Below are 498,529 nucleotides of genomic sequence, written 5' to 3' on the forward strand. Positions count from 1 at the left end.
CTCTTAAAGACATCTGGGCAAGGTGCCATCATGACATCTTGCAGCAAGGAGTTCCACAGACTAATTACACGCTGGGAAAAGAAATACTCTCTTTTGTCTGTCCTCCCAACACTCAATTTTAGTTGATGTCCCACCCACCTCTAGAATTCTGACAACACGCCTGAAGGGAGGGCTCCAGAATGCAGGTCTCTTGCGGTCTTGGGTGCTCCCTGAAACATCTGGTGGGCCACTGTGAAATACAGGAGGCTGGACTCGATGGGCCCCCTTTGGCCAGATCCAGTGGGGCTCTTCCTATGTTCTGATGTAATTAGTTCGTGGAACTCCTTGCCACAGGGTATGGTGATAGCATCTGGCCTGGATGCCTTTAAAAGGTGATTGGACAGATTTCTGGAGGAAAAGTCCGTCACAGGTTACAAGCCCTGATGGGTATGTGCAACCTCCTGATTTAAGGGAGGGCACCAGGGTGCAGGTCTCTTGTTGTCTTGTGTGCTCCCCGGGGCATCTGTTGGGCCACTGTGGCTTAATCCAGCGGGGTTCTTCTTATGGACCCTTAACACGGGGAGGACAACCTCAACGTCATGTGTGAAAGGTCCCTAAGAGGAGTGTGGATGAGACAGACAGGCAAGTGCGCTTCACTCTTTCCCTGCGCCTGCCAGGATCTGCCCGGAGGGGACTGGCCCGGGCTGGGCAAGGCAGCGCTTCCTGTCCGGCCAAGCCCCTGCCTGGGGAGAGGTCCCCCGGCCCGGCCCGGCCCGGCCCGCCCCGCTGCAGTGGGCAGGGCTGGAGCAACGTGGCGCTGTTCGGCCCGGCTGCAGAGCGAGGAGGGGAGAGAAACTTCGCGGAGCCCGGGCAGGAACTCCAGCCAGCCTGCGCTGCCTGATGCTCCGCGGGAAGCCGGTGGCGAAGGCGCAGCATCCCCGGGGCGGCCCGGCCTGGCGCTCCGGGATGCCAGTCCCCCAGCCGGCGACGGCCGGCCCGGACGCTGGAATGCAGGACGCGCCTCCCCTCCAGGCGCCAAGCGCCGGCCGCGGGGCGTAGAAAACCTTTCCTTCTGGCCTCCGCTGGCAAACCAACTTGGGAGCTGCCCCCGGGGCCTCTGCCCTCGCCATGGGTGAGTAAGGCTGCAATCCTGCGCACACTCACCTGGGAGTAAGCCCCATTTATAAAGGGACTTACTTCTGAGTAGACGTGCATAGGGTTGGGCTCTCAGGCTACAATCCTATCCACGCTAACCTGGGAGTGAACCCCATTGACTATAATGGGACTTACTTCTGAGTAGACATGCCTAGGATTGGGTTGTAAGTGGATCCTTCTTTCCCAGGGAACAGAGCCGCGCAGGGTGGGGGCGGGGGAGTTTACGATTTGGGGGAAGAGGAGGAGGAGAGGGGACAGTTAACTTTTTCCCCATTTCTGGGTGACCTCGGGCCACTCACTATCTCTCAGCCTCACCTACCTCGCAGGGTTGTTGTGAGGACAAAAGGAGGGGGAGGAACTATGTAGACAGCACCTTGAGCTTCTTGGAGGAAGGAAGCCTCCTGTCTACCTTACAGAGTTGTTGTGAGGACAAAAGGAGGGAACTGTGTAGACACCACCCTTCGCTCCTTGGAGGAAGGGCGGTATAGACTTGTGAAAAATAAATAAAATGAAAAAGGCTTTGTAGTTCCTTCCCTCACCCATCTCTGTGGTACCTCCACTGTTCTTTTCAGAGGTGGAACTAGGGTGGAGCCTAGCCTAGGGGCACTTGCCCTGGACACTAGATGGGGGGCACAAAGTGCAAGGTAGTCACTTCTTTCTGGAGGAGGAGGTGCTGGTGAGTTCTGCAGCCCCGTTCCTTCTCCTGTGGAGGCTCCCCAAAAGGGAGAAGAAACACAAAGCCACCAGGACCTCCTCCTCCTGAAAGAACCTAGAAGTGACATCACAGTGTCATGTGACATCATGACATTACTGCCCCAGGCTCTGGGGCAGTGATTTTCAACCTTTTTCATGTCACAGCACACTGACAAGGCACTAAAATGGTCAAGGCACACCACCAGGTTTTGGACAATTGACAAGGCACACCATGCTGCCAGTGGGGGCTCACATCTCCCATTGACCCTATTAATAATTGACCTTCCCCCAAATTCCTGTGGCACACCTGTGGACCACTCACGGCACACCAGTGTGCCATGGCACAGTGGTTGAAAATGGCTGCTCTGGGGCTTCTCGGTACTCCTCTGGTTATTTCTCCCTCCCCCAGACTTGGATTCATATTGTCTGCCTCTCTGTGTATCTTGTGTCTGCCTTTCCAAGAGTGTGGTAGGAGAGATGCTCCCAAATCAGATAGTTTGGTCCTTTACTTTCTAAGTTTAGCACTTGGAGTGAAAAGGGGCTGAACAGACTCCACAAATTCTGCTGCCCAATGCCAAGACAGCCATAGCTTTCCTATTAAGGTTGCAGTGCTGTGCAACTACAGTTTCACATGGTACACTTGGAGCCCAATCCTATTCAACTTTCTAGTGCCACTGCAGCCCTGAGGTAAGGGAACAAACATTCCCTTACTTTGAGGAGTCGTTCATGTCTGCCCCTCCACCACTGGATGCAGCACACAGCTCATTGCAACAGCTATATCACTGCTGGAAAGCTGGATAGAGCCCTACTTTTGATCCTGGTCTTGCCAGGATCCATCTGCACAGCTGCATTTCAGTGCACACTTAGGCCTCACTGAATACAGTTGGATTTTACTTCTGAGTGAAAATGCACAGGATTGGATTGTAAGGCTGCACACCGAAGCACATTTGTCCAAAAGTAAGGCCAGGTCTACAACAGAGTAAGATAGAAGGGACTGTACTATTTTAAACTGCAGATGGGGAATTACATTTTAAAGATTTGCTTATATGAACTCCCTCAGAATAGAAAACCACCACAACGGGCACATGTAGTTTTCTCCCTTACGTGTTAGCTTTCTGTCTGCAAGAAGTATTTTGTATAAGGGAGAGTGCAAAGGAGTTATTTCACCACCTGTAAACTGAAGTAAGATAGTCAATTCCCTTTGCTTTTACTGTCCCATTGTCAGATTTTGTGCTCACAGGATGTAGTCTTTGCGACCACCAGTGGCGTCACTAGGGTTCGCGTCACCTGGTGCGGGATGCCAGCACATCACCCCCCATGCAGTGGGCAGGGCAACACCCCAGGTGGTGGGTGTGGTGCTGTACCATCACTCCGCCCTCACTGTTTTTTTGGCTGTACCTTTTGATAGGACAAAGATAGAACACATTCTGCATGAAATTACATACTGATTGATATATAGCATGCTGGTATTATTCCTCCTTACTGGTTTTGGTCACTAGTGGTGTCACACACACACATACCCGCTGTCCACTTACTAACACCTTATTGCAGCAGTTCTCAAACATTTAGCACTGGGACCCACTTTTTAGAATGACAATAAATCCAAGACTCACCAGAAGTGATGCCATGGTAGAAGTGCCATTATCAGGCAAATTAAAATAAGTATGTAACAATAATTAAAGTAAAACAAATAAGCAGAAGCCAGCCCTGGTCCACCAAGTGATTTTCCTCTGTAGCCTGCCTGCAATAACACCCCCCCCCCTCCAAAACCAATAAGGTTTTCAGCCCTACCCAGTGCCCAGTTCAATTTAAGAACTTCTGTTTAAACCAGATCACTGGCAGGATCCAGCTGGCTTTGCAAGTCTCAAAAAGGTTTACCTTATCAGCTGAAGCCTCTTTTGATCATTTTTAGGGTGGGAGGCTGCCTTCTGGAGCCCTTGTTGAGCTCCAGGTGCATAGGATCAGGACCATTCTGGTAGCCTTACACTCTCCTTCACCTGATCTTCCACACCAGCCAAGGCATGTTTGCTTACTCATGAGTAAATATGACCATGAGGCTTAGTTTTGCTTTCCATAGGGCTCTGCTTGCAGGGAGGGACTTCCTTCTCAGGTGTTTTTGGGGGCTGCATTCATTGGATCAGGACCATTCTGGTGTCTTTGGATTCCTCTCAGCCTGCCCTTTCCGATGGACTAAGGCAAGTTCACCTACTTGCAAGTAAACGTGCAATACAGCTCACTTTCCATAGGGATCCATGCATTTTTTGTTCTCCGGTTTTTTGACCCTAACTTTTGATAGAAAGGAGATATTTCACTCTGGTTTTTTGCATTGCCTTCTGCTCAAAATTCTGCATACAATGGTATATAATATGATGGGGTTACTCCTAACCACTGCAATTTTAGCATATCACCCCCCAGTGCACATCACCCCCCCCCCCCCCCCGTGCACGTCACCCAGTGTGGACCACACCCCCTGAGCAATGCCACTGGTGACCACTTGCAGTTAAATTTTGGCAATGGGGCAACAACAAGGAGTAGGAAACTGTGAGATTAAGACAAGTGAGTGGACTGTCCAAGTTCTCACAGTGTTGATAAACCTGAGTCTAACATGCATCCCTTTTGTTTTGCCAGATTCCCACTCCAAGCTCTGCCTGGCAAATTGTGCCCACTTTGAGCTAATTAGCTCCCCTTTCCCCCCAAGAATGACCCTAGTTCTGCCCCACAGCACTGCTGGACCTCATACCCATGGTAGCTAGCCTGCTCCACCTGCAGAGTCCTCCTTCCTCCCCTCTCCTGCCAGCAGCTCCTCCCACTTCTACAGCAGCACATTGCTCCTCCACAGGTCTTGGGCATGGCAGCCAAACACCAATCTCAGTGTCTCCAAAATCCATTCACCAATCAAACCAGCCACAATTCCATTAGCCATCAGTTCCTCAGTCCATTTATCCAATCTGTCCTCAAACTTTCCTCCTTCAGCTACCCACAAGCAACTCTTCCTTCATCAGGTGCTTTTATGCCTGAGGGCCCTATTGCCTTCAGGTGGCTGCAGCTGTGCAGCACACTCTTTGCTGAATGCCCAGGCCTTACCCTTAAAGGGGCCACTGCTGACACCACATCCTACCTCCTGGCCAGATCTTATACAATTCCAATACACCTTCAGACTGCAGGTGGCTTCGTCAATGACATAGGGCCCAATCCTATCCAACTTTCCAGTGCCAATGTAGCCATACCAAAGGGTGTACACTGAATCCTGGGGTGGTGATAGGCAGTCATGGAGGCCTCCTCAAGGTACAGGCATGTTTGTTCCCTTTCCTTGGGGCTGCATTGCAGCTGCATCAGTGCTGAAAAGTTGGATAGGATTGGGCCCTGAATGCTCTCACCTATACACACAAGCAAATTCCATCACAAAGAAAACTAATGCTAGGGAGAAGGGTTCTAGCCTAGCTTTTTCTCTTTCATGTTACTTTGGTGTTTTATAGAGAAACCAATCACAGGAGCTCCTGCTCTGAATCCTCCATGATATCACATGAATCACATGATATCACACACACACACACACACACACACACACACACACGAATCACACATATCACATGATATCACATGTCTTGAGAATGGATGATGGCCGGATCCCAAAGGATCTCCTCTATGGAGAACTCGTGCAAGGAAAGCGCCCTACAGGTAGACCACAGCTGCGATACAAGGACATCTGCAAGAGGGATCTGAAGGCCTTAGGAGTGGACCTCAACAAGTGGGAAACCCTGGCCTCTGAGCGGCCCGCTTGGAGGCAGGCTGTGCAACATGGCCTTTCCCAGTTTGAAGAGACACTTTGCCAACAGTCTGAGGCTAAGAGGCAAAGAAGGAAGGCCCATAGCCAGGGAGACAGGCCAGGGACAGACTGCACTTGCTCCCAGTGTGGAAGGGATTGTCACTCCCGAATCGGCCTTTTCAGCCACACTAGACGCTGTTCCAGAACCACCTTTCAGAGCGCGATACCATAGTCTTTCGAGACTGAAGGTTGCCAACTATGATCACATGAATTCAGACATGAACTCTACAACCTAGACCAGGGGTCTCCAAACTTTTTGGCCAGAGGGCCGCATCACATATCTGGCATGGTGTGGAGGGCCGGAAAAAATTTAAATATAAAATTTAAACAAATAAATTAGAAATGGAACTTAGATGAGTGAATAAATGGGCTCATTCATTCAACCTCTCTGGCCCTCAGAACATCCTCCAGACACAATCGGAGTATAGTTCTGGTCATGTTCAGCTGAGTGGGCCAGAGGCTTTCAGGGGACAAGAGGTTGGCTGTGGGCTGGAAAGAGGCTTGCTGCGGGCCGCATCTGGCCCCCGGGCCAGGGTTTGGAGACCCCTGGCTTAGACAAGTGGTTCCTAAATTGTGAACTGTGGTTCCCTGGGGAGCCTTGGAAACCAGCCAGGGGAGCCTCAGAATCCTGTCAAAAAACACCTCATCCTATATAATGTATAGAAACCTGTCACCTTATACAGTGCATAGGATTGTAGACCTAATGGGGAGCCTCAGTTAATGGCCCAGCAGGTCAAGGAAGCCGCCAATCAAAATACTTTGAGAACCTAGATTTTCTAGGTCGAGACTTCACCTACACTTCATCTTACTCCCTACAGTGGCTGAAAACTTTGAGCCAGCCTACTTTTGGTGGTATGTTTTGATTTTTACTTTGGGGGGGGGGGTTGTTTAAACTAGTGATTCTCCACCTCAAGCCAAACTTCAAGTCCTGCTTGTCTCCATCACCTCAGCCAGGGATGCTTGGAATTGTTCTTAAGTAATCCAGTCATGAAATAGGCTGCCCTGCATTCAGGAAAGGTTAGATGTGATGTTGGAAAGCAGCATGGCAATGTGATGAGACGAGATAGGATAGTCCATAAGCAGAGTGCTCAGAAGCCTTTTTGGACTCAGAGAATATTTGTATAAAGCACCAGTAGTTTGTTTACCTGCAAAATTCCTAGGACGAAGCAGTACAGAGGTTGCTGCTCTGTGTACTGAAGGCTGTAATAGTAGCATAGGCAAACAAAGACACATGTAGGATTCTCCTGGTTGGTGAGCTGTTGACAGCTGCAAGGCAGGGAGCAGTTTGCTGGAATCCTCTACAGGGGAATTTGATGGGCTGCTCTGCTCTTCATCAATGCTGCCCAGAAGTTCACAAACATGTGTGCCTTTTCCCCTGCATTCTTTGAGGCCACATCAGGGAACAGAGGGACTTTCATGGTTCAGAGGCCTGACAGGCTGGAGTGCCTTAATCATTTGCCACATGGAAGCTGCTTTATGTTGCTCCTAATGGTGGCTGTCTCCTTGTGGCAAGCTGTTAGTGCATAGTGACTATTCCATGAATCAAGGGATTTTCTCCACAGACTGTAAGTGTTTGAGAAAAATAATACACAAACACACCAGTAACTTGGGTTCCCCCCCCCCCGCCTTGTTCTGAGCAGTTCCACACCAATAGCTTGTTGTTTGGAGGCAATCACCAGGGAACCAATTTAAAATGTACTCTGTGCAGAAGACATTGGATGAACATTAGCTCTTGGAGAAGAGGCAGTGGGGCTTTTCATAGCTTGACCTGGAGCAGTTCAGGCAAGAGCCTCCTAATATGCTGTATCTATGTTCCTGTAATTGTCAAGATTGCTGGTAGTAATAATTAGCACTTGAGAATTTTCAAAGCATGTCTCTCACACACACTCACAGTAATTCTTCCAGTAAGTCTGTAAGGAAGTCAATATTGCTCTATGTGGGTTAGCCATCGGACATCAGTGCGCTGAGGGAGCTACAACAGGGCAACTTCTGCCCACCAGAGAGAAGCCACGGCTGATGATGCAGCACAGAGTTAGCTGTGTTGACCTGTCAATGGTGCCAGTACTGGGTTGGGGAAGAGAAGTAGGAGTGACAGATGCATATAACCCAATAACCATGTCAGTGAGAGAACACTGTTCTTGCTGCTTCAGTGTTCCACAAGAACAGTCAACTGGCAGACATTAATGGATAGCCAAACCAAGGCCGGGAGGATGCTTCATTGCTCTCTGAGAGCCTTGAGAGAGGAGGAGGAAAATGGGGAAGGCAGCCCCTTCCCTTCAATATTTGGGGCCTGTAAGCAGGAGGCAGGAGGTGATCAGGCAGCCATAGATCATGTTGATCAGTTGCTTATGTAGGGCTGAGACTAAGAGAGTGAGGGCCCAATCCTATCCAATTTTCCAGTGCCAGTGCTGCTGTGCCTATGGGATATGCACTGCTTCTTGTATTGGAGGCCTCCTCAAGATATGGGAACATTTGTTCCCTTACCTTGGGGCTGCATTGCGGCTGTCGGATAGGATTGGGCCCTGACTTGCCTAGGCCACTTAGTGAATCTATGGCAGAGGCAAGATTTGAACCTGGACTTCTGTGTTCATAGCAAAGTCTGTTTGCCACTGTGCTGTGCTACTTCTGCCGTGTTATAAAATTATACCTAACAATGGATTTTTCGGCTCTCCTGTACATGCTTCAGCAGGTATGCTGCTGCCTGAACTACTTCGCAAATATTGCTACAAACATTACATTTTGAAGTTAATTTTTTAAGCCATTTCAGCCCAACGTTGCATTTATGCAACGGGGACCAGATGTGTACACCTGTGGGCCAGGCAAAAATGGGTTAAACATTGACAGAGAATGTTACCAGTTCTCATGAAAGGTGCTCATTAATCTTGTTTGTCCAGTCCTATACAGTAGCCTTAATCCAGCTAGAGTTAGTTATGATGAAAACCAATGGAATGCAGTGAGACTCAAGTTAGTGACAACAACTAACTGATTCCATTGCTTCCAGTGGTCAATGTGGACTTGTGCCAGTGATATCGTGGGCGCAGGTTCAAGTGAACCTGGCAGTTTACAAAACTAGATAATGATAATCTGACAATGTTCCTTTATCCCGAGGAAGCCTCTGGAGGCCGAAACTCCTCCATAGGATACAGTGGCTACTGCACTGGTGACTGCATCACCGCGTAGGGAATTCGTTAGGATTGGGGTGTGTGTTTTTTACAGATAGATTCCCATTTCCTGTAAGTTAAGTGAAGGTGATGGATGAGCAAGATTAGAAGTCATTGTTTTTTTCTTGATTTGCAGGCCATGCGCTGCTGACCCTTCTGTTGACTTCAGCTGTCTCACTCCTTGGTGGGTTAATATTTGGGTATGAGCTTGGAATCATCTCAGGAGCATTGTTGCAGCTTCAGCTGGACTTTCATCTTGGCTGTTTTGAACAAGAACTCCTTGTGAGTTCCCTGCTCATTGGAGCTCTCCTGGCTTCTTTGGTTGGTGGGATCTTCATTGACCGACAAGGAAGACAGAGAGCAATATTGGTCAGCAATACCATTCTGTTCTGTGGCAGTCTCCTCCTCATGCTAGCGAGGTCATTCATTTGCCTGGTGTGTGGGCGCATGACTGTAGGTTTTGCCATCTCTTTGTCATCAATGGCATGCTGCATCTATGTCTCTGAAATGGTGGCAGCCCATCAGCGAGGGGTGATGGTTTCCCTCTACGAAGCTGGCATCACTGTGGGCATCTTACTTTCCTACGCACTGAATTACATCTTCTCAGATACAACCGAGGGTTGGCGATACATGTTTGGCTTGGCTGTCGGTCCAGCTGCCATTCAGTTGCTCAGCATCCTGTTCCTCCCAAAGAACTCTGTGCAGTTAAATGTACACAGGAGCGAGACTCGCAAAAGCCTCTTTCAACAACAGAAGGATGATGATGATGATACCATGTCACCATACCCCAAGGAGAAGCATTATTCTTTTGTGGAACTTTTTGGCTCAAAGGACAACATGAGAAGCAGAACTATGGTTGGCCTAGGACTGGTGCTGTTTCAGCAGTTCACAGGACAGCCCAACATCCTTTCCTACGCTTCCAAAATCTTCCGCTCTGTGGGGTTTCAGAGCGATTCCTCAGCTGTCCTGGCTTCTGTTGGTCTGGGGGTGATGAAGGTTATTGCAACTCTTGTTGCAATGGTTTTTGCAGATAAGGCTGGCAGGAGGGTTCTGTTGATGGCTGGGTGTATAGTGATGGCCTTTTCCGTGACTATCATTGGCCTGACGAGCTGCTCCATTCCTTTAGATACGATCAAAGACTGTGAAACACTCAGAGAGTCAAACAATACTTCATTCAGTTCAGCTCATCTCCTTATAAAGTCAGTGTCCTCCCTGCCAGCGATGACATCCTTCCCTCTGGCATCAGATGCTAGTGAAACTCAAGAAGATTCCGCTTTTGCCACCACAAGACCTGCAGGCTTTACCAAAATGCTTGCCAGCAATAAAAAGGGAGGCAGAGTGGCTGTTTCTCCTTCAAACATGGAGAAAGTGGGCCTGCTCAATCGGTCCATTGAGGAAAAGGAACAGGGCACCAGCTCACCTGTTGGAGAGAATCCTTCTAAGGATCATATACTTCTAAACTGGATAACACTGCTAAGCCTGATGGCTTTTGTGAGCGCATTCTCAATTGGATTTGGACCAAGTAAGAGCACATCCCTTGGTTTCACAGCCCTTGCTAATGTATACAGCTCACCGCTTGTGTGTTCTTTAGTTTTACCAAGCCACTGTGAGCTTCATCCTAGAGTAAACATGGTAGAATTTCCCACAGATGCAAACTCTGTAATCCAGTGCCTGTGTACTTTTTGTCTTGCCTCACTCTTAACTCTCAGAATAAGGGAAAGGCATCCAAGGATAGGGGGAGTCTAAGACAAATATCTGAAGTGGTAGCTATTTTAGTCCTGCAGGAGAGTGTCAAACTAGCGACTTCTTCAAAAAGCAGCTATGGTACATGGACAAGAGGGTGTCTAACTCTTTCCCTCCATGCTGCAGTGCTGGTCCAAATCCCCCCTGTGAAAGTCAAGTTAGCCATGGAGGGAAAAGCTTACAGTTACTTTTTGCTGCTCTAATTTTTTTCCTGGCATAGCTAATGACACTGGAGCATGGAGGAGATTCAAACTGAGAAAATGGCAAGGAGGCAAAGGGGTTTAACCGCCTCCTCTATGCTACAGTTCTAATCCACATTCCCCTTCCCCCTCCTTCAAAAAAGAATATGATTTCAGGAAATCTAATCCGTCTTTTCATCATAATGGTCAGAGGGAGCCTCTCTCTCTCTAGGTCCCTGTCATCACTGCACTTCTCCTGACTTTGCCTCGTGCTTCTAGACTGGTTTTTATGGGAGATTGCTTAGCTGCAGCCTCTGCATAGACAGATATACAAAGCTGTGTCTGGGGTGTTAATCTATCTCTGGATTCTGCCTACTACTGCTCCAGGAATTGGCAGCTTTTGCAGAACCTTATTTACATACCCACTTATGCAAACATATTTATAGAGTCCTCCCAAGCTGAGAGAGAGAGAGAGAGAGAGAGAGAGAGAGAGAGAGAGTTGGATAAGTGGTTTAATTCTTAACAACTTGGAGACTCTGGTCTGGAAGTAATCTTCATAATGCAATTCCATATGAATTTATTAATTATTCCCCCCTGATCCCCCATAGCAGCCTGATATGACTGCAACATATGAAATTACAATAAGTCTGGGAGTTTTTAAGAGAGTTGGCAATCATTTGGGAGAAACACTGCTTCATGTGGTATGCTTGCATTTGTGTGTGTGTGTCTGTGTGTGTGTGTGTGTCTGTGTCTGTGTGTGTGTGTGTGTGTGTGTGTGTGTGTGAGAGAGAGAGAGAGAGAGAGAGAGAGAGGGAGGGAGGGAGGGAGGGAGGGAGGGAGTCACCCCTAGTAAAATGGGCTTCGCCAGTTTTTGAAACCATATTAAAATTTGTTTGCCAGAGACAAAATTGAAATTACATACTACAAGCAGTGAACCATTTATAACAGCTCTTTTAAAAAATCAACCCTACGCTAGAACTGCACAAGTTACATTGTTTGGTATTTTCACTTTTCTCCTGCCACAGTGACGTGGCTTGTCCTCAGTGAGATCTATCCTGCCAGCATAAGAGGAAGAGCCTTTGCCTTCTGCAACAGTTTCAACTGGGCTGCCAATCTGCTGATCAGTCTCACGTTCCTTGACCTCATTGGTATGTATGGCTCTTGCTCACTGTTGATATTCTGTGCAGCGGTTTGCTTTATAGGCAGGGATTCTTGGCATTGACAATAAGGGCTCAATCCTCTTGCACTGGAAACAGGCAGGCCAGTGAGTCTGCGTTGCATCCAGCGCAAGTTTGGAGCTGGCTGAGGCTCAACCCGAGGCAAGGGGAAACTTTACCCCTTTCCCCATGTCACACTGCAGCAGCTCCAATGGGTCTATTCAGATCTGTGCCACCTCATAAGGTGGCGTAAATCTGAGCAGTCCGGGACTACCCTGGGCCACCCGGGAACAGAGCTAGGATCCAGCATAACTGCCAGATCCTGGCCCTGCCTCCCGCTTCCTGCTCACCAATGGTCCCGCCTGCCACCTACTCTCCCCCACCCCAAAATGCCTCCCTCCCGCTGCCTCCCCATACCCCCCAGACCTCCGCACTGGTCAAGCTCAGCTAATGCAATTCATCTTTTCCCCGGGCCCGTGTTCGCACAGGGAGGCTAGCACATGTCTTTGCACTGGCCTATCTCTCCACAGAGTGTCACAAAAGTGCTTTATGGCACTTTGGCGACGCTCTCAGGCCAGCGCAAGGGACTTATGTTGGCCCAAGGGCCTGTTAGGATTGGGCCCTAAATGTGTTCACATATGTTCCTTGATCTTATTAAATATTCTTACCCACTGTCTGCAGGATGCCACTGGTGGTGCACAGCTATCCAACCTTTACATCAGTGGCAGCACTCTACTGCCGCGATGGTACACCTTGCAGTACATCAGTTTATCGCGAGGATAGGATTGGGCTGCAAAACACTCATTTTACAAATTTGCTGTGTGCAAGCATAGGTCCCTGCAGAGAGACTGTACAGGTTAATTACCTGCAATTGAAATTTTAACTTATTTATTTACAGCACTTGTATGAATTTACAATTCTAGAACTGGGAGGTATATCCATCATGGCTTGTAACCTGCGATGGACTTCTTCTCCAGAAATCTGCCCAATTCCCCTTTAAAGGCATCTAGGCCAGACACCATCACCACATCCTGAGGCAAGGAGTTCCACAGATTAATTACATGCCAGATAAAGAAATATTTTCCTGTGTCTGTTCTAACTCTCCTGACACTCAATTTTAGTGGATGTCTCCTGGTTCTAGTGCTGTATGAGAGGGAAAAGAACATCTCTCTAGCCACTCTCTACCGGGTGCTGTAGGCTTATACCATAGTCTTTCGAGACTGAAGGTTGCCAACCATTTAGCCACTCTATCCATCCTCTGCATGAGGAGATTGTATGTCTCAATCATGTTTCCCCCTCAGGCACGTTTTTTGCAACTGAAGAGCCCCAAATGCCATAGCTTTTCCTCATAAAGGAGGTGCTCCAGCCCACTAATCATTTATTTTGATTTACTTCCAAGTAAACCCAGGTTGAATCAGGTTGCCAATTCATTAATTGCTCCGTACAGCAGCACTGATATTTGATAAAGACACCAGCCTTCTGCTTCACTAGAACAAAAGTGATGTCTTGGTACTTTTATTCTTTCCCTTGCAGATGCCACAGGCTTATCTTGGACATTCCTTTTCTATGGACTGGTGGGAGCAATGGCTGCTCTGTTTATTTACCTTTTTGTACCAGAAACAAAAGGACAATCTCTAGAAGAGATAGACCAGCAATTCTCAAAGAAACGGTAAGTGCCAATGTGCCTGCTATTGGCAGTTGACCCACAGTGGGTGGCAATACTGATGCAGGGCGCTGCAGAACTCCTTGTGCCCATATTGCATAGTTTTGAATTCCTGCTTGAAAGATCCATCTTGTTTCCTATGCCAGCTATATGGCTCCCAGTGTAATGGATCTGTCAGAATTTACAGATTTTGAGATTAAATGACTAGTGCTTCAAAGTTGGCTTGTGCATCATACTAACAGGGAAGGGGGGAAACTTCTAGGGACCACTGCAGCTAGAAATGACCTTAACCTCTTTGGTTTCAACCTTCCAGCCAGCGATACCCTCCACAAGCCAGCTTTAGGATTGTGAGTCTGTGCATCAAGGACCTGCAACTTTGCTCAAGCTGGAGAACCAGAAACATAACCATTTCAGTGCCTTTAGTCTGCTCTCTTGAATGAGAACCATACCTGCATACAAACAACAAGAAAGAATGTAGCATTTAGCAGAAAATACCTATCCTTTTGCTGCTTGCTAAAAACTTCCTATGCAATGATTCCAACTAGGAAGGCTTTTAGCATCTCTCCTTATTATGCCACATCTTAGATGAGAACTTGATACATCCCTCATTTTGTCACATCAAGCAAAATAGATGTTTAGCAAGGTAATGTTCTCCCTGGTGAGCTCAGCTAGCTCTAAAGTACCACAATCTGCTTCAGTTGTTGTCTAGGGGCCAAATTACACATCACATTAAACATGTAGTTGGATCTTGTGTGTGTGGCTTTTAAACATAAATAACAGCTGCAAGGGGGCCCAGTCAGGACATTGGGGAGGTGTGATAACTTCAACACTTTGTCCTGTTACAGCTCCAATCCCCCCCCCCCCCCCATGTTGCTATTTTCCCAAGGAAGGAAGTTCTCTTTGCACCAAAAGGAGGTTTCCTTCTGGGGCAAATTGTAGCAAGTGTATATGGACCACAGCAGGGGTCAGAGCTGAAAGCTGCCCATTCCTCCCACCCATTGCACACTCAATCCTGATTGGGGTCTCCCATGACTGCTGTTTGTACACTAAAGGCACAATTTGATCTTGGACAGTTTAAAAATGAAGTGGTTCTGGCCAGGAATAGTTTGACCTATAAGAGACACTTCTAATGAATAAACTAAGTCCACATTTCCAATCCCAGAGGAGGGTAGGGGAAACACCAAGTAGCGACTGCACCTCTTCTCACTCACCATGTTAATTGTTTGGCAGGTTGCTACAAAGAAACACATTCTGGCAAAAGTGTTGGAATCGGAGAGAAATCCACGCACGAGCTCGGTACCAAAGGGTAGACCTTTCCGGTGCTTCCTGAGAGAGGGGCAATGATTGCTGCCACTTACAAGTAAACAGCAAAAGTGACATCAGGATGCTTACTTCCTAGAGTGTTGAACTGGTACAATGACTTGCCCAGAGGAGGAATCCACTGAAGCCCTGAGTTCATATGGGTAACAGCACAGTGTTTCCTAAAGTGTGTTCTGATTATGCATGGAGTTTTGTATCCTTAGGAAAGGCTCCTCTTACATGCCTTGTTAGTTAAGAGGAACTATATTTGATGTCCTCCTGACAGTTTTTAGAGCAGATTATTTTTTAAAATCAAACTTTTGATAAATAAAGCATAAATTATGACACCACTTTGGGTTTGTGTCTTCATATTTCTCTGTGTAAAATACTTTTAAGGTTCTAGGGCTGATGCACAACCCTGTTATTCATGAATTTGTATTCAGCTTTGATAGAGGACAGCTCTCCTCTCTTTCACCAATGTTCTTATTTCATTTGAATTTCTACTCTGTTCTAACCAATTCTGAAGGGGAGCAACAACATGCCCTCATTGTATTAGCCCTTCAAAAACCTAATCAGTTTGGGTTAGGCTGGGGAATGCCCACCTCTGCGCACTTAGCTTTGCAACCGAAAAATACTTGGTATCCTTTCTTTGAGTTTGACGACAGTGAGTCCCACATTGAGTAGCCAACTGGCCCAGAGTCTGAAGTAGGGTTCTCTAAAGGCTGGAACATGTTATGAAGAAAATGTGGAACTTCAGCCGTATATTTGCCTTGTAGCAGTAATGTGGAGATTGAAGGACATGTTCTGGGGAGAGTCTGCAGGGGTTTAACCCTCTCAGGCTGCAATCCTAACCACACTTTCCTGAATAAGCCCCATTGAGCAAAATAGGGCTTACTTCTAAGGAGACTTGGTTAGGATTGTGCCCTCAGATAACCAAGAGCCCAATCCTACCCAATTTTCCAGGACTGGTGTAGCCATGTCAATGGGGCGTGTGCTGCATCCTGTGGTAGGGAGGCTGTCACAGGGGCCTCCTCAAGGTATAAGGAACATTTGTTTCCTTACCTCGGGGCTGCATTTTGGTTGCACCGGTGCTAGAAAGTTGGATAGGATTGGGCCCCAAGTCTTCTATACAAATACCCCACATGTTTTTTTTATTTAAGTATTTATTTACCACCTTTTTCTGTTTTTACACAGCATTCTAGGCAGTTTACACCAAGGTATGAACATCAACTGGATTTTCAACTGCCAGCTGGCTGCCAACTGCCAGCCCTGAAAAAGTTTGTTCTTTTGAGTGTTTCCCTCAGATGGAGACGCTGTTTTTAAATTCTTTGTTCTTATCGGCCTGCAGTGGTATTGCATTCTTGTTTAAAACCTGTTTTCCTCTCTTTCAAGGTCTCTTTCAAGGTACCCCCAATTATCTCCCTGACATTCAGAGTTCTTCAGTCAGATATTCTACCTGTGTGAGGAGTCAGTTTCCCTCTGGATGGAGGGATGACCCTTTGTGACCCTTGGTCTACTCTGCAGTGATCTCTGTGCACTCCTGTACCTTGGATACGGTGCACCATCCAAGAATAGTCCCTCCAAGACATAACAATTCTGTCTTGCAAAAGGATGGGGTGCAAAAAAGAATACTTGCAAAAGGATGGGGTGTAGTGATTCTTTAGTACTTTCTCCTACCCAATCAATGGAGAAATACAAAACTGTAAAATAAAAAGGAAGGACTGGTTTGTTCTCACATGAACTTGACCACTCAATGACTGATTATGCTCAGCTGAAGATGTGAGCCATCTCCACTGTAAAACACATTTTGTTAGTAAGTGACATGAAAGAACTGTCTGGTGAGTCATTGCTTATTTGCATACACCACCAAGTGGAGATTAAATTAAATGCTAAAATCATGATTGTGCAAGGTTCCCAATTGCAAAGAAGAGCCTATGCGTTTATGGACCCTTTCTGTCTTCCACTGAATTCATGGAGGCTAGGAGCAGGAATCCTCCTCTCTGTGTGCAATGAACATGGGTGAGAAGATGAGAACAACTATGATGAGTGGTGAGCATGCAAGAATCTGACTAGGGTTGGGAACCTAGAATGCCCGCAGCCTCCCTGGGTGGCATCGGCAGCGAGGCCCGCTCACCCTGCGTTCTTGCCCGGCCTGCCCCAGGAGCACCCGCGCGCTCCATCTGGGCATTCACTGGGTGGCAATAGCTTCCTGGCGGAGGCGAACTCATGACTCAACCATGGTCCGCGTCCCCGCCGCAGACACACCCACTGCGCCAATGCGCTGGGTCCAACCTGTGCCTGCTGGTGCAAGCGGGCAGAAGCCCCCAGGGAGGCATCCCTGCTGGCAGCAGTCCAGCAGGGCATGGGCAGGGCTCTGTGCTCTTTGCGCCTTTGCAGCTTCCAGTCCCCAAAATATTGGCACCTGGGCTGGGCTCCAGACACACAGGAAGACCCAGACAGGGTGCTTCACTGCTCCAGAGAGCTGGCCACAAGAAGACCCTCCTGCCTGCAGAACCTGTGCAACACCACGAAAAGCCCCCCCCGACCCTGAGAGCCAAGGGCGGAGAGTCTACCAGCCAGCCAGCCAGCCAGCCCTGCCCTGTGTCCAGCACCCCATCTGTCCTACGCCCTTTGAAAGACATCAGGTGCCATCACCACCACCTCCTGAGGCAAGGAGTTCCCCAGACCAATCAGAGCCTGGTAGCCCCTGTCTAGACTTCCTGTTCAGCACCCCTGTCTGTCCAACCCACTTTAAAAGACATCTAGGCCACTGGATTGAACCCAGGAGTTTCTTCATTCAGAAAGATGAACTGCTACTGAAATATGCCCCACCCTTCCAAGTTAAGGTGCATAAGTAGTCTGAATCAATAGACAGGAATGTCATCAGTTCTTACTAAACCCACAGGAGAGGGTCAGGACTAAGAAAGGGTTAGAGGGCGGCTGAATGGAAGATGCCAGAGCCCTGTAAGGCTGGAGAAGGCCCTAAGGTTAAGGTGGCATAGGGCAGGATCTCTGAGAGGAATTTTATCAGGGGTTATGAAGTTTCTTTTGCAAAGTGGGAGGGGTGAAACAGAGAGGGGGAGGGTGGTGATGTGTAACAAAATGGGGCAAAACTGTTGGGGGGGAGGGTGAAGACAGGTGGAAAAGTATTTGGAATCCAGGTCTAACCACCCATGTGGCACTGGGAGCTAGATGCAGTAATATTGAAAACCAAACACACTCCTAAAATCTTTTAAATATAGAAAATCATGCAGAAAATTAGCATCATCACGTTTAGGCTCATACTAGAATGGAAAGCGTCCTGTGCAGACCAAAACTTGCTTCTGCAGCAGCTGTAGCCCCGCAACTGTGTCCCTGAGCTCCTATACACTCCTTCATGGTAAGCAGATGCACAAGTCAAGGAGCTTTTGTAACAGGCCAATTTCCTCCCAGATTTGACCCTGTGTCAAGGAGTATCACGTATGCGTTCCTCCGCCCATGATATATGACTTGCCAATAGCTGCAGTAGCTGCAGCCACAGGTTCCTGGTAGTGTCCCCAGCATCCCTTGCAGGCAACGTCTGAGTAGATAGGAAAATGTTATATTCCAAGAAATTTCTGGGCCCCCTCCATTGGCTTCTGGGCCCCATTTTGACCCTGGATCTGGGTACAAATTACCTCTTTTACCCCCTCTCTCCTAGGCCCTGGTGTGGGTTAAGTATGGCACAAAAGAGACTTTTTAAAGCCATGTATATGCTCTACTAGAATACAAGAACTGAAAGGCACCAGAGGATTTCCCTGAGTGAAGAACTCCTCAGAGTCAGGGATCAAGTGCAGAACTTTCTTTTTCAAGCCAAATAGTACACACAGCTTGTCAGATAAAGGTAACAGATTCCTCCTGCTGTCCTCCTCCCAGCATGCACACTTGTGGCTCTGGTGCTTGAGTAACAAGGCTAAACTTTAGCTTCCGCATGTAGTATTTGGTTTCCTCTGAAACACGCATCCTGCTCAACGTTTGAATGAGCAAAGATGACAAAAGGAGTTATTTGAGAAAGAGATGATCTGTGCAAAGAAGGGCAGGAATCTCATGGTTATACAAAAGGAATGTATTACAGGTGCGCCATGTTGTGCTTACAAAATTATTTTCATCTGCAAAAAAAAGGAAAAGGAACCTCCTTTTTGTCATATTTGCTGGCAAATCATTCTTTCCTTGTGATTTACTTTTGGTCCCTCAGGCATGTTGAGACCTTAATTAAAACACTACACTACAGTACTTGTGTAAGTGTATTTCCTTATATGAAGAGCTAATGTGATCTATTTTTTCTCAGTCTTCACATTGACAACTGTCTCTTTTATTGTCTGTGTACATATTGGGCTGTATCTTAGGAAAGTAATAAATCTTTGAAAGAAAGATAAGGATGCTAAGAAAACACTGATTACTCCTGGTTAGGCTAGTTCTGGGTAGAATCAGCTGAGGCTCCAAGCTGAGCAATGAATACACTTGCTTCTAAGAAGTTCCCAAGTGAAGCCACAGATTCTCATTTCTGCCACTAGATGGCTCTTTGTGATTTAAAAATGGCCTTTTTTCTGAGCCCTGTTTATGAGCATCCTTGCTTTGCCTATGCACTGAGAAGCAACATTTATTCAGGTGTGCAGCAAGCTCTGTGCTGTGCCCTGCAATCTCTAGTCCAGTGTTTCTCAAACTGTGGGTCGTGACCCACTAGGTGGGGCGTGAGTCAACTTCAGATAGGTCCCCATTCATTTCAATATTTTACATTTAATATATTAAACTTGATGCTACCATGGTGTGTGACTGCATTTGGGGTAATGTTACACACCTGTACTTTTAACAGGCTACAATATATATGCTTTTAACAATGATAGTCAATGGGAATTACTCCTGAGTAAGTTTGGGTAGGATTGCAGCCTAGGATTGTTAAAAAATTTTCTGCTTGATGATGCCACCTCCAGTCATGACATCTCTTCCAGTGGGTCCTGACAGCTTGTCATTCTAAAAAGGGGTCCTGGTGCTAAAAGTTTGAGAACCACTGCTCTAGTCACTGGCTTGAACCTATGATTTGAATAGCGGTACGAAAAGAAGCAATTCAGCAGGTGGATATTCTCCCTTCACCATGCCAAATGTCTTTTCAGATTTCAGAAGGGAAGAGGTTGGGGGGGGGAGAAAGAGTGACATTCAGTCTGTGTTTGAATACAAAGATATATTGTGGAAAAGCAGCATGAAAGACATCCGTTTAAAACAACAACAACAACAAAGGGAAGTATGCTTTAGGTTACATTTATAGTGCATAATCTATATACTCAAGGCCAAACTATGAGTTACCATTAAACAGTTTTCCTTTGTGCAATTGCTCCACTTTCACTTCTAATAAGCTGGGGAGCCCTGCAGACACTCGCGCAGGGCTCCCCGCACCCCAGGATGGCTGCTGCAGGAACTGGTGAGTGCATCCCAGTCCCTGCAGCCCTGTAAGCAACGCGGTCCTGGGGATCACATTGCTGCCTCCTCCCTGCCTCCTCACTGCCCCCATCCCTTAAGGGGAAAGAAGCCAGGGCCTTCAGGCTGGGGAGTTGTGACACCCCAGTTGGAAAAGCACTGTGTAACATGATGGTATTATTTGAAAATACCAAGATTTTAAACATTTTGGCCAGTAGTGGTGTCACCTCCCTGTGCACATCACCCAGTGCGGCCCACACCCCCTGCACCTCCCTAGTGACACCACTGCAGCAGTCTCAGGTGAGGCCAAAACAGGTTGGGACTATGGTAGGCGTGACGGGTTAAATGGTCTCAACTAATGCTGCAGCCCAGTTCAGATTGGGACCCCTGCAACTGCAGTAGAGACAAGAAAGATCAAACATGTCCATACCAAGCACATTACTATTATTGTGGCAGATAATTTGGCCCTTATATTTGCTCATTCCATTGTTGCCTGGCAATCCATCAGCAAGACAACTCTGAGCAAAGATCCATAGCAAGGATAAGCAATGGCGAGGTTCCAAAGAGTTTCTTCAGGCATGTCCAGTATCAAGCCTGTTCCTAGTACTGTACAATTTTTGACCTTTCAAAACAAACAAAAACCAACAAAACAAACAGCTGACCTCCATGGTATAGTGCAGGCTGTTTTTGTGATATGTTTCAAAAAGAGTTTGCTATGCCCGTGGGTGCAGGGAGGAACTGCTCTTTGAGAAAAACAAATCCAAAGCTCCCTGGGGTGCATAGAGCAAGTTGCACAGCTTTTTGGGCCCTGGCCAATACTTTCATAACAGGCAGTAGTAAGCAAAAGTGGTAATTTAATAACAGCCACAAGTACGCGTAAGTTAGAATTCTAGCCCAGTTTTCTTCCAGTTTCCGCTCCAAAAGTGGTTTTCACAAATGGGGTCCAGAGAGACCCTTTGGGACAGGAAACCCATAAACCATTCAGGAAGATAAATTCTCACCATGACATCAGTTTGCCTAAGAAAGAAAACCAAGCAAAATTCTGTCTTGATGAACCTGAAGCCTGACCTGGCTTCATGCAGCAGAATGTGGAAGAAGAACTCTCAGGTGGTAAGAGCACTGGGTAGTGCCATCTCCAGCTACGGGTGAGGGAACCCATTTTGGAATGTTGCTCCACTAAACTTTTAAAAAGATTTCTCTGAAAGTAAAAGGTTTTCTTTCCCAGCCCATTTTTTGCTGTGTGTGTGTGTGTGCGTGTGTGTGTGTGTGTTTTAAATGTAAAGAATCATGCTAAAATTTTCAAAATTGTGATTTCCCACACCAGCAGTCTGAAATGATACAATCCATTCTGTTGCCTCATATCACCTCATTCTAGTGCAAGTTAAAACCAGAACTGAGCTGATTGGTGAATGCAGAATAAGTTCATTAGGTTATGAAAAGATGGCATAAGCCATACAGTTCAAAATACTGTCATTCTTGTGGTTATAGGACAAGTGCAATGGCAGGTTCCTCTTCGCGCATGGAAGCTGTTGTGGCTCCCGCACCTTTTCATGAATGGTTAAAGCAGTGGTCTTAAACCTTTTTCATGCCATGATTTCAATAAACAAAGTATGAGACTGGGGATCCACTGTCGATTCTACCCCCGACCTGGGACCCCATCTGCCCACTCTGTGCCCCATTTCCCCTTACCTCTTGTGTCTTCACATCAACCCTGCAAAGTAGCAGCCTGAGCAAGGCCGGCCTTCAGAGATGTGGGACAAGACAGGGAAAAGAGGTTGTGCAGGATTATATCAAGAACTCCGTTCCACAAGGAGGCCTGAATCAAGGAGCACCCCCCAGGCAGTGAACCTGCATTTTCAGGGGGAGTGCAGCCCCATTCAGAACAGGTTGTAAATAGCTCAGCCAAATCTCCAACCAGCAGCATCTTCATCTTGTTTGGACACTGGAATAAGTATCAGTTCATTTACACCCATTTACAGCTGCCAGATAACTGTCTAGAGTATCTGAATGAATGGAGACAGAAGTTAATAGATAGAAGGAAAAGGAAATGCTTTATGGAGTTCTTGAATGCCAAGCAAACATTGGCATGCTTTCCCCCTGCCGTCATTTTATTGTAGATATGGTTCACTGGTTTCAGGATATATCTGTTATGGGTCTTTTATACATAATGACTAATTCCCACAACTGATAAAGGCTATAAAAACTCTGAATTAGAAGGTGGCACTGAGCCAAATCTTTTGAGGAGTAGGTATGGTGTTCTTTCTGATATAAGGTTTAACACATATGTCTCCAGTTTCCACCTGTGAACATATTAGCGTTGTCTTCCTCCCCTCACAGGAGTAACCTGACATCAAAAGGTTGGTGTAAGCCACCCCCCTTTCAATCAACAAGAAGCTTTTGGGGGGTTATTGCAGTCTGATTTATTTCAAGTTCAACAAAAATAAGGTGGGGACAAGAGCAGGGAAAAAGAATGAAACAAAAATATTGGGGCTTTCTTGGAGGCAGTCCCACCAATTCCTTCATCTTCTGAGCAGCCCCTTGGCTTTGATTCCCCCATCTGTCCCATTGCCCTGTTGCATAGTTGGAGCCTCTGTGGAGGCCCTCTAGCTTATCTTTGGGAGTGGATGGTGGGGATTATGCAGCTCCCAGCCCACCTGTTGGTTCAATAGAAGGCCTAGTCACTCAAGGGTGGGATCTTCCCAGTCCAGTGGGTAAGTTCTGTTCTTGGGCTTCACAGCTGACTGAGGCTTGGAGTGTGACCCATCCCATCTCCCATGGTCTGGGGTTAGAGAGTGGCTTTCCCCACAGGCTAGAAACAGAGCCCTTCTCTTTCTCATTTATGCCTCAATTTTCTCTCCTCTTCTCCTCCTATCCTCTTCTGCCTCTTCTCTCCTTCTTTCTCCTTCTTCAGCCTGTTTTCTCTACTCTGTTTCCCCCCCTTTTATGGGCTGATACCAAATTCCAGTACCAATGGGCTGGCACCAAAGCCCTTTGCAGGGGAGATCAACAGCAGCTGGGGTTTTCCCTGCCAACTCTTGATCGACTGGAGCAAGATGGATTTTGCTATCTGCTGTGTTGTTATCTCCAAGGCCCCCAGGGGAGTGGTGAGCTCACGGGTGACAATGTTGTACCAAAGACCCACCCATATATTTCAATTTGTGTTGGTCCTAAACTGATAGCTTTTACATTGTGATGTGCACTCCCACTTCCTTGAGCAGTGAGACGTTCCAGGGACAGCACTTCTTGAGCTTGGGCTTCCTTTGATCACTGGAGGTTTATGGTGGCTTAGTAATGTTTGAATTATTTACTGATACACTCTTTGAGCATCCAGTAAAGGCAAGTAGCATGTGCACACGAACAAGTCAGCAACAGTTCACGTCAGGACATTGTTGCACCCCAAAAGTGCCTGCAGGCAGCTCTCAGCTCTTTCTTAACTTCTCCTCCAGTCTGACTCTGCCTTCTCCAAAGCTGCAAACACAGACACACATACACCATTACATCAGCTCCTCCACTTTACTGGAGGGAAGTTGTCTTATACGCTCTGATAGTTTCTTTTTCCAGAATGTTCCCAGGACATCCCTGGAAAAGATCTCTCCCATTTAGAAACATATATGGACCCTTAAGAAACATCGACATTCATCAGAACAGGCATGGCCTTAGAGCAAAAACCAAGATCATATTTCAGAGCAGCTGTTGATCCTTTGACCAAATAGACAGAGCAATCTTGTACCAAGCATGATCTGACCATTAACAGCCCAGTGCTACCTAACTCCCCCACCAATGTAGGTCAATGGTGCATGCATTGCATTTTGGGTGGGGGTGGGGCAGTTGCAGAGATCTCCTTAGAATAAAGGAATTTTTGTTCCCTTGCCCTGGAGAAAGCCTCCCCTTTCCCTATGGGTCTCCTTGGTCCTGCACTAGCTATTCTGCTGGCACAGAAAGAAGGAGCGTAACAGCAGAGGGGAGGGATAGGATCCAGATGCAAGTGAGTGCCTCCAATTCTGACCCCTTCCTTTCCCATTCTGCCTCCCTCCTTGGCCTCTCCCCAGCCAGAAACTGCCCCGTTTCTCCCACTACCAAGCACCTCAAGCCTGTGAACAGTCTTTTCCACACCCAGCTGGTGCACTGGTGGCTTTCCTGCACTTGCCAGCAGAAATGATGCTCTGCTGGCATCCTCCTTCCACCAGTAGAACATGTGTACTGCAAGCAGCGGAGGGGGGGGGGAGGATAGGTAAATCTGTGCAACATCTTTTATTTCAAGACAATTACTGCTGATTGGGGCATTTTTATCATTTCTAGCAACATCTCCTACTTCCCCCCCCCCCACCACCACCTGTGTAGCTGAGCATCCAGCTTGATGAAGATTTCTGATGGACTTGAAAGCTTGCTACTTCCTTGTGACTTTTTTAGCTGGTCCTACTACAGCTATATATACTACTGCTACTTTTGGGGGTTTTCTAACAGACCTACATGACTTCCTCAATTTGTGTCTGAGAAAACAAGGGATGGACACACGCGGATTACTAGGTAGTCTTTTAATTAGGCAGAAAACTTCGTGCTGGAATCTCTAAATTTGTAAGCTACTAATACAGACATGGCCTGTTTTTCTTCTCTTTGCTAAGGCAGAGACCTCATTACAGTGGGGATGGGAAGTTAGGGGGTGGGCTGCATAAGCTTTTTGAGGTATCGTTAAATCTCCTTTAGTGGGCTTTTTTATTTCCTTTTCTTCCACAATATTTTCTTTGGTTTCCTAGCCAAATATTTCCTAAGGAAGGATTTCTGACTTCCTTTGAGCTGCAGTTCAACATCTGTCCATATCAGGGGGCTGCAGTAATGGGGGTTTGATGTCAAGTCCAAATCCTCACTAGGGAACAATATACGAAGCACTAGCCGTCCATCCACCCACAACATCAAACAGACATTACACTCCCCTCCCTTCCTTTCACCGCCTCCAACTATGCTATTTTGCACATTATGGAGAAAGGATGTAACATACATTGGCCCAAGAAGACTTAGGCCTTGGGTAGCACTATTATGTGCATTACAATGAGGTGTGCAATTCCAGGCATGAGTTGGGTCTGCCTGAACTAAAACTGCTGAAATGATCTGTCTGCCCATTCACATGAGATTCCTAGACCTTAGTGTTAACTGCTAGATATGATTGTGTAGGTGGAAGAGTGTGGGCAAGTCACCCTAAGTGTATTATGTATCCCAGCAAGCAGTGGGGTGGAACATAGACACATTTATGCAAAAGCATATATGAGAAATATTCAGAAGTAGCAATACCTGTGAGATATCCACTTGATTGGTGCTATGGTTTCCCTCCCCTATCCATCCTCCTAGCTGTGACTGCTGTTTTGGTGCCTTTTTTTTCTCTCTCCTGATATTTGCTCCCTGCGACTTCCTGTATTAAACATGGGCAAGCCTAGCCAATCAGGGATCATGGAGTAAACAGGATAGTATCACAGTGCTATATAGTCAATCAGGGATGATTCTATGGTGATGTATCGCTCTGATGATGGCGGGTAGTAGCAGCAAATTTAGTCAACTTTTGTCTGTCATGTTTCCCCCCCACAGCACCCTACATAGTGTCTCATAAAATCTGATGCGCACAATGTACATGTAACATTGTGGGGGGGGATGTTGTGGGGGGTAGTCAGCTAGAATGCTGCTTTGCCACCACTAGCCCACCACCAGAGGTTGCAACAAGAAAAATAGAAACCCACATCTAAGATGGGAGGGGAAGAGGCTCCAATGTTTTGTGGGGTCATGGCAGGCACCAGTGGTAGCTCCCCTGGGCACCTGAGCCCTGGCATTTGCCTGCCAAAGTTGCCATGGTCCTGGATGGAGGGCCAGAGAATTTAGACAGGGTCCTGATGCAAGCAACCTGCCAAACTCACAACCAAGCAGCTCAAAGATTATGCTTTTTCAAGCTTACTTGGGGCTTAGGACCTGGCAGCAACTTGGAGGATCACTCAAGCATGACTGAACTCTTTGTTCTTGAAATGTGGCCTTCTTCCTGATTCCCCACTCCCATCTAAGACTGACAGTGCAATCCTAACCATGCACCAGTACAGCCAGGCCACATGGAGGTCTGAAGGTCACCTTGGAGGTCACCTTGAGGTATTATTCCTCTTCCCCCATGTGGAGCCCCAGCCTGCCCTATTGGGCTACTCAGATCTGTGCCAGCTATTTATCTAACACGCATCTAAGAAGCCCATGCCCATGGAGGACTCCGAGGCCAGGGAATGGATTGGAGGATCTAGCTTGCACTATTGACGCTGATCCCACCCCCCTTCCAGGCCAATCCGTTCCACCCACCTTGAAACACCCCCTCCCCTCCTCCAAAGTGCCCTCCCACCACCCTCTCCCACCCCTCCATGCTGCCCAGAGCACACCTACCTGTGCCAGCAAGTGTGGAGACTGGATCCAGGACTGACAGTTTGGCACCCATCCTTGTGCTGGCTCTGTTAGCATTCAGGTAAGTGCAAATGTACCTTACAGCATGTTTGCAACACTCAGAGCCAGTTCAGGGAGGCTTGTGCTAATCTACCTTTAGACTGAGCTGTAAGAGTGTGATGATCAGGGAGAAGCCCTTCTTGGTCATACTGCCTGGAATATAGGATGTTTTCCTCAGAGATGCTCACCTGGCACCAACACTGATGTCTTTTTAGTACCAGTCAAAGGTTGTCCAGACATTCCAGGGCACTTCCTAGCTAATGTTGGTGGCTTTACTGAATGTTCATGTCTTTTCGCTGCTGTGATTTTGTGGCTTTGTTTTTGTCTTATTTCATCAGGTCTGTTCCAAACTGGATGCTCCACCCCAAGACTCTTGTTGCAGAACAGTGAACTAAAAGTTTGCAAAATAAATACATAAAGTCAGTGAGAATGATCACCAAGAGCAACTATCTTCTATTCGCACAATTAATTCTTAAAGAAAAAAATTAATCTGTTAACTAGTTCAACTTTATCTGTTATGCTTGATTTTCACGTAGCCTGTTTAAACTCTATTCCGTTTTTTGGGGCACAAAAGTTTCCCCTTGCCTCTGGTTGAGCCACTTTTGGTCCCTATCCTGTGCTGGATACAGCGCAAGCCTCCTGGCTTTCCTGTTCCAGCGCAGGATAGCATTGCACCCTTAGGGTGCAATCCTAACCCCTTATGTCAGTGCTTTCCAGCACTGGGTTAGGATTGCACCCCTAGACTCTTACCCAATAATGAGGAGTGGAGTGATGAGCCCTGTGACCACCTCACATGGTGACAGAAGATTGGCTACATACCGGTTATGATATCATGGCATCAAACGAAGTCAAATAAGAGTGAGGGCAATGCTTTCTAGATTAGTCACCTGGATGATCTCAGCAAATGAGGAAGGAATCACATATTGAAGGTGATGATGTCATCACTTTGTCACCATGCGATGGCAATACTGAGAGCAAATGAAGTCAACCGAATGTGTGTGTGTGTGTGTGTGTGTGTGTGTGTGTGTGAGAGAGAGAGAGAGAGAGAGAGAGAGATGGACATTTTGGCATGAGCCTAAATTTTAGTAATGCAGATTTAATCTGTTTATTGATTAATCTGTTTAAAAGCAGGTGAATCAATTCAAAAAAATTTAATCGCTTGGCAGGTCTCCTTAAAAAAAGGTACATTTTCTAGAAGAATTGCAGGTATGTGACTGAAAAGGCAGCACAGTTACACTGTGGAGATGCAGTAAAAATGGAAATGTAAGTCAAATAAAAATGAAAGTTAACTGTACTATAGGACAAGCAAAGCAGGTCGGTGCAAAATACACAATGGGGGGTATTCCTATTCATTAGTTTATACACACACAAGACAATACAGCCTGCAAGACTTCCTTGTTACCATGAGGGGGAGCTCTAGCACTCTTCATACATTGAGACCAGAACAATTACAGTCTGTACCTCTGTTGCTGGTCTTTCTCACATGCTAAGGTTGATTGTTGTGATTTTCTCTAGAGGTAGTTCAGAGTCTTCATGAAGTATTTACGCATGACATGTGTGACATGTAAGGCCACACCTGGAGTATTGTATCCAGTTCTGGTCGTCACATCTCAAAAAGAACGTAGTAGAAATGGAAAAGGTGCAGAAGAAAACAACCAAAGTGATTACTGGGCTGGGGCACCTTCCCTATGAGGAAAGGCTACAGCGTTTGGGCCTCTTCAGCCTAGAAAAGAGGCGCCTGAGGGGGGACATGATTGAGACATACAAAATTATGCAGGGGGTGGACAGAGTGGATAGGGAGATGCTCTTTACACTCTCACATAACACCAGAACCAGGGGACATCCACTGAAATTGAGTGTTGGGAGCGTTAGGACAGAAAAAAGAAAATATTTATTTACTCAGCGTGTTGTTGGTCTGTGGAACTCCTTGCCACATGATGTGGTGATCTCATATGGCCTAGATGCCTTTAAAAGGGGATTGGACAAGTTTCTGGAGGAAAAATCCGTTACGGGTTACAAGCCATGATGTGTACGTGCAACCTTCTGATTTTAGAAATGGGCTACGTCAGAATGCCAGATGGAAGGGAGGGCACCAGGATGCAGGTCCAGGATGCAGGATGCACCAGGATGCAGGTAAATTTTTAAATATAAATGTTTAGAAGGAAAAACTGTGCCCCAAGATGCTCTAGTCCAAACATTTACATAAATGAAATGCCACAAAATATCTCATTGGGTGAATAATTGACACCCGGATGTGTTATGTTCTCCCAAATAATTTCCCCAGTGGGTGGAAGATTACCACAATTACCCAGCTTCAGTTTGTCGAATCCACAGACATTGTGTTATATTGGCCAGTGTACTTTTAATAGGGAAAGTCTTGTGTTTTATAAACCATGAGTATTGAGCTCAAACTCTACACACAAGTATAGGTAAGAACTGATTTATGCACAAGGTTATATACAGCTCACTGGCATGGCTTTTAATATCACCTGCAGCAGAATTTCTTATAGCTTTAAGAGGAGAGTGGGAGGAGGGAGCTTTAAGAACTGGGGTGTCCTTAAGTGGCCAGTGCACTTAATTCTCTGTGCCTGATTACAACACAATCACTATTTTAGAAAGGTTTACATTCTGCTTTCTAAATCTGTGCTTGCAGCAAATGAGCCAGACAACCAAGTTCTTCAGCATTTCTATTTGGATTCAGAAAGGGTAGCTAGAGACACATAGAGTGCTTGTTTGAATTGGCTCAGAATAACATGACATTGTACCATGATTGTTGGGGAAACTCTGGGAATGAGTTGGGAGATATTTTTACTGTTTCTTTACCTTAACTGTGGCCAGTTCTTCTGCAGGAGATCACACCGAGAACACCAGACTATGACTTTGGACTAGAACTGAAATTAATATTTGTAAATATCTAAAATTTGAACATTCGGGTTTTGCATGTAACATTTCAATTCTGGAAATTCAAATGTTAAAATTTGGCAATTTCACCCAAACCTTGAAGCATTAATACTGTGCAGCCTGTTCCTATGCAAATTTACTCAGCGGTAAATCCAATTTACTTCAGAGAATTTACTTCTAAGTAAGTGTCATAGGACGGCAGCTTTAGATTTATTGTTACCTCTTGATTACTTTGATTTTGGCAAGTGGCAAATAGGACATCTCATAAGATGTCACTACTAAGTGCTAACTAGACCCCTGTGTGTGATCTATCAGATACTATAGATTCTGAAATCCTTTGCAAGTGAGATATCAAACTCTAAATACCTATACATTTCAACTTTTAATTATTGTCAAATATAAACTATTGCGGTGGTTCTCAAACCTGTTAGTACCTGGAACCCACTTTTTAGAATGACAGTCTGTCAGGATCCACTGGAAGTGATGTAATTAACTTGGAAGTGATGTCATGGTTGGAAGTGACATCATCAAGCAAGAAAATTTTTGACACCTCCCCAAATGACAAAATCAAATCAAATTAACTGAGTAAGTTAAAAGTTTACAATAAGTATAAGTTTAAAAATTTCTTTAAAATAAAGAAGAACCCTCCTAACCCTGCCAAGTAGTTGCTGATCTGTTTTTAAAAAACTTCCCAAGCATCCCATAGGCTGCAATCTATACACAGTTACCTGTTAGTAAGCCCCACTGTCATTGTCAAAAACATATACACAGTAGCCTGTAAAACTACAGGTGTGCCCTGTACTTTTCTGGAGTTCCATTCCAGAAAGCAGGTAGATAGCTGAAGCAGCGGATCTACAGTTAAGTGAAATCATGGATATGGGATCCACAGATACAGGGGCCCTCCCCATCCAGATCTGTTACATTTCCCCAAATGCAGTCACATACCATGGTAGCATCAAGTCTAATATATTATACATAAAACACACATTAAAATGAATGGGAACCCACCTGAAATTGGCTCACAACTGACCTAGTGTGACCTGACCTAGTTTCAGAAACACTGAACTACTGCAATCAAATATTACAGGAGATAGAAGCATATACGTACTTTAAAAATCATATATAGGTAATTGATCTTCAAAGAATCTTCTGTGAATTTATTGCCTTCTTCCATAGGTGACCATATATTCAAACTCCTCTGTATTTCAGTCTGGTAGTTTTTTCTCTGGACAGGAACTTTTCAGTGGTGGTGCTGTCCTTGTAGTACACCCACCCCAGAGAACCCCATATAAGTCACTCATTTTCAAACTTCAGACCTCTGACCAAGATCCACCTTTTCAAAGAGGCTTTCAAGTCTGGCTGATTTAGTAACAATAGGCTGCACTGGTTTTATTTTGCTGCTCTGAATGTTTTATATTTCATTGTATTGCTGACGTGCAATTGTTTTTCAGTTTGATCTGTTTTCTATAAGCTGCTCTGAGTCACTTATTAAGAAAGATGGGTGGGATACACATATTTTAAAAAAAATTGACACTAGCATTTGCATAGATGAAATCTAAGGAGAAATTTGGGAGCACTCCTTAAGACCAAAACCGTGTCTGAGCCGTTGGGAGGGGAAGTGACGGTTTTGCAGGTACCTCAATGTGCTGTGTAAGTGGCCCCTCCCTTTTGCCTTCAGAGCCATTCTGGTTAGAACAAAGTGGAGGACATATGTCCACGTCCACTTTGCTCCTGCCGCCTGGAATGGCTCCGAAGGGGAGGGGGAAGGGCCACTTACACAGCACTTTGAGGCATCTGCAAAACTTAGCTTGCAAAACTTAGCTCTGTGCCTCTCTCTGGGAGTGCTATTGGTCTGAACCACCATGATCTCCAGTCTGGTTGCAATGGAGAGGCTACAGAAAAAGTGACAAAGGAAGTGAGTTCTGTGTGCTTCATCTGCTGCTTAATGAGTTTCTGTCTGTTAGGACTATTATTTTCCATGAAGTCTTTGAGGAGAAAGTTGCTTTTGTTCCATTTGCATGTGTGAGTGTTATTCTTTTTAGTTAGTTAGTTGGCAACCTTCAGTCTCGAAAGACTATGGTATCGCGCTCTGAAAGGTGGTTCTGGAACAGCGTCTAGTGTGGCTGAAAAGGCCGATTCGGGAGTGACAATCCCTTCCACACTGGGAGCAAGTGCAGTCTGTCCCTGGCCTGTCTCCCTGGCTATGGGCCTTCCTTCTTTGCCTCTTAGCCTCAGACTGTTGGCCAAGTGTCTCTTCAAACTGGGAAAGGCCATGTTGCACAGCCTGCCTCCAAGCGGGCCGCTCAGAGGCCAGGGTTTCCCACTTGTTGAGGTCCACTCCTAAGGCCTTCAGATCCCTCTTGCAGATGCCTGCATGTTATCATTATTTAGTAGTGCTTAGCTGTGGTGAAATTGCTATACTGTTAGGTTCTTTTGATGGCTTTATTATTCTTAAAATCCGCTTATCTGTAAACTGCTTTGTGGATCATTTCGTTAAAGTGGCACACAGAGATATGGCTTTACAGTACTTGAGCCAATCCACGTGCTACTTTCTGTGATTTCCCCATTGTTTCGTGGCCTGGATACAGATGGTGTACACATGAGGATGTCGTGATGGATGTAACTACAGCAACTTCTTTGTTCCGTTGTGTAAATTTTTTAGTGTCTGCCATTTCCTTATTCCATTTATATATCCGATAATCTGTGGCCTAGGAAAGCTCATGTCACAATAAACCATTTGAAAAACCAATTTGTTTTTCAGAGCACTATGGTATGACAGAGCCACTGTTGCCCATATTGGGCACTCTGCATTGCAGTGTTGTTCCTAACAAATGGGGTTTTGTAGGGTTTCAGAAACCCATAAAACCTGCTTGATCAGCAGGAACATTGGGTCAAAAGAAACACGGGTATGTATCAAAACTTCAAACCTTTCTTAAAAACTGTTAGTTGTCTAGCTTTATATTTTAATTAGGGCCAAACCAGAGAGTACAGCTAGTATCCTTGATTTTTCTAATGCAACTTGCACATTTGGGGGGGGGGGGAGTAACACTCCAAATCAGAACTGCCACAGAAAAAAATGGCGCTTCAACCTTTTCCTTCACTGATCCAGACTAAGCCCCCCTTAAGCTGCCCAAGGAGAATTGGAGGGGGCACTGATCTTGTTAAGGGATCATCCCCGGGCCTGCAGGTAATTTGCAGGCTGGATAGTATCAGGCCCTGAAGCCTTGGCCTGACTGCGCACAGCATCATGGAAAGAGATGATGCAATATCTGGTGATGCATACCAGGTGACTCTCACCTGGTATGTCACCCCATGTGCCATCAGAGTGACTAAGCACTTTCTAGTTCACTCTGATTGGCTGTGGCAAGTATATACTCCAGCCAGGGCAAGCTGGGTTGTGGGAGATGCAGAGTGGAGTTTGTGCTGAAGGCTACGTCAGTGTGATCCGTGAATTGTGTGCTATCTGGACTGTTGCTGTATATATTGTACATAGTAAAGAGACGTTTGGTGGAGGACTTCTGCCGTGTGTCGTCTTTGTTCCCGGGAGTGCCTACGCTCCGGCCTTGAGAGATAGGTAGAGAGTGCAGCCGGACAGCTGCTTGCTGCGGAAACTATACCCGCACGTAACAGATCTTGATTAGTTGAGGAAAGGGGTTTAAAACCCCTAGGCTCGCATAGTCCCAAGCCAGATCTCTGCCTCTCTGCAGCAAGTGGTGTTTACATTCGAAAACATAAGCACGCAAGCCCCAATTATGCAATACTTAGTGATTAGTTCAGGACCAGTCCATCTATGAGGCCAACTGAAGGCAGTAGGGTGGCTGGAGGGACACCCACCTCCATGCATCCACTGCTCCTTCTCCCTCTCTATGGACTGGGAAAAGGAAGAGGAGAATCAGCAGAAATGTGACAGGGAGGCTGGTGCATCACAAGGTAAAAGGGGGCAGCATTTAGCACACTGCCTCAGGCACCAGGTCTTGGGCTGGCCCTGGATAAGTTTGGCCCTCCAATGCAACACTTTTTTTGCTTTATTGATGCTGCTGTAGGCCCTCTTCTGTACCCCCTATTATTCCAATATTCCCAAGTTGTGGGTCAGGACCCACTGGTGGGTCACAACCTGATTTTTGGTGGGTCACCAAAGGGTGATCAGATAACTAATTGCCTCAAGCCCTAAGGCCATTGAAAAATCAGATACTGTAGCAGCTAATTACCTTACAAAGGGTTCAGCTCCTGCAGTTTGCAAGATAGCTGCCAACTGTCCTGCAAGCTGACCTCCTGTAATTTGCAAGCATGTATACAACTAGAAAGATAAAGTTTGAGGGTCTTTTTCTGGTTATTATTACTTATAAATAAATAAAATATTATTTCTTTTTCTAAAAGTCTCTTAAACCTTTAAAAAGTTTTTAAAGGTGGGTCCCAACAGAGTGTCATTTAAAAGGTGGGTCCTGGTGCTAAAAAGTTTGGGAACCACCGGTCTATTCTATGTTTCTCCAGGTGTTTAGGAGAAAGGCAGAAGCCAGTTGCACAACCAGGTCCCATATATTAAGAGAAGAAGATAATGGAAAGAGTGAAACAATTCCTTCCATAGACTGCATGAAGGTAGAGATTTTCACACCTTCTTCAACTCTCCTTTGTGACATTTAGAATCTTTTCTCTCCGACATGAAGGCAGGAACAGTTTCTACAGTTGTTCAGACCTTTCATTTATTTTATTTTCCAGATCTAATGTTATGATTTCTAATGTGGTTCCTTCTGACGGAATCTGGATGGAAAATATAAAAAGAATATCAAGGCTTTTCCATGAGAGTTGTCTCCATTTCCTCCCCTCCCCCCCCCCCCCCGGCCTGGTCATCCTTGGGATGCTCTGGCTTTTTTTCAGAAAAATAAAAACAAACCTTGAAGAGCAAATTTGATTCTCTTTCACTTCAGTCTCACAAGTCTGGGAATAATTTAGGCAAACTTAAAAAATGGAGGAATGCTTGGCACAAAGGAAGACACGGTGAAGAAGAAAGGAAATAAGAAGACAAATAGTGAATAGATATGGTTTTTTTCCCACTTACTTCATGCAGTTTAATGGCCTCTTCTGATACCAATCGATCCTTCTGTAAAGCACCAGACATTTGGCAGATGTGGTAGATAAGTGATCTAGGACAGCTGGGCCTATGAAACGCGCAGTCAGACCGGTGACGGCATCCTTCACAACAGACTGCTTCATTCACAATTGTCATTTCAAGAGCATGGCGAAGAAGCAGCCTAAAATCCATAGTAAGGAATGAATGAATGAAATCGTAGTGTCCTAGAGATATGGATACAGCAGACAGTCTATTTATAACAACAGCATTGATTAATTAGACACTGCATGTTTTCCACAGATGTGCATTGAGGCATGCATATTAGCTAAGAGGAAAGCCCAGCATTCAAGAGGATGCAATCAAGGCAGAGGTGAACATACAAAGTTGTGTTCTACTGGGCCAGACTGCTGGTCCACTCGGCTGTCTTCTCAAACTAGCAGCAGCTCTCCATGATCTCAGGCAGGGGGTCTGTCTCAATCTTTCTGAGATTCTTCAGCTGTAGTTCCTAAGGACTGGACAGTGACTTAACCACTTAACCACTTAGCTGTGGATCCGTGTCTTTTTTTCAGTGCTTTTCAGCACTGATGCAGCCGCAATGCAGCCCCTAAGTAAGAGAACAAATGTTCCCTTACTCTGAGGAGGCCTCTATGACTGCCCCCCCCCACTGCAGGATGCAGCACACACCCTATTGAGACAGCTGCATTGGTGCTGGAAAACTGGATAGGATTGGGCCCTGAGACCATGAGGTCAGACATTCCTTTATGTGGGGCAAAAATGGTTTTCCCTGATGCTTCCTTTCATCACTCCATTGTCCACTCAGCCACAGCATGCTTGTTCTACTCCTCTCTTCCTCTTCCTTCCAGTCCCCAGGCAAGGAAGAAGGGAAAAGAGGAATAAAGATTGGGGGGCTCAGCAGCTTCTCCCCCTACATCCTTTCTCCCTCTTCCCATCTCTTCCTTTTGAAATGGTAGGCAGGGAGCCAGGAGTAGGAGGAGGGTGGCAGCGGCTCCATCTCAGGCAGCAGTAGGTCCATCGTCATATGCAGCCACTACCACTGGTAGGTAAGGGGGGCACTCCCTCTAATGTGTCGCTGTGGACTGACCCATGGTCTCGAGAGAAGGTGAACATTAGAAGAGCCCTGCTAGATCAAATGAAATCTGCTCTAGCTTCCTGAGTCATACAGTGGCCCACCACATGCCTCAAGGATCACGCCAGACAACAGGATACCTGCGTCCTGTTGCCACTCCCTTGCACTTTGGATTCAGAGATAGCCTACTTCTAAAATCAGGAGCATGTGTATACCCATTATGGCTTGTACCCCGTGATGAACTTTTCCTCCATGAATCGGTCCAATCCCCCTTTAAAGGCATCCAGGCCAGGTGCTATCACCACTTCCTGTGGCAAGGAGTTCCACAAATTCATTACGTGCTGGGTAAAGAACTATGTTCTTCTGACTGTCCTAACTCTTCCAGCACTCACGTTTAGTGGATGTCACCTGGTTTGGGTGCCTTTTTTTCTTTTTCTTTTTTTTACTTTTACTCAGCATTCTTTTCATTTTAACTCCTCATAGATATTCAGATATTCATTCATCCATTTAAATTCCCGTCTGTCCAGACAGGAAGCAACAATTTTAAAATAAGTCTGTACATTTTTGGAAAAGGAGAACTCGAGTTTCACTAAATCACAGTAGCATACAACAACCAGGTTATTCAACACATTGCACTAACAAGCAACTAACTTGGTTAGAGGAACAGATGCCAACTGAGACTTAGAATCGTGCAGTGTAACAATTTTTACAAAATAGATGTAAATGAAAATTTGAAATATAAATTTGGTGAAAATTAAGTGGTATTAAGATAAATAAGGGGTATTTTTTTTAAAAGAATTGTAGACAGAGAGCAAAGCAAGCACTAAGACAGAAAGTTAAAATGGCTGAACAATAAGTTAAAAAAAATTTTTTAAATTATATTAATTTAAAATAGAGGTAAATGAAAATTTGAAATATAAGTATTGTGAAAATTAAGTGGTATTAAGATAAATGAGGGTTATTTTTTAAAAATTGTAATTGGAGATTTTTTTTTAGATGTGATATTAGAAACTAAGAATCAGATAAGAGATTTTATTTTAGATGTTAGTTTAGTGGTTAGAAGAGCGTATAAGTAAAAATTTGAAGCCTTTTTATGATTGGATAGATATGGAAAATGATATATAACATGTTATAAGAGACACTGAAGTGTGTAATACCATTGTAATCGAAGGTATTCCTTTTAGATGTGATATTAGATATTAAGAATTAGATAAGAGTGTATAAGTAAAAATTTGAAGCCTTTTTATGATGAGATAGATAAGGTTAGAGAAAAAATATTATTGTTTAATTAAACTATTAACCAATAGATTAATCAATATGATAATCTTTGTATTGATGAATAATTTCATTTGGATTAATGTATGTTGTAATCAGTGGCCACCACCTTGTGTGTAACCTATGTAGTCCTAACCCTATCCAATTTTCCTTACCTGTATCTGTAATAAATAAATAAAACATTATATTAAAAAAAACAAAAACAATTTTTACACTGCTTGTCACTTTAACAAGAGCTCAGACTAGACATGGAGACAGTATGCATCCCAACCTGCTCCTCTTACAATCCCCTTGCCCATCCTCCTCATCAAAGATTCTTCTGATGTAGCACAGTGTTCATGTAGCACGTGTAGCACGTGTAGCACGTGTGGAACAGAGCGCAATCCTAACTGTACCCTAGGCCGGCACAAGTCCCTTGCACCAATCCAGAGGGTCGCAAATATGCCGTAAAGCACTCAGGAGTCAGCTGGGCCAGCACAGTGATGTGCACAGGTCCACAGAGGCTGCACCCAGCCTCTGTGGCAACTTGCGGAGGGAGGGTTGTGTCACCTGAGTTTGTCTGACACACGGATCTGGGGAAGGCAGGGAGGAGGCAGGAGGGAGGTGTTCCTGTGGTGGCACAAGTCCATGGCGACCCATTGGGGCTGTGGTGGCTTACCCAGGGGTAAGGGGAAGAGTTTTCCCTTACTTCCGGCTGAGCCACTTCTGACCCCAATCTTGTGCTGGATATGGCACAGGAGTCCTGGTCTGCATGTTCAAGTGCAAGATAGGATTGCGCTGTTAGAAGCTCAGCAATCTCCATCACTGTGACTACCATGACCTACAAAACTCTGAAAGGTTCCTTCTATCTTACCAAAGTTACTTTAGCAAGGATTTGTATCAAATGCAACAAAGCAGGCCAAGGCTACATCTGAACTAGCCCAAAGCAAACATGGAAAGCTCACAGGCCACTTTATGAAAGGAGAAAAACAGCTCAATTCAGCTTCAATCTGGTGTATATTTTCTCGCTTTCCTGGTGTGTATTGTCCCACATAGAACATGTGATCCTTTTTTACCCCTTCTGCAGAGGTCTCTGTATTGGCTATGACAGAAAATGGTTTTTACTAGTGTAATTAACTTTCCCTTACGTGATGTCACTATTTTCTCTTGTGCATGGTATTTATGACCTACATTAACACAAAGTGCCCTGCCCCAAATCCCCAGATGTAACATATTTGATCTCTGCAGCTACAAAACCCTCGAGGCTTTTGAAAGAAGAACTCAAATACCCCAGTAAAGAACTTGGTGCTCCCCATTAATCCCAAAGAGCTCCAGATTTGGCTGTTTTGAGTTAGGCAGAAATGCCGGCAAGTTCTCCATATGTTCATGCAGCAGTACAGTGTTTGCCAACCAAGCCAGACCAGGCCAGTAATGAGAACATCGCGTCCCCCTTGAGCATTTGTAAGCAATAAAATGTCCCACCGCCAGAAGAGCCCCTGAGTAATAGAGAGTAATAAAGAGTCTCCAAGTAGTCATGACTCTCACAGGTCAAATTCCTCTCCTTAAACAAGCCCCATCACTATTTCACATGTAGGGCTGCAGGGAACCTCAAAGGAACTATTAGGGCTTGCTGCGAGAGAACAAAGCATGTGTCAAAATGGCTTTTAATACTCAATTAAAGAGTGCCCTAAGTACACCATGTACTTACACAATAAATGCCAAAAGGTCTTTTTGGAGGATAAATATTTTGCTTTCAAACATATCTTGATTCCCACATACTTTTATGAGTGCTCTTGCATGGCCCTATAGTACACTTACGGTAAAGGTTCTCAAATACTTATTATGTGAAGAGTCTGGAATTCGTTCCGTTAAAGTTATTCGTTAAGGCTATTTGTGGTTGGGGTTTTCCCCCTCCTTAAGTATATCAATTGTAGGTAAGTAATGAACATGGTAAATGGTAAATAATTAACATAAAGTACTTGGTATTTCTGTATCACAATACAGATTCTTCACAAACCTTATTTAGGCCTCACAGTAGTTCTCTGAGGTAAGTGTTACTATGTCCCCACATTATAGATGTGGAAGTTATGTCCTAAGTCAATTCTGACTTTTAGAAGGGCAATTTATAGTAACTTGAAACACTGAGGGCCCAATCTTATCAAACTTTCCAGTGCTGATGCAGCCATGACAATGGGGCGTACACTGCATCCTGTGGTGTCGTCACAGTGGCCTTCTCAAGGTAAAGGAACATTTGTTCTTATGGCACTTGCCATAAGTAGCTTTCATAAGTACTGTTTGTTGTTGGCATCCTTCAGTCTCGGAAGACTATGGTGTCACGCTCTGAATGGTGGTTCTGGAACAGAGTGTCCTCTCCAGTGCGCGAAGCCTGGGTAAAGTAGGTATGGAGGATAGGCTGTTACCCATGCAGCAAATCCCCCCTCTCCATGTCGCTGAAATGGTCCAATGGAAAGGCAGAGGCCAATATGGTTGGTTCCAGCGGCATCGCAGGAGTTGCCAGAACGTGACTGTGTTCAGCCATGAACTGCCTCAGGGACTCCGGCTCCAGATTTTGCCTCGAGGTTGACTCCTGAAGCTGGGGACTCCCCTGGGGGCTGGGGATAAGAATAGGCCCTCAGTTTGGCTGTACTTGTCGTAAGAGGCGACTGAACAGCCACCGGGTAGATGGGACTCGTCAGCCTGGGAAGGCAGCTCATCTGAGAGAAGGAAAACTCTGATCCCAAACCTCCACTGCCTTGTGGCTACATCCAGTTATGGAAAAGGCTTCAGGAGTACTGTTTGTACTGTTGTACTTTTATATATAGGATTAGGGCCCAAACCTATGCTTTCCCCCACCAATGCAAAATCGCTCCTGCTGCATCCTGCAGGGTGGGGGAAGTCCAGGAGGTCTCCTCTGGGTAAGGGAACAAATGTTCTGGGTAAGGGATGTTCACTAACCCAGGAGTAAGTCACCATGGTATGGAGGAGTCTAGTTGGACCTGTGCTTGTGAAATTTCAGGTGCAGGTCTGCATGGACTTGGGCAGCAGGATCGGTTCTGGGAAAGGGACTAAGATTCGATGGCCACTGCTGCTGCTGCCAAACTTGCCCCCTTCCTGGAACCGATTTGCCATTCCCCTGTCCCTGTTGTCCCCCCATTCTGCGCCTCCCCCACCCCCATCACCACCCCATCTCCCCCTCCCCCTCCAACATATTTCCATCGAGGGTCCCAACAGAGCCACCACTGCAGCTACTGCTAGCACTCCAATAGCACATGTCTCTGCGCACTGCCAGAGTGTGTTTTGCAACTGCTGTAAGGCAGTCGTCTCTGGCGGAATGCTAGTTCCACAGGTAAAACCAGAGGTAGGACTGGGCTGTTAATTATATAAAATAATTTCAAAATACCTCCTGCCTGATTAAGGGGAGGGGCACCTTTTTAATTGATTAAAAGTATTTAAAACTGATTAGTGTTAAACCAACAATTCTAACCAATTAATCAGTTCAATATTGCAGGCCTAATCTTGAATGAAGAAAAGCCGAGAAATATATCACTGCAGACACTTCCCCATAAGTCGACCCCACAGATAAGTCGAGGGCAAGTTTTGAGCCAACAATCATGGTATTTTCTATGACCCTCGGATAAGTCAGGGGTTAAACTTAGGGGGGTGTCTGACTATAGTTTTGTCTGATTTTACCAGAGGCCAGATCCTGAAAAATAACCTACCACTAATTGTTACCTAAGAATTGTAGTCTCTAATTTATTAAAAACACAGTAAAAGATCGTAAATACATTTTTATTCTTTTTTAAATTCTGGTCTTCACCACCTTTTTGTAAACACTATCAGAGTAAATGCACTGTAAACAACATACCAGTGGTTCCCAACCTGGTATTCATGTACTCCCAGGGACACTCAACAGGACCTTTAGGGGTACTTGAAAAAGAATGGAATAATGGTAGAAAAAGGCAGGCCATGCTCCAGAATGCTTTGCAAGGCAGGAATGCCTTGCAAGGACCAGCAAGGCAGGAAGGGAGGTAACTAGTTGGCTGTGAAAGCCCCACCAATAGCTAGTTTTTGGTCATCAATTCATGTATGAACCAGTGATTGAAAACCAGCACAGTAAAAAAGTTGAAACATAATATGGAAAGTGATCAATCACCCAGAATTTCTCAGCACACTTCTGATGCAAAACAGTGCAAAGGCAGAGTCTTCAGTTCTTCAAACAGATGAAAAGAGAAAACATGTGATGAATACATGAAGTCTGGGCTTTCATATGGAGGAGATGAGGGCTTGTCTTACTAATTACAAACATTTTGCTAATAGGAAGGGTACAATTTATGGAAATAGGCTGCCAAGGGATATGCCAGTGAAAAAGGTTAAACGATGAATCAAATTCACCTTTAAGGTGTCTGGTGTGTTAAGCCAGAAGCTCTACGTACAACATACAACCCATAACACATAACTGGGAGTGTGCAATTCAATTCACAGCAGAGAGATGTAACTGCATATATTTGCAGCCCTTTTTACTCACAAGTAGACCCACTGCTTTCCATGGGTGTTATTCTTAAGTAAGGGCGCACTGAATTGTAGCCTGGGAAGGAGGGTCCCATCCTGGTGTTTCAAAAAACAGACCTGCTTTGCAAGCATTTGCCAAGCAGAACCAAGCTGCAGCAGAAGGAAGGAGAATAAAAGGTCGCTTCTACGGAGCTGTGCCTGCCTGCTGCTTGAGAAACTTGGTGCCTCCTTGCCTGCCCATTGAGAAACTAGAGGGGAAAGGTTTTGCCCTCTGATTGACCTGGAGATAAGGCGAAGTGAGAATTGGAACTTGATTACTTGGCAGAAATTTCACGTACTATAAGTGAGTATCTAAGTATATAAGTGAGTAATTTGGCTTGGGCAAGGCCTTCCTTAAGGATTTCCTTGTCTTTTTTATTTTTCCTTTCTTTTCTTTTTTTAATCACTGCAGACAACCTCCAAAGTAGAACAATCTCTTGATGTTCTTTGCTTGGAATTGAGAAAGGGTCCGCAGAGTGATCACTGAAGCCAGTGCAAACACACAGGGGCACATACATACCCCACCCCATGACATTTGAGGTTAGATAGGAATATTGGCTTTGAGGAATGTGGTGTTAAAACAACAAAACTTTTCAAGCCTTCACACTGCAGGACCCACTGGCTTCTTTAACCAGTTTTTTTGACACCCTGCCAATTCTCTCCAACTGCACTTAAAAAAACAAAAAACAAAAACCAAACCATGACAGCTCGTTTGTTTCACTTGGGCCAGCTTTAAAGTTCTGATGAAGCTTAATCTTCTGACCTGTGTTTGTTTTGGCTTGGGATGTCTTTTAGCACAGGGACTTCCTATCCTGCCTAATCTTCTCCGCAGGAAAAGGGTTTTGGGGGGCTGGGAGTTGGAAGGGGAAGTCATCTAGCTCTGTGGTGAGAAAGAAATGCTGCATACATGCTTGTCAAGTGGGTGAAGAAGAGAGACTTTGTGTGTGCTAGAAGCTGTAAATGGAGGCGTTGGCACTGCGGCTGCAGCTGGAGAATAAATGCACAACATTGATCATGTCTCTCTGAAATGTTATGCATCTGGAAGGACATCCAGTCTAAGCTGAAACACCTTCAAAGGCCTTGAGAATCATTAAAGCCATACAAATCTTCATCTGCCTATAGAGTACACCAGTGGTTCTCAAACTGGTGGGTCACGACCCACCGGTTAGTGTAACATTTCCCCATCCCTTTAAGTGGCGGGGGAAGGGGAGGGAGCCAGTGACGCAACCCCCAGGATCGTGCCACTAAGGGGGGCGAGGGGGGGTGCTTGTGACTTACTTGGAAAGATGTAGGGCTGCAGCAGGCTGCAGGAGGTGCAGGAAGCCCTGCGCAGCCCTCCGCAGCACTCCCTGAGGTTTGAAATCTACAATAGAAGCTTTCTGCCCATTTCTGTTGTAGATTCCAAGGCTAGGGGAGCACTGCAGAGGGCTGTGCAGGGCTTCATCAATTAAGTCACAAGCGCCCCCCCCTGCCCCCCTTAGTGGTGCTGTCCTGGGGATCACGTCACTGCCCTAGACACTGCCCTGCAAGCGCTTACTGAGGGAGTAAAGCTCCCTCAAACTTTGAGAAACACTGCAGCACACCATGTCAATATTCAGCCTCCCTTCAAAGACATGAAGGTACTCTTCAGGAAGAAAATCCCACTTTCATTTCACACCCATCCTATGTGATAGGTAAGACTGAGAGATTCCTGTAGAGTAGCTTAAACCTCATTACGTCAAATATGTCCAGCAAACGTAAAGCAAAAGTGTAATTATTTCTATTGCAACAAATTTGAAAACAGAAATAACTTTTTAATCATTATTTATCAATATTTTTATCATTATTCATTTTTAAATTTCATTTCATTTTTTAATCTCTTGATCTTACTGTCTTGTCTGCAAGAATACCTGGATGAGACAACCCGAGCATTACTTTGGCTGCAATCCCAGACATGTATGTCCCATTGAGCACAATGGAGCTTACTTCTGAGTAGATATGCATAGGATTGTGTTGTTTGTGGGTCTTTTCTCCCACTCACCTTCTCATCCCATATGACTAGGTGAGAAGGGTGCCTGAACATCCTTTTCATATTTGGGGGAAAGGGGCCCAGAATTTCAGATCTGGACTGAGATAATCTATATTCAACTTCTCACCGCACAATCCCTTGCATGTCTACTCAGAAGTAAGCCCAACTGTTTCAGTGGGGCTTACAGCGAGAAAAGTGTGTATAGGATTGCAGCCTCATTTACTTCAGAGGAAGCATGTATAGGATTGCAATCCTATGCATGTCTACTCAGAGGTAAGGCCCATTAAATTCCATGGACCTCACTCCCAAGAAAGTATATATAGAATTGCAGCTGTAGTTAATATATTTTTAACTTGTCATTAAATAACATTTGCAAAGCAATTAAAAAAAAATTCACCACAAAGTTATAAACTAATCAGTCATATCATACAACAATAGTTTTTTGACAACCAAACCTTACATATACCTCCTTTGATGAGCGCTAAATAGCCTCATGTGTACAAAACAAAATATCAGAACATATTGTAAGAGGTATATATACATACATACATTTATTTGTTCTTTTTAAATTGTATTATTGTTTTTTCATGAGTGTTGCTAGATGCCTTGGAAAGTAGCATAGCTAGAAGGGGTGCAAAGTACTAAGTTTTGCAGGGCACCTCACCACAGTGTGCAAGCAGCCCCTCCAGCTTTGTTTTGCTCTAGTGCCTGGAATTGCTCTGAAGGGGAGGGGTCACTTGCACTCCGTGGTGAGGCACCCTGCAAAACTTAGTGCTTTGCACCCCCTCTAGCTACACTACTGATCTTGGGCATCTAATTGGGCATGGAAAGGTAGAATATTAAATGTATAACTGACAGCCCAATTTTATCCAGTTTCCAGCACTGATGCAGCTGTGCCAATGGGGTGTGTGCTGCATCCTGCAGTGCGGGGGGCAGTAACGGAGGCCTCCTCAAGGAAAGGGAATGTTTGTTCCCTTTCGGGCTGCATTGTGGTTGCATGTGTGCTGGAAGTTGGATAGGATTGGGCCCTAAAGCATGTATTGCAAGGAGACACATAACCTGATTCTGATTCACAGAATCAGAGCACTCCCAAGTGCAGAAGAGAATAGGATAATTGTCTTTTGCACACAAGTTCCTTTGTATCACACTTGAGGTCTTGTGTGCTGATCTCTTAGGCTGCAAGCATATGCATTTACTGGGATTAAGCCCCACTGAACACAGTGAGACTTACTTTGTAGACATGCCTAGAATTGGGCTGTGAAGCATTCAACAAACCTGCCCTTCTGGCCAGAGCACAAGCAGAGCACATGCCCAGTCTTTTCAGTGAGAAGGAAACTCTGGCAGATGGACTGGGAGATGATGTGCTCACAAGTGTGAAGAGAGTCCCACATATACAAGAGCATCCTGTTCTATGAAAGAGAACAGGGTGCTCTTGTATATGTAGGGCACTGTGTACACACGAACATGAGCAGGAAGCTGCCTTATACGGAGCAAGACCACTGCCCCATTGCTCCTTGCACTATCAATTCAAACTGGGCATGACTCTCTCCAGTAAAGGTCTTTCCCAACCCAGCTGCCACCTGAGATCCCTGAAACTGGAGATGCCATGGACTGGATGAGGGATTTTCCACATACAAAATGTTTGTTCTACCACTGAACTATCCTTTGGAAAGCAGCCAAAGTCTATAAACAATTTATACATTTATCTCCTCCTCTCACAACTTGTATAACATCAGTTACCACTTTCAATTCGCACAAACAGCTAGCAATGTATGAATCGAACAGAATAAAATGATCTTTTAAAGGACCATGGAGGGGCTGCCTTCATATCTTACAGTTAGCACTTTGCTTTGTAACGTGATCCAGTTCCCTTTGAGTTTCAGATGGTGCAACAGGCAGTCTCAATTCTACACTCTATTTTTTTTTCTCTTCCCCCTCTGACTGGGCCCATGACCATATGATATGGACACCACAGGAGAGGGCACAGTGCATCAAATCAATTGCAAGCTGCCTTGCTATGGGTGTTAGTGAACAAGCTTACCGTGACCTTATGAAACTCCCCTTGCATTCCTGCCTCTGGAAAGCATCAAACTAGTTGCCCTGCTTTTTAGGACCTAACCTCAGTAGCTCTGTGTCAGAGAGGAGAAAGGAGAATGATGCTCAGCTTAACAACATAATATTTCATGGCTCAATGTCTTTTGGCAGAATATTTATATCTTTATGTACACCATCATGTTATTTTGGCCAAAAGCTTTCTGTGGTCAATCCATCCAGCTTTTGGTTGGGGGGAGGGGGGAATCCAAGTGTTGAGTTTCTGTTTACTCCGTTTCTTGAATAAACTTGAAAAACACAGAGCTGGGAAAGGCAGGCCCAGAGTAACACCATAATGATAGACTGATCCAGCCGAGTTAGTGAGAAACCCATTAAACAGAAGCCAGGTAAATAGAATGGGTGCCCTGCAGACAGCACCAGGGATCTGTCAGTGAACTGACCTGGCCTTCCTGTTTCTGTTTATGAAGATGCCTCTCTCCCAGTCTTGGCTGCATTGTGCTCTTGCCAAGCAGTGACAGCCCAGCCAAGCAGGTCCAGTGACAGATCACTTCTGGTGACATGCCCTATTATCTGCCAACATGGCTAAGTGATAAACATCCATAGACTTGTTAGAGCAGATAAACAACTGATCCTCTGAAGGCAGACCTCAAAACACTGAAGATCCAGCTCTTCACAGACTCCATTTTCTGGGATGCTGCAGTAGAGGATGATTTTTACCCAGGTGTGACAGACGTACATAGGTGGTATAGTTCAATTCAGCAACTACAGCACAAAATCCTGGATTAGTGGGTACCGTTCACACTGACCCCCCTGTTCAGGTTGATGTGGGAGGCTGTTGCTAACACACGTTTGCTCCAGAAACCATAGGAGACTGCTTTATACTGAGCCACACCATTGGTCCAACTATTCTCAGTATTGTCTATGCTGGCAGGCAGTGGCTTGGGGGGGGGGTTCATTTCCAGCCCTACATGGCACCTAGGGCCTTTTGCATATGTCTGTAAAGCATAGGAAGAGCCCCAATGGATAAGGCCATAGGCCTATCTAGTCCAGCTTCTTGTATTTCAGTGGCCCACCAAATGCCTCAGAGAGCACAAAAGACAGCAAGAGACCTGCATCCTGGAGCCCTCCCTTGCATCTGGCATTCTGAAGTAACCCACTTCTAAAATCAGGAGGTTGCCATACCCATTATGGCTTGTAACCTAAGACAGACTTTTCCTCCAGAAATTTGTCCAATCCCCTTTTAAAGGCGTCTAGGCCAGATGCCATCACCAGATCCTATGGCAAGGAGTTCCACAGACTCACTACATGCTGAGTAAAGAAATATTTTCTTTTATCTGTCCTAACTCTCCCATCGCTCAACTTGAGTGGATGTCCCTGGTTCTGGTGTTATGTGAGGAGAGCACCTCTCTATCCACTCTACCCATCTTCTGCAAAAAGCATGTGCTTTACCATTGAGCAACAGGCCCTTTTGGTAAACCTTTGTCAGATATTTGCAGGTGACAGTGGCCAAGTGTTTTAAGCTCTGCACTTCATTCAAAATTTGGCAGTTGAAACAGCACAGCTGGGACAAAGACTCAGAAACTGAGGGGGATGACAACTGGTATCTAGTGAATGATTATCATCCCAGCAGTATTTCTGAGCTGTCTTCTTTCCCAAGAGCTGACCTTGTCTAACCCTTTTTAGTCTGTAGTTTCAGACAACATCACAGCCTCAGGACAGAGCCATAGGACAGAGCAGACAGCATTAATACCATTAGCAGAGCTGCCAAGCTTATGCTTATAGAAAAGCTTGCAATTCAGAGGCTTCCTCTTTAAAAAAAGAAATGTGTCTGCCTTTTTTTCCAGATGTCAAGGAAGACACCAAAGCTATTCAAGTGCATCTATATGCTGCAAGGGATTTCTATGTCATTTGCCGACAATGTGATTGGAATTTTAAAAAGCAGGCTGAACCAAATCCCAACCTTGGAGAATCTGTACTTCAATGTATTTATCATCATCACTGAATTCTACTGTTGCTAAAGGTACAGCAAAGATAAGCTAGTCAAGTCACAAAAGCCCTAAGCTAGTCACACACAAAAAAAGCACAAAAGCTAGTCAAGTCACAAAAGCTGCAAGTGTATGAAACCCTTGATTTAAATAATTTAAATAAACTTTTAAAAAAATACTGGGGAGGTGAATGGTGTCAGATATGTGTGCTGTGTGTGAATCATTGCTATCTTCACTGAGTGTTCTGGCAGTGGAGACCAGCATGGGCAGCAGGAGTCCTTCAAAAATCAGTCTGTTACGGACCACAAATGGTCTTGCTTTTTCGTTCAATGCGATTCATTTGCTTATTATTACAACTAACCCACTTCACGTTTTAATGTTGAATATGTGTACATATACCTGCTAATTAGGCAAAGAGGCACTTTTTCTAGTGGTGCTCCTCTTATATTCAGCACAGGGAGACTGATTGTGCTCTTCACCCCAGCAGTGTCTTTTTCTACTGGCTGTTTGCTGGGGTTCTTCTACATCTTTTTAGACTGTGAGACCTTATGGGACAGGGCTTGATTCCCCCCCCCCCCCCCGGAAAACTGCTTTGTGAACTTTTTGTGTTGAAAAGTGGTATATAAATAGTACTGGCAACCTTCAGTATCGAAAGACTATGGTATCGCGCTCTGAAAGGTGGTTCTGGCACAGCGTCTAGTGTGGCTGAAAAGGCCAATCCGGGAGTGACAATCCCTTCCACACCGGGAGCAAGTGCAGTCTGTCCCTGGTCTGTCTCCCTGGCTATGGGCCTTCCTTCTTTGCCTATTTGCCTCAGTCTGTTGGCCAAGTGTCTCTTCAAACTGGGAAAGGCCATGCTGCACAGCCTGCCTCCAAGCAGGCTGCTCAGAGGCCAGGGTTTCCCACTTGTTGAGGTCCACTCCTAAGGCCTTTAGATCCCTCTTGCAGATGTCCTTGTATCGCAGCTGTGGTCTACCTGTAGGGCGCTTTCCCTGCATGAGTTCTCCATAGAGGAGATCCTTTGGGATCCGGCCATCATCCATTCTCACGACATGACCGAACCAACGCAGGCGTCTCTGTTTCAGCAGTGCATACATGCTAGGGATTCCAGCACGTTGCAGCACGTTTGGCTCATACAGCAAAATAAATATCTCCAGCCTTGCACTCCTATTCTGTATGATACAAGATGTACAAATAGCAACTGGAAATGGTGTGTGTGTGTGTGTGTGTGTGTGTGTGTGTGTGAGAGAGAGAGAGAGAGAGAGAGAGAGAGAGAGAGAGAGAATCGCTTCATTTAATCACCTCCCCACTGTTGCTGCTTCTCAGGAAATCAGGCCGCAAATATCAGTCATCTGGTGACTGGTCAGAAATATGCCCACTTTTGAGCTATTGCCATTTCCTTTTGGCTGCAACTCAACAGCCATTTACATTTCAGCACTTCCTTAATAGATCCTGCATGGCTGGCAGCTGAAACATAACACACAGAAGCGAGGGGCAGCAATGGATCCCCCAGGAATCACAGCCCCAGCCTTGATTAGGGAGATGATGACACATAAATGACTCAGGCTGCACCTTGCCGAGACTGGCAGACAAACGGAGGTAATGGCTGCGTGGATTGTGACACCATGTCTTACCTTTGAGGAAATTCGTTATAGCAAGTGCTGTATTCTGTGTCTCCTCAGACCCAGACCTGTACCTGTAACTGCAAGGGTTGATATGTCCAGGAAACTTTGGATGAACTTCATGGTTGGGCAGTTGTACCATTTGAGAAGTCGCAATGGATTTTTTCTCAGTGCAAGGGACACTTAATTAACTTGATTGCATTGCATCGCACTGTCAGCCGTGATTGATCAGTGGGCCACTCACTAGGTAGCTGAGGGCAGTGGTTCTTGAGAAAGGAAAAAAAAGCAAGCCTCCTTTGGCAGGCAAGGACAGTTAGCAGGTATAGCCTGAGAGCTTCACTTTGACTCCTCCTAATTTATATGTGAGCTGGGCCAAGAGGCAAAATACCAGCATGACAGTGCAATGCAGGGCAGACTGTCTCCCAGTTCCTGGGATTGATCCTTCATTTTTAACAAGCTGTTAAATATTGCCCACGTCCTTCCGCATTGGTTTTGAACCTTGCTAGGGTTTATCTACCTTGCTAGGGGCTCACCCTATCCCCTACCTTCATTTTTCTTTTAATTACTTGCCCCTGTGTTTAGAAGGAAAGGGGATACTGCCAATGAGCCATCCAGGCCAGACTGCACAATGAAGAAAGGGGTAGTTCAACATACCTCTGAGTTCACATACAGCACTTGATTTTGACTTGTGGTGCATTGCAATCTTCATGAAGATTTGGGGCTGTCTTACATGTACAACAGCACTTCCAACAGTCCTTCTCATTATTACATTGGATTCTTGTACACCTGTCTTCAGGTTTTTGTGTGTCTGTTGGAAGTGGACACACACACACACACATACTCACACGTACTGATTCCTGCAATTGTGATGAGTCCAAAACAAGTGCCATCCTCACAGTACCTGTTGCAATCCTCTGAGGCAGTGTATGCAAATCATCTGGTTTACATGGAATTATAATATTTCATGTAAGCCAATAAAGTCAGAGAGGCAGTGTGGTCTACTGCAGGGGTGTCCAAAGTTTTCGGCAGGAGGGCCACATCAGCTCTCTGACACTGTGCTGGGGGCCGGGGGAAAAAAAGAATTAATTTACATTTAAAATTTGAATAAATTTACATAAGTTTACATAAATGAATATATTAAAGATGAACTTATATGAACGAATGAAGGTCTTGCAATAACTCAAGGCCTGTAAAAGGCCTTGCACAAAGCAAGGCTGGCCTTTCCTTTGCTGCTGCTACTGCATCACAGATGTGAAACAGTAAGCAGTGGAGGGAGCCCTCATCCCACAGCTCACACGAGAGGTCAAACAGTTGCCCACATGCTGAGAGAAATTGCGTTGGGCCAGTGTGGTCTTCAACAAATCTCCAGAGGGCCAGAGACTCATTGGAGACCGGGGACTCCCTGAGGGCCACATTGAGAGGCCTCGAGGGCCGCAAGCGGCCCCAGGGCCGGGGTTTGGGCACCTGCCCTAGAGCATCTCTTATGTACTTCTTGTTTTGAAGAGACATATCTTCTTAACTTCAGGACTGGAGTTATATTTTAGTTTGTTATACTAAGGAAAGGTCAAGAAGCTATTTCCTTGGCAATATTTGAGAGACTCCGTTGTTCGATGTCTGCTAGGGTTGCTGCCACATCTTCCTGTCTCCATCTTCCTTTCTGTCTCCAACCACTACTCCAAACAACCAGGAATTAAATCTGAATGGATGGCTTCATCTGAACAATAGGAGGACTAACAGTATGATAACAAACATGATTCTGAATAAAAAAGAATCCCAAATCCAGCGTTTTCAGTGTACAACCTAGGGCTACAGTTTCCGCACAGAGCCTTGCATGAGCAGGGGCTTCACTGTTATAGAAAACTTATAAAGAGCTCCATGTGCGCTTCACTCCCAGCCAGACTTTTGCATTGTACCCAGGACTGGTCTCCATCTCCTCACAAAAGAAAAGTCTATTGCAATGTATCGTGTCTTCATCTCTTCTCAAGGGTTGTTGCAGAGATCCATCCAAGCATACAGCAGACTGGAATGTCAAAGGATGGAGATTTCTTAAATACCATTTTCTAAGCTGTGGGTGTTTTTTGGCATCCACATTATTATTTGTTTCATTGTGGTCACATAGAAGGCCAAGTTACCAAATTTCCCCCAGCCCACATCCTACACATAAACATGTGTACAAGACTGCAGTGTGAATGGGATACAAAAGTTGGGTAATGCTATGTTTCAGGCACGAAGCTAGCATTTGTAAGCGAAGGAACATGTGCGCCAACACATCTGGATGTACAGCTGAAGATGCACCAAAAAGAATCTGAGCACACATTGAGGCTAACTGTGCAGACAAATAGCAGGCCATCCTAAAACCAGGCTGACCTGCAGACTCACTTAAACAGGAGCTGGACAGCATTCCTCTTGTTTCATGCCAGCCCAGCTGGTGTCTGACTTGTCACTCAACTTCTCCATCTCCATGTTTGCTTGCTATTTATTCCTACCAAAAATCTTGCCTTAGGCCGGCAGAAATTAAGACAAGGAGCCAAGATTCCTCCCTGCTTTCCTCTCCCTCCATTCTCCTTTTCTTACTTTTGCTTTTTTTATCAAGGCCTGTGAAAATTTGGCACACTTGAGTATTTTGTTCAGCTCCTGCGTTGAGGATTTGAAGTCCCATAAAGCTTTGCAAGGAGTCTGAGCTTCCACTCACATCTGCTTTCCATGAAGCCATCTGACTGCACTTCATTTGCGCCATTATCGGAGTTTTCAAGAGAGGGACAGAATAAACGGAGCAGTGACATTTTGGGGAAAGTGCAAATATGCAAAGAATTGAATCGTCAGTTGGAACAAACTGACCTGCCAGAGACCATCTGGCTGGAGAGGAATTGCAACATGGCAATCCCCGACTCTAGGCTGCACCTAGAAAATCTAGATCAGCAATTCTCAAACTTTCTGAGTCCAGAGCCCTTCACACTCCTCCTTTCTTCTTATTAGCAGCAGTTTTCAACCGCTGTGGCACAGGACACTGGTGTGCCGTGAGGCTGGCTCAGGTGTGCCGCAGGATCAAAGGAGGCAGGCAGCAGCTGCATGCCTGAGTGCAGGAGAAGCGGCTGCTTTGAGCCTCCCTCTGCAGGCAGCACAAGCAAGGGAGCAGCCAGGGAAGGGGCTGGTCATGGCCGCTTTGCATCCCACGCAGCATCTGAAGAGTACGATTGGAGCTTGCTTCTGCTCCTGAGCAGGACTCAGGCTGCAACCTGATCCTCACTTTCCTGGGAGTAAGCCCCGTTGGCTACTATGGGGCTTACTTCTGAGTAGACATGCATAGGGTTGGGCACGAAGGAGGTTGTTGCCTGCCTGCCTGCCTGCTGAATGGCCAACAAGAAGAGCCTGGAGGAGCCAGGAGGGAGCTGTGGAGTGAGTGAGAAGAGGGAACCAGAAGCAGGCAAGCAGGTACATAGCGAGCAAGTCTACTGAGGCCCCCAACCTCAGGTTTCAGGGTCCCTGAAAGTCCCTTTTCCTTGCCAGTTTGCCTGCAACTCCCCAAAGCGACCCTTCTTGCACTTTGGGGCTTTTAGAGGAAGGTCGCTGGGACACAATCCTATCTACACTTTCTTGGGAGTAAGCCCCATCGACTATAATGGGGCTTACTTCTGAGCAGGCATGCATAGGATTGGGCTCTGGAGATGCTATCCCATCCACACTTTCCTGGGAGTAAGCCCCACTGACTATAATGGGGCTTTCTTCTGAGCAGGCATGCATAGGATTGGGCTCTGGGGGTGCTATCCCATCCACACTTTCCTGGGAGTAAGCCCCATTGACTATAATGGGGCTTTCTTCTGAGCAGGCATGCATAGGACTGGGCTCTGGGGGTGCTATCCCATCCACACTTTCCTGGGAGTAAGCCCCATTGACTATAATGGGGCTTTCTTCTGAGCAGGCACGCATAGGACTGGGCTCTGGGGGTGCTATCCCATCCACACTTTCCTGGGAGTAAGCCCCATTGACTATAATGGGGCTTTCTTCTGAGCAGGCATGCATAGGACTGGGCTCTGGGGGTGCTATCCCATCCACACTTTCCTGGGAGTAAGCCCCATTGACTATAATGGGGCTTTCTTCTGAGCAGGCACGCATAGGACTGGGCTCTGGGGGTGCTATCCCATCCACACTTTCCTGGGAGTAAGCCCCATTGACTATAATGGGGCTTACTTCTGAGCAGGCATGCATAGGATTGGGCTTTTGGTTGCACTCTTTTTTCTCAAATACACAAGCAGGCAATTGGCACTTCTCTCTCCTCTTCTTCCCCACCCCACCCCCAGAAATATTTGCTCCCCCCAAATCTCACAATCACAGTTAGCAACTCTCTTACTGTCCCACCCCTCACTTGTCAGCACCTTCCAAGGATACAGAATCACTGCCTCACATTCTCTCTCTCTCTCCCCCACCCCCAGTTTAATCCTGCACTTGTTTCAATCACGTCTCCTCACTGCCCCTCACCCACATTCTCCACTATGTGATCAACCCACCCTGTCTTTCCCAACACTTTCTGGCACTTTTGATAAGAATTTGAACATATAATTTTTCCTCCTTTTCAGAAACCACATATACTTCCCTCTCCGTGCTTCTTGTCAATTTTTTTGTCATTTAATGATTTAATTGTATTAATTTTATTAATTCAAGATTAACTGTAATGTAGTAATTTAATGTAAGTAAAAAAACTGGTAGTGTGCCTTGACAATTTTAGTGCCTTGTCAATGTGCTGCGAGCAGAAAAACATTGAAAATGACTGTTTTAGAGGTAATCCAACCAATTAAGAACTACCTAAGGGCCTTTTAGACATTCCCTCGGTGTTGGCCCTATGCTGATCATTATGTGTCTCTACCATGGATGATGGAAAAAGAACCTCTACACAGAGGTTGGAAGATTTGGAAGACCTTATGCGGGCACATCTGGAAGAGGGGATATGATAGCGCTCTTCAAATATCTAAAGGGCTGTCATATGGAAGAAGGAACAAATTTGCTCTTAACTGCCTCTGAAAGTAGAACTAGAACCAACAGCTACAAACGGCAAGAGAAGAGATTCTGATTGGACATCAGGAAGAAATGACTGATGGCAAGGGCGGTTCATCAGTGGAACAGATTGCCAAGGGAGATGGTGGACTTTCCCTCGCTGGAAATCTTCAAGCACAGGCTTGACAAGCACCTGTTGGGGATGCTCTAGGATAGTGGTTCTCAAACTTTTAGCACTGGGAGCCACTTTGAGAATGAGAATCTGTTAGGACCCACTGGAAGTGATGTCATGATTGGAAGTGACATCATCAAGCAGGAAAATTTTTAACAATCCTAGGCTGCAATCCTACCCACACTTACCCAGGCGTAAGTCCCATTGACTATCACTGTTGAAAGCATATACATAGTAGCCTGTTCAAAGTACAGTTCTGTAACATTTCCCCAAAAGCAGTCACATACCATGGAAGAATCAAGTCTAATATATTAAAAATAAAATACACATTGAAATGAATGGGGACCCACCTGAAATTGGCTCGTGACCCACCTAGTGCTGCTACAGGCAGGAGGTTAGACTAGATGGCCTATTAGGCCCAACTCTATGATTCTATTGTATGATTGAATATCCTTTTGGGGCTATGGCACTACTCTCTGCACGGACACTGAGGTGTCACTCAAGCTCTCATCAGCGCTTGTTGCTGTCTCTCAGGGGCTGCAGCTGAAGGTGTCCCCCCCCCCCACCAGGCTCTGGCTGCCCCATGCCCTAGTCCAGACCATATGGCACACTTTGTGCCACCCACAGATGCTCTTTCTGCTGCTGGATCCCAACGTTTACTCTGTGTCCCCACTGTGTTCACTCTCACTGTATCTCACAGGCACACCGTCCTGCAATGGAACCAATGGGGATTCTTCAGGGGCTTCCTAAGCCTCCCCCAGCCCACCCAAACAGGCTGCATTCCCCCAGCTGGGGCCCAGCCAATCAGCCGCACTCACCCAGCCAGTGCCCTCTTTTGGCACCACACCAGCAATTTGTGCAGAATTTTTACACTAAAAAGTTTTGGTACAGAAAAATTATTTTTAAGACACATTGAAAAAAATATATGATTAGTCTAATATACAACTCATAAGTTAAGGATAAAAGTCCCAAATATTAATAATTTTTATGAACTGGTCCCTTGGATTGGGCTGCTTTTTGCTAGTTGCAAGCTGACATGGCCCTGAGTAGAAAATTCACTTATATGGGGCAAGTCAACAACTATGTTTTTCTTGACAATGGTTCATTTTGCAAGTAGAAATATTTCTTCTTCTTCGTTCTTTCTCCATCCCTTGGAATCAGTTTTGCAAAGTGCCAAATTCTTTCTTAATCTTTCATCTGATGTGATCATAAATATCCTGATTGTATTCTGTTGATTGACAGACTTGGGATGGATTAAGGGGGGATTACAGACCAGAATGATGAATATGCACTTCCACAGTCAATAACTCTGCAATAAGACTACAGAGTACCATTTTACTCTGACCATATAATCTAATTAACATGACTGTTTATATATTGAATATTATTTTAAGAACTTTTTAATAAAAGAGGTCTTAAGAATAGCAACGCCTTAAGAATAACAAGGCAGACATTAGGCTAGTGTACAATGCTTTTTTGGAGTCACCCTTACTAATTAATAGCCGACTCACAAAGTTTTCCTTCATATAAAACTACATTTTCTAATGTTCTTTTTAATGCACTGATTCTGATGATTTTAATAAGCAGGCCTATGTTTATTCTGTGTCCCCAATGTTCTGTGTTATGGAAATTCTGCCATTGGAATAAATCAATTTATTCTGCTTCCAGGATTCATATGATCAAGATGCCAATTTTACACAAGCACACACACAAACAACATGTTGACGTGCACTCACAGACGAGAGAGGCAGAAAACAAAGAAGGGGAGAAACAGAAGACAAGAAGAATGGCAACAGGCGGGCTTCAGGAATAGAGAAACTGATATGAGTTTGTCCAGATGGCAGATTGCCATGCTCCCCGGTGGGCACTGCAGGTTCTAGGGTTGGAGTGGCCCATTATTATTGGCCTGCTATCAGAGACTACCAAGAAAAATGCTCAGCTGCATGAGGCTTTTTTCAAGGTCCATCTGAGTTCGAATATCCACATGGTACTCCGAGCTCCCTCATTCACTGCTCAGCAGCACCTATTTCTCTAACAGTTTTTTTCCCCCTGCCTTTCCTCTAGGAGCTCAAACTTTTTCACACCAGGATCTGTTTTTAGAATGGCAATATGTCGGAACCCACTGGAAGCGATGTCATTAACCTAGAAGTGATGCCATAGCCAGAAAATTTTTTTAATACCCTCATACAACAAAATCAAATCAATTAAGGGTGCAATCCTAACCCCTTTTGTCAGTGCTTTCCAGCACTGGCATAGCGGTGCCAGTGGGATGTGTGCTGCATCTTGCAGTTGGGTGTCAGTCACTGAGGCCTCCTCAAAGTAAGGGAATGTTTGTTCCCTTACCTAAGAGCTACATTACCCTTATGTCAGTACTGGAAAGCACTGACATAAGGGGTTAGGATTGCATCCCAAGTAAGTAAAGTAAAAGTTTACAATAAGCCTAAGTTTAAAAAATTATTTAAAATAAAGAAGAACCCTCCTAACCCTCCCAAGCAGTCGCTGCTCTGTTTTTAAAAAGTTCCCCAAGCATCGCAAAGGCTGCAATCCTATCCAAGCCCCATTGACTATCATTGTTAAAAGCATATTCACAGTATCCTGTTAAAAACACAGATCTGTAACATTTGCCCACAGGCAGTCATATACCATGGTAGCATCAAGTCTAATATATTAAAGTACACACTGAAATGAATGGGGACCCCCCTGAAATTGGCTCACAATCCACCTAGTGGGTCCTAACCCACAGTTTGAGAACCACTGCTTTAGAATCTTCTTCCATCTCCAAGTAAACCTGTGACAAATTAATCTTTGTGAACCGCTTCTCTCCTCTTCAGAACAGGATTTAAGGTAACCTTAAAATTTCCATAGAGCCCAACTGCTCCCCTTTTTCATAACTGGAGCAGTAGAGTGGCCCATTCACTCCAGGATACTTTGGTGCATGTGCCTTCCTTTTCCAAGCAAGCGGCCCAACTCATCACCCACTTTTGGATGAATACTATAAGGGACAGGTCTGGCTTGTGAAACTTGTGCATTCGCAACTAGTATCAGCCCAGCTTTTATACATTTTATGGTTCCTGTGCTCCCTTTCACCACTTCAGATGCCAGGTTTAACATATTTCCACCCTTTTCTTGACTTTTGTACAGGGTTTTGAATGTGTGATTACAGAGCCTTTATCTATTTCCAAACCAGGGAAAATTTCTTCATGTCTCCACAGTGCCGGTCCACCTTGCTCAACCACATACAAGTCCACAAGACATTTGTTATTATAAGTTCCATGCAGTGGCATAGCTAAGGGGGTGCAGGGTGTAGCAATTGCACCAGACAACATGCTTTAGGGGGGCAACAAGCTGAGTTTGACACTTGTGGCCAAAATTGTGAAAACTTTGGTATGTACAAATAATACCATTATGTTACATATCATTAGAAAGGTAATTAATGCAGAATGCAATGAAACAAACTGCATTGGAATATCTCTATTCTATCTCTAGATAATAATACCTGTATTCTATCAACTAGTTATGGCCAATTAACCAGAAAATGAAAACACAACTGCCTTATGGAACAAAAGTGGACTTTCTTAACTCAAAACTGGCTTATGAGACTGATCTGAAAGCCAATGAGATGTTATGATACAACATGGAACCAATAAGATGTTAATACAAGTCAGCTCTCATTGCCATATATCATAATACAGTTACCTCTGCTAACTGGGAAAAGAGGAACTTTTTCAAGTGGTGCTCCTCATATATTTAGAAAGGGGAGAATAACTATCCCTCTTCACCCCTGCACATTGTCTCTAACAAATAAGTGGTACACTTTTTATATATTTACTTAATTAAATTTAATTTTGGCATGGAGGGGGGGCTACAAAATCTTCATTGACTCCAGGTAGCAGATAGGTGCCTTAGCTATGCCACTGGTTGGGTTGAAGAGGCAGAGCAAGTGCATGGTGAGCTGCTGGGGGGAGGAGATGGGTTTTCCCTTGATTTTAACTGGGCGTGACATCACTTCTGGTTGTGACATCACTTCCAGGGCATCATTTTGAGCTCGGCACCGGGCTACATGATCACTAGCTATGCCACTGGCTCCACATCAACATATATCACTCCCGAGGGCACCAACCTGTGCCCTGTGTATATCTTCAGCAATAGGGATGTATGATTCATTTTCATGACTGTCATGGCTGGAGGTCATATGTTAGATGCCACTGATTACAAAATTAAATAAATTTGAGGCATCTTTAATTGTAGCAGTTATTGTCATGTAAAATTTTTGCAACTACAGAACTACTGGATTTCTGGTTATTTCCCAAATGCACAGAGACTTAACAAAAAAATGCCAGGCACTCAAATCATTTCTAATCCTGCTGCATTGCCCATCCTTGTGGTCAAACAGGGTTCTCATTCAGCTGCTTACAAAAACTTGAATGCACTCCAATATCATTTAAATCACTCACTGAATGCTGCGGTGATTTAAAACTTTTGGAAGACTTCTGCAGTTGACGTGTAAGGGCTCCAAGTTGGCAGGAAATCAAGGCATGTTCTCCTGTGGCAACCCAGCACATATTGAATCAATTTCAGCATGTAAAAGTAATTAACAATGATAAAAACACATTAATAATGCCATAATTATAAAGGCCGAGCCAAAGGGGTTTTTTAAAATATATATATAAATATACATAATGTGGAGGGAAAAGAGCAGCAGAAATTACAAAATGGTTTGTGAACAGTTTGAATGAAGGGCAATTAGAGATTTTGATGTCAAGGGAAAAATCCAGTAAACTCAAATGCAAGAAGCAAGGACAAAAATCATTTGTCAACAGCTTCAAGACTGCTCCCTCTCACGCATTTAGGACTTGTTGCTTAAGGTTTGGCATATGTTGCAGAAGATCCAGACCAGAAGATTGCTGCTATTTAGGGTCCCATCTCTTTCAAAGTATCAGAAGAAACCAACATTACTCAATACAGTGCAGGGGACAAATTTTCTAGTAGCTGAATTATGAAATCCAAATTCAGCACCTGCACAGAAAGGGCAGTACCATCTTCAGGCTGTCAGAACTTTACTTGGCAAAAAAAAATACAGTACAACTGAAACGGGAGGCTGAAAAACCATTTAAGCTCATAAAATTAAACTGCGCAATTAAACTAGCCAAGGCTCTCCTGTAGATGCCTTTGTGCGTAATCCTGCCCTTGACTTGGGCCAGCGTAATTCCCTTGCGCTCACCCAGGAGGGTTGCAAACGTGCCATAAGGCACGTTTGCACCTCCTCAGGAGGAAGCTGACGCAAGCCTCCATACTAGCTTCCTCCCAGAGCCTTGCGTCAGCTTGGATGTGCCGATACAAGGACGAAAGGTAGGTGGGGGAGGCGGGGAGGAGGTGGGAGGGAGGTGTTTCTGGGCGGGTGGGCGGGCAGGGAGGGGAGGCGGGGCTGGGATCCGGCAGTTATGCCAAATCCCAATCCCCATTCCCAGGAAGAATGGAGCAGCTTCAAGCTGCTCTGCTCTCCTCTCCTCGAACTTGCACCACCTCAAGAGGTGGCACAAGTCCAAGGAGACCCATAGGCACCAGTGGCCCTTACCCAGAGGTAAGGGGAAATGCCTCTGGTTGAGCTGCTTGTGACCGCTATCCTGCGCTGGATACAGCGCAAGCCTCTTGGCCTGCCTGTTCCAGCACAAGAAAGGATTGCACCTTTTGGCTTTTTTCCTTGTTTTTGACTGGTTGATGGGATATTTGTAAAAAGGAATCCGAAGGTAAATGTTTCCATGCAGGTAGATGAATAGGTGGTGAATTTGAGGGACGTGTCTGCAGTGTAGGCAGTGGCATCATTAGGGGGCGCAGGGTTGTGGACCACACCAAGTGACACTCTTGAGAGGGGTGACACCACTAGTGCCCGAAATTTTGGAAATCTTCTGGAAAATTTGGGTTTATGAATAATACCATGTTATATATGATTGGAAAGTAATTTCATGTAGAATGTAATGAAACAAACTGTGTTGAACTATCTGTATTCTACAAACAGTATGGTCAATTAACTAGAAAAAGAAAACGTAACTGCCTTATGTAACAAATAGTGGAATACTTTAGTACAGGTATGTTGGTGGAAAAAACTAGATATCCTATAAATTTTTCAGTATACTTTCATAAGTCAGATCCAAGGAGAACCATGGGATCCAACCACGGGATGCTATATGAGAAAAGCTACCTAATTTTGCTTTTTCATATTTCCTCACTCATGAGTTCACTTTTAAAAGTCATCACATCAAGTCAAATGCGATCCTTTCTACATAGTAGAATTCTTGTGCTTCAAAATGTATTGGTGCATATATTTCTATGTCAAAAATTGGTTCAGAAAATCCAGGTAGCTTAGCAAAGAAGTTGAAGTGGCTTGTTGCTGGCAGCAATCCTATACAACAGTGTTTCTCAAACTATGGGTCGGGACCCACTAGGTGGGTTGCAAGCCAATTTCAGGTGGGTCCCCATTCATTTCAATATTTTATTTTTAATATTTAGACGATGCTACCATGGTATGTGACTGCATTTGGGGAAATGTTACAGGCCTGTACTTTTAACAATCTACTATGTATATTCTTTTAACAATGATAGTAAATGAGACTTATTCCTGGGTAAGTTTGGGTAGGATTGCAGCCTAGGATTGTTAAAATTTTTCCTGCTTGTTGATGTCACTTCCTGTCATGATATCACTTCTGGTGGATCCTGACAGATTCTCATTCTAAAAAGTGGGTCCCGGTGCTAAATGTGTGAGAACCACTGATCTACCGTAAACTTCCTTCCTGCTTCGTCACCCTCCAAACTCACACTGAGGTGCTGGGGGAGAAAACGCCCTTAATGGCTATACAGGCACCTCACCCCACCAAACTGCTCCACCAATGGGGAAGACAGAAATGTCCCACCTTACATAAGAACTGCCCCACTAGCTCAGGCCATAGGCCCATGTAGTTCAGCTTCCTGTATCTCACAGCAGCCCACCAAATGCCCCAGGGAGCACACCAGATAACAAGAGACCTGTATCCTGGTGCCCTCCCTTGCATTGGCATTCTGACATAGCCCATTTCTAAAATCAGGAGGTTGCACATACACATCATGTCTTGTAACCCATAATGGATTTTTCCTCCAGAAACTTGTCCAATCCCCTTTTAAAGGCATCCAGGCCAGATGCCGTCACCACATCCTGCAGCAAGGAGTTCCACAGACCAACCACACGCTGAGTAAAGAAATATTTTCTTTTGTCTGTCCTAACCCTCCCAACACTCAATTTTAGTGGATGTCCCCTGGTTCTGGTGTTATGTGAGAGTGTAAAGAGCATCTCTCTATCCATTTTAACTTTCCCATGCATAATTTTGTATGTCTCAAACATGTTCCCCCTCAGGCGTCTCTTTTCTAGGCTGAAGAGGCTCAAACGCCAAAGCCTTTCCTCATAAGGAAGGTGCCCCAGCCCAGTAATCATCTTAGTCGCTCTTTTTTGCACCTTTTCCATTTCCACGATGTCCTTTTTGAGATGTGGTGACCAGAACTGGACAAATTACTCCAGGTGTGGCCTTACCATCGATTTGTACAACAGCATTATAATATTAGCCGTTTTGTTCTCAACACCTTTTCTAATGATCCCAAGCATAGAATTGGCCTTCTTTACTGCCGCCGCACATTGGGTCGACACTTCCATCGAGCTTTCCACCACCACCCCAAGATCTCTCTCCTGATCTGTCACAGACAGCTCAGAACCCATTAGCCTATATGTGAAGTTTTGTCTTGCCTTGTCTTGCCTCCTCACCTGGTTAGGAGAAAGGCCATCCCTCCCTGGCTAAGATTGGCTTTGGGGGGTGGTATTCTTGCCCTAGGGCCTTCATGAGGTTTATTGACTGCATCCAGGGGTGAGTTTTATTTTTTTAGCCTCTTGTACCTCTCCGCCAATAACGACTGATACAGTTGTAGTTATATTTTTCCAGCTTTCTCCAGCTTAGCAGCTCCTCAGGGGACTATTTGCATGACTGGTTTGCTGAAGTTTTATTTTTACAATAAATGTTACACTCTTTAATTTTATTTTTGTATGTTAATTAAATACTTTTGGGGGGGGGACGGGAATCACCATGCCAACACTGTAGTTAAGACCAAGATAAATATACAAATAAGAAGACAATCCAAGCATATCAATTAGTGTAGGATAGCACGAAAAACTCTTTCTGTGCAGAGCCCACACGGTGCAGTTTGGATCTCTAAAGTAAGAACCAGCAACCCCGCTATAGTATCAAGAGCCTTCTTAAAATGTTCAAGGGTTTGTTTGCATGTTCAATGAATGTGGCTGGGTGAGAGGGTCCCACAACTACAGACTTTGCTCCCACCCTACATGCTGTTGTCAGACAGCCACCCTGTGGTTTGTGGGTGGTGTCATTGTTTTCATGAATACTAGCAGAGTTACTCGGTGGATTTCACCAGCTTGGAGTTTGGGGGGCCCTTGTTTCCTCTTCCCCCTTTGTGCTGGATGGGCTTAAGATATGAGAGACAATATTGCCAGCAGAGCAGAGACACCAGCGCTACCTGGGCATTGGGTTGCACTGTCGTGCATTTTATCAGGAAATAATAATGGCAGGCCTCTTTGCATCAGCAAAATCTGGGGATGCAACTGAAAAGCTTGCAAACTCTCACAGCCAACAGAAGCTGATCTAAATAAGAGAAGGTAATTGACCATATCTGTTTTGTATCTCTTATTCTCTGGGATCAATGGAACTACCCCTTTTTGTTCCAAATAACCACTGGATGTGATAACTGAACAGAATGGAAAAGCTGCTGGGATCCAGGCATTGCAGTGCTGTTTTACCTCTATAAAGAAAGCCAGTTGCGTCTCTTCACTAGAAAACACCACAATGACAATTAGCCTTATAAAAATGCTTGGAAACGATATTTTATTGCCCATGTTATTCTTGCTTGGGGCAAACCCAAAGGTCAGTCTCTGAGTTAAAAGGACTTTTGGTGGTGTTCCATGTAGGAAAGAGAATTTTTATGGTTTTAATATCTTCTCTGTAAAATACCACAGCTGTATCCAGTTTGTTTGACTGTACAGTTTGGAATTAATTTATATTTATAGCATTTCCCCAAGATCCATGGCAGGTAGCATTTTCTTATCTCACTCAGCCTTCCAACACTGAGGTAGGTCACTGTTATGTCAGTTTTTACAGATCGGAGGACTAATGTTGAAAGGGAGTGATTTATTTTATTCCAGGATCACACTGATTCTGCAGAAGAGGAAGAATCTGAAGTCGGTTTTTCATGGATCATAGATGTTGAAACAGGGCAAGACAGAGGAAGAGGCTCGCATTTCCTCTTTTGGCACTTTCCCAATATGTGGATGAGTGTGTATGCCCACCACAGCACATAGAAAGTAACATGAGATTCATGTTTTCCAGAACTCTGTTACTTTCCATCACTGGCTGAGTGCACAGTCCTGTAGTAATACACTATGGGCACTTCCAGATTGGGTATTTAGTCCAGGATTGTCACACATCATTCATAATCCATCCACTGTCCACCTCTATTTTTCCCGCAGTGAAACCATTATAGTCATTAATGAGGAAAAGTCCATTAATAATGAGTACCATGATCCAGTAGCACAACAATTGCAGTGTGGACTCCTGCTAGCACTACTATTCCGCAAGGGCAGGGGTTCTCAAACCCCAGCCCGTTGCGGGCCACTTGCAGCCCGCTGCAGTCCACTTGCGGCACGCTGCGGGTTCCCATCCAGCCCCTAGGGGGTCCCCCCACCTCCAATGGGCACTTGGCCCTCACCCTAGCCCACACTGGCCCGCCGCGCAAGCTCCGCGCCTTGCTTTCCCTTGCTGCCGCTGAGCTCAGTGGCAGTGAAGGAAAAACAAGCACAGCGCGTGGGCAGGGCCTTTTATAGTGGGAAGACCCTGCGCGATTGCCGGCTGGTCTCTTCCTGCCTTGCCCATGGGCTGGGCTGGGCTCTGCTCCGCTGGGCTCAACTCCTTTCCCCTCCCCTCCTGCAACCTGAGCCAGGGGACTGCAGGAGAGAGAGAAAGAGAGATCCGCTGTGGGGGCGGAGAGGTCTCTCCCTGCTTTGCCCATGGGCTGGGCTGGGCTGGGCTCTGCTCGGCTGGGCTCAGCTTCCCTCCCTTCCTGCAACCTGAGCCAGGGGAGTGCAGGAGAGAGAGAGATGGGGGGGAGGTCTCTCCCTGCCTTGCCCATGGGCAGCAGCAGGCAGGCAGCAGCAGCAGCAACACATGCTGCCCTAGCTAGTGGGCAGAGTGGTTAGGTGGGCAGGCAGGTAGGCATGCAGCTGGGTGAGCAGGCAGCCCAAGCAAATGAGGGAGGGAAGGAGGGAGGGCCAGGGGGCAGGTGAGCAGGCAGGTGTATGTGTGTGCAAGTGTGGAAGATCCCCCCTTTTTAGGGTGAATGGGATCATAAACTGGCATGAAGATTCCCCCCCCCCTTATTAGGGTGAATGGAATCATAAACTGGATTGAATTCATTCATTCATTTTCAATCTCTAATATATTCATTTATGTAAATTTATTCAAATTTGAAATGTAAATTAATTCTTCCCCCCCCCCCCCAGCCCCCTACACAGTGTCAGAGAGATGTTCTGGACCTCTTGCCAAAAACTTTGAGCACCCCTGTGCAAGGGCAACACTATGAATTTGCTTAGAACAGAAAGCAGATTGTGGGCGCTATCCTAACCAACTTTCCAGCACTGGCATAGCTGTGCCAGTGGGGCATGTGCTGCATCCTGCAGTTGGGGGGCAGTCATGGAGGCCTCATCAAGGTAAGGCAATGTTTGTTCCTTTACCTTGGAGTTGCATCGCCCTTATGTCAGTGCTGGAAAGTGGGTTAGGTTTGCGGCCTGTGATGATTATGCAGGGCCTTCAAAAATCAAAGCCAAAGGTGAACGATTCACCTCAGCCCTTTCTTAGGTATCACTAGTACTGGAGTAAGGAATGTACACAAATATTTTCCTTGAAAGATTTCAGATTATGAAAGCTTGATTAACATGAAGAACACTGAAACTGCGGTCATAATTGTCAAAGGAACACAATAATGACATTGTGAAAATTGTTTAGTATTAATCAATGCTGGTATGAGCATAACAAAAATCTGTTTTTCCATACCATAATAGATGGAGGGTCCATCTGGTTCAGTATATGGTCTGCAGCTAGATACCCCTGGGAAGCTCAGGAACAGGGCATGATGGCTATAGACATCCCTTAGGTGCCACCTCCCCTCCAGCATCTGATCATCAGAGGCACACATCCACAGTATACAGAGATTACGTTTTTAAGGTATCTTAAGATAACAAAGATACCATCATCCATCAGATACTACCCTCATCCAGTAACATTGCTAGAGGGTGCAGGCCACATCGGGTGAAGTGCATGGGGGGACAACATCACTGCTCGCCAAAATTTTTAAAATCTTTGTATTTTTGAATTTTGAATGATACCATCAAGTTATATATTAATCAATGTGTAATTTCATACAGAATGCAATGAAACAACCCGCATTAAAATAGCTCTTTTCTATCAAATGTTATAGCCAAAAAGCCAGAGGGGGCAGGGTGATGGTACATCACCGTGCCCACTGCCCAGGGCATTGCCCTGCCTACTGCATGGGAAGAGGCCCATCATAGGGGTGACATGCTGGCCTCCTGCACTCAGTGACACAAACCCTAGTGATGCCACTGCCCTCATCACATTTTATCTCTTGCACAATAATCTCCCTTGGACCCAAGAATATACAGATGACAGTATGCTATTTAATGCACACATCGAGAGAATAGCTTTGTTGCAGTGCGTGTATATGTGTATCTGTACCTGTTTTGTTAGAACGGCAATAGGACAGCATCAACCTCCTTAGCAATATTTGGTAGCTAGCTATTAGGATCGCCTGCTGGCAGGCACACATCTTTTGCCCATGTATGTCACTGCCCTGATCCAACATTCTGTCATTTCTGAATCACTTAGAAGGCACATTTGGTTTTTCTCAGCATCTGATTGACTCACCCACCCACTCACTGAGGCACTTGTCCTAAAGGCTTTCAAAGCAGCCACATACAGCACAACCTCTGAACAACCATCTGCTGATTCAATTGTCCAAAAGAATAACAGAAAAGCTCAGCTGTTTGGTTGGCAGGCAGAAAGGTCAGGCTATTGACCTCTGCCTCGGGATATCAGTTACTACTGAAAGTCAACATTCCCCACTGGCCATTACAGCCTTCTTGTCCTCTTTTAAATACTGTATAGCAAATAGCGGGGAAATCTTCCCTTTACATGTAGATGTACTGTACATCACCTTAAATAAACAGAAGAACCAGCATGATTACCAAGCATTATGATAGTGATGGGTGATATTTGCAGTGCACTGATTTAGGGAAGCTTAACTGTGAAAGCCATCAACAAGTGCAGCAATGTATTTATGAATTTTTGCAAGTTTTTTGTTTGTTTTTTGCAGAAACAGCATGGTAAACACAGAGTCAGAATTGTATTTTATTTGTTTGTTTGTTTTTCAACACCCTTCCTCCAAAGAGCTCAGGGTGGTATACATGGCTCCTTCCCTCCTTTTTGTCCTCACAACAACCCTGTGAGGTAGGTTAAGGTGACAGTGAGTGGCCCAAAGTCACCTAGGAAGCTTTGTGGCTGAGCAGGGACTTGAACCTGGATCTTCCAGGTCTAACAGTCCAATCCTAAATCTGGGTGTAGTGCTGAATCCAGTGGCATCACCGAGGCTGCCAGAGGTCTGATACATATGGTAAGGATTTCACAGCTGGAATCCATACTGAACTTAACAGTTTTTTGGGCTGGGTGCCATGGTCTAGCTTCTTTATCTAATGAGCCTAAACCTAAAAGGGGAGGGAGCTAACTATCACCAACGCTCAAACTAAGTTAAAAACTAAAAACAACAAAAACTCAACCTAAAAAGCTAAAACTTAAACCAAGCTAAAAACTCTGAAATCTAAAAACCATAAACACTAGAAGCTAAAATAACTAAGGATTAAAACTGAAACTAAACATTTTAGTTGTTTTTAGTTGTCAGTTTTTAACTTAGTTTTAGTGTTGGTGATAGTTAGCCCCCGCCCCCTTTATTTGGATTGGTTTAGACTCATTAGATAAAAAGCTAAACTATGGCACCCAGTCTGAAAAATTGAAAAAGTTCAGTATGCCAGTGGTCTCCTTGGGGGAAGGGAACAAATGCCTTCTTCCCCCAAGGAAAGCCCCACAATAGACCTTCAAGATCCAGCTGAGCAGAACCTCTATTCCCCTTCTCATCAAAATGTATAGTTGGCATCCTTCAGTCTCGGAAGACTATGGTGTCTTTAACCCCTGCTAACTGGTTAAGAGGCACTTTTTCAAGTGGGTGCTCCTCTTTTATTTAGCAGGGGGAGAGTAACTGGCCCACCTCACCCCAGCAGTGTCTTTTCTAGTGGCTGTCTGCTGGTGTTGCATCTTTTTAGATTGTGAGCCCTTTTGGGACTGGGAGCCATTAGATATTTGATTTTCTCTGTAAACCGCTTTGTGAACTTTTAGTTGAAAAACGGTATATAAATACTGTTGTTATTGTTGTTGTGTCACGCTCTGAATGGTGGTTCTGGAACAGAGTGTCCTCTCCAGTGCTCGAAGCCTGGGTAAAGTAGGTATGGAGGATAGGCTGTTACTCATGCAGCAAATCCCCCCTCTCCACGTCGCTGAAATGGTCCAATGGAAAGGCAGAGGTCAAAATGTATAGGAGCAGGCAATGCAGGGAACCCAGTATCGCCTGCTTGCTCTCATTACAAACAGAAGCAGCACAGATTACCCAGGCTGCTAAATAAAGAGAAAGGGGTGGGCTCCAAATTGACTTTCCCTGCCTACCTGGTGCTTTGTAAGCTTCCCCCCCCCCTCCTTTTTCCAGAAGTGCTGGAAGGAGAAGGAAGCTCAGAAGAGGCTTGGAGCTCCCAGCGGCGCAGCAGCTAGGAGAGGGTGGTGGACAGACTGACTGGAGCCTGTCTGTTCACCACTCCTCCACCAAACATTTCAAGTTACTGCATGCAATAGAGTGCAGAATCAAAGTACACCATCAGAGTGTTTGCAAGATTGTGTTAAGCAAATGTAGATCTTCAAGATAAATTAAATATGTGACCAAATAAAAACAAGCCTAACATCAGGGTTTTCAGGATCTTCAGCAAGGCTATTCCTGGGCCTTGACACAGCCCTCACCGGGTCTTTGTACTAATAACATGGTTGTATTTGTTATGCAACAGTTAACAGACGTAATCTGCCCCAGTCCATGTCCACCCCAGCAGAGTGCTATAGGGCTTTTATAACCTCTCTGTCAGGCCTTTGGCATCCCAGGCCCTGAATTGTTGTAAGCCAGGATGTGGCAGAAGGGGCCTTGATGTCCAGGCCTGGTGTAAAATGTAAATTAAAGGAACAGCAGCACTGTATATGTGTGTGATTAGTAATCAGCTGCACCTGTTGCAGGTGGGAGCCATGTGACCTGAGGAGATGTGTGCAGAGTCACGTAGGCTATGGTGGAGTGGTGCAATGCACCACTGGACAGCCAATCAGAAAGGGTCACAAGACAGTCTTGTGACGATGAGGTCGCCCTACTCTGATTGGCTGTCCCTGGTGTATATGGGGGCAAGAACAGACACCAAATGTGGGTTGCTGTGGTGGACTTTCTGCGTGTCGTGCTGCTGGTTTATTCTGTGACTTGGACTGTTAATCGTGACTGTGCCTCTCTGTATCCCTGTCTCCTGGACCGCCTGACTAACTACTCTTCTGCCTGCTCCTTTTACCAATACCTGCTTCTGCAACAAACAAGCCTGTCTGCTCCTTTGGCACTCTTTGGGATCGCCTGTTCCTTGTGCTGTATCCCAATGCTCCCATGCCACTCTGCTATCGGGAAAGCAAGGGCTATCTTCCCCTGCTGCCCTGACACTCTCCCTACCATGCCACCACATCACAATCTGCTCACCACTGCAATGTGGTCTGTTAAGGCACCCAAACCATTGTATTTCCAACTGATGCCCTCCCAGAGTCTGCTTTTCCCTTTCCAATGTACAGCTACAGATTCAAGCTAGATCTGCTTCACTTGTGGTTAGAGCACATATCCTCAAACCTATACACATTCATGGAGTATAATTTGTGGGTGACTGAATAGGTCTACCATTATCTCTCAGTTTACCATAGTGGTAAAATTGGGGGGGGGGGGACACCATATGTGCTGGACTCCTTGGGTGAAGGATATAAATGTGCTAAGTAATATGTATTTCAGCATTTTTTTTTTCGGCATCAAGGTACAGCTTTTGATGCCTCCCTAAGCTAGCTCAAGCCCCAGAAGATAGGAGCGCTAGACCGCTGATATGGTGACACACTGTAAATTCACAGAGGAAAGGGAGTGCCATTATCTCATATAGCACCTCATGTAATGCTTAGGCCTTAATCCTCGTTTGGGGCTGCCCCTCGGCATTTTGCCAGTACAAACGATTTATGAACGTAGCCCATTACAAGCACTGAGAACAAGCAGCAACTGGTTTGGTTCCTCATCCTGATTTAGGAACAAGGTTAAGGGATTCCCCCCCCCCCTTTTGGGTGCAAGTATAGATAAAATCTGAGAAACAATGTGCAGGGCTAAAGTGAGAAAGTTTGGCTTCCATCAGACATTTTTTACATTCCCACGTGTCTCAAATGTCCACAGCTTAAGCATAAACAAAATCAGGGGAGATTAAAAGATCCCAGACCCCATATTATTCTTGTCTTTGTTCAAAACAAAAGAACCAAGAAACCACCAGTAAGACTCCTGACTTTCTTCTCTCTTTTCTTGGGGTGACCTCTTTTTGGATATTGGCCAGACTGTTGAGGGCAAGGTCTCTTGTCATATCTGCAGCTTTTGCAAAGCACAGATAAACTGACATTGTCTGGAAAAGGTTTAACGAATGTAGATTTCTATCATTTTTTGTGCACCGTAGTAAGATAGACTCAAGCAGTCTCTTGGTTTCTTTACCAAACTTTGGGAAAGGAGAATTTGGGAAAAGAAAAACCAAGCTCTTATTCCTGCTTTAGTTAGAAATCCTGTGGTTAAATGCTATCCCTAGGGCAGGGGGCAAAGGTGGTAAAAGTCTTAGAGCTGGAACTCTAGCCCATGTTATTCAGAGGTCATGATCCATTTCAGATTTGGCTGACCACCTTTCTGCATTATATATATATAAAAAAGAGCACACGCAAGACTGGCCCAGGATTTCCTGGTGCCCGAGTTAGCATGCCAAATGCTGCCCCCCTTAACCTGGTGGTGTGCCAGCCTCTGCTCCCCCTGCTCCCTGGATTGGAAAAGAGGGATGGGTGGAGTGAAAGAGAAAGTGTGGAGGAGATGAGAGTAGTGGGCTTTTTCAGATGCTCTTGTCCTCCATTCTGCTCCATACTTCCTATTTTGCTCCACCCCCTCCTCTTTCTCTAAACCAGGGAGCATGAGGAGGAAGAGTGGTGGTGAGTGGGCAAATGGGCTTCCCTGCCCCTCCTAATGCCTTTTAAAGGCATAAAAACGTCACTTCCAGTTTTCAGAGGAAAACCAGAAGTCACTTTTTTTTTTGCCTCTAGGAAGCATTCTGAAGCCCACAGAGGCTGTAAATGGACACATGTGGCCTCTGCGGGCTTCAGAAAGCCCACTGGAGACTACCAGAGTGCAGCTCCGGTCACCTTTGGAGAGCATAAGGGGTTGAAAAACTGAAGATTTGCTTAACCACCGTGTTCAGTATCCACAAGGGATACCCTGCAGATACTGAGACCATTTTCCAACAAAAGGATGAATGACTCTACTGTTTGAATCTTATAATACAAAGGCTGCAAAAAAGTGTTGTGTGTGTGCATGCGTGCACGCTTGCGTGCGTGCGTGCGTGCGTGCGTGTGTTTTAGTTGCCAAGGATGTTTGATTGAAGTTAGGATTTTTTGGGGGGTGCTGAATCAAAAAATGTCATTGCTTTTGCCCTATTGGCTCTAGTTTGAGGAGTACAGTTTAGTCACCTTATATGCTGATTCCATGGCTGACACCATAGTTTCCTAGAAAGGAAGCTGCTTGAATCAGCATATCAATCAGCAATACTGAATCAGCATATAAGGTGGCTATGCTGTACCCCCAAAACTAGAGCCACTTGGGCAAAACGGATGCCATTTTTGGATTTAGCACCCCAAATATGTCCAAGAATATGTCTAACTTTTAAGAAAACAAAATGTGCATAGACCTGTGATGCAGCTTTTAATCTCGCACTACTCCTTGGATCATATCCAAAGAAAATTAGCCATGACTAATTCACTAGCACAAGTGTGAGGAGAGAAAAGGGCAGCGAGGCAGCAAAAATGCAGGTTAGGATCCCTTGCACGCCATCACACTACTGCACAGGCAATTATGGTAGCAGATCCAGAGATCCACTGCTGTAACTCCCCAGTAGGATTGGGGTATTAGTCATGACTAACTAGTCCCATTGAGGTCAACTCAATGGAGTTTCTGACTGCATTCATTTGGGTACAACCCCTAAGTTCAAACAAATTAAATAGTCAAGATAGTCCCATAAGAAGAGAATATTACCTCTCTCTCTCTTCTTTTCTTATTACCCTTGCATTTGTGTGATTTCTTCTAGGATCAAATGCAGAGAGAGAGAGAGAGAGAGAGAGAGAGAGAGAGAGAGAGAGAACTAGACCCCCAAATGTGTTGCTTACAGATGTTTTGTTGATAGCTCTGAAGTAGTTTGGATGATACCATCCAAATGAGTGAGTAGAGGTGGAAGAAAATAGTGATAACAAAATAAAAACACCTAACACCTCTTTTTGCACTTCTTAAAAAAAAACCCAAATCTGAAAAAACACTCTATTTTATTTGGTTTTTATTTATTATTTAATTTATTTAATTTAAATTATTTATTTAAATAATTTAATATTATTCAAATATTATTATTCAATTATTTCTTTATTTATTATTTAATCGGGGTGCATGGGTAATGACTGTGGCTTCATCTGCTGACTCTGTACCCCCTATATCACTTACCAAGTACACTTTTGAAGCAATTATAATTAATAATTCTAATGTAAATTTTGACTTAAAGCACATAACACGGCTTTATGCACTTTTACCTTTGGAAAATACCTAAATTCTTGGGGAAAAAATAAAACCACTTTCTCGCCCTCTAGTGGTGAGGCCAGTGTGCATGCATGTCCTATTGTCACATGAGGGGGTGGAATTTCTAAATGGCCTCTAAGAGCACAGCTTCAAATTATAGTATGTACATTGCTTGATGATGGGGGGTGGTGGTGATTCAGACAGTCCACCACCACTCGCATGTGGCAGAACAGTGCGCTGAATGCAGCTTCATTGTGGTGGTTCCCTCTGGCCCAAGCCATGGAGAAGAACATCACAGATAAGGCTACATCTTGTTTGGTTTCATTTGGCTTTATAATAAATAAAATCACAAACCCAAGGGGTCACACTGAGCCTCACATGCAGATAAGACGGGGGGAAATACACATTGGGCCTAAGGAGGAAGGCCTCTCAGTCCTTGCCAAGTCAGCAGTGATGGCCTTTTCCTCTAACCCCTAAACATTTGGTCTTTTGAGGGTTAATAATGTCTTTTAGCCTGCAAGAGGTCTGCAGCTGTAACTGGATCCTTTGTATGTGCTTTCTGCTATAGGAATCAACTTAGCATTGACATCCTCATAAAAATTTCCATTAGATTGAGGACAGAATGCCCGCTAAGGCACTGTATGGCTTTGCAATTGATTCACTGAATGAAATCTTATCTTAAATCTTTTTATTTTATGCTATTATGGACACAGGGGAGAAACACAGTCAAGTTTTTAAAAAATCACTGTTTTGTTAATGCACAGTGCCTGTTGGAAATGGCCAGTGAGTTACCTAAAGAGATTGCCTTTTCTATTTCCACTGTTTTGTTTCATGTTACCAGTAATTGAAAAATGTTTCATTTGTTATGAAGTTATATATTGACACCTTGAATTGAATTCAGAATCTTCAGATTTAATCTTCATCTATTAGCCAACTTCTCTGTGAGATTCATGTTGTGTGGGAGAAGGGAGGAAGCATGGGCCTCGCTTGGATTTTCATGAGACTGAACATCCTGGAACTGCACATCAAAATAAAACCCAGGGCCATCACCTGATTAAACAAAGCTTTGTTTTGGATTTTATGAGGCCCAATTCTATCCTTGAGATACGCAATCGTATCTCTGAGTATGCTGCTGCAATAATAGCTCTGCTGGTGTATCAGTCTGCCCGCTCACAGATTGCACTGGTGCAACATCCAGAAAAAGCTGTGTTGGTGTAACTTTCACACCACTTGGATGCAGCCAGACTGCCCTGATACCTATTATTTAGTTATCTGTTGACAACTTGAAATGGCCCAGCTAGGAAGAGACAGTTGGCAACCTCACTTATGCATTTTTCTTTCAGATGTTACTCTCTCACTGATATAATTAAATAAAAATTTTGGCTAAATCACCCTTGTTTTCTTCTTATTAGTGGTTAGGAATTCCTTCTTCCCACCCTAGTTGCCTTTTGTCCCTGCCATGGGTGTTTATGACCAGCCATGCAAAAAATGCATTCATTACTAGCTGGAACACATCTCTTGGCTGCGCTCAAAGCTGTTTCCCAGCCTGCAACTCTGTACATTGATCTACCAAGACCCTTTGTTGCTTGAAATGATGTATGCTTATGTTGTAGCAGGCATCTTCTCAAAAGAGGCATTCCCCATGAACAAGAGAAAATGTATGTTTGATTTCATAACGACATTCACAGGTGCAACAAGGCTGGCCCAAGACCACCTGATATCTGAGGCAGGATGCCAGTTGCTTCTCCCCTGTACCTGATGATGCTCCAAGCCTCCATTCCTCTCATTCCCCAATGTTTAGCACTCTCCTTCCCTCTACATTTCCTCAGTGTTGTCCTCTTCCATTTCCAATCCAGGGAATGGATGAAGAGAAGCATTGAACACAAGTAAGGAGACAGAGATGGATCCCCCCCCCCACCACCAATATGCTGCCTGACACGACTGCTTCAGTTGCCCTCATGGACGGGCCAACCCTGATGTGCAACAAAAGCATGAAGGAGTCTCAAAGGTTGTTTATTTATAAGATATTATATGTTCCCAAGGTGGCTTACATTCAGTTTTAAGAGCAGTTGTGCTTTTGAAAGCACAGTAGGCAATGGTGGCCACGGAGGACCCTGCCTTGCTGGCTTCCCCTCGTTTTCTACTTCACAAAGGCAGGTGGTGGTTCTCTGTTTATGTTATGTTAATGTCACATGCGAAAGTGCCTGAGACACTAGAAGAGTATATTAGAACAGTGGCCTTCAACCTTTTTTGTGACACAATGACAAATAAATAAATAATGAGACTGGGGAGGCACCACCAATTCCACCCCCTCCCAAGACCCAATCTGCCCACCTCCACCCTGTCCACCCCATTTCCCCCATCTCATATACCCTCAGTAACCCTGTGAGGTGGCAGCCTGAGCAGGGTTAGATATAGGAGCTGTGGGGGAAGACAAGTGAGAAGAGGCTGTGCATGATTTTATCAAGAACTCTCTTTTGATGTCAGTACCATTATTAGATTAGATCCAAGCTCTCTCTTGCACAGGCTTTGAAAGGTTGCCGGAACCCCCATAAGGCTTCTCTACCCCATTGGGGTCACATGAGTCAGGTTAAAGAACACTGTATTAGAACAACAAATATTGCTCTCCTGATCACCCGAATGTACACATTTCAGTGCTTCATGCTTGTAGTCTGACATCGGTATTCTTAGGGTTGTTGCTTTGGCCTGAGCCTTGGAGACAAATCAAGAGAGAAAACCAACATAAATACCCCCCCATTGTTATCTGAACCGTGACATGGTCCTGCAATTCCCACTGCATAAACTGGAACTACCAGAGATTCAACCTAAGGTCTTTTGTCCTAGCATGTGCTCTACCAACAAGCTACGGTCCACAATTTAAACCTGATGAACCAAATATTTTGAGGCATTCTTCAACCATCACTGCAATCTGTAACTATGGTATCATAGATCCTCACTATTGGTTCACAATGTAAGGAATTTCTTGAGCTCATGTTTCTATTTATAAATGGAAAGATGAAGTGAGGATTTGGATACATGAGCAGTTGCCACATCCTTCATGTTGCCACATAAGAGTTCCACCCCCTGATGAGGCTTGTTGAAAGATGTCTGGAACTTTATACATAGCGTGGACACTATCCAGCCAATTTTAAGCACTTCTCTAATTGATTTCAATGGGAAGAGATAAGTATCTCCTTAAATCTCTACCGCTGAAATCAAAGAGTATAAAGGACATAAACTTTGGGTGGATGGATTGTGCCATATTTACTAAAGCACTGACAATACTCACATAAAAGTCTTGAGCCATATATAAGATTTTTTTTTATCCTTCTGTGTATGAATGTTAAGAATTGTACATTCCTGTGAAATAGATCCTTGAAAGTTTCCACACACAAAATCCAGGGCATGTTTTTTAAAACTTCAGATGTTTGTAAAATAATTGAGCCAACTTGGTCTTTAGGTTTCCGTCTATATATTTGGTATATATGTTTTGCCAAAAACCATATGTTCTGATGGTGTCTATTCTACAGAAAAAAATATATAGTTACAGTGTTCAAAAGAATGAGTTGTGGGTGGTCTTCAAGTTGTTGGGTAGATTTCTCCTGAGCATGTATAGCTACTAACTTTTACAGACTGTCTAGAAGTGTTTGTAAGCTCAACAACTGTAAAGTAGGACTAGGGAGCTGGCAGCCCTGAGGCTTAATCCAGTTCTCAGGGGGTTCCCATTTGGCTCACAGCAAACTCTCACTCAGACAAAAGCCCCCTTATGTACCTTTGCTGTCATCTTCCTATGTCATTAATACAGTATATGCACAAGTTTGTTCCTGAAAACTGCAGTCCTGTTTTGCGTTCTCTCAGTGTTGAGTTAAACAACTGTCCTGGTGTTGTGACACTGAGCATTCCCCGCCCCACCAGCAGCAAGCAATGCTGTGAAGTATGGGGTGGAGAAATGCTCAGGGCAGTGACACCAGGATGTGAGACAAATCACACACTCATGGGGGGGGGAGGGAAGAGGGAACTCAGTCTAGACCTTTAGAAATTAGCTACCAATCAGGATCATAAACACTTGCTATTTACACAACTATATGTTGTCTCAGGGTGGAGTGATGCATTGTATGTTGTTCTATGATTCTTCTTACAGGGTCCTTGTTTATTTTACAAAATGTAACCACTGGATTCTGGAAGGGCAAGTTATCTGGGTTAGGAAAAAATAATCCAAAGCCATCTAAGACCAAACAACTTGTGAGAAGGAATCCAAGAGAAGGAGGGAGACAGGAGAAGACAGCTGATAATCATCTCTTCCTCCAGCTGGATTAATGTTTGCTGCAAGCCACTCTGGAGGTTCTCACTGAAAAGCCAAGTAAAAAACTATCAAATAAATAGTTTGAGGAGACAGTAGCACAGCTAAATGGGGTGCAAAGCACTATATTTTGCATGGTGCTTCACCACCGTGTTCCAGCAGCTCCCCCCTCCCTCCCTTTCAGAGCCATTCCAGGTTGCTAGAGCAAGATGGAGGAGACGCCTCTGTTTTGCTCTAGTTACCTGGAATGGCTCCAGGGGGAGGGTCCGCTTGCACACCATGATGTCCTGCAAAACTTATTGCTTTGCACCCCCTCTAGCTATGCTACTGTAAGGAAACAGGATTAAGAATTCCCTCCCCCCACATTGGTCTCTTGCTTCAAAGTGCAGCTTCAGCAGTTGTACTTTGTAAAACAAAAAACCAAACAAAAAGAATTGTGGAAGTACACAGAACATGTACTTCTGTTCTATGAGTTCGTGCCTTACTTACCTGAATGGTGAAAAGGTCTGACCTGATTTCATATTCCTTTGGAAGAGATCACTGGAGGCCTTTGTAATATTTGCTGTAATTACTAATGCAGGTTAAGCATTGAATGGATGTAGATAGCAGAGCACTCCTTGCAAACAATGATCAGGTCACATCAGTTCTCATAGGCATTTTTGTACTGAAAGATGCTGCTGCTTGCCAGCTTCTTTCTTCACTTCCATTTCCGCCTCATTGATGAATTCTGCCTCCACTCAGACAATGATTAGGAACAATTCCTTTGTCTTTCCTATATGGACCACACAAGGGGAGGGGATGAGTGACCTCACACTCTCCTCCTCTTAGTTTCTCCTCTTCTTCTTGACTTTTACCAGATTTCCAAGAGTCTCTCATTCAGAGAGACATCCTTGTGCTTCCTGAATAATTAGGCCAGGGATATGGACTCTAGTAGCCATTAGGGATAATAAAAAATTATTAACTGGACTCTTATTAGCCTAGCAAAGCATTTGCTAGCCAGTACTCATTGCTGCAAACTTACAACAGTCATAAAACATATCTTATTCAAATCACTTATACCCCTGGTCTCATCACCACTGCGATCTCTGTGATCACTATAATTCCACAATTACTGACATTTGTGTAAAAGATTTTTCCCCTTCTTTTTTCCTGATAATCTTGCATTGAATCTATACAAGGAAAAGAAGCCAGAAGAATCAAAACTCTTCTTTCCTTACAGATGTCTCAGATGTGCCTATCGCACACAGAATTGGGGTTGAGCTAGGCCTATCATTATACACACTTTTGTGTTCAAATGGCAAAACACACATGAAAACAGGGTCTCAGGCAAAGGTTTTTCCTATTCCTTCCTGCTACCTCATTTCATTTTAACAACCTGGAAAGGAACTAATACAGGAAATACTCTGACCAGTAAACTACATAACCTGTTCCCAGTGGGTAAAGACATATAATGTTCAAATGAACATATCAGGTTCCTGGCTTGCAGGCAGTGCGTTAGGGTTTGCGTCACCTGGTGCGGGATGCCAGTGCGTCACCCCCCCCCATGCAGTGGGCGGGACAACACCCCAGGTGGTGGGCATGGTGATGAAACATCACTCCGCCCCCACTGGTTTTTTGGCTGTACCTTTTGATAGAACAAAGAAAGAACACATTCTGCATAAAATTATGCATTGATTGATATATAACATGATGGTATTATTCCTCCAAACTGTGATTTTAGTGATTTTGGTCACTAGTGGTGTCACACACACCCCTTACTAACACCTTATTGCAGCAGTTCTCAAACTTTTAGCACTGGGACCCACTTTTTAGAATGACAATCTGTCCAAGACTCACCAGAAGTGATGTCTTGGTGGAAGTGAAATCATCAGGCAAATTAAAATATAAATAATTAAAGTATAAATAATTAAAGTAAAACAAATAATTAAATAAGCCAGCCCTGGTCCACCAAGTGAATTTCCTCTGTAGCCTAAGAACACTCGCTTTGAAAGGGGCAGTGGTTCGCCCCTCCTGAAGAAGCCCTCCCTGGATTCCACTGTGTTGGATAACTACCGGCCAGTCTCCAACATCCCGTTTCTGGGCAAGGTAATTGAGCGGGTGGTGGCGTCCCAACTCCAGAGGGTCTTGGATGAAGTGGATTATCTGGATCCTTTTCAATCTGGCTTCAGGCCGGGCTTTGGGACGAAAACCGCCTTGGTCGCCTTGGTGGATGACCTACGCTGGGGACTGGACAGGGGGAGTGCATCCCTGTTGGTCCTGCTGGACCTCTCAGCGGCTTTCGATACCATCGACCATGGTATTCTTCTGGGCCGATTGGCCGAGTTGGGAGCTGGAGGCACTGTTTTGCGGTGGTTCCGCTCCTACTTGGAGGGTCGGTCCCAGATGGTGGTGCTGGGGGATGCCTGTTCAACACCCTGGCCCTTGAGATGCGGGGTGCCACAGGGCTCAATTCTGTCCCCCATGCTATTTAACATCTACATGAAACCGCTGGGAGAGGTCATCCGGGGCTTTGGAGTGGGGTGCCATCAATATGCCGATGACACCCAGCTCTATCTCTCCTTTTCTCCAGACTCCAGGGTGGCGGTTGAGGGCCTGGAGTGCTGTCTGGAGGCAGTGAGGATCTGGATGGGGGCTAACAAGCTGAAATTAAATCCAGATAAGACAGAGGCTCTCCTGGTTTGGAAATCCTCGATGCAGGTGCTGGACTATCGGCTTGTGCTGAATGAGGTTACACTCCCTCTGAAGGAGCAGGTCCGCAGCTTGGGGGTCCACCTGGACTCGCAGCTGCTCCTGGATTCCCAGGTGGCGGCTGTGGCTAGGGGGGGCCTTCGCTCAGCTTCGGCTGGTGCGCCAGCTGTGGCCGTACTTGGATCGTGCAGACCTGGCCACGGTGATCCATGCCTCGGTGACATCGAGATTAGATTACTGTAACACGCTCTATGTGGGGCTGCCCTTGAAGACGGTTCGGAAACTGCAACTAGTGCAGAATGTGGCGGCCCGTGTGGTTACTGGAGGTAGGCGGTTCGACTGTCAGTCTGCTTCTCCAGCGGCTGCATTGGCTGCCCATTCGTTTCCGGGCCCAATTCAAGGTGCTGGTATTGACCTTTAAAGCCCTATATTGCTCTGGACTAGGGTATCTTAGAGATCGCCTACTCCCGTACAATCCGGCTCGTCCTCTTAGGTAATCAGAGAAGGCCTTTTTACAAGTGCCGCCGCCTAGGGAGGTACGTGGGGCGGCTGCAAGAAATAGGGCCTTCTCAGTAGTGGCACCAACCCTATGGAACTCCCTTCCCCTTGACTTAAGAATGGCTCCCTCTCTTGAGACCTTTCGGCGAGGCCTGAAGACCCTTCTGTTTAAACAGGCCTTCTGAGTTCTCGGCCTTTTAACATCTTTTTAACATCTTTTAATATTTTTTACAGGCCTGATTCTTTTGTGACTTGCTGCTGCTCTATGCTCTTTTTACCTAGTTTTTATTCTGACTGCTGTTTTTTATGATGTGTTAATATGTTTTTATTTGTTTTCAAATTATATTTTTAATATGTTGTAAGCCGCCTTGAGTCCCTTCGGGGAGAAAGGCGGTGTAAAAATAAAATTATTATTATTATTATTATTATTATTATTATTATTATTATTATTATAAGAACATAAGAACAGCCCCACTGGATCAGGCCATAGGCCCATCTAGTCCAGCTTCCTGTATCTCACAGCGGCGCACCAAATGCCCCAGGGAGCACACCAGATAAAACATAAGAAAATGTTTTTGTTCTGCAGGATCAGGCTGAAGGCCTTTCTAGTCCAGCATCCCGTTTCCCACAGTGGCCAGTCAGCTGCCCCTGAGAAGTCCAGAAGCAGAAGCAGAAGGTGTACTTTTCTCCCACTGTTGCTCCCTTGGTTTTCAGGGACATACTGCCCCTGGATCTGGAGGTTATGCATAGCCATGAATCAACCCGTTCTCCATGAATTTGTCCAATCCAATTTTAAAGCCATCCAAGCTAGTGGCCATCATAACATCTTGCAGCAATGCATTCCACAGACATATGCATATGGGACAACATTCACACATGCAACATGTACACGAACACATGCACAGTGTGCAGCAGGCAGGCATACCCTTGAAGTGCACTTCCTGGGTAACTCTGGGCCAGTCACTCTCTCTCAGCCTCACCTACCTCACAGGGTTGTTGTAAGGACAAAAGGAGGGAAGGAACCATGCACACCACCCTGAGCTCCTTGGAGGAAGGATGGTATAAAAATCTGAAAGAAAAATAAATAAAAGATATTAAATATACAGCATATAACAAAAACTATCACATGATTCCGTTGATTGTGTGTGCTGGTTCTAAGGAATATATATCTGCATTTTAATTCTTATGTTACAATTGTAGGCTTCTTCAAACTACACATTACATGGGGTTGGGAGATCTGTATTTGAATCTCCTGATAGGTAACTTGCAGCCATGGGGAGAGGGGTGTTATCAATTGTATTAGAACAGAAATGTAGAAGGAGGGTGGCTTTAAACCCCCCCCCCCAGTGTTTTTCTAATCAAAATTTCTCTTTCCAACCGCTGTTTGCTGTGTGAGAAAGGAATAATTCCTTTTTTTTTCGTTGTGGGATAAACAGCAACCAGGAATTGATTTGGATCAGGAAAGCACTGGGGAAAGGGTCAAATGATCCCTTCCTAGTGCCTCTTCCCTAATCAAATTGGTAGCTCCTCATGGCTTCACAGGAAAATTTATAATTTGGTCCTCAGGCTGTTGAGAATATATACCCGATATAATCAACACTGTTTGTAATTAAAGTCCTCCACTTTGACTTAGGGAAGAGGTGCCCATCTGGACATGGCAGAGAGAAGAGGGGCAGTGCAAGGGACGACGACGGCAGAGAAAAGAGGGAGCCATTCGGGGCAGTGACAGCATGGCAGCATGTCATTTTCAGCTGGATGTATGGCTGGTGAACAGGATGTTTCCCTTATATAGCTCAGGATACATGTGGGCACCTTCCCCTCACCACCATTTTGTTTGTAGCCTTTGCTTGTTCGTTTGTAGCCTTCTTGGGTCACCACCACTTCAAAGTTACCCCCGCCCTCCAGCAGGTGGCTGGGGGAGTTACAGCAGCAGCAATTGGGCTGGCAGTTTGCGGGGAGGCATCCTGTGATCCACTCCCACCGTAAACTGTAGTGAGCAACTAAAGTTGTGGCCTATTGTAATCTACACCTCTGTATTCCTCGTCTTCTCCCCTTGCCGTGCTGATCCGCACTGCGGTCACAGTGCCTTCCAACTGTGTTGTGAAAAGTAGCTTTGAGCGAACAAGTTAGATTTATCCCACTTAGCAAATTAGATGAACACCCCCACATTCCATAAACATAAGCATTTTATGGAATCCAATTGCTCTCATTTTTAATATAAATTTCTAAATTCAAAACAAATGTGAACCATGCCTTCCCAAGTTTGCAAAGAACCTGGAGAAATGTTTCTGTGAGTCCTTCCACAGCCCTATGAATCCCACAAGTTCAGTGACACTTTCACTATAGATTTCATCACTGATGAAATTGCATATCACACATGCAATCAGGAAAGGGAAATTCCTGGGAGTGAAGCCAACAGCAAGGCATGGGGAGTTTCTGAAGAAATGCAGAGGCACATAAAAGATGAAGACAGACAAAAGTGTATAAAGGGCACAGGATAGAACTGAAGGAGAAGTTCATAGCAGAAATGTTGCTTGGCCTAAAGGAGAGTCTATCGAGCAACAGAAAATTGAACAAAAGAGAGAACAAAACAATAAAAAATGGCTGCCATAGACAGACAAATCTGTTTCGAGTTGACATTTATGTCTAATATTATCTCTACGCAGGTATGATGCCTGCCACATACAGTGTCTTCCCGGTGGGGGAGAAATGGACTGCATTAGTTAGTGACATCTTCAAGCCTATACACTCCCTGGTCACCAAACCCCAGGTGTCACAGCATTCAGCAGACCAGTCTTGAATGTGGGTACACTTGAAAGATGAAGCCAGGGTGTTTGTAAGTGCAGGAGTGTGGATAGTGGTGCACTCCCATTTCCCACCTTGCACAGATGAGCAGTACACAAGAGACATAGCTTCTGCATAGAGCTAAGATTAGACCTACAGTATGGTCCACCAGTGAGCTGTAACTTCTCCCCATTCCTCAGAATGACTATGGTAACATTATAAATGTAGGTCAAGCACTTTTTTTTAAAGCAAAAGGACATCAAGCCAGGTTTGAAGACCCAATGACTTGTTTCTAATTGTTAGCACTCTGTGTGAAAATCCAGGCTGTTGATCAGACATATAGGCGCTCCTGAGAAGAATCACAAGTTGTCTAAAATCCTGTAGGCAATGTGAGTCGCCACCTCACAGACACTGGCCTTGTGCCTTTCCCAATACAGCAGGAGACAAAACAGTTGCAAGTGATTGCACCTATTCCCTCTCTGCTTCTATTTTTTGTCCCCTCCCTCAGTTCTTTTGTAGCACATGTGGAGCCCTGAACATTTCAACAGAGGTGGGAAGAGGGAGATTGAGAACTGAGGAGGAACTGGGCTGGGGAAACCATATTTTTCCCACTGCATTGGGAGTGTGGGCCTAGTGCCTGGGTGGCAACTCTAGATGATTAACAGCCCCTGTCTAAATGGTGCCAGGTTTGTCCGCTACCACAAGTGCTCAAGGTACAATTCTGCAGAAATGCTGAGAATGTTTAATTATGCACATGGCAATGGCTGTGTCCAACTAGCAACTGGTCTAGAATCAGGTGCATGTAGGACATGCATCTCTCCAGTGTTTGAGTCGTTTGGCCCCCTGAGAGTCTCCAAAACCCCAAACAAATGCCAAAAGATGCTGCAGAGGTTGATGCTCCTTATTCAGCGATGACAAGCAATGATGTCATTAGCATGCGACTTTAATTACATTGGAAATATTACATTAAGCTATTTTATATATTTAGATTTCCGAGGAAGATTCTTTCATCCTGAAGTCTCCCATCAACTTATTGTGGCTCAGATGCTGTGGCCAAATCCAATTAGATATTCCAAACTTCATTTCCACTGAAACACAATCAATTGTAACTTATTTTCAAATCACGCAGCTTTCTCTAATTGTTAGCACCAGCCTCTCCTGAATAGATGGTTAAGCAAATTAGGCCATCTCACATATGAAAATTGCCCTATTTATCTTGGCAGCTTTCTGCATTCCTGATGAGGTTTCTTGAGCTAATGGAATAATGAAAACGCAAAACAGATTTACCTTTCTTAATAAGGGGGAAAGATAATGAACTAAAATTAAAAATGAAACTCCCTTTATGTGGAAGAGTAATATAGTTCCTTTTTAAAAATTAATACTGGTGCAAAAGTTAGCTTACTTTTCAAATATAGTTCTTTGCATGGTAAAATGCTGTTTTTTTTTCCACATCTGTCAATTGCATCATTATTTTACACAGAGTTAGGTAAGCTAAACTCTGTATATGACTGGACTGAGAGTTGAACAAAGAGCTGACTACTTCAACTTCCTTCTGGCTGGCCTTTCCCCCTGCCACATCTCTCCTTTCTGTCCAGGGCACAATACAGGTATGCGCCACTTCCCTGATCCCTGTTGTTATGCGATTAGGTCATTATGTGAACGTTCAGTCCCATCTGTTGCCTTTGTTGTGTAAGCAGACACTCCCTGCCAGAAACTAGCTGGCTGCACAGGCTACTGGAGATAGATTGCCTCTTCTTTGCATGAAGAGCCTCTCTGTTGTGTATGGGAGACACAACTGGCTCATTAAGAGCATCTTTTTTGTGCTTTGACCACCGTTATATATGTGGTCCGTTGTTAAGCGAACGGCTGTTAAGCGGTTAACCTGTACTTTTAGCGCAAACTTATCTTTCCTATTGCTATGATCAGGAAGCCTCCAGCCTCCGTAGGAACACATAAACATTATTTTTAGAAATGCCCTCAACCTGCTGTTTCTCAAAACCATTCACAAAGTACTGGTATTGTGTGCCATCAGTATACAGTCTGTGATTTAAAGAAGGTACACATTGGGCATCCCTTATCTGGAATTCCAAAATATGGAGTATTCTAAAATACAGAACTTTTTTGGGTACCAACTTTTTAAAATATTTTTGCCTAAAGAAATAAAATCACAAACTGTGTTTCATGCACAAAATTATTTAAAAATATTGTATAAAATTCTCTTCAGGGTATGTGTATATGAAACATAAATGAATTTTGTGTTTAGGCCCCATCCCCCAAATCTCCCATTATGTATATGCAAGTATTCCAAAATATGGAAAAATTCGATATCCAGAATGCTTATCCAGGCACTTTGGATAAGTGATATACAACTGGCTTATTCAAGATAGAAGTTGCCAAATTGCTGGGAAATAAAAACCAGCTGAAGAGCCCAGTCTTAAGCATTCTCTCCCCCCCACCAATGCAGCGATGAAAAACTGGTGAACTCTGCTTCCATAGTGGGGAGTGGGTGGGCTAGGAGATTTCAACAGGGAAGTAAAATCCCCTTAACCCGCATAAGTCTCCCAACTCACAACGGGTCTCCTTGGGCTTACGCTGTCAAGTTTGCCAGCACAAGTCCTAGGAGAGAAATGGGGCAGGGAAGCTGCTGCCAGAAGGGATAAGATCCATCGTGGGCCACCTGCAACAGATCCTCCCCCTCCCATGGCCTCCTCCCCCTCATTTCACCTCCTACCCACCTGGTTTCGCCCCCTCTCTGCTTCTGTTCTGCTCTCCCACCTCCTCCTCCCATCTCCCCAGTCATCCTACCTCCTGGGCGAGTAGAGTAACAGTTTGCTGGTGGGGCAGGAAGGTGCAGTCCTTCCCACCAGTGCTCCTGACAGCACACTGACTCAAACGCTGTTGGAGCATCTTGTGATGCCGTCAGGGGAGCCTTGCCACTATTGGACAGCGAGGGAAGGATTGGGCCAGAAGTGTATGTCCACAGCTGATACTAACTATTTGTCGTATAGAGATATTTTGTTTGGGAGACATAAGTTCAGAGCGGGACAACTGTGAAGACAGTGGCCTTTTTGCAGCCTACAGCTAATGCTGGACCAGTTGTTTCTGTGTGTGTGTGTGCAACCGCGGATCTGCCCCCCCCACTCACTAGAGGCTCACGGAGCCTCGTCTGACCTCCTCCCACACCGGGGAAACCTCTGTGAGGTTCCCTGACAGCAAACCGGAAGCACAGTTTCCGCCCCTGTCAGGAGCCTCAGAGAGGCTTCCACAGGGTCCTAGCGGCCGGCCCCTGGGGCATTTGCCCCAGGGAAGTCTATGGGAGGTACGTAACTGTGTGTGTGTGTGCAAGGTTATGGCTTTTGTAAACTTATAACAAAATAAGTTATATTGGGTCATATCTTGTGACCCTAAATCCTCAGGTACAGACCTTCACTTTAGACCAGGGGTGCCCAAACCCCGGCCCGGGGGCCACTTGCGGCCCTCGAGGCCTCTCAATGCGGCCCTCAGGGAGCCCCCACTCTCCAATGAGCCTCTGGCCCTCCGGAGATTTGTTGAAGCCCGCACTGGCCCAACGCAACTTCTCTCAGCGTGACGGCGACTGTTTGACCTCTCATGTGAGCTGTGGGATGAGTGCTCCCTCCATTGCTTGCTCTTTCACATCTGTGATGCAGCAGCGGCAGCAAAGGAAAGGCCAGCCTTGCTTTGTGCAAGGTCATTTATAAGCATCGAGCTATTGCAAGACCTTCATTCGTTCATATAAGTTCATCTTTAATATATTCATTTATGTAAACTTATGTAAATTTATTCAAATTTTAAATGTAAATTAATTCTTTTTTTCCCCCGGCCCCCGACACAGTGTCAGAGAGCTGATGTGGCCCTCCTGCCAAAAACTTTGGACACCCCTGCTTTAGACAACTGGCTGCTTGCCACATTTGGAAACAAAATGCTAGTCTAGATGGAGCATTGGTTTGATCTAGCAGGGCAAGTTCCTCTTAAGTCCAGTCTTAAGTTCTGAGAGGAGTTATTTCTCTTTTTCTTAAATAACTGTCTTTTATGAATTATGTAACTATTGGGTTCCTTGCCTCTTCGTTGGGATAGTTTATACTACATCCTGTTCCTGTTTTTGTCTTTTGAAGAACCAACCTCATTTGGTAATAAGGGACTTAAAAGGTTCTCTTTTTACTTTCCTCCTTTTGAGCTACCGAGTTCCTTTCAGGTCCCCAGCTACTATGGTTTTCTTAGCCAAACATAAAAATGAGTATACGTTTCTATCAACGAACACTGACCACTTGGGGAGGAAACTGGTCCATAAATATTTGTGTAAGACATCAATACACTGAGACTTGAGTGCTCAGCAGCCCTATTTGAGACCTCTGAGTGGAACTTCCTGAGCTTACTTATTTCTGCTGATAAAGGCCAGCGGCACAGGTCAAGGTTATCCCTTAAAGGTGCTAAAATGAAAGACTGAAAGAGTACAAAAAACAACCACTCCTTTTAAAGGCTTTTCAGAAAAGTCTACCCCATTTGATGTTGCACCAGATAGGAAGGAGATATGGTGGCTTTGGGAATTAAAGTGGTGCATTTATGTACCTAAAACAACTCTCAACAATTCCTCATCCACAACCAAATTGAGGAGGAGGGCAGGAGGTTGGTCTAGAGGGTAGAGCCTCTGTTAGCCCGAAGATAACATCAGAAGGTCGCCAGTTCGAGGACACCGGCAGCTCGCTGAACGGCTGAGAATGGCGAGACCTTGAAGTAGCTGACAAACCAAGCTGAGCGATTCCACCTGCTCGTGGTGTGAGCAAGAAGCGTCTTGGCTGCCCTACATGCGAGAGATGGAGCTGCTTGTCAGCCTGCGTGGGAGAACTGGAGGCACGAAGTGAGACCAAACCAGGAAGATCCATTCTGAAATGTTGTTGGCTCTTGAAAGAGAGAACCTCTATAATTGTAAAAATCCCCTTGAGGGATTTAGAAACGCCTGCCTATGTAAACCGCCTTGAATAAAAGAGGAGTAATCCGATGACCAGAAAGGCGGTATATAAATACCTTGTTGTTGTTGTTGTTGTTGTTGTTGTTGTTGTTGTTGTTACCACCAACAAAAGTGGGACTGTGTTGACAATGAAGATAATGAGACCTTCTACAGGAAATAAAATGGCTTTGTTGAAGCTGCTCAGGTCCAGCCTTTGCCAGGCTGTAGCATTCTAGTGAAAAGAGAAGGAAATGAGACAAAGAATAGCTGCTCCGTGCCTTAATTGCGTAGAATCTGAAGGCTGGAGTGCAGGGGAGCAGCCCTTCCCCCTGCCACATTCTCTGCCTGTCTCCCCACCCCACCCACCAGCATTCCCAGGTCACTGTCTAGACAAAGCTCTCTTGGGGCAAACTAAGAAGGGAATATGCAAGAAAAATAGAAAAAATTATGAAACTCAAGCTAGCAATGGTCAGATTTGTGATAATGCTAAATACTATACCGATGATCCAGGCTGTTCAGGAAACCGTTTTATACCGGCTGATCTTGGCAGATGTCTGAGGAGGGGGAAGTAAACTACATTTTTATTAAGCTACTAGCGTTTCCAGGTTTGCTGGAGCAATTATTTTCTCTCCTGACATCTGATGAATTCTGCTTTGATTGTTAAAGCAAACCACTTTGTTCTTTACCTGGCAGCTGCCCTTCCCATCGCACCATCCTCATAATTTCAAGAACAAAAGGGCATTAAAAGTCCAGCATCATAACACCATCTTTTCAATGGGTTGTTAAGTTACAAGGTGCTTTCAGTTATTATGTCACAGAGGAGCAACAAAGGCCCCACTCTGTGGCAATGATGTCATGCATTTATTTATGGTAACCGTTCAAGGGTTCTCTTAGGGCTCACTCAAGCTTTCCATGACAAGAAGGGCCGGAGCAATCATTAGGCCAACCAGGCAGCTGCCTAGGGCGTATACTTCAGAGGGACACAGTTTTATACAGATTAGTGTTTTTTGACCCTTGTAAAAAAATGCATCTGACAATTTATATTTTTTATTTTTTAAGATAAATGCCACAATAATGCTATGGAATATAATTATTATAAAGTCTTATTTAAAAAAAAAATGTTGGGGGTACAAGTAGTTCATCTTGCCTAGGACACAAAATAGCCTGGCACCACTCATGATAATGAGTGCAGTTGCCATGTCTTCACTGGTGTTTGCAATACTATAATTTCACATCTGATAGTGCCCCTTTCCTGCTACCCTTTGTAAGGGCCAAACTACACCTTAAGTTACACTCAAAGTTTGGCCCTGAGTGTTTGCTTTTTTAATATAATAACTAGCAGCTGCAGGTGACCAGGATCAGGACTATTGTGCAGGGGTATTTAATCCTTTCCTGCCATGCTGCAGTCCTGATCAAAGTTCCTTCCAAGAGCCCTTGTAGAGAATCTTCCGTTGGTGACAATAGAAGATATCCTGTCAGAACTTGTAGCAAACTTGGGGGAGGGGTGCCTTTTGGGATTGTGGGATGGCATGAGAGGGTTAAATACTCCCTTCCTATTCACTGCAATCAGGAGCATCTTTTGAAGGGTGTGGGGCCCAGGGCAACTCAAGCAGTGTGCCCCCCCCAATATGGCCACACACACACACACACACACACACACACACACACACACACACTCGAATACATACATGCAGCTACGTTGGCAAAGGGTAAGATGGGCCCTAAGGCTGCAATCCTATACACACCTACCCTGGAGTAAGTCCCATTGAATGTAATGAGTCTACTTTCTGAGTAGACATGCACGAAGGATTGTGTTATAAGCGTTTTATATGTCTTGCAAGGCTTTCAAATAAGAGAAATCACACATGCTCCTAAACACCCTTTCAATATTTTTTATTCAAAATGTTCACTTCAGGCCACTTAATAAATGCCATCCAATTTAAAGCTCAGCCTATGATCCTCTGTGGATTAATTTTCTATTGAGAGAAGCAGGGGAAATTTTTAGCAGAAATAATGCTAAGTGCAAAAGTATTTAATCTTGCCTGAATATCACTGAGGCAGCTTGAAGCAAACCCAAAAGAAACAGTGATAAAAGTGGGAAATTTTAGCCCCCGATGAGGGTTTGCAGCCCATGTAAAAATGCAGTGTACACCAGCCCTATTACAGAGCAGACAGCAAAATTAAAATTTACTGAGAATGTAGTTCCTAATAACAACATTTGGAATGTTGTTATTCAGAAAGATTCTTGGTAGCCATAGAATGTTCAGTGGTTGGCAACCTTCAGTCTTGAAAGACTATGGTATAATCCTACAGCACCTGGTATTCCCAGGCGGTCTCCCATCCAAGTACTAACCAGGCCTGACCCTGCTTAGCTTCCAAGATCAGACGAGATCGGGCATGTGCAGGGTAACAGTTTTGTTGATAGAATGTTCATATCTGCAGATTTGGGAGGTGCTGGGGGGGGTGCAGGCCACACCAGGTGATGAGTGGGGGGGGGGGAATGGCACCACCACTGGCCAAAATTTTTTAAATCTTGGTATTTTTGAATAATGCCATCATGTTATATATCAGTCTATGCATATTTTCATGCAGAATGAAATTAAACAAACCATGTTTAAGCCATTTGTGCCCAGAGTTGCACATACACAACAGGGCCAAACGTGTACACCTGTGGGCTGGGTAAAAATGGGTTACATATCTTTATTCTGTCAAAAGTTACAGCCAAAAAACTAGCAGGGGCAGGGCGATGGAGCATCACCATATCCACCACCCAGGGCACTGCCCCACCCACTGCATCAGAGAAAGTACATCATGGGGGGTGATGTGCTGGCCACCCACACTGTGACACCCTAGTGACACCACTGGGTAGGATTCAGCAGTGAGATTCATCCGGTTCTCGGTACTGCCTCAAGAAGAATTTCTGGGGAAGTTCCTCAGGCAGGACCCATTTCATTAGATAATGCATTAAAGAAGATTGAGCCAATGATATTACTTAAGAATTGGTTCTTAAGTGCCTCACAGACTCACAGCCCAATCCTATCCACACTTTCCTGGGAGTAAGCCCCATTGACTCTAATGGGACTAGACATGCATAGGATTGGGCAGTCAATCACTAACAAAGCATTCTCTTGAAGCTCTTCCTGGTAGATAGCAATGACTGATGGTACTATGCTGTAGTTATACTGAGGGAAATCAGGACAGTTTTACCTCAGTGATGTGGCACGGCATGATATGGCCCAGAATGGTTTGCCTCACCAAGTGGATGGGCTCTTGAGCTGGTTGGAGGACTCTGATCCTAGTATTAGGTCACCAGTAGTACCAAAACAAGGATGTGCAGTATGGGTCTGGCAGGTGAGGCAGAACCACCCCATCGTAGTCCATGGAAAATCACCGCAGCCACCCCACCCACTTACACCTGAGGAGGCTCACCTTACACCCAAGAAAGTGAGTGTAAGGAGAACCTCCTCTAGAATAAGCAGCAGGCATCTGCGGTGCTCTATCAAGGATAACAACAGAGCAGTTCCGCCTCACTTGCCACCCCCACATCGCACCATCCATGTACCGCACACATACTTTGGAGAAAGAGGAGGGTATACTAAGGTGAGGTGACTACGGTCATTTAAGTCCTTACCAGGAACTGATGAGAGGAAGTGGTGGTCAGAGGGGCATTGCAGTTAGTACCATTCAGGTGCAGTTACAGATGGTCTAACTGCACCCATGCAAGTTGCAGACATAATCAACAATGGCTATTTAGTCAGCAACCATGCTTTTACATAGTACTGAGGCACACCCTGCCTCTACCATCACCTCCTATCAGTTTCTGTTAAGGATGGAAGTTCCTTTCCTCCTCCTTGATCAACCTGTAATGGAAACTAGTATTATCTCCTTGCACACTACCTATGAGCAGATAGTATTTAACACCATTAATTCTTATTCTGGACCAATGGCCACAAGCCTTAACTCTTAATAAAAGGCAGATGGCCCAATCCTGTGGGCCCTCTGAGCCACAGGAATTCGTGTTTCAGTAGCACAACATGCTTTATGGTGGTCACAAAACACAACCCCCCACTTCGCGCAGCTGGGCCGCCACAGCAAAGGGTGAGCAGCTACATACCATTGGCCTCTGAAGAAGCCCCAGCACTGAAGTCAGTATGGAAGTGGGCAGGGGGTAGGCAAATAGGGAGGGGAGGAACAGGACAGAGACCAGAAAGGGGGGGAGGTTGAGGGTAGCAGCTTCTTTGCCAATATCTTATCCTTCCTCCTGGCCTCAATCCACCTTCCTGGGTCTACTTAAACATGTGCCTGCAAAATTGCTGGTACACATCCAAATAGATCCATGATGGCAGCAGAGTCTTGCCTCCAGGCAAGGGAACAAATGTTCACTAACCTGGATGAGACCTCTGGAACTGCCGCCCTCCCCGATGCAGTGCATGATCCAATGGCGTGGCTACATTGGTGGGAGGTGAGAGATGATTGGACTGCTGAACAGAGTAAATGACAGTAAACCTAAGTGAATTTTGGTCAGCATTTCACTTTTTTCAAACTTCTTTCATCCTCCAGTGAATCTCAGACCATGTGTGAAAATTCAAATTTACCTAGTTCTGCTCTTTCCAATCTATTGTATCACCTCCTCTTTCATCCATCAGTGTTGAGTGAGTCTTTTTTCCCCATTGATATTGCTTGACTTTCAGGGCTTGAAGTCTTTGTGTAATTGATGGGAGATCCTATACCTAGGGGTCAGCGGAGACCTTCTTTATGTTTCCTTTTGCTCAGAAGAGGCTGAAGCAGCAGTCCTGACTTAAAGGCTGACTTTGATTGGAAAATAAACAACTATAAAGTACAATAAATCCCATTGAAGAGTCCCAGTCAAAACATCCCAATGAACTGCTAATGCCCTACTAATCAACTCCAGATGTCACTGACTTGTCTGGCACTAATTGGTTGACTTGCCAAATAAGGAAGAGTTTAACCTAAAGGAGAGCCCTGCATCCTGGAAGAAGCTTTTTGAGATGGGAAGAGTGTGTCAACTCAACCTAGACCCAGAACTGTATTTCATTTTTTAAGGAAGGGGCCACAACACAGTGGTAGTGTACATGCTTTTCATGCAGAAGGTCCCAGGTTCAATCCCTGACATATCCAGGCAGGTCTGCAAATCTGGTTACCCCCAGTGGGTGTAAACAGTGCTGAACTAGATAAACCAAAAGTATGCGAAACCAAAAGATTTCTATTGCATGGAGGCAATCAAGTACTTAGCTGAGAGAATGCAAATCAAGGACAAGGAGTAGTTTGCTTTGATATATAACTGGGTTCCACTACAGGGGCTTAAATTGCAATGCTGTACCATAATGGACTCTTGGATTAGTCAGGATCCTATCCTCTGATACTAGAAAGGTGAGGGTATTTGTCTTATACCACAAAATGAGGGCTACTTTGCTGTTAGTGAAAGAGGTGAGGTTTAGCCCTGAAGGATAATTCCAACTAGCTACTCCACTACATCCCTAGATCTGCTCTGACGCAGTCATAGTTACTTACTAAAGTGCAGCACTTACCAGTATATTGATTTAAAGGTACAATGTCTCTGTGCCATCATAACTTCACTACCATTATCTAACTTTCAGTTGCAACATTTAGTAGCACCCTAACCTCTTCCAGCCAGAGGGTAGGAGTACATTGTCAGTAGCCTTTTACCCCCAACCACTTTAGGACATTAATTACATACATTGTTTAAAAAAAAGTTTGCATTTGACAGCGGTGCTGACTATTAAACTGTTGGGAGTGAAGTAAGTGGCATTCAGAAGAAAACGGGGGAAAAGTAAACTCAAGGGTTAATGAAAGTAAATGAGAAAATCCGCACTGATCCTCAATAATCCTCATGGTCTGAGTGCAGCTGTCAATCATTAGCAGAAAACTTTTTTTTAAAAAAGTATTCCCTGATGGGTAGGTTATTTCAAACACATATATGTTTTCCAGCAAAAATATCTTGGCAGGAAAATTTCCAATTCGAGGGGGGAATATATGACTAAAATGTGGTGCATACATCTGAAAAAGATCAAGTTTCTTTTGGTAGTTAAGATCTATTTAAACTGTCTATTCAAGCTCATTTTCATCTTTTCAAGTAAGCATAAGCAAGTAATATACAGATATTATAAAGCTAGAAAGGCTGTACACATAAACTGTAAGCTCCTGATTTGCTAAGCAAAGAACAGGCTCTAACAACACAGACACCATTCCAGACAGTCCTTTTCAGAAAGCTACAGGAAGGGGGAAAAATGCATTTAATCAAACGGTATCCTATTCAATCTAAGGCATACAAAATTTTCAGATACGCCAGCAGTAATATGAGAAGAGTAAGCCATACATATGGTTTACAAACACTGATGCATGAGTAGCTTTGTTGGCATGGTAGGTGCAGAGATTCCTTCAGCTCTCTTCTTTTAGAGTGCTCTGGGTGACCGCACACTGCTTTAAGCCAGAATAGCAATCAGTAATGGTGACCCTCTGGTGTGTCTCTCTCTATTACTAAAGCAAATTAGGGCCACAGTAGACTTGCAGGTAAATGTGTGTGATTTAAGCTAGTAGTTCTTCTGGCTGATTGGGAAGAGGAGAATCCTAGTCAGGAATAGGATGTGTGGGGAGATTCATTTTTCCTCCTGCATGATTTTAAAGGCAAAAATCATACACACACACACACAGACCAGAAATCTGCCTCTGAAGTGGCAATCTTCTCAAAATGCCACTTCAAAGACAAATTGATTCTTAAGGGAGCAATTTTTGGCTTTAAAATGGTGCTGGACAAACAGCAAACTTTCCCCCCCTTTCCCTGGAGTCCCAGGAGTCACCTCCCCAATCAGCCAGCTTTCTCAAGAAAGAAGAGTTTCCAGGTAGAATAGCATGTCTTTGCTTGCACATCTATTAAATGAAATAAGAACTGAAAAGCAATCAGTAGTAGTAGTAGTAGTAGTAGTAGTATTAGTAGTAGTAGTAGTACAGGCATTTATATACTGCCTTTCTTGGTCGTCAGATTTCTCCTCAGACTTTAATTCAAGGTGGTTTACATGGGCAGGCTATTCTAAATCCCCGTAGGGATTAATACAATTGAAGAAAGGTTCTATCTTTCAAGAACCACAACATTTCCGATGGATCTTTTACGGTCTGTTATCACTTTCTGGCCTCCAGATTCCTCCCACACAGGCTGACAAGCAACTCCTTCATCTCTCCAAGAGAATGGTAGAATAACTCAGCTGGGCTTGTCAGCTGCTTCAAGGTCTTGCCAATTCTCCGTGCCGGTGGCCTTGAACTGGCGACCTTCAGGCAAATGGAGGCTCAACCCTCTAGACCAGACCTCCTGCCCAGTATACTGCAAAGTGCTGTAAAACAATGGTTCGCAAACTGTGGGTCAGGACCCACTGGTTGGTCACAGCCTGATTTTTGGTGGGACAGATAGAAAGATCAGATAACTAACTACCTCAAGCCCTGAGACGATTGAAAATCAGATATTGTAGCTGCTAATCACCCTGCAAAGAGCTCAGCTCCTGCAGTTTGCAAGCATAGGGAGATAAATGTTTGAGGGTCGTTTTTCCGGTTATTATTACTTATAAATAAATAAACAAATAAATAAATTTTTTTTTTCTAGATCTTTTTTTAAAGTTTGGTAAACCTAGGTGAGTCCTGATAGACTGTTGTTTTTAAAGTCCTGGTGCTAAAATGTTTGGGAACCACTGCTGTAAAAGGATATAAGAAACTACTTCATACTAGTTCATTGGTATGTTTGGTCTACCAGCAGTCTTTTCTAGGAAGGGCTTCAAATATATGAATGAGAAATCAGTGATTCCCAGGGCTAACACACCCATGAGGCGCACAGTGACTGTAATAGCATAAATACCCATTTGTCACCCCTGCAGTCCTGAGAGCATCCACCACTACCACCATGAAACAGGCCAACAGTGCACGTAGCCATGCTGCTGTGACAATTGGCTACCCTCACATGAGTGCTCGCCACCAGTGCACCAGGAGGCAAGCTACTCATCCTCAAGCTCCTTCACTTTCCTTGCTGGAATTGAAAAAGTAAGGGAGTAAGAGAGGAGGTGGAGGAGAGAAGAAGGAGAGTGGTGGAGAATATCTCTATCATCTCTCCACTGCAATTTTTTAGGGGAAGCACTGGCTGCTGCATATTTTTTTAAACTACTATTGTCCCTGTCCTTAAAACAAGTCTCATTATTTAAATGGAGGACATCATGTCACAAATAAAAAAGGCAATGTTACAAAAAGAAATTCTAGGTGGGGCTCATAGACTAGGATTAGGAGATTAGGAGCAGGTGGGACAGTCCATCCTGCAAGCAAGGTAAACAAATTAGGTTCCCAGGAGAAGGCATTCCAGAACCCCAGGGCCACCACAGAGAAAGTCTTGCTCTTAGCAGTTGACAATCTTACATCCAACAATGGATTAAGCCTGGGGTAGGGTTGTGCTGATTGATCAACATAAGAAGGGAAGAGCATAAGACATCTGTATAATATTCCAGATCCCATCTGTTAAGAGCTCTAAATGGCTAGACTTCCTTCCTTCCTGACAGTGGGCAGCAGTGGTGATGACAGACAATGCAAGATCCCCTTCAATTCAGTACTTCTCTCAATCTGTCACCTAGTGGACCTCACCCTGCCTCATGTTAGGGCTGAGCCTCTCTGTGAATATGTGAATATTCAAGAAATATTTTCTGTTTGAAATTAGAGGGGCATACAGTTGCTATGTTTTCAGCTGTGCATACATGTGTGAGCCAGGTTGCTGCTAAGGAACAGGACCAAGGCCAATTAAAAAAAGAAAAATATGGCAGCCGTACTTCTATATAATGGTAAAATTCACCTTTAAAATCTGCAAATATTATCATAAACTTATCATATATTAAATGCTGTGGAGATGTTGAAAACCCTCCTCCTGGTTTAACCCCTGAAACACCCAATGCCAGTGCTGTTTCACACCTGTAAATATCCCAAGCTAATTTTGTTCCCTGTGCAGGCTTCTGTTCCTGCCACTCTGGGGTTTAAGAAAGAACCTGTTTGCTAGCCCTTTGGCCTCCAGGCAGGATTAAAGTGTTAGCTCCATGTCTATCAATCTGTCACTTAAACATTTACCAAACTATTGACCACTTCCATTCAAAGACCATTAAACAGGGATTAGGCTTTTCCTAGGTTAAAATGCCAGGAATGTCACACCCACACCGGTTTGGTTTATGTGTAGGAGGATAAAAAGTTATATGTTTATTGACTCCTCAGCTCCATCCCCTTGTTTGTACTGTCAACTTTCAGCTTCCCAAAGTGAGATCTAATTACTTTGTATTCCTTAAAGCTTCAGGCCAGGCCTAGACAACCTGTGACCTACCAAGCTGAATGCAGCCTACCAGCTATGAATTGTGACTTGCCACACATAAACTCACCATTCTTCCATTCCCAGGCAGGCAGCAGAAGGAGAAGCATTATTAAGCCCCTGGTGAGCTGCTCTATGCAACCGGTGGCTGTGCTGCTTGATGGTTACAAAGTTGTCTTGTCCTGCTCCAAGTCACCAGTCAGGTTTTCTCCTCATCCCTGTCTTTAAAGAGCCTAGAATGGCATACATGAACTGAACAGGGATTTGGAACCAGAATTGAAGCCAGAGTACCAGGCTTGTAGCCTGGGGAAAATCGGAATTGGATTCTTCTAAATCAGTGATTTTCAATCTTTTTAATCTCATGGCACACTGAAAAGGTGCTAAAATTGCCATGGAACACCATCAGTTTTTTGACAATTGACATCATGCCTCTGGTGAGAGGCTCACATCCCCCATTGGCCCTTCTAATAAATTATCCTCTCTTAAACTCCCACAGCACACCTGTTGTACCATATGTGGCACACCAATGTGCCACAGCACACTATTTTAAAATCGCTGTTCTAAATAAATAAATCCCAGTTTAAGATGTGATGCAGGCAATAACGGACCTGCCCCTCACGTGCCCCAGAGCAAAGGTCCATGATGCCACCCTCCCGCACCACGCCACCCCCCATACTTACCCAGTGCAACAGAGCCTTGTGTGACGTAGGGACCAACTGGGAAAACATTCTGAAGCTTCCCTGTGGGCTTAAACAGTATTTCCGGGAAACCAGAAGTACTGATTAAGATTGCATTGGCTCTTAATCCAAGCAACTGAAGCACTGCATGAACACCGCACATGGGGAATTTTCCCCCTGGCCCGCCACTGGCTGCAGGAGGTCCATGTTCCGATCACCCAGCCCTTTTTTCTTTATGTCAGAGCATCTGTGGGGAGCCATACTCCATTTGTGTGGCTTTATTTCACCTGTCCAGTTCACACACTCCTCCACCTGAAGTTGCTGTTAGCCCTGCTGAAAAAATATACAGGCACCAGTGGGGTAGTGGGTTGAATAGATCTGTTGTGGGGTACAGGATAGCTAATTTAGAGGGTTATAACCGTCCCTCCACTAGCCTCACATTCCCAATCAAATTAGCTCTCCTGCACAACTGCTTTCCAGACAATCCACTATATTGAATTGTCTCTCCTTCCACATCCAGCACATCCAAAATTCAGCTTAGAAGGCCTTGCAGTGCACCTCTGCAACTACTCAAAAAGCAGCATTTGCTGATAGCCAGTTCGGAATGAATTTTGCATGTGGGAAAATGAAACATATACAGCTAATGGGAAGTACTACCCGAGTCGAAAGCAGCGGATGAATTACTTGCATAAGTAGGTAAATCTAGTAAGTTTCTTCCACCTATAATTTCTATTATCTTGCTGAAAATACAATTTTAGTTCTAAGAGAAAGAGGATTTCCAGCATTTAGTGATATCAGATCCTAGTTTCATCTGATACTTTAAAAAGCCTTTTATGCTAAAACAAAATAATTGAAATAAGGTTTTCGTCAGGTGGGTATTGAATTTGCTTTGATTTTACAATCAATTTCAGGGATTCAGTTTCAGGGATGGAAATTATCATAGTTTCTCATGTTAAAAGGAATTTTAACTTTGCAGTATGGTTTACAGAATGCAGGCCACTGGAGAAGACTGCGTCCCTCAAATTTAACACATGGTAGTACACTAGCATGGGGCAGCCCGATCCTGAGCCCAGTCAGCGTTGCTCGCTCCTGCGCTGCCAAAGCAACAGCTGTTATGAAAGTGACATAAGGCACTTTGTTGCTGGTGGTGAGCCCTCAGTGTGTGCAGCGAGTCCAGCGCCAGTCAGCACTGGGCCTCTGTGCCACCTGAAGGCCCAGGAGGAGTGTGGAGCAGTAGGTTTCCCAGCCGGACACTGGGAAGCTTTTCAGGCAGGGCTGGAACAGGGCAGAGGGAGGGCAGAGCAAGGAGAGTATCGGACTGAAAGGGGGCGGGGATGGCAGCAGAGGCTGCCATTGCATCCTGTACACCATCCTGAGCTGCAGAGACCAAAACGGGTCTTTCAGTTCCGCACCTGCTAAATCTGAGTAGACCCATCAGGGTTGCCAGGGCTCAACATGGGGTAACTGTTCCCTTACCCCAAGGAGACCTCTGTCAGCTTCCCTAGTCCCACAGGATTCAGCATAGGCCATTTCAGACCACTGTCTTCCTGGGCACCAGGAAAGGTTAGGACTGGAGCCCAAGTTTTGACCCATAGATATGTACCCTCCATTAAAAGATATGTACCCTCTGTCCCAGAACTGTAAGAACCAGGATGTTGTGTCCCACGTGGCTCAAAACAGGAGCCCTGGAGGTCTCGCTATGTCACACAACACCAGGACAGCTGATTAGATAAGAGGGCTGCAGATGCTTCAAGCCAACCAGCAGAAACGTTTGAACTTAGCTGCACAAGCAAGAGAGTCAGGTGCTTAGGAGGAACTAATCACCTTCCACTTTGTCATGTATTAGCCCACAACCCAGAGCTTCTGTTATTATTCAACTTTTTTCATTCATTCTTCACAACTTGCCACTGAAAGAGGTCACTTGGTTGTGCTTTACCATCCTGCTGTTAGATTGTTCTAGCTCCACCTATCCTGGTGGTTCCTGCAAAAACTATGGCGCAAAAAAACCCTCTTAAAATTGGGAGTAGGTGCTAAAAAATAAGGGGATCATGATGGACTCCATACCCACATGGCATCATGTTGGCTACCTTCAGTCTCGAAAGACTATGGTATCGCGCTCTGAAAGGTGGTTCTGGAACAGCGTCTAGTGTGGCTGAAAAGGCCAATTCGGGAGTGACAATCCCTTCCACACCGGGAGCAAGTGCAGTCTGTCCCTGGTCTGTCTCCCTGGCTATGGGCCTTCCTTCTTTGCCTCTTTGCCTCAGACTGTTGGCCAAGTGTCTCTTCAAACTGGGAAAGGCCATGCTGCACAGCCTGCCTCCAAGCGGGCTGCTCAGAGGCCAGGGTTTCCCACTTGTTGAGGTCCACTCCTAAGGACTTCAGATCCCTCTTGCAGATGTCCTTGTATCGCAGCTGTGGTCTACCTGTAGGGCACTTTCCTTGCACGAGTTCTCCATAGAGGAGATCCTTTGGGATCCGACCATCATCTATTCTCACGACATGACCGAGCCAATGCAGGCGTCTCTGTTTCAGCAGTGCATACATGCTAGGGATTCCAGCACGTTCCAGGACTGTGTTGTTTGGAACATTGTCCTGCCAGGTGATGCCAAGAATGCATTGGAGGCAGCGCATGTGGAAAGCGTTCAGTTTCCTCTCCTGTTGTGAGCGAAGAGTCCATGACTCACTGCAGTACAGAAGTGTACTCAGGACGCAAGCTCTGTAGACCTGGATCTTGGTATGTTCCGTCAGCTTCTTGTTGGACCAGACTCTCTTTGTGAGTCTGGAAAACGTGGTAGCTGCTTTACCGATGCGTTTGTTTAGCTCGGTATTGAGAGAAAGAGTGTTGGAGATCGTTGAGCCAAGGTACACAAAGTCATGGACAACCTCCAGTTCATGTGCAGAGATTGTAATGCAGGGAGGTGAGTCCACATCCTGAACCATGACCTGTGTTTTCTTCAGGCTGATCGTCAGTCCAAAATCTTGGCAGGCCTTGCTAAAACGATCCATGAGCTGCTGGAGATCTTGTCTGTGTGTAAATAATTTGCGTCATGGTTTAACGACAGGTTTCAGAGGAGGCATTGGTGGGCACCAGAGCTCACATTGAGAAACAAGCAACCATTTCAACAGTAATCTATTACATTTTCCCATAGGAAGAGAGCTGACTAATGGAGTTGGAGACTGGTCTCTTGCAACACAAGTGCAAGGTATCCGTGCCTGTCATCACCCGGCACAATAGGAGTTTAAATATGTGCTATATGCAGCACAGAAATGAGGCTTAATTTGGCCAACAGTTTGCAAGGGCTCAACCTCTAACTTGTTCAGAATGCCTGGACCCCACCTCTAGACTATGTGAAATCTCTTACACAAAGTGCCCATTTCCCTTACAACAGTCTGGTCACCACCAGCAGCAATCTGGGATTAGGAGGCAGGACTGTTGGAGGATCTAACCTCCATAAATTACACCAGATAACAAGAGACCTGCATCCTGGTGCCCTCCCCTGCATCTGGCATAGCTCATTTCTAAAGGAGGTTGCACATACATGCGTACGTTACACACATCATGGTGTGTAACCCGTAATGGATTTTTCCTCCAGAAACTTGTCCAATCCCCTTTTAAAGGCATCCAGACCAGATGCCATCACCACATCCTGTGGCAAGGAGTTCCACAGACCAACCAAACGCTGAGTAAAGAAATATTTTCTTTTGTCTGTCCTAACTCTCCCAACACTCAATTTTAGTGGATGTCCCCTGGTTCTGGTGTTATGTGAGAGTGTAAAGAGCATCTCTTTATCCACTTTATCCTTCCCATGCATAATTTTGTATGTCTCAATCATGTCCCCTCTGAGGTGCCTCTTTTCTAGGCTGAAGAGGCCCAGACGCCGTAGCCTTTCCTTATTCTGAGACTGAACTTAATTTTCTTCAAGATATTAAGGCTATTTGTCAGGGATTAGCTTTGCCATACACTGCAAATCTTAACCTTTGTAATTTTAAGAGGCAAACTAGATGTTACATGAAATGTGTAACATGGCCCAGTGGGTCTGTCTGGCCCCAAACCTATTGGGGCCTTGTGCTGCTGGAACTAGTGTTGTGGAAGCACAAAGATGGTTACAGTGACACAAAAGCCAGGGCGCTGTTCCATGCTGCCAGGTCACTGCCACAAAGAGATATGGTGGCTCTGGGTGGCTTTGCAGGCGCTGATAAGTTTGTGGTAGGGAGGAAAGGTTTGGGATGCTCCGAAGCAGGGAGGCAGGAGGCAAGGTGCAGGGACCAGCTGGAGGGGGGAGGATATTGATTGCAGGCATACATGTCAGATCTTATCCTACCTTTTCCAGCCCACCCTGCCCCCTTTCTCTCCTCAGATGTATGCCAGTTATATAGCTGGTGTGGGTCCAAGGAGACTCATAGGCCATCGGGATGCGTAAAGAGAGGTAAAAATATTTATTTTTTTTAGTTAGTACATTTTTTAGTTAGTAAAATATTTACATACTTTTGGCTGTCCTCCCCCACACTGGATCCAGCACAGTTTCCACCAGCACAGCTGCATCAGTGCCAATAGTGGGGAATAGGATTGGGAAGTTTATTTCTTAAAAAAATAGTGGGGGCGGAACAGAGCAGAACATGGGAATTGAGAGGATTTAGGATTGTGCCTCTCCTTGGATATATACCTGATTAGGGTGCAGCCATGCACTGTTGTAAATAGATTAGCTTACACTTCGAACCTATGTACTATGCTCATGTTGAATATTTGCTCATTTATGTTGGGATAAGCAGAAGGTAGATCAGGAGCTGCTGGTAGACTCATATGTGAATTTGCAGAATATCAGCAATGTTTCTCTGATTCCCAGTGGTTTAATGATAGCAAACAGAATTGCAAGTAGCAAAATTCTCTGCTGCGGCTAGCCTTCTACTAGTCATTCATTTTCTCTCAGTGCTTATCTATAAAATAGTAGTACTAACTGGTTGCCTTTCTTCAGCAAGTCTTTGTTCAACTCAGTTGCCCCATTTTCCGGTTTTGTGTTAGAAAAGAATATTTGATCTGTGGTAACTTGGATGAAGATTTGTGTTTGTATATGTGCAAATCAAACCAGTGTATGTCTCATGGGCTACAGAAGGTAATTGGCTCTGCTTTCTGAGACTCTTTTTGCACCTGGCTCCAGCTGGTGGACTTCAGCATTTAGGTTGTTAAAAAAGAAGGGTGAAAGAATCCTGCAAGCCTGATGTCCGCCCATTACTCCTGTAAATGACTGTACAATCTTGTCTTATAATGTTCTCTTTCTCTATTAATTACAAGTACTGCTAGAAAATATGGCTTTGTGTAATTGAAAAGCTTTATTAAAGTGGGGTTTTAGAAAAAGTGGCATTAACCAGACATCGTTAGGGAGATGCAATTGTCAAGCAATTATTAATGATTAACCCTTAATTATTAAGCAAAAATTAATTGATTGATCAGTCGGTCAATTTATCCTGATCTGTCAGCCATTATTATAACTTTAGGGAAATGATGAAACATGTATGGAAATATGAACATAAAGATGGGGTGTAGCTAAAAGGGGGAGTACCAGCCCCCAGTTTCCTTTTCAAGGTGCTGTTTTCCCACAGACACTCCTTTGCCTGTATCTTGAACTACAAGTCCTAGTTTCACTGACGCACAAGCACACTCTCTCCGTTCCAGAGAAGGGTCTGGGACAACTCAGATAATGTTGTTTATTCTGCTTCCAGTTGACTCCAGCAGATCTTATAAGATCTGCATACCAAATACATTGATACGGAGAAATAATTTCTATAAATATTCTCAAGCACAGTCTACCATTGAGCCTCCATTTTTTTGGTTTGGTAAAGGGACTGCAGCCTGAGCCAATCCCTCTTGCGTCCCCCAGCCTTGGTAAAATGTGCACCCTTTCTCTCTCTCCATGCTTAGGCCCTGAGGGTCTTTCTCCAAGATGAGTGGTTTCATGTCCCTTCTGTACTCTCATACCTTCTCTTCCATCTTGATTTTCAGTGATACCTCTCTTGCTCATGCTAATAAAATAGTTTAGGTAGAGAAACTGGACAGAGGGAAAGACAAACTTGCAGAGGTGTGGAGCAATATATAAGCTGTCCATTCATTACATTGCTCCTTTAGAGCTGTTTGTAACTGACCACTGATTGGGCCCAGCATCCCAAAAAGTAAGCAAAACAAACTCAGTCCTTTTATGAATTCAGCTCTCAGTTCCTAAAAAGCAAAATATATACCATATGTCAAGGAGAGAAAGAGAGGGGTCTGTTAACCCTGGGTACTTCGTTAACACCTCTGTCAAATATCATTCATCCTTAGCCATGACCTACCAGACCTGGAAAAAATATTCCTCTGTTCTGGGAAAGGAGAACCCATGAGCCAATTTTAGCACCTAGATAATGCCCCCTGGCTTTGAGTTGCCATGATTTTGAACCCAACACCTTCTGTACATGCAAAGCAGGGGCCATGTTTTATTGAAGGCATTATATACAATCATTTCAGAAGTTAAGTAGGTAGCTGGCAAGATCTTTGCCTATAAAGGAGGTATGAAAATAATGTGGAGAGCCAGAGCGCAATGTAATGGCTTTGGTCTAAATTCTTTCTACCCACCTTAGCTTGCATTTATTCTTTCACTGCCTGACCCTGTAAAAGTGAGGTAATTTCAAGTGAGAATATCATCATTATAAAAACATTTTCAGTTCACAATGCTTCCACACATTACAAAAATCAATCTGGCTTGGAATAGTGATATTAGCCCCTAGGTTCTCCAACTGTGGGGCTGAACCCTTTGGAAGGGTTGCAAGTGCTGACAGTATAGAAGTGATTCAATGTTGCTAGAAGATAAGCAGAGGTTGCAGTTCATCCCCTCCTGGAAGCATTCTGCATGTCAGAGGACACACTGAAGGAGAGATCTGCAAGAAGCAGATGAACAAGAGCTGAGCAGAGCTGCCTAGTCCCCATCTATTGGTCCAGTGTTCAGGCCAATGCATATGCTGGTTATATAGCCTGACTCAGCATACTTTAAAGAGTGTCTCTAGCCAGGCATTCCACTCTAGACTCTCAGATCTAGTTCTATACTTTCTTTTAGAGCAGGGGTGTCGAAACTTTTTGGCAGGAGGGCCACATCAACTCTCAGTCACTGTGTTGGGGGCCTGGGAAAAAAGAATTAATTTAAATTTCAAATTTGAATAAATTTACATAAATGAATATATTAGAGATAGAACTTATATGAATGAATGAAGGTTTTGCAATAGCTCAAGGCCTTGCACAAAGCAGGCCAGTCTTTCCTTTGCTGCCGTTGCTGCATCACAGATGTGAAACAGCAAGCAGTGGAGGGAGCTCTCATCCCACAGCTCATGCGAGAGGTTGAACAGTTGGCCGATACGCTGAGAGCTGTTGCATCAGGCCAGCTTGGACTCCAGCAAGTCTCCAGAGGGCCAGAGGCTCATTGGAGACTGGGAACTCCCTGAGGGCCGGATTGGGAGTCCTTGAGGGCCACAAGTGGCCACAGGGCCAGGGTTTGGACACCACTGTTTTAGAGAAATCCGCAGCTCAGTTGAGCTAGATATGACAGCAGAACAGAGTTTTAAAAAACAAATATATTGACTTACCTCCCATTTACCATTGGGTCACCACCCCCACCATAGGATGCAGCATGCACCTTTTTGGTGCAGCTGCTTAAGCACTGGTAGTGGAGTATAGAATTGGGGTCCCAGACTATGAGTGCACAAAACAGCATACTTTATGGATAGCATTTGTAATAAGGAGGAGTTTCCCAAGACAAGCCAACCAGTCCACTTCCCTTAGAATTTTTGCTAGAAAGTGTAATCTTTTAAAAATTTTCCCTGCTTGATGCGACAGTTTAATATACCCTCTTGATCCTGACTTTTAAACTGATTTAGTATGCTTTGCTTTTAAAAGTTGATAATTAGTAGTTGGCAACCTTCAGTCTCGAAAGACTATGGTAACGCGCTCTGAATGGTGGTTCTGGAACAGCGTCTAGTGTGGCTGAAAAGGCCAATTCAGGAGTGACAATCCCTTCCTCACTGGGAGCAAGTGCAGTCTGTCCCTGGTCTGTCTCCTGGCTATGGGCCTTCCTTCTTTGCCTCTTTGCCTCAGTCTGTTGGCCAAGTGTCTCTTCAAACTGGGAAAGGCCATGCTGCACAGCCTGCCTCCAAGCGGGCCGCTCAGATGCCAGGGTTTCCCACCTGTTGAGGTCCACTCCTAAGGCCTTCAGATCCCTCTTGCAGATGTCCTTGTGGCTCTCCCATATCTTGAAAATATGATCAAGATTTGCATATTGTCTCTTCTGTCATTTGCAGCTAATGAGATCCTAAGTGAGAAAAAGTGCTTATTTCTGATCATGTCTGCTTAATGACATCACTTCCTACTAAATGACATCACTTCCAGCCCTCAGCAGGCATTATGAATGTATTTGGCCCACTGTATGAAACGAGTTTAACACCTGTGCACTCTAGAAAAACCACCTTTTGACAACTTCTTACAAAAGGGAAGCTTGTCCATATGGTATTAACATAATGATTTTTATTCGTGTGCCTGTGTGTGTGTATGAAGGGGCCCCCAGATCACTGCAGACTTGAGTTTTTTTGGGTACTAGTCCTTCCACAAATAATGTATTTATTTCCAGCTGGTTTTCACTAGCCAGAATGGGCATCAGCCCAACTGGCAACTGATCAGTTACATGCCCCCAACCCTCTTAGCTGGAGATGGTATCAATTGTAAGGGATCCAAGCCAATTCAACAAGAGAGACTTTACCTCCCATATGTCAAACTCTGTTAAACAAGCAGCGCCCACACTGAGCTAGTTATGGACAGGTCTTTTTCTGCAGAATAGGTGATAAACAGAGACTGGAAGATGACATAACCTACAATCCTATGCACACTTACTTGATTTATTTATTTATTTATTTATTTATTTTATTAGATTTGTATTCCGCCTTTCTCCCCAAAGGGTACCCAAGGTGGCTAACAATCAATTTAAAATACAAACAAACTAAGATACATATAAACATTAAAAATACAAAACAATTAAAACAAGATAAAATACATAGCAGCAGATTAAAAGCATGCAGTAAAAGACATAATTGATACATTTATAAAAACAGCCCTTATAAGACCTCGAAGGCTTTCCTGAATAAAAAAGTCTTCAGGCCCCGCCGGAACATTAATAAGTAAGCCCCACTGAACTCTGTTTCAGATAGTTTGGCAGTCCATAACCCCAGCTATGACACCAGACTGCATGTTATATTGGTGAAATGCATTTTCCAGTGTCGCAAATGTGACATGCTGGAGAGTGTGGCTGGAAGTGGTGAGTGGGCAGGTTTGCATAGGAACAGACCAGGGATACCCGCCACTGCAGGTAAGCCTGTGTAGGGGCAGGAGGGTGATGGGAAGAGGATGAAATGGAATGAGAGCTGGGAGGAACAGAACAGCAATATCACTGGTGCAGGTCTGAATTGACCCATGGAGGCAGTGGGAGCTTACCCCAAGGGAAGAGAACAAATGTTCCCTTCCCCCAGGGGCCAAACCTCCAGGGGCCAAACCTCCCCCATGGGATTCAGCAGACACCAAGCTGGCACCACTTCATGGTCATGCAGGGAGTCACATAGGACTGGGCTGCAAATCACTCAAAATTCACTGTCTAAAGTTCACTTTACTTGATAGCACATTGTCAATGCTGTAGGTACTGCAGCACAAAAATGAACAAAAGAGAGACTGCTCCAACACATCTGTAGCACTACTTTGTTAGTTTGTTTTAATTTGCATATAAAGTAACCCTGAAATATTATGGCTGCAATCCTGCAAGCATTTACTTGGGTGCTAATCCAATTGATTTCTGTGGCAATCACATATGCATATCGGACCACAAGGTTGCAGCTTAACTTTGATGTCTCCTGTGGATCAGAGTTGCATCCCCACCCCAGCAAAAAAGTAGTCTCTGGCTCCTTATCTCATCATATGAGATCAGTTAAGCAAGACATGAATGCAGAAAGAATCCTTGTTCAAATTTGGCAGCAACCAATATATTTTCAAATATTTTTCCCTGCGTATGCCACTCAGGGCCAAAGCAGGCATTATCAGAAATGCATGCCTAGCTATGCACACACTTCACACATCTTCTAATTATATCTAGTTAAAATAAGATGCATGATGCAACCTCATTGCATGTTTCCCTGCCCCCACATGTGGCAGTGAGTGAAGTGGGGTGGGGCAGAGAATGCTGGATGTGGTATGCCATGTGACTAGTCTGCTGTTCAATTACCTGTTACTGGGAGGCGCAAGGGAAGATATATGGACTTCCCTTCATTCATTTCAGGTATCGACATCTAGTTGGTCCCTTAAAAGGAGAATAAATACCATGGATTATAAAGAATGCAATGCCATGGTTTCCTCATCAGTAGAAACCATGGGAGCCTACAAGTGCCAAGTCTTCCCAAGAACCTATCTTTGCAATGTCTGCACAAGATGTTTGCCAAACCCAACTTCACTGCAGTAATCCTCAGTGATTGTGACAGCCAGGGGAAAAAAATGTAGTCTGTACGCTTCAGTGCTAATTTCACCACAATTATCAAACCCAAGGAGTGCCAGCACATTCCTGTTAATTCTGCTTAAGTATTAGAGACGCCAAAGACCTAACCAAACAGTAGTGCAAAGCCTTGTGGGTATATGGAACAGCAAAAGCATTAGCAATGAAAGGACTAGAGTAAGGGCAAGAGGCCAGGTGTCTCCTATGCAGGCATTTGCACAAACTGTGACCCACCAAACCAAATGCTGTCTCCCAGACATGGATTGTAGCCTGCCAAGTCCTTGACAATCCACCTGTTTTTGCAATCCTAGGCAGGCAACAGAAACAGGAGCAAATGTGTACATGGTTGTTATACTGCATGCTCAGCTTGGTGGGTCACAGATTCTGCACAGCAAGGACACACAGTCAGAAGAGGCAGAGCCTCATTGGATCCAACAAGGAAAAAAGAAAAAGTACATCACCTTTCTGCGCCTCTCCTTCTCCAGCACAGTCAATGAGTTAAGGAGCACATACACATACTTTACAGTACACAGGGAAGCAGCTAGCAGCCTATTTGGAGCAATCATGACTGGTGTCCAGTGAAAAAGCAGGGTCAGCAGCATCAGCAATCACTGGGGAGGCAGCAGGCAAAATTGCCTCTGTTCTAAGAAAGCCACAAAAAAGCAGGAAGGCTGTGTAATGGGACTAGCACCCTAAAGCACCAGGGAAAGCAGGTATCTAGCTGCCTCAGGTGGCCTGTTGCTGAGCTCTCCCTAGCTCTGAGTTGAGGAAGAAGAGGTGATTTATTTCAGGGAGGAAAGAGAGAGTTAGAGGGCATTCATACGGCTGTGCAAAGCATAACTTTGAGATTACCCCAGAAGTAGGGTGAAAGCAAGTGTGTTCCATAAGAGCTGTGAGTAGAGAACTCGTAAACACAGATTTTCAGCCACACAGCTAAGTTTTGTTACTTCATTGGATACTATTGCAAACTTAGGTTCCAGGTTCTCTGGGTGGTGAGTGAATGAGCAGAGCTAGCAGAGAGAAGAGCTAGCAGGGATCTAGCTAGAACTCTGCCTCCAAACTTTGGTCCTAATTCAAAAGATACATATAGATGGCATGTGTTGATTCTGGCACAGTTTATTATGGCCCCATCCATTGGAACGAGATCCAAATTCAGCAACGTTACAATTGCTGGCCAACAGTACACATCTTTCTGCACAGAAGTAAAAAAGATACTTAAATATATCTGATTAGTAATATGAATTTTCTGGTCTTGTTATGCTTGTCATTTTAAATGTTCCTTTCTTAATATTTTCTGATTTGCATACACCTGATCTTGTCTGTTTCATCTTGAAAAATGCATAGTATGAGTGAATTGCTGGTCATGAACCCAGAAAAGTTGCTGTACCAAGCAAATATAGACTTTAAAAATTTGCATTGCTTTGTTGACATGGGTCCATTCCAGCTATTTGATCATCAGAATGACTGAGAGAAATTATACTAAGAATATTTGCAATCCCAGGGAAGAAAACAGTGTTACAGAAGAAAACTCTTACAAAGAATTATCATCAGGTTACCATGCCAAGTCTAGCAATCAAATTACTGTTTCAAAGGGAAGAAAATTGTAATTGTTCTGAGTCAGCAGATGATAAATGACTTTCTTCACCTGTTATGTATGAAGCTTATGCCAAAATTAAAAGTTGCATTTCAGGAAAGCTTACCAGTCATGAATCACCCTCATCCTTATGAAACACCCAGTCTTTTTGCAATTACTTGCGGACGGCCAGATTAAGCTAGTGCGCGGCCTGTGGCATATGTTTTAAAGGGCATCGCTCTCTACACCCATTCCTCTCTCCCCCCTACCCCTCTGTCAGCCCATGCAGAGCTTACCTGCTCCGCCACACACTGGTCTTCCATGGTGCCAGCAGGTTGGCACCGGCATTCCCAAGGGCTCCTCAAACTCTTCCACTGCTTTCCAGCACATTTGCAACAGCCAGCACCAGTGAAGCGTGTGCTCTGCCGGTGCTGAGGCACAATAGGATAGTGCCCACAGTAAAATTAAATTTGAATGAAATTATTTATTTGTATCATTTTATTAATGAGGTCCATAATGATTACGTACCATGCAGTATGCAGCTCCCCCGACATGTAAGCAACAGGGCTGCATGATCATGAGAAGGCTTGCAAGGATTTAGTGTGGGGCCCTCAAAAATGTGGGGCCTGTAGCATATGCTACTTTTGCTACTAGGTTAATCCGGCACTGTTAATGGAGATCTGTAAAACTGGGCCAAAATATTTGGCGATTCCGAACGAGAGTAGGAAGCATCACCATCTTTCTTATCTGGCTTTATGACATCATCATCATGATGAAATTATATCTGTAGTCAATTAGATGTGGTGGTGTGAGGCCACCAAAGTCATAGCAATGGCAATACTTGCTGCCCTCACTATGATTTTATACGTAACCAGTTCGGATTTGCTGCACGATGACAAACTGTTATCATCTTGTATAAGTGATTCCTAATTGGTTGGAAAGAAAGAAGCCTTCCCCCCATTTACTTTTTTTTAAGCACGACATAAACTGCAGATTGTGGGAAGATACAGCTGCAAACAGGGGATGAACAGATAAAATAAGCAGAGGAGATAGTCCTAAAAAATTACCACTACCACCCAACTTTTTTTTCCCCTGAAAATGTCCATGGGAGAAAATTCAACACAATCTTTTTATGAACAAGAACAAGAAGTCAGTGTTTATACACTATGCCAGCGATGTCCAAACTTTTTGGCAGGAGGGCCACATCATCTCTCTGACACTGTGTCAGGGGCCGGGGAAAAAGAATTAATTTACAATTCAAATTTGAATAAATTTACATAAATGAATATATTAGAGATAGAACTTACATGAATGAATGAAGGTCTTGCAATAGCTCAAGGCCTATAAAAGGCCTTTCATAAAGCAAGGCCAGCCATTCCTTCGCTGCCCCTGCTGCATCACAGATGTGAAACAGCAAGCAGTGGAGGAAGCCCTCGTCCCACAGCTCACACGAGAGATAAAACAGTTGGCCGTCATGCTGAGAGCAGTTGTATCAGACTAGAGCGAGCTTCAGCAAGTCTCCAGAGGCTCATCGGAGACTGGGGGCTCCATGAGGGCCAGACTGAGAGTCTTCGAGGGCTGCATGTGGCCCCAGGGCCGGAGATTGGGCACCCCTGCACTATGCTATCAGTTCCCAGTTTTCACTGAGGAAAAGCAAGTTATATTTTAGGTCCCCTGGTTTCTGTAAACACTTGTTCATGTTTTGTACACTCGTATTATTGCCCTTTGGTCTAGAGGATTTTGTCATAATTCAAAAATGTGAAAAATCGCATTGCAGGCTAATTGCAGGGGCCATTTGCCTATATGTGAAGTTTTGATTTTTTGCCGCAATGTGCATGAGGAGGCTGTACGTAGCCACCTTGGCTCTCAGAACTCCCTCTGGAAATGAGACAAGCCCAGCACCCCTTGCTTCTGGAGCGTCTCAGTTAAGCCATGTCTGGCTCAGTGCAGATCCAGGTGATCCACACTGAGCCAGATCTGTGGATGAAAAATCCATGAATACACAGGCTCAACCTGTATACTGGTATATGCAGATCTTGGCAAATTGCTCTGAGTGACCTGATCAGATCCAGGGATTCAGGTGCATGTTCCAGAGATTTGTTGGGTGCAACTGCTCTTTTCTGGTGACAATTCACATAAGCATAGTGACACACTTCTTGGCTGCCAAGTTCACAGGGATTGCCACCCCCACATAGCTGCTGTATTCAGACATGACTTCATCCATGTGTCTGCATACTGGGCTACTCTGCATGGAGCAATTTGCAAGTGCAGGAGTTGGCCTTTAATCTTAAATGTTACACTGTTGGAATGGCTATAAAAACTATAAAACAGTCTCAAGCACGTGCACAGAGTCATGGAGCCCAAACAGCAGGATCATGAAAAGTGTCTCAAAACAGAAAGAAAAATTCCATGCTGTCTCTCCCAGTAACAGCAGGCCTATTTCCAAGCTCAATTCTTCTTCACTTGCATTTTCAAATCACCAGTGTCAACAGAAGGGCTTGCTGCCTTACAGCTTCTTCTCCTTCTTCTCTTTGTCCATCATTTAATCAAATTATCCCATAATGAAATCTTTCCCTAATGAGTCAGTCTTGAATAATTTATTAGATACTGAAGCCATGCTAAGAATCTCATCAATTATGGATTGCTACAGCATCAGGGCACCTTCAATCTGCCTCTTTCTTCCATACTCATTTCATTAAAGGCAACTTCTGAGACTTTATCATCAATTGTCAAAGGTTGGTTCATTGATGCATAATGCCAAGAGACTACCCACAGACTCTGTGTGTGTGTGTGTATTAGATAGCCTACAGTTGTGATTGGCATTAATATGTGGTTGTCTGTTGCCAGTTTCAGCTAAGAGTTATAAATCAGTGGATGTGTGTTTGTGCATCTTCGACTTTTATGGATACCTAAAGTTATACAGGTTGAATCTCATTATACGAGTGGGTTCCGTTCTCAGAACTCAGGTGGATGGCAAAAAAACGCACTATAGCAAATCAATTTAAAAACAAAGTCCCTTTGCTCAGGTGATTTAAAAACAGCCTTCCTGACCTTTATGATGTTAAGATAGAGTCATTAAGACAACAATTCAACAATCAGTCTCTCTCAAGGTGCTTAGAAAGGCTTCACTGGGATCCCTCCTTTACCAGTGCAAAGTATCTTTCTTTCATGTGCTCAGGGGGAACAGAGGGGTCTTGGGCTGAACCTGCCTGAAGAGAGAATGATTGATGGGATTGTCAGCCCGATGTCCTCGTCCTCTCTCTCTCTCTCTCTCTCTCTCTCTCTCTCTCTCTCTCACACACACACACACACACACACACACATTGTTAAATGACTGTTTTCCTTTAATTTAAAGGGTGCGTCTCATTGCATTCAGAGAGAAAAACCTATGAATGGTTAGGTTATACCTGTAATGGCTTGCATGACTGTCTCTCTACAACAGTAAGAAAAGCAGTTTTTTAAACTGTGATTTTAAAAGGATGCATTTTTCCCCTTCTCCAGGGATCAGCACATCCCTTCACATTTGCAGGGGCCATTTGTGTTGAGTCAAATCTGTGTATAAAAAATCCGTGTATAACAAGGCTGGACCTGTATCTGCTTTAGCTATATATTTATAGCTATATAAATATCTGCAGATATTTATCTGCTTTAGCTATATATTAGCTCAGTGATATTCAACCTTTTTCATCTCACGGCACACTGACAAGGCACACCATGCTGCCAGTGGGGGGCTCACATCCCCCACTGGCCTAATAAATGACCTTATCCCAAATTCCTGTGGCACACCTGTGGACCACTTGCAGCACACCAATGTGCCACAGCACAGTGGTTGAAAATGGCTGTATATATATAAGCTAATTTTTTTTTTTTTTGCATGAATCATTGTATCAGCAATTTAGGATACGTTTGCTTTTTTATTACTTGTTTTTATTTTTCCCCTTCTCATTTACTTTTTATTTTACTTGTTATTTTAGAACAAAGTTATACAATTATTATAGGTATATTCATAGGCACACAAGATATGCAAGGCGAGTGGATGAAAGCATATCATTAAAAAAAGTGAATATTTGATAAGATTGGTCTTATTAGCACTTATTAGCCTCATATAATTTTATTAGTTGATGAGATCTGGGGTTATTTGGCATGTTGTAATCAACAAGATAGGTACGTTTTGGGGTATTTTGCATTTGAGAAGTAAAAATACATGAATTTGAACAGTAGATCAAATTAAGCAGATTTTGCCCATCCATGACAATGTTATTTTCAGATGCAGAATTTGGAAGAAAGGGAACAGGAGCTTGGATGGCATCATGGTAACAGGGGCTAAACTGTTCCCTTACTATCTATCCTCTCTGTCCAGAATAAGCATCATACCTCCTTGCCTTATCTACTGTGTTCCAGGTTGTAGTCCACTTATTTTGTCCTGTAGAATTTTGTGCCAGTCATTCTTATGGGCCCCTAGCCACAGGACCCCACTGCTTCACCAGCTTAATGATTTAGGGCCCAATCCTGAACCTTCCCAGCACCAGCACGGAGCCCTTGCACCAGCACTGGGTGCCATAAAGGTGCTGTAAAGCATGTTTATGGCACTGGGAGAGTAGGGAGCGCTAGAGCTGGGCCCATATCAGTCAGGCGCCGGGTCCAGTGCCAACAGGAGGAGGGCACACCTCCCCTGGGAATTAGTGAAACCACTGGAAGGTGGTGCAGCCTCTGGGGGGAGGGCAGAACGAGGGTGGGGGAGGAACCAGGGCAGGAGAGGGTGGGAATGCCTCCATATCCTGAACTTCATGTTGGGTTGAAAAGCCCAACATTGAATCTCTCAAGTCTGCACCAGCAAAATAACTGGCGCAAGCTTGAGAAGCCCCATTGTGAGGCATGGGGTTTCCCCAGGAGACTCCCGGTGGCTTCCCGGCGCCCATTGGATACAGCTGTCGCCACTTTGGCACCACTCTCCAGTGGGCACTGGGAAGCATAGGACTGGGCTGTTAATCCACTTTGTATTTTAAGGTAAAAGCCTCTCTTGAGACTTTTTGGCGAGGCCTGAAGACCCTTCTGTTTAAACAAGCCTTCTGAGTTCATGGCCTTTTAAACATCTTTTCTACATCTTTTAGTATTTTTTACTGGCCTGATTCGATCTGCTGCTATATGCTCTTTTTTACCTGACTTTTTATCTGACTACTGTTTTTATGATATCTGTTAATGTGTTATTATGTTTTTATCTGCTTGCTAAATCATGTTTTAATCTGTTTTTAACCGTTGTAAGCCGCCCTGGGTCCCTTTGGGGAGAAGGGCGGGGTATAAATAAAGTTGTTGTTGTTGTTGTTGTTGTTGTTATTATTTTGTTTCTTTGTCATACTGGAATGTCACACTACAGTGTGACTGAACCCAGGGAAAGGGTACTGAGAGACAGAAGTGCTGTGGCTAGAAATAATAATAACAAAATAGTAGTGTCCGCACTAGAACTGTATGTTCTTTGGATGTTTCGAAAAACAGTAAATGGTAAATCAGATTCAGTCTGCCCACATTTGGAGAAATGCATTTCTTTTTTCACATTGTTGCAGACTATCCCATCACTTAGACAGACATTCTGCCACAGATATCTGTCATTTGGCTTTTCATACCTAAAATAATAAAAATAACCCCAACTTTTATATGCCATAGGAGGATCGTGGAAAGAAAAGACCTATTATTGGGCTGTGCATCCTTTGGCATTAGCAGCTGCCATAACAACATAAGAAGAGCCCTGCTGGATCAGGCCATAGGCCCATCTAGTCCAGCTTCCTGTATCTCACAGTCACTCACCAAATACTTCAGGGAACACACTAGACAACAGACAGAACCTGCATCCTGGTGCCCTCCCCTGCATCTGGCAATCAGAGGCAGCCTACCTCTACTTTGCATATACCTACCATGACTTGTAACCTGTGATGATGCGAACCATCAGAGACAAGATGCTTCTGGTGCAAGAGGGCTGTAATGGCTTGGCACTCATTTCTTGCTGAAGAACTGAGCCCTTGTATGAAGTTTGGCTTTGATGTGAATGAATTCCGAGAACCTTTATTGGCATACATAAAAAATAAATAAATACACGGTCGCAATAAGCCCACTGACAAGACACAAGAAACAGACCACAAATAAAGTGCACACTCAACGAACCAATCAGGGCTACCTTAAACTGTTAAAGATAAAAACTTTTGCAAGAAACTTGGCAACAAGCAATGTCGTTTCTTGCAAAAAGTCGTGTAGAAGAAATGCTGCTAGAAAATGGGAGGGGCCAGAGTAGCTAGAAAAAACAGGGTCTAGAATAGAGCGGCGGAGCTTGCGAAACGCGGGACAGACGCAGAGATAATGAATAACAGAATCAGGCTCAATGCCACAATGGTTACAACACCTTTGATCAAAGGGTATCCGCGAGTAGCGACCGCTCAACACTGCAGAAGGGAAGATATTCAGCCGGGCTAACATAAAAGCCCTCCTCTCGAGGGGATCCGTAAGAGAATAAAAATAAGAATACCGACTGGCAAAGGAAGGAAAAATACCATAATACATAGGGGAACAAACCTGATTCAGATCAGATGATAACCATAAAAATTCAGACTCACCAAGTCTTTCATAAATAAGAGATAACGCCTGATTAAAATCACTGTTGAGAAGCGAGTCTAGAGAAATACCAATAGATGGGCTTTGATGTAGGAGCTTAACTTATCTCTTGCTTAATATCTTGCTGATTGTCATAACTCATCCCATAGTTTGGAAAACTTCCATGAAGAATTGCACAGAGTACAGTATTATTGTATTTCATTTTAAACATCCTAATGCCACCCTTCAGTTTAACAAAATTCCCAGAGTGGCTTATAATAGTCATAAACATTTCATTTTAAAAATTGATACATAAAGAGCAGGAAAACCTGAGCAGACTAATTACAAAATCAGCAATACCTGTAAAACTCTTCAGATTAAAACCAATTTACATGGGGTATTAGAATGTCTGAGCAAGAAAAAAAAAATTGTGCAGTACCTATAAGACATAAAATTTGGTATCAGGTGGGCCTCTCTGGGGAGGACATGTCATATACAGGGCACCACAACTGATGAGGCCATGTCCTGGTCACTAGCCACCACACTTCAGAGGTCAGAGGGACTTCTGCTTGACTACCTTGCAGGATAACCCTTTGGCTACTCCCCTGGGGGCTGGGGATAAGAATAGGCCCTCAGTTTGGCTGTACTTGTCATAAGAGACGACTATACAGCCACCAGGTAGATGGGACTCATTAGCCTGGGAAGGCAGCTCATCTGAGAGAAGGACAACTCTGATCCCAAACCTCCACTGCCTTGTGGCTACATCCAGTTATGGAAAAGGCTTCAGGAGTCAACCTCGAGGCAAAATCCGGAGCCGGAGTCCCTGAGGCAGTTCATGGCTGAACACAGTCGCGTTCTGGCAACTCCTGCAACGCCGCTGGAACCAACCATATTGGCCTCTACCTTTCCATTGGACCATTTCAGCAACATGGAGGGGGGATTTGCTGCATTGGTAACAGTCTATCCTCCATATCTATTTTACCCAGGCTTCGCGCACCGGAGAGACACTCTGTTCCAGAACCACCATTCAGAGTGCGATACCATAGCCTTCTGATTCTGAAGGATGCCAACAAAGAAAAGTCCCAGTTAGTAATCTCGTAGCAGTTGTATTTTGGACTGACTGAAGTTTCTAAGAAATCATAAAAGAAACATGTGATCTTAGCCAGCCCACCAGGGAGCACGCTTCTTGTACAATACTTGTGGCCTCTGTCATTTCACCAGGGGTACTCCTCTCAGAAAGGCTGGCTATCAGCCAGGGCTATCCCCAAAGAAAAATGTCTCAGAGTTTCAGATCAGAAGGGGACAGGGTTGAGCTCACTCTGACCCACCTCCTCCTGTTTGAGCAGCTTTCCAGGGCTCCCTAGCCTTCCTTAGCTCCTGGAAGGGTGGCGCTGGCTGAAGGCTCCAGTTTTCTGCCCTCTCATCAGTAGCTAAAGCCAGGGTTTTAAACCTCAGGCTGCAAAATGTGCAGGTTCCCTTTGCCTCAGCGACTCAGCAACTGAGGCACTGGCCAATGCAGTGTGAAGCTGCTCAGATTGCCCCCAAGTGACTTTCATCGTTGCTGGTTGCAGTGGCCAGAAGGTTGGGGTCAGCTTGCTCACCTGCAGGGTGATCAGGACCAAGTCACCCAGACTGAGCTGGCATCCCCAGAAAACAAATTAGATAGAATTGCCCAAATTGACAATAGGATGCTACATTGGGACATCATGGATATAGAATAGTGGCTAAAAGACTGAGCTGTGTGTTGGGACTTCTCTGGTTTAAATTTCCTATCAGCCCTGAGCTCAGTAGGTGGCCTTAGATCAGCCATTTTCAACCACCGTGCCATGGCACACTGGTGTACCACGAATGGTCTGCAGGTGTGCCACAGGAGTTTGAGAGAGGGTCATTTATTAGTAGGACCATTGGGGGATGTGAGCCCCCACCAACAGTATGGTGTGCCTTGTTAATTGTCAAAAAACTGATGATGTGCCTTGACAATTGTAGTATCTTGTCAGTGTGCTGTGAGACAAAACAGGTTGAAAATCACTGCCTTAGACAAACCTCTCTGTCTCAGCTCACCAGCTGCAATATGGGGATTAAAATACTCATTTATCAGCCCAAGGGGGTGATATCAGCCCAAGGGGAAGGGGCACCCTGAATTTCTACCCTCCTTTTTGTGTGCATGAGTATCAGTGCAGTAATAAGCTTGCCTATATACTTTTAAATTAGATGATGAACACATATTTTGAAAGGAGACCCAGACATAGGAAATTATTCCATTTATAGGGGTGTTATTGGAGCCTTCACATTGCTCATCAATACCCAACCTATGTCAATAAGCTATTAATTATTCATTGAGGAACTGGCCATCTGAGAACTTTACATCAACACTCTTGTTACTTTACACATTGCTTCTCATCTGATTAAGTGACTTGCACATGTGGACAAGAGGAAGACCTTGCAAGTGATCCCACATCAATAACAGGAAAGACGCCGCCTCATGTAAGTGAATGGAGGTTTTTGGACATCACAGGAAAATTAGTACATCTGGGACAGTCAAAAGGATAGATTTACACTTGTGTCTAGTCTGAAAGACTTATATTATCTAAGAAAATGTGTTTGAACCTCCATACTCTAGTCTAATGTTAACACCATTGCATTCATAGTGAAACATGGCATGTGAACTACTATCTCATGGATCTCAGCTGGAGGGACAATAATTTAGTTCATTCATTCATTCATAAGATTTATATCCTACCTCCCCCCCCCCAATTTAGGATACTCAAGGTGGCTTACAATCAAATCAAACAAAAACAATAAAAATAATTAAGAATTTAATGATAAAAAATGCAAAATAAAACAGTAGAATAATGATGATAATAATAATAATGATATACATATGTATACTGTCAAGAAAATCCCTGTAAAAGAGCCATTGTTCATCCTCGGCGATTTCAATGCTAGAGTTGGTGCTGATAACAGTTCATGGCCCACTTGCTTAGGTCAGTTTGGCACTGGGAGGATGAACGAAAATGGCCAACGCCTGCTAGAGTTTTGCTGTCATTACGGTCTCTGTGTCAGCAACACGTTCTTCAACACAAAGCCCCAACATAGAGTCTCTTGGAGACATCCAAGATCAAAGCACTGGCACCAGCTCGACCTGATCCTCACCAGACGCTCCAGCCTTCCCAGCATCAAGATCACACGCAGTTATCATGGTGCTGCCTGCGACACTGACCACTCCCTGGTGTGCAGCAGAGTGAAACTGCAAACAAAGCGACTGTATCACACGAAAAAGGAAGGAAGACCTCGCATTGATACCAGCAAGACCCGGGATCAGAGAAAAGTGGAGGAATTTGCACAAGCGCTTGAGGAATCTCTTCCAGGCCCGGCCGACGCAAACGCATCCAACAGATGGGAACATTTCAAGAATACCGTTTACAACACCGCCTTGTCCATATTCGGCAAGAAGACCAACAAGGCGGCAGACTGGTTTGAAGCCCACTCTGAGGAGTTGACACCAGTCATTGAGGAAAAGAGGAGAGCTCAAGCAGCATACAAGGCCTGTCCCAGTGAGCGCAACCTGCAGGTCCTCCAAACTGCTCGCAGCAAAGTCCAACAGACTGCCAGGAGATGTGCTAACGACTACTGGCTCCAGCTCTGTTCCGAGATACAGATAGCAGCTGACACGGGCAACATCAAGGGGATGTATGTTGGTATCAAGCAGGCCCTAGGTCCAACACAGAAGAAAATTGCCCCTCTGAAGTCTGCCACAGGCGAGGTCATCCAGGATCGGGCGCAGCAGATGGAACGCTGGGTGCAGCACTACTCTGAGCTATATTCCAGAGAAAATGTAGTCACCGAAGAAGCACTGAACAACATTGAGTGCCTGCCTGTGCTGGAAGAGCTTGACAGTGAACCAACCCTAGAAGAACTTCACGTGGCCCTGGACTCCCTTGCCTTTGGCAAGGCACCTGGAAAAGACAGCATCCCTGCTGAAGTCCTAAAATGCTGCAAAGAGATCATGGTCACTGAGCTGCATGAAATCCTCTGTCTCTGCTGGAGAGAAGGTGGAGTACCTCAAGACATGAGGGATGCAAACATCATCACGCTGTACAAGAACAAAGGTGACAGGGGTGACTGCAACAACTACCGCGGCATCTCTCTCCTTAGCGTTGTAGGAAAGCTGTTTGCCCGAGTTGTACTAAAGAGGCTCCAGGTACTTGCAGAGAGCGTCTATCCAGAATCGCAGTGTGGATTCCGAGCCAACAGGTCCACCACTGATATGGTATTCTCCCTTAGACAACTGCAGGAGAAATGCAGGGAACAACGACAGCCACTCTTTATAGCCTTCATAGATCTCACAAAGGCTTTCGACCTGGTCAGCAGAGAAGGCCTCTTCAAGATTCTCCCCAAGATTGGATGTCCACCCAGGCTCCTCAGCATCATCAGATCTTTCCACAAAGACATGAAGGGCACTGTTGTCTTCGATGGCTCCACATCAGACCCTTTTGACATCCGAAGCGGAGTGAAGCAGGGCTGTGTTCTTGCACCAACCTTGTTTGGGATTTTCTTCGCTGTCCTGCTGAAGCAGGCCTTTGGAACTGCAACAGAAGGCATCTATCTCCGGACCAGATCAGACGGAAAGCTCTTCAACCTCTCCAGACTGAGAGCAAAATCCAAAGTCCAGCTGAAATGTCTGTGTGACTTCCTCTTTGCCGACGATGCAGCTGTCACTACCCACTCTGCCAAAGATCTCCAGCAGCTCATGGATCGTTTTAGCAAGGCCTGCCAAGATTTTGGACTGACGATCAGCCTGAAGAAAACACAGGTCATGGTTCAGGATGTGGACTCACCTCCCTGCATTACAATCTCTGCACATGAACTGGAGGTTGTCCATGACTTTGTGTACCTTGGCTCAACGATCTCCGACACTCTTTCTCTCGATACCGAGCTAAACAAACGCATCGGTAAAGCAGCTACCACGTTTTCCAGACTCACAAAGAGAGTCTGGTCCAACAAGAAGCTGACGGAACATACCAAGATCCAGGTCTACAGAGCTTGCGTCCTGAGTACACTTCTGTACTGCAGCGAGTCATGGACTCTTCGCTCACAACAGGAGAGGAAACTGAGCGCTTTCCACATGCGCTGCCTCTGACGCATCCTCGGCATCACCTGGCAGGGCAAAGTTCCAAACAACACAGTCCTGGAACGTGCTGGAATCCCTAGCATGTATTCACTGCTGAAACAGAGACGCCTGCGTTGGCTTGGTCATGTCGTGAGAATGGATGATGGCCGGATCCCAAAGGATCTCCTCTATGGAGAACTCGTGCAAGGAAAGCGCCCTACAGGTAGACCACAGCTGCGATACAAGGACATCTGCAAGAGGGATCTGAAGGCCTTAGGGATGGACCTCAACAAGTGGGAAACCCTGGCCTCTGAGCGGCCCGCTTGGAGGCAGGCTGTGCAGCATGGCCTTTCCCAGTTTGAAGAGACACTTTGCCAACAGTCTGAGGCTAAGAGGCAAAGAAGGAAGGCCCATAGCCAGGGAGACAGACCAGGGACAGACTGCACTTGCTCCCGGTGTGGAAGGGATTGTCACTCCCGGATTGGCCTTTTCAGCCACACTAGACACTGTGCCAGAACCACCTTTCAGAGCGCGATACCATAGTCTTTCGAGACTGAAGGTTGCCAATACCAATATGTATACATGTTACAGTAATAACCCAAGTTCCAAGTTCCAACTAGTAAAAACTAGAAGCTTCTAATAGCCATCCTATATCTAACTAGGAAAAGTTTGAACATACTGTACAAAAACAGTTTAGTTTAGCTTTAAGTTAAAACTAGAATCTCCAAAGACAGTTGGGAGTTTCTAATTTTTATTAGTTGAAACTAATAATAACTAATTTCAGATTTTTTTACCACATATATAAATATAAACAATCATGATGATGATATTTATGTATTTAGGATATTTTAACTTTCCAGTCAGGTTTCCAGTCAGGTTGATTTGCAAAGCAGGGTACAATTAACATTTAAAATAGTATGAAATTTGTTCAGTTTCAATGGATCTCAGGTCTACTGTTTGCATGGACAGACCTAGTGCTTATCCCGTCCCCAGAAATTACTGTTCAGAAGGGCCTTTCAGGCAGACGTGCTGACTGAATGACCGAAGACTCCTCTTTTCAAAATCTTCCATATAGAAAACTAGATGACTTAAGAAGGCTCAGTTTTGGACTCTGACATGCCAATAATTACCTACCTCTGAGGTATTCAATCTGTTCGTCCCGACTCCCTAGGGAGGCGTGGCTAGCCACCAGGGGCGTTGTGAGGCATCTCAGGGAGAGAAGTGGCCTTAGCTGGTCTGCGCTGCACTGCGCTGCTCAATTGCACATGCTGCCTGCTGATTTGCTGCTTTTCTGCAGCTGTGAATGAGGTGGGCGGGGCAGCATGAGGTGGGCAGTGTGTGTGAAACTTGGTGGGGGGAGGTGGGAGAGAGGGCTGGCTGGGCAGCAGCCAGAGGTGGAGGTACCGCATCTCATCAGCACAGGGCACACTCCTGGCAGGCTTCAAACTGGGAGGGAAGAGTAAGTACAGGCAGCGCAGCACTTTCCTCCCCTTGGGAAGGAGGGAGCTCAGCCTTCTCTTAGTGTCCAAATGCCCCAGCCTGCATTCCTCTGTCTTGCCTGGGGGGAACAGGGGTGGCATCTGCATGTTGGGGTGTGTGTGTGAACATGCCCCCATCTACTTTGGGGGTGAGTTGTAATCTTGCTCTGTGTGGCTGCAATCCTATCCACTCCTGGAAGTAAGCCCCATTGACTCAAATGGAACTTACTTCTGATAGACCTATATAGGCTTGGAGTCTGTGTCAGGTTAACCAAGGATCTTCACCTTTCTCTTTTTCCTCCCCCTTCAAAAAAGAAAAAAACCACTCTTGATGGCTTTGTCTCCAAAAATTGATTAAAAAAATACCCATTCCTTTTCAACCATCCCCCTTTTTCCTCCTGCCTCCTGGGAGGGGGTTCTTCTCATGTTGGCTGCTATTGTAAGACAAAAGGCACAATTATAGCTAGGTCTACTCAGAAGTAAGTCTTATTGGGTTCAATGGGACTTACTCCCAGGAAAGTAAGTCCTGTTGTGTTGAATGGGACTTACTCTCAGGTAAGTGTGGTTAGGACTGCAGCCTCAGAGTGCTGGCAGCTGTTTTTTGTTTCTAGTGTATAATTATAACACCTTTATCCCCATTTTGGGGGTAACTGAGGTGAGGTGATCTAATGGGGTTAGGTAGGAATGAAGCTAGAGTAATGGCTCTTGGCAGCAGCAGGGCATAGGATGCTATCCCCTTTTCTGCAACCTTCCTTCTGACATGCTCCCTTGCTCTCCTTAAATTTATGTCAGCAAAATAGTTGCCATGGGTCCAAGGAAACCCACAGGCAACCAGGTGGCCTACTGGGAAGTAAGTTTAAAAGTTTTTTACTTACCTCCCGCTGGCTGACTCATTGCCCCCCAGAGCATGCAGTGTGCATGCTATAGACTGGAAGAAAATAAGATTGGGCTGTAAATGACACTAGGGATGCTAGCATTGAGGGATTTTGAATATATAGTCTCTGTCTTTCTGTGTGTTGTTGCCATTTATATAGGATGTACAGTTTGGTGTTAATTTTTCAGCTGGTCTTAAATTGTGACAATGGGAAGGAACCTTCTAAAGTAGGCGGTACCTGAACAATATTACATTTCACAGTTCAAAACCCATGTCTTGAATGGTGTCATGAAATGCAGTTCAGACTATGGAGCACTAATACAATACTGTGTGCATAAATATATAACCTGTCAGCAATACAACAGCCATGTTCTCTAGCAAAATAGATGAAAATGATGTCTTTATAGCCCTTTGGACTGATTCTCAAGAGTGAATATCTCATTAGCTCTAGTCTGAGACAGGTTAGCACCTGCTAATACCTCTGTCTAATAAATTAGCTTATGTCAGCTGCTACTCAAACTCCAGAGAATGTCCCTTTGCGGCTGTAGTTGCCCCTCCTTACCAAGTATTATGCAGATGGCTGCCTCAGAGCAGCTGTCCCCTGAATTAGTGGCCCATAAGCAGAACAATGCATGCAGTGTGCTAAGTCTATCAGGTTGTGCAGGGGCTTATACAGAGCCCTACACCTGTGCTGTACAGATGGTAAAAAGCGCTTTTAGCGCTCAGAGGTTTCAGTGTCTGGCAATGAATAGAAGGGAGAGAAGCCTTTAAAGCTGCTGTTAGTCACAAGGCTCCACTGAAGAGCATCAAGAGCAAAATGGTACAAATATACAAAGCATTTCCTTTTGAAAGGAAATATCAACAGAGTTAACAGAAGAGTTTCTTCATTTGTTTGTTTTGTTTTTGTAGAATCAGATATGTTCCAGGAAAAAAAATCAGAAAACTGGAGCATGCACATGATAAAATAATAATAATAATAATAATACAGGTATTTCTATACCGCCTTTCTTGGTTCTCAGATTTTTCCTTAGACTTTATTTAAGGTGGTTTACATAGGCAGGCAATTTAAATCCCTGTAGGGATTTTTACAATTTGAAAGGTTTCTATCTTCAAGAAACCACAACATTCAGATGTTTCTTTCTTGATCTGGTCGCACATTCTGGCCTCCAACCTCCCACGCTCAGAGCAGATGGAATAGCTCGGCTCAGCTTGTCAGCTGCTTCAAGGTTGCACGATGCCGGTGGCCTCGAACTGGCGACCTTCGGATGTTATCTTCAGGCAAATGGAGGCTCAACCCTCTAGACCAGACTTCCTGCCCCTCCTGCTCCTGATTAGAATCAAACTGAAGTTAACTATGCCAATAACCAGGGAGGGGAACTCCAGTCAGCTGACTTGAGTCCGAGTCGCAAAAACACATGTTTTTTTGCTGACTCGTGTGCACTGCATCAGGCATGACTCTGGCATTGAGTCTGAAGCCCCTGACTTGTAAATGAGTCCCCACATGTGTGGACTCAAGTCTGCCTGGGTGTGCTTGCTTACTTTTTTCGCAGCATAATAGACCTTGTGGGGCCATCATTTAGACCGAGCAAGCAGCAGGGAAGTTCCAGCTAGGAGGCAGGGAAGGGTTAATGTTCTGATTTTGCATTGAGAAAGAGGCAGGGGGAGGGAGGTGGAAGTGGGCTCTCTTGTCCATCTCTGAAGGAACCGATGATCATTAGATGAAGGTTTTTGCCCTGGTTGAGTGAGGGGAGAAGGCTGAAATGGAGTTAGCTTTCATGTTAACTCATTCGCTAGTAATGCTCTGTAACCCTGATCACATTTTTTTTCCAGAAGAATAATTTCAACAGTGATCATAATAAGAGAATATATAGTGAACAGGTTTTAATCACATTGGCAATCTCTCTTCTAGCAGTGTTTTCCAAAGCATGTGAAGTGTGGCTGACAGATATGTATCCTTAAACATTCATGTCTATGAGCCATGATTGGCGAACAGTGTCCCTAAATCCCAAATAGGTGTTTAAGGATGCATGCCTGTCATTTACATTTTAGGTGTTTGCTGTAGGGAAACACCGTCATGCCTTGTAGCTGCAGTTGCCATGTGAAATAAGGAGATATTATTTGAGTGAAGACAGATGTAGCATTTTATCAGATATAGGGCTAATTTAGAAATACTCTTGCTGAGTTCAGTCCAAATGTCCCTTTCTTTTCTCCAGTCAAGTTCTGAAAAAGAAAGGGTCATTAAAGTTTGCAATAAAAGATGACTATGGATGGCACTGATTGCTGGATCCAGGGTTTCACTAAGAAACCTCCTTCCTCCCCAATCCTTGAAGCAGATTTCCACTTTTAGAAAATGTTCCTCATTTTATTAGAAAGGTGGTTGAATGACTAGCTAATCAGATAACACTTAAAAGCAGGCAACACTTAAAAAAATAAAATTGGCAATGTTCCTGAATTAGAGGGAGCGAGGAGAGTGAACATAATGCTGCCTGAACTACAGTAATCTTCAGCTCGCTGGGTATATTGCTGCCATCTAAGTTGTAAAGACAAGAGGAAGCTGGGCTACACCATGGCTGAGTATTTCTGTTTTTATTGTGTGTTTTTACTGTGATTCCTGTTTTTATTGTATGTCTGTGACGCTATATAAAAATGAGCATAGAGAGTATGGTGCAACATACAGATAAATTGTTTCCAGTGTGTCTTATGAATGAGCAAGTAGCTGCAAGGGTGCAGCCAGAAAGAGGAAAAGCATGACTTAGCGAGTTCTTCAGGCTTATTCATACCTGTAACCTCAAAAATGGATGGCTACTGTGTCATCAGACTTGTCAAAAGGGGGAAGATGGAACATTTCCTTGATGTCAGAAGATCCTTTTCTTTGCACTTTAAGTGCTTTGAATCAATAAAGCATTTCACTGGAATTGAGGAAGGCCATAGAACCAGGAGGAAATCTGATCTGCTATCTCAGTGTGTTATAACAATCTTTTCATTGCATTCTAAACAAGGACTGGAGAGAAGGCTGTTCCCTCAAAGGCAGTGGCCTCACTAGGGCTTGTGTCACCCGGTGTGGGATGGCAGCACGTCAACCCCCCATGCAGTGGGCGGGGCAACACTGCAGGTGGTGGGCATAGTGATGTACCATCACTCTGCCCCCACTGGTTTTTTGGCTGTACCTTTTGATAGAACAAAGAAAGAACACATTCTGCATGAAATTATGAATTGATTGATATATAAAATGATGGTACTATTCCTCCAAACTGATTTTAGTGATTTTGGTCATTAGTGGTGTCACACACACCCCTTACGAACACCTTATTGTAGCAGTTCTCAAACTTTTAGCACTGGGACCCACTTTTTAGAGTGACAATCTGTCCAAGACCCACCAGAAGTGATGTCATGGTGGAAGTGACATCATCAGGCAAATTAAAATAAATAAGTATAAATCATTAAAGTAAAACAAATAATTAAATAAGCCAGCCCTGGTCCACCAAATGAATTTCCTCTGTAGCCTGCCTGCAATAATACCTCCTTCCAAAACCAGTAAGGTTTTCAGCAATACCCAGTGCCCAGTTCAATTTAAGAACTTCTGTTTAAACCAGATCACTGTCAGGATCCACTTGGCTTTGCAAGTCTCAAAAAAGTTCACCTTATCAGCTGAAGCCTCTGTTTTGATCCTTTTTAGTGGGGGAGGGGGAAGGGGGGAAGGCTGCCTTCTGCAGCACTTGTTTAGCTCCAGGTGCATAGGATCAGGACCATTCTGGTAGTCTTGCACTCTCCTTCACCTGATCTTCTACATCAACCAAGGCACGTTTGCTTACTCACGAGTAAACACGACTGTGAGGCTTAGTTTCGCTTTCCATAGGGCTTGATACATTCGTCTGCTTGGAGGGAGGGACTTCTTTCTCAGGTGTTTTTGGGGGCTGCATTCATTGGATCAGGACCTTTCTGGTGTCGCTGGATTCCTCTCAGCCTGCCCTTTCCAACAGACTAAGGCACGTTCACTTACCCACAAGTAAACACGTGATACGGCTCACTTTCACTTTCCATAGGGATTCATGCCTTTTTTGTTTTCCATTTTTTTGGCCATAACTTTTGATAGAAAGGAGATATTTCACTCAGGTATTTTGCATTGCATTACGCTCGAAATTCCACATCCAACGGTATATAATATGATGGGGTTACTTCTAAAAACCGTGATTTTAGCGTGTCACGCCCCAATGTGCGTCACCCCCCTGGGCACGTTACCTGGTGCAGCCCGCACCCCCCTAGTGATGCCACTGCTCAAAGGACATGCCAAGAAAGGTGATGGTTGCACAACCATCCAAGTCTGCGCCCCAAAATAGGGGTTAATTGAAGTCTCCAAACACATAGTTGCATTATTTGGGGGGTAGGGCTATAAGGGCAAAGGTTTTTAGCAATACTTACTACTGTACAGATTAAAACTGACTCAATTTCTTTTTCACAGGAAAACCTGGGGGCTCACCTCCTTCCCAGAGCACCCTGCTCCTGATTGCATTGGATCCTACCCTGTAGCTGCTAATAACTTTAAAAAAAATTTAAAAAATGCTTCATCACCTCTAGGTTGGTCCTGAAAGGAAATTCAGAGGGTAGTATCCACACTTTCTTCTCCAGCATGAGAATGAAGTCCTCTTTGAGCTTAAACATTACTTTCCCGAGTCAAAAGCCCTTTCCTTGTTTAATAGTGGCAACAAGGGTGACAATCGTTGCAGGAAAGCTGTTTGCCCAAGTTGCACTGAAGAGGCTCCACGTACTTGCGGAGAGCGTCTATTCAGAATCGCAGTGTGGATTCCGAACCAACAAGTTCACCACCGATATGGTATTCTCCCCTAGACAGCTGCAGGAGAAATGCAGAGAATGACAGCCACTCTTTATAGCCTTCATAGATCTCACGAAGGCTTTCGACCTGGTCAGCAGGGATGGCCTCTTCAAGATTCTCCCCAAGATTGGATGCCAACCCAGGCTCCTCAGCACCATCAGGTCCTTCCACAAGGATATGAAGGGCACTGTTGTCTTAAGTGGCTCCACATCAGACCCCTTTGACATCTGAAGTGGAGTGAAGCAGGGCTGTGTTCTCGCGCCGACCTTGTTTGGGATTTTCTTCACTGTCCTGCCTTTGGAACTGCAATAGAAGGAATCTATCTCTGGACCAGATCAGACAGAAAGCTCTTCAACCTCTCCAGACTGAGAGCAAAGTCCAAAGTCCAGCTGAAATGTCTTCGTGACTTCCTCTTTGCTGACGATGCAGCTGTCACCACCCACTCTGCCAAAGATCTCCAGCAGCTCATGAACTGTTTTAGCAAGGCCTGCCAAGACTTTGGACTGACAATCAGCCTGAAGAAAACACAGGTCATGGTTCAGGATGTGGACTCACCTCCCTGCATTGCAGTCTCTGCGCATGAGCTGGAGGTTGTCCATGACTTTGTGTACCTTGGCTCAACGATCTCTGACAATCATTCTCTCAATACCGAGCTAAACAAAGCAGCTACCACATTTTCCAAACTCACAAAGAGAGTCTGGTCCAACAAGAAGCTGACAGAACATACCAAGATCCAGGTCTACAGAGCTTGCGTCTTGAGTATACTTCTGTACTGCAGTGAGTCATGGACTCTTCACTCGCAACAGGAGAAGAAGCTAAACGCTTTTCACATGTGCTGCCTCCAATGCATCCTCAGTATCACCTGGCAGGACAAAATTCCAAACAACACAGTCCTGGAACAAGCTGGAATCCCCAGCGTGTATACAGTGCTGAAACAGAGACGCCTGCGTTGGCTTGGTCATGTCGTGTGAATGGGCAATGGTCGGATCCCAAAGGATCTCCTCTATGGAGAACTTGTGCAGGGAAAGCGCCCTACAGGTAGACCACAGCTGCGATACAAGGATATCTGCAAGAGGGATCTGAAAGCCTTAGGAATGAACCTCAGCAGATGGGAAAACTTGGCCTCTGAGCATTCTGCTTGGAGGCAGGCTGTGCAGCATGGCCTTTCCCAGTCTGAAGAGACACTTTGCCAACAGACTGAAGCAAGGAGGCAAAGAAGGAAGGCCCATAGCCAGGGAGACAGACCAGGGACAGACTGCACTTGCTTCCAGTGTGGAAGGGATTGTCACTCCCAAATTGGCCTTTTCATCCACACTAGACGCTGTGCCAGAACCACCATTCAGAGCACGATACCATAGTCTTCCGAGACTGAAGGTTGCCAACAATAGTGTATATATGAAAGGTATCAGTTAATTCTGTATCAGGGATATTAAAAATGCAGAATAATACACAATAGAAGCACCAAAGAAGAGTTTCCATGTTTAATCTTTCACTGCATGGGCACAAAGAAAATATAGTTACTGCATTGTTCTTCAAATGAATGAAATTACTATTACTGTAGGCAATGTGAAATAAGATGTTAATGCAAACCACTAGAATTAAAACGAGATGTTTAAATGGGACAGTTTGCAACTATAAATGCAAACAGGTTGTTTCTTTGCAATTTGATTTCTCGCCTAAGTACAAAGCCCTATCTTAGAGCTTTACAAATCTGTGATAATTTCCTTCAACTTTCACTTTTATCGCTGTGTCATTAAACTCGCATTGGGTTGTTACAGCAAAAATGTTTAAAACAGATGTGGTTGTTAAAGTTACATTATGAATTTTATAGCCTAAGGTTTTATGACATTGAAAAGAAACTTCCAAGCCACAAAGGCCAAACGCATGATTGAAAATGGATGGAAGCCTTAATGGTGAAATATTATTGTACAAAATATTGACACTATAAAGGCAAACTACAAGAGATAGGACATTCATTAGATGTCTACGAAAACGAAGTTATGGTAGTGCTGGGGAATGGATCAGCCTGATGAGGGTGAACTGCCGCAACCCACTGATGGTCGGTGGGTACCCTGCATGACCTCCAGCCGTGGCTCTAGCCACATCCCCAACATGGTCTGCTGCCCTGGCTCTGGCATAGCTATGACTCGATACTTCCACACCAAAATGAGGGGAAGTACCTTCAGCAGCATACCTGGAGCATGCCTGTTTGTGACATCACCCTACTGACGATTCATCTGGAGGATTCATCCAGAATCTTTGGGAAAGGAGCGGGTGACCAGGAAGAAGAAGCAGCAAAGGCCCAGTTGCCATGTATAAAAGACTTGCTGCTGGTCAGTGATTCTGACCAACCAGCAGTTGAAGGCCTAGGCAGAGGATAAGGGACACATGCCCACCATACCCTAGGGCAGCCCACCATAGAATGTGGGCAGCCTGGGGGTCGCATGTCACTGGCCAAGCCAGCACTATGGAGAAGGGTCTGGGTGGCACAGTAACCCAGATGGGATTTGTGATGCCCACTGTATCGGGGTGTAGGGAAATGGGCAGCTAACAATCACCAGGGCCACACTTTCTATTTTCTCATCTTCCCAAGACCACCTTCTTCTGCCACAGATCACTTGAGGCTCCACAGGTGGGAAGAATAGGGAACATGAGTTCTACAAAACCATCTCAGGGGCTCCTGGAACAAGGAATACATTTGCAATGTGTATATTCCAGTCTGCTGTCAGCTCTGCCCGTTGGTTCCAGTGTCATTGCCCACCCATGCACAATGAACCAAAAGAGAGGAAAATGTTACCTCATGAATGTTAGCTCATGTTGATATAAATTTTCAATTGAAAAATCTGTTTTTCCTTAAAATGTCCTACTGAGAACTGAGCTGTATTTAGAGAACAATGGGATTTTATTTAACTCTGCTATAAATTTCCATTCTATCTAATTTCTTTTTATAAAACTTCCATCAACACAAAATTGAGAGAAAGGTTTTGGCAGCCTTTCCAGCCCTTAAAGAGTACGGCATCATTCTCATTCTGTCCAGCATGTTATTTAAATTCATATCTTGAACTTCATACCTCATCTTGAACTTCATACTTCACTGAACAAACTGGGAACTGGACTGTGAACTCAGTTACTGTACATTCAAGATATTAACTACTGTTTTAGCTTATTCCTAACTTCCTTAAATGTCTATATCATCCTGGTTGCTCCTTTCAGGCCAGTGTCATAGGACTCCCTTAGTAACATCTGCAGTTAGAATGAGTATGATTAATAGTGCATCTTTAGTGTAGATGGCCCTTTCCTGCCTGGCAGCAGCACAAACGTCAGTGGCGACCCTGGGCAACTTCATGCCCAGGGTCATGATAGCAGAGTGTGCTACCAGGCTGGAGCCTGCCCGCCCAAGGTTGGCTCCCCCCCCACTTACCTCAGCCCTCCTGAGCCTCGCACGGCATCCAGGAGTGCCTGGAAAGCCTTCTGAGCCTCTGAAGGGCCCTTAAACACCACTTCCAGAAAACTGGAAGTGCTGTTTAAAGGGTCTATGGATGCTCAGAAGGTTTTCCGAGCGCTCCAGGAAGTCACGCGACACCTCGCTGCCCGTTATCACATGGCCTCCTTGCTCCAATGCCAGGGACACCACTGGCAATCATGGTGATAACATTGTTGCTGCCCCCCACCCATGCAAAGACTTACAGGGTTCTCAAACTCTAAGAAGGACTTTGAGAACCACTAGATTAGAGGCCTGGTAAATTAGAAGCTGATGACAGCAGAAGAACAACTAGACAGATCAGCATCTTGGGGCCCCAGGCAGGAATAATGAGAACATCACATTTTTTAAAACTATGTATTCATATATGCACACTCACAATCCACCTGCAATCTTAAGTAGTACATTCCAGCACTAGCTCCACCATATAATTCTACTGATTGTGTATATTGGTATTGGCAACCTTCAGTCTTGAAAGACTATGGTATCGTGCTCTGAATGGTGGTTCTGGAACAGTGTCTAGTGTGGCTGAAAAGGCCGATTCGGGAGTGACAATCCCTTCCACATTGGGAGCAAATGTAGTCTGTCCCTGGTCTGTCTCCCTGGCTATGGGCCTTCCTTCTTTGCCTCTTTGCCTCAGTCTGTTGGCCAAGTGTCTCTTCAAACTAGGAAAGGCCATGCTGCACAGCCTGCCTCCAAGCGGGCCGCTCAGAGGCCGGGGTTTCCCACTTGTTGAGGTCCACTCCTAAGGCCTTCAGATCCCTCTTGCAGATGTCCTTGTATCGCAGCTGTGGTCTACCTGTAGGGCGCTTTCCTTGCACGAGTTCTCCCTAGAGGAGATCCTTTGGGATCCGGCCATCATCCATTCTCACGACATGACCGAGCCAATGCAGGCGTCTCTGTTTCAGCAGTGCGTACATGCTAGGGATTCCAGCACGTTCCAGGACTGTGTTGTTAGAAACTTTGTCCTGCCAGGTGATGCCGAGAATGCGCCGGAGGCAGCGCATGTGGAAAGCATTCAGTTTCCTCTCTTGTTGTGAGCGAAGAGTCCATGACTTGCTGCAGTACAGAAGTGTACTCAGGATGCAGGCTCTGTAGACCTGGATCTTGGTATGTTCTGTCAGCTTCTTGTTGGACCAGACTCTCTTTGTGAGTCTGGAAAACGTGGTAGCTGCTTTACCGATGCATTTGTTTAGCTCAGTATCGAGAGAAAGAGTGTCAGAGATCGTTGAGCCAAGGTACACAAAGTCATGGACAACCTCCAGTTCATGCGCAGAGATTGTAATGCAGGGAGGTGAGTCCACATCCTGAACCATGACCTGTGTTTTCTTTAGGCTGATCGTCAGTCCAAAATCTTGGCAGGCCTTGCTAAAACGATCCATGAGCTGCTGGAGATCATTGGCAGAGTGGGTAGTGACAGCTGCATCGTCGGCAAAGAGGAAGTCACGAAGACATTTCAGCTGGACTTTGGACTTTGCTCTCAGTCTGGAGAGGTTGAAGAGCTTTCCATCTGATCTGGTCCGGAGATAGATGCCTTATGTTGCAGTTCCAAAGGCCTGCTTCAACAGGACAACGAAGAAAATCCCAAACAAGGTTGGTGCAAGAACACAGCCCTGCTTCACGCCGCTTCGGATGTCAAAGGGGTCTGATGTGGAGCCATCGAAGACAACAGTGCCCTTCGTGTCCTTGTGGAAGGATCTGATGATGCTGAGGAGCCTGGGTGGACATCCGATCTTGGGGAGAATCTTGAAGAGGCCGTCCCTGCTGACCAGGTCGAAAGCCTTCACTGATTGTGTACGCGTGCACTGATTGTGCACGAAAGCCTACACCGATTGTGTAGGTCTCCACTTAAGTATTGGACATCGCTATATTTTGCAGCAATGACTTTATTCCCATAGTTTGTCCTCTTCCTCTTATTCATTCTTATGCACTGAAATCTGTTTTTATTGGGTTGGCTCGCTGGGGATTAAACTTGATATGTGAAACTTTAATCTTGCAGTACTTTTGGATTTTTTAAACTGCTGCTTTATATTGCACACATTTTAGAGCTTACTTTTATGCCTTTGATTATTAAGTGGGGGGGGGAAAGCTGTGATCTGCCCTGAACCCCAGGGTTAGGGTACAATAGACCTTTACGTGAAATGAGATGAAATGAACCATTTATTAACCAATCAGCTTCTTATTGTGACACTTTTAGTGGACAGTATTTTACATCTTAACTATCAAAATGTTGGAGCTGCACAACTATGCAGACTTCTAAATGAACCTCTAACCAAGAAATGACAGTATATTTAACTTGTAATAAAAATATTTAAGCTTGTAATAAGGACTGAAAACTACAGCATCCTTGGAGTTAGAGTGATAATACTGACCTTTGAAAAACACTTTTTCTTCTTTCGTATTGACATTTTATCTCTCAGTCTTGCCTCAAGATCAGATTCAAGTTGCTGTTTTTCTTTGGTGCCCTGAGAGCCCTGTCTGTTAATTCTGGTTTCCAAAATTCCATGTAATCCAACCTATCATGTTTCCACTTTCTCTCTACCATCTTTATCTTGATCTTGTCAATTTAGTCATGACCTAGGTTCAGATTAGAGTGCTGTCTTACACTACCACATCAAGGAGCTTTGCAAAAATATTTTATATATAGAGTGTGTGTGTGTGTTGGATTATTCCATTAATTAATTATTTTTTTTTCATTTCCCCACCTTTTGGCTCCACAGCAGACCCCCCCAAGGTGGCTAACGACTTCAACGAAGCAATAAATAGAATAATCCAAAAATAAGCTATATGTGCAGCAGGTATCAGCCAAAATAACAATAATTAACTGGATCCTTGTAGTAAGGTATGGGTGCCACTGTGGAGAAGATACTGACCTTTGTGTTCACCAACTGCACCTTGGATGGTGGTGGAACATATAGCAATACCTCCTACTTTCTATCCTCCCCCACACCTTCCTCTTTTGTAGAAAGTCCTTCAGCTGTCAAGATCCTAAACTATCTAGAGCAGGGGTGTCAAACTCATTTCTTACAGAGGGCCAAAGTTAGCATTCAGGGCACCTGCTGAGGACTGGAAATGATGTCATCAAGCAGAAAGTGACATCATTAAGCAGATGATGGCCAGAAATCAGCACCTTGCTCTCATATAGAAGTTCATTAACTGAAAATGACAGAAAATACACAAATCTTGATCATATTTCAAGATATGGGAAAGCCCAATTTTCATGTGGGCCACTGTTTCAGTGGTAGCACTGCTCAGCAGCTGAGAGTCTGAGGGCTGGATAAAAAGCTTCCAGGGGCCACATCCGGCTCCTGGGCCTTATGTTTGACACCCCTGATCTGGAGAATGACAACCCGATCCTGAACCCGGCGGCATGGCCCTGCACTACTGAGAATAGTCGCAAACGTGCCGTAAGGCACATTCGTGGGGCTCACTGCTGAGCTAGCACCGGTGCTAGCTCAGCACCAGGCTAGCGCAGGGCAGCGGTGAAGCTTCCGCGGCAAGGCGGTGGATGACACTGCCGGGTTGTGGAATGGCAAACGGGGTGGGGGCGTTCTGGGGAGGGGGGAGGCCAGCATGACACAGGGGGGTGGGGAGGCCGGCATGATGCAGGGAGGGGGCGTGGCGGAGGTGTGCTGGGAGGCGGATGGGAGGAGGACCCACAGAACTCTGCTCCGCAGGATCCTAGGCACTCATGAAGACTTGGCGCCTTACACAAGCGCCTTTACTTTAGCATCGACCTTTTGGTTGCCACTAAAGAGAGTAGCCTCATTGTGGGGCTGCCTCCCTTATCCGGGGGAAGGGGACGAACGTCCCCTACTCCCGAGGTGCCTCCCACAGTAGCGCGGGAGGCGCTGGATTCAGCAGCAGCCCTCATGGTGCCGCCGAGCTGGGGCGCCCCGGGGAGCTCAGGATTGGGCTGCCCGTTAGGATTGGGCTCTAAGGCTACAATCCTATACATACTTTCCTGGTAGTAAGCCCCATTGAAAACAATGGCACTGTTTTCTGAGTAGATATGCATAGGATTGTACTGTAAGTCAAATATCACTGAATTTACTGTTCTACACTGTCAAGACTTTGGGGGCTTTTAGATATTTTTTGAAACCATTTGCCAAGTTTCCAAAGTTGTACATCTAGCTGTAGGTTGTGTATAATTCCCTTGAACAGCAGGTCAGGCTCTAAATTAGGCGGTTTTTTCCCCCCAATGTGGAAAGTCTCCATGTTTATACTGCAGTAAATACAATTATAATACTTAGAACCAACAAAAATAGCATTTCCAGCACATAGGATTGAACAAGAATCTATATGCATACCAAACACTAGTAATAGCAGATTACATGTTCAATTATACGCCACAGTGTAAGTTGTATTGTGCACAACCCCAGCTATGTTGTCTCTGGCAAGAAAGGTTGATGTGTCCAGATCTGCCCCCTATTTAAAAAAAAAAAAAAAAAAAAAAGCCCTCTTGTTTTTACACATTGATTGTAGATGAAAAAATTAGGGCACTGTGAAAAACCAGAGGGAGAAAAGGAGGAAGGGACCCCAGCTAGGAAACTATTGAGGTGAACCCAGCTTATGTTGGATATACGTAAAACCCATTTTTAGGGGAAACTCCTTTTTGTCCCATTCATCACCGAATGATGCCTCTTGGACTATGTGCTTAACACTATTTTTCAGAAATGGCTGGAACAACTCCACATGTAAGTCAGAGAATGTGATCTTTTCATTGAAAAACAATTACGCCACTGACAGACCCACCTCCCTCTCCACTCCACCACACAGCAGCAGCGCTGCTGCTTCATCAGCACAGGGGCTGAGCACATGTCACAGTGTTTCAATAAACATATGTCAGGTCTGCGTTTTTTTCCTTGCTATTTGTAAAATTCAATCTCTCTAGCAAATGTACAACAGGTCTGGTCATTTTGTGATGTATGCTTTTGGCTGCAGAAAATCCAGTTCCCACTTGGTCCATGGTATGATTAACTTCTTCAGCTTTCATCAGTGGTGGTTAATTACCTCAGAACATGAGGAGCTCCCCCTCCGTCCCCAACCTCCTCTAGTCCCTGATGGGCAATCTAAAAATCTGGCCAGGTAAATTTCCGTATTAGCAGCTAATCTCTTTGTTTCCATATGGTTGGGATCAGTCATCATTTCCATGACATGCTCTTGAATATCCAAGGTAACCGAAATGGTCTTTGGCATACAGTTGTTGTTGCCTGTGCTTATGCTCCTCTGGTGTGATTACTGTTCCTCTGCACGTATTCATTTGAATGAGCAACTGACTAGAGCAGTGTTTCTCAAACTGGGTTTGAGACCCACTAGGTGGGTCCCCATTCATTTCAATATGCATTTTATTTGTAATGTATTAGACCTGATGCAGCCATGATTTGTGACTGCATTTGGGGAAACGTTAGAGATCTGTACTTTTAACAGGCTATATGCTTTTAACAATAATAGTCAATGGGGTTTACTCCCAGTTAAGTGTGGATAGGATTGCAGTCTTTGGGATGTTTGGGGAATTTTATTTAGATCAGCAGCTGCTTGGGAGGGTTAAGAGGGTTCTTCATTATTTTAAAGAAATGTTTAAACTTATATTTATTGTAAACCTTTCATTTACTTAATTAATTTGATTTTGTCATATGTGATGTTAAAAATTTTCCTGTTTGATGATGTCACTTCTTGCCATGACATAATTTCCAGGATAATGACATCACTTCCAGTGGGTCCTGACAGATTGCCATTCTAAAAAATGAGACTCGGTGGTAAAAAGTTTGAGAACCACTGATCGATAGTGTATTATGCTGATGGTGGTGAAGTCTCTTTGTTTGATTAGTGGATGTAAACACTGGAACTCATGAACGTTCCAAGCTGGGGTAAGTTGCAGGGGTAACTTACAAGGAGACTGGCCAGGAGATAGGTTGGTTAAATGAATTGGGACAAATATAGACATTGGACTGAAAAGCAGTTTAACTTCAAATTACATCAGATAAGCCTCCCTTTATTTTATTTTCCTGTTGAAGGGTCATCTTCTTGAAACGCACTGCAATTTCTGAGTTTGTGAACACATAATTCAATTAAATACATCTGTCTGACCCTGGGTGGGGTGCCTGCCACCCCAGGGGTGTCAGGCTCAGTGGGGTTCATGAGGGGTCAGGGCTGTCAGACAAAGGGAGCAGCTGAACCTTTGCAGGCACAGAACTGTAGGTCTCAGATAGGCTCCGGGGAATGGGGTTGCTTCACCCTTATCCTTCTCCCTGCTCATGGCTCCTTGTAGGTTCACAGCCCAGTCAGCTTCCTCACCAGCCAGCCTCCTTGCCACCACTGACATCCCTGGTCTACTCCTACTTTATAAAGGGTTTGCCAGTCCTTTCTGGACCTGCCCCTTCCTCCTACCCTGGTATGATAAGTTCTGCCGCAGGATCCTGCCCCCTTCTCCTCACTGCCCCCTTGGTGCCTCTATTCCTCCTTGTATTCTGCCCACGTTGCCTCTGTCTTCCAAAGCTTCAGTCCCAGCTGTGACTGTTTCGCCGTGCTCAGCCTCTCCAGGCTGTAGGCCTTGTTGTGCGGGCTCTGCTGCCTTGTCGGAGTGACTGCCACCAGGAGGGAAATCGCTGCCCCCTGGGATGCCTCTGACCAGACAGGTGCCCAGTCAAGACCCAGACAACATCCATAAATAGCTTTCTTCTATACATTGTATATACAACTTTGGTATTGCATTTTTTAACTTGCTAAGAAACAGGAACTTGAGGGGGAAAGGAATGAATGAACTGGAACCGAAGAATGTTGGAACCAAGGAAAAAAGTAATCCTGAGGCAAAGCTGTCCATGACACCCAAGAATAGGAGGGACTGTGTACTTTTTGCAGGAAGGCAGTGAACCAGGCAAGGGAGGACTGTGGGCCAGGAAGCTAAACTAAGGGTAGTTCAAATCCTAAGCTCCAGGGCCACCATGGGGGACAGCAGCGTCGAAATGGTGGGGCAGCTGCTTGAGTCTCCTCGTTTTCCCTAACCCTGTGTCAAGCTCTGCATCCAGCGATGGGTCTCCTTGAATCTGATTTAGACTCAAACTGGCTGCTGCTCCTATAAGAGCACATAAAAGAGATTTTCTCAATTGGTGGTTTCCCCATTGTAAAGCACTGTGATCAGATAACCCTAGGGGGTCAGTGAACCTGGGAACACAGACAGTGGGTACAGCACTTAATGTACTCTTTTGAGCTATCTAGCCAATCCCTTGGGTGTCAGCTTCTTGCATATGAGGCTGCTACTAGTATAGCTACCATGAAGCCATTAGACTAAGGGCGCAATCCTAACTCCTTATGTCAGTGCTTTCCAGTACTGACTTAAGGACAATGCAGCTCTGAGGTAAGGGAACAAACATACTCTTACTTTGAGGAGGCCTCCGTGAGTGACGCCCAACTGCAGGATGCAGCACATGGTCCATTGGCACTGCTATGCCAGAGCTGGAAAGCACTGACATAAGGGGTTAGGATTGCGCCCAGAATCTGTTCTAGGTTTCATGGGATCCTCAGCAAACTGTTGCCATCTTCTGTCTGGATGAGGCCCTCCTACCAGATGGTCTCCTGTGATCATCAGTGGACTTTCAGAAGGTCTTGGGCAGCTGCCTGATTGCCAGTCCCTGGTGCTGGGCCCTGTTGCAGAAAGAAAGGGGACAATCTGTTCTGTGCAAAGGACAGGAAAATCTTCCATTCTTCAGCTTTTTCTGTTTGTATGTCCGAGCAAAGAAATACTCAGCTGAGGTTAAAAGAAAGTTATATACACATCCCTGATTGTATAATATACTTAACAATGCTTATTTGATGTGAGAGGGCAAAAGAGCTGTATGTTTTTCTCTATCTTTATTCAGCATGAATTTAAATTCTTACCATGTGTATTTGGATCTGGGCTTGAAAGTCCATGCTGTTAGGAGCCAAAGGAAGATAGCTCCTGAATATTTGCTGCTGTCCCACTTGAAACTGTTCTTATCATTTTAAGACAGGTACCATGAGTATCTTCTGCCTCCACCCAGTGACACAAAGAACAAAATGAAAGTCATCTTTTGGTGTCAGTGGGGGGAAGAGGATGGAGGTTGAAGTTCAAAGTTGAGAAGTTCAGTCGATTGCAATTCATAATTGTTTCTAAACCCAAACAGAAACTTGAGATGCTGTTTGTATCAGTAATGACTTAACTTTTGGCAGATGCAAAAAAGGGGGAAAAAACCCCACCCTCCCTCTTCCTGTTCTTCTTGTTCTTTCAAAGAACAGTAACAGTTCAAATGTGCTTTCTTTTGCTGCTAAATCCAGACAACTACTATGCTTTTGTTTTCTTCCAGACTACCTATGAGACAACAGAAGACACATCCTTAAGTTCATTGGTAATGCAATGCTCCCTTTCACCTGAATCAACTTGTTACCAATATTTGCTCCTCCTTTATCCATAACCAGATAGGAATAACCAGGTATTTCATTTCATGTGTAAAGAAGGATGCACTTCTTAGGGGCACCAGGCACCATCAGAGATCAGTGGGGTAGAGCAGCATTTCTCAACATTTGTTCCCCACCGTACCACTTTGTATGGTTCACCTATTGAAAGTACCACCGGAAGTAAATAGTGTCGATGTCATCACCAGTTACTTCCGGATTGGGAGGCCAGATGTGATGCAACAAACACCAGTAAGAGGATCAGGGTGGATGGGAGGATTGCAAAAAGCATGCTATGGTGCTCTACCCACCTATCTAAGCCTCATAGCACTGTTTGTTGCATCGTGTTGCTGGTCTCGCTACTGGGTAGCAGGTGTCCAGGAGTTCCACGAGTACCACTAGACACCACCTCAAGTACCCTCCTTAGTGGTACCCATACCACTGGTTGAGAAGCTGTTAGAGATAATTGGGCAAAACACAGAGATAGCAGAAGCGCAAACCGGCAGCTGCAGAGTGTGGTGCTCGGAGCACAGGGAAGGACGCCAAAAAAAGGAGGCAAGACCCAGGGAAGTACCAACACCAGAGTCTATTTACAGGCAGTATTTACAGGTAGAAGGCAGTTCCAAAAATCAGCAAGCAGAGGCAGTCCAGCAAACAGTCCAAGTGGTCAGTAAATCAGGTATCCATCCAGCAGAGATTCATTCAGCAACTCACTCCTACAACTCACCCAGTGGAGTGTGCTTGTTGGCCATTTATACTCCTGTCAGCCAATGGGAAAGGCCATGACCTCATCCCTGAGGAATGTCATTGCATCATCCTGGGTGGGGATTGCATTAGCTTTTCCCTTCTCTCCTTGTTCTGTGCAATGACTCAGCACTTTGCCCTGATTGGTCCTTGCCCCATTGTCTGACAGGTATGCTTACATTTGCTTATACACAGCAGCAGTCTGGTAGGCCTGCCTTATCCAGCCACCAAATTGCCTTGCTGTATGGGGCACATACTGTAACAGAAGCACTGGAGTAGAGGGCAATGTTCAGCCATTTGATGTGTTGGTAAGTCCATGCCAGCAATAGCATCCAAATTTTCTGCCCCCATTTTTTAACCCAATTTTTTTTAAAGCGCTAGCAGTTCCCAAAACTCTCCCTTATCCAGATTCTGTGATGTCTTCCATGCCATTTGATTAAGCTAACTCTCTAAGGGCCCAATCCTATCCAGCTTTCCAGTGCAGATGTAGCCACAATGCAGCCCTGAGGTAAGGGAATAAAAGTTCCCTTACCTTGAGGAGGCCTCTGTGGTTTCATGCCTCTTTGGCTCAGCTGCATCAAAACCGTAAAGTTGGATAGGATTGGGAAGTACAGATTTGGATTCAAACATTGAAAATGTGCTTCTCCTCCTCCACTATTTAAGGAGTCAGGATTGAGTCACTCAAGGATAGCTGAAATGCCACCAGAATTCCAAATGTGTCACTAACTGTGGTAGACATGGCACTGCTGGAAGCTAAGCTGGCTTCACTAACAGGTAATTTCTTTTGGAGGATTTCAGCCCACATTATTTTGGCTGAGTTTAAGGACAAGCCAGCTACAGGGGAGTGGGGCGGGGGCAGTGTTCCTTGCTGTGTTTCACAATAGCTGGCACAGAATCTTTCAGCAGCAAGCACAAACTTCCTAAGAAAACACATACTCAGCCATAATTTCCTGCGTTTCTTTCTGCTTCTGTTCCATGGGGTTATGCATACCATTTTGTAGAACTTAGCAGTTTTCTGAAAAACATCAACAGACGAGTGACTGGAGGGAGGCTGGCTTTGAATTCAGCTTGTGCAGATATCCTTCATCCATCCCTTTTCGATTTTTCTCACTCTACTTGCATGGGAAGTGGAGGGGGAAGTTTGCTTGTATATGGACAAACTGAGGTCTCACAGGAGATGTGGTGTTGATGTGGAGAAAGCTGCTGGCTGTTGCAGCTGCCTTCTGTCTTCATGGGAACGTGATACTGATAGTGAGCCAGACAAACAAACTTCTCTTGACTATTTATGAATTTCACTAATTAAAATCAGGGAGGAGTGAAGAATGCACAGTTGTGCAGTACAGTGATGTCACTAGGGTTTGCATCACACGGCATAGGAGGCCAATGCGTCATCCCCCTAATGGACCTCCTCCCATGCACTGAGCATGGCAATGCCCTGAGTGGTGGGCGTGGTGATGCACCATTGCCCCACCCCTTCTATAACTTTTTGGCTATAACTTCTGTTAGAATAGACATACTTCAACATGGTTTGTTTAATTGCATTCTGTATGAAATTACACATCGAATGATACATAAATACCAATAAAAATTTTGGCCAGTAGTGGTGTCACTCCCCTGTGCTTGTCACCTGGTGTGACTCAGACCCACACACTCCCCAGCAATGCCACTGGTGCAGCAGCAAACCTTCCCCACCATCAAAAAGGGTGATGACAGTGGAGTCTAACGTGGCTAGTGAGACAGTCAGGGGTCCTTGCCATAAACAGTCAAACATGAACAGAGCAAGATTTAACTTCCTTTCTTTCAAACAATAAAGACCATGTCCAATTCCGTGCTTGATGTTCCAGTCTGCTTCGGCCAAGAGTATCTTGGGTGCTTTACCTCCTGTTCAAGTACTTCCATTACCCTCCGAGTATGTCAGATGTACTCACTATCCTCATTTATCAGGGACTGTCCTCTTGTTCCTATTTTTGCCCTGTTGAAATGCCTTGTTAAAATGTTGTTGAGTTGCTCAGATTGATAGTCTGAAGAATTCAGCTCCCTCCCAGCATCTCTAGAAGTGTGTGTGGGGGGGGGGGGTGGATAGATGCATCTTGTCTCTAGTACACATGCATATAAATATTACTGTACAGGGCCAATTAAGACTTAGACCAGGTTGTAGGCCCAGTGAAAAAGTCTTGTTTTTGTAAAGGTAAAAAGGCAGTAACAGAGGTGAAATTACAAGGGGATAGAGTCCCACAACCTAGGAGAGACAACCATAAGTAGGCCCTGTGCCACAGCCTTGCCAGTCTCCTCCGATCAACTCGACAGTTTCATATGGACTTTCCGCTCTGGCAATTTTCTCAGACTTCCTGCTGAAGACTTGGCTATTATGGTTTTTTGGCTTCTTTTTTTAAAACAGGGGCTAAGTAATTAGTGTAGGTAACCAAGCATTGCCAACAGTATGTCATCCATTCCCTTGAACATCTGTGGGGACCAGGTATTACACACGCTGCAAAATTCCTGCAAAATAAACAGCCTTAAGGGCCTTGTCCATTAAAAGACAAAACCGGAACGCTTTCAGGGCTGAATCAAACTCTTTTCAGTGGTTTCTCATGCATGACCGGAGGTGTGGATTTTATGTGCAACTCGTAAAGAAAGCTTTCCAACTTGCAAGCAGCATGTTCTATCCAGTTGTGGAGGTCACACTAGAAGAGATGAAACATTTGGCAAAGGCTTTAAAAGGTGAACTCACATGAAAATCTCCCTTCTGTTTCATGCAGTGACCGTAAACACACTGATGGCTTTAGTGAACTAGGAATAACGTTGAAGCATTTATTGGAAACACAGCTTGTATATCCCAGCAGAATTTTTCTCAGACCTCAGAAAGGTGTCAAACTTCACAGATCATTGTGCAGAAAATGCTTTTAGTATGATGATCCACGCACCATTAGTTTCATACACATTTTGAGTTGCACTCTGGCTGGCTTGTGGACAGTACAAAATGAACACCTTCAGCCTTTCTACACCATCACTTACGTGGTCATTAAAAGTGCATTTGTTTCTTTTTGACACCAAACTTTCTTTACAGTTTTGGTTAGATACAATACAGAATTTGTACACTGTCCTTCAAGATATTACCCTCATTCCAGAAATACTGTATTTTCTGGGCAAATTGCCCTGGTGCCTAACTGGAAAAACACATTGCTTTTTCCAAACAGTATATTTAGTTTATATGGCCAGTGCAGTGGGCAATATTTTTATTTATTTTATTTATATTAACACTTGTATGATGCTTTTTGGCCAGTTGAGCCTACAGCTTACAATACAATCACAAGCATAGCAATTAAAATATAAAGCAATCATACTAGAAAGGCAGTTGTATTTTCCTCTCTGTCCCAAATGATCCTGAAATGTACTACCCATGTTTATTGACTATTCATGCTTAAGGCTGCAATCCTAACCACACTTTCCTGAGAGTAAGCCCCATTGAACAAAATAGGACTTACTTCTGAGTAGACCTGGTTAGGATTTTGCCCTAACACAATTTCAAAGATTTAAGGCAGTTTATACAGAAAGCAGAATCAAGTGATAGAGAACATTTCCTAGATTGTACCACTGAGGATTGCAGGTGATAATTTGCACATTTGAATTCTCCTTCAATTTAATTGTTTGATATTTATATGTGCAGGAAGCATTTTTCAGTAGGAGGAAGAAAGATTCAACCTTGAAATTTCAACACTGTGCCCTGAATTGGTATAGCCCAGCCAGGAACAGCTATACCGTGTCACCCAATTCTGTTGTACATTTAAACTGCCTTCTTGCTGACATAATGGTTCAGAGAGATCTACAAAGAAATGGCAATGCAGCAAATCTTGTGTTGCAAATTAAGTGCCTCACTGTGTACACATATTTTCTTTAGCACTTGCCAACAAGTTCTTTTCACTTTCTTTTAGCAAGTAGCACTTTGTGCGCACTTTCTTTTTCTATACATTGAGTTGGACTTGTGCAAATAGTTTTCTGTATAAACTAAACCCATTTCTGCCCAGCCCACAGGTGTACACATTTGATCCCTGTTGCATATATACAACATTGGGCAGAAATGGCTTAATACAAATGACTGAGGTTGAAATTCTGCTCCCTTCAAAATGATCAGTGATCAGTAGTTGCATCTTTGATAAAAGAAAGAATTCTTGTCAAAGGGAAAAACCCAGAGTCCTGGAGTCCACATGGTCTCTCTGTGGAAGAGGATAAATGATCAGGAACATTTAACTCTTTGAACTCTTAATGGCAGCCATGGGTAGCTAATTTTTGTTCTGTAGCAAGGGAAGGAGAATTCTACCTGATGGGGTCTAGAAAGTTGGGAACTCAGCCTTTCTGAAATGTTCCTTACCAGATAAAACGGAGACCACAATTTTTTTTTTTAACAGCAGGTTTTATCACATTATTCATCCCTGAGAAATATTGATCAATACAACAGATGCCTCTTCTCTGAACAAATGGCCATGGCTTCATTTCATCATCTGTGAAAGGGATTCTGCACTTCGCATTCCACATTTTATTATTTCTGAAGAAATGAGTAAGCCACAGCTTAATGCAGAAGAATGGTAAGTAGTAGAATTGGAACATCACCTGGATTAAGAAACAGAATGAAGATTTTTGAACCTGGCTGTAAATGAAGAGTTTGGATGGCAGCAGTTATCGAGCTAGCATCTACAAATGCATGATCCTATAGAATGTCAAGCCCTAGATAGACATGTGGATGCTGTATGCTGTCTCCCAGATACAGTATCTATAAAAGAGCACTCTTAAAACTCTGCCCCCACACCAATGTGCCTGGAAGTTCCATGCTAACCACAAGCACCACATTTGCCTGCAGTGACAAGTGCTGTACCCAGGGAGAGGTCCTCTCTGTGACAAAGAATTCTGGGTGGGGTTCATGACTGGTATTTTTGCATTTTCCCAGAGTACATCCAGGCAGCCCATAATGATATTCTGTCTTGGGTGAAACATATGCCCAGTATAAGAACTCTCCTGTGGAAAGAATGTTGAAATTTTTTTTAAAAAAATGTTTTCACTGGAAGCAAAAAGGATCATAGAGGCCAACCCATTCATATGGCATGAAATGGTATTGTTTCCAGTCTCTGTTGCTCAACACTTTCTTCGTTTGGAAACTTGTCCGGTAATGTTTGAGAGAAAAAGTAACTTTTTAATTGTGTACTGTGCAATCTACAATCAGGTTAGAGCTCTTATGTGGTAAGATACTCAGAAATGGGAGAAGAGGTAAAAGCTCATACATTTTTAGGTGTATTGTTTACACTGTTCCCCTCCCCCTCCCCCAAGAACTCCCATATTCACACTTAACAATGGCAACATTGTTTTGGACATAGCTATACATGTATATACATCTACAAGCAGTGCTCCAATGATCTCATTAAAACTGGATTTAACTACCAGCCCCCCAAAGCTTTACTTATAGTCTTAGCTTCTTCCCTCCATCTTTTCAAGGTATTGTATTCATGATCAGTTCTGACAGAAAACATATTATTTACTGACAAGTGTGTTAAACAGCATTTCTGCAGAACTGCACAGAGAAATGCCCTTTACAAAACCTTTTTTCCCCACAAGAAGAGGTTGTTATCTAGCCTTATTATCCTTTAATCAAATTGCTTTTGATTTAGGTGTAATTGTTTATAATGACAGATAGTTGATCTTCAGAGAGAGAACGAGAGAGAGAGAGAGAGGAAAAAAATGCAAGTAGTGCCTCCATTATCAGCACCTAGTGAATGAGATTAGCTGCAGCCCATTGTCTTCCAACTTCACATTTCCAACATATGTTCTCTCTCAGCCTAGCTGTGGATTCCTACCTTGTAATTTTTAATAAAGACACAGACAGCCTGAGGGGACAAATTACTTGCCTGTATTCAACATGCTTCATTGCTTTCAGAGGACGAGACTGAAGGGAGGGGGGGGAACACTTACTTTGCTTGGCAGGAAAAAAAAATTTTTTTTGAAAAACAAAAGGAGAAAGATACCGCGACCTGAGCAAAGTTCATCCTGAGAGCAAGAGGAGGAAAGCAACTTGGGAAGAAGTTGCACGCCTCTGTGGAAAATGGTCAAGACTGGAGCTGACTTTCGGGAAAAGCATTTTACAGAGAATTGTTTTTCCATAACATCTACAAACACTGTGGTCTTCTAAAAAGGAAACAAAAAAATTCTATAAGCCCAGCTCTAGAAAATAGTTTTTGTCCCATGCGTGAACTTTCCGGTTAACTTATTGCCTGGTCCTAAGCATGTTTATTCCAAAGTCAATTGCACTGAAGTCAGTGAGACTTACCAGTTCAGCTGGACTGTTCAATGCCAGTGGGGTGTGTGCTGCCATCTGCAGAAGGATAGCAGTCACGGAGGCCTCCTCAAGGTAAGGGAACATTTGGTCCCCTACCTCAGGGCTATATTGCAGCTGCATTGGCACTGGAAAGTTGGATAGGATTGGACCCTGTGTGTAGTTTTCCATTCTTTAACAGTGCATGCCTCTGGCTGCATTCATTTCTCTCATACCATGATCCTTCACAGAGAGCAGGTAGCACTTTATAAGATGTCCATCATATCAAAATAGTGACTGAAATTGAGGATTCCCTGACTCGGTTTTTGTGGGAGCCAATTCATGATAACATTTATGCACTGAGAACGGAGCTTGGGTGAACATTTGCAAAGCACATAATGAAACCACTACATCATTACTTCATTGTTAGTCCAATTTACAATAATCGTACTTAGCAAACTACACCTCAATATGTAGTGAATGTGGGTTGAGTAGCAAGTAGCCCCTTCCTGTGAACAATTCAAGGCTGCAGAGGAGAGGAAAACGGGCAAGATTGCTCCACCAGGCTTCATGCCCTCCCCAACTTACTTTCCATCCCAAGTAATCACTTGGAATCTGGATCTCTGCCTGAGTAACAGTTCACCTTCCCACTTCCTGTTCCTTGAAGAGGCTACCCGGCTCCTGTTTATGGTTCTGACTACAACTCTAGTTCTTCATAGTAGTGATTGCTGTGTTTGGGTTCCCCACATGTCAGTAATTCTTGTGGCTTCTGACCTTAATAAAATAATAATAATAAAACTTTATTTTTATCCCGCCCTTCTCCCAAAAAAGGGACCCAGGGCGGCTTGTTCTTTGAGCTTGTTCTTGTTGGAAAAAGGGCTATGGATGTGAATTACACAGAGTCATGTGGCTGAAGGCCCTTTTTCACACTCCCTGCCACACCCCACCAGCAACTATTTGCTAGTTTGCTACAAACTGTGAAATAGGAGCAGCACCAAGCAGCAAACAGTTGAAAACTAGCAAACAGTTGCTAGCAAACTAGCTGTAAAATAGGAGTAGAAGCAGTAAAAAGTTTTAAAAGAAAACGCTTTACTTACAGTTTTACAGGGGTGTCAAACTCATATCATACAGTGAGCCAAATAGCATCCATGGCACCTGCTGGGGGCCAGAAGTGACAACATTAAACAGGAAGTAAGCACAACCAGAAATAAGCACTTTGTTCTCAAGTAGGAACTTATTTGCTACAAACAACAGAAGAGAAAATGTAAAAATATTGATAATAATTTCAAGACATGGGAGAGCCCTATTATGCTAGAAGAGCCCAATTATCATGCAGATCGCCCTCTCGGCAGTGCCACTTCTGCTAAGACATCACTTTGCAGAGCCCCTCTCAACTGCTGAGCTGTGTAGCGATGCTGTGACAGAAGCAGTGCTGCTGAGAGGGTGGCCCATGTGATAACTGGGTTCTCTTGTGACCTTGGCAGCATCTCCTTTCTCATCTCCTTTCTCCTGGTCTGCCGAAAGGGTTTTGCTGGGAGAGCCCAATTATCATGTGGGCCAGAGAAAGAGCTTCCACAGGCTGTATCCAGCCCACGGACCTTATGTTTTGACACACCTGTACAAATGTACATTTGTCTTAAGAGTACAGGTCCTAGTCTTGAAACAGGGAGCCCTAAAGCTCTCCTCTTTGCTTGGGTGTGTGAGAGCGCATTGCACGGTTGACGCCAGCGGGCATGGTTGACCCCAGTGGGCAAAGCTTGTGGAGGGGGCTCCTCTGTGTTGGAGGTCAGAAGAGGGGGAAGAGAAAAACAAAGGTAAGGTCATACTTTTACAGATAACAGATGGCAAAAGTAAAGGTCTGAAATAGGTAGCTTCTGAGGCATCTGGCTCCTGGACACTACACTGCTGTCCATGTCCTGCAGATAGCATTGTACCCATTTCTCAGCAATCCTCCCTAATATTCACTGCCCTGATTGGACAGATTGCCTGGATACAGACCATGGTGAGGCTGCCTCTGTATTGACTCCCTGGTGGTTCTGCTCCAGTGTTCTCCTCAGCTCCAGTCCCTGTTCTGCTAGGGCTTGCACCTCTGTTCCTGTCCATCTGTGTCCCAGTCCTGACAGGTACATGAGATAGATGCAGCAGGTGCTAAAAATCTGCATGGATTGGCTCAAACTCCAGTGTTAAAATGGCAATTGGGCTGTGCAAATTGTAGAGATGATGGCCAGATCCCAAAGGATCTCCTCTATGGAGAACTCATGCAGGGAAAGTGCCCTACAGGTAGACCACAGCTGCGATACAAGGTCATCTGCAAGAGGGATCTGAAGGCCTTAGGAGTGGACCTCAACAAGTGGGAAACCCTGGCCTCTGAGCGGCCCGCTTGGAGGCAGGCTGTGCAGCATGGCCTTTCCCAGTTTGAAGAGACACTTGGCCAACAGTCTGAGGCAAAGAGGCAAAGAAGGAAGGCCCATAGCCAGGGAGACAGACCAGGGACAGACTGCACTTGCTCCCAGTGTGGAAGGGATTGTCACTCCCGAATTGGCCTTTTCAGCCACACTGGACACTGTTCCAGAACCACCATTCAGAGCGCGATACCATAGTCTTTCGAGACTGAAGATTGCCTACAATTGTAGATGACAGAAAAAAGCTGCTGCTGGGACAGGCTTATTTTTTCATAAATATTCCCAGCATCTTTTCAAGAGAACATTTTTCAATATAATATTTTTTTCAAGATTTTTTTTTAAGATAATATTTTTCAAGACAATATTTTTTTCCAGACCAGTTTATTCTAAAGCCTCTGACAAAGTTTGCAACACACGCACACACCCAAACACACACTCTCCCAGAATGTCCGGACTATTTACTGCAAAATAGTGTGCTGTATATTAAAGTGATGGTAATATGAGCAGGAACTGTGTCCAGCTGTTCAGAATCTACACTGCTTCCTAGGCAAAGTTTCTAAAGTCTTTCCAGTCGCTTAGAATAATAAAAATGATGAATAGTCTTGAGGTCTGTGAACCAAAGGTTTTGAAGTGTAACTCGCTACTTGTAATGTACTCAATAGTTGTGACCTGCATTATATTGACATTCTGGGCCACTGCAAGTAGCCCCAGTGGGAAAAAAAAAAAAAGTGAGGGGGAACATCTATAAAAGCAACTGAGGAAACAATTGATGAATTGGAGCAATTCTTTTAAAATGCTCAGTTAGTAATAGCTTTTACACAACTTTCTGCAAAGAAGCACGTTTTGACTGAAAAACATTTTAAAGATGTTGTGTCGGTTCCTAGCATATTTTAGCGTTAGGGTTCAGTACAGAAATGGACATTTTTCTGTTTCAGTTCTCACAACACTCTTGTAATGTAGTCCTTTCCCAATTTATTTTTACAGACAAAGGACCAATGCTAAACATGAGCTAATACTGTCATGAATCTGGAGTATGAACATTACTGGCAAGCAGCATTCTGCTGGGGGAAAAGCATTTACTGGGATCCTCCAGCACAAATCATATGAGAAAAAGTACAGAAGAAGAATTTTGTGAAGAACATCACCACTTTCCCATTTTATATAGGGGGAACTAATGGTCATGTACAAGTTTAGTATATACATAACAGCATTATATGTGAAGAGCCAGCCCATGAATCTGATGAATTGAACTGCAGTCCACAATATAGTGAAATAAATGAATTTGTCTTTAAAGCCTTTGTGTTTTTTCTTTTGTGTTTAATGGCAACGGCCCAATCCTATGAAAGTCTACTCAGATGTAAGCCCCATTAGATTCGATGGGACTTACTTGCAGGAAGGTGTGTATAGGATTGCAGCCTAACACACCTATCTCTCCAGAAGCCCATGGTTCCATGGCCCAAATCTTTCAAGTCCAAGTCTCGGTTGATCTTTGTTCACAATTGTATTGATTCTAAAGGCATTAGGACTGGGCTGAAAAACACGTTTTTCTCCCCCAGGAAAAAGCAGGATGGGATTGTAAACCATTGGGTTCACCAGGGCTATGTGCTTGCCATGGATATTCTCTGTTTCAACCCTTTGCAAAATGTTGATGGGATAATAAAGTTCCTTCTGGATTTGTTGCCTGACCACTACCTGATAGCCATTATGCCACATATTTACTGAACACACATACCATGAAATTGGCCCTGGGCTGGTTTCATTTTAAGCTCGCCCAAAGGCAATTTTAGCCGTGTGAAAGTACCTATAAGAAAGAGAGAGCATATTTGATCAGTTAGCGATGAAAAGCTCAGACATCCCTCGGATACAGGATCTTATTTTGGTATGTTGTGTTAATGATTGGGAGCCATATGTTTTACGAAAAGCATCAATAGTATCAGTAGCTACAGTACTCCTCTCAGATTACTTTTTACTGCCTGCCTAATTTTGAGCTTTAATGGCTAACATGCATTTTGTTTATTAGTTACAAATGTTTCAAATTTGACGACAGTAAAAAGCAAAGCAAGAAAATATTTTGATTCTCCTCCTCCTCCTCTGGGTGGAAGAATCAATTCACAATTTGGGTGGGTGTCATCTTTTTATAACTAGTTGGTTAAAAAAAAAAACTATTGTAGTCATATCAATAACTAGGAAGAGACAGGCACTGTGAAATTCATGATGGGAATCCCCACTTGCCACGGTAGCTTTAGGAGTGAAGGGGGACAGTTCAGCTTCTGGAGCCCAGGAGGGCACACTAAAGAGTCCTCTGTTTTTATGCCAATAAAGGTCTTACTGAACTGAACTGAGTCCTCTGTTGCTGAGATCAATTTCACCTTTCCACAAATGTTGCTTTGGAGGGGGAAGAAGAACTTGCCCTCCCTCCACCCAGGAAGGTAAAGGCAACTGGGCATAGTTGGGGGAACAGGAACCTGGACAAAACCACTTTTAGCAGTCTCCCACATTTTTTTTTAAATAGGTAACTGATAGATTAGAAAGCAAGGTGTAGCTTAAGACCTCTTACCTGCTGTGCTCAGTACTGAAACCAGGCTGATACAACACATGAAGCTACGGCCAAGAGTGGGCCCCAATGGCACTCTTTAACCCACTGGTTCCCAACCCATGGTCCAGGGACCACAGGTCCTGAGAGGTGGTCCACAAGGTCTCAGGAAAAAAATTGCTTTTGATCCCTTCCAGCATCTCTCTGAGTGAGCAGTCTCCAATGGACCAGCAGAGAGGGTGGAGAACGGACCGGCTGCAGCTGGCAGCAAAAGCAGCAAACCACAAATCTTCCCTATAAATAATAAATCTCTAAAAAATCTTTTGTAATTACAGGCAGCCGATGTTATCTGCAGGTTCGGTACCTGCGGATTTGTTCATCTGCGGGTCCCCAAACCTATGGTGCAGGCCAACCTGGAGCCCCTGGAGGCGAGGGGAGCTGTGCTGCTCTTGCCTCTGAGGCTCTTCTGAAGCACACAGAGGCTGTGCGCATCCATCTGCGGCCTCTGTGGGCTTCAGAAGAGCCTCCAGATTGACCAGAACTCAGATCCGGTCAGTTTCGGGAGGGGGCCAAAAACGACAGGTTTGGAATTCTTGTGGTTTTCTTTATCTGTGGAGGTTCTAGGAATGGAACCCCCATTGATAATTCTTGTTGGCATCCTTCAGTCTTGGAAGACTATGGTATCGTGCTCTGAATGGTGGTTCTGGAACAGAGTGACCTCACCAGTGCGCGAAGCCTGGGTAAAGTAGATATGGAGGATAGACTGTTACCCATGCAGCAAATCCCCCCTCTCCACGTTGCTGAAATGGTCCAATGGAAAGGTAGAAGCCAATACAGTTGGTTCCAGTGGCGTTGCAGGAGTTGCCAGAACGTGACTGTGTTAAGCCATGAACTGCCTCAGGGACTCCGACTCTGGATTTTGCCTCGAGGTTGACTCCTGAAGCCTTTTCCATAACTGGATGTAGCCACAAGGCAGTGGAGGATTGATAATTAGGGTTACCTGTATTATAAATTTAAATGTATTTTTTGAGTACGGGGTTGCATGTGGTCCGTAACAATTCCGATTTTTGCCTCAGTGGTCCACGGTTTCCTAAAGGTTGGGAACCACTGCTTTAACCTTTGCCTGCTGCACATTAGGTACTATGGCTGGTACTGAAACATCAGGAGCATACCCAGCCAGGTTTGCTCTCTAATGGGTATAGACCTTCAGCAGGCTGACTCTTGGCTGTGCTCGTTTCTAACATTCCAAAATATGAATTTTTTTGTGCCTTCAGAAGAGATGCAGTCCATATCACCATTTCATTCTGCTGTATGTATAGACCAAGCACAACTCTCAAAGGTATCTCAGTATTATTAGCACCATATGACAGAAGAGAAGCTGAAGCTATTGGCTTGCTTGCTTCAGGCTATGCTGTGGCAAGAGATGAAATGTGAATGAGGAATTCGTAGATTTCAGCTTAATCTCTTAGCCACTATGCTCCACTCGTTCTAAAAAGTTCTACGTTTTATGTAACGTTAGTGTGTTTTATAGTTTTCCATTATTGTTTCAGGGTACAAGGCAAATGAGACAGCAGAACAATTTCAAAACTTAGATAAATACTATGCAGCTATCTTTTTTTCTAAATTAGCTTAATATTCTAGAACAGAGTTTCCCAAATTGTGGGTCAGAAGTCACTGGTGGGCTGCAACCTGATTTTTGGTGGGTCCCGTAGCAGCTGAGCAGAGCCTCCAATGAAAACACAGGTGATGGAAGAAGGATCAGATAATGAGCAGCCCAATCCTGAACTGCCTGGCGTGCTGGATCCAGCACGCTCCAGGTAGCTGCCGCCTCCTTCTCAGGAGAAGAGGAACTTTGGTCCCCTTCCCGAGAAGTAAACCAAGTAGCCCTACAATGAGGCTACTCAATTCTATGATGACCTGAAGGTCAGCACAGAATGAAGAGCCTCCATGTCGGATGGCCAGCCCGACACAGAGGCTCTGGATCCAGCGATCCCACCTCCCTCCCTACTTGATCTTTCTCCCAGCACACCCCCTAACCGCCCTCTCTGCATCCTCCCTCCACCTCCCCCCAACCTGGAACATCTCCCTGCCTCCCCCATGCCTCCATCTATCTCCCCATTGCTCAGTGGTCTGTGTGACTGCCAAGTGGCAGAGCTCCAGTGCTCCACCAGCTCTAGCCCAGCTGGCCTAGCAACAGCGCTAAGGCTGTCAAATGTGCCTTACAGCACGTTTGCAACAGTGTGTGTTGGCAGTAAGCTGGCGTGCGCCGAGTAGGATTGGGCCCTAATTGCCCCAAGCCCTCACACTTCTCAAAAATCACAATTGCCCTGTGAAGAGCTCCTGCAGTTTGCAAGCATGAGTAAATATAGGGAGATAAGTGTTGGAACACCTTTTTTTCCTGGTTATTATTATGTGTAAATAAATATTATTTCTTTCTAGATTTTTTCAAAGTCCTGTAAACCTGGTGCGTCCCGATAGCGTGTCATTTTTAAAAAGAGGATCCCGGTGTTAAAAAGTTTGGGAACCACTGTTCTAGAAGACAGGAGATTTTTCCAAACTGTACTCCATAAGAAGCCAATAAAAGAGCTTTCCAGCCCTGTAATTTTACATTTTTGGAAACAGCTACAAAAATAAAAAACCAACTATGTTTACAATTTGCATTTTTAAAACATTTTCACCACAAATATTGCAAATAAGATATACACAATCAATGATGGAGTTGCTACATGATGCACTAACCATACAGCACACCCACTAATACACTGTGGGAGTCTGTGAGCCTAATCCTTTCCCCATGTGGCTCTTTGCCATATGCATTTCTCTCCTTGGCAAATAAAGTGTCCTTCAGACAGAGTGTTATTTCGAGGCTGCTGGCCACAAGGCATTGGTCTTTTTTTCAGGAGTGAATAAACACCAGCGCCACGGATATATGACCTATCCAGGATATTGTAATGGCAATATATGATCTTGGGCTGTTTTGAATGCTTTCACACATGTATACCTCATGCACAACTTGCATCTAGAGTTTAATGAGAGGCAGTAGGGTCTACGGAAATGAGCCTAGCAGGGTTCAAAGTCTGGGGAAGGCAAATCTAATTCTGACTTTTTGTCACCTTTTTTCAACTCTCTCTCTCTCTCTCTTTCTCTCTCGTTTGGGAAAAAAATTCAATAAAAACAAAAACAGTTTTATTATGGCCTGTGGAGAGGATCTGGTGTGGGAGAACCTCACATTTCTGTCCAGTGGTTCTGAGGGGGTTCCACAAAACATCAAGGGGAACACAGACACAGGCTGTGAGAAGCAGGAAACTGATCGTCTTTCTCCAGCCATGTATTTGGGATGCAAGAGCATGGATTAGTTACCTCTCAGTGCACTTTAGTAGTCTTTTGTCAAGGTGGTTAATGGCTGGCTCATAAACCTGCTTTTAAATCCTCAAAACATACTTGTCGAGGGCTGCCACTTCAAATAAGTTACTGAAGGGAAAAGGCAGACATGTAGATTCAGCGATTGAAGACATAAGTAGTCTGCTACAAAGGATTAGTGTATTATGATGATTTTAATCCCTACTTTAGCTGTGACCTTCTGAATCAGGAAGGAAAGAATGCCATCATCCCCTTCAATTTTGACAGCTTTCTTTTGAGACATCTTCTACAGCATCTCTTCCGTCTGAATAAATATATATACATTATACATAGTATAGGCTGCAATCCTATACACACTTGAACGAATTGAGGCTTACTTCTGAGTAGACATCTATAGGATTGTGTTTTGCATCATACAATTGGTCCATCTGGCCCAGAATTGTCTTTTCAAGTCTGACCAACCCTGCAAGGCCTTTTGCAGCCCTGAGAACATTTGAACTGAAAAGGCTGAGGATTGAACTGTTCAGGCCCGGGGAGGGGGGGGGGTTTGAGGATAGTGAAGGAGATCTTCACCACATCCTGACCCCCCTCTCTGAATTGAAAATTCTACATGGGACTTCTCAGTTCTGTGCCAGTAATTGAGCTGGTGCAGTTCTAAGTAGACTCATAGAGACTGCCAGGGCTTGACATGGGGTGAGGGCGCAATTCTAATGCCTTATGTCAGGGCTTTCCAGCAGTGATATAAGGGCAATGCAGCTCTGAAGTAAGGGAACAAACATTCCTTTACTTTGAGGAAGCCTCCACGAGTGACACCCAACTGCAGGATGCAGCACATGTCCCATTGGCACCGCTATGCCAGTGCTGGAAAGCACTGACATAAGGGGTCAGGATTGCACCCTAAGGTAACTAATGTTCCCTTACCTTGAGGAGATCTCCAGATGCCTCTTTGTCCACATGAGATTCAGTGGTGGCCTTTTTGGTGCCGCTGGATCATACCATGGGCAGCCAAGTTAGGACTGAGTTGTAAGAAACTAAACTGTGTTTAGTTTGCATCCCAGTTTGTGTCTCATCTCTACTATGAATTTTCACCAAGTAGGCCACTTAGGGCCAAATCCTATCCAATTTTCCAGTGCCAGTGCAGCTGTACCAGTGGGGTGTGCACTGTATCCTGTGGTGGGGAGAAAGTCACAGAGTCCTCCTCAAGATATGGGAACATTTGTTCCCTTACCCTGGGGATGCATTGTGGCTGCACTGGTGCTGGAAATTTGGAAAGGACTGGGACCGTAGCTCCCCAGCTGTAACATGGGATTGCTTTCTTTGCAGGGCTGTTGTAAGGATAGCAGCAGGATAATCCACGTGAAGCACTTTGCACACTCAGAAAGCATTGTGCAACTGTCAAGTGTTAGTGCCATTACCCAGGTGCAATCAGTGCCACAACCATTTGCATGTGATAATTTAAATGTGTGTGAATTTACAGTGCCAATGTTTAGCATTAAAGGTGAACAGATCTCTGCACATACTAACTTTATCAAAGTAATGAGAAGTCAGAGTGGATTATGGCTGCTCATTTCCATATGTTAGGGCGCAATCCTAACCCCTTATGTCAGTGCTTTCCAGCACTGACATAAGGGCAATGCAGCACCAAGGTAAGGGAACAAACATTCCCTTACTTTGAGGAGGCCTCCGTGAGTGACACCCAACTGCAGGATGCAGCACATGTCCCATTGGCACTGCTATGCCAGTGCTGGAAAGCACTGACATAAGGGGTTAGGATTGTGCCCTTAATGTACTGAAATACAAACAGTGATAAAATTGCCTAGAATGAAAATGGAACTTTTGAAAATCCTAAAGCAGTCACAGAACTAGAAGCTGATGGTTAAAATTCAGTCGTAAGTCAAAAATTGTAGGAAAACAGTAAGGGCGGGTAAGTTCATCTCGCACAACTCCAGAACCAGGAGACATCCACTAAAACTGAATGTTGGGAGAGTTAGAACAAACAAAAGAAAATATTTCTTTACCCAGTGTGTAGTTAGTCTGTGGAACTCATCACCACATCATGTGGCAATGGCATCTGGTCTAGTTGCCTTTAAAAGGGGATTGGGCAGATTGATGGAACAGAAGTCCATCACAGGTTGCAGCAGGATCTGGCAAAGGAGGCCTTCACCGGTCTCTTGTCCGTCTATCCCTGCCTTGAACTGTCGCACCACCGCCTGGTGGTGGTACTTACCACCAGTGGCTTGTGACAGACATCTTCCCAGTGCTGAGGCCCAATGCCGATGCTCCCTCCTTGCTGGGTGCTGCAAATGTGCTTTATGGCACATTTGCAACACCCAGTGCCAGCAGTATGTTCATACCACCAGCACTGGTGACATTAGGATTGGGCCCCTAGTTGGAGATTACAGTAAAAGTTACCATACTTCACTGTATAAGAACAACCCAAATCTTTTGAGAACCCATGGGATTAGTACTGGGCCTGGAAGCATTTCATGGGAGAGAAAAAAAATGCTAGCTGGGTCTTAACTAATGCTGGGTGCTTTGTCTCTTTTTGGATACATTTGGCATTCAAATTTTTCTGAAAAAAATAAAAACCGATAGCAAAACCAGCTATCCTTTTACAATAAAGTTTGTATCACATTGTTAGAGGTTGGGATGGAATTGCAAAGTGGGTTGCAATATATTAAAATCTTGAATTCTAACACTTATGTGTGGGCCCTCAGTTTTCTGCAAAATGGCCTTCCATATGATTGCATGAGACATTATCCTTATGTTTCCTCCAAGGGAGTTATTTTTCCATAGGCTCATGTCTCCTCAGACAAGTTGATGTTCATTAGACAGGAAACAAAAGAACATAACACCACAGAGAATCATCGTCACCTTGGGACAATTCCTAAAAAGTCAAAATCAGGGTCATAGTTAGAGGAAGATGTGTAGGGGCTTTACCCACTTAGGGAATTCAACAGCCCCCTGAGTTAAATTAAATCAATAAATTAAATAACTTTAGATCAGATTTATATTTAGGGATTTGCTATTTCACACTAACTTAATATGGCATTCCATATTAAGAGCCATATTCCAAGAGCCCTTAAGTCCTCTTGCCTTCACATTTCTAGCTACAGACCTGGTCTAACATATTTAACAGCTGGGAGACATGATTATCAAAATTCCGGATGGATCTGTGCATGTTCTCAGCACACCTACTACACAACACTGCCCACATTGATACTAATTAGCAGACCACTGGCAATGCACTGCTGAATAGCAGCCACATCTGTGTGTTGTTAGAATGTTATTGGTTGTATAATTGTCATAATTGATTGGTGCACATTAATGCACAGTAAGACTGCGGGAAACAATGATTTAGGAGTTTTAGGCTATGTGAAGCTTCCTGTGTTCCTACTAATTCCAACTGTGTTCCAAATTCAGTTATTTGCCTGCACACAACTTATTTGGGAAAAACTTCGGGTTCACAGTGTTTGATGTCAGTTTCACTCCCTTGTTCTCTGGGTGGTAAATATGGTGCATTATAACCAGGCCTGAAGCAGACATCACACCAAACCTAAATTAACAGTATAATCCCATGTCCAAGCTGTCCCAGGGCAATCTAACCAACTTTCCAGCACCAATGCAACCTCAAGCTAAGGCAACCAATGTTCTTCTTTGACTGCCCCTCCTTCCACTGAAGGATGCAGCATACATCCCGTTGGCATGGCCGCAATGGTGCTTGAAAGCTGGATGGGATTAGGCCCCTAGTATCACTGCTACATTGGTGCCACATTCATCTCGTCTAGCACAAATGAGAAGGGGGAAACGAGCCCAAACAGTCCCAGTGCCGTGCAGCCTTCCCAGTAACTCCACAAGAATCCATGGAAGCCCTGACACTACCGATCATGGGGAATCAGCCTGATGTACAAGGAGCCAATCACTGCAACTTACCCAAACCAAATGCCAGCAGCCAGAGAAGAGCCGCCAGGGTGAACCAAGCAGAGGATGGTGGCAGGCATAGATCCACTGAGTGGCCACTACTGGGATGACATGCTCCTGGTGGCCCCCAGGAATTTGGAATATAGCAACAGCCACTACTGCCAACCATGGGGTGATGCTCCAATGACACCACACACACATGAGACAAAGATACCACTGATGCCACACAAAGATGCCAAAGATGCAGGAGAGAGTGTTAGCATAGATAATAAGGAGGCAAAGTCAGAGAACTGCTAGCAGTCCCAGAGTTCAGCTTGGCTGTGCCACTTGTCACAGTTCACTTTGGGTTTCTGATTTTGAATACAAGTGGGGCTTCTGTATCTGCAGGTTCTGTATCTGCAGATCTGGCTCAGCGCAGATCCCCTGGACCCGCATTGGGCTGCACTTGACTGAACCCTAGCCCTCCAGAGCCCCTGCAGAGGCCACGTGTGTCTGCCTCCGGCCTCTGCTGGCTTCAGAATGGCCATTTTGGCCCCCGAAAAGCAATTTTGGTTTCCATCTGGAAATTGGAAGTGACTTTTTATGTCTCATAAGGCAGTGTTTCTCAAACTGAGGGTCGGGACCCACTAGGTGGGTCACAAGTCAATTTCTGGTGGGTCCCCATTCATTTCAGTATTTTTAATATATTAGACTTGATGCTACCATGATATGTGCATTTGGGGAAATGTTACAGACCTGTACTTTTAACAAGCTACTATGTATATTCTTTTAACAATGGTAGTAAATGGGACTTACTCCTGGGTAAGTGTGGAAAGGATTGCAGTCTAGAATTGTTAAAAAATTTCCTGGTTGATGAAGCCACTTCTGGTCATGACATCACTTCTAGTGGGTCCTGACAGATTCTCATTCTAAAAAGTGGGTCCCGGTGCTAAATGTGTGAGAACCACTGTTATAAGGCATTCTGAGGCCCAGGGAAGCCCCTGCATGAGGCCTTTGTGGGCTTCAGAAAGCCGTCCAGAGGTAACCAGAGTGCATCTCTGGTTAAACCTCCGGAAGGCTTAAAGGGGCTGAAACTGCGGGTTTCATTATTTGCAGTTTTTGCTATCTATGGGGGTCCAAGAACAGATCCCCCACAGATACTGAGATCCCACCTGTACATGTTAGATTGACAGACTATGCTTGTGTATGTATTTAGACCAAAGGACATAGCTGAAGCAGACTGAGAGATTCTGCCATGGCTGAAGTTAATTTGAGTATTTCCAATTTCAAGCAGAGAGCAAGCTCCAGAAACACAAACTGGACTTTCTTGGCCTTTTGGAGAAAACTTTGTGCATTCCCTGGCCATCAGTTGTACCATAACATGAGTTATTGTAACATCATGTATCATAACATCATGGAACCAAGACCAACCAGAAACAAAAAAGGAAAGGCAGTAAGAGATGACTGAACAAGTTGGAGGGTCATCAAACTATTCAAGGAAGGAGGAAGACATAACACTGGATTGGCAGGCTGAAGACATCCAAGAGGAGGAGGGAGTGTTGTGAGGAGCAAGCAACAGTGTTAAAAAGGAAGCCAAGAGAACAGTTCACTAGAGATAGCTGACCAGAAGAACGAGGCAGGCATCACTCACGTGTTGCAACTCCTGACTCAGAAACTGAGCTAGCCCAGAGCTGGCCACTGAGGTCATATGGTTGTGTACACTGTATAAGTATACAGTAATTGGATAGGGATGAGTTTAGCAAATTACCAGTAGTACAAAGACTAATGGGCAATGCTGATGGGACAAGAAGAAGACAGAATTAATTCTATGCTCTTTGTAGTCAAAATAAAGATGGCATCTAAGTAGTGATGGCATCTTGCCTGGATGCCTTTAAGGGGATTGGACAAATTTCTGGAGGAAAAGTTCATTACAGGTTACAAGTCATAGCAGGTATGTGCAAGCTCTTGGTTTTAGAGGCAGGCTGCCTCTGATTGCCAGATTTAGGGGAGGGCACCAGGACGCAGGTTGTGTCCGTTGCCTTATGTGCTCCCTGGGGCATTTGGTGGGCCACTGTGAGATACAGGAAGCTGAACTAGATGGGCCTTTGGCCTGATCCAACGGGGCTCTTCTTATGTTCTTAATATTAGCACTTATATCTCAAGACTCAATCTGAAGCAGTGACCAAGGTGCCCTTAGAAAAGACCCCTGGGCTGGGTTGGCCTGGAATTTGAAGACCTTTGAGCCAGCCCCATTGCAACACATTCACACATACACACACTTCCAGGAAACACCTTTTCGATTACAACAAACAAAGGCAAGGAAGTTAAGCTCTCTTGGAGAAAAGGAGCCAGGTGAAATCAACACTTATGTCGGTCCCTCTAGCAAAGGGTTGAGTTCCTGTAGGGGAACCTCCACTAACTGAATGAATATTTACTGTATACCACTTTGAACATTTTATTTTATTTTTATTTACAAATTTAAACTCCACTTTATCTCCCTCCCTGGCATTCAAAGCACTCAAAGTGGAAAGGCAGCTTATAAATCTTTTAAACAAACAACCGCTTTCAAAGTGGCATATCCAAATCTCCGACACTCTTTCTCTCGATACCAAGCTAAACAAGCGCATCGGTAAAGCAGCTACCACATTTTCCAGACTCACAAAGAGAGTCTGGTCCAACAAGAAGCTGAAGGAACATACCAAGATCCAGGTCTACAGAGCTTGCGTCCTGAGTACACTTCTGTACTGCAGCAAGTCATGGACTCTTCGCTCACAACAGGAGAGGAAACTGAATGCTTTCCACATGCGCTGCCTCCGACGCATTCTCGGCATCACCTGGCAGGACAAAGTTCCAAACAACACAGTCCTGGAACGTGCTGGAATCCCTAGCATGTATGCACTGCTGAAACAGAGACGCTTGCGTTGGCTTGGTCATTTTGTGAAAATGGATGATGGCTGGATCCCAAAGGATCTCCTCTATGGAGAACTCGTGCAAGGAAAGCGCCCTACAGGTAGACCACAGCTGCAATACAAGGACATCTGCAAGAGGGATCTGATGGCCTTAGGAGTGGACCTCAACAAGTGGGAATACCTGACCTCTGAGCGGCCTGCTTGAAGGCAGGATGTGCAGCATGGCCTTTCCCAGTTTGAAGAGACACTTGGCCAACAGACTGAGGCAAAGAAGGAAGGCCCATAGCCAGGGAGACAGACCAGGGACAGACTGCACTTGCTCCCAGTGTGGAAGGGATTGTCACTCCCGAATCGACCTTTTCAGCCACACTAGACGCTGTTCCAGAACCACCTTTCAGAGCGCGATACCATAGTCTTTCGAGTCTGAAGGTTGCCAACAACAATACAAAAAACATACTTTTTTTTTTCCTTCAACCTGGAGCTCCCAGCAGTCAGGCTCAGAGCTCTGGGCTTTAGGCTCCTGGAGAATGACCTCCAAAAAAATGGCCAAGATCATAGGGAAGCAAATGATCTTTCAGACACCCTTTTCTTAAGCCAGAAAAAGTTTTGCAGTTCAAAAACTGCACACTGAACTTTTGATTGTGTTGCTAGAAGGGGAAAAATCTTGCAGCATGATCTGAGTTTCCAACTATCTGGAACTCAAATTCAGACTTCAATCAGTTTGTTTTGCTTTATTTCTAGGTTGCAATGTTGTTTTGAATTATCTTTAATAAAACTACACCACTTTCTCAAGAAAGGCCTATCTTGCTTCCTCCCTGATTAATTTTTGCAGCACCTCATATGCCAGCAGCTGCAGCACTTTTCAAAGTACTCTGGTGGGGCAGTTTTGCCTCACCTGCCACCCCCACACCACATGTCCCTGTTGCCAATGGGGTGAGCGCTGTATCCTACAGTGGGGAATTGTCACAGAGCCATTGGGGCTGCATTGCTGCTGCATTGGCACTGGTTAGGATTGGGCCCATAGTTGATTCTGAAAACACAAAGACTGCAATCCTGAATGTACTTACCAGAGCATAAATTTCACAGTACTTAGTGGAACTGACTTGCAAATAAGCATAAATTAGATCTTGTTTTTAATTGGAACTAAGCGGTGCTCCGGGGCCCTTGGCTTGCCTAGATGGAAAAGGGCCCACCTTGGTAGACTACTTCTGCTGGGGCCCTGTGGAGGTTGCTGGACTTGTCATGCAAGAATTCTGGCCCAGATCACCTTATGCTTTCCAGCATCAGAGTAGGGGCACAGAGGTGATTTATAGTAGCCCCATCCTCACCCACCTGCAGACTGGCTTGATTCCCTGCGCTGGCTGCTCCACGTCTTGGGGCCTTAGCCCTCAGCTTACCTCTCCGCATTACAGCCCCCTGCTCTGAAATACCCTGTTCACTCATGCTGGCCTTCCCCTCCCAGTCGCTCCCCCTTTGCTTCCTTATCACTTATCTCCACTTCCTCTTCCTGTTGAGACAGGCAGGTGCTGTGCTACATGTGCTCCTGTCTTGCACATTTTTCCTGGGGCTGCTAAGCCCCACCCCTCCCTCACTACCGCTTGGGCTGCACCATGAGGCAGTGTGCTAGTGTGGCCCAAGCACTAGTGTTCACTGGCGCCATTCACAGGCACAGGTGCTCATTGGGCTCCTTTCGGCTGTATCGGGCTTGGCTGGCCCGAGCTGAGCAGGTGCATACTGGCCTTCCAAGCTTGCTCCCTGGTAGCTTTGCTGCTTTCTGCCATGGTCTGCTCCCAGGGTGACCAGATGCTGTTACCACAAAAGAGGACAAGGCACTCCAAAATGTAGGGCATCCAAGAAAATGTAGGATGTGACAAAATAAAAGCTGGAACACTTGTATATTGATTTCTTGTGGTTAATTTAAACTGCTTCAGAATGGCCATTTTGGCCCCCAAAAAGCAATTTCTGGTTTCCATCTTGAAACTGGAAGTGACTTTTTATGTCTCATAAGGCAGCGTTTCTCAAACTGAGGGTCGGGACCCACTAGGTGGGTCGCAAGTCAATTTTAGGTGGGCCCCTATTCATTTCAATATTTTTAATATATTAGACTTGATGCTACCATGATGTGTGCATTTGGGGAAATGTTATAGACCTGTACTTTAACAAGCTATTATGTATATTCTTTTAATAATGGTAGTAAATGGGACTTACTCCTGGGTAAGTTCAAGTTTATTAGGTTGATCAGCACATAAGCCATACACCTATTTATCTAAAATCTTAAAACCAGAGTTTAAAACCAGAGTTTAAAACCAATTTGGCTATATCCACAACACACTCTTTGCAAAGACTACTTAACAGTAATTTCAATCTTAAAGAGTCTGAAAACATAAAAAAATTATGTATCCATTTTGATCTCTCCCTGCTGTATATTTTGGGCATCAGAAAAAGATATGCACTGGGGTGTCTAAGGGCCCAATCCTATCCAATTTTACAGTGCTGGTGCAGCTGTGCCAATGGGTCAGGCACTGCATCTCGTGGTAGAGCAGCAGTCACAGAGGCCCCCTTAAGGTATGGGAACATTTGTTCCTTTACCTTGGTGCTGCATTGTGGCTACACAATTGGAATTGGATAGGATTGGGCTCTAATTAAATTAAGGGACAATCACAATAACACTGCTCAGGAGGGATCCTTTGAAAATTTGTGCCATTGATAAAGCATTACATGTGCAATCATATAAGCATGCCTCAAAACAAGACCAAATCTGAAAAATAAATTGAGAGAAAAAGCAATAGCAGTGGGTTGGCAGATTCTTCTTGCATTCTTTGGCAATCTCATGCAGTGGTGTAGCTAGAGGGGAGCAAAGCACTAAGATCTGCAGGTGCTTGAATGAGCCGTGCAAGTGGACTCTCCCCCTCCCCTTTGGAGCCATTCCAGGCATTTTCCTCTGTTTTGCACCTCCTTCTCAGAATGGCTTGGAAAGGGAGGGACCGCTTCAGGGTCCAATCCTATCCAACTTTCCAGTGGTGGCGCAATGGAGCCCTGATGAAAGAGAACAAACCTTCCCTAACTTGGAGGAGGCCTCCATGATTTCCCCCTACCACAGGATGCATGTATGTATGCCCTGTGGGCCTACCACAGGATGTATGTATCCTACCTACCACAGGATGTATGTATGCCCTGTGGGCCTGACTGCATCTGCACTGAAAAGTTGGATAGGATTTGACCCTGCAAAACTTAGTGCTTTGCCCCCTTTAGCTACGCCACTTTGCCGCCCTCTAGCTAGGCCTGCAAAACTTAGTGCTTTGCCCCCTTTAGCTACGCCACCGATGTATCTTGTACCACCATCACAGGGATCAGGCTCCTTGAAGTCCCAGTTCATCACAGGGAAACGGGAGATGCTCTGTTGGCAAACAGTTAGGAGTTGTCGTCCCCGCCCTGAAACCCTTGATCTGGTGCCTCTGCACTCACCTCCCTCCCGCCCGTCCCCTCCCTCCTTGCACACCCCTCCTGGTGCACGTGCACATGGATGCACACGCACCCCGATCTCTCCATCCACCCGGAGACCTTCTCGCTGCCGCTGCTGCTGAGCTCCAGGTGAAGGGCAAGGTAAGGGCAGAGCCGAGCATCCCTCCCCTGAATGGGCATGTGCAGAGCCCGCGCACATGCTCACTGGGGGCTGCGCGAGGAGTTTGGAGGGCGCATCTCTGAAGCGGTGCGCACTTTCCAGCGGCCGGACGGCAGCTGCTGCCTGAGTCGGCAGGCTCGCTCTCCTTGCGCGCGGCCGGGCGGCGCCAGACCCTGGGCAGCAGCGGCAGCAGCAGCCTGCGGTGAGTGGACGGGACAGCGGCCCCCCAGCCCAGCCCAGCCCAGCCCAGGGGGGTCCCTCCTCGGGTCCAAAAGCGAAGCGGCGCCGGATGGAGGAGGCTGGAGATGCCACGCGCGCCTGGCCAGCCCCGAGCGCACTTGCCTGAGCGCCGGAGGACTTCCAGCGAGCGGAGGCGTCCTGGATCCTCCCCGGTGGGGCACTTAGAGCCCAAGCCTAGGCTTGTCTACTCAGAAGTAAGTCCCATGATAGTCAGCGAGGCTTACTCCCAAGAAAGTGTGGATAGGCTTGCAGTCTCACAGCCCCACCCTGTGCATGTCTACTCAGAAGTAAGTCCCACTATAGTAAATGGGGCTTACTCCCAGGAAAGTGGATAGGCTTGCAGCCTCACAGCCCAATCCTGTGCATGTCTACGCAGAAGTAAGTCCTATTGTGCTCAATGGGACTGAATCCCAGGAAAGTATGGATAGGATTGCAGCCTCACAGCCCAATCCTGTGCATGTCTACGCAGAAGTAAGTCCTATTGTGCTCAATGGGACTGAATCCCAGGAAAGTATGGATAGGATTGCAGCCTCACAGCCCAATCCTGTGCATGTCTACCCAGAAGTAGGTGCTATTGTGGTCAGTGGGACTTACTCCCAGGAAAGTGTGGAAAGGATTGCAGCCTTACGAGGGTGTTGTTTCTTTTGGGGTGGGGGAGTAGGTTGTCTTCAGACTGAACACTGCTGTCTTGGCTCTGATGGGAAGGTCACATCTCCCAAACAGTCTGTGCACCCACCCCACAAACACTTTTTTTCTGGAGAAAAGGATCCACTGGCAGCCAAATCCTATCCATATCTACATAAGAGTAAGCTCCATTGACTGTAATGGGACTTACTTCTGAGTAACATGCGTAGTGTTGGGCTCTTAGTGCATTTTATTCATCCATTTGATCCCCTCCTGGAAACTTTATGTATTCAAAATATTTCCCTTCAAACTTTAACTGCTGCCTTCCCTCTCCCCCGGGTGAATTGGGGGGAGGCTCTAAATATTTATCAGTGTTGATAGAAAAGTGATGGATGCACAGAACGATTTTTCTATCCATTCCTTTGCTTGGGAATTTGAAAGATCCCTTCCCTCTAGCCTGGGGCATTGCAGTTGGGATATTTTGCAAAACTTTGGTTTGTTGGGTTTTTTGTTGCTGTTGTTTTAAGGCAAAGCTTTTTCTGGATGTTCTTTGCGTACAACTTTTTCTGCGGTTTGAATTAGGTTTTCAAGACCTCTTGTGCTATCTTAAATATTGTTTTTGTTCATTTCTGGTCCTTATTCATTTCGAGGTGCTCAGTATGTGCTACTGCAGTCATTTCATAATGGAGTGAGAGTATAATGTAGTAGACAGAAGGGAAAAGAGTTTCAAAGGTGTGTGAAAAACTGTGCATAATCCATCTAAGATGATAAAAATGTTTATTTTGGGGAAGTGAATATCCCGGTGAAGGAAAAAAATATTCTGTCTCTTACATTATTCTTTTTGTTCTTGATTTTAGAGAGATCAGTGCGCATGATGTTTTCATTATTGTTCCTGTTTTGTATTTTCTGGGTGAAGTACTTTGATCACATACGTTAATTGAGATTTTACTAACAGCACCATTATTTTAAAGGCGCATATTATAAAAGTTGATCCTGTAACATCGGATCCTGTATCAAACATCGGTTTCCATCTGCTTCAAATGCTTGTTGCAAGCAATATTTTGTACTTGCCACACTGGAGCACCAAGGGAGGGGAGAAAAAGTTGTCCATTAAAAGAACAATTACCATTGCAAGTGGAAGGCAGTTTGCACATATAAAACTATGTGGTTTGTTTTTTTTAAAGCAGCTGTGTAAATCTTCAAATAAATTTTGCACCATGGAAACCGTGAATGTAATTTCACCTTGGAGACTAATATTTTCATCCATTTAGAGCGTAATCATTTTATTTATTTATTTATTTATTTTTGTTGAAAGCATACAGTGAAGATCTAGGCTGGTGTATTCCAATTTAATAATGTGATGTGGGTTTAAGAGAGTGTGTTTAAAAAATCCTATCTAGTATTAGGCATTATTACAAACTGTCAATTGATTTACTGTCTCAAGAAAAGTTTGTGCAATGTATACATATTAAGTATGTGTTCGAGTGCAAAATTAAATGCTTGAGCTTAGGGAAAGGCCTCTGAAGGAAATTATTTCTGGTATACAGATTTGTTATGTTTCCCAACTAAACTTTTATTGTTATTTAATATTGAGGAAATGTTGAGTTTTTAAAAGTACACGTGGTGAACCAATTAAATGTTCTGTGGTTTCATACTGTTTTTGTGTCAGGCAGTCTCAAGTGTGTGTGTCCTTTAACACTCATAGACCAACTGTCCAGAAAGTGGTTATAGTGATCAGTTATCTTGGTGCAAAATTTCCAGGCAACTTCCCAGGAATACTCGACACATAGTAACTTCTAATAGCACTTTTCGAAACTCTGAAGCTGATATTGAGATAGTACTGATTAGTATGTGTTTGGGTGCTTCTGTAACAATACTGAAAAGTGAGAAGACATTTTTCAAGATGAATGTGTGTTAAGCAGTATTTTTGTTATCTAATTTTCTTTGAGTTATGTTGTTGGTGACTTTCTTTTCCTTTCCTTTTTTTAAAAATGAATAATTCAGCATGGACACCACAATGTGGATTATTTTAAATTACAGTAAATGGAATATGAGATCCAAAAATACAGCTGTGTGTTAAAGATACCAACAACATTTCAATGTTTTTTTTACATCCCCTTAAAATTCACTTGACATAAGATTTTAAAGTTGGTAACAAACAATAGCATTTGTTCAAAAGAATGCACCACGCATACCCTAGACCTTACTAAACCTAGTTTCTAATGTTTCATATTGCTATTTTACATCAACATTGTATGAGTCCCAACTACAAGGCATGACAAGTGATGCTTTTCTAGCTTTAGATGTATCATAATTTTTTTTCAACATACTTTGGAAGGTGGTTGTGGTTCCATCTAAGTATGGATGTGATTCCATCCATGTAATCGCCAGATGATTGAAATGCTTTGGACCTACTGCTGTGGCCAAGACTTAAACTATGTATAAGGCTAAACTTGGAGTTGCTTATTGGTTATTCTTATTATCATCAAAGAATCTGTTTATTGGGGTATATATTATTTTCCAGAGAGTTACATTATGACTCTACATGTACATCTGAACAGAGTACTAACTATATTACCCCTAAGGCAGGGGTGCTCAATAGGTGGATCGCGATCTACCGGTAGATCGCGAGGCAAAATGAGTAAATCGCGGAGTGCCGACCCCCCCCCCTTCAGGTGCCTCTGGGAGGAAACGCCGGGAGTAAGGCCCATTGTACTCAATGGGGCTTACTCCCAGGTAAGTGTGGCTAGGATTGCAGCCTCACAGCCTAATCCTAGGCATGTCTCGTCAGGAGTAAGTCCTGTTATACTCAGTGGGGCTCAAGGTACACCAACATACATTGTACACGTATATGTTATGATGGCGCAAACATTGTAAAAAAAAACCTCTGGTAGATCTCCAGGCCTTGCTGGGTTTCAAAGTAGCTCTCAAGCCAAAAAAGTGTGAGCACCCCTGCCCTAAGGGAACAACTAGCTTCAGGGGTGATTGGTACTTTAGCCGAATTTGAAGTTTAGTTAGTTTAATGCAGGCATTAATCCTGCAGCTGTTTGTCCTGCATGTTTACCTTTTGTAATTCACTTCCAGTGAAGTGCTTAAAATTAATTGATATATATGGGTGGAGTGATTTAATTCTTTGGCCTAGTGATAATTCATCAGCATTAAGATGTTAATGCTTCCTGTCCTGAATGAATTTTGTAACTGATTACAGTTTTCAATGAATGATCTTTCTCTTTTTCACTCTGACAAATTTTTCTATGGGCATGTGGATTTAAAGGATCTTTAGTTAGTGAAGCCTAATGGTATTGATGACTAATCTTTCTTGTAATCTCCTTGTGCAGCAAATTCAGACCATGCCACTTAATCAGGAAAATTGTTACCATAATTATTTTCAAAAATGAACTGTATTTCAAAAATTTTGTAAAACAAACACTGGAAAGCATAACTGCTTTCATAAGAAAGTATATTCTTGCCCCCACCCCATTGTGAGATAAAATTGTTAAAAATAAATAGGTAATATAAAATTGACAAGCACTTTGGGTAAAATTTAGCCAAAATAAGTCAATGGAGTAAAATGTACTTTTGAAATCCTGTTGAAATTGGTGCAACCAAAAAGTGCTTAATTTGTGTTAGAATATGCTCTCTGTTACTGTGTGTAGTGTGTAAACTGTAACAAGATGATAGTCTTATATATATTTTAAAAACATGCAAATAATTTTTTCCATAGAGGTAATTTAGTGAATCATACAGGAACGCTTTGGACGCCATTGTCTGCACAATGTGAACCACATCACACATTTGTGCGTGTGTGTGATCTGTGGGTGTGTGATATACTATCTAACCTAGGTTGCTTTTTTTGTCCAGTTCTTTAGTCTTTATTACATTAACATATTGACTTTAATGTGAGAATGATCATAGTACTGATCTTAACTTGGTAGAACTTTTACGAAACCACAAAAGCATCAGGACAATTTACAACCATTTTATTGTGGTATTCTTGGTCTGGCTACTTTGTTACATCTAGCAGTTGGGAGAATCCATATAATTTCAGTGTGAAATTACCATAAGCATTTCCAAAACATGACTTAAATGCATAATTTAGCCTGTACTAATTTAGCTCACTCTTAAGAATGAGTATGGTGACTTTCTTCTATCTTTACCTCCTTGAAATGAAGCTCAGCATGCACCTTCTAAAATACCCACCCAGGCAAGAATAAGCCTTAGAGCTAAATATATTTCTAGCAGTTAACAGAAAAGAAATTTTTTTTTGTTTCTGTCTTCCATTCTTCTTTCATAAATAGCCAAAAACCTATCCCAGGTGAGCTTGGTTCTTGATAGTTGCATTTAGCACAAAAGTCAATTTAGAAAATGATTGGGAAGTGACCACTGATGAGGACAATGCCTCATCTTTATTTATAGATCTTAACTCCTTAATGGTGTTTAACAAACACTGTGTTTTAATCAGGTGAAGATAAATCCCACAATTAGGTGGCAAAGAAATAATGACAACTGCATCTCAGTGACTGTACCTTGGGGGCTCAGATCAGTTACCTATTACGGAAAGGGGAAAAACAATTTTTTTTTAAGATACTTCATTTTTTCTCTCTGTCCCTTAGAAAAAAATGTTTCTAAAATGTTTGGGGTTCCTCAGGCATAAAAGGAGGACATCATTGCACTGTGTGCTAGGTTGATGTAAACAAGGGCTGAATGTTCACCGTAAGGTGAAAATGATGTGGACAACTAAGAAAGAAGAGTAGGTCAGAAGTACAGTAAAAGTAAATAACAATACAGACAGTATGGGAACCAGAATATTTTAGGGTGAACCCAAAGAATGAGACCTCTTTTGTCTTGCCCTTGCTAGAAAAAGTTCTCTTTGATTCATGTGCAGAGAAGCGTAATGTGGGTAATAAACAAAGTATATGTATAAGATATAGAAATGAATTCCAGTTTGCTTCTGCTGTGGGAACAGGAGAAATGGACAAATTCGAGTGTGTGTGTGTGTGTGTGTGTGTGTGTGTGTGTGTGTGTGTTGATTCATCATTGTCCTGCTATCTGTCATGATTGTGCCATCTCAAATTTATTGCTAAAGGGATAGAGATTTGCTGAAACTTTAGTAGATTTTTCAATAACAAAAGTGACAAAAAGGAAAAAAAATAGTGCTCAAAATTGTGACTTTTGCACTGTTTTTGCAGGGCTACTCACCTTACCTGGGGGAAGGGGACAAAGTCCTCCCGAGGTGCTGCCCGGTTAGCCCATGGGATGCAGCAGCAGACATTTTCAGCGCCACTACAGCCCTGGGCTGTGGGCAGCTCAGGATTGGGCTATCCATTATTTATTCTAGAGGAGTAATCATGTTAGCTTGATGCAGCAAAAGAAATACAGAGACTTGTAGTACCTTAAAGACATATCAGTTTGTTTCACTGTTCGTGAACAGCAGTCCACTTCATACTATGAATGAACTCCTCTGTAATTTATTCTACTTTACCATTACCCTGTAAGCTGTGTGTGTGTGTGAGTGAGAGAGAGAGAGAGAGAGAGAGAGAGAGAGAGATTTTAAGAACAAGAGTTGAGTAGTCCACTGCACTATTTTTATAAAGTCCAACTGATATAAGTTTCTTCCAAATCTTAGACATATCTAAAAATCCCAGGTGTTTTAGGTAGGCTTTATTGAAGTTCAGTAGACAGACAAATTATCTTTGCCCCTGAAAAGGCCTGTGCTGCCAGATTTGATCGTATTTATCTTCTATATTATCCTATTTGTATCCATATACCTAATATTTGGGCCCAAGTCAACCACAGTTAAGCAATTCTAAAGGCCATCAGCTTCAGTGGCTGCAATTTTAAGTGCTTGCTTAGCTGTCCAATATTTCAAGAGGACTTGAAAGTGCATAACTATGAGCTAGCATGTGAAATGTTGTGCACACCATGTGAAATTTGTGTTTAAAATACTGAAGTTTGTGTGTAGGTCACTGTGCTGCAATCAAGCACCATTTTATTCACGTGTACTTAAACCCTATTCACGTGTACTTAAACCCTTGAATGCATGTAACTGCACTAGAGTGGATTGTGGCCCCTATTTTTATCTCCAAAAAAGACTGTTGCAATTTATTTTAGTTCTGTGGTTCTCAAACATTTTAGCACTGGGGCCCACATTTTAGAATGACAGTCTGTTGGGACCCACCAGAAGTGATGCTATTGACCTAGAAGTGATGTCATGGCTGGAAGTGACATAATCAAGCAGGAAAATTTTTAACACTGCCATAAAACAAGATCAAATCAAACAATTAATTAAGTAAATTAAAAGTTTACAGTAAGTATAAGCTTAAAAACTTTTTAAAATAAAGAACTCTTCTAACCCTCTCAGGCAGTTGGTCAATGGTTAAAAAAATTCCCCAAACATCCTAAAGGCTTCAGTTCTATCCATACTTGCCTGGAAATAAGCTCAATTGACTATCATTGTTAAAAGCATATACAGTACATAGTAGCCTATTAAAAGTACAGATCTGTCACATTTCCCCAAATGCTGTCACATACCATAGAAACATCAAAACTAATAAATTAAAAATAAAATACACATTGAAATGAATGGGGACACACCTGGAATTGGCTCGCAACCCACCTACTCGGTCCAGACTCACAGTCTGAGAAATGCTGCTTTAGTTCCTACAAACCATGAAGAGCTGGGAAAGTACAAAATACTTCATAACTTTTTGTGTCAAGCAAAAAAATGAACAGACTGGCCCTTCAGATTGAATTACCATCACTAGTGCAGCTTTAACTCTTCGTGCTAGAGGTACCATATGAACACGTTTATTTAATATCAACGGGTGCTACTGTTCCATATTATTCATGGTCTGACGGCTAGCACAGAAGCAATCCTTTCTCAGCAAGTCCACACAGGGTGCCAGAGGCTATAAGAAATGTCTTCATTTATCGCTTCTGGCCCATTAACTTTACACACTGGTTGAGCTAAATAGCTAAACAAGTTTTCTTTCCTATTCAAACACACATGCTATAAAGAATACTCAGGGAATGATTTTTTGGAGGGGGAGGCAACCCACTAGGAAACTGTTTACTGTGCTCTTGAGTAGTTTCTATTTATTTAATTGGTGCTTCTGGAGAACCTCTTGGTGGATCAAGCCTTTTTATGAAAACACGTTTGGTTAGTAATTTTACATTTCAGATACTGAAGGCTTGGGTTCCAGCGCTTTAAACCAAAACCAGATAGTGTGGTCATTTGTATAATAAAAATACCATCCAAGCCCAATAAAATAAAAATCCAGCATGTCAAACCTACAGTGTACAAATGCCCTACAGATGTAGCTGCATTTCTACAATTGAGGCTACAACAGCTTTTACTGGTTATTGAACAGCCTGTTAAATGTTTCTTAAAATTCTAGACTTGACTTCCAGCAAGTTCGGGTAGATGCACATTCAGGTAATTAATTATCAATAAGGAATCTGCATCTTGATTTGGTAAACATACGGAATATTCAGCATAAAATACTGCAGGTTCTGCTAATAAGTCTCTCCTGAAAATTAACTTCATGTAATACAATACAAGGAGGTTCATAACCAGGAATATAATGCAGCACAAGCCAATTAGCAGCCCAATCCTATGCATGTATACTCAGAAGTAAGTCCCATTAGAGTCAATGGGGCTTACTTCCAGGAAAGTGTGGATAGGATTGGGCTGTAACTATAGTATAGTAGCTGAAAGATGGGGATCTTTAAATACACAGTACATGAAATTTAGATCTGTTTCAAGATCTAACATCTTCAGATCTGTAAATCTGAACTACAAGAAGACTAGTAGAACAATTGGGTAGGGTTTTTCAAGAACGCTTCCTTAAAACACAAGAGAAGAATGTTTATTCATCCATATAAAGAAAAAAGTTCAGAATTGACAGTTCCCTTGAAATGGTTTTCTTTCCTTTAAATAATTTAATTAGTAATATTCTTCCTTTTTTTCTCTCTTGCCTCTTTCAAAAAGAGAAGTGGCTTTTATCTATTTTCATCCTTTCATTTCCCCCCCTCCTAATGGTGATAGATTTGTGTACATCACAAAAGCACATGTGAATGACTGCATCAAAACTGAGCTGATTAAAACAAACAGACAAACAAATATTATGTTTGAACCTATGAACAAATGAATTTTAATTTTCAAAATAATAGGCACCACTCTTGTTGCCCTTGGCAAAATGGAGATAATACAGGATTAAGCAGGTGGGACAGAAAGTCTATGGTCATTGCTCCTGTTTTGCATATCTTAAATCAAGTGAGAAATAGTTTTTCTCCCCCCCCCCCCAAAGAAATATCAGCACCAGTTGCCTAGTAAGATCTGTTAGAGCCCAAATTTACAGTTATTCAGAAAAAAGAACAAGGAGTCCTGTGGCATATTAAAGATGAACAAATTTATATTACCATAAACTTTTGTGGACTACCATCCACTTAATCTTGATGGTGAAGTAAAATCTTTGGCAGGCAATATTCCTCTCTCTCTCTCTTTCTCTTTCTCTCTCTCTCTCTCTCTCTCTCTCTCTCTCTGTGCATGCAGACATTCATGCAAGCACGCACACGCCTGCTGAGGATTGAGGTGGATTGTTGTCCACAACATGTGCTGAAGTGGTTTGTCTTTCCACGAGGTATTCTGTTGTGTTTGCTGCTGCTCTTCTGGAACTAGTTATCAGAGAAAGGTGTAAGATTTTCCTCCCAGGACTTTTCAGCTAGAATGCTAAATTTTGAGAGATGGTGTGTGAAGTTATTTTAGGACAGCAGAGTTTTGAATTTGTTTTCTAGAGTCATTGCAAATTAGGCTAGGTATGCATTTTAAAAATAAGTTAATGCTTTCCTTGCAGAGCTGGAGAACCTTGCACTAATCTTGCACTCTTGCCATCGAATGAAATTTGCTCTTTCCTTGATTTGATTTGCGACTCGGGTGAGGGGGGAGAGATGTTTTTGAGATGAGCTCTTTCATGGTATGTTTAAAGAATAATGCATGTAATCATGTAAGTAAAATTGGCCTGAAGACTTTCAACAAAATGTGCTAATTACTACAATTTGAAAAGTACAGATTTTTTTCCTTAATTAAACTGTTCTAATTGCTCAAAGCACACTCTTTTTTCCCCTTATTTTCAGATGGCATTATTACTCTTACTTCTGTGTTTAGCAAGATGAGAACAATTCATTGATCCATTTAAATCAGGGCTAATGTAATTTTTAGATATCAGTTATTATGTCTTCTACTTCTAGAACTGAAGAAATTAATCCAAAACAAGTAGAGTCATGACCTAAATTCATCTATATGCAGTAATAGAGAAATCAGGGTAGAAACCATTAACAAAAACTGGCCCAGTTGCATGCACAGTGACCTCAGTCATTGTGAAACATGTTATCTGTGTTCATTTTTGTTTGTGCATGTTTGCAGAACTTGTGCTGAATTCAGCTGCTGGTGAATAGATATTAGCCTCTTACAGGGCCACAATTCTGTTGTTTAAGACTGAGTTCCCAGAGCGCATAGCACTGGGCATGTTCCAAAAGTAGTCTCAGGCTAGAATACTAGCAGAGCAGCACCTGTTATTCTTCAAGCAACTCTGGCTCCTTTTAAACTCACCCATAGTAGTGATAGTGCTGCTTATCCGTGGTGCAAGATATTGTGAATGCCAGAACTCTGTGAGCACAGCCAGGGGTGTGTGTGTGTGTGTGTGTGTGTGTGTGTGTGTGTGTGTACCTCCCCATCCAGAGAGCTGCTCTTCCCCATCTGGAAATTTTTTAAAAATGATTTTTAAATTTGCAATATGACTGTCTCTATTTAAAGCATGAGAGTTTGTTTAAAAAACAGGAACAAAAATCTGTGACAACTGGTTCTTCCCCACCCCTCTAAACTGCATTCCTCTAATCTGCATAGCTGAGCTTGTGCAAGATTTCCACTAGCTCAGGGTAAATTTTTATGACCACAATTACTTATATGCTCACTTAAGTGTTCCTGAAAGGGAAAAAGGGTACTTAAAGGAGGTAAAAGATAAAGTGATCTTGAAAAATATCGACCCTAACTTATTACTCTTTAAAAGCACCCTGCTACACTCAGTTGTACACCCTGCTACACTCAGTTGCAATAGTAGCCAAAAGAAGGTTTCAGGAACACTTAGGGTTGGTAAAAGACTAGAATATGCACATACATGTGGGAAAAGACCCCAGACAGACCCATTAACCTGCCCCACAAAATTATAGGCACCATCTCTCTGCATAAACATACAGACACATAGTCCAGGAAAGCTCTCCCTCCTCCCAGACAATAACTCTGTAGGGGCCCAATATTATCCAATTTTCCAGTGCTGGTGCAGTTGTACCGGTGGGGTGTGTGCTGCATCCTGTGGTGGAGGGGCAGTCACTGGGGCATTCTCAAGGTATGGGAGCATGTGTTTCCTTACCATGAGGCTGCACTGTGGCTACACTGGAGCAGGAAAGTTGGATAGAATTGGGCCCTAGATCAGTTATTTTCAGCCAGTGTGCTGCGGCATAGAAGTGCCGCAAACGGTTCACAAGTGTGCTGTGGGAGTTTGAGGGAGGATCGTTTATTAGTAGGGCCATTGTGGTGTGTGAGCAGTGTGGTGTGTCTTGTCTATTGTTTAAAAAAACAAAAACAACTGGTGGTGTACCCTGAAAATATTAGTGCCTTGTCATAGTGTCATGAGATTAAAAAGGTTGAAAATCACTGGTGTAGATAGATAACAGAAGGCAGCGGTGGCAGCAGGTTCTTCCCTTTCTTTCCAGGGCTGAAAAAATCGTACTGTTTCCTTGTTGCACTAACCAAAGCAATGAATGGGGGAAACAGAACGCTAGGAGAGGAATGGAAACACTGGGCATGCGCCAATCAGCTCAACACTTAGGCTTTATTCAGACGAGGACTTCAGGGGTCCCCATTCCTGTAACACCTGCCCTGTCAGCTGTTGCATATAACCTGTTCAAATTTATCTTGGTTCTGAGGGAATTGCTGATTTACCATTTCTGTACTCAAATATCCAGCCCCACTGGTGAACAAGACACTATTCCATCCCACGTGGCATGCAGAGCATGCTGCATGCTCCTCCTGCCCCTGTGGTGCACAGAGTATGCTGTGTGCTACTGCGTTCTCCCACCTGCATGCCACCACTAGTTGCTCATTCTTCTCTTCCCAGTGGTCATGCTCTGTTTCCCACTTTTGCAACAGTGGTTGTTGTGTTCTTGCTGCGCTTCTTTCTGCTCCCCGGCTTTTGGAAAAAGCAAAGAGTGACTAGTGGAAGGAAGCAGGGCTTTTTTTCTAATGGAACGCGGGGAGACGGAGTTCCGGCACCTTTTTGCAGGGGTCCCTCCCCTTCGGAGGCATTCCGGGGGGGAGCAAAACAGAGGCATTCGCTGGGTGGGTGCTGGGGGGTGCAGGGTGGGCGGGTGCCTGGCCCCTGCCTGACCGTGCAACGAGCCCCTCCTGCCCCATCTCCAAGCTCTTGCCTGAGCCCAGCCCGCCTCCGCTCCCCCCGCGCTCTGCTTCCCCACACAGCTTCCAAGCTGGTGGAGAGTGCAGGGGACACACGCCGATGCCGAGGAGGAGGACGATGGACAGCCAGCCAGGAAGACGGGCTGCGGCACCCACAGAATGCCCAGGTACTGGCTTGGTGGAGGAGGAGGGGAAGGAAGCTGGCTGGTGCAGCCCCCATGCCAATCTGCAGCATGAGCCTAGGCCTGTCTACTCAGAAGTAAGTCTCATTGTGCTCAATGGGGCTTGCTCCTGGGAAAGGGTGCAAAGCCTTGCAGCCTGAGAGCCCAAGCCTATGCATGTCTACTCAGAAGTAAGTTCCATTGTGTTCAATGGGGCTTACTCCTGGGAAAGTGTCATAGCCTTGCAGCCTGAGTAGACAGGCAGAGGAAGGGCTCTGAGGCTGCAGTCCTCTCCACATCTTCCTGGGAGGAAGCCCCACTGCCTCTAGTGGGACTGACTTCTGAGTAGACAGCCATAGGCTTTGGCTCTGAGGCTGCAGTCCTCTCCACACTTTCCTGGGAGGAAGCCCCATTGACTCTAATGGGACTGACTTCTGAGGAGACAGGCAAAGGATTGGGCCCTGAGGCTGCCATCCTATCCACAGTAAGCCCCATTCACTAAAGTGGACTTCTGAGTAGACATGCATAGGATTGGGGTCTTAGGCTGCAATCCTAGGCACTTTCCTGGGAGTAAGCTCCATTGACTAGAACAAGACTTACTTCAGAGTAGACATACCTAGGATTGGGCTCTTAAACCTGGCAAAGATATATATCTGCACCCGTTTTCACGTGCTAAGGGCAGGTGAAAAGGGATTCTACGTGTGTACAACATGCTGTCCAGCCTTGCCAGAGATCCTCCTCATCCTTTCCCCACAAGCATGCCCTCCGCCAGCCAGCGTTTGCAGCTCCTCTCCAGCAATGCACAGCAGCTGCTCAGGGCAGCAGAGAACATACAATTGCATGCCAAGCGCCTTCCCAAAGACACAGAGTATTCTGATACCTGAATTAAATCATATTTAATTGCTTGTTTGCAAATGTAGCTATTTCTATGTGTACCTAAGGACCCCTCTCCTGTAAGAATTCCTTTTTTGTTCTTACTCCCACAGTTGCTTAGAGTAATTTTACTACATGGAACTCATGTAAGCCATTTTTTGGAATCAATTCACTGCTTCCTCTCCTCATAGTGCCACACTACATACTACATGCTACAAGTGCACCTGTACAGTATTTTTCCCCAAGTGTAGAAGAAGTAGCTAGGGGGAAGGGGATGTGGAGATTGACAGCCCAATCCTATGCATGTCTACTCAGAAGTAAGTTCATCTTTAGGGGGAAGCACATAAAAAATATTTTATTTCTCCAATAAAAAATGGTTTATAAATAAATAAATAAAAGATTAACAAGTTGTGAGTTCCTGCACCTTTTCTTTTACAAAAAAAGCACTGGAAGGAAGTGTAGAAAAGTAGAGTAGTGGGACTACTTCCACTCTCTGTGCTGCACCCCTCAAAAGCCAGGGAGAAGGTGGTGACAAGAGCAGGGAGGAGGGGCATGACTTTTGACTAGTTGCAGGTCAAAATGTATTGCAAGTCAGCTCTAGGGCTTGTATCTGGTTTTTTAAAAATTCTCAGGGAATCGTATGGTTTTGTCTAGCTGTTTAATCTAGCCGTTCAATCTTTTAACATGAGCAAAATAAGTCAGTCTGGAGTCAGAAGCATACCTTCTTTGTCTTTAAATGATGCCTGCATCATAGGGAGGCATCATTTGAGATGAAGAATTCCTCTTGTGTACTTGTATGAGTTGGAGAACAAATCTCCTGCCTGGTGTTTACGAGGCACCCTTTTAGTTCATTAAAAGTGCAACAGTCCACATTCATCAGAAAGAAGTCTGTCTGTCTTAAGTTGTGTTTATGCCATGCTAAGTGGGCACAGGATTTTGGCCTCAATTGTTTTAAGTTTTGCAGCTCTGGTCAGTACTGGGGTAGATGAGCTGACTCTGACTGCATAAGGCATATTTGTGTGTTCAACTTACCCTTGCTTAAATGGCCACAGTGTTTCTCAAACTGTGGGTCAGGACCCATTAGGTGGGTCGCGAGCCAATTTCAGGTGGGTCCCCATTCATTTCAATATTTTATTTTCAATGTATTAGACTTGATGCTACCATGGTATGTGACTGCATTTGGGGAAATGTTACAGACCTGTGGTTTCAACAAGCTACTATATATATTCTTTTAACAATGGGCACAATCCTAACCAACGTTCCAGCACTGACTTAGCTGCAATGCAGCCCCCAAGGTAAGGTAACAGACATGTCCTTAGCGTAAGGAGGCCCCCTTGACTACCTCCCCACTGCAGGATGCAGTGCTCACCACATTGGCACAGCTATGTCAGTGCTGGAAAGTTGGTTAGGATTGCGCCCAATGCTAGTAAATGGGACTCACTCCTGGGTAAGTGTGGGTAGGATTGCAGCCCAGGATTGCTAAAAATTTTCCTGCTTGATGATGTCACTTCCGGTCATTACACCACTTCTGGTGGGTCCTGACAGAATCTCATTCTAAAAAGTGGGTCCTGGTGCTAAATGTGTGAGAATCACTGGATCTGATTTGTGAGCCACCTTGTGGCACATTTAAGAAGGCAGGAAAGAAACAATAGCCTCTGTAGCAATTGGCATTCTAGATGGACTCTGCAGTACGAAGAAGAGGGTGGATCAGTACATAAGAACATAAGAACAGCCCTACTGCATCAGGCCATAGGCCCATCTAGTCCAGCTTCCTGTATCTCACAGCGGCCCACCAAATGCCCCAGGGAGCACACCAGATAACAAGAGACCTGCATCCTGGTGCCCTCCCTTGCATCTGGCATTCTGACATAGCCCATTTCTAAAATCAGGAGGTTGCACATACACAGGACTGCAGACCTGGGCAGATCGTGTGATCATTGAGGTGGTGGGGAGATAAGGTTGTACACTGAACAAATTATTTTAATTATTTCCCCTTTTGGGGAAAGGAATCAAGTCTTTGGTGCAATCAAAGAAACAGAGCGAATGAACAATGGACAGGAGGGGAAAGTTGGGTACTTTGACAAATAAGGAAAAGAAAACCAAGGGATGGAAGAGGCGGTTACATGTTCCTAGTGTAGTCTTGGAAGTATTCTACAGTGTTTACCTAAAGCTGTGATTTCTACCTTTTTTTGTCTCAGGGCACACTGACAGGGCGTTGAAATGGTCAAGGCACACCATCAGTGTTTTGACAAGTGTCTGTCTTCACGGCAGAAGACCTCGGGCAGATACCGCTGCCCGAACGGCCCCTCCTGACCAAGGAATTAAGTCAGATAGAGGTTAAAAGAGAAGATGTTTCAGACCTCATTGATAAATTAAAGATCAATAAGTCACCGGGCCCTGATGGCATCCACCCAAGAGTTATTAAGGAATGGAAGAATGAAGTTGCTGATCTCTTGACTAAGATATGCAACTTGTCCCTCAAAACAGCCACAGTGCCAGAGGATTGGAGGATAGCAAATGCCACGCCAATCTTTAAAAAGGGAAAGAGGGGGGACCCGGGAAACTATAGGCTGGTCAGCCTAACTTCTATACTGGGTAAGATGGTGGTATGCCTCATCAAAGATAGAATCTCAAAACACATAGATGAACAGGCCTTGCTGAGGGAGAATCAGCATGGCTTCTGTAAGGCTTCTCAGCATGGCTTCTCCACAGTCAGGGAATTAGAGGACAAGTCCTCTCATGGATTGAGAACTGGTCGAAGACCAGGAAACAGAGAGTGGGTGTCAATGGGCAGTTTTCACAATGGAGAGAAGTGAAAAGTGGTGTAACCCAAGGATCTGTCCTGGGACCGGTGCTTTTCAACCTCTTCATAAATGACCTGGAGACAGGGTTGAGCAGTGAGGTTGCAAAGTTTGCAGATGACACCAAACTTTTCCGAGTGGTGAAGACCAGAAGTGATTGTGAGGAGCTCCAGAAGGATCTCTCCAAACAGGCAGAATGGGCAGCAAAATGGCAGATGCGTTTCAATGTAAGTAAGTGTAAAGTCATGCGCATTGGGGCAAAAAAATCAAAACTTCACATATAGACAGATCTGAGCTATCTGTGACAGATCAGGAGAGAGATCTTGGGGTGGTGGTGGAAAGGTCGATGAAAGTGTCGACCCAATGTGCGGCAGTGAAGAAGGCCAGTTCTATGCTTGGGATAGTTAGAAAAGGTATTGAGAACAGAACGGCTAATATTATAATGCTATTGTACAAATCTATGGTAAGGCCACACCTGGAGTATTGTGTCCAGTTCTGGTCGCTGTATCTCAAAAAGGACATAGTGGAAATGGAAAAGGTGCAAAAGAGAGCAACTAAGGGCACAATCCTAACCCCTTATGTCAGTGCTTTCCAGCACTGATATAAGGGCATTGCAGCTCTGAGGGAAGGGAACAAACATTCCCTTACAGTGAGGAGGCCTCCATGAGTGACACCCAACTGCTGGATGCAGCACATGTCCCATTGGCTGGAAAGCACTGACATAAGAAGTTAGGATTGCGCCCTAAGATGATGATGTGTCCAGTTCTGGTCGCCGCATCTCAAAAAGGATATAGTGGAAATGGAAAAGGTACAAAAGAGGGCAACTAAGATGATTGCATGAGGAAAGGCTATGGCGTCTGGGCCTCTTCAGCCTAGAAAAGAGGCACCTGAGGGGGGGACATGATTGAGACATACAAAATTATGCATGGGAAGGATAAAGTGGATAGAGTGATGCTCTTTACACTCTCACATAACACCAGAACCAGGGGACATCAACTAAAATTGAGTGTTGGAAGAGTTAGGACAGACAAAAGAAAATATTTCTTTACTCAGCGTGGTGGTTGGTCTGTGGAACCCCTTGTCGCAGGATGTGGTGACGGCATGTGGCCTGGATGCCTTTAAAAGGGGATTGGACAAGTTTCTGGAGGAAAAATCCATTACGGGTTAGAAGCCATGATGCGTATGTGCAACCTCCTGATTTTAGAAATGGGCTATGTCAGAATGCCAGATGCAAGGGAGGGCACCAGGATGCAGGTCTCTTGTTATCTGGTGTGCTCCCTGGGGCGTTTGGTGGGGCCGCTGTGAGATACAGGAAGCTGGACTAGATGGGCCTATGGCCTGATCCAGTGGGGCTGTTCTTATGTTCTTGTGTTCTTAAGTGACAAGGCACACTGCCCTGCTGGTGAGGGGCTCCAGTCCTCAAATTACCTATTAATAAATGATCCTCCCTCAAATTCCCATGGCACACTAATGTGTCATGGCACAGTGGTTAAAAATTGCTGACCTAAAGTTATTAAGCTAAAAATGTATGAATAGTATTTATGTCTGTTGGTTAGTTGTAGTATTATAGTGAGATTTTCCCCCTCTTACTTAATTTTACTTGAAGAACAAGACTAGTTCCTTGACTGTTTGGAGCACATTTAAATCTTGTATACTTACTCCTAATTGCTGTTTCATGTGGTCTCTGATTTCAAAATGAAGTTATGGTAGGATAAGGCACAGTCAGGTTAGCACCAGAACTGCTGTCACACTGACAAACTCAGGGCCCAATCCTATCTAAATTTCCAGCACCGATGCAGCCGTGCCAGTGGGGTGTGTGCTGCATCCTGCAGTGGTGGGTCAGTCATGAAGCCCTTCTCAAGGTATGGCAACATTTTTTTGCCTTACCTTGAGATTGCATTGTGGCTGCACTGTTGCTGGAATGTTGGATAGGATTGGGTTGTCAACTGGGTAAAAGCAGAGGATTTTTCCCCCCTCTTCAGATAGTCTAAACCACTGGGTGTAGACTTGTCTTGCAAAGTCATTTCATGTTGCTTTGTTATGCAAGGACTGAGTTGCAGAACAGTGTGCTGGGTGGGGGCTGTCCATAGGTATCAATTTTCACATTGTAATCCTTGCAGTTGCTTTGCAGAACTTTATGTGTAGGACTGCTCCTTCCTTGTAGTGCTCTTGCTTAAGAAAATAAAAACAGAAACACCCACACTTCCTTTCAAGTAGCCAATTTAAAAGAGGTGGGGGTTGTAAAAAAAAAGTCCAAAGGTTAACAAAGCGTGACTCCCCCTACACACTTTAAAGCAAACAGGATTTGATCTAGTCAGAAATAATTGATATGGTCTGTGTTCCCATTCATGTTTTCTGATCAACTTGAGAAATCCATCTTTGGGTCCCTCCTGTGAGCAGAGGCTTAGCAGATGACCTCAAAAGACAGAGCCTTCTCCGTTTGGACCCCATTGTTGTGGAATATCCTTCCAGGGAGTCCTGCCTCCCCCATCATTGTTAATGTTTCATCATTTGAAAGTGTGGATGTTCCAGGCGATTTTTGGTGGAGTTACTGCTGACTTTTGCTCTGTCTTTCTCCTGAAAGGGCCCCACTGTATATTTTGATTACATTCAGATTACACAGGTCTACAAAATTGAGGGTCAGAGAAGTTTTTCCCAAACTTTATGGTAGTTTGATACGAATTTGGGTTGCTGATTCTAAAAATGGCATCCATTTTGCCCTATCACGCCTAATTTTGGAGATATAGTATAGCCTCATTATTGAATGGTTCAAGCAGCTTCCTCATGAGGAAGCATGGTGTAAGCTTCCTCATGAGGAAGCTGCTTGAACCATTCACTAAAGAAGCTATGCCGTGTCTCCAAAACTAGACATGATAGGGCAAAACGGATGCCATTTTTGGAATAAGCACCCCAAATATACCCAGGAATTGGTGTAACGTTTAGGGAAGCAAAATGTGTGTTGGCCAGTGTTATTTGTGCTTCTACTAATGTAAGCTCTTTTTTCTGATTACTACCTTTGTTCAGATGAATTTTACACATTATTTTATTGGTGTTCTAGGGTTGTATTTTGCTTTTGCACTACTGTAGTAGTAAGCCTACACCATGGCTTCCTCTTGAGGAAGCTGCTTGAACCATTCACTAATGAGGCTATACTATATCTCCAAAACTAGACGTGATAGGGCAAAATGGATGCAGTTTTTGGAATCAGCACCCCAAATTCATATCAAACCACCATAAATTTTGGGAAAAACTTTTCTGACCCTCAATTTTGTAGGCCTGTGTTGTATGGTATTTCAAGTAGTGTTGTCAGCCTTATTTTTTTACATCTCCAATGGTATCATTCCCTTTTACCAAAACTCTTCCCATGGGGTGTGTGGAGCTCTGCTTCCTTACTCAGGTATAACATTTTATTGAATGTAGATGTATGGGAGGGAATTGAAGCATGGGAGGGAAAGAATGGGCAAACCCAAGCCTCATGCACATAATGCCAAATCATGGTTTATAGTAGTATGTAGTACATAGCCATGATGTGTGCAGAACTGGTATAGTGTACTCACTCACAGCCCAATCCTACCTAAATTTTCCTGTACAGATGCAGCAGTGCCAGCATGGGCTACACTGTATCCCATGAGGGAATTTAGCAGGTGTGGGGTCTACTTGGGGTAAGGGGACATTTGTCTCCTCACAGTAAGGGGACAGGGAAAACCCTAGCCACCACTATGGATCAACTTGGATCTGCACCAGCGATATTGCTAGTGCAAGTCTGAATTGATCTGTGTTGGTGGATCTAGCCCAGGAAGAGGATTGGATACCGCGCCGCCAATTGTGCCCCCTCCCAGGCCCAATCACACCCTTCCCCCCCACTCCCCAATTTGCCCTGCCCTGTTCCACCTCCCCACTTCCCCACCCCCACTGTTCCCGTGCCCTACACTGGCCTCATGTGCTCTGAGGGGCATTTTTCCATGAGGGGGGTGCAGAAGAAGGTACTGTGGGAGCAAGGATGCCTCACCATCAGAGTACCTTCTCCTGTACTCCACTCACAGCCACTGGAAACAGTAACGTGCTCCTCTCAGCAGCCGACTACTTCTTTCCAAGCAGAAAAAGCATTTGGCCACTCACAGTGGTGTGCAGTTGTTCTGAGCATGCCTGGAAATAATTGGCTACAATTACTTCCAGGTCAGGGACTTTGGAGGCGGTAGATGTCTTGAGTCATGGCCCTGGATGCCAAAGGGTTCAGCTATGCCAGTGACTGAGCTAGATGAAACAATGGACTGAATCAATATAAGCCAGGACCCTATGTTCTGTTGCAACACCCAGTGGTTTTTTATTGTTGCTCAAAGAAGCACGATGAATACCCTGGCGAAGTGATATCACAAGTGGTCTTCAGGCAATCCACTTTGGCAGTAGTTCCCAAACTTACTGGTGTCATGGCACCCTCACAGCCTTCCCAGTTCATGTGAGAGCTTGTGTGATCCAAGATGGCAGTGCCCAGGAGAGGGCCACCAGGAACATCCTGCAGTGCTCTTGGGTGTGTTGTGGCCCCCTAGCAACATGCACTTTGGGGATCTCTGCCTTTGGGTCACATACCCACTAGTTGGAAGAAGATACCATGCCTGTTCAACAACTGCTCTTTTGGTGCAATATCTGGGAAGGGGTGCTTGCATTTCTTACACCTGTACGCGTATAGGCTGTGCTTGTGATCCCATGGAGAACCCATGTTACACAGGGTTCCTGATCGGGTGAAGAGCATAGGCTTGTGCTGTGTGAGTAAGCTCCCTGTTCAGATTTTCCTTCTGGTGTTTCAGCTCCCCACTCACACCGTACTACTGGCCACTGGTGAGGGAAATCTATGCTTCAATATTTTATGCATCTTTTTTAAACCCCATGACAAAGTGCCTTTGAAGATTTCTTAACTGCCGTTCATTGAGCCGTCTGCATGTATTGGTTATTGTTTTTGAACGCTTGTAAGAGAGACTCTTCTTTCTTTTTTCATTTTTTTAAATCGCAACTCAGCCATGGATTTTCTGACTAGTAAGCAGGAAATCTTCCATGTTCAGATTTTTTCTGTAAAATAGTGTTCAATGTTGTGATCCGATGCAATATTCTAGCCAAGGCAGGGTAATGATTTTGGTAGCCTTCATAGGAGGCATTTAGACTAAGAGCTAGTACAGTCATGCATTTTACTTCCCATTATGTGAACATATTGGGAATGTATGGGGCTCCTGTCAGACCCATGGCTGGACTACATTCAAGCAAAGGCTATATATATGGCTATTGAGACTATTGCAGTGGCCTTTTTTTAGTCACTGTGATTGCACCTGCTATGATCTGTTCATGTGGCACCACTGCATCCAGAAATGATGCCTCTGTCTGGTTCCCAACCTGAGGTACTTGTACCCCCAAGGGTACTTGCCAGGACTTCTAGGGATACTTGGAAAAGAATTGAATAATGGCGGAAAAAGGCAGATCTGTATTAGAATGCCTTTCAGGGCTGGCAAGGCAGGAAGGAAGGCAGCTAGTTGGCTGCAAAAGCCCCAGCAACTACTAGTTTCTGGTCATGAATTTGTGTATTATCAGATATGGATCACTACTTAAAAACATATAAATGTGAAATAACAGCAACTATATTAATTGCAAACTTTTTGCTAACGTGAGGGGTACAATTTAAGGAAATGGGCCCCACAGTGATATGCCAGTTAAAAAACATTGGGAACCTATCTGGGATCTATCTGATCACAACCCAGCCACATGACCAGCAGTGGTGATCAACAACCAATGCTTCGTCTAGGGCAGGGGTGTCCAAAGTTTTTGGCAGGAGAGCCACATCATCTCTCTGACACTGTGTTGGGGGCTAGGGGAAAAAAGAATTAATTTACATTTAAAATTTGAATAAATTTACATAAGTTTACATAAACGAATATATTAAAGATGAACTTATATGAATGAATGAAGGTCTATAAAAGGTCTTGTACAAAGCAAGGTTGACCTTTCGTTTGCTGCTGCTGCTGCATCACAGACATGAAACAGCAAGCAGTGGCAGGAGCCCTCATCCCACAGCTCACGCGAGAGGTCAGAAAGTTGCCTTCATGCTAAGAGCAGCTGCATTGGGCCAGTGGGGGCTCCAACAAATCTCCGGAGGGCCAGAGGCTCATTGAAGACTGGGGGCTCCCTGAGGGCCACATTGAGAGGCCTCGAGGGCCGCAAGTGGCCCCAGGGCCAGGGTTTGGGCACCCCTGGTCTAGGGATATACCAGCTACCCTGGCAGAGACGCCTCTAAATCAAAATGCTTTGCATTCTCTTGCGGGGAGTAATAGGTAACACTCACTACACTTACCAAGACACTGTGCTCTTTTTTTTTTTTCACAGAATAGGAGTTGCATAAAAATTAGGGTTTGAACTTGTAGTTCATAAATCTATCTGCTTTAACCAATCAAAACATTTTGGTCAATGGAAAAAAGTGGTTTCCCCCACCCAACCAGTCCTGAATGCCCAGTGAAACAAACATATTTTCATTTGATATTGGAACATCAAAAGGGGTGGGGCAGCATGGGCTCCATGGGAGGTTCCAGAACCTGGGCACAGCCAAAGATAAGGATCTGTCCCTTGTTGTCCCCAGCTGAGCCTTGGCAATTCTCCTAGATAAATCCCTAAGTTTCCTAGGGAGAACCAGTAAATGGACTTATACCAGGGATTTTCAGTCTTTTTCATCTTAAGGCACACTGATACGGCGCTAAAATGGTAAATGCACATCATCGGTTTTTGGACAATTGACAAGGCACGTTGCCCTGCCAGGGGGAGGGGCTGACATCCCCCAATTGCCTTATTAATAAATGAACCTCTCCCAAATTCCTGTGGCACACCTGGAACCATTCGTGGCACACCAGTGTTCATTGCAGAATCCCCTCCGAAAGCTGTGGGTTTTCTACAAATCTGACAAATCTTGTCACCTGAGCAAAGGGACTTTGTGAATAATGAGGCTCAGCCTGTATTACTCGGACAGGAAAAGTGATAGCAGTTCAGTGCATTGAGAATGGCTGTATTTTGTAAGATTCAAAGCATCACATATTGTTTGTCTTGACCTGGGCAAAAAAAAAAAAAGTATAGCATAGCTCACCAAATTGTCTTGCTAAAACAGATGTTAATTGTGACCCCAACATTCCATTCTAAATCCCCACTTGTGAGGATGGAAGCATTGGCCAGTTCAGGTGCAGCACTAAGCCATGATTTTGTGTGATAAGCCTTGGGCTTCTGTGCCCCTCCTTTAGTTGCAAGAGGAGGAGGATGTCAACTGTAGTCTATTTTTACTCTAGTTAGTGAAACCAAACCATGGTTTGTATGTCACTGGTTTGGTCACCAGTGAAAGTGGAAAGCTTCACTTTTCTCTTCTGCATCAGTGGAGAAGGTTGGGAGAGTACAAGCTTGAGTCTCACTCTGGCTTGTTTCCAGCCATCTAAACTAGGCTGCTGTCTCATTGAGGCCCAATTTCAAAGTGATGGTGAGGGTGTAGAAGGAATGGCCAGTGTGGCATTTAAATTTAGGTGCTGGTTTCTGAGTGTGCAGCATTAGCAAATCTGTGTGGTTTGCACCTGGTGTGCAAATATACTGAATACACAGGCACCAGCAGCTCAGTGTACACCACCCTCGGCTCTTTGGAGAAAGGGTGAATAGAAATAATAAAACTTAAAAGTGTTGTCAGCTGCATATAACCCCAGTTGGCCAAATTTCTTTCACTTGTAAATTTGGCCTGACCTCAGTGGGATTAAGTGTTTTGTGGATTGTAGAATTCTGTTACAGGGTGTTTCTGCACCAGCCTTCCTTATTACCGTTAATGTTTGTGCCTCATTTCTTAATGCACCAGTATTAGTCTTCCTATATTTTCCAGACATGTGTTCTTCATCAAGATTATAGGATGTTCATTGGGTTGTATACAATATGATTTGCAAGGAAACAAACAACAAGAAGAAGAGAAAGGGAGAGCGGAGGCAGCCTTGCAACAAGGAGGGCTTATTTCATATTTAATTATGGACCATAGATTACATAATGGCAAGAAACCCTTTCTCAGTTATGAAAATCATATTACGTCTTGGCTCTTGATTACAAACATCCCCGCTTTAACGTCATAAATTGCTGCCAACAGCTGCCTTAAAAAGGCAGAGCAGTTGCGAGAAATGAAACTTGTGTGGCAAGAAAGATGGAAAAACTTGTCACAGCTGAGTTATGGAGACACTTGGAACATTTGTTTTGCTATTAAAATCTGCATGCCTCCTAAATATTGTTATTTTTTCTGCTTTGCTATCAGCTGACACTTAAATGGGCGACCGCATGCATTTTGCATAAGATATTGCCTCTTGTGAACTGTGTGCACGCAGCTTTGGATGAGTGCTTGGCTGGTTGCAAAATAAGGCGAAGGTGTTTGTCAGTTCAGAGTGAGGATAGGAAGCTCTGTCCTTCCTCTGACTAGGCACTGTAACAGGATAGGCTACCAGATCTGATTGACTACATTGTGTCATTAGAAAACTCAGTAGTGTAGCTAGAGCGGGTGCAAAGCACTACGTTTTGCAGGGAGCCTCACCGTGGGGTGCAAGCAGCCCCTCCCCCCCCTTCGGAGTGATTCCGGGTTGCTGAAGCCCGTTTTGCTGTAGGGGCCTAGAATGGCTCCGAAGGGGAAGGGCTGTTTGCACGCCACAGTGAGGCTCCCTGCAAAACTTAATGGTTTGCACCCCCTCAAGCTGCACTACTGAGAAAATGTATTCAGAACGATGGGAATACTGTATGGTACTTCCATTTATCACTTTAGGCTTTAGGCTTTGTGTTGTTGGCTGCATGACAATATGGCACTATCAGGTTGCCTGGATTGTTTTTGGTTGGTTGGGATTGGTTGAGGAAGAACTTTCTCCCTCTTAATTGCACCAAAGCTGCAGACCATGGAGCAAAGGAGCTTTGAGCAGATGGGGAACAGGACACAAAAATGGTGAGCAAGGGCAGTACATGAAACCACTTGCCCACTGAGAGCCCAATCCTGGGCTTGGCACTGCTTCTTCGTGCTGCCATGCAGACAGACAGACAGGCAGACAGACGACCTTTATTAGGCATAGAACTTGGCAGTTGCCTGAGCAACTTACACAAAGGATTACATTCAAACAGGTCATCAGAACAAAATAAATATAGATTCAAGTGAAATTTCCCTCCATTTTATGTTTAGTTAAAATCTCATTGCCATGCACTATGGCACATTTGCAAGCCTCACTGCCAGGCTACCGCCCATGTTAGCCCAGCACCAGGCAGTGCTGGGCTAGTGCCAGGCTAGTGCAGGGCGGGTGCCCAGCCTCCACCGCTTTGCGGTCTCATGGACCGCTGAGCCATGGCATGGTAAGCCGGCGTGAGGGGGGCAGGGAGGAGGTGTTCCGGGGAGGGGGGAGGCTGGTGGGGGGGCAGAGAGAGGGCAGGGGGAGGTGTGACAGGGAGGCGGGGGCGGGAGGTGTGCCGGGGGGAGGGAAGGAGGCAGGTCCCTGGAGCTCCGCTCTACCAGATCCAAGGCGTTCGTGTGGGGCTTGGTGCCCTACATGAGTAGCCCCATTGTGGGGCTGCTTCCTTTACCCGGGAGAAGGGGATGAAAGTCCCCTTCTCCCAAGGTGCCGTCTGCAGTAGCCCAAGGCGCAGGATCCAGTGGCAGGCTTTCTCGGTGCTGCTGAAGCTGGGCACCTCGGACAGCTCAGGATTGGGCTGCCCAATGCCTACTTTCATCTCCAAAATTTTCATGGGCAAGAATGCATCCCTAGACATAATCCTTGGATAACTGGTGTTGTTTAAGTACTTAACATAAGAACATAAGAACAGCCCCACTGGATCAGGCCATAGGCCCATCTAGTCCAGCTTCCTGTATCTCACAGCGGCCCACCAAATGCCTCAGGGCATGTCTTTTCTTAAAGCTCATGTTCTCAGAAGCCATTTTTTGCCAGAGGAGATATATGGGGCAGAGCCTGGGAAATGCTACAGCCTTCCTTTTAGGCAGGCACTTAGCTTAGCCTGCCTATTGGTTTATTCTTGATTTTTTTGCCACTTTCACTTTTCGTTGCAACTACTGTTTTACTGTTGTTTTGCTATTCTGTTTTAATATGGTGTATTTTTATTTGTATTTACCTGGTTATTTTAAATCGCCATGATCTACCTTCAGTGTCTCTTCAGAGATGGAGAAATAGATACAATTCCCAAAATGAATAAGAATAAGAAAGTAATTTATGCTGCGTGTAAGGCTTGAACAATTACTCTGGCCACTGACTGAACCAAAGTTTTGCACCAAGACTAAACAAATTGTTCTATATAATACGTTAAAATGTTGTCAACTTGGCATGCCCTTTTCCTTCAATAACTCGGCATGATACTTTCAAAAGGATTTATATTTTTTATTAGAGCCATAACCTAACCAAAGAACTCTTAATTGATTATTAATAAATACAGATGGTGAATGGTTTTAAAAAAAAATGTTAAAAGGGGGAAAAGTAAGGAGATATGGAAGCAGATATACCGTATGTATGTATGTATGTATGTATGTATGTATGTATGTATGTATGTATGTATGTATGTATGTATACACAGTTGTATACCACTTTGGGAGGAAAACATGAATTAAACTCTGGTGCAGTTTCAAGGAGACCTATTGCAGAGTTGAAGGGTTACGGAGGGGTAAGGGGAAATTCCCCTTTCTTCTGCAAAGCCTCCCGACTGCCCCCCCCCCGGTTGGATACAGAGTGCTCATTTTTTGTGCGGCTGCATCGGTGGGGGGGATAGGATTGAACTCTAATGTATTAATGTTAATTAAATGCTATGGTTCCAGGGTTGGCCTTACTGATTGGAGGGGCAATGTTGCAATTAGGCTAGGAGGCAGAGAAAGTATGGGTCAAGGCAATCAGAAAAAGAAGTGGTAGGTTTGAGTCAGAAAAATTTAATCATGACTTGTGTCCAGCTCCTCTCTGGTTTCTGGTCCTTCAGGAGTTCCTGCTTAGCTGCATTCATGATGGGATCGCTTTTCTTCCCCCCCGAATGCCTGTGAAACACCATGTTCCACTCTTGCTTTACAGAATCGTAGACTGCACACAGCCTTGGCTTTAAGATCTGGCTTTGCTGTCTGTGCAAATTGGCTGCCAGTTAGAGACTAAGCTGCAGATAGGTACAAATAGTACACAGAATGCCAAAGGCAAGATGGGAAGGGGTTAAAGGTGGACCAAATGACAGCTGAATAAATGGCCTTACAGCTCTTCAGTTCTGGGCAGATCAGGTAATTACTGGCCACATTATTAATTAATGCTAGTGAAACAGTGCCCAAAGGCTTCACTTTGCTTTCATAACAAAGACAGCAATTGCTCCAGAGTGTAGTAATCAATGCCTGGGCTCAGAGAAAACAGCAGATACCAATGGACAGGAGAGCATGAGATGACTGTGGGAAGTGTCCTTGTGTTTTCATTTAATCGTCTTTCATCTTGGAATGTAGCATTTAGGGGCTTCATTGAGAAGAGCACAGGTTAGCCTTGTAGCTCTGTTTGGGGATTCAAAGCTGCTTTACATCTTTATGTGATGATCGTACATTAAACTGATGTAACACTGATGTTTCGTGCAGCAAACATATGCAATATGCCGGGCAGAACATAAGACGCTGAGGCCCAAATCCTGACCATCTTTCCAGTACTGACACAGCTATGCCAATGGGGCATGTGCTACATCCTGCTGTTGGGTGTCAGTAACAGAGGCCTCCTCAAGGTAAGGGAAAGTTTGTTCCCTTAACTTAGAGCTGCATTGCCCTTACTCAGTGCTAGACGGTTGGTTAGGATTGCGCACTTAATCAGGCAGGTTCACTGTTATGGTTGGAACATGTGTTTGCTCATCATAACTCTTATGTTCACTGTAAGAAGCACCAGGGTGGATACAGCAAAATGTTGCATAAAGTGTGAACCAACCGCTAGCCCTCAGACACCAGGTTTTTATGGACTGAAATAGTATTGAGGCTTTCCACAAACCAAGCTAAGCTAAAGCTAGGTCTGCACATTAGTAGAATTGTTGGCTGTATCACTTCAGGTGGGGTCTTCACATTTTTAGTGCTCCCTCCTCACAAAATTTCCTGCATGTAGTAAATTAGCACATCAGACCTGGCTAAGTCTTTGTCCATGACTTGCTAGTTTTTTACATGAGGGGAGTTTTCCAAAGTGCAGTCTCCCGACTGCAATTTGATGCAGTACAGTCAAAGAATTCTTTTACTTCATTCTATTCTCTCATTCTAGATCAGTGTTTTTCAGCCAGTGATATGGATACCACCAGTGGTATTTGAGGTGGTGTCTGGTGGTACTTGTGGGATCTCTGAACATCTGCCGCCCAGCAGCGAGACCAGAAATGCAACACATCAAACAGTGGTAGGAGGCTCAGCTTGGTGGGCAGAGCTCCAAAGCATGCTTTTCTGCACTTAAAAGCCTCCCGTCCACCCGGAGCCTCTTACTGTTGTTTGTTGTATCACATCTGGCCTCCCAACCCAGAAGTTACTGGCCATGAAGTCATCACCTGTTAACTTCCAGTGATACTTACCTACACAGAGTAGGTGAACCATGTGAAGTGGTACAGCAGAGCACAAATGTTGAGAAACACTGTTCTAGATAATACATGAGCCCAATTTAAAAGTTAAGCTAGGTGAGCAAGAAAAACTTCCCCATGTGGCATTTCACGCATGCGCTTCACTTCAGCTGCACATGTACTGTTAGCACACCAGAGAACCATTGCCCAGATGGAGCATTGCTCTATGTATCAGCTGAGGAGCCACTTTAAAGTCTCTGTTATCTGGGAAAAGACTCACTTTTAAAGTGGTGCTCCTCATATTTAACAGGAGGAAAGTAATTGTCCCTCTTCACCCCAGCACAGCATCTTCTCCAGTGGCTGTTTGCTAGTTTTTCTTATGCATCTTTTTAGATTGTGAGACATTTGGCAACAGGGAACCAGTTACTGATTTTGCCGTGTAGACTGCTTTGTGAACCTTGCTGCTGTTGTTGAAATGTGGTATTGAAATATTCTTAATCCAGCTAAATGAAATGCTGGGCACAAGCATTCACGTGCCTGCTGTGCTGGTTTGCATTTAGAAGGCACTTCTGTATAAGAAAGCATTCAAAAATATGATTTCCCCACTTAGGTCTTCAATGGTGCAGTCCACTCACCATACTTTCTCAATAGCCCCCCCGCCACCTAAATCTGATCTCATTATGTCACATGTCACGTGTGTAGAACAGAAGTAGGAGAGAAGCTCAAAACACAGAAAACTTGTTCATTTGCAAGTTTTATCCAGATTTTTACAATCATAAGAGTTTGCAAAAGAAAAAAAAAAACTTAAATGTTGGGGCACATTTAACTTTTGGCAGTGGCAGAACTTTTGGGAATTGGGATATGGACATATGAAACTGTCTTGCACTACATCAGACCATTGGTCCATCTAGCTTGATGTTGTCTGGCAGTAGGTCTCCAGGGGTTCATGTAGGACTATTTTCCAGCCCTACCTAGAGGTGCCAAGAATTTCTCTTGGGATCGTTTTCATGGCAAGACATGTGCTCCACTGTAGTTCCTCTGTAGTCCTGTAGTGGGTTGCCAGGTGTCCATCCAGAAATTTTGCTAGTCTCTTCTGAAGTTCAGGGACAGCAAGAGAATAACTGATGGAGTCCCTGATGACTTTGAGGGCTTTTTGCCTGTCCTTTTTTGGGGCACATTAGATTCCACTTAGTTGTAGTAGTCCAAAGTACACGTATGTATGTTGGCAACCTTCAGTCTCAAAAGACTATGGTATCGCGTTCTGAATGGTGGTTCTGGAACAGCGTCCGTTGTGGCTGGAAAGGCCAATTCGGGAGTGACAATCCCTTCCTCACTGGGAGCAAGTGCATTCTGTCCCTGGTCTGTCTCCCTGGCTGTGGGCCTTCCTTCTTTGCCTCTTAGCCTCAGTCTGTTGGCCAAGTGTCTCTTCAAACTGGGAAAGGCCATGCTGCACAGCCTGCCTCCAAGCGGGCCGCTCAGAGGCCAGGGTTTCCCACTTGTTGAAGTCCACACCTAAGGCCTTCAGATCCCTCTTGCAGATGTCCTTGTATCGCAGCTGTGGTCTACCTGTAGGGCACTTTCCTTGCACGAGTTCTCCATAGAGGAGTTCCTTTGGGATCCGGCCATCATCCATTCTCACAACATGACCGAGCCAATGCAGGCATCTCTGTTTCAGCAGTGCATACATGCTAGGGATTCCAGAACATTCCAGGACTGTGTTGTTTGGAACTTTGTCCTGCCAGGTGATGTCGAGAATGCGTCGGAGGCAGCACATGTGGAAAGTGTTCAGTTTCCACTCCTGTTGTGAGTGAAGAGTCCATGACTCGCTGCAGCACAGAAGTGTACTCAGGACGCAAGCTCTGTAGACCTGGATCTTGGTATGTTCCGTCAGCTTCTTGTTGGACCAGACTCTCTTTGTGAGTCTGGAAAACGTGGTAGCTGCTTTACCGATGCGTTTGTTTAGCTCGGTATCGAGAGAAAGAGTGTCGGAGATCGTTGAGCCAAGGTACACAAAGTCATGGACAACCTCCAGTTCATGCGCAGAGATTGTAATGCAGGGAGGTGAGTCCACATCCTGAACCATGACCTGTGTTTTCTTCAGGCTGATCATCAGTCCAAAATCTTGGCAGGCCTTGCTAAAACGACCCATGAGCAGCTGGAGATCTTTGGCAGATTGGGTAGTGACAGCTGCATCGTCGGCAAAGAGGAAGTCACGCAGACATTTCAGCTGGACTTTGGACTTTGCTCTCAGTCTGGAGAGGTTGAAGAGCTTTCCGTCTGATCTGGTCCGGAGATAGAAGCCTATCTTGAGACATCCATCTCTTACCTGTCCAGTGCTATCATGCCTGTGCAAAAGCACCATGGGCAGCTCAATCCTAAACTGCGCTGGTGCAGCCAGGCCGCATTACCTGCACTGCATCTAGTGCAACTCAGGTGGTGGCTAGAGGTCTCCTTGGGGTAAAGGGCTATATTTTCCCTTACCCCAAGCAAAGCCCCAGCCACCCCTATGGAGCTCCCCAGATCTGCTCCAGCTAATTCGCTGGCTCAAATTCGGGAAGCCCCATGTAGTGCTGCCTGACCCAGGAAGGGGGTTTGGATGCATTGTGCCCCACTACTGCTGATCCTGCCCCCTGCCAGGCCTGATCTTTCCCTTGTTCTGCCCCACCCATCCCAAAACGCCCCCTTCCCACCTCCAACATGCACTTCCACCATCTTCTCCCAGCCCCTGCGCCACCCAGCGTGAACGTACCTGCGCCAGCCAGTGCTGGGGTCGGATGTGGCGCTGACAAGCTGGTGTGGGCCCAGCCAGCTCACAAATAGCCGAAGATGTGCCTTATTGCACGTTTGTGACACTCTGAGCCAGTGCAGGGACAGCTGTTCCGGCCCAAGTGCTAGTTTAGATTGCACTATAAAGGATGTATTGCATGTGCCTGAAGGTGCCAACCCAGCTGTCTGTTACTCAGGAAGCCAATGAGGAGGGATTGCAATGAGGCCAGTGGTGCCTCAGAGCCAACGTGCAGGATCTCCCTTAGGAGCATATTGATGGGGGGAATTTACCTTAAGACAAACTCTGCAGGACCATTCATCTGTTATTTTAGGCTTGCTTTTGCCCAAACCAGAGTCCACCTGGCTCCCAACCATGAACAACAGTCTCCATATATTCTGTGTCTGCCAGTAGTTCAGAGCGTGACTGTATTTCCATGGCCAGAAAAGAGAAAAAGCAAGCAAAACGTGTCCATGAAAATCTATTCAGCCTTTCTTACCTTGCCAAGAATATCCTGAGAGAAGGGAATTCCTTTAGGCAAAGGAATTATCAAAGGAGGGTAGCAAACTGCTTTGGGAGAGAGGGCTGTGATATGACTGCGTAGACTATAATTTGGCTAGAGACCTGCAGAGAAAAATGAATTGCAAATGGGTGAGTAAAAATAAATTCCCAGTTCTGTCGTATTTACTCACAGTTACGATGAAAAGAACCCTTTCCTGATACTTGATAGGTACTGTCCATAGTGGTTTTTGTTTTTTATGTGCACAATGGGAATTACAGACTTTTTAATCAAGCTGCTGTAGAAAAATGTTGTCTTTATATTCACTGGGGAGACCTGTAATAAATTAAAACGGCTTCCATTAGCCCCCTCAGTACTTAGTTCAACCACTTAAAATTACTTTGGACTCTGCCCTTGTTTCACCTCTTCACCTCCTCTCAGATGTTACTCCTTCCCAAAACACAGCCGCACTGATCAGAGTTTTGGAGCTTGTCTTTGGGAATGAAGTCACCAATCAACTTGGGGGGGGGGGAGGAAAGGGCAAGGGGAGAAATGAAGCAACTTTGGACTTCCAAAAGCATTGTTCATAGTCTGATTTGCTGACAGTCAGCAGTTCTCTGCAGAAATTTCTTCCCAAGAGAAACCCATTTTGTGCCAGCAGATATACTGTTGCACTCTGCTCACTTCCCTGGGCAGTGAGTAGTTCCAATGTCAGTGCTGCCTGGGATTTGGTTTCCTTAGGACGGGACAACTGGAGTTCCATTTGCTCTGTTTATGGATACACAAGCAGACTACAGTATAGGTAGAGACAAGCAGCAGCCCTGCTTCAGATTCCGAGAGAGAGAAGAAGAGAGGGGGGGGGGGGAGAGAGAGAGAGACTAGCAACCATTTGGTACCTTTACATCAGTGCTCTCTCTGCCTTTCTTTCTCTGAAAAGGGCAGGATGGACTGGGAAAGAGGGGCTAGCATCCCACACAAGTCGCTATTATAGGTACCCCTTCTTCCCCCTGCCTTCCTCCTCCTTGCACCAAAATGCCCCAGAAACTCCCCCCTCAACCATGATGTGCCCCTGCTGCCAACTTACCAAGGTGGGCACAACCCAGGCTCTGCAGTGGAGGATGCGAAGAGCTGTCAACACTTTTCATTGGTGGCTCAAGATGACCCCACAATTTTGCGATGTTAGCACCACTGTTGGGCATTTTAAGACAGCATATTGGACGGTACTTTTGTCATGAAAGGCACATAGGATTGAGCTATAAGTGAGGAGGTAAATTTTTTCTCTAGGATTTTACATAGTTTTAGCAAAGGATGCTTGCCCAACTGATGTCGACATTTGTTTTAAATAAACAGTGATGGCTGACGGTCACTAACTACTGGATATGCCTTGCTGGGTGGGGATTCTAAGAAGCAGTTTAGAAATTGGAATGTAGCCAGTGAAGGTCAAATAGGTCTGAAATTTTGCAGCTGTCGGGCAATACGGAACTGTGCAGATGACTCCAAGGATATCTTTTTGCTTCTGGAGAAATGTCGCTGTTTTAAAAATTAGCTCTATGTACCTGCTCCCTGATGTCCACATTTTCTATTCTAAATATTGCAAAAATAAAAAATAAAAAAAATCCATATGTCTCCAGTACTCTCTTTTAGCAAAGAACTGCAAAAGTCTGCTCCTGAACTTCCCACTTTTTGGTGAAGAGGCGTTTGTGTTGTTATTAATTAGTCACATAGCTCCTCTAATTTAACTGTTCTGACCCTGCTTGTTAATGCTTCATTGTTGCTAATTCTGCCCAGGAGGACAAAATGCATCTGGATTGTTGCCGAGCATCGGTGGAACTGTTTACACAAATGGTTGGTTGGGTTCTGTGCAATTAATAATTGAGCCCATTTAAAATATGTTAGACCCTTGGAACTATGGGGAGGGCAGGTGTTTGGGAAGAGAACACCGCCTGCGTTGTTCTCAGTTTCCCTTTTAAGATGTTAAGTTTCTCTCCCCCTCATTTTTAAATGTTAAGGGCACAGTGTGCCAAACAAAGAGTTGGTCCAGTCTTGTAGACGATCCAAGACAAACTTTCTGAATTCTATTCGCAAGTAGAAAAGGTTCAGGAACTTACCCCCTGTGTTGTGTTTGTGCGTGTGTGTTTAACCTAACGTTCATTAAATAAAGCTGTCAAGTTTTGCATTTTTTTGCCTCCTTTTTCTTGCTGACCAAGACTGGTACGGCAACCAGAACATGCCGTTCCTAATGATCGTAAGGGTGTGAGTGCCAAAACAGTTTGCAAAGCTTAGTCCTGCTGAAAGAGCTGCAGCTGACATTTCATAAATCACGACACAGGTAGTAACACGCTGTTAGAGACAAACGTCTTTAACACAGTAATTGTTTTCCAGATTCTACTCCTGTAATTACTTACTGTTTGTTGGCTCACCAACTGGATATTTTCCTCTGCCGTCATGCTTGCTGCTTTCGTGGCAGGGAAGGAAAGAAACAAGAATAAAACCTTCTTCCTCAGTTTTGCCTGTGTTGCTATTCCAGTGATATTTTCGTCAGGTTGATCGTCATGGCTAAAATTTCAGAACTTCTGAAACAGCCTTGGGTGGAGGGAACATTATGCCAACTCTTTACTGACGTCTAACCGATCACTGTTGGACTGCATCACTTGAAAGTGCAGTAGCCTTCAAGATTACTGAAATCTTTTCCAAATTACATCTAGAAAACAATACAGGACAAAAGCAGGGAGGTGTGTGATATTACTTGGAGTTCTTTCTAGGGCTGGTATGTTTCCACATGGGTTGACAGCAATGGACTTTATTAAGAGAAGCCAAGGTATGTTTCTGAGAGACTGATTGCTTTGATACTTATTCAGGCACATTTCCAGCTTCAAAAATAGTTATAATGCACATATAATGTTTCTCAATGTTTGTCCCCTGCCGTACCACTTTGCATGGTTCTCCTATTGGAAGTGCCACTGGAAGTATCTGGCAATTATGTCATCACCAGTTACTTCCAGATTGAGAGGACAGGCGCAATGCAACAAACGGCCTAATCCTATGCAATTTTCCAGTGTCGTTGCAGCCATGTCAACGGGGCATGCGCTGTGTCCTGTGGTGGTGGGGCAATCATGGAGGCCTCCTCCAGGTAAAGGAGCATTTGTTCCCTTTCCTCAAGGCTGCATTGCAGCTGCACTGGCAAGTTGGATAGGACTGGGCTCAAACACTATTAAGAAATTCAGGGCAAACAGGGAGGGTTTTTTCGAGCATATGAAAAGTGCGCTCTGGAACTCTGCTCACCGAGCCAAACCTCTTACTGCTGCTTGTCATGTTGCATTGCTAGTCTTGTTGCCAGGCAAGTCCTACAAGTACCACCGGAACCACCTCAAGTACCACCGGTGGTGTGAGTATGACTGGTTGAGAAACACTGGTCTGCAAGCTTCCACAAGCCTTTGGTGGCTGCTGCTGCTTAATTATTATTCCAAACTTCATGAAACACAGTTGTTAGCTGGTGTTGAGCAATTGATACAAGTCACAGCCTGAGATCTAAGCATCCATTAGGTATTGCTCAGTATGCATGATGATTTTTTGCAGATCTGATGGTGTTATTTCAGTAAGTTGCAGTTTTTAAAAGTAATTAGCAAAACTTTTCAAGATTGTTCCAGATGTCCCCAATGGGGACCATGTTTTGCGCATAGTCATGTGATTTCAATGGGCAAGTCTCAGTATTTTGTCATTTTTTCTAGTTCTTTTTCATCAGTTGCGGCATCTCCAGGAATTGCAATATCAATTAGCCAGACATTTCAATTTTGTACTATTGTTATATCAGGTGCATTATGTTTGAGATGTCAGTCCATTTGAATTTTAAAGTCCCACAGGACTTGTTTATTCTCCAACACCTTCTCAACCTGATGCTCCCAAACATTTTTCGATGCTGGCAAATTGTATTTTTTGCAAAACGACCAGTGGATTAATTTTGCAACTCTGTTGTGTCTGACTCTATAATCTGTCTGCGCAATTTTACTATATTCGTATATCAGATAAGTCACAGTCTCATCTTTAGAGGGGCTTTTTGTGTATAATTCTAAATCATCCATGTACAGCATGGATTTATTTTCCCAGCTTGGTCTGAAATATGGTATCCCATTTTTGTTTTATTCAGAATCATTGACAAGGGAATTAATGAGATATTATACAGCAACGGTGACAAAGAATCCCCCTGAAATATGCCTCTTTTGATACTGACTCCCCATATTTCTTCACCATAGGCCATTAACACGTTTTCCATGTTTTCTTTGATGAATTGCTGGATGTTCTTGCTAATTCCAAAGATATCTAAGCACTTGTTGATCCAGCTATGTGGCAGCAAATCAAATGCCTCTGTCCATGCCATATTTAGATTTGTTCTTTGTCTTTTTGAATTTTTGAGTGCCGTCATGTCAATTTTTGAAATTCCCCTTCTGTTCATTTGGGGACAAGTTGTTTTCACATAAATAATCATATATTGATCTTGCAGTTATACCTGTAAGTAGCTTGAATGTTGTTGGGAGTCAATAGTTGTTAGGTTCACTGCCTTTTTCTTGATCTTTCATTATTAAAAATGTGTGACTTCTTATCATCTGGTCTTCAGTGATGGAATTTTGAAGAACATTGTTGAATTACACTGCTAAACATTGATGGAGACTTGTTAGATGCTTTAACCAGAATCCATGCAATTAATCTGGCCCAGGTATGGTCCAATTTTTCACATTGTTTACTTGCTTTATAATCTTATCGGTTGTTATCACACTTATTACTATTATTATTTAACAGTGATAATACCACCCCACCACCACCAGCAGCCTACAGAAAGAAAAATGTTGCCAGGGTTGTTTGGATGAATTTAGGATATTTTGGGGGAGATGAATTCAAAAATGGCATTGGTATTGATTGCCTAATTGCCTCCAGTTTCGGGGGTATGGCATAGCCACCTTATATGATGATTCAAGCAGCTTTCTTGCGAGAAAGCCAACACCATGGCTTTGTCATGAGGAAGTTGCTTGAATCAGCATATCAGAGGTCTATGCCTTATCCCCAAAACTAGAGCCAATTAAGCAAAACCAATGCCATTTTTGAATTCAGCACCCCAATATACCCAAGAATAGGTCTAACTTTTATGACAACAGAATGTGTGTAGGCCTGTGTAACAGCTGTGCTGTGTGGTTTTGAGCCCCTTCCAGTTAATCTGAAAGGCAAGCAGAAAGAATGGTCTCAGTGTGAAGGAGTGGAGGCCATTTCACTGCTCCTTGGTTTTGTGCAGCCACAGCTTTCAGCTAAACCCTCCCTTCCCCTTGGGTGCGCCTCAGGTGGACCTCACAGGTCATTCTGAAGTCCCACCCCACCATGCCCTCAGGACATGAGTTGGGCCATCTTTGTTCTAGCTCCTCTCCATGTCCTGTGAAGCGGATGCAGCTTCCCAGACTGGTAGCTTGTTGCCTGCTTGTCCCACAAGCGCTTTAAGTGATCTGTTAGAAATGACTGTAGTTCATTTACTTATTCCGTAACACATAACTTTATTACTTTGCAAGCTGACGTTTATTGGAATTTAAAAGCATATTTGAGTAGTTTCTCGCAGGCATTTAATGCGTTCCCTGCCCCTCTTAAAACAAATTACAGACTCTTTAAGATTTTTAAAAGGTGTACTTAAAATATAACTCAATAAATAATACCTCATTCTATTTCTTTTATGGCCTTGTACATTTGCCTCTTATGAACAAAAGAAGAAAGTTATTTTAAAAGTCAGAGCACATGGAGAAAGAGCTAGCAGGTAAGATCTCCCACATTCAGATTGCAAATTCAGACCTGCCACTATTTCCTGTTAGCTTGATTGACAATTCCTGCAGAGAGGCTTGCACAACCTGACGGTCTTGGAATCTGGGTCCAGTTAAGTTGGTGGTGTGAACTTCTGATTGCCTGGGGGGGGAGGGAAGTGCAGGAAGCCACCAGTGAACTCATGAGTCAGTAAAGACAGTATAGATGATACTGTTGCTTCAGTGGTGGTAGTGGTGGGGCAAGGAGAAGTGACTTCTACTGTTTGTATTGTCAGGGAAACTAAAAAATGGGCCATCGTCATTGCAAACATAACTGTAGCTCCATGCATAAGCACTGTGCTGGAGACACTCTTTAGGTTGAGCACTTTTGCACTTAATAGGCATTGGTGCGGACATGTCAACTCACGTAATTTCAGAAAAGGAAAATACTGTATAGGCTGTAGTTAACTCATGATGTCAAAGCTGCTTTTTCTCCCTCCTATCCCCATACCTGCTACTTAAAAATATAGGTATCAAAAACAGGGAAGCAGTTTTATTTGCATTCATTCAGATGTTATTGCAAAACTGGAAAAGATCAAGGTAAATTGTGTGTGCATTTTTTTCAGTAGTTGCTGGTCTTCTGCTCTGTAAAATCTGAACCTTGGGTATTACAAGATGTACAGCCCAATCCTATCTTTAGCTCTTTAGCTGGTGCAAGTCTGAGAAGGGAAAGGGGCATGTTGGGAGGTGAGGAAGAAGATAGCTTACTGGCACAGGTTGCATTTGTCGCGACACACCTTCTCTTGCAGCGGCATGCCTTCTTCTCATTCCACTCACCCCATTCTGCCCACCCTGCCAGCTTACCTACACTCTTGTGCAGAACCAAGTGCTGAAGTAGGCCTCTGCTCCTGCAGCCATTTCAGGTGACAGATCCAAAATGGATGCCGGTAGCCCGCACTGCACAACACCATAAGGCCTTTGTGACATAAGGCCTAGTGTTACGACATTGCCTGATGTTGGATACAATTGGATAGGATACAATTAGATGTCTGTGGGAGAAAGCACTACAAGAGGAAGAGGATGCAGTGTGCACCCCTTTGTGATACACAGTTTCCTTCCCCAGTGGTCTGTTTATAATAATAATAATAAACTTTATTTATATCCCGCCCTTCTCCCTAAAGGGACCCAGGGCGGCTAACAACATATAAAAAAACACATTTAAAAACATAAATTAAAACAAATAGCAGATAAAAACATTAAAAACACATTAACAGAGACCTTAAAAAACAGTAGTCAGATTAAAAGACAGAATAAAAAGAGTACAAAAGAGCAAGTTACAGAGGAATCAGGCCTGTAAAAACTACAAAATGTGTAAAAAATGTTAAAAAGGCCAAAGAATCAGAAGGCTTGTGTAAACAGCAGTGTCTTCAGGCCTCGCCGGAAACTCTCAAGAGAGGGAGCCATTCTCAAGTCAAGGGGAAGGGAGTTCCATAGCGTTGGTGCCACAACCGAGAAGGCCCTATTTCTTGCAGCCGCCCCCCAGACCTCCTTGGGTGGCGGCACTTGTAAAAAGGCCTTCTCTGATGACCTGAGAGGGCGAGCCAGATTGTTTGAAAGCTATTGTCTAAAATTAGAACTTTTATGTATTTTATGGGAGTGATAGATAATCCTCTGGTGATTTGTGAAAGAGTTATCTAGCATAGGCCTCCACAAAACAATATTTTGTGATTGCTAGATCTTACCCCCCCCCCACCTTTCTCTCCAATGCTGTTGTATAGCTTTAACACTTAACTGCAGTTCAGAAGGCCAGTTGTATGCTTGGGATTATTAGAATAGGTATTTAGAACAAAACGGCTAGTATTATAATGCCGTTGTACAAATTGATGGTAAGGCCACACCTGGAGTATTGTGTCCAGTTCTGGTCGCCACATCTCAAAAAGGACATAGTGGAAATGGAAAAGGTGCAAAAGAGAGCGACTAAGATGATTACGGGGCTGGGGCACCTTCCTTATGAGGAAAGGCTACGGCGTTTGGGTCTCTTCAGCCTAGAAAAGAGACGCCTGAGGGGGGACATGATTGAGACATACAAAATTATGCATGGGACGGATAAAGTGGATAGAGAGACGTTCTTTACACTCTCACATAACACCAGAACCAGGGGACATCCACTAAAATTGAGTGTTGGGAGGGTTAGGACAGAAAAAAGAAAATATTTCTTTACTCAGCATGTGGTTGGTCTGTGGAACTCCTTGCCACAGGATGTGGTGACGGCATCTGGCCTGGATGCCTTTAAAAGGGGATTGGACAAGTTTCTGGAGGAAAATGCCATTACGGGTTACAAGCCATGATGTGTATGTGCAACCTACTGATTTTAGAAATGGGCTATGTCAGATGCAAGGGAGGGCACCAGGATGCAGGTCTCTTGTTATCAGGTGTGCTTCCTGGGGCATTTGGTGGGGCCGCTGTGAGATACAGGAAGCTGGATTAGATGGACCTATGGCCTGATCCAGTGGGGCTGTTCTTATGTTCTTAGATTTAACAGGTAACTATGGTTGGGTTTCTTACTAGCAGAACTAGCAAGTGTGAGCTGTGCTTTTCATATCCTGGTTTGCTTTAACTGGTTAGAGCAAACCATAGTTTCCCTGGTTCATAGGGAAGAGAGACCTGTGTTTTATTACAAACCAAAAGTGGCGGTTTTTAATAGCATGTGAAGGAGGAGCAGAGAATGGTGGTTGCATATAAACCCAGAGTAGTGTTTGCTTTTACTAATAGCCAAACCATATTTCCTGTTATGTCTGAACTTTACCTTAGTTTATATTTGGGTTAATACTCAAAAATTTTAACTCTAATCTTTAAAGCCAATCTTTGATAGATATTGACATACTTTTAGGTTGGGAGGGCAATCAAGCTTCAAAGAAGAAAAACATTCAGTACTGATGAACAGAGTTTGATTTTTGCCTGCTTACACTGTTCCATAATAATATATTTAATAAAGTATTTATACAGAACCATATCAGTGTTTAGTGTATGTAATGTATAATCTCTATAATCCTTGCAGCAACTCTCTAAATTATATTGGTATTATTACCCGCCGTATTGCAGATGGGACGTTGTGAGAGTTTGGCTTCCCTAAGACCACCTGGTGAGTTTACAGCTGTGGAGAGACTTGAACCAGGAACTACCTGGCTCACAGCTCTGAACCAAGAACTACCTGGCTCTGTTATACAACAGCTCTATCAGAAAGTCTGACGTAGGGTTCCTGCAGCATGCCAATAAAATAAATGTAATTAATTTCCATAAGTTTGATTTATTCACCAGCCCGGTTGGACGGCTTTAAAAGCATGGAAATCCAAATGCTTTGAGTTATTTTTAAAATAAAACGTTTTCATGATTTTGACAGCCAAAACAGACCAGAAACCAGGGACTATTTTAGGTGCTGCTTTATATTGCTCTGACTTTAACACCATTGGTGCTCATTTTATATTCTGGCAGAAGTTGGATAACTCTCTATAAACCCCCTGCATAAATCCATGTACTTCAAGTCAGCTGTTAAATTTTTAGTCTCATTTCGTTTGCTGTGTACCAAGAGATGCCAATGAGTTCTACACCTGATGTTTCATGTGGCACTGGCCAGGGTTTTTATAGAATGAGTTGGAAACCAGGTCTTGTCCTGCTTCATAAACCGTTAATTTTTTTTCTTAATTCATTCAGCTTCTTTTGTGGCATAGAAAAGTTAACCCTTCACAGGTTTGATTTCATACTGACTCTATAATTCCAGCTGCACCTTAAATTGCACACATTTTAAATAGGAAGGGCTGGCAGTAAAGGGGAAAATGGAAAGGACAAGTCAGAGAATAATAATAATAATAATAATAATAATAATAATAATAATAAATAACAGGTATTTATATACCGCCTTTCTTGGTCTTTATTCAAGACTTTATTCAAGGTGGTTTACATAGGCAGGCTTATTAAATCCCTTATTAAATAGAGATTTTTACAATTGAAAGAAGGTTCTTTCTTTCAAGAACCACTACATTCAGGTGTTTCATTCCGATCTGGCTTCACATTCTGGCCTCCATCCTCCCACGCTCAGAGCAGATGGAAAAGCTGTTAAAAGAGATGGTGTTAAAAGTTCAGGACTCCTAAACACCAGCTTTAGAACTTTGAGAATATTTTGAGCCAGTGACGACAGCAGGGCTCAAAAAGGGTTCAAGAGTAGAATTTAATAAATCAGGTTGGTCATGGGATTTTGCCTACAACTTTTGGGACCTAACCCTATCCAACTTTCCAGTGCCAATGCAGCTGTGCAAAGATTACCAAATACAAAGTGGGGAAAACCCCCCTCCAGCTACCTTTAACCATTGTATAGAAGAGGGAATTTTGGCAGGTGCAGCTCATCATGAAAGGTTTTAAAAAGCTGCACCTGTCAAAATTCCCTGTTCTATTCAGTGGTTAAAGGTATAGGCACTCTGTATCTGGTAACCTGAGACATGTGCTGCATTTTGCAGTGGGAGGGGGAGTCACAGAAGCCTCCTCAAGGTAAGGGAATCTTTGTTCCTTCACCTTGGGGCTGCATTGGAGCTGCTTCAGCACTGAAAAGTTGGATAGCTTTGGGCCCTTTGAGTGCTAATGAGAGACCACGTTCTCTCTTGTCCACTATAGCAAGCCAATCTTTAGTAATGTCTCACAGAAGGCAGAGGAGCGGGGATGTTTTGGAGCAGTAGTGTAGTACTTGCTGTTGCAATGCACTGTATGGTACAAATGCAAAGGAAACCTAAAAGAGTATTGATGCAAAACCTAAATTATTATTGTTGTCCAAAACGTGATTTGAATGTGGTTTACAGGCAATCTGTACATTGTGCAAACCACCATTTGCCAGGTTTAGATGAAACAGCAAACAGTGGTTTGCTGCACACAGGGAATGGAAGCTTTTGCCAGGGACAAAGGAAAGAAGCAAGCGCACAACCCTGAAGCTCAAAACTATTTGTCTCACTAAGCACTTCCAGACCTTTGGCAGCTTGCCATGCCTTGGAGAGAAGCTTCACTTGCTGAAATTCCCTCATTGGTAAATCTCTGCTTGGAAATACTATTGAACCTGCCAAAAGAAATTTGGAGATCCCCAAGATATCATGTTTACTCAACCCCATAGTCTAACTGCATAAATGGAAAACATAACTGTTTACAAACTTGTTTACTTGCAAATATGATAATTTTCACTTCAAATTTACTTTATTTTGTTCTGTTTTTTAATTCTAAATCATGGAAAAAACTATAATGCATGATGCAGAATCCTTAAAATCGCTTGAAACATGAAAGTTAGATCAGAAAGAGACACAATTTTGTTTTGCAAAGACGATCAGCCTTAAGAAAACACAGGTCATGGTTCAGGATGTGGACTCACCTCCCTGCATTACAATCTCTGCGCATGAACTGGAGGTTGTCCATGACTTTGTGTACCTTGGCTCAACGATCTCCGACACTCTTTCTCTTGATAGCGAGCTAAACAAACACATCCGTAAAGCAGCTACCACGTTTTCCAGACTCACAAAGAGAGTCTGGTCCAACAAGAAGCTGACGGAACACACCAAGATCCAGGTCTACAGAGCTTGCGTCCTGAGTACACTTCTGTACTGCAGCGAGTCATGGACTCTTTGCTCACAACAGGAGAGGAAACTGAACGCTTTCCACATGCACTGTCTCCGACAAAGTTCCAAACAACACAGTCCTGGAACGTGCTGGAATCCCTAGCATGTATGCACTGCTGAAACAGAGATGCCTGCGTTGGCTCAGTCATGTCGAGAATGAATGATGGCCAGATCCCAAAGGATCTCCTCTATGGAGAACACGTGCAAGGAAAGCGCCGTACAGGTAGAACACAGCTGTGATACAAGGACGTCTGCAAGAGGGATCTGAAGGCCTTAGGAGTGGACCTCAACAAGTGGGAAACCCTGGCCTCTGAGCGGCCCGCTTGGAGGCAGGCTGTGCAGCATGGCCTTTCCCAGTTTGAAGGGCCAACAGTCTGAGGCTAAGAGGCAAAGAAGGAAGGCCCATAGCCAGGGAGACAGACCAGGGACAGACTGCACTTGCTCCCAGTGTGGAAGGGATTGTCACTCCCAAATCGGCCTTTTCAGCCACACTAGACGCTGTTCCAGAACCACCATTCAGAGCGCGATACCATAGTCTTTCGAGACTGAAGGTTGCCAACAGTGAATTTGTATTTGGTATTTAGGAATCCTCTTATAGCATCCAACATCATCCCTATAGAGAACACTGCTCTTGTTCATTAATTTCGGTCTTGCTGCCCATGTAGGTTTGGACGAGTGAATATAAGTATGATCAAGTATTATAGACTTCTTGAGTCATATGAACGAAGTAAGATATGCATGTTGTAGAAACACAGTGGTTGATGTGGAATTTTACCTATCCTTTTTGCTAAATATTGGACCAAATGTCAGCTTTCAAAAGGTAAAACTTTCAGTGAGATTGGAGTTTCTTTAAAGTTGGATTTTTTAAATATTGTTTGAGCTAGAATTCAGACCAATCCTGGAACTAAAAGTGCATAGATATCTTCCATTGAAATCAACGGGACATACTTTTAGGTAAGTGACACAGTTAAGGTTAGAAAGAAGCTTATGAGAGCTGAAATGTTTAGTCAGTGAACTGGTTGAAAAATGTTTGGTTAAAGTGGTGACCCTAGTTTAATTAGATAGTTGTTTAACTGCTGCTTTTGATTGAAGTACTTACAAGAGTCACAAAGGGGAGACACCATCTTTAGAGGCATTCCTCTCATGTAACAGGGAATGCCTCTTCTAAAATAAACCCCGCTGCTATATATACACATGCAGAATCTAATAACAGAGACTTTTCATATATATTTTGTAGTTTGAATCAATTTAATTAAAACACATATTTGATTCAAAATGTATGTAATTGAACATAAGAACAGCCCCACTGGATCGGGCCATAGGCCCATTTAGTCCAGCTTCCTGTATCTCACAGCGGCCCACCAAATGCCCCAGGGAGCATACCAGGTAACAAGAGACCTGCATCCTGGTGCCCTCCCTTGCATTGGCATTCTGACATAGCCCATTTCTAAAATCAGGAGATTGCACATACACATCATGGCTTGTAACTCATAATGGATTTTTCCTCCAGAAACTTGTCCAATTCCCTTTTAAAGGCATCCAGGCCAGATGTCGTCACCACATCCTGCAGCAAGGAGTTCCACAGAATGACCACACGCTGATTGGTGATTGGTGAATTGGGTGATAGCTTGACTTTTTAGGTTTCTTTTTGTGCCAAGAATGAAGAAAACAGACTTTCTTGATTCCCAGAAAGTCTGCTAAAAGGATATGCAGCTGCTTCAGATTTGACCAAAGTGTAGGAAGGTGTTCTTTCCAAACATGGAACAAACTTATCCCCCAGAAGAATTATTGCTCGGCATGTGGTGCTATCTTCTGGTGAAGGAAAAAGCTTCAAATTCCAACACAACCATAAATATGCTCAATTGGCAGTTAACGGTGTGCATAGCAACTAAGGGTTTGGTTTAGGAAAGCTTTAAAACAAACCCGCAGAGAGAGAATCCCTTAAGAAGAGCAAAACTATTAATAGATGGTGATGAGTAATCAGGAGAGCCAGGAGCCTTCAGCCCCTGCTGCCTGATTCCTCATTCAGTAATGATCTCCCAGAGCTTTTTCACATTAAGGTTTGATAGATGATTGCATATGTTTTAGACCCTCTGAGTAAATACGGGATAGTATCTTCAAACATAATGTCTTACTGTCCAGTCATTCTGTATAAGAACACAGAGACATCTACTGCAGAAGACCTTATTCCAGAGTTTGTTATTGCTAACCGAATTCATGATTGGTGCAAGCCATCCACTTCTGTGCAATTCGTATGCATTTCCTTGCTTGATTTCTCACGCATAGAAACTACCTTGGGTACAGAGAAAATTTGGCCCTCTGGGCAAACGAGGTCTACATTCAGTTGGCCTATTTTCCCATTGCAGTTTTGCGTGCAGGTAACATAGTTATTATAGAGAAAGTATGTTTGTAACATACTATATATAACTGTTTGTAACTCTGCCATTTCACATTGTGCCCCAAGTGAACTGTGTCCTAAGATTTGTATTCGTGAATAAAGTCATGTCTATGACCTTGAGCAAACCCTCCCCTCTTACATTCCTAGGGAAAATTTGCTTTTAAAAAAAGTTTTTTCGATTATTATTATGCAGAAAAATTATGCAGTATGAACATTATGCAGTATTTTATATTATGGAATTGCACCTCTGTTGAATGTGTCAGCATGCATGCCTGTTGTTGTAGACTCACCCTTTGGCAGAGGGATGCACTTTGAGCTCATTTGATATTTCATCTCTCTTAACCATTCAGTGCTTAAGGCTGAAGTGCTGGGACAACTGATCTATTTTAATTCCATCTCTTGACTCCCATCGACCATTCTCTTATTCACCCAGAGCATGAATGGTCAGGATAACGAAAATAATAGAAAATTTTTCTGGCTTCTTGTACTCGGTGGCATAGCTGGGGAGGGGGTGGAGCACCCAGTCTGGTGGGAAACCTCAGCCTGGTGGGCAAATGGACCCTCCCTTCGGAGCCATTCCCGGTGGGGGGGGCAAAACGGAGCTGCTACTTGAGGTAGCCCCAGAATACCTGTTCAGCCCACTGTTTTAAAATATCAAACTGACACTGTCTGTTTGGCCATGCCTCTTTTTTTCCCTCCATTGAAAATTACCATAGGAAATGCTGTACAAATAGCCCATCGTGACCATATGCATTGAAATTTGTTCCTCAGGAAATGGCTGGCATGATTTTTATGGGTAACAGTGCATGTTCCAACTTACAACCATCCTAAGTAATTTGTCTGAAGAGTTCAACATTGTTCCCCACAGCCGGGCCCCCCTTTCCCCAGAGTAAAAATATTTCAGCACTGAGCTTCCTGGAAAATGTTTCATTCATTCAAATGTTGGCATTTGTTCTAGCTAATAGGCCTAGTTCACTGAGTTACGCATTCTTCTTTCCTCTTGGTGCTAAGAAACCATCCAGTCCCCCCTTCGTCCTTCTCCCCCTCCCCCAATTGCAGAATACTGAAAAGGAAAAAAATATTGGGCTGCTGCTGTGGTTGAGTTTGCAAGCAAATGTTCCAAAGACACCTGGATGAAACACACAGCTGGAAACTGATTATATTTGCATAAGATGCAGCCCAAGTAGAAATTCCACGTGTCCTTATGGTTTTTTAAAACCCTCCTTGGACTTTCTATAGTCTTCCCCTAAGGTCCGTTTTGTCTAATTAGCCATATATATGTCAACCCTAAGTACAGTTTCCAGGCGTCCATTCTTCTAAAACTCTGGAATCCCATCTCTGGTGAATAGAATTTAAGGGATGGGTAGAGTTGACCAAGTTCTCCTGGTGCCTGAGGTGGCAAGCCAAATGCTGCCCCTTCCTTATCTGGTGATTGGTAAACTTCTGCTTCTCCTACTCCCTGAACTGGAAAAAGAAGAGAGCCGCGTCTCCTCTTCCTTGTTGTAAGGGAGTGGGAGAAGGAGAAGGAGAAGGAGGAAGAGCAATAAATGTAAGGGGTAGATGGAGGTGAGTACCCCTCACCAATCTGCTGCATGAGGTGGTTGCCTCAGGCAACCTAATGCAGTAGTTCCCAACCTTTAGGAGCCTGTGAACCAAAACTGGAATCATAATGAACCACATGCAACCCCACCACCACCCTCTGCACCCAAAAAGGAAATACAATTAAATCTGGTAGTCCATCAAGGAGTTCTTGGCAAGATCTGGATGTGATAGAAGGTAATTGCCTTTCTTTTTCTGAGTCCTCTCAGACCACGGGTTAGAAACCACTGACCTAATGGATGGGCCAGCCCCAAAGCTACCCTTTATTTAACAGCAGTGCAGCTGTGCAGATTTTGCAGAAACTCAGCATATTCCCTTATTTTTACTGTTGGAATGCATGCATACTGATCAAGTGGCATGTGAACACTGTCACAAAGTGCTTTATGGTGCTTTTGCGACAGCGTGAAGGCAGAACATGCGTTCTGCTGGACACCACGGGCAGCCCAATCCTGAGCTGCCTGGGGTGCCTAGGCTTGGTGGCACCGAGAACGGCTGCCACTGGATCCTGCGTACCCTGGGCTTTCGTCCCCTTCTCCCGGTAAGATAAGCAGCCCCGCAATGGGGCTACTCACTTTACCCTGACCAAAAGGTTGGCGGTAAAGTAAAGGTGCTCATGTAGGGTGTGGAGCTCTCCCCAAGCACCTTGGATCCAGCGGAGTAGAGCTCCGCGGACCTGCCTCTCTCCCTCCCTGCCCCCGGCACGCCTCCAACCTGCCCCCCTCCCCGTGTCACGCCTCCCCGTCATGCCTTCCCCACTCTCTCTCCACCCCTACACTGGCCTCCCCCCTCCCCAGAATGCCTCCTCCCTGCCCCCTTCCCCACCTACCTTGCCAGGAGACCGCCAAGCTGCGGAAGCTGGGTGACTGCCCCACGCTAGCCCAGCAACAAGCGGTGCTGAGCTAGCACAGGCAGGAGCCTGGCAGCGAGGTGAGAGTGCTTGGCGACATGAAGCTGTGCCGCCAAGCACAGGATTGGGCTCTTAGTCAGGATCAGGCCTTAAACCACTCTGCTGCTTTCTCCAGGAGTATGGAGATGATCCTGAGCCTGACAACTTGGGGAAGGCACACAAAAATGTTGCAAAATCCTTGCTAGCTAGATATTCCGGTTGTTGTAGAAACAGTACTTTGCCTATCAGACCTGGAAAAAAAGTGGAGGAAAGCCATAATTTGAAGGAATGGGTAGAAGGAAAGAGAAAACATGTTGTTCTATCATGTGAAAAATAAATTATTACACAAGTCAGGAGTATGTCAGCAACTGGCATTCAACCACAAGACATGTCTTCCCCAAATAAAATGTGGTATTAAATATTAAGGATAATCTTTTATTGATTGCAGTGTCAGCTGTAGACTTAAAAGGCAAAAATTTAACTCCTTGTTTTTAGCATTCATGTATTTTGAGACTGTCACAAATGTGCTTGTCTCCTGCTTCATCCTTTAATTCCCCTGAGGGCTGGGGATAAGAATAGGCCCTCAGTTTGGCTGTACTTGTCGTAAGAGGTGACTGAACAGCCACCGGATAGATGGGAATCGTTAGCCTGGGAAGGCAGCTCATCTGAGAGAAGGAAAACTCTGATCCCAAACCTCCACTGCCTTGTGGCTACATCCAGTTATGGAAAAGGCTTCAGAAGTCAACCTCGAGGCAAAATCCGGAGCCGGAGTCCCTGAGGCAGTTCATGGCTGAACACAGTCACGTTCTGGCAACTCCTGCGACGTCGCTGGAACCAACCGTATTGGCTTCTGCCTTTCCATTGGACCATTTCAGCGACGTGGAGAGGGGGGATTTGCTGCATGGGTAACAGTCTATCCTCCATATCTACTTTACCCAGGCTTCGCGCACTGGAGAGGACACTCTGTTCCAGAACACTATTCAGAGTGTGATACCATAGTCTTCCGAGACTAAAGGATGCCAACATCCTTTAATATAAGTGCAAATTGGCCCAATTGCCCTTACAGTTTGGAAGAGGCTGGCAGCCCAATCTAGTGCAACTCCCTTGGTGCTGGTGCAGCCATGCCAATGTGGCGCATACTGCATTATGTGGGGGAGATACGAGCCACAAAAAGAATCTCAAGGTAAGGGAACTTTTGTTCCCTTGCCCTGGGATAAGGCTTTGCTGTCCTGCTGGGTTTACTTTGACCTGTGCCAGTTCTTTTGCTGGTGCAAGTTGAATGAATGGATAGGTGGAACAAGGCCAGGAATGGAGATAGGATGTCAGCGGATCGTCTGCAACCAATACTGCTCACTTCCCAGCCTTAATTCACATCTGTCTCTGCTCCAGCCCAGTGGTTCTCGAACTTTTCCAGCCCGCGGCTCCCCTGATCCTTGTGGCCATTGGCCATGGCTCCCCATTACATCACCTCACCTCAGTTACCCCCAAAATGGGGATGAAGGTGTTATAATTAAACACTAGAAACAAAAAACAGCTGCCAGCACTCTGAGGCTGCAATCCTAACCACACTTACCTGAGAGTAAGCCCCATTGAACAAAATAGGACTTACTTCTTAGTAGTTGTGGTTAAGATTGTGCCCTGAGTTTGTTAGCAGCATACCTAGAGGGCTTTGGAAAGGGAGGGGGGAAGTGATGAATCTGCTGGGGGAGGGGAAGACTTTGTTTTGTGTGCATCTGCTAATTGCAAACTGATGCAAACTGAGACCCAGAGACTGTGGCTGCAATCCTAACCTCACTTTCCTGGGAGTAAGTCCCATTGAACACAATAGGACTTACTTCTGAGTAGACCTAGCGAGGATTGTGCCTTTTGTCTTATAGTAGCAACTAACATGGGAAGTAACCCCCCCCCCAAAAGGAGGCAGGAGGAAATAGGGGGGTGGCTGAAAAGGAATGGGTATTTTTATTTTTTAATCCATTTTTGGAGACAAAGCCATCAAGAGTGGTTTTTTTTCTTTTTTGAAGGGGGAGGGAAAAGAGAAAGGTGAGGACCCTTGGTTAACCTGACAGACTCCAAGCCTATGTAGGTCTACTCAGAAGTAAGTCCCATTTGATTCAATGGGGCTTACTCCCAGGAAAGTGCAACTAGGATTGCAGCCACACAGAGCAAGATTACAACTCACCCCCAAAGTACATGCTCACACACATACACCCCAATATGCGTGTGCCACCCCTATTCTCCCCAGGCAAGACGGAGGGATGCAGGCTGGGCATTTGGACACCCCCCCCCCCAAGAGCAGGCTGGGCTACCTCCTTCGCAAGCGGACTAAAGGGCTTCGCTGCTCTCTCTAGGTCAGGCTTCCCTCCCAGTTTGAAGCCTGCCAGGAGCGCGCTCTGTGCTGATGAGATGCAGCACCTCCGCACTCTTCTCTCCTCCAGCCTTGACCGATCCCAGGATGCCCAGGACGAGGGGCACACTGGGAAATGTAGTCCTTGGGACAAGGTTGCACATGGAGAGAGCTCCATAATGAAATGCGGCACCTCTGCCTGCCCAGCCAGCCTTCTCTCCCACCAACTCCCACCATGTTTCACACTGCCCCACCCACCTCGTTCTCAGCCTTGGAAAAGCAGCAAGTCAGGAGGCTGCGGCCACTTCTCTCCCCGAGATGCCTGGCGACACCCCTGGAGGGTAGCCATGCCTCACAGATTGAATACCTCAGCTCTAGCCTTTTCCTCTCCCTCCTCATTCCCCCCACCACCCACGTCCTGTACTGACTTACTGGCACCATGGCTTCTTTAGAGGCTGCTGGTGCGCAGCTGCTCACTGCTTGCAGCATCAGCCCAGCTACACAGAATGTCATGCATTATGATCACCATAACACATTGTGCCACTGGAACACATGTCCAGGTGAGGTAGTGGCTCAATAGGATTGAGCTCTTCCCCCTGTTTTTCAGTTTAAATCGACTGGGAAAAATTGTTTCTTTTCTTACTGCTCTGTCATATTTTCACTTACTGTTACTATAATTGCCACCCCATATTTTATAAGTTACACTCCTTTATTTTCCCCTTCTCACCACTGAAGGACCTGGCTTGTTCAAGATGTAGGAGAATATGGAATCTATAGCTTACCCTGAGGGTTCTACAGAACATTGACAAAGGAGTTATCAGATCCAAAAATCTGTGGCAGCTTTAGTTTTGATAATGTCAGCAGAAAGGAAGCTCGTGCTCAGGAATATAAACAAGCAGGAGCAGTGGAGAGAGGAAAAACTATTTTGCTGTCACCAATAGGAGCATGTCCTTGCAAAAGGAGCATGTGCACCAGTTTAAAGAGAAATTCCAGAAAGGACCACCTTTTGGATAACACTGTGAGGGTCAGGTCTTACTTAAGCTGTGGATGTATCTGCCATGGTATGCCTGAGCTTGCTACGATAAACACTTGTGCGCATCCTCCCTTGTATCCCTTTCATTTGCATATCCTTTCCCTACCAAGTCTTTCTGCAAAAAATCTTGTTTAACTACTCTGAGAATGGAGGGAGTGGGGAAAAGAGGGAGCACAGCTGTGCCTCAGGGGCACTCTTTTTCTTTTAAAGCAATGGTTCTCAAAGTTTCTTTTAAAGCAGTGGTTCTCAAAGCACTAGGACCCACTTTTTAGAATGACAAACGGTTGGGACCTACCAGAAGTGATGTCGTAAACTTGGAGGTAATAGTAAATTTGCCTCTGCCAATTAATCAGCTAAAGCTTTGGTTGTTTAATCTAATAAAACAAGCAGCTGTAGTATTTCAAACTGTAAGTTAGCACTTTGGCATGCCGCCTTTCAGGTATTACTTCTATTGTGTATCTAAGACTGAATTTGATGCTTTTAAAATGTTTAAGTTGGCTTCTTTTACTTTAAAATGCCTGTATGAGAAAGCATGTGCCTTATTTGAGATGCTACAGGTTCTCATCCGTGTCAACATTGCTCTCTATGTAGAGCCTTAGGTGGAAAAAGTGTCAAGAATTCGCATGTGAGTTTTTTGGTTTAGTTTTGGTTTGATTTTACATAGTAAAGGCTAAGAAACACTTCTTGATATTGGTTCAGTTAATGTGTAGCCTTTTTATTTAATGGCTTATTTTTATTTTATATAAAAATAAAAAAAAATGGAACATTGCATAGAATCATAGAGTTAGAAGGGGCCAAATACGTCATTGAGTCTAACCCCCTGCCTGTAGTAGGAAATTCTCCTAGAGCAGGGGTGCTCACACTTTTTTGGCTCGAGAGCTACTTTGAAACCCAGCAAGACCCGGAGATCTACCAGAGTTTTTTTTTTTACAATGTTCGTGCCATCATAACATATAACATTTATGTGTACAATGTATGTTGGTGTACCTTGAGCCCCACTAACAGGACTTACTCCTGAGTAGACATGCCTAGGATTAGGCTGTGAGGCTGCAATCCTAGCCACACTTACCTGGGAGTAAGCCCCATTGAGTACAATGGGCCTTACTCCCGGCGTTTCCTCCCAGAGGCACCTGAAGGGGGGGGTCAGCACTCCGCCATCTACTCATTTTGCCTCGCGATCTATCGGTAGATCACGATCCACCTATTGAGCACCCCTGTCCTAGAGGATCTCCAAGAGGTGATGTGGAGCCTCTGCTTGAAGATCTCCAGTGAGGGATTCCTTACAAAATTGCATGTTAAAGACAAAAGAGGGAGAATATAAATAATCAAAACATTAAATAAATATATCTAAATACTTCAGGGGCTTACGATCTTTTATCAAAGAATGACCTCCAGATAGTTTCAAATATGTCCATAAGCAACTGATGTCGATATGTCATTCGCTCAAAAACCACTAATAATAATAATAATAAATAATAATAATACAGGTATTTATATACCGCCATTCATGGTCATCAGATTTCTCCTCAGACTTTATTTCAAGGCACTTTACACAGGCAGGCTATACTAAATCCCGATATGGATTTTTACAATTGAAGAAGGTTCTGTCTTTCAAGAACCACAACATTTCAGATGGATCCTTTTATGATCTGGTATCACATTCTGGCCTCCAGTTTCCTCCCACGCAAGCTGACAATCCTTCATATCTCACTTGAAGGGCGGCCAAAGAGCAGATGGAAAAACTCAGCTCGGCTTGTCAGTTGCTTCAAGGCCTCGCCGTTCACGGTGCTGGTGGCCTCTAACTGGCGACCTTTGGCTGTTATCTTCAGGCAAATGGAGGCTCTACCCTCTAGACCAGAATTCCTGCCTCCTGCTCCTGCACTAAATACAAAAGATCATCCACCCATTGGGCACAAGTTCGTGGGCTTCTTTCCTTCCAATTAAGTACTGTAAATCTATTTATTTATTTTACTTATCTACTTTATTTCTCCCCTGCCTTTCTCCCCAGAGGGACCCAAGGCGGCTCCATTTGGCCATTGTGAGGGCACAGAGAGTTCATTTATGTTGACCCCAGTGTTAATCTGCAGGTTACAGGTAAATAATTTTACATACATATCAGTAGATATCACAGGCTGCAGTAACAATAATATTGATAACATCTCCCCCAAAACAGAGTAGTGGGACGTGACCACATCATATGTGAAAGAGATGTATTCAAATCGCCAACATCTAGGTTTATTGCTAAGGCCTTTTAGATATAATCTCTCTGGTTTTTGGTATACCCTAAAAATATTTTTTTGCTATATTAAATGCAATCTAAGATCCATGGATATTGCAGGTACACACTTGGATATCATATCAATGGGATTACTCCCATTGATTACTCAGGATAGGGCAGTCTAGTTCAGAATTCCATTTGGCTTGAAGCACATGTGTATCTTACTTATTGCATGACAATAAGTATTTATGAATAAATATTACCGACTTCTTCTTTTTGGTAGACTGTATAAGTATGTCTAAAAGTGGGGGGGGGGGGAGAGGGTCCTGAGGGGTCAGATTTGGACACTAGTAGGTGTTGCAATTGTAAATATTACCAGCCAGCAGACATTGGAAGATCATATTGCTTTCTTAGGGTCCAATCCTATCCAACTTTCTAGTGCTAATACATCTGTGCCAATGGCGTGTGCACTGCATTCTGTGCTGGTGGGGCGGTGATGGAGGCATCCTCAAGGGAATTTGTTCCTTTACCTTAGAGCTGCATTATGAATGCATTGGCACTAGAAAGTTGGATAGGATTGGGCCCCCTTACAGCCCAATCTTGGACTGCTACGGTACCAAAATGGCTGCCGTGGCATCCTGAGCACCCTGGGCAACTGCTGCCGGCTCTCCAGAAGAATGGGACTTACGTCTCCTTCCCCTGCATAAGGAAAGTAGCCCCACAATGGGGCTGCCTGCCTCTGTGCCAGCTAGTTAGCCGGCCCAAAGTAGCAGAGTCCTGTGTCAAGCTGTGAACTCAGCTCCACCAGTCCTGCCTTGCTTGCTTCCCCCTCCTCTCCACCTCAGATCACCTCTCCCCATGCCCCCACTTATCTCTCCACTGCCTGGCACTTGCCCAGAGCTCTGGACAGTGGTACTGAAAGTATGGTACCCATACTCTGCCTGGCACTGGCTCAGCATGGCTTACACTGAGCTAGCACCGCTATTGGCAGGGTGTAGCGTGTTGCAGGCGTGCCTTATGGCACATTTGTGACACTGCATGCCAGTGCTGATCCGCCGCACACATATCAGTATCGGGCCAGGAGTCTCTCAGATACTCCTGATCACTAAGTTGATCTAACATAAAAATTGCCCTGTCAGACCAGGTCTTCCATAAAGAAAGGTTCCTTGGAGATATTTAAGATTGGATTAGCCTCTGGAATTTGAATAGGGATCAAAACTGAATTTCTGTGCCATTATATTCCAAAAATGCCTAACCAAGTTTAGTGCCATGAGTATCTGTCAAATATTAACATGCGTGGACCAGTTAACATGTGTGGCCCAGAGTGATCCATTTACATAGTGAGGCTAATATGAACATTTCTAGCCTGGCCCAGGATGGTATCTCAATTTACTGGTTATCCATCTCTTACTAGAAGTTAGCAGATCTGCACAATGATACAGGCTGAGATCGGCATGTCTGAACTCTCCCCCTTTGTATGTCAACTATATCACTTTTTAAGGATATCCTTGACATTGCATACCCCCGTAAAAATTTCTGAACAAGATATAGAATTTATTAATATAACTTACAGTCCAATGCTTACCCATGCTGGAACAGAGAAGCCAGCTGGACTGCCCCATATCCAGCACGGGGTTGGGGCTGGCTGAATCAGTTCCCCTTACCCCAGGTAACAGCAGAGGCCCGAATGGAACTTCTCGGATCTGCGCCACCTCTAGGGAGGGGGTTAGGATCTGGCCTAAGTGCCAGAAACTGGCACCACTCTCCTCCTGGACCTGGCCCTCCAACGGGCCTGCATGCTCCCGCCCATTGCCTACCCACCTTCCCCCCACCCTAGAATGCTCCAGTTTCACCCTCCCCTACCCTTCCCAGACCCCGTAACTGTGGCCTGCCACCAGCGCAAACTCATGGGTTTATGAGTTTATATACTAATATATAGTATAACCAGAGATATTTTCCAAAGCTTTAATGAATTTCAGTGATTCAGACACAAGGGTATCTGTAATAAATAGCAATATATAATCAGCATGCATAATAATTTTAAATTCATTAGCATTATATGTAATACCCTTAATCATGGAATTTTGCCTTATTGCACAAGCTAATGGCTCTAAACAGAGGTCAGATATTAGAGGAGGAAGTGGACAATCCTATCACGTTCCTTTTAGGTATGTTTAAATGGCCCTGGGTCCCTGGGGTGCCTCGATTGCCCTGGGTTCCTGGGGTGCCGGTGTTGCTGGGCCACACACACCTTGCTCCTGCCCCATCTCTGCAACAAGTTACAGGGTACCCAACTCCCTTGAAGGAGTTTGGGAACCACTGGTGTAGAGTAAAACTTTTTAAACATGTTTATTTCATTGGGATTAAAACAAATGTTGTCATCCTCATCCTTTATCTTAGGAACATATCTGTTAGACCCTTGGTTTAACCGAGGTGTGACTGAACCTAGAATGAACTGAGCTCATTCTATTTTCCCTGTTAGTAACTCCTCCAATTCAATGTTAACTTTTTGTAGTTGCCAACTGGCGTATGAGAAATTGCAGTGTGTTTTCAGTCAATGTATAGTCTTAATAAATGAACAGATTCAGCAATTTACAGCTGATTCTGCTGTGCTGCACTCAGTAGAAACTCTTTTGTAATCCACTGTCTTAAAACTTTTCTTTTTGTCCTCGGATTCCGTTTGCACCAGACTGACTGCTTCGTAAGTTTGTCACATTTTTCTTTTGCAAGGATCCTTTGACATAAACCAATGCAGAACAACAGTTTAAACTTTCTCCGGGCAGATAGAATAATGCAGAAAACTTTGCCTGTTGGATTTTTGCAGCAGTTAAACTTACAGGAGCTGTCTACACATGTGCATGTAGACTTGCCTATTGAGAGCTCTTCAGACCAGTCTCTGACACTGTGCTGCTTGTAATGGCTGCAGCTGTGACTTTTGAGTGGCCTGCAATAGAGTCCCAAGTCAGCATGATCTAGACCTCCATGTATAAGAGGACCCTGCATCTGTTTAATACGACATGAAAGATTTGCTGCACAGCAAATAGAATCTCCTGTACAGAATCATGTGACATTTAATGATGATGATGAAAAGGCAAGATGTTTTCCAAGTCCTGAAAAGTTTGCTATTGAATCATATGAATGAAAATGTTCTTGGGATGGGGTGGGGGGATGACACAAAGTTGGGGCTCTTGGGTTTAATTTCCAGTTTTGCTGTTGACTTGCTGTGTGACCTGGGACAAGCTACCTCCATACATAATTTTAGAGCCAGAGGCTAATGTCTTTGTACTTGCATATAAATTATGTAGCTTAGTGAATCTCAACGAAACTGGATAGCAAAGTGCATCTGAATTCAATTAACTACAGACATAATTGTTTGCAGTGGGATGTGCTCATACCTGCCACTTTAAATTTATATAGCTATATTTTGGTGTACTCCATGTTAATTTCAACTTTAACAAAAATAATCGAAGTTCATGCCTTGACTGACTTTCTCAGTCATAGAATTTCATCACTATGTCTCCTTCTGTGGTCAGTTTCTGATTTTACATCAGAACTTTTCAAGGAACACGGCAGCGATTGCTCAGTCTCTCTTATTTTCTGGAATCTTCTCCTCTGACCACATGTGACAGTGAGCCAGTAAGGACGCTTTATAGGCATCCATCAAGGATATTTATTTGAAGGCAGAATCTGGTGGTCTTGGTATCATTTTAAAGCTTTATGGGTTTTTTTCTGTAGTTGGTCACCAACCTTACATGTATTGCACTGTGTGCCTGTGGATTTGGAGGTGGGTTGTGGACCAAATAGTGGTCCATTTGGGAGTTTTGAAGATGAATGTGATGGTGTGCCTGATTTGAACTGACTTAGGTTACAGTCCTCTGCACACTTCATTGGGAACAAATCCCTTAAAGCAGTGGTCCTCAGACTGGTGGCAACTCACCAGCATGAAAACCACTTCCCTTTAAGGCAGTAGTTCCCAACCTTTAGGAACCTGCAGACAACCAAGGCAAAAAGTGGAATCATTGTGGACCACATGCAGCTGTGGTTGGTCTGATCTCTTTCCTCTCTGGTGGTCCATCTCCCGAATGCTCACCCATGGTCTATCAAAGAGAACGGAGAATGGACTGCCTGCAGCCACAGCTGACACTTCAGTGGCTGTGGCTGCAGACGGTCCATTCTCCGCCCTCTTTGGTGGTCCGTGGGATATTCTTGCTTGGCAAGATACTAGAAGTGATTGGAGGCAATTTTTTTCCCTGAGACCTCATGGACCACTTCTCAGGGTCTTGCAGACAAGACCCAATACTTTGGGAACCAATACTTTAAGGGTTGGAGGCAGGGGGAAAGCAGTGACACAATCCCCAGGACCGCACCACTGCGGGGGCAGGGGGGCTTTTAAAAACATTCTTTACCTCCTGCCAGGGTCCAAGGGGTGCAGGGAGCTCTGTGGAGTGCTCTGCAAGGCTCCTCGAAGCTTGTGAAAAGTGAAAGTTGCTATAATGACCAACTTCCTGTTTCACAGTCACAACCCTGGCTTCCCCCCCCCCCCTCACATTTATCTCGGGAGGTTTTATCTCGAGAAGTTTCAGTACCACTGCCTTAAAGCAGGGAGTGGGCTGCTAGTTGATTATTAAGACATACAAAGGGTGATTTTTTTTTTGCAAGAACTATGAAGTACTTGCTCTACCATAGAATGTTGAGCTATGAATGCTATTTGAACTTTTTTCAGTTATACATTTTTACACTAGTGAGGTTGTTGTCTTGCAATCCTTCCGACTATACCAATTTGTCCCATCCAATTATTCCAACTCCCTTCTAATGCTCACCTTTTGGCTAATTAACCCTTTCTTCTTCAAAGAACAGCAGCTGCGGTGTGCAAAGGAAATGACTAGAACTCCTTATAAGTCTGAGGAATTAACAGTAATTTATTGCTCCAAACACAGACACTCCCTGCACTTCTTCTTGTCCAGAGGCTTTCCCTCCCCAAAACTCCACTTAACTTAGTGGGTAAAGGTCCAAAGCCTCCAGTCCAAGTCCATGGTCTAATTTCCAAAGCACAGTCCAGTCTTCCCAGTCCAGTCTTCTGCAGCAGAGTCCTTCCTCTGTGTCCTTTCCAGTAGAGCATCTCCTTCAGCAGAGTCCTAGCAGTCCCCTTCTCCAGTAGGTCCTGGTCCGTCCATGTCCTGTAAGTCTGGGTGTCCCATAGGTCTGGATCTTTGCTCCTTCAGAAGCAGCCTTTTATCCTTAGATGTCCCATTATCCAAAATGGAGCTCACCTGTGAGCTACCTTGTTAGCCCATGACCATTCAAAGTCCCATCAAGGTCAAATGAAGCTCAGGTGTCCATCAGAGTCTCCATTGGCCTTGATTGATTACAGCTGTGGAGCTAGCCCTACCCTTCCCAGAGCTGTCAACCAGCTGTCAACACCACATTATCCATCTGATGATCTTCCATTACAGTTGTGGATGGGATGAAGCAAGGGTACAGGAGACACCCGTAGCACAATATACCACACTGTTGTCCCAAATGTGCCATCTCAAACGCACATACGCAGGTGGCCTACTAAAAAGATTTCCCAGCTGGATTGCAAGTTACCAGCAATACGGATATGAAAGGGGCCAATGCATACTGGACACTGCTTACCCTCTGACAGTGGCACAGCTAGAGGGCGTGCAAAGCACTAAGTTTTGCAGAGAGCCTCACTTGAGGCAGGCAGCCCCATCTCCCCACCTTCAGAGCCACTCCAGGTTGCAGGAGCAAAAGTTTTTCTCTCGTGGCCCAGAATGTCTCTGAAGGAGAGGGGGAGGGGCCAAAAGGGGCCACTTGCACACCATGGTACGGCTTCCTACAAAACTTAGTGCTTTGCATCCCCTCTAGCTACTCCACTGCCCTCTGAACCTTCAGGGGATAGCTTTGTCCACCACCCCCATTAGATGAATAAATCTTTGTGTGTGCCTGGCTCCAAGTCTGCCTTTTTGAGCCATCTCTTGATATAATAGGTGAATGTGGTGAGACGTTTCTGGGTAAGATCCATCCAGATCTCATACTTGGTTGTGTACTGTACAAGTGATGTTTTTTTAAAAGCAATGGAAGAAGTTTACACTTAGCCCAGCCCTTGCAGTCATCCTGGCCCAGCATGGATATTCAGTGCACATGTTAGGAAGATTCTCAATGCGGAGATGAGGAGTGCCTGTTAATTCCTTTTCTAAATGTAACCATTTTTCCTGGTTTAATACAATTCAATGGAATGATGTCTAGATCATATTTTTTTCATTTATTACATTTTAATCCTACCTTTGCAGGTTCTGGTCTATTCTACATTTAAGAATGAATTTTTAAGGGAACACAATGCAGGAAGCTAGGTTGCCTTACGCCTCTTATTCCTTTTAAATGGGGTGCAGGTGTAGATGTCACCATATGTGAACTTTTATGTACTAAAGAGAAAAAAATAGAAAAAAGCTTTCAAACTGTTCCTCTCTGGGATGAGGTGTGGACACTATCCAGTAGGTGCTCACAAGAGTTGCAACAAAATGTGTATTTGTCAGCTACAGCCACCCTAGCGATATCTTAAGAATTAGCTTTGCTTTCCCCCAGATCCTGCAAGTAGGCAAGGAGGTTTTTAAAAACATGATTATGATGATTTATTTCCTTTAAAGTGAGCTGAATTATACAGGCCACATGGGAAGCTCATACCCACACTTTCCACATGTGCCCAGTTGTATTTAAATTCGCTTACCATGTATGTTAATGTTGGGGCTGTTGATCCCTGGTATACCAACATTAAGGGCCCAATCCTATACTATCTAAGTGCTGTCACTGAGCTCCAACATCAGCCCGGGTGTCTCAAATGTGCCATAAGGCACATCTACTGCACCTGGGGAGGAGAGACCGACAGCATGGCCCCACACCAGTTGGTGCTGGGCCTCAGTGCCGAGTGAAGATGCTATAGGAATGCCCAAGGGTAAGTTGCACTGCCAGGTGGCAGTGCATGTTTTGGGGGCAGGGAAGCATTCTGGATTGGGAGGAGGGTGGGAGGTGACTGGCCCAGGAGTGAGGTGGGACCAGCGAGTGAGGAGTGAGGTGGGACTAGGGGGTGCAGGCCGCACCGGGTGACGTGCATGTGGGGGGGGTGACTTGCACAGGGGGGTGACACACTAAAATCACGGTGGTTAGGAGTAACCCCATCATGTGATATACCATTGGATGCAGAATATAGTGCTGAACGCAATGCAAAACACCTGAGCAAAATATCTCATTTCCTTCAAAGTTATGACCAAAAAGCTGGAGAACAAAAAATGCATAGATCTCTATGGAAAGTGAAAGTGAGCTGTATCGTGTGTTTACTTGTGAGTAGGCAAATTCGCCTTAGTCCATCGGAAAGGGCAGGCTGAGAGGAATCCATAGACACCAGAATGGTCCTGATCCAATGAATGCAACCCCCAAAAGCACCTGAGAAGGAAGTCCCTCCCTCCAAGCAGAAAAATGTATTGAGCCCTTTGGAAAGCGAAACTCAGCCTCATGGTCATGTTTACTCACAAGTAAGCAAACGTGCCTTGGCTGGTGTGGAAGATCAGGTGAAGGAGAGTGCAAGCCTACCAGAATGGTCCTGATCCTATGCGCCTGGAGCTCAACAAGTACTCCAGAAGGCAGCCTCCCCCCCCCCCAAATCATCAAAATAGAGGCTTCAGCTGATAAGGTGAACCTTTTTGAGACTTACAAAGCCAGCTGGATCCTGCCAGTGATCTGGTTTAAACAGAAGTTTTTAAATCGAACTGGGCACTGGGTAGGGCTGAAAACCTTACTGGTTTTGGGGGGGGGGGTGTTGTTATTGCAGGTATGCTACAGAGGAAATTCACTTGGTGGACCAGGACTGGCTTCTGCTTATTTAATTATTTGTTTTACTTTAATTATTTGTACTTACTTATTTTAATTTGCCTGATGATGTTACTTCCACTGTGGCATCACTTCTGGTGGGTCTTGGATTTATTGTCATTCTAAAAAGTGGGTCCCAGTGCTAAAAGTTTGAGAACTGCTGCAACAAGGTGTTAGTAAGTTGACACCGGGGGGGGGGGTGACACCAATAGTGACCAAAATCACAGTTTGGAGGAATAATACCAGCATGTTATATATCAATCAGTACATAATTTCATGCAGAATGTGTTCTATCTTTGTTCTATCAAAAGGTACAGCCAAAAAACCAGTGGGGGCGGAATGATGGTACATAACCACGCCCACCACCTGGGATGTCCACTGCATGGGGTGTGACACGCTGGCATCTCGTACCGGGTGACGCGAACCCTAGTGATGCCACTGGGTGATACCAAAAGAGCCCTGTTCCCGATTGCAGGGCATGCGCCCTTACTTAGGGGATGAACATCCCCTTCTCTCAAGGAGATCTCCGGTGGCCTCTGTGGGGCTGCAGGATATAGTGGTTGCCTTTTTGGTGTGGCTGCACGTGGCAGCTCCTCCAGGTAGGATTGCACTGCCCCATGCAAACAGGCCAGACACATAAACAGAACTGGACATTCCCTATGCCTTGCACAACTTTATTCTTATGGAATTGAAACAACTATTTCATATACTAGAATCTTGGAAAATGGAGGCAGGAAGTATTTGTCTATTTGGGAACCTGGTAATATTGGTGATTGTTAGCTTATTGGAGTCCTCTGCCTCTTTCTGTATCCCCCAAGATTGTGGCCAAGCCATCTGCTCCCTTTCTGCTCCTGAATCTTTAGATCTTTATCTCTGAGCAGATAGTTGTCTGCAGCTTAGGTAGCTGAACAAAAGCGTGCAGGGGTAAATAGAAAGGTGAGCTGATTCAGGCTCTGACTTGGAACCTTCCATATGCTTTCAATCCATTTGCAGCAGTGGGAGCCTTTTGAAGTCTCTCTCCTCCCTTCTCCCACTTCCCCTACTGCCCAGCTGTCATCTCCTAAGTTCTGCTCCCTGACACTGCTGTGGAGCACTCTTTCTAAAAGCACAGTCATGCTTTACCTTAATGCTGTAACCCCAGGGGATGTGGAGTGACGACAGGACTAACAAATGGTGCAATCTGCTCTGTACAGCTGCGAAAAGGAAAGCTGGGGGCGGATGGGGAGAAAGCAAGGCATGTCTAGATCTTTTCCTGTACAGCTTGTATTGGGCCCATCTCTGCTGCTATGCAGGACTCTGTTGTATTTGGCAGTGTAAAGCTGAGATTCATGGTAGAATATATGTTGTATTTGTGTGTAGTAATGGGTCATGCTAAGTTTACTGCAAGGTCCTGGTCTTTCTGGTATTAAACTGAGTCAGGGATTGCTGTGATCTGAAGACCTGAGCTTGAGAATTGTAGAGTTAAAAGAGTGTCTCTTAGAATCTCCAGTGCTGGGAATAAAACTGATGATTTTTTCAAAAGAATGTGCATGTTTTCCCTTTTCTGCCTATATGATACAATGCTGATAGTGAAGATATTGTACCACATCCTGTGCAAATGAAGTTAATCTTTTATATTTTTGTATTCTGTCTCATAAAGTATGTAATGAAGATTAAAACTAGATGTTTTAAAATGTAAGTCAGACTGTTTAAAGATTTCCATGATACGGATTTTTATATCATTTAGAGCCCAATCCTAGGCATGTCTACTCAGAAGTAAGTCCCATTAGAATCAATGGGGCTTACTCCCAGGAAAGTGTGCGTAGGATTGGGCTGTTAATCTTTCTATAGATTTCCATGATAAATTTCCATGATAAACTTGTATTTGAAATTGACCATGCTTTCAGATAAAAACCAAACAGAATACAAAAATATACTCTCTTATGAAAGGCTAAGTGATGATAGGTGTGGAGGAAATATCATCATTGGTGATCATACAGCACAATAATCCATGTAATTGTATTTTGACTTGATTCTGGACCCATGGACTGGCAAACCACCAAGGTGTCATCCTGGGGTCCATCTGGGTGACTTTTTCCTTCTATTTTATGTGGGAGGAGTGGCACCTGGTGTGGGTGACTTGCTCCTGCTATCCCTTTCAATAGCAACTGGCACACCCATCTTTCTGTCCTCGAACTTACACCAGCTCCTAAGCTGCTGCAGGTCCAAGGAGACCCATTGCCAGTCAAAGCATTTCTTGGGAGGTAAGGAAAAATACATCTCCAAGACTCCCAATTCCCCTTCCCCCAGGATGCAGCAGAGGCCTTTTTGATGTGGCTGTATCAGTGGGGGAAAGGATAGAATGGAGCTGTTAAACCATTATTTAAAACAATGGTGGCTCCAAAGGTCAGCCACGTTGAGCACAGACCCACCTGGTCAAGCTCGCCCCCACCCCAAATTATCAGTACTGGTGACAGTGGTAGGGCCCAGTGTGCCATCAGGGGATGGGAAAGAGACACCATGGGGGAACAGGAGCGGGGCTTTTCTCCTTGTACTGTGCCCTGCCTGCCCCTTTACCCCAAGCAAGAAACTATGTCTTTGGGATGAGGGAAAGACATGGTTCACCACTTCAGAGGGGCAGTTCAGGGTTCTTTGAGTAAGCTTTCCTTTAACATAAATTTCAATACAACCAAAACAAGGAAACTCAAAACACAAGCAATGGGTTACATCACCTTTCCTCACCCTTGACAAATGATCCTTGGTAATCTAAACTCAGGCGGCAGCCCTGTGAGTCTGAAAGGATCAGGGGGATGGGGAGAGAAAACTGCAAGGTCTGGTTAGCAAGGCAGATTATCCTGTCCCTGTGGTCCTCTGGCCCTTCTGCAGGTTCCCTTTGGGGTACCTGCTGTTCAAAAGGTCCCCCTGCCCTCCCTGCTGGGGGTACTCTCTGGAACTCCAGATGGCCATGCTCGGCCCTCTTCTGGTCATCCAGCCATCCAGCTTCATCCCATCTTTGCTCTGTGTCCACATTTTTATACCTCCCTCCCTCCAAGGAGCTAGTGGTGGTGTACATAGGTTCTTCCCTCCTTTTGCCCTCACACTTCTGAGAGGTAGGTTAGGTTGAAGGATAGTGACTGGCCCAAGGTCAGCCAGGAAACTTCTTGACTGACTGCGGTTTTGAAGTCAGATCTTCCAGGTCTAAGTCCAATTCCTGAACTACTACACCATTCTGGCTCTCAGTTTCAATGTTGCAGATGGTAGCCATAACCAACACTGTAGCCAATGTTCAGATTGTCCCTCCCTTTAAATCTTCAATAGGTCTGCCATGCTCTCAAGCTCCTTCTACTCCGATTCTTGCTCCAAATGTTTCTGCAGCCCACTGTCTTTTCTGTGTGTAGGTTAGGTGGTGCTAATACTAAAATGCGCTGATTGTTCAAAATACATAAATGCAATCTTCTGATGGCAAAATCCAGGTTGAGGGGGAAAAGCATTTAATCAGATGGGTAGAATCTCCATGGGTAGCGAGTGTTTGATTTTTAATTCGGCATTTTCCCTTTGACAAAAACTTTTCTCGTGAATGTTGTTTATGTAGAATTTATATGAAGCCTGGGTTTAGGTAATCAACTTTAATATTTATCCTCCTAGGGGAAAAAAAAGTGGAATCATTAGCAAGTGTGTATAATTAATGAATAAATTATCTGGGTTTTTTTCCACTCTTTGTTTTCCTGCAGGTATAAGGAAATGCTAGATCTAGTGACATCACCCAGCTTGACTGTAAATAGAGAACACTCTGACATTCTGAAGCTTAACCTTTCTAACACTTATGCTACGGTTCCAGATGACATAGAAGGTGAGCTGGTGCTTCTTGTTCATGGTTTATTAAGTTTAGACGCCTAGCAGTTGGGTGTGTAGAGCTGAAAAGAAAAAAATGAAAGCAGGATGAGCAGGCATGTGTCCTCGGACTGCTTAAATTAGGACTATTTGGGATGTATATGTGCGTGTTGTTTGTTTAATGCACCAAACAAATGTAATTATTTTCTGTTATTGGCAGTGATTATTTCCAGTCATGCAATTTTTTTTTTGATTAAAAAGTTATTTGGAAGTGTGTGTGCATGCATGTTTCTGGAAGGCCCCAGGTTTGACTTCCTTGTGCCTTTGATATTTCCTGGTCAAAGAATATCCAGTTGTTTGGGGCAAAAAAAAAAACCCTGCCCAAGATGCTGCTGTGATTCTGCAGTTCCAGGCTGACAACTCTGGCCAAAATAGACCTTTGGCCTGACAAAGACTGTTTATTGTGGTTTGTGTGCAGTTTGGGGCAGTAGCAGAGCCAGGGGGTGGAGCTGTAAGTCCTGCACAGCTCCGAAACTCGCTGTGTACCTTGCTTTTGCTCCTTGGAATGATCCCAAGAGCGAGGGGAAGAAGCGGCTTACCTGGCAAGTTTTGGAGCTGTACAGGACTTATAGCTCCATCCCACCCCCTGGCTCTGCTACTGCTTTGAGGGATGTGACCAAAGAATTAGACAGAAGATGGCTGAAGAAGTTTGTGCTGAATGTCAGATTTCGAGTCAGATATGAGCAACTGGTAGACCAGTTTCAAGCAGTCTTCCTGGTTGCCTCGTACTAGATGTGGATCTGGCAGATTTCTTCATCTATCCTGTTTGAATCCTAAATGTTAGTGTTTGGCCTATAAACTATTATCTACTTTCTGTTTGAAGGCAGAAAGGAAATGTGTGTTTAATATACATTTTGCTTCCTGTGGTCTGATGTGGGCCCTGGCCTTTATTAATGTGTGTGCTTCAAGAGATCTTCTTTTAACAAGGGATAGTGCCTGTTTTCAGATGTTGTAAAACCAGTTAGTATGCAGGCTTTTTCAGTATAGTTTCTCTGAGCAAGACTGCTGAATTTAAATGTCTGAGGAAGGGGTGGAAGCACCATGTATGTAGATGCGTGTACATAAATGCATGTCCAAAATGTCAGTAAATTTCTTCACCACCTGTAGCTGCCTTTCCTGTTAATAGTGTTGCTAAATGTGCTTTTGAGTGCTCTATATAATTACAACCAGATCCATTATGTGATTAAACATTCTTGCTTGTTTTTGCTAATGATAAACTGTTTAATGTTTGGGAGGGGAAGAAACTTCAGTAATGTGCAGTGTGTGTGTGGTGCTCAGGTCTTTGGAGTGACAATTAAGAGTGTTACAATCACAAAAGAGTGTTCCTGTTTTCATCTGCATTGGAGGCTACTGCATTAAAAGGTCAGAAGGCAGATGCTGAAGCTGTTGCTATCGCTGCCAAGCACTTATTTCTCTCTCCCCCCAAATTTGTGGTCTGAAGCCTCATAGTTGGCAGGTACTAGGGACACATTCCTTTGGTGATTGAGGTTAGAGGATGGAAACGTATCTGCCTTCCCCAATTCCCAACTTCTCTCCCCACCCCCATCCTTTTTTCATACTGTCCAAATGAAGGGAGAAGGAGGAATGTTTTTAAAAATCTGTTTTTAAAATTATTGGCCAATGATGCAGCTGAACTAGTTTTTGCTAGCACAATTCCAGCTATTGTTTGCTGCGGTTAGGGCCTGACAATCTTCGTGTTGGTGCAGAGCTAGCAGAAAGCACTAACTTGTTAACTAGACTGATTAACCCTTTTCCGGCAGCAACACTGAGCAAGTCATGCCTGGGAAATGCCAAAATGGCACATGGCAAACTCTGTAAGCTGGAGAAGCTCTGCCCATCAAACAGAACCCAAGATTAGGTGTCTAGTGGAGATGGTATTGCATCCCCAAACCTACTTGGCATCCACACATGTACCATTCATGGAACTATGAACAATCAGTTGGTGGTGCTGGGTTATGAACATAGTTGTAGAGTAGCTCCCCATGGTTAAAACGGGAGATACATGTGGCAGACTACAAGTTCTTCTGGTCTTGGTCTTCTCAGATGTCGTCATTTCACCCTGACTGATAAACTAGAGGTGCAATTTTTTTTTGTGGTCATGAAACAAAAACACATAACACCGCTTTCTTCACTTCTCATTTTTGTAAAAAAAGAAAAGGAAAATAAACCAAAATCTGCCAAAAAGTAAAACTTTTTTCTAACACTTGAGTGCATAATGACTGTGGCTGCATCTGCTGACACTATCCCACCTATATTTTCTGCCTAGTACACTTTTAAAGCTATTACAATTTATTAAAATGCGCCCTTGGAATAAAAATACATAACACTGCTTTCTGCACTTTTTCTTTCAGAAAAAAACAAAATTTATGAAAAAATAAAAATGTTGAAGAATACTGATAAAATATACCAGGCACATTCAAAGAACTGGATCCCAAGTAATGCCTTGGGTGAAAGTTTCATTATTGAATTGAAACACTGTTGGTATGTCAGCCATTTCACAACTTTGATAGAAAGTCTTGTAGCAGGCACCTGGTTACATGGTCCTTGGAAATACATGAGATAACTGAAATGGAATGACTTTATGTCTTCCAAATGGAAATGAATTCTTAAGGCCTCAGGGCTGAACTGCAAGTTACATTGAGCATGTCATTGGCCCTTGCATGCTTGGTTTTTATTTCTTAAATAACAAATTAACAGATAAGATATTTAAAAGGTTAAAAAAAAGAAGAAAAGAAGCCAGCATCCAGTATCATTAAAAAGACATAAGATGTAGTAGTAATAGTAGTAGCAGCAGCAGCAGCATACAAGAACAGCAACAATAGCATCCTATTGCCATTCCAAAGAAATTAACAGTACAATCCTATCCTTCCCCTGTCCCCCTGCCCCTGGCCATACCAAAAAGGCACATGCTGTATCCAGTTGGGGAAGGCAGACTGGGAAGCTTCAGAGGGGAAAGGGGATTTAAATCCCCTTTCCCATCCATAAGCCTTCTGCCCTGCAATTGGTTTCCTTGGACCTGAACCAGCTGCAGCGCAGGTCCAAGGACAGGAGGGGAAGAACAGGAAGAGGCAGGGAGGCTGCTGCTGGAGGAGATAGAATCCAGGGTGTGCCATCACCACCGGATCCACCCCCTCCCACAGCCACTCCCTATCTCACCCTCCCTGCCCAGTTTTGCCCCATCCTCATCCCTGGTTTGCCCTCTTCCCACCCTCCACCTCCTCTGCTGGCTTACTTGCTCTGGTGAGCAGCCAGTGGTCTGGCAACATGCACAGGAAGGCCTTCCCACCAGTGCTTCTGCAGCACATTACTCAGTGTGCTACTGGAGTTCACTTTATGGCTGCTTTTCAGCAGCCAGCGCTGGTGGAACACTAGTTTCTCCAATATGGAGAGCCCATAGGATGGTGTTGTGAGCAACCAATAGCAAAAAAAAAAAAAATCACAGCAGTAACCAAACTATAGTGGGAAAGCTAAGTAAAAAAGGTGCCAGAGAACATGGTGCTGAACAGGTATGACGACCAGAAACCATGGCAAGGTGGATGCCTCCAACTCACAACTCAGCCAAAAGAACATATGGTTAATTGTGTCAAAAGCTATTGAGAGGTCTAGCAAGGCCAACTGGGATGCATCCCCCTTGTTCCTATCCTTCCTGCACCTACCTTCCTTCATGCAGCAAGCTCACTATTTAGGAGCAAGCCACTTTGGCCTCAGGGAAAGGGAAGGCACCCCCATTAGAGGGCTTCTGTGTGAGTTGCAGCAGCCTAGTGCAGTGGTTCTCACACATTTAGCAACAGGACCCACTTTTTTAGAATGAGAATCTGTCAGGACCCACTGGAAGTGATGTCATGACCAGAAGTGACATCAAGCAGGAAAATTTTAGCAATCCTAGGCTGCAGTCCTACCCACACTTACCCAGGAGTCAGTATCATTACTATCATTGTTAAAAGAATATACATAGTAGCTTGTTAAAAGTATAGTTCTGTAACATTTCCCCAAACACAGTCACATATCATGGCAGCATCAAGTCTAATATATCAAAAATAAAATATTGAAATGAATGGGGACCCACCTGAAATTGGCTCGCGACCCACCTAGTGGGTCCCGACCCACAGTTTGAGAAACACTGGCCTAGAGTATTTAGAGAATCTAGCATTGTGCAGTGAGCCTCTCAAAATTCAGAACATCTGAGGAGGGCTTATATGTGACTTGAAAAGAGTTATGAAAAGATAGAACAAAATCATAATTCTAGATTTTCAAAGACTCTGGACTGCTGCAACTCATATGGAAGCTCCCAAATGGAAGCAGAGCCTCCTTAAGTAGAATTTTTGTAAGCAAGTTAATTAAATTAATTAATTAGGTATTTATATACCACCCTTCTGGTCATCAGATTACTCCTCTGACTTTATTCATGGTGGTTTACATAGGCAGGCATTTCTAAATCCCTCAAGGGGATTTTTACAAACATAGAGGTTCTCTCTTTCAAGAACCAACAACATTTCAGAATGGATCTTCCTGGTTTGGTCTCACTTCTGGCCTCCAGTTCTCCCGCGCAGGCTGACAAGCAGCTGCATCTCTCACATGCAGGGCAGCCAAGACGCTTCTTGCTCGCACCAAGAGCAGGTGGAATCACTCAGCTGGGCTTGTCAGCTGCTTCAAGGTCTCACCATTCTCAGCCGATAAGGGAGCTGCTGGTGTCCTAGAACTGGCGACCTTCTGATGCTATTTTCGGGCTGTCGGAGGATCTACCCTCTAGACCAGACCTCCTGCCCTCCTAAGCAAGTGCCCCTGGCCTGTCCCTCACAGGGCCCACTGCTGGTGCAGCCCTTGTAGCTATTCAGTTTGAATGCAGAATGACAAATTTGATATCAGCAGAGTTAGATTCATAAGATACTAATATAGAAAATACTACTATACTGTCTTACTAGTTTTGTGCCTATCAGTTCAGTTTCTTTGCTCTTGTAAAGTGGAAGGTAAACAGATAGCAGAGAGCTTGGAATAGGTGAGGCTACATGATTATTTTAGAGAAAGCAAGCAAAACTGTGCGAGAGGATGCTTTCCAAGAGAGAGCCTGCAATGCATATAGACATTTTCTTGTGCAAAAACATGTGCTAGGTATTTTGGAAATGTTCTCACAGGGTTTACAGAATAACAATATAACATGAGCCCATAGGATTATTTTCTTATATTTAGATTTTCAGTGTATTTGCATATTTCATTAAATAAAACATGCCTGAGATGTTTAATTCACTATATTATGAATTGCTGAATGTACTGAAGTTGTCTCATTTTAAATGACTTCCTAATGAGAATGAGCACAATCCTCTTGTGATGATGGGGGCACATGCTGACTTTAAAATTTGGAGAACTCCACGATTATCTCTTGCTTAGTAGCTGTACGCTAAATAGCAACTATTTAATCCTCCCCCCCCCCCCCGAGCCGGCACAAGTCCCTTGCTCTGGCTCCCAAGTGTCATGAAAGTGCTGTAAAGCGTGTTTGCGGCTGTTCAGGCACAGGCTAGACCAGCATGAGGATGTGTGCTGGCCTAGCAGCAGTGCCGGACCTGTACCGGGAAGGGGAAAGTTTGTGCCAGTTTGGGCAGGCCTGCACAGGGGGTGGGAGAGGGTGGTGGGAGGGTGTAATGGAGGTGGAGTGGAGGCATTTTTGGGCAAGGGGAGGGCGGAATGCTGGGCGGATTGGGGCCAGGAGGGGAATGACATGCCATCAGCCATGGCATCACAGGCCAGATCCTAACACCTGACCCCGGCCTGACCAGCATTACACAGGTGGACATGGCCATAGGGCTGGTCAGCATGCGACACAGAGTAAGGGGAATAAAATCCCCTTACTCTAAGTTGTGCTGCAACCTGCACTTATATTGCACTTGGTTTGCCGCAGGCCAGTCTGCCTGCCTGTTACAGCACAAATTAGGATTGTGCCCTTAAAGAGCAACAAGAGGGTGCTATTTCCTGGGCCATATAAAAGATGCTACAGCACTTACTGAATTTGACCGTGTGTTAACTTATATGCCACATGGTAAGGATTATTGTTGTCCTTGTTCAATGTAAATCTAGGTTATTTTTCTATTGCTTAGTTGGAAAGTGTGTTATCTCCTGGATACGCTAACTTTAATGCCTGGGCCTTAACTGAAAATGTGCTTGAATGTTGTACTTGCTGCAATAACCTGGCTCACCTGGAATAAAGGGTGGCACTGTTGCTAACTGTGGAAATGACTAGATTTTAGAGAAATATACAGTAAAAATATTCCTTTCTTAATCTCAGTGGGTTTGAACAGACAACACTGCCTGATCAGCCTGCTGAATGATGTGGGGAGGAGTGTGTGCATGCATATCCCCCCCATGTGCATTTTGCTGCCACATTGTCACATGGATGGGAGAGAAAATCCCAGCTGCAAAATTTAAATAGCAGTGGTTTTTAAATTGTGTGGTAGAGGGATAGTTCTGGCATTCTGTACCTGATGAAATGGCAACTGGACAGCATCCGGGGGTGCAGGATTGTACACTGGGGGGCTGTTTTGGGCACTTCAGTGGAAACACAGTCTGTACATTTAATATGTAAAATATATGCACTCTGCATTGCATGTTCAGGTGGACCAGCCAGGCCTCATCATCCAAACTGGTCCACTTTTTAGTCCTTCATGTTGTAGTGTAAAGCTGGAAATCATGATGGCCATATGTGGTCAAGGCTAAAAACCAATCTTGATTTATGTAAGTTCTATCAGCTGCACCCAAATTGTTTGTTGATTTGTTTGGACTTGCGCTTGGCGTTGTTAAAATGTTTTGCTCCACACCCAAATCAAGCAAAGATGTTGGCGAGTAAATCATGATTGGAGATGGCATCATGATAGTTGCTGTTAACTGTGCTCATTTTGTTTTGTAGGCAACGCCAAAGCTGCACCTCAGTATCCTCTCCATCTCTACACTGCAAAGTAAGAATGCCTTCCTGTGAAGTCTATGTTCTAGAACTAAAGCTAGTGTTGTTGAATTGCCACTACATTAAATAAATCTTAGTTAATTACATGTGTTGATTGATTGTTTATGACCGCATTAGAATAATTCTAAAGAAAAAAAGCGTGGTTGTTTTTTGTTCTGCTAATGCCCTCGCATGTCACGGCAGGCATTGTCTTAGAACTCTTTCTCTCCCCTTGTTAAATATAGTACAAAGGCCACTGCTTTATAAGGTGCTTATTTGCCCAGGTAATTTGGTCTGAGGCAGTGGTTCCCAAATTTCTCCTTGGAAGTTTGGGGAGAAGGCAGTGATGCAATCCCCAGGATTGTTTAGCTGCCGGGTACAAGAGGGGAGGTTTTTTCAATTATCTCTGCCTGTGCCAGCCTCCAGGGGTGCGGTGAGCACCACAAATGCCTCTGCAAATGCCTCTCCCCAAGCCTTAGAAAAGTTTAAAATAGCAACCAGGAACCACTTCCAGTTTTCGATAGTGAAACCAGAAGTGGTTTCCAATTGCTATTTTAATCTTTTCTAAGACTTGAGGAGTCCTGCAGAGGTGTCTGTGGGGATCCCTGCACCGCCTTTCCCCCTCTCCATTCCTTAAGGGGCTAGGGACAAGTGCTTCCCAGGCTGGTGGGTCGCGACCCACCTGTTTGGGAACCACTGATCTAAGGTTTAAAAACATGACATAGCACAACCTGGACATAGTTATTCAGATCAACCAGAAGTTGCTGTTGAATGTTATCCATTGTGTCTTAGAATTTTCTCTACCTTTCTCTCTCTGTCTTTTTAAAATAGACATTATCCCCATATAGTAGCTGTTCCATCTTTTCCAACGATGGCCACGTATGGACAGACTCAGTACAGTGCAGGAATCCAGCAAACCGCTGCTTACACGGCATACCCACCACCTGGGCAACCTTACGGAATACCTTCCTACAGTGAGTAGCGTACTACCTATTTGATTCTCAAGAAACTTGACTTTGATGATGGTGCCTTGCTTAATCTTACCAAAGGTTTATTTACAAATTCCTGAATAGTTACAACTACAAAAGGTAAGAGCAGCAGTGACTATTCCCACTGAAATATCCAAGGGGCCATATCTTCAGACACTGCTTTTCAACTAGTGGTACTTCGCAGTATGACAGGTTGCACTTGGTCCCACTGCAATGGTGACCATGTGGCACTGCCTGCCTGGCCCAGTCCTACTGGAAATGGAGATGGCTGGGGTTCATCAGTGGACAAGATGCAAATGTGCTGCTGCTTGGCCCTTTAAAAGAGGCATGCTTGGAGAAAGGAGGGTATAGAGTGAAGCCCCACCTATGGGGCAAGCTGCCTACTCCTGTGCATGGCTGGTACCACTAGTGGCACTCATCAAAGTTGGTACTTTGGGAAAAAAAAAGGCTGAAATGGCACAACCAAGGTGCAAGAATTATCTTTGAGGAAGTTGCAAGTTTAACAGTGTCTTAAACCTTGCTGAGAAGGCCCATTTTATGCACTGAGAACAGTTGTATCAGAAAAATTGTTTCTTGTTACCCTTACTGGCATGGGATATTGATGGTGTGAAATCTTTGAGTTACCTGGTAGTATAAGTTGGCAGGTGAAGAGATTTCTGTATTGTAAAGAACTGGAAGGGGGGCTAGGAGATGATCACACTGTGTATGTTTTACATGTACATGCAGTTCATATTTTCAGGCATACAGTGTAGCAAAGTTAATAGAGAACAGATGTTTATTTTGCGGCTCTGTCTTACTGTTTTGAGCAGCTAAGAGCCTGTGCACACACAACACAGAACAGTCACACTTCATCCTTGTGTAAATAGGTATGTTATTTGGAAGGTGGACAACTTCTTTTGTTTTCTCAACAGAATTGCTGGTTCATGGACTTGTGTTGTGCATGTTTTTGCAGCATGTAAAGGACATTTTGTGTTTGAAAAACTCACATAAATGGCCCAAACGCTGGAAGATTTTATATAGTGCATTGCACGTCTTTGGAAGTAGTAATCAGTGTTTGCAGTAGCAATTCAGAGCAATGATAAAGGGACAATGCACGTATGACAAAAGATGAACCTGCACCTAAAATACACCACACCCTTCTTCGTGTGTGTGTGTGTGTGCGCGCGCGCGCACATGAGAGACAACAGGCTGGGAGTTTGTTTTGCCTTTGTATGATCTGATTCAAGCAAAAACATTGCTTGAATTTTTTTTTCTGATCAGAACTGCGTAATTGAAAGTTGCCAAGCTGGGCAATCAGAGAAATAGCATCAGTGGAAACAAACCTAACTGTGGAGTAACAATGAATGTGTCGGGTCATAATCTGCTTGGTCACTCTGGTAGGAAGGATGAACCAAGTAGAAAGATGAGAGCAAGAGAGGTTGATGTGCATATAGGAGACAGCAGGACTTAGAGTTCAGCTACAACTAACTCAGCTACCAGGAAAGAACAGTTTAGCTTTGCATGTCTATAATCATGTAGATTTTATTGAAAATCATCTCTTCCAGATGTTATTTTTTATCACTTTAAAAAAACTAGATGGAAGAAGATACCATGTGTTGTGTTTTATGAGCACCTTACTTTGTTGACCAGTTTTATTAGACAATTCAGGTATTCACATATCAAATAATGTCCTTCATGGATTGGGTCTTGGGAAGCATACAAATGACATAAATTGGATGTACTCTGTAGTTGCCCAAATATGTATTTGATCCTCTCCTCTCTGCTCAAACTGTGTGAATTGCTCACTTCACGTAAGTTATTCTGAATTTTTTTTTACTTGTCAAAACTGCTAGCATTTTCTCACCTGGAAGCATTACAAAATTCCTGCCCAGTCACTGACATTCATAATTCCCCTAGCATTTTGGGGGAATAATTATAGGATCCTCATAGTCTTCGTATTAGTCATTCAGAGGAAACCACTTTTGCAAATGTTATATGAAACAAATTAGTCTGTAATGCATTGCCTCTAAATGTTAAGTCAACAGAGGTGTGGTTCAGACATAATGCAGAACCAGGATTAAACCATGGTTCAGTGTGATGTCCAGAAGCCTCAGGCTCTTGTGCTCCCCTTCTAAGTCATGTCAGAGAGGAGGTTCATATCCTTCTGATTCATATCCTTACTTGTTTTCAGACAGTAGCTGAATTTGGAATTTGGGTTTATGTAAAACCAGGATAATTCAGAAGTACAGTCCTTACCACATGAAGCAGAGGGGAGAGTGCATGAGCCTGTGTCTTTGGGCTGTTGTTCAGAACAGTGGCTTAATTCTGGTTCAGGGTCAATATGTGAAAGAGAGCTATTTTAAATTGAACATCTTATCAGCCACTGCATTCTGTGCATGAACAAGAAGAAATCAGAATGTATTTCTTGGAGTCATTTGTGAGGAAGACCTAAGGATCAGTTTTGGAAAGCAAAAACTTTTCCGACTGTCACAAAATTTATTATTTTAAAATTGCTTAAGGGCGCAATCCTAACCCCTTATTTCAGTGCTTTCTAGCACTGACATAAGGGCAATGCAGCTTTGAGGTAAGGGAACAAACATTTCCTTACTTTGACAAGGCCTCCCTGAGTGACACCCAACTGCAGGATGCAGCATACGTCCCATTGGCACCGCTATGCCAGTGCTGGAAAGCACTGACATAAGGGGTTAGGATTGCGCCCTAAGCTAGTTTCTGAACTCCCATCCCTTGCTTTAATAACTTCTAGGAAATTCCCATCCTTTTAATTATCATCTGTTTTTTCACCTGAATAGACATCTTAAATGAGTCTCCATAACATGAGTTTATTACCGTCTCCATCCAGTCTCTGTGAAAAAACCATGCGTTGCAACATTAATCTCTACTGAAGAAAGCAGAGAAACATTTAGGTCTAGTATTCTAGAATTACATTTGTGTGTCCTATCAGCTGGATGAATGCCAAGAAGAATTCTGAGCAGTTGTCCCTGTTAACAGCAGGTGAAAACCAGGCCATTGGCTGCTGGCTGGGTGCCTTCAAGGCATACAGATCCACATGCTGTTCATGTAGGTTACCTATTTTTCTGTCTTTTGAACTATAGTCTCTCCCTCTTTCTCCTCTTCACACCCTCTCCAGTGATGCATGTGATACTGTACATTTTGAAAAACCCCACCTGGCAGACAACCAAGTACAGTGTGTGTGTGTTTGGCTCAAAAAAATAAAACTATCTGAAGTTGCTAGACAAAACGGAGCACTATGTCGAAATTAATTTGGTGCCAAGTTATTTTTCTGTCTGGCAACAGGCTTCTAGAAAGAGCCTGTCACTGAGGATTAATCCTGGTCAGGACTGTAATGGGTTCGGTGTTTGCATTCATGTTGCCGATTGTAATCAGAATAGAGATGTCATGTTATGAAAAGCAGATTCTTTTAGCCTGCACCCAACAAAAGCCCACCCTAAGCAGCAACAATGGAGTCTGACATAATAGGACATAATCCACCAAAGGGCACAATCCTACCCTGTGCTGGAACAGGCAAGCCAAGAGGCTTGTGCTTTATCCAGCACGGGATAGGGGCCCAAAGCAGCTCAGCCAGAGGTAAGGGGAAACTTTTTCCCTTATCTCTGGGTAAGGTGTCATTGCCCCAATGGGTCTCCTTGGACTTGCGCCACCTCGTAAGGTGGCGCAAGTCCGAGGAGAGCGGAGAGGCTTCAAGCCACTCCAAACTCCCCAGGAATGGGGGTTAGGATCCAGCATAACTGCCAGATCCCAGCCCTGCCTCCCGCTCCCTACCCATCCGCCCCTAGGGCCACCCACCACCCGCCCTCCCCCTGCCCAGGAACGCCTCCCTCCCGCCTACTCTCCGCTTCCTCCTCACCCACCCCAGAGCCTTGCATCAGCCCAGCTGGGCCCATGCAACTCTTGCCGCACAAGCTGCCCCGGAGACTGGATTCATCCTTCGTGTGCCAGCACACCTCCATGCGCTGGTGCAGCTTACTCCTTAGGAGGCGCAAATGTGCTTTATGGCATGTTTGCAACCCTCCTGGTTGGGCCCAAGGGACTTGCACTGGCCCAAGTTGCCTTCTGGATTGCGCCCATAATTTCCCAAATAAATTGGCTTCATTTTGGCAAGTGATATTTGGGTAGTGGCTTCTTTTCAGGTCTTGTTCTGAATTTGAACTGTCTATGAAATGCTTATGTCATCCATGTACTAGTGCAAGATAGTCTTGCCGTTGAACCTATATGCTTCTGTGAGCCCTGCCCCATGCCACAGCTCCAAGCTGAAACTGAACCCAGCATTCAATTTTCCCTATTGGAATATGGCATGAGCCCCTCCCCTCCAGCACATAGATAACTTATAGTCTAAACTGGGATCTTCCATATGAATGCCCAATTGTGTGGAGGCCCAGTTTGTGTGATTTTCCCCTCTCCCCAGGAATGTATGAACCACGCCAGAGAATTTGAGATGCTACCTGGAACTTGTGCAATTAGTCTCCTAATGTTGGATGGGCAGTGTAGTGCCTGGCTCATGCCAAGTTATACCACCCTTCATTTTTAAGATTCTGTGTTCCTTCATTTTTAAGATTCTGTGTTCCTTGTAAAAGTACGTACAAGCAAATAGAGAAACGCACCCCAAAAACTTGCAGTATGATGTTCTCATTATATGAGTATTGGACAGAGTCTTGAATTGAGGAGTGCAAGACCTTAGTTCAAATTCTTTCTCAGCAGTAGCATAGCTAGAGGGGTGCAAAATCATAAGGAAGTGGAAGGTCCCGACCACAAGAGTAAGCAGCCCCTCCCACTCGCCCTCAGAGCCATTCAGGCAGCAACAGCTGTTGCTGCCTGAATGGCTCCAAGGGTGAATGGAAGAGGCTGCTTGCACTCAAGTTCAGGAACCTGCACAAACGATTTTGCACCCCTCTAGCTATGTTACTGACTTCTGGACATCTGACTTCATGGCCTTTTTAACATCTTTTATACATCTTTTAGTTGCTTTTTACAGGCTTGATTCCTCTAAGTACTGCTGTTTTATGCTCTTTTATTCTGACTTTTATCTGACTACTATTTTTATGGGTTCTGCTAATGTGTTTTTTAATGTGTTTTTATCTGAGTGAAATTATGTTTTAATCTGTTTTATATGTTGTTAGCCGCCCTGGGTCCCTTTGGGGAGAAAGGCGGGATAGAAATAAAGTTTTATTATTATTATTATTATTATTATTATTATTATTATTATTATTATTATTATTATTATTATTATTACTGTTTCTCAGCTATGAAGCCCGCTGGGTGAATTTGGACCTATCACGTACATAGGTTGTTGAGAGCATAAAATGGGATAGGGAACCATGTGTGCTGCCCTTGGATCGTCATAGGAAAGGTGGGACAGAAATGTAATAAACATGAAGATAGTATTTTAATGATATTGCCTTAGGAAAGTTTTTTTTTTTAGAAAATTAATACACTGAATTCTATGCTTTGTTTGATGGCAGTTTCTTCTGTTAATTGTCCTTTGGTTCTGCTCTGCCTTCCTCAGGCATCAAAACAGAAGACAGTCTGAGCCATTCACCGGGGCAAAGTGGGTTCCTTAGCTATGGATCTAGCTTCAGCACCGCAACATCGGGGCAGGCACCCTACACCTACCAGATGCATGGTCAGTATAGCTCTCTAGTTTTGCTTAGTAAGTTCTGATGAGTCATTTTGGTCATGTTTGGGGAAAAGACAGACATATCCATATTATCATGCAAGTTAAAGTGTGTGGCGTAGAACAATACTTCAAAGCTTTTGCTACTCTAAGCACAGCCCAGTTTATCTCATTTCCCACTGTTTCATCCTCTTTGTGAGTGGTTTTTTGGGGAGTGCAACTTGCATTGAGAAGAATCCATCCTGATGTGTCTCGATTCCTTCCGTTATGAAGAAGATAATGATGCCCATATATTTTTACATAACCAGTCTACCCCACCATGTCATAAAACACCAGAAGTTGATGCAGTCATTGTTTTTGTTTTTCCAACTTTAGAACATTTTTAACTGCAGACATTTTTAACTGCATGGTAGATCTCAGAAATCCAGTTGAGAGAGAGAGAGAATGAATTTTGATCAATGATGACAAATGCCTTCTCTCTAAAATATACAAATTACTGTTACAGTCTGAATGTGAATAGGAGCATGTAAAAGGGTATATGATTCATTGGGCTCAGGTGATAAGTGATAAAATGCATATACACATTTGGGAATATTTATGGGCTACAGGTTAATTTTTTTATTTTCCCAGATTTTTATAATGCCAATGACATTGTGGTGAACGTGGTTCCTTCCCTCCTTTTGTCCTCATAACAACCCTGTGAGGTAGGTTAGGCTTAGAGATAATGATTGGCCGAAGGTCACCCAGGAAGCTTCATGGCTGAGTGGAGATTTGAATTTGGATCCTTCAGGTTTAAGTCCAACACCACAACCACTACACTATTCTAGCTCTCCTGGTTTTCATTTTTATTTTCAGGAATATTAGAAAAGAATTGTTAACTTCACAGTTCTGTAATCTCTTTAGCTAAAAATGCCACAGATCCATAAATTTTGTTTAAACGTTCTGTGATAGGCTAGTCACTTGCCCATTTCAAGGGAATTTTCTTAGCCATGAATGTTTTAGGTTAGTGTTTCTCAACCAGTGGCACTCATACCACCGGTGGTATTTGCGGTGGTTTCCTTGATACTCTTGTGCCCGACTGTCATGAATATGTACAGTTCAGGCCTAGTAGCATTGCAAGGCCTGAAGGAAGCTAAAACAGTAACACAGAAGTGGCTTGCAGTCCTAGCTGCCAGGATTTACATTCAATGGAAGGTGATAATGCAGCACCTAGGCAGCCAGAAAGACGCCCATCAAGGATGGAATGCAGCTGCAGATCTCCAAGGGGGAGGGAAGAGCTGAGAGGGCGAGCTTCCAGCCCCACTTCGGGAGGACAGGGTCTTGGTTCCTTGTCTCTTGGTGAGAGAGTGGTGGGTGCACATCCTGCCCCGCCAGGACCATGTGGCCATAGGTAACTGGCCTGAGAATCTACAAAAGAAGCTGACCCAGGTGAGGGTTAGAGAATAATAGAGTTAGCAAGTTAGCTTTGTTGTTTTATGCTGATATGTTTCCTAGAAGTTTTTTATGCCTCTAGCATTTGCTGCCTTTTTGTAACTTTTGTAACCCTATGTATTTAATAAAGTAGAAAATCTTTTACCATGTTGGTTCATTGTCTGTTGGGGACAAAGTTTCAGAATCCTGCCTAGCCGTTCAGCAAGCTACCAAAAAATCCTCATTGTGGATTAGAAACTTGAGGACTGAGACTTTAAGTAAAGAAAGTGCTCAGTGCCTACAAGGGATATAGTTAAGCCTAGAGGGTCTCGGTTTCCCTGGACTGGGGCACTGGCTCTTACAGGGTGGTGGCAGTACTACCGAACAGGGATCTTTGAGGGCTCTAGGGTTCAGAACCAACAACTCTGAGCACCCAAAACCCTGGGAGTGAGACACAAGTGTACGACACCGACCCCTGCGATTTGGCAGAGAAACCAGCAAAGCAGTGTTAGGAGGCTCAGCTTGGCAGACAGAGTTCCAGCGTGTGCTTTTCATGTGCTGGAAAAAGCTCTCGCATTCACCCTGAGCCTCTTACTGGTGTTTGTCACATTGCATCAGCCTCCCAATCCAGAAGTAACTGGCAATGAAATCAGCACCAGTTACTTCCAGTGATACTTCCAATAGTACCATGTACCATGTGAAGTGATATAGCAGGGGACAAACATTGAGAAACATCTGTTTGGACCTCATCCGTGCTGCATATCAGTGTTGAGACCACTTAATTTTTATTTTTTTAAAGAAAAACAGCCACCTAGGCTTTGTTACATATAATCTTTTGGGGTGAACTGTATGTGTGTGATTTTGAATTCCCCCTCCTCTTTTCCCCTTTGTTTGCATTTAGCTGCCCTTTCATGACAGAGGGAAACCCTGTCCAGACATATATCCTCCTATGGGGAGGAAATGTGCAAGGAATTTCTTCACAACATATGTGCTAGCCTTGCCCTCCCCATGTTCAGCATTTGTCTGCAGAAGCAAACATTGGCTACAGAGAGAATTTCTCCCTACAGTTGAAACAGTAGAACTTTCCAGGGTTCCAATTGGGAAAGAAATTCTGGAGTAGGGCTAAGAAGTGTGTCATCAGAAGGTGCAGGGCTAGCACACATATTCCTGAAGAGCCCCTCATGCATTCACTCTCTACAGAAGACCAAACGCATGAAAAGGGCTACAGTGGGAAATTGATGTTGAATGGCTTCTGCGTCCTCTAGGAGGCATAAGATTGGTGGATGCATTCAACATGGTTGCTTAATTTTTCAAGACACACTCAAGCCTCTCTCATGAGACACTATGTCCTGGTGCATGATTTGGAAATCTCTGAGCCATAGGCTGCATGATGGTAGCCCCACTGTATAGCAATGTGAACAGTGTTAGTAAATAGTCTTTATACTGCTATCTGCAGTAGCAGTAATTACATATAACTATTATGGTTTTTTGTATATTTATGCATATTAAATTGAACTTTTTATTGTTAAACGTTTAATCGTATCTTAATGTTATGAGCTGCTCTAATCTTTTGTAGAACTAGTTGAGTTAGTGGCACAAGTGCTCATTCATTAGGCATTGGCTTAAGTATGCCTAATTCTTGGCACTCGATATGTAATAAATAAGAATTGCCTGATCATCTTCTTGTGCTTGACAGTTTTGGTTTTATTCAGCAATGCAGAACAAGTCCTTACTTGTCAATGATAGCCCCTTTTCTTCAGGCAGTAGGCCCTCCCCAGCATTGTTTCTCCAAATAAATAATTGGTCTGTGTATGGTCTCCAAATCCTCCCTTCACCCTGCCTGTAGGAAAGAGGTGACTCAAGTAATTTTCTTCTCAATCTTCATAAAATGAAAATAATAAAGACAGAACTGTTTGTGATTTCTGCAGATGTGTGTTCCTATATCTGTCTGAAAAATTGAATGTAGGGGAAGATCAGTAAACTTAATTCTTTGTATGGCAGTTCAGCTTCCCCTTGCCAATTACTCCCTGAGCTGTTTTTACACCTGCCAGACTTCAGGTTTCATTGCCTAGCAAGAGGGGAAAAATGATCTCAAGGAGTTGGAAAGGGAGGCATGGCAGGGTATGACTGGTGCAAAGGAAGAGATAAGTTCCCTAACCCACTCGTTCTCCCCTATGAGTGTTATCCCCACATTCGTTGCATGCCAATTTCCCTAATGAGTCTTAGCATCTAGTTCGGTGGACGGTCTCAAATTTAACACAAGCAGCTCTCCTTTTCTGGCTTTCTCCATCTTAGAGAAATTTCATATTATTCATATTAGTTTTCAGAGTCTTTCAGCTCTAACCTATTAATAGTTTGTCTCTGCTTGTTTAGAGTGAAAGCCTTGACTTTTGCATGCAACACTATTGTGTGAAGATTTCAGGTGACTATTTGCAGAGACATTCCAGTGCTGCAGTTTATATCCAAAGGTCTACAGAAAGAACTTTCTGCGTGCCGGTAGTCTTCAGTGTCTTGTGACTCCTGTGGAATTTTAGAAAGGCGCTGAATGTTACTTCATTGGTGGTTATAATTTTTTGAAATGTGGCAGCTCCTTTGAGGCTTGAAACATTGTCCAGAGACACACAGTTCCTTTTCGGATCAAAAACAAGTTTCCTTCAGCTGCTCAAGAGACTAAAGGTTCCTCCCCCAACTTTTTTTTTTTTAACTAGGTTCTTCGTCTCTGAGGTTTATTTACCTTTCCAAAGTGCTGGTGAAAGCTCTGGATGGGATGCTCAGAACCTTCCTTCCTTAGTTGCTACTGAGGAATGTGCTTTTAGAATTTTCCCACACTTACTGCACCTGGGAGAGTGAACAGGGCACTTCTCCCCCCCTTTTCTTGGCTTTAATAACCCACTTAAAGAAAGCAGGAGCTTTCTTCACAATGCATTGTTTCACCAACACCTCGTAGGGCCTCATTCTTGCATAGTCAGCAAGGCCAGTCAATGTAAGACTATGTGTCTTGGTGTGACAGGGTGGAACAGCTGTAAAAGCAGTGGCAGCCCTCTGTGCTCATCAGATTATGTAGTCCATTGGAGAGGAAGGTTCCTTTTAAAAGTTAGACTCGCTTTACCATGTAACCAAGGAAAAATGCACATAGTCTTGATTTTCTGCTTTCCCTCTTGCATGTAGTTTGGCTTACTTGCTGAACTTGCCCGGACCCTGTGGTGTTATGGCTGCTTTTGCTTAGTGACTCATGGTGGTGTGGACTGTATACATGGAGTGATCTGAACTGGGGATGATGAGTGGCTGGTCTTATCTTGCTGAGTACTTGTTGCTACTTTGGTCCCTTTCAACTTGATTTTGAGTCCCTAAAAGTCTGACTGGATCCAAAGAATCATGAGTGGATGGCCCACTAGTGGTATTCTGCAAGTTCTTGAGAGTTCTGTAGTGCTAAAGTATGTGGACTATATAGCAAGCCATTCATTCTTTTGCTGCTGCTTGTGCAAGAGGTTGCACCAAAAAAAAAAAAAATGGGGGGTTTAGTTTCACTTTGCTCACACAACACTCTTGGGCAAAGTCTAAAGCAGCACCTCCATGAGTGGAAAGCTCCCTCCATTCATGGAAAAGGATCTTTTAGATTCCAACCAAGTTGGAATTTTTTTAAAAGGCTTCTTAAAGAAGTAAATAGCAAAGGAAAGTTGCATTACAGAATCTGTGATACAAAACTCTACACACACACATATTTGTGAATAGGGTAATAAGGTGGGCAAATGCTTTTCCTTGCACTGACTAGCCCGTGTTAGAGTGAACTGTCTTGTTTACACCTAAACCTATTTGTAATGGCCCTTTGGAGAAAAAAGGCTGCAGTATTGAATCAAGCAGTGTCCGTTCAGCATCTGTAGAGAACTAGCAGATCATATCATGGAACTAGCAGATCATATCATGGAAATGTATCACCATGTGATTGGACTGTGCGGACAACCAAGTACAGCCATACCCCTTGAATCATGTGCAGAGCATGTTCAGTCCATGCTCTAGGCAGGACAGTCTTTCAAAGCTCTTGGCTAACACTGATGTTAAGACCTTTTGAATTTTTGTCCCCCTTTAACAAAGGCACCATAGCAATGGTATGTCAGCAGGTGGACCCTACTGTTGAATGTCTGCATTTTAACCTGAACTGGGGAGGGAGACAAGCAAAATCACAGGTCAAGGAATGTCTGTCCACCCCGCCCACTGCCAAAAAATCCACTGTGATTATGCTCGACATAAATCTGCTTGTATGTATTTAAGAGCATATCCCAGTATTCATTGCAAACATTAGCCATGATGATTAGATGTTTCTCTGACAGAGTTTTTGTTAATATTGCTTATATCCCCTTGGGATTCTTGTCTTCCAAACTTGCTTATGTGCTTTAGTGGCATGATTTCAGCTCCTCCTCGAGAAATGTAAATTACCCTGTGCGTTATAGACATTAGAGCCATCTTAACATCGTGGAGAGGGAAGGAGACGGAGAGGCTCTGTTTGGCAGACTGTCACTGAGATGCTGCAGCTTCGTAAAACTAAAACCTCCGTAGAAAATTAGTTGTCCCTTTTTCCCCGAAGCTTCTCCTTCACAGCTGGTTTGCATTAGTTGCAGTCTAAGACTGGCGGCAGCGTTGTACTCCATGCTACAATGAGCTTGGGGCAGGAGAGGCCTCCTCTCAGGAGGGCTCAGGGCTCACTGTTTAATAATACAAGTAACTGTTCCTCTTGAACAGCAGGGCTCCTCTTTTTCAAGGACTTCAGGACACTCTAGGCTTGCCACATGAAATGCACTTTGGTTTTAAAGGTTTTGGGATGGGATTGTGGGCAGAGGGAGAGATGCATGATAGAAGAAGAGGTAGGTCAAAAAGCCTTGCATGCTTCTGTATGGAGGGGAACTCCCTTTTAGATGTTCCTCTGCTTTAGATGGTGCTCTGCAATTGTAACCAGTTTTCTCAGCAGTGTCAAGGAGAGCTGCCTCAGGCGTCAGGAGGTCTTGGGCAGGCCTTTCAAATGACAGTAAAATTCCTACCACCACTTTATATGTTAACATGGAAGACAGGTGAAAAGAATCAAATTTTCTACTGCTGCATCTGATTTGGCTCTAACTTTTTAGCTTTCTCATAGAAGCTGCACCACTAATTTTCTGTCACTGACAACCCAATCTAACCTAAATGCCCGCACAACGATGCAGCAGCACTGATGTGGCTACTGCTGTAACCTGCAAGAGTGTTTTGGCTGCTGAAGGTCTCCTCGGGTTAAGGGGAGACCCCTGCTCCAGGGTAAAACCCCTTGCCCAGGGTTAGGCCCAGTATCTGCTATGGATCAACTCAGACCTGCACCAGCGATACCACTGGTGCAAGTCCGTGTTGATTCATGAAGGTGGATCAGACCCAGGAAGGGGGTTAGGATTCAGCTTGTGCCACCGCCGTCAAACCCATCTCCTCCCACCCTCTCCTGCCTCTGTCATCGCCCCATTCTGTCCAACCTCCACTCTTCACCCCCTCCCCATCTCCCTCAAACCCCCAGCGATGGCTTACCTGCTCTGGCAGGTTTTGTGGATCAGCCAGTGCATGGGAACAGCCCATGTTTCAGTCTATTCAGTCAAGCCTGAATGTTTCAAGGAAGATAAAACATTATAAAAATAAATATAAAGCACCACCAAAAAAAGAAACATGAGTTTTCTGTGATGCAAATAACTTTCAGATCCCAGCTTGTTATGTTTGCTGCTGCTGCTGCTTCTCAAGCAAAGCAATTTGTTAAATTGATTAGAATTTTACAAATTTATTTTCATACATGTTCTAAATGTAAGAACATAAAAACAGCCCCACTGGATCAGGCCATAGGCTCATTTAGTCCAGCTTCCTGTATCTCACAGCGGCCCACCAAATGCCCCAGGGAGCACACCAGATAACAAGAGACCTCATCCTGGTGCCCTCCCTTGCATCTGGCATTCTGACATAGCCCATTTCTAAAATCAGGAGGTTGCACATACACATCGTGGCTTGTAACCCATAATGGATTTTTCCTCCAGAAACTTGTCCAATCCCCTTTTAAAGGCGTCCAGGCCAGACGCCATCACCACATCCTGTGGCAAGGAGTTCCACAGACCAACCACACACTGAGTAAAGAAATATTTTCTTTTGTCTGTCCTAACTCTCCCAACACTCAATTTTAGTGGATGTCCCCTGGTTCTGGTGCTATGTGAGAGTGTAAAGAGCATCTCTCTATCCACTTTATCCTTCCCATGCATAATTTTGTATGTCTCAATCATGTCCCCCCTCAGGCGTCTCTTTTCTAGGTTGAAGAGGCCCAAATGCCGTAGCCTTTCCTCATAAGGAAGGTGCCCCTGCCCAGTAATCATCTTAGTCGCTCTCTTTTGCACCTTTTCCATTTCCATGTATTCCTCTTTCCAATGTATTCTTCTTTTCCTGTCATAAAGACTCTGCATGTTCCAGTCTTGCTCTGTGACTAAAATCGTGCTCCACTGAAAGCAGTAGGATGTCTGCTATCGATTGCATGAAGTGCGTGACGACCCCCATAGTTGTCATACATGTATTCTGTATCACATTTTCTTATGTTTCGTCACATCTTTGGTGTTATGAGCAAAGGTGGAAAACCAGCAGGGGCACTCTAGTTGGGAGGCATTCATCAGCTTTTATCACACTCATATTTGTTTCAGATGGTTTCAGTTAGTGGCTCCATTTCAACACATTCCATGCTCATTCGGAGGAGTTGAGATGCTGGGCCTTCCTAAAAGCAGCATCAAATGCAAAGGGAAATGGTATCTCAAAGTAATTTGTGCGTGTGTGTTTACATACATACACCACACATGCACAGAGACACACACAAAATACATAAATGGAATGTTAACACAATAAGCGTATCTGACAGCCAGTACATGACTCTCATTTACTATTAATTGATGTAATAACATGCAATCGTTGATCACCTGATAATAACCGTATATAATTAAAGCGGAAAGAGATTTTTTCCCCTTCCTCTCATGATGCTAGAACTCAGCATCATTGAATGAAATTGACAGCTGGTCAATTTAGAAAAAAAATTACACAGTTCAGAATTAATGCGTGGAATTCACTAGAGTTGACCTGGAAGCATTCAACAAATATACTTCTGAATATTTTGGGGTCATTGGGAAAGTGGGTGGGTGTGGGGGTCAGGGTGAAATGAACCTTGACAAGTGATGTGAGAACAACCACAAAGTTCTGATAAGATTTTCAAGGGGCTTACCAGAATGGTGGCGATGGGAGCATTTTGTCATTGCTTTTGCACCAAGTACCACACCTTTGCTCTATCGCAGTTGAGGCAGCAGCTGTTGAGGTGCTACTGCTTCTCCCCCCACTCCTACTCTTTTGTGCTTGAACTAATTTGAACCAATCCAACAAGAGGATAGCAAGCAGTAGCTTTGGTGCTTTTTGCCTGCAGACAAGGAATTTTAGTTTTTGTCGCAGTGAGCAGCTGTCTCTTGTCCACACATATGGCAGGACTAGAATGCACTAGAAATGCGATCGCCAGGAGAAAGATACATGCGTAAAAACTTCTCACATGTGCAATTCATCTTTTGCTTTAAACACTAAGAACCTTGAATCAATACATTATGGGACAGGAACCAATTTCCATTAGCAGAACTGAATTACCCAAAATGGCTTCCAAACTGGCAGCCGCAGCAAAATAAATCCAGAGACATAACAGCCCAAAGATATCAGTAATATAGACATCTAAAAATTTGCATCACAGTTTTCCTTTTTTTACCCCCAACTGTGTTTCATAAAGATTAAAGGTAGAAAGGATATTGTAAGACAAGTTTCCATCCTACAAACGGTTACTAACAATAAATGTGAATGCACAATGTGCTTCTGTAGAAGTTATAAATATGGCCAGAATTCAGTTGAGCTACCTTCATGTTGCTGTTCTCACCAGGAATAAGGGACTGTGCAGACTTTTGTTTGCTGTAGCAGGATGAGAAACCTCCCCCCACCATGTATGCACAGTGCTTTGACTATGATGTGGTCCCCAAATTACAAACCACAGGCCCCACCCATCCACCAGTCCACCAGCCTGTGGCAATACATGTATATGCGGCCTTTCCCCACTCCACATAATGTACCTTCTTCTGACTACTGGGTTGAGCCCCTGTTGCTGAGAGGGACAGCAAGCAGCCCCGCACAGTGGTATTCCCACTGGGGGAGGGCAAACCAGTAAGTATTTCGGGCACCTAAATGCCTGTGTGTAGCAGCCCCTTCCCCTTGCCTTCATTTGGGAAGGCGAGAGAAAAGCGGCCATGTCTTCTTCGTTTTGCTCTCACCCTGTACAAGCCCGATCGCGTCTGATCTCGGAAGCTAAGCAGGGTCAAGCCTGGTTAGTACTTAGATGGGAGACCGCTTGAGAATACTGGGTCCTGTAGGCTTATACCGTAGTCCAGGGGTGCTCAATACGTTGATCGCGATCGACTGGTAGAGCGCAAGGCAAAATGAGTCGATCGCAGGCTTTCTCTCCTGTCCACGCATTCCTGGGAGTGAGCCCCTGGCAGGCTTGTGAGCCCAGGGAGTGAGCCCAGTGTGCCCAGGGAGTGAGCCCCTGGGAGAGGAGCCGCTGGCAGGCTTCTCTCCTGTCCACGCATCTCTGGGAGTGAGCCCCGTTGACTCTCCTGGGGCTGACTGGAGAGGAGCCGCTGGCAGGCTTCTCTCCTGTCCACGCATCCCTGGGAGTGAGCTTCATTGACTCTACTGGGGCTGACTTACCTTTCCCCTTTTTTTTTCACTGGTATGTATGGAGATCTCCCCCCCCCCAACTTCCATCTGTTGGTTCTGTGTGCAAGGGGTTTTGCACTGGTCTTGCTGTGATGTCTATATAGAGATCTTCCCTCCCCCATACCTTTCCCCTGTTTTTGCACTGGTCTGTATAGAGATCTGCTCCCCCCCCCACTTGTATTGGAATCGAGGAAGATCTGGTGAGGAGGTAGATATGGTGTCAGCAGTGGCCCCTTTAAGGGTAAGGCCTGGGCATCCAGCAGAGTGTGCTGCACAGCTGCAGCCACGTGAAGGCAATAGGGCCCTCAGGGATATAAGAGCACCTGAGGCAGGAAGGGCTCCACTTATTTATGTGAGTCAGCCTTTTCCTACATGAAGATCATTAAGTTCCACCATGACTGATGAACATTTGGAAGTGTGCTTGAGGCTGGCTGTCAGCAGCTACTGTTCAGACTATGCATGCTTGGCTGATTCACTTCAGTGCAAGTCATCAAAGTAAACTCAAGTAATTACAAAAATGTTTATAGTTAATTATGTTATGTTGTGCAATATTGGCTCATGCGGTTATGCAAGGTACACCAAAATACATTGTACACATAAATGTTATATGTTATGATGGCGTGAACATTGTAAAAAAAACTCTGGTAGATCTCCGGGCCTTGCTGAGTTTCAAAGTAGCTCTCGAGCCAAAAAAAGTATGAGCACCCCTGCCATAGTCTTTCAAGACTGAAGGTTGCCAACCATTTTCCATTCTCACCATCCTGAATGGCTATGAAGGTGAGGGGGGAGGGGCTGATTTACATGAGCATTCAGGTGCATGAAAAACTTATTGCTTTGCCCCCCCCCCCTCGAACTCCATTGGCCCCACAGCTGCAATTTTTTTTTTCTATTTTGAAAATTCTCAGTTATGTACAAAATGTGCATTACCCACTCTGGCCTACCATGCAAGCAAGACTGAGTGTTGTGGCTCTGGCACTTGAAAATGTGGGAACTCTTGGACTATGTTAATATATAGTTTAACAAATACTTTCTCACAGGAGATACCATCTAGGAAGCTAAGCATATGTACTTATGCATGCACAAGTGTGCAGAATCATTGCTTTCTGCTGTAGCTGGACCCTAGGCTGGGGCTATGAAAGCACTTACTGTCTCCAGAAGAACAGAGCCACCATTCACCATCAGCCCTGCTGCAGCAGCTAGAGCCCATGTTCTGCTCTGTAAAAGGACTTGTGGTAGAAAAGCATCATCCAACCAAGCTAGTTCCCAGGTGAGAACTTTTGTCTTGAATTGTCAGAGGAGTTGGGGAGGTGAATCCCACTGAACATTTTTACTTCCTTCTCCCTTTTTGCCTCCACCTCTAGTTTCCTTGTAGCAGTCTTTCTGACAACAGTCACTTTTCCCAGGATGTCCCTTGTGTATAGTGGTGTTCACATCTCTAGGAGGAAAATGGCAGCTATTGGGAAAACCGCCACCACTAGTCAGCCCACTCCTTCCACCCTCATTCTTCTCATTTCACTTCCCCCTTGCTAAAATGCCCCCTCCTGTTTTTACTGCTTGCAAATGGGGCAGCAAAAATACAGGCGTCGTTTGGTTCAGTCTAAAGTTATTATAGTATCGATATATAATTTATATCTGAACCATTCAAGGACTCTAGTTGTTTAAAAAAACAAAAACTGCTGGTCAGTTTTTGAGGGGTATTTCCTAAAAGCATGGATCATCTTTTATGTGCTAGACATCCACATTGTGCTGTTCATTGTTGTGCTAACATGGCAGCCTAAGAGCATTCTTTTGCCATAATTCTGTGCTGCAGCAAAGCCCTTTTTTGCATCTAGATGTTTGTTTTTTGTTTTGTTTTACAAGGTGCTCTTTATAGTGCTTTTCAGACTCTTCCAGACAGGGATACATGCCCAGCTTATTGGAAGGGATCATTATGACAAATAGTAGACAGTCAGAGCGCTATGACAAGGCCTGCATATGGGTTCAGTTATCTTCTACTTTCACAGGTTACTCTCAAAGTGAAATCTCCCCCCACTGACAGCTATGTAATATTTTATGTGCTCCCTTGTTCAGTCAATGGAAGTATTGCTGCAGCATTTTGAATCCTTAACAAGCCACTAGAGTATTGTTGGTAGGAGGTAATTTTGTTGAGTTCTTAACCTCTCGATCTCAGAGTATCATCTTGGAGGAGATATTTACTACTGAAAACAGTAGCCTGTCAGAAGAACGTTTAGAATTACCACCTTACTCAGTAGCCAGATACAAGAATGTGCATGTTTTTGAAGGTATGTGCATGAGTTCATCTGTAACACTGTGAAAAATATTGATTCTTACATTCTTGCTACCTGATTTCACATTATTCTAACACCTTATGGTAGATCCACACCTTTAGAAAATTTGTAGTTTTTTTTTCCAAATGTTGCTCCTCTGAAAAAGAGGCTATAGTTTGAGAGAGAGGCTGTAGCTCTGTGGTCAAAAACATGCTTTACTTAGAGAAAGTCCCAAGTTCATTCTTGGCATCTCCAGTCACAAGGATTGTGGGTAGCAGAGCTGGAAATATCTCTGACTTAAATCTTGAAAAGACACCGGTTGGAATGAACAGTACAAGTTTGGCAAATATGTCTGTGACCTTGGAGAGCAGTAGTATAGCTAGAGGGGGGCAAAATGGTAAGTACAGCAGGCTCTGCAACATGCTGGGTAAGCGGCTCTTCTCACTCACCATTAGATGCATTCTGGGTAGTGACAGCAATGTGCAGGAGATGCCATTTGTTTTGGTGAGTGCCTGCGCATTGCTGTTGTTGCCCGGAATGACTCCAATGGCATGTGGAAGGTGCCACAGAGCCTGCAGTACTTATGTTTCTCCCCCCCTACCAATAGCTATGCTACTGTTGGGGAGCCTTTGAAAGGACAGCACTGTACTTTAGAAAAGGATAGTGTGAAAAATTAAGTGTGCAGCTCTTCTGTTAGGTAGGGCCTGCTCACAGATCCACATCCATCAGCTGAAACCTTATGATGATCCAAATGTGTGACTTAACCATCACCTGATTGCAGCTCAAATAATGCATTTTTTATAGAACGGTGTTCAGCTCTGGGTAATCAAATAATGTATGAACTGGCCCTTAGTTGCATGCAAGTGAATAAGACTCATTGATTTAAGTCTAGTTTGTGCGTAGAATCCAGAGCATGATCTGAAGACACATGATGCAGCAATTGTGCTAAAGCAAAGCAGATCTGGATGTGGTCAGAGCCCTGGCCGCAGAGTGCCTAGGAACCCGCGTACACCTCCTTAAGTCAGGGACGAAAGGCAGGATAGAAATGTGATAAGTGAGTAGTAATACAGGTTGGCCTTCATAATCCATGGGGATTCCTGGAACCTCAGTGGATATCAGAATCAGCAGATGGCCCTTCTGAGGCTGAAAACTGGAAGTCGTGGTTTTTGGTTGTCTGATGGTCTCAGAAGGCCTTCTGAGGGTCAGGGAGGCCATGCGCAGCCTCCCAGCCCTCAGATGGACCTCCGGATCCAACTGGAACACAGCCAGGTTCGGGAGGCTTCAGGTAGCCCACCTTGCAGATTAGAAACCTGTGGCTATTCAAATCAGCGGGTACTGAACCCATGGATACTGAAGGTCGCTTGTACGTAAAACCATTTTAAACCACCACAGAAGACCCTGCACTGCCTTTTATGTCTTTGCCATTGCATGGTAAAATCTGTACCTAGGCCTCCGCTTCCTATGTCTTCTTGCATTTACCACCTTGTAGCTACCTTTTATCGCTTTCTGTCTGCTATCCTTTCTGCTACTTCCCTCTTATTTGAATCTTTAACCTGATTGAGTCAGTGAAGAGCATGTGTCCTTGGCCCCATGTTCACTAGTCCTACGTGACGCTATCTGTTTTTGGGGTAACTGTGGGAATCTGGTGCTTTCACCACACAACTGGAAGAATCACCAGCGTGGCCCTGCCATTTGCTTATAGCCTTGATGGTGGCAATCAGTGATTACCACTACTTTATTCTAAAATAAAGGATGGATGGGGGGGTGCAGAAGGTAGGAATGTGCCAAGTTTAGAACTCTTTCCCCTCAACTACAACAAGCATGGACACAGAGATGAAGGATACAGGCGAACACGTGGATTAATAGGCCACATTTCTGTGGATTGATAGCGTTTATAACAAGGGTTTTCTTTATAGTATTTATAATAAGGGTTTAGAACAAGTGTTTAGTCAAGGGTTTTCTGAGAGCCTCCCTCACCCATCATATCTGAGACAACCAGGTGAGACAACTGGTTTAGGGCATCCAAAAGTATGTGCTGCTGTTCCTGTTTTCCTCCTCCAACCAGAAAATGGGACTGGAAGACAAGCCACCAGGTTAAGCTGGCCTGTTGAACACTTATCCTTGAGGAGCTTCCAGTGGGGTGCACAGCCCAAACCTGAAACAGTGCTATCTCCCAGGCTATGTTCTTGTCCCCACTTCAAGTCATCATGGCTCTGTTATAGCTTGAGAGGGAAAAGTAGGGAAGGGAGGGACAAGCCCTCTCTAAATATTCCAGAAGTGGGCCAGAGGGGAAAACATCCCCTTCAGGTCCAGTCTTGAGTCCTTCCCATGTATGTGCAGAGTCAGCTAGCAGTAGGCCAGTTGGCCAGCCCTGGGTGTTGTGTGGGTCACAGCTCAACTGACGCTTGCAGAAGTGCCTTTCTATGGCAGGCCTCCCTGGACCTCAAAAGACCTCTGAAAGGCACACCCCCTAAGGCATGGTACCTGGGGCAATTGACCCTCCCACCCCCTTAGTGATGCCACTCAGATGTCCTCACTTTATATTCCTTCACCCTGCCCACTGTGCAAAAGCAAATATGCAGGAACCGAGCAACAGAAGTAATCATGCAAATATGTGCATTTATTCAGGTGATAGCTAACTTGTTTTGGCAAAAAAATTAGTTTTTCTCTGATTTTTTTTCAATTTAGCATTCAACACACACTCTGCCTATCCGCCTCCTATATACCTAACAGAACTGCATGTCACTGCAGTTGCCATGAAAGTCTAACAGAGCTCAAATCTACTCGTTGAACTGCTTTCTAAACCGCTGTCACCAAGTGTTTTAAAATAGCAATTGCTGTGAAAAATGATCTTCTATTGTTACAGACTTGGTCAAGAAAAACTACACACTTTGCAAGCCTTGCTTAGTCCAACGTATGATGGTACTGGAAAGAAAAGCATTGACTTTGGAACAATTTTCTGGGTTGTGAACATAGCGGCTGAGCAGCTTGCCTATGTAGCAACCAGGGTTGCCGTCTGGAAAAATCTTAAATTACTGGCAATTGTACAGAGTTTACTGGTGTGTGTGGCTGTGTGTTTATTGTTGTAACACTAAAAAAACTGAAACAAATTTACAATGTTAAACTCGCTTTACTCACAGTCTTCCAAGATTGAATTCTAATGCATGTATAGCATAGTAACTTTTCACAAGGTGGTTTTACTACCGCCATTTTGAGCCTTCGGCAGCGGGGGAACTCTTGAAAACGAGTCATGTTATACTACCAAAGGTTATATTGTCCTTCACTTCATTGCTTTGAAAATTCCCTTCCTGGGATTTCAGTGGAACATGGCCTCCATTGGGGAAGAAATGAAATCAATTCCAAGATTTTATACATATCAACTGTGATGCAAGAAAAATAGTCATGGTGATTTATTTGCTGAAGTTATCATACATTATTATAAATCCATTATGATAAAGATATTATCACATGTGACAAAATTAAGATTTTGTATGTCTGTATGTTGTATTTTAAAAAAAATAAAATTCTTGTTGTCCTTCTTATGGATATTTAGGGGACCCCTGCTTTATGATGCTACTCCATTCCAGGAACTCCATGATACCATGAAAATATTATAATGGGAACCCCATAATACACTGATTTTTGGTAATTCATTTCAAGACCTCAGAAGCTATTCAACTTTCTAGCACTGACATAAGGGCATTGCAGCTCCAAGGTAAGGGAACAAACATTCCCTTACTTTGAGGAGGCCTCCGTGAGTGACACCCAACTGCAGGATGCAGCACATGTCCCATTGACACTGCTATGCCAGTGCTGGAAAGCACTGACACAAGGGGTTAGGATTGCACTCTGAGTGTTCCTTTTTCTCTCCTCTTGTTGTGGTGCTGTGTGTGGCTGCCTTAGATGTATCCCTTCCCCAAAATGGTTGCCTTATTGCCCACCTTTACAATATTTTCAGCCAAATCTCATTCTGTCTTTCTGTCAGCAGAACAAAGCTGTCAGGTCAGTGGCTGGCAGCTATACATACAGTCTGGCGGCCAACAAAAATTCCCTTATCCTGAGGACCTTTTTGACCATGGCCAGCCTTAGGGCCAGTTTGGCCAAAATGGACCCCATGCCTGGAGGGGCCCCACATTGGGACGGCAAGCAGAGTGCCCACAGCCATAGCTGGATGATTGAGAAAAGACAAGCTGGGCCACCACTAAGCCTATGTTCTACCTGGTGATCTCTTTCATGCCTTAACCCACCACTCTTTCTAAATCCTTTGCACTCACTACCCAGAACAGCAAAACAGTGCTATATTCTTAGTATTTATCTCCCAGCTGAAATCTATTCCACTTCCTAATTTGATAGTGCTAATTTCTTCCTTCCATCTTCATTTAAAGTGAACCCTCCAAAAGGAACAAAGGGAGATACAGGTGGAGCCTATTTATTCACGACTGCATAATTAACAAAAACGTGTTGTGCTAAATTCCTTAGAATTAAGCATATATGCTGCAGCCTGACACTTCCGGATGGAAGAAAACTAAGGCAGCTGTTATCAATCCCCTCCCCTCCGTACTCAGCCCTCCCATTGCCAGCTGCCTGGCTTCTTTCACAGTTGATCTTTTAAGAGTCCAGTCCTATGCATTTCTACTCAGAAGTAAACCCCATTGTAGTCAATGGGGCTTACTCCCAGGAAAGTGTGGAGAGGATTGTAGGCTAAATCTCATGCTTTGCTTGGTGGGAAGGCTTCCTTGTGTTGGTGATTGCCTGAACCATGGGGGGGGGGGGGGGTTGCTTGGGTTGGTGATTGCCTAAACCAGGGGTGCCCAAACCCTGGCCCTGGGGCCACTTGCGGCCCTCAAGGCCTCTCAATGCGGTCCTCAGGGAGCACCCAGTCTCCAATGAACTTCTGGCCCTCTGGAGATTTGTTGGAGCCCAACACAACTGCTTTCAGCGTGAGGGTGACTGTTTGACCTCTCATGTGAGCTGTGGGATGAGGGCTCCCTCCACTGCTTGCTGTTTCACATCTGTGATGCAGCAGTGGCAGCAAAGGAAAGGTCAGTCTTGCTTTGTGCAAGGCCTTTTATAGATCTTGAGCTATTGCAAGACCTTCATTTATTCATATAAGTTCATCTTTAATATATTCATTTATGTAAACTTATGTAAATTTATTCAAATTTTAAATGTAATTTAATTCTCCCCCCCCCAAACCATCTCAATTGGGGGGGGGGAAATTTGGCAAAAACTCCCTGGGTTTTTTAAAGCAATCCCCTCTCCTCCCCCTCCTGCCTCCCCCTCCGTACTCAGTCCTCCCATTGCCAGCTGCCCTGCTTCTTTCACAGTTGGGATGCTGATCTTTTAAGGGTCTAGCCCTATGCGTTTCTACTCAGAGGTAAGCCCCATTCCAGTCAATGGGGCTTACTCCCAGGAAAGTGTGGAAAGAATTGTAGGCTAAATCTCATGCTTTGCTTGGTGGGAAGTCTTGCTTGTATTGGTGATTGCCTGCACCATGAGGGGGGGGGGAAATTCAGCAAACACTCCCTGGGTTTTTTAAATCAATCCCCTCTATTGCTACCACACCTGCCCCTGTGTGAGAGAGAGAGAGAGAGAGAGAGAGAGAGAGAGCTCCACCTTGCTGCACATGTTCTGGCTACAGAGATTTTCGCCCCCCCTTCTCCTCTTCAGCCTCTTTGCTGGCTCAGGAGCTCCAGGACTGTTACTGTTCCTTGGTAAGGGGAACCTCTTCCAGGGCTCCAGGGCTATTTCCCTGCCTGGGCGAGGCAGAGCCTTTTTGCAGTGTTTTGGGCTGCATGGAAATGGAGCGAGATGCCAGTGCAGGGGAAAGATGTGTGTGACTTTCGGTTCCCGTACCCCATTCTCCTTGAGACAAATCCGCAGATAAAAAATCCATGGATAAATAGGCTGCACCTGTACACACAATTTCACTACAAACCAGCCAGTAGAGCTGCAGAATCCGTACCAAAAAAAAAAAGATCGTTCTATACAATGTATAGGATTATAGCTCTAATGGAGATCTATACTGGGTAAGATGGTGGGATGCCTCATCAAAGATAGGATCTCAAAACACATAGATGAACAGGCCTTGCTGAGGGAGAATCAGCATGGCTTCTGTAAGGGTAAGTCTTGCCTCACGAACCTTATAGAATTCTTTGAAAAGGTCAACAGGCATGTGGATGTGGGAGAACCCGTGGACATTATATATCTGGACTTTCAGAAGGCGTTTGACACGGTCCCTCACCAAAGGCTACTGAAAATACTCCACAGTCAGGGAATTAGAGGACAGGTCCTCTCATGGATTGAGAACTGGTTGAAGGCCAGGAAACAGAGAGTGGGTGTCTATGGACAATTTTCACAATGGAGAGAGGTGAAAAGCTTTGTGCCCCAAGGATCTGTCCTGGGACCGGTGCTTTTCAACCTCTTCATAAATGACCTGGAGACAGGGTTGAGCAGTGAGGTTGCAAAGTTTGCAGACGACACCAAACTTTTCCAAGTGTTGAAGACCAGAAGTGATTGTGAGGAGCTGCAGAAGGATCTCTCCAGACTGGCAGAATGGGCAACAAAATGGCAGATGCGCTTCAATGTCAGTAAGCGTAAAGTCATGCACATTGGGGCAAAAAATAAAAACTTTAGATATAGGCTAATAGGGTCTGAGCTGTCTGTGACAGATCAGGAGAGAGATCTTGGGGTGGTGATGGACAGGTCGATGAAAGTGTCGACCCAATGTGCGTCGGCAGTTATGAAGGCCAATTCTATGCTTGGGATCATTAGGAAAGGTATTGAGAACAAAACGGCTAATATTATAATGCCGTTGTACAAATCTATGGTAAGGCCAGACCTGGAGTATTGTGTCCAGTTCTGGTCACCGCATCTCAAAAAAGACATAGTGGAAATGGAAAAGGTGCAAAAGAGAGCGACTAAGATTATTACGGGGCTGGGGCACCTTCCTTATGAGGAAAGGCTATAGCGTTTGGGCCTCTTCAGCCTAGAAAAGAGACGCCTGAGGGGAGACATGATTGAGACATACAAAATTATGCAGGGGGTGGACAGGGTGGATAGGGAGATGCTCTTTACACTCTCACATAACACCAGAACCAGGGGACATCTGCTAAAGTTGAGTGTTGGAAGAGTTAGAACAGACAAAAGAAAATATTTCTTTACTCAGCATGTGGTTGGTCTGTGGAACTCCTTGCCACAGGATGTGGTGATGGCGACTGGCCTGGACGCCTTTAAAAGGGGATTGGACAAGTTTCTGGAGGAAAAATCCATTACGGGTTACAAGCCATGATGTGTATGTGCAACCTCCTGATTTTAGAAATGGGTTATGTCAGAATGCCAGATGCAAGGGAGGGCACCAGGATGAGGTCTCTTGTTATCTAGTGTGCTCCCTGGGGCATTTGGTGGGGCCGCTGTGAGATACAGGAAGCTGGACTAGATGGGCCTATGGCCTGATCCAGTGGGGCTGTTCTTATGTTCTTATGCGGCCAAAGGTCCAGAAGGTCAAACGAGCAGCCAGATGAAAAGTTTGGGAACCACTATATCAGGGGAAGGGCCACTGCCTGCATGACATGTTTGTGGGTTTCCCAGAGATCTTTGTGGGAAACAGAACATAGACTGCATTGCTCTTTGGTGATCCACTACATGGTTCCATGTGTTACATTACATTTGTATGGGTTTGGCATGGAGAAGAGAAAGCTCTGAAGCAGGCAACTGATCCTTGCAAGCTACGAAGCATGCTATGAAAAGTGCAATCAGCATGGGTGGCACAGATAGAGGAAAGTCACAGAAACTCTTATGCAACATGATATACGGTCAGTCCTCTTTATATGCAAATTTGCTATCCATGAATTCACTTATCTGCAAGGGCCAGAATTGCCACTTATCTCTTGTTATCTGTGACTACTGTGCCAATGCCTCATCACACAGGCACTGGTATTGGCCCATGGAGAATTGTTGTGTCTGCTTTCAAACTTGCCCCACCATCTTGGGCATCATCTCGGGGACTCCAGCTGAACTTTCACAACACTGATGATGATAAGAGGTCTCTGGAAGGCTCACGTAGCCAGGTCTGCTGTGGGGCTGGGACAAGCCCAGTGAAGGAGCCAAAAGACAGGTGAAGGAGGATGAGGATGGGTGAAGTAACCCCCTCCTCATTGCTGAACTCCGAGGCCTCATTGTTGGGCCAGCAGTCTTCATTGGGTCAGGGGTTGGAGGAGATAGCATCAGATGTTGGAAATGCTGATGAGCCATTGCAATCACCTAGCCCAGGGCTTTTCAAACTGGGGTGTTGTGACGCCTCGGCTTGTGGGCCCTGGCCTCTGCCCCCTTAAGGGGCAGAGGCAGGGAGGAGGCAGCGGCACGATCCCCAGGATCATGCCACTCAGAAGGCCGCAGAGGCTTGGCTGCACCTACCAGGGCCTCCTGCAGCCTCCTGGGGATGCGGGGAGCCCTGCACGACTGTCTACAGGGCTCCCCAATGCTTTAGAAGTGAAAGTGGAGTGACTCCTCCGCTAAACCGAAAGTGGAATGCGATCGCTCCACTTTCACTTTTGAAGCATCGAGGAGCCCTGCTGACACTCGTGCAGTGTTCCCTGCACCTCCTGGAAGCTGCAGGAGGCTATGGTAAGTGCAGCCAAGCCCCTGCAGTCCCCCTGCCTCCCCCCGCCCCCGCAAGAACTTAGAGCAGTTTCCAAACTCCCAGAGAGCTTGAAAACCACTGACCTAGCCCCATAGGTTTCAAGTTAAGATTCAGGTACATGAAGTTCATAAAGTGTATGGTGAAGTGGGTCCCCTGAAACCTAACCCCTTTTTTCCCAGAGGCTGACTGATTCAGTATCCGCTCATTCCATCTCGACTAGGTTTTCCAGGAACCTAACCCTAGCAGATAACAAGAACTGACTGTATTCACATTATAAACCTTTTGAAAGAATCTTGTATAAGAGATGAAATGGGTGCTCATTCTTTTTATGTCAAATGGTAGTGGTTTATTAGATATAGCTGAAGCCTTAGGATATGTGCAAGTATGTTAGTTAAACTTTAGGATTTAACAGTTTAGTTTAACAGTTTAAGATGGTGAAAGGTGTCTTGATCAAACTGTTTGTGTAGTTTTTTGATTGTAGAAATATACCTTAGATGATCTTTTATTTTTTCTGGTCTAGGCATCTTTTGTTAATGCTGGAAATAAAAATAAATACAGCATGGTTTGCCAACATGTAATCCTTAGATGACATTGTAAATTTATTTTATGTGTAGCAGTTGAGTCTAATTACAGTCGTATGGTGGGAACATACTTGCTCCCCACTTGAGCATCACAAGCTGACAAAAGTTAAACGCCTTCCAAGCATGTGGCCCACCAAGGTTGAGACATACCGCATCTATGGCTCAGGCACAAATGCAATAGCGTTAAAAGTGTGGCACACATTTATTTTAGAAAGAAACATTAAAGGAGTGGCAAATGGAATCAGTTTGTCATGAAAGGACACAGGCTGTTTCATTCATCGGCTTACTAATGGTTTCAGTTTTAGTTTTGCCTTTTATACACTCAGATGTCTCATTTTGCAATCCATCATTAGGAAAGCCCTGGGCGCAAGGTCGATACAGAGCTTTCCTACCCAGTACTTTCCAGTATGGTGTATCTGAAGGGCTGTTCACCTCTAATACCTAGGTTGTTTTATTACCAGCTAAATGTTCTCTGTGTTACCTGTGAATGAGGGCATTGTGACATTTTAGCATCTGATTTGATTGAACACAGATGTGAACTGTGCTCCATGTGGAGAAGATCCAGGAGGCAAAGATCTTGACTTATGCTTCTGGTTTTAAAAGAGTGTATTTGATTGAGTGAAAGCTGGATGACACAGACCCACCACCAGCAAGGAGAACGAAGATATGGTTTACTTACGTGTCCATAGTCATGGTTTGGCTAAGAGCTGAGGCTGGTCATGTAGAAAGGTCCTGGTCAAGAGTGGCAGGGTGAGGGAGTCTTGCATGACCTCTGTAGTGAGCCACTCAGACTGCCGGGCTGGCCTAACAGCAAGAGTTAGGACTCAGCTGTCCACAGGCAGGCTGAAGTCAACTGTTTGTGCTCATCCAGCATTTCACACTAGAGGGTGCCTAGAAGATTGTGAAAGTTTTAAACCTCCACTTGCTGATGGCTCAGGACATGAGTAGCATAGTAGGAAAGGTGCTGGAGACTGGACACTATGAGACCTGGCTGAAAGAGTGCTTTTCCCACCAGCACCTTGCAACCATAATTTGATAAAAGGCAGAAGCTCTGAAAATTATCAAAGACCGAGAGTGACTTTGTATCCCTTTTATTGACAGGAGAGCTGTGAGCCAAGCAGGGCCTTCTCAGAAGTGGTGCCATCATTTATGGGCTGTCATCTCAGAAGACCCCACCTGGCCTTAAGTCAAAAACCTAGCTTTTCAAAAAGAACTTTGGAATCAGCTGGTTGTTCTATTTACTGCTGACGTGCTGTGGCTACAACAGGGCTTATTCCTCTTATTGTTTTTCTGCTCTTTTCCCCCCTGCTGGGTCTGTTCTAGTTGTTCTGTTTTGCAGCTGTTTCTCTTCTTGGTTGTTGACTTGTAATTTGTTGTAATGATTTGTTGTAAACTGCTAGTTTATTGAAGATGAAGTGGGATATAAAATTTCTGAAATAAAATGGGATAACTCAGTGCAGCCTGTGCAAAGGTTTCCATTTAACTTCTGAAAGATGTGAATATGGCCTGCATCGGTCTTAGCGAGCTCTTCTTTACAGACATCTGAAGCTACTCTGAAAAGGTTTGAAAGTGATTTGCCTCTTTGATCGCTAGTGGCTGGGGAGCAACAGCAGGAGAAGGCTGTTTGCCTTCATGACATACTTGGGACTTCCTATTGGGGCTTCTGATGGCTTCTGTGGGAAACCAGATACTGACTAGATAGATCCAGCAGGGATGTCCTTCTGTTCTTATAGTCGGGAAGAATATCATTCCTGATACCATCCGGCCATAACTAAGGCCCTAGAATGCAAAACGTGAACTAGCCTTGGTAAATATGCCTGGTTATGTCTTAAATCCTTTTGCTTCTTTGGTTGCAAGATATTATTACATAATTCTGCACCTCTAAACAGCTTGGTCATGTAGTGAGAATGGACAATGGCCGGATTCCAAAGGATCTCCTCTACGGAGAACTCGTGCAGGGAAAGCGCCCTACAGGTAGACCACAGCTGCAATACAAGGATATCTGCAAGAGGGATCTGAAGGCCTTAGGAATGAACCTCAACAGATGGGAAACCTTGGCTTCTGAGCATCCCGCTCGGAGGCAGGCTGTGCAGCATGGCCTCTCCCAGTTGGAAGAGACACTTGCCCAATGGACTGAGGCAGAGAGGCAGAGAAGGAAGGCCTGTAGCCAGGGAGGCAGACCAGGGACAGACTAAATTTGGTCTCAGTGTGGAAGAGATTGTCACTCCCAAATTGGCCTTTTCAGCCACACTAGACGCTGTTCCAGAACCACCATTCAGAGTGCGACACCATAGTCTGAGACTGAAGGATGCCAACAAACAGCTTAATTCTTGTTCTTCAGCTAATGATCTTGTACACTTTGCCTGGGATTCCCTGGAACGGCCTGAAAATCACTTTCACTGCTGTGTCTTTGAATCACCCGGCCCTGGCCTTTAAAAAAATACCTATTTTTATTTTAATTGAAGTGCAAAGTCTTTAAAGTGTGTGTGTGGGGGGGGGGGAAGGGTTGTGCATGTGGTTTTCTTTTTCTTTCTTTTTGAGGGTTGGAAATGCAAAGCTGCTGACATGTAGGTTCTCTTGTGATTTATCTCTTTGGCACGAATATATTAATCTGAGCCCAGAGCAGGGTTGGATGAAGGATACCCAACTAAAGCAGTGGCCCAGGCTGGCACCCTAAGGCAGGCACCCCAGGAAGAGATCATTAGCTCTTGACCCTGGTGCGTTTCATTTTTTTCCCCTTGCTCTTTGTCTGAGATGCTTTTAAAGGCCAGATGTGATGGCGAATTAGTTCTGGAAGCAGATTCTCCTCCTAGGGCTTTTTTTTTTTTTCCTATTTTGGCATGAGATTTATTTCTCTGCATGTGCTTTTGTGACTGACTGCACTTGGCGAACTGCAGTTTGTTCAGCTGTCCATTCCCTTGCTTAATCTGGGGTCTTAAAATAAAAACAAACAAGGGACTATTCGGAGAAAGGACACAGCATGGAGACACTGAGAAGCATTTGTTCCTGTGCTCTGGCTAAAGCAGTACTGCACCAGTACTGAATCTCCAACGTGGCAAAAGAAGCTAGCAGTTCCTACAAGAAGAGAAACTGTGTTAGGCATTTTATTTTTCAAGTTCTTTTAGAAGGGGAGGGAACCCCAGGAGCTTAGCTAATTCCTGCTCCGTGCAGGGTCATTTCAACAGCTTGCCAGGGGCACAGAGGACAAAATTCACAGATGGTGGGTGCCCTTGCCTATAACACGAAGTCAAGGCTCGAAAAGAGATCAGAGTGTTCGTTACTGTGACCTTTCAAGCCTGCCTGTGTCTTTGCTCCTTAGCTTCCTTTTATCCATGAAAAGATTTGTATTTATTTAAATAAAGTTTGTTCTTTTCCCTGAGATTCTTCAAGGATCTCAGCAGCGTTTGTGTCTCTCCTTCCCACCTTTATCTTCACAATCACCCTGTGAAGTAGGCTAGTTTAAGATACTGCGAAAGGCCCAAGTGATCACCAGTGGGCTTCATGGCAAGATGCACTTTTTCTCCATCCATCCCCAGTGCTTAAAGAGAGAATTCTGAAGAACAGCTGTGGTCCAGACTGTAGTCTGGAAAGACCATTTCACAAGGCAAAGGCCTAAACCATTTGAGATATCAAAATCTTCTGATGGCTATGCAGAAAACCGATATGTAATAATAGTCCAGATCTGTGCCTTAGTTCCTTAGGGGCCAGTTCACAAGTGTGTGTGTTTATTGTGTGTTTATTGCTCCTTTACTCAGTATGGAAGGGGGCACAATGAAAGTATGAATGGACTAGAATGCACTCTGTTGCAAAACTCTTGTGTTTCTGGTGATGTGAGAGTAGTGTGGTATGTTGTTCTGTGAAGGCTCATTTGTACATTCAAGTCATCACTTGATGATGCAGTCATCCAGTGAAAAACTGCATGTGTGAGCCATCTTTGCAGAGGCCGCTTCATATTGATCTTTATCTGTCTTTGGTGGGTAATCTGCAGTAGCCATTTCACACCATTTAAATACTCCCCATAACATCATTTTTAGCTCCTGATTGCTTCGATGAATCACCCCTCACTTAAAATGTGTTTTTGTAGAAAAGAAATGACATTGTAGAAGTGTAACATGTTCTATTTGTAAGGTTAATGCCTGTTTGTGTGGCATGGGGGAAGAAAAAGAATTACGGATATAAATGAATGCTCTTTCTGTACAGTCACATTCATGCAGAACTACAGAGCAAAGGTACAAAGAATCCCAGTAATGAATTCTAGCTAATCAAGATTAGGATACTGAAAGTTCCACTTTTCCCTGTTCCTCTAAGGGCCCAATGCTATCCAGTTTTCCAGTGCTGCTGCAACTGTGCTAATGGGGCATGCACTGCATCTTGTAGTGGGGCAGCAGTCACAGAGGCCTCCTTAAGGTATGGGAACATTTGTTCCCTTACTATGGGCCTGCATTGTAGTTGCACCGGGGCTGGAAAATTGGATAGGATTGGGCCCTTAGTCAGCAGTTTTCAACTGCTATGCTGCAGCACACTAGCCTCAGGAGTGCCGCGGGACCAAAGCAGACAGACAGCAAGCTGCGCACATGGGGGAAGTGGCTGCTTTGAGCCTCAGCAAAAGAAAAAGGAGCAGGCAGCTAGTGAAGGGGCTGGTCGTGGCTGCTTTACACCTCCTGCCGTCGCTTGCTCCTGAGCAAGATGAAGGCTGCAACGCTATCCTCATTTACCTGGGAGTGAGCCCCGTTGACTATTATGGGGCTTACTTCTGAATAGACAGATCTAGGCTGGGCATTGAGGCGGTTGTTGCCTGCCCTGCATGCTGATTGGGCAGTCAGAGAAGCCTGGAGGAGGTCCAGGCAGAGTGAGTGAGAAGAGGGAGCCAGGAGCAGGCAAGCAGGTAGGAAGCGAGCTGGTCTGCTGAGGCCACCAGCCTAAGAATTGGCTGGCTAAAAGGGTCCTTCTAAGTCCCTTTTCCTTGCCGCAGTTTGCCTGCAATTCCCCAAAGCGACCCTCCCTGCCTTGCCTTTGCCTTTTAGAGGAAGGGCATTGGGCCACAATCTATCCACACTTACATAGGAGCAAGCCCCATTGACTGTAATGGGTTTACTTCTGAGTAAACATGCCTAGGATTGGGCTTTTGGTCACTCTTTTTTTCTTAAATACAGGAGCAGGCAATTGGCAATTCTCTTCTCCCCACCCTACTCCCTCCCACAGGCATATTCCCCCATCTCATAATTGCAGTTAGCACCTCTCTTACTGTCCCTCCCCTCACTCAACCCACATTCCAAAGATCCAGAATCACTTGCCTCTTGTTCTCTCTCCCACCCCACTCCAGCTGAATCCTGCAGTTTCAATCATGCCTCTTCATTGCCCCTCACCCTACATCTCTCTGCTATGTGCTCAATCTGACCTCTCTTTGCCAGCACTTTCTGGCATAAGACCTTAATCACCCTATTTCAGAACATTTTTCCTTCTTTCCAGAATGACATATACTTTCCTCTCCAAGCTTCTTGTGAGTTTCTTTGTCATGTAATGATTTAATTGTATTAATTATACTAATTAAAAATTAATTGTAATGTAGTGATTTAATGTAAGTAAAAAACTGGTAGTGTGCCTTGACAATTTTAGTGCCTTGTCAGTGTGCCGGGAGCTGCAAAAGGTTGAAAATGGCTGTTCTAAGTAGATACAGGTAACAATTCCACCACACTCCGGTATTTTGTGCGTGCGTGCGTGTGTGTATGTGTTCCTCCCAGCAGGGTCTGTTCATCCATGAAGCCAATTAAGGGCCTGATTCTATCCAACTTTCCAGAGCCATGACTGCTCCCCCCCAGCAGGATACAGCATGCGCCCCGTCGGCATGGCTGCATTGGTGCCGGAAAATTGGATAGAGTTGGGTCCTAAGACTGCTGCCTCAGGCTGGGGATGGGGTGCTCACTGGTCTCCTCTCTTTGCTCTCCTTCACACTTCCTCATCTGCTCTGCTCCCCTCTTTTTTCAATTCCAACCAGTAGGAGGAAACAAAGGAATGGCAGAGGCAGCCAATGGTGTACCACCAGGTGAGTGGCAGTGGTATTTGACACAGCATGATTCAGTGGTGGTAGCACTTGGTGCACCACCTCAGGCAATCTTGGGCTGGCCCTGCCTTTTTTTTTCCTTTTTTTTTAAGACCTCCACCAAAGTGGCTAACAAATCTCAATAAAAAGTTAAAACACATCAAAATATCCTGTCAAGAATGATCAGATAGTGTCTGATAAAATCAGCCAAGATACAGGAATCACAATCTTGCAGGCCTCCTCATCTCATGCCCTCCAAATGCCCTATGCAAGAACATTGGTGCTAGGATGGCCAGCAGCAACAGGACTAAGAAAACAGGACAAATCTGTGGAACTCTTTGCCTCAGGATGTAGTGACAAAAGAAAGTATTTCTTTACTCAGCGTGTGGTTGGTCTGTGGAACTCCTTGCCACAGGATGTGGTGACAGCATCAGGCCTAGATGCTTTTAAAAGGGGATTGGACACGTTTCTGGAGGAAAAATCCATCACGGGTTACAAGCCGTAGTGTGTATATGCAACCTCCTGATGATAGAAATGGGCTATGTAAAAACGCCAGATGCAAGGAAGGGAACCAGGATGCAGGTCTCTTGTTGTCTTGTTTGCTCCCTGGGGCATTTGGTGGGCCACTGTGAGATACAGGAAGCTGAACTAGATGGGCCTATGGCCTGATCCAGCGGGGCTGTTCTTATGTTCTTATGACTAGATGCAAGAATATTCCACAGTTTAATTAATGTAGGGTTTTAATCCTCTGCACTGTTTGATAGAATGATACAGAAGATCAAACTAGGTAATGATGATGCAACTCATGTCCCAGGGATAGTTTGTTCACCCATACTGTAAGGTTTATTGAGATACTAAGTTCTGGTCTTCTCATTTCTTTTTCCACTTTTCTTAGGTACCTCAGGGATTTACCAAGGACCGAACGGCTTGACGGGTTCTGCAGGATTCAGCACAGTACACCAGGTTATCTGTTTAATTTTTTTCATGTCCTAAAAAGGAGGTTCATCCTATTACATTCACATGGACATGACTAACATCCTTGTTACATAGTTCTGATTATCACAGTTAACATCTTTTTATTGGGGAGAGAACTTAAGGTATCTGTGGATACTTATGGAGCTCAATAGCTTAGCAGGGGACTTGGCAACTGAATACTTTCAAAATGATGTCCCTATTTTTCTCTTCCTCCTCCTCCCAATCTTGGCCCTGGCTCAACACTTCGGTTGCAATGCTGAAAATATTTCACAATTCTTAAGGGGAGACCGCAGTATCATATGAACGGCTCTTTTTTGAAAACTAGCACTTTCCATCATCTTGCAAAGAGCTCCCAGTTCTTTCCCTTCCAAACTTGGCTTTAGGTAATAAATGTGAATAAACATTCTAAAATGTCATACTGAGACCCTTGTGAGTATGAAGCCATTGGAATTTGCTTGCGCTCTTCCTTATATGGATGTACACCTGTTTATGAATTTCATGCTTTGCATATGTTAGCACCTTTATATATAAAGCATGTGTATAAATATATGGTGTGGATACATTACATGCATTCATGCAAATGCTAAAGTGAGCACTCAGAGCTAAACTGCAGTCTGAGGCATGGGAAACTTTTAAGTTTTGTATCCTAAATTCTGTTTTCCATCAACTTTGACAGCAGCTTCCCACCTGGGTGTTGTAGCTGAAAAAGGACTATACCTAAAGGCCAAACTATTCAAAATGCTTGTTTCATGATTGGAGCATGTGTGTTTCAGAAAAAAAATGATATAAATAGCACGCATGCAGTGCCTAGTTCAGTTCTAAGAGCATAAGAACAGCCCCACTGGATCAGACCATAGGTCCATCTAGTCCAGCTTCCTGTATCTCACAGTGGCCCAAAAAATGCCCCAGGGAGCACACCAGATAACAAGAGACCTGTATCCTGCTGCCCTCACTTGCATTGGCATTCTGACATAGCCCATTTCTAAAATCAGGAGGTTGCACATACACGTCATGGCTTGTAACCCATAATGGATTTTTCCTCCAGAAACTTGTCCAATCCCCTTTTAAAGGCATCCAGGCCAGATGCCATCACCACATCCTGTGGCAAGAAGTTCCACAGACCAACCACACGCTGAGTGAAGAAATATTTTCTTTTGTCTGTCCTAACTCTCCCAACACTCAATTTTCTTGGATGTCCCCTGGTTCTGGCGTTATGTGAGAGTGTAAAGAGCATCTCTCTATCCACTTTTTCCGTCCCATGCATAATTTTGTATGTCTCAATCATGTCCCCCCTCAGGCGTCTCTTTTCTAGGCTGAAGTGTTACCAAAAAGGGCTGTTTTGTATAAGGGAATAATTACACTGCCCTTATTGGAAACTTCAGGACCATAGGCTGGATGAGATGAGTAATGCAGAGAAATTCCCTTTTAGCTTAAGGAGCTAAAGGAGCAGACTGAAAGAAAGATAAGTTTGAATAAAAGATTACATTTTTATTACAAAAACACACAGGTAAACATAATGCACATGAAAAATGATGAGTCTTGGTCCTAGTACTTGCATCTAGTGTACCTAGCTTTATGGTGGTTGCATGTGAAAAGTATTTGGTGCATCCGAGGAAATTAGAAAGAGAACGGTTGTAGGGAAGGATTTTATGGGTCCCTGGTCTGCCAAACCCAGTTGCTAACTAAAGATGGGGAGAGAAGGGGAGAAAAAAAGGGGGGAAGAAAGAAGGGAAAGAGTTTCAGGCGCCAGATAGTTACCTGTCCTGTAGAGCAGTTGGGGGGGGGCGTCCTGTGAAGGAGACCCTCTGCCTTGGAAGGAGAGCCAGAGAGAGAGCATGTGGGCAAAAGCCCTCTCTTAAAAGGGGTTTTTCCAGACCTGGAGCTGACCTGGATGTGACCTAGAGCTGACCTGGATGTGCTTGCTTACTACACACAGTGGAGTACTTGGAATATGTAAAACATTGAAAGGATTATCAGCAAGATTCAATAGGGTCAAATGACTGTCTTCCTAGCTGGGGGAACTTACACAATACAGTAACCCAGGAAAGCAGTTCAAATCTGCATAGAGTACTTAAGCAGTGATTGAGTTAAAACAATATAATGAATAGGAGACATTTAAACAATTATTTACTATGCAAGACTTCCTCCTAGAGACGTGGATGTTGTAACCATGAGCTTGTGGCTTGACCTGATTGTGACCTGTGTGTTGAGGTTTAATGCATAAACAGTGATTGGATTAGGAGACACTTTTGCATAAACAGTGATTGGGTTAAACAATACAATGCCATGAGCTTGTAGCTTGACCAGAGTTTATGGAAACATGTGCTGGGGGAAGTGTGGCCTGCATGATGTTTTTGTAACATAACCAGATATAGAGAGAAAATTACAACTAAAACGAAAAAGGGGATTTTCACGTAACAGATTAGGCCCAAACGCCGTAGCCTTTCCTCATAAGGAAGGTGCCCCAGCCCAATAATCATCTGAGAGCGCAATCCTAACCCCTTATGTCAGTGCTTTCCAGCACTGAGAACTAGCCAGAAGAGGACTAGCCGGATTGTACGGGAGTAGGCAATCTGTAAGATACCCTGGCCCAGAGCAGTATAGGGCTTTAAAGGTCAAAACCAGCACCTTGAATTGGGCCCGGAAACAAATGGGCAGCCAGTGCAGCCACTGGAGAAGTGGACTGACAGAGTCAAACCGCCTACCTCCAGTAACCACGCGGGCCGCTGCATTCTGCACTAGTTGCAGTTTCCGAACCGTCTTCAAGGGCAGCCCCACGTAGAGCGCATTACAATAATCTAGCTGATGATTATTAAACTGATGATTATTAAACTGATTACTGGGCTGGATGAAACTAAGATGATTACTTCTCCACCCTCCCCCAACAGCAAAGGGTTAAAAACTGTCCCAAGTTCTCCTGATGCCTAAGATGGCCTCCCTAGTGCTACACCCCCATTATGCCATTTAGTTATTTGATTTTTTCTCTGTAAACCGCTTTGTGAACATTTAGTTGAAAAGCGGTATATAAATACTGTTATTATTATTATTATTATTATTATTATTATTATTATTATTATTATTATTATTATTATTATTATTATTATTATTATTATTATTATGTGCCAGTCTCTCCTCCTCCCAGTCCCTGAATTGGAAAAGAAAGAGCAGCAGTAGTGTTGGGAGGTGAGTGGGGGGCAAGATTATTTCTCATGCTCTAGCCCAGCACTATCCTGTTGTGCTACATCCCTCTCTTACTTTTCCAATCCACGGAGCCAAACAGGAGAAGGACCAGTGGAGGTGATTGGGCAGGTAGATTAGTGATCCCTCCACTGTGGTCCCTCATTGCCTGAGGCATCTGCCTCAATTGGCCTGATGGATGGGCTGGTCCTGCACAGTCACAGATCCCAGGTGTGCATTGTGGAGGTATTGTCTAGTTTGGTCGTTAGTGATAAAGGAAATGCTTTGCCCATAGAATATTGTCAGTTGGGTCCCTGGATTATCCAGCTAAAAGGAATCCCAAGCAGAGGTATGCTGAGAAAGATCTCTGCATGAGATCCTAGAGAATTGTTCCAAACCAAGATGTAAAATTATGGTTTTGAAGTGAGTTGGCAGACCATGGTTAAGGCTCTGTCTCTCTCACCATTCTGAGTACTAGAAAACAAATGGGTCTTTCTGTTGTACATGTGTTCTGGGAGCCAGAGAATAGCTCGTTGTGAATTTGGGATCAGAACCAAGGTTAAGGTATCAAACAATGGTCCACGACCAGTTCTAACCATGGTTAAGAGTCACACCGTTGCATCTACACTGGGGCCATGTAGGGCTGGCCTGCTAATTGGGCCTGGTAATCTCTAGGTTTAGGACAGCACTTTGGCCGTGATAGCTACCACCTCTACCAATTGCCCCATTCATGATGATGCTCTTGCTGCCACACTTCTTCTGTGCAACTCCCTGTTTGAATTTTATAAAGGCAGAGATGGAAAGAGGAAGGGGGAAAGGGTTCATCTAGCCCTGCAGTCTTCTCTTTCCTCCCCCACACTTCCTTTTTTCCTACTTCATCCTCTCTGCATGTTGAAATGACAGAGAATGGAGAGGATAAGGAAAAGGAGAATCGGAATGGGGAGAGCGAGGAAAAAGACAACTTTGGGCAGTGGTGAGGAAGCACCATTGGAGCGGACACAAATGAAATGGAGGTAGTGGAGAAAGGAGGTAAGTATTTATATGCTGCACTCCATGTGTTGGAATGGACAACAGGTCAGTTTGGACCATGCCTGGACCCACATGTTTAGCCTACGAAGACTACAAAGCTTTAGAAGTGTTCCCTGAAGTAAGAGCCATCTACCTAACAGTCTAAACCTAACACCTAACTCTGGTTGGGAGGAAAAACAGAAACCATAGTTTGTCTCTTGGAGTGTCACAGCAAACAGGGAAGAACCAACTGGAGTACACAAGAGGAGGATGGATCCAAACCACTGTGTAGTAAATTCATTTGTCTGCCTTTAGTGTCACAGATTTGTTGTAGGTGCTTGCTAACTTTTTAATGTCCCCTCTAAAAGTGTAAAACAATGTTCAGAGCAAGTGAGCATGCAAGGGAAAAACAAATTGGATAAATGTAATGTAGTTTTAGTTTCTTTTCTTTTTTAAAAATAAGCACACAATGTGTTGCATTGCTGCAATGGAGCAGCCATTTAGAAACCAAAGCACCAATGATACTATTGTAACTTTGTGGCCTGAGCATGCACACGGGGACTTACTAGTACGCTGGCATTTAACCAATTGACAGAGCAGGTTACCACTTGCACTTCAGTTTTTCTGGTTTTGGCCTTGCAAGCAGAGCAAACTGCATGGACAGAGGTGGTATCACTCCTATTCAGCCCAGAGCCAAACTGCACGTAGCATTAGAAATCTGTGATTGGAATGCCAATGTAATGTTCTTCTTGCGAACACAGCTGCAGCTGATTTGGGTCATGGCTCCAAACAGGAAAGAAGTCCAAACCAAATTGCCTCCATCACTACACTGCACACCACAAGCTTAATTGCCATAGAGGGGAAACTTGCAGGCGTAAATTGTCCCAATAAGTTTTTCCCTCCATGATTAATAGCCACTTTGTGGGGAGGGCAGTGCTTTCAGTTGGGGAATCCAATTCACTGCTAGACACAGTAGTGACGGGATTAAAAAATGCCAAGAATAATGGAAAAAATATTTGCTAGCTTAGCTGTACTTGGTCCTTAGAACTCAAGTTGCATAGCCCTTAATCAGATTTGCTGCTGACTAAATGTTTGCTTGTGCGTTGCAACGTCTGTGCTGCAGAATGACTAGCGTTACTGTCTCTTCTTTCAAAGGAGTACTCTTCTTATCCTGGCTTCGCCCAAAGCCAGTATTCGCAATATTACAGCTCTTCCTACAATTCTTCGTATATGTCTGCAAATAGCATCAGCCCATCAGCTATCCCAACGTCAACTTACTCTCTCCAAGAATCGTCTCACAACATCAACAGTCAGAGCAGTGAATCACTTTCTGGTAAGGTGACTCAAAATGATTTGAAATCCCTCTTTTCCAGCACTGCAGATTCAGCCCTGTGCCTGGCTTTATTTCAGTTGGGACTTAGCCATGGGTCTTTTTGCAGTGCCAGTCAGGGCTCAACCCTCCAACTGGTAAAATATTAACAAGGAAAGTGAGTCAGAGCATATGCTGTGCATCTTTACCTCATTACTAAACAATTGCATCCAGATCCTACGTATCTGTGCTGGCCAGCACAGAATCAGGATTTGGCATGGCCGAGCAGGTGCAGACTTCTGCGCTGGCCCATCTTCCAAGTAAATGCACAGAGCACAATTCAAAATGGGCTCTCAACTGGCACAAATCCCTTGTACCAGCCTGGGAGGGTCGCAAATGTAAAGCACGTTTGCGCCTCCTTGGATGTCAGCTGGGCTGTTGCAAAGATGTGCACCAGCCTGCAGAGGCTGAATCCAGCCTCCACGCTGACAGAGACACGTGAGTCCATGCTGGCTGAGCTCGGCTGGGGGGCTCTGGGGGCATGGAGAAGGTGGGGAAGAGGTGTTCTGTGGTGGGGGGATGGCAGGTGGCAGGCAGGTCTGTGGATGGGCGGGGGGGGGAACAGGATCCAGCACTTGTGCTGGTTCCTATCTCCATCCCTGGGCAGCCCAGGGTAGCCCCAAGCTGCTTGGACCTGTGCCATCTCTTTAGGTGGCGCAGATCCAAATAGCCCCATTGGGGCTGTTGTGGCTTTACCCAGGGCAAGGGGGATTACTTTCCCTTGCCTCGGGCTGGGCCACAGCCAGCCTGAAACCCGCACTGGATCCAGTGTAGGCCAGCCAGCCTGCCTGTTCCACCTAACGTTAGGATTGGGCTGTGAGTAGATTTGAAGGCTACATATAAGGTAGTAAGAAAATTGAGGTCAATAACATCTAAATACATTTATAAAAATGAGTCTTATTGTCCACAATTATTTTCATTTCTGTTACTGTTGTTGATGTCATTTCTAATGCTCCTTTCTCCAAAAAGGACTCAAGGCAGGTAGCAAAGCTTTGACTCTCTTGACTCTCTTCTTAAGATTTCAAGATAAATCTGCTGACCTTGGTTAACCTGCTTGTCTGAATTAAAACTTTGGTTTCAACAATCAACAGTATAGAATTCCAAGTCATTATGCTTAAGTCTAGTATGCATATTTTTGAGGCTGTTATAGGCTATAAAAATTGCACAATTCTTAATTAAAATGATCAAAATGAAAATGTCATTCAGCTTATAAATATCTTGGTTTTCATTGGTTGAAAGGGGAAAAGATCCTTTTTATTTTCTGGGCCAAAATTTTTAAAAAGGGTGATGATGGAATGTTAAAAGATTTAGATAAACTATGCCCTGAAGTTGTTTTTTAAACACTTTTGAAATGTGTAAGAACTTGGTTTTGGTTTTTTTAGAGCAGTTTTGGATTAATTCAGTGGAATAATTAGTTCTCTTTTTTAAAGCACATTTTAAAGAAGAGTTATGTTACCACAAAAGGGTAAATTTTTCTTTTCGTAGCCCAGAGAAGCCTTGAGGTTATTAATGGTACAGTATTTTTCCATTTAGAGTTTTTCTGATTGGCCCCCCTCCAGCCCTAGTTGCACGTACTAACTGGTAACTGGTAACCATAGATGGGCATGCATCTAGGGTACATGCAACCCTAATTGCATGTACTAACTGGTAACCCTAGATGGGCATTCACATTCCAGTCTTCATGAAGACTCATTCAACCAATTTAATAGAGTCCATACTGGTATATTGAAACAAATGGGATGTGCATCTTCTTGAATATCTGCACCCACATCATTGCTTCCACAGATGAATTCCCTTCCTTGTTTGAGCCATTTAACTTTAGGAGATTGCATATGAAGAAGACTTTGAAGAAATAGAGTTTAGTGGGATGAATAAACAGGCAAGGGTTCAAAATCTAAAGCAGCTCCAGAACGGTTAGGTGACCTTTGATGTGTCCTTGTTTTTTCATCTCAGTTCTCCATCTATAAAATGGAAATAAAAGAGAGAATTCAAAAATGGGCCACTTCAAAAATGACCTGAAGTCTATTGAGCCCGTGTACTCCCTTGTTCCTTTTCCTCTTCACTTTTTGCGACCAAGGAATCCCGGTTTCTTCAAACTACAACTCTGTGTCTTATTTAAACTTGGGAGTTGTGGTTTAAGCATGGTTTAAAATCCAGAATATTTCCAGTCCTATGTTCACCCCCCCTCCACTGATGCAGCGACTCCAAAATGGCTACCGTTGCATTGGGCAGGGCAGTTATGGAAGTCTTCTCTGGGTAAGGGAACAATAGAAATGGACAGTAAGCCGTTGTTAAACCACAATCCCCAGTTTTAGATGACATACCCAGCTGTAATTTAAACAAACCAGGATGTTCTTGTCACAGCTGCACACAGAAAAACATGGGAGTGCCTGAGTTCAGCAAGCTTCAGATTGCCTTCATGAGCCAACAAACCTTGATTTCTTAAGTCATCTGAACTGATCCAATGTTGTAATCTGAAATCAGAAAACTATATAAGGAAGATGACTAGTCAAAAAAATTTGCAACCCTGAAGGGATTTGCTAGTTTTTGCAGATTACAAAGTTTTGAAGAATTGCGAATTGCACATCTTCCCAATGCACCTGTTCTCTCCGCTTCTCCTTATAGGTCAGGTTGCCCTTTCTTTAAATGTATGTTAAAAATGACGATCAAGCATATGTACCATAACAATAGCACAAACGTTTTTGTGACTTTGTATTTACAGTTTTTAAAGGACATGGGGCATCTTACTCTGAGAGCTATGCCTCATTTGGTATCTCCAAACTTGCCCTGCATTTTTAGAAAACAAGACTTTCAAGACCACCACTTAGTGCTACTCCCTCCTTTTTCTGTTTCTTTTATTCTCACCTTCTCTCTCTCTTCCTGCCTCATGTTTATATTATAAAATTGTAAAAACTATTATGAACTATAAATTTCCATGTTTCAAGCCTGTATTTTCATTCCTATATTTTTAGTGCATATAAAAATAACCCTGGTAGCTACTCAGGGTGCATACCACCAAACCAAGTAGCTACTCGTTATGTATTTTACATCTGGCATTATGAATAACCCTTCATAATGCCAGAGATTTAGTGCCCTAGAGTTAAAACAGCTCAAGAATGAAAATATAGAAATAGAATGGTCTAATTATCATTGTTTTCTGATCAAATAACAGCATTTTTAAAAATCCATTTCAGTTTAGATAACTGATTGTGCTGGAATTCCACTTAGGAAGCCACTAAAGGTCTGTGGTCCCACATTTTGAGCCCCTATTTAGCAAATGCTCCCCTAGATGAATTGGAATGTATGTTTGTGATCAGGTGATCAGGTGCAAATCCTTTTGCTGTCTGTATGCATCAGTCAGGATTGTGCAATATGACTCTTGACATGGCACCCAGTGCAGTTCTCTGCAGATGCATTTCTTGATGTTCATTCATCTTGCCTTGTGCATTGTACTAGTGTACCTCTGAACAGCAGTGCATAGTGTTTGTGAAGGTATATGTTTCCATTCATCTTTTGTTACAGATGAGATGCATATTCTCTAACTGGGGATAACATGCACCACTGTTATCCACATGGAATTAGTTGCATGCAACTTTTTTTGCACATTCTGGATCAGAACCATAGGTCTGAGGATTGAAAGACAATAGCAAGCAGTATCTAAGGTCTAAACTACTAAAGTGTTGTTGATTGTTTTGGGGCTTCAACAGAAAATCACCTTTGGGATAACTCACTGAATCTTTGTTAGCTACAACTATAATTACGCATGGATCTTGTTCTTTAAGATTTAGATTTGAGCAGGCAAAGGTTGAGGACTCAAGAGTGCGTCTTGTACATCCCCTGAAAATGTTTTGTATGCGTGTAACCAGTAAGTTGAAAACTCCTCGTGACTTTATTTGCTAATTTTCTTCCCCAGCAGAGAGGAAACCAGAAGCTATATTAAAAGATTTTGTAATTGTAATTTCTGCTTTCATCTGGATTTCTTTGATCCCCTTAGGGGAATACACAACACCTGTAAAAGACACAGAGACAGATAGGCAGAACAGAGGGACTGATGTAAAGCTACGAGGTCGATCGAAAAGAAGTAATGATCCCTCCCCAACAGCTGACACTGAAATTGAGGTAAGAGTACTGGGTGTTGTCTTTGTTCCTTCCCCCTCCCCTTTTGTTTTTGGATAAATTCAGGGTCCTGTGGTTGTAGTGTGTCCCTCTTGAAAGAAAAGAATATAATTTCAGGTCTGTTCCCTGCCCAGTTTTAAAATTTGTTATTATTTAGACCAGTGATTTTCAACCAGTGTGCCTTGAATGGGCCACAGATATGTCATCAGATTTGGGGGGACAGTCATTTAATTGTGGGGCCATTGGGGGATGTGAGTCCCCCAGCCACTAGCGCAGTGTGCCTGATCAATTGTCAAAAAACTGATGGTGTGCCTTGACAATTTTTAAATCTTTTCAGTGTGCCATGAGATGAAAAAGGTTGCAAATCACTGATTTAGACTGTGTATATACTGCTTTATGTTCCCCACCCCAAAAAAGTTCCCAAAGCAGTTGGAGGGAACAGCAAAAGCACAAGAAAATGGTTGTTCCAAGGGGCTCACAACCTGAAAAAGACACAAGGGGGCCACCAGCAAACAGGCCCTGGAAAAGATGCTATGCTAGCATGAGCAGGAGTAGTTGCTCTCTCCCTGCTAGATATAAGAAAACACCAATTTAAATGATATCTCTTTATCCAGTTAGCAGGGATTAATAACACTTCTAGTCCCTTTGGTTCTTTGTGATTACAATAGGTGGGTTTGCTTTTGGGGACAGTGGAGGCTTCAGTGGGGGGAGAGTTAGAAAACCCTTTCCTACTCTAGGAACACTGTTTGCTGTTCTCTGGATCCTAAGAAATGCATTTCAAAACAGATATGATTATTACATTTTCTTTTGGTAGAAATCTTATGCAGATAGATCTTTTGGCCCGTATAATGGTTTCTAGAATCTGTTTGTTCTGTTTTCCTTATATGATGTGTCCCTGGGAGATTCATGAATGCCAGAAATTTTGTCTCCATGATCTCTTCTGTGTATTGGCAAGAGGCTAACTTACTCCTACACCAATCAGAATTGTTCCAATAAAAGATTTTGTCTGAATTGCTTTTAGACTCAAACTTGTTTACCTGTTGTTCCTTTTTCAATGGAATCCTGGGAACTGTAGTGTTCTTGTAGGTGGAGTGTCTATGGGTCTTCTAAAAGAGACATCTCAGCACCATACAAAATTGAATTTCCCCAAGTTCTTTGGGGAAGGCTATAACTGGTAAGAGAGCTGATGGTGGTATAGACAGAGCTATTTGAGGCTATTTGTTTTTAATCCTTTAAAAAGGGAGGGATATACCTTATACCAGAATTGAACCACTTCTTAAACCAGAATTCCACCTTTCTGTCTTTCATCACAGCGTGTGTTTGTATGGGACTTGGACGAGACGATAATTATTTTTCACTCCTTACTCACGGGAACCTTTGCATCCAGATACGGGAAGGTACTGTTGAATTCATCTGGCTTTTCCCCCCTGCATTACTGTTTCTCTACCCAGAACGCATTTGGGAATTGTAAGGGCAGCTCATACGGCAGCTTTTCAAACAGATGTTGCTCATTTTCTTCAGAATATATTTAATATAACTAAGTGCAGTGGTATTTCCCTCAAACATGTGAAAACTTAATTAACATCCTGTTACATTGCCCATAGCCTGAGTTCTTCAAAAGAGTGTATTGTTCAGCTCCTTGCTAGATAGGACAGTGGACTGTTTTTCTTGTCAGGAATTTTCTCTAAAATAGGAAAGTTTTTGTTCAGCAGACATAATGCAAAATCTCCTGTCTAACTGAGGAACCATATTTTTCAACTGGGTAGTTGGGTTGTTTTGTTTTAAACAGGTTTTCTCAAATAAGGTCTGTACCAGAGGCAGCCTAATGTGATGTATCTGTTTGCTAGATTGTACTACATCAAACTGGACAAGGGGACTTAATTTTGGTGGTTAAAAAAACTGCTTGTAAATTCACTGTTAACAGCAGGTGTCCTAACTTGGCTCTCCTTCTTCATAAGTTATAAAGGACACACCCTCACCACAAATATAATTTGTGGCCCAGTTCTAAACCCCTCCCCCGCCAGCGTAACTAGTATCGTGCCAATGGAGGCTGCTTTACAGCTGTCACAAAACAGCCTCTACTGATGCATGCTGCAGGCCTGGGGGGGGGGAGACAGAGTGGTCTCCTGCGTGCTGGTGGACCTTCAGACAGCTGCTGGAGCAGGTAAGCCTGCACAAGGGGTTGGAAGGTGGCGGGTTGAATGGAGCAGGGGAGAGCAGAACAGAGGAAGGTGTGGGTGGAATGGGATAGTAATAAGGCAAGGAGAGAAGCAGATCAGGCCCAGGAGGGGGCAAGATTGGAGGCATACACCGCATCATGAGCCCCTTCCTGGGCCTGATCCATCTGCATGGAGGACTTGCAACAGCATGGATGACTTGCAACATGGACTTGCACCAATTGAACTTGCGCAGGTCCAAGTTGTGCCATATGGCTGCTGGGGTTTACCCTGGGGCAAGGGAACAAATGTCACCTTACCCTGAGCAGACCTCTAGCAGCTGCAAATCCTTTCAGCATAAGGTTGCAGCATAAGCTGTGCCAGCACCATGTATCACCATGCGGCAGTTTAGACTGGATTGGGCTGTCAGTGTCAGAAATAGCAAGCTTTCACAACTGCTTGCTGAAGAACTCTGAAGACTGTAGTACTGTGAAGGGACTATAGAATTCTTGAGAATTCCAAACCATTTTGAAACCAGTTTCAATGAAGTTTACACTTGTAGCTTAGGTGCTGTTAAGATTAGGAGTTGTTAATGTATGGCAAAGATATGTATCTTCAATCACTTTCTCTGCTTCACTTCAAGTACAGAAGTGTGGTGTCAGATGTAGTCCAGTAACATTTTTTTAATGCATTATCTCATGTCTTTTACTGACATTTCGTCAGCTGACTTATCTGTAGCTGCTCATGAGCACAGACTCACAGATATTACACCTTTGCTGACTCCAAATCAATAGCAGATGGTATCCTGTAACCACCCTTAGAATTCTAAAGCAGCAGGTCTCTCTTTGTTTGTGCAAGCGGTTTTTGTTTTTACTCCTAGTGAAGGATCATTGTTAAATTGCTTGGAGCTAAACCGTCCTTAAGCACTTTAATATGGAGTGAAAGAGGCTGTGTTTGCTATTTATGAGAATGGGATGACCAACTTGGCAGCTTTGAACATTGATGTTGTGGGAAGAATATGATTTGACATCATTTTATGACTCTACCAGCTGGGCTTGTTTTATGATGGTTATAACAAGCTGGACATGCAACTAGCAAGATAGATTTATTGTCTGCCTTTGGATGGATGAGCGTGCAAAAAGATGTAAAGTGTTGTTTGTGGAATAGTAATTGACTGAAATCCTCTAACATCATCGAATGAAGCCTTCTAACATTCTGAAAAGGGGACACACGTGACATGAAGACTGAAGTTTGAGTGGCTTCAATATTGCAGCTCTTTTGTGCTCCGAAGCCATTGCTTCTGTGTAATCGGCTGGAAGAGAAATTAAAGCAGCAGTTCCCCACAATGCTTATATAAGTGCAGTTATTTGTCAGTGCCTGCCTCCCTAATCAAGATCCTTTTATGTTTATTCAGAAGGCAGTCCACTTTAGTCCTTTGCAACTGGAATGCATAGTTGTAGTTTCTTTACCTGTAGTTGCTGCCATTTCAGCATGACATCAGTGTTACAAATGAATTCCCCTTCAGTCAACTTCCTCCTTCAGCAGCAGCACTCAGAGTTGTTCAAAGAGTCTTCAAGTTGACTTTATTGAAAATCACGAGTAATAATAAAAATGGATGTATAGATGGTGTCTCAGTATCCATGGGAGATCTGTACCCAGACCCCTCCCCCAAGGATAATGAAATCCATGGATTGCGGATTGTGGATAAGGAAATCCATGGATAGCGGCAGCTATGCTCCGATAGCCACCGGAGCTGTGCTCTGGTCATTTTCAGAGGCCCTTCTGAGGGATAGGGGAAGTCTGTGTGCCTATTGGGGCATTTGGTGGGCCGCTGTGAGATACAGGAAGCTGGACTAGATGGGCCTATGGCCTGATCCAGTGGGGCTGTTTTTATGTTCTTATGTTCTTATGTTCTTATGGCCTCTAGAAGGCTGAAATGCCCATATATGTTTGAACCTAAGACTACAATCCGATTCTCACTTACCTGAGAGTAAGCCCCTTTGACTATTATGGAGATTATGTCTGAGTAGGTATGCATAGAATTGGATACTAAGCCACGTAAGATTAAATAGGGCTTTAAGATGCAATTTGAAAAACAGAGGATTTATTAAAAGCTTTCCCTAATAGTAACATTTCAGATGCAAACTAGGAGCTTTGGTCATGTAAAGGCTTCCTTACACAGTGAGTTCCAAAGAAGTAGGATTGCAATAGAAAACACTCTGCTCTTAGCCAAACTCATTTGGAACACAGCTTCCTCAACTGACTGCCCAGTCCGATCCCTTACCATGCTATAGCATGCAAGCACTACATGCTGTGGTGTGGTGGTGGTGGGGTGCACAAGGTAATTAAAAATACTCTTACTTAAACCCCCCCCCCCAGGCTGCCCAATCACCTGTGGATCTCCTCAGGCCTATGCCAGCTGTATAAGGGATGGGGTGGACATAAAAACAGGAGATAAGATCTGGTGTGCACGATTGCCACCAGACCCACCCTCTCTTTCCCTGACACACCCCAGCTCCTCCCCCAACATGCCTCGTTACTCCCCCTTCCTGAAGAAGGCCTGTAGAGCCTCCCAGAGCTGCTCCCACAGACACTTTGCCATTGTTGCTCAGAATGACTCATGCATCGTTAGGGGACACTTATACAGCATGTTGTGGTGCCTGCAGTACATACCATTCCCCCCCCCCACTACACTGCTGTGGGGTATAGTCACAAGAAAAAGGTACCATGAGAGAATGGCACTGAAAGACCATAGTGCAATGTAATTTTCCTATTACAATTAATTGCATGAGCTCATCTTGGCTTAGCCAATTGTGGCCAAGTTGGAGTAACACTAGTCACCATAGTTCTGATACTCTTTGTAGTCAGTAGGCTTCCCATGTAAATCTTGCAACATAATCCTTAATTAATTACACGTGATAAGAATTAATTCCACTGTTGAAAAACCTGTATAGATTAAAATCAAATCTCTGGACAACTGAGGTCAGCAGAGATCTGAAAGCACCAGATGTACCTTGATGTTTTTGTTCCAGGAATTTTTTGTTTTTCCTTTATGATTTTCACATAATAACAGGTGTGCTAGGCATGAAAACGTACATTGATAATGCCATGCTTTTAATGCAAGGAAGGCGGGGGACTGGCAGCAGCAGAAGAGATGCTTGGATCACAATGCTTGGAGCAAAGTTGTGATTAAATTTGAGAATGATGATCTTATTACCAACCTGAAAGAATAACTTTCTATTAAAGACTGCGCGGCCCGCTTGGAGGCAGGCTGTGCAGCATGGCCTTTCCCAGTTTGAAGAGACACTTTGCCAACAGTCTGAGGCTAAGAGGCAAAGAAGGAAGGCCCATAGCCAGGGAGACAGACCAGGGACAGACTGCACTTGCTCCCGGTGTGGAAGGGATTGTCACTCCCGGATTGGCCTTTTCAGCCACACTAGACGCTGTGCCAGAACCACCTTTCAGAGCGCGATACCATAGTCTTTCGAGACTGAAGGTTGCCAATACAAATACAAAAGACTGCGGGTCCAATCCTATTGTTGCTCAACACCAGCACTGAGCTCCAGCACCAGTGCTCAGTGTCGCAAATGTGCTGTAAGGCACATCTGCAACACACAGTGAAGAGTGAGCACCAGCGTTGGCCCAGCGCCACTCAATGCTGAGCCTTGTGCTGGATGGACACTGCCTGGAGCACGGTAAGAGCTCCAGGTTGTGGTGAGGGCCTTGTGGGCAGAGGGAGGCATTCTTGGGTGGGGGGAGGATGAAGGGTGGGTTGGGGGAACTAGGTCGGGAGGAGGTGGGACCAGCAGAGCCATGCAAAGCCCGACATGGAGGCTCTCAAGTCTCAGATTAAAATGGCTGGTGCAGATTTGTGAAGCTCCATTGTGGGACTTGGGCTTTCCCCAGGTGGACAAAAGTTCTTTTCCCCGGAGGAGACCTCTAGCAGCCCCAGCGGTGCCACTGGATGCAGCGGCATTTTGGCTGGGGATAGGATTGGGTTGTCCAGTTTTAGTTTCCTGTAAACTGTACTGTGGGTTGTATTCTAGGGACAGAATGTCGTGAGACATGACATTTGTAAGAACTCAGTGAATAGTGTACTAGCTTATGTGAATCAACGGTCTGATTTGGTGTAAGATGCATTCAGATAATCGAAGTGTTTATTGAAGTGCTTGTCAGTGCTTATCAGAACAGGCCTTATATATTTATAATGGTCATACTCGTTTTCCTTAAATTAGTACCTGATTTGAAATACTACAGAAATATTGTCAGCAGTTGTGTCGATTCATGTGTGTAGTGGCTAAATCTGTGCTTTTTTCTACTGTCTGCTATTAAGGAGTAAAAAAAACTTGTTTTATTACCTGGCAGCTAATTGTAGAGGTTCAAATCTACTTGCCTGGTTCACTAAGGTTCACGTTGCTAGGGTTCAAATCAAACACACACATTCCTCTTGAGCTCTATTAGCTAATTCAGAGTGGCATGTATTCTTTGCTTTATTTGAGAATTGGCCTAATATATATGTGCCACCCTGCTGCTGTTCCAACATCTAAGAGTTCTCCATTCCTTTGACAAACATAAGCCAAAGTGCTTAAGGACATCTGTTTATTTTATTTCTTTAATGAGAAAACCTTCCATCTTCTTCCTGGTTCAGCTGTGTTTATTTACATTTTGTTACTCATATGTGCAGGGCACTTTGGGACATTAAAAACCTGCCATGGTTACTAGCAGGCATATCCCCCCCCCTTAAGAGTAAAGGGAGCAGGAAAAGGCAGAATAAGCGCTTCCTAAGGAAAACACCATCCTTTGGAATTCTATAAAATAGATTTTCAAAACAAATATGGCCTAATTCACTCAGTAGATGGTGGATTAATTCAAGATGACTACAATTTGGGAAGGATTTTCTGAGGAAGTAGGAATTTTTTTTTTTACCTACCGGAGGCTAAATCTTGTATTTGGTGCCCTTTTAGGTTAAATAATAAAAGCATTTAGTCATTGTAGGCAATTTTAAGACTATTTCAGTCAGGCTATTATAATTTACTAGTAGAATTATGTACTGGCAGCTAGTGTTTCTGTGTTAATCAGTTTGGGAAAAAAAAAACCCTGACATTGGGGCATGTCAGACTGTATTGTGGCCTTTATGACATGACAAGACTGTTGAGAATGCAAACCACTGCGAGTAGAACACCTGTTAAACCTGAACTAACCATTATTGTAGGGCTAATTGAGATACCCAGGTCAGTTGCACATCTTTCCATCCCAGCTGGAAGTTGTCATTCAGCTCCCGTTTTTGCTGTTCTCATCCCTTTTCCTTGTCCAGTGCCTGTTTTTCATTCCATTATCATCTACAATGAAATTTTGCAGCTAACCGTTCACCAAAATCTTACCACATCCTGTCCTGCAAACACAATATTGTCTGGGAAAAGAGCCTTCTTGAACTCCCCAGCAGCACAAACTAGCTATTCCCTTCCCTATCGTCATCTCATTGGTGCTTCCTGGTACCCAGACTATTCCTGCTTTTTGCCAATGGCTCACATAGACCTCCACAATTTGTGATCCACCAAGCCAAGCACAGTCTACCAGCCAGGTATGGCTATCCTGGAGGGCCCAATAAAATTCCTGTCTTTTAACTACCTGACAGATTGCAAAAACAGAGGAGCTGTCAAGCCATGTGTACATGATACATGTATACAATTCATGATTCTGACTTTGTCCAGCCACTGGAATATTCTGGGATGCACAGTGGAGTGGACCAGGGTCTGATTCTGCCACTGAAGAAGTGTCAGTTCCATTGGTCCTTTCTCTTCCCTTTCCATTTGCTTCCACTTGCCAGTGAATTAGTTGACTAAAGTAGCCCTCTCACAAATAATCCTCTCACTTCTACCAAAGTGTTTGAGGAGGAGAGAGTCTAAAAAAACTATCCACCTTCTCCAGAGCCTTCTGAACAGTGAGCAGGTGGGGAGGAGGACAAGCCTGATCTAGTCACTTTCTTTAGGAGATTCAGGGAATTGAGAAAGTAGTGTTCCAAACCCAATGGGAAGTTGACTTCTTTGGTTGCTCCACTAAGTCCTCTCTGGCTGGAGCAGAGTGGCAGGACCAGCAGGCATGCAGACTAGTGGAATGGCACCTTTTCACCTGAATAGTTTGATTTGGGTCCTCCTTGTTTGTAACCTGCCTGCTGATTAAGTTATTATGGGTGCAATACTAACCCCTTATGTCAGTGCTTTCCAGCACTGGCATAGCGGTGCCAATGGGACGTGTGCTGCATCCTGCAGTTGGGTGGCAGTCACGGAGGCCTCCTCAAAGTAAGGGAATGTTTGTTCCCTTACCTCGGAGCTGCATTGCCCTTTTGTCAGTGCTGGAAAGCATTGACATAAGGGGTTAGGATTGTGCCCTATTCTGTATGTGACTTGCTCTTGTAATGTACAGTTCCTAAAATTACTTTCACTAAATTGAAATGAATACAGCAGAAATCATCTTGCCGTCTCTATAGTCAAAAATTAGCTTTTTCCATTGTGCTTCGGAAGTCTTACCTAACCTGAACACTACTTTAATAAGAAAAGTTAATCTTGTAAAGGGTCTCAATGTATTTAACCAAGTTCTGCCTGTATTTAAGGCTGCTAGTTGTTGATGTAATAAATTGCATTTTTATTATGAAGAATGATGGTGAATGATGATAAAAATGCTTGAGTAATACAGTTTTATATTAACATAAACAATGACTTTCGTATCTCCTTTTTAAAAAGAGAGCTGAAGCACTTGAGGATTGGTGTTGAGAAGATGCAGTTCTGGAGCTCAGACAAGTTTCAAAAATACTCATAAATATTGCTCATGTGCTAAGCCATGTTACTTTTTATAGTTTCATCAAAGCATGAAACTCAGCAACCAAAGAGTGGATAATTTATCTTCATTCAGACATGTGGCGCTCGCTCGCTCTCTCTCTCTCTCTCTCTCTCTCTCTCTCTCTCTCTCTCTCTCTCACACACACACACACACACACACACACACACACAGAACCTCCATTCTTTTTCTAGTTAATACAAGCAAACAAACTGGTCCCATTTCTAAGCGTTTCCAAGTAATTAAACCAAATTAAAACCATTAAACTTTTTCTTTAGTGACAACTTCATTATTAAGAGCTAACAGCAAAGACGTGATTTAACTTGGAAGGCCCCCAATTGAGCACTAATCTGCCTTTCACCTCTGGCTGACACCTCCAGAACATCGCCCCGCCCCCCCTTCCCTGTAGAATAGAAGACTGACAAATATGCTTAATTAATGCTTTTGTCCTGGTAGAAAAGTCATTATTTGTTCACTGCATAAGCAAGTATTTGGCAGGAGTGTAGAAAGTCTAATGTTTTAATAAAAGCGTACTTGGTGGGGGTGGGGATTTCTTTTGGACAGCAAAAAATAGAGATGTAGAAATGCATTACACAAACTTTTGGAATGTCAGATGAATTGGCACTTGGGTAAAGTGGAAGGGCACTCAATCTCTGACTGGCATACAAGCCTTAACAGTTTGCTGGTTGAGACATAAGTCTGGAACTGTGAGTGACTTGGAACTAGAAACTGAAATAAGAAAGAGTGACTTACACATGAGAGATTGCCAAAGATAAGTCAGCCTCCAACTTCCTTTTTACAATTTCACCAAGAGCTATAGAGGAGGGGGTGTCTAGGCAAAGACTCAGCCAACTAGATCGGGAGTAGCTGCAGATAGTAAAAAAAAAAAAAGGAATTGTGTACCTTAGTGCACACTTTAAAACAATTATAAGCAATATTTGGTTTTAAGAAAGTAAATGAAAAGCCACAACTTCAGGGGCCTCAAGAGTGTTTTATTTATTTATTTTAAACTGCAGGCAATGGATTTCAGTAGTTGTCAAACTCCCTCCTCCTCCGGGTTTCACACCCAGCTGTCTACCATATAGATATACAACTATCACCTCCAGCAGTGTGTAAAATTTGCAAATGCCTGTATACTTTGGGTATATATGTGCACACACTTGAAAACCCACAAGGGCACTTATTCATAGGGATGGACATACAGCATTTGCTTTTTCCTTCTCTGGTGAAAGTACAGGCATACGATGCTACTATGGTGGGTCAGGTACCATGGCAGGTCAAGTGCATTAGCCAGTGCTGCAAAAGGAGGTACTGCCATGTGTGTACCTTGCACAAACCCTGTTGTGAGGGAGATATACTGGGACCATTCCTTTTTTTTCCTTTGGAAAAAGGAACTGGGGTTGGGAGATGAGAAATATTCATGTTCAGGTTAGCATAAAGCAGATGGCTTCCCCCAAAACTTTCTTTCTGAACCATTGTTCTTGCCCTCACCCACACCTATGTTGTGAAGTGGAAAAGCCTCGAAGGAGGATCCAAGAGAAAAGATGTTTGGCAGTCAGGTAGCTTGACCCAAAGAGAGCAATATCTTATGCCAAAGTATACCTGGTGCTTTTAGTGGGACAGATTTTCACACTCAAAACTCTCAAGATTAACATTTGGGACAGACTTATAAATGTGCTTGCTGGATAGCTGAAGATTCCTGTCCCAGCTTTGCATGCATATAGTCGCAGGACCAATCTCTAGCATCTCCAGTTAAAAGCACCTTTGGTTTGAAAGGCTGAGAAAGCCCTCTGCCTTAGATCTTGGAGCACTTTGGATAGCCAGAAGAAAAGCAGAGCTGGGTTCGATGGACCATGGATTTGACTTGACACAGGCATAGCTATAAAATTAGACTATAAACATCGCCCCCACCCAATATCCATAGGAGAAAAGTTCCTGCTGCTATCTTGGATACCCAAAATTTTGGATGATAGCGAATCTTACTCAATCCTCACCCCATCACGCTTATAAATCATCTCTCTGTTTGCAAATGCTTTGCCTTACTTTTACTTTAGAATTCATTGAAAAAGGAAGGAAACAGCAAGAACCTAGACTCATAACTGCTAGAGGAACACTAGAAGAGGCAACAGTGAGAACACTAACAGGGAACCAGCTTTCTCACTGTCTGTCTGTTTCCTCTGCAGTCCACTTCCTGTTAGCATCAGGACCATCATTCAAGGGAAACAAGATGCATATACAATCTGGCTGTCTGATTTTTGGGCCTGGGCTGAAGAGTTTTGATTGGAACAAAATGTTGAGATCTTTTTTGTTTTTGTTTGAGATACTACTTATGAATTGTGCACCATCTTCCTCCCCCTTACACTTGATATAGGAAAATTCCCATGTAAATATATTTATTCAGACTGCAAAAGGTTATAAAACAAAAATCAAACTAAATTCAATAGAGACAACTTAAAACAAATTTACAAGAACATTTTGATAGAACTGCCTGTGGTGATGTAATAAATTATAAAGAGTGGTGTGTTGGGACCAGAAGAATAAGTTGAAAAGCAAAAGGAAATTAAAATAAAGAGCTCCCCAGTGCAGGTCTGGTATGAAGCTAATGGCAATGGAGCTTAAAAAGTGAACTAACAATTGCTATAGTGCCACCATAATTTTAAAATGGAGGTACTACAGAACCTTCTTGGAGAGGCAGTTTCTTGGTTGGACAAAATTGTAGAATTTACAGCCTACTGGGTTTGCACCATTGTGTGAATGATACTTTTTGTTAAATTCCAAAATCCCAGCATTGGTTTAAATAAAAAGGTTTCTAGGCCTCATGATAAAGATAAACTTGGAAACCGTATGACAAAATCGCTAAAGAATCCTAAGAAATAAAGAGCTGTTTCCACTGAGTGAAACTTAGAGGTGTTATTTTTCTCTGCTGTTGTAGAAGTGCTTCCAGAGGAGGGTGAATATTCAAATGATAGCATAGAAAGATTGATGCATATTGTCACAGTCTTCCTCATCTCCCAGGCCGATATTACACACTCCTGGTTTACTTGCCCAACGCTCCCCAGCATGTCTCCAATTTGCTCTTATGTATCCTACTAGCTCAAATGTCTCAGCATAAGAAAGCAGGGTGCAGATCCTAGGCCAAAAGGCAAATGTTGAATACAAGTTTTTGCACTAGTTCACCTGACTGGTCAGAGACAACAATGGGTGTATGAGTCCTCAGGGCAAATTGACCTACGGTAGGTGCCACTGCTCCTTCTAACAGAGTCCTCTAGCCAAGGGGAGGCTGAAGTCCTATGGGCTAATTATCCAGCCCTTACATAAGAACAGTCCCACTGGATCAGGCTATAGGCCCATCTAGTCCAGCTTCCTGTATCTCACAGTGGCCAAATGCCCCAGGGAGCACACAAGACAACAAGAGACCTGTATCCTGGTGCCCTCCCTTGCATCTAGCCCTCCCTTCTGATGTAGCCCGTTTCTAAAGTCAGGAGGTTGCACATACACATCATGGCTTGTAACCCATGATGGACTTTTCCCAAGGCTCTGGTTCGCTTCATAGGTAGTAGACTGAGTGACTTAGGCTGGACTTAGATTAATCCAATTCCTTTGTACTCACACAGTCACCAGCCTTTCAGAGTGACTGGTTTATTTAAAGAATACAATTACACAGGCCTACAAAGTTGAGGGTCAGAAAGGTTTTTCCCAAACTTTATGGTGGATTGATATGAATTTGGGGTGCCGATTCCAAATATGGCATCCATTTTGCCCTATCACATCTAGTTTTGGAGATATAGTATAGCCTCATTAGTGAATGGTTCAAGCAGCTTCCTCATGAGGAAGCCATGGTGTAGGCTTCCTCATGAGGAAGCTGCTTGAACCATTCACTAAAGAGGCTATGCCATGTCTCCCAAACTAGACATGATAGGGCAAAACGGATGCCATTTTTGGAATCGGCACCCCAAATATACCCAGGAATTGGTGTAATGTTTAAGGAAGCAAAATGTGTGTTGGCCTGTGTTATGGTTACACAATAACTTGTAAAGCATTTAAGTAATTGAGAGAATAAATACAATACACACAAAATGCTAAAACAATAAAGCTAAGGTCCTAAGCTTGTTCCTAACGCTCACTTGGATCTCTCCAACTCCTGAGCATAAGTAAAAGGTGTCTCTTCTACCTGTTGTACCACAGCTGTAACAACCAGATGTCCATAATGGAATGACACAGATCATCTCCAACTCCCCTCAGCAACAGGGTGTTTATACCTTAAACCTGCGGTTTTCAAACTCTCCCAGAGTTTGAAACCCGCAATAAGTCCTTGTGGGGGCCTATCTATTAACCAACCAGAGATTTGGACCTGCCAAAGTTTCTGGCAAATTACCTCGCCAGCTGCTGTTACTACCCATCACCACTCTGACCCCAACTGGAGATTCATAGCTGGCTCCCATTCCCAATTAGTGAGACCTTGAGGTCCAGCACATCGTCATGCCTCGCATCAAGCCGAAGTGAGACTCCTAATAATGAGCTTCTTTTCAGCCTGCTCACAAGCTCTCTTCCCATAGCTGCTGCAGATTGGCCACAGGCCTGCAAGATGGAGTCAGACTTCAGTCAGTGATTTTAACTTGCTCTTCACACATGTGATTTACCTCATGCAAGCAGTAACATGACTCTACTGAAATCTGCAGAAAGCTCCAGAAATCTGCACTATTTTGTCTTGATTTGTAAATATAGGAGAAAACCACCCTCATTCTTTCACAGTTCATATGGACAGGCAGGGAGGGAAAAATCTTTTTCCTAATAGAAAATAACAGTTCAAAGCCTCAGGTGCAGTAAAATACAGTTTACTAGACCTTCCCATCATTAGTCTGATGGGCTCAACAGCACTTCAGTAATAAAAATGTACGTGGTTGTTTTTGTAAGCTTAATCTAAAAGTACCAGAAAAGAACTTTTCCAGAATGTCTTGCCAAGAATAAATTTTGGTGTTGTTCTCACTGTGGGCTTGGCAAACACTGTGAACACAAGATGTGGGCATGTTTGAGTAACAGCATATATGCAGCACTTGTATCGAGCTTCTGATTGTTTGAAATGCTTCTCATGCATTATCATGTTGGAAACTTGATAACAACCTTGTAGGTCAGCTGTTCTCAAGCTTTCCCTGGTCATGGCACCCTTCTTTCATGGCGGCCGCTTCTTCGCAGCTCTCCCTGGTACTGCAGTCTTGGATAGTGTGATCAAAAGATGGTGACGCCCAGGAGAACTGGGAAGAGGAGGCCACTGGGGATGTCCTGCCATGCCCCTGTGAGTTTGTCACAGACCCCTCAGGCATTGCTGTGCATAGTTTGGGAACCACCGCTTAAGATAAGTGGAAATTATTATCCCCATATTGCAAATCGACAGGGCTGAAACTGAGTGGGAATAACTTGCCTAAGGCCATCAGGTGAGTTCTTGGCAGAGATGTTATTTGAAGGAGTAACTTCCTGACAATGCAGTACAGACGTTTAACAATAATGTTAAAGCAGCTCTGTACGAAATGAAATCCCTTTCCTTAGTCTGTATTGGGGACATTGCTTTCTGAATTCTTATCAATATCATCTGCTTTCCCTGCATTTCATTCCAAGAACCAATAATTACAAACAGGGAAAATAAAAAATAAAATGGCTGACTGCTTTTCTTTCTAACAGGATACAACTACTTCTGTCCGAATAGGCCTTATGATGGAAGAAATGATCTTCAACCTTGCAGATACACATCTATTCTTTAATGACTTGGAGGTAGGTAATAGTTTTGTTTAGTTTCTTATTGTCCCTTTTGCACACCTACATCAGTTATGGAAACACACATTTCTCTGTTTTTGTTAGTGAGTTAAGTTGATGCTGGTTGGAATCCATTTGAAACATGCCTGAAATTGTATTTCATATGAGTACGTTGTGAATATGGTATGGCAAAGAAGGGACAATTATCGTAACAATTTTGTGACTTTCTGTGTTTTTATGCAGTATGGCTTGAGAATTGACAAGGACATAGCCACCTATTCCTCCAGGATTCATTGTTCTATCTACCTGAAATATTTTTATTCCGCCTCTTTGTCAGACCCTTTGTCAGACCTGTCAGACCCTTTGCTTCTGCCTCTAGGGAGACCACTATGGAGCACCTGATGAGCTGCAGCTCATGTACTAGTATTAGCTCTATGCAATTCTTGTTTTCATGTCATGAGCATTAATGTAGTGGAAAAAAGCAATGGCAGATGTGCCCGTAGCACTTACTTCTGTGATACTCTTGTTCTCTAATGGCTAACCTCAATTATGAAAAACCACTCAGCCAGTCAAAAGTAATGAAACTGGATTAGGAGTCACAGAGTTGGGGACACCATGATGTATTTGGGTTTCTTCAAATTCACTAATACATATTGTGATATTTTTTCCGAGGTTATGACTAGAAATCGGAGCATCTCATGACTGACTCTAGTGAGTGGTCACAGGCCACCAGAAAGCATCTCAGGATTACGTGAAAGCTATAAACACTCCCTCAGTAAGCAAATAGGTGCTTGTCTCCCATGTCAAGGAGGGGGAGCAGAACATGATCATTTGATCCTTCTTACTCTGCAGCTCACATCAGATAGCAATGCAGATTCAGTGATCTTTGCTTACTACAAGATGAACACCTAAATTCTACAGCCTGAAGAGCCAAAATCTGCAGGTTTGCCAGGAGTAACAGCCTGAAAGCCACATAAATTATATGTAAACATATTTATGTAAATTTTATGTAAACATATATGAACATTATTTGGCCTGGTTAAATCAGACCACTTTCATCAATTCAGTACATCAGTAGAGGCTCCTAATCTTCTCAGCGGTTCCCAGCCTTCTCAGCTCTGCAACCCACACATCTTTCATGGTGGGTTATGACATGGAAATGACTTACCAGGAGGGTGGAGAGTGTCTTCTGGGTAATGCTGGGCCAGCAGCCCACTCTACTGGCCTTTGTGGGCTGCAGAATGGTCCACAGAAGAGGCCTTTATGCCCTTCCAATGAGTAATTTGGCTTCCAAAATGGCTCTAATTTGGGCCAAACCAAACTCTTTGGGAAACTGCTTTATCCTATGCAGTACCACCCTCGTTAGGTAAGGTATTCATTCTAACTGTAAACATGTGTGAGGAGGAATAGCAACATGGGATATTGGCATTGGCTTGTAGGAAGCTGGAACTAAGATAATCAGACCCCTTCTGGTCATCCTTTAGCAGATATGGCATTCACCTGTTCAGGCGTTTCTGTGTAGAATTAAGGACTAGACTGTTGGGACTTTACGCCCCCCCAGCCTGAAATCTGAGAGAAACATTGGTTACTGCGCTGAAATCCAAATTCTTCTGTTTGCAATGTGATGACAGCTATGCAGCAAACTATGTGTCCTAGCTAAGGTGATTGCATATTGCCCCATCACAAACCAGCAATTACGCAGCTAAAAATATGCTTAGTTTACTCAGCTGCATAGAGAAGTTTGCATCAGCTTGTTGCTGAGATGCCCTTGGACAACACGCCTCAGGTTCCTGGAGACTGGGTTGGAGAAAGGAGGGCAGCTTCATAACGTCAATCTCTTCCTATTATGGGACAAAGATTTGCTTGAACAAATTCCACATAATAATAATCAGAGTCATACTTCTGAACATGTCAGAGATGGTAAAATGTATCTGGAAGAATTTTCCTGTGCTTCTGCTTTGTTAACGGTTGTCTTTCCTGCTTGCTCCCCAGGAGCACACTGTAGACCTTGGCACTGAAAAGATCAGACCGACATGGTACTTAGCCCTTAGCCCTCCTTAGCCTTTGAAGTCAGCAAATCTGTGCTATGTGGGACTTGCCCCAGCTTTCTATTAGAATATATCCTGCCAGAATAATGCCACAATCCTACTAGGGTCTTGCTTGCTGGAATTAGCATTCCAGTGGTGCATGGTCCTTTACAGCAGTGTGAAAACTGGACTGTGGAAGCATGCTTCCAGGTCACTGCCACAAATGGCTAGAGGTGTGGCAGGCACAGTAGCGGCTCCAGAGGTCTCCATTGGTACCCATAAGTTGGCTGTGGAGGCATGGTGTGTGTGTGGGTGGAGGAAGAAGGTGGGTCTCGGTACAAGCATGTGCCAGATCTTATACCCTCTTTCACAAGCCACTATGCCCCTTTCCTCAGGCAGAAGAAGACCCATAGGTAATTGGCTTCAGTGAAACAAGTCTGCTACATCTTCCAGTCCATCAATGAAGCAAAAGGCAGAGCCAGGCCTGCTTCTCCAAACTGGTCCTGTGATTGTCAGGATGGAGAAGCCGCTGTAGTGAGTGGGGTGACAGCAGAAAGAGATGTGGAGTGTCAAAGACATGAAAAAGATAAAGAAGGAAAAGGGCTGGAATGCTGGCACAAAACACACACTGACATTTCATAGAACTTTAAATAGTAATATAATTTTTTTTAAATAGAGCTTTTAGTCTCTTTCAGTTGTCAAAATACTGGGATGACAATAGAGGAAGCTGCATTTCTCCTAGTTATCAATCAGTATGTGTATTGTGTAAGTGACAGAAAGAGTTGGAATCCTTGGCCTATTTTCTTCCCAATTTTAAAAAGTATTTGAAAAACAAAATACAATGTTAATTGAAAAATATTAATTTAAAACATTGCCCAAACCTAGCCATTTTTTCCTCTGCGTTATAAATCCACATGATGTTTGAAGCAAGCGTTCGCTTGCATAATGCCATTTTTTACCAACACGCACATAAAACCTCAGTTGCCTCTAATCCCTTGGCAACTTTTCCTGTGTGATAAATGGGGCTTTTTTATGTTCAGTTTTTGGTGCAAGAAGTATTCTCTGGAACACTCTCATGAGACAATAAATGCATGTCTTCCCCCAACCTTTCTTTTATTTTATTGAAAAATTATGCGGTGAATTTCATTAAAATTGGGAAAAGGCTGCTTGACTCTTTCCTGTGGGCCAATTTTCTTATCAGAATGACTTCCCCCAGATGTTTTTCCCCCATCGGGAAAAGGTATCTTTTCTCCTATAGAGGAAATTCTGTTGGAGGAAGCAATTTTGAATAGAAAAGTGTCCAAATGGGAAAGGGTTAAGTGTCCCTTAAGTGCAAATAAAATTAGTAATCCACAGAAATAAATAACACATTGGGCGCCTCACTCCCTTTGGCTAGTTTGGCCCAAACAAATGCAAGAAAGAGATTCTTTAAAAGTGAAATATGCAGAAAAGCAAGCAGTAAGGTCAGTGCCCTGTTTGATCAGGCAAGGTTTGCAATATGCTGTAGCACCATCAAGTGGTATAAGATTACTTCAACTGGCTAGCTTTCACTCACAGAGCAGACAAAACCGACTCTGTCCAGCAAGCTCACTTGCCTGTATGGAATGGAGAATAATGATGAGAATATATGAGCGAAGAAGAGAGAAAGCATGATATATGTGTATATTAGACTCAGGTGCAGTGTAATCTTTCATTACCACATTCCCACGGGAAGTGGTAGATCCCACCAAGTGTAATGTCATCCCTTCGTTTTTGCACGTGTTTATACGTTTTGTTCCTGATTATATCATTGTATTGGTTCAATATACTTCCAATTGTGGAATTGCATCCACAGGACATTCTGCAACTAAAACCACTTGTCCTGTTGAAGCCAAATGAAGGGGATTAGAAATATTCCCAGTTCAATGCAATATTTTTAGTAAAAGATTTGTTTGTTTTAAAAATCCAAACAGCTGAAAGTCTTGGACCATTAGAACAATGTCTAATGCCATTCTGCTAGCTAACAATGCTAGTCTACCAGCAAAGAAAAATTATACTTTTATTTCAACCAACCCATGTTTGCAACATAGTATTTAGGGTTCTGAGTGATAAGAGTGCTGCCCAAGGTGGGATGTCCAAAAAATAAAATGGGAAAAGTCTATTTGCATGAGTAATTTATGAGTTTGGCAGCAACTGTTACCCTGTACATGCCTGATCTTGTCTGATCTTGGAAGCTAAGCAGGGTCAGGCCTGGTTAGTACTTGGGTGAGAGACCGCCTGGGAATACCGGGTGCTGTTGGCTTATACCATAGTCTTTCGAGACTGAAGGTTGCCAACCATTATGAGTTTGGATCTGTGCTGGTAGGTGACTTTGCAAGCCACTATTATTTCTGTTTCAGGAATGGCTTATGTGGGGGAGGGAGTGCACATTAAGAACTGGATCCAGAAGTCCTATTGATAGCTTAGTCCTGAGTTAAGTCAGGGTAGATTAGATTTCAGGTTTCAGAATCTCCAGAGTTCCAATTTGTTTCTTGACAACCTACCATATCAGACACCTCCTCCTAATTTCTAGAGCCCATAAAATCTAGAACTCTGAGTGCAGTTTCCTGTTGGCTTATTTTCATCCGTTCACATTTGATCTCTTGAAATCAGTGGAGATGATCTTAAATATTACTGCAGTATAACAAATGCTCTAGGAGACTACAAGTGGTGTTTGTGGTTCATTTTAATTGCCCACATGGCCTGTACAAGGTACACTAATCACAGAGTCCTATGAAATCTCAGCATATCAGTAAAAGCCAACAGATGTGGAGTCTGGGTTTGGAAATGTCCTCATTACTAAGTTTTATTCATGCAAAACTGTAGCCTCCTAGTCAGCCACCCAGATGTTCACATCGTCCTTCGCTCACCAAGGTCTCAAAAGCAAAATCTGCAAGAATGAAAAATTAGTCTGGTTACCAAGAACTGTAGTAAAATATGGTCTACATTCTTGCTTTGTCCGGCTTTGCTATGTTTTACCCAGTAACATGATAGTGTAGGTCGGCAGTGGACTATGAGGTAGTGTCTCACTAAGTGTCATGGTATTTTATTAAGTCAGAAATGTGATCGCTACTGTTGTCAAACTTTAGCATACAGAACAATTCATTCACAAATGAGAAAAGCAGATCCCCCCACAAATACCTTTCCCCTGACCTAATTACACAGCACAGCGCAACTGAAGTTGAGTAGGCTGCGACAATATTATTCCAGCATGGCTTTCACAATTCACATGCACGGTCAAGAATGTTTTTATCATTTTGGAAAGGCATGTGTGTATGTGCCAGCAGAAATCTGCTTTTAATTCTGTTTTCTCAGGACTTGTTTGTACAGTCAGCCCCCACTTAAATACAGTCTCAGAGTTACTAAGGAAGGAAGGAACTGAAGATATAATGATCAGCAAGGAATTGGCACATCAGATTTGCCTACAGCAAAAGCCTGTCTTCTAATGTGTACCAGTCAGCAAACCCAACATTTGTCTCTAACATGATGGTTCTTCACTTTTTAAAACAATAGTTTCAAAGGATGCCTAAAGAGACACACCTGTAAATTGTACATGGTTTTCTGTAATATGAAACCCAACTACACATAGGTATGTATGGAAAATTTACATGTCTGTCCCTAAGTGAAAAAGAATAGTACTTCCAAAATCAAAGAACCAAACAGAAGTAAATTAAACTGTGACCTTTGATCTGTGTCACGTGGTGGAGAACTTATGTTAGTACACAGCTGTCAATAGATAAAGCATTTTTAGTTGATTAATTGGCCTTTAACTGGTGGATTGATTTGTTGATTAAAGAACTTTCAAAGTTCTGAAGCAAAATTTAAGAAACAGAAGCTACCACTCGTTTAATTTTCAATTTTTATTTTAATATTAGTACAGTCAAGTCACTTAGTTACCTGACATTATGGTATTTATCTGACCTAGCAGCATACACATGTATTCTATTTTGCCCCATACCAAAAGGGGGATTGGTCGCTCCTGCGCTTGCATGTAAAAAAGATAGCCCAGTGTGTGGTAAACAGGGCCAGAGCAGACTGGCAGTGTAATTAGTGAGCATGTGGGAAGCTGTAGTGGAGGGAGTGGGGTGCAAAAGGCAAAGGTTATGTAATTTCTATGTAATTTCTCCAAAGCAGAAGCCTTGATTGTGTTAATACAGGGTGACTTAAAAAAAACCAGAACCCATAAAAATTTTATTAAATCCTACAAAGGTTCAGTAAATTTCAAAATGTCTTTTCCTTGGTTGACCAAGACATATTGGGGAAGATTATTGTTCCAATATTTCATGCACAAAGTCGACTTGTATACCCTGAAAGAAAAAAGAAGAAAAATTAAAATTAACAGTTTTATTCAAAGATTTGTGGGTTCTGTTTTTTTTGGGTCACCCTGTATGTTAACAACTTTCTTGGGCAGCCCAATTCTAACCTGCACTGAACAGGCAGGCCAAGTGGCCTGTGCTGTATCTCCTTACCCCACAAGGAATGTGCCAGCTGGAATGCAACTTGGGGTCAAGGGATTTTTTTTTCTTACCCCATGTCATGCACCAGCCACTCCTAAGGGGCTACTCGGATTTGCGCTAGCAAATTAGCTGGCACAAATCAGAGTGGCCCCTTGTAAGGCTGATCAGGCTGTGAAGTGGGGCTAGGATTTATCTAGCACTGCCGTAACTGATCCCATCCCCCTCCTGGGCCCAATCTATCTCCTAGTCTGCCCACCTCCCTTCCAAAAATGGCCTTCCCTATCCCTGGAATGCCCTCCCACCACCCTCTCCAAGCCCCTGTGCTGGCCAGTGGCACAAACTCACCAGGTCTAGGTCCAGATCCTGCACAGGGAAGCTGTCACACCTTTGTGGTCTTGCTCTAAAGGAGATGCAAATGTGATTTACGGCACATTCATAACAGTCCTTGGTTGTGCTTTCCTTCCTCTGGATTGCACTCTGCATCTTTATACTTTTCTCCTTGGATTTTGTTTGTTTTGTTTAACATCAGATAACCTTTATAAAGGTAATAAAAAAGGGTGACCTCTGTACAAGTTAAAGTTAGGGTCGTCTTCCAGTCCCGTGGGGTTTTCTGAATAAGGCTGCAATTTTGGTATTTGTATCATCCCTCTCACCTGTTTCCACATTATCCAACATTTTCAGTAATCGAACCCATCGATCCTGTTTAGGTCAGATAATCAGGACTCTATTTAACTTATCCTTGCAGTACATTGGGTCCCTGAGTTATGGAGTCCGACTTACGGCTTTCCAAGTTATGGACGTTCAAATGGACATTTTCAGGCTGGCACAGTGGTTTCATGCCAGCATGGTGGTTTCGTGCAGGCGCAATACTGTTGAAACAGCAAGGCCCAGCTGTTTCTATGAAAGCACATTCCAACTTTTGGAGAACCTCTGGAATGGAACCAGGACGTAACTTGGGAATTTAGTGTGATGTGCAAGAACCAAAAGAAACCTCAGAAAAATAGTGTGCTCTTAACTCTCAGTGTTATCATTGGGCCTCACTGTTTGTTCAACTGGACCTATCCCCCGCCCCCCAACCATAGCATCCTTTGTAATGCATGTTGGCTGGTGTTTCTTCTACATCTTTTTAGATTGAAAGCTCTTTGGGGACAGGGAACAATTTGTTTATTAATTTTTCCTGTGTAAACCACATTTTGGACGTTTCTGTTGAAAAATGGTATATAAATATTCATAATAGTAATAAGGCTTTTTATCTGCTGATTCAACTGATTTGTGGTTACTGGCTTTGCTTATGTTGAGTCTTCTCAAAACCTTCCTGGATTTCCTTGAGCCAACTGAACTACAGAAATAGGATATTTCAGGCAGTGAGCTTGATCCCTCAAAACAGCCACGGTACCAGAAGATTGGAGGATAGCAAATGTCACGCCTATTTTTAAAAAGGGAAAGAGGGGGGACCCGGGAAACTATAGGCCGGTCAGCCTAACATCCATACCGGGTAAGATGGTAGAATGCCTCATCAAAGATAGGATCTCAAAACACATAGACGAACAGGCCTTGCTGAGGGAGAGTCAGCATGGCTTCTGTAAGGGTAAGTCTTGCCTCACAAACCTTATAGAATTCTTTGAAAAGGTCAACAGGCATGTGGATGCGGGAGAACCCGTGGACATTATATATCTGGACTTTCAGAAGGCATTTGACACGGTCCCTCACCAAAGGCTACTGAAAAAACTCCACAGTCAGGGAATTAGAGGACAGGTCCTCTCGTGGATTGAAAACTGGTTGGAGGCCAGGAAGCAGAGAGTGGGTGTCAATGGGCAATTTTCACAATGGAGAGAGGTGAAAAGTGGTGTGCCCCAAGGATCTGTCCTGGGACCGGTGCTTTTCAACCTCTTCATAAATGACCTGGAGACAGGGTTGAGCAGTGAAGTGGCTAAGTTTGCAGACGACACCAAACTTTTCCGAGTGGTAAAGACCAGAAGTGATTGTGAGGAGCTCCAGAAGGATCTCTCCAGACTGGCAGAATGGGCAGCAAAATGGCAGATGCGCTTCAATGTCAGTAAGTGTAAAGTCATGCACATTGGGGCAAAAAATCAAAACTTTAGATATAGGCTGATGGGTTCTGAGCTGTCTGTGACAGATCAGGAGAGAGATCTTGGGGTGGTGGTGGACAGGTCGATGAAAGTGTCGACCCAATGTGCGGCGGCAGTGAAGAAGGCCAATTCTATGCTTGGGATCATTAGGAAGGGTATTGAGAACAAAACGGCTAGTATTATAATGCCGTTGTACAAATCGATGGTAAGGCCACACCTGGAGTATTGTGTCCAGTTCTGGTCGCCGCATCTCAAAAAAGACATAGTGGAAATGGAAAAGGTGCAAAAGAGAGCGACTAAGCTGATTACGGGGCTGGGGCACCTTCCTTATGAGGAAAGGCTACGGCGTTTGGGCCTCTTCAGCCTAGAAAAGAGACGCTTGAGGGGGGACATGATTGAGACATACAAAATTATGCAGGGGATGGACAGAGTGGATAGGGAGATGCTCTTTACACTCTCACATAATACCAGAACCAGGGGACATCCACTAAAATTGAGTGTTGGGCGGGTTAGGACAGACAAAAGAAAATATTTCTTTACTCAGCGCGTGGTCAGTCTGTGGAACTCCTTGCCACAGGATGTGGTGCTGGCGTCTAGCCTAGACGCCTTTAAAAGGGGATTGGACGAGTTTCTGGAGGAAAAATCCATTATGGGGTACAAGCCATGATGTGTATGCGCAACCTCCTGATTTTAGGAATGGGTTAAGTCAGAATGCCAGATGTAGGGGAGAGCACCAGGACGAGGTCTCTTGTTATCTGGTGTGCTCCCTGGGGCATTTGGTGGGCCGCTGTGAGATACAGGAAGCTGGACTAGATGGGCCTATGGCCTGATCCAGTGGGGCTGTTCTTATGTTCTTATGTTCTTATCCATACATTTATCTAGAAGGGCAGAGATTTGACATTCCAGAGAGAGGAGAAATGCTGCAAGGCCTCTACAGTGAGCAAGAGATAAAAATTGACTTCTGTAGTATTATTTGGAGTGGAACAGTTAGTGAAAAAAATCAGAAGGATTACTAAATAATAAAAACTATCACTGTAAAGTTGGAAATAAAGTGAGCCTATTGAGTTTAATCAGTGAGTATCTGGCAAACTGATAAGTGACCATGTTTATAAAAAGTTTCCTTTGGGCCAAGTTAATTCTTTGTGATACTATGATTAAGAACATAAGAAAAGCCCTAGTGGATCAGATCAGAGGCCCATGCTGTCTATGATTCTGTTTCCAAGTAGCCCACCAGTTGCCTCTGGGAAACCCACAAGCAGGAAAGAAAGGCATACTTCTCGCCTTCCATTGCTATCTTGAAACAGAAGCATACATTATACAGAAGCATACGACTGTGGAACCTTGAAGTAGCCTATAGCCATCATGACTAGTAGCTATTTAGACCTGTCCTCTGTTAATGTTTCCAATTTTCTTTTAAGCCATCCAAGCTAGTGATCATCAGCACATCTTGTGGCAATGAGTTTCCATGAAAATAATTATGCCCTTTGTTGTCTCTTTTTTTGTTCATTTTGAATCTCTTGCCAGTTCATTTCATTGGATTGTCCTTGGTTTTAGTACTGTGAGACAAAAACCAATCTCTCTTTAGTCAATAGAATTTCAAAGCAGAAGTTCTTATAATTCCAGGAAGATGCCTGGACAAACAGGGTTAACCACCTATATTCTGGCAAAAATGGCCAAAATACTAAAAAAAAGTGTGTCCTCATTTAACCTACAGATCTACAAGATGGATTTTGATTGTAATATTAAAACCCTAGCATTGGACTTTTGGATATCTTTAGCCAGGTCACTGCTGCAGTATCAGATAAAACAGGACAACTGTTGACTTGTCACATTTGTATCTAATTCTTCCTCTGAGTTCAGTATTTTAGGCATGAGGCTATCCATTTTTCCTCACCATAGTTCTGTGACGTGTTAGGCTAGTGGTTAACAACCCCTTAAGCTGAATTTAGTACAGCAGAGATGTATAAGAACCCTGATCCCTCTGCCTCAAATCCAGCATCCCATGTACTGACTTAAGGCCCAATCCTATCCAATTTTCCAGTGCAGCTGTGCCAATGGGACGTGCACTGTGTCCTGTGGTCAGGAGGCAGTCACAGAGGCCTCCTCAAGACATGGGAATATTTGTTCCCAAAGCTGCATTGTGGTTGCACCAGTGCTGAAAAGTTGGATAGGATTGGGCCCTTAATCTTTAGGGCAATAGTGGGAGACAACAAGTATTACACGTTGAAAGCGCAACAAACATTCCTATCAAAACGTTTTCGGTCTGTAACTTCTGAAACTCCATGAAACCCTTAGAGCTAACATGAGAACAAAACAGTTTACCAATTTGCATATGCTTTACAATGTACATTCTTTTCTCTGCCCTAGGAGGGTCACCGAAGGAAGCTTCCTGACTTTTTAGGGATTTGGAATGTCAAACCAAATAAAGAAACCATTAAAATAACATTTCCAGAGTTTTTGAGGTTGAGGCCTCCTCCACTCAGACAATAAAGAACTTGGAAGATAAGATTTAGCATGCATATTTTATACTGGCTAAACTCCAAATGCATATTATAGTAAATTGTGCTTTGATTCTTTCTTTTCCTCTGTAGTTTGTTTATGATTGTATAGGTATGCACAAGAAATAGGGTTACTGCAGAAATCTTTTCTCTTTTCCTGTTACAAGCTCTGCCACACCTAGGAAGGAGAGACTATAATCTCTGAGGAGTTCTTGGAAGCCAGTAAAACAAGAAGAAAAACTTTCTACATGAAATTGCATGTGGAACAACTATTTCTGATGTCTTATGCTGTTCTGTGTCAATACACTATGAAGACAGGATCTTCTTGATCCAAAGAGAGGATACAATTATCATTTCAAGTAGTAGTGAGTTTGGTCCCTAAGGTTGCCCAGTACAAATTATTCATTGTTCAAATTAGTACACATCTGTTTGTATTGTTTTGATACAAATGTTCATTTGCTTGTCCAGGAATAAACGCCAGACCAGTGTTCTGTAGTGACCATCACTAACCCTGATTTCATTGGTTTAGAACAGCCATTTTCAACCACAGTGCACCACTGTCCCCTGGTGTGCTGCAGGAATTTGGGAGAGGGTACTTTATTAGTAGGGCCATTGGGGGATGTGACAGCACAGTGTGCCTTGTCAATTGTCAAAAACTGATGGTGTGCCTTGACCATTTTAGTGCCTTGCCAGTGTGCCCTGAGATGAAAAAGGATGAAAAGCACTGGTTTAGAAGTACTGAGCATTTATCCAAAACAATCAGCATTATGAATGTCATATCAGCTCATTGTTACAGTGGTGTATGAATACTGGCCAACCAAATCTTTCTTAGGGAGATCGTTCACTAATGGCCTGATCCTAACTAGGATTGGGCTGGCGCAGGGAGGGATTTAAGTTAGTGAAACACTGTTCCATGTTGCAGAATGGCTGCTGCTTAATACATGCAGTGTGCCACCAGAAGCAGAGAGGAATGTAGTTAGGATTGAGCTGTAAAAGTAGAGGATGATTGGTTGAAGGTTCATCAGTGGATTAAGAGGCAGACTTTTTAAAGCTAAAGATCTCAGAAGTGTTTTGAATGGGGTAGGTGTCAAAATCTCTCTCAAACACACACATACACACAACAGTTAAGGGTAGAAGAGAGCTCTGTGTGTGTGTGTGTGTGTGTGTGTGTGAGTGTGTGTGTGAGTGAGAGAGAGAGAGAGCACTGTAAGTTGGCCCAAAGAGGGATCTGACATAAGAACAGCCCCACTGGATCAGGCCATAGGCCCATCTAATCCAGCTTCCTGTATCTCACAGCGGCCCACCAAATGCCCCAGGGAGCACACCAGATAACAAGAGACCTCATCCTGGTGCCCTCCCTTGCATCTGGCATTCTGACATAACCCATTTCTAAAATCAGGAGGTCCAGGCCAGTCGCCATCACCACATCCTGTGGCAAAGAGTTCCACAGACCAACCACACGCTGAGTAAAGAAATATTTTCTTTTGTCTGTTCTAACTCTCCCAACACTCAATTTTAGTGGATGTCCCCTGGTTCTGGTGTTATGTGAGAGTGTAAAGAGCATCTCCCTATCCACTCTGACATCTGATATGGGGTAGAAGATGTAAGAGTGCCTGCTGTTTGCCTCCACCAGTACTAAAGCAAAAATCACAAAAACCCCACAAGTCTCTAGTATTCCTTCATCCAAAGAAATCCAAGTAGGTTTGCCCCTGAAATTCATCACTGCTTAGAGAAGTGGAATGCATACACCCACACCACTAGTGAAACTTTATTGTAATTGTAAACAGTTATGCATGTTCCTCTTCTTACCTCTTACCTTCTCTCGAATGAAAAGAGTTTGCAGGTTTAGACTTAGAACCTATTAATAATGTTTACCTATTGAAAGACAATGATTTTTTCTTTCTATGCTTCAACACTGCTTTGAATAGGAAACATTTTCCCCTTAGGTGCATAAAGAGATGTATGAGTGACCTTATTGTCTCTGAGAATTACTGTGTCTAACCACATTATAGTCATGTTCTGGGAATGTGGTATCTGAAATGTTGCTTGTAATCTGATTACTGTAATTGACCAGAAATTGTTGAGGAATCTTCCTTAGCGTGGTTTATGTTGCACGAAATCTCTCCATTGTTGTTTTTACAAAATACTTGCTTCCCAGCTGATTATTTTTGAAAATGGTTTTCAGGATTGTGACCAGATACACATAGACGATGTATCATCAGATGACAATGGGCAAGATTTAAGGTAAGGCATTGCATCTCTAAATTGCATTGTCCAGTACAAATAGCCTGTAGTACAAGCAACCTGTAGCTACTTCTCAATGTCTGGCGGATACCCAGTGACAAAAATTCATGGTTCTGGCCATTTTTCTGCCTTGGTCTATAGGAGCTACCATTTTGAAGTATGGCAGTTGTTTTATTTTTCCAGCTATGGTACTAGAAGTTGCAGAGAGTGACTAGAATCTACATAACAAAAGTAGAGAGGTGTATCCCTTGTATCCCATGATGTATCCCATCATGCTCTATACTTGAGATCCTGGGCTAGCATCTGCTTGAGATAACTGGGCTAAGAGAACCTTTTAATAATAATAATAATAATAATAATAATACAGGTACTTATATACCGCCTTTCTTGGTCGTCAGATTTCTCCTCAGACTTTAATTCAAGGTGGTTTACATAGGCAGGCAATACTAAATCCCAGTAGGGATTTTTACAATTGAAGAAGGTTCTGTCTTTCAAGAACCACAACATTTCAGATGGATCCTTTATGATCTGGTATCACATTCTGGCCTCCATTTTCCTCCCACACAGGCTGACAGTGGCCAAAGAGCAGGTGGAATAACTCAGCATAACTCGGCTAGGCTTGTCAGCTGCTTCAAGGTCTTGCCGTTCACGGTGCTGGTGGCCTCGAACTGGCGACCTTCGGATGTTATCTTCAGGCAAACGGAGGCTCTACCCTCTAGACCAGACCTCCTGCCTTTAAGTCCTGGCTCTCTTATATTTACTGGGCGTGGGGTGGGGACAGGCCCCGTTCATCCCAGCACAATGTCTATTCTAGACATTCTAGATGCTCTTAGCTGGTGTCACTCTTTTTTGCCTTTTTTTTTTTAGTTGATGAGCCCTTTTGGAACAGGGAACCATCTTTTCATTTAGTTTGCTATGTTAACCTCTTTGTGATCCTCTGTTGAAAAGCAGTGTGTAAATATTTTTAATACATTAACTCATTGTGGGTTCTGAACCTGTGGTGGAGGGCCAGACCTGAGCTCCAGGACATGACTGGACATGTTTGCTGATCATGCCTAGGAACTCTTCTGAGGCCCGCAGAGGCCGTGCATGGCCTTTGCAGGCCTCAGAAACACCTCCAGAGGTTCTGGAAAGTCTCTTCCAGTTTTTATGAAACTTTATAAAGTCTTTCCAGCACCACTAGAGGCATTTCTGAGGCCGGGAGGGGGTATTGCCTTTGGAGGTGTTGGAAAGGCGCTTCCTGTTCTTGAAAAACAGGAATTGCCTTTCTGGCACTTCCAGAGGACTTTCCGAGGCCCACAGAGTCTGCATGCAGCCTCTCCAGGCCTCAGAACACCTCAGGACACATAGAATAACTCCAGTCATGTCTGAAGGTAATAATGGATTGACCCAAGGATTTGCTTATCCATGGATACCAAGTTCCAACTGTAATGATCTATTGCTTTGCCATTAGGGCCACTGTATGAATTGAACCTTGGTCATTGGTGCCAATCCTGTGGTGGAAGCACCAAGAAGCAGGTCGTCTTCAGGATGGAGCCATAGCTCAATGACTAAGTATTTCCTTTCCATGCAGTAGCTCCCTGGGTCAATCCCAGTCATCTCCTGGTTAGGCTAGAGAGCAACCATTAGTGCATGTTGGTAATACTGGGCTAAATTAACCAAATCTGATTCAGCAGAAGACAGCTTCATATGCTCACCTAGGTGCGGTTGAGGCCCAATCCTAACCAACTTTCCAGAGCTGGAATAGCTGTGCCAGTGGGACGTGTGCTGCATCTTGCAGTTGGGTGGCACTCACAGAGCCCTCCTCAAAGTAAGGGAATGTTTGTTCCCTTCTCTCGGAGGTGCAGTGCCCTTATGTCAGTGCTGGAAAGCAGGTTAGTATTGTACCCTGCGAATCATATATTGTTGCAATAGCGCAGGAATTGCAACATGGTTATTCCGTGTTCATCCACACCCCTTTCACAGCCTCTGTTAATGTCAAGAGAGTCTTGCCCAGAAGTGGACTGAAGTTGGGAGAAAGAGGATTCTTTTCATCCACATGTTGATAACAGCGCATGGAAACTAAGGATGTGGTACCCCTTTTAGTGAGTTAAAATACATTAACCACTAATGAAATCATGGACAGAGACAGCAAATCTGCAGGACAAATGGATAATGAAAACAGCACTTTTTTCCCACCTGCTGTCTCTAACAAGGCCAGAAGTCTGGAATGTGTCTTCCTCTCTCCTTTTTTCCCTTTACTAGTTTATCTATCCTAATGGGAAGTGTAGGTTATAATTTCACTCCTTCCCCTTTTCCTCCTTCCTTTGCCACAGCACATATAATTTCTCAGCAGATGGCTTTCACAGTTCAACCGCTGGAGCAAATCTTTGTCTGGGCTCTGGAGTTCACGGAGGAGTTGACTGGATGAGGAAATTAGCATTCCGCTACCGGCGAGTGAAAGAGCTCTACAACACCTACAAAAACAATGTCGGTGGTAAGTGTCTCCCCAAACTCATCAGGAAAGACTTCTTCTCAACTTCTTAAGAGCCTGTCTTCCTGTAGGCAAGCAGCCTACATGGCTTGCAATCTAGAGAGATGCAGGAACCACAGAAGAGGAAATGTTTTGTCTATTACTTTCCAGTTCTCCTGACAGATGAGCTGAAAGATTAAGAAAATAGATTGACTGTTACATAAGTGGCTGTTGCCTTGTCTCTGCAGCAAAAGACTTGGCATCAGGGAATCAGGATTCCTGAGTTCTGATCCTTTGTACTCTGTTGGAGGTGGACTGATACTTTTGCCTGAGTCACATTGCTGAGCTTAAATTTGCTAGTTACCCCCCAGCCAAGAACACGTTGTTCTCTCATTTCATGCACAGTGTGTACACACATATAAGTCTTGCTTCATTCCTCCATCAGCACTCATTTGCTTCGGCCATTTATAGATGGACTTCTAAAAAAGATGTTGTTAAAGGCATGTTCTTTCTTTATAACCAGATCTGTGTTCATTCCCAGAATCCTTTTCAACATATACAATGTACAGTCATTATGACATTTCAGATGATACGTTAAAGGAAATTTGCAGGGGGGAAGGAATGTGGGCTGTTCTCATATTCATGAATCTTTTTATACCTAATGCATGTTGAGGTAATGGAATCACAACCATTCCAGTTCTGTCTCCATGTACATGTTGGAATACCTGACAGGTGTGCATTGGATGTAGATATGGATGTTTCAGTGTTCGTGCAGAATGGAAAGTCACATTTGGAAGCAGGGATCAGAGCTCTGTAGAAGAGCACCAACTTTGCATGCAGATTTAATCCCCAGCATCTCCATTTATGGATCTTAAGGTGTAGGGCTAGTAAATGCTCATCGTCATCAGTACCATTGGCATGGCGTGCAAACCACTGTCATGAATGGAATCAGTTGCACTTAAATTTACAGAAGTCATCTCAAGTACTTAAGCAGATTAATAACTATAAGCCAAACCCAGTAAAAGAAATTAACATCTCCTGTATCTATCACATTTTGGGTGCAAATCAAACCTGCGCTGGAGCAGGCAAGCAAGGAGGCTTGTGCTGCATCCAGCGCAGGTTCGTTGGCTGCAGCGGCTCAGCCAGGGGCAAGGGGAAGCTCTTCCGCTTACTTCTGGGTAAGGGCTGCTCGCCCCAATGGGTCTCCTTGGACCTGCGCCACCTCTGGAGGTGGCACAAGTCCGAGGAGAGTGGAGCGGCTTGAAGTCGCTGTGTTATCCTTGGGGACGGGGGTTGGGATCCGGCATAACTGCCGGGACCCAGCCGCTCCCCGGCTCCCCACCGGGTACGCCAACACAAGCGGCAGCGAGGAAGCCGCCATGGAGGTTTCTGCTGGCCTCCGTGCGTCTGCGCATCTACATGCACTGATGCGGCTTCCTCCCACAGAGGAGCAAATGTGCTTTATGGCATGTTTGCAACCCTCCCATGCTGGCCCAAGGGACTTGGGCCAGCATAAGGCACAGTTAGGATTGCGCCCTTTGTCTCCCATCATTCCTGCAAGGAACTCAGGATAAAATGTGTGCAGTTTATCCTACTTGGTCCTCACAACAGCCAACCTAGACATGACAGGCACATGTTTCTTTTCATGCATCTACCACATTCACATATATGAAGAGGGTCCTCAGTAAGAAAATGAAAATGAGCAGAGTTACTGAATCCCCCATCCCCCTTTGTCACTTTCCCTTCCCCCGGCTATGTTCTAGCTACTTTTCCCTGATAGGCCTCTTCTGTTAGAGCCAGGAACACAGAAAAGTGGCTGGGGCAACTGACTGCAGGCAGGTAAGGTTTAGTAGAGTTCCTCTTTGATTAAAGTATTGTTGGTTTCATTTGTATCCCATCATTCCTCTAAAGAGCTCAAGATGGCGTACAGGGATTCTTCCCGCCATTTTATCCTCACAGCAATTCTGTGAGGTAGGTTAGGTAGAGAAAGAGTGTGGGTGACTGACCCAAGATCTTCCATGTCATAGCGAACCCTGAACTTCCAAGTTATATCTTGACACACTAGCGCACAGGTGTCAAACTCGTTTCATACAGTGAGCCAGACAGGATTCATGATGCTGCCTGAGGGCCAGAAGTGATGTATTTAATCAGGAAGTGATGTCATTAAGCAGGTCATAATCAGAAATAAGCACTTTTTTCTCAGGAACTCTTTAGCTGCAAATGATTGAAGAGAAAATATGCAAATCCTGATCTTATTTTCAAGATATGGAAGAGCCCAATTATCACGCAGGCTGACCTTTCAGCAGTGACAGCTCAGCAGCTGTGAGCAGCTGATGGTGATGCTAGGAGAGTCACTGAGGGCAGATAAAGAGCTTCCATGGGCCACATCCGGCCCATGGGCCTTATGTTTGATGTCCCTGCCATAGTGGTTCTGATGGCCCCATCAGAACCATCTCGCTCAGTCAGACTCAGCAAGACCCACAGGCCCAAGAGCAACCAATGCACTTCATGGGTAAGCTAGGGTCCAACACTCTTTTCACCACACTGGATCTTTCTTGCTGTGTACATTGCACTCACATTAAAAATATCTGAAATATCCAATTGAGGGTTTCAGACCTGGAAAGAAGAATTATTCCAAAATTGGGAAGGAAAATAAAGACTTCCGTGAAGAAACTGCCATTCACTTTCAAAATCCCATTCACAAAACAGTGGGGTGTCCCACCCGTGCTGAAGCCCAGCACTTCTTGTAGTATAAAAGGACTGGCATTCCATCATCCCATCTGTTGTATAGTGAGAACCAGAACAAACATGCACGCATGCATTCACACACACACCAATCAGAAATGGCAATTGCCCCTCCGGGTATTTTCAACATATGCATTGTATGTCATTATTCAGAATAATTACGTTCCTATGTATAATGGGAATAATGACCTGGCACACAGCTTTTCAGGGGAATTGTAATAGTAACTGGTTAGACCTATCCAGCCGTCTGTTTCAGCTCAGACCATTTGGTCCTCTAAAGCGATAACCAGTCTTCAGGAAACAGTCTGCACCTTTAATGGTTATTTTTTAAGGTTTGTGCATGTTCTTTCAAACATATTTTAAAGGTCAATGTGAAACGTAGTTAGAAAGGTAGTTTCTCTCACCCCCACCCCAGTAACAGTTTGGATACAGTTTAGGCTTGTTTTAACTTCATTGGTGCAATTTGCGGGGGGGGGGGGGAGAGGATTTAGGGCTCATTCAGAGGGAGCTAAAAATTCAGAAAAAAATAGGTGCATGAATGTTTACTTCAAAGGCTTTTGTTTGCTTGTTTGTTGCTCAAATAGTTGCTGGAAGATGCAGTCTGACTCAGTAGTTCACATAGAAGTTCACATAGGAGAACAAGTGCCCTGAATGCCATTTTTCTTATCCAAACCACCTCCTCCAGGGTGCTTTTCACACTGCAGGGAAAAAAATGCATGTACAGAATGTCAGGGGAGGGAGGCGCGCCCCTTCTCTTGCACAAACATCAGTCAGTCCTTGGTTTGCATTTCACCTCTGCCATGAACTCACTGCCTGACCTTAGGCAAGTCACACCCTCTCAGCCTCAACCCTGCATCTGCGCTATGGGGATAATCCTACTCACTTTCTTGAGAAAATTGTCCTGATTACAGAATAATGCATGAGAAGTGCTTTGAGTACTCAAGAAGCTGATACACTCTGAGCTTGAGCTGGCACTCTGAGGTCTTATGAACAGGAGGGTCTGCTTAAGAGCAGAGGAGACTATTGATTTTAAAAGGAAAGCTAGGTGAGATCTCAGGGTAGAGTCCTGGGGCATACCAGGGGAGGAGGAAAGAATTCTTCCACATATGACATAGAAGAAATAAACTTGACCGGTTGCATCACTGTGCTTTTCATGTGCCAGAATGTTTCTACAATGCAATTGCCATGCCTCCATTTTTGGCACAGTGCGTTCTCAGCTGGGCAGTTGGGTGTATGTAGGTAACTGTCGAGTGGATGGTCCTGCCTTTGGGGCATCCATTTAGACTAGATGGATTTCTGGTACATTCCAACTCTCTCATTGTATGACTTTGCAAGGCCATGTGTAAGCTATTCCATGTCTTCCCACTGGAGCTAGCTATGAATGCTGCTTGCTCTATCTGCAGGTTTAATAGGAACTCCTAAGAGGGAAACTTGGCTGCAGTTAAGAGCTGAACTGGAAGCGCTGACTGATCTCTGGCTAACACATGCTCTGAAAGCTCTGGATTTGATACATTCCCGGTAAGAATGGCTTAAGGAGTCATCTCCAGGCTGCAAAGTTTCCTTTTCCTTTCCTGTTCTCCAAACAAACCAAGGCACATTTATTTATAGGACACCACTGGACAAATTTGTGGGGGGCCCATCTGGACATATGATGGGGAGCTAGATCTTAAATGAGAGGCCCCTTTCCTGGCTCCCAGATATATGTTTTGTGGAGAGTGGGAAAGTAATAAAAGGAACAGGCTACCCAAGGGGGGCACAGTGTAAATGCTATTTGAGTTTTACACCGTTTATATCCCCAGTGTGTGATTACTTGTGACATACTTCAGTTTCAAACTAGTTTGAGTTATAATAAATTATGGGGGAGAAAAATGTTGGAAAGTCTAGCTGCTGCTGACTGTGTTAATCACTGTTTTCAGGGGATTTATTGTTGGCAAAACTTCACATCCTACTTTCAGTTTGGACTGAAAAAGCAAATATTTGTGGACAGGGATCACTCAGAGATTGTGTCTGATTCTAACACCATTTTCTGTTTTGTAGGCCTAACTGTGTAAATGTTTTGGTCACTACAACACAGCTCATACCAGCACTTGCAAAAGTGCTGTTGTATGGACTAGGCATGGTCTTTCCCATCGAAAATATTTATAGTGCAACGAAGACAGGTAAGCTCAATGGAGCAAATGTACAACTGTGTATATGTTACAGCAGAGGCCTGACATTTGGTGACTGTCAGCAGTTGTGTGTGAATGCTGACAGTCTCAATGGCTTGATCCAAAGGAGAGTAAGCAGGAGGAGAAAATGCATTAGTGCCATTTCGTGAACTCTTGCACAAGTCCTAGTGGAAGACTTCTCACAGTACAGAACTACAGTGATCACGGGTTGCATTACACTGCGAGAAAGGCAGTGGAAAAGGAAGACACAAGCCACCACATAACCTCAGTGCCACAAAATAACATATGCAAATGAAGGAATGCCTCTGAATTAGGGAGTCACTTTTCTCTTGCATTACCCTCCTGTTAAATTGAGAACAGCCTTTTGATGTGCAGAAGGGGCTTTCTGCTAGTGAAAGGGCATATCTGCATCCAAGCCAATGAAATTGCACAATGCCCCCAAATTGTAATGCGCTTTCCCACCAACTCAGATATACACAAGCAGGTAAAACCAATTATAGGCAAACCAATTTTGAGTCCTTGGTGCTAAAGAAAATCATAAGAACATAAGAACAGCCCCACTGGATCAGGCCAAGGGCCCACCTAGTCCAGCTTCCTGTATCTCACAGTGGCCCACCAAATGCCCGAGGGAGCACACAAGACAACAGACACAACCTGCATCCTGGTGCCCTCTGTGTGCTTCTCTGGCTGACAGCCCAGTGTTCACACAACATTTTCTCTTGCCCACAGGAACTAGATTGTATGGCAGACCCAGCTTGTGTGTGACAATTCCAGCACTGGCAAATCTATCTGTTGGTGTTTTCTGCCCTTGCTGTGGCTCACCAGTGAACTGGGCGAGCTCATGTTCTGCTCAATTCCATTTGTGTGTCATCTTCAGATTTTGAGGTGGGAGAGAATTACCCTGTTGGGAAGGAAGGGAATTGCTGGGTGCAAGAAGCAACTGAAAATGAAATTGGGGGTCTTGTCTCACTCTCCTATCCATTTTGCACAGAAAATGACTGCTGCTTCTCCATTGTGCAGGGAAAGAGAGCTGTTTTGAAAGGATAATGCAGAGGTTTGGACGGAAAGCTGTGTATGTTGTAATAGGAGATGGTGTTGAAGAGGAACAGGGGGCAAAAAAGGTACAGCTTTCTAACTCAGCACTCTAGTTGTTGTTTTTTAATTATCTCTCCTTTATTTCCAACAAGAATAGACATTACTTCTCATTCTGAACTATTTGCAATTAACCCACTGTTCCTGTTTGAACCTCCATAAAACATCTTGAGCAATTTCCTACAGTCAATCCTTCCTTCGTCCCCCTGGCAGCTATCGAGGCCTTTCCAACACTTTCCACTTGCTGCAGAAACTATTCTTGATTAACAATGATGCTATTGGGTACATAAATAAAGAGCTAGGTCAGATCCGTGAGTGTGTCAAGATCTGCCATTTCTCATTTCTACAGTGAGGTTACATTTCCAAACACTAGCAAGAAGAATGATTGAATGCAGCTCCATGAGGTGGATACCGAACACTGTCGGATAATAACGAGTGACTGCTTTCTGCTTCTTCTTTTTTCTTTTCGTATAATGAATGATTAGTTGCAACTGAAAGAAAGCAGGAATGGGGATTTCTGACACTCTGAACAATAAAATCATAAAGATCTTCAAGGAACTTGCAGGCATAGACAGAGGCCAGTGCTCACCACTGTGAAAGAGAGCAGAGAGGTGGCTTGTGGAAGCAGGGACTGAGGTTGGCCAGAGCAGTTATATGGTTCCTTTCACTGCACACCAAAGGCCTTCTTTTCAGTACTGAGCCAGGAATGTAGACATTCTCTCGCTCTACCAGTGAACAGGTCTCAACCTCTAAAGCTGAAGTATTGGGGACTTTAGTTTCAAAAAAAAGATAACTGGGTAGGGGAACGTGATCGAGTTTATAAAATGATGCAAAAGTATGGAGAAAGTGGACAGAGAGAGTTTATTTTCTCCTCTCATAACTTAGGGCAATCTAATAAAATTGATATGCAAGAGATTCCAAACAGGCATGGGAAAGTATTTTGTTACTCCATTGATAATTGATTTATGGTGTTTACTGCCATGGCATGAGGGGTTGGCCATGGGCTTAGATGGATTGAAATGGTGGTTAGAGAACTTCATGGAGAAGAATAACTCTTTCAGTGGCTGTTCATCATGATGTCTATGTTGAACCTCCTTGTTCTGTAGCAGAATGCTTCCAAGTATCATTCGCTGATTGGCACCTGATCGTAGAAGGCTGGCAGCTTCATGCTCAGCTGGTCGGATTGCTGGAGACATTTAGTTGGCTGCTGGGGGAAGCTGGATGCTGGACTAGAGGGATCTTTGGTCCTTCTCAACAGGATGGGCAGAACAGCAAAACTATTCTAAGCTGAGCTAAATGTCCACCTTCGTTTTTTTAAAATGGGAAATCAAGCACCACCATCCTCTGGTCACTATAGATTTCTTTAAGCTAAGCAGTACCAGGCAAATGTGGTTGGGCTGTAGAAGTTGAAAAACACTAAAATGCAGAGGAAGAAAGTGAGGTGATAATAATGTGATGCTTTGGACCAGGCCCCTGTGAACTTCAAAGGCAACAGGGGTCAGTGCACATGAGAGCATCAAAGGCTACTGGGCTCCCCAGCAGTAGGGTTAAGCAACTCTTCTTCACAAACTGTGCTCACAGAGGCCCCTTAGCTGGCATATCCTGCTTTAAGCCACTTTTCCCATTAATGGGCGTACATTCTTTGCTGGAGCTGTCAGGTCCTTTGATTGATGATGATCATTAGCACGGGTGACTACACACCTGAGCTTTATATACCCATGGAGAGGACAGGGCGCCTTTCACTGCTTTGCCAGCAGCACTGATGATATCTCGGCCTGAGTGGGTCATTTCTCTTTACCTGTCGGGGCGAGTGATAAATTGATGGGAGCTGAGCAGCAGGCGTGGCAGGGCTGCCATCATCTCCTCTCTTTAGAGAAAGAAAAACACATCATTTAAATGGAAGCAGAGCCATGTGGGAAAAGCAGGTGAGGAATGGGCAAGATTGGCATTTTCTCCTGTAAGAGGAAGCAGTTCATTTTGGATTTATTTTATATTACTTTATCACTCACATATCTTGCCCTTCTGCCTTGTACAGTGAATTTGGGGTAATTACATTTTAACTTCACAGCAGCCCTGTGAGGTTGGTTCAGCTGACTAGCAATAGCTTCCCCAAGAATTACTCAGAAATCTTCATACCTGAGCAGGGATTTTAACCCACATCTCCTTGGTTCAAGTTCAGCACTCTGTTGTCCACTGCACTGCTTGGACTTCAATCCCATAAACTCCTGAGAATAAGCACCATTTAACTGCATGGATTTTACTTCTGAGCAAGCATAAAATCAGACTGTTTCTCCATTTTTTGTTCTTTTCCCCTCATATATTACTGGTTGTGGGATCTAGGATTAAGGGGGAAAGAATTTGTGATAGTTATGCATATGAGGGCCAGTTTTATACCTGATAGAACTGGTGTTAAATCTCATCTCAGCCATTAAAGTCCTGTGATCTTAGATGAATTACCTCTTTGTCCATGGATGTAGGAGTAGATTACTTCTCCTAGTTAATAAATGCATTGAAGTAGTCTAGGTTGTATTTTAGCACAGTGTCAGTTTGTGCATTCCAAGCATGTGATGTCACAGTAGCATTGTAAACTTGGTAAAAGGTGCATCCCTTTTTACAAATTACATTGGATAGTGTCCACCAAAAACTGAAAGATATCAAATGCAATGCAATGGATAAGCTGCCTTGAGGTTTGAGGTATCAATATGAAAGCTGGTAGACCCATTCCCTATGCCATTCTACTTTTCAAGTATGAATCCCAGCTCAACCTGTTTGAAATATGTCAAATACAGTGGTGCCTCGCATAACGAAATTAATCCGTTCCGCGAATCCTTTTGTTATGCGAAATTTTCGTTGCGCAAATCACGTTTTCCCATAGGAATGCATTGAAATCTAATTAATGCGTTCCTATGGGCAAAAAAGGTCAAAACGAAGTCAAATTTGGTTTACAAAGTGTTTATTATGTGCTCTTTAAAGGCATACATACTGCACAGAGGATTTCTAAAATTTGAAGCATACACGAAATTTTTAATTTTTAAAAAATTCGTTATGCGAAGCACGGACCTAAAAAGTTTTCGTTATGCGAAGCACGGACCTAAAAAATTTTTCGTTATGCGAAGCAAGGCCAGAAATTTTCGTTATGCGAGTTACCAAACTCAATCGAAAAACTCTTTCGTTATGCGAGTTTTTCGCTGCGCGGGGCATTCGTTATGCGAGGCACCACTGTAGATTATATCACAGTATCTGAAGCTCCTTAACCACTTTGCCCTAATAACTCAGTAGTAGAACTCATGCTTTGCATGCGGAAAGTCCCAGGTTCAACCCATAACGCGTATAGATAGGGCAGAGAAAAATTCTTATTAGAATTTTTAGAGAGCCACTACCAGTCAGTGTTGGTAGTATTGAACTAGGTGGACCAGAGTTCTAACTGTATAAGGCAGTTTCCTGTATTCCCTGTTTGTTTTTGGGGTGAGTGGGCAGAGGTTTGACCTTTGGGTTTTCTACTTTCAATGCCAAAAGGTCTTGGGCCAGCCGTCTTGCATGCAGCAGAGATTTTTTCCCTTTTGAATGTGACCACAAGAACTTAATACAACTGCTGGATCAGACCAAAGGCCATCTAGTGCATCAACGTGTTTCCCACACTGATCAACCAGATGTCTCTGGTATAGCTCACAGATAGGGCATAAAGGTGATGGGTTTTTTCCTGCTATTGATTCTCAGCAACTGATTTTCAATGAAATATCTCTGAATCTGACTTTAAATCTGGCATTCCATCACAGCCATTGATAGCTTGATTGTCCATAAAGCTATCTAGTCCTCTTTTAAAGCCATCTAAGATATTAGCCATGACCATGTCTTGTGGCAGTGAATTCCATAGATTTGTTATGCATTGTGTGAGTAAGTACTTTTCTTTGTCTAGTCTGAATCTACTGCCAATCAACCTCAGTGGATAATCCTGAGCTCTGCTATTACATGGAAGGGAGAAAAAGCATCTCCCAGCTCCCACTGAACCTCCACAACAGGAAAGAGTTGTTGGCATCACTTGCATGAGGGCAAGGGGTAATAGCATTTGAATTGGGAAAACAACTCACGGGCTCTCATATATAGCTTAGATAGGTGATGACTTTCTCCACCCATCCCCCCCCCCACTGCAATTTGCATTTCTCAGTAAATTTTTTCCCATTTCATAAGAATGTCTCAGGCTGGTAGTCAGATGTGTACATTCCCAGCATTTGACAAATTATTTAGGATAAGTCTTCTGAACTTTAACAATGTATATATATATATATATATCATGTTATCATTCTAGCACAACATGCCTTTCTGGAGGATCTCCTGTCATGCTGATCTTGAGGCTCTGCGACATGCACTAGAACTGGAATACTTGTAGCAGACCCCGATGTCTCTGTGGTGAGCTTTGCATCGCTTCTGAAGACGCAACCTATTTTATTGGCATTTTATGCTATCCCTGCATTTGCCTTTCTTGAGGTGGAGCTCTTTTGTATGAAAGCTTTTAAAAGAATCTGCACCAGGAACACAGCATACCAAGTTACTTTCTCTTTGGATGGAGGAGAAACCTTTAAATTACCGAACAACTGGATGCGTAGAATGACAGTGGAACTTTTGCCTTGTAAATGACTTCCAGGCGTGCAGAAGACCAATCCTAGTTAAATTCGTTAGTGGGGGTTTTTTTTTCTTGCTTTAATAAATGGAAATGGGGTGGGATGACATGGCATTTCTAGGCATATTTGCTGGTCAGTTTGTCAGTTCAGAGGAGTTTCTGAGGAAAAGAAAAGAAAAAGATTGAAATAGATGATTTTTTGGTATTTTTTTAATTTATGAACTAATCCTATTACTCTGATATTAAGCTCAGTACCTGTGTTTGTATCTTTTGGGTTTGATGAACTCAGCCCATTCTAATTTAATAGCTCTTTTCTCCAAGGGAAACTCTGGGGAACAATCATTATCATGTCCATTTGAAATGAGCACATTTGGGACTGTTGGTGTACAAACGATAACTAGTTTTTAAAAACTGTGGCATGTGAGCTGCACACATGTCTACTTGGCTGCCATCTTGTTTTCGCATAGTTGGGAGGGTTACCTTGTGATGAGTGAATGGCAATAAAACTATGTTTACAATTTTAAGGCTAAAATGATTACTTTTAGCCATGGATTAAGCTTCTTGGGTTGCAATCCTGCACATACTTTCCTGAAACTTGGGCTACAATCCTATGCGCACTTTCTGGGGATTAAGACTTATTGAACTCAGTGGGACTTACTTATGAGTAGACATGTTTAGAGTTGCACTGTTGGTGTCTTAAAAACTGGAGTAAGTCTAAAAAACCTTGCAAAGTTTTGCTCAAATACATCCAATGATGTCTGCTGTTGTCTGCTAAAACACCAGCACAGTGCTTCAAGCCAGAAGCTTTGGAGCTGATAGATGCAGTTCTTGAGAAGGCTGCATGACCTTGAATAGGTCTGTAGAGAGGAGAATTCCAAGGCTGGTGTTTTTCCATAATAATACTAAATTAATGGGAAAAGTTAAGCAGCTGTTTCCATTCTATGCATCCTTCAGAGATATAGAAACTTTCTAAGAATTTAAACCAAGCAAACATAGATATTATAGAATAATATCATTTCTGAATTCCTCTTGCCCTACCCTTTCACCCCAGATATTTCTACCACATTGACATGAGGTAGCAGGGGAAGAAGGGGGATAAACTATGTCTATGAGGCAGTACTAGTTGGCAACCTTCAGTCTTGAAAGACTGTGGACTGAATGGTGGTTCTGGAACAGTGTCTAGTGTGGCTGAAAAGGCTGATTCGGGAGTGACAGTCCCTTCCACACTGGGAGCAAGTGCAGCCTGTCCCTGGTCTGTCTCCCTGGCTATGGACCTTTCTTCTTTGCCTCAGTCTGCTGGCCAAGTGTCTCTTCAAACTGGAAGAAGCCATGCTGCACAGCCTGCCTCCAAGTGGGCTGCTCAGAGGCCAGGGTTTCCCACCTGTTGAGGTCTATTCCTAAGGCCTTCAGATCCCTCTTGCAGATATCCTTGTAACGCAACTGTGGTCTACCTGTAAGGCGCTTTCCCTGCACAAGTTCTCCATAGAGGAGATCCAGCCATCATCCATTCTCATGACATGACCGAGCCAACGCAGGCATCTCTGTTTCAGCAGTGCATACATGCTAGGGATTCCAGCTCGTTCCAGGACCGTGTCCTGCCAGGTGATGCTGAGGATGCGTCGGAGGCAGCGCATGTGGAAAGCAAAGAGTCCATGACTTGCTGCAGTACAGAAGTGTACTCAGGACGCAAGCTCTGTAGACCTGGATGTTGGTATGTTCTGTTAGCTTCTTGTTGGACCAGACTCTCTTTGTGAGTCTGGAAAATTTGGTAGCTGCTTTACTGATGCGTTTGTTTAGCTCGGTATCGAGAGAAAGAGTGTCAGAGGTCGTTGAGCCAAGGTACGCAAAGGCAGTACTAGCTATATGTATACATGTTTTATGTACAAGAATGATGCAGGAAGTGACCGGTTTTTTTGCAGGATTTATCCCTGGCATTTATTTTCTTTTAGAAAGGGAGTCTTGACGCATTCAGGACAGCATCCCATGCACTCCAATGGATGTGGTTGCCCTTGGACTCTCAAAACAATAATTACTAGACCCAAGGGTGAGTGAGAGAAGAGTGGAACTGAACTCACTCTTCTGGCTTGAGACTTGGCTGCTGAATTATTGTTAGAAACAGAAATAAATTTGGCTTCAAGGCCAGAACAGGAAACCAAAGGAAGAAAGAAGGAAAACTACACAAAAAACATGCTGTCAGGTTTCCAAGAGATGAACAAATTGAATTAAGACAGCAAATCACAGGGGATGCTAGGCCGGCTGGAAGCCAACCACTGATGGACAGCAAAGCTGGATCTTTTAGCACTTGCCAATCAAGAAGTTGTTAGATTTTGCTTCAAATCTTGAGGTTACTGTATTAGCCTGCCACATTCTGTCCAATTGCATAGCTTATTGTGTAGGGATTAGGAAATTCTTCATGAACGTACACAAGAGTCCAGAGGCATGTGGTGAGTTAGTATGTGCCTCCCCAGCAGCTGAATTTTTGGCTGTATCGGTCACATTCCGTCCACCCCAGTCAAAAAAATTTTTTTTTTAAAGTTTAGCATTCATCCCCATTCTCCTGTTGTAGGCTATCACTGGATAATTTACAAGTATGGAGTGTCTATTATTTGAGAGACCAGTTTCTATGCACACACAAAACCTTTGAGAGGAAAAGTTCCTGCATGTGCTAAACACGTTCATGGGATAACATCAGACTTCTCCAGAGCCTGAAACACAGCATCAGCTGTAACCCATGTGAGATGGCAGAGGAGACGTCACTAGAAAGCTAATGATCAAGGATGTGGGAAGAAAAAACTGAGTGTATGAGATTGCTCTAGAGATAGCTGGTTAATCTGTTTCAGCCAAAGAGCCTTGCTGTAATTATTAAAACCTCCTTCACTTCAATGTGAAATATTAGCAGTTGTTTATACCAGTCAAGCATATAGTCTACCATTGACTTATTGCCTGTCCTATGATCTTTCTGTTGGTTATGATTGGAGGCCCAATCCTATCCAATTTTCTAGTGCCGCTGTAACTGTGCCAATGGGCTGTGCACTGTGTCCTGTGATGTGGAAGTGGTCACAGAGGCCTCCTCAAGGTATGGGAACATTTGTTCCCTAGGGCTCCATTGCGGCTGCACTGGTGCTGGAAAGTTGGATAGGACTGGGCCCTAAGTGGGCCAGCTGTCATCTTAGAAAAAGGGGAGATGTTGGCGTCCTGCAAGAGAAGAAAAAAAGTCCAGAACAGATTTAGTAAAAGGAATCTAAACTCCCTCAGGTCTGCCAGCCACAATACAATCTATTCATAGGTAAATCTATTGATAGATATACATCCTGAATGAAGGTTAGCTTGAAACCATTACTTATTTAACTACATTAGTGTACTGCTTTCCTGCCAAATTTAAAGTAATGGCTTACACATTAATACAGTGGTTCTTAAACATTTAGCATCGGGACCCACTTTTTAGAATGAGAATCTTGTCGGAACCCACTGGAAGTGATGTCATGATTGGAAGTGACATAATTAAACAAGGGAATTTTTAACAATCCTAGGCTGCGGTCCTACCTACACTTACCCAGGATTAAGTTCCATTTGCTATCATTGTTAAAAGAATATCCATAGTAGCTTGTTAAAATTACAGGAATGTAACATTTCCCCAAACACAATCACATACCATGGTAGCATCAAGTCTAATATATTAAAAATATTGAAATGAATGGGGCTCTACCTGAAATTGTCTCGTGACCCACTTAGTGGGTCCTGACTTACAGTTTGAGAAACACTGCATTAATAGATACAAAACAGACAGGGAAAGGCCTGGAAGGGAAGAGGCAAACAAGCAAACTTGGGTACTGTGACAACCGCATGAGATGGTACTAGGTTCCAACCAGGCACCACTTTCTCACTCCTGATGCAACCTGATGGAATTGTTGCTAATGGACACAGTTCTAGCCAAGCCATGTCTAGGGGAAAAACACCCTTGTTTTCAAGGGATATTTCTTCCTTTTGAAGCATAATCCCTTGGAATATCATGGCTGGCCAATATTTTAACTACCACAGTCCAAGGTGGTCCAGAAGCAGAGCAGGGCAGTGTTCCCCTGCCTTTAAGCACTTTAAGGATGAGATAAGCTGCACCTGCTACAATGTCTGTCTTTACCTAGGCAGCTGTGCCTTACCCTTACAAGTAGAGAAGCCCTGTCGTCCTTTGCCACTGGCACCCTTGTTGCCAATATGGGTCTCATTCTTCAAGTTTAAGAACAAGAACAATTATAAAAGTTCAGCAAATGGGTTTGTGCGTTTTCCATTGGCTCTAGAAAGGTAGCTGTCTTGTCAAACATCACTATTAATATTATTTGTTCAGTAAGACCTTTATTGGCATAAAGATATTATTTGAATAAAGGTACCAAATACCAATATTCCGAGCTAGGTCCTCTTTGTCAGAGAATATTAAGGACCCAGTCCTATTCAATTTTCCAGTGCTGGTGCAGCTGTGCCAACGGGGCATGCACTGCATCCTATGGTGGTGGGGCAGTCACAGAGGCCTCCTCAAGGTATGGGAACATTTCTTCCCTGACCACGGGGCTGCATTGTGGCTGGAAAGTTGGATAGGATTGGGCCCTAAGCCATTTCTGTCAAACGTTGCATATACGCAACAGGGACCAAATGTGTACACACCTGTGGGCTGGGCAAAAATGGGTTAAGAGCAATTTTTAACACAGTTTCCTGCTTGGGGGGTGTGTATGAAACTTTGCCTTCTTAAAATTCAGACTTCCCCTGGTTTATGGCTATCCTGTTGTATCAGGTTTTATATCTCAGCATGACCACTTTAAAAAAGTTTAGTACAGTTCTGTCGTGGAGAGCGAAAGATGACAATTTCCTCTTTCAAATTCACATAACAGCTTTTCCCACACAGAAATGGCAGAAGAGACAGTAAGCAGAATTCCAGACCTCAAAGATGTTGAACGTTGTCAACTTCCAGCAACAACTCTTTGTAGTGGCCAATCTAAGCATCCACTATTTCTACAGCCGTGGCTCATCATCCCTTCAGAGAACAATAATGGCACTTGGACACCAGACCATGACGAGTTTTGTTTTTTATTACCAGGTTAAACAAGCAATCGTTCAAACATCTTAACACCCCCAGTTATGGTTGTAACAAAGCCGTAGAAGTGCACTCAATGTGTTTCCATGTTGCTGGATTCAATTATTCAACCCCGACCCCTGTTCTGAGACTCAAGCAGGGAAATGCATGAACGCTACTATTGGGAATGTTAACGTGGAATTTTGCTAGTCAAGCCCTGCTTTGTTTTCATAGGATTTGTACTCTTCCTGGATTGGGGCCAAGCCTGTCTTGGCTCCTGGAATAGAAGTCAAAATATTATTTTGTGTGGGAGATCATCATCAGGCTCCCACTTGGGACTTGAATGGAAATCTCAGCTGGCAGGTGTACAGGAGAACTGAAACAAAAAGTGCTACTCAGATTAAAGATTCAAATTAAAGGCTTTTCAAGCTGGACCCAGTGCAATTCAATTATTTGGATTTGGGTGACTTCATATTCAGTTTCCTCGAGTGGGAGATTGCAGTCATTGTTTACATCCATAAATACTTGAGTTTTGCACTGTCTATGTCTGTGAAATCAATTGGAGGACAACCTTTGCTGGGAAGATTCACTCTGGTGTCCAGATGCAGCAGCTGCTACCATCTTTGTCATCATGCAACAACAAAACTTTTAAAATCATGGAACTGTGATCTCAGACTCAGAGGCCTTTCCAAGATAGTTAGCCACTTGTGGTTTTTGATTCTGCTTGGTGCCATTTTATTTGGGCTCATTCATCTTGCTCTTCTTTCCTGCTCCTACCACAGTAGCAAATTATTGTTCTCATAGTGCCATTATCATCCTCCTAGGAATTTAAGAACCGTTGTTTCTTCCACTACAGTACAAAAGCAGGAAGGAAAGAATACCAATAGAATACACCTCCATCAAGCTAACACTTCTACAGCCTCCAGCTTTGGCAGGGATCTGAATTAGAACAGATGGACCATTATTTGAGAAACTGCAAGACCTCAGTTCTGAAAAGAACAGTGTGTCATGAGAGGATGTATTAATGTTATATGGGAGGGACTATAGCTCAGTGGTGGAGAATCCGCTTTGCAAATAGAGAGTTTCAATTCTCAGCATGTCCAAGGCAGGGCAGTGAAAATCCTATCAGAAACCCTGGAGAGTCACAGCCAATCATTGTTGACAATGCTGAGCTAGATGGAGCAGTGATGTGACTCAGTGTAAGGCAGCATCCTGTGTAATGGTGCCTAGTCAAATAGTGCAGATGGTACTGGTTTTTAAAAATAAATTCTAGTCTCTGGCATGTGGTGTGCACGCATGCATGAGCTGTGTGAGTCTAGGGGTCTGCTCCAGGCAGCAGTGTGAAATACCAGCATCAGGCAAAAAAGCAAACAGCAAGGATGTAGTGGCAGACACTGTACCAACTATTCAGGCATCATTTGTTTGTTTTTCTTCAGAGAGAAGGACAAAGAGTTGGGAGCAGTAAGCAGCTGCTATGGGCTGTAGCAAATCCCTTCTCAAATCTACTGCATTAGTCTTTGAATCACCCAAGATTGAAAAAAAAAATCTCCCTTCAAAACACACACACACACACACACACACACACACACACACACACACTTCACAGTGATGTAAGGCAAGCAGAGGAAAACTTATGATGTAGGCCTATTAGCAAAAACACCGGCTCACAGCAAGTTGCTTATGTCACTGTTTGGGATCCTGCAAATTTTGGCTGCAATCCAACATAAACATTGAAATCAATGGGCTTAACTCAGTTGAACTGTGGGGACCTTGTCTTTAGAACAACAATGTTCTCAAGATTTTGCTAAGTGATGCTGATGTAGGCTTTCCCCCCCTCAAACCGTCCTGCATGGGGAAAATCCCATGAACTAGTTCAGGCTTGCTTGTTTGGGCTTTTGTCCCCAAAGGAATCATTCATTTGTTCCATGGTTTGTGTGCTAGAGAGACAGCAAGTGTTGATGGATGGTAGGGGCGTGGCTGCAGCCTCATCCTCCATTTCCTAGCTCAGTGCAGGTGCCAAAGGGACTGCAGCAGAAAAGCTGTAATTAAAAAGAAATAAATTGCTTTTGACAAGATGTGGCTTGTCACGATGAGAGACAAGCAGCTTCGAAGGGGGAGGTCTGGCAAGCTGTTTCCTCTCCTGCTCTAATGGAGCATCATATACGACTGTCCTAGTGCTTTCCTTTGGACAAAGACAGTATGGCTCCTTCACTAGATATTCCCTATTTGCATGTTTGCCTTGGTTAGGAAAAATTAACCTTTGTAGAGAAAAGCACTGGTGCCACAGGAAATGGTATTGGAAACAATGGACATGATCCTATCAGAGTTAAGTCCTTTCAAATGTGAAGTCACTCTCTGGTCTGGTCAAGATTTGTAAACAAGCTGAAATGCACGTTGGGTTGGCGCATTCCTCCTCCCCTGCCCTTATTTACAGGATGAGAGTGTATGCTTCTGCTTTAAGTTGTGACTAAACTGTAGTTCTTATTACGCATGAACTCAGGAATAGTGGTTTGTGTTCTGTGATCAGTTAACAACCCAAGATTTCAAACTGCAGATTGCCCCTAATTTATTTTAATAGAAAGCCAATTTGAATTATACATTCCAAACACCCCCACACAAAAGGTTGTACATGCCTTGTGAGTGCCCATGGACTGGCCCTTCTCCTGCCCTAAGTAAGCTTGTGTAACCCCCCCCCCCCATTGCACTGCAAATGCTATTTGAGAGCTAGTGCAGTATGGTAGTTAAGGAACTGACCTACAAATCAGAACTTCCCCAGTTTTAATCTTGTCTGTGCCATGAACTCAATGGGTAGCTTAGGCAAGTTACTCCCTCTCAGTTTCAGCCCCCCCAGCCCCGCAATATGAGGACAATACTTACCTGACAAGGTTGTTGTAATATCTACATAAAACGATACATGTGAGGCACTTCACACACTCAGAAAGCACTATACACGTGCTAGGATTCTAATGACTTAGGGTGCAATCCTAACCTGCTCTAGTACAGCCAGGCTGGGAGGCTGATGGAGATCACCTCAGGGTAATGGAGTATTCTCTGAGTTCAGATGTAGTAGGAAACTGTGATTAAGTCAAAAATGAAAGCAGACGTTTTCACTCTTTTCCTCTCAATTAGGGATGGGGGTAGGGGGAGTGGACTGCATTATAGACACTATACAGTAGGCTTTCTACTCACAGAGCACTCAAAAAGCTAATCACAGTAGTCTTCATGCAATCTGGGCTGGCAGCTGAGAATAACAGTTATGAAATATGAAATATGGGAACAGTTTTCCCAGTTATGAAATATTGTTAGAAGATCATGCAAAGTATAGAAAGTGTGAGCATAAGTGCATTCTTGGGAAAGTCATCTGGATTGCTTACACCACAAAGATGACATCTGCACATTCATCTTACCTATACAGGTTCATGCACACCATATAGTCCCAGCTTTCCATGTTAATCTTCAGTTCCCAGATACAACCACTTGATGGCAGCAAACTCTCACTAACATGCCTAGCATTGGATGAAGCCCAATATTACCTTCTGGGATAATAATATCCAGAGGTGCATCCAGATCCAACTGTTGCAAACACACACATACACAGCGAGAGAGGGGGAGCACAGAATTGTGTTGCACCTTAAAAACTAACACATTCACCATGGAGTAAGCTTTTGGGGAGTAGAACCCACTAAATTATATGATAACAAAATAGATAACAAAAGGCCACGAAAGGCAAGAGTCTGTGACATTAAAGCCGGGCAGCCCAATCCTAACTTGCGCTTTAACAGGCAGGCTGACTGGCCTATGCTGTATCCAGTGTAGGTTAGGAAATAGCTATGGTGCAACTCAGAGTAAGGGGCTATTCATCTCCTTACCGCATGTTGCACACTAGCCACCCCTAAGGGCTACTCGGAGCTGTGCCAGTGAAATTGCTGGTGCACATCCAAGCAACCTGCTGTAATGACTGACTGGTTGGGGGTGGGCTAGAATCCAGACTAAGTCACTTGCACACCTTCCCCCACTGAAAAGCACCTCCATTCCACTTGCCCACCACCATCTCCAACCCCCCATGTTGCCCTGCCTTGGCCAGCATGAACCTACCCAATTGGGGCCTGGATCCAGAACAGTGATGTTGGCACAGGCCCTTGCGCTGGCCTAGTTAACTCCCAAGGTGGTGTGAGCGCTTTACGGCACATTCACAGCACTCACAAGGCAGCGCAACTTAAGCCAGATAAAGTGTTGGTTTGGAAAAGCATAGACTCTTGCAGTTGACAGCCAGTTCTGTTTCGGGTTCACATCACACTAACCCTGCCCACACACAAATATGAACCCAAAGCCCCACCCTGCACCACAGCAAGTAGGCTGTTTTTTCACACCAAATCCTGAAAAAAGCAGCCTACTGGTGTGGTGCAGTTTTGCTGTGGTAGTTTTTGAGTGCTGGGGGAGTTAGGACAGACAAAAGAAAATATTTCTTCACTCAGTGTGTAGTTAATCTGTGCAACTCCTTGCCGCAGGATGTGGTGACGGCATATGGCCTAGATGCCTTTAAAAGGGGACTGGACAAGTTTCTGGAGGAAAATCCATTATGGGTTACAAGCCATGATGCGTATGTGCAACCTCCTGACTTTAGAAATGGGCTATGTCAGAATGCCAATGCAAGGGAGGGCACCAGGATGCAGGTCTCTTGTTATCTGGTGTGTTCCCTGGGGCATTCGGTGGGCTGTTGTGAGATACAGGAAGCTGGACTAGATGGGCCTATGACCTGATCCAGCAGGGCTGTTATGTTCTTATGTTCTTAGCATGAGCCCTATAATTGTCTGGCTGCTTAAGGGGAGCGAGAAGCAACCCCATTTTCTGCCCCTAACAAGGACGGCAGTCAGGAGAGCATGGCCAAGAAGTGCCCTGCAGTCAGGCTCCTATGCTGTTAAGAGGGGTGAGAAGCAACCCCATTTTCTGCCCCAACAAGGATGGCAGTCAGGCAGGATGGCTGCAGTCCTTTTCCTCACAGCTTGTTTAAAAGTAAAATAAGGGGCTAAAACCCAAGGAAAAAAACAGATTTGAAGGTCAGGAAAGCTGTCCAAGAAAAAACCCAACCTACCATGCCTAGAGGCAAGGTCAGTCTGGCGAATGGAGGGAGCCTTTCCCTTTAGGAAGATTTTGTAACCTGACCTGCCTGCCTGAGGGAGGAGCTTCCCAGATGTCAAGGACTGACCCTGCCATGGACATTCCACCTGAGAACAAAGTATACCTTGACTAGTCTGCTAAGTTGACTGAGAAAATCAGGCTGGGAATTCCAGGTAGAAGATTTCAGGACCTTGAAGCTGATTAAGCCAAGATCACAGGAAGGATTGGCAAACCAAGACAAAGGTAGACTTAAGGAATAACTGACTTTAGGCCAAGTGGACACTCAAAGAAAGACACAGCAAATGTTCACATGAGTTACACTAAAGGATTACAAGCACTGAATGGGGTGGCTTTGGGGCACAGCAAATGAGTAGCCAGGCACAAACACTCTGGCATCAAGGATGGCCAGCCAAAAAGGTATAGGTCACAGCAGGGATGTGCAGGACAGTCAAGATGAATGACCAAGGAAATTGACATATTAGCATACACAACAGATAGATCACTGGAGAGACACTGGGTGAAGGTACTGCACAAAGCTTCTCAATAGCTTCTGGGACTTCTTGATTGTACCTGGCCAGGAAGCTTTCTCTGCTGGATGTTCCCATTTCCTGAGGTTGTGCAAGGCACTTGCTGCAGCTCACAGGGACTCACATCAAGGTTCTCAGCCCTACTGAGGTAAGGGTGTAAACTGGCCCTCTGGCCACTGTGTTTATACATTCAAATAGAGCCAGCCTAGTCTTTGTAGGAAGGATCTGCTAACATAAGCAGAATTATAACTGCTCTTAAACAATATTTCTTTCTCCTCCTACAGTTTCTTGGCTAAAGGCAGCTTGATGGTGCTCTCTCATTATAGTACAGTTCTAAGGAAATATTCACCTGTATTGGGCGCATGCACACAGAGACATGAATGAGGTGAATTCTGACATAAATGGACTGTATCACTTCAGATCAGAAGTGATGTATCTGAATGATCAGCATTTTTAAAAAGTTTGTTTCCAGGAGCCCTGGGGCTCTCCGAGACCCCCAAAACTCTATGCATGTGCAGGCAGACCTCCCTGTGACTTTTAGGAGTGTAAAGAGCTTTGGAGACAGGAACCCTTGCCCTAGATTAAAATCTCCATGCAAGTAAACACAAACAAAAAAAACTAGCACAAGTTGAGTTGAAACTTCTGATGTATGGGTTTGGGTTTTTTGGTTTTTATTTTATTTCAAGGGAGTTTCTTTGAAGGAGTGGGAGTCCTGCGGAAAAAAAAAATCCCCCCTTCATCTGAGTTTATAACAGTCTATCCTACCTCATTCAGTGCAATGTGCAGGCCATGCCTTGTTCTCCAGTTCCATGCAAATGGTTGTGACTGGAGATCTGGCTTACCTCCTTCACTCCATACAAAAGAGCTGCAGCCATCACCCACTTACCCCATATTACTGAGTTAAAATTGGTTAAAAACACTTGTCCCAAAGCAGCAAACATCAACAAAGCAAACACTTTCCTGTCACAGCATCACATCATTTTGTGAATCTTTTTTGCTTTTGTTGAAATTTCAATTCACTGAACACTTCACACTGTGCCTTCTCCCTTATTGGTCTGGGCATACATCTAGCTCACGTTTTTAAAGGGGGAAGAAAAAAATGGAGCTCCCACCTCCTATAAGTTGTGCACATGTGTGGTACAGACTGCATTATAGGCAGACTAAAATGGGGATGAGCAACATATTCATCAATTGTCCAGATAAACCTAGTTTATTTCAAAGAAGAGAAAATTATCAAGTGCTCCCCCTAAAATATATCGTGTTTCACATCTGTGTCTCTAGCATGTTCAGCCACGTCCATCTCAGGTCAACATATGTTTGCAGGTAATTTTGCAGACACCATCCAACAAACTTTGTGACTTACCATATGTTAAAAAACATTCGCACTAACCACCACTTCCATATATTGACGGCATAAGCAAATTAAAGACATGGACAGGCCAACAGCAATGGTGCTCAGAGAGGTGTGAAAGTTTCCAACAATTTCAAGAAGTTCCTCTTGCCCAAGGTACCGCTTCTTTACACTATTTAGGCCTTGAATACATGCTCAAAGAAGCACCTTTAGCCATGCAGAAACTGCAGGTAATGGCGTGTTGCTCTGGGTGTGGTTTGTTTATGAGACTATGCTTGTGGGGAGCCAGAACAGGCTACTTCCAATGTGATACTGCAGCTCTGGATCCTAAAGGGAATTTCTGGAGGCTATTTTTACCCAGAAACTTTGGCATTTGGTTTACAATGTCCCATTACTGGCTCACCTTTTAATTATACCATTTTATATTCCATATTTTGTTGGCGTTACTGAGTTATAAAATTAATTTCTTGGATCTAACAGCCCCAAGAGTTTTTGATTCCTGCCCATTTGTACCCAGCCACCCTGCAGCTCCAGTCCCCCACCCCAAATTACTGAGGGTTGGGGACTTGCTTTTCACAGGAGTGAGGCGAAACCAAAAAGCCCCATTGCCTTACAAAACTCTGGCAATTTCTAAGAGCCAAGCTATTGTTTTAGCAATGAGCAAATCAGTAATTATTTGGAAAGGCATTTGATACATTTTAAAATAAAACAGTAAATCTCTTCTGTGATGTCATTTCACCATACAGACACATTAACAAAAAGTTAATGCCCTTCCAAAAAATGCTTCAAAATTCAGCACCCCCATATTGACATGGAATGGCAGTAAGCCATCAAGTTGCCATTTACATTGAGACTACATGAAACAGGAATAATGTAAATTATAAGCATGGCAAATTGTGAATTAGTTGATGCTGAGACTGTCATGGGAATACAACTGGAGCTGAATGATAATTTTTTTTAACGGTACACATGAATACAGCCTGCTTTCAGAAGGAAAATGGAAATCCAACATGAACCATTTTTTCTAAAACAGTTTAATAAAAAAAGAAACTTAAGAGCCCTGAAAAAACTGGGAAATCCCAAAGCATATCTTGTGTCACCTGTTTTAGTCACAAAGAAACACAATAATCAAAAAAGATATTTAGTTTAATACAAATTTTATACAAAGAAAATGTGAAAAAATACTTCCATATGCTAAAAGCAATTATGCTTCACAAATAAGGCCAGCTAGGCTATCTTTGACACAACTGCAATTCACAAATATTCTGCTCTTGATTTTTTTTTCCTTCTAGTAATTCTTTTCTCTAATGTGTGTACTAGCTGGAGACTGTACAAACTGCATCCTTTATAAACAATGGGAAAAAATCAATATGACTAAAATGTACAACAAAATGTACTGGAATGGTATCATACAATTAATTTTCTCATATACATACATCACCTTTGCTTTGTTCAATGCTTTTGTTTACACGACATATAAAATGGTACTACAGTATAAGTGTAACAGACAGCGTTTTCATGGGTTACTTTCTCTCTCATACTGTACTGTTTCATGCTTACATAAAAACATAAAAATTCCATAATACATGCTCTAGTCCAGCATTAATGTCCTTTGCCCATGTTTCATGGTAAAGAGTCCTCCATCTCTAGCTCTTGTTCCCTTTGAAAAGCATTTCAAGGTCCTTTGGACAGGTTTTCTTTAATTAAAAAACAAAAAAAAACCCAAAACATAACCAACTAGGAAGCATAGCTGCCTGCCCACCCCACCCACTTATTCTACTTTCTGGAATTATGGATCAGATATATTTCCAACTTCTTGGTACTAGCTTCCTACTTTCCTTTTCTTAGGCTGAAAAAAATTTAAAACCTTTTTTGTAAACAACCTCATTTTAAATACACAACACAAAATATACCCTTTAATGTACTGGAAAACCAAAGACTGGAAATTCCTAATTTAACAAATTTAAAATGGCCAGTTCCAGTATGAGTTGCACAAATGGAAGTGCAAGCATTGTTTCCAGATCCAAAGGCAAGTTCAGTGGTTCACAGTCTTCTTTTTCAGAAATCCTAAAGAGTAAGAATGATTCATGTGCAACTGCAGTTCTCAGAAGACCATTATTCCTGGTGGGTTTTGTGAAAAGTTTGACTTAACCTTTCTTTCACCAACTTCCAACGCTCCTCATATGTTGAAGTCAATACAAATATAAAAGGGAGATGGTACTCTAACATCATCCACAAATTGTACATCATTTACAACAGAAGCATAGGTTTACCATGGATCTTATCAGTCCTCAAGCTTTTTAAAGCCAGTGCTAATGCTTTACAATAATGTAGTGTAGTTAAATGCTTTGTAAAATGTACAAAGCTAAAAGTCTCAACCTTTGAGGTTAATCCAAAGAGCCGTGGGGATTTCTTTTCACATTTCTATTACAGAGATTATTACTTATTCCAACAGCTGCCTGGGCTCCTTTGTTAGCAGTTAGACTCTCCGTACTTGAACAGGCATGGTGGTCTGCACATACTGAACACCAGTTCTCATTGCCACAGTCCCAGCTGTAGGACTTACGACTACAGGAATGGTCTGTGGGTTAAAACCAAAATAGAAAACATGTATTATGCCAGAGATCACAGACACACAGGAAATGTAGGACTGACGATCACAAGAAGCTCTGACCATAGCAGCACAGGACAAATTCTTAGAAGTGAACACAACATAACAATACTCCATTATAATCGTAAGTGCATTATAATAGTAAGGGAAAGGATAATCCAAACTCATCTGAAGGGAAAGGTTGTTTTCAGAGACTGCACTGCAAATATGGATTTTCCTATTACTCAAATTCAATAATAACAAAGTAGTGAAAATCCAATGGGAAAATATCTTCTACATACATGTGCACATACATATATGCACATTAACAGTTTGGGACATGAACAGTGTCTAATGTTTCTGAATTGCACATTGCATTAGAAAACATTATTTAAATAATGCATTAGACAGGCTGCCTAATCCTAAAGGCAGCAGTACCTCCGGGTGCAACAGTGCCAAAGCAGCTACTGCTGCATCCTGTGGCATTTTCATCCCCTTCCTCTGGGGAAAGCCCAAAGCCCTGAAATGGGGCTTCAATTCTGTGCTTGCTATTTTGCTGCTGCAAGCTTGAGAAACTCTGTGTTGGTCAGGAAGGCCCGACACAGAGTTCAGGACCCAGTGCAGATCCTCCTCCCGCTCCAGTTCCTCCCCCACCTTACCCTTCCCCCTGCCCCTGAAGCCCTCACCACCACCTGGAGCTCTTACCTAGCTCCAGGTAGCATCTGGTCAGCACTGGGCTCAATGGTAGTGCTACCTAGGCACAGAGTGTTGTGGGCATGCCTTACAGCTCGTTTGCAATACCCAGTGCCAGTGCTGGAGGTCAGCGCCAGCACTGGCCCAGCTCACCACTGAGCCCTCAGACTGGGCAGCAATGACTGAGATAAGGAGATGGGTGGATTCTCTTTGTCAATGGTTCATAATCAAATTACATTCATTTGTTGGAGACAATAGACCACAGAAGTGCTTATTTACTACCTGTTTTCACACATTGGCTATAACAATAGCTTTAGAATTCCTGAGACTATTTACTTGCCCTTCAAAATAAAGAATACCAAGAATAAAATCTGGGCATTAAAGAATAGTGCACAGACACCATAGTGTTTTCTTGGACAGAATAATAAATAAAACAATATCTCGTAATTCATGACACAAAAACATAAGGTCACAAAAACCTATCTTGTCTATCATGACAAGTTCATACAGATGAGAATTTCACCACATGGTTTATATCAACATGTGGTAAAATTCTCCTTACTGATCATTCGGGCAACTGGTCATGTGTCTGCACTCTATTTCTAACAGTATCCAACCATAAATCACAATCAGAGCATCACAGTGATGGTTATCTCTTGTTTGTTCCTACTTCCTAACATGGAGGTGCTGTTTTATTCTAACATGGCTAGTAGTCATTCAAAATTCTATCCTTCATGAATTAACCCATTTCTGCCTGTCGCACAGGTGTATTTAGTCCCTGTTGCGTATATGCAACATTGGGCAGAAATGGCTTATCCTAGTTCTTTAAAAAAAAAAAACACCCAAAAATCAGTGTCCATCTTGAAAGGTATCCTAACACCACCCATAAAATTAAATTTGTTGCCTGTGTCACCAGAGACGCCCTGATTTCTAGAAAAGTCTAAAAGTATCACATTTTTACATATCATGCTCAAATATACAGTTGATACTTGCCTACAAGGCAAGAAATTTCTGCCAATAAATCTCAAGTGTAAATCACCACCTCGCCTTATCTACCAGTCATTCAGGTGCCAGGGCTGTTCAGGCAGCCAGGAGAAACCCAGAGGGTAAGGACAGTAAGAGGACAATGCAGAGATAAATAAGGGCAGTTAGTCTCCAGGGTAATAAGGGCATTAGTCTCTGCAAACTTAACCCTTTCACTCCTTCCTCCTTAGAAAAAAGCCAGACAAGGATCAACACTTCAAATCAAGTAAGCCTCATTCTCTTTGGCAGGATCATACCCAACCCTTCTGTATCCTTGTTCCATTTTGCAAAATGTTTGACAGGTCTGGGTTTTAAAACACAAGGATGTAATCCACATTTCCATTTGAAACTAAGTTCCAGGCTACAATTAAGTGCAGCATTACTTAAGAATAACACCCATGGAAAGCAACCCATGGATCTACTTCTGAGTAAATCAGGTTACAACTATGTGTCATGCTCAATCCTTGTTGCTTGTCTCTCTGCTGAGAACTGAATTGCACACTCCCAGTTATGTGTTATAGAGTCGCCCAGAAAGTAATGCACCACATTTTTTTTCTCAGCCTACAGTAATGGTACAAATGTGAAACTTTAGATATACATTATTTGAATTTTCAGGAGTGCGCACACAAATTTTTGGTTTCTTCAGACAGATAGTGTAGCTGCAGCAGTGTTTCGAAATGGCGTCTGTAAGTGATGTACGTTACAAGCAGCGTGTCGTCATTGAATTTCTCACTGCGGAAAAAGAAACTGTTGGGAACATTCACAAACGTTTGTGTACAGTTTATGGAGAATTTGCAGTCGACAGAAGTACGGTTAGTCGCTGGGCACAGAGGGTGAGGCCATTAGAAGGCAGTTCGGCAGAGCTCCAAGATTTGCAGCGTTCGGGGCGGCTATCCACGGCTGTCACATCTGACAAGACGCAGCTTGTTGATGTGCTCATTTGCGAGGACCGACGCATAACGACTAGGCAGTTGGCGCTGAAGCTGTCAATCAGCAAAGGAAGTGTTGATGCAATCATCTGTGCTCTTGATTACTCAAAAGTGTGTGCACAATGGGTTCCGCGCTGTCTTACGGTGGACCACAAATCTCTCAGAAAAAACATTTCTTCTGAGTTGCTGAAACGTTTTGAAGATGAGGGGGAAGCGTTCTTGTCCAGGATTGTGACAGGTGATGAAACCTGGGTTCACCATTTTGAGCCTGAAACAAAACGACAGTCGATGGAATGGCCTCATCCTCAATCTCCACAGAAGAAAAAATTCAAAGCAACTGCTTCCGCCGGTAAGGTCATGATCACTGTGTTTTGGGACTGTGAGGGCGTCATACTCATTGATGTGATGCCAAGAGGCAGCACCATTAATTCTGAAGCTTATGTGAAGACATTAACCAAACTCAAGAAGCGCTTCCAGCGACTTTGGCGCCATAACAACCCAGGTGAATGTTTGATTCAACATGATAATGCTCGGCCTCACACAAGTTTGAGGACTTCGGAACACATCATTAAACAGGGTTGGACTGTGTTACCCCATCCACCCTACAGCCCTGACCTAGCTCCCTCAGACTTCCACTTGTCTGGGCCATTAAAGGATGCCATTCGCGGAAGACATTTTGAGGATGACGAAGAGGTGATTCGCACAGTGCAGAAATGGCTTTGTGACCAGAACAAGGAGTGGTACCGACAGGGCATACATGTCCTTGTGTCTCACTGGAGGAAGGCCATAGAACTGGACGGAGATTACGTGGAAAAATAGGGAGTATAGAAGAAACATCATTCTTTCTTGTGTGTAAGTTTCATTGTGTTCAATAAATAATTGTTGAAGAAAAAAAATGTGGTGCATTACTTTCCGGGCGACCCTCGTATGTTGAGCCTCTGGCTTAACACACCAGGCACCTTAAAGAAGGATTTGATTAATGGTTCTAGTGGTATGTTGTTTACAGTGCACTTACTCTGATGATGTTTACAAAAGGTTTTTGAGGGTCAGAATTTTAAAAGTTAATGAATAAAAATGTATCTTGTGATCTTTTACTCAATGTTTAATAAATTAAAGACTGTACAGCTCTTAAGTAACAATTACAGGCAGGTTATATTTCAGGATCTGGTCTCATAAAATCAGACAAAATTATAGTCAGACACCCCCCTAAGTTTAACTTATCTAACAGTCATAGAAAATTTCATGATTTTGGCTGAAAACCTGCCCTTGACTTGTCTGTGAGATCGACTTATACCCAAGCGTCTATAGTGACACACTGGCCATCCAATCCTGAACAGGGCAGTGCCCGTGGCTCCAGCGGGCTCTTCAGCTACTGCCGGGGGCCCCTTGGGGGAAAGGAACACTTGCTCCCTTCCCCCAAGCAGACAGGATCCGGAGACAATGGGTCTCCTCGGCTCTGCACCTGTGTCTGAACAGACACAGAATCAAGGAGGCCTGTGTCGGGCCGCATGGCTAGGGAGAGTGGTTAGAATTCAGCGGCAGAGGCCACTTCACAGGCCCAATCCTTCCCTCCCTCCACCACATTCTGCCCATTCCCTGCCTCTTCTCCCACCTGAAAACACTCACTGCCACACTGAGGCGCAGCGCCTACTGGTGCTTGTGCAATGCCAGCGCTCCCTATTACACGGGTGCTGTAAACAAGCTTTATGGCATGTTTACAACACCCAGAGCAGGAGCTGAGCAGCAGCACTGGCAGTAGCAGAGCTCAGGATTGGGCTCTGAATTTGCAATAAATTCTAGAGTAGCCAGTGCTCCAGAACAGGGAAAGTGGACTCACACAAAACAACAAATGAATAACTTTGAGGGGCATGTTCCATGGCATATCCATAAATTAGGCTTGATAGGACTGGAGGTTTCCTGCAGCAGCCATGACTATACAGATATAACCTAATTATCCATGATTTTTCACCTGCGTTTTTTTCTTAATGTGATGAGAAAGGCCTTTAATAAGGAAAAAATAAGGAAGAAAGATGTTTAACAATAGCCTCATTAGTGCAGAAGAGAATTAGTGCTGACAGAATCCATCAATCATTCTCTCTCCAGGCATTCAGAACAGCTTCACTCCCAGGCAAGTAAGCTTCCTTTCTCCTAAGCATGTGAAAGAATGCAAGTGATTATCACCTCCTCTGCATTCTTTCCCTGCGGTGAGCTCCCAGTGAAGGGAGGAGTCATTGTAATGAAAGATCAGAAGATCATCAGGTGGATGAAGTGGTGTTGACAGCAATTCCCATGTTTTGACAGCTGTCTGACAGCTCTGGGAAGGGCAGGGCTAGCTCCACAGCTGTAATCAATCAAGGCCAGTGGAGACTCTGATGGACACCTGAGCTTCATTTGATCTTGATGGGACTTTGAATGGTCATGGACTAACAAGGTAGCTTACAGCTGAGCTGCATTTTGGATAATAGGATATCCAAGGATAAAAGGCAGCTTCAGATGGAGCAAAGCCCCAGACCTACAGGACCCCAACCCAGACCTACAGGACTCTGCTGGAGAGGATACATATGGACTCTGCTGCAGCAGATTGGACTGGGAAGACTGGACTGTGCTTTGGACACTGGACTTGGAGACAAGGCTTCAGACCTTTACCCACTAAGTTAAGTGGAGTTTTGGGGAGGGGGAAGCCTCTGGACAAGAGGAATTGCAGGGAGTGTCTGTGTTTATAGCAATAAATTTGGTTAATTGCTATAGATAAGGAGTTCTGTGTTCATTCCTTTGTACACCACAGCTGTTGTTTCTAGAAATAAGGATGTGTTAATTAGCCAAAGAAGTGGGCATTAGAATGCAGTTGGAATAATTGGACGGGACAGTCACTGCCTTGGAGTAAAGTCTTTCTAAGCATCTAGAGCAGGGGTGTCCAAACTTTTTGGAAGGAGGGCCACATCATCTTTCTGACACTGTGTCCAGGGCCGGGGAAAAAAATAATCAATTTACATTTCTAATTTGAATAAACTTACATAAATAACTATATTATAGATGGAGCCTGAATGAATGAATGAAGGTCTTGCAATAGCTCAAGGCCTATAAATGGCCTTGCACAAGGCAAGGCCAGCCTTTCCTTTTCTGCCACTGCTGCATCACAAACAGCAAGCAGTGGAGGGTGCCCTTGTCCCACAGCTCACGCAAGGGGTCGAACAGTTGGCCGTCACACTGAGAGCAGTTGCGCTGGGCCAGCACAGGCTCCAGCAAGTCTCGGGAGAGCCAGAGGCTCATTGGAGTCGGGGGGGCTCCCTGTGAGCCAGACTGGGAGTCCTTGAGGGCCGCAAGTGGCCCCAGGGCTGGGGTCTGGGCATCCCTGCTCTGTAGAGAGAATAATTGATGATTGTCTGCCTGTTGTCTCCATCTTGCATTACAAAGGTCAGCAAGGTTGTTTTTAAATCAACCAGTTTTGGCAAAGGGACAGTTTTTTTTAATGGGTTTCCTTTAATTTTTGGTACCCACGTGGGTGGGTGCTGGGAATGGAACCCTAGTGGATACAGAGACTCAACCTGTATATTTTATGCATGCAGAATGCACATTTCATGCATCAAGTATATAGATACAGGTAACAGACAGTATTGAAGACATACAGCACTATCTTACTGAGTCAGATCATTACTCAATCTAGCCTAGCACTGGCTGTTCTGTCAAAAGCAACATAGTAGAGTCTTTCCCAGCTCTGCTACCTGAGATTATTTAAACCCCTGTTTTTCAAAGTGTGCTCCTAAGAGCCCTGGTTTCCCTAAGACCCCTTCAGGGGCTCCACATATACACCATAAGTGGCCACCACTTACTCCAAGCTGCAGCACTCTGCACAAGACTCAGCGCTGTGGGGCTCTCCAAGACTCCATGAATGCACTGGTGGGGGTCCCCAAGACACTGTTTGGGTCAGTAAAGGGCTCCCTAAACCAAAAAGTTTGAGAACTGCTGCTTTAAACAAATGCACAAGCTTTCAATATGCAAACTGTGTGCTGCACTACGAATCACTTTGCTATGGTTTCTTTCATAAAACTTGCAAAGTCTACAGACATGACTAAACTCTTTTATTGTTTTAAGGTTACCTAAACTCAAAAATGAATTCCACACTGCCAATCTAAGAGTAATTAAGGTCTAAGAGTAATTAATGTTGCACTTAGCACCCACAACATGAGAGAATTGATGGGTGCAGACATCATGCCATGGAAAAAGATTAACATCAGATTTAAATCACTATGATCACAGTATGAGAATAAATGTACTGATGCATTTGGTATGAACCAGTAGCAGACCTGCCATTAACTAAAAGGGGCAAATGCCCCAGGCGTGGACCCCCCATGTACTTTTAGGACCACACAGAAGCCTCTCTGAGGCTTCCAAAGTGGTACGAAGCAGTTTCTGTTACAGTATATGCCCCATACAGTAAGGCAATTTGGTGGCTGGATAAGGCAGGCCTACCAGACAGCAGATGTTTGTGCTAAATGTAAGCATACCTGTCAAGCAATGGGGCAAGGGCCAATAAGGGCAAAGTGCCGAGTCATTTCACAGAACAAGGAGCAATGGGAAAAGCTGATGCAATCCCTGCCCAGGTGGATGCAATGACATTCCTCAGCGATGAGGTCATGATGTTTCCCATTGGCTGACAGGAGTATAAACATCCAACAAGCACACTCCACACTTGTGGGTTGTAGGAGTGAGTTGCTGCATGAATCGCTGCTGGACTGACACCTGATTTGCTGACTACTTGGACTGTTTGCTGGACTGCCTCTGATTGCCAATTTCTGAAACTGCCTTCTACTTGTAAATACTGCCTGTAAATAGACTCTGGTGCTGGTACTTCCCTGAGTCTTGCCTCCTTTTTTTGGCATTCTCCCCTGTACTCTGAGCACCACATGCTGCAGCTGCAGGATTGCGCTTCTGCTATCTCTAACAGTTTCAGACTTTGGGGAAACCACAGGAGGCTTCCCTGGTACATCCTAAAGTCACACGAAGTTCCATAACGTTGTGGTGAATGGGGAGCAGCAGATTCACACAGGGAGATGTATCTCACAGGGGGCACCACTGTAGACCTTTGCCCCAGACGTGGGGCTGGGGAAGTCCACCACTGGTATGGACAAAACAGTGTATAATCTAACTATGGGAACCGGACAAAAATTATTCAAGGTCACACTCCTACTTTCACCTACTAACACTCATGCTGATTAACACTCATTATCTAAATTGGGTCACAAGCACACACCAGAAGTAAACATGGCATACTATATCAGGAAGTCAATGAAGTTCTGTAAATCTCAAGTAAATGAATCAGTCAAAGTATAAGCAAAAAGTGAAAGCCAAAATAGAATCCTAGTTAACCGGACTTTGTAGCAACTTCTTTGCCACTCCTGAAACATGGTGAGCAATTTATATTTATCTTCCACATTTTTATACCACCCTTCCTCCAAGGAGCTCACAACAACCCTGCAAGATGGGTGAGGCTGAGAGATTACATTGCTTCATGGCTGAGCAAAGACCTGGTTCTTCCAGGTCTAACTCCCAAACCACTACACCATCTTGGTAACGCAAACTAAAACCCACCAACCTGATCTCACTGAAGAAAAAAGGTATTTTGTTACAAGTGAATGCCATCCCACACACACCATCTAATTGTGGCAAGTCCCTCACATCAGAGAGAAGGAAGGACAAATTCATATTGGAACAGGACACTTGTCCTTGCTATCCTCAAAAAGGACACAACTGACTGAGGTATCAGACAAAAATTAAACAGTACCTTTCATGAATGTATTATTATTATTATTGCTTCCCAGTAAATTCAAAATTCCATCTTGACAAGAACTCTAGTTCAATTTCTCTGCTGAGCACAGAAGCTGAATTTTGGAGACTAAGGACATACTGAACAGCTAAATGGAGTTCATGTCTGCCTAACATATGGCAACTGCACAAAAGGAAATTAAAATGCTTAAGGGATTAAATGGATATGGAATAGAAACCTAATCCCTAACCAAGACCAACAGTTCCCATCTCAGCAGCAAAGATCCCAATGAAAACTAAAAATGTAACATTATGCACGTCTGCTCAGAAACATGAGTTACTGAATTCAATAGAGCTTCCACCTACCTAAGTGTGTACAGGACTGCAGCCTTAGGGCCCAATCACATCCAACTTTCCAGCACTGATGCAGCTGTACCAACAGGGCATGTGCTGCATCTTGTTGTGGGGGGACAGTCAGAGGCCTCCTCAATGTAAGAGAAGTTTTGCTCCCTTACCTCAGGGCTGTATCGCAGCTGGGAAGTAGTATAGGAATGGGCCCTTAGTGTAACTACCAGCTAATCTTTTAAACCTTGTTTAGTTCTCTGATGAAAATATATGGGATGGGAAGATGAAATGCTATATGGCAAAATAAGGTGTTTTGCACTACAAACTGAAAGCTGAGACCAGTGAATTCATATCCTGATAACACAGGAGACAACCCCACTCCCCAAAATAGATAATGAGCTGTTTCAATGCCAAAAACAGTACTTACAATTGTGGGTTGAGTAGTTGGAATATAGGTGGTGGTCTGCGGTACCTGGACCAGTTTTATAGGCTGGCTGCTTGTCACACCTGTTGCTATCTGCAGAGACAGCACAGGTAACCTCAGTGAAAGGTTTAGCTTTTACATTAATGCCACCTATTTATTATTATCACCATAGAATTTGTCAGATGCTTGGCTCATATTAAAAATTTGCATCTCAATGAATTCACAGGTTATATTTTTGTTAATAAAAGCAAAAATTTAAAAGTATGAATGTGATTAATGTACAAAACTTGATGTTTCAAAAAGGTATAACAATTATGAGAAACCAATTTTGAGTCTTTCAAAGCAGAATATTCCATGACAGGAGTCTCAAGTACCTGCCATTTCCCTAGCAACACCAGTTCACAGAAAACACCCTATTAACTAAAACATAGATTGCTCTAAAAATGTTTTTATGATGTACTCACAATGGTTTTGTGTAAGTTACATCACTATTTCTCTCTATTGGTCTAACTCCCCCCTTTCCTCTAATATGTTCTATTTCTAGGTATTTTGGTATTTCCCTGACTCCATCCCAACTTAAAACCCACATTAATTCTGGAGACTATCCTACATAATTTTAGGAAAGCAAGTGTCACAGAAAGCAAGTGTCACAGAAAGTGAATCCAAAGAACAGCTCAAATAGACACTATACCAGAGTCAAAATATTGGTGAACAAGAGGATAACTTATTTTACCAAAATCTGATACATGGTTGGGAAAGGATAAACTGTGGAATGCAGTTTCTAAAACATCATCACTAGTTTAATTAATTGTAGTTACACATTATGCTTCAGAAATGGGATGGACATATCTGATCATAACATAATTCAAGTCACCTACAGAACATTAATAGATTTATCTTCATTTATCCAGATTAGGTATCAGAATGGTTATCTCAAAGAGCAGATAAAAGGTGATAATGTAGCACAGTGCTCTTCTACCTCTGTCATGCCATGACCCCAATAAATAATAAAATATGATACTGGAGACCCACTGTTAGTGCCACCCCCTCCTGGGACCCTATGCATCCACTCCCTGCCCCCATTGCTGCCCACTCCCCATCCCTGTTATGCCCTCCCAGCACTGTTCACTGTAACCAAATATTTTTATTACAGAGAGGAGAAAATGTTACCATGAAGCCTGGCACTAGTGAAAGCTATTTTAGCACAATTGCCAACAATCTAAGCAGGACTGAAACACAATTTCCTGGTACCTGAAGCGGTACACCAGGTATCTCTCCCTTTACTTGGTGCTGATTTAGGTCCAGTGGTCTTCAACCTTTTCCATTCGCATAAGTTGTCATGACCGCACAACTGAAGCTTCACAACCCCAAGGTTGAAGAACACTGATACAGCACTTTGCTGGACAAATTCAGATTCGAATTCCACACAAAAGTAGGTTACAAGGAGGGAAATACTCACTGTAACACTCTCTTTGCTCTTTTCGACAACCGTCTCTTTTTCTTTTGGAGTACTGGCAGTTTCTGTAGGTGCAGGCTGTGCACTGGAAGTTTGTTGGGATGATTTATTTAATGTTTCTGTGTTAATTTCAGGGTCTGCTTCTTGCTGTGTTGCAGTGGCTAAAACATAAGTAAATGAAATGTAAATAATCACTAAAAGTATATACCTGATTACGTTGACTCACAAACAGATTAAGAAGATAACAGAATTGAACTTGAAAACTGATCATTAATTACCTGATTGTGTACAGGACTTCATATGTTCTGGCCAGTGAGCTTGCTGGCAAGGGTAGTCACAATAACTGGTGTTCCAGCAACAATAGAAAATGGCCTCTTTCTTGCAATTGGCACACCACTGCTTCTTCTTGGTTTCATCCACAGCTTGCTGCTTTTCCAGCTCCAGCTGCTTCTTTACTTCTGCAATCAAGCGATCCCTTTCTTGTTCTAAACTCTGTCGCATTTCAGCCATTGTGAGTTCTAGTCAATAGAGGAACAATGTGGAATCAGCAGCAGACCCAAATGGTAGTTTTGAAGCATTTATGACTTCTAGCTAAAAAAAGTGACTGTGGGTACAATCCTATCCTTCACTGGAACAGGCAAGCCAGGAGGCTTGCGCTGCATCAAGCACAGGATAGTGCACAGGATATTGGCCAGAAGCGGCTCAGCCAGAGGTAAGGGAAAACATTTCCCCTTACCTCTGGGTAAGGGCTGCTGGCCCCTATGGCTCTCTTGAGGTGGCGCAAGTTCGAGGAGAGTAGAGCGTCTTGAAGCCGCTCCATTCTCCCTGGGAACAATGGTTGGGATCCAGCATAACTGCAGCATCCCAGCCCCACCTCCCACTCCCTGACTGCCCACCCACCCTACCCGCCTATCTTTTGTGCTTGCATCTGCCCAGATGGGTAGACTCAAGCATTTGAGGAAGCCGGTGCAGAGGCTTGCGTCAAACTCTGCAGACTGGCGCTTCTCGGAGCGCCAGCCTGGCTTCCTCTCATGGAGGTGCAAACGTGCCTTACAGCACGTTTGGAACTTGCACCAGCCCAAACGCGGGTCAGGATTGCGCCCTGTATGTCCTAACCACTTTAGGAAGAGATAAATCTGAAAACCTACCCAGAAATTACAAAAAAAATAATTGCTATTCAAGTTTGACAAAATTTATGACATACTGTCTTTCCAAATTTAAATACTAAATAGGTTTTCATTCTTGAAACTGAACTGTTTTTAACTGTGATTCAGGAAATTGCTTTATAACTTTATATGTAAGAGCAGTAGAAGAGAACAGCATGTTCCATCACATTTTTTATAATCAGAGTTACAGCTGGGATACTGCCATGGCCCTTTACACATCTCTCTATGAAAGTGGCAACAATATTATTTTTTTAAATACCCAGATTGTGTTTCATTTCTGAGAGTTCCTGCTGATGCAACCACTGAAGTTTCTCTATTTCAATTCTCAGGCGACGAATCTGGAATATTAAAGAAATAATTAGGACTGTCACTCAAAAAAAGATATCTTAGGTAATTATATGAATTTAAACTGATTAATTCTGCATAAATTTGCATATGATCAAAACAACAGTTCTGGAAAAAAGAGCATCCTCTCTTTGTTTATAGAAGATGAACATATGTGTCATGGCAGGTATCTCAAAGTACTTCCTCCTGTGTGCAAGAGAAGGGATCCTTCTTTTATTCGACCAAGGAATTAAGTTGAATAGAGGTTAAAAGAGAAGGCATTTCAGACCTAATTGATAACTTAAAGATCAATAAGTCACCAGGCCCTGATGGCATTCACCCAAGAGTTATTAAGAAACTGAAGAATGAAGTTGCTGATCTCTTGACTAAAATATGCAACTAGTCCCTTAAAACGGCTACGGTGCCAGATGACTGAAGGATAGTAAATGTCACACTGATCTTTAAAAAAGGAAGGAGAGGGGACTCAGGAAACTATAGACCAGTCAGCCTAACATCTATACCAGGTAAGATGGTTGAATGCCTCATCAAAAATAGAATCTCAAAACACACAGACGAACAAGCCTCGCCAAGGGAGAAACAGCATAGCTTCTGTAAGGGTAAGTCTTGCCTCACAAACCTTTTAGAATTCTTTGAAAAGGTCAATAGGCAAGTGGATGTGGAAGAACCCATGGACACCATATATCTGGACTTTCAGAAGGCGTTCGACACGGTCCCTCACCAAAGGCTACGGAAAAAACTCCACAGTAAGGGAACTAGAGGGCAGGTCCTCTCCTGGACTGAGAACTGGTTGAAGACCAGGAAACAGAGAGTGGGTGTCAATGGGCAATTTTCACAGTGGAGAGAGGTGAAAAGCGGTGTGCCCCAAGGATCTGTCCTGGGACCAGTGCTCTTCAACCTCTTCATAAATGACCTGGAGACAGGGTTGAGCAGTGAGGTGGCTAAGTTTGCAGACGACACCAAACTTTTCCGAGTGGTGAAGACCAGAAGCGATTGTGAGGAGCTCCAGAAGGATCTCTCCAAACTGGCAGAATGGGCAACAAAATGGCAGATGCGTTTCAGTTTAAATAAGTGTAAAGTCATGCACATTGGGGCCAAAAAATCAAAAGTTCACATATAGGCTGTTGGGTTCTGAGCTGTCTGAGACAGATCAGGAGAGAGATCTTGGGGTGGTGGTGGACAGCTCGATGAAAGTGTCAGCCAAAAGTGTGGCCCCAGTTAAGAAGGCCAATTCTATGCTTGGGATCATTAGAAAAGGTATTAAGAACAAAAGAAGCTAATATTATAATGCCATTGTACAAATCGATGGTAAGACCACACCTGGAGTATTGTGTCCAGTTCTGGTCACCACATCTCAAAAAGGACATAGTGGAAACGGAAAAGGTGCAAAAGAGAGTGACTAAGATGATTACTGGGCTGGGGCACCTTCATTATGAGGAAAGACTACGGCGTTTGGGCCTCTTCAGCCTAGAAAAGAGGCGTCTGAGGGGGGATGTGATTGAGACATACAAAATTATGCACGGGAAGGATAGAGTGGATAGAGAGATGCTCTTTACAATCTCACATAATACCAGAACCAGGGGACATCCATTAAAATTGAGTGTTGGCAGGATAAAAGCAGCCTACTGGTGTGGTGCAGTATTGCTGTGGTACAGTTTTTGAGTGCTGGGGGAGTTAGGACAGACAAAAGAAAATATTTCTTCACTCAGTGTGTAGTTAATCTGTGCAACTCCTTGCCGCAGGATGTGGTGACGGCATATGGCCTAGATGCCTTTAAAAGGGGACTGGACAAGTTTCTGGAGGAAAATCCATTATGGGTTACAAGCCATGATGCGTATGTGCAACCTCCTGACTTTAGAAATGGGCTATGTCAGAATGCCAATGCAAGGGAGGGCACCAGGATGCAGGTCTCTTGTTATCTGGTGTGTTCCCTGGGGCATTTGGTGGGCTGCTGTGAGATACAGGAAGCTGGACTAGATGGGCCTATGGCCTGATCCAGCAGGGCTGTTATGTTCTTATGTTCTAAAGAACACGCTTGCAACCCATGGATTTGCAAGGAACAAAAAATATCGCAGACACTTGCCTATAAGTCGATCCCACAGATAAGTCAAGGGCAGCAACAATCATGGAATTTTCTATGACCCTCGGATAAGCCGGGGATTAAACTTAGGGGGGTGTCTGACTATAGTTTTGTCTGATTTTACTCAAGGCCAGATCCTGAAAAATAACCCACCACTGATTGTTACCTAAGAACTGTAGTCTTTAATTTATTAAAAACATAGTAAAAGATCATAAAATACATTTTTATTCTTAATAAATTCTGGTCTTCATCACCTTTTTGTAAGCACTATCAGAGTAAGTGCACTGTAAACTACATACCAGTAAAACAGTGGTTCCCAACCTGGTATTCATGTACTCTCAGGGACACTCAACAGGACCTTTAGGGGTACTTGAAAAATAATGGAATAATGGCAGAAAAAGGCAGGTCATGAATGCCTTGCAAGGACCAGCAAGGCAGGAAGGGAAGTAGCTAGCTGGCTGTGAAAGCCCCACCAATAGCTAGCTTTTGGTCATCAATTCATGTATGAACCAGTGATTGAAAACCAGCACAGTAAAAAAGCTGAAACATAATATAGAAAGTGATCAATCACCCAGAATTTCTCAGCACACTTCTGGTGCAAAACAGTGTAAAAGCAGAGTCTTCTGTTCTTCAAACAGATAAAAAGAAAAAACACTGTGATAAATACATTAAGTCTGGGCTTTCATATGGAGGAGATGAGGGCTTGTATTATTAATTACAAACATTTTGCTAATATGAAGGGTACAATTTATGGAAATGGGCTGCCAAGGGATATGCAAGTGAAAAAGGTTGGGAACCACTGCAGGAGAACCATGAATCAAATCCACCTTTAAGGTGTCTGGTGTGTTAAGCCAGAAGCTCTATGTACAACATACAAACCATAACACATAACTGGGAGTGCAATTCAATTCAATTCACAGCAGAGAGATGCAGCTGCATAAATTTGCAACCCTTTTTACTCAGAAGTAGACCCACTGCTTTCCATGGGTGGTGTTCTTAAGTAATGGTGCACTGAATTGTAGCCTGCTTCAAATGGAAAGGATTCCCATCCTGGTGTTTCAAAAACAGACCTGCTTTGCAAGCATTTGCAAAGCAGAACCAGGCTGCAGCAGAAGGAAGGAGAATAAAAGGTTAACTGGCTGGTCCATTGCTGTAGAAACAAATTGCTTCTAAGGAGTTGTGCCTGCCTACTGCTTGAGAATCTTGGTGCCTGTCTGTCTGCAGCTTGAGAAAGGAAACTTTTCAGAGTTGAAAGGCTCTGCCCTCTGATTGAGCTTGATTACTTGGCAAAAATTTCACTACTATAGGCAAGTATCTACGGTAGTTAACAATTCTTTAAAAATCCTACTGCCTGATTAATTGGGGGCAGTTCTTCAAATCAAGGAATTAACTTGCTCTAATCAAGGAATTAACCAAACATGGAGGCCCTAGAAATAATATTTACTAAAAAGAGGATACAAACTTAATTTAGTTCTTCGATTTAAATACAGAACTTTCAATCTATTAACAGAATTACTTTCGTCTGTGATCAATTAATACCTGATGTGGTATTTAAGACTGCCTGACAGGTTCCTTGGACCAAACATCAAAATAATTCATCCTTAGAACATTCTTTTTATTAACAAAATAGACAGAAAATGGAGACCAAATGCAACAGAAACTATTCCTTGATAGGCCTTGCAACATGGGTATAACACACGTTACTCCCTCTCCTTCCCTACTGAGTGAGATGGAAATGAGGAATGAGTAGATATATATGAGCAGCAAGGGAGACAAGATGGGGAAAAGGATGTATTGTGTTTCTTAACTGTCTCCCTATTTGTCATGTCCCTGGTAAATATAAGTTCTCTCACCTTGAGGACAGACTCAACATAGTTACATTATGCAAGATAAACTGACAATAAATTCCACACACCAACATGTAACTTATAAAGAAGTCCTTAAAGGGACCTAATTCAGAATCAGAAAGGAAATGTTGGAATAAGATTGCCAGCATTTGAAAAAGCAATGCCATTATAAAGTAATCTTAGACAAGTACAATAAATAGCAGTTTAAGGCTTGACAAACTGAAGTGGGTCCGGACGTGGGTGACTAGGATGGTTATGAAACTGAGACCATGTCCTATGAGGACAAGTTGAGTAGTTGGGCATCTTTAGTTTGGAGAAGAGACAGTTAAGAAGTGACATGATAAAGCATGGTTTACAGCACTTAGGGAGTTAGGAGTGCAGATGTGGAACCCAGCACTGGTAAGAAAAGGACATGCCACTGCCAGGGGTTAAGTGCAACCACTGGGCAGCGGTGTGGCCTCCGAAGGGAGGGGAAGGGTGGAATGAGGATGGAGTTCAAAGGGTAGGGAGGAGGAACCCGGGCAGGAGGAAGGAGAGTTTGACAATCTGCTCCGCCATATCCTGAACTCCATACCAGGCCGGAAGGTCTCTCAACTCTGCTGGCAAAATAGGTGGCACAGATCTGAAAAGCCCCACTGCAGGGCTTAGGGTTTTTCCCAGGGGAAGAGGATAAAAGTCCCCCCAAGGAACATAAGAATAGCCCTGCTGAATCAGGCCACAGGGTCACCTAGTCCAACTTCCTGCATCTCACAGTGGCCCAGCAAACTCAGGGAGCACACAAGACAACAAGAGACCTGCATCCTGGTGCCCTCCCTTGCATCTGGCATTCTGACATAACCCATTTCTAAAATCAGAAGCACATACACGTCATGGGTTGTAACCTATGATGGATTTTTCCTCTAGAAATTTGTGCAAATCCCTTTTAAATGCATCTAGGCCCAATGCCATCACCATATCCTGTGGTAAAGAGTTCCACAGACTCTACACACTGAGTGCATGCTGAGTAAAGAAATACTTTCTTTTCTCTGTCCTAACTCTCCCAACACTCAATTTTAGTGGAGACCTCTGGCTGCTCCCTTGTGTTGGCTGAATACAGTGGTAGCCACTTTCGTGCTGCTACTCCAGCAGAAACTAGGAAGCTCAGGACTGGGCTGTCCATCAGTTACATCAAGGGGACACTATACTTATAAATACCCAAGGAGCTGTAATGTGGAAGATGGAACAGATTAGTTCTTGATAGCTCCAAGGGGTTGGAGCAGGACAGATGTGTTTAAATTTCAAAAAAGGAAATTTAGACTAAACATTAGTATGAACTGTTTGTCAGTGGAACAGTCTGCCACAGAAGGTAGTGGACTCTCCATTGTTAAAAGTCTTTAAGGCTGGTTAGTTGTTTATTGGAGATGTTGTAGTCGTGGACAGACTGCATTGGCAGGGGACTGGATTCAATTATCTTGTAGGTCCCTTCCAACTCTGGGACTCCAAACCAGGGGTGTCAAACATAAGGCCCGGGGCCGGATATGGCCCTCAGACTCTCAGCTGCTGAGCAGTGCTGAGGTGTTATTACTGAAAGGGTAGCCCACATGAAAACCGGGTTATCTCATAACTTGAAATATGATCACGATTTGCATTTTTTCTCTTCTGTCACTTGCAGCTAATGAGTTCCTAAGTAAGAAAAAGTGCTTATTTTTGGTTATGACCTGTTTAATGACATCACTTCCTGCCCAATGACATCACTTCTGGCCATCAGCAGGCATAATGAATGTTATTTGGCCCTCTGTATGAAACACATTTGACACCCCTGCCCTAAACACACTGAGGCATACATTTTTCGTTACAATCGACCAGCTGTCTTTATAGTAGATGGTATAGGAGCAAGAATGAATAAAACATTAGAAGGAAGATTTCTGTGTATTTTACAGTTTTATGTTCAATTTTTTAACTGAGACAATGACATGATAACAACAAGAGATACTAACCTCGGCAATTGTGCTCCCAGTGGTATTTTTGGAAAGGTCATTGTATATTTCAGTCATTGTTCCTTTTATGGCATCCATCATCTGTAAATATATTAAGTTTTTAAAATCACTTTTATTCTAGAAAAGTTCCTTATTTTTTGCTTACAAGCATGGCTACATAAGAATAAAAAAAGGAGCAGAATATTTTTCTTTAGGTGGGCTCTGCAAGTTTTGAATCAGAAATTTCTGGTTCTACATTTGAATAAATCTCTAGCCAATGAAAATGGATTTTGCAGTAATTTTTTTTCTTCAGTTTTCCAGTGCTGATGCAGCCATGCCAAAAGGGCGTGCGCTGAATTCTGTGGTGGTGGTGGGCAGCCACAGAGGCCTCCTCAAATAAGGAAACATTTGTTCCCTTACATCGGGGCTGCATTGCAGCTTCATTGGTGCTGGAAAGTTGGATAGGATTGGGCCTTTAGAGAAGATGAATTCTATGCTTGTCTACTCAGAAGTCCCACTGTCTTCAGTGGAGCTTACTCTCAGGAAAGTGTGCACAGGATTGCAGGCTGAATCATATGCCACAATATTTCATGTAATTTTCTTCTACTTTTTATCACCAACTGAACTTATATTGAGAACTCTATCTAAACCTCAAGGACTGCAGAACTTCACTGTCAAATGCACAGTTACATCAATGGAATCTAGAATTTCTTCTTCCAATGCAATAAGGTGGATAAAATATCAAAAGCTACAACATGAACATTAAAAATGTTGATGTGTTGCTTGAATACAACTCAGAAACAACGACTTCTGACCCACCATGTTTAAGCTACCATAGCTTAAACGGTAGCTACTTGCCTATAAAGGTGAGCAGTTTTTACAAAAAAAAACAAACCAGTAGACCATCTCCTTGTCCTATCCGCGGGTCACTCAGGGGGTCAGGGCAGTTCAGGGGTGTTGTGACAGCCATGAGAAGCCCAGAGGAGTGGCAGGTACAAGTTCACCCTGTGTAATGTCACACTCTGGCTGGCCATGCTTTATCTCTTCCCTCCTGCTGGGAGATGCTTTGCAACTTGGCAGGCAGCTACTGCATCTTAAAGCCTGCCTGCTATGAACTCAGTACAACTGCAGATCAAAAAAATTCCTCTTGCTTCCACTTTCTTCCTTCTCTCCATACAGGTTGTTCCATCACACAGAAGGGGGAATGACACACAGTACTGCATAAGCATCTTGTTAATGTCTTCAACAGTGGCATGGTTCAGATTCTTTCCCCCCTTTCAATCAGCCTCCAGGGCAAGATGCTGCTCTTCCTCACAAGTACCTTTCCCTAAGTTTTATCCCCAACTTACCCAAGGGTCATGGAATTTGATTTTTTAAAAAAAACAAAAAAAAAAAAAACCTGTCCTCGCCTTATCTGTGAGATAGCCTCATAGGCAAGTATCTGCGGTTTTGTTTTTTTTTTGTTTTTTTTTTAAAGAATAGCAATGACAAAACAACAAGAGCCACTTTTAATTCATGATCATAATACCCAAAAGAAAATTGGGATTACTTACTTGTCACTATTGCTCTTCCAGTTGTGCTGCCCTTGTGTAGTCCCACTACTGGTGTTATCGTACGCCAGCTGTAACACACGGGGAAACTTTCACAGCAGTATTTTAAACTGGCCACCTATGTTCCTAAGATTGATGTTCAATGAAGCACCTATCATCACTTTGCCCACACTGTTTTCATTTGCTCTTCTCAAAGGAGTTCAGGATGTATATGGGGCTAACTTATTTTATTCAGACAACAGTGACAGGCTGAAAGATGTTAATTTGCCAAAAGCCAACCAATACCTTTCAAGGTCCAAAAGCTATTTCAGACCTGGTCCACAATTCTTTCCAGTACACCACACTTTGCCATCAAGGAATTATGCTACTGGCCATAAGGCAATGAGTTCACAGTGGCAGGACAATGAATAACTCCTTAGCTCTACCACCTCAATTTTATCATGCCTTTATATTTGTAGTCATTTTATCAAAACATCATCAATTATAAACTTACAGGAGTTTAATTATAGTAACTATGAACCTGAAAACTAGTCAATGGATATAATTTGGCACATAGTTAAAATACTTTACAATGCAATCTTATGCATATGGACTCAGAAATGAATCTCACTGTAATCAGTGGGGTTTACTTGTCAGTTAAGTACGCATAGGATTGGAGGCCTAGCCTATCAGAAATGAATTATCTTTATTCAGTGGTTAGCACTTAATGGGAAAAAGAAATAAAACAATAATAGTTTGTATATTTTTTTTAAATGGCTAAAACGAATAGGAAGATAATCAAGTACAGCGTTAAATGTGATAAAATTAGGATAAGTTTCAAGTATTTCATCTCTAATTAAAAATATAATGGTAATAACGTTATTAACAATTTCTTTGAATCCAGATTCCCTAGTTCTCACTCATATGTGTGTGTGTAAAACACAGAGAAGGTGGAAAGTATGTATGAGTGGGGAAGAAATTAGTGGATGGCTAGGGCCTTCACCTTTGCCAAAGGTATTGGAGGGCTTAAACCACATCTGACACAAATGCTGCAATAACTACCACATAGCTGTACTAGCCTTCAACCACTGAGACTATCCTGCCAGACAATCCTGGCTCACACCCCATACACTCAAATTATGAAACCATTGCAAAAGAGGGGCTACCATCCTTCCTAAAGCCCCAAAACAATGTTTGGGAGTAATCTTTGGCAACCATGCTGCCTTGCCAAACAAATCAGTAGTTGAAAGTACTTGCCAAATTATTACGTCTTATCCAAGCAAGATCCAGTTGGTTGCCATGCCCACCATCTGCTTGAATAGGACAGACAAAAAAACAGTTTCCAAAGCTACAATTCATTCATTTTCAGCCCAATCGTATGGGCTCTTCATACTGGTGGAACATGCATTCCACCAGTGCTGGCTGCTGAAAAGCAGCCATAAAGTATGCTCCTGTACTGCATGCTGCCAGAGCCATGGTGGGAAGGCTGAAACATCCCAGAGTCTGGTGGAGGAGCAATGGCCACCCGCTGGAGCAGTTAAGTCCACACAGGGTTTGCAGGGAGGAGGTTGAACGGAGGCAGTGATTGGTAAGGAGGACAGATCAGGCTGAGAGGGAGGTGAGCACAATGGCACACATCAAATCTTTAAACCCTTCTTGGGCCTGATCCATCTGCACTGATCAACTTGGGCTTGTATCAGCAACTGAGCTGGTGCAGGTCCAGATTGATCCATAGTGGATGCTGGGGCTTACCCCAGAGCAAGGGAGCTAATGTTCCCTTACCCCGAGGAGGTGTTCACTGGTCAAAACTCCCCTGCAGGATACAGCACTAGCAGGGACTGGCGCCACTGCATCACCATGCTAAGGTAGGATTGGACTGCCTGTTATTCTTGTACAGAACAGGCAAGCAACTACAGCACTCAGTGGGTCTCTACCAAATGTCTCCATGGAGATGGTTTGCAAAAGGACCATTATCACCTCTCTACAAGATCACTCTCATTTCATTCATTGTTTAAATGTAGGCTGTAAGCGACTTGAGACAAATACTTGAATTTTTTTCCTTATGTAACATCAAATGCAGCACAACCACTACATTGAAAAGTAGAAATAAGCTGAAAAATGATAAAACATCATAAATTAAACATCTGTAATGAAGACATATGTTCTTTCCCCCTTTTTCCTTCATCTCTGTCCCAAATCTAAAGCTCCTTTTTTTGGAAAACAAGGGCAGGAAAAATTATAGTGCTTTTAGCTACACATTAGCAGCCAGTTTAAAATATTGCTGTAAAGATTTTTCCATGTGCTCAAAGATTAATCCTATCCACATGTCAAGTGATTAGAAGAGGAGTGTTTGACTCACTCTGCTATGCATAAGTTCAAAATAAAACTTTGTTAAAACCTACGGTGGTATTTTTTTAAACTTACTTTACTAGTGTACTTAGCAATATCTGCAGCCACATCTGCTGAAGCCGTTGCTATTGGCAAGTCTGTACTAACTGAAGATGAAAGCGTACTTGCTGATCCAGAACTGGTTACTATAGAAACAGGCTGAGTGCTTGTAACTAAGGTGATGGTCGATGTTGAAGTACTCTGAGTAATTTCCTTCTGCTGTACAGCTAAGGAAACAAAACACAAAAATCAAACATGAAACTCTTTTTTGTTCGGAACTCTTAATTCAATGCTAAATCATTCACACTAGTGCATATTATGCTATGGTAACATTCCGTGCAATAAAGGTACACCATGCTTTGTGACATCATAATGGCATAGTCATTTGTGTACCTCTCCTGATATATGTGTATGCTGGGACAAAAAAATCTTAAGGGAGCATTTCTCAGTGTTAGTCCTCCGCCATACCACTTTGCATGGTCCACCTGTGGGAAGTACCATTGGAAATAACTGGCGATGATGTGGTCACCAGTTACTTCTGGATTGGGAGCCCAGATGCAATGTGACAAACATGGGTAAGAGGCTCAGGGCGGACTGTAGGGCTTTTCTGAGTGTGTGAAAAGAGCACCTTGGAGCTCTGCCCACCAAGCCAAAGCCTCTCACTGCTACTTGTCATGTTGCATTGCTGTTCTCACCGTCAGGCGGTGGGGTCTGGGGCCCCTGCAGGTACCACTGGACATCACCTCAAGTACCACCAGTGGTACGAGGATCACTGATTGAGAAATGCTATCTTAAAGCAATGAACCTAATACACCTTTTAGGCAATCCTCAGGCTGACTATATCAATCATAGTAAGCAAACAGCTCCCTAAGATGTCGGTTCTTTATGTCAGCAGAAGCACATTCACACAAAAAAGGTCATCACTGCATTGTTCCTTTGTTCTTTTCAAATTCTTTTGTCATTGCCTTGCACATTATATAGATATGTGGTACTGTAGGACTGTTCCTTAAGGACATATACGTGTCATATTTAGACTGACAGTAAACAAGTTAAATGCAAATCATTCAGTCCTGAAGAGCAAGTATTATGATGGGAAAAGTATCACAAATCATCAAATTACATTATATACATGAATGCTGGTACAAGCCACACTGTAGCTTTGTCCCTAGAGTAACTAATTTTTCACATGAATAATGTGGCAATAACAGCCACTTCCTCCATTTAATTCTTTATCATTAAGATAATTTATGTTTTATCTAATGATACAGACAACTTCCTTTTATAATATTAATGAAAAACCTAGATCAGGGGTCTCCAAACTATGGCCCCAGGGCCACATCTGGCCCACCCCAAGATTTTACCCAGTCCAAAGCAATTTAAAATATTTTTTTCCCAACCACGCAGTCAGACAGTTAACATGTGCAGTTCTGACCACCTCACTTCTTTCCAGATAGCCAGAGTGGTGTCAGCCTGGCTAACCCTCAATTTTAGTCATTTAAAGACATTCAAAGCATAATTATTCAGTGTTAACCTCACCCCTGCATATAAAACAAATCGAGATTCCACATCTTGATTTTTCAACACCATAAAACTGTAATGGCGAGGAAATAGTGACATTTTTGCATATGTGTAAACTAATAATAAAAAACCAGATTTCCACAACAGATTGTGTAGAGACAGTGTGCTGTGCATCACTTACTTCCACCCTATATAAAACTGATTTTTTTTTGACCTATGAAAATGTGTAAAATATACAATACGGCCCTCCTATTGAAAAGTCTGGAGACTGATCTAGATAGAAGCATGACTGAGAACGCAATTCACATTCCAATTATTTTTTTTTAAAAAACTGATTCTATATAAAGCAGGAAACAACACCAGTGAAGTGATTTTGCAGTTTCACACATTTTACAAGTTTCATACTTAAGGAATGATTCATAATTTGAAATTCTTGAACGAAACCACCGCTGTGAAAACACAGCAGTGGGAACGTATTAGGAAAGGTGTTGAATACCTTTCACTGCTTGTCTGGTCTGATATCTTGTTCCTTGAGAGGACTGAGGTTGTTGCTGCTGATTCTGTTGCTGATTCTGTTGCCTCTGCAATTTCTGCATATGCCATTTCTGGGAAGAAGTCTGAAATTTGTTTGAAGAATTCCACACTACTCTCTGGACAGCAGGGGCAGTTTCCTTTGGTAGGAGAGGCCTCTGTTTTTTCACGGGGCTCCCGGTAGCTGCAGCTGGAGTGCTAACAGCAGAAGTAGTGTTTGTTGTAGCTGTAACGCCAGCTGGAGGAGTTTGGGACGCTGAGCGAGTGAGCACCTGAGTTCCAGTTGGAGGTTGATTGCTTGTACTTGAAGAAGGTGGGGTTTTAGCTGCAACTAATGAACAGGAAAATATGATGCTTATTTTTACTCACAGTGCTGGAGTGCGGTAACATGGGAAAGATAATATAGATATCCATCTATATAAACAATTATCTTCTATTGGGTGAAAGCGGGGTAACTGTTCAATAATTGTTCCCAGATAATTAACTTGACAAGCCAATTTACAAGAGGCATGTCCACATGTTTCTTTTGGTTTGCCTACAAAGGAAATGTGGTGCAGTAAAAGGACACCTATAAGGCGAGAAATTTCTCCTATCTGAGGGTTACTCAAGGGTCAGGGTTGTTCAGGTGTGGCAACCAGGAGGAGCTTTAAAAGTGCCTGCGGAGGGTCTGTGAAGTGTCTGAGGAACATTTTGAATGATCGCAGACAGTTTACAAACATGCAGCATTATTTACATTTGTCAGAAGCTGACAAATAACGAGCATGCTTGTTAACTCCAAGCCCAGAACAGCCCCTTAAAATGAATGTCAACAGTATAAACAGTTGTCTGGCAGCATTGGAAGCAGGGTGTTGTGCTGACATAAGCTGTTTATGGGCAGGAGGTCTGGTCTAGAGGGTAGAGCCTCCGTTAGCCCAAAGATAACAACAGAAGGTCACCAGTTCGAGGACACTGGAAGCTCCCTGAACAGCTGAGAATGGCGAGACCTTGAAGCAGCTGACAAGTCCAGCTGAGTGATTCCATAAGAACATAAGAACAGCCCCACTGGATCAGGCCATAGGCCCATCTAATCCAGCTTCCTGTATCTCACAGCGGCCCACCAAATGCCCCAGGGAGCACACCAGATAACAAGAGACCTCATCCTGGTGCTCTCCCCTACATCTGGCATTCTGACTTAACCCATTCCTAAAATCAGGAGGTTGCGCATACACATCATGGCTTGTACCCCATAATGGATTTTTCCTCCAGAAACTTGTCTAATCCCCTTTTAAAGGCGTCTAGGCTAGGCGTCCAGAAACTTGTCCAATCCCCTTTTAAAGGCGTCTATTCCACCTGCTCTAGGTGTGAGCAAGAAGCGTCTTGGCTGCCCTCCATGTGAGAGATGGAGCTGCTTGTCAGCCTGCGTGGGAGAACTGGAGGCCAGAAGTGAGACCAAACCAGGAAGATCCATTCTGAAATATTGTTGGTTCTTGAAAGAGAGAACCTCTATGATTGTAAAAATCCCCTTGAGGGATTTAGAAACGCCTGCCTATGTAAACTGCCTTGAATAAAGTCAGAGGAGTAATCCGATGACCAGAAAGGCAGTATATAAATATTTAGTTGTTTACTATTATTATTATTATTATTATTATTATGTTGCATTATATTGATGCTGCATTTGTTTTGGAAGGTTTTTTAAAGTGCAAATTCTTTTCTGCAGTTTCAAACCTGGTTTTTTTTAAGCAATTTGTTGCTTTAAGAGGTGGAATGGCACACAGTACTACATAAGCACCTTGTTAATGTCTTCAAAAACAGTGGAGTGGCTCAGATTCTTTCCCCCCTTTCAGTCAGGCTTCAGGGCAATCAGGCTCAAGGGCAAGCTGCAGCTCCTCCTCACAAGCACCATTTCTCAAGTTTTACCCCAACTTATCTGAGTCATGGAACATTCCATGATTTATAGCTGAAAACCTGCCCTCACCTTATATGTGATATCGCCTTATAGGCGAGTATCTACCATAAATTGTGGGCTGTGTGTTGTGTATACATTTTGCTCCAAGGGCTTCCCTTTCTTGTAGCCTCACAACTTATTTCTACTATACTGTTCATTCATCATTTACTTTTGAACTATTTATATTCTCTCATGCCAGTCAGTCATTTTTATTCTCTTGTATAATTCAGATGTCCTATGCAGTTGTTTTTGCCCTTTTTTTTATACATTTAGATAATACTGGGTCCTGCCCTGACATCTCTTCATTCATCCTGACATGTCTTCATATTGAAAGGAAAAGTTGAAATTGCCCTGAGTTCTTGCCTTTTTGGAATAAGACATTTCAGGAATTGTGTTGGGGAATTTTATACTTTTCAATTTAGTTGTACTACTAGATTTTTAAAGAAAGAAAGCATTTTTAACTAGAAGAGTGAAAGCTCTTCATAAGATTTCAGAATTTCAGAGAGCAATTATTTAATAAAAGCAAAGAAATGTATAATACCTTCTTGCTTAGGAGAAGATTCCTTGGCTTCTTTTTTGTTTTTCCGTCCCTCACGCCCACACTGGTCATCGCCTAGGTCAATAACAAGTTCACTTTCTGAGTCAGAGTCCAGACCAAGATGCACAGTAGGAGAGTCTGTCTCATCTTTACCTTTCAGCTTTTCCTTAGCAGGATGGGACACATTTTTCCCCTTTTCAGAAGGCTCTTTATCAGAGTCTACATTTGTCTTATCTTTGACAGGGGCATCTGTTTTCTCCACTTCAGAACTTGTGTTTTTAGTTTCTTCTTTTTCTTCAGTTGGTGTTGGGGATTTTGGTTTTTTTTTCATAGACAAGGACTCTTTATCACTTCTTGCTCCTTCCTTTTCTTCTTCATCCTGATCATTCTTGGATTTCTGTTCATCATCGCTAATATATTCACTATCACTGGAGTCTGATTTTTCTGAATCCTCCGAATCGCTATGTTCTACTGCAACATCTTCAGATATTTCATTTATCCCTAAGTGCAAAAGAACAATAATGATGCCTCAAACGGAATAGGGAGCAATTTTATATTTACAGATTTCTAACCTGCCCTTATATTCACAAAATTTAAACACAATGGAACCATACAAAGAAATATAATAAATGCACATTCAGAAATTGTCTAAAACTACAGGAGCTTTTAGCATTTTAATCCTCACAGACATTATCTGAAGTGGGTCAATATAATTTTGATTTTCCAGACAAGGCTTATTCAGCTGGCCTGAGTCACTCACAGTGAAATCCTATGCCTGTTTACTCCAAAGTAAATCTCACAGAATTCAATGGGATTTACTCCCAGGTAAGCATGTATAGGATTGCAGCCTTACTTCCTTTACTACTGATGAATTTAGCATGACACAAACTGGTCAAAAATCACAAGGCAAACAGGATTCTGAAGCCTGGTTTACGAAAGGTGCAAGCCCAATACTTCACACACAATGGGCCAGGCAGCATATTTAAGATTTCCTTCCAGTGTTAGAAGAGGTAATGTTAAAATAAAGGATAGGATTTAGCTGTGATGCCTAGACAGCAAATCATACTATGAACATGTGCTTACCTAGTTGTGCTTTACAACTTTCTATTGTCTTATCAAGATTAAGCTGGAATCTGCTGCGAATTTGACGTTTTGGTGAAATTAGTGGCATAGGTGTGGATTGCTGCTGCACCGATTCACTCAACTCTTTCAAATCCATCTCAGCTTTACTACGATCTAGAATAATTTACAAGTGTTTTTATTATTAATATTTAAATAGAAAATGCACAGTTCAAAACAAGAAAAATCCTTTAACTGTTTTATATATAATTAATAGCACATTAGAAGACCGTGAAATAGCAGATTGTGAAAGATCCATCTGAAATGTTGTGTGGTTCTTGAAAAATAGAACCTTGCTGTTATTGTAAAAAAAAAACCCTCAGGGGTTTAGAGATAGTCTGCCTATGTGAACCGCCTTGAATAAAGTCAGAGGAGTAATCCGATGACCAGAAAGGCGGTATATAAAAACCAATATTTATTATTATTATTATTATTATTAGTATTATATTATTACTACTACTACTACTACTACATGTAGAGCAACTGGTACACAAATGCTAACCTATTTGGAAAGAATTACTGCCCTCCTTCAAAGTTTGGTTGCTTAAATTCCACTGGAATTTAAGTCACTTGCACTCAGGACTGGGAATTACACCTTGGCAAACCCTGCTGAATGCATGTTAAATTAAAACACAGCTATGATCAGTGATTATGTCAACACGAAGACCCTATATACCTGTGGCTCCCAAAGTTACCGCTACCACGGCACCCTTCACAATTTTGCGTGATCTTGACCCAGTGAGTCAGGAGGAAGAGACCTTGTGGTGCTCCTGTGAGTGCACCATGGTACCTGAGCCACTGTGGAACAGTTTGAGAACTACTGCTATACTATCAAATACAGTCAGTTGTCATTATCCAGAAGGGTTAGGTTCCTGGAAAACTTAGTGGATACTGAATTAGCGGATACTAAATCACTGAGTCTTTGGGGAAAATGGGGTTAGATTCCCAGGGGAACCTCTTCACCATACACTCCATGAACTTTATAAACCTGAATCTTAACTTGAAGTCTATGGAGCTGGGATATAGGGAAGGCTCATCAACATTTCCAACATCTGATGCTTCATCCTCTGCTAGCTATCCCTTGATGCATTGAAGGTTGTGGCAATGACGATTTCTCTGTGTTGACTATTCCTCAACTTGTTGAAAATTGCTGGCCCAACAATGAGGCCTGAGCTCAGCAGTGGAGAGGGGGTTGCTTCATCTCTCCTCTTCCTCCTCCACCTGTCTCTTGGCTTGCCCCAGTCCCAGAGCCGCCCTCATGCAGCCTTCCAGGGTCCTTTTATCTCCGCCTCTCATAATCACTAGGGTTATGAAGGTTCATTTGGAGTCTCCAAGATGGTGCCCAAGTTGGCGGGGCAACTCTGGAAGTGGACACAAATGTGTTCAATGATTCTACAAATGCCCATTTGATGTGTAACACTGAACCAATCCAGACAACTTTCTAAAAAATGAGAACTATAATTGACTGAATACCTCAACCCCCTCGCCTGTATACTGTAGAGGTGTCTCTTCCTCTCCCCCTGCACAGCGCCAGCACTGCCTTCTGCTTGTGAGGAGGCCACTGTCTCTTCTCCTCCTTCCACAACCTCTGTCGCCCCACCTGCCTCCTTGTAGCTGCACCAAGCCCCTCCTTAGGATACAACCCTATAATTACAAGGGTGCTGTACGACATTTATAAACCAGCTCTAGTGTATCTATCTTGAAACTTCACATCCATACAGTTTGAACCAAGAGTGAATGCTACACTAAACCACTGAACTCACCAAGATTAAGATTAAGAATGCTTCCTGGAGTGGATGTTCTCTCTTGTTTAGCAGCAGCAGGTGTTGAAGCTTGAGGAGAGAAAGGTTTGGGGCTGCCAGATAAGCTCCCTGCTTGGCCAGTTCTCGTTGGCGCTGGTGATGCTGAAAAAGGAGACAATGGACACAAATTAGATGCACAAATTTATTTTATTTATTTATTTATTTTCAGTATTTTTATCCCACTTTTCTCCCCGAAGGAACCCAAAATACAATGGAACTCAAAAAGATAACTTAGCATGCCCACCCTATGGGATTTCTGCTTTTTCTTTGAACAACAGACTCCCACAGCATATTACAAGCTGCTTTTGATGAAAGTCCCCTTCATTTCCAAAATATGGCATGGGGGTGAAGAGACTTTGATTCAAGAAATAACAGAATAAGATGTACAGTTCCTGGATCCTAATCAAAGTGACCAACAAAACGTACTAAACTACCCTTTAACAATATAGTAGATCAGGGGTGCCCAAACCCTGGCCCTGGGGCCACATGTGGCCCTCAAGGCCTCTCAATGCGGCCCTCAGGAAGCCCCCAGTCTCCAATGAGCCTCTGGCCCTCCAGAGATCTGTGATGCAGTAGCGGCAGCAAAGGAAAGGCCAACCTTGCTTTGTGCAAGGCCTTTTACAGGCCATGAGCTATTGCAAGACCTTCATTCATTCATATAAGTTCATCTTTAATATATTCATTTATGTATACTTATGTAAATGTATTCAAATTTTAAAAGTAAATTAATTCTTTTTTTCCCCCCGGCCCTCGATACAATGTCAGAGAGATGATGTGGCCCTCCTGCCAAAAACTTTGGACATCCCTGTAGTAGATAAAAAGTTATGACCCTCACTATGTGGCAGCTCTGAAATAGAGTAAAGAAAAAAGAGAGGTTTCTGAAAATGTTTTGCAGTTTTAAAGTGGTAGTCCTCAATCTCTTACATCTCTCAACCTCTTGTAATGACAAGAAACTAATTATACCAATAGTTTGCTAAATAACACACAGAACTTAATAAGATAATTATATATAGGCATCCCCTGGTATCTGTGAAATCTGGTATCCACAGATCCCTGCAGCCCATTACCTTTGTTTACGTGCATTACATTTGCACAAGCACTGAAGAATAGCTTTGGTCCTCCCTGGATGGTGGATTCCAGAAGGTGGGACTCTTGCTATTTGCCTTGGTTTTAGGCATAAAGTATTCCACAGGTATTCTATCGGACTTCATGTTTTTCAACATCTATGTGAAACCACAGGGGAGGTCATCAGGGGGATTGGATGTCACCAATATGTGGATAATACTTGGCTCGCTCTGTTCCATCTAATACTGGGGAGGATACAGATGTGATGTACGACCTCCCCTGTGGTTTCACATGGATGTCGGAAAACATGGAATACAAAATATATCCCTGTGGAATAACTTATGCCAAAAACCAAGACAAACCAAGGAACAGAGGTAATGAATTGCTGCCTGAAATATGTGATGGACTGGATAAGGGCAAACAATTTGAAATTAAATCTGAACAAAACAAGAGGTGCTGTTATTCGGGATACCTGAAATTCAGATGATGGACTATCAACCTGTTCTGGATGGAGTGGCACACTCTTTGAAGTAGGATGTCCATAGTCAGGGATGCTCCTGGGATACCGAGTGACCTGAGAGGGGGTTCTTCACCCAGCTTAGGTAGGTGCATCAATTGCAATACCTGAGTAAGTTTTGACCATGGTTATCCATGCTTTGGTTACATCTAAGTAGGATTACTGTAATGTGCTTATGCAGAGCTACCCGTGAAGACCTTCCACAAACTTCAGTTGACCTAGAATGAGACTATACATGTGGTGCCTGGGGCCAGTGTTTTCGGTCATGCTGCTGTTGTACTCCTTTCACTCACTGTGGTTCATTCTGAGATACAATTGAAGCTATTGGTGATTACCTTAACAAGTCCTGGCTTAGGGCCAGGGGACCTGAAGGATCACCCCTCTCCATATGGAGTGGTTCATTCCCTAAAGTCAGCTGGAGATGCTCTCCTATGGGTGCAGCTGATATCACTGTGGCTTGGTTGGACACAATGCAAGGAAGGGCTTTTTCCATGGTGGTACCCCACATGCGGAATTCCATCACTTCTGAAATCAGGTTGCCACCCCTACCCGTTTCCATGAGTTTTGGTGGAGTTTATCCTGGACAATGTCACCTCACTGCCTCTGAATTACATGCGTGAACCTACTCACAAGCAAATAGTTAAAACTTTACAAATTAAAAAACAAAAGAGAATAATATGGCAAAATTGCAAACTTTGAATTCCAGTTACTAATGTGCCATTTCCACACTGCTTATCAATAGTGACTTTAGTCTTATTTATAACTGTTGTAAAATTTTAATGTCCTTACCTTACATTTCATGATTTTCAAGCAGTGTGCTGTGGGAGTTTGGGGGAGGGTCATTTATTATAAGGCCAATAGGGGATGTGAACGCCCCACTGGCAGCATGTGTGCCTTGTCAATTTTTTTAAAAAATTGACGGTTTGCCTTGACAATTTAGCACCTTGTCAGTGTGCTGACAGGGTTGAAAATCACTGACTTAAGGACTAGAAAATCTGTCATGAATACTCTAAGGACCATTCAAGCTTTCTTAAGCCAGAACACCCACATTGCCACTGAGGCACTACACAGAACTCTCTCTGGCAAAATCATGCCATACACAGAGACTGCTCAGTCCTACTGTTGTGATTGTTCCCTCCAATCACTCAGAAGTATAGTTCAACATTCCCAGTCAGAACCCTCAAGCCCAAGGCACCCTATTCATTAACTTAACTGTTCCTGTTAAGGAAAGCAGTGGGATAATGATATCACCTCCCCTTCTAGTCATATGGACTAAAGAAAAGTCTCTTGTCAGGGCTGCTCCTAGACAGATATGTAGGCAATGTGGGGAGCCCCCATTATGACCACATGTATATATGTGTGCCTGCCTGCTCTCTCTCTCTCTCTCTCTCTCTCACACACACACACACACACAAGCACACACACACACACATATATATATATATATATAGAGAGAGAGAGAGAGAGAGAGAGAGAGAGAGAGAGAGAGAGATGTGTGTGCATATGTGCAAAACAAAAGTAATAGTGTCCAAAGGTGATCCATTTTGCTATCATCTTTGCAAGCTGCAACTAATGAAGAGACATGGCAGGCAAGAAGAAGAGAGGCGGGTGAATAGATGGAGGGATTCCGAGCGAGGAGACGGATGATGGCCTAACTGGAAGTGTGTCCCAAGGAGAGAGCAGGCAGGGAAGTTTGCAACTTCTATATTTTTGTGGTGCTAGTATGCCTGGCTGTAGGCTGAGGCAACTAGGGGGCTCATGCCAATTCTGTTGCCCACTTTTCTTCTAACATCTCACACACATGCCTGCCATGGAAGATCAGTGCAGGGAAGCCAGCTTGTTTTTGCCTTTTTCCTCCTTGTCTCCCATGCCTGGTTCCATTCAATGCAGTCTCAGCAACAATGTCTTTCCACCAAGCCATTATCCCCACCAACACTGGAGGCAACATCAGCTTGTCTTGCAAAAATCACCGATACCTGGGGCCTATGGTGGCCAACCCAGTTGCCCTCTGTTATGAACACCGTCTCCTTCCCATTATGTGCGTCATCCTAACCCCCCCCCCCTTTTTTTTTTTTAATTTCTGGACTGGTATTTCTTAGAGCCAAGCAGGGCTTTGCTCTTCAAAGAGTGAGGTCGTGCTGAAACCATCAGGAGAATCAAGAGCCATTCAAGGAATACTTTGGCTGTGATGGTACCTGTGTGTCTCCCTACTTAAGGGTCTTGCAGATTTGGGTGTTCCACCTCTATAGATCAGCCATTTTCAACCACTGTGCCATGACACACTGGTGTGACATGAATGATCCCCTGGTGTGCTATGGGAATTTGGGTCATTTATTAGTAGGGCCATTGGGGGATGGGAGCCCCCTATTGACAGCACAGTGTGTCTTGTCAATTGTTAAAAACCTGATGGTGTACCTTGACCATTTTAGTTCCTTGCCAGTGTGACCTGAGATGGAAAAGGTTGAAAATCATTGCTATAGATCCTTGCCTGCAAAACCAAGTCCTGTTGCATTTAAATTAAGTTTCAGTTGCCCAGTGTTGCCCAGTGGCCAGGCCACCCAGTCATTCTTTTCAGATTCCTTTTACAAAAAGTATCTCCCATAAAGGAACTGAGACTGCCTTTTGTCCCTCAGAAATTTCTCTGATGGAAGAGTCATTAAGCAAGTTTAAGTGCTCCAAGGACAGGAAACTTAGCTAAAACTCCTTTGCTCAGAAATGCTTTGTTTCTTTTGTAAAAACACACCTATAACTACAGATAGGTAAGGGTTTTGGTGTTTTCCAAAGTTAGAAGCGCAGGGTGCTGTTATGTGTTTTTATTCCAAATTTACATTACAATTATAATTGCTTTAAAAGTGTACTAGGTGAGTGACATAGGTAGTACAATGTCACCAGATGCAGCCACAGTCATTACCCATGTCAAACCCCATTAAATAATATGCAAAAGCAAAATAAAATGGTTTTTTGACAGACTTCAGGGGCTTTTTGTTTGTTTTACAAAAATTAGAAGTGCAGAAAGTGGTGTTATGTATTTTTATTTTGTTATCGCCATTTTCACCCACTTCTTCCTATAACTAGTTCCTGATCTGGAAGCAAAACATTGTCATCAATCTCTTTAGCAGAGATGTCCATACTGCACAGGTTTCTTTCCCAGTAGAAATATCATCCATTTTGGGTCATGTTTCTCCCTAGCAGATATATTCATGTGGAGCATTTTCTTCACCTTGTTCATTTGCCAAAGCGCCCCTCTTGCTGTGCATTTTGAGGATCTCTTCCTTATAGATCCCCCCCCCATTTTTCCCCCTGGATCCTGGAACCTTGCAGTTTAAAAAGGAGCTAAAGGGTTTGTACTCAAATCCTGTCCAGTAGACTAGGATTGGTAATCTTTTTTGATATGCACTATTACTGCCTTGACAACACTAGGTTCCTTCCTTCCTTCCCATTTATGATCTTCCGTGCACTGCCTGACAATAAAGCTTGCCTGCAGTATTGACACAGCCTCTTTAATTCTGCATGCCCTTACCTGTATTCTTATCAATAAAGTCCATGGATTCTTCACTTGCACTAAAGTGACTGGAGGTTGCTTTTTTCTCTCCATCCTGTTCAACATCAGATCCAGTGTGAACAGATGAATTTGTACTCATAGGAGAACGTGGCATGTCTGTTAAGGAAATCCTTCGCCCTGTACTGCTACTCAGCATTGGTTTGCTCATTAAAATCTTGGGTGATGCTGTCATATCAAAGTTCAGTTTGATTTTCTCCTGTTTGTCAGTCTTAGCAGTTCCAGCACCAGGATTGGAAGGGTCTAATAACATTTGGTATTGGTTGTTGGGAGTATATGGTGTCCGAAAAGGTGCATAATTAAATACTCCAAATTTTCTACGGATGTTCTCCACGTAAACCTCCATCTCTTGCATTGCACTGTTGAATATGCTTTTAGTCTTTTTCACGGAAAAAGGAATTTCTTTAGACATGAGGTAGCAATTATTGACTGGAACCCAGGCCCTGCAAACAAGAAAATAAATTTTTAAAAAGGGAATGGAAGAATATTACATTAAATTTCACATAGTTGATTTCCAAATCTTTCACTGTAATTCTAAGCGCATTTAAGTGAAAATAAATCCTACCAATTTCAATGGGGCTTCTGTAAACATATGCACACTTGGACTGAAATCTTTTAACATCAGCTTACAGAACTGATAAGAATAATGCAGTAAGTATGGCAGTTCTAAGCAGAGTTAACAATTCCAGACATTCCAGAACAACCACCATGTAAATGCTCCAAAAAAGGGACATGGAGCCATTCAAACATCTTTTTCACTGAATTCTCAGAAGGGATGGCCAAATAAATGAGTATCAGCTTGAAATTTTGCAATCTTCCTGAAGTGTTACCATAACGTGTTTTGTGATGTAACTTATGCAGTCACAGATACACCCCTGACTTATGTACTTATGTGATAGCATCTAAGGATCATGTTGTTAATATTATACATATGAACAAACTACCTGATATCTAGCCAACTCTTTAATGGCAAGGTGGCCCCTGCCAACCAGTAGGGCAGTGATATGGGGTAACCCACAATGTAAGAATTTCTACATAATAGACTCCCAGGATATGCAGAAAAATATTTTTTTTCTTTTTTAAACAACATGGCAATCATCTCTCCCCCAATGAGAGTAGTATTTTCATAAGGTCCTCTTATGGTTCATAAGGTTCTTCATAAGGTTCTCTTCAGGTAGAGAACATTATAAACATTTATATGTCCTGACAGTGGTGAGAGTAAGGAATAGTGAGAAATTGGCTCTGGAGGGGCCAATTTCCCCAGCCCTGCTCAATGAAGAGAGCAAAAAATTAAAAAACCCACAATCAGACCCAAAACCTTCTCCCCTCTCTAACACTACAGGTCTCAGGTGAGGACCATTTTGAATCACTTAGCCATCATCACAAACAAGGATTGTTTCAGAGAAGAAGATAAATCCTCATGGGCTATAACTTATTTATCTCAAATGTTTACATGTTACTAAGTCAGCTGTTTGGTTCTGTTGAAACTAGAATAGTTAGGATTAGCAACATGACACATAGATTAACAGCTTGAATTTTAAGAATTATCACAGATACGCCATGTGGATTCTACATACAAATGCATGATTCAATCTAGTGATAATTAGTTCTACAACAAAAACAACAGATTCAACAAAATAACAGATTCAAAACACCAAATAATTATTTGAAAATGTTATAATTTCTTCGATAGATAAATTTAGCTGGAATGAGAAAGTTAAATCTTCAATTTTTGTGAACAATATATCTATAGGTATTCATTCCCAGCACTGACTTATAACGTGGCATCAGTAAATATGGACATGTATTTGGTAGTTCCAAAGAAAACTGGAAAGGGTTTAAGTAAAATCTATACATGCTACTAAAATAAAACATTAAAAAACTTCAATTATGTATACTTCAATTATGTATAATTTAACAGCTATTGACACCTAAGCAATAAGCAAAAAGGAAGGATACTGAGCTATTCAAACAACTTCTGATTGCACACCCACCTGTCGTGTTGACCAAAGAAACGAGCATCAACTTGACCATCTTTATCCCTCAGTGCTTTAGCAGGCCAGAATGGAAAACCCTTGAGTTTAGCCCAGACTAATGGATGTGGATTGCTCTAGAAGAAAGTGAAACCAAGCAGTGAGAAACTATTTGAAGTCGGTTCCAATTACTGACATGCAAGATCATTTCTTACATTATTAACATTTTAACAATACCTAAATATTACAACATGCCCTACTAAACATAGCAAAAGCAGCTGGTGTCCAGACAACTGTACAGTTTTGTTTTCTGTGTTTTGTAAGCTGTGATGTTGAAGTGCTTTAGTAGTACAATACAAAGTGAAATATTTATTTTGCCTTCTCTTACAGTCTTAGTCCTAGCATGACAGTGCTCACTGGAATGTCTCTGTCTCTAAATTTAGAGGTAATGAAACAGAAAGGTGCTGCTTTCCCCCCCCTACTTGTTACGTGCTGAATTGTTTTACTATTCAATACTTTCCATGTTATTGTTTTAAATATTTTATACATATTTAAGGATTGTGTATTGTTGTATATTCTACACTTTTTTCATAATGAAAAAGGCGTCTTTTTTAACATGCTGAATGCTCAGAGTGAGCAACAATACAGGTTGAGACTAATTATTCCCCTGGATTCAGTTCCAAGCGCTCACCTGGGGGGGAAAAAAAAACCCACTATGGCAAATAATTTAAAGAACAAAGTTTCTTTGCTCCAGTGATTGAAAAACAGCCTTGCTGCCCTTTTGACTCTAAGATAAGAGTCATAAAGAAGACAATCCATCAGTACTTCACTCAGCCCCTCCCTTCACCAATGCAAAATGATCCACTTTCTTTCCTGCTAGGGGAAGGGGAAGGGAGGCTGGGGGGAAGGAAAGCAGGAGAGAGAAGGATTGATGGATTGTTAGTCTGCTGCCCTCTCTCTCTCTCTCTCTCTCATTAAGGAGGCTGCTGTTAAAGGACTGTTCAGTTTTTCAAACAGATTTTAAAGGGATGCATTTTCCCCCTTCTCCAGGGATCAGCACATTCTTTCTCATTTGCAGGGGCCATTCATGTTGAGTCAAATTTGTGTATAAAAATCCATGTATAAATAGGCTGGACCTGTATATTAAACCAGCGGTTTTCAAACTCTCTGGGAGAGTTTGAGCCACTCTAAGTCCTTGTGGGGGTGGGGGAAGGCATCCCCAGGATCTGCAGGGGCTTGGCTGTACTTTCTATAGCCTCCTGCAATCTCCCGGGGGTGTGGGGAGCCCTGCACCACCATCTGCAGGGCTCCCCGAAGCTTAAGAAGTGAAAGCCGAGCGATAGGGCCCCACCTCCGCAAAACCAGAAGTGGAGAGTGATCACTTCATTTTCACTTCTTAAGCTTCGGGATCCCGGGGGGTCACGTTGCTGCCTCCTTGCTGCCCCCGCCCCTTAAGGGGGCACAGGCCAGGATCCTCAGGCTGGGGCATCACAACATCCCAGTTTGAAAAGCCCTGTATTGAACATTTAAAATGAACTTAATTTCAGTTAAATTCTATTACAAATATTAGCACAATATTACAAATATTAGCACTCCATACTCAAACTGCTCTTATTCATGGCTATCAGAAACTAACCAGAAATGTAAATTTTACATAACTTATGGAAGCTGTTAGATTTGGCTTTGGCTAGTTTCCAGAAGGGTCAATTTCTACCAATGACTCAGGAAGCCCAGTTCTATAACTCCCCATCTGACGATAAAGTGATGCCAATGCAGCCTTTGCTGTATCCCGCAGGGGAGTTTTGGCATCTGGGGCCTTCTTGGAGTAAGGGAAAATTTGTTCCCTTGCCCCAGGGCAAGCTCCAGCTGCCCCCATAGGTCAACCCAGACCTGCACAAGCTCTATAGCTGGCACAAGTCCACACTGACCTAAAAAGATTGATCAGGCCCAGGAAGGGAGTTAAGACTCGGCAGGTGCTGCTATACTGCCCCCATCACAGTCCTGATCAGTCCTGCTCCCTGTCACCTCCCCATTCTGCCCATCCTCGCTACATTCCACTTCTTCCTCACTTCCCTCTCGACCCCTGTGTGGACTTACCTGCTCCAGTGGGTACTCATTCCCCATTATCACACAGACTTGGTTGCTTGCCATAACAGCCAGACCACACTAGCTGGCACTTTCACATTTGCAATACCCATAAAAGGATTTACACCACAGGAATGGTGGTTCCGGAGGTGTAAAGGTCCCTTAGGATTGGGCTGTTCTTTTGCCATCTTAACTGCACAGATCGTAAAGAGAGTACTCTTTATCAAACACAGAGGCATCAGTGGACACAAGAATGGATGCAGCCTCTCAGGTATATTGTGCCGAGCCAGTTAGGGTTGTGTGTTTCATAACCAACCCAGGAGAGGAGAGAGAGCAAGTCAGCTGCCAGTGTGCAGGTACAATGTACTCCCAGCTACCTCAAGCACTACAATGAAGCCAACAGTGATTACACAGGCCTACAAAATTGAGGTCAGAAAAGTTTTTCCCAAACTTTATGGTGGTTTGATATGAATTTGGGGTGCCAATTCCAAAAATGGCATCTGTTTTGCCCTATCATGTCTAATTTTGGAGATATAGTATAGCCTGAGGAAGCTGCTTGAACCATTCTGTAAAGAGGCTATGCCATGTCTCCAAAACTAGACGTGTTCGGGCAAAACAGATGCCATTTTTGGAATCAGCACCCCAAATATACCCAGGAATTGGTGTTACGTTTAAGGAAGCAAAATGTGTGTTGGCCTGTGTTATCTGCACTAGCTAGAGTCCAAAATTTAGCAGATTTTCTAATCTAAACAGCATTCCCTGTACACATTTTATTCAAAGTTCAGAAGGATAGGCCTTTCCCAAGTGATGACTGTATGTCTATTATCTATCTACTTTAATCATCAGAATATGAGAAATCCATTGAGAGTAGGAAAGCCCACCCCCAAATCCTAAGCCAACAGGGCCAAATTTTATCATCCCCATGCTGCAAAAGAGAAGCCAATACTGAGCTGCAAAAGGGGAGCCAACAAGAACTTGCCAGATGCATAGCAAGTTTGTGGTTGGGTGATGTTTGGACTGGGCTCACATTGCTAGTCATTATAAAACACCAACTATCTTTAAAGGCTTGCCTTATGAAACAGCTGCAAAAGTTTAGGTATTCAATTGCCTCTCATCTCACATGAGGTTTACATTCCAGAGTCAGTACATAAAGTTAATTTCACCTGTACAGGCGTACCCCCGTATCTGCAGGGGTTATGTTCTGGGCACCCCCCACAGATTCCACAGGACACAGTTTAAAAACATGGGCAAAGTAAACAGCTAGAAATAGCTTTACTCACTCTCACACCACTGTTTTAAGAAGATTGCAGGTAATCTCCTGAGCTGGCTGCAGCCTCTTCCTGGTCGCATGAGGATCCTCCCTTTCCCCCACTGTGGCCCCAGAATGCAACATGATGCATTCTCTTCCTGGCTGCGATGAATGTGTGACATTGGGGGAAGGCCTTGCACCACAAGGAAGAGGCTGCAGGCAGCTCAGAAGATTGCCTGCAGTCCCCTAAACACAGGGGTTTCAATGCACGACGATGAGCAAATGTATTTTTGGCTGTTTAATTTGCCCATGTTTTTAAACTGCATCCTCTGGTATTTGCACAACCAGATACCTGAATGCAGATGCCAGATTCGTGATTACTGGAGTATGCCTGTACTCAAATTTATGTTGAAAATCCCTTATAACAGGAAAAAAAAGTACTCTCTCTTTAAAAGAGACACAGGTGGAAACTTAGACCAACTGAGGGATTAGCAACTGTTCTTCAATCTCAGGCCCACTCTCAGGTACATATTTAATAAGTGAAATTTACTTCAATGCTTAAACTATTGTTTGTCTCTGTGTTCATATTTTGTTTGCCAAGAGCATACAGTTGAATTCGTGCAAGTCAACTACACCTAAGATGTGGGGCAACTGTACTGACAAAAATTTAACACCAAACTTGACATCCATGTCTGATGTTTATACTTATTGTTAAAAGAATGAATGCAAACCTTGGTATTAGGTACTACAGGGTGACCCAAAAAAACAGAACCCACAAATCTTTGAATAAAACTGTTAATTTTAATTTTTCTTCTTTTTTCTTTCAGGGTATACAAGTCGACTTTGTGCATGAAATATTAGAACAATAATCTTCCCCAATATATCTTGGTCAACCAAGGAAAAGTTTCTTGAAATTTACTGGACCTTTGTAGGATTTAATAAAATTTTTATGGGTTCTGTTTTTTTGGGGGGTCACCCTGTATTTAAAAACTGATTTTAAGGTTCAGCTACGTTAGCAAAACAAACCACTAATAGTTTCAGGAATTTTTCCCCAGAAGTTAGAGCTCTTTATTCCACTATGAAATAGCAGACAACATGCAGATCAACTTTTCCTTGACATATCAAATGTAAACATACAGGTTATGTTAATCTATTGGAATAGATTTGTCTAGGACTAGTGAGGAATAAATAGATTTCAAGTAATAAACATACAGTCAAGGCCAAAGCTGAACAATTTTTTTTTTATTAGGGCTGCAATTCTATGCATACTTGCCTGACAGTAAGTCCTAATGAATACAGTGGGTCTTACTTCCAAGTTAATATGTATTAACAAGTTAATATGCATTGAACAGTATGATCCGATTTTTGTTTTTACTTACACAAGGCTCACAAAACCAATTCTCTCGTTTTTGGCAAGCAGCTAAATAACATTCTGGACATACTTCAATTTCATTCATCTGTAAAGAGAGACATTAGTTATTAGTAATCACCAACACAAGCAAGCCTTTCCACCAAGCAAAGTATGAGATATAGCCTACAATCCTCTCCACACTATCCTGGGAGTAAGCCACATTGACTGGAATGGGGCTTACTTCTGAGTAGAAATGCATAGGACTACTCTTAAAAGATCAGCATCCCAACTGTGAAAGAAGCTGGGCAGCTGGCAACGGGGAGGGCTGAGTATGGAGGGGAGGGGATTAATAACAGCTGCTTTAGTTTCCTTCCATCCAGAAGTGTCAGGCTGCAGTGTATTTGTGTAACTCTATGGAATTTAGCACAACACGTTTTTTGTTAATTGCGTCGAGTCACGGAACGGAACTAACACGGATAAATAGGCTCCACTTGTATTTGCAAATCATGGTAGCTGTGCCATGCAGACGAACAGCGTTACTGAAATAAATGCTTCTTACTCCAAATTCCAAATGTTCACTGAAAAAGGATTGCTTTAAGAGCCAAACATTTCCTGTTTTTAAACCTGTTTCCCATTTCACACACACGAAAGAATTTGTCTTGTGCTCAGCAAATTTCTTAATGAAAGCAATATGGTGTATACGCTTGACTAAATCTCTGGACTGCAGATATCTCAGTGCAGGAAAGGATGAAGGTCTAACTCATTTAAAAGATTGAAATCACAAGTATGGTATGGCTCTTTCAACCATGATTCTATAATGATTTCATTTATTTTAATTGATATACTAAGAAAAACTAATTAGGGAATACATACCTCATGCTCACATATTTTGATTATGACTTTTGCTGTTTGTGTCAATTTGTGATTTCCTGAGGAAACAGACAAGTGGAGAGGTCTAATCAAATACCTGTTGCACTAATATTATTTGTATTTTTAATCTAAAATAAAAATTTACTACTGTTTGATAGCCATATTTTCAAAAGGAAAAATATTTGAATAGTTATTTTGAAACCTGCCAGTTCAAATAGTGGCTCTTAAGAAATAAGGTTTTCATCCATTCCTGAACCCAAGCATAACATGGCCAAAGTCCTTTGGAAACAATCCTTTTGATTTAAATAGTGATGATGATGTGGCATTTCCTCTTTGTGCAATCTATCAGTATCCCAACAGCAAATATTTCAGAATTACATTTTTTATCTTGCCTCTTATGAAACAAACCAACATAACAATCCCATAATTTAAGTCAGACCTAGTTTCAGAAGCATACAGAAGGAAAATAATATACAGCGTTTCTTCACATTAAATAACTTGAAACTGCTCTATTAACATTCCATCCCACCCCACTCCACTTACAGAGCAAAGTCAGAAATTGCATTTGAACTTAAACAATATTCTCTAGTTTCATTTTCTCTCATTTCTTCAAGCCCTTTAATTATTCAGATTCCAAGTTTTTCTTATGACATACAGTCATAGCTCAGGGACAAAACAATGTGCTTTGTAGGCCAAAGGTCCCAGATAAGGTTCATTATGGCACCTGTAGGTACTGCTGGCAAAGACCCCTATTTTAATTTAACAGAAGGCAGTTTTATGCATATCTGTACACTGATCAGCCTGTCAATTGTTGTGAAATAACCATGATCCAACCTTAATCAACTGGAACAAGGTCATATAAATTTATCTTCAGGGAAATATGCATATTCTTACCCCCATTGTAAATAATGCAGTTGTGCAAAATCCACTTGGCATCAGCCAAAAAAGCTTCAGTGCAACCATACATCTTCTTTTTAACATTCTGAAAAAAACATGGAACATTAGAAATTGAAAAGTATCTTCCAAACCTATAGCTAGAAATTTTTATAATACTTTTCTTGGAATTGGTGTAGCAATTTTCACATTTTATTTCATATACACTAAAGAAAAAGGTCACCAAATACGTCAATCAAAGCTTAGAACAAGCCTCTCTTGCATAGCCTCTCTTATTATAAGTGCACTCACTGCTATGGTTATCATTGTCAAGAAGCTGTTAGATATATTCAGACTACACTATTTTACACACTATCATCTTTTATTTGTATAACATGATTGTAAATTAAATACAATGGTCAGAGTCTGGACAAAGCGACGGGATTTTTAACCACAATGCTGCTAAGATCATTCTGTTTCATTTATGAAATCAGTTGAAGATAACCTATGAAAGTTGAGCACCATAATGCAGTAGACAGAAAATGACTAAGAAGAAATCACAGCTAATTGTTACAATTAATCAAAAAATGGAATTCATAGCTACAAAGTCATTTTCAAAACTAGGAGCACACAAACAACATATAACTTGGTAAACCCACAGTATGAAAGGGTTTTCTTTTGTGCCTTCTCAGGAAATAATGATGAACTAATTAAAATTTTCACAGAAGACCTGATATGACTGCTTGTACAGCTGGATGATCTGAGATCCTCATTTTCAATGCACAACCCTCTCTCATTCCTTGTAATTTCTATATTTCCAGTAAATTTTCCTTTAATCATAAGTAGCCAGATGGCACTGAAGATATTTGTACTGATGGGATACAGTACTGTATAATACAGTACAGTACTGAATGGATACAAAAAAAATTTGTGTGTGCAACCTTTGTGTTTGTTTTGGACTGTGATAAAATTAGCATAGCAAAGCACAAGGTGTTTAAATTCCCCATACACAGTTGTAAATTACTATAGTAGGCAACTACAAATTCATACAAATGGAGGGCTAGCATTATGGAAAATTAAGCTCAATATTCCCAGTATAACGAACTGGTTCCATAGTGTGGAAAGGGCAAACTTATTTATCATATAAATGAAGAATTGGGCTGACTTTAGAAAGAGGCAACACAAACTGTTATGAGCACAGCAGCAACTCAATGTGATTTTTCTCATTGCCGTCAACCAACCTTTTCTAATGTACAAAGGTCCATTGGATGAAAGATGTATTCTGCATAATCTGGATGCTGATCCAGTGAAACTGGCTTTTGAAATGGCTCTGTCTGTTGGAAAAAAAACACAAATTGCATACTTTAGGGCTGCAATCCTATCCACACTTTCCTGGGAGTAAGCTCCATTGATTCTAATGGAACTTACTTCTGAGCAGACATGCATAGGATGGGGCTCTTAATTATATTATTTTAAAACTTTTGCTAGACTAAAAAGGGGCCCTGATTAATCAGGTAGCAAACTCTATCATTTTTTTTAAACACAAGTATTTATACAGGTGGGAAACACAGTGCAAGGCGCTGATGGTACTTGTTAAGTGTCATTGTTATGATACCTTCCAACATGATTCAATAAAGCAGAAGTGGGCTTTGCTGGCAACGCAAGTGACAGATATAGCCTCACTTTCATTTTACTTTCTTACATTGTAACAAGAAGCCTGTACACTCACTTAATTGTGATCATAACAAAAATTAACAGAAGTCAGAAATTCAATTTAACATTATCAGCAGTACAAATCAACACAAAGATGGATGAGAAGGCACAGAAACCCAGCCATCAGGTTATTTTGAAGGATCAAAAATATTTTTCAACACCATTGACCATGCTGTCCTCCTGGCAGAGTTGGGGCTTAGAGGAACTGTTTTGCAGTGGTTCCACTCTTTCCTTTCTGACAGGTTCCAGAAAGTGGGGCTGATGAACGCCTATTTGGCACTCTGGCCAGTGAGCTATGGAGTGCCATAGGATCCTATCTTCTCTCCCATGCTGTTTAACATCTACATAAAATCAAGGGGAGAGGCCATCCAGGGATTTGGAGTTGGGTATCATCAGTATGCGCTATCTCTCTCTCTTCCATCAAATACTAAGGTGGTTGTCAAGGTTCAGGAGCACTGCTGCTGAAGAATGGGAACTGGATGTGGTTGCATAAGCTAAAATTAAATCTGGACAAAACAGAAGTCATCCTGGTTCAGGATCACTGATCTGAATGGGGCTGCACTCCATCTGCAGAAACATGCACACAGCTTGGTAGTCCTCCTGAATCATCAGATGGCAGCTGTGGTCAGGTGGGGAGGGGCGTCGACTTTTGCCCAGCTTTGGCTGATGCACTAGCTGCAGCTGTACTTGAGTCAGTTGGACCTGGCCATAGCAGTCCATGCCTTGGTAACATCTTAGCTGGACTATTGTCATGTGTGCTACATGGAGCTGCCTTGAAGATGATCCAGAAATTGCAAAAAAGTGAAGAATTCAGCGACTTACGAGGTGATAAAGACTTGTAGGTTTTACTGATGCATTACTTATTATGAATTTTGTGAGTTGACCTGACCTCTAGCAAAAGGGCTGCTAGGGACTAGGCTGCCCCTGGGGAGGCTGGGTGCCCCCTCTCAAGGAAAAAGAGATGCTGGCCTGCAAAGTAGCCAGCAAAGAGGAAACCGGACCTGCTTTTCCAGAGGCGAAGTTCCGTCTGGGACGCAAGGGGAAGCCCCTCCACTCAGGAAACTTTGCCTGACCCGCCTATCCTGAGAGGAGGAGCTATCCGCCTTAGGAAGACTGATCCCGCCATGGAGAACCCACCGGAGAAAGCAGGATATAAATAACATAAACAAACAAAACAAATGTGCATGTGCATGAGTACGTGTAATTCTGAAGCAACTCTTTGTTACTCTAAACAATGATTTTCCATTTCTATTTCTGAAATATCATAACTATGGTCAAAATCTTACAAATAAATGTCACCACTGAAGTTATTCATCCCAGTTTGAATAGTAAATTATGGCCCTTCTCAAAAGTTATAGGCAGCTAGTGGACAGGGGGAGAGAACCAATATTGTTCCACTGTACATTAGCAAGAGTAAGAAGATATTGAAGTGTTTTGCAAAGAGTCAGGAATCTAAAGACTGAATTATTCATGATAAATAACACAACAGAATTCAGTATTAACACACATTGTTCTTACCCCTGGCTGTTTCATTTTCTGTAGTGCAAACTTGAGCAAGTAGGATAGTTGTTCAATAGTGAGCATTGTCATAGCTTTACTCTGTGTTTCGATGCATTCTGCTACAGTAATTTTCTAAGAATAAAAATAAAAATACCCCAAAATCAGCAAAACATGTGAAGAGGCACATTCTAATATCCTTTCATTATTGTGGAGCATACAGATAACCGTGTACAAACATCAATCCTGATATCTCTGTTCCATTAAAATGGTGCAATGCGTTTTGCATTCATGATTTTGTGCTAGATTCCAAGCTAGAAAAATACAAGATGGGAAGTTTTTTTATCTAGAAGAACATTCAAGACAGGAAAAGCTTTCTGGTAGTTTCTAACTGATATCACAAAGATTACTAAGTATATGTATTCCTGGTCAAATCTTGCTTCCTTTTTCATCGTGTCCACTGAGTGCAGAATTGTGCATTTTTTGTCATGGATTTTTGTCTCAGGAAACAATATAATGATCAATGAAACTGCAGGTAGCAGAGAGAGGAAATGATACTATAGAAGAGAATAAAGCTTGTGGTGAGCAACAGTATCACTTCCTGAAAAGTGGACAGCCATCCCAGTTCCTTAAGTTTTTCTAAGAGCTAAAAGCTGAAGTGCTGGCAAATGTGAGTGGTTGAAAATGTGGTCTTTCTAAAATAACTTTTAACATTAATTTCCAAGATTTTTTTTTTACTTCAAATTGTGTATGAGGCCAATATTAGACCCATGGCCAGAACAATAGTTGCAGCAGCCCAGCAAAGGAGGGGTGAGTCAGAGGCAGTGAGGAGAGGGGGAGGAGGTCACTAGCCCCAGGGGCGGGTGGCCCCTAGGGAACCACCCTTTGTACCTCCCCTGAGCGTAAGAGGAGGGATCAAGGGCATAGCTTGCCCTACAAAGGCCGTGAGGCCAGTGATGACAAGGGGCAGAGGGAGGCAGGAGGCTGTGCAGCCAACACTACCTGCCTGAGAGCCAGAAACAGGCAGCCAAGCCAGGGAGGAGGACCTGGGTGCCATAACACCCTCTCCCTGAGCCAGTCTGAGGCCTCCTAAGAGTCCCCCAAAGGACCCAGTTGGTGAGGGGCAGGTCCTCCCTGCACTGGGATGCTCACATTTACCAAAATGGGATGGGGAGACATCACAAGGAAACTGCCCTCACCACACTCAAGGTGAATGAGACCTAAGGGACAACAACACACACAACAGGCAACAAACACACAACATAATTTCTCTCCTTTTCCATAAATAGTGGGTATTTGAAAAAGTAATCACAAAAGATGTAGGTAATCAAGGGTGAAAAAGAAAACATCAAAGAAAACAAAACATACATACAAAATTGGTAAAGATTAGTAAAAGTCTTATACTTTTATAAGTGTACACTATCCCTTCTCCATCATTCCAAGAAGTGACTGGGCAATCAAACTAAATTGAAAAGAGAATGAATTCCAAGAGAAGGAAAATAAGTATCAATGAGACAAATATGCACCTCTATCAAACTAACCTCACACTCTGGGCAAAACCAATCCCCCTCTGGCTCCGCTGTCAGTTTCAGACACTTAGCATGATAAACCCGAGGGCAGAGTTCACAGCAGAGGACTTGGCCTTCCCGATGACAAACCCAGCAATAGAAATCATTCCGTCCATCCTGCGGTACAACATCAACAGGGTCTGTGGTGAGTGGCTGCTTCATATAGTAAAACGGACCATGTCTTAGTTCTGACTGAAATGTAGGCAAGAAAGACAGGTTTGGTTTCAAAACAAATTTGCATTTTGAAATAAATAATAATAATCAAACATGACCAACCAGCCCCCAACAGCATTTGACACAGCCCAGCTTGTGTTTATGAAGTTGCATTCTTTCACTCAGCACATGACAAATATTTGAAACAGGGCTACACTAAATCCCTGAGCCAAGAGCAGCTGCTGTCCTATCTCATATATTCTGAAGCCCTTAATTAATGGGCTTATGTGGAAGTGACATGTGTCCACTTTAAAGAGAGTGGCAACAGGTATTGTGCTAAAATACAGAGACATTTACATCTTTGTAACTACAAGAGAGTCTTCAGGACCTGTCTCAAAACAGCTTGTATTTCTCCTGCTTTTCCCATCATAAATTTTTGTGTGAGATCCTATTGTGAAACTTTGTGTATCTCACCATCCATTCCACAAACAGCTGAAGCTGTGATCTGTCCTGGCAGACACAAACAGTTTTCTGTATTTCAGCTCATTGATAAAATGGGACAGCCCATCAAGTGGATGAATACCCATTTTTTGTAACAGACAAGGAAGCACATAGATGTGTTTATTTCTTTAGTAAATACAGAGACCAGACATGATAATTGTGCTCTGTCATACCAGGAACATGTGCTAAATGCTTCCTCCTACCAGGTCCTCCTTCCTTTGCACACCTAGTTTAACTGAAAGTATCCTGGTTTTTTAACTCTAGTTTCCTGTCATGTCCAAATGCAGAAACTACAAACCAGAATATCAAACTATAATTTGATCTTGGTTCACATGAAGTGCTTCAATCAGAGTTTCCAAGCTCTAGAAAGGTCATTTTTGCATGTCTTTCAAAGGCAGCATCCAAAACGAATATATACAGCACACTTTTCTATCAAGCTCTAGTCTGAGCAATTGGTTCCTTATTTGAAACAGAGTTAGAAACATTGGAAAATATAATATTAACAGCTTGACATCTGTGGAACTCTGAAGGAGTTGACATAGGATAGGGAGAGAGGATTGAAGCACTTTCAACCACAGCAATGCTGTGGCCTCTGCAACAATTGCCAGATCCTACACAGTACCTTCATCAGAAAGCTACTTGACTCTGCTCTAGTGGGTATATGTAAAACTCCTCAAACAAAATCACAACGAAACACTGATCCTGGCAGATGAATCACTCAGTGTAAAAACACTCCAAAACCAGATTAGTGGTATATGTAGCAATATATTTTATTTTAAAATGCACAGCATAGTTATGGATGCTCTCATAAAGATTACTCTTTCTGCTGAACAAATCCAAACTTTACTTGTTTTTACGTGGGTATCAATAATCACACACACATAAGCATCCAAACATTTTTAAGTGATCATATGTTTAAATGGTGTACAGGTATTATATATCAGAATTATACACAAAGTTAATTAAAATACATTTTAATACATGCTTAAAATGAATACACATTCACTGAGTACGTATGAACAGGAGAGCAGAAAACTGTGTATATTTTTCAACAAAATTTTAAACATGAGAAGGCACAACATCTCTTAAGGAGTCATCTATGGTTTATCCAGAACTATCATTTTGCACTCAGAGCATCTTTAAGATTTGTCTTTTTCTTTAAATGCTAGTCCTTACTCAAAAGCAACAGAATTTTTATGGGACAAAAATTGGACTAACTCAATAGTTCATAAATTACCAGCTCAGAAAGCACTGATTCTATATTTTTAGTTAAAAATGTTTCAGATCAAGGCATAATTTGGATACTGTTAATACTGTCTCAATGAATATGCATAAGAAAAGCCAAGGAAAGTACTTGTTTATTTATATTAGAAATAGTAATTTTGATCTTTTGTCTGCCAAAGGAAGCAATTTTGCACATCAGCGATTTTCAGCCAGTGTGCTGTGACACATTGGTGTGCCATGAATGGTCTGTAGGTGTGCCTTGGGAGTTTGGGAAGGGTCATTTTTTGGTAGGGTGTGAGCCTCCCACCTGCAGCATGGTGTGCCTTGTCAGTTGTCAAAAAACTGATGGTGTGCCTTGACAATTTTAATGCCTTGTTAGTGTGTCATCAGATGAAAAAGATTGAAAATCACTGCTGTATATTAAAGGCAATATTAAGATTACTGTACCCTAAACACTTGTCAATTGTAGAAAAAAACAAGGCTCTGACACCTCTGCAATTCCATCAATGTATGTTTACAATTCCTTATGCACAAACTTACAAGTTACAGGCTGGATAAGATGAATTGTATGAAAAATGTAAAGGTTTATCAATATGAATCATGTCAGTAGTAAAAAAAAGTCACTACTACAGTCCCGAATGAATCTGTTCATATTAAAATTGTAATGTACTGTTTGATGGCACAACACCAATAACACAGGCCAACACACATTTTGCTTCCTTAAATGTTACACCAATTCCTGGGTATATTTGGGGTGCCGATTCCAAAAAATGGCATCCGTTTTGCCCTATCACGTCTAGTTTTGGAAATATAGTATAGCCTCTTTAGTGAATGGTTCAAGCAGTTTCCTCATGAGGAAGCCATGAGCCATGAGGAAGCTGCTTGAACCATTCAGTAAAGAGGCTATACTGTATCTCCAAAACTAGACGTGATAGGGCAAAACGGATGCCATTTTTGGAATTGGCACCCCAAATTCATATCAAACCACCATAAAGTTTGGGAAAAACTTTTCTGACCCTCAATTTTGTAGGCCTGTGTATTCATTCTCTATAACTGGAGCATTTCTAAAACAGTAGAGGAGTAATAAAACCTAAAAAAGAAGTGTACTGCAGCATAAATAGCAGTGGTGTGGCAAAACAGTAATATATACCACACCGATTGACAAAATAAAGACAGGGTGCACATGCCAAACTGAACTTACATTAAAGTGGCCCCACTGTTCCAATTAAGAGCAATTCTCAAGTGCAAACATGGCCTGATGTTTGCATGTGCTCCTGAAATACATCCCTAAGGCTTCCAAGAAACACCTTCAGCAAAAACAGAAGGATCACACCTGAGACTTGACATTCCCAAAGTTTCTAACCAGGCAGATACAGAAGCTTAAAACTTATATCATTTGTCCTCTTTATAAATGTAAGAAATTGATACAAAATCTGTTTATACCACTTAAATCTCGAATTCATTTACCCAATCAATACTAATATTTAATATTTATACAGTGCTTTGAGTGCACAAAGTACTTCACGTACATTACTTTGATACTGTCCTTATAACAACCCTGTAAAGTGACTAAGTTCCTGGGTCATTGGGAGTTCTTGATTTTCACCACTGATTCATCTCAAAATGAGTGATTGTGTAAAAGTGACACAGCTATTTCTATATCCATACAAAAAAGGCAGGCTTTAGACTTGTATGAAGGCACAAACTTTGCTGATAAAGATGCAGGATTTTGATCCTCCTTCTGAGATTCCACACTCACATAAACCAGGTATACTGACCAAATATAAACACCCTGAATCTACCCTGAATCTTGTATACTGCCTTGTGGGAACAAACTCTAGCTAAAGCATAAAGGCTACACCCTACTCTATTCACCACTTCTTTTTGTGTACTGTAGGTTGGGGACTTGGTTGACCAGGTCAATTTCCTCATAATCACAGGCAGCTAGACAGCAGTGGTAACACTCAAGATATACAAGTGTGACCTGAAACATTTACAAGAGTTAGTAGCAGTTACAACTACACTTGTGTATGAGATAGTGTTCTCATCACAAATTCTACTTAAATACTGCACAGGAAACAAAACTACCTTATGCTAATTGCTAGCACTGTTGCTCTAAGTGTGGTATTCTTGTAAGGAGACAGACTAACAGTGTTTCCCACTGTTACTGTTACTGTATACCCACAGTGAAAATATTAATACTGTGCATCAGACAAGATTAGACACTTTCCTGAATTACTCCCATGGTATCCAAGAGAGAACACAAAAAATTAAAATAGTAATCATGCTATTTAGTTATTATGAGGCTGCTTCAAACCCAGGCTACACGTTTCAGTTCTACCATCTAAAGATTTACAGTAATAAAAAGTTACACATCTGATACTAGTACTTTAGAGTTTTTTGACAGCTGTTCTGGAAAAACAATACTTTTTCATTCAGTTGTTGAAGATGAATATTTAGCAGAATGCTAACATTTCAATCAACCTCCTGCATTAAAGCAAAAATCTAAGTTTGAATTTTTGCCAAGAAGCCAAGCTGCCCAATAATTCATAAATCACATTACAAGTGTGCCCCATATATGCAGGGGTTCCATTCTGGAACCCCCTACCCCCGCCGTTAACTGAAACCACAAATACCTGGGGACACCCCCGTCCTCCGAAGGTGAGGGGAGCTCTGTAGGCACTCTGAGGGACGGGAAAGCCCTCCACCACTGGAGGGCTTTCCCAGGCCTCAGAATGTCTTATAAAACATAAGAATGTCATTTCCAGTTTCCTTCCCGGAAACCGGAAGTTACGTGTATGTTTGTTTTTTGGCTGAAATGGCCATTCTGAGCCCCACAGAGGCCAGGGGCAGACATACATGGTCTCTGCAGGTCTCAGAAAAGCCTCCGAAGAGGGCGTGCAGGAGGGGCAACGTGGATCTGATCTGCAGAAAAGCATGGGATCCAGGAATACGCATTCCTCTGTATTCTTTTTCCAAGCAATTCAACTGATTCTAACCAGAAGACATTGATTGGTTTATTTTCAATTACTTTTAACTGGGGTGCTTTTGGAAGTTAACAGCTCAATACTATCCACATGATAGGCTGATGAATCTTGTGGTCCCCCAGCACATCATGCAGACTGCCACTGTTGCAGCCACTCCAACAGTCTGTAGCTCACTGCTAATGGTGTGGTTGTCGTTAAGTCCCATGCCAGGCAGCAGACCAGCTGCCAGCAGGAGCAAATCAGGATGAGGATCTGGCCAGGTCAAGGGTGGGTCAGAGATGAATCGCAGCAGTAATGGCATCTGTGGGATCCTACACCCCCATCCCAGGTCCAACATATCCCCTAACAGACAAACACCAGCAAAATAGCTGGCATAGTTATGAGCAGGCCTACTGTGGATCAGGAAAAAGTGGAGGAGGTAAGTAAAAAATTCTTTACTTACCTCTCTCAGCCAGTCTGGTCCCCAGGCAGTCTGCAGGATGCACCAGCATCCTTGCATAGCTCAAGCTAGCCATGGATAGGACTGGGCCATAAGAGGAACAACCACACATTCATTAAGAGCCCCGCTGAATCAGGCAAAAGGCTCACACAGTCCAGCTTCCTGTTGCCTACCAGATGCCTCCAGAGAGCACATAAGACAAAAAGATACCTGTATCTTGTTACCACTCTCTTGTATCTGCTCTTCTGAGGCAGACTATTTCTAAAACCATGAGGTTGCACATACCCAGGTTTGTATCTGTGATGGACTTTTCTTCTAGAAATTTGTCCAATCCCCTTTTAAAGGCATCTTAGTTGAACACCATGACCACATCCTTTGGCAAGGGGTTCCACAGATTAATTACATATTGGGTAAAGAAATATTTTCTTTTGTCTCCCAATACTCAATTTTAGTGGATGGTTTTGGGGTTGTGTGAGTCTTTTTTCTAGACTGAAGAGCCCCAAATGCTGTAGAGCCTTTCCTCATACGGGAGGTGCCCTAGCCCATTTTGGTCACTCTCTTCTGCACCTTTTCTAGTTTCACTATGACTTTTTTGAGATGTGGTGACCAGAACTGAACACAATACTACAGATTATGAAAACCACCATGAAATGAAGCCCATGCAGGTGATCCTACAAAGCCAGCAACCACAAACCACAAAGTGGTCTGCAAGTAATGCCTAACTTAAAAGTTGGACAGTGCTGCACAGTGACAATTCTTTTAACCATGAGAAAACTGAAGTGTGACTCGCACCCCAGAGATACTGCTGAAGTATGGAAAACCAGACAGGGAGAAAAGAACACACTTTTAGTAAAGAGATTCCATTTCCACACCCACACCCAAATACTACAGCAATGGAGCAACCATAATGTCACTCTTGAGCATGTAGTTATTCCATGTCATAATGGATGAACAGCTATTGCAAAAACTAGCAAACAAAAAGTCACAAATATATCAGTGATCAACAATCCTATACATATCAGCAAACTGTTGCTTACTTAGACCTAGTATTAGACTTGCCTACGTTTGCAGAGTCAGTTATTACTACTAAATTATTGCTAGCAAAAGAGATCCATAAGCTAGAGATTACAATCACAACATCCACAAGAAATGAGATAATAATCAACAATTTGAAGAACAATATGGAAAGTTTTCCCAGTTGGATGGTTCCCTGGATTTATTCAGTTAATAAACAGAAATATCAGCAATTCTAAATTTGCTTCATTAGAGTTTTCGTTAAATTTAAATAACTACAGTGTGATGCTTTAGTTTAGACGTTAATTTATAAATCTAAATAAAAGCTTAACAATGGGAGCAGTTGTTTTTCTGTATTAAATGCTCTCTCTCTCTCTCACACATTTACATAGGCACTTAAATTGTATGATTGCTCATCTGTTATTGTGTTTTTGTAAAAAGGTAATTTAATACAATTTGTGTTGAGCAAAGAGAGGGTGTCCTGCTATTACGTGCACACTTCTCTAGGAAAATGTGAACCATTTCTTTCTTGACAAAACAAGAAACAGTAAAATCTGCACTCTAGCACTCCAGTGTTTTGTTTCCCTCAGGACATATTCAAAGAATACACCTGAGAGATAAAGAAACACAGAGGCCTACAGAAAAGTGAGTCAGCCAACTAGCAAGACACTACTGAAGAAAACTGCCTATATAGGTGGCACAAGAGCAAAATACTCCAGCCATTTTCTGTGAGAATTATACAGTAATTGGAAAAAGTAAGCATCAATGTAAGGATAAAGACAGCTATATTATATTGCCATCCTGAATAGCTTGAGCTTGATTTTACTTCCATCAAAACTATCTGGAAGTTAGTGTTTGGCCTTCCCAGCTTTCTTTGTGATGAGAACTTTAAATCAGGAAAAGAGCCAGCAAGAAGCTAAGCAAGTGCTCACAGAGTAGAAATAAGCATCAGAAAGGGTAAAAAAATTATGATTAACTGCCATCTCCAGGTTCAGAGACTGTATACATCCGAACACCAACTGCAAGGGAGCAATGGCGGTAAAGGGACATGTCTTCATCTCTTGCTTGTGGTTTTCCCTGAGGCAACTGGTGAACCATCATGTGCAACAGGATGCTGCACTAGAAGATCTTTGGCCTGACATAGTAAGGTTTTACATATGTAAGATGGGCAGCTGCCTAGCCTCTTTCCCAACCCCACCAACAAAATCAACTTTCCAGGGCTTCTAGCCCAACAGCAGTAAAGAAATACCCAATACTTTCTTGACAATTCCAAACATTCCCTCTCCTAGCAGGTGCCTGGTTTCTGGCCACACCAGCTTTTTTCAGTTCAATAAATAAAGAGTACCCACAAAGTACTTAGGCTTCATAGAGAGTATCCCAATAATACTGCAGCTGGGAGGGGAGAGGGAAGAGTCTGTTAAAGACCAAAGGAACAATAAGCACTGGTCAACACTACAGCCTGCTTACCAAATTTTAACTTCTGTTTAATTCCAAAGTAACACTTTTTCATAAAAAGATCTAGGCTGTAGCAGATACTAGAAATGAAACAGTCATTAACCATCTCTGTTCTCCCCTATAGTCCACAGAGAATAATTACTGCAAATGGAGGTACTGAACCAAGGAATGAATACAGTATGTAGTCATTAGTATGAATTTCATATACCAACATCACATCAAATCCACAACTTCTATTACCTGCTCTTTATTATTACTGTTCAATAAGCCAGGCTTCTTTTTCTTTTTAATAGGGCTAGTTGATGAGTCTTCTGGGGAGTGACCATTGGAAGAGTGTGGAGGACTTGGAAACTTCCGTTTCTGAGCTGTACGTTCAGCAGAGCCAGGATCTGAAACAAAAGGTAAAGCAATACTGAAAACCTTTGACAAACCATTCGGACCAGTGTTTCTCAAAGTGTGGCTTGGGACCCACTAGGTGGGTCACGAGCCAATTTCAGGAGGGTCCCCATTCATTTCAATTTTTTTAAATATATTAGACCTCATGCTACCATGGTATTTGACTGCATTTGAGGAAATGTTACAGACCTGTACTTTTAACAAGCTACTATATATATTCTTTAAACAATAATAGTAAATAGGACTTACTCCTGGATAAGTGCAGGATTGAAGCCTAGGATGGTTAAAAAATTTTCCTGCTTGATGATGTCATTTTCAGTCAAGATATCACTTCCGGATTCTCATTCTAAAAAGTGGGTACCAGTACTAAATGTGTGAGAACCACTGATCTGGACTGTTTGCTGCCAAGACAGTCAAGGTATAGAAGCTCTATTGTCACTTTTTAGTACTTCACTGAACAGAGCACAGCAATATGGATAAAAATGCATTAAGGACAAATAATATCATAAAGGCTCAGTTGATCCAGAAGACTGCTCTTACTTGTATTGTGAAAAATTCTACCTATTCTTCGCAACAATTATTAAAGGCTTTCATTTATTTATTTATTTAAACTTTCATTCAGCCTTTCCACCCCCATAATGGAGCATCCAAGACAGCTTACAAAAAACAGAAACAAAAACAAGTACATCTCACTACTGAAAATTATAAAACAACTAAACTATACAATTAGCAGCACAAATAGGCCAAGTTAAAAATGAAGAGCACAGCATAAAGTACAACCCCATTACTCATAAAACCAGTCAACAAAAGCAGCAGCATAAAATCCATCAGTAAAAAGAGAACATAAGACCCACCATTAAAATCACAATAAGAGCAAATAAATAAACAGCACAGAGCAGTAAATAAAGACTTAAAGGTATGCTGCCACACTAATTACATCAAAAACGCTTCCCAGAAAAGTTTTCAATGCCCACTAGAAAGCCTCCAGAGAAGGAACAAGGGAGGGAGTTTTTTAACTGTGGTGCCATGACAGAAAAAGATACTTCCTCTTGTTGCTGCAAGCCTAGTCTCCATTAAGGGTGGCACACACAGGAGAGCTCTCTCAGAAGATCTCAGGGGACAGGTCAGAACATATGGAAGGAGATGGTCCATCAGGTAACCCGGTCCTAAGCCATAAAGCATTTTAAAATTTAAAAATGGCACCTTCAACTGTGTCCAGAAATGAACCGGCAGCTAAGTGTAGCCATAGGAGCAGTAGCCCAACAGAGTGGAACCACTGAGCCTCAGGGACCACATAAGCCACAGCATTCTGCATTAATTGCAGTTTCCAGATAGTCTTTGGGGCAGCCCCATATAGAGTGCATTACAATAATCAAGACAAGATGTCACCAAGCCACGGACCACTGCGGTCTAAATTAGTCTGGTGCAGCCAGAGCTGAGCAAAAGTCTGCCCACCCACCATATCCAGCTCCCAAGTGCCTCCAGATAACACTGGAGTTTTAGTTAAGAAGCTATAACTAAGCAGGTATCAAATATAAGTTTTAACCTTAGCAACTATTTTATCAGTTACACAACTGTGACCAGTTGTCAATATATCAAGTCAGTAGGAATTGACTTATACAAGTAGGAATTGAGGCCAAGCAGACAAACATCACACCCCACTGGAAGTTCCAGCATGTTGACATAAACAGCACTTTGAGTCACTGGTTTTGCGAAGGGATGCATGCAATCCAAGTATCATTCATAATACAATCGTGAAAAAATAACAGTAAAAAAAAAACAGTAAGACAATAAGCTTCAAGAGAGTAAGGTTGCTCATCTCTGTTAATTATGCATGCTCAGGACATTTTCCATAAAGGGCTGTACTGCCAATACAAAGCATGCCTTTGGAACAGAGATGAAAAGGAAGATTAAATACTATTTAGATGTCAAAAACAAGGAAAGTGCAAAAATGTGCAATTTGTAGCAGGAAGTATGTGTCACTCTAAACCAAGTGTGCCCAAACCCTGGCCCAATGGCCATTTGTGGCCCTCGGGGACTTCCCAGCCTCCAATGAGCCTCTGGCCCTCCGGAAACTTGCTGGAGCCTGCACTGGCCTGACACAACTGTTCTCACTGCAAGGGTGACTATTCAACCTCTTGCATGAGTTGTGGGCCAAAGGCTCCCTTCACATGCCTGTGAAGTAGCAGTGACAGCGAAGGAAAGGCTGACCTTGCTTCATGCAAGGTCTTTTATAGGCCTTGAGCTACTGCAAGACCTTCACTCATTCATATAAGTTCCATCACTAATATATTCATTTATGAAAATGTATGTAATTTTATTCACATTTAAAATGTAAATTAATTTTTTTCCCAGCTCCCAACACTGGGTCAGAGAGATAATGTTATACATATACAACATACATGCTATATACATGCACATACACATATATACATAAACAAATATATACATAACATATATACATAAACATATATGCACATACAAATTCTACTGTACTAGCTGGCATACAGCTACTCAAATTATTCTTTATATGACAGTTTTACTAAACTAGTATCACTGATGTATAGAGAAAAAGATATATATCATAACTACGTTGTCTTACTGTCGTGTGCAATATACTCACTAGGGTACATTTGGCAAAATAAACACAGTTCATTGCATGACAGCCAGCAGCTTCTGCTAACAACTCTTATTTACCAAAAATACTCAAGTATAAGTCAAACTCACAAATAAGTCAAGGGCAAGTTTTGAGCCAAAAATCATGGAATTTTCTATGACCCTTGGATAAATTGGGGTAAAATTTTGGGAGTTGTATTGGGGGGTGGGGGGGACGACACACAGAATTCTGTAAATAGAACTTACATTTTAACAGTTGTATGAAATGACTCATGGTCTTACGTCTTGCAAATGTTACTCCAAACAGGGCAAAGGAAATATAAGCAACTTGCTGGACACACCAGAATTAGCTAGATAGGTCATGTAATTAAAAGAAATAATAACCAGTATGTTTCCAGGCATGATACAAACCACTGGATATTACTTTTAAAGTTCTGGATATTTCTTTTAAAGTTCTACATAACTTGGGGCCAGGATCTCTGAAGGACTATCTTCCTCCATATGGCTATTTCAATCAATTAAAACCAGGAAGGAAGGCTCTCTTTTGTGTTCTGCTGCACTCTGAGTGAAGGAGGGCCTCTCTCAGTGATATCCCTAACACTGAGGTATTCAATCTGTGTATCCCGCCTCCCTAGTGAGGTGTGGCTAGCCTCCAGGGGCGTTGCCAGGCATCTCAGGGAGAGAGGTGGCCGCAGCTGCTCTGTTCTGCTCAGCTGCAGGTGCTGCCTCTGACTTGCTGCTTTTCCGAGGCTGAGAACGAGGTAAGTGCGGTAGCATGAGGTGAGGTAGGTGGGGCAGTGTGAAACAAGGTGGGGGGAGGTGGAAGAGAAGGCTGGCTGGGCAGGTAGAGATGCCCCATCTCATCATGGAGCTCTCTCCATGTGCAACCTTGCCCCAAGGACTACATTTCCCAGTGTGCCCCTCGCCCTGGTCATCCTGGGATTGGTCAAGGCTGTAGGAGAGAAGAGTGCGGAGGTGCTGCATCTCATCTGCACAGGGGCGCTCCTGGCAGGCTTCAAACTGGGAGGGAAGAGTAAGTACAGGCAGTGCAGCGCTTTCCTCTGCTCCTCGTGGCAGAGTGTCCAAATGCCCCAGGCTGCATCCCTCCGTCTTGCCTGGGGGAACAGGGGTGGCATCTGCATGCTGGGTGTATGTGTGTGAGCAGCCCCCGTCTACTTTGGGGTGAGTTGTAATCTTGCTGTATGTGGCTGCAATCCTTTCCACACTTTCCTGGGAGTAAGCCCCACTGACTCAAATGGGGCTTACTTCTGAGTAGACCTACATAGGCTTGGGGTTTGTGTCAGCTTAACCAAGGATCCTCACCTTTCTCTTTTTCCTCCCCCTTCAAAAAAGAAAAAAGTCACTCTTGATGGCTTTGTCTCCAAAAATTGATTAAAAATAAAAATCCCCATTCCTTTTTAGCCATTCCCCTTTATCCTCTTGCCTTCTTTTCGGGGGGGGGGGGGTACTCTGTTGGCTGCTATTGTAAGACAAAAGGCACATCCTAGCTAGATCTACTCAGAAGTAAGTCCTATTGTGTTCAATGGGACTTACTCCCAGGAAAGTGCGGTTAGAATTCCAGCCAAACAGTCTCTGGGTCTCAGTTTGCAATTAGCAGATACACACAAAACAAAGTCTTCCCCTCCCCCAGCAGATTCATCACTTCCCCCCTCCCTTTCCAAACCCTCCAGGTGTGCTGCTAACAAACTCAGGGCACGATCCTAACCAGGTCTACTCAGAAGTAAGTCCTATTTTGTTCAATGGGGCTTACTCTCAGGTAAGTGTGGTTAGGATTGCATTCTCAGAGTGCTGGCAGCCTTGTTTCTAGTGTATAATTACAACACCTTCATCCCCATTTTGGGGGTAACTGAGGTGTTGTAATGGGGAGCTGTGGCCAACAGCTACAAGGATCAGGGGAGGCGCGAGCCGGAAAAGTTCAAGAACCACTGCCCTAACAGGTGGAATTCCCTACCTACTACTGTGCAACTGTCTCCCTTCCAGTCTATATTTTGCCTGAGATTGAAAACCTGGTTCTTGACACAGACTTTTTAGAACATAAGAACAGCCCCACTGGATCAGGCTATAGGCCCATCTAGTCCAGCTTCCTGTATCTCACAGCGGCCCACCAAATTCTCAGTTCATTTGACTGTTTTGTTCCTCCATCTGATCTTATTTTAACTGCTGCCTCAGTTTACTATATTAACAATGGTTACCATTCCAACTAGTATGTATGCTTTTGGGAGCACCTTCCATTAATGGTACAAACACTTGTCAGGATGCTGATCAATGTTTATAATTGTTACTGTAAGCCACCTTGAGCCCCTCAAAGAGAGAGAGAGACAGGAAAGAATGTTTTTTAAAAATAAAAATAACAGTCCTTGTGAGAACAAAGAAACTATTACAATTAGTTTTAACTATAACAAATTTTAGCCAAGGTTCTGAGTCCTATCTTTTTTTTATGATGCACTCAGCATCTAGTGTAATCAAGCACTCATGTTGCTGAATTACAATACAGTAGTAAGAAAAGAAGTAAGAAAATCAAAAGATAGTTGATTGAATTGGATTATCAACCAGCAGAATCACATAGTAGTTCTAGAACAAATCCTAGATCCTTGCACCGCAGTGTATTTTGGAGAAAAAACATCCTGCTCAGGTCATATTCTTAGTTAGCAAAAGTATTTGGTGATAAATGGACAAAAGGAAGAAAATTACTGTAAGCAGTGTTCTGGTACTGTGCACACAAAACACTTAATGCTTTATCCAGGATGGAAAACGATCTTGCCCTGCAAAGTCTGCATAGTCCTGTTCTAAAGTGGTGTTTGCATATCAGCTGGAGGTCTCCACACTGGGACACAAGTGCAAAAAGTGCAGCTTTGACAGTCAATTAGTTCCACCCTCCTAGACAAATTCAAAGCCAGTATCCTTTTGCCTATATAAACCAAATGACTGTGCAAAAATTATTATTATTATTAACAGTATTTATATACCGCTTTTCAACTAAAAGTTCACAAAGCGGTTTACAGAGAAAAATCAAATAACTAAATGGCTCCCTGTCCCAAAAGGGCTCACAATCTAAAAAGATGCCAAGGAATACCAGCAGACAGCCACTAGAACAGACAGTGCTGGGGTGAGGTGGGCCAGTTACTCTCCCCCTGCTAAAAAAAGGAGCACCCACTTGAAAAAGTGCCTCTTACCCAATTAGCAGGGGTTAACAGCCCACTAGAGAGCATAGGACAGCTTCCCACCACTCAGTGCAATTAAACAACATGTAAAAAACACTATAAACCTCTGCAAAATATAACAAATAGGTAAAGTTAATAAAATAGTCAACTCAACCCAAACTGGCATTGATTAAAGGCATTTAAAAAATGCTCCCAGCAAGCAACTATTGTACAATATGGGTAGTATCCTAAGTTAGGTTAGAGCCCAATCCTGTCCAGTTTTCCAGTCTCAGTGCAGCTGTGCCAGTGGGGCATGCGCTGCATCCTGTGGTGGGGAGGCAGTCACAGAGGCCTCCTTAAGGTATGGGAACATTTGTCCCCTTGCCTTGAGATTGCATTGCAGCTGCATCAGTGCTGGAAAATTGGATAGGATTGGGCCCTTAGTCATGACTGACAGCCTTATCCTAAGCCGGGGCAGCACTGGCGGCCATGTGCTGCTCTAGCAATGGCTGTTGCAAACATGCTGTAAGACACATTATGGTGGCCAGGAGGGGAGAGGCGCCAGTAGAGTGATCAGCGCCAGTCAGCGCTTGGCCTCTGCACCACTGGAATGAGCAGCAGTAACACGTAATGACATACTGTCAAGCAGCAGGAAAGCATTTCTGGGTGGGGGAGGCCTGGGAGGGGGCGGAGCAACAGAAGCTGCTGCCGAATCCTATCCCCCTCCTGGGCCTCAGAGTCTGACACAGGTCTCCTTGGTTCTGCGCCAGCTGAACAGCTGGTGCAGCTCCAAGTAGACCCATTGGGACTGCTGGGGCTCTACAATGGGTAAGGAAACCAAAGTTTCTGTACCTCGAGGAGACCTCTGGCTGCTTCCCTGAACCTGTAGGATACAGCAGTGACTGCTTCAGTGCTGCTGTACCATGGGCACAGTGGTAGGGGATAGGATTGGGCCCTAAATCTCATTGATTTCAATGATATTTGCAGGACAATCTTTTCAGAGGTAAGCCCCACTGTGTTAAATGGAACTCACTCACAGGAAAGTGTGCATAGGATTACAGTCCTAGTGATAACTAACTGAACTTAATAATACAATCCAATATTTATGAATAGTTCCAGAAAAGGCTACTATTTAAAAAGACATGTTTAATATAAGGTCATACAAAAATAATGCTTCCTGGCATAAGGTGAAATATAATACAAAATTTTAAATATGTACAGATATAAAGGACTATATTATAACCTTACACATGACAACTATAAATGTAAAATAGCCTGAAGTATTTATTTCATGCTATTTATAGACTATTAGCTATAACAATGAAGACACACACCCTACAGGTATCCAGTTATATCCTCATTTCACTCTTATTCTTCGTCAGTTGGTACTGTTTTAACAAAATGAATTTCACCTTTAAGAATTTCTATAAAGAGAATAAGGTTTTCCCTTTAGGAATGTCTCTTAAACACCACAAACACACTCCAACTTATAAGTTGGTATTCAAAACATTATCATCAGGAGAAAACCAACTATTCAAAAGTATCTCTTAAGAATAATTTAACAACTGAAATCAGAATAAAACCCAGGAAATTACAATGTTTTACAAGTCAATTAAACCAGGCTGATGTCTCCATGGCTGGCTCCAACCAAAGATGCCTCCAATTAGCACAATTATATATATAGGAATATAAAGCTTTACACTATGAAAATATGATAGAACAAGAAAAATTATATATCCCCTTATTTCTAACTTCAATTTCATTTTACACGAAATCCATTTAGAAACTGTGCATATGAGTTGCAATATGAGGAAGGAACATGAGGAACATGAGGAATGGAAAGTTCATTTGTTGTGACCAAATGCCAATTTTAATGCCTTAATTCTTTTTAAACAACATTTTTATCAAAGAGTAATTTTAATGCCTATTTAAAATACCTAAACAGTGTCCATATGGGTGTGTGATTTATGACGTCTGTTGATATCATCAGCAAGGAGAAGAGACAACTTTGACTCAATACAGTTAATTCTCATTATATGCTGCTTATGATCCTGCAGATTTGCTTATCTGCTTCTATAAAAATATACCCATTTTGCCACATACACAGTCTCTTTGCGCCCATTACCGGCTATGGGCAGTAGTGAAAAAATTCTGAGAGGCCTAAAGCACAGCATCAGCATGAGGTCTACCAAGAGAAACTGTGATACTTGTAAGTATGTGCGTGGATATGCTCCACAAAGTGCTGTACGTACTGTACTACAGGATGTTTCATTACAAGAACACTACACAAAATGATGCGTTTGGTAGCAAAAGCACACAGTGAAAAGGGTCATGGGAACCTAAGCCAATTTTTCCCATTGGATCAATTCTTCAGTACCCAAGGTCTTCATTACCTTAGGGTTTTCCCGGAACATAAACTCTGAAGTTAAAAAGAATTAATGGTATTTGTATACCTGTCTCTCAGGGAAATCTCTACTACCTAACACTCAATTTCAATTATATCTTTGCTACCATCCCAGTTCTAATTTATACTTGTCTACATATTTTTCTTCAGCCTACGAAAAGGGCTCAAAACAGGTTAATCTTACACTGTATTTCATTTCATCCCAACAAAAGTACTGTGAGGTAGGCAGACTAACAGCACAATCCTTTGCACGTTTACTCTGAAGTATGCCCCACTGAATTCAATGGGGCTTATTACCAGGAAAGTGTGTACTGGATTGCAGCCTAAGAGGCAGTTGATGCTTTAGAACAGGGGTGCCCAAACCCTGGCCCGGGGGCCACTTGCGGCCCTCAGGGACTCACAATTCGGCCCGCAGGGAGCCCCCAGTCTCCAATGAGCATCTGACCCTCCAAAGACTTGCTGGAGCCCATGCTGGCCTGACGCAACTGCTGTCAGCGTGAAGATGATTGTTTGACCTCTTGCATGAGTTGTGGGACAAGTGTTGCCTCCACTGCTTGCTGTTTCACATCTGTGATGCAGCAATGGCAGTGAAGGAAAGGTTAGCCTTGCTTTGTGCAAGGACCTTTATAGGCCTTGAGCTATTGCAAGACCTCCATTCATTCATACAAGCTCATTTATGTAAATTTATTCACATTTGAAATGTAAATTAATTCAGCCCCCAACAGTGTCAGAGAGATGATGTGGTCCTCCTGCCAAAAAGTTTGGACACCCCTGCTTTAGAATAGTCACTTGAAGTCACTGCAAACTGCAATGATTGCTTCATGTGAAAGGAAAACATGTAATTTGGCTCATCACATAGATCATACTACCACATCATAATCTACCAATAACTGAAGTGGAGATCCAGTGACATAACCAGAGAACTCTATAACTGAGAAGGAATTTGAATTAATTTGCCATCTATCCAAACCCAAACTCTAGTCACTGGGTCTTACCTACCTAAAACACCAACTTGTCTTTGCAATATCAGCATACAACAATTTATGCAATGTTGCACTACTGCCACAATTAGTATGTCCAATCATCAAATCCATTTGATCAAATCCATGTTTAAACTAGGACACACAGTACATGAATTCTCCTATGTGGGATTCCTGAAGTGGTGATCTGATGACTTTTTAATAAGCCATTTCTGCACAATGTTGCATATACGCAACAGGGACCAAATGTGTTCACTTGTGGGCTGGGCAGAAATGGGATAATCAAACAGTAATACTGAATAAGGTTATTAACCATTTGTACAGACAATTAGTTGGTTCAGGTGATCAAGGTGAAGCTGGAATCTTTTGAATGCAGGGAATCTAGACCTTTTCCCTCAATGCTGCTGCTCCACTGTTAGGAAATGACCTTTGCCCAATACTCAAACAGCAACACAATTCTTACCACTTAAGTGCTACCAGCGCTCCTATGAAAGAAATATATAATTTTCTGGTGTAAATGGGGTGGTCACTTAGAAGGCTGTGCCCATTATACTACTGTTAATATATGACCTGCCACATGCCCACCCCTCCAAATTAATATTGTGAGCACTCAACTGCCAAACCATGCTGTGTGCTCACACAGTTTTTAGAAAACAAACTGAAAGTTGCCTTCCCCTTTCCAGCCCCACCATGCCAATATGTGAAGCTTAACTACAGAAAGCAGCCTTACATGGGACAGCACACATATTACAAACATATCTGTAAGTATCCTAGTCAATGGTTCCCAAACTGTGGGTTGGGACAGGATTTTTGGTGGATCATGAAACTAACAAACTGGTAGCTGACAAAGAAAATTTTCTGAGTCTTATGGAAACCGAAATGGAGCAGCACGTACACATTTATTCACAAGCAGGCAAATTTGTCTCAGTCCACTCTGAAGGCTGTGGAAAAAGCATTGCCACCAGAATTGGGCCCAACGAACTCTCAAGAACAAAGCCCCTCCCCCCAGTCAAGATGACAAGGCAAATGTATTGAGCCTTATATGAAAACTGAGTCACACACATGTGCGCATGTGACAAGTAGATGGAAATGCCTCAGCTTTTCTAGAAGACCAGGCGAAGAGAAACGCAAGGTCACCAGAATGGTTCCAATTCTACGAACACAGAGGTCAACAAATACTCCAGAATGCAGTTTCCCCCACTACCACCATTGTGAAAAGAATGAAAACAAAGGCAGGAGTAGCTGGCAAAGTGCAACTTTCCTTTTCTTTGTCTCATGAAACTAATTGAATCTCGACAGAGTGTAGTTTTAAAAAGTGGTTCCAGGTGGTAAAATGTTTGGGTACCACACTCCTAGGTCCTTAGGAAGGACCTGATATTCAACAGACCAAATCCAGTCACCAATATCTGGCAGCAGCCACGGACCTTTGCAGTCTCGCACGCGGGGCAAAGCTCTGCGATGGCGCCCCCACAGCTATCGCCCCCCCCTCACCAGAGGCTCACGAAGCCTCACATGACCTCCACCCCTGTCAGGGAACCTCCTCCCTGAGGTTCCCTGACACTATAAACTGTGCATCCGGAAAACCGGAAGCACAGTTTCTGCCCCTATCAGGAGCCTCAGAGAGGCTTCTGCAGGGTCCTAGCAGCTGGCACCTGGGGCTTTTGCCCCGTAGAAGTCTATGGCAGGTATGCAACTGTCTGGCAGGCTATGCATATTTTGCATAACAATAAACACTTTTATCATTAAAGGCAGTGGTCTCCAAACTGTGGCCCATTGCATGTCTGGGTATGGGTGAAGTCTTTGTGTTCCACACTGCATCTTATGGGATCAATGGAGTTTGGTACCTAAAAATAGCACAGAGACCTTCAAAATGGTCACAGGAAGCTTAAAAATGGCAACTGAGACCTTCAGAATGCAGCAGATAGCTTTAAAATTTTGGCTCTTTCTGCAGGTTGGTGAAACATCTCAAGCCCTCTGGCTTGCCACAGGCACGAGCCTTTGGCGCAAGCCGAAGGGCTCTTTGCCCGTGGCTCTTCGCCTGTGGAGCGGAGCCTGGAACATCTGCTGCTGCCATCGCCATTCACCCTGCTAATCTCCCCATGGATCGATAAGGGCCAGCCACGCCCTTATTGTTGAAGTCTCTGAGCCTGTCAACATACCAACACCAGCCTTTTAAATTGAGTGAGTGTTAGTGTGATTGTGATTGCCTGGCCTGAGTAAGAGTCGGGCCAGGAGGGTTGAAGGTGTACCTGCCTCTGTAAGAGGGGGGCAGGGAGGGACGGAGTAGAGAGCACCTCTGCCTCGGTGAGAGAGAGGCAGAGGTTTGCAGCAACCCAAGCCTCGGTGTGAGGGGGGTGAGGGTTGCTGCAATGGGTGGTTGTTGTGAGTGTGTGCATTTTTGTTTTTGTATTTGTGAGGCTGTTGTTGGTTTGTAGGTCAGTCCCGCCGGAACTATGTGCCTGATATCGCGGGGGAGCTCAGGGGAGGGGAGGGAGGCCACCATCACTAGAGTTACGGGCTACGGAAGGTATGGAGGTGGGGGTTGGCCTGGACGTTACAGGAGAAGGAGGGTAGGTCGTAGACAGACTGTCCCTCTTTCTGGCCCTCCTCTCATCCCTCTGAACCTTGGCATGCCTGGCAACAGTCCCCTGAGTCTGAAACTGCTGCTTCTGAATGCCAGGTCGATGAATAATAATATCTATTTAATCAAGGATTTAATCCTGGAGGAAAAGGCCAACCTGGTATGTATCACGGAGACCTGGCTGGGTGAGCTGGGGGGGGGGGTCGGTCTTTCCCAGATTTGTCCACCGGGTTTCCGGGTACTGCAGCAGCCAAGACTACAGGGACGGGGAGGCGGGTTGCAATGGTCTACCGGGATTCCATCCGTATCACCAGAAACCCTGTTCAGCAGTCCACCGAGTTTGTGTGTCTTCGTGTTGTGTTGGAGGGGCGAGACAGAACAGGGATTCTGTTGGTGTACCGCCCACCTTGCTGCCCAACAGACTCCCTGCCTGAGCTGACAGAGCTGGTCTCAAGCATGGTGCTGGAGTCCCCCCGCCTACTGGTGTTGGGGGACTTTAATGTCCATGCCGAGGCCCCGGGAACAGCTGTGGCTCCTTGGTTTTCTGAGGAGCTGCGGATGATGAAGCGGCAGGGCAGACATCTAGAGCATCAGTGGCGAAAGACTCATACTGAATCTGACCATACCCGGGTTAGGACCCAGTTATGAGCTTATTCTAAGGCGGTGGTGGCAGCTAAAAGGGCACACCTCTCTGCCTCCATTGCATCTGCAGAGAACCGTCCAGCTGAGCTTTTTCGTGTGGTCTGTAGCCTTTTACATCTGGCCCCCCCTACTAGTGGGGAGGAGCACTCGGAGGCTCGCTGTGACAAGTTCGCAAAACACTTTGCAGAGAAGGTCGATCAGATTCGGCATGACTTAAGACGCTGCTGTGGGCATATCTAGTGATGTCCCCGGGGAACCTGTGTATCCTGTTATTTGGGATTCTTTTCAGCTTGTAGAGCCTGAGGATGTGGACAGGATTCTCTGGAGTGTGAGACCTGCTGCCTGCCCGCTCGACCCTTGCCCAGCATGGCTAATTAGGGCTGCCCAGGAAGGGCTAGCCAAGTGGACGGGGAGGGTGGTGAACTCATCTCTGAGGGAGGGGTTGCTCCCGCCTGCCTTGAAGCAGGCGATGGTTCGCCCCCTCCTGAAGAAGCCCTCCCTGGATCCCACTAATTTAAACAACTTTCGGCCAGTCTCAAATATCCCATTCCTGGGCAAGGTGATTGAGCGGGTGGTGGCATTCCAGCTTCAGAGGGTACTGGAGGAAACGGATTATCTGGACCCATTCCAATTTGGCTTTAGGCCAGGGTTCAGGACGGAGACTGCCTTGGTGGATGACCTTAGCCGGGGAATGGACAGGGGGAGTGCGACCCTGTTAGTCCTGCTGGACCTCTCGGCGGCTTTCGACACCATCGATCATGGTGTCCTTCTGGGTCAGCTGGCCGGGTTGGGGCTTGGAGGCACTGTTTTGAAGTGGTTCCACTCCTTCCTGGCTGACAGATCCCAGAAGGTGATGCTGGGGGACGCTTGTTCAGCACCCAGACCTCTTAGGTTTGGGGTGCCGCAAGGTTCCATCTTATTCCCCATGCTCTTTAACATCTACATGAAGCCGCTGGGAGAGGTCATCCGGGGGTTTGGAGTGGGGTGCCATCAGTATGCTGATGACACCCAGCTTTATCTCTCCTTTCCCCTTGATTCTGAGGAAGCGGTTGGGGTCCTGGATCACTGTCTGGAGGCGGTTAGGGGCTGGATGTGGGGGAACAAGCTGAAATTAAATCCGGATAAGACAGAGGTGCTCTTGGTTCGGAAATCTACAGCTCGGGTATTGGACTATCGTCCTGCACTGAATGGGGTTGCACTCCCTCTGAAGGAGCAGGTCCGCAGCTTGGGGGTTCTCCTGGCTCCACAGCTGCACCTGGAGGCCCAGGTGGCGGCGGTGCCCAGGGGAGCCTTTGCTCAGCTTTGGCTGATTCGCCAGCTGCAACTGTACCTGAGCTGTGCGGACCTGGCCACAGTAACCCATGCCCTAGTGACATCTAGATTAGATTATTGCAATGCGTTCTACATACAGCTGCCTTTGAAGACGGTCCGGATATTACAACTAGTACAGAACGCGGCTGCTCGTGTGGTTGCTGGGGCATGTCGGTTTGACTGTCGGGCCGTTGCTTCGGCGGCTACACTGGCTGCCGGTTTTGGCCCAATTCAAGGTGCTAGTTTTGACTTTTAAAGCCCTTTATGGCTCGGGTCCGGGGTATTTGAGGGACCGCCTCCTTCCCTACAATCCTGCCCATACTCTTAGATCATCTGGGGCAGGGGTTGGCAACCTTAAACACTCAAAGAGCCATTTGGACCCGTTTTCCAGAGGAAAAAAAACCTCAGGAGCCACAAAACCCTTTTGACATCTAAAATGAAGATAATACTGCATATATAGGTTTGTTTTTTTTACCTTTATGCTCTTATAGGTCCCATTTTTATAATGTAGCCCCCTCTTGTAGCTTTTAGTTAGTTTTGTCATACATTCTTGTCCTGTGTTTTCAGATGCCTGACCCTCTATGGTGTTTTGCCTGATTCCAAGGCCATTCTCTGTCTGGAGAATTATGCCCACTTTAAGCAAATTAGCTCCCCTTTTTTCCCCCAACAAATGACCCTGGTTCTGCCCTGTAGTCCTGCTGGACCCCACCTCCAGGGTAGCTCGCCTGTTCAACCTGCAGAGGTGCTCTCTCCTGCCAGCAGCCTCCCACCACTACAGCAGACCCTTGGTCCTCAGCAGGTCTTGGGCACAGCAGCCACACACCAAACTCCAGTGTCTCCAGCAGTCCATTAGTCACAAAGTCAGTCAGAGTATCCAGGGCAGAGTCCAAAGTCAATAAGTCAAGTCACAGTCCAAGGTCAGATTCCAAAGTAAGTCAGAGTATCAAAGTCAATAAGGCAAGTCAGTCTCCTCTCCTATCTCTAACCTGCTCCTTCTCCAACCCACACCCCCCCCTTCCTGCCTCAGGTGCTCCTTATATCCCTGAGAGCCCTATTGCCTTCAAGTGGCTGCAGCTGTGCAGCACACTCTGCTGGATGCCCAGGCCTTACCCTTAAAGGGGCCACTGCTGACACCACATCTACCTCCTCGCCAGATCTTCCAGGATTCCAATGCATATGGTGGTTATGACATCTGCTTATCTTACATGGATACTAAAGAACTCCCCCCACCTTCCAGAGGCACCCTGCTGGAAGGAAAAAAGGACACAGACTCCAGAGGTGGGGAAGAGGAGGGGGGGCAGCCACAGACCAGCTTCTGCCCTGCCTGCCTGCCCTCCCTCCCTCAGGTTGCAACCCTCTCCACACTATCCTGGGAGTAAGCCCCATTGGCTACAATGGGACTTCTGAGCAGACAAGTTGGTTGGAGCTCTCAGGTTGCAGTCCTCTCCACACCTTCCTGGGAGGAAGCCTCACTGACTACTTGTGAGTAGACCTGCATAGGAGGGGGCTGAGGCTACAGCCCTCCACACCTTCCTGGGAGTAGCCCAGGGACTACATTGGGGCTTACTCTTGAACAGACCTGCACGGGCTCCCACTCACCCGTCCTTGCGCTTGGCCTTGAGCAGGCTCCAAGACTGCCATCCCAGGCACCCTTTCCTGGGAGTAAGCTTCATCTGCTGTAATGGGTCTTACAACTGAGTAGACACACAGGATGTCTCCTCTGCTGTGGAGAAAAAGCCTCTCCTTGCACTGAGTGGGGACCTGTTCAAGGAAAGGTGGGCTGCAAGGGCTTGCAATGGCTGAGGAGGAGGGCAGCTCAGGATTGGCTGGTGGTCAGCCAGTGAAGGACCCTGAGCCATTCCAACAGAAAAAGCCAGGAGCCTGCTGGATGCTGATTGGCTGAGCCTGCTGGGGAAGGGAAAAACAGGGAGCATAAGCCTGCAGAGCGGGCAAAATTGAAAAGGGAAACCAATGCAGGGCAGGTGGGGGTGAAGGGAGAGGAGGGCAGTGAGCTCAGGGGGCGGAGGAAAGCAGCTTGCTCTCCCAACACAGGTGTCTCCTGTTATCCCCTTTGCCACTTTCACCAGGAGGAGCCGCAGCAGACAGCTGAAAGAGCCACATGCGGCTCTAGAGCCGCAGGTTGCCAACCCGTGATCTGGGGGGACCCTTTTGACTGTGCTGCCACCAAGAGATGTGAGAGGGGCGGCGGCCAGGAAGAGGGCCTTCTCGGTGGTGGCCCCCGAACTTTGGAATACCCTCCCCTAGAATTGAGAACTGCTCCTTCGTTGCTAATATTTCGGCGTGGACTGAAGCCCTTCTTATTTCAAAAAGCTTTTAACTGTTGATAGGCTGACTAGCTTTCCTTCTTTTTATATTAGATGCCACGGGGTTTGTTTTAGATTTTTTAATAATTTGTAAACTGTTTTAATTATTGTTTTTAATTGCTAATTGTGTATTTTTAATTGTTGTAGGCTGCCTTGTGTGCCCATGGGGCAAAAAGGCGGTATATAAATCAATAAAATAATAATAATAGTAATAATAATAATAATAATAATAATATGGTGTCCATGAATAGGGGGGAGAGATTTAAAATGGCAGCCGTGAATAGCTTGAAGGATGCTGTGGAGACCTTCAGAATGCCATGGATAGGTAAACACATACCACAAATGGCACGAGGTAAGTCATACTTATGTTCCCTGCTGACTGAAAGCCAGGGTGGTGTAGTGGTTTGGGAGGTGGACTTAGAATCCTCCCTCATCCATGAAGCTTGCTGGGTGACCTTGGGCCAGTCACTTTCTCTCAGCCTCACCTACCTCACAAGGTTGTTGTGAGGACAAAAGGAGGGGAGGAAGGGCAGTATGAAAAATAAATAAAAATAAAAGTAAATGAACCCATGGGAATGGAGTGCGCTAATAACAAGGATTGAATGTATATTAATAGAAACATAATTAGATGACCCAGCACTAATAAGTGAAAGTTCAAGAAAGACCTGTCCTTCCTGTTTACTTTTGTAATCACATACCAGGATCAAGGTAGAAGCCACACATCTATCAAACTTTGAGGCAGAATTTTGAAACTTACAGTGACAGATCAACTTTAAAATTGATGTAACTGCTGCTGGAATTTACAGCAATATTTAAAGAAAATTTGTGAATGGTTCTGGGATTTATCTGTTCTTCTGCAAGTACAGTGTCCTTTTTATTATCCTGCTCACTGCAGTTCACAATCTTGTATTTTGCAAATGTTAAAGTAACATAGTAACTCCTCCCCAGAAAACTCACTAGGTGTACCCCCCCCCGGCTCCCACACTCTCCTTGCCCTTCTCAATGCTTCTGCACAGCTCCTACGCTTTACGTCACAACTCCTTGGCATCTACACATTGCTGTAGATTGATTGCTGATCGTTACTTGAGGTCAGAGATGTTACTTGGGGTCAGAGATGAAATCAGCAATAGGGAGAGCAATCAACAGCAATCAACTATCACAAGCTTCCATCTCAGCACCTGCAGTAGGGTCAATATGACCCACTTTGGGGAAATCACAATAATGAGCAAAAATATAATATTCATCATCAGATTTACTGTAGAACTGAAGTTCTAAAGACCAAATTCCAGACAAATCCACCAACTAACACTAGTTCACAACATCATTATACACTATGACAATGTACATATGGGCATTTGGAAACAAATCCTAGCTAAATTATTATGAGGGCAAGATTCACTCTCACTTTCTTACTGGTGTTCACTGTAGGCAAAGTTAAAGTGAAGACAGGTGCACTCTTGGTCTATCACATATTGTATTGGCAACCTTCAGTCTCGAAAGACTATGGTATCGCGCTCTGAAAGGTGGTTCTGGCACAGCGTCTAGTGTGGCTGAAAAGAGTGACAATCCCTTCCACACCGGGAGCAAGTGCAGTCTGTCCCTGGTCTGTCTCCCTGGCTATGGGCCTTCCTTCTTTGCCTCTTAGCCTCAGACTGTTGGCAAAGTGTCTCTTCAAACTGGGAAAGGCCATGCTGCACAGCCTGCCTCCAAGCGGGCCGCTCAGAGGCCAGGGTTTCCCACTTGTTGAGGTTCATCCCTAAGGCCTTCAGATCCCTCTTGCAGATGTCCTTGTATCACAGCTGTGGTCTACCTGTAGGGCGCTTTCTCACGACATGACCAAGCCAACGCAGGCGTCTCTGTTTCAGCAGTGAATACATGCTAGGGATTCCAGCACGTTCCAGGACTGTGTTGTTTGGAACTTTGTCCTGCCAGGTGATGCCGAGGATGCGTCGGAGGCAGCGCATGTGGAAAGCGCTCAGTTTCCTCTCCTGTTGTGAGCGAAGAGTCCATGACTCGCTGCAGTACAGAAGTGTACTCAGGACGCAAGCTCTGTAGACCTGGATCTTGGTATGTTCTGTCAGCTTCTTGTTGGACCAGACTCTCTTTGTGAGTCTGGAAAACGTGGTAGCTGCTTTACCGATGCGCTTGTTTAGCTCGGTATCGAGAGAAAGAGTGTCGGAGATCGTTGAGCCAAGGTACACAAAGTCATGGACAACCTCCAGTTCATGCTCAGAGATAGTAATGCAGGGAGGTGAGTCCACATCCTGAACCATGACCTGTGTTTTCTTCAGGCTGATTGTCAGTCCAAAATCTTGGCAGGCCTTGCTAAAACGATCCATGAGCTGCTGGAGATCTTTGGCAGAGTGGGTAGTGACAGCTGCATCGTCGGCAAAGAGGAAGTCACGCAGACATTTCAGCTGGACTTTGGATTTTGCTCTCAGTCTGGAGAGGTTGAAGAGCTTTCTGTCTGATCTGGTCCGGAGATAGATGCCTTCTGTTGCAGTTCCAAAGGCCTGCTTCAGCAGGACAGCGAAGAAAATCCCAAACAAGGTTGGTGCAAGAACACAGCCCTGCTTCACTCCGCTTTGGATGTCAAAAGGGTCTATCACATAAGACAATTGTAAAACCACAGGTTTTTGTTTTTCTTTTTTTTGCTTTTCAAAGTAGGCTAAGAGCCTGAAAAAATGAAGCACTGTAAACTAAGAACACAAGGGAAAAAATCTAGTCACTTTGAAGATTCTTTTGCACAAAGGTTAAAATTAAGTTTGGGTAGTCAACGCTGCCTGGAGTTAATTGCAGGTGGGGCCTTAGTATCCGCAGGGGATCCTTTCTTGGACCTCTTGCAGATACTGAAAACGGCAGGTAACGAAAGCCACAGTTCTGGCCCCTTTAAATCCTCTGAAGGTGACCAGAGCTGTGCTCCGGAAGGCTTTCTGAAGCCTGCACGTATCTGCCTCTGTGGCTCAGTTTCACTATCCATAGGGTTCCATGCATTTTCCTTGGCAGTTTCTGAGTGAGTTCAGAAGTCTATAGCCAGTTAAAACAACAGAGCTTCAAGGGGGTTAGGAGCTTAAAAACACAATCAGAAGCACTCCAGACGATGCACAGATGCATCACAGCCACTAATAGGTACATGTCGGTGTTATTTCGCTAACTTAGCAGGATATAGTTTTTTATAAGCCCAATTTCACGTTATAGCAGTGTTATTTTGTTTTTACCATTTTAGACTGTCCCTACTTATTAGGCCCAGGCCTCCTAATGTCTTATAAGGCATTAAAAACATTGCTTCCGGTTTTACAAAAACTCTAAGGGGGGGCTCTAAGGATCATACTGAGCCCAGCAGAGGCCGCAGCAGACGCGAGCGGTTTCTGCTGGGCTCAGAAGACCCTCCAGAAGTGAGAGCACCCCTCACTTTTGGGGGGGGGAATGTTCCCTGGTATCCTTGGTTTCCCTTAACCATGGGGGGTTCCAGAATGGAACCCCTTCAGACACCAGGGCACACCTATATCTTACAACTCCCTTTCCCATTTTCATACAATAAAAGTAGTCTAAGCAGAAACAAAGTCTAAAAAAATACTTTGGCATGTGATGAGAGCAGGAATGTAGTCACGAAACATGTACTAGGCCACCATGCATTTACTAGAATGTCTAACAGCCCTATTCAATGCTGCCCTATCCACCAGCACTGCAACAGCAGCACCAGTGCTGGGTGTCACAAATGGGCTGTAAGACATGTTTGCGCCACCAAGGGATTAAGTGGCACTGGTGGGGAGGCCTGCATCACCTGTCAACACTACAATGGAAACCCTGGCCACCAGTAGAGAGCAGTAAGCGGGGTGGGGCAGTGCGGAACAGGAGGAGGGACAGACCTGGGAGGGGGATGCGACTAGCAGAGGCCTCCCATGCAAATCCTATCCCCCGTGTTGGACTCAAAAGGCCAAAACAGGACTTCTCAAGTCTGAACTAGCGAAATAGCTAGCACAGACTTGAGAAACCAACTTAAGCAGGCCTGGCCTTTACTTATGGTAAGGGGATGATTGTCCCCTTACCTCAAGGAGACTTCCAACCTGCTCATTTCCAGCACAGGCTGCAGCGGTAGCCATTTAGATCCACTGTTCCTGTGCTGGATAGGATTGGGTTGTAAATGGTGCACAGTTCTACACATGTATGGCTGATTCATCTCCATGGAGTTACCCATGCACACATTAAATTACTCCTGTGAAGCAAAACTCTATCCTCCAAGATAATATGGCATCCATCTCTTTTTTTCCTCAAACAGCTCTACCACTTCCCTCTCGCTGCCCCTTATCTGACAACTGTGGGGAACACCCACCCCCTTCAAATTTGTCCTTGAAACCCACCATTTCTGTGAAGCCTTTGGCACTATCCTCCATGGTCTCCACTTTACTGCAACTAAGCCAAGGTACACGTACATGGAATAACCACAAATTCTTCTCCATATTCCCTGGAACCACTTCACTCCCCTTCCTCTGTTTGTCTCCTTTGTGTCTATTTTGAATTCTGAACCCTTTGGGGAGGGGCCTATCTACTGAAAAATGCCATGCAACATTGATGCCTCTATATAAATAACAAGAAACAATATAGACCAGTGTTTCTCAACCAGTGGTACAGGTACTACTAGCGGTACTTGAGGTGATGTCTGGTGGTAATTGCAGGACCACTGGACATCTGCCACCCAGCAACGAGATCAGGAACGTGACGTAACAAACAGCAGTAGGAAGCTTGGCTAGGCAGGCAGAGCTCCAAAGTACACTTTCCGTGCTCAAAAAAGTCCTCCTGTTCACTCTGAGTTTTTTACTGGTATTTGATGTATCACATCTGGCCTCTCAACCCGGAAGTAACTGGTGATGATGTCTTCACGAATTCTGGGGGTACTTTGAATTGGTGGACCATGTGAAGTGGTACGGCGGAGCACAAACCTTGAGAAACTCTGGTATAGATAATCATTTAAGGTAGGTAAAAAAGTAACCAAACCAACTGAAGCTACTGCTTATACCATACCAAAATGATTTTCAAACTAGACAAGGGACCGACACATCAACACAATTTTTCCTCATTCTTTGAAATTCAGTTTATGTTACCAACCTGTTGCGTGGATACCACTTCCACTTAACCCTGTTTTGCCAAATATGCCTTTCAGTACCAAATTTTAAAGGATTAATTCAGAGAAAAATTCAAGACTGATTTACAAATTATCTTTAAGATGTTTAAGATGTTCCAAAGAATAATAATAATAAGCGACTAGCACCAACACCATGAAAGATCATTCTTCAACAATTCTCCATTCCTCCACTTCACCCAGACCTTCACCTCTTGTTCATCTGGATTATAAACCCACTCAGCAGAGACCATACCATTCTTATGCTCTGTACAATACATAGCATACAACCCCTGCTTCACACATTTGAAAGTTTAAAAGGAAAAGCTGGGCTATCCACTTAACTTGCTGACAGGTAATCTGTGAAAAACAGTTCAAGAATGCAGTTTTGGCTCGTTTTGCATCCTGCAAGCACATGCACATAATCCATTCACAGCCCAATCCTAATCAGTGCCAGCACAACCAGGTTTCATAGCCTGCGCTGTATCCAGCGCAGGTTAGGAGGCAGCTGGAGGCCAACTCAGGGTAAGGGGATATTTTTCCCCTTACCTGTGTCAAGCCCCACCCTGCCCTATGGAGCTTCTCGGCTCAGCGTCAGCTATATAGCCAGTGTAATGCTGGGAGGGGTGTTAGAATGCCTCCTCTGATCCCAACCCTTCCCACACCCAATTCCCACATCCAGAAACACCCCCTCTCTGCCACCTTCCCCATGCCCCTCCACTGCCTAGTGCAACCTTCCCTGTGCCATCCAGCCAATCATTGGGATGCAGGGTCAGCAGGATGGTGCAGGCCTCCCGCCTTTGCAGCCTCCTCTCCAGGTGCCACAAACATGCTTTCTGGCACATTTGCAACCACTGTGCAAGCCAAGAGCACAGTTAGGATTATGCTCTCAGATGTACACAGCTATGATCTTCAGAAGATCTTCATGAATAACTGCATCTGCTGCTACTATAGCAGTGAGTTAAAATGCATGTACTTAAGGGTTTACTCCAGATAAGAGTTTTTCTCTCAAAGAAACTCCCTTTTATCTCATCTTTTCAAGTCCTCTTTGTCATATCCACTTGGGTTTCTAATTTTTTTTTAAAGGGTCATTTTTTTACTATTGTATCTGCTAAGTGTCATCAAAACAATGGTCCTACATAAATGACTGAAATTAAAGTTTGTTAATGCAAACAATAAATAAATGCAATAAACAATAAAATAAATGCAAGTTTCTAATGTAATGAGAAATTCTAGCCATTTAGACAAAGCCCTCATCCATGACTTTGAATTCTTAGTAAAGAACCTGAATGTGGGAGATAATAAAAGAACCACCACCTATCCCCATACGAAACTGCCTATTTCTTGAGATGGCTTTCTACATGTCCTACCACTAGTGGAAGTACACCTGGAACTGATGCAAGAAACAGTCTTCTCTGTGGTAAAGCTGTATTACTCCCTTCCCCAATAGGTAATACCATTCTTGGAATTTTGGCACTGAAAAGGACTTTGTTTCACTCAGTCTTTGGTTTATGATGAACCACTGAATCACTGTTTTTGTTCTTGTGCTCCCATTGTTTCTGCTCCTGCTTTGTATTTTATTTTTATTTAGTTATTTTATTTTTGCTATAAGATGCCAGGAGTGTTTCCTTGATGGAAGGGAAAAGTGCAGAGTTTAAATCTTTAACGAACACAAATAGTCCCTACAGCAAATTCTCTCCAAGATTATCTTCTGTTATTTGAATAAAGTAAAGAAGGGGGGGGGAACTCACAGCAAAGCCAGCACACTGCAGTTTTACAACAAATATGTTCCTGTATTTGTAGTCATACCAAATCCTCAGAGCAAAGCCAGCACACTGCAGTTTTACAACAAATATGTTCCTGTATTTGTAGTCATACCAAATCTTTTAAAGTCAGAGCCTATAATGTGGTTAGACATTAAGTAGGAAGCCAAAACTCAAAGTAGAGTTCATAAAATCTTCACATTATCTTGACACATCCTAATAAGCATTCCTCAGACACAGCTGATGTAGTATGGTGTACTGACTAAGGCTGCAATCCTAGGCAAATTTACCTGGGACTCATTGGTCAAATGGGACTTACTTCTAAGTAAATATGCATAGATTTGTGCTGCAAGAGTCCCTCTTGCTTCATCTATAACCTCATTAACCACTGCCGATCAGGCATCTTGCCTCTTCCCCTGGAGAGACAACCTTGCAGGATTGTTGTAAATAATATCTTAGCATCCAAAGTGTTTTAAATACCTAAGAAAGGTGCTAATAAACTACTGGAAGAATGTCCAAGCATTTTTCGGAAGCACTGATGTACTGGAGGGAAAGGCTGAAAACGCCCCAGGTGGCACAGGGAAGGGGAAGGTGCCACAGACATCCACTCCCCCACGCTGCCACCCTCCCGGATCAGCCAGTACTGAAGCCTCCAGAAGACCTAAAACCCCACTTCTGGTTTTCAGATGAAAACCAGAAGTGACGTTTTACACCCTTGGAAAGCCATTAAGCCCACACTGAAGCTAGAAGCTGAAACTAAAATGAAATAGCATGTTTAAGGTCATCTGGTAAGTTCATGGTCAAAGTGAGACTTTCATTTTCATGCAGTTCATAAAAAGATATGTAGAAGCTGAAACAGTTGTAGCCTGCTGTCTCTTATGTTCTGAAGGACAGTGGTTTTCACTCACCTTTGGATCGAGTGGAGATATCCATCCCTTCCACCACCTCCTGCTCTGCCTTTATTTCTTCTTCAGCTAAGCTATGAGAGGAAGGAGAAATTTAGAATACTATGTTCATATTTTATTTTAAAAACACAGTATATAACTAAAGTAAGCAAACATGGCAGAAGAGAGAGAACAAACTGCTGATCTGCATCTCTTTGTACTCTTAACACTGGTGGCATTACCATTTGTAATAATGAAGTAGCACTCATCTAAAGACTAACACTGAAGCACCTGCCAACCTTGAACTGATCTATGAAATCAGTTCTCTCATTATTTTGATGCACCGTTGCTAGAAAATGGGACAACAACAAAGGAGTTAATAGTTATTAACTAGAAATAATTATGAGCTGCAGTAGATTGTGCAAGAAAGAATCTACATTATCAAGTAACAAGGTTCAGGAGTATTTACAGCTCCAAGTGGTAGTAAAGTCCCATGAGAAAAGTTGCCTCCCCTTAACCGCGGATCTGGGGTTAATTTCCATTTCCTGTTGACCTTTATCTAGTCCAGGGACGCCAAACATAAGGCCTGCAGGCCAAATGCAGCCCCTGGAAGCAATTTCTCCAGCCCCCATTATAATTGGGCTCTCCCAACTTGAAATTACAACCATGATTTGCACATTTTATCTTCTGTCATTTACAACTAAAGAATTTCTATGTGAGAACAAAGTGCTTATTTCTGGCCATCATCTGCTTAATGATGTCACTTTGTTTAATGATGTCACTTCCTGCCTGCAGCAAGCAGCATGAATGATAACTTTGGCCCTCTGTATGAAACAAGTTTGACATCCCTGATCTAGTCTTTTCAAGCGTTTAGCCTCCCATTGCTATAAGTTTATATGCTTTTAGCAACCCTGTAAAGCGAGAAAAATTTTGCTTGATAAGTATCTAAATAACATTAGTGGGCGCATATAGGGTTCCCATATTCACGATTTCTGTATCTGCAGGGGGTCCCTGGAATCCCTCACAGATATGGGGACACACCTGTACTATAACGTTCAGTCCAACCAATATGGTACACAGCACAAAAAACATAAGAGGAAGCTGTACAATTTAAAAGTGTGGCTATTCCTTAAAAACAATTCAAGCCCTATGGTAACTGTGTCCTAGAACCTATTTTGAATATCTCCTGAAACTCCATTCTAGCAACACATATTTCATTTTATTTTAGCTTTAAAGAATCCATTTTTTAAAGGCAGAACTGCTTTGGTATTTTACAACCCACAAATGCAAAATAAAGCTTGGCTAGCTTGAATTTACACATTTCTCTACAAAATAGATGGGTTTTTTTTATAATTTATAAAATCCCCTAAAACTAGTAGGAGCAGAACAATCTTTTTAAAGCATCTACACTATAAATCTAGGTTCAAATATGAATAAGAAATCTATTACAGCCTGTACCGATACAGCACTAATAGACTCTTCGAGAACAAAAAATTATAGGTTACAGGTATAACTAAAGAAATTGAATGTTAATTGGTGCTGAACGTTAGGGCTACAGGGCAAAGCCAGATACTAACATCATTACTAGAAGAAACAGGTGAAAGAGGGTAGGGGAGAAGAACTTAGTAAAAGGGTCCAGATGTCACAAACTTGGACTATCATCACATTAGATGAAGGGCACAGAGGCTCAAATAGATAATAGCAGGAATACCAAAGGTTATAACATAAAAACTGCTTTGCTGAAGCTGATCAAGGTTCAGCAATTTCTTTCTAGAAGCAGCTTGCCAGATGTTTCTGAGAAGCTCATAATGGAGGCAGCTATCCCTCTAGATCAGGGGTCTCCAAACCCCAGCCCGGGGGCCAGATGTGCCCCACAGTAAGCCTCTTTTCAGCCCACGGCCAACCTCTTGTCCCCTGAAAGCCTCTGGCCCACTCAACTGAACATGACCAGAACTGTGCTCTGATTGTGTCTGGAGGGTGTTCCGAGGGCCAGAGAGGTTGAATGAATGAGCCCATTCATTCATTTATTCACTCATCTAAGTTCCATCTCTAATTTATTTATTTAAATGTTATATTTAAATTTTTTTCCGACCCTCCACACCACGCCAGATATTTGATGCAGCCCTCTGGCCAAAAAGTTTGGAGACCCCTGCTCTAGATCAGCGATTTTCAACCTTTTTCATTTCATGGCACACTGACAAGGCCACTAAAATTGTCAAGGTATACCATCAGGTTTTTTACAATTGACAAGGCGCACCATGCTGCCAGTGGAGGGCTCACATCCCCATTGGCCCTACTAATAAATGATCTTCCCCCAAATTCCACTGGCACACCTATGGACCACTTGTGGCACACCAGTGCCACGGCACAGTGGTTGAAAATGGCTGCTCTAGATCGTCCCTAGGACTGGATAATCAGAATTATACTGCATATAAATATATAGTGTCTGTTATGACTGAGTTTCCCTTGATCCCTTCTGCTTCCGCATATGTTTTCCTTAAGGAAAACCTCAGCATAAGATTCAATGGAAAACAGAGACGCTTTGAAAGATAGGGATGGTCATATGACCAGGTGGTCATAAACCATCCAACTGAATAGAGCAATGACATCTCATCAAGCTTTCTTAAAGTCAGCTTGGGGATGTTCCAGCTTGGCCCCCTCAGAAAATGCACCTGTGTATGGTCAAATCCTTGCCTACCTCCTGGGAATCAAAAAGGTGCAATAGACCTCTGAAGCAGATACTAGAATAAGTACAGTTAAGGAAATACAGACACATCTGAGAATTATTTTGTTTAAAGTTTGCCTATATTAATCACCTGCTTTTATTCTTGCTAAAATTCACACCGAGGCTCTACCAACAACTAAGACATTTTCTAAGCCTGTTTTATTCTTTTCTCCTTGTACTATCAAATCCCCCATCTTGTACCTTTAATATAATTTTACAATTTAACCTGCTTGTTGTAGGCTGAACTTGGTCAAAGGCCTTGCCCTAGTCATCCAATTAGCTTTAGGGAGCAATCCAAACCTGTGCTGGAGCAGGCAATCCAGGAGGCTTGCGCTGCATCCAAGGCAGGTTTGTAGGCAGCAGCAGCTCAGTCAGAGGCAAGGGGAAACTCTTCCCCTTACCCCTGGGTAAGGGCTACTGGCCCCAATGGGTCTCCTTGGACCTGCGCCACCTCTGGAGGTAGCACAAGTCCGAGGAGAGCAGGGCGGCTTGAAGCTGCTCTGTTCCCTGTGGGGACAGGGGTTGGAATCCGGTATAACTGTCAGGTTCCAGCACCGCCTCTGGCTCCCTGCGCGCCCGCCCCCAGGGCCGCCCATCGCACGCCTCCCCCATCTCCTTCCCTCCTCCTCCCCGTCCCCCCATGCCTACCTTTGCTGCTTGTGCCAGTGCTAGCACACCGACACAAGCGGCTGTGAGGAAGCTGCAGCGGAGGCTTATGCCAGCCTCCGCAGGCCGGCACTTCTCGGAGCGCCAGCCTGGCTTCCCCGCGAGGAGGCGCAAGTGTGTGTACTCTGTGTGTGTACTGTGTGTGTGTACTTTACGGCACGTTTGCAACCCTCTTATGCCGGCCCAAGGAACTTGGGCCAGCATAAGGCGCACTTTGGATTGCACCCTTAGCTACATAGTACTGGATAGTTTTGGGGGGAGGAATTTCCGTAATTGGGAAGGAGACTTTCAAGAAGCATCTCTCTGCCTGGCTTTGTCCCCTTGGTGGCAGTGGAGTCTACTGATTTGGGCCATGGTGTAGGGGAGACCTTAGGAAAAAGACATCAACTTTGGGGCTTTCCCAGTCCCAGATCAATAAAACACCCCACATAGCTACACTTTAAGGAGAAAACGTGCACACACAAAAGCAATGCGCATAGTCCACCCTTCCCACTTAAGCTCATGAAGGCTGGGAGATCCTCTGAAACAAGATCGCATGTGGGGGGGGGGTATTTGCAACAGGAAGAGGGCATTTGCAAAAACTGCCTTCTCCTTAGTAAAAACAGAACTTCTTCCATGTATAGTCAGAATACTTAGAATGCAATCCATAGAACTCTGGTAACAGCCATAAACACACCTTTCTTCCAGGAATTTGTCCAACCTTTTTTTGAAGCTATCTGGTGGTATGTAATGCAAGAGACGTGCTTCCTTCTGTCTGCGCTGAAAATACAGCCAGAGTACAAGTTTGGATACAATTAATCAGTTTTATTAGATGACCTTCAGTTCTAGTTATTCTGAGATTCTGACCAATTAGATATTATTCTAACCATGACGGATACCTGGTTTTGTTCAAATTGTCATTAGAACAAACTGGGATTTGTCAGGTTCAAACACATTGACAAATCCATTTTGTTTTAAACCAGGAAACTGCGTGTTTCCTCCCCTTGTGCACATGGGGGGGGGGGGGTAAGCCCAAGCCTCATGACAGTATGCTCATGATCATCAGTACTGCTCAAATTCAAAATCATAGGAAGCTGCCTTATACTCAATGAGACCATCATTCCACCTAGCTCAATATTATCAATACAGGTTAGGAACAGCTTCGTGTTTCAGACAGGAATTGTTCTCTGCCTTACTTAGAAATGTCAGGGAATAAACCTGGGACATTCTGCACATGAAACTTATGCTCTACCATTAAGCCACAGCTCTTCCTTTAATATGACATCTGAACCCATAACCTTTTTCCTCCCCTCTCTCCAACCCACTCAAAATTGCATAAACTTCTAGTAGAGGGGTGTCAAACATAAAGCCTGTAGGTCAGATCTTGCCCACAGAAGTTCCTTATCTGGCCCCTTTGATAACTGGGCTCTCCCAGTGCTGCCCTTCCAGCAACACTCTTGCTGCCAAGACGCTGGAAAGGAGAGATAGAAGGAAGACACAGAAGGCAAGGAATGCTACGAGGGGAGAGAACAAGAGCAGTGAGATAGGGAGACACTGCCAAGGCGTTGGGAGAATCCAAGTATCATGCGAGCTGCCCTTTCAGCAGCACTGCTTCTGCCAGGTGTCACTTTGCAGACCACCTTTGGTCTGCAAAGTAGCCAAACTGCAAAATAAGCTTGCAGAGTACACAAATCGTTGCAGAGTACACAAATCGTCGTCTTCAGTCTCGAAAGACTATGGTATCACGCTCTGAATCTCTGCCATTATGCAAAACCAGTTTATAATAAACAGTTTATAATAATAATAATAATAAACAAATTATTCTCGACATGTATTTCTGTTGCTTGGAAGGAACTATTCTAACTCCACAGCTCTTGAGTTTCTTTCAGCTGAATCAGACCAGTATTTCTCAAAGTGTACTCCTAGGAGCCCTGGGGCTCCCTGTAGCCGCCATCTACTTGCTGCCATGCATGCACCAGCACTCTGGGGCTCCCTGAAACTTTGCCCATGCACTGACTGGGCTCCTTGAGACTCTGTCTTGGAGTGAAAGGGCTCCAGAGACCCAAACATTTGAGAATCGCTGTTCTAGACCAACTCTATGTGTTTCTGGGCATCATTAAATAAGCATAAAAGATTAGTAAAAGAAGCCTTCTCTTTACAGGCATGATAGTAGTAGATGTATCAAATTATTTCTCCTTCTGTCTCATTTACGAGGATGTACTTTAACAGTTACCACATCAAAATGATAGAAACCTAAGTTTTCCAAAGCTAACACAAGAAACTACTCAACTCATTTAGGTACAAGTTTATTTTAAGTCAAATTATCAGACACACTACTTTCTTCCTCAACAGTTCCAAGAATGAACAAAGGACCATGTTTCTGTTTCGTGTATCTCTAATACATGCTGCAAATGGTATCTCCCAACAGCATAACTCTCATGATCAAAACTAAACACTGTGCAGATATATCCTTACCACTTGTCACAATGATTTTTGCTGGGAGACTAGAATAGTTTGGGATGGTTATAAACAAATACTGGTTGTACCACTCATAGAATGGTTACAGGAATTCAGCTGTGTGTTAACTAACTTGTGGAGAATAGGCTATAATTCTGGTGTGCGCATTTTACTCTTCGGAATTATAGAAATTTTCTAAAGATCTGCATAAAAAGGCTCAAATCCTGGAGCCCACATATGCGCAGGGCTGCCATCATGACAAGTGGAACTCCATGAGCATTCAAAGCTCTTTTCCCATTGTAGCTGACAAAGAGAAGCCCCATTTGTGCATTTAGGGCTGATTTGCTGGATTGCAATCTTGCTTTACAAGTCTAGATAGATTCAAAAACAAAAGAGCTCCAACATATCTTGAAGTGTCAGAATAAAGCAAAGAGAGTGATCACATTCCTGCAGTTTTGAGGTGTTCAGAAATTTTAGTGGTATTTTGTTTTGCATTGTTTGGACTTCTGTAGTACATAGTGAGTCACGTAGCCACTGATGCTAAGGGAGGGAGATGGGTGAGGCTAAAAATCTACATGCAGGTGATCTTACAGATAGTTTAAGATAACCCTTTTTAGAATGGATGGATCTCCAAGTTTGAACACTGTCTCAGTCATCTTACCATGCAAGTTTCCCCCTCATTAACAAGAGATAATAATTAAAAAAATATATTTCCCAAAGAGCTGCAATTCCGTTTATTTGCAATGCCTTTTCTTCTCCTATTTCAAAAAATATACATAAAAAGCACTCTGTCATCAAGGGAAACATAACCAAAAAGTAAATATTAAAGAAAACACAATAAACTAAGGAGTCACTGTACATCTTTCCTACCATATTGACCAACTATACACTCAGCTTATTTTGATAAACTAATATTTGTGACATTTTAATGTGCATCTTAGAATACAGTGATCTAAGGCTATCTATTAGAAATAACAGTGGTGTGTTTTCAAAATTCCAAGCACTGAAAAAATGTTTATTATGAGAATGACTCTTATTTTCTTGAGAAAACAAACTGGAGAGCGAGTTTCTATTCGGAAACTACTAACTAGAAGAAATCTTTGCCAGTTGCTTATTGACTGGAATTTATATTACCCACTGTGAAACTATTATCTCTGCATTTATTGGGTTTAGTAACACACACTCAAGGCAGTCCCCAAAACTAATTTGTTTCACTTATACTATTTTAAAAACTTGTATGACAAGAAGGATATGAGAATGGACGATCTTTTTTTTAAGCACAAAAACTGGAAGATGGGACATAAAAAGGAGAGTTACAAATGAACTCAAACCTACTACATGGGTCTGCAGCATCTTTTTCCATTATTTTAAGATCATGTTTGCTCCCATAGAGCATTTCAGTTAATGTATAAAAGAATCCTTTCTTTTAGATAAATAAAATATATTCTTCAGAGAAGATTATACCCTACTGTAACATCAATTCCAAACATGTCCACATGTAAAAACATCTATATATTCTCCTAACCAAGGTTAACTATAGAACGCAATTGAAAGTTGCAGATGAACTACTGCACCTTGACATTTAACCAGGAAATTGGATATGGAAACTACCTAGAACATACTGCCCATGCATACAGTATTCTCAGTTTTATTATGGAAATTATATCATTAACTTAAGAGCCATACATTTCTGAAAGCTATTCTCTTTACATTAAAAAACAATGGTTAACATCAAAAATACTAAATTTTATCTTCAAAATAACTACTGCTGCTCCTAGATTGTTAGTAGCAAGAATAAAATAAAATTTCCAGAAACTGTATTAAATAATAAACTGGAGATATTATTTTGCATGCCATAACTGAATAAGTAGCATCTGTGTATAAGCACTCACCTATAACAGTCTCTTACTCATCGGTAGCTATGCTATTTATGCAGGATTCTTAAAATGGCGTCTAACAGCACTGCATTGCCTCATTCCTATAGTGAAACTAAAATGGTAGCAATTTATTCAATAACTATGTCTCTTGTTTAAACAGCACTACTATTTCCAAATCAATCCCATCTAAGCAGCTGCAAAATGGTAAAAGATGACACAATGATATCCGACAACCTAATGTTTAACTAAAATGTACAAGACAAGGAGACTTGTGAAGTCATAGGTTACAAAGGAAATTCTTCCATTTTAGATGCTGTCTTCAGTTTGACTTTGCAAGAGCTGATAATCTTTCTCCAATACCCTGCAAAAAATACTACTGTATAAATACTCTTTTAAAAATGTGCAAAAACCACTGTGGTTTAACATGATATGAAACAGTGTGCTTTAGCATGATATTAAAAAAACTATAATAATGTATTTCCAGTTCTGGTAAATAACACTGTAAGCATAAGTTTTAATACTAACAGCTTAATCCTATGCAGAAACTGACATCCTAAAATCCATCAATTTCATAGGATCAGACTGCACACCTCCCAAATATGGAGACAGCTGCGTAAATGTCTTCCTTGCAATCAGCACTAGGTTAATGCTATCAGTATTAACCCCTGGGCAAAGTGTTTTATCATGGTTTAAAACCAGACAATGGTTGCAAGAATGCCATGGGCCCTGGCAACAAACTGTTAGCACTGAAGGGACAAACAAATCAGACTTTTGGGGAAGTGTGTCAAACTCAGCTCATAGGAAGCACATTCTTTGAAAGAGGTAACATTTGGGGTCCAGTTTCCATCTATAATAAGTTTTCAAAATCCAATCTGATGGCTTCATGAACATATTTTATAGATTTGGTACAAGACCAGTTCACAAAATTTAGGGCTCTTTGACTCTATACTCTTAGTTCAACAGAATCCAGGACATAGCTGGCAGTGAGACCTATCACTCTTGAACTGATTACAAAGAAGCACTTTTCTTGGGGGCGATTGAATTTCCTTTATTTCTTGCCAGGTGTAAAACAAACATGACTACTTTACCCAAGGAAGGAGGGGGAGAGTGGAATTACACAAAGGGAAGATGTTAAATGGGGAAGTCAGGTGACACACGATAAATTTACAGATGATAACCTTTGTCTTGTTAAGCATGTATTTTATTTACAGTTCTTCCAAATTCAAGAAAACACGTGCTGGGAGGGGTGGAGGACCACCTCATTTTGAGTTACTTTATATGCTGCTCCTTTTTTCTTTTTTCAGGGTTGCTAAATGCTATCAAGAAACTTGAGAGAAATCACTCTTTTTTTACCTAATCCTATTTAGCGCCCAACAGTTTGTCTCCTCAGAATGTGTGTGTGGGTGCATGTTTAAAAGCTTGTGTTCTCATTCTGCTTCACATTTTTGTTTCCCTGGTATACATTCTCAGCAAAGCTAATTACAAAAGTAACTGGTTAGTTTTTCTCTAGTTGAGAGAAAATTTAAAGAGGAATTACAGTATATCAATCTTTTTTACACAGACAGTTTTTTTTATATCAGAAGAACACATTATCAGCTATACTGATTGTATACAACCCCAGTCAACAGCAAAATCTACAAGATCTACTTCTGCTTAGGCAGAAGGAATAAGTGCCCCTCCTCAGTGTCTGTTGTTTAAACAGACCAACCTTATCTGGCTTAAAACAATGGAGAAAATAGCAAACTGTGTTTCTTCACATGCCATCTTAAAACACTGATATCATACCTTGCAAAAATACCAAAAACACATGGAATTCTTCAGCTTGGCTGAATTTGCTTTACCTAGACAGAACAAAGATGGGAGAAATTTCTAGAAGGCCCTTCTTAGCCTTCCTACAGTATATGTCAATCTTTAACCTATCCTCTGTTTCTATTGGCTCAGGCTCTCAACAGAGCAGCATGATTGGTCTGGGCTGGGAAAGAAGACTGTTCTCTCTCTCCTTGCCTCAGACATCTTGCTGCAATGCAGACATTTATATTTTGAGAACTATGAAAGAATTAGTGTTTGAGCAACTTAAAAGGGTGAACTTCAGGGACTTCTGATGCTATGTTTCATGCACAAATGTAGCACTTGCAAATATGCTTCCCCTGTCAGGATCACCTCTGGAGGTGCAGTTGTGAGACATAGCCTTCTTCCACAAAACCTAGGGGAGCCATTTTAATTCAAGCATTGTGAGTACAAGCTCATTTTCTGCTGCTTCTTCATAAGATGATATTGTGCAACATTAATACCCGACATGCAACTCCTAATGTACAGTAAATCGTTGCAAGAAAAATATGTGTCTGGGCACAATTCTGACATCTGAGGAACTAAAACTTGCTACCCAGCTTTAGTATAACTTGTATGTACTTCTAAGTCTTAGTATGGAAACCTAATAATAAAACTTCAGCTCCTTTAAAATCGGGAGGGGGGGAGAAGAAGAGGACACAATTACCTGAATTAGGCATATAGTGCATATTTTTCACTTCTTTGAAACAAAAGAGCTTGGTAAGGGCAAAACCAGAGTATAAGAGATACTATAGCAGTATTGAGTCTCTGAGACTCTTGGATAAAAAGGGGACAAAGTATTATTTCTCAACACACATTTGTATTACATTCTGTACAGAACTGCACAAGATGAACATACAGCACAGTATCTATAAAACTCTGAGAAAATGTCCACCTAAAGCTGCTTGCTGAGACATGCATACAGAATGTTTCAGTTCCAGTTTATTTTAAAAAGCACAAGTTTTTCAAATGTCATTCTACAACCAAATTTCATGCTGGATGATATATCATAGGATAACAAAAGCATAGGGTTACAGAGGGATAACCTTGTTACAATGCAGTAAGATTACATTGCTGAGAACTAGCACATTCATCACACTTCAAAAGCCTGGGGAAAGTCTGAACTGTGCTTTAACCTGCAAATGCATTAATTAAGGGGTCTAGGAACAAAGAGTAAGCAGAATTTTGTTTTCAGAGGAAAACAGGAAGTATTCATTTCAAGTATGGCAGAGGATTGTCTGAAAAAATGTAAATTCAAACTGGTACACTATTCATAGGAACAGAATTTTGAACAGTCAACAAAAATTCATTTTTTACTTAAGTATCTACCCACAGAAATTCACTTGCTGGATTAACTTTGCCCTGTTAAAAGAAAAAGACTGATAACTATTTAAAATTATCAGAAAATAGCAGACAAGTTTACTTACCAAGTATTCAAGCAACCACCTCATTTTTCCCAGTAAATATGATACAACAAGCTGGCAGATTTGGGATTTGACCAAAAGGAAATTTTTGAAATAATTACATAGCATCATGCCAAAAACCAGAAAAGCCCAAAAAGGAGGAAAAAAATGAACATGTAATACTCTCATGAACCACACATGATTTTATATCACTCCACCTCACTCAACTGTGCCTGGTACATTGCAAAAGGAAAAAAACGCAGTTAAAAAGTCCATTTGTTTTATTTTTACTACAGTAAAGAAGGTGGGTATCAGTTCAAAAACACGATGTCTTTAAATAGGAAAGGTACTGAAACAGATGCATAGCTATGCTTGATGGTTTCAGACGTAGACCCAAACTGATTCTAAATCTATAATAAGAAAAAAACCTCTTTAAAGAGACAGATTCTTAGCTACACACTGTCCCCCAGAAAAACACAGACACTGCATCTTAGGATCCTGTAAGAAAAAAGTTAAATATCTATTTTAGGTTAAGGTAAAGCTGAACAAAAAACATGATACAATAGCACTCCACCACTTAGGCCCAGTATCTGCAGGCTAGCATTAGCACTATTTGCTGAGGTCTAGCTTGCTAAAAATCCTATATTTTATCAGGGACAAGTTAGCTTAGTTGTTCTTTTCACTGGTTGAAAAGGTAAACTTGCCTGTTCTGCTGTCTGCCATTATCCCTGCTTGTGTCCCTGTAGGGCAGTTAAATGCATCTGCTCCCTAGCTTCCATTTTCTCTTCAGCAGGCATGTGACACAACAGACAATAGTGCAGGCAAACTGCTCAGACACAGAAAGCTGCTTTGGAATAACAGTATCTTGACAAACTCTAAAAACCACCATCCCCTTGTGAAGTTGTATGTATGCAAACGTTTTGCCAGTCTGTAACATAAAGCTATGGCTAATGGCTACTAAACCATGTGACCCAAGAAAGCAAATTTAAACATTTTCAACTTAATAAAGTGCTGTGGGGTGAGTTTTGCGCAACAGATCACAGAGAATCACACTGTTAAGCCACAACTCATAGGTTTTAGAGAAAAAAACATGTAAAAAAGTAAAGCTTACCTCTGTGGATGCATTGTTAACACAGTGTTATGTCAATACTTATAAAACATGGAGGACAGGCTCTCAGTACTCAGACAGAAAGGGCTTGGCACTTTAGCTTGATGATCTGTCTTCCTAATAAAAGCTAATCCTGGATTGGCTACTTTGGAAAATCTGAATGTAAAGCTTCAGGGGATTGGCTGAAACACTTCCTGAGCGATTATCTTTGTGTAGCTCTGGCAAGCAGGAGCCATCCTGTGCACAGAGAAGACAGGCTAAACTAGGCCTGTTTCAGCAAAAGAAACTTAAAAGGAGAACTACACACGTACAAATTATTTACAGGAAGCAGATTTTCAAGTAGAATGAAGTTAACATTAAGTGCCAGTCAAAATAAAACATTTGTCAAAGCACATTTGTGGTAACTGCTTGAAGTTTTCTAAACCTGCAGGTTTCCTCAGGTCACAAAATCTGTTTTTCCCCCAGCAAAAGCAAAAATTCTGAAACACACTGTTAAAGCCACATTTGGTAAAGGAAGAAATGCATTCTGAAGCAAAAACACACACCATGAGGCACACGATTAAAAATATACTGAAGGATCAAGGATAACTACTGTAGTATATTCATTATATAACATCTACACAGCTCAGAAAAGCAATATGATTCTTCCACATACACTAAAAAGATTGTAGGGAGCAGGAAAAACCCACAATGGCATTTTTACCAAAATTGTCACAGTTCACTATACTGTACAGTTGGATTAGAAAGCAGGAGACTGGCTTCCTAATCACTTTCAGTGCCCCTTACCTAATTAAATATAAAGGGCACAGAAAATAGCTTCAGTTTTTCAGAACTGTGTTAGATGCTGTTTTCACAAACTGCCCTTCCCTCATCCCTAAGGCCTTCTAAAGCTGTCAGTTAAACAAAAATCCGACTTGCTTATTAGTCTGCTGCAGCTGCAGCTTCCTGTCCATTAACCCTATCACATTTGGCTCTTTCTAAGATGCAGGCCTAGTGGTTGAGTTGAGTTTCAGTGAGTGGAAAAATACCAGAACTACTCTCTGAACAAGGCGGGCCAATGGAACTGAAGCTTGAATGTAAAGCATTTCATATAAAGTCCTTATCTAAACTAGAACTCTTAAAAAAGAAGCAATTTTTAAAAGTCATTTTAGACTTTAAATATAATTCATTAAGCAACCAGTCTGATTCGGAGCCACTTATTAATCACTCTAAACAAAAGACAAAAAACAGCTTTCATTCTTCTTGAAAACATCCAAATTTCAGTTTTGTTTCTATAGGCTGAGCTGTAAAACGTGTTGCTATACTGTGGGAATTGGTTTAGATAAAATATTTCAAAGAACAGGTTTTCACACACTCCTGCCTTAACTCAGTACTGAACATTTTTCTGTATTCACAAATAAGGCAGTTCAAGAAAAATACTAACTGCACCTACAAATTACAATACAGTACTATGTGTGCTCTAAAGTACATATGAACAAAGAATGACATATTAAACTGTGATCAGCAGTCTTATACATAAAGAAACTGGTCAAAGCAATAAAGAGCGTATTAGCTGGAGGCAGACAGAGAGAAAAAAGGCAAGTTCTCACAAACCTAAATTAATACACTGAGGCTGCTAATTATTCTTACAATGCTATATGGGTGGGAGTCACACAAGCATGGAGAGCATACATACAGGCAATGACATACTGTGTCTTGAACTGAGGTACACTAGTACAGATTCAATCTACTTCATAACTGATTTTCAAAAACATACTGGTAAATAATCATCTCAGATGAGAACTTGTAAAATCACCCCCCCACCCTCAGCAGTGATGTATTTAAAAATAGGCAACACACACACACACACACACACGCACGCACGCACGCACACACAAAATTGTGTCTTTCATTTGAGTCACACATGCATAATCCAATGCAAAGAAATAATCCAGGACTGCTGTGCTCCATGCTGTGGTTACATTTTCCTGAGATAATAATCATTTTTACACTTCACAGGGAAACTCTCATGGTGCTGAAAAGTTGTAGTTCTATGCCAAAGCTGTTTTTCAAGAAGCAGCAGCAGATTAATCTTAGTTCCATACAGTTCTACAGCTTCTACTACAGGAAAGCATGGCAATCCATGCAGTTTACATTTAAAAATTCAAACCATTATTTACAGGTTTGTCTCAATGAGGGTGTTTACCTCAAATCCATGCTGTAATTCTAATTGCAAAGGAACAAAGGAGGAATAACCAAATGCTGTAGTTTATCAAGGAAATATTATTCCGTAACAGAATAATTCCGTAACAGAATAAAATATTATTCCGTAACAGAAATGCTTGAAGAGTTAAAACCAGTTTGTGTGCTTGATCTGAATTCTGAGAGTTCTTCTGATTTCAGTGGTTTCTAGACTGGGACTATCGCCTAAGATCCAGTGTGGTGAGGTGGTTGGACTTAGGGTTAGGAAAATCCAGGTTCAAACCCCCACTCAGCCACAAAGCTTGCTGGGCTGACCTTCAGTCAGCCACCTTTTCTCAGCCTAATCTACCTCACTGGGATGTTGTGAGGATAATGGCAGGGAGTAAGATGTGCTGCTCTGAACTCACTAGAACAGCCATTTTTAACCGCTGTGCCATGGTACACTGGTGTGCCACGAGTGGTCCACAAGTGTGCCACAGAAATTTGGGTTGTTTATTAGTAGGGCCAATGGGGGATTTGAGCCCCCCACTGGCAGCATGGTGTGCCTTGTCAATTGCCAAAAACCCAATGGTGTGCCTTGACAATTTTTGTGCCTTGTCAGTGTGCCATGAGATGAAAAGGGTTGAAAATCTCTGCACTAGAAGAATGAAAGGATAAGAATTTGACTGTAAATATGAAAAAGCACAAGCAAACAGAGAACCATTAGGGCAGCAGCTTGCCACATGAAGGAGCAAGCTGCATCCCACCTCTGCACATAAGAACATAAGAACACCCCCACTGGATCAAGCTATAGACCATCTAGTCCAGCTTCCTGTATCTCACAGCGGCCCACCAAATGCCCCAGGGAGCACACCAGATAACAAGAGACCTCATTCTGGTGCCCTCCCTTGCATCTGGCATTCTGACATAGCCCATTTCTAAAATCAAGAGGTTGCACATACACATCATGGCTTGTAGGATGACTCAAACAGCCAGCCACCCCCTACTCACAAGCAGCTCTCCATGCACAGTGACTACATTTTCAAATACACATTTCAGGGTTAGTGTGTAAACTAGTCCTTAGATGGTGAGAGAATAGCAACATCCCATTCAAGAATATCTGGAGCCGGAGTCCCTGAGGCAGTTCATGGCTGAACACAGTCATGTCCTGGCAACTCCTGCGACGCCGCTAGAACCAACCGTATTGGCCTCTGCCTTTCCATTGGACCATTTCAGCGACGTGGAGAGGGGGGATTTGCTACATGGGTAACAGTCTATCCCCCATATCTACTTTACCCAGGCTTCGCGCACTGGAGAGGACACTCTGTTCCAGAACCACCATTCAGAGCGTGACACCATAGTCTTCCGAGACTGAAGGATGCCAACAAAAAAGAATTCATGAATAGAGGAAGGGCTGCGAACACAAATCTAAACAACTTCCTCAGCCAATATGATAGCTGGGCGTATTGGTCTGTTAAAAGAAAAATGCACAATCTAAAGCCTTTATTTAGAATGAAAAGTAACAAAACATCAAATAGCAAGATTTCAAATCCTTCAGAACTCTTCACCAAGCAGAGGGCAAGCAAACGGATGAGGAAAAGTAAGGGGCCATGTTGGGAGAGCCCCACAATCTACAAACAGATTTTGAACTTAGATCAGCCTCTGAAAAGTGTGAGATGCTTCCAACAGAGTGTAATAAGGCTGCTGAGACAAAGAAAACAAAAATGCTCCCCCCCCCCCCATTTTGGAAATCTAGATGTCAAACTTTATCTGTGGATTTTACGAACTGCAGACTGCTGGGGCTCTTACAAAATCCTCCCGCTCCCGTCCTTTTGCTTACCATGTGCCTGACAAAGAGTTCTGTTGGACTCTAAGCTTTCTGTCTGATATTTTGTTACTTCTGATTTGTGCTTAATAAGGCATGGCTCCACTTCAGATTGTAGTGTCCTAGTGGGCAACTTGGTGGAGTGAGAAAAGCATAGCAAATTATGCAAACCAAAAGGGTTGCATCATACTAGAAGTGGAGAGGGAAGAAAAAGGAATGAGTGAAAAGAAGTTCCACTCACAAACAATATTGGGTGAAGGACTGTCATGGATATGTACATGTTAGGCCTTGGTTAGCATGTGAAGCCTGAACCAAACTAAGTCAGTAATGGAGAAGTGGCTAGCAGTTCCTAACAGTGAGTAAACAAACAAAAGATTGTTGTCTCTCCTTTGCTGGCCAGAAAGGACAGACAACAAGAATTACAACCCATTGGAATGTTTAACACCTCAGTAGACTGAGAGGTGCCGGAATGGAATGCAGCTATGGATCTCCAGTTGGGAGAGGTAAGAACTAGGAGGGCTAGCAACCAAGCCAACTTCGGGAAGGTTCTGTCCTCAAAAGTTTCTGATTGGACAGTCTAAATAAGTATGAAGTTACCTCAGTTCTATTAGCATAAGAAGTATAATAATGAGTACCCCAAGGGGTGTGTTCGTTTCTTCTTGAGCAGAGTATTTGGGGTGCAACATCTTGCATGCGGTGAGCTCCATTGTTCACCATGGGCATCTGGCCTCACAGGTAGCCTGGAGCTAAAAGATCTACAAGAGAAGCTGACCCAGGTGAGAGTTAGGGATTAATAGAGGTAGCCAGCTAGATTTATTATTTTATTGCTGATATGTTTCCTAGATGTTTATGCCTCTAGCATTTGCTGCTTTGTGTAACCTTATGTACTTAATAAACTAAAATCTCTTTTACCAAGTTGTTTCATTGTCTGTTGGGGACAAAGGTTCAGAATCCTACCTAGCTGTTCAGCAAGCTACCAAGTGCTCATTGAGGTCTAGTAACTTGAGGACTGAAGCTTTAATTGGAGAAAGCACTCAGTGCCTGCAAGGGATAGAATTAAGCCGAGAGGGTCTCAGTGTCCCTGGACTGAGGCACTGGCACATACAGGGTGGTGGCAGTACTACTGGACGGGGGAGGCCTTGAGGGCTTTAGGGTTTGAGAACCAAGAACTCTGAGCACTCCAAACCCCCCCCCCTAAGTTTACGACAAGGATAACACTTCTCATGTAGTAAAATATATTGCCTGCAAATGCTTAACTGTAATGTGCACTTTTGCAGTATATGACACTTCAAGGATACAGAAAAATACAACAGAAAGCGCTCTCTCACTGTCTCTGCCAAGTATGATTGTGAAGCAAGAAGGCAATTTCAACTTCACTAAGCAAGGATACACAAAATTTGCAATTTTCCACACAAACTGACCAGCATGATAGCTTTCAACACTGTGTTACCGTGTAAAGAAATCAAGACATTTACAAAACTGAGAGGACAGTTCTAGCAACCAAGTGAAATATGCAAGTACATTTTATATAGTTAAATCAGCTAATAGCTACTCAGTTAATATATTGAGAAGCTATTTTGATAGAAGAGTAGTAACTATTCTGTTACAACATGAATTTATCCAAACATTTGTGAGCTTCAAAATGTGAATGTGCTCTTACTTGAACACATCTGACAAACAACAGTTACGGGGTGGGGGGGAACCAAGCATCCATATTATCACCAAGATGGCTGCCCACAGCAAGGTCAGAGCTGTACACAAAGCATCCATAACACTGGCTTAGATAATACAGAGGAGCACAACTAAAGCTACGCTTACTTCCTCTCCTCTCCTTTCTAACCTATTTATCCTAAAGTCAAAAGAGAGACAAAGTCCATTCTGGAGGCTGTCCACGTGGCTATCTCTCTGCTGGCAGCTCTGCTTCAGTATTATTCATATTGAGAGCACCATTCCCAAACAAACACAACTGAAATACAGTTGATTCTCTGTGGGAAAGAAGATCTGGCTCTGGGACTGCAATGGCGCTGGTGACAGCTGGGCACATAGCCAAAGTGACACACTCAGCCTACAGGGAGAGGATTTGGTCACATATCAGATGACAATTTAATAGCAGCAATAGCTAGATGAGGCCTCTGAGTTCTGCTCTTTCCAAACCAACAAAATGGTTTACTGGGCTAGAAAAGTAGGACCCAACTACTTGCCTCAGGTGCTAGCAAAAACAGGGCACTAATTGGGGACTTCTCCCAGGTCCTTCATACTGTTTTGAAGACAAAGAAACAAATTGAAGAGTTCTTTCACTATGGTAAACAGGTCCTTTAAGTATTTTACATTCGGATGAGGGAGAGATCTTGAGGTTTTATCTTTCTTATTAGGGCTCATCTTGCATATTATCCCAAAAGAATGAGAGGCATTTTATTGAAACAATTTATGCTGCAGAAAGCAAACAAGTTTTCAAGCTAAGGCAGCTGAAAGAAACCCCTGCTGCAATCAGTGAATGAAGCCTCTTATCCTGCAATAAAAGGCTATTAAAATGCAGGGCCTTCTGCAGCTTAGCCAATTGCTTTTCTGGGGTGTGGCTATTTAGGTGGGATGTGAGAACAAAGAAAGGGGGAGAAAAAAATAATGAAATAGGGAGGACAGGAGGCAGGCATAAACAGAGGGCTAAAATCAGAGATGTAATCAGCCTTGTTTGTGCTCCTAAAGAGCAAAGTAGTGAAAGGTGAAGTGGAAGCTGGGAATCATGGAAACAAATTAAAGACCAGCAGGAAATGTAAGGATGTGGGATAACTGAAAATATCAAACACCAGCCACAAGCAAGTAGAAAACTCCTGAAACATCTCCACTTTTAGCAAATTCCTCTTTTTCACACAAGCTCCACTCTAAGCATACCTGCTCTAAGCATACCTGTTGCCCAACAGAGACAAAAGAGGCTGCTTTTCCGAGAACCCCTGAAATGCCCCTTGCTGCTCACAAGATAGGAGCACAGCAACAACCAAGACATGTACAGAAAGGAAAGAAGCTAAAGAAAGAAGGCAGAATAAGCTATCAAAAGGGGACAGAAGCATGTGCAAAAGTGGGCTGCCCCAATATGCATTGTAAAAAGGAATGAAAGAGCTGCAGATGGTTCACAGTACCAGAAGGAGCTTGAATGCGAGAATGTTTCTGGAAGGAAGGGGTAGGGAAATATCAAATCCTGACAGACAGAAGATAGTACTTTAAGGGTACAATTCTAACCAACTTTCCAGCACTGGCATAGCTGTGCCAGTGGGGCCTGTGCTGCATCCTGAAGTTGGGGAGCAGTCATGGAGGCCTCCTTCAGGTAAGGCAATGTTTGTTCCCTTACCTAGGAATTGCATTGCCCTTACCTTGATGCTAGAAAGTTGGTTAGGATTGTGCCCTAAAAGTAACTGGAAAGAGGGGACGTCTGCCTTCACTAGCAAGACTTGGGGGGGGGGGAAGAAAACAAGTACACTAGGCTATGTATAAGAGATACTTCCACAGTCAAAGTAGGTCACTATCTTTAATGGACTAATGTGGCAACCTAAGATGGTTGCTCCCACAGTAAAAGTGATGCAGAACAATTTATGTTTTCAGGTAGGGAAGATCACTTTTCCTGGAAAAGTAAGTGCTCAGAGGCAGCAGTGCTGAGTGACTGAAATGTTGCATAAGGGAAACTAGAAACCAAAAATAAATAAAAGGCATTAGCTCCCCTATTGTTAAAACTTACCTTCCAGTTCAGGATTTCTATGAATTAAAGTATATGAAGCTAGGTGACAACTATGGGTAAATGGAACAACAATGGCAACTGGCCTTCAGCTATGCAAATTACCTTGAGGGGTAACAATAGCCCTGCTAGCCTGTAGCAACAAGACTACTACTGATGTGTCATAACACATCAGCAATCAGGTTGTATTCCTTTTATCTCTCCTTTGATGTTTGCTCACTGTTTAATCTTCCCAGCTTACTCTACCTTCCTGAGTTTCCCAAACAAAGGTGTATTTGCAGAGATATTTTCAGACATGCTTGTCTGCTGTTGTGTGTGAGGATCTATGGACTGGGCATTGGCCTTAGGTGGACAGAATTGGATATTTCTGAGTGCTCCTAAAGCAGCCATTTTCAACCACTGTGCCATGGCACACTGGTGTGCTGCGGATGGTCTACAGGTGTGCTACAGGAATTTGGGGGAGGATCATTTGTTAGTAGGGCCATTACAGGATGCGAGCCCCTGCAAGCCCCACACTGTCAGTATGGTAGCGCCTTGTCAATTGTCAAAAAATTGATGGTGCGCCTTGACAATTTTAGTGACTTGTCAGTGTGCCATGAGATGAAAAAGACTGAAAATCGCTGTCCTAAAGCAACACAAAGGAAAGCATTAAAAAACAAAGTGTCTCTTTCTAAATGCATTTCTTCCCCCCTACCCACCCCCCAAAAAAATCAGTCAATCAATCAGTTTGGGTGGTGTGAGTGAATAGAATGCAAGATGCAGGGAGGTGCCAGCAAGATGCTGGCTTGTGTCTTCTGTGTGCTCCCTGTGGCATCTAGTGGGCCACTGTGAAAAATAGGAAGCTGGACTAGATGGGCCTTTAGCCTGATCCAGCAGGGCTCTTCTTATGTTCTTAAGTCTATAGCAGCAGTTCCTGAACTTGTCAAGCGTTTGCCCCTCTCCCGCACCAACTGACCCCGGTTCCCAAACTCAAAGTTTGGGAACCGGGGTAAGTTGGTGCGGGGCAAAGGTGGCAGCACAATCCCCAGGATCTCACTGCTGCCAGGGCTGATTGAGGCTTTCTCACCTTGCCAATCCCCATGCTCATCTCTGAGGAGTGCAGGGATCCTGGTGGAGCCCTCCGTAGGGTTCCCCAAGCCTTTCTAACAGAAAAAAAAAAAAATAGCAATTGGAAACCACTCCTGGTTTTTGATCATGAATCCGGAAGTTGTTTCCCATTGCTTTTTTTTCTTTACTGTTAGGGAGGCTTGGGGAGCCCTGTGAAGGGCTCCGCGGGGCTCCCTACACCCCCTGGAGGCCATTGCAGGGATTAGTAAGGTAAGAAACTTACAATCAGCCCCAGCAGCAGCATGATCTTGGGGGTCACACTAGCCTAAATCTATGTCCCTGTAATTTCAACCCATTGATTCTAGTTATGTCCTCAGAAGTCTCAGAGAGTTCTTCTGTGTGACAATCCTTAGTCTTCTCCAGAATAAACATACCAAGTTCCTTCTAATGTAGGGGTGCTAAACATAAGGCCGGTGAGCCAAATGCAAAAGTAATTTATCTGCCCCCCATTATAATTGGCACTCCCAGTCAATTATTGGGCTCTCTCATATCTTGAAAATATGGACAAGATTTGCACATTTTCTCTTCTGTCATTTGCAGCTAATGAGCTGCTGATCCAGTAAAAGGAAAGTGGGGAAAAGGAATGTGTGCCTGCACATTAACTAGTAGGTAACTACTCCTCTTGGTCAGCCTGTCTTCTCTCAGGTCCATTCTCCTTGACAAATTAATAATAGTGAAAAGACATTAAGATTAGCCTTCTTTTTGAGGTTGCTTTCAAGCAAGCAACTCTCAAATGAAATTGAGGTAGTGGTACAGTCAGCTCAGAGGACTTTACTGAGCATCGCAGTTGGCAATTAGGCAGATTGGCAGCAGAACACAAGCAAGGAGCAGAATATTACTTAAGATGCCATCTGATAGCATCTCTAGCAAATTAGTTTGCTTGAAAGTTACTAACAGAGCAATCCAAACTTTCTTTTGAGCCAGCACAAGTCCCTTCACTAACTCCCAAGTGTCACAAACATGCCCCAAAGTCCACAAACATGCCCCAAGACACATTTGCAGCTACTCAGGAGATGGTTAGGCCAGTGCACACATGTGCACTAGAACTGAATTCAGCCCCAGAGAAGGTGAGTTTGAGTCTGCAATTTCACTTGTGCAGATCCGAGTAGCCCCATAGAGGTGGCTGCATGTGTGACATGGGGTAAGAAGACAAAAATCTCCTTTCTCTGAGTTGCGCTCCAGCCTGTACCTACCTTGCACTGAATATGGTACAAGCAACTCGGCCTGCCTGTTCCAGCGCACATTAGGATTTCGTCTTAAGTTTTATAAGACCAAATTCCTGTTGCAAACACTATGAGTTCAGCAGCTCTGTACAAGTAGTCTGTATCAAAATTAGGAATGTGCCGCCTTTGCTAAAACAAAAAAGCCAAACCACAAGAATGGCAAAAATATCGTATGGATAGATTAAAAAATGTAGCTCTTCAGTTCACTTGAAAACAGTTCACTGCAGTCTTGTGATTCAGGCCTCCACTCTGCCTGAGCTGTGGATAAAAATAATCAGTCTTTCAAGCAGGGTTAATAGTTTGGCTGTCTGGGAGCAAGCCCAGAAATGCAAAAGCTCTAAACTAGCCACTGATCTATTTGAAACAGAAGACCCAGTGGGTGGAGTCAAAGACAAGAAATTCTGTTGTAGAATACAGGGCAGCCATATAATTCTTGAAAAGCAATTGTATCAGGCATTGCTACCAAACCTAATTAAAATCTAAAAATTTCTGTTGCAGCAAGAAAACCCCAAAGAATCTTGCAGCATCTTAAATGACAATTCATTTTTTGAAGTATGGACATTTGTGAACTATAAGTCAATTTATCTCAAGCATGTTTTGTCCATAAAAGTTTATTTTTCAATATATGTATTAGTCTTTCAGGTGCTACAAAACACATTAAAATGGAGACTGATGGAAGTAGAAAGCTCTGCAGCAGATGAGGAAATTCCTTTGGAGGGTGTAGGTGCTTGGAAGTATTTGACACAAAGGAACAGGAGAACAGGAGTCATTTTGTGCAGAAGTAGCAGAGCAATTGGTACCAAGCTCTGAGTCATGAGGATGATTTGCATCCACCTGGATGAGCACTGCTATCTTGAGTTCTGCAGACCAGGCAGGAAGATTCTTAGTTACCCAAGGACTGGTCTAAACACTGTCCTAAGGAAGAGGAGCGGCTTCATATTGAAAACGACAGACTCAATCCTGTCCACACTTACCTGGGAGTAAACCCCATTGACTATAATGGGACTTACTTTTGAGTTGACATCCATAGCATTGGGACATGAGATTAGACATGTCATATCAGGAAGTGTGTTGTCCTTCTGGTGTGCATATTCATAATGTGATGGAGGTTACCAAGACTTTTATCAAATCCAATGACCATTATCCTGTCCTGCTGTTGCATGCAGGGAAAAATGATGCTGCCAAAAGTAACCTTGAAAAGGATCTCAGACTACAAAGCTTTGGGGAGGATAGTGAAGGATTTGTGGACATAATTGTGTTTTCATTTATCCTTCCTTGTTGAAGGTCAAGAAGGTACAGCAGAAGAAATCAGGATCATGGAAGAAAACACCTGGCCATGAAGATGATGTGTTTGGGAATGGTTTGGATTCTTGGATAGTGGTCTATGCCATGACCAATCAGTATGAAGAACTCCTGGTGTGCGATAAGTTCTCACAAGGACAAGGAGGAATGTGTTTGGCAAGAACTTTGCAAACCTCATCAGATGGCTTTAGGCTAAATATAAGAGACAAAAATCTAGAACCAGCTATAGACAGGTACTAGAGATACGAAAACAAACATTAAAAGGGGAAATGGAGTAAAATGAAGTTTGGGGTCCCCATCCCTTTTAGGGGCAGGGAGGGGGGAATGCAGCAGCATAGTTCCCAGGATCACACCACTGTCAGGGAGGCCAGGGGCTTTCTCTTACTTACAGAAATGATCAGCAGTGTCCTGGGGTTACGGGAAACCCCGCAGACTTCTCCACAAGGCTCCCCAATGAATGGAGAATAAAAACAGAACTATTGTGACCCACTTCCAGTTTGCGATCGCGAAACCGGAAGTGGATCATGATCATTCTGTTTTCATTCTCCATGTGTTGAGGTGGAAGGAGGAGGGGAGCCGAAGGCAAAGTTGACTTGCACAGGAAGAGGAGGAATGGATTTTGAAAAAGGATTGGGTGGGGAAAGAGAGCAATATTGACTTGAAAAAAGAGGAACTGATTTTGAAAAAGGATTGGGGTAGTAGAAAGCAAAATTGATTTGCACAGGAAGAGGAGCAATGGATTTTGCAAAACCGTCGTGCAACCTATGGCGTCGATCACAAACCTTTTTCTCAGTTTCTACAGTGTAAAACTTTAATGTAGACATTAACTTTATAATGCGCCCCAGCATCAGTATAAGTCCAACCTTGTTATATACAAATTTTTTTATACACATATTTGACTCAACAGGAATGGCCACTGCAAATGAGAAGGAATGTGCTGGTCCCTGGAGAAGGGGAAAAATGCATCCCTTTAAAATCACAGTTTAAGAAACTGCTTTTTACTGTTGTAGGGAGACAGTCATGAAGAGATTACAGCTGCAGTTTTCAAACTCACAGGGAGTTTGAAAGCTGCAGTAAGTTCTTGCATGGGCGGGGGGAGGCGGCAGGGGCGGGGGAGGCGGCGGGGCAATCCCCAGAGCCTCCTGCAGCCTCTCAGGGGTGCAGAGGACGCTGCACGGCTTTCCTTAGGGCTCCCCAAAGCTTCACAAGTGACAGTGGAGCGACTGCACTCTGCTTCTGCTAAACCGGCCAGATAACCTCAGTTAATAATGTCATCAAGTTACCTGACTAGAGGAGTGAAGGTCACCTGGCTTCTCCATCTCACCCCTTTAGCTAAATAGAGAGGTTTGGCTGCCCAATGGCAGATGCATGCCAATCCTGGAGGAAGGGTAACTACACCTCCAAGCCACAAACACATGTGGTTACTAGTATGGAGTTTCAAGCAGACAAAGAAGAAAGGCTGCTTGCAAAGGATACCCCAGCAGCTTTTTAGGCTGCTCAATTTGCCCAGGTGCTTCTAGGGGAATTAAAAGTGTTCAAAAATACAGAAAAATATGCAAAAAGAGAGGGGAAAACAGAACATTCATAAAAAGTTTAAGATGTGTGTGTTTTTGTAGGACAATCATATTAAAAGAAAAAAATCCTCCTTATTGAAATCAGTTGTGGTTCAGCTGGATGCGGAGACTATACCATATCAAAAAAAGCTGTACATTTGAATGAGTCACAAATACCATGAGTACTTGATACGATTTTGCAATAAGGCAGTACTGCAGCTGCTGGTACTGGGCAGCCCAATTCTATCCTCTGCCTCACAGAGGAATGTAGCAGCACCGAAATGGCCTCCACTGCATCCTATGTGGAAAAGGAAGCTGCTGGCAGGCACTCCAGAGTAAGGAAACATTTGTTCCCTTGCACCAGGTAACTCCCAGTACCTGCAATGGGGCTACTTGAGCTTCCACTAACAAAAAAAGGTGGCGCAAATCCAAGCAGCCCCGTTGGGAAATCAGGCACGGAAAGGCCCGATAGGATACGACTGAGGCCTCTGTCGCCTTTCCCAGCCTCTCCTAGGACTGATCTGTCCCTCCCCACCTCCGTTCCACCATTCCTCACCCCTTTACTGACCTGCAGAGACTTTACTTTCTCCTGGCAAATGCAGGCCTTCAATTGGCACTAGCACCATGGGACTTTGAGCTGTTGAAATGTACCTTATGACACGCCTGTGACAGTGCACATACCCACCCTGCCAGCAGAGGCCGGCATGGGATTGCACTGAAAGATTCTCAGGCCTACTGAGCCTGAAAAGACTATGTAAGGAAAAAAAGATTACCAGAAAAATATGAAGTGAAACACTTTTACTGTAAGTGTTGTGATTTTTTTTTTTCTGATATGCCACAACATATTGTTCTAGTCATTAATAATGTTCTAGAACAAACAGATCACACTGGCTAAGTTATATTTGGGGAGAGAGTTATCCTGCTCATCACCTTCTGGAGTATCTGGACTGTTAAGGGATAGCAAGTGGAAAAGGAAACTGTCTTAGCTGTTGTCAAAAAGGAAAATACTTTCATCGCAGATAAACAGATGCAATTCAGCTATGGTGAAGTTTGACCCAATACAGTGAAAGACAGCAAGAATAGTTGAACCAGTTACAGAAGGCAGACTCTTGAGACTCACTGGTACTGGAAAGGCTTCCCAGTATGATTTAATTCCCAAGGACAAGAGGAGGAGGAAGAAGAAGAAAGACCAAGAGGATAAAGACAGGTCAGGGCAGAGAGCTGCAGGATGAAACTATTACTTTAGAGTAGAGCAGTGGTTCTCACACTTTTAGCACCGGGACCCACTTTTTTAGAATGAGAATCTGTCAGGACCCACCAGAAGTGATGTCATGACCAGAAGTGACATCATCAAGCAGGAAAATTTTTAACAATCGTAGGCTGCAATCCTACTCACACATACCCAGGAGTAAGTCCTACTCTCATTGTTAAAAGCATATACATAGTAGCATGCTAAAAGTACAGATCTGTAATATTTCCCCAAATGCAGTCACATACCATGGCAGCATCCAAGTCTAATATATTAAAAATAAAATATTGAAACGAATGGGGACCCACCTGAAATTGGCTCACGACCCACCTAGTGGGTTCCGACCCACAGTTTGAGAAACACTGCTTTAGAGCTCACATTCAGCCTTCTATAATACAGTAGCAACCTTCAGCCATTGCATGTAGGTTGGTCCTAAGTGAGAGGAATTTAAAAGGGATGATTTTTCCTGAGTCTTCTTTTCATCCTCAGTTTGCTGCAGGCAAATGCTACCTGATGGGCATGACTCCCCTTGCAGCCTCAAGTAATTACCAGACACAGTTCTGGTAGAGGGAAGCTTCCATTGCAAGAAGCCAGCCAGTGGGTCCTCCTTATCCATGCATTCAGCACCCATGATTTCACTGAACATAGGAGCCAAGTATGTGTCTGGACACTTTGGAGAGGCCCTTCCAATTGCTAGTGTGGAATTACATATTCATGGAATTTGGAATCCATAGGTGTGGGGGTCTGGGATTCCCTGCTCATACTGAGAGCCCATTGTATTAACTAGCCAACATATCACACTGCTTGTTATGTTTATTTATTTATCAGGTGGTTTAAACAAATCTATCAATTTCAGCTTGAGCCCTTGTGAAGACATAATACATCTAGCTGTGGGATGCCCTCAGGTACAAAATTTATAAATTGTTATCAGCTATCCTCCTGTGAAATGCAAAAAAGGTAAAAATCTTCTTTGTTCAAGAGATTCTTTTCAAACACCTGAAGAAGAATAAAGGGGGAATGCAGAATATCACTATCTGATTATTACAGCTTCCAAGCAGTAATTGCACTTCCACAAATTATTACTATAAATACACTATGAAAGCTTAAAAAAACAAAGACACTAAACCAAGAATGGTTGGAACTAAACTATTTACACCGACCTCAAATAACTGTTTTAAAATGTACCTATTTGCATACAGTTCAAACTTTTGGCATTACAGTAATTCAAATTTGCAACTGGCCACTGAGAACACAAATACCTACAAAGTAAACACTTGGTAGATCCTGTAACAGCGATTCTGAAACACATGTACATACAGACTAGATGACTGGCAAAAGTATGTTAGCTACTAAACTTACTGTACTGATAGGCAGAATTATTTCACACCCAGAGTAACCACTCACCTCAGCAAAAACACTCAACCACTGAGATATGATAGCAAGCATATGTCACTAAACTTCAAGTTTCTCCTTCTCTGCTACCCCCAGTCTCAATCCAAAATGTATGAAGGCACAGGGTACTAGTGGCTAGTATGTAGTTACAGAATCAGTCTTAACCCTGAAAAGTTTGTCAAACAAGTTTGTCAAAAAGCTCAGTCTGAAAAACACTGACGTGACATTCATATTCCACTGAATTTCCTTCAAGTACATGCAATCAAGACCAAAGTTCAAGATTCTTCCCAGTTAGGAATTTGCAAGCTCATTCTTGTGTGTGACAAATTCCTCGATTGGGCCACAAGGATTTACTGCAAGTTGAAACTATATTTTTTGAAAATTCCAGCTGTACTCTGAAGTCATATCCAACAGACACTTGTGCCATAAACAATCATTAGATGACTTTTCCATATGTTTAAGCTTCTATCTTTATATTTTACTTTAACCAGTATGTCACATAGTGAACTAAGAAATAAGGACAGAAGAGTTGTTTGTGTGGAGGAAAGGAATAGCACAGGGTGTTGATGTTTGTTTCTGCTGTACTTTACTTCCTTTTCGTTGATAGAAATATAGCACCCTCTAGTGTTTTCTTACTCTGGAACTAAGAGAAGCTTTTACAAAGAACTGAAAGGGCAGTAGAGTACTTCTGCCAGATCTGAAAAAACAGTCTGATGCAAAAACTGTACAACCACAGACAATTCTATATATACAGGATTAAGAGGTAAACAAAACAGCCATTATTATTATTATTATTATTATTATTATTATTATAAATCAGCAATTTCATTAAAATATTTATGCAAGGTTCTGCTTCAGTATTGTTATCTGGAAGGTTCCCAAGCTGGAAAGTATATCTCTCCTACCTCTCTGAAATTTCCTTTACAGGTTGAGCCTCATTATCAATTTAAAAAACAAAGTTTCTTTGCTGTGGTGATTTAAAAACAGCCTTGCTGACCTTTGTGATGTAAGATAAGAGTCCTTGAGAAGACAATTCATCAATCAGTCATCCTCCAAGCACTTAGAAAGAGAGGTGCTTCACTCAGCCCTTCCCCTCACCAATGCAAAGTGATCACCTTTCTGCTCAGGGGGAAGGGAGGGGCCCGCTGGAGAGAGAAGGACTAGTCTATTGTCAGCCAGATGCCCTCTCTCTCATTAAGGAGGCTATTGTTAAAGGATTGTTCAGTTTTTTAAACTGATTTTAAAGGGATTCATTTTTCCCCTTCTCCAGGGATCAGCACATTCCTTCTCATTTGCAGTGGCCATTCCTATTGAGTCAAATCCATGTATAAATAGGCTGGACTATTAAATGTAGTAGACTATTTAAATTTAAATATTTAGACTATTTAAATGTAGTAGGTACTATTTCACTATAACACAGGGAAACAACATATTTCAAGATGCAGAAATCTATAATAGTCAAGTGATCAATTTCAAGAGTTCCCTCTACTACATTTTAGCTGTGGTGTGATGAGTCTGCAAGTCTCAATTCAAAGGCAAGATCAAATATAAAATTCACCCATAATGGATGGAGACCAAGGATTGGGGATAACCATGATATTGTCCCCTCTGCCCTTCTTTAAAGGCTGGATGATATTTGCTCTGACTGCAACTGGATCCGAAGGTACAGCATGGTGAATGGTGTCTGAATCCCAACTACCCAACAAAAAAAACAAAAAAAGCAACTGTCCATGAAAACTCATCATCATCAGAATTTATCTTAATTCAAAGAAAGTACAGAAAATTCTCTGTAAGACCGAAGCTTTTAAGGGCAAGACAGGATTGGGTAGATGGTATTGCAGAAAACTGTGGGTGTACCTGCATTTGAGTGGGTCTGCATCTGAGTAAATACTTGAAGCAGGGACAACTACCAGAAGTGTAGCAGTGTTAGGGCCCAATCCTATCCAATTTTCCAGTGCTGGTGCAGCTGTGCCAATGGGGCATGCACTGCATCTTATGGTGGGGCAGCAGTCACAGAAGCCCCCTTAAAGTATGTGAACATTTGTTCCCTTACCTCGGGGCTGCATTGTTGCTGCACCAGTGCTGGAAAACTGGATAGGATTGGGCCCTTATAGCCCAATCCTATGCATGTCTACTCAGAAGGAAGTTTCATTAGAGTCAATGGGGCTTACTACCAGGGAAGTGTAGATAGGACTGGGCTGTTAGTCTGTTACAGCAAAAGCATGAACTGAGAGTCCCCACTTTGTCCCTTTGCAAGAAATGCATGATGAGAGAGGGATCAGAAGGTCTCAGTTCACATCTTGCAGGTTTTGCATGGTGCATGGGACCATCAAGGGTGTTTCCAGCAGGGGTCCCACATCACCTTTAAATTCTAAAGTCAGTAAGTGTCTTATTGCAAACAGTAGATGTTTGCTGACTTCAAATAGGATGAACAAAGGAACTGCTAACAACCTCATTTCCTTACTTATCCTGTGACCTCTGTGAAGGGAAGAAGAGTGCATCCTACCTCACTCTGGGCAGCAAGAAGATGTGCTGCCTCAAGCACTGTGGAGTACTGAATCAGCCTGGTAGCCAAACATGTTATCTGGGACTATAATTATAAAGAAAATGCAACAAAATAACACATGAACAACATATAAAAAGAAAACTTATGGCTCTATCCATTACCTTTGAGGGTTCAATTCTAATCAGTGCGTGCCGGCTTACTGCTGGCGTGCACTGTCGCAAACGTGCCGTAAGGCACTTCTTTGGCCCTCACCACCAATGCTAGCTCAGCGCTGGCCAGCACTGGACTAGCACTGGTGGACTGCCGCGGCTCCACAGCTCCACGGTTGCCTCTACCTAAGGCAGTGAGGTAGGTGGGCATGTGGGGGAAGGCAGGAAGGAAACGTTCTGGGGCGGGGGGAGGTGGTGGATGAGCAAGGAGGAGGTGTGCCGGGGGAGGGAGCCAGGACCAGTTCAACTTCACTCCACCAGATCCTGAGCCACTCTTGATTCTACGGTTACCCTTGGGTCACTGTAGATTTGAGCAGCCCCGTTGCGGGGCTACTCGCCTTACCCAGGGGAAGGGGACTTAATCCTGGGTAGGATTGCAGCCTAGGATTGTTCAAAATTTTCCTGCTTGATGATGTCACTTCTGGTCATGACAACGCTTCTGGTGGGTCATGACAGATTCTCATTCTAAAAAGTGGGTCCCGGTGCTAAATGTGTGAGAACCACTGCTATGTTAGATTGTGGTTAGTATGTAAACATGTGCATCAAGAAAAAGTTTTTTCCCCAAATGTAAAAATGATTCATATGGTATAGTTCTTCATACATAATATTTTACAATGTAATATTTTAATAACAAAACCATTAACACACAACATTTGGCAGAGATCTAGCAGTCTGAACAGCATAGGGTTTAAGAAAACTGTTAATTTATTTTACTAAAATTATACTGGAGGTTTTGTGGCATCAGCCCAACAGAGTGACGAGAAACTGATTAGTGCAGCATTTCTCAACATTTTTCCACTGCCATGTCACTTTGAGCAGTCCACCTATTTGAAGTACCACCGGAAGTAACTGGCAATGATGTCACTGCCACTTAGTTCTGGATTGGGAAGTCAGATGCAATGCAATAAACACCAATAAGAGGTACAGGGCAGGTGGGAGGACATTTTCAAGCACATGAATGCTGGAGCTCTGCCCACTGCAGAGCCAAACTGCCCAGAGCCAAACTGCCTACCACTGCTTGTTGCATAGTGGGTCTCATCATCTGCTGGGGGAGCTCTGAAGATCCTGTGTGTACCACCAGATACCACCTCAAGTACCACTGGTTGAGAAACACTGGATTAGTGGAATACAGTATATACATTTTGTTGTTGCTGTTTGGCTTACAACCAACCTATCACAAAACAGAAAATTTTTGGAATGATTGTCAGTTTAAAATGCTGCTTGAAATTAGGTAAATCTTGTTGGCATCCTTCAGTCTTGGAAGACTATGGTGTCACGCTCTGAATAGTGGTTCAGGAACAGAGTGTTCTCTCCAGTGTGCGAAGCCTGGGTAAAGTAGATATGGAGGATAGACTGTTACCCATGCAGCAAATCCCCCCTCTCCACGTCACTGAAATGTTCCAACGGAAAGGCAGAAGCCAATACGGTTGGTTCCAGCAGCGTTGCAGGAGTTGCCAGAACGTGACTGTGTTCAGCCATGAACGGCCTCAGGGACTCCGGCTTCGGATTTTGCCTCGAGGTTGACTCCTGAAGCCTTTTCCATAACTGGATGTAGCCACAAGGCAGTGGAGGTTTGGGATCAGAGTTTTCCCTCTCTCAGATGAGCTGCCTTCCCAGGCTAACGAGTCCCATCTACCCAGGTAGATGGGACTTGTTAGGTAAATCACATCTTCTTTATCAGATCTTTCTCTTAATTAGATTTTCCTGAATCCCTTCCTATCTCTCTCTCCCTGGGTTCAATGTGATCATGCAATAACCACTGCCACAACTTCAACTACAAAGGCTGAAACATCTCCTACAGATTAACCTGATTCTGCAATATATCAGTGGTTAGTGATTATGAGAAAAGTTTATAATGTGAATTATGCACCCCAAAGGGAAAGAACCTGATAAAGAAATAAACATGTAATTTGGTAATTGGCACCTTCCTAGATCACACGTGTTTGTTCCCATACCAATAGAAACTTTGGAAAGCTCTCAGACCAGCACAAGTTACTCACTTAAAAAAGAATCATACCGGATTTCTGACTCCACTAAAAAATGAATAAGTAATACACAAAACTGTACTCACAACCAAAAGTTTCCTAGTAATTCCCAACAAGATAATTATATGTACTAGGAAGTAAGTCTCAAATTAAGATTACAATATTATATATATATATTTCCATTAAATTTTCCTTACAATTTGTATTTCTAAAGTAAAAATCTAAAAATGTATCCATATCAGATATGATAAGTCAGATAAGTCATTAGACGGTTAGCATAAGCAGCAGCTTTCTGTCAAGTTGTAGGTTTGAAAACAATTGCACATACCTGATATACTAAAATAAATGCACACATGTGAATTTTAAGTCTTATGGCAACACAAGAAGGCGAGGCAAGGGTGCAGTGCTTAGAAGCAATTCCACTGCAGTCACACATACTGCTAAATATGCGATTAGAATGAGAACTGCATATATTAAGCACATTTCTTCATGATTTTTGAAATTCAAATAAGTTTTCATCATACACTGGCTCCCCAAGTTTTGGATGGTTGCATTGGTGCTTCTGGGTGAACATAGTACATCCGTTGCTGGTGCTTTCAAGCAGGTGCCGTAATGCTGGGCTGGCAATAGCCAGAGCTTCAATTTACTTACAGACTCCTGGAACCTAACCGGTATGTAGGGTACTTGCTATAGTTGACAGCAACCTTAATAATACCATACAACATCATATATATCAGGCTTGTAACTAGCCATTTCACTGGTCACCTATAGTTAGAAAGATATGTCTCTAGGGCAATGAAGGAGGACATCTTTACTTAAATTTGGCTTTTCTTTCTTTCACATCATAAATGACTAATGCATCAGTTATCAAACTTACTGTGGTCATAGTGCCCTTCTTTCACAGTGGCCCTTGCTCTCCAGGGCACTGCCATCTTGGACCTCGCACAAGTCTCATGAAATCCAAGATGGCCACACCAGGGTGAAAGAGAAGAGGATGCTCCTGTGAGTTCACTGTAGTACCCTAAGGTGCTGCGGCTCATAGTTTGGGAACCACTGGAATAACGTTAGTATAGGCAGATTGGCAACGTTTGTGGCCTTATTCACAATGAAAGTCATCTGGCAATAATGAGTGTTGCTCCTTAGAAAAGGAAAGAAGATGCTGCAAAAACACCAAGGTTGAAATCCTACTCATACTTTCCTGGAAAACCAAGTCCTACTGAACACAATAGGACTACTTCTGAGTATACAAGCATAGGATTGTGCTGCAAGTCACATGGTTCTAAATTCAGGAGCTAACACCTATCACACACTGGACATGAGCTACCCTTGAAGATGGCTTAGTAACTGCAGCTGAAACAGAATATTGTGGTTCTTCATCTGATAATATTGGGAGATAAAAGTATACTAATCCAGTTTTGCACTAACTCCACTTATTTCCTATTAACTTCCTGGTCCAATTCAAAGTCCTAGTTCATGATATGAGACCCACATATCATCCAGACCACCTTTCATGACAGGAGCCCCCATCCTGTCTGTGTTCATCAGACCAGATTCTGCTTCTTAAGTCTTCCCTCTGAAAGAGAAAACACCAGCTGCATAGTGGAGGTCATTCACTGTAATAGCCCTGAGGTTGTAGAATGATCTACCAGGAAAAGGTCAGTAGTTGCTCTCTCACTTCTACTTTTCAAAGGGTTGCAAAACCTTTTATTTCATATGACAGTTGGCTGACACATTTAGGGCCCAATCCAATTCAACTTTCCAATGCTGACGCAGCCACAATGCAGTCCTGAGGTAAAGGAACAAATATTCCCTTACCCTGAAGAGGCCTCAGTGACTGCCCACCTCACAGGTTGCAGCACATGCCCTGTTGGCATAGCTGCATCAGTGTTGGAAAGTTGGATAGAATTGGGCCTAGTGGTGCACCTGGAGAGAGGCAAGCTGGGCAAAAGCCGTTGTTACCAAAAGGGCTGTTTTGTTTAGGGGAATTAGTATACTACCCTTATTGGAACTACAGGATCACAGGCTGGATAACAAGACGGCGTAATGCAGAGAAATTCCCTTTAGGTTAATGAGGAGACTGAGAGGAAGATAACTTTCAATAAAATATTATATTTTTATTACAAAAGCACACAGGTAAACATAAAGCTCATGGAAAAATGATAAGTATATATTTCTAGTACTTGCATCTAGTGTACCTAGCTTATGGTGGTTGCATGTGAAAAGTATTTGGTGCATCCAAGAAGATTAGAAAAAGGGAAATATTGTAGGGAAGGATTTTAGGCAGGGGTGCTCAATAGGTGGATCGCGATCTACTGGTAGATTGCGAGGCAAAATGAGTAGATCGCGGAGTCCTGTCTCTCCAAACTGTTAATATGTCAGTTTCGTCTAGTTACTAGACGAAACTGACATATTTAGCTGACACTAAACTGAAACTGACACTTTAGCTGCTCTTCAGGCATGCAGCAACAAAACTGACGAAACTGACTAGACTCCAGCAGGGGCTCCATACATTAAAGGGGGTGTCTGTCAGATGCTTCCTTCCCCCCTGGTAGATCTCCGGGCCTTGCTGGGTTTCAAAGTAGCTCTCGAGCCAAAAAAGTGTGAGCACCCCTGATTTTAGGGGTCCCTGATCTGCCAATCCCAGTTGCTAACTAAAGATGGGGAGAGAAGGGGAGGAAAAGGGGGAGGGGGAGAGAGAAGGGAAAGAGTTCCAGATGCGATATAATTACCTTTCTTGTAGAGCAGTTGGATGGGGGGGGGGAAGAGTCCTGGGAGGAGGACCTTCTGCCTTGGGGGGAAGAGTCAGAGAGAGCGAGCATGTGGCGAAGCCCTCTCTTAAAAAGGGGTGGATTTTTTTGCTGACCTGGATGTGACCTAGAGCTGACCTGGATGTGCTTGCTTACTACACACAGTGGGGTACTTGGGAGTATGTAAAACAATGAATGATCAGGAAGTCAGTTATCAGCAACGGCTGGCTTCATGGGGGGGGCACTTACAACATGCAGTAAACCAGGAAGGCCGTTCTGCATACGGTACTTAAGCAGTGATTGAGTTAAACAATACAAAGAATAGAGACATTTAAACAGTGATTTACTATGTCAGACTCCTTGACGGGGGGGGGGGGCGATGTTGTCACCATGAGCTTGTGACTTTACCTGAATTAGGCCTGTGTGAGAAGTTTAATGTGTTTGCATAAACAGTGATTGGATTAAAACAATTCACATGGAAGGGGAGGTTGTGTAATCCATGAGCTTGCAGCTTGACCAGGGTTTTTTGGAAAAGTGTGCTGTGAGGAGGGTGGCCTGCATGATGTTTTACTAACATAACCAGATATAAAATCACAACTAAGGAAAAAGGGGCTTTTCACGTAACACCCTGGGCACCAACCCTCCAAGGGCGCCTCCCCGAACCTCGCCCCTCCACTGCACATTTGCTTTTTTTCTTTAAAGGGAGAGAAGCCGGCAGCGCTTAAAAAAAACCCTCCTCCCAATGGAGGAGCACTCAGGAGTGCTGTGGAGAGGCAGCAAGAAGCTGCCTCTCCGGCAGCAACTCAGTGCCAGACTGGGTTGTCCCCACTCCCCTCCTCCTTTATAGGAGAAGAGGAAAGGGGTGCCCTAGAGAGGCAGTGCGCTGGGAGCTGCAACTCCTGGCACACTGATACTCTAGGGCGCCCGTTTCCTCACGACCAGAGGAGGGGAGAGGGCACCCGAAAGAGACAGCATCGCAACTCCCAGCATGCTGCCTCTCTAGGGCGCTATCTCATCTTCAGAGGATAGGAGACGTGCGCCCTAGAGTGTCAACACACTGAGAGTCACATCTCCTGATGTGCTGCCTCTCTAGTGCACCCCTTTCCTCTTCTCCTATAAAGGAGGAAGGGAGAGGGGGCGACCCAGTGCAGCGCTGAGTCACTGCCAGAGAGGCAATTTCGCGCTGCCTCTTCACAGCGCTCCTGGGTGCCCCTCCTCCGCGTCTGAGGACATCCTACTTCCGAGGTGCCGTTGGAGCCTTCTGCACTGCTTGTAAGCTGCGCAGAGGTCTCCATTGCAGCAGTCTGGGGCTGCTTCCAGCGGCCCCAAACCACTCCAGTGGAGACCTCCGCGCCACTTACAAGCAGAGTGGAAGGCTCCGTCGGGGCCTCAGCTGCCTCCTCTGTTCCCCCTTGTTCCCCCTTGTTTTCAAAGGGGGAACAAAGGAAGTAGCCGCACGGAAGTAACTGTGGTAAGGATGACATCACCGCAATTACTTCCAGGTCAGGGGCGGGGGGAACGGAAAAAGGGCTGTGGGGGCGGAAAACGGGGGGTTGCCCCAGGCACTGCGACCCCCAGGAACGCCACTGATTGGGCCCTTAGTCTCTTGTGATGGTTGGCTCTTATAATACTGCAGCCTTGCATCATTTCATTTACTGTTTTCAATATGTTTATTTGTTTCTGCTTTGAGAGCTTAGAACAGCCATTTTCAACCAATGTGCCATGGCAAACTAGTGTGCCATGAGTGATCCACAGGTGTGCCACAGGAATTTGGGGGAAGGTCATTTATTAATAGGGCCAATGGGGATGTGAAACCCCCACTAGCAGCATGGTGTGCCTTGGCAATTATCAAAAATCTGATGGTGTGCCTTGACAATTTTAGTGCCTTGTCAGTCTGCCATGAAATGAAAAAGGTTGCAAATCACTGGCTTAAAAATACACAGTCTAAACCAGGAGTGGCCAAATCACGGCTTCCAAGCCACATGTGGCTCTTTGACATATAACATGCACCTTGCAGAAATATGTTGTCATTGCATCACAATTAATATAAAAGGAAAATAAACATTTTCAAGCTTTATCATTATTTTCCGGATAGAATCCAGATATTTTCAAGTTTATCCCCATCGCGCCACCACCGCATATACTTGCCTATAAGCCAAAAAATTTATGTCTAAAAATCGAGCCTGAAAACCTGGCTCGACTTATGCATGGGTCCATACAGTGAACAAGACTGCAGCCTCTGGAGCTTCTGGGAAGCTTAGTAACTGTCTGGTGAATTGGGGGATGGGACTGGGCTGAGAAGCAGGACACAGGGGAGGAGGAAAAAGGAGAATTTTATTAGCAATTATGGTATTCAGAACCAGCCATTTTAGCCTTCTCCAGACAGGTGAAGTGAAGGCACTTATGGGATTGTAGTCTTTATGAGGGTTGTTGCTATGGAAGTGCAGGACTTACTCCTCACAAAGCCTCCTTACAACTCCCACAGGCCCCTTCATCTTCCTTCCAGTTTGGAAAAAGAAGCCCCCTCAGTTTAGGAATCTGGTTTTTAAAACACTAGCATACAGTCCTCATTTCCATCTGAAACAAAGTCCCAGGCTGCAATTCAGTGCACAATTACTTAAGAATAACACTCATGGAAAGCAATCTACTTCTGAGTAAATAGGGTTGCAACTATGTGCAGCTGTGCTTGCTCACGCTCCTTGCTTGTCTCTCTGCTGTGAAATGAATTGCACACTCCCAGTTATAAGTTGTATGTTATATGTTGAGCCTCTGGTTTAACACACCAGGCATGTTAAAGAAGGATTTCATTAATGGTTCTACTGGTATGTTGTTTACTCTGATAGTTTTTACAAAAAGATTATGAAGACCAAAATTTTAAAAGTTAAGGAATAAAATGTATCTTATGATCTTTCACTAAATTTTATATCACAGACTGTACAGTTCTTACATAACAATTACTGGTAAGTTATTTTTCAGGATACGGTCTCACATAAAATCAGACAAAACTGTAGTCAGACACCCCCCTAAGATTAAACCCACCCACCTGACGTATCTGAGGCTCATAGAAAGCTCATAGAAAGAATGATTTTTTGTTCAAAGCCTGTCCTCGACTTATCTGTGAGATCAACATGGGCGAGTGTCTGCAGTATATTCCACAACACCTGCTACAAAAATATGTGAATAAGAAACGACACATGTTTGGTGATCAGGACCCCTGCACCCTAATCCAGGGCTTTTCAAACAGGGGTGTCACGATGCCCCAGCCTGTGGTCCCTGGCCTCTGCCCCCTTAAAGGGCGGGGGCAGCCTGGAGGCTGGGAGGAGGCAGCGGTGCAATCTCTAGGATCGCACTGCTCAGGGGGCTGCAGGAGATTGGGTGCACTTACCCAAGCCTCCGGCAGCCTCCCCAGAGTGTGGGGAGCCCGGTGCGACCTCTGGCAGAGCTCCCCACAGTAGTGAAAGTGAAATGATTGCGCTCCACTTTCGCTTTAGCCTGGGGATCATGCTGCTGCCTCCCCCCCACCCCTGCAAGCTCTTACAGTGGCTCAAATTCTCCATGAGAGTTTGAAAACCACTGCCCTAATTGAAAGCTCCATGACAGTATGTAACATGGAGATAGCTCAGAGCCCAGTGCCAGCGCTAGGTGTCGTAAACATGCTATAAAGCTCATTTACAGCTCTGGATAAGAAGGGAACACTGGCGTCAGGTCTCAGAGTTGGGAAAGCAACTTTGCAGCACAGCAGATGGTAAGTCTTGCTGCCAGCAGGTGGAACACCTTTTCAAGGCAGAGGAAAGCAGGGGGAAGGTGCGGTGGGGTGGGGTGGGGTGGGGGGAGGGCAGAACCAGGGGATGGAATGGCCCAGGAGGGAGGTGGGACTGGCAGAGGCCTCCTCTGCCAGATCCTATCCTTCATGTCAGACTAAAAAGACCGACACGGAGCTTCTCTAATCTGCACCAGCAAAATGGCTGGTATAGACTTGAGTAGCCCCATTGCAGAGCCTTCCTTACTTCAGGGAAGGTGACGAACGTATACTTCCCATCAGGAGACCTCCGGCAGCCTCCACAGGGCCAATGGATGCAGCAGTAGCCTGTTTGGCATCGATGCACCCGGCACTGGTTAGCAGTAGGTTGCCTGTCAGCCTGGACTGCCCTGCATATATTACACCAGGGGTGCTCAATAGGTGGATCGCGATCTACCGGTAGATCGTGAGGCAAAATGAGTAGATGAGTAGATGAGTAGATGACGGAGTGCCGACCCCCCCTTCAGGTGCCTCTGGGAGGAAACGCCGGGAGTAAGGCCCATTGTACTCAATGGGGCTTACTCTCAGGTAAGTGTGGCTAGCATTGCAGCCTCACAGTCTAATCCTAGGCATGTCTACTCAGGAGTAAGTCCTGCTATACTCAGTGGGGCTCAAGGTACACCAACATACATTGTACACATAAATGTTAGATGTTATGATGGTGCGAACATTGTAAAAAAAACTCTGGTAGATCTCCAGGCCTTGCTGGGTTTCAAAGTAGGTAACAGTGAGTGTTCAAACATAGGTGCAAGTTACCTATGACTTAACAACATGTAAGAATCACATGCTATTCTAAATTAATCTCTGCCCACACCATGCAAACATGACTGTAATTTATCAGAATGAGCAGCATGTTACAGAATGAGTTTTCTAAAATTCTAATCTGGCAAGTATTTTTGAGTTAGGCAAATTTATAATGCTATTACAGAAACTCACTAATTTCAAGAAGATTATTTGATGTGATGCACTGTGGCCTCTTGGGATTATGGTTTACCAAGTTTAACGGGCCTCTGTTCATGAACCTTTCAACAACAGCAACATGTGCTTCATCTGGGAACGATAAGCACATGATAATGCTCATCTGCAGGCCATGAAAAGCTTTGCCTCCTGCTTTTCATAGAACAAATTGTTGTTAAACAGAGGCAGACCAAACTATTTTTTTCTGATCATTTGCAACCTGCTTATGTGGAACATTTCATGGTTTGATTGCCAAATCTCAGTCTCTGTTCACTCATACATTAAAATATTAGACTTTTAAATTGATTGCACTTACCCCATCATGGCAACAAAATGCTTATGCGATTTTCTTTTACAGCTCTGAAAGAAGATGAGATAAATTTGCTTTAGGTTCCAGATACAGAAAAAACTAACAGCCCAATCCTGAGCTGCCCGGGGCACCCAGCTTCGGTGGCACCAAAAATGGCTGCCGCCGCATCCTATGTTACCACAGGCAGCACCTCGGGAGAAGGGGACTTTTGTCCCTTTCTCCTGGGTAAGGGAAGTAGCCCCGCAATGGGGCTACTCACGTAAGGTAAAGGTGTTTGTGTAGGACAAGCCCCACATGAATGCCTTGGATCCAGTGGAATGGAGCTCCACAGGACCCACCTCCCTCCCTCTGCACACCTCCTGCCCGCCCTCTCCCCACCTCCCACCTGCCTCCCCCCTCTCCAGAACACCTCCTCACTGCCCTCACTTACTGTGCAGTGGTTCGGTGGTCCGTGAGACCACCAAACAGCAGAGAATGGGCGCCCGCCTTGCACTAGCCCAGCGCCGGCCACCACTGGGCTAGCAAAGGCACTGGCCCAGTGGTAAGCCTCGCACATGTGCATTAAGGCATGTTTGCGACAGTGCACTCTGGTGAAAAGCCGGAGCACCGAGCTCAGGATTGGGCTCCAAATCAGCATTGTCTAGTAACAGATTAGTTAATTGTTTCTCTATTTAATGTAGAGAATATACAAACATTATTCAGTTATGTTAAATTACTAGTATAGGAACAATACTTCTATATTTTTTGTGTTTACATGTTTTAATTTTACTCATTACCCATGTGATCATAATACTATAAAACAGTACTGTAATTTATATATATTTTTTATTTTAAACAGCAACACAAAAAAATATCCCTTTGGAGACAGAAGGTAATCACAGCATTTACTCTTATACAGTACAATTTGACAAGTCTGAATTCTTGGCAGACACTTTTGTTTCTTCTCTCACCCACCCCATGTAGTTCTTAGTAATTTTTTTCTTCCCAGCATGAAACTAGCCCAAAATCAGAAGGGAGAAGAAAGCCTGAGAATCCATTATTTAATTCCTAACAAATGGGCTCCCGCCCATAGTGAAAGTCATAGGTTGAGAATACTAATAAATCTACCTTAATGACTTACAGAATCATCACGGAATAACTTTTGTGGATTAGAGTCCATTTCATCTGTATGTAGTTACATTACACATGAAGTTTCATGACATAAGACTCTTGATAGACTAATAGCCTTTTGGGGGGCACTGTACAGATTATGCCCAGCCATATGGACCCATAGACTACATGCTTTCTCTCTCGATCTCTCCCCCACCCCCAAATACAATTTATAGGACCTTAATGCTGGAAGGGAGCTTGCAAAGTACATAAGTCATTTTCTGCCATTATGGAAAACCAATTATGAACAAATTATATTGCTTGGAAGGAACTGTTCTAACTCCATAGCTGACTTCTTAAGAACATAAGAACAGCCCCACTGGATAAGGCCATAGGCCCATCTAGTCCAGCTTCGTATATCTCACAGCGGCCCACCAAATGCCCCAGGGAGCACACCAGATAACAAGAGACCTGCATCCTGGTGCCCTCCCTTGCATTGGCATTCTGACATAGCCCATTTCTAAAATTAGGAGGTTGCACATCATGGCTTGTAACCCATAATGGATTTTTCCTCCAGAAATTTGTCCAATCCCCTTTTAAAGGCATCCAGGCCATATGCTGTCACCACATCCTGAGGCAAGCAGTTTCACAGACCAACCACAAGCTGAGTAAAGAAATATTTTTAGAATATTTTAGAATGAGAATTTGTCGGGACCCACATCAAGCAGGAAAATTTTTAACAATCCTAGGCTGCAATCCTACCCACACTTACTCAGGAATAAGTCCCACTGACTATCATTGTTAAAAGAATATACATAGTAGCTTGTTAAATGTATAGGTCTTTAATATTTCCCCATATGTAGTCATATATCATGGTAGCATCAAAGTCTAATAGATTAAAAATAAAATATTGAAAAGAATGGGGACCCACCTGAAATTAACTTGCAACCCACCTAGTGGGTCCAGACCCACAGTTTGAGAAACACTGGTATAGGACAGGGGTATCCGAACCCCAGCCTGGGGTCAGATGCAGCCCACAGTGAGCCTCTATCCGGCCCACGGCTAGCTGCTGATCCTCTGGTCCAGATGACCAAACACAATTGGAGTTGTGCTTGTGGGGTGGGGGAATGGGGGTTCGTTTAAGTGTGTGCTTTGGGCTGTGTTAGTGTTTGGAGAAATCCTGGACATTTGAGCCCATTTTTTCATTCATCTAAGTTCCATCTCCAATGTATTTATTTTAATTTTATATTTAATTTTTTTTTCCAGGCCTCAACACTGCCAGATGTTTGATGTGGCCCTTCAACCAAAAAGTTTAGAGACCCCTGGTCTAGGAGATCAAAAAATTTGAGAACAGCTGCTTCAGATAATTATTTGTATTAAGCTTACCAATTAGCAAAATAAAGCCAAAACTGCTGTGTCTTTAACACCAGCTTGATATACAAGAATTTGCAGGTGATACTATCTGAGGCATAAAAATACACATGGTGATAAGGAGTCATGGTGACAAGAACTCCTGGAGGAGAACTTTGAAGCACATCTACCTCCCTCTGTACATCTCCCTGTGCTACCACCACCTTTTAGAGGAAGAGAGCAAACCAGAAGGCCAGTATAAAACTTGACAACCTATTTTAGATTTCAGTCTAAACTTATCCCATGTTAACTGGAACACAATATCTTGTTTTATCTCATGTGGTTTAAATCCAATTACTGTAGCTTAATGTGTGTAGACAAACTGAAAAAGAAAAAAATACTAATTTGCCTTTCTTCATGAGTGTTAGTTCTATAAGCAATTATATTTTAATAAGTTTTGCCACTCAAAAATAATTCTCAAAGTTTTACTTGATCAGTAAAATAAATTTCCTGACAGTATCACTGAAGATATACCTCTTATCTATCCCTTCATAGATAATGCCATTCCATAATGAGCAGAGCTCTTTTAGGGTCGCCAGTTAGCCAAAGAACAACCAGCCTGACTAGTTCTTGTGCACTTAAAGCAGTAGCATGATATTCAGGGACCTTTTAATATCCATATATTAGGAAAAGAGCAACAGTTCCTATTCATTCCAACATTGTGTCTTCTCCAGTGGCTGTTTATAAGTGTCTCTCTATTTAAATTATTATTGTGAACCCATTTTCTTGTTCCTTTTCTATGTAAATTACTTTGAGAACTTTCTGTTGAGAAGCAGGTATACAAATACGTATGATAATAATTAGCCAGTGAAACTTTTTGTGGCATGGAGATAAGCATTATCACCTGCAGATCAAATGGCTACTAAAGAGCTTATTTCAAAAGATGGTTGCAAATAGTTCTACTTCATACAGGTCCAACCTCGTTGTACACAGATTTGACTCAACAGGAATGGCCACTGAAAATGAGAAGGAATGTGCTGATCCTTGGGGAAGATGCATCCCTTTAAAATCACAGTTTATAACCTAATTATCCATGGATTTTTCACTATCTCAACGCAATGAGAAGGGCCCTTTAAATTAAAGGAAAACAGTAACAATAGCCTCATTAATGTGAGAGGACAGCCAACTGACAATCCATCAATCAGACTTTCTCCAGGCTTCCCTCTGAGTCAGTGACTCCTCCCTTCCCCAGCACATGAAAGAAAGATCATCACTTTGCATTGGTGAAGGCAGTGAAGACTTTCTAAGCATCTGGAGAGAGACAGATCTATGGATTGTCTTCTTAATGACTGTATTTTACATCACAAAGGTCAGCAAGGCTGTTTTAAATTGCCCAGCAAAGTGACATTGTTTTTTAAATGGATTTGTTTTTTTGCCATCCACCTGAGACTCAACCTGTACTGTAAAGTCTATAAGGGCAAGTAGGTCAAGTTTTAAAAAATAAATGCAAGTAAGGATTTCTTGCACATAGCGGAACACTATGAATGGGTCAGGTTTGATCCTTGAGCTTAAGCCATCTGCTTATATATTAGCTGCTATATATTAGCATTAGAATAGAGTGAGAAAACAAAGCAATTGCTTGCCTGGATATGAGCTCTACTGTGGCACAATATAGAATATTGCAGGGCACCAGCAGGGCACAATCACAACTCACTAGATGGCTCTGGACAAATCACACTCTGATCTCAGTTCACAATGTTCCTGCACTTGGCGGGCGGGCGGGCGGGGGGGGGGGGTGAACTAGATTACCTCTAAGGTAACTTCCAACTCTAATTTTATTGTTATCTGAAAATAAGATTAACGATCAACTTGCATATGTGGTTGGACCATTCAGTATATGTAAAAAAAAAAAAATGAGAACCAGTAAAGCTATGGAATCCATGTTAAATGTAACATTAAACTTAATGGGGGGGGGGGGAAGAGACCACTTTTTGTCCTCCTGCACCACTACCCTGTATTACTGATTTATAGTGCAATAAATTGTAACAGATCTCTTCAGGTAGTCCAGTGATAACACTTATAGGCCAGTCCTGAGCTGCCTGGTGCACAGGGCTCTAGCAATGCTGAAAATGGCTGCCACTGCATCCTGTGCGCTCCAATTTAAAACAGAAGAAAACAAACATACTGTATGTGGCAGGGATGTCAAACTCATTTCATATGGAGGGCCACAAACCATTCATGATGCCTGCTGAGGGCCAGAAGTATTTCATTAGGCAAGAAGTGATGTCATTAAACAGGTCATAACCAAAAATAAACTTTTTTATCACTTAGGAACTCATTAGCTGCAAATAACAAAAGAGAAAATATACGAATCTTTATCATGTTTCAAGATATGTGTGAGCTCAATTTTCATGTGGGTTGCCCTTCCAGCAGTAACACCTCAGCACTACGCAGCAGCTGAAAGCCTGAGGGTCGTATAAAAAGCTTCCCCGGGCTGCATCTGGCACCCAGGCCTTGTGTTTGACACCCCTGGTATGTGGGGTTGTGAATACAGGTGATGCCTCTTTATTTGCAATATTTTTAAAACTGGAAGTGCTTTTCTAGTACCTCCGGAGGCCATTTTGAGGCCCATGGAGGCTGTGCGTGACCTCCATGGGCCTTAGAACAGCTCCGGACATAACCAGAGAAAGACTCCATTCGTGTTTGGAGGTGGGTAGAGCCCAAATTTCACGTGACTTGTTTCCATGTGACTTGGTTCCACAGGAAATTTGGTACTCCCGTGGGTTCCAGGAACAGAACCCTCGCAAATAATGAGGCTCCATCCGTACACCCTTATGAAATACCCCTACACCTGCCCACTGCTTTACACCATGTCAAAGTAAGATGCCGTCCAGTTCCAGGGAAGTCTTCTGTTACAGGAAATAGTTTTACAAGGTACTTTCTCCTAGCCCTGTTACGCAGGATCCTTCCCCCCCAAATGGTCTTCAACCTTTTTTGTGCCAGGACCCCAATCAATCAATAAAGCGTGAGACTGGGAACCCCATTGTTGATCTTGCCCCCTCTCCCTGGCCCCTATCCCCCCACCCAGTCACTGCGGTCTCCCCTTCCTCATAATGCCCTCCTAGCACTGTTCACTGTAATCAAATATCCTTATTACATGGCAGTTTTCAAACTCTCCGGGAGTTTGTCTCCATCTACTCAGACTCTCCATCTACTCAGATGGTGCACCCCAGTACCTGCAGCCCTGTCAGAAGGGAAAGCGGAGCGACTGTGCTCCGCTTCCAGTTTTGCGGAGTGGGGCGCGATCACTCCGCTTTCACTTTTCCTGACCTGGGGAGCGCTGCTGAAGGTTGCACAGGGCTCCCCGCACCCCCGGGAGGCTACAGGAGGCTTGTGCAAGTGCACCCAAGCCACTGCAGCCCCCCTCACACCACAGCCTTCCCCCTGTCTCCTGGCTGCCCCTGCCCCTTAAGGGGGCAGAGGCCAGGACCCACAGGCTGGGGCGTCGCAACGCCCCAGTTTGAATACCATTGTTATTACAGAAAAGGCTTCCATGAAGTTACTAGTGAAGGCTATTTTAGAACAACTGGTAAAAACCTGAGCAAGACTGGGACACCATCTTTCGGGGCATGAAGAGGTGCACCAGATGCCTCCCCCTTGACCTAGTAGTGCTCTAGTCCAACCTTTTTCATGCCAGGACCCTAATCAATCAAGCATGAGACTGGGGACCATTTTATCAATCCTGCACCCCTCCCAGGATCCCCACCCACCCCAACTCCATTGCTGCTCACTCACCACCCGTTACACCCTCTCAGCCCTGTTCACTGTAACAAATATACTAATAAGACAGAGCAGAAAAAGCACGGCAATAGTGAAAGCTGTTTTAGCACCATTGCTTAGAACCTGAGCAGGACAGGGGCATCATCTCCTGAGACATAAGGGGCATGCCAGACACCTCCCCCTTGAACTGGTGGTGCTCTAGTCCAGTGATGTTCAACCTTCTTCACTCCTGAAAGTGGCTGTGACCCCACAATTGAGGCTTCCAGACCCCAAAGCTGAAGAACACTGCCCCCCATTTCTTACCCACTGAGAGCCCCATCCTATGTATGCATACTCAGAAGCAAGTCCCAGGTAAATGTGACAGAGAAGTGTGAATAGGACTGCAGCCTCAGAGCCCCGTCTAAGGCATGTCTACCCAGAAGCAAGTCCCATTCTAGTCAATGGGGCTTACTCCCAGGTAAGTGTGGAGAGCACTGCAGCCACAGAGCCCAAACCTATGCAGGTCTACTCAGTGGCAAGCCCCTTCATAGTCAGTGGGGCTTACTCCCAGGTAAGTGTGGACAGGACTGCAGCCTCAGAGCCCCATCCAAGGCATATCTACTCAGTGGCAAGCCCCATCATAGTCAGTGGGGCTTACTCCCAGGTAGTGGGGACAGGACTGCAGCCTCAGAACCCCATCCTATGCCTGTCTACTCAGAAGCAAGCCCCATCGTAGTCAACGGGGCTTACTCCCAGGTACGTATGGAGAGCACTGCAGTCTCAGCCATCCCGCCTCACAGCCCTGCCTACGCGTGCCTCTGTGTCCAGCGGGGCTTCCTCCAGAGCAAGCTCCGTTCTCACAGCCCCCCTCAGTACCTGATGCGCCTCCTTCCCGGTTAAAGGTCCTCAGAGAACACACTGCCTCGACCCACCACCGGGGCAGACTACGCGCTCGCCAGGCCCCGCCTCCGGGGGCCCCTGAGTGGCTAGAATTCGGTGCCGCGCACTCCTCAGAAAACCGTTGCAACGGTCACCAACCCCGTCCTCGCGTTCCCTCCCTAGAAAGCCCGCCTCCTGCCCAGCACGTCACCGCGATTCGCTATAGCAGCTGTCAGTCATGAGAGGCCCCAGCGCGGTGATTGGACGAGCGTGAGAAGGAAGGCGGGAAGCATCGCATGGAGAGGGGGAGGGCCCGAGCGTTAGTTAGTGTTTACTGGGCGACAGGTGAAGAGGGGTTGTGTAGGTAGCTGTAAATCTCCAGCCCTGCACAGCGATTCGCCGCCGGAGCTGTCAGTCAAGATACGTGGGAGCACGGTGATTGGACGAGCGTGAGAAGGAAGGCGGGAAGCCTCGCGAGGAGAGGGGGCGGGGTCCCAGCGTCGGTTAGTGTTTACTGGGCGTGAGGGGAGTGTGGAGGCGGCAGTTGGTGTCTCGCGCCTCAACTTGGTTCCTCGAGCCGTGGAGCTCGCCGAGGCCCGCCGCCATGGGGCCTCGGAAGAAGAACAAGAGCCCGCCGGTCTTGAGCCACGAGTTCGTCATCCAGAACCACGCAGATGCCGTGTCCTGCCTGTCTATGGGCCTCCTCTTGGGGCTCATGTTCGAGGTAGTATCGCTGCTGGGAGGGGGAGGAGAGTGCGCGCGCACCTGCCCCAAGCCGCGCCCCTTTCCTGCCCCCCACTCTCAGGCGCTGCCCCGCCCCACCCCTTCCTTTGGGCCTGAGGTCGAGTGCTTCCTTTTCTGGCCGCCTCCTCTGCTGCTGCTATCAGCCTTCGCTCGCCTTCATGCGCGCGCAGCCGCACGTTTCCTGGGCGAGTTTCTTGCCCCTCCCTCCGCTTCCCATCCTGCAAGAGGCCATCTGGGACCAGCAGTGGGTGGAGCACTGTTTCTTAACAGTGGGTCGCGAGCCAACTTTACGTGGGTCCCCATTCATTTCAATGTGTATTTTGTTTTTAATAAACTATACCTGGTGCTACCATCTGTGAGTCCTGCTATGGTGCCAGCAATGGGTAGAGCAGTGTTAATCAAACTGTGGGTCATGAGCCAACTTCACTTGGGTCCCCATTCATTTCAATGTGTATTTTGTTCTTAATAAACTAGACTTGGTGCTACCGTCAGTGGAGCCCCCTATGGTGCCAGCAGTGGGTAGAGCTGTGTTTCTCAAACTGTGGATCACTAGGTGGGTCGTGAGCCAACTTCACTTGGGTCCCCATTTGTTTCAATGTGTATTTTGTTTTTAATTACATGTGAATGTCACTGCATTTGCAGAAGTGTGGCAGATTGTGATTTTAACACCAGTAGTCAATGACGCTTACTGCCAAGTAAGTGTGGATAGGAGCACCCCTCACCTTCAGAAGCTTGCGGGATGTTACCTCCTATCCAGTGGCAGTCGGAGGGGCAGAGCCAGAAGTAACTAGTGATTTTGTCATTGCCAGTTACTTCTTAACAAACACCAGTAAGAGGCAGACAGGATAGCTTTTTCAAACATGTGACAAGCTCATGCTGGATTTCTGCCTGCTGAGCCTCCTACTGCTTCTTATCACACTGCATTGCTGGCCTTGCTGTCTGGCAGTAGGGGTCCCATGTGTACCACCAGTCACCACTTTAAGTACCACCAGTGGTATAAGTAACAATGGTTGAGAAAAACTACCTTAAGGGATAGGGTTTGCGTTGTGGAATTGTGCTCTCCCTGCCCCTTACCCAGGGTTAGTAGTTGTCTGCCATCATGTTAAATGTAGCTAAGGATGGCTTCTGGGTTCACTTCTAACCAGGACTTAAAGGCAGAATTTGAAACTGGTTTCCCAGTATTTGTTAGCAGCAAATGAGTTTAGATTTAACCATAGTTAATTCTGGTACTAATTGACAATGGGTAAGACAACTGCCCAGAAGAGAATAGGATGTGTGAGTTGACAGATGGCCTCTAATCCAGTAACTGTGGTTGAGGGACTTGTAGTGTTTGCACCAGCCTCAGAAGATACAATGCATATATGTGCATTACACATGTGCATGCCTTTGTGTAAAGCAGCATATCCTCAGTTTTACAGTCACAGGGCCCAATCTTGTCTAATTTTCCATCGCCAGTGCAGCTGTGTCAATGGGATGTGCACTGCATCCTGTGGCGGGGAGGCAGTCAGAGGCCTCCTCAAGGTAAGACAAAACTTATTCTCTTACCTTGAGTTTGCATTGCAGCTACACTGGTGCTGAAAAGTTGGATAGAATTGGGCCACAGTTCCTCTGAAGGACCTCAGAAGCACAACATATTTGTGGGGCTGATCCCTCTCCCTCCCCTACAGCACTAAACTTGAGATTGAAGGAAAAGTTGGGAACTTGCTTTAGCAGTTGTACTCAGGAGCAGCGCTCCTCCCCACTCCAGAACTGGGTTGTTTTCTTTCAGCCCCAGGCTTAGACCAGCAGGGGAAAGGGGATCATACCTTTCAAATGTGCTGTGCTTCTGAGGTACAGTACTTTGCAGCATAACTGCAGGGATACTTCTTGCCCCTTCCCAGTGAGCACTACACTCTGATGTTCAGCGGCTTAGAGTCAAATACCAGTGTCCTGATCCAAGTCTGCTCACTTCAGAGGGGATAGCATCTTGTGCAAGTTGCCTGTACCTGGTGCCACCCTTTCCCACCTCTAACATGCCCCTGGCCTTCCCTGTTACACCATTACACTTAACCCCTGCCCCATTATGCCCACCCTGCAGACTCACCACTGTCTTCCTGCTGCTATGCATGGGGCATCCCTGGTGTCTCCAGTGTTGGTCTGGAAACATCCAGCTATTTACACTTGTATTGTCATTTGCAATGACTATAAAGTGTGTTCCAGCACCTGAACATAGTTCAAGTGGCAGCAATGCCACATAAGAGTGGGACATAAGAATGTAGTTTGTACATACTCTATCCGTTACCTAGGTGTAAGCTAAATTCAAAACACATGCAAGTTTAATTCAACCAATGCAGGTTTTATAAGAAATGTGAATTTTGCTGTAGAAACTTAGGGGAAATGTTCAAATGGACAAGTATTGCACTGTATATACTAAGCATCTGTTATTGTATTTGTGTTTTAAATTTTAGGTTACAGCCAAATATGCCATCATGTTTATTACTATTCAGTACAATGTTACCTATACCACAGGTAAGATTAAAATTAAATTTTCTGCACATTTTACAGATATAGAGTGACATCTTTTTAAACAATGGCATTGAATTTTTTCTGTCTGGGTTAATATTGCATGTTTGTAGTACAGCCTAATGTATGCATTTTTACTCCAAAATCAGTCCCATCGTGTTAATTGTTCTATAGTGATTCTTTTATTTCATAGAATTATCAGTCGTTTTTACAAAATTAACAAAAAGAAAAGATATTCCTGCCCCACAGAACTTATAATGTGCATTTTAGCAATGAGAAAGATAGGGGGCTAATCAAAAGCTCTGTGGAAAAGTTGAGGTTTGCAAGATTTGAGTGAAGAGGGATAATATTCTCAGGTTCAGGCATAAGAGTCATGGCAGGAGCATGAATGAACTCATTTTAAGAGGAAGGGGCTTTTGATCTAAAAGTCTTGATCTTCACTTTTAGTTGCTTAGTGGGAACTTAAAAAAATTAAGCATCAGTATTGCTTACAATGACCCACTGATTTAGCGGACTAATGGATGAAAAGGGTGTCTGATAATTCCAAATGTCAAAGTCTAGGTACCCCTTCTCCCATAACTCTGTTTAAAAAAAAAACCCACTCTCCCTGAGCCCCCTGTTCAACCTTTACCTGTTTTATAGGACTCCCTTGGCATTGGTCCCTGGCACTGGACCAGGATGCTTTAGGAATAGAGATGTTCCTCCACTTCTTTCCTAGAGTGCCCTGGTGGGGAGTGGAGTAGAACACCAAGGGAGCCTGTAAGGTTGGTAAATGTGGAAAGTGACTTGGGGCCATTCAAGATCTGTCCAGAAAAATATTGTTTAACTGGTTTATGCAAAAAGCAGATAGTTTCCCTTATTTCCAAAGTCTATTATACAGAGGTAGGTTAAAAGTGTTGACTTACTGCATTTAAAATACTGTTTACCCCATGCTTTAAAGACAAGTCCCCCCAAGGCAGATAGCTATCACTTAAGACAATGAAAACAAACATTTCGGCTTTTAAATGTAAATAGGGCCTCTTCCAGCTCAGCAGTTCTGTGAACCAGTAACTCTTTAAATTTAGGCTATTTTGGGGGGTGCTGAATCCAAAAATGGTATCAGTTTTGCCCAATTGGCTCTAGTTTGGGGGTACAGCATAGCCATCTTATACACTGATTCAAGCAGCTTCCTCACTTGGAAGCCAAAGCCATACCTGTGCCCCCCAATCTAGAGCCAATCTTGCAAAGCTGATGTCATTTTTTGATTAAGTACCCCAAATACATCAAGAATAGGTCTAGCTCAGGGGTGCTCAATAGGTGGATCGCAATCTACCGGTAGATCGCAAAGCAAAATGAGTAGATCGCGGAGTGCCAACCACCCCTTCAGGTGCCTCTGGGAGGAAACGCTGAGAGTAAGGCCCATTGTACTCAATGGGGCTTACTCCCAGGTAAGTGTGGCTAGGATTGCAGCCTCACAGCCTAATCCTAGGCATGTCTACTCAGGAGTAAGTCCTATTATACTCAGTGGGGCTCAAGGTACACCAACATACATTGTACACATAAATGTTATGTTATGATGGCGCAAACATTGTAAAAAAAACTGGTAGATCTCCGGATTTCAAAGTAGCTCTCAAGCCAAAAAAGTGTGAGCACCCCTGGTCTAGCTTTTAAAATGGCAGAATGTATGTAGGCCTGTGTTCTTGAAAATATGACTAATTGGACATCCCTCCTCCACCCGACTAACTTGTGACATCAGGGCCCATCTACCTCTGGAGTACCAGTGTTCCTAAAAACCAAAAACAGCAAGAGAAGCAGCGAAAGGTACAGTCACTTGATTACCCTAACTACAGGGTCAGAATGTCTTTCCCCGCTGACCAAGATGTCTCTCTAGAGATGGAAGGATCCTACGGTACTGACAAGGAGTTAGCAAAGTCTGGGAAGATAAAGGAGATGGCCTGCAGCTCAGATATTCTGGCAGGTGCTGGGCCTTGAGAGGAGAGCAGCAATGGGTGATTTTAACCCCCAGCTCTCTTGTACTGAGGAAACTTGACAGGCGCTATATGGCCGAAGCATCCTGAAATCAGTGCATGTAGACAGGCCACCTTAACACTGTTGATATTTTGTATAGCCCAGGCTGCCTTTATCATTCTCCTTCCTTGAGAAGGTTCTTATAAAAAGCCAGGTGTAAATGATAAGGTATTTTTATGTTGTCATGTATGTGTTCCAGTTAGAAGATGATGCTATCTTGCATACCCTTCTGTTATTAGGTCCACTTTCAACAGTTTCTTCTCACATTTTGTGGGGATCTTCCATTCCTTTTCCCATCAGTTGTGTCCTTGCAGCTGCAAAGCTAGACTGTGAAGTGCTTGTTATCCTCATGCTATGGGTGGGAGAAGAGAGAGCATTTTCCCACCATGCTTAAGGCTGGAAGTTATTCAACAACGTCCCTTTGGTGGAGCTGCAAGGAATCTGCTGAAAGCAATGCGGGAGTCATGCTTTCTGTTTCCTCCAATACAGGGTGGTTGTAACCCTTGTCCTACACTGCAAAATAGAGATCAACAAATCAATTCTTAGGCTTAATGCAATGTTAGTGAAGTATTTCAGTTTTACATATAAAAAATGTCATACATTAATTTGAGAATACTATCACTGCTGAAGCAAAATCAGCGTTGTGTTCTAGTTTTGCCTGATGTTACTCTTGACTACGTATTGTTGGATACTACTTTAATAATAATATATTGTCTCTTTCAGATGACAGACCCGAGCCAGTATATTTCTATGAATATGGTCCAAAAGACATGGCTACTGTCTTTTTCTATATGCTTATAGCTATTATTCTGCATGCTGTGATTCAGGAATACATATTGGATGTAAGTTTACAATTATTAAATGGATGTGAATATGTTGAATTTTCTACTTACCTAGTTTTGATATGGCTTTTTAATAAATGCATCTAGCTTGAACTATAGGAGTTGATCAAGGAATTCTCCATAGATTAAACAGATCCATCAACTCCTTGCAGTTAGTAGTGCTTCATTGCTGTAGAGCAGGGGTCTCCAAACCCTGGCCTGAGGGCCAGATGTGGCCTGCAGCAAGCCTCTATCTGGCCTGCTGCAAGCCTCTTGTCTCCTGAAAGCCTCTGACCAGCTTGGCCAAACATGACTGGAACTGTACTCTGCTTGCATCTGGAGGGTGTTCAAAGGCCAGAGAGGTTGAATGAATGAGCCCATTCATTCATTTATTCACTCATCTAAGTTCCATCTCTAATTTAGTTAAATAAATTTTATCTTTAAATCTTTTTTTCCAAACCTCAACACTGTACCAGATATTTGATGTGGCCCTCTGGACAAAAAGTTTGGAGACCCCTGCTGAGGAGTGTTCAGGAGATGAGGATAAATTCTTCTTCCTTGGCATTTCTACCAGACTAGGAACGCTGCTTCTAAAGTGGGTGTGATGTGTACCAACACAGCATTCAGAACAGGGCAGCAAGTGGAATATATGTTCTCTCCTCGCCAGCTAGGCCCTAACAGAGTAAGAACATAAGCCCTGCTGGATCAGGCCAAGGCTCCATCTAATCCAGCTTCCTATATCTCACAGTGGCCCACCATATGCCTCAGGAAGCAGTCAGGCAGATAGCTGTTTTCTGCTGCTGCTATCTAGAGCTTATAGGTTGCATGTAGTCATCCTGACTTGTAACTTGCGATTGACTTTTTCTCTGTAACTTTGACTAATCCCTCTTAAAGGCATCTTAGTCAGGTGCTATCACCACATCCTGTGGCAAGGAGTTCCATAGAGTATTTATTCACTAGGTAAAGAAATGTTTTCTTTTTTCTGTTCTGACTCTCCTGCCAGTCAATTTTAGTGGCTGTTCCTGTGTCTGAATGTTAGTCATTTCGCTGCCTGTTCCCCAGCTTAAAGAGATCCTTCTGTTACTATTAATCAAGTCACTAGAATTCCAATTTGGGAAGATGCATTTGAATAGGAATGCCGAAGATATTCATTGGCATCACAAGGATGATAGAATAGCTTCTTGAGTTGATCTGCATTACAGAACTTGACAGAAAACCACTGCCTTCCAAATACCCTGTGTCTTTTGTTTTTTTTAATTTCTAGAAAATTAATAGACGTCTTCACTTGTCCAAAACGAAGCACAGCAAATTCAATGAATCAGGGCAACTAGCATTTTTCTACTTGTTTTCATTTGTCTGGGGAGCAAGTATTTTGTCTGCAGTAAGTAAGTCAAGTTCTTTTTTTCAAATTCATTTTAAATGTGCATTAGCCCAAAATACTTACCAAATCTTAACCTTATATTTTTCCCCCTCCCTTAGGAAGAATTTACAACAAATCCAACTTTATTGTGGAAAGATTATCCGCATGTTCATATGTTGTAAGTATTTTTTTTACTTCATTTGGTTTAACATCTAGTTTGCTTTTTACTTGCTAAACCAGATTTCTGATATTCTTAAACATTATCTATTTAAACCAGACTTGAATGCCTTCTTGCTGTTTAGTCTAAAATATTAATTTTTTAAATTGTATCTACTCACTGAAAGAAGTACTGAATCGTCATGACAAGAATTGCCATGTTTTTCAATTAAGTGATCCAACTTGCCTGCAGACCATGGCCAAAAAGATGCTTTCAGAGAAGTCTTCAGGCGCAGTCTGATGATGCGCAGTTTAATTCACAAGTTCCTGAAAATCAGGAGGATGGTAGCCAGGTTCAGATGCAATAGGAAATCATGGTTTTCCACTAACGAATGAGTCTGGGAGAGGTGTGGGCTCAAGTACTTGTCTTCATCTTTTGTGCATGTGAAGGAAAGTGAAAGCTTTAATTAAATCGCAATTAAATCTGGTTAAGTCGATCATAGTTTGTTTTGCCTAACTATGGTTTGAGTACAGTACTCAGAGTCTGTGTGTATTGAAGAACTATGGCTGCTATACTTTCTCTGAAACTTTTCAATGAGGGATTCTGCTATCTGCATAGGCTCTGTTGCAATAATGTTTGGCAGATCAAAGCTTTTGCTGTCCTTAACTTATGTGGGTGAACTTGAGAAAGTAAAATAATTTGGATAAGAATAACATTTTTTATGGACAGATCTTTTTTCTTTTTTAGCTTTCAGGTTAAATTCTTCTATATTTGTCAGATTGCCTACTGGCTTCATGCTCTACCAGAACTATACTTCCAAAAGATTAGAAAGGTATGATTATGATTTCAGTCATTAAAGCACTGATGTTGTTAATAAGATCACCTTAGTTATAATGTTAAATGTTTTACACTAGGTTTTTAAGATCAAAATATGTGAACAAAAATTAAACAATGTTCAGTACAAAGAAGATGGGTTCCAAATTTGGAGGGGAGACAAAAATGGGTGGAACTAAATATTGTATATCTTGTTTCAAGAAGGTCCTGTAGGAACTTGTACTATATCATTAGACCTTCCCCTTGCTACAAGGGTGGTGAACCATTCTGAGAATATGTGCCCAAATTGGCAATAACACTCTAAAAAACTTTCTTGTACACTCAAGGGAATTTTGAGCAGTGAATTAACATTATTTGTATTTTACATATTTTTAATGGGGAGAGAACAAAAGACTTGAAAGCGTTCTTAATTTAACTTTTGCACACACGTCCTTTTATTTACCACAAGTGCCATCTGCAGCCTGCCTGGTCCATGCTGTTTGTGCTTGAGATTGAAGTGGTCCATTTCTCTGCTAACAAGCTGAAATCAAATCCGAATAAGACAGAGGCTCTCCTGGTTCAGAAATCCTTGATGCAGGTGCTGGATTATCGGCTTGCTCTGAATGGGGTTGCACTCCCTCTGAAGGAGCAGGTCCGCAGCTTGGGGGTCAGCCTGGATTCGCAGCTGCTCCTGGATTCCCAGGTGGCGGCTGTGGCTAGGGGGGCCTTCGCTCAGCTTCGGCTGGTGTGCGAGCTGCGGCCATACTTGGATCGTGCAGACCTGGCCACGGTGATCCATGCTGCGGTGACATCGAGGTTAGATTATTGTAACGCGCTTTATGTGGGGCTGCCCCTGAAGACTGTTCGGAAACTGCAGTTAGTGCAGAATGCGGCAGCCCGTGTGGTCACTGGAGCTAGGCAGTTTGACTCTGTTAGTCCGCTTCTCCAGCAGCTGCATTGGCTGCCCATTCGTTTCCGGGCCCAATTCAAGGTGCTGGTTTTGACCTTTAAAGCCCTATACTGCACTGGGCCAGGGTATCTTAGAGATTGCCTACTCCCGTACAATCCAGCTCGTCCTCTCAGGTCATCAGAGAAGGCCTTTTTACAAGTGCTGCTGCCTAAGGAGGTACGTGGGACGGCAGCAAGAAACAGGGCCTTCTCAGTAGTGGCACCAACGTTATGGAACTCCCTTCCCCTTGACTTGAGAATGGCTCCCTCTCTTGAGACTTTTCGGCGAGGCCTGAAGACCCTGCTGTTCAAACAAGCCTTCTGATTTCATGGCCTTTTTAACATCTTTTATACATCTTTTAGTTGCTTTTTACAGGCCTGATTCCTCCATGAAATGCTGTTTCGTGCTCTTTTTTATTCTGACTTTTATCTGACTACTGTTTTTATGGTTTCTGTTAATTGTGTTTTTAATATGTTTTTATCTGCTTGTTAAATTATGTTTTAATCTGTTTTAATATGTTGTAAGTCGCCCTGGGTCCCTTTAGGGAGAAGGGCGGGATAGAAATAAAGTTTATTATTATTATTATTATTATTACTGCTCATATCAAGCAGAAGTAGCATGTGCCAAGCAAGCTGCAGGCAACACTTCTCATAAATAAACTTTAAATGCTGTGCATGTATGGAGTGAGGGGTGGGCTACTAAAGTACTCTTTCCTTTTGCATCATTTAAAATTTAAAAGGTAGTACATCCTTTGCACTTTGATCCATTCTCACATGGAGTTTATAGGGAGGGAAGGGGGTGATCCAGTTTCCACTTGCATTTAGTGAGCAGCGCTACATGCCAACGAAATGTTTTTGTGTGCAGTACATTCACCACTCCTGATATAGTATATTGTCCTTGTTTTTGGCTAATTCTGTGCCTGTTACTAGTCCATTGTGGAAGCAAAAACATACTTCAAAAATCAAGAAAATAGTTTGCTGACTAGAGCAGATGAACAAAGAGCTGATATATCTTACACTAATTTGTATGTCTTTTAAAAATGTAACAAGTTGTCTTTCCCCTTTTATATAAATTTAGGAAGATGTTCCAAGACAGTTGCACTATATCTGCCTTTATATTGCCCACATATCTGGTGCCTATATTTTGAAGTAAGTATTTATAAGCTACGTTTGTTGTGTATTATACTATGCAAAGTACTGTACAAGAAACATGGTTCTCCCTACTAAAGCTTGAATGTTAATATTTCCATATCACCTTGAAACTGGCCAGCCACCATGCTCATTGTGTGTCTAAGCACCTGCCTCCCTACTGTGCAGCTAACTTAAATATCACTAGACCACACTGGGCCTAATTTTTTATTACTTTGCATTGTAAACTAAAATTTTGAAGGAAATATTTCTCTTTATTTCAGCCTTCAACGTTTGGGTCTAATTTTGCTGGTACCTCATTATCTTGTGGAACTTATATTTCATGCCTCACGCCTTTTCTACTTCAGCAATGAAAACAAGCAGAAAGGGTAATTTTTATTACTGTTGCTGTCCTTTTGATGCTAACGTTTAGTTTTCTTTGAGTACTCCAGACATAGGGATAATAAAACTGCAATAAGATTTATGATATTTGTTAGATCTTGGGGAGCTCCAAGAGCACTGATAAATACACAGAGTGACAGAATATTGAGCCATGGCCACTGATAGTGTGCTCGTAGAGCCCCTGAAGGGGTCTCAGGAAGCCCCAGGTATCCAAGGAACACACTTTGAGAAACGGTGTTCTAGATTAGACCAGTGGTTCCCAACACTTTTTCACTTGCATACCCCTTGGCAGTCCATTTCCATAAATTGTACCCCTCATATTAGCTCCACAAGGCATTCTAATACGGACCTGCCTTTCTCCATCACTGTTCAGTTCTTTTCTGTTCAATTCTTCATCACTGTTTAACTCTTCAATACCCCTAAAGGTCCTGGCAAGTACCCTGGGGGCACACATACCCCAGGATGGGAACCACTACTCTAGACCAATGAAAGTGTAGTAAGTCAAGCGAACATCTAAATTCCTTTCACTCTTCTTAGGTATGTTTTATGGCATTTAGTGAAGCATCTTATTTGCTTCCCGATTAACCCATTTTTGCCTGGCTCACAAGTGTATACATTTGATCCCTGTTGTGTAAATGCAGCATTGAGCAGAAATGGCTTAACATTGAAAAATACCTAGTTTTCCTGAAGTCTTAACTAGAAATCTTAAATGACTAGGAGACTGAGAGCACTCTGACTCAAAGCCTCTTCTCTTGTATGCTGTCCATCCTCATGTTTATTTGGCGTTAACTGTGGTTAGCTTTATACTTACGTTAATGCTAACTATAATACATATTCAAACTACAGTTTGCAGCTGTGGTTAGAAGTAGGATATGAATAATAAATTTATTCATAGTTCTAAAATGGAAGGGGAGAGCAGAGCAGAATGGCTATAAGACAAGAAGGGCATGCAACGGGCTGTCTTAAGCATTTACAAAGAGATTTGATATTTGTAGGATAATTGTCCTTCACCACATAGTAAGCTATAAAAGTAGTTTGTAGAAGTGACTAGCAATAAGGTTGTGCCTCATTATCCACGGGGCCCTGGTGGATTAAAAAATCAGTGGATACCAAATCATTGGAAAAATAGCTTAAAAGACCCACTTCCAGGTTTCTTGCTCTTCTATTGTTGCCCCAGAATGCATTGATATAGTCACTACCTCATTTAGCCACTAGATGGGGTGAATAATGGAATCTAGTGGGATTAAATTATGATTTTTTTTTTACAGCATGAAAGTGGGAAATTGGACTTTGGTGCTTTCTTTCTTTGTTAGAAGGCATTTAAAGGTGGACCTCGGTATCAATGGTGAGTCAGATTGGTGGATACCAAATCAGTTGATGCTGAGGTCCCACCTGTATCCTGATAATAGGTTTGTGAAAACTGATAGGAGGGGACAAAATTCAATTTACTGTGATCCTTTTTCAGATTTACTCTTTGGGCTCTGCTGTTTGTGATGGCTCGACTTCTGACCATAACTTTGTCAGTACTCACGTTTGGATTTGGTCTGGCCAGTGCAGAAAACCTTGGCTTTTCTATCGTAGAAGGAAACTTCAACATACTTACTATTAGGTATAATGAAATTAAAAGATTAAATGTATCAGAATATCCTTTAAATTTGTAGGTTCTTGCAGGATAATTCTATTGCTCTATTAATATTCTTTATAATTTTTTCAAGTAGCCTCACGTTAGCAGTTCCTGAACACTTTAGCACTGGGACTCACTTTTTAAAGTGACACTATATCGGAACCCACTTAGCTTCATAAGGCTAAAAAAAGTTTCACTTTACCAGCTGCTCAAGCCTTTGTTTTTATTGTTTTTACTATGGGGAGGGGGCGCCTTCTGGAGTATTTATGTTCCACATACATCAGATCTGGACCATTCTGGTTGGGTTGTGTTTGCCTGAGCCCGCCTTTTAAGGTGGGCCAAGGCATGTTCACCTACTCACAAGTACATGCATACATGCTGGTCTGTTTTGGTCACTATGGGGTTCAGTACATTTTCTTTGTTGGCCATCAGCTTCTCAGTTTCGCAACCCACCAAAAAAATCAGGTTGCAACCCACTGGTTGGTCCTTACCCACCGTTTGGCATCTACTGCCTTAGATTATTTCTTGAGTACTTTCTGCATTATCATAGAGCCCTTCAGATATCTTTTCTACCAACATAACTTAGACCAATTTGGTGCATTATGTCTGACCTTTTAAAATTTACATCAGATTTCAAGTTTGCAATCATAACTATTTGTAGCTAACTTCTTTTTAACTTAAAATTTATTAGAATTAGCTGTTTGGCTGCAATTTGTTTGACTCAAGTTTGGATGATGTGGAAATTCATCAATTTCCAGTTAAAAAAATGGAGAGAACATGTACAGAACCAGATTCCTAAGAAGAAAGCAAACACCACAAGAAGTAAACCAGTAAAGAAGGAATTAAGCAGAGGTAAGTATAATCCTCAAACTTATACTTTCAGAGCCAGGAAACAGATTAGTGCTCAGGTTAGCAGCTGCTGTAGTGCAGTGTTACACTGAGACATATGCTACTCTATCCAATCTATAATAATTCTTAACACAGAGTGTAGGTTATCCTGTAAGAATACAGCCAGTGAGAAGAATAGACTGTACAATAGTATTTTTTTCAGAAGTTGTCTAAACAGGCGGAGAAGGACTGCATGTACTTCTGTGCATTCAGTATAAAGTCTGAAAGACCCACATATTTCAGTTCACCAGCACAACTGAGCAGCAGGCATAGCCAAAAGATGCTCTTTTCCCTCTTCTGTTTATACAGTTATCCCATGAGAAAGGGCGTAGGGGGTGGCTAACAATGTACTAGGTGAGTGCCTGGGATAGAACGTGCAATAACTTTTTTGCCACCTGGCATCAGTTAAAGAGTGGGGAGAAGAGAAGGTACTTGTGCACAAATCGGCACTTACAAAATCTACCTGCATAGCTTTTCTACCCAACTTCCTTTCCTTTGTCATTCTTGTGTTTCTTCAAAATCTCTTCTTGTTTCTAGCCTACCTTTACCCCAACCCCATTTCTCATCCACCCCTTCTATTGTCCATATTTCCTAATCCTCACATAGATTTCTGAACCATCTTTTTGTTTTTTGCTTAATTTTTTTCATTTTCCAAAGTCAAACATTTTTAGTTCTTTCTTTTTCCTTTTTGGTTTCATTTCTTTTTAGTTGAAGAGGAAGAGATTGTGCATTGCCTGTGTATTACAGGAGGAAATATGCAGGGGAGGGAAATTCTGGCTCCTAAGTTAGGTTGGCTGCTAGATATAAATTCATTGAGCCGTGGTCTAGTTGCACCCAGTGGAGTTCTGTGCATGCATCGAGATGACCCTGGAAGCTTTCAGAACTGCTAAGTGTTCTTCCTTTAGAGACACTGTGTGCACAAATCTTCCCCATATGAGAGCCAGAGCAGAAGTCCAATTCTTCAGTTTGTCAGCACAGTTTAAGCAATGTCATGAAGAAGACTTCCCTCTGATACCTTTCAATTGTTTTTTATAAAACTACCACCACTGTGGGGCAGCATTCTCCCTCCCCCCAGGATATGACATGTCTCCTGTGTTTCTGAGAGTCATGTTGTAGACAACTTAAAATGTTCTCCAAGTAGATGAGGTAGAACGGAGCACTTCACCAAACACTTCATTCCTTGCAGAGGTAGGTGCTTGCAGTCAGGAATGATCTTGACTAGTTACCATGAATATGGGGATAGGGAGCTCATTGCAGCTCCTTCAAAATGAATGGGACATAGTAACTGCAGCAAAGGAGTATTAGTAGCTCAGCCATCGGTCCACATCTCCTGCTAATTTCTGGGGGAAATTAATGTGCAAGCTCATTGTCAATTGTGTCCTGATACTGCTGTGGTGGCCCACCAAATAACATTTTTATCAGTTATTTTTATCAGGTGTAGCCATGTAGGTGGTATATATGTGTTTCGTTTTTATTGTTTTAAACTGCCCCTAAAATAGCATGACGTTAAAATGTTGACAACGTGGAGGATCTGACTTTAACCGGTATCAGTTAAGATTTAAGGACCTCTTGGCCCACTTGATCTTTGATCCACAGTACTTATTTAGCAAAGTGGAAATTCTTCTGTACCTACATAGCATCTCTCAATTTTCTACCAACAGATACCTCTATCCAAAATATTCTGCAGTACAGTATCTACATGTTCAGCTAACTTATCTCTTGGAGCTCTTTGCTGCTATCTCTACCTTTCATCTGGCAGTAGAGAATGTGTTTGTGCTTTCTTTCATCGGGTTAGAAGGCTTTAAGGCCCTTGTTAAATTATTTCCACCTATCAACCCTTCTGTTTCATCTGGAACTTGTCTATGGTGCTACTCCAGCATATGGGCAAGTCATTTGAGCCTATGACTGCAGTCAATATACTTGCACACCTTCAAGACAGTGTTTCTAATGGGTATTCAGCACCAAACTATTTGCTCTGTATTCTGGGCCTCCATTCATCCAGTTCCATCCAGACAAAGTAATGTTGCAATCAGATGTTGCCTTTTTGCCTAAGGTCATCTCAGCCTTCTTCATGAATCAAGCCTTGATATTACCTGCATTCTTTCAAAACTTGATTTCAGAAGAAGCTTTGCACGCACTGGATGTTAAGCAAGCCCGTTCTTTCTGTGTTCATAGGTCTGCATTATTCTGGGCAAACAAGCTATTCAACTGTAACCAAGGGCATTGCAAGGGCAAAAATGTTCCTACTTGGTATCTGGTTCACTGGGTAACAACGCCTATCTTCCTGGCTTACCATTTGGCTAAGAGTGAGCCACCATCTTCCTTAAAAGCACACTCCTTCAGAGCAGTTTCAACCTTTGCTGCAATCATGAGAAGTATTTCACTCTTGAAACAGAGCAGCAGTGTGATCGATACTGCTGACAAAATTTAAGAACTTATGCCTGGGCATGTGGGTCAGAACTGACTCATTTGAGTGTGGTGTTCTGCAGGGCTTGTTCTTCTGATCAATTGCATCCCATCAAAGTTAGTGGAAGTTAGGTAGTCTTCTCTGTGTTTAACTGCACAGAAAGCATAAAAGGATGACACGTCACTCCCTGTAACTGTTTTTCAGTTAATTCATCTGTGCAGACACATGCTTATCCCTTCTGAACACCTGTCTCCCAGCTCTTTGAAAGCTCTGTATGCTTTCAAAGCATACAGTAAGTTCCCCCACTCAGAAGTGGGGCACAACACAACAGTGTTCTGGAAGCTTCCAGGGTCAGCTGTTATGCATGCACAGAATTCCATTACATATGTCTGTGCAAATAACCTCTCAAAGAACTAGTTATAGGTAAGCCTGTTCATGTTCAGGATTCCCAGTCATATGGGGAAAAATTCTCTGCAAGTACAGCTGTACAGTATGGGAGGTTTTTCAAAAGTATACAGACCATGTGACTGTTGATTACAAACACACCCATTCCCCTTCTTCTTTACATTTGGATTTATTTATTTAGCATATGGTATAAAATACATGGACTTGTATATCGATTAGACTTGATCAAATGTCAACGTCCAGTTTGTCCAGCCATTCAAGGACAGTTACCTTCTTTGAAAAAATCAGACCATGGGCCTGTACACGCCCTCAGTTTGCAGCCAGACACAATGTGGTATGTTTGACGGGAGAACCCGCAGTCACACTGTGGGGTAGATGCTAGCCCCATTTAACCATTGAGTTGGATAAGCAGCTCTGAAAAGAGCTGCTGATAGCAGTCTTGGCTTGTGGTAGAGTCTAGAGCAAAAACAATCCTCATTTAAAAATACCACATGATGGAAGCACAGTTACTCAGATTATGTTGTTCCATCAGCTCACTAGGTGCTGTGAAGAGCACAGGGGAGGTGGTCCCAACCCAGAGCTCTAAACATAAATTGAGTAGATAAGGTAAGATGCAGAAAAGGTATGCAGACGCATGAGAATGGTGCAAGGCTGCCATTTCAATATTGGGGATGAAGTTCACAGGAAAGTATATAAAGGTCTGCTTGTGGAAATAATTGGCATTAATTTACACACTAGAATTTCCTTCCTCTAAGATATATCTTCCCTGGACTGCTCCCTACATTTAAAATTACTATAAAATCAACAATGGTGAAAATAAGCCTCTTAAACAGAAGAGCTCAACACTTCAGCTTCTCTGGCTGCAAAGAAATTTTACATCCAACAAGATTAAAAAGTCTTCACTGTCTTCGCAAACAAATTTATTGCAGTATTAATTACAGGTTAAATAGTCATCTTCCTACTTGATTTTTTTGAAAGAGTACTTAAATTCAATTACTCCTTATAGCGGGTCAGTTCAAATGCAGACCTTTGGTTTGGCACCATGTGCTCCCTTCCATGTTGTGTGCTTCTATAGTTTCTGGTTTGAGGCAAGGTGTAATTTTACTCTTGCATCTAAAATATCGTTTTGAAGCTGGTTTGGGAAGAGCACAAAACTGACTTGCAGCGGACAGGAGCTGTTTAAGTAAGCAGCCTCTGCAGAGGAGGATGTCTGATGCTTGGTCATGTTTTGGCAATATCAACCAACCGAGTGTAAGGATGCACTGGCTAAAAGTACTCCTGAGAAATAACTACTTGGTAGAATAGGAGAGTCTAGTCGTAGTTGAAGGGCAGGTAAAGTTACTTCAGGAGTTGTTCAGGATTGTCTTTTCTGGGGGAATGATTCTTAAGGGACATGTTGTGAAAATTTTAGAGCAAAAAACAATAAAGCACAGGAGAAATATCTTTCATATAAACTGACATTGTAATGCCATGCTTAGTGGTATGCACCTCATACGTAACTTATAGTGCAGTGCTATGCATTTCTACTCAAAAGTAAGTCCTTTTGTGTTCAATCCAACTTACTCCCAGAAAAGTGTTGTAGGACTGCAGCCTGAAACAAGTTCATTTGTTCACTGTCTTTGGCACAAAAGTGTAGTCTCAATAAGTGTCCTGTACTACCAGAAGTAGTTGCCATGATTTTATGTCATCATAATTTCTGTGGTGATTTTTTCTTTTATTACAGGTAACTTTGTAAATGGAGCAGTAAAATTTGAAGAGAGTACATCACCTAGAAAAAGAAGAAAAACAAAAGTTTTGTGAGAAACTTGGATCCAAAAGACTTTGTTTTTACAAAAGACATTAATTAAAAACAAAGTTCCATCACCACAGACAGTGGAGAGAAATTATTTTACTTTGTTTCCTAAAGGATAGTGGGTGAAATAATATATTTTTAAAATTATGTTTATCAATACAAAGCCTTTTGTGAGAATATTTCATCATGAGTTGGCATTTATTTAACATAACCAGAGTTGCCATTTTTAATTTCTTTAAAAGTGGATGTTTTTTAAAATGGAAATTTGAGTTTCATACTTCAGTGCTGCATTGTTTGGAGTATAGGCCTAGGGTGGTTCATAAATTGGTCGTGTCTTTATGTGAAGTTTTAAATACTTTCAGTTTTTTATAAAAAGTAGTTTTCAGAAACTTTATTTTCTGAACTTAATTAGCACTAAAAGTACTTATTAGACCTTTTATTTTTCTTAGGAAAAGTTGTACACCATCTTCTCTTTATTATACAGTCTGAAATGTTTCTTCTTCAGAGACACTTTAAAATGTGTTTTTTCTGTTTTAAAGTTCATGAAGCTCTGACATGTTGCCTGTTTCTTGGGTTAAATCAATGACTATCCTCGGCATGGGAAAACTGCCAGTTCAACACCATGTCTATTCTGAGACCAACAGCTAAGTAACTATTCAAGACCAAATTTTCAGAATTGGTCTCATGATTTTGTCTTCTGATGCAGTTTAACAACTAGCTTGTCCCATATGAAATTGCCTCTAAAGTATTTTAAAATAAATGTTGAAACTATGTCTGTAAAAATGGTGGTAGAGTTTGATTTATTCTGATTTAGAAATCCATGGCCCCTTGATACTTAAAGCATTCATTTTAGTCATTAACATGCAAACTTGTAAGGATTTCAGAACAACTTTTCAAATATAAAAGCCAGTTTCTATAGTGTATTCAATAGACATGAAGTTTTTGTTATCATACAACAGCAGAAATAGACTCTGAGGCTCATCAAACCATTTCAGGCACTGGATCTGTTTCTCAATTATAACCAAAGCTTCTCATCCAAAATTGACCCTTGCATTAATGCATGTGTATCATACATTGTTAGCACTATTTAGTAATTGTGCATTTTATCGTTCTAAAATCCTGATATACTTTTAAAGTCTTGAAAAATTGTTTTGAGAGACTATACTGGCTGAGATGCAAAGAGGTACCTGTAGTATTGCAAGGAGCTAGCACTGTTGCAAGGAGCTGGCACTATCCCAGTGCAATTGTTTTATTTTGAACAGCTGTTCCTGTTGCAGCCTTGATCTTGAAATTGAAAGGAGATTAAGTTTATCATGCGGTGGGGGGGGCTGCTATTTGAAATGAAACCAGTTAAATTCCCCCTTCCCTGGTTCATGGGTCTTTCGATCCTAATCATTGAATATAGATCTACAGACCCAAAAGTAGTTTACTATGCTCCAGCTTTCATTTAGGAACTTTTCTTCCTCTGCTTTCCCAGTCCCTCTCCTGGAAGCCTGGGAGGAAGGGGCTAGGTCTTCATTTTCTGTCAGTAGATAGGGCAAATGGATGCTTATCATGCAATTCCAAAACTGCATATTCTAAACTGTCTTTGGACAGCTACAGCCGTTGTCCTTTTGATGTGCTACTTCATAAAACTCCAGTAAGACCAGCAACCAATTGAACAAAAACAATGCAAGGTTTATTTTTTCCTGTTTTTCATTTGTGTCATCTAAGGCTGCAATCATGTGCATACTTACCTAGCAGTAAAATTTACTGAGAACAGTGGGATTTTACTTCCAAGTAATCATGCATAGTGAAGGCTTGCACTGCGAAGGCTTTAACTTTCATCATTCAATCAGACTGTGGCATGATCCCAGGAAGACAGATGAATGTCTGCACCTCTAATGAGTTAACTGTCTGTATACTACCGAAACTCTCAGTAATTGCATAACTGACTTGTATCATAGCAGCCTATACTATTTCTCATAGGCACTGCAACATGGTATTAAAATCTAATAGAGAAGCGCTTAATACATAAGAACTCTGCTCACTGAAACAACTATGTATAAAAAGAACCTTTAGATTCTGGCAGATGTCTTAACAGATGCATACAAATCCTTCAGCAGGGGTATGTAATAGCAAAGGTACCAAATAGCACAAGTATAATCCTTTTTTCCATATATGCAGGCAGGAAGTTTGCTTTTTACTTCAGATAGTTTGTGTTCACATTCTATTAAACATCAGGATTATTCAACCTGCATGCTAAACATCGGGAAAGGGGTAGATGTGAACAATCTGCTGTGACTGTACAATGATCAATGTATCTGCTCAGTACGAAATTACACCTCAATCCTGACCACAGTCCTGTGAGAAACAAATGACCTAAATCATTCTTTAATTTGCATTAGCATTCAATAAACCATTCAATCACATGCATTTAGATGTTGCCATGTAGATGAAATCACACTTTTGATACAGCAGTGAGACTTTTTGTATGTTGTATCATTTGTATGCAAAATGCTTTTCAGAATTCGAGCCCATCTTCCTTATTTGCCAACCCATTCTGTGTGCAAACGAACCAGAATTTTGTGAGTTCTCATAATCCTGTATATTTCTACTGAACGTTTTACCATAAAACTAGAATATATTTTTTTATTAAAACTTATTTGTATAATGATGAATGCCTCATTTTAAAAGTATGATCTTGTGAACAGCATAGCAGAAACTTTTAAGATGTTTTCATCAAAACTGTTCAGAAGATAATACTTTCTCTGATCAGCATGCTTATAGTTCTGAACTGTTTAACAGAGGAGTCCAAAAGCCAGTTATACTGTTGCATCCTCAGGATGGTATCTGTGGACACTTTGGGAGTTCAGGTTGAAGTTTGTATTGTATAAAATGTTTTATGTTAGTAATACCAATTTTTTTCTATAACTAAAACTTTAGCATAGTTCAGTATGTATGTATCAAACAAGAATTGAAAACCTGAAGTGCTCATTAATTTCTGGGTGGTCTATCAACTATTCTGTGTTTGGAACTACATTTCATACTTACACAAAAACATTTGATTCAGTAACTGTATTGTCAGAATTAAATTCCCAGCACTTGCAATTCTTCTCGATTTCAAAATGTGTAATTGACTTTTTTATTTTCTCAAGAAGCAACACTTTTGGTTATTTGAAATGTATGCTATCTAAAATGTCCTTAAAATACAAGTATTGTGTATAAATACTTGTTTACGTGTACACCTGTTATCTGTAAACTGAAAGAAAAATCCTATTGCGGCATGAGAACTTCAATTACATATCATATTGTCCTATGTCATTGCACTGCACTGATGGATGTTTTATGTACTATCAAATGCATTAAATAAAAGGTGGGCCTGTGCCTTAAGATACTTTTGATAAGCTTTAAAGAGTTTTTTACAAACTGCTAAAATATTACTGTTAGAAGTTGGTATGGTACGTAGGTAGGCAAGAAACATCTGATCAAAGGTGGTGGAAGTGTAGAAGCTAACTGGTTTTGCTTATAAGAACTCTGTACTTAGTCCATATATGCAGGATTCCCTGGGTTTTTTTATTTAGCATATTTCTGAATCAATGAATTGGAGTGAACACTTGTGTATAGTTCAGTCTTCAAAAACAATTGCATTGTTGCAGTGTGTTAGTTGCATATGAACACATTCAGCACTTATTTTTGGTTCCCAGTTAGTCATAGTGAGCCTTTCACGTGTGGGCATTGCACACGCATAACTTCTTCTTGACGTGCTAAATGACTGTGCTCATTCTTGACGTGCTAAATGACTGTGGCTTAGATCAGCTAGTCACGGAGCCCACCAGAGGACAGGTGACTCTGGATTTAATATTGTGCGGTACGCAGGACCTGGTTAGAGATGTAAACGTTACTGAGCCATTGGGGAACAGTGATCATGCTGTGATCCGTTTTGACGTGCACGTTGGGGGAAGAATACCAGGCAAATCTCTAACAAAAACCCTTGACTTCCGACGGGCGGACTTCCCTCAGATGAGGAGGCTGGTTAGAAGGAGGTTGAAAGGGAGGGTAAAAAGAGTCCAATCTCTCCAGAGTGCATGGAGGCTGCTTAAAACAACAGTAATAGAGGCCCAGCAGAGGTGTATACCACAAAGAAAGAAGGGTTCCACTAAATCCAGGAGGGTGCCTGCATGGCTAACCAGCCAAGTTAGAGAGGCTGTGAAGGGCAAGGAAGCTTCCTTCCGTAAATGGAAGTCTTGCCCTAATGAGGAGAATAAAAAGGAACATAAACTGTGGCAAAATAAATGTAAGAAGGTGATACGAGAGGCCAAGCGAGACTATGAGGAACGCATGGCCAGCAACATTAAGGGGAATAATAAAAGCTTCTTCAAATATGTTAGAAGCAGGAGACCCGCCAGAGAAGCGGTTGGCCCTCTGGATGGTGAGGGAGGGAAAGGGGAGATAAAAGGAGACTTAGAGATGGCAGAGAAATTAAATGAGTTCTTTGCATCTGTCTTCACGGCAGAAGACCTCGGGCAGATACCGCTGCCCGAACGGCCCCTCCTAACCGAGAAGTTAAGTCAGATAGAGGTTAAAAGAGAAGATGTTTCAGACCTCATTGATAAATTAAAGATCAATAAGTCACTGGGCCCTGATGGCATCCACCCAAGAGTTATTAAGGAATTGAAGAATGAAGTTGCAGATCTCTTGACTAAGGTATGCAACTTGTCCCTCAAAACGGCCATGGTGCCAGAAGATTGGAGGATAGCAAATGTCACGCCTATTTTTAAAAAGGGAAAGAGGGGGGACCCAGGAAACTATAGGCCGGTCAGCCTAACATCCATACCGGGTAAGATGGTGGAATGCCTCATCAAAGATAGGATCTCAAAACACATAGATGAACAGGCCTTGCTGAGGGAGAGTCAGCATGGCTTCTGTAAGGGTAAGTCTTGCCTCACGAACCTTATAGAATTCTTTGAAAAGGTCAGCAGGCATGTGGATGTGGGAGAACCCGTGGACATTATATATCTGGACTTTCAGAAGGTGTTTGACACGGTCCCTCACCAAAGGCTACTGAAAAAACTCCACAGTCAGGGAATTAGAGGACAGGTCCTCTCGTGGATTGAGAACTGGTTGGAGGCCAGGAAACAGAGAGTGGGTGTCAATGGGCAATTTTCACAATGGAGAGAGGTGAAAAGCGGTGTGCCCCAAAGATCTGTCCTGGGACTGGTGCTTTTCAACCTCTTCATAAATGAGCTGGAGACAGGGTTGAGCAGTGAAGTGGCTAAGTTTGCAGACGACACCAAACTTTTCTGAGTGGTAAAGAGCAGAAGTGATTGTGAGGAGCTCCAGAAGGATCTCTCCAGACTGGCAGAATGGGCAGCAAAATGGCAGATGCGCTTCAATGTCAGTAAGTGTAAAGTCATGCACATTGGGACAAAAAATCAAAACTTTAGATATAGGCTGATGGGTTCTGAGCTGTCTGTGACAGATCAGGAGAGAGATCTTGGGGTGGTGGTGGACAGGTCGGTGAAAGTGTCGACCCAATGTGCAGCGGCAGTGAAGAAGGCCAATTCTATGCTTGGGATCATTAGGAAGGGTATTGAGAACAAAACGGCTAGTATTATAATGCTGTTGTATAAATCAATGGTAAGGCCACACCTGGAGTATTGTGTCCAGTTCTGGTCGCCGCATCTCAAAAAAGAGTGGAAATGGAAAAGGTGCAAAAGAGAGCGACTAAGATGATTACGGGGCTGGGGCACCTTCTTTATGAGGAAAGGCTACGGCGTTTGGGCCTCTTCAGCCTAGAAAAGAGACGCTTGAGGGGGGACATGATTGAGACATACAAAATTATGCAGGGAATGGACAGAGTGGATAGGGAGATGCTCTTTACACTCTCACATAATACCAGAACCAGGGGACATCCACTAAAATTGAGTGTTGGGCGGGTTAGGACAGACAAAAGAAAATATTTCTTTACTCAGCGTGTGGTGGGTCTGTGGAACTCCTTGCCACAGGATGTGGTGCTGGCATCTAGCCTAGACGCCTTTAAAAGGGGATTGGACAAGTTTCTGGAGGAAAAATCCATTATGGGGTACAAGCCATGATGTGTATGCGCAACCTCCTGATTTTAGAAATGGGTTATGTCAGAATGCCAGATGCAAGGGAGGCCACCAGGATGAGGTCTCTTGTTATCTGGTGTGCTCCCTGGGGCATTTGGTGGGCCGCTGTGAGATACAGGAAGCTGGACTAGATGGGCCTATGGCCTGATCCAGTGTGGCTGTTCTTATGTTCTTAACTTTATGAATTTGAAGGAGCAGACAGTATGCTCTATATGCTCTATCAAAAGATCAGATGTTGCACAAAGGCAGGGATTTGATGCATTGTAGTCTAATTATTCCTGGTACTAGTTCTTGCAGTAGTATCTGCAGTGCAATCCTGTGTACTAATTACTACATGATCAGCACTTTCTACAAAGTGTGCATGTAGTTACAGTGTTTAAAGGGAGCAAAAAACTAAAGCATATAGTATGGTTTTTTCTGTATCCTGCGTAAAACCTTGTACAGATTGGTCAACTACTATCCCAGAAGGTCAGATTAACTTGCTCTTTTCAGTGAAAACAGCATCTTATGTATAGATTACAGAACTGTGATAAAGTGTTCAGAATTCCTTGCAGGTGAATTCATACAGAATTCTGCAAAGGTTTCTCTTTTGAAAAACAGCCACATTCTTCTAATTTGACTGGCTAAGGGAGCAATCCGAACTTGCGCTGAACAGGCAAGCCAGGAGGCTTGCGCTGTATCCAGCGCAGGATTGTGGCCAGAAGTGGCTTAGCCAGAGGCAAGGGGAGACTTCCTCCTGGGTAAGGGCTGCTGGCCCCAATGGGTATCTTTGGACTTGCGCCACCTCCTGAGGTGGCGCAAGTTCAAGGAGAGCAGAACATCTTAAAGCTGTTCCGTTCTCCCCGGGGTTGGGATCTGGCATAACTGCAGGATCCCCGTACCGCCTTCTTCTCCTTACCCAGGAACACCACCCTCCCTCCTCCTCCCCGCCGCCCCCATACCTACGTTTTCCACTTGTGTCAGCACAGGCAGGCCGACACAAGCAGCTGAGCGGAAGCCGGCGTAGAGGTGTCTGTCAGCCTCTGCAGGCTGGCGCTTCTCGGGGCGCCGGCCTGGCTTCCCCTCAAGGAAGCGCAAAAGTTCTTTACAGCTCGAGGTTAGGATTGCGCCCTAAGTATTATACACAGGAGATAGGGTAAGAGGCAGGAACAGTGAAATTTAATAAGTTTGTATGTTTACCTTTTCACTGGCAATACAAATTACTAAGCTTCTGAGAACAGATGCCTTACAAGTTGTAAAAATGTTCTTTCCATATTGATGTAGTACACTACAGTGAATGCCATCTCTGCAACTTGAAATGACCAAATTCAATATCTTCCCCCATCATCAAGCTGACAATTATAAATTTATTTACAAGGGTGAGTTTACTTAAGCTTGTTTACTCATACCGATTTACTCAGGTCATACTTTGAGAGTGCTTCCAAGGACTATCTAACCTATTTCTGCCCAACCCACAACTGTACATATTTGATAATAATAATAATAATATACAGTATTTATATACCGCCTTTCTTAGTCTTTATTCAAGACTTTATTCAAGGCGGTTTACACAGGCAGGCTTATTAAATCCACGCGGGATTTTTACAAATTGAAAGAAGGTTCTCTCTTTCAAGAACCACCACATTCAAGGTGTTACACTCCGATCTGGTTTAACATTCTGGCCTCCATCCTCCCACGCTCCGAGCAGATGGAACAGCTCAGCTGCAGCTTGCCAGCTGCTTCAAGGTCGCACGGTGCCGGTGGCCTCGAACTGGCGACCTTGTGGATGTTAATCTTCAGGGAAATGGAGGCTCTACCCTCTAAACCAGACCTCCTGCCCTGTTGATCCCTGTTGTATATATGCAGCAATGGCTTAAACATGCATAAAATTGATGCCTTTTGCACACTTAAAAGGTGGTCTATAAATGTGTTAAATTCAAGAGTTCCGGAGTTATGAAACTAACTAGTCATAATGTTCAACATGAATTACTGTTCTCTATAATTTTATTTTCTCTGGTGTCCCAATGCGCATAAGGATATAAACCATGTAATTTAACAAGGGCAGAGATGAAGACCTAGTTTAATTGCCTGAATATATTGCCATTCACCTGCTTAGCTAAAATCAGTATTTTAGGTGTGGGAAAAATGGCTAGTAACCATTTTCAGTCAGTCAGAAACTTTATTGTTACTCAGTAACTTTATTTATACACACACAGAAAAGAAAAAAAATTAAGAACAAATCACAGATCTATAAAAAGTAAAGAAACTCCCAGAGTGCAACCCGTTTCCCACATTCTGTTAGCAGAATTGCAGTAACTCAAAAGATATTTTAAGAATCTCCATAGTCTCAATTATAGTTGGGTCCTCAGATGAACAAAATATTTTTCAATTAGATGTTGTCTGACCATTCTGCCCAACAATCTACTCAGGGGGCTAAGTACTGCTTGCAGGTATTTGGATAAAGTGTACAGTGCAGAATCATATGTGAAAGAGATTTGACCATACCCAACTCACAGATACAGCATCTTTTATTATATGGAATCTTATTAGGAGCCATTGATAGACCTGTCCTCCATTACTTTGTCTAATCCCCCTTTTAAGCCATCCAATCTTGTGATCATCATGGTGTCTTGTAGCATTGAATTCTGTAGGGAAAGGAAGGGGAGGCAAGGGGGAATTTTTTTAAATTGTGGGATATTTAACAATAATGGGGGGTCTCGATGAGGGTGAACAAGCTGAAAATAAATCCGGACAAGACAGAGGTCTTCCTGGTGCAGAAATCCATGATGCGGGTACTGGACTATCACCGTGCTTTGAATGGGGTTGCACTCCCCCTGAAAGAGCAGGTTCGCAGATTGGAATTACAAAGGCGGATTACAAATCAAATAAATAAATAAATAAATAAATAGGGAAGGGGAATCAAAAGCAATGCAATAATGAAATCAGTCATTCGTTTCTGGCTAAGTCGTTTCTATAGGTAGCTGAAAGCAAAGAGGAGAAACAAGTCCTTCAAAGGAAAACATGGCGCATAATGGCACAAGTGTGAAAGAGGAAAGAGGAGGACATAGGGAAATGATGTGAGTTTCTCAAAGAGACATGGGCCTGGGGGTCTCAAGGCACAGAGGAGGGGGGAGATTGAAAGGGAATGAGAAAGGTTCTATAGTTTGTGTCACTGCAAAACGCTTGTGGCTGGCAAATGGCTTTCCGTAGCCTGAACTGTGGGCTAGAGACAAGGCGTGAGCCCTTGGTGGGCTCTGAAGTCACTTTACCCAGTTGTGGTTGGGGAACTGGTTTCTCCTGCTGGAAAGATGCTCTTAACTGATGTCACAAGCCTCCAAAAGGAATCTATAGCTATGCCCCATTTTGTAGTACTTGGTGGACCAGTTAAGGGGATTTATTCAACAGGAGGTGGGGGAGGCTGATCTCAGGTCTCCCTTAAAACAGGTTGACTTAATTCACTCACATGCATACAGGCTTGCACAGAAAGGAAGACAATAACTAGCACTTAGTGTCGTACCCTGCCCCGAAGGGCAGTGTCAGTTGGTAGACGGGTAGGTCTATCCAGTGCCGCTGAGACCTAATAAGACACTGAAAAGTGGAAGGCTATGAAGGCTATTGTTTCAGCAAGGCATGCCTGTGGCGTCTGGGAGACTCAGCTCAAATCCAGAAGGCACTCTTCAGAGGGGTGGGACACTTTTATACATTTCGGGCTCTTTGTCCTAAGATCTAGACTTCCCATTGGCTGAAATTTCGCATCATAGATGGGGCAAACTCCCAATAGGCTATAGATAACATTAGAGACACCTATTCACATCCATCAATCCAATTAAGATTATTTTGACAGGTTTTCTTACCAACATCATTAAAAGATATGACACAGTGTACTTTGCCTGGTACCATTATCTTATCTGCATACATTTCCCCTTCCTTAATACAAACATTGAACACCTGTGGGGCCTCTCTGCAAGACTAAAAGCTTTTTGTCCTTAAGACTTTTTCTAAAATCAAGCAAACTTTTGGTTAAGAACTACTTTTAATGACAACTATGTCCCCATATGTGAATTAGTCTTGCCCCAAATTGTATCTTGTCCTAGCTTTGTCTATATGTGCCTTTTTCTATTTCACTTGCAATTCAAACAAAGAGTCTCCAAAAGCAGAAGTTTCTCTGGTACTCTTCCACTTCATCCCTTTCATCTTTTCCCCCCTCCTTACTTTCTAAAGGGGAATAGCCTTGTCTCACTTTGAATTGTTGAAGGATGCTTGCTTATATAATTAAAATGTGTGCTGTCTTCAAAAGTTCATCTCTTGCAGGTGTCTTGTGGTTAGCTAGCTAGACACTTTGTTAGTTTGCCAAGAAACATTGTCAACTGATAGGACTACCTTGACATTTTAGCAGAGCAGTTACGCGTAATTTAGCAGGGTAGTTAATTTTTAAGCTTTCCCCTAAGTTCATGCTTTCCCTGATCCTTCTTCCCTTCTCTGTTACACTGTATTGATGGTTGCTACAGGTTTGGCTATCTTTTCTTGGGAGGGGGTCTGAGACAGGTAAGCAGGCGTCATAAGCATGTTGTCAATTTGACTGCACATGAGACAGAGGCAATGAAAGATTGTGGGGATTGGTGGATCACTGATCAGATTGTCCCAGAGATTCTGGATTGGTGGATCACTGATAACTATGTCAAAGACCCTAGTCTGCCTATCCTTATGTGCTGGATTTGAGCACACTGTGGTGCCGGAGCTGTGGGCCAAGGTTGCCATAACTGAGCAATGCTGCTGATCAGGAGCAGGGTGTAAAGGCTGGAAAGGGGGACTTGACTTGAAGCTAACTCTGAGAATTGGGCAGTAACCTGTATTTGCTCAAGGTAGGGAAGCAGGGCAAGAGAACTGGAGTTGTTTTCTAGGGAAGAAGGAACACTCATAAGAACAGCCCCATTGGATCAGGCCATAGGCCCATCTAGTCCAGCTTCCTGTATCTCACAGCGGCCCACCAAATGCCCCAGGGAGCACACCAGATAACAAGAGACCTCATCCTGGTGCCTTCCCAGGATGGAAGGGAGGGGTTGCTTGCCTGGGAATGAAGCTGTTCTAAGTGCCTGGAGAGAGAATGATTGATGGATTGTCTATAGGCTGCCCTCTCCCCCATTGCTATTGTTAAATGTCTTTTTTTCTTTGATTTAAAGGGCACTTTTCATCACAACTGAACTCCGTGAGGCAGCCCACAAAGCTCAGCTGTCCAGTCTGTGTTGGATCATCTGCTTTGGTTGCATTGCAGGAGAGGGGAGGGGAGAGTGGGGGATGGACAGGAAAGGGGGAACACATTGTTACTGATCCTGGCACAGTTACCCTTCAATGGCGGTAGCAGTGGGGGTGACCTCACACAGCACCAACAGGTTTCCAACACACATGACAGCAAGGTGGGCAGTAAACAAAGAAGGGAAAACACTAGGGTCTTGTGTTCTGGATTTTTATTCCTTTTCCCTCCATAGAATCCTATGGGATCCTTGGTGAGTGACTCAGGCTGCAAACCTATACTCAGTTACAAGGGATTAATTCCCATTTTACTAAATGGAACTTACTTCTGAGTAAATAAGTTTAGAATTGTGCTGTCAATCAAGGAACTTTTCTTTAGTAAGTGATGGCCCTTGATGGGTGCAGTCTTAGTCTCTGCACCTGGCTCCTTCAAGAGGTCCTATTGGCCCATTAACATGCCTCTTTGATTGAATTTAGCCAGGAGTTGATGAGGGCAGCTAGCCTTAGAGATAATTCTTTTGTTTTGTTAAGAATCTGTATTCCTGAGTTAGGAAGCTCCAAGGAGGTAGCTTTGTCACAACGTGAAAAGTGCAGTGCCAACAAAGTGTGGTTCCTTCATTAGCATTTTTGACCAGGAAAAGCTCTGTGTGTGTGTGTGTGTTCTGATAGATCAAATTTGGCCTTCCTGGCCTGTGCATCTGAGGCCTCTTAACCATCAGTCCTAAAATCGAAGACACCCAGCACTCTATATATAGCTATGGTCATAATCCTAACCCCTTATGTCAGTGCTTTCCATCACTGGCATAGCAGTGCCAATGGGACGTGTGCAGCATCCTGTAGTTGGGTGTCACTCAGGGATGCCTCCTCAAAGTAAGGGAATGTTTGTTCCCTTACCTCAGAGCTGCATTGCCCATATGTCAGTGCTGGAAAGCACTGACATAAAGGGTTAGGATTGCATCCCTATGTCTCTTAAATGTTCTACAAATTAACCTACCAGACACATAAGTATTGTGAGAGGAAGAAAAACTTCCCTCTCACCACACCTAGCATAATTTTTTAAATATCACTCATGCTTCCCTAATTATCTTTTTCCAAGCTTTAAAGCCCCAGTCATTATAGCCTTTTCTTCATCTCTATCTCCTTCTCCCTTGAGGGGAGCTCCATAGCCAAGGGGTTTTGGAATGGTAGGGACATAAGGTTTAGGCTGCTGGGGCACTAACAGCACAATCGTATCCCACCCCCACCCCCCACCCCAGCCAGCACAACTCCCTTGTGCCAGCTCCCAAGTGTCGCAAATGTACTGTAAAGCATGTTTGTGGCTACTGGGGAGCAGGTTGGGCCAGCATGTGTTGGCCCAGCAGAGCCAGAATGGTGCCAGGACAGTGTGAGTTTGGGCCAGCATAGGTAGACCAGCACAGGGGGTGGGAGAGAGTGGAGAGAAGGAGGAACGAAGGTGGAGAGGAGGTGTCTGTTCTTTTGGGGGGGGGGGGGGGACATCCCTTATTGCCAGTGTATATTTTTTTTGCCAGAGTTTGTATTCCTTATTGTTCTCTTCCTTTGAGCAAGCCTTCTGCTTTCTAAAGGAAGTCCTCCTGGCTTCCTTCATTTGCGGCTCACTTCACTTTCTTGGCTCACTTCACTTGTGCAGATCTCTTCCTTTATCTGGTGGTGTCTGTCCCACTCATCTGTATATGTTCTTGTTGAGCTTTTGGGTTTTAAATAAGTGCACTCTGAAGATGCTTCTGACTTCCCCTTTCAGCGCCCTTTTTACTAGTCCCCTTATTCTTGAGAAGTCCCTTCTTTTGAAGTCAAATGTGTCTGCATGGAAATTGGAAATCTGGCATTGACCAGCTCTCCCTGCTCATCCAATTAAGTATCCATAATACATGTCACATCAATGTACCAGGATTAAATCCTAGATCAGGCTGGTCTTATGTGACCTGGAATTTAAGTAGCTTAAGGCTAGAAGGGTCACTACTAGGAGCACCAGAGGTTGGAGGACTGGAGGAAAGGCTGGAAACATGGTCTGGCTGACCCTCCTTCCTCAGGAACAACCAGCCACTTCCACCACCATATCTCCTTTGACCTTTCTCAATGGTGGCACAAACTCTGCCCTCACGCTTCACTGTATTGAAAACATATCCTCTCTCCAACAAGGCCAAACCCACCACCCAGGTAATCCCAGGTAACTCTTTAAGAAAAGAGAAGGAGCCCCCTCCCAGCCCTAAGTACACAGAGCAGATCTCATAAAACCACATTTAAACCAAACCTCACCCCACAGATATCAGGAGGAACAAGAAAGGAGTCCAGAATGTCCCACCACTCCCTTCTCACAAAGTCGAACACCAAACCAATACCCCGTCACTCTCCTCTCACAATGGCTTCTAGTGGTAGAGGAGGAGGTCTATGTCTTTGTACTTCCTGGAAGAGATGACCCAAAGGGGTGATCCTGTTTGGTATTGTCCTGCTTTGGATGTGAGCTACCCTGTGGGCCAGGCAACCTCCACAGGATGACAGTCCGAAGGGTGGATTTTGATTAGGCTGAGGCTGGCTCTTCTGCTGCTGCTGGTGTCACCACTCTGCTGCCCCTCTGCTCCTCCAACAAAAGAGAGAGGCTCTACTGTTTT

The 498,529-nt window shown here is 43.6% G+C and overlaps 4 protein-coding genes and 1 pseudogene across 9 annotated transcripts; 3 read left to right on the forward strand and 2 right to left on the reverse strand.

The window, feature by feature from the left end:
* Positions 1-735: 735 nt before the first annotated feature.
* On the forward strand, positions 736-15,205 carry SLC2A10 (solute carrier family 2 member 10). The gene is made up of 5 exons (XM_066624891.1): positions 736-1,111; positions 8,951-10,336; positions 11,762-11,884; positions 13,427-13,562; positions 14,787-15,205. The coding sequence occupies exons 1-5, from the start codon at positions 1,108-1,110 to the stop codon at positions 14,884-14,886; spliced, it is 1,749 nt and encodes a 582-aa protein (XP_066480988.1). The 5' UTR covers positions 736-1,107; the 3' UTR covers positions 14,887-15,205.
* Positions 15,206-90,078: 74,873 nt separating this feature from the next.
* Positions 90,079-90,200, reverse strand: LOC136650032 (5S ribosomal RNA; annotated as a pseudogene).
* Positions 90,201-231,926: 141,726 nt separating this feature from the next.
* On the forward strand, positions 231,927-324,894 carry EYA2 (EYA transcriptional coactivator and phosphatase 2). The gene is made up of 15 exons (XM_066626510.1): positions 231,927-232,035; positions 238,972-239,020; positions 239,836-239,978; positions 245,515-245,631; positions 274,229-274,296; positions 279,649-279,826; positions 283,857-283,981; positions 285,292-285,375; positions 298,645-298,734; positions 311,992-312,050; positions 314,366-314,526; positions 318,651-318,765; positions 319,285-319,406; positions 320,436-320,536; positions 324,814-324,894. The coding sequence occupies exons 1-15, from the start codon at positions 231,927-231,929 to the stop codon at positions 324,892-324,894; spliced, it is 1,602 nt and encodes a 533-aa protein (XP_066482607.1).
* Positions 324,895-338,242: 13,348 nt separating this feature from the next.
* Positions 338,243-466,643, reverse strand: ZMYND8 (zinc finger MYND-type containing 8). Of its 5 annotated transcripts, XM_066626507.1 has the most exons (23): positions 466,581-466,643; positions 459,513-459,556; positions 419,441-419,511; positions 395,476-395,624; positions 387,436-387,654; positions 385,916-386,029; positions 383,926-384,018; positions 382,706-382,793; positions 381,815-381,870; positions 380,970-381,047; positions 376,278-376,393; positions 374,245-374,726; positions 369,104-369,244; positions 367,305-367,457; positions 366,225-366,722; positions 363,725-364,090; positions 361,747-361,937; positions 357,815-357,895; positions 351,829-351,907; positions 350,682-350,921; positions 350,407-350,564; positions 348,951-349,040; positions 342,424-342,683 (listed from the first exon to the last, which is right to left on the reverse strand). In XM_066626507.1, exons 2-23 carry the CDS (start codon positions 459,518-459,520, stop codon positions 342,576-342,578), a joined length of 3,579 nt encoding a protein of 1,192 aa, XP_066482604.1. In that variant the 5' UTR covers positions 459,521-459,556; positions 466,581-466,643; the 3' UTR covers positions 342,424-342,575. The 5 variants fall into 5 exon arrangements, with proteins under 5 accessions (XP_066482603.1, XP_066482606.1, XP_066482604.1 ...); XM_066626506.1 differs by lacking the exons at positions 342,424-342,683; positions 459,513-459,556; positions 466,581-466,643 and adding exons at positions 338,243-339,761; positions 431,462-431,527; XM_066626508.1 differs by lacking the exons at positions 459,513-459,556; positions 466,581-466,643 and adding an exon at positions 431,462-431,527 and having other exon boundaries at positions 387,436-387,579.
* Positions 466,644-467,111: 468 nt separating this feature from the next.
* Positions 467,112-486,782, forward strand: LOC136649052 (translocating chain-associated membrane protein 1-like 1). 2 transcript variants are annotated; one of them, XM_066625453.1, is made up of 12 exons: positions 467,224-467,307; positions 467,802-467,880; positions 469,775-469,835; positions 472,560-472,678; positions 473,922-474,038; positions 474,137-474,195; positions 474,922-475,006; positions 477,014-477,084; positions 477,348-477,452; positions 478,931-479,074; positions 479,781-479,941; positions 484,513-486,782. In XM_066625453.1, the coding sequence occupies exons 3-12, from the start codon at positions 469,796-469,798 to the stop codon at positions 484,587-484,589; spliced, it is 978 nt and encodes a 325-aa protein (XP_066481550.1). In that variant the 5' UTR covers positions 467,224-467,307; positions 467,802-467,880; positions 469,775-469,795; the 3' UTR covers positions 484,590-486,782. The 2 variants fall into 2 exon arrangements, with proteins under 2 accessions (XP_066481549.1, XP_066481550.1); XM_066625452.1 differs by lacking the exon at positions 467,802-467,880 and having other exon boundaries at positions 467,112-467,307.
* The last annotated feature ends 11,747 nt before the right edge of the window (positions 486,783-498,529 follow it).

This window comes from Tiliqua scincoides, chromosome 4 (assembly GCF_035046505.1).
Source record: "Tiliqua scincoides isolate rTilSci1 chromosome 4, rTilSci1.hap2, whole genome shotgun sequence".
NCBI lineage: Eukaryota > Metazoa > Chordata > Lepidosauria > Squamata > Scincidae > Tiliqua > Tiliqua scincoides.

What these genes read in the sequence shown, in the direction of transcription:
- LOC136649052 (XM_066625452.1), top strand. Translation starts at nt 467,188, where the DNA reads ATGGGGCCTCGGAAGAAGAACAAGAGCCCGCCGGTCTTGAGCCACGAG. An exon ending in TTCAGGAATACATATTGGAT is followed by an intron (nt 472,679 to 473,921) that starts GTAAGTTTACAA and finishes TTTAATTTCTAG; the next exon opens with AAAATTAATAGACGTCTTCA. An exon ending in TCTGGTGCCTATATTTTGAA is followed by an intron (nt 477,085 to 477,347) that starts GTAAGTATTTAT and finishes TCTTTATTTCAG; the next exon opens with CCTTCAACGTTTGGGTCTAA.
- ZMYND8 (XM_066626505.1), bottom strand. An exon ending in ACAGTAATAATAAAGAGCAG is followed by an intron (nt 387,655 to 395,475) that starts GTAATAGAAGTT and finishes CCTACATTTCAG; the next exon opens with TCAGAACTAAGACATGGTCC. An exon ending in ACCTTTGTACATTAGAAAAG is followed by an intron (nt 382,794 to 383,925) that starts GTTGGTTGACGG and finishes TGTTTTTTTCAG; the next exon opens with AATGTTAAAAAGAAGATGTA.
- SLC2A10 (XM_066624891.1), top strand. An exon ending in CACGTTCCTTGACCTCATTG is followed by an intron (nt 11,885 to 13,426) that starts GTATGTATGGCT and finishes TTTCCCTTGCAG; the next exon opens with ATGCCACAGGCTTATCTTGG. An exon ending in CAGCAATTCTCAAAGAAACG is followed by an intron (nt 13,563 to 14,786) that starts GTAAGTGCCAAT and finishes ATTGTTTGGCAG; the next exon opens with GTTGCTACAAAGAAACACAT.
- EYA2 (XM_066626510.1), top strand. Translation starts at nt 231,927, where the DNA reads ATGCTAGATCTAGTGACATCACCCAGCTTGACTGTAAATAGAGAACAC. An exon ending in TTATAGTGCAACGAAGACAG is followed by an intron (nt 319,407 to 320,435) that starts GTAAGCTCAATG and finishes TCCATTGTGCAG; the next exon opens with GGAAAGAGAGCTGTTTTGAA. An exon ending in AGGAACAGGGGGCAAAAAAG is followed by an intron (nt 320,537 to 324,813) that starts GTACAGCTTTCT and finishes TTATCATTCTAG; the next exon opens with CACAACATGCCTTTCTGGAG.